The sequence below is a fragment of the Homo sapiens genome, chromosome 1 (assembly GCF_000001405.40).
Source record: "Homo sapiens chromosome 1, GRCh38.p14 Primary Assembly".
NCBI lineage: Eukaryota > Metazoa > Chordata > Mammalia > Primates > Hominidae > Homo > Homo sapiens.
Genome location: NC_000001.11, coordinates 235,655,851 through 236,135,243, shown reverse-complemented (window position 1 = coordinate 236,135,243; position 479,393 = coordinate 235,655,851). Strand labels below are relative to the sequence as shown.

Sequence of the window (479,393 nt, the reverse complement as noted above, 5' to 3'; positions counted from 1 at the left end):
GTGGCTCATGTCTGTAATTCCAGCATTTTGGGAGGCTGAGGCGGGAAGATCACCTGAGGTCAGGAGTTCGAGACAGCCTGGCCAACATGGTGAAACCCCGTCCCTACTGAAAACACAAAAATTATCTGGGTGTGGCTGTGTGTGCCTGTGTGTGCCTGTAATCCCCACTACTTGGGAGGCTGAGGCAGGAGAATCACTTGAGCCCGGGAGGCGAAGTTTGCAGTGAGCCGAGATCGCGCCACTGCACTCCAGCCTGGGCAACAGAGTGAGACTCTGTCAGAAAAGAAAAGAAAAGAGAGAGAAAGAAATAAAGAAAACCAACCAGAAATGCACAGGCTCTCCCTTTTGGCCATGGTCGCAAAAGATAAAATAGTCTTTTAGCATCTTCATTGAAAGTCATCAAAAGTCCTAGGTTTTCAGACTGTGTGCCTTGAACTAGAATTTCAGCCCTTGCTATTTGCTTCTCAAGCTAGAATCAACCACTTTTCCCCACAGCTCTTAAATTCTTTGTGTCCCTCATACTGCTGTCTAGCAGCATCACTCTGTTTCTGAAAACTTTAATGTCAATGGAATCTTCATTGTCCTGGGTTACCTTTACCGCAAGTGACCACAAATGACAATTTATGCCATGAACCGTCTTAACACTATCTGAATTTTCATTTTCCTCCAGCTCAACCAGACCAGATAACCAAGCTCAAATTCTCACCATTCTCTGAGAGTATGTGGCTACCAATACTCCCGGTGTCTATTTCTATATTTCCCAGAGTTCTTGGTTGCAAGCAACAGAAGTAAGATTTGGTTAATTTAAGCAGAAAAAGAATTCATTAAAAGGCACATTATGTGGTTCACAAAATCTCCAAGAGTGCTGGAGGAGCTTGGAGATTAAGAAGAAGGAATGATACCCAAAGTGATGCTGCAGGACTGGTTCTAGAATAATATCACTGCCCCTACCACTGGCTCTGATACTAGTAGTTTGCCCCACAGGAAATACTAGTGCTGGACACTGGAAATTGCCTGTATCAGTTAGGCAAGAAGAAAGTTGCAAGTAACAGAAAATCTGTCTAATAATAGATTAATAGTAAATGTTTGTCTTTCTTACATATCTGGATGTCAGTTGTTGCAAGCATTGATTCAACCATTTAAAAAATCTGTGAGGGATCCTGGCCCTATCTGTCTTTCTTCTCTATCATCCTTAGCATATTGGCTTTAATCTTCAGAGTTGTCCTCTCGTGGTTGCAAGATGGCTGCTCTAGCTCCAGCCATCACATTTGCATTCAAGGCAGAAATTGGAAGAAGACAGAAAGAGTGACTCCTATGTCAGGAGGACAAGGTTTTACCAAAAAATCCCAAGTCAGGCCTCCACCTACATCTTTTGGGCCAGAAGTGTGCCATAAGCCATCTAGAGCTATAAGGGAAGCACTCATTTGGCACATCCAGCCTCTATAGTAGGGACAGGCAAAGGGAAGAGGTTACAAAGGGTTTTGGATAAATGAATCCGTCTCTAGAGTAGATTATGCAGTCCATGCTTCCTTAAGTCACACTCTTCCAATTCAAAGTCTGGAGCAGGGGCGTTTGATTAGCAGAGTCTAGACCATGTGCTCTCATCTTAGCAAGGGTGGCTGGGAGCATGACTCCCTGGCATCTGCCGCTTCTATGGTGGAAGCTTCCACTTCATTCTCTTCAAGTAGGGAATTTCCCAGGTGGAGAAAGGGAGTGCCCGTGCTGGAAGTCCAGATGGGGACAAATACTTTTCCATACTGTTACAGATCTTCCCAGATTATTTTATGCGTGTTGTTAAAAGTTGAAAATTGGTCGGGCGTGGTGGCTCATGCCTGTAATCCCAGCACTTTGGAGGCCAAGGCGGGTGAATCACCAGAGGTCCAGAGTTCAAGACCAGTCTGGCCAACATGTCTGTTTTGTAAAGACCTGTCTTTACAAAAATACAAAAATCACCTGGGCATGATGGTGGGTGCCTGCAGTCCTAGCTACTCGGGAGGCTGAGGCAGGAGAATCGTTTGAACCCTGGAGGTGGAGGTGGCAGTGAGCCGAGATCGCACGATTACACTTCAGCCTGGGTGACTGAGCGAGACTCCATCTCAAAAAAAAAAAAAAAGTTGAAAATTCACGTTTTGGAAAATGTACATCACATTTGCATGAGATTATCTTTTTTATTATCTGTCCTCAGGAATTCTTTTCTATTTCCTTTGAAATATTTAGGGAGTGAAAAGAAGGCAAGCTAAAGACAGAATTCCTGTTCTGCAACTTGGCTGGTCTCTGAGATCAGGCTACCAACAGGCATCTCTTGCAGCTCCAAACCTCCTACCCTGCCTCTATACTGCTCAGGAATCCAGGAACCCCCAGTGTGAAGCTCCTCCAAGTCTGCTGACAGCAGCATGCAGGATACCCCTCCCAGAGTTTATTATAGAGAATCCCACTGGGGCTAGCTGCTTGAATTAAGATCTGATTTGTATTTTATGACTGGAGGGATGAAAACAGTCTAACACAGATTTATGGTGATAGTTGCAAGGCTTGGTGAATTTACTAAAAATCGATGACTTGTGTACTTGAAATGAGCGAACAGACCCCTCCCACACTTCCTGCCCAATAAAACGTATCTGTCTGTGTTCTGCTTCAGAGGACTAGAATTTCCAAGGTGGCGAGTAGCTTGTTTCGACAACCAAATCTGTGCTAGTATTTCCCTGGGAAGGAATACTTTGTACCATTTGGTTCTGCTGATTCCAGCTATAGAAATAAATTATCATTAGGAACCATATAACCAGTCATAGCCTGCTCAATCTAGAATATTAATAGAGGCCCCCAGAAAAAACAACTCTAGCCAGAAGGAATGTCAGTCAACTAAGGAGTGCAGGCCCCTTAAAAAATGGAAACCTTGACCTAATAGCAGAGAATCCCATCATCAGGCTGGACTTATTTATATTCATAGTTGTACATTGTTAGAGGAAACTACCTCAGCAGTTACAGTAGAATTCTAAAAATTCAAGCTTTGAAAACTTAGTGTCATGTGGCTCTTAGTCTCTGAATTCTGCCCATAAAAGACTTTTTGTTTGCTCTAGGCAATGACAAGTCCTGCTTCACCAAACCTAAAGTGATAGAAACACAGAGTTATCTCTTCACTTCCAAGATCAGCACATATTAGGTGTTGGATTCATAACTGAATGAACAACTGATTCACTGGCTGGAGTTTTTGTTCTTAGCCACTCAGGACAGAGTCTACGTTTTTTGTGAGTTTTTTGGTTTAAGTCACAATCTTAAAATTTGAATGCTAAGAGTTTCAAAGGTTTTAGGAATGCTGAGATTCAAGGAGTAGGTAAGATAGCATACGTGATAAGTAGGGTTTTACAAGCTAAGATTATTCTTGTGTAAAAGCCAGGAGTGTTTTGAAAGTTCCTATTTTAACTAACGAATTGTACTTTTTCTAAGATATACGTGAATTTTATGCCTATTTTATGCTCTCGTGTTTGTGATTCCTAAACTGAAGGACCATTAAGCATATCAGACTTTTTAAAAACATTATCAAATCAAAGTTCACTCATTTCAAAGTGTATAAGTCAGTGATTTTCAGTAACTTCACCAAGTTGTGCAACTATCGCCATAAATCTGTCTTAGACTGTTTTCATCCCTCCGGTCAAAAGATAAAAATCAGATTTTAATTCAAGCAGGTAGTTCCAGTGGGATTCTTTATAATAAACTCCAAATCGAGGACAATCCTTAACTAGTACCTAAGCAAACAGGCAGATGGTGTAGCCCTTCTAGAGTTGCTCAGAAATGCTCTCTTAATGATTCAATAATTTCATTAAAACTTTGGTATTATTAAGTGGATCTGTGACAAAAAAGGAAATTTAGTCTAAAAGGTCAAGAACATAGACTATTTCCTATTCACCTGGAAACAGAATGAAATTGTTACTATAAATGAATCCTAAGAAGCATCTTAACATCATAACCTCAGCCGGGCGTGGTGGCTCACGCCTGTAATCCCAGCACTTTGGGAGGCCGAGGTGGGTGGATCACGAGGTCATTAGTTTGAGAACAGCCTGGCCAAAATGGTGAAACTCCCTCTCTACTAAAAATACAAAAATTAGCCAGGCGTGGTGGTGTGCACCTGTAATCCCAGCTACTCAGGAGGCTGAGGCAGGAGAATCGTTTGAACTCGGGAGGCGGATGTTGCAGTGAGCTGAGATCAAGCCATTGCACTCCAGCCTGGGTGACATAGCAAGACTCTGTTCCCCCCACCCAAAAAAAAAAAAACAACATAATTTCCTGCTCCAGGAAAGTCATAGTGAGTGGTTTGCTCAAGTTTCGGAGGGGAAAATTAGATCCAGTGCTTACCAGGAGTTCTTGCAAAGGCATTTAAGCTGCCTGATAACGTTCAGTGTTCTTCCTAATTGGTTCCCATTTTCATCTCCAGAAAAGGCAGTGTTTCAAGGAGCTCATGCAGAAAGAGGTGGCTGGTTGTACCCACAGAACTTCATTACATCAAAGGGACTGAGAACTGACCAGATCTTGCTTTCAGGAGTATAACATTCACGCACTGCAGGGAAAATTAGCTATTATGGGTGTCCCTGGGCACACAACATGTATAGCTATTGATAGAATTGAAATCTCCAGGCTTCGGTGAACTATGCAAGAAAGGCTTTACCTATGGCCCCAGGGCAGGGCAAAAGGAATGAAGGTGAGGGACACGTTGAAAGCAGTGCTGAGAAAGCAGTTCCAGAGGCCAGGCCAGATCCAGTTTTTGTGGGGCCTGCAACCTTCTTCAATACTAGAGATCCTCTTTAAGGAAAGAAAAAATAAAATTACATATGCAAAATTTAATACTAAAGTAAATATTTATTTAGAACAAGAAATTTATTTGGAACAAATTACAAAGTTTCAGACGCTGACCAATACTACACATATCACAAAACTCAGAAGAATAATGCAATGTTTTTGCTTAGTAATTGCCCGAGGTTCCTCTGCATTTTTTTTGGCTGTATACCCCTCTTAATATAAGAATGATTCTGCACACCTGTAGTCCTAGCTACTTGGGAGGCTGAGGTTGGAGGATCACTCCAGCCCATGAGTTCGAGGCCATAGTGAGCTATAATCATGCCACGGCACTCCAGCCTGGGCAAACAAATGAGACCCTGTCTCTAAAAATAAAAATAAAAATAAAAAATAAAACAAATGACAACAGAAAGAATAATTCTGTAATAATATCTTTCCGTAGAGGGAATAGGAAGATACTTCTTTCCTCTTGCACAATTGATCACACCTTGTTTTTGTTATTAAGGTTCAGGAGAGTTTGTTTCAGCTTTGCAACTCGTTGTTAGCCTTGTAGATTCTTACGGTTGTTTTCAAGCTTGAGGACATTGTGATGAATGAACTTTTCTTTCATTTATGGTTCATAAGCTTTCAGAACATTTCAAGTTTTCTTGTGCAGCAACTAATCTTAAATAGTCTTTGAGTTGACACTCATTACCCAGTTTATTGTGGTGTCCGTGTCCTGGCATAGTATGAGTTTTAAGTAATCTTCATATTTCAGGCACAGCCTGCAGAAAGGGAAAACAAAGGCTACCCCATAAAGAATGCAGGCCAGCACTTGGGGCCCAAGGAACTTGGCCACACCCAGAGCACCATTTGCATTTTTCCTCTGCTCGGCAGAGCACAGTGACTGCTTTGTGCTCAGAGAGGGGAGAAAGACCTCTGTGCCCACAGCACAAGCGAAGGCCTTCTTGGGACGAGAGCCATCCTGTGTCTTCTCATCTGGACACTAGGGGACAAAGGGAGAGAAAGGAGGCAGGAAGGCAAGCCAAGGGGCCCTGCTAGTGGGAGCTTTCTGAGCTCTGGGAGATCCAGGTCTTGGCTAGTAGGATTTGGCCAGCAGAGGCCCCGCTTCAGACAGATGCCCTGGGAATAGACGGACCCTACTAGAGTAGACAGAGAACTTAAACTTGGTCCAAGAGCACCTGGAAGCAGATTCTTAAGAAAGTGCTTCTTAGTTGTGCTCTCAATGTGGGAAAACAGCAGGGATTGCAATTTCAAAAGGAATAATGCTGGATCTCATACTGGGAAATCAACCAAAAGGAATCAGCAGAACAGGGTAGGGGAAAGCCCGGGTCTTGCAGGGCTTTTCCCAGGAGAACTGGAATTATAGGTGCTCAGAAGCAATTTGGAGAGTCAGTGGATGGCTGAGTGGCTGCTCTGCTCTGCACACGATCACAGCACAAAGCCCCACTGTGGCTGCAGCAGCCATGGCCTGACTCACATATGCTGCCTCAGCACGTTCTGGGCCATGGGAATATTGCCAGCCTTCTGCTTTGACAACCTCCACAACCAAGCCTCAGGGCGATCCTCTATGGCCGTCTGATGACAGCCCACCACCAGGTTACAGCAGCAGCCTGCACAGTCCCCTGTCAGCGAGCTGGGTGAGTTTCTGGAGCGGGCTGGGACCCCAGAGAATGAGGCAGGCCACTGGCAGGCGGATGCCAGCTACTGAGGTGAGAAATGGGTCGCTCTGAGCTTTGCTGGGATGCACAAGTGCTGTGCTTCACTGATGTACTGTAAGCACAGCCTTGTCAGTACCCACCGCTCTTCCTGTCCAGACTAGGCCATCAACCTCACAGAGCTACTGCGAAAATGAAATAAAATAATGCATGTAAGTGCCTAGCCCTACATCTAGAACATGAGAGCCCACCAATTGGGAGCCACGAATGGTGCTGATCCTGACAGTTTAACGGTGGTGACAGAAGACCTTGGGCTGTTCTTACATTATTGGTGACAGATAGATGCTGGTCTGTCTCACTCTTTATCTCTCTGCCCCTTATAACAACTAACTTGGGGCTGGGCACAGTGGCTCAGGCCTGTAATGCCAGCACTTTGGGAGGCCAAGGTGGGCGGATCACCTGAGGTCAGAAGTTCGAGCCCAGCCTGGCCAACATAGCGAACCCTATCTCTACTAAAAATACAAAAATTAGGCCGGGCATAGTGGCTTACATCTGTAATCCCAGCACTTTGGGAGGCCGAAGTGGTTAGATCACTTGAGGTCAGTAGTTGGAGACCATCCTGGCCAACATGGTGGAACCCCGTCTCTACTAAAAATACAAAAATTAGCCAGGCATGGTGGTGTGTGCCGGTAATCCCAGCTACTTAGGAGGCTAAGGCAGGAGAATCGCTTGAACCTGGGAGGCAGAGGTTGCAGTGAGACGAGATCCCGCCACTGCACTGCAGCCTGGGCAACGGAGCGAGACTCCGTCTCAAAACAAACAAACAAACAAACAAACAAAAAACAAAAATAACAAGTGACTCAGCCACGCATGGCCCTGAAATGAGCAGTCACTTACTAGGTGCAACATTTCCCAGCTCCGGGACTGAGAATCACAGGATTAAGATGGAAAGAAGGAAGTATACAATTAGGGAGGGCTCAAATGACAAGTAGGAACTAGGAATGTAAAAAGATTTGGTACACAGAAAAGTAGGGGGTCAGATAGCATAGCCTGTGTGAGCTGCGAGGACTGAGAGCAAGCAGGTTTTGGAGAACCCTAAGAAGGTCAGACCATAAGAGGCAGAGGGGGAGGAGGACCACAGATTGGAGTTAAGCCAACCAAACAAGCAAACGAACCAAAAACAACCATTTTTAAGGTGTTAGAATTGAACACTTTAACACACAGTATTTTGTTCATCCGTAAACATGTCTTTATTAATGTATAATTATTGTTCTCTCTGTCTAACAGACGATTAAAGGAAGCTCAGGGTTAGGGACCTTCCCTAAAGCCACACAGCTAACTGAGGTCAGAGCTGGCCCAGAAAGCCTCATGTCTAGCTCTGAGCCACAGGGCAACGTGGCCCAAAAAGCCCAGTGAGGACCCACCACTTCCGCCAACCTGGGATGACAACAGCCAATTCCACGGCCATAGTAGTGGCCCCTGGAGCTGATGACCTTACGAACTGCAGTTCCCCCTGCTGCCCTTTCTGGCTGGTGTCCTTCAATATGCAGCCAGGCTCTGGACTCTGGTCCCCCCGCAGCAAGGGCAGCAAGGCCAAGGGCCAGTGAGCAGCCAGTTCTGTTCTGCTCCAGTAAGTGCTGCTCGAGTAATGACATTTTAACTCTGACCTGCTGTGAAGGTTGGATCTTGGTCTGGATCCTTCTTGACTCCACAACAGCAAGCTGTAAAAGAGTCAATGCTGGCCGAGCGTGGTGGCTCACACCTGTAATCCCTGCATTTTGGGAGGCCGAGGCCAGCGGATTACTTGAGGTCAGGATTCGAGACCAGCTTGGCCAACTGGCAAAACCCTGTCTCTACTAAAAATACAAAAAATTGGCCGAGTGTGGTGGTGCATGCCTGTAATCCCAGCTACTCAGGAGGCTGAACCCAGGAGGCTGAGGTTGCAGTGAGCTGAGATCATGCCACTGCACTCCAGCCTGGGCGACAGAGAGAGACTCCACCTCAAAAAAAAAAAATTGATGTTGGACAGTGGTTGGCATTTCTGTGAGCACCCACAGGACTCCTGGGAGCTGAGGGACTGACGAGCCACCATGGGCTGGGAGCACATAGACCTCGCCAGCTGGTTGAAAGCAGCACACGTGCTGGGCACTGTGGCAAGTGCTGAGACTATGGAGATGATTATGACACAGGCCTAGGTCTCGAAAAGTCTGCCATGCAAAAGACTACCAGGGTGGCTCGGCGGTAGAAAGGAGAGCTTTGGGCTGGGCGCGGTGGCTCACGCCTGCAATCCCAGCGCTTTGGGAGGCTAAGGCCCGCAGACCACCTGAGGTCAGGAATTGGAGACCAGCCTGGCCAACGTGACGAAACCCCGTCTCTCCTAAAAATACAAAACTTAGCCAGGCATGGTGGCAGGCACCTGTAGTCCCAGCTACTTGGGAGGCTGAGGCAGGAGAATTGCTTGAACCTGGGAGGTGGAGGTTGCAGTGAGCCAAGATTGAGCCACTACACTCCAGCCTGGGCGACAAGAGAAAGACTGCATCCAAAAAAAGAAAGAAAAAGAAAGAAAGGAGAGCTTTGTTGGTTGATATTAGTTTGCAAACCAGGAAGAGATGGTCTCCAGCTTGGACTGAAAGTGCTTGCTCTTCAAAGAGGGAGAGGGCAGGATGGGTGTTACACGGTAGAGTCTGTGTTACAAAGTAGAGTCCGCATATTCAGCAAGTTTAGGGCAAAATCAATACATATTTATGAGGGGCACTCAGTGTGCAATAGGTAAACACATATGTTTACCATGTTCACTTTGTGGGGGGCCTAGATTAAAATGAGGTGGAATTTGGCTCTTTATGTCAAAGGTAACCTAGAGGACACAGACAGTTTGTGTGCAGTCTCTAAGTCACATTGGAACTGGCTGGAGGTGTGCAGTTGCTTATCAGGAAAGAGCGTTTGTAAGATGGTCCTCTGTCCAATGAAAGTTTTAGTGGTCTGGGTTGTAAATCAGAGTTAGGATAATTTGCTTGCTAGCTCCTGTTGTTAGGGAGTTTAGCAAGAGTGTGGTTTTTCCTGTAGGAATTTAAGAAGTTGCCATGCCAGCCAAACTTTGAACCCTCGACCTGTTAATAACTTTTGGCTCCTTAACCTTAGGATCTGTCTTAGTTGATAAAGGAGTGTCTATTTTGGTGTTTTGTTTTGTTTTGTATTGTTTTGCTTTTGAGACAGGGTCTTGCCCTGTCACCCATGCTGGACTGCAGTGGCACAATCATGGCTCACTGCAGCTTCGACCTCCTGGGTTCAAGTGATCCTCCTACATCAGCCTACATCAGACTAGAGGTGTGCACCATCACATTTGGCTTGTGTGTGTGTGTGTGTGCGTGTGTGTGTGTGTGTGTGTGTGTGTGTGTGTGGTCTCCCTATGTTGCTCAGGCTGGTCTTGAATTCCTAGGCTCAAGGGATGCTCTCACCTTGGCTTCCCAAAGTGCTGGGATTACAGGCATGAGCCATCACACCTGGCCAGGGGTGTCTATTTTGGTCTCTCAGATCATAACCTAAGACAGACACACACCCACCCTTGTGATATGTGCTTAAATAACCATCGGCAAACTGTGCCAGGGAAGCCCACAGGAGGGAGCCCCAGGCTCTTGGTGAGAACCTGAGCAACTGTCACCATCATCAGAAGAAGTGGTCTGGTTGGTGTCAGCAGATGCTGCTCAGCATAGACATCCACTCTGCTTAGAGGCTTGTCCCAGAGGCCCAGAGGTGAGAGAGGACATGAGTGGCCCTGCAGTGCCCTGCACTACTACAGGAGTGAGAGGCCAGAGCCCCGGCAGGAACCATTGACCAAGAGTAGCTGAACATCAGGATCTGACTCCATAGAGACTATATTAGTCAAGACCCCCTGAGCTGCAAACGTCATAAACCATATCTCATTTACTTCAGCAAGAAAGGAAGGAGGGTTAGCCAAGGAATTAAAGCCCAGGCTGGCCTGAGACGTGCCAGAACCACGTGGAATCTCTGGCAGATGCCTGCTTCCCCACAACCCCCAAATGGGGGCTTCTCTCTCTGGCAGGGCTGTGGCTGCTGCAGCCCTGCGTGCATTTTCAAAGACCTGCCAGGGGAACAGGTCTGTGGCTCATACCTGTAATCCCAGCACTTTGTGAGGCTGAGGTGGGAGGATTGCTTGAGGTCGGGAATCTGATACCATCCTGGGCAACATAGCAAGACCTTCATCTCTGCAAAAGATCAAAAAAATTAGCTAGCATGGTAATGTGCACCTCCAGTCCCAGTTAATCAGGAGGCTTAGGCAGGAGGATCACTTGAGCTCAGGAATTCGAGGCTGCAGTGAGCTGTAATGGTACCATTGCACTCCAACCTGGGTGACAGGGTGAGACCCCAGCGCTTAACAACAACAGAAGAGTAGTCAGGAAGGCAGCTTCCATCCCCAGGCATAGCTGGAGAATTCCTGGGGAGAGGGTCAAGGGGCTCACCTTAGGGTGAAGCCTCCTTCACCCCCTTCTGCATGGAAACTCCTTGACAGGTGGTTGGTTCAGCCTATGCCCTTGTAGCAGCACAGGGCTTGGCTCTAAACAATCAAGACAACTTCTCTAGTTGAACATATTTGAGAAAAGCAGGGCTAGGCAAGGTGTGCTAGTCGGCTTGAGCTGCCATGACAAAGTGCCACAGACTGGGAGGCTTGAATGACACAAATCTCCAGTTCTGGAAGCTGAAAGTTGGAGGCCAAGGCGTTGGCAGGGCTGGTTTCTCCTGATGCCACTCTCCTTGGTCACAGACAGCCTCCCTCCCCTGGGTCCTCACATGGGCTTCCCTCTGTGTGTGTCAGTATCCTAATCTCCACTTCTCATCAGGACCAGTCATATCCGATTAGGACCCACACTAATGGCCTCATTTTACCTTAATTACCTCCTTCTATTTGGAGAGAAGGCCCTCTCTCCAAATACAGTCACATTCTGGGTACTGCGGGTTAGAGCTTCAACATGTGAATTCCGGGGGAAGTACCCAGCCTGTGACACAAGGCTCACCAGGTCATCTGAGGTGAGTGGTGGCGGAAGGGAAGATTGCCTGTGATCATCATTCCTGCTGCTCATTGGCTTCTCTCTCTGTGCCAGGCTCTGTTCTATGTACTTTTCATGCAGTCAGGAAGTAACTCCTATTATCCTTGTAACGACCAATGAACTGACACTTCCCAGGAAGAGCAAAACAAAACAAGGCCCAAGTATCCGGATTGGTCTTGGACTGGAACAGGAAAGATGCAGGCAGATGATGGTTCACTGGAGTAGGCCCTGTTCAGCGTGTGCTTTCATCCGTCTGTAACACACATTGCAAACTCACCTTGTTGCTTGTCCAATGTGTTGGTTTCAAGATCATTAGTTAATCAAATCCACCAACAGATTTACTAAATGTACTGAATTTACTAAAGATTTACCTGGTGTTGGGCATGGAGCAAGACAGTTGGAAAGCTTGCAAGGGTAAGACATGATCCTGTAGGGGAAGTGCTTTCATGGTTACTTGTAGGCAGATATAGAAACTCTGGAAAATAGAAAGAGTGAATAATACTGAGTATTTGATCACACACTGAGGACTGTGGTCCATAATGGTTTAATTGTATATTTTAAAATGGCAGCCAGGCGCAGTGGCTCACGTCTGTAATCCCAGCAGTTTGGGAGGCCGAGGCGGGTGGATCACCCAAGGTCAGGAGTTCGAGACCAGTCTGGCTAACGTGGCAAAACCCCGTCTCTACTAAAAATACAAAAATTAGCCAGGCATAGTGGCGGGCGCCTGTAGTCCCAGCTACTCGACAGGCTTAGGCAGGAGAATTGCTGGAATCCGGGAGGCAGAGTTTGCAGTGAGCCGAGATAGGGCCACTGCACTCCAGCCTGGGCAACAGAGCAAGACTCCATCTCAGAAAATAAAGTAAAATAAAATAAAAAAAAAAAATAAACTCTGGAATGCTATGAATAAAACCAATAGTAATGGTTAAGGGTGGGACCTGGGGAGGTGTGGACAGAGGAGCAAGGGAACGTTGTCACTGTATGCATTTTGTATATTTTTATTTTTTTGAGTTGTTTATCTACTTGGCCTGTTCACAAAAATTATGTTGAGAGGGACAGAGAGACAGAGTGTTTGTCAGACATGAGCCCCTCCTCAAGGGGCTTATAACTAGTCACGTTGGCATTAGGCCTTGGCTTTAACAACACAGCAAGGCTAAAATGATTTCACTTTCTCCAGGCAAGAGCCTATGAGAGTAAATGGGACTAGAACCATGATCCTTACTTTGCAAGTAAAGAACTGAGGTCAAGAGAGAGCATGTGGATACGACCCCATGGTGAGTCGGGGTTCACGCCTGAACACAGGGAAAAGTCCCTGATTCATCATTTGAAACCCTCTTCACTGCGTATGTGGTTGGCCCTTTGAGAAGTTGATGGAAGTTTCTGTTAAAGTCATTCAAAGAATATGTTTTGAGTCAAAATGCCCATGGTCCCTGGCCTCTTGGGGTTCACATTTTAGTGGAGAAAATAAGGTAGATACTCAAATGAGCCTATGAGTACACGTTGTAGTAAGTCCGATGAAGAGGAAAAAGAGATGCTACGAGGAGGAATAGCCAGGGACAACACTTGGGCTTGGGTGGTCAGGGGAAGCTCTGGCTCATTGACATTCAGCTGAGATCCACCGAGCTACGAGAGGGCTGTTGAGGTGTGGACAGGACTGTAAAAGGGAAGGGTCATTCCTTGAGCCCAAAGCCTGTGGTCTTCTAATACAATGTCATTCGTGGGTTCCCTGTTGGCTCATCAGCTACCAAGCTTGGTACCAGGCAATTTGGGATAGGATGAAAACAAAGTCGAAAACATGCTCTTTGACCCCAAAAAACTTACCTCCTAATTGGAGAAGTGAAAATAACCCAGAAACAACCACAGAGTGCTTTAGAGAGTCATGGGATATGGCCGGGCATGGTGGCTCACGCCTGTAATCCCAGCATTTTGGGAGGCTGAGGCGGGTGGATCACCTGAGGTCAGGAGTTCAAGACCACCCTGGGCAACATGGTGAAACCCCATCTCTACTAATAATACAAAAATTAGCTGGGCATGGTGGCGCGTGCCTGTAATCCCAGCTACTCGGGAGGCTGAGGCAGGAGAATCGCTTGAACCCGGGAGGCAGAGGCTGTGGTGAGCCGAGGTCGTGCCGCTGCACTCCAGCCTGGGCAACAACAGCAAACTCCATCTCCAAAACAACAACAACAAAAAAGAGTCTTGGGTTAGGGGAGGAAAGAAGGAGAGATGCAACCAGGTGTGATTGATTTAGCAGGTGGAAAAGTGGGGAAGGCCTACCAGGCAGAGAATCGAGGTGGGTAGACTAGTCTCGTGGAGACAGACCATGGTCCTGGAGTCATTGATGTTGAATCCCAGCTCCTCCGTGTGCCCGCTGGGTGACACTGGGCAAGTTATTTTTTCTGTCCAAACTTCAGTCTTCTAATCTGGAAATCAAGTTATGTTTTCTACTTCTTATGTGGCTGCAAACATTAAATGAAGTAAGATGAATGTAGGATTTTGGAGAACGAAATGCCTGTGGCCCACAGCTGCCTACGATGTAGGGGTGGCACATCTCCCGGGGGGCGAAGCTGGGTGAATTTCCAGTGTCAGCTGCAACCACCAGCTCAGCCTCCTGCTTAGTAACCATCTTTACGACTACAGACAGCAGTCCTCATCTCTGCCCCCTAATTAGCAGTCCTAACTAAGTGATAGGTGGGTTTGGTGGAAACCACACACAACTACCGAGGAAACCAGCTGGGTTTGTCAAAGGAAACCAATCTCCCTGTCCCTCTCCGTGCCCCTCTCTGTTCCCCTCTCCCTCCCCACTTCTCTTCCCTTTCCTTCTCTGCAGTGACCTAGGATCTCACTCAGTACAGCCGGCTTTCAAAGAACTCTAGGCAGAATCGCTCTCTCCTCGATGAGTCAAATCTAAGGCCATTTATCTCAACCCGTAACGTGAAAATAGTGAAAATCAAGAGTGAAACAGAAGTTGTTTCCTCTCGAGAATCAAGAGTGAAACGAAAGTTATATTTCCTCTAGAGAATCAAGAGTGAAATGGAAGTTGTTTCCTCTAGAGAAGCCCCTTGAATAACTTGGACATTTCTATCAGCAACCGTCTTCTAGAATCAGGTCACAATCAAGGGTGAGGGGAGAAGTCTGTGATTCCCAGCACCATGAGAGGATGCAGCCACCACTTTGATACCTTGGAAAATGTGGATCAGTTTAATCTGAAAAATGTTGAACAATCTTCAAACACAGATGTCCCCACTTTCTGGATTTTCGGGTTGAAAGAGATGGAAAATACTCCTTTGTTTTACACCTGAAGGCTGCTGGGCCTTCTGAGATCTGCTAGTCAGCGGCAGATGTAGAAAAAACCAGGACTCAAGTTTTCTGATGCAGAGATGTCTTTCAGCCGCACCGCTCTGCCTGTGTCTCGGTCTGGTGTGGGCTCATCTAAAGCAGCAAGCTCTCGTAGACTGTGATCCGGAGGCGGGAAGCATCCCCCTCTCCACCCTCCTTAAAATGCCTCCCCCTAAGAAGTCTTTCTACTCCAGTCCAGGATTACAACACTTACTTTATTTCCTTTATTTTCTTAGGACCATGCAGAGACTGCGTACATTTCCTCTAAGGCTTTGTCACCCCGTGAGGTCCCTCAGTAGAAAGGATGTTTACATAGTGGGAAGGGTCAGAACTTTCCAAGACCTGATGTCCAGTCCTTACTCTGCCCCTTACTGATTTTCACTCCATCGAGACAATGATCTCTTTTCTAGAGCAGCGCACATTTATTTATTCATTGTCCAAATATAAGGTACACTAAGCACTGAGACATAAAGAGGACAAGCAAGACCTCCCCGACGCCCCTACCCCTGCTTCCAGGACCTTGCTCTGTTGTGGAGACAGATGGGCACACGGGCAACTACATCATATGTTCTAGGATAAAGCGACCATGTATGCAGAGACAGGGAGGCATGAGGCAGCCTGGGCTTCCAGCACTGGGACTGCAGACGGTTCTACTGCAGACTGTAAAGGGGTGGAGTGGGATGGGGATATTGTTAGAGGTCACCAGGGGCCAGATGACAAGGGACATCCTATATCTAACTAAAGAGGTTAGATGTTATCATGTCAGCTCAGGCCGCCCTTGTAGACTTGAGGGCAGGATCACACTTTCCTGGTAGAAAGATCGTAGTTGTCTAATTAGCAAGGCCAGAGGCAGGCAAACCAGGCAAGTGCTTATTGAAACGTTGCAGGGAGTGAGGATGAGTTCCTGAGGCAGGAGAAGGAGAAGCCTGAAGAAAAGAACCTGCTTGAGTCCAGGAGTTCGAGACCAGCCTGGGCAACATAGCGAGACCCTGTCTCTATCTAAAAAATAAAATAAAATAAAAAGGGGAGACTAATTTAAAAACATGAAAAGAGGCCGGGTGGTAGCTCACGCCTGTAATCCCAGCTACTTGAGAGGCTGAGGCAGGAAAATCGCTTGAGCCAGGGAGGTGGAGGTTGCAGTGAGCCGAGATCACGCCATTGCACTCCAGCCTGGGTGACAGAGCGAGACTCCGTCTCAAAACATAAAAACATGAAAAGGGGCCAGGCACAGTGGCTTACGCCTGTAATCCCAGCACTTTGGGAGGCCGAGGCCCGCAGATCAACTGAGGTCAGGAGTTCAAGGCCAGCCTGGCCAATGTGGTGAAACCCCATCTCTTACTAAAAATACAAAAATTTAGCCTGGCGGGTTGGTGAGCGCTTGTAATCCCAGCTACTCGGGAGACTGAGGCAGGAGAATTACTTGAACCAGGGAGGTGGAGGTTGCAGTGAGCCGAGACCTACCCCTTACTGATTTTCACTCCATTGAGACAATGATCTCTTTTCTAGAGCAGCGCACATTTATTTATTCATTGTCCAAATATAAGGTACACTAAGCACTGAGACATAAAGAGGACAAGCAAGACCTCCCCCACGCCCCCGACCTCTGCTTCCAGGACCTTGCTCTGTTGTGGAGACAGATGGGCACACAGGCAGCTACATCATAAGTTCTAGGATAAAGCAACTGCTGTCCAGCCTAGGAAACAGAGCGAGACTCCGTCTCAAAACAACAAAAAGAAACAAAACAATCAAACAGAAAAACATGAAAAGAAAAGGACAAGAAAACACCCAAGAATTAGTAGTAGGAAACTCAAGACAGAGAGTATTATGGAAACCTGGGGAGGAGATAATTTCTAAGAGAGATTGGAAAACAAGATTGTCAAATGCTGCAGACCAGAAACAAGACAAGACCAGGAAGCAGCCCATGAAACTCAGCCCCCAGGAGGCCTTTGACAGCCTGAAGGGAGTCAGTTCCAGGACAGCCACGGGCAAAAGCCAGAGTGCAAGTGTTAAAGAGAAAACACAAAAGCAAGGTAAGGAAGAAAGCCTCAGTTTCCTCACCTGACGATGAGGACGGCAATAAAATGTTATGAGACTATGGATTCAAAAGCTTCAAAAGCTTACCCACGGATGATTAAGAAGTTCCGGAGCTGGATGGTGGTGACAGTTGCAACGACATCGTGAAGGGACTTAAAGGCACTGGATTTTACACTTAAAATGATTTAAATAATACATTTTGCCTTATGTATATCACCCCACTGAATTGTACACTTAAAATGATTTAAATGATACATTTTGTCTTATGTATATTTTACTGCAATTTTTAAAGGGGAAGAAAAGCTTACAGAAAATGGCAGTGTTCTGTGCAGGTGTTGTTTATTTATTTAGAAGGCTAAGAAGGAGAGCTCGTGCTGAAAGCTTGGGAGAGGTAAGGGGCTGAATGATCAGGAGTTTCAGGTGTGGGGAAAGCGCAGAGGAAAGGAGGCCACACCCCGCTCAGGTAACAGGTCCAGGCTGATCCCTGATAGGTGTCGTAAGATATCAGAGTCAGAACTGACTGTGGCCCCGCAATCGAAGTGTCTTATTTTGCCAGGGAGGCTAAAGGGAGAAGGGGAGGCAGCGACTTCTCAGAAGCAGCACCGCCATCCTCACCTAGGTATAGGGTCCTCTGAGGACCAAATGAGAAACTGCTTGTGAAAACCCTGGGTGAAATACTGCATACTAGAGGATCAGGAGGTAGACTACCATCAGCGTCCCCCGACCTTACAATGTTGCATTGTAGTAATTAATACAATATGAAATCATTTTTATGTTATTGAGAAGAATTTGGAAAATATAGAAAACCATGGAATAAAATTAAAAATAATCATTGTTGGCCAGGCGCAATGGCTCACACCTGTAATCCCAGCACTTTGGGAGGCCGAGGTGGGCGGATCATGAGGTCTAGGAGTTTGAGACCAGCCTGGCCAATATGGTGAAACCCCGTCTCTACTAAAAATACAAAAATTACCCGGACGAGGTGGCTCGTGCCTGAAGTCCCAGCTACTCGGGAGGCTGAAGCAGAAGAATCACTTGAACCCGGGAGATGGAGGTTGCAGTGAGCCGAGATGGTGCCACTGCACTCCAGCCTGAGTGACAGAGCGAGACTCCATCTCAAAAATAAAAAATAACCATTGTCTCTCAACTTGACACTTTTTTTTTTCTTTCTGGAGACAGGGTCCTGCTCTTTTGCCCAGGCTGGAGTGCAGTGGTGAAATCATGACTCACTGCAAACTCTGCCTCCTGGGCTCAAGCAATCCTCCCACTGCAGCCTCCCTAGTAGCTGGAATCACAGGTGTGCACCATCATATCTGGCTAATTTTTATAGTTTTTGTAGAGACAAGGTTTTGCCATGTTGCTCAGGCTGGTATCGAGCCCCTGGGCTCAAGCGATTTGCCCACCTCGGCCTCGAAAAGTGTTGGGATTACAGGCATGAGCCACCCTGCCTGGCCATGATAACCTGAACAATTTGATAATGTGACTTTCAAATAACTTTTCTTATTATAGCTTCATACTCATATTCATATTCATAATTAAAAATCTGGAAAATACAGAAAAGTATAAAGAAGCAGATATGCATTCCTGGTAACCCCACAGTTTATATGTATTATACCAGACTTACTGATAGTCTTTCTGTAAATGCCCTTTTAAAAATTATGGTATATTGGCCAAGTGTGGTGGATTATGCCTGCAATCCCAGCACTTAGGGAGGCTGAGGTGGGTGGATCACCTGAGGTCAGGACTTCGAGACCAGCCTGACCAATATGGTGAAACCCCATCTCTACTAAATACAAAACATTAGCCAGGTGTGGTAGTGCATGCCTGTAATCCCAGCTACTCAGGAGGCTGAGGCAGAAGAATCGCTTGAACCTGGGAAGCAGAGGTTGCAGAGAGCCGAGATGACACCATTGCACTCCAGCCTGGGCAACAAGAGCAAAACTCCATCTCAAACAAACAAACAAACAAAAACAGTATATTTTACATAACCTATTCCTTCCACTAAATATAGCATGAATATTTTCTCATATTATGGAATATTCTTTTAAAACATTATTGTAAATGACTATATAGTATACCATCTTGCACATGTAAAATTCTTATAAAGAGTTGTTTTAAGTTTTCAAGAGACAAATGAAATATATTTGCTTTTTAAAATTAATTATAATGGTTCCATGCAGCACACATAGGAAAATTCAGAAACAGAAAAAAACCGGAGCTGGGTGCGGTGGCTCACACCTGTAATCCTAGCACTTTGGGAGGCCAAGGTGGGCAGATCACCTAAGGTTGGGAGTTCGAGACCAGCCTGACCAACATGGAGAAACCCCGTCTCAACTAAAAATACAAAAATTAACCAGACCTGGTGGCACATGCCTGTAATCCCAGCTACTTGGGAGGCCGAGGCAGGAGAATCGCTTGAACCCAAGAGGCGGTGGTTGTGCTGAGCCAAGATCACGCCATTGCACTCCAGCCGGGGAAACAAGAGCGAAACTCCGTCTCCAAAAAAAAAAAAAAAGAAAGAAAAAGAAAAGAAAAAGAAAAAACCCCACTTGCAATCCTACCTTTTTTTTTTTAAATGCATGTCTTATTCTATACACAAATCAACACACACGTATATATGCCTTTTTTTTTTTTCTCTGAGATGGAGTTCTGCTCTTGTTGCCCAGGCTGGAATGCAATGGCACAATCTTGGCTCACTGCAACCTCCATCTCCCAGGTTCAAGTGATTCTCCTGCCTCAGCCTCCCGAGTAGCTGGGATTACAGGCACCCACCACCACACCTGGCTAATTTTTGTATTTTTAGTAGAGACGGGGTTTCTCCATGTTGGTTAGACTGGTCTCAAACTCCCGATCTCAGGTGATCCACGTACCTTGGCCTCCCAAAGGCCTCCCAAAGTGAGCCACCACACCCGGCCTATGTATATATACCTTTTAAATTTTTTACTTATAAATCTATTCTGAACATTTTCTTAAATCAATAAAATTCTATAGAACAATTATTTATTTATTTATTTAGAGACATGATCTCACTTTGACACCCAGAATGGAGTGCAGTGGCACCATCACGGCTCACTGTAGCCTCGACCTCACTGGGCTCAGGTGATCTTCCCACCTCACCTTCCTGAGTAACTTGGGCTGCAGGTGTGCACCATCATACCTGGCTAATTTTTATATTTTTTGTAGAGATGGGGTTTTGTCATATTGCCCAGGTTGGTCTTGAACTCCTGGGCTCAAGCAATCTGCCCACCTTAGCTTCCCAAAGTGCTGGGATTACAGGCATGTGCCACCACACCTGGTTAATGTATTTAATTTTTTTTTTTTTTTTGTAGAGACACAGTCTCATTGTGTTCCCCCAGGCTAGTCCTGGCTTCAACTGATCCTCCCGCCTCAGCCTCCCAAAGTGCTGGGGTAACAGGCGTGAGCCCCAGCTCCCAGCCTTCACTGACATTCTGATTAGCAAGCTGGCTTTCCCCTACCCCTGCATTCCAACATGGCGTCCACTCTCTAATCCTCCCACCATCTACCCATTTTCCTTTGAATTAGACGGATGCTTAATAACTTCTCTAGGATACGGTTAGTGACAAGATAAATAACGCCCTTCGGATGGAATTGGCCACACCCTGAAAATCTAAGTCAGTAACATTTAGCAAACACTTATAAAACTCCTCTGATGTTCATAACATTTCATGAAATGTTGGATGTACAAATATTAACATGATATGCCCCCCACCCTCAGGAGGTGCTCAGTCAGTGGGGAATGTGGACACACAGGTGGGTTGTCTGGGGCAGAGTCTGTGCACTGAGCTGAAGGCATGCCGCGCCATCTGCCTGAGTTCTCCCCATTTAGAAATATTTGCGGTTGCACATTGCTCTGAATGATACGTGATGGGAAAAGAACTGGGTGTGAGGCATACAGCAGGAAAACAGATTGAGCAGCTTGGACAGCACATCAGGACGGGGCACTGAGACCTGTCCTGTGTGATCCTTTATATAGAAACAACAATAATAATACCTAGCAACTCTTTCACTCCTAAAGATAATCAGTGCCCAAAGCCCATCCCTTCCTCTGCCCTTGCTCAGTCCCTTGTAGGTGCTGTGCTCCCTCCTGCCCCAGGGCCTTTGCACAGGCCACATCCTGCCCAGAACCTGCTTCCTGACCTCTTTGACTGGATAAGATTTTCTCAAGCTGCAGATCTTGGCTCAAATATCACTTCCCCAAATGATGTAGGGGAAATATATATATCAATATATCTTTTGTGTTCCCCCAAAAGATATTTTGAAGTCCCAACCCTGCCCCCCGCTGTAGCTGTGAAAGTGACCTTATTTGGAAATGGGGTCTTTGCAGATATAATCAAGGTAAGATGAGGTCATGCTGGAGTAGGAACCCTACATCCAATGACTGGTGTTTGTATAAAGGAAAGATATGTTTGGACACAGACAGAGATAGAGGGGAGAAGTTCCTGTGACACCAAAGGCAGAGACTGGAGTGACACATCTACAAGCCAAGGAATCCCAAGGGCTGCCAGCAATGCCAGATGCTGGGAAAGGGCCGGGAAGGAGCCTCCCCCAGGGCCTCCAGAGGGTGCACGGCCCTGCCTAACCTCAATCTCGATCTTCCAGCCTCCAGAACTGTGAGAATAAAATCCTGTTGTTTCAAGCCCCTCAGTTTGTGGTACTTTGTCATGACAGTGCTGGGAAACTAACACACCAAGCAAGCATTTCTCTACCTCCCCAATTAGAACACAGGGTTCCCCTCTGAAACACTTGTCATGGTTCTATTTATATATTCATTGTGTCATTTAACTACCATTTATCTCCCCGACCAGGCTATCAGCTCCATGAAGGCAGCATCTTTCCCTGCCCAGGGCCTGGTGTGTAAGGTCGGAATAGTTCCTGAATGAACACGTGGCTCATGAGGCAGGTATCCACGCCCGGCCACGTGCTGACGTACGTGCGACACAGGAGGGGACCGGAGGAGAATTTCAGAGTCTGGTGCCGCCATCCACTCGTGGTCCTGAACACTCCACTGTGGGACTGCTTTGGTAACATGACCTTGCAAGCAATGCTTCATTTAATCCTCACAGCAGCTCAACCCACTGATCCCAGCATTATTCCTACTTTATGATACAGAAATTAAGGGTTGCCGGAAGTTATGGTACTAGTGAATGGCAAAGCCAGAGCTTGAGTTTAGATTTGTGGGACTCCGCAGCATATGGTGCAAACATCAAACACCTTCCAGAACTCTTGCTCTGTTCTGTTGGCTAGGACAGGTCCTACGCTGCAGGGTAACTGCGTGTGGTTAAACTTGTCATTCAAATTTGCAAAGGGTGCCTCATTTGCTCAACGCTCTGCATCTGGGGTCTGGAGCCCTCTAAGTAGTAAAACTCTTCATATCAATCACCTGCTTAAATCCCACTGCTCTGGAGGTAGAATACCCTCGGTGCTGTGCCCACTGCAGACATGTCTACTGCTCTCACCCCACATGTTCACCCCACAGCATACCCTGGACCCTGGACCCTATTCTAGCCATGTGGTGTTATGTGCGATCCCCCAAACAGCTGCCCTTAACACCTCCCCACAGCAGCTTGCTGAATCTGCCGTTTTAATTTTTTTTTTTTTTTTGGCTTCTTGTTTTCCTTACAAGAACAACAGGTTCTCTAGAATCCTTCAGCCACCAATAAAATGGTCAGGCAGGGGAAAAACTTTAGATGGGAGTCTTGTCAATAAAAATAAATACAGTTGCATGGAGCTGCTTAAGATTGGAACCAAACACTAAAAATAGGAAGGCAGGGGCTAAAAAGTTATTTTAAGAACCTCCCCCAACCACAGTCACTCTGTGGGCTGAGCGGGGAGCAGGAAGCATGTCTGGTCACACCATCTTGGAATCAGAACCCATGGCTGGATGGATCGGATCTGCTGATGGCGCATGTGGAGCTGAACTTGAACATGACGCCAGCTCTGGGGGGCGAGGTTGGGGGTGTGTTGGGAGGCACTGCCCTCACTGCTGCAGCTCCTTCATTCTGTTGAGGGCACTGCCGGCACAGAACCACTTGATCCGCATCTCATTGAAGGTGTGGTTCAGGAGGATGGTCTCCTGGGTCCCATTGGGGTGCTTGATGATGCACTTCAGGGGCTTGTCAGGGGCGAAGTCCTTCAGGCCCTGAATAGTCAGCTTGTCCACAGGGTGAACCTTGTTGTAGTCGCCTGGGTCAGCAAAAGTCAGGGGCAGCAGGCCCTGCTTCTTCGGGTTGGTCTTGTGGATCCTGGCAAAGCTCTTGGTGATGATGGCCTGGCCCCAGAGGTGGGGAGGCTCCAGCACTGCGTGCTCCCGGCTCGAGTTCTCGTCCCCGATCACCACCCACCTGATGCCATGTTTCTTGTAGTAGCGGGCAGTGTCAGGGACGGGGCCAAACTCCTGGGTGTTTTCAATGTTGGCACTGCACACGGAGTTGGCCTGGCTGTTTTCAATGTTGATGGCACCAGTGAGCAGGTTGTTGGAGATGTTGTCCAAGTGCCCACAAAACTTGAGCCAGGGGCCAGCAGCCGAGATGTGGTCAGTAGTACACTTCCCTTTGACCTTGATGAGTATCTGCGGGTCCTCCAGGTCCTTGCTATCCCACTTGTCAAAAGCCTCCAGGAGCTGCAGGCGCTGGCTAGTGGGGCTCACATCCACGTGCTGGCCACTGCTGTCCTGTGGGGGGTGCTGGTAGGGGTCCTGCCCTGGGTCAAACTCCTCTTGGGGAAGGTCGTCTGCATCCAGAGCCTCTAGCTTGAACTTCTTCCTATCTTTGCCCATCAGGTAGTTGGTCTCTGGGTTGAACTTGAGGATTCCCACAATGGCCAGGGCTGTGACAATCTCTGGGGACGTGACGAAGACATGGGTCTCAGGGTTCGCATCATTGCAGCCCGTGAAGTTCCTGTTGTAGGAGGTGACGATTGTGTACTTCTTCCCCTTCTTGATGTCCTTCGTGTCCCAGCGGCCAATGCAGGGGCCACAAGCATTGGCCAGGACGATGCCACCCACATTCCTCAAAATCTGTGCGTAGCTGTCCCGCTCAATGGTGGCGTGGATCTGCTCGGAGCCTGGAGTGATGGTGAAGTGGGACTTGCACTTGAAGTCATGGGCCAGTGCCTGCTTGGCCACAGCTGCTGAGCGCCCGGGATCTTCATAGCTTTAACTGTTGCAGGTACCAGTCAGACCTACTCGGATGTCCAGAGGCCATCCTTCCTTCTCTGCCACCTTGCCCACTTCTGCCACAGGGTGAGCCTGGTCGGGGGTGAAGGGCCCATTGATGTGCGGCTTCAGCTCACTGAGGTTAATTTCAATTAGTTGGTCATAATGGCAGCCAGGGTCAGGCACCAAGTGATCCTGGAATTCATCAGCTAGATTGGCAATGTCTGTCCGGCCGTCTTGCTTAGGTACCTCCTCATCCTGTGGTTGTAAGGGAACACGGAAGTGGTGGCCCCAATTTCTGCGCCCATGTTGCAGATTGTCGCCATGCCAGCACAGGAGATGGAGTCTACGCCAGGCCTGTGGTATTCCACGATTGCACCTGTGCCACCTTTCACTTTGAGGATGCCTGCCACACCTTCAGGATCACGTCTTAGGGTGAGGTCCAATTGGAGAGGGAGCCTGTTAGCTTCATGCCAATCACCTTGGGGCACTTCATCTCCTAGGGGATCTCAGCCATGATGTCCACAGCATCGGCACCCCCAACTCCAATGCAGATTCCCCCCAGGCCGCCACCACTGGGGGTGTGGGAGTCAGTGCCAATCAGAAGAACCCTAAGGTATGCATAGTTTTCCAGAATAATCTAATGAATGATTCCAGATCCAAGCCTCCAGCAGTCCACGCCATATTTGGCACCTGCAGTTGCCAGGAAATTATAAACTTCCTGGTTGATGTCCTTGGCCTGGCGCAGGTCTTTCTCGCCTCCGAGCTGGGCCTCTTTCAGATGGTCACAGTGGATGGTGGACGGCATGGCCACCTTGGGCAGCCCACTGCTGATGAACTGCAGCATGGCCACGTGGTCCGGCCACAGCCACAGGTGTCTTGCCCTGCTCGATTTCCTGGCTGGCCGGGTCATCCAGGTGTCCATACACGATCTTCTCCAAGAGGGTCAGAGGCCAGTTCAGTCGTTTGCAAACAATGTTAATGTTCTTCTCTAGCAGGTCATAGTGGATGTACTCATTGGGCTCAAAGTGGCTCATCGCCATCTTGGCCCGTTGGCACAGGACTGAGGCCACATGGTATTGCCGCACACCCAGAGCTTTCTGCAGCCGGGTCACCAGTGGGCTGTAGGGAGCCATTTTGTGCACTGACAAAGATGAGGTCGTGTGAATCTACCTCTTTATCAGCGATGTCAATCTCTCCGGTTGGCTGCTCCAAGACGCCATCCCTAACCCCGTCTGGTTAGGGATGAGATGAGACGCCTCTTCTCACTGTTGTCACATCAGCCTGAGCAACCTCATCACACGGACTCTCTGTCGCTTGCTCATCGCCCACCAGACATCCAGGACCTCTGTGTGGCTGGCAGATGAGTGAGCATGAAGTGTGCGGATCTGGGAAGCCTCTGGGCTCCGGCACCAGACACACCTGGCATGATTCCTGCCTCCTCCGGTTGCTGGCTGGAAACCCTTTCACCAGACGCCTAGGTTGCTTAAGGTTCATTTTCCTCATCCGCAAAGTGAACATCCTGTTACTCATCTTGCAGGGATGATGGAAATACTGAATTATATCTACAAATAATTGCATATATTAACAATGTCAGCCACATAGTAAATTTTCATTCCTTGCATATATCGCCACCTAGTGGACATCTTTAACCAATAAGATTAAATCCGCTTGGACATTCCAGGCACGATTTCACACTCCTCCTTTCCATCCTGCCATCCTCAGCAACTCGCTGGATACACCTGGACTGGTGCTGTCCGGCCTGCAGGCCGCCAGCCCCATGTGGCTGCTGACCACTTCAGCTGTGGCTAGTTGGAATGGAGACGCGCCCTCAGTGTAAAAGGCATACTGGGTTTTGAAGACTTAGTAGGTGCAAAAGAATGTAAAATACTCCAACAATTTTTTTTTTTTTCTGAAATGGACTTTCACTCTTGTTGCCCAGGCTGGAGTGCAATGGCGCAATCCCGGCTCACCACAACCTCTGTCTCCCAGGTTCAAGCGATTCTCCTGCCTCAGCCTCCTGAGCAGCTGGGATTACAGGCATGCACCACCACGACCAGCTAATTTTGCATTTTTAGGGGAGATGGGGTTTCTCCATGTTGGTCGGGCTGGTCTTGAACTCCTGACCTCAGGTGATCCACCCGCCTCGGCCTCCCAAAGTGTTGGGATTACAGGCGTGAGCCACCGTGCCCAGCCCTCAACAATCATTTAAAATATTGATTATGTTATTATAATTATTGTCATATTTCTTTTTACCTTTTTAAATGAGGCTGCTAATGGCCAGATGCAGTGGTTCATGCCTGTAATCCCAGCACTTTGGGAGCCGAGGCGGGGTGATTACCTGAGGTCAGGAGTTCGAGACCTGCCTGGCCAACATGGCAACACTCTGTCTCTACTAAAAATACAAAAATTAGCAGGGCATGGTGGTGCACACTTGTCATTCCAGCTACTTGGGAGGCTCAGGCAGGAGAATCGCTTGGGTGCAAGAGGCGGAGATTGCAGTGAGCTGAGATCGGCTGAGATCGTGCTGCTGCACTCCAGCTTGGGCGACAGAGCAAAACTCCGTCTCAAAAAAAAAGAAAAAAAGAAGCTGCTAAAAACTTTAAATTGCATATATGGCTCAGCTTTGGGGCCTGCATCATATTTCTATTGGACAGTGAGTGCTATTCTACTCTCAAAAAAGAATCTGGAGGCTTGTGTCAATTCATTCACTAAGTGTGTGTGTATGTAGGCGGGTGTTTCAACCCTCATGATTGACACTTTTCGAAGAGGCCACAGATAAGGAGCCAAACTATACCCAGAGATGTTCCAAGCTGGATAACTGTGTGTCACAGAGAGGCTTCAACAAAAACAGGAGTCAAAGTCACTTGTTCTGATGTTTCACCCTGCCTCTCTGGACTTTCCCTGTGTGCAGCCCAACACTTCACATCTTGGAAGGTGGCTTAGGCTTCTTTCGCAATCTCTAGCCCCAAATCCATTTGCTCATGTGCAATCTAGCAGTCAAGTATCTGGTGCTGTTTTGGTTTTGTTTTGTTTTTTGTTTTTGAGACAGAGTCTCACTCTGTTGCCCAGGCTGAAGTGCAGTGGCATGATCTCGGCTCACTGCAACCTCCGCCTCCCAGGCTCAAGTGATTCTCATGCCTCAGCCTCCCGAGTAGCTGGGATTATAGGCATGTGCCACCACACATGGCTAATTTTTGTATTTTTTAGTAGAAATAGGGTTTTACCATGTTGGCCAGGTTGGTCTCGAACTCCTGGCCTCAAGTGATCTGCCCCCCCTCGGCTTCCCAAAGTGCTGGGATTACAGGCATGAGCCACTGTACCCAGCCTCATGCTGTTTTTGTTTGCTTTGAGACAGGATCTCACTCTGTTGCCCAGGCTGGAGTGCAGTGCCATGATCATAGCTCACTGCAGCTTCGAACTTCTGGGCTCAAGCAATCTTTCCGCCTCATAAGTAGCTGAAATTACAGCCATGTACCACCATGCCCGACTAATTTATTTTTAACACAGATAGGGTCTCACTGTGTTGCCCAGTCTGGTCTTGAACTCCTGGACTCAAGTAATCCTCCTGCCTTTGTCCCCCAAACAGCTGGAATTACAGGGATGAGCCCAGCACACCAGCCCAGCCTGTGCTGTTGAGGTGGAAAGGGCTTCAGATTTTCCAAGATGCTTTCAACAAGAAGCAGTCATCATGCAAGCTGGGAAAACATCCACCTGGCAGATGTAAACGCTGAGGTCCAGAAAGCAAAGGCTGGTGTATTCGATCATATACTATACGTGGATGAAAAACGTTTCAGTCTACCTCAAATTTAAAAAGCAATTTTCTGATTCTGGGAATCATGGCTTGGAGGCATTGTGATTCACCCTTGCAAATTTCTGAGAAATTAGTCGGTAGAGAGCAGAAAGCAAACGTGAGAAGATATAATTAAAGAGGCCAGATAGGGATAAAGGGCTTATTTACATCAAGAGTCTTTCAAAGAAAAGAGAAACCAAGCAGTCAGTTGAATGTTAAAAAAAAAAAAAAAAATTAGAAACAAGGCAAAGACAAATGACCATACCAGAGGAAGCAGATACATCAAAAAGTCAGAAAGATAATGAAAGATGAGAATCTCATTGTAGAGTATACAGGTTTAGATTAATTATCAAAAGCTCCGCACACACATTTGGAGAGAAAAAAGAGAATGCAAATTCAGAGAAAACTCAAAGTCCTCAGTTATTTCCTTCCCATCTCCCTCAGCCTCAGTTTCCCCATCTTATGAAACCAGATGACCTGTAAGGCTCCTTTCATATCCATATTTGTAATTCTACAAAATAAATAGCTGCATGAAGATCTTTTACTTCTCAGTTTTTATCTCCAAAATTTCGTAGCCAATTTTTGTAGAGAAAATAAAAATTACATATGAGCAAGAAAGGCTAATTAAAATAATCTTACCACCTAGAGATAGCCACTGTGAATATCTTTATGTATATTCTTCCCTATTCATATAGGCATACATAGAAATAATTTTGTATAAATTTTATTATGGCCTTTTTTTTTTTTTTTGAGATGGAGTCTCGCTCTGTCGCCCAGGCTGGAGTGCAGTAGCGCCATCTCGGGTCACTGCAGGCTCCGCCCCCCGGGTTCACGCCATTCTCCTGCCTCAGCCAAATATTGCAAGGATGTTTTCTTGTCTTGGTTTCCTTTCCACACCATTGTCTGTGACCGCTGCCAGGTATTTTAGTCTAATGAAAGTATCGGTATAATATTAGTTGCAGTGAAAATGTGTGTCCAGATTGGAAAAGATGAAGAAAGCTGAGAAAAACAACATTTTTCCTTGCATGATGCCTTCTACTTTACAAAAGACTTGTATAAAAGCTTTGTATGGGAGGCCGAGGCGGGCGGGTCACGAGGTCAGGAGATCGAGACCACGGTGAAACCCCGTCTCTACTAAAAATGCAAAAAAAATTAGCCGGGCGTGGTGGTGGGCGCCCGTAGTCCCAGCTAGCTACTCGGGAGGCTGACGCAGGAGAATGGCATGAACCCAGGAGGCGGAGCTTGCAGTGAGCCGAGATTGCGCCAGTGCACTCCACCCAGCCTGGGTGACAGAGCAAGACTCCATCTCAAAAAAAAAAAACCAAAAAAAAAAAACAACTTTGTAATCAGCCGGGTGCAGTGGCTCACACCTGTAATCCCAGCACTTTGCGAGGCCCAGGCAGGCGGATCATTTGAGGTCAGGAGTTGGAGACCAGCCTGGCCAACACGGCGAAACCCCATCTCTACTAAAACTACAAAAATTAGCTGGGTGTGGTGATGCATGCCTGTAGTCCCAGCTACTTGGGAGGCTGAGGCAGGAGAATCACTTGAACCCTGGAGACAGAGGTTGCAGTGAGCCAAGATCACGCCTCTGCATTCCAGCCTGGGCGACAGAGTGAGACTCCATCTCAAAAAAAAAAAAAAAAAAAAAAAAAGCTTTGTAATCTACAAAGTGTTTTTACATCTTCTCTTAAGACTGCCCAACTAGCAGCGTCTAGCATATGGGTAGTGTCAATAAGTGTTATTAAATAAATGGGAAATCAAACAAATATGCATTATCATATGTATCCTTATGAAACTGGGATTTGGTAGGCCTCATTCTCATAATTTTATGAATGTTTTAAAGCTGCATCTATTACCTTGATAAAATCCATTATAATTTACATAGTATCCACACAGACCGATCTCATTTAAGCCTCCCAGCCACTCTGTAACTAACTAGGGTAGATAGCATCAGTCTCATTAAAGAGAGGCAGAGGCTGAGGTGGAGATAATCAGGGTCAGATAGTCAATCAGCGGAAGAGCTTGACCTTAGACTCAAACCCATGACACTTTCAACTGCTTCCCGACTGTGACCAAATGTCCCGCCCCACCTTTATTTAAGCAGTTTGTGCTATAGTGAGGCAGAGTCACCAGCATGCAGGTAAATGTTTAAAGTTCAGCTCTGGGGGAGTGGAGGGAGCCCTGATTTGTGGAGTTCGCTGATTTCTCTGGTGTGAATACTGCCACATGGCGGATTTGAAACTACTGACACAACGTCATGGTGTCATTGTGTAGAGACGTGCACAATCAGCTCAAAGGTGCTAGCTGGCTCCAACGCATCCCTGGGTGGAATGAACTTTCTTTCCACCTGATCGTTAATTCCTGGAGGCCAGGAACCACATCTCTTTGCAGTTTTCACTGTGCTATGCACACAGACGGCAGTGCATCAGCGTTCGGGCTCAACATCAGGGTTCAGCCTGGGTTTCCCATTCTCTGGTTTCCTCACCTGCCAGCCCTCTTCCCCTGGACCTGGGGAAGTACTTGGAGACAATCCTGCCCCCTTTACCATTTCCCTTTCCTTCCTCTCCATTCATGTCCCGGTCACAGCCTGAGGCAGAGTCATGGGCCCAGTGCAAGAAGAAAGGCCATGGGAACCTTAGGATCTCGTGGGGTTTTGTTTGTTTGGCTTTTTGTTTGTTTGTTTGTTGAGACAGGGTCTTACTCTATTGCCCAGGCTGGAATGCAGTGGCATAATCACAGCTCACTGCAGCTTTGACCTCTACGGCTCAAGCACACCACTATGTCTGGCTAATTTTTTTAATTTAAAATTTTGTTCTAGAGACAAGGCCTCGCCATGTTGCCCAGGCTGTTGGATCTCATGCTTTGTGGTGTTTTTTGTTTGTTTGTTTTTGAGATGGAGGCTCGCTCTGTCGCCCAGGCTGGAGTGATCCAGCAAGCTCACTGCAAGCTCCACCTCCCGGGTTCAGGCCATTCTCCTGCCTCAGCCTCCCGAGTAGCTGGGACTACAGGCGCCTGCAACCACGCCCGGCTAATTTTTTGTATTTTTAGTAGAGACGAGGTTTCACCGTGTTAGCCAGGACGATCTCGATCTCCTGACCTCGTGATCAGCCCGCCTCGGCCTCCCAAAGTGTTGGAATTACAGGCGTGAGCCACCGCGCCAGGCCGCTTTGTGGTCTTTTAAGACCAAGCTTAGAGTCTTCTTCCTGTCCTGGAGTTCCGGCACTCACCTTCTCAAGAAGCTTGGGCAGCTGCTTCCATGGGGGCCAGTGGGAGGAAGAGAGGGAGCAGATGGGAGACGGCTCTGACCCTCAGTACCGCAGGGCCGTTGCTTCAAAACTGAACTGGCACAAAACCCATCAACTGTTTGGAAACCAGGATTCCTGGCTTCTGGTTTTACTGCCCAGGGCTACAACTCTTGGGGCTATTTTTCTTGCCAGACATCTTACTGGGATTTTCTGCTGTGGAGAGCACCTCGTGCTGGTCTGCGCTGATAAAGAAATGTCATTTTCTGGAGGGTTGGTTGATGTGCGGATCTTGAAACAACGAAGAGCGCGCAGGGAGGCGGAGAAAAGACAGACTTTGGCGCCATCTACTGGAAACTTCTGTTTCTGCATGATGTGGATGAATTGGATAAAACTGACAAAATGGAAATTGTATGTATATTCTGTTCTTTGATACATGATTGATGTCGAAAATCTCTTATAAGAAGAAATATAGAAAACATATATTTAATGAATCATGAGTTAAATTCTAACTTCTCCTCTACTAAAACTTCTATCAAATCTGCTGTCAGGCAAAAATGGTTGAATTTTCATTCTACTCCAACCCACCCTCCCTTACAAATACTGTGCTAATATTCAGCAACATAGCAAGGACTAGAGAAGGGACAACAGCCAAAACAAAGGCTGCGCAAGTCCACTGGCCTGAAAATCAAGTCCAGAGAAAAGGGAAAGTGATTCTACCTGCAAACCAACCCAGCCCCTTGTCTGAGGAGGGGGTGGACAGGTACCTCCAGCAACTTCTAAAATCAAGTGACCACAGCAAAACGGAAACAAGAAAAGATGCACCAGCTGCAGTCACCGCCGAGCCCCTGCTTAGCGGCAGCTTTGCTGGAGAGTGTCTCCCTTTTGTGGGGTGGGGCCAGAGCCTCAGACACCTGGTGTTGGGGGCAGATGCCTTCCCTCATTCCAGCTTCACCTTCGGAGGCTGATCTACAAAGGCCAAGCCCCAGGCCGCTGGGCTTCATTTCCACACCAAAGAGCAGAGTCAGCCATGCCTCAGGCTGCTTTCTCTCTGCCACGTTTAAGTTTTAGTTCATTCAAATCCATCTTCAGCAACTTAATTGCCGTACAGTATTTCAGCACACTGAAAAATAACCTTTTCTCACACCGAAAGCACTAGACCTGTTTTTTCAGTGCTGTGATTTGTTGTCTGATATCATTCAGAGCTTTTCAAAAGCTGCCGCCGCTATCATCTTGCAACGGCCTGTGAAGTGGGTGGGAAGGTGCTGCTCCTAGTGCCAAGAGGGGAAACTGAGGCCCCTAGAAGGCTGAGCGCGTCCCGTCACCGCGCACGGCCCCTCCAGTGCCTCAGCCAGGTTCTCAGCCTCTCTGTGATGACTTGCAGACCAGGGAGGTTGACCTCATGTGGAGTTCCGGGTGGGGCCACCCTCACCAAAGCCTGCAGGGAGCTGCTGTCCCACCCACCCACCCCAGGCTGCCGGGGCAGGTGTTTCTGGGGCTGAAAGCAGAAATGTAGGGGAGAGAAAACACCCCCAAGGACTCTGTGGAGAACACTGAGCTGGGGGGTGGGTTGATACGAGTTCACCAGTTATATACATTTTAAACAGAGACGGGGCTTCGCTATGTTGACCAGGCTGGTCTCGAACTCCTGGGCTTAAGGAATCCTCGTATCTTGGCCTCCCAAAGTGCTGGGATTACAGGTGTGAGCCACCGTGCCCAGCCTTCACCAGCTATTTGTTGAGCACCTACTGTGTGCTGGTGGCTTCGGGAAGACAACGACAGACCGGACGCTGTGTTGTCCTCAGGAGACGTCCAGTTAGAAGGAGCAGAGACAATGGTACAAATAACTACCATGCAAGCAGGAAATGGCCACTGTGCAAGATGGGCTGTGCTAGAAGACCTCAGAGCAGGAGCGGCCCTTCCACAGGCGGGAGGGACAGGGGAGTGCTTGGGGGGCCTTTAATGGGCCTCCGAATGGGAGAGTAGGTGTGAAAATGGTTTGGGATCAGATAAATTCTGTGCCCACACACTCATGCACACTCATGCACACTCACACTCCCCACACTCACCCACGCATACACATACACCCACATAACACACATGCACAGCCACATTCACACACACAACACCCACATAACACTCTCACACACACTCAGACCCCACACACACACTCACATAGCACTCACACACACCACACACTCATGGACACTCACACTGACACAACACTCACCACACTCACCCACGCATACACATACACCCACATAACACTCACCCACATGCACATCCACATTCACGCACACAACACCCACAAACACCCACATAACACTCACACATACACTCACACCACACACACACCCACGTAACACTCACCCACATGCACATCCACATTCACACACGCAACACCCACAGACACCCACATAACACTCTCACACAAACACACTCACACCACACACATAGCACTCACACACTCATGCACACTCACACCCACATAACACAACACTCACCCACACTCACCCACGCGTACACATACTCACCCCCACATAACACTCACCCACATACACGGCCACCTTCACACATACAACACCCACAAACACACCTACATAACACACAAACACACACACCACACACTCACATAGCACTCACACACTCACACCCACACAACACTCCCATGTACCCACATGACACTCTGACACATATACTCACACACACCCACAGAATTACATTTACATACACATGCACACACGTACACATACACACAACACCCACACACACACATGCATACAAAGACACCATGTACACACACACATGCATACAGAGACACCCACATGACACTCAAATTCACACACACACATTCATGCACTCACCCACCTCCACATTCACACACACACTCATACTCACACTTGCACATACAGGAACAGAGGCACATCCTGAATCCCCCTCCACACCTCAGGCTTCCCAGGGCGGCCTCAGGGGCCCGGTCTCTAGCCCAAATGCCAGAAGGTGTTACTGGTGAGATCCGCTGAAGAGCAGGCCACGTGTGTACTGATGATGCTGAGACTGGCGAAGGTTTTCTCTGAAGCAAGATGAAAGAGGAGCGTTCCTTCCCACCTTGCCATCTTCTAGACTTGATTTCAGCCTTGCCGGGCCCAGGGCTGTGGGAAGCGCGGGGCCGCGCGGTGTCGCTGGCTTGGGCCAATGTGGCTGCTTTGCCAGGTTTCTAGAACCAAAAATGTTGGGGTGAATTACGGGCCTGGGAGCTACTTCTGTGTTTTCTGGGGACTCCCAGCCCTCCCAGAGGTGGGACGGTGGTCACCAAAATTGTTCAGTGGTGGAGTGTTTTGGGTTTTGTTTTGTTTTTAGGGTGTGTGGCGGTCAAAGATGGAGCAGAGTGGTGCAAAAGGCTCAAGCTCTGGAATCAAACAGATCCCAGTCTCAGTCCAGCTCTCCACCAGCTCTGCCCCCTCGAGCCAGCTCTCTGCACCCCACTTCCTCATCCATAAAATGCTGTTGATAATAGTACCTGCCTCATGTAGTAGGTGTATCAAAGGAAACTGCTGGGGATTCGTATGCTGTCTAGCACACTGGATGTACTCAATGCATATGAGCAATACTATTACTATCGTTAGGCACGAGGGAAAGAGGGAAGGAAGTCGAAGAAGACTCGGGTTTTAGACAGAGCGAGTCGGGGAAAGGTGGTGTCTTGGGCTGGATGAGGAACCCAGGCGTGCAAGTGCATTTGGGAAACCTGTGAATTCCAGTTTTGGAAGTGCTGAATTTAGGATGCCTGGGGGACATGGATGGAAGCGGCCACTGCATGTTGAGAAGAGAGACTGGGCTGGAGTTGGAGATGGGGGATTCACAGCACATAAGGGGAGGTCTGGGCCAGCAGAGGACAGGAGGTCATTTGGAAAGGGAGCTTCCAATAGGAAGAAGACAGAACCCAGAGGGCCCAGCATGCAGAGGTGGTGGGAAGAAGGAAGCCCACAGGGGTGCGGGGGATTGTTGCAGATGGAGGAGGGAGGCCATCAGAAGGGACCCTGCCGAGGGAGAGGAGACCTCAGCCAGCACCCACTGGGTGCCTCACTTCTACTGAGCAGCCTACAAAGATAGGTGAGACCCTGGCGTGGCTCTGAAGAAACTGACAGACTCTAGGAGCTCCTGCAATTCTGTTTAATTGCTTCTTTTCTTTCTTCTCTCTTCCTTATGAACAAAGACTCTTCAGTCTTTGCTTATAAGGTAGAGCCTGTGGGAGCTCAGAGGCTCAGCCCTCTGTGTAGGGGGCAGGTCTGCTGAATGCATTACGTGGGTGGGCTGGCCAGACCAGATGTCCCGAGTTGCCTTCCAGATCCACGGAGCTTCCCCCGGGGCATCATGGCACACCGCCCCAGACAGTCGGTAGTTTGAGAAGAGAGTTAAATGCTCTGTTCGGGAAGGAAGGAAGTGTTGGAGGTCTCTAGGAATGCTATGCAGCTATATTACCATCTTTGGGATAGCAAAAGTTACATGCATTTCAAATTAATTTTAAAGCATGTCTAGCTTTGCAACAAAGCCACACATGTCTAGGGCAGGCAAGAAGCTAGATTTATGCAAATCGAATGATTAAATGTAAACACGTGTTAGAGGGAGCCTGATGGCTGGGCTCGGTGGCTCATGCCTGTAATCCCAGCACTTTAGGAGGCCAAGGCGGGTGGATCACCAGAGGTCAGGAGTTCAAGACCAGCCTGTCCAACATGATGAAACCCTGTCTCTACTGAAAATACAAAAACATTAGCCGGGCATGGTGGTGTGCACCTGTATTCCCAGCTACTTGAGAGGCTGAGGCACGAGAATCACTTGAAAGCAGGAAGTAGAAGCTGCAGTGAGCTGAGATAGTGCCACTGCACTCCAGCCTGGACAATAGAGTGAGACTCTGTCTCAAAAAAAAAAAAAAAAAAAAGCCTGATGATGAATGGGGTTGATGTGCTCAATATTTGCTCACATGGCTCAGCTGGTTAGTGTGGAGCTGCACCTCATCCACCCTACTGCCTGTCAAATTCTGCTCCCATTGTGATGAAAGACAGCCCCAATGCAAATATGTAAAAGATGCTCTCTATATACCCACTTTCTCTAGTAGGGCAACTCTGTCCAACTTCTTGCCCATATTCTGATAAGAGTGCACAGATTGTGAGCACAATTTGAACAGTGACTTTTAGCACTGTGCAAGGAAATCTTGAAATGCCAGTAACATCCAGGTTAGTTAATTTATAGGTACATAATGATGAAGAGGAAGATAGTACAAGAACAAAACACAGGTCTCTTGTGCTTAATGGGCCAGGAGTTGTTTTAAGTACTTTACGTGCAATAACTTGATCCTTACAACAACCATCACAAATGAGGAAACTGAGGCAGAGGTTAGGTAACTTGCCCAAGATTGCACAGTGAATAAGTGGGGGAGGCAGGATTTGAACCCAGGCAGGCTGCCTGCCTCAGAGTCCTTTTCTTTAGATACTATGGTAGCCACATCTCTGCATGATCTCATGTGACTTGATTAGCTTAACACAGCTTTTTCAAAAACTAAAATTTCTTTATCCTCTCCCTATTCCTAGTTTCTCCTTCCTTTCTTCCTTCCTTCCTTCCCTTCCCTCCTTCCCTTCCTTTCCTTCCTTCCCTTCCTTTCCTTCCTTCCTTCCTTCCCTTCCCTTCCTTCCTTCCCTTCCTTTCCTTCCTTCCCTTCCCTTCTTTTCCCTTCCCTTCCTTTCTTCCTTTCCCTTCCTTCCTTCCCTTCCTTTCCTTCCTTCCCTTCCCTTCCCTTCCCTTCCCTTCCCTTCTTTTCCCCTTCCCTTCCTTTCTTCCTTTCTGATGGAGTCTCATTCTTTCGCCCAGGCTGGAGTGCAGTGGCACAATCTTGACTCACTGCAGCCTCCGCCTCCCAGGTTCAAGAGATTCTCCTGCCTCAGCCTCCCAAGTAGTTGGGATTACATGTGCACACCATCACACCCAGCTAATTTTTGTATTTTTAGTAGACATGGTGGGGAGGTTTCGCCATGTTGGCCAGGCTGGACTCGAACTCCTGACCTCAAGTGATACACTTGCCTCAGCCTCCCAAAGTGCTGGGATTACAAGTGTGAGCCACCGCGCCTGGCCCTATTTTCATTTCTTTCTAATAGTTAGTGCTCTCTCTATCTCCTGCACTTGCTAATTCACATATATTCTCCCTTCAAATCTGCCTTGACAGCCTTCTGTTTTCAAGGGCCTCACAGCTACCTGGTTCCTTCTCTCAAAAGTTCCCTCTTCTGCAGGTAACTTCTCACTCACTTCCCTTGGACCACCCCTCTGTCTCTGTTAGTGTGAGGTGGGTTGTGTCCAGGGCCATCCACCAGAGGAAAGGGGAGAGAAGCCATACTTCTTGGGTCCAACGGGAGTCAAGGAGATCAAGGACCAGGTGTTGAGACCCGTATTTTGGTTTGGGAGGCTACAGGCAAGGTAGAAATGGAAGGCTGTTCTTGGCCGGGCACAATGGCTCACGCCTGTAATCCCAGCACTTTGGGAGGCTGAGGCAGGTGGATCACCGGTGAATTCCACAGACACTTAAAAGCAAAAATAATAATTTGTTGAATACAGTGAGTTCTAAATTTCTCTTCAAAGAATCAGTATGTCAGTATGTTCAGTTCTTTGTTCTCCATTTTAAAGTTGAACTTCCTCGTTCTCCTCAGCCCTAGTTTCACTAAACAACCTTTTCCAACAGTTCTAATCAGTAGTTAACGTCTATTCCCCTGGTCACCTGCTCCATTCTGAGTCACCCCTGGTCACCTGCTCCATTCTGAGTCACCCCTGGTCGCCTGCTCCATTCTGAGTCACCCCTGGCCACCTGCTCCATTCTGAGTCACCCCTGGCCACCTGCTCCATTCTGAGTCACCCCTGGCCGCCTGCTCCATTCTGAGTCACCCCTGGCCGCCTGCTCCATTCTGAGTCACCCCTGGCCGCCTGCTCCATTCTGAGTCACCCCTGGCCGCCTGCTCCATTCTGAGTCACCCCTGGCCACCTGCTCCATTCTGAGTCACCCCTGGTCACCTGCTCTGACCTGAATCATCCTGAGTCACCTGTTCTGTAACCACCCTTCCCACCAAACTACTCACCCCGCCACTCTGGCTCATACCCCTGCTCTCTTTAAAGTAGCCAATCGGAATTAGCTTAGACTGTGCAGTCCAACCCTAGCCAATACGGGAACGACGCATCAGTAGGGGCTACCTGTGTCAGGAATCAGAACCCCTTCCCCTCCCTTGTTCAGGTGTGCTCTGGCCATTGCTCCATCTGCGAGTCGCACCCTTCTAGAGAAGTAAAATTGCCTTGCTGAGAAAATTAAACTTATGTTTGAGTGCTATTTCTTTTGCAGCACCAAAAATTTATTTACAACAAATTCTACACAAATTTTTCCAGAAACTGGAAATGGAGAGCTTATGTTACCCAATTTTAAGATTTACTAGAAAGATACAATAGACGTGACAGGGTGGTATTGGTAGAAGAATAGACACGAAGATCAATGGAACAGAATAAAAAGTTGAGAAACAGCTACATGGTCAATTAATTTTTGATGACGACCAACATAATTCAACATGGAAAGATGGTCTTTTTTGAAAAAGAAACATTGCTGCTTTGTGGATGAAGTGGATGTTCATACACAAAAATATCCTTAACTTTTACTTCACATCATAAAAATGTTTAACTCAGAAAGGGTCTCAGACCTAAATGTAAGAACTAAAACTATAATATTTTTAAAACAGAGGTCATCTTACTTTTTCTTAAAGGGCGAGGTAGCAGATGTTTAGGCTTATGGGCCATGTGGTCTCTGTCATGACTACTTAACTCTGTCATAGCACAAAAGCAGCCATAAACATTACAAAAATGAAGAGTATGGCCATAATCCAGTAAAACCTTATTTAGAAAAACAAGCCACTGGCCCACAGGCCGTAGCTTGGTGACCTCTGTTCTAGAAGAAAACATGTAGAAAATCTTTGCGAGGTTGGGTTAGGCAAAGATTTCTCAGAAGTGAGTTTTAATTGTATTTGAGATTTGTTTTAATTGGGTATGGTAAGACATGCAGATATGAAAATAATTGGTATAAAGGAAAAGGTTTTTGTTATACTCAGTCCCTAGAGACAGGAGGCATGGCACTCCATGCAGGGCCACAGGGAGAAGTACTCAGGTAAGACAGCAGGCTGGGGTGATGGGACCTGGGGGCAGGAGCCTTTATCATGGTTTTCATGGGAAGAAATAGATGATGCAATATAAGCAGGCTAGTCAGGGTTAGTATTGGGCAGTTTGAACAATTTGGTGGCTCTGGGTCACAGGGACTGTCCCTAGTTGTCTGGTACCAGGTTCTGGGGTGACTAGGGCAGGTAGATAGTGGCCCAGAGTGTGGGAACCCACTAAGGGAAGTGGCTGGGGGTGTGAGCTCTGGATTGATTGGTTTGCATATGGAAGGCATGCTTGCAGGCATGTCCTTTGCTATCTCTGGGAATTAGCTTACCCCGCCTGGGAGGGGCAGCCCCTCTTGGCTCAGCAAGGTCTCAGATGTCAGAGCATCAACAATATCAAAAATAAGAAAATGTAGTTAATACAAATGACTCTAAAAGCACAATTCATAAAAAGCAATCAATAAATGGGTCATCATCAAAATTTAAAACTTTTGCTCTTCAAAGTACACTGTTGGCTGGGCACAGTGGCTCATGCCTGTAATTCCAGCACTTTGGGAGGCTGAGGCAGGAGGATCATTTGAGCCCAGGAGTTCGAGCCAGCCTGGGCAGTATAGCAAGACCCCAATCTCTACAGAAAAAAAATAGCTGGGCAAGATAGCATGTGCCTGTAGTTCTAGCTCCTTGGGAGGCTGAGGTGGGAGGATGGCTTGAGCCCAGGAATTTGAGGCTGCTGTGAGCTATGATCATGCCACTGCACTCCAGCCTGCCTGGGCAACAGGGTGAGACCTTGTTTCAAAATAAAAGTACACTGTTAAGAAAAGAAAAAAGCAAGCCATAGAATGGGAGAAAATATTTGCAAAATATGTATCTGTTAAAGGAGTTGCACTCTGAATACATGAAGAACTATTACAACTCGGTAATAAGAAGCCAAACAAACTAATTTTAAAAAATTTAAAACACTTTAAGTGTTGGGGAGGAGGTGAAATATTTGAATAGACATTTCACCAAAGAAAATATACAAATGGCTAAGGAAATCAACATCATTCATCATTAAGAAAATACAAATCATGGCCGGGCATGGTGGCTCACACCTATAATCCCAGCACTTTGGGAAGCTGAGGCAGGCAGATCACCTGAGGTCAGGAGTTCGAGATCAGCCTGGCCAAAATGGAGAAACCCCGTCTCTGCCAAAAATTAGCTGGGCATGGTGGTACGCACCTGTAATCCCAGCTACTTGGCAGGATGAGACAAGAGAATTGTTTGAACCCGGGAGGCGGAGGTTGCAGTGAGCCAAGATAGTGCCACTGCACTCCAGCCTGGGTGACACACAGCGAGACTTCGTCTCAAAAAAAGAAAAAAGAAAGAAAGGAAAAAGAAAATCAGGTTGCATGCAGTGGCTCATGCCTGTAATCCTAGCACTTTGAGAGACCAAGGTGGGAGGAAAGCTTGAGTCCAGGAGTTCAAGACTAGCCTGGGCAACATAATGAGACCTTGTCTCTACTAAAACAAACAAACAAACAAAAATCAAAGAAATTAGCTGGGCATGGTGGTGTGCACACATCTGTAGTCCCAACTGCATGGTACGCTGAGGTGGGAGGATAGCTTGAGCCCAGGAGGCTTAGGCATCAGTGAGCTGTGATCACACCACTGCACTCTAGACTGGGAGACAGAAAAAGACCCTGTCTCAAAAAAAAAAAAAAAAAAAAAAAGAGAGAAAAAAGAAAAAGAAAATGCAATTTGAAATCACAATGAAATATGTCTACATATCCACTAAAATGGCGAAAATGAAAAAGACTGATCATGTTGGCAAGGATGTGGAGCCACTGGAACTCCCATAGATAGCTGTTGGGAATGCACAATGATATACTCACTTTGGAAAACAGTTTGGCAATTTCTCATATATTTCAATATACACCACCTATATAGCCCAGCCATCCTACACCTAAATGTTTACCCAAGAGAAATGAAAACATGTATTCACATAAACTTGTACAGGAACATTCATAGCAGCTTTATTTGTGATAGGTAAAAACTGGAAATAACCCAAATGTCCATCAACTTGTGAATGAAACAAGTCATAAAATGCTCATCAGCAAATAAAAACAAGAATGAAGTACACATACACGTAACAACATGGGTGAATCTGTCAGACACAGAAGATCACATACTGTAAGACTCCATTCATATGAAATTCTAGAAACAAAATGATAGCCACAGAAAGTGGATCCGCGGCTGGCAGGGCTGGGATGGAAAAAAGGGATTGGCTGTAAATGAGGGATCTTTTAGGGGTGATGAAAATGTTTCATATCATGATTCTAGTGCTGGCTACAAAGCTGTCCACATTTGTTAAAATGTAGCAAATTACATACTAAAGTTTGGCAAATTTTATTGTATGTAAATTGTACCTCCATAAAGCTGATTTAAGAAAAGAATGAAGGCTGGGCATGGTGGCTCATGCCTGTAATCCCAGCACTTTGGGAGGCCAAGGCGGGTGGATCATCTGAGGTCAAGAGTTTGAGACCAGCCTGGTCAAAATGGTGAAACCCCGTCTCTACTAAAAATACAAAAAATTAGCTGGGCATGGTGGCTCAGCCTGTAGTCCCAGCTACTCGGGAGGCTGAGGCAGGAGAATCGCTTGAATCCAGGAGGCGGAGGTTGCAATGACCCGAGTTGGCACCATTGCACTCCAGAATGGGCAACAGAACAAGACTTCGTCTCAAAAAAAAAAAAAAAAAGAACGAAAAGGAAAGCCTTATCAGCTCTGTGAACTGGACAGATCATGTAACTGTTCCATGTCTGTATTTCCACACTTATAAGGATAATAATACCTAGCTCTCAACAAGTGTCAAGTTTCTGTCGCCTTTCCTTTTTTTTTTTCCAGGATGTTAGTCTGAGTCAGCTATAAATCAAGATTGTCATTGATGGGTGGGGATTGGTGACCTCTCCCCCGAGGTCTTCAGATGGGAATCATGTCTCTAAAGGGGCGATCTCTAGATGTGAAGACTCACATATGTGTCAAAATGTTAAATGTGCAAACTCTTTCTGCTTCTGTAAGCCTATGTGATAGAAAGGCTGGCAAAAAAAAATGTGCAAAAAATATGTAGAAGGATGTACATTGCTGCTTTGGCTGGGCACGGTGGCTCATGCTTGTAATCCCAGCACTTTGGGAGGCCGAGGTGGGCAGATCACCTGAGGTCAGGAGTTCAAGACCAGCCTAGCCAATATGGTAAAACCCTGTCTCTACCAAAAATGCAAAAATTAGCCAGGTGTGGTGGTGTGCACCTGTAGTCCCAGCTACTCAGGAGGCTGAGGCAGGAGAATCACTTGAACCCAGGAGATGGAGGTTGCAGTGAGCTGAGATCATGCCACTGTGCTCCAGCCTGGGCAACAGAATGAGACTCTGATTCAAAAAAAAAAAAAAAGTACATTGCTGCTTTGTTTGTAATAGCAAAACTTGGAGACAACCTCAGTGTCCATCCATCAGTAAGACTTGGCTAAGTGAATTAAGAGATTTCCATTTCCTGGCCAGGCACAGTGGCTCACGCCTGTAATCCCAACACTTTGGGAGGCTGAGGCGGGTGGATCATCTGAGGTCAGGAGTTCGAGATCAGCCTGGCCAACATGGCAACCCCCTGTCTCTATTAAAAATACGAAAATTAGCCGGGCGTGGTGGCACATGCCTGTAATCCCAGCTACTAGAGAGGCTGAGGCTGGAGAATTGCTTGCACCCCATAGGCGGATGTTGAGTGAGCCAAGATTGTACCACTGCACTCCAGCCTGGGTGACAGAGTTAGACTCCATCTCGAAAAAAAAAAAAAAAAAGAGAGATTTCCATTTCCTGGAATACAAGAGAGCTGATGGATGACATAAACCAGATCTGTGTACAGGAACTTAGGGAACGGCACCCAATACACTGCTCGATGAGAAACCCATATGTACAGCAGCACATACAAAATAATCCCACTAAAGAAAAAGAGTGTGTGGCAGAGACCGCCAGCTATTCCCCAGTATCCTTTCTTTCATTTAGTAGAAGAAATCTGGCCCCTCCAGCCCCATTTTAAGTGGTTGGCTTGGGTGGGTGTCAAGGCTCTAGGGCAGTGTGGCTGAATCCTACATGTAGGCGAGCAGTCGTCACCTCCCTTTTAGCCAGCTTTGGCAAAAGGTCTAAATTCTGGCCACAAGATGTGAGCGGAAGTGACATATGCAATGAAGGGGTCATATCCTTCAAAAGGAAGCTAGTTGTTGTTCACTTCCTCTCTCCCCTTTCTGCAGTGACACCCTGGAGATAATGCTTTGATGTAGACAAGGGCCCCGTGCTACAGGACGAATCTTCATGCAACAGAGCAACTGCCTGCCTTGTCCCACTCCTCTAACGGCTTCTAGAAAGAGAAATTAACTTTTATCTTGTTTGAGTTACTAGTCTGGGGACTGTTAACAGCTGCAAATCCCATATAGTAAGTAATACAATGTACTTTATAGTATTACCTTTGCTAATAATGATAGTTTACCGACATCTAGTGCTCATTATGTGCCAAGCACTGTTCTAGGCACTTTACATAAATAACTTGTTTAGCCAGGTGCGGTGGCTCACGCCTGTAATCCCAGCACTTTGGGAGGCCGAGGCAGGTGGATCACAAGGTCAGGAGATCGAGACCATCCTGGCTAACATGGTGAAACCCCGTCTCTACTAAAGACACAAAAAAATTAGCCGGGCATGGTGGCGGGCACCTGCAGTCCCAGCTACTCTGGAGGCTGAGGCAGGAGAATTGCTTGAACCTGGGAGGCGGAGGTTGCAGTGAGCTAAGATCACGCCACTGCACTCCAGCCTGGGCGACAGAGTGAGGCTCCGTCTCAAAAACAAAAACAAAAACAAAAAATGCTTCGCAGATGGGCCACACTAGCCAGTGGATGTCATGTTGCCCAAACAACCAGTTGAACACGTCTCATATTTCATCATTTGTTTTGTAATAATATATCTTCAGTGTAAACCCAGAAAGAGGGAAAAAAACCCTCAGCCAACCACTCCTCTCTTGAGAGGGTCTCAGGGACACAGCCTCTCTTAAATTTGTAAATATTTAGCACTCTAGTTCCTGGAAGAAGATAAGTACTTGTCTCTGCTAAACCTTCCTGTGGATGACAGCTCCATGGAGTATGTGTTCTGAGCCAAAACATACCATATTTGGTCCGAAATGAGTGGATTGCCGATCATTGTAGTTTCAGATCTTTTAACTGGAATGAAGGACATTTGGTCCATACAGTTAACATCCACAAGAATACAGGGACTCAGGGGTTTCTGCCCACTTCTGAACCTGCAAAGCTTCATGGTTGAGAAGGAAGACATGTGCATGACACGGGACTGTATTCCAGCCCTGAGCCCGCGTGGTTTTTTTTTTGGTTTTGGTGGGGTTTTTTTGTTTGTTTTGTTTTGTTTTTTGAGACGGAATCTCTGTCGACCAGGCTGGAGTTCAATGGTGCAATCTCAGTTCCCTGCAACCTCTGCCTCCCAGGTTCAAGCAATTCTCCTGCCTCAGCCTCCTGAGTAGCTGGGATTACAGGTGACTGCTACCATGCCTGGCTAATTGTGAGCTGGCATGTTTTAAGTGTAAAGGGGCAAAGGGTGCTTTGCACTTCAGCTAGACTACTTCAAGAAAATAAGATCTGAGCCAGGTGCAGTGGCTCATGCCTGTAATCCCAGCACTTTGGGAGGCTGAGGCAGGTGGATCACCTGAGGTCAGGAGTTCTAGGCCAGCCTGGCCAACATGGTGAAACCTCGTCTCTACTAAAAATACAAAAATTAGCCGGACGTGGTGGCAGGTGCCTGTAATCCCAGCTACTCAGGAGGCTGAGGCATAAGAATTGCTTGAACCTGGGAGGCGGAGGTTGCAGTGAGCCAAGATTGTGTCACTGCACTGCACTCCAGCCTGGGCGACAGAGCAAGACTCTGTCTCAGAAAATAATAATAATAATAATAATAATAATAATAATAAATAACATCTGATCTGAACAAGTTTTAAGTTAAACAAATTAAAAGAAAAGCCCACCCACAATACAATTATTCCCTTTTTTTTTTAAAGATGTGTTAGTACAAGTGTTATAATCATTGTTTTACTCATTTTTTTTTTTAAGATATGGTCACACTGTGTCACCCAGGCTGGAGTGCAGTGGTGCGACCAAGACTCACTGCAGCCTCGAATTCCCAGGCTTAGGAGATCCTCCCATCTCAGCCTCCCGAAATGATCTTTGTTTTAAACACATCTCTACAGAATTTATCTTTCAGGACCTGTCTGAACACTGAGATGAATGACTTGGTCCCCCCTGAAGTACTTGATGTGAACTGCACAGGGAAATTGTTTTGTTATCACTTGGCTCATGTATGAGTCATTTTCAAGAAGTAAACTTTGCTTTGAACAGGGTGGTTTCTGCTCAACAACAGTTCAGTTTGGTAAGCATTTCTTTTTTTTTTTTTTTTTTTGAGTTGGAGTTTCACTCTTGTCGCCCAGGCTGGAGTGCCAGTGGTGCGATCTCGGCTCACTGCAACCTCTGCCTCCTGGATTCAAGAGATTCTCCTGCCTCAGCCTCCTGAGTAGCTGGGATTACAGGCGCCGCCACCACGCCTGGCTAATGTCTTTGTATTTTTCGTAGAGATGGGGTTTCATCATGTTAGCCAGACTGGTCTCGAACTCCTGACCTTAGGAGATCCACCTGCCTCAGCCTCACAAAGTGCTGGGGTTACAGGCATGAGCCACCACGCCTGGCCTGGTAAGCATTTAATGAGCATCTACTATGTGCTTACTTTTGTGGGGGGACCTACAGTAAACAAGGAACTGGAGAAAGAATCAGATATTTTAAAATCAACACAATGACAAAGATAGAAAAGTGATACCCCCAACACTTTGGGAGGCCGAGGTGGGCAGATCACAAGGTCGGGAGATGGAGACCATCCTGGCTAACACGGTGAAACCCCGTCTCTACTAAAAATACAAAAACAAAATTAGCCGGGTGTGGTGGCGGGCGCCTGTAGTCCCAGCTACTCGGGAGGCTGAGGCAGGAGAATGGCGTGAACCCGGGAGGCGGAGCTTGCAGTGAGTGGAGATTGCGCCACTGCATTCCATCCTGGGCGACAGAGCGAAACTCCATCTCAAAAAAAAAAAAAAAAAAAAAAAGCCATACCATTTGCATCCCCCGGGTTTTCTGAGGGGCAGTGGCGTGGTGCACAAAGCTCAGGGCAGAAGCAGGGCTTCAGGACTCCATGATGGAAGCCCACTCCCCTCCAGCCACGGCCCGAGCAGCCAGGAGAGATGTTCGTTTGCCTGTTCCCAGCCCACCCTGAGTTCCCACCCAGGCTCTGGATGCCAGGACTCTAGACTCACTGCGTTCCACACTCTAGCTTCTGTGGTTACTATTGGCAATGGCGCACCAGGAGCACTGGGATTCCGGGCTGTGCACCAGGGTCTAGGTTGCAAAGACGCCTGAAACCAGAGGGGGAAAACAGAGAACAGTTCATCAAAATGATTAAAATTGCAAGGGATGGGGGGAAGGGAAAGTGATACCATGTCTATGGTCTGAATGTGTCCCCCCAAATCCATATGATGAAAATGTAATCCCCAATGCAATAATGTGGGGAAGTGGTTCCTAGCCGAGGTGTTTAAGCCATGAGGGCTCTGCCCTCATGAATGGATTAATGCCAACATAAAAAGGGCTTGTGGCCAGGTGTGGTGGCTCATGCCTGTAATCCTAGTACTCTGGGAGGCTGAGGCAGGTGGATCACTTGAGGCCAGGAGTTTGAGACACGCTTGGCCAACATGGCCAAACCCTGTCTCTACTAAAAGTACAAAAATTAGCCAGGCATGGTGGTGGGCACCTGTAATCCCAGCTAATCTGGAGGCTGAGGCAGGAGAATCACTTGCAGCGAGAGGCAGAGATGGCAGTAAGCTGAGATCATGCCACTGGACTCCAGCCTGGGCAATACAGTGAGACTCTGCTAAGAAAAAAAAAAAAAAAAAAAAGGAGGGGGGTGTTTGTGGGAGTGGGCTTTCTCTCTTCTGCTCTTCCACCATGTGAGGACAAAGCGTTCATCCTCTCTTGCCCTTCCACCTTCTGCCATGTGAGGACACAGCAAGAAGCCCCACACCAGATGCTGATGCCTTGACCTTGGACTTCCCAGCCTCCAGAATGGTGAAAAATACATTTCTGTTGTTTATACATTACCCAGTCTCGGGTATTCTGTTGTAGCAACACAAAACAGACTAAGACGCCATTCTAAGGCATGAGTGAGCAATTCTGTCTTCTTAGGTGCAGAAGAAAAACGAAACTCGACAGAGAAGGTAATAACTAAGCAGAGTTTTAAGAGTTGAGTAGGAGATTACATAAAGGCTAAGAGGAGGAGAAGGGCATCCAGGCAGAAGGGACTGACTGGGACAAGGAGGCACGAGACAACACAAGGCTCAGGAACCTGTGAGTGGGGCAGGAGTGTGAGGTGGGGAGTGAGGGGCTGGCAAGGGTCCCTCTCACCCCATTGGGAGCCCAGGATTGCTCCATGGGCCAGGGGCCCCTTGTAAGCACAGCCCTGGGGCCAGCTGTTGTCTATGACTTCCCTCTGCCCGGAACAGCTGTTGTCTATGACAAAGTTTTCATGAGTCTGTGGCAAAATTGTTAAAGATTACATATATTATAATTACATATTATTATATAACATAATTACATATACATATAATCATACATTACATCTATAATTATATAGATGTATATAATTTATCTAAAGCAAATTTTTCATAGAGTGAACCATATTCAATTAAAAGGACTGTCTTTGATTCTGACACTGTGCTATTCCTGTATTTTGATGTTTAAACATCTGGTCATTAATCAAATGATGGTGACAATAAAAAGCTGGGCATTCTGTCAGTGCCTTCAGTTTCCATTTAAACTTTCACAGGCCCAGGGAGTCCAAAATTCTGGGATTCACTGAAATAGGATAACTGATCAGATTTCATTTCCAGAAACTCCCTCAATGGTGGTATGGAGGTCGGGCGGGGATGGGCAGACTGGAGACAGCTGAGGACCATGACACGAATGAATAGGGGCCCAGCTCCCTACGTCCCTTTCTGTTTGTATTTCAGCATAGAAATCATCCTCTTATGCCTGAATTCAGGCAAGCTGAGGCACAGCCAGCCTGGAAACGGCACCTGGGATGCTCTCAAACAGAGAGGAGCCCCCCATGTCCTCTTCCTGTTGATCCATGTTGATTGGCAGGGGATGATGACGTCTTTCCTTTTTCAAGAAATTGTTAATTTTCCTTCCTCCAGTACTTCCGGTCCTGAAAAACAACCACCAAAAGCACCCAACCCTCTCCCACTTGGTTCTTTTAAAGCCAGAACCTTTAATTTTGAATTAGAAAACCTTCATTTTCCCCCGCTCTTATTTCAAATCAGAGAGGTTGCGTGAATGATCCAATGGAGCTTTAAACTCTTCCTGAAAACTGAGACCCCACTGCTTGGTTTGTATTCCCACCTCTGGCTTTTCTGCATGGGCCAGGAGCACTGATAGGCCTAGGTTAAGTCATGGTACAGACCTGAGAGAATCAGATAGAATGATCTTAACAGCAGCTGATATCAGATTCTTTCTTAAGAGGGAGGAGCAAGATGGAATCAGGCTTGGAAATGGGAGAGTTCAGAGACCAGGTGATGCCAGGAATATGCCCTTCCAATCGTCATTCCCCTGCCCACTCCCCAAACACCAAGTAAACACACACACACACACAAACCATGTTGCCAGGAATATGCCCTTCCAATAGCCACCCCCTCCCCACTCCCCAAACACCAAGTAAACACACACACACACACACACACACACAAATCATGCACACCACAAGCACACACCACACATGCACACAGGCACAACACACATACATACACCATTCATATGTACATATACATATTTACCTATCTATACCACACTTGTGCACATCATTCACATACATATACACATATACATGTACATGTACCACTTACACTCACATACACATTCACATACATACGCCCTACACACACATACACCACACACCCAGACACCTCACACATGCACATACACACCACACATATAGACACACCGTATACACATTCATGCAGCACACACATACACCACACACATGCACCCTCCACATGTACATACAGCACACATATGCACACACCAGACACGTGTACACATATGCACCACACACACACTTATGCTCACATGCACACACGTCACATACACACACCACATACATACACACACACACTGACCTCGCCTACTACTCCCCTGTGACTCTGGCTCTAGCCTCCCTGCCCCCAACATACCAGCTTTGCTCCTGCCCCAGGGCCTTTGCACTGACTTCCCTCTGCCTGGAACACTCTTCCCCTGCGTAGCTTCATGGCTCATTCCTTAACTTCCTTTTAGACTTTGCTTAGTTGCCACCTTCTCAGTGAGGTTTTCTCTGATCCCTTTATTTAAAATTTCACATTTCCTGCCTCTCCCCACATTCCCAACCCCCTACAACTCTCTATTTTCCCCAGAGCACTCAGCTTTTCTTATAGATCATAAAATTTACTTACTATATTTATTTTCTGTTAACGCTCAAGCATTGGAAAGGTGGAGAATCAGCATGTGCCCTGCAAGGGAGGCTTGTGCCATCAGCTATGAGAGGTTGATTGTTTTTGGTTTTGTTTTATTATTATTATTATTATTATTATTATTATTATTATTATTATTATTATTAGAGATGGGGTCTTGCTCTGTTGCCCAGGATAGAGTGCAGTGGTGTGATCACAGCTCACTGCAGCCTCAAACTCCTGGGCTTGAGTATCCTCCTGCCTCAGCCTCCTAAGTCACTGGGACTACAGGCACATGCCACTGTCCCTGATAAATAATTGTTCTATTTTTTTTGTAGAGCAGGGTCTGACTTGTTGCCCAGGCTGGAGTGCAGTGCATGATCATGGCTCACTGCAGCCTCGGATGCCTGGGCTCGAGCATCCTCCCACCTCAGCCTCCTGAGACACTGGGGTTACAGGCCCATGCCACCATGCCTGCCTTGCTGATTTTTTTTATTTTTATTTTTTTGTAGAGATGGAGTCTCGCTTTGTTGCCCAGGCTGGCCTTGAACTCCTGGCTTCAAATGATCCTCCCACCTCAGCTTCCCAAAGTGCTGGGATTACAAGCGTGAGCCATGGCACCTGGCCACATTGTTTCCTATACTTGTAGAAGGGACTCCCTTTCTGTGATTTGTCCTGTGAAGGTGTTAAGCTTGGTCCTTTACTATGATCCTTGTCTCAGGGAATAAGAGTCCAGAAGTCAGTAGCTCAGGCGGTGAGGACAGCTCCGTGCTGTCCTTGAGGATCCCTGCAGATCACTGCAGCACCCTCCCCAAGTGTGCCTCATGGTTCAAGTTGGCTGCTGGAGTTCCAGTGACCACATCTGCATCCCAGGCAGCAGATGAAGAAAAGAAGGAGGATTTCCCAGAAGTCCCTCACTAGGTAAATACAGAGGATACTGCCGGTGCATCTTTTAACAAACTGTTCATGTCACAGCATCTGATGGTTTTCAAATTTGTTGGCATGGTTTCTACACCAGATCTTTTCCCACTTGGCCATTCAGCCATTATTAGTAGGACATGCGACAAGGTGCTGTACAAGTTTCTTCCCAGCATTAGAACAAAGAGTGGGTGCAAAGGTCCTTCCTTTATCTGTTTGCATTGTCTGGGTTTACATTTTGTTTATCCTCATACCTTTGTTCCTGCATAAGGAATGGCTAGTTTGTAATCAGAATTAAATGGGCTATATCCAGGAAATCGCATTGTGACGGGAATTGTCCTGCCAGGAACCAGGATAGAAAGCCCGATGCTGACCTCCAGCAGATCTTCAGCTTCGATCAAAGATTCTCTATCTAGGGTGCTTATCAGATTTTCTTTCAAGTTTCAACCTGCCTTTCCCTCCTCACCCCTCCTTAGAGCCTGACACATGCCCAGGCTTATCAGAATTTGCAAAAAGTAATTCTGATTCACCATTCTCCCCTCCCTCCTCCTCCCTGTCTCCTCACGGTTCAGTCTACTCTGCTGAGAATGACTGCTCTGGAAGAAAGCACATCCCTCGCCCTGATAGAGTTTTCTGAAAGCTGAAGAGGCTGCCTGGCCAGGAGGAGACGTCAGCATTATCTCAAATGTAAGTATCTCCAACTCTGGGTGCAGGAACCTCTTCAGACAAAGACAGAAAGTTCACTGTGGATTTGAGTCACTGTTTCACAGCTCTGCAATGGAAAGAACTCTGTATGTGAAGAGCTGGCATTGCCTCTTGCTGACTGAGTGTCCTTGAACAAGGCAATTACTCTGATTCTCAGTGTCCTCATTTGTAAAATGAGAGATAAAGATACTCCTGCAGATTACACGAGATTGTAGAGATACATTGTACAATAAAGAGTTTGCAGACTAGATGAGGCATTGTTACAACCATTGGTATAATAGGGTGAAGGCAAAGGAAGGATTAATTGTACGGGGTGGGGGCGGTGCAGGTTGGGGAAAGATTTTTGCAGGAGGGGGTTTGGAGCTGGACCCGTAGGAAGGTGGAAAGGCATGCCTATTATATCTCTGGTGTTGGTGGTGATTTGCTCATGTCCTACCTCTCTGGACTCCCCTTGCCCACATTCCCAACAATAGCAATACAATCGAAGGCCATCAAAATGTTCACAGCCTTTCACCCAGCAATCCCACTTTGGGAAAGAGGATTTGAGGAAGGAAGTCCTACAGAGAAAGAGCAATACTCACTGCTGATGCTTTTTAAAAATAGCCAAAAAATGTTTGGGTGTGGTGGCTCACACCTATAATCCCAGCACTTTGGGAGGCCACGGCGGGTGGATCACCTGAGGTCAGGAGTTCGAGACCAGCCTGGCCAACATGGTGAAACCTTGTCTTTACTAAAAATACAAAAAAATTAGTTGGGCATGGTGGCGGGTGCCTGTAATCACAGCTACTCAGGAGGCTGAGGCAGGAGAATCGCTTGAACCCGGGAAGTGGAGGTTGCAGTGAGCCAAGATCGCACCACTGCACACCAGCCTGGGCAACAAGAGTGAAACTCTGTCTCAAAAAATAATAACAATAAAATGTAAAATAAATAGAATAAATAAATAAAAATAGCCAAAAAAACTGGAAACAACCTAAATGTTAGCAGTAGAGAAATGGTTAGATTAAGTGTGCTCCAATAAATGGAATGTAAACAAAATATTAAGCGTGAAACTGTGTTGCAACATAGTTTGGAGGTTATTACAGTACCAGGCTAATGGAAAGACCAAGTGAAGAAACAGTGATGTCTATATATTGTAATAGCAACCCTGTCTAGAATATTTGCATATTATAATTGATTAGAATATTAAAAAGAAAAAAAGCGGTATCGGGGTAATAGTCTTATGTTGGTTCAAAAATTTCCAAACAGGGGCCAGTGCGGTGATTCATTCCTGTAATCCCAGCACTTTGGGAGGCTGAGGCAGGCAGATCATCTGAGGTCAGGAGTTTGAGACCAGCCTGGCCAACATGGGGAAACCCTGTCTCTACTAAAAATACAAAAATTAGCTGGGTGTGGTGGCGGGCACCTGTAATCCCAGCTACTTGGGAGACCGAAGCAGGAGAATCGTTTGAACCCAGGAGGTGGAGATTGCGGTGAGCCGAGATCGTGCCATTGCCCTCAAGCCTCGGTGACAGAGCCAGACTCCGTCTCAGAAAAAAAAAAAAAGAAGATTGCATACTAGTCTTAGCTATGCCATGTATTAGCTGTGAGACCTTGGGAGACTATTGAAATACCCCCAGCCTCGGTTTCCTTACTGGTATAGTGGAGTCTGTGGTAGGTAGCCCACAGGGCCACTGTGGTGATCAGATGAGATAGTCTATGCATCACACACTGTAAATGGCATAGATGTAACGGTCCCCCTCGCCTGCAGGGCAGTGAGTCAGCCAGTCCCAAAACCTCTTCCCTGTTCTCAGACCTATGAAGGATAAAGGGGAAGGAGCAGGCCAGGAGGCAGGGAGATCCTTCAGCCTTGGGGAAGGAGAAAAGGGCAGGAAGATTGGTGGGAGGACCCACAGCCTGCAACGTGGATCTAGGAAAGATTGGGCTGGGCCATTGAGGCCTGCTTAGCAGATCACCCAAGAGAGGAGCAGGCATCCTACAGGAATGGGCTTGCCCCAGCACCCTCACCGGGCTCAGGGACGTGGGGCCTCAGCGTGATGCAGCGGTGGCCCCAGAGGCCAGCATCTGGGGCTGTTTGTCAGGCATGCTTTGTGCCTTAGAGCTGAATGGAGTACACTTAGGGCCACCATGTTCTCCTCTTCCTTACGCGTCACCTCCTCAGTTCCCCAACCTTTCTGAGTCTGTCCCTGTCATGTATTGGAGTCTTCAACTTTCTCCTGCATGCTTCCATTTTTCATGTCATTTCTTCTCTAATTTCTCCCAAATCATGCTGACAGAGTATTCATCGCAGAGTACAACTCTCCTTATGCCACCAAACACTCATTGGCTTCTCATTGCCTAAGAATCCAGCCTGTCTCTCCAAGCTAGTGTGACGGGCTGGAGCCAGGCCTGCTCTTCCAGCCTCCTCTATGTCTTAGCCCAGTTGTCCCTGTCTGCGGACCTACATCGTACATTGGGGCTGCTCACGTAATTATTTATTTAATCGTGAAAAACACAGGAAGCTGCTTCTGGTTGTGTGGTGAGAAATTACATTCAGGACCTGAATTTTGTGTCCAGGGGCCATGGATGGCTTTTGCTACCCATAGGAGTTTCAGAAAATGAGATTAGGGTAGAAGCAGCTTGCTAAGACCCCACTCCAGATTTTCTGAGACCTACACACTTCCCTGGACAGGCAGAACACCAACTGTCTTCCCACAAGGCACATGGGAGATTTAGGAAGTCAGGCCCACAGAATATTCCTCAGCCAGCTGCTTCTAGAAAGGTCTCTTTTGTGCTTATTTTGGTCACCTCTAACTTGCATATGATTTCTGTGTCAAAACCCTCACACTGGGCGCAGTGACTCACATCTGTAATCCCAGCACTTTGGGAGGCTGAGGCAGGGGGATGGTTTGAGGCCAGGAGTTTGAGACCAGCCTGGGCAATGTAGCAAGACTCCATCCCCACCTTAAACTCCTCTGGATGTTCAGTGCTCTGTTGAATCTGCCCCAAATGAACCTGCACAACCTGACTTCCTCGTTTCCACGTGTGGCCTTCCAGTTACCCTGCTTTCTAGGGCATCCCCTGGCTCAGCATTTGCTGTCAGAAGGTAACTTTTGCCGCCTAAATGGATGACGGTGTGTGGTTTTTAGTGTGCAAGAAGCCAAGGGCTCCTGAGAGCAAGTGGCGGCTCAGGAGATGTGCAGCAAGTGATGCTTTGAGAAGGGCCTGGCGGGGGCATCCCTGGCTTTCTGCAGGGAGGCAAAGCTAGTCCCACCATGAAGTGGCCAGCAGCCCTCAGTCCCTGTGGCCTAGATGCCAGTCTTCTCAAGGATGGCACTGGAAGACCTCTTTCCTTCTTATTTATTTATTTTTGAGACAGGGTCTCACTCTGTCACCCAGGCTGGAGTGCAGTGGCATGATGTCGGCTCGCAGCCTCAACTTCCAGGTCACAATTGATCCTCTCACTCCAGCCTCCTGAGTAGCTGGGACCACAGGAGTGCGCCACCATGCCCAGCTAATTTTTGTATTTTTGGTAGAGACGGGGTTTCGCTATATTGCCCAGGCTGGTCTTGAACTCCTGAGCTCAAGCGATCTGCCTGCTTCAGCCTCACCAAAGTGCTGGGATTACAGGCGTGAGCAACCACACCTGGCCAGTACTGGCAGATCACTTTCTTCCTAACTTAAATGATGCCAGGGAGAAACAGGTGGGCCTAATGAAAACTGATGATTACTGTGGCTGTGCTGATATCTATTACTGAAATGTGATAGGTTCTGGGGATTGCAACAGGCGTTCCTAAAAATCACTGCAGCAATAAAACCACAGGGCTTACCAGGAAAACCAGGTTAGGAGTAGAATACTCGAAAACTTCATTAGTGACGTTAACAACCTTGGAACCTAATAAAAATGGCAGCACAGTTTCATACATGTTCCATGGTTAAGAAATGCATATAAAATACAACAATGACAGCACATCAGCTCGCAAAAGACCTGAAGTTCCCATGCAGGGTGTTCACCTACACTCTTGCCCACTCACCGGCTGGCTCCCAGGCCCACCACCTGTGTAAAAGAGGAAGAGAGCAAAAGATAGAGAGAAAAAAGGGGAGGAAAAGAAAGAGAACAGAGAGGAAATACGTAAAGTAGGCTGAGAAGGAAGAAGGGAAAATTAAAGAGAAGGCGAGTTTAGGACCACACAGCCCAGCGGCCTTTGGAAAGGTGGCTACTTGTGAGTTACTGTGAAGGGGTGGAAGGAGCAGCACCTGAAATTCGGTGTGGAAAGTTGGGACCCCAGGTGGGGGTGGGGGTGGCTCATTGTCCTGGCCAGGGTGGCCCATGTGTCGCTTTGTGCACCCCAATGCAGCTCAGTTCACCCGGGTGCAGTATTCTGTGTTTGTTCATCCAGTGTTTTTCAAAGACAAAATCTCACATGAGAAAGTGCGACATTCACATTATGCAATTTATTCCCTGATAAAGGCACATCTTGTTTTTTTAAGATTCACTTTATAGCACTGCACAGATACAGTGTATTTTACAAACTGAAGGCTTATGATGTCCCTGCATTGAGCAAGTCTATTGTTGCCATTTTTCCAACAGTGTGCGCACACTTCATGTTTCTGTGTCAGCATTTTTTGACAATGAAGTATTTTTGGTATGTACATAGTTATTTCAGACATAATGCTATTGCACTTAATAGACTACAGTATAGTATAAACATGACTCTTTTTTTCTTTTGTAAAGATAGGGTCCTACTTTGTTGCCCAGGCTGGTCTCAAACTCCTGGCCTCAAGCTAGCCTCTCACCTTGATCCCCACAAAGTGCTGGGATTACGGGTGTGACCCACCAGGCCCAGCTAAATATAACTTTTTTTTTCTTTTCTTTTTTTTTTTTTTTGAGACAGGGTCTTGCTCTATCACCCAGGCTGGAGTGCAGTGGCTCAATCTCACTACAACCTCCTCCTCTCAGGTTCAAGTGATTCTCCTGCCTCAGCTTCCCAAGTAGCTGGGACTACAGGCGTGCGCCACCACACCAGGCTAATTTTTGTATTTTTAGTAGAGACCGGGTTTGGCCTGTTGGCCAGGCTGGTTTTGAACTTCTGACCTCAGGTGATCCACCCGCCTTGGCCTCCCAAAGTGTTGGGATTACAAGCTTGAGCCACCACGCCCAGCCTAAACATAACTTTAAAAAAAAATGTTTATTTTAGGTTCAGGAGTACATGTGCAGGTTTGTTATATAGGTAAACTCGTGTCATGGGGGGTTGTTGTACAGATTATTTCATCACTTATGTACTTAGCCCAGTATCCAATAGTTATTTTTTCTGCTCCTCTCCCTCCTCCCACCCTCCACCCTCAGGTAGGCCCCTGTGTCTGTTATTCCCCTCTTTGTGTCCATGAGTTCTCATCATTTAGCTCCTACTTATAAATGAGAACATGCAGTATTTGGTTTTCTGTTCCTGTGTTAGTTTGCTAAGGATAATAGTCTCCAGCTCCATCTATGTTCCTGCAAAAGACATGATCTTGTTCTTTTTTATGGCTGTATAGTATTCCTTGGTGTATATGTACCATATTTTCTTTATCCTATCTGTCATTGATGGGCATTTAGGTTGATTCCATGACTTTGCTATTGCGAATCATGCTGCTATGAACGTTCACGTGCATGTGTCTTTATGGTAGGATGGTTTATATTCCCCTGGGTATATACCCAGTAATGGGATTGCTGGGTTGAACGGTAGTTCTGCTTTTAGCTCTTTGAGGAATCGCCATACTGCTTTCCACAATGGTTGAACTAATTTAGATTCCCACCAACGGAGTATAAATGTTCCCTTTTCTCTTCAACCTTGCCAGCATCTGTTATTTTTTGACTTTAATGATGGCCATTCTGACGGGTGTGAGATGGTATCTCATTGTGGCTTTGATTTCCATTTCTGTAATGATCAGTGATGTTGAGATTTTTTCTTTATGATCGTTGGCCACATGTATGTCTTTTTTTTTTTTTTTTTTTTTTTTGAGATGGAGTCTCACTTTGTCACCCAGGCTAGAGTGCAGTGGTGGGATCTCGGCTCACTGCAAGCTCTGCCTCCCGGGTTCATGCCATTCTCCTGCCTCAGCCTCCAGAGTAGCTGGGACTACAGGCACCCGCCACCACGCCCGGCTAATTTTTTTGTATTTTTAGTAGAGACGGGGTTTCACTGTGTTAGCCAGGATAGTCTCGATCTCCTGACCTCGTGATCCACCCGCCTTGGCCTCCCAAAGTGCTGGGATTACAGGCATGAGCCACCGCGCCTGGCCTTCTTTTTTTTTTTTTTTTTTTTTTTGAGACAGAGTTTCACACTTGTTGCCCAGACTGGAGAGCAATGACACGATCTTGGTTCACTGCAATCTCCGCCTCCTGGGTTCAGGCAATTCTCCTGCCTCAGCCTCCCAAATAGCTGGGATTACAGGCATGCACCACCATGCCTGGCTAATTTTTGTATTTTTAATAGAGACGGGTTTCTCCATGTTGGTCAGGCTGATCTTGAACTCCCGACCTCAGGTGATCCACCCACCTTGGCCTCTCAAAGTGCTGGGATTACAGGCATGAGCCACCGCGCCCGGCCCATATGTCTTCTTTTGAAAAGTGTCTTTTCATGTTCTTTGCCCACTTTTTAATGGGGTAGTTTGTTTTTGTCTTATAAATGTGTGTGTGTGTGTGTGTGTGTGTGTTTTGAAATGGGCTCTCACTCTGTCCCCCAGGCTTGAATGTAGTGGCACAATCATGGCTCACTGCAACCTCTGCCTCTCAGGTTCAAGCGATTCTCTTGCCTCAGCCTCCTGAGTAGCTGGGATTACAGGTGCATGCCATTGCACCTGGCTAATTTTCGTATTTTTAGTAGAGACAGGGTTTCTCCATGTTACCCAGGCTGGTCTTGAACTCCTCACCTCAGGTGATCTGCCCACCTCAGCTTCCCAAAGTGCTGAAATTACAGGCATGAGCCACCGTGCCCAGCCTGTCTTGTAAATTTGTTTAAGTTCCTTATAGATGCTGGATATTAGACTTTTGTCAGATGTGTAGTTTGCCAATATTTTCTCCCATTCTGTAGGTTGTCTGTTTAGTCTGTTGATAGTTTCTTTTGCTGTGCAGAAGCTCTTAAGTTTAATTAGATCCCATTTGTCAATTTTTGCTTTTGTTGTGATTGCTTTTGCTATCTTTGTCATTAAATCTTTGCTTGCTCCTATGTCCAGGATGGTATTACTTAGGTTTTCTTCCAGAGATTTTACAGCTAAACATAACTTTGATATGCACTGGGAAACCAAAACATTTGTGTAATTTCACTTGATTGCTATATTTGCTTTATTGCACTGGTCTGGAACTGAGTCTGCAATATCTCTGAGGTATGCCTGTATGTCATCCAGGTGGAACAAATCTGCATTTTTAGAACAAGCAGTAGATTATAGGTTACTGTACTTAAGTTCAATGAGAAGACAATAGCATTTTGCGATTTTTCTTTCTACCTTTCCAATGATAATATCTCATTTAGTCTTGCACTGGAATTCTTTCTTGGCTGTCTTTTGCTAGGTTTGTACTATCTTCAATGTTTTCCATAACCAAAGGCAGCAATTTAACTAACTCATGAAAATACGTATTCTGTAAATTTGGCTGATTCTTTCTGCTTTTGCTATTGCCCATTGAACTATTTTCAGATGCTGTCCAAAGTCCTTACTATGGCCTGTGGGGCCAAGGGGTCTATCTCTCACTTACCCTGCTCCACCCACCTGGCTCTCTTGCCAACCTTTGGCAGCTCACTCGTGCTCAAGAACTTTGCACCTGTGGTCCCCAGGACCAAATGCGGCCTCAGCTGTTCCCTTAACCTACCCAGTCGGTTCACTCCCTCACTTCTTAGGACTCTGCCCCAAAGGTATTGAAGAGATTATAGAGAACTTTCCTGATATACCAAAATAAAATTGCACCTCTCACACCCAACCACATCACTCTATAATGTAAGCTTTTTTTATTTTTTTTTTTTTTGAGACAGAGTCTTACTATGTCAGCCAGGCTGGAGTGCGATAGTGTGATCTCGGCTTACTGCAACCTCCGCCTCCCGGGTTCAAGCGATTCTACTGTCTCAGCCTTCAAGTAGCTGGGATTACAGGTGCCCACCACCACGCCTGGCTAATTTTTGCATTTTTTAGTAGAGACTGGGTTTCGCCATGTTGGCCAGGCTGATCTCGAACTCCTGACCTCAGGTGATCTGCCCGCCTTGGCCTCCCAAAGTGCTGGGATTACAGGCGTGAGCCACCGTGCCCAGCCTCCACTCTGTAAGTTCTTACGTGAATTAATTTTTTTCTATGGCACTTTTCTTTATCTCCATCTGACACATTATATAATTGCTTATTCATTCCTTTAGTGTCTGTCTTTCCCCATAAGAATGTAATCTTCAAGAGAACAGTGACCATATTTTGTTCTTAGGTGTGCCTTTAATGTCTAGCACTGTGCCAGGTACATAGTGAGGTCTCAATAAATATTAATTGATGAATAAATGGTCAGTATGGGTTATTAAGACTGATCCAATTAACCTATGGGAGTGCATTGTTAGAATAAGACAATTAACAACAGGTACTGAGAAGCCATAAATATATGCTTTTAAGATTAACCTCCTGGCTGGGCAAGGTGGCTCACACCTGTAACCCCAGCACTTTGGGAGGCCGAGGTGGGAGGATCACCCTGAGGTGAGGAGTTCAAGACCAGCCTGACCAATATGGAGAAACCTGTCTCTACTAAAAATACAAAATTAGCTGAGGGTGGTGGCGCATGTCTGTAATCCCCGCTATTTGGGAGGCTGAGGCAGGAGAATCGCTTGAACCTGGGAGTTCAACCGCGGAACTTGAACCGTGGAGGTTGTGGTGAGCTGAGATTGCGCCATTGCACTTCAGCCTGGCAGCAAGAGCGAAATTCCATCTCAAAACAAACAAACAAAAAGATTAACCTCCTAATACCTTCTTGTAATATTGTCCTGGGATATAGCATAGTTATAAAAATGCTGTTTCAAAAATGATTTTGGAGAGAAAATATTTAGGAGAAAATGGATATCAACTTAAAATTTGATATCAACAGAATTAAAAATTCCATTATTCCAAAATGGAATTAAATAATATGTAGATGCTTTAAAACTCTAAGAATATGAAAGATAATGCCTTTGTTGGTAATAATAGTAATAATTTTGGAATTTAAGGAAATATTACTAAGTAAATTTACTTTTTAAAAGAGTCACGTAAAGAAACCTGGCAGATATCACTCGAATCAATCAATCAACATTAACTGCAGCAGTAACGGGACACAGTGGCATCATGGATCTCCTGATGAGATGCGCTGAGAAGGACACCCCGTGAGTTTTGTAGCATTCCTGCCAGATTGCATAACCCTGATCTAATTATAAGAGAACAATTAGACACACCTGAATTGAGAAATCCACAGAACAACTGGCCTGTTTTAACAAATGTCAATAACATGAACAAGAAAGAAAGGCCAAGAAACTATTCCAATTTAACCAAGAATAAAGAGACAGGACAGGCCAGGTGCAGCGGCTCACGCCTGTAATCCCAGCACTTTGGGAGGCTGAGGCGGGCAGATCACATGGTCAGGAGTTCGAGACCATCCTGGCCAACATGGCGAAACCCCATTTCTACTAAAAATACAAAAATTAGCCAGGCATGGTGGTGCACACCTGTAATCCCAGCTACTTGGGAGGCTGAGGCAGGAGAATCCCTTGAACCTGGGAGGTGGACATGGCAGTGAGCTAAGATCACACCATTGCACTCCAGCCTGGGAGACAGAGCAAGATTCCGTCTCAAAAAAGGAAAAAAGAAAGGAAGGAAGGAAAAAGAAAGAAAGAAAGAAAGAAAAAAAGAAAGAAAGAAAGAAAGAAAGAAAATCACAAAATGCAATGCATGATCTTGGGTTAGAGGATCATTTTTTAAAAATATAACTAAAAAGGTTATTGGAACAACTGGTAAAATTTGAATACAGATTGTATATTTAGACAATAGAATTGTGTTTGCTACGTACGATTAGTACACTGTGGTTATAAAGAGAGTCTTTGTTCTTAGGAGGCCTATGTACAAGTATTTAGGCATGAAGGGTCATGATATCTGCAACTGACTCAAATGATTATGCAAATAACAATAAGAACATACAGAGAGGTTCAAAGAGGTAAAGCAAATATGGCAAAATGTTAACAATTGGTGCATTTGGTTTTCATTTGATTTTTGAGACAGAGTCTCACTCTCATGCCCAGGCTAAAGTGCAGTAGCACAGTCAGAGCTCACTGCAGCCTCAAACTCCTGAGCCCAAGTGATCTCCTGCCTCAGCCTCCCAAGTAGCTGGGACTCAAGGCACATGCCACCACCCGTGGCTAATTAAAGCAAATTTTTTTTTGTTTTTTTTGTAGAGACGGGTACCACTATGTTATTCAAGCTGGCCTTGAACTCCTGACCTCAAGTGATCCTCCTGTCTCTGCCTCCCAAAATGCTGGGAGTATAGGCCTGAACCTCTATGTCCAGTAATTGGTGCATTTGGATGTATTTTTTTTTTTCACCAAATTTTCTGAGGGTTTGAAATCAATTCTTTCTTTTCTTTCTTTCTTTCTTTCTTTTCTTTCTTTCTTTTTCTTTCCTTTCTTTTTTTTTTCTTTCTTTCTTTCTTTTTTTTTTTTTTGACAGAGTCTTGCTGTGTCACCTAGGCTGGAGTGCAGTGGCGCAATCTTGGCTCACTGCAACCTCCGCCTCCCGGGTTCAAGCGATTCTCCTGCCTCAGCCTCCCAAGTAGCTGGGACTACAGGTGCCTGCCAACATGCCTGGCTAATTTTTTTTGTATTTTTTGTAGGGGCGGGATTTCACTACATTGGCCAGGCTGGTCTTGAACTCCTGACCTTGTGATCCGCCCACCTCGGCCTCCCAAAATGCAGGGATTACAGGTGTGAGCCACCGTGCACCACACCTTTTTTTTTTTTTTTTTTTTTTGAGATGGAGTCTTACTCTGTTGCCCAGGCTGTGGTGCAGTGGCACGATCTCGGTTCACTGCAACCTCCGCCTCCTGGGTTCAAGTGATCCTCCTGCCTCAGTCTCCCAAGTAGCTGGGATTACAGATGCATGCCACCACGCCTGACTAATGTTCGTATTTAAGTAAAGACGGGGTTTTGCCATGTTGGCCAGCCTGGTCTCGAACTCCTGACCTCAGGTGATCCGTCCTCCTCGGCCTCCCAAAGTGCTGGGATTACAGGCATCAGCCACCGTGCCAGCCTGAAATTTTTCAAATTGAAAACTTTAAAAATGACCACCACTGCCAAAAACACCAAACAACCTGATTGAAAATGAACAAAGACGTGAATAGACATATCTCCAAACAAGATGTATGAATGGCCAATAAGCCCTTGAAAAGATGCTCAATATCCCCAATCATTAGAGAGATGCAAATCAAAACCACAATAAGATATCACCTCATACCCATTAGATGGCTACTATTAAAAAATATAAAATAGTAAGTGTTGTCAAAGTACGTAGAGAAACTAGAATGCTTGTACACTGGTGGTGGGAATGTAAAATGGTACAGCTGCCACGGAAAACAGTATGGCAGTTCCTCAAAAAATTAAAAATAGAATTACCGCATGATCTAGCAATTTCCCTTCTGGGTATACACCCAAAAGAATTGTGAACAGGGTCTTGAAGAAATATTTGTCCATACATGTTTAAAGCGGCATTATTCACAATAGCCAAACATGAAAGCAACACATATGTCCACACACAGATTAACGGATAAGCAAAATGAGGCACTACATACATACAATTATTTATTTATTTTTTCTTTTTTGAGACAGGATCTCACTCTGTTACCCAGGCTGGAGTGCAGTGGCATGATCACAGCTCACTGCAGCCTTGACCTTCCAGGCTCAAGCGATCCTCCCACCTCATCCTCCCCAGTAGCTGAGACTACAGGTGCACACCACCATGCCTGGCTAATTTTTGTATTTTGTAAATTTTGTATTTTTGTATTTTTTGTAGAGATGGGGTTTCACCATGTTGCCCAGGCTGGTCTCAAACTCCTAGGCTCCACCTGCCTTGGCCTGCCAAAATGCTGAGATTACAGATGTGAGCCACAACACCCAGCCTATGCAATGAAATATTATTCAACCTAAAAAAGGGAGGAAATTCTGACACATGCTACAATATGGATGAACCTTGAGGACATTATGCAAAGTGAAATAAGCCAGTCACAAAAAGACAAATAGTGTCTTATTCCATTAATATAACATCTAGAGTAGTTAAATTCTTAGAGATGGAAAGTGGAATGGTGGTCGCCAGAGGCTGAGGGAGGGAGGGATGGGAAGTATTGTTTAATGGGTACAGAGTTTCAGTTTTGTGAGATGAAAAGAGTTCTAGAGATGGATGATGGTGATGGTTGCAAAACAGTATGAATGTACTACCATTTGATACATTGAATGTAATACGATTGAACTCTACACTTAAAAATGGTTAAGATGGGAGATATTATGTATGTGTAGTTTACCAAATAAAATTCTTTTTCAGTAACTGAAGAGAGAAAAATATTTGCAACCATTACAATAACAATTGATTCTAGTAAGAGTCATTAATGGGGTTAAAATTAGAGGGTAAAAGTTTAATGAAAGAGAATATTTATGTAGTTTCCAATTATCTGTTTCCAATATATTTATTAATTAGAAAAGAAAACCTAGTAATTTTACAGTGGAGAAATTAGGAGGTATAAATGTACCAGGTGATCAAAGTAAACACTATCAGCATTAGGACAAATGGACATGTTCCTCCTGATATGTTGCACTAGGAAGGACACAATATCACTTCTCTGTTACTGCTGCCAAAATTTATGCAAAATCTGATCTAATTATGAAGGAAACACCAGACAAACCCAAACTGAGGGACAGCCTACAAAATAACTGGTCTGTCCTCTTAAAAAATGTCAAGGGCCAGGCTCAATGGCTTGTCCCTGTAGTCCAGCTACTAGAGAGGCTATGGTGAGAGGATCATTTGAGTCCAGGAGTTTGAGGCTATAGCATGCTGTGATCACATCTGTGAATAGCCACTGCACTCCAGCCTCGGCATAGCTAGATCTCATCTCTAAAAAAAAAGTTAAGGTCATGAAAGATCAGGAATGACTGAGGAACTCTTTCAAGTTGAAGAAGACTGAAAGTGCATGACAACTGAATGCAGTTTGTAATCTGGTATTTTCTTTTGCTATTAAAAGACATTATATTGACATCTGGTGAACTCTGAATAAGAGCTGTCAATTAGATTATAGTATGATATCAATGTTAATTTCCTTATTTTGGCAATTGTGTTATGGCTAGGTGAGAGAATGTTCTAGTTTTAAAGAAGCATATACTTAAGCATTCAGAGGTAAAGAGGTATCATGTTTGCAACTTACCCTCAATGGTCCAGATAAAAATTTATGTATATATATATGTATCGATGTGTCTGTGTGTGTGTGCATGCATGTGTGAGTGTGTGGAGAGAGAGACAGACAGAGAGAGAGAAAGACAGAGAGAAAGCAAACATGGCAAAATGTTAATATTAAGGAAAATCTGAGTATATGGGATATGGGAATATAAGGGTATATGGAATCGTTTTGTATTATTTTTGCAATTTTTATGTAAGGTTGAAAATTACATAAATCAAGATTAAAAATTAAAATAACAACAAAAGGCAAGTGGAACCCCAGCAGTGAATGCTGGAGGTCTGATGATAATGAACCAGGAAAACGTTCATGGGAAAACAGGATGTAGAACTATAGGAATTAAACTTTACCCTGAAAAGCTTGGCATCTTCCCAAACATAGGTGGACATAATTGTGTTTTCCCAAGGTACTTTTTATCCTAATCGCCTTTGAAAACAGAATAAAGTGAACACCAAATCCTGCTTCACTCTCATCCTTTGTCAGAGTGTTTTTTTGTTTTGTTTTGTTTTGTTTTGTTTTTTGAGACAGAGTCTCGCTCTGTCGCCCAGGTTGGAGTTCAGTGGCGCGATCTAGGCTCACTGCAAGCTCCGCCTCCCGGGTTCATGCCATTCTCCTGCCTCAGCCTCCCGAGTAGCTGGGACTACAGGCGCCCGCCACCACGCCTGGCTAATTTTTTGTATTTTTTTAGTAGAGGCGGGGTTTCACCGTGTTAGCCAGGATGATCTCGATCACATGACCTCGTGATCCGCCCGCCTCGGCCTCCCAAAGTGCTGGGATTACAGGCTTGAGCCACCGCCCCCGGCCAAGGGTGTCATTTTTATCTGAGATCACAATTGAGTGTGGGTTGTTTAAAATACTCATGAATTGGCCGGGCTCGGTGGCTCACGACTGTAATTGCAGCACTTTGGGAGGCCGAGGTGGGCGGATCACGAGGTCAGGATATCAAGACCATCCTGGCTAACATGGTGAAACCCCGTCTCTACTAAAAATACAAAAAAAAAAAAAAAAAAAAAAAAAAAAAATTGGCCGGGCGTGGTGGCGGGCGCCTGTAGTCCCAGCTACTCGGTAGGCTGAGGCAGGAGAATGGCGTGAACCCAGGAGGCGGAGTTTGCAGTGAGCCGAGATCGCGCCAGTGCACTCCACGCTGGGCAACAGAGCGAGACTCCGTCTCAAATAAAATTAAAAAAAAAATTCATGAATTAGGCGAATTCCCTGGAATTGGAACACTAATACATTCACATCTATATGACATCTGGAAAATAAAAGAAAGCTCCATGGCCATACATGGTCAGTTACCAATCCTCACAGGAGAGTGAGATTAGAACAAATGCCTCCTTCAGAGCAATAGCCAATTGAGCTATTTTCCCACTCAGCTGCCTGGACTTTTGTCTGAATCGTCAGAGAGAAGAGTTACCTTGGGGCCGGGTGTGGTGGCTCACAACTGTAATCCCAGCACTTTGGGAGGCTGAGGCAGGAGGATCACCTGAGGTCAGGACTTCGAGACCAGCCTGGCCAACATGATGAAATCCCATCTCTACTAGAAATACAAAAATTAGTCGGGCGTGGTGGCATGCCTGTAATCCCAGCTACTCAGGAGACTGAGGCAGGAGAATCACCTGAAACTGGGAGGTGGAGGTGGCAGTGAGCCGAGATCACGCCACCGCACTCCAGCCTGGGTGACTGAGGGAGACTCCATCTCAAAAATCAAACACACAAAAAAAGAAAAGTTACCGTGGCTTCTTATAGACACACAGCCTGAGACCTGCTTCTTAAATTTTGTGTTTCTGCCTCATCAGGATGACAGCCATCAAGAAAAGAGTATAAATCTCAAAAGAGCAAGGTTTCATTTTTTTTTAAAGCTGGTATATTACAGAATTATGGGTACCATTGGTACTGCAGATATCAGATGATTCTTAAACATATCAGTGAGTTCTTAAATGGTTAAGAACTGTGCACATTATTAATGTGTATGCAGCATTGGGCTAGGCTCTGCGAAGTCAGGAAAACAAATAAAGCACATGGGCCTTGCCCCCAATGAGCTCTTATCCCCGAAAAACATACGAAATGACTAGAGAAAAAGACCGAATTATTATATACACTTAGAAAATGTCCAGAGCACAATATAAAAGTAAGTATTCGATGATGAATGTGTTTGGAACTACTAATTCTAAAGGAGTGACAGGGACACACTGTCCTAGTAGGAGACACAGCATCAATATTACGTCCTACAAGGACTGGGCAATGTGAGGCGAGTGCAGGGCTATAAATAGTAAATGACAGAGAATTTACCGTATATACTGGACTTACTCAGGCCAAGAGATACTGATGAAATAAAGGAGCACAAGCATGCACAGATAGATCGTGAGCATTATGTATAAACAATGGAGCAAATAGATCTTGTGGGTGGAAATAAAGGGAGAAACCTTTCCTTCCATAGATGGGCAGGATGGCGCGGCAGAAAGAATAATAGCTTTGGTGTCGGACAAACTGGATTCAAATCCTAGCTCTTTCACTACCTGTGTAAAACTGGGCAAGTTATCTAATCATTGCAAACCTTGTTTTCACTACATAGGGCTACTAGCTTGTGCAGTTATTAGTATTAAATTGAATGCTACATTAAGCATCTAGCAGAAGCAGCATTCAACAAGCGATATCTCTTGTTGGTTTGTGTATTTCTTAAAGCATCGCACTGTTATTGTTGTGTTTGTCTCCCTGATAGATTGTGAGCTTCTCAAAGAAAGGACTGTGCCTTAACGGTCTTGGCATTTTGAATTTCTAGTATAGAATCTGGCTCATGGTAGATTCTCAGTAAATATTGACATAATAAGAATCACGAAAACTGTACATTTAGGTAACAACGATGGTTTGATATTAACGGAATACTTACTTTGTGCCCAGCTAGGAGCATTTAATGAATCACCTTATCTAATCCTCACGACAATCCTTCGATTTTAACTATGAACATCCCATACAAGTGACAAGGATATTGAAGCTTAGAAACCTGCCCGTGCTTATACAGCCAGTAAATGGAGAGCCTTGACCTCAGCCAGGTTGGATTCAGGCTGTGCTGAACCAGCAAAGTAGAGAACTGCTCTCCTCCTGTAGTTGCTGAGGAAAGTCCCATGGATGGACCAATAGGAGTTTCAGAAGCTGCCTGAGTACCAAAAAGGGAGAGAATTCGTGAGAAGGGTAAGAGCATTCCAGGCACAGACTACAGCTTCAGAGACAGCTCTGATGTGTGACAGAGGCTGGGGTGGGGTTTTTTGAAGGAGGAGTGTTGAAGGCACAGGCCAAAAAAGGCCTACTGAGCTTGGGGTTTCCCTCAACCACAGGGCATGGGGAAGTCGTGGGGCCCGTGTCACGTGCGGGTGAAGATAGAGAAGAATCTCCATACAGAGATCCTGTAGCAGCTGAAACAGGCAGTGCTGGGGCCCAGAAGCCCAGAAATAGTCAGAAACACAGATGGCATAGAGTAGAGTCAGAAGTGCTTCTGGGGAGCAGGCTGGGGGCTCACAGTGCTGTATTGTTGGGAGGGAACTGAAGGAAAAGCACCATATTTGACAACAGACTGCAGGCTGCAGTAAAAGGTAGTAAACAGAGGGCACTTAATGCAGTGGTTATAAGTGGGGTCCTTGCAGCTGGAACACCTAGGGTCACTTACCGGCTCCCAGCTGCATGACCTTAGCAACATGACTTAACCTCTCTGGGCCTCTATGCCCCTTCTCTGTAAAACAGGGAAGGTCTGTTTCCTAGGGTTACTGTGAGTGCAAAATGAATGAATACTTGTAGAACACATGCTGTCTCTGATGGGTAATAAATGTTATTTCTGATGGCGAATGAATTCAAAAGAAAAAGACAAGTTCTCATGAGTAAATCAAAAGTGTTTTGCTTAGAAGGCATGTTTCCTTTGCTTTTTCTTCCTGTCTTTGCTGGTTCAGAACTCATGCCCCCTAAATTTTATACAGAATTTGCTGTTTTCTGAAAAATTATTATAAACTAGGTTCAAGGTCGTTACTTTTAGCTGCTGACAGGAAACGGGGACGTCCTGTTGACCGCTGATAGGTCTGACATCAAACATATCCAACTCCAGCTGTCCCAGATCCTCTTCCCTGACGTCAAAAGGCAGTACTGGTTTTCCAGTCCTCCAAGTGCAAACCCTTGAACTCAATTTTAACTTCGTTTCTTCTCCTCTTCAATGCCAATCTTATAATCAGGATTTGCTCCTTCTTTCATTTCAATGTTTTAGACTTGGTCCTCTAATAACTTACCTGTCTCTACTTTCACCCTAGTGCCAAAGTAACGATCAACCGATTATTCAGGATACCACTTAAATCGCTTATCTCCCTTTGTCAAGAACTTTCAATAGTTTCTTCTCCGAGTGACAGAGCGAATTCAAATTCCTAAATTTGTGATTCAAGGCTGTACTTCAACCGGTCCCTCCCCACATCCTCTGCTGGGGGATGGTGCCCTGAATAAACCCAGCTCGGTCCTCCACCTCCCTTCTCTGCCGCCTGATGACATCCCATTCCTTCCAGAGCACCCGGGTTGATTCCCGCCGTCCCACCTGCAGCTTTCCCCGCCAGTTTTTCCAGCCCTAATGTCTTTGATGACTTGGGGCCCCCATCTGACACTGGCTTGTGTTGTACACTGGTGACTTTGCCTCGGAGGGTGAGACCCCGTTTCCTGGCGAACCTCCACAATAGGGAGCACAGGATCAGGCACTCAAAAAACGCGCAATGAATGGGTGGATGAGCCCATGAACGTGTTGGTGGCTCTGTCCCTTGGCTGATTCCCAGCTCCCACCCCGTCTTCCTACCAGGGTCAAGCGAATTGGACCCCGGACGCGGCCGAGCGGCAATGGGGTGGGCGCCGTTCCTGAATCCGGAGCGTTTCCACGTCGCCGGCTCTCCACGACCCAACCCTAATCAGAGGACCACGGTGCGGGTCCCGCGCTCTGCTCCCCCTCCCGGAGGCGCCGTTCGCTGGGAGTCGGGCTGGTTTCGAGAATCGCAGGCACCGGCGCCCAAGGCGGGAGGTTCGGCTTCGCCCCTCGCCCTCCCCCTCGCGGCCATTGGGCTGCCCCGCGGCGCGCCCGCTGGACGGGGCGGGGCCCTCCGCTCTCCCCTCCGCTCCCCTCCCCTATTTCCCGGGGTGGGAACGCCGGGAGGCGGGAGGAGAGGGGGCTGCCAGGGGCGTCCGGTTACATCCCCGCCTTCCTCTGTCCTGGCCGCGGGACCGGGTTTGCGGGACCGCAGTTCGGGAACATGTTGGCCTCGAGCAGCCGGATCCGGGCTGCGTGGACGCGGGCGCTGCTGCTGCCGCTGCTGCTGGCGGGGCCTGTGGGCTGCCTGAGCCGCCAGGAGCTCTTTCCCTTCGGCCCCGGACAGGGGGACCTGGAGCTGGAGGACGGGGATGACTTCGTCTCTCCTGCCCTGGAGCTGAGTGGGGCGCTCCGCTTCTACGACAGATCCGACATCGACGCAGTCTACGTGAGTGAGCCCCGGGAGGGCGGGCGAGGGGCTGCAGGGCGCGGCGGGCCGGGGGCGCCCGTGGAGCCGGACGGACTTGGGCGTAGCAGGCGGGGACCCGGACCCGCTGGCCGCCGGGGCACCGGGCACGGCGCAGGGTCTCCCGCCTCTGCAGGGTCCGCGAAGGTCTTCCCGACCCGGTCCCTGCTATCCGAAGAGCGGGTCGCGGGGTCTGGGTGGCTCCGCGCGCCCCGGGCCGTGACCCCGGCACCCATGGACCCCGCGGAGCTTCCTCCCCGGCGGCTGTGGGCTGCATCGCCGCAGGGAGGTCAGTCCGCGTCCCTCGGCTGTCCAGTCCCTTCGGGGCTAGGACCTGGCCGGTCCCGGGTGGAGCCAGGTTCTCGCGCGGAGCCTCCGCAGGGCAAGAGCCGGAGCTGGATCGCAGTCTGCGCGCGGGCCCCGGGACTCTTGTGGCTGCGGGAGAGTTTCGCCGGCAGCCTCCTGTATTTGTGTGTGGACTCCGGATGTGTCTTGGCAGTGATGCTGCTTTCCAGTTGGGCTCGTTTCAGAGTCCAGAGTCCAGAGCGGGAAACACAGGGCTCCCAGTGATCCCATTTCCTGTGGCCAGGCATTGTCACCACGGAGGCCCCAAACGAGGAGCGGGACCAGATGACCTACAGCTCCCTGGATCCTCCCCGTGACTGGCCGGGCCTGGGGTCGCTGTCAACTTGTTGAAGTCCTTTCGTGCCGCTGCCTTCCTCGGCCGCCCACCATGTGGATTTCATATAAGGCTTGTGTGCATTCCAGAAGTGTGGGGGGTTGGCCGGGGGAAGGGGGTTGGAACTGCAAACGCAGCGGCTGCAGCCTGTCCTGCCCGTGAAATGGCTGTGCTCCCGGTCTGGCCTGGGAACACTGCGCCTTAGACAACACTCACGTGGAACTTGTAGGCTTTGCCTAAAACGAATGAGCCCTTCAAGTCTGGATCCACAAAGAGCCCTCCCCCATGTTGGTTGACTGCCCTGGCCCCTTTGCACACTGGTGAAGCCTGTGGATCCCTTTTCAGTATAACGCTTTTATTTTAGTTTTTAGAGAGACGAGGTCTTGCTCTGTTGCCCAGGCTGGGTGCAGCGGTGCGATCTTGGGTCACTGCAGCCTCCAACTCCTTGGCTCAAGCTGTCCTCTGGCCTCAGCCTCCTGAGTAGCTGGGACCACAGGCGAGTGTCACCATGCTGGGCAGTATAAAGTTTTAAATGCATAAAATAAAATCCACAAGATGACCAAGGAAGGCAATTATGTTGAAATACAGATCAAAATATTAAAAAAACACACATCTTATGCTCTTATGTACTATATATGCTTATATGCTTACTTTATTTATTTATTTATTTATTTATTTTTTTTTTTGAGACAGAGTCTCTCTCTATCCCCCAGCCTGGAGTTTAGTGGCACAATCTCAGCTCACTGCAACCTCCACCTCCTGGGTTCAAATGATTCTCCTGCCTCAGCCTCCTGAGTAGCTGGGATTACAGATGACTGCCACCACACTTGGCTAATTTTTGTATTTTAAGTAGAGACATGGTTTCACCATGTTGGCCAGGCTAGTCTTGAACTCCTGACCTCAGATGATCTGCCCACCTCAGCTTCCCAAAGTGCTGGGATTACAGGCATGAGCCACCATGCCTGGCCCAATATATGCTTACTTTTTTTTTTTTTTTTTTTTTTGAGATGAAGTCTCACTCTGTTGCACAAGCTGGAGTGCAGTGGCGAGATCTTGGCTCACTGTAACCTCCACCTCCCAGGTTCAAGCGATTTTCCTGCCTCAGCCTCCTGAGTAGGTGGGACTATAGGCACGCACCACCATGCCTGGCTAATTTTTGCATTTTTAGTATAGACGGGATTTCACCATGTTGACCAGGCTGGTCTTGAACTCCTGACCTCGTGATTCACCCACCTCCGCCTCCCAAAGTGCTGGGATTACAGGTGTGGGCCACCACGCCTGGCCTATATGCTTACTTTTAACAACATTAAATAACAAGGTGTAGCAGTGGATCCAAGGGCAGTTCAGGTAACGATTGAACTTTGAAGATCATGAGCAATATTCTGAGACACATGCAGCAACTATGATGTGATATGAAAATATCTGTGACTTCTATTAGTGACTGCTTTGTTGCCTGCATTCATAATTAAAGGAAATGCTAAATATCAGTTTTTGGTTATTCTTTTTTTTTTTTTTTTTTTTTTTGAGACAGAGTCTTGCTCTGTTGCCCAGGCTAGAGTACAGTGGCTCAATCTTAGCTCACCACAACCTCCGCCTCCCAGGTTCAAGAGATTCTCCTGCCTCAGCCTCCCGAGTAGCTGGGATTACAGGCGCGCACCACCATGCCTGGCTAATTTTGTATTTTTAGTAGAGGCGGGGTTTCTCCATGTTGGTCAGGCTGGTCTCTAACTCCTGACCTCAGGTGATCCGCCCGCCTTGGCCTCCCAAAGTGTTGGGATTACAGGCATGAGCCACCATGCCCGGCCATTAGAGATTTCTAAGTAGATGGCTGACACGATTTAACTTTAAAAGATTATCATTCTCTTCAACAAATAAATGGCATGGTGGGGAAAAAGAAGGAGGGAGACCTGGTGTGGATCAAAAGAGACTTCAGAGGCTTGCTGACCAAATGCAAGTGAGGACTTTGTTTCAGCCTGATTAAGACAAATCGGCCATAAAAAGGTGTCTTTGAGACAAACTGCATTTCGAGAAGAGGTATACATGCAAATGTGTAGATATAAGTTTCATTTCTCTTGGGTATATACCTAGGACTGGAATTCCTGGGTCATATGGTAACTCTATGTTTAATATTTTGAGGAACTGTCAAAGTGTTTTCCAAAGCGACAGCACCATCTGACATTCCCACCAACAATATATGAGGGTTCCGATTTCTCGACGTCCTCACCAACATTTCTTATTTCTGACTTTTTGATTTATGGCCATCCCAGTGGGTGTGAAGTGCTGTGTTGTGAATCTGATTTGCATCTCTCTGATGGCTAATGATGTTGAGAATCTTTTCATGTGCTCATTGGCCGTTTGTGTTTCTTCTTTGGAGAAATGCCTGTTCAAATCCTTTGGTCATTAAAAAAAAATCGTGTTTTTTTTTTAATTGTTGAGAAGGGCCTCATCTTTCAACAAGAATACTTCATAAATGAGACCAGCCTGGCCAACATGGTGGAACCTCATCTCTACTAAAAATACGAAAAACAGCCAGGTGTGGTGGCGTGCACCTGTAATCTCAGCTACTCAGGAGGCTGAGGCAGGAGAATCTCTTGAGCCTGGGAGGTGGAGGTTGCAGTAAGCCAAGATCGCGCCATTGCACTCAGCCTGGGAAACAGAGTGAGACTGAGACTTTGTCTCAAAAAAAACAAAAAAAAGAGAAGAATCCTTCATAAACGAAGCTGTATTTTTCACATTGGATAACATTAGCCGGCAAGTGATGTCTGGTTATTGCTTGGCTTGCCACGCTAAGATTAATACCTGGTGTTAAGGAGATTACAGCCAGATCATGCCTGTGAAGTTATATTTTTCCCCAGGTGAGCAGCAACTGAGCTACGGGGTGACACTCATTTTGGCCTTATCATCTATTTCCTGCCCACTAATCTTTCACCTAATGGTTTTAGCATCTATCGATGATCTTTGCCTGAAACAGTAATTAAATTAAAGTTTGCAGGATGATGTTTTATTTTATTTTGCTGGTTGCTTGTTTCTGTCATTCTTTCTGCATTTATTAGCTGGCATATTCTGTAAAGAGGTTTTCCTCATCAACCATGACTTTTGGGTAACACTGATATACTGTTCATTCTGGAAAGGCAGATAAATGCTGAACTCTTCTCCTGTAATTTTTTATGTTTAAGTTAAGGAATTTGTGTAATACAGTACTAGGCTCCAATTGCCACAGGTAAACTTCTGATATCTATATTCAGGTTGTTAAGGAGAAACATGTGTCTCCCCAGAGATTGGGGGTCTCACACCCCAAGGCCCTTGGTGTTGCATCCTCAAGGGCTACTTCTTTGATAGACACACCCGTAGTTAAAATTTAAAGAACCCAACAGATTTTTTTTTTTTTTGCCCAGTCTAATTTAGCCTGGGGGGTTTGTATATCAACTTTAGTGATACTAATGCTAATAAGTTCAGATAACCCACTACCATCGGAAAAGCCCCAACCATTTTTAAATGTTGGAAAGTAATCTCAGGTAGAAATTTTCTGCAGAAGAGAGGGGTAACTGATCCAAAGTCACTTGGACATTAACTGGATTAAGTTGAAAATATTGACTCATCTCTATTACCCTTATGTCAGAGGCATGTGAACTGAGCAATTCCATCTTGAACAGGCGCTGGGTAAAATGAGGCTGAGACCTACTGGACTGCATTCCCTGATGGTTAAGGCATTCTAAGTCAAAGGATGAGATAGGAGGTCAGCACAAGATACAGGTCATGAAGACCTTCCTGATAAAACAGGTTGCAGTAAAGAAGCCGGCCAAACCTATCAAAACCAAGACGGCGATGAGAGTGACCTCTGGTCATCCTCACTACTACACTCTCACCAGCACCATGACACTTTACAAATGCCATGGAAATGTCAGAAAGTTACCCTATATGGTCTAAAAAGGGGAGGCATGAATAATCCACCCCTTGTTTAGCATATCATCAAGAAATAGCCATGAAAATGGGCTACTAGCAGCCCTTGGGGCTGCTCTGTCTATGGAGTAACAATTCTTTTTTTTTTTTTTTTTTTTTGAGACTGAGTCTCACTCTGTCACCAGGCTGGAGTGCAGTGGCACGATGTCGGCTCACTGCAACCTCCACCTCCTGGGTTCAAGCAATTTTCCTACCTCAGCCTCCCAAGTAGCTGGGACTACAGGCACATGCCAACACGCCCAGCTAATTTTTGTATTTTTAGTAGAGACGGGGTTTCACCATGTTGGCCAGGATGGTCTCGATCTCTTGACCTCGTGATCCTCCCATCTCAGCCTCCCAAAGTGCTGGGATTACAGGCGTGAGCCACCACGCCCGGCTGCTGTTCTTTATTCCTTTACTTTCTTAATAAACTTGCTTTCACTTTATGGACTTGCCCTGAATTCTTTCTTGTGCAAGATCCAAGAACCCTTTCTGAGGGTCTGGATCGGGACCCCTTTCCAGTAATCCTTAGATTGTCCCTAAGCTTTATTTACTAATCCTTTTGTTTCTATTTCTATTTCATGCCAGAGTCATTTCTTCTGTGGGGTTAATGGGGATCACTTGCAATTTGGACTTGGAGTTCTGTTCTGGCACTTCTAGTGTTTGATCTTAGGCAAGTTATATAAACTAAAACTCATTTTTTCTCAAATGAAGAATGAAAATGGTATTAATCTTTACTAGGTTTAATGAGATAACTAAAGTAAAAATGCTTTGTAAACTGTAAAGCACCTTGCAAACGGATTAGGCTCCAGGTCCACTTGTGGGCTCTAGGCTGAAATTAATCAGTCTCCACCTTGATTGTGTCCCGGACTTGCCTATTTTCTGGACTTCCTTTTTGTGTTTTACTTTTTTTTGGACTCATTTTGTTTTCCAGCTTTTTGTAGCTACCCAGTCACTAACTTTGAAGCCATCCCAAAAAACATTGCAACTTGCATGACTTTTGCCCCCAGTGTCTCTAAACTAGGCAGCCAAGTGTAACAGAAAGAGCACGGGTTACGGACTCCAGCAAATGTGTGTTCCGTTCTTGGTTCTATCACTTACTGGCTGTGTGACATTAAAGCTAAATTAAAATCTCTCATCATTTCCTTGTCTGTTTCAAGTATGCGAAAAGAGGGATGGTTGTACTAAATGCCTGTCACATGAAATTTTAAAAGATAAAAAGAGCCTTAGTAAAGGACCTCAACATTAGGTGACAGCCCATGTTTGCTGCATTTCCACTCTTTATGTTAAATTATTTTAAGTTCCTGCTGCCTCTCACCCATGGAGTTTGCTTTTGCAAGTCTCACTGTCTTCTCAGTACAGCGATTTGTATTTGTAAAAGGACCCTGTTTGTTTCTTATTTGTTTCTACCTCAAGTATTCTCTAAACACACATGTTTTGGAGAAGGCTCCCCCTAGACTATTGCAGAAAGCAGCCTGTTACTAGGCTCATCTAAGCCCCCGGCCAAGTGGCTGTTGTTTCACTTTTTCAGGGAGTATTTGGACATAAGAAATCTAACATAAATTTTAAATTTATTGAGCATCTGCATATAGACTTTCTCCGGTGATTCATGCTATCTGAAAGTTCACGTTAAAGATGAAATGAGACAGGAAGTGCTTTCTAAGATGGGAAACACCCTCCCATTATAAGTTAGGTGCTCTGTCCATCCCCTTCTTGTCAGTTGGGTTGAAACAATTGTACATAAGTGGTTCCAGCTGTTACCCATGTGGTGCTTGGCATTTTCACCCTGGGTTTTTTTGTGATCTAATTGACATGCTCTGCCCTAGGGCAGCTGGATGAAAAGCCGTATTGTTTGTTGTGTTTCTTGGGGTGAGTGGGAAGACATGGTTCTGTAAAGGGGCATTTAGTTTTACTAGCCACATAGTGAGCTGAAGTTTAACTTTGCTAAAGGAACTTTTTCTCAGTGTGAACTGATGTTGTAAGCAGTATTTCAGGGAAATATTTACATTGCTCAACATGCTGGAAATAGCTGTTTTTCAGTAAACAAGTTTTTACTCCTTAATGCAAATTCACAAAGAACCTCACCTAGGCAATATTTGGTTACCTTAAGTTACCTTAAGATGATAATATTACATTATTATCATCAGCAGCACTCTCAGTGATTCAGATGGGCTTTCTCAGAAATGCATTCACCCCATGAGGGTTTTGCGATATGATCAATACAGCAAGGAACGTGCTGCTGCCATTGGGAGTCAGGATCCCTAAGTGAGGGGTCAAGATGCCAATTGCAAACTTAGAGAGAGGGGCAGACAGAAAGAAACATGTGATAAACCCTGGTTGGGAGGTCAGAAAGCCTTCACAAGGGAAAATAAGACTTTGCCAAGCACATGAGCTGAGAATTATCAAGAAGGTTTTTTGAGGAGGTTTTCTTTTTCTTTTTTTCTTTTCTTTTCTTTTTTTTCCTTTCCTTTCTCTCTCTCTCTTTTTCTTTCTTTCTTTCCGTCTTTCTTTCTTTCCTTCTTTCTTTCAGTCTTACTCTGTTGCCCAGGCTGGAGTGCAGTGGCGAGATTTCGGCTCACTGCACCCTCAGCCTCCTGAGTAGCTGGGATTACAGGTGTGCATGACCACGCCCGGCTAATTTTTGTAATTTTAGTAGAGACAGAGTTTCAGCATGTTGGCCAGGCTGGGCTCAAACTCCCGACCTCAGGTGATCCGCCCGCCTCAGCCTCCCAAAGTGCTGGGATTACAGGTGTGAGCCACCACGCCCAGCTGAGGAGGTTTTCAAGAAGGAGGGAATCATAGATCCAAAAGCATGTAGTGTTAACTAGGAGAGACACCATGGAGAGTTTGGAGAATTAAAAGCAATCTAAAATTTTTTTCTGGCACATTTCTCCTCTAGCCTTTTACTCACCAACATTCATAAAAACTAAAGTGCGATCCCATAATCCATGTACTTTTTTGAGATGGATTCTCTCTCTGTCTCCCAGGCCGGAGTGCAGTGGCACAGTCTCAGCTCACTGCAGGCTCCACCTCCCGGGTTCAAGCGATTCTCCTGCCTCAGCCTCCTGAGTAGCTGGGATTACAGGCACCCACCACCACGCCTGGCTAATTTTTGTATTTTTAGTAGAGACGGGATTTCACCATATTGGTCAGGCTGGCCTCAAACTCCTGACCTCAGGTGATCCACCTGCCTTGGCCTCCCAAAGTGCTGGGATTATAGGCATGAGCCATCGTGTACTTTTTAAACTAGTACAAATGTAGTGAACAGAAAGTGATACTGGTAACTGCCGTGCAATACTTACGCTTCATGTTTTTGTTTTTTTTTTTCCTGGACTCAGGGCACTGTATGGGGTGCCTCAGGCTCTGTAACTTTTGATTAGTTTTAATTACAAAATCTGCTTTTACCAGCACCACCTTCTGCTCATTAATGTGGTCTAATGTGCCCAGTGCAACTAACACTCCTGTGTCCCTGGGAGGGGAGTGGCAGTGGTAGGAAAGTCTGGGGAAGGAAGAAATTCAAAGACCATGAAGGGTGGACGTAGAGAGTGGAATGGTGGTTACCAGAGGCTGGGAAGGGTAGGGTATGGGACGAAAAGAGGTTGGTTAATGGGTACAAACATACAGTTCGATAGAAGGAATAAGTTCTAGTGTTTGGTAGCAGAGTAGAGTGACTATAGTTAACCAATATTGTATATTTCAAAATAGTTAGAAAAGAAGATTTGAAATGTTCCCAATGCAAAGAAAGATAAATGTTTGAGACGGTGAATTTCCTAATTATCCTGATTTGATCATTACACATTGTATGTATGCATGTATCAAAATATATACTCCACGTGTACCCCATAAATATGTACAAATATGATGCATCAATACAAATAAAATAATAAAGTGGGTCTTCACGAACACAAAAAGACAGTGAAGGAGTCCCTCTTCTTAATTTTTGCTTTTGTTGCTTGTGCTTTTGGTGTCATGTCCAAAATGTAATTGTCAAGATCAATATCAAGGAGTTTTTCCTTATTGTTTTCTTCTAGGAGTTTTATAGTTTCAGGTTTTACATTTAATTCTTCAATCCATTGCGAGTTAATTTCTATGAGTGCTATAAAATAGGGGTCCATTTTCATTCTTTTGCAGGAGGATATCCAATTTTCCCAGCACTGTTTATTGGAGAGACTACCTTGTCTCATTGTGTGTTCTTGGTGGCCCTGTCAAACACTAGTTGACCGTAAATGTGTGGGTTCACCTCTAGGCTCTCAGTTCTGTCCCGTTGATCTATCACGGCTATCTGTAATAGCTTTGCTAACCAACTTGATTGTGCTATTCATTTCACAACATATACCTGTATCAAATCGCGTTGTACACCCTAAACTTATACACTTTTGTTTATCAGTTATACCTCAATAAACCTGGAAAAACAAAACCAAATAAAAACAAGGACAATGAGCCACAGGCCCTACTGACAGAGAACGTTAGTCTTGGCTTATCTATTAGAGCCATTTGCCTTTCTTTGCTGAACTTCAGATCAATCAGGTTTGTTGTATGTTTTTTTTTTCTATTTTTATTTTTTGAGATGGAGTCTCACTCTGTTACCCAGGCTGGAGTGCAGTGGCGTGATCTTGACTCACTGCAACCTCCACCCCCCGGATTCAAGTGATTCTCATGCCTCAGCCTCCCCAGTGGCTAGAATTACAGGTGTGATTAGCCACTGCACCAGACCTGTTATATGTTTTTAAAAAATAAACTTTTATTATGAAAAATTTCAAATATACTCAAAAATATAATGAACTCCCATGTATCCATTACCAGCTCCAACAAGTACCAATTTGAGACTAATCTTCTTTCATTGATGTCCTCACTTATTCCTAATGTTCCCTCCCCATCCCCAAACTGAATTATTATTATTATTATTATTATTTTTGAGATGGAGTCTTGCTCTGTCGCCCAGGTTGGAGTGCAGTGGTGTGGTCTTGGCTTACTGCAAGCTCCACCTCCCGGGTTCCCGCCATTCTCCTGCCTCAGCCTCCCGAGTAGCTGGGACTACAGACACCCGCCACCACGCCCGGCTAATTTTTTGTATTTTTAGTAGAGACGGGGTTTCACCGTGTTACCCAGGATGGTCTCGATCTCCTGACCTCGTGATCCACCCACCTCGGCCTCCCAAAGTGCTGGGATTACAGGCGTGAGCCACCGCACGCGGCCCTGAATTATTTTTAAGCAAATCCCAAATATTTTATCGTTTTGTAAATGTTTCAGATGTGCCTCAGAAGAAAAGACTCTTTAGGCCGAGCACAGTGGCTCATACCTGTAATCCCAGCACTTTGGGAGGCTGAGGCGGGCGGATAGCTTGAGCTCAGGAGTTCCAGACTAGCCTGGCCAACATGGTGAAACCCTGTGTCCACTAAAAATATACAAATTAGCCAGATGTGGTGGCACACACCTGTAGTCCCAGCTACTCGGGAGGCTGAGGCAGGAGAATTGCTTGAATCCAGGAGATAGAGGTTGCAGTGAGCCGAGACTGCACCACTGCACTCCAGCCTGGGTGACAGAGCGAGACTCTGTCTCAAAAAAAAAAATTCTTTAAAAAAACAAAATAGTAAAATCATGATCATACTTTAAGAAATGATAATAATTCCTTAATATTGTCCAATATGCAAATGGTTTCATGAAATGTTTTATTTTGCTTTTCAGGTGATTGGTTTAAATCAGGGCCCAGACAAAGCCCACACATTACATTTGGTAGATGTGTCTCTTAGGACTTTTGTTTTGAGATGGAGTTTTGCTCTTGTAGCCCAGTATGGAGTGCAATGACGCAGTCTCGGCTCACTGTAACCTCCACCTCCCAGGTTCAAGCGATTCTCCTGCCTCAGCCTCCCAAGTAGCTGGGATTACAGGCACCTGCTACCTCACCCAGCTAATTTTTGTATTTTTAGTAGACACAGGGTTTCACCATGTTGGCCGGGCTGCTCTCAAACTCCTGACCACAGGTGATCTGCCAGCCTTTGCCTCCCAAAATACTGGGATTATAGGAGCAAGCCACCTCGCCTAGCCATCTCTTAGAATTTTTAAAATCTATAGGTCCTCCCCTAACCCCAGCTCTTTTTTTTCTTTAAAATTTATTTGTTCAAGAAACTAGATATTTCTCCATTTTAGTGCTTTATATTCTGGATTTTGCTGATTGCATCCCATTGTGTCCATTAGCATGTTCTTCTGTCTCCTGTATTTCCTGTAAACTGGCAGTTAGATCTGGAGACATGACTGAATTCAAGTTATGCACTTTTTATTTATTTTATTTTAGTAATTGGCATTTTACTCCAGTGGCAAGAACGGCAGTAATGCACAGTTCTCTGACCCTTCATATCACTTACAACTGAGCTCACCCTCAGGCCTTATTTCTAAAATAACCTGGGTGCACAGGTCTTATCCTGCTTTGAACCTGCCTGTCCCCTATATTGGAGGAAGTCAGGAAGTGGGGAGACTCATATGTATCAGACCATGTGTAAGCTCTGGAACTACTGTGGTGACCAAGACAAATGGAGTCCCTGACCGTGAAGAAATGACCACATAGTGGGGAGAGAAGCCAGAACCTACAAATAGGCAGGAAGAAGACATATCAGGGGCTGGGGGTGTGAGGGAAGGGAAAAAAGAGTGAGTGGAAGGAGCTTCCACTGGAGGGGATGCCAGGAAGCTCTCTGAGAAGGCACTGTTTCAGCTGAGGAATAAGGATAAGAAGGGACAGTCATGTGACTAACGAGGTGGTGGGGTTGGGCGGGGGCGTGCTGTTGGTAGCTGAGATGGAGAAAGTGCCATATACAGTAGCTTCTCACTTAACATTGTGGATAGGTTCTTGGATACTGTGGCTTCAAGCTAAACATGCATAACTAAACCGATTTGACTGTCGGGTAATTGACAGAAACAACATTTAAGTTCCTATGGCTTATTTCTGGTCAGAAACACATCACCAAACTTCCCATGAAGCCCAAAACACTTCTAGTATTAAACATTGAAATAAATAAATGTGAGCTCTACATACATTTAAGATGAATAAAAACAACCAAGATATTATTTACCCAATTTTTGATGAATCAGTGAATAATGGAGGTCATGATGGTAGTGGGTTCAATCAGGGAAGAAATGTTTGCAAAGCAACATTGTCAACACTTCTGACCCACGAAGTTCAAAAACAAACAATCACAAATCCGGCAGCTTGCCGAGTACTTTTGTTGGTGTATAATTCATTGGTGCATAATTTATTGGTGTGATTACTCGTACTTGATACATTTTCATTCTGTGATCATTTGTATTCATTCATTCATTCATTCATTCATTTTCCAGCTGCTTATTCCAGTTCAGAGAGGAGGGTGGCCAGAGCCCATCCCAGCAGCTCAGTGTGCCAGGCAGGAGCCACCCTGGACAGGTTGCTGTCCTATCACAAGGGGGCTCCCACACACCCACACTCACTCACAGTCGGACAGTTTAGACATGCCAGTTCACCCGACTTTGGCATAGCTTTGGGATGTGGAAGGAAACCAGAGTACTCAGAGAAAAGCCATGCAGACATGGGGAGAACACGGACACCCCACACAGACGGTGGCTCCAGCAGGGAATAGATTTTTTTTTTCTCATCAACGTTATAACAAAACAACGTTGAATGCAATGAAGTTATTTGAGGACCTGCTGTAGTTGGAGACAGGACATGCAGCGTGGGTGGTGAGAAAGAGGAAGGAACCAGGACCCACTTCCAGGTTTCCTGGCTTCACCAACTGAGCGAATATTGGTGATGGCCTGGGCATCAGTGGTCACATGGGCCCGAGGACTCCCCGGCCCAGTGCCCTTGGGGATTGTGCCTGAGTCTGTGCCTCCTCCTGCCTGAGTGCCTGTGTCCTTTCCCTTTTTGCTCCCTGCCCTTCTGCTGTTGAATTGTCCAATGGTACTTTCAAAAGATGGAGAAAAGGAACAAGGCTGATAGGAGCATCGTGCATTTGACAGACTTTGCAAAATGAGACTTGCACCCAAGTGGACGGGAATATTTTTCATCAACTTTGCTATTAACTGTTACTTCCAGGAAAATGAAGTTTACAAGGGAGAAGTTTAAAGCTAAGAATCCAGTGAAACTTCTGGCTGTTCTGCACATTACATTTATCTTTGAAGTCATCCTTCTTCATTATCACAGACGATCGAGCTGAATGTTCAGTAAAATTAGCTGAAAAATAATTTTCCAATGCAAATACTAATGAGGGTTATATGACCGTTGTCCAAAGCATTTGCAGTGCTGCATGACATTTGTCCTAAAACCTGACTCTTAAAACATTCCTTGTGAAAATAGAAATATTCCCATGCCTAGATTCCAAATAATAAAAGACACTGAGAGTGTTTTCAAAATTAATGGACTGATTTAAATTTCACTGGAAAGCAGCTTTTTAAAACTAAATTGTCTGGATGTGGCCTCCCTGTGATCACTTCCAACTGCTTACTGCCAACTTCTGGCGGCTCGAGAGAGTGAGCCGTTTCCCACGCTCCCACACGGCAGCTCCCTGGGATGCTTGTGCTGGGAGATGTTTGGGTCCCTGGAAGGGAGACAGAGGGACCGGCTGGAAGAAGCCCCGTGTCTGACTCCCTTCTCCACAGCCTGCCAGTATCTTCTAGAAAAGCCTTGCTGGTGCCGGGTGATGATGGAAAATATGTCACCCAAAGAGTTAATAGCCCATAACATGTGGTTAAAAGAGAAAGTTTTGTTAAGTCTGCATTTCACTCCCAGAGCCCTGGTTCCAATCCTCACCTGGGTGCCAATCGGTTCTGCACATTGAACCTTTTTATTAATAGCAAGTTTTTGGCATGTTTAGAGTTTGGTCTTTAGTTCCTCTCTTTTTTTCTGCCCCTGCACTCTCCTCTAGTAATGAAGTGTGAAGTGACTGAGGGATAAGACTCTGGGAGGAGGAGGAGGGAGGGGAGGGGGAGGGGCAGGGGGAGGGGGAGGGAAATAAGTGGCCTGGAAAATCCACTGGCCTTCTAACAACTGAGGGTTGCTATTCTGGATTCGTGTTTTTCCAATCTGCAGCCCTTAAAGAGCAAAATAAAGTGCCATTTGCAAAATCTCTCCCTTTTGATTAGGGAATCTTCTTCTTTCTCTCTTTTTTTTTCGAGACACTCTTGCTCTGTTGCCTAGGCTGGAGTGCATCATCAGTGCAATCTCGGCTCACTGCAGCCTCTGCCTCTTGGGCTCAAGCAATTCTCCTGCCTCAGTCTCCCAAGTAGCTGGGACTGCAGGCACTTGCCACCATGCCCAGCTAATTTTTTTTTTGTATTTTTAGTAGAGACGGGGTTTTGCCATATGGGCCAGGCTGGTCTCGAACTCCTGGCCTCAAATGATCCACCCACCTCCGCTTCCCAAAGTGTTGGGATTACAGGCGTGAGCCTCTGCACCCAGCTAGGGGATTTTTTTCTTTCAATTCACAGATTATCTAAGGAAAACTATCACTGGCTTGGTCTTCCATGTCATCAGTGGATTGTGCACTAACAAGAAAGTGAGAGGGTGTTAGACTTCACTGGTGAGCCTGAGTGCCCCCACTCCAAGGGGCTGTTTGCCACAGTATCTCAGGGGCCCTCTTCCCATTTTCTCAAGGAGCATGGGTTTTAGCTGAGTAAGAACAGTGATATCTTTTTTTTTTTTTTGAAATGGAATTTCTCTCTTGTTGCCCAGGCTGGAGTGCAATGTGCAGTCTTGGCTCACTGCAATCCCCACCTCCCAGGCTCAAGCGATTCTCCTGCCTCAGCCTCCTGAGTAGCTGGGATTATAGGCGTGCACCACCATGTCCGGCTAATTTTGTATTTTTATTAGAGACAGGGTTTCACCATGTTGGTCAGGCTGGTCTCGAACTCCTGACCTCAGGTGATCCACCCGCCTCAGCCTCCCAAAATGCTGGGATTACAGGCGTGAGCCACCACACCTGGCCAGTGATATCTTTTAATAAGCAGTTATAACTGATTTCAAGAAGGCAATTCATGAAGTAATTAAAAGGACTGATTTTGGAAAAGGACCAATTTTGGAGTCGGACTCCGTGGGTTCAAATCCCAGTGTTGCCACTTATTCCTTGGTAACTTTGGACACATTGATGAATTTGCCTAATTTTCCCCATCAGAAAAATATAGATATTAGTAGTACTTAGTCTTTTTTTTTTTTTTTTCCCCTGAGATGAAGTCTTGCTCTGTTGCCCAGGCTGGAATGCAGTGGTGCAATCTTGGCTCATTGCAACCTCCGCTTCCTGGGTTCAAGTGATTCTCCTGCCTCAGCCGCCCGAGTAGCTGGGATTTGGTGCCCGCCATCACGCCCGGCTAATTTTTGAATTTTTAGTAGAGATGGTGTTTCACCATGTTGGCCAGGCTGGTCTTAAACTCCTGACCTCGCGATCTGCCCACCTCGGCCTCCCAAAGTGCTGAGATTACAGGTGTGAGCCACCACGCCCGGCCAGTAGTACCTAGTCTTAAGAGGTTCTTCTGAGCATTAGACATTAGTAAAAATGCCTGGAATATGGTGAGTATTCAGTAAATATTAGCTATTATCCTGACACATTAAACTTTAAAATAATTAGTGATACCATAATGCCCCATACAGATTTGCTTCTTGATGCTATATTGTGTCATCATCTCTTTGTGTCAGTCCTTTCCCTTATCCTTCTGGATTGTGGATTTCTTAAAAGGTGGGGGCTGGACCTTAACCATTTTTCTTTTCTTTCTTTTTCTTTTTTGAGACAAGGGTTCACCCTGTCACCCAGGCTGGAGTGCACTGGCGTGATCATGGCTCACTGCAGCTTTGACCTCCCGGGGCTTAAGCCATCCTCCCAGCTCAGCCTCCCAAGTAGCTGGAACTACAGGCCCGAGCTACCAAGCCTGGCTAATTTTTGGTATTTTTGTGTAGAGATGGGATCTCACTTTGATGCCCAGGCTCCTAACCATGTTTGTACGCACACCAATTAGCAGTCCTGGTAGGGAGTGATTACTCCCTTTTTCGAGTAAATTCACTAGGATTTGAATAATGACTCCTGTTCTCTTTCCACACAGCCCATTTTGCCTAGAAATGAATGCTGGGGTATGCGGTTCAGGCTCGTATCTTTCTCAGATTCTGTTGTATTCTACACAGCATGGGTACAGCTGACAGTATTCTAGGAGTGGGTGCTCAGTCTTACTGAGAAAGGACCCGTTTCTGCATTCCTTTTAACCACACTTGGTTTTGTACAGGTCACCACAAATGGCATCATTGCTACGAGTGAACCCCCGGCCAAAGAATCCCATCCCGGGCTCTTCCCACCAACATTCGGTGCAGTCGCCCCTTTCCTGGCGGACTTGGACACGACCGATGGCCTGGGGAAGGTTTATTATCGAGAAGACTTATCCCCCTCCATCACTCAGCGAGCAGCAGAGTGTGTCCACAGAGGGTTCCCGGAGATCTCTTTCCAGCCTAGTAGCGCGGTGGTTGTCACTTGGGAATCCGTGGCCCCCTACCAAGGGCCCAGCAGGGACCCAGACCAGAAAGGCAAGGTAAGCTCCCCTCCAGGTCCAAGTGCAGGTAATCAGACACATTGGCTTCATACACTTTGGTCTCACGCCTTGTGCTGCTTTGACATAAGTTATACACCATTGATAAAGACAGGAAATCCAAAGCAAAATCTAGTAGGCTGGTTATTGCAGGTCCCAAACCTCCAAAAGCTTATCTGCAAGGTTGTATAACTCTACGTTTTAATGACAAGTAGACATAAAGCAAAGCAATTCCTGGTAAGACTGCTATGTGGCAAAAATAGGGTTGATAAATGGCATCCCCTGGCTGCTCTTACCTCAGGTGGCAGATAGTGGAAGGATAATTTATTTATTTATTTATTTATTTTTCTTTTTTTTTGAGATGGAGTCTCGCTCTGTCGCCCAGGCTGGAGTGCAGTGGCACGATCTTGGCTCACTGCAAGCTTCGCCTCCCCGGTTCACACCATTCTCCTGTCTCAGCCTCCCGAGTAGCTGGGACTACAGGCGACCACCACCACGCCCGGCTGGTTTTTTTTGTATTTTTAGTAGAGACAGGGTTTCACCATGTTAGCCAGGATGGTCTCTATCTCTTGATCTCGTGATCCACCCTTCTCAGCCTCCCAAAGTGCTGGGATTACAGGCGTGAGCCACCATGCCCGGCCTTTTTTTTTTTTTTTTTTTTTTTTTTGAGATGGAGTCTTGCTCTGTTGCCCAGGCTGGAGTACAGTGGCACAATCTCAGCTCTCTGCAGCCTCCACCTCCCAGGTTCAAGCAATTATTGTGCCTCAGCCTCCCGAGTAGCTGGGATTACAGGCATGGGCCACCACACTGGCTAATTTTTGTATTTTTAGTAGAGATGGGGTTTCACCACATTGGCCAGGCTGGTCTCCAACTGCTGACCTCAAATGATCCACCCACCTCAGCCTCCCAAAGTGCTGGGATTACAGGTGTGTGCCACCGAGCCCGGCTGGAAGGATAGTTTCTGACTAGAGAAATTATTAATATGAAACGATAGGTTAAAATAACAAAGTACTCCTGAGGGATGCAAAGATAGAAAGGTAAAGCCCAGACTCTAGTTGGGGAGACAAGAATCATTTGGACCATGTGAGTGGTTCAAAACCCAAGTATTGTCATAACCCAGGGTTGGCCTCTCCGTGGGCGCAGTCATCAGGGACGGCTGGAAGGACCAGGCTGTAGAGCACGGACTTGCCCTTGAAGGAAGCAGGGTCTTTGAGTAGGTCAGGAACTCGTTGTTAGACCTGAAGTGACTTTTTAGGACAGGCCTCGATTTTCCCTTGGAAAAATAATTTCTCTCTACCATAACTTCACCTTTATAGGAAAATGAGGAAGAAAGAAACTTGAAGGGTCCCAAAGCACTTCATATAAATGGGAGGTATTTCAGGCTGGTGGTTCCTAAAGTGTGTACCACAAAACACCAGTCCTACAAGATACACCTTGAGGAAAAGGCCTTCTAGTTTGGGAAATGCTAAAACTATATCTCCCTCTTGGTGATTCACCCTGTTCACTCTGAAAAGTCCTGCAGTCAGGAAACTTGCAACTTGCCTAATACTACTTTTTTTGTTTTTGTTTTTGTTTTTGTTTTGAGACAGAGTCTTGCTCTGTCACCCAGGCTGGAGTGCAGTGGTGCCATCTTGGCTCATTGCAATCTCCACCTCCTGGGTTCAAGTGATTCTCCTGCCTCAGCCTCCCAGGTAGCTGGGACTAAGGGCGTGAGCCACCATTCCAGCCTTGCCGAATATTGTTTAACTGAGCAGTCTCCAAACCTGTGACCATACCTCTTCCCTTCCCCCGCTCCAAAAAAGATGCATTACATCCCACAGAGCACACTTTGGGAAAGTCTGTTAGGGGCCTGCATGACACATTTTGCTTGCCAACTGTTATCTGTCTGAGTGCCAAACTTGAAAACAGCTTAAATGTTAAGTGTCTCAGCTGCCTCCCTTTCACTTGGGTGATAAATGCCTAACCCATTGGTATGGATCCCTTGCTTGCCTCTTGGGCCTAATCTGTTCCACCTCCGCATACCCTTTGCAGCCGCTATACCAAATTACATGTAATTCCCTGACCTTGCCCTTGCTCTTTTTTTTTTATCCGCAGTATCTTGCACAGGCTGTCCTCTCTGTTTGGGACGTCCTCTCCCTGACCCCCCTACAGGTGGCAGCTTCCTCCTGCTTGTTCATTCAGACTGGGCCCTCCCGTGAGGCCTTGACCAACCACAGCCTCCTGGCATGGGATGCACTCCCACCGCTCCTGGCATGGGACGCTTCCTCTTACGGCTCCTGCAGCGCTTTGCAAATGTTTCGATTACAGAATCCAACCTCAGGTTTTGCAATGTTTTCTTCACATGTCAGCCTTCCCAAAGTGCTGGGATTACAGGCATGAGCCACCGCGCCCGGCATGTGCCTGCTCTTTCATACGTGACCTCATGTAGTCTTCCTCATTTCTGTGAAGGAGGTGGTTTTATCTCCATTTTACAGATGCAAACATCGAGGCTTAGGGAACTCAAGTATCACGCCCAAGTCACATAATAATGAGTAGAGCAAAGATTTGGATCCAGGTCTGTTTTCTCCCAAATCTCATGTTTTGTTTTGTTTTTTCTACTGTACGGTGCTTGGGTTCAATAAATGTTTGTTAAACGATGAATGCGGTTGAATATGTTAACAGCCATGGAAACAAAGTCTTTGGGTAAGAATTTCCTAAACTGCGTGAGATTTTAGGCCACCATCTGGAGGTACCATCTGTATAATTTTTGGTTAACCTTAGGGCCACAGTTATGCAGAAGATATTTATGAATTAATCAGAAAATGTCATGTTGACATAGCCTTAGGGATATTTCAGTGGAACTATCCCAGAATCCTAGGTTCTTGCTACAAAAGTCCTTCTTTTAGAATAAGGTGAGAATATTGCCATCGCTCTATAGCACTGTACGCTTTATAGATAGTCTGGCGAATAACACATTTTAAAATCTATCGATATTTTTCCGAGTAACTGAATTTTAACTCATCTTCACAGAGAAACACGTTCCAGGCTGTTCTAGCCTCCTCTGATTCCAGCTCCTATGCCATTTTCCTTTATCCTGAGGATGGTCTGCAGTTCCATACGACATTCTCAAAGAAGGAAAACAACCAAGTTCCTGCCGTGGTTGCATTCAGTCAAGGTTCAGTGGGATTCTTATGGAAGAGCAACGGAGCTTATAACATATTTGCTAATGACAGGGAATCAGTTGAAAATTTGGCCAAGTATGCTTTCTTTGTTCTTCAGTAGATTCTCCTCTTAATATTTTTTAATGTGGATAATGTAATGTGTATTATAGATCATTACCTAAAAATGTTCCTATGGATTTAAGTTTTGCATATAGTTTTTATATTATGAGATACTCTTTTTCTGATGAACTTAAGGAAATGTATTTTTAGAATGAACAGATATCCTATTTTTTAGATATCATCCTCATTTAAAATAGTTCTTTTTTTTTTTTTTTTTTTTTTTTTTGAGACAGAGCCTTACTCTGTTGCCCAAGCTGGAAGGCTGGAGTGCAATGGCACAATCTCGACTCACTGCAACCTCTGCCTCCCAGGTTCAAGTGATTCTCTCGCCTCAGCTTCCCAAGTAGCTGGGATTACAGGTGTGTGCCACCATGCCCAGCTAATTCTTGTATTTTTAGTAGAGACGGGGTTTCACCATGTTGGCCAGGCTGGTCTTGAACTCCTGCCCTCGGGTGATCTGCCCACCTCAGCCTCCCAAAGTGCTGGGATTACAGGCATGAAGTGCCGCGCCCGGCCTTAAGACAGTTTTTACCATTTTGTCTATAAACACTGTTAGAAATAAGGGTTATTCAAACCTATCTCCTTTGATCTCAAGGCTGAGAAAACCTTTTCCTTCACATTGACTAGGGGGAATATTCTTACAACAGAAATGGTGCTCTCAGGTTATGTTGTAGAATTTGACAAAAGAGGGAAAAGCCCAAATTGGATTTTGAAGATTAAAACCTTTCCTCTCCCATTATTCTTTAAAAACCAAGAGTGAATCCCCTAAAACCACCTTTTAATTTTATATCTTCAAATCTAGCTTGAATTCCTCTGCCCTTCACTTAGTGATGTGCTGGTAAATGCTTAACAACTGGTTTTATGAGGGCAGAGGAACCTGATTTATAGCGTTTGCCTGTTTCTGTGATGTAAATACTCCTACGATGGCCAAGTTCAAGTTATTAACGTCATGTCACTCATTGAAGAGTTCAGAAAACATGCACCATTATATATATTCTCACCATAAAGATAAAATAGGTTTAATATATATAATTTCAAGAGCATGGACAGTAGCAAAAGGATTAGAATATGATGAGTTTTGAATATTTTTTCCTTTTAAAAAATATAACTTGTTTAATTGGAAGTTCATGTAATTTAATTGTTTAGAATGGCTGTGTTTAATAACTGGCTTGCAAAATTCCTAAAACTTTAACAGCCAGCTCTCACAAGCTAGTCCATATAAGCTCCCACACACCACTGTCTTTACTTGAATCCCAGGCAGACAAATTGATTAGACATCCTATTTATGCAGGACTTTTGTGATTTATCATCCCCACCCCACCCCATTGTTTTGCTCAGTATTTTCCACTGAGTAATGTATGTCCCCTCTGTCCACCGTATAATATAATTATTTCATGTAATTTCTGATAGGAGCACTTCCAATCACAGACACAGAAGAATGGTAAAAATGGTGGAGGAAGAAGTAGAGATTAGGGATATTCTACTATATTTTATAGTTATAAAATGCTTTTGGATTTTGTATCTCATTTGCTTTTCACCATATCCTTTAAGCACCAAAGGTAAACTGAGACTAGTCCAAGATCTCACAGCCAATGGAGTTGGGATTTCTTTTTTTGTTGTTTTTGTTGTTGTTTTGAGATGGAGTCTTGCTCTGTCGCCCAGGCTGGAGTGCAGTGGCACGATCTTGGCTCACTGCAAGCTCTGCCTCCCGGGTTCACGCCATTCTCCTGCTTCAGCGTCCCGAGCAGCTGGGACTACAGGCGCCCACCACCACGCCCAGCTAATTTTTTGTATTTTTAGTAGAGACGGGGTTTCACCATGTTAGCCAGGATGGTCTCGATCTCCTGACCTCATGATCTGCCCTCCTCAGCCCCCCAAAGTGCTGGGATTACAGGTGTGAGCCACCGCGCCCGGCCCTGGAGTTGGGATTTCTAAAAAACCACGTCTGCAATGTTTTCACTCACACTTCTGACACCAAATGGGTGGGGTTTTTTTTCCCACACCAACCAATTCTCTGCACACCAGCCGGGTGTCCTACACTTCAGTTCAATTCTAGCACTGGCGTTACTGCAGACCCCACAGGTTAAGGGCTCAGTCCCACAGGACTGCCCCCACTTCAGATGCCAGTCCCAAGTCCTGTGTTTCCACCTGTACTTCTGACCAACCAGCTATAAATGGAGGGTTTCCATGGCATGCTCCTCAGATTTGATAATTTGCTAGAATGGCTCACATAACACAGAAAAATGCTTCACTATTACCAGTTCATTCTAAAGGATACAACTCTGGAACAACCAAATGGAAGAGAGGCATAGGACAAGGTATGGGTAAGGGGGCAGGGTTTCTATGCCGTCTCTGAGTACACCAGCCTTCCCGCACCTTGATGTGTTCAACCCAGAAGCTCTCTGAACCCCATCATTTTAGGGTTTTTATGGTGGTGTTATTTCATAGGCACAGTTGATTAAATCACTGATCCTTGGTGATTGACTCAATCTCCAGCCCATCTCCCCTCCCTGGAGGCAGTGGGGAAAGCTGGACATTCCAACCTTCTAATCATGCCTTGGTCTTTCTGGCCACCAGCCCCCATCCTGAAACTGTCTAGGAGCTCCCAGCCATCAGTCAACTCATTAGCCTACAAAAGACACTCTTATCACTTCAGAAATTCCAAAGGCTGTAGGAGCTCTTGTTTCAGAATGTGAGGACAGAGACCAAACATGTATTTTCAATTGTATCATACCATGTCATGGAAAGAGATAGTGGAGAGCATGAATGACTTCAGTCCTAAAGCCACTGTCAGTCCTATGAGCCACCTTAGCTCATAAGGTAGAGCATGTAACCAGCAATTAGGATGAGCAAGTTGAATTTTAAGTCCTGATAGTGTCCCTGGAGCACACTTCTGGAATGGCTGGGACTGAGCTTGTGCTAGTATTGTGCCCATTTGGACACAGTCTCACCAGACAGCCCTAGACTGCCTCAGCCACATGACGCCCAGACATGACGGCCAGTGCCCTTCCACTCTCCAGTCCTAGCTGCAGGTGATGGCTTGCAGACCAACACAGATCCTCAGGGCTCCCTCTGCTTGGGTAGTGGTGGCTGTTGGTGGGTTGCTGGCCTGTTTCTAAGAAGCCTGTCCTTCCTCCTAGGAGTAGTAACTCTGGGCAGCAGGGTGTCTGGGTGTTTGAGATTGGGAGTCCAGCCACCACCAATGGCGTGGTGCCTGCAGACGTGATCCTCGGAACTGAAGATGGGGCAGAGTATGATGATGAGGATGAAGATTATGACCTGGCGACCACTCGTCTGGGCCTGGAGGATGTGGGCACCACGCCCTTCTCCTACAAGGCTCTGAGAAGGGGAGGTGCTGACACATACAGTGTGCCCAGCGTCCTCTCCCCGCGCCGGGCAGCTACCGAAAGGCCCCTTGGACCTCCCACAGAGAGAACCAGGTCTTTCCAGTTGGCAGTGGAGACTTTTCACCAGCAGCACCCTCAGGTCATAGATGTGGATGAAGTTGAGGAAACAGGAGTTGGTAAGACCATTTAAGTTGCAGTTGGTAACGATCTTGGATGTGTGGGCTTCCAGACAGGCGTACTGCTGGGGAGATGTCAGTTGTGAGCATTACATGGTGGTTTGTAAAGATAAGAGCTTGGGAAAGTAGAGGCTGAACTCTCACAGCCGTGGAGCCTTGGTGTTATATGCCCAGTGGCTTCAGAGATGCTCAGTGATCTTTTGGGATTAGGACCATGGTTTTGGAGACTGTTGAGTGTGTCTTCTTTCAAGTTTCCTAGTATTCCGTTCTGTCTGTTTTAAAGAGAAAACGTCCGTTAGAATTGTTTTGAAAGTCAGATTTTCTTGTGATTTCTCAGATCAGAAATGTATTCATCCACCTGAAAAAACATTTTAGAAGTTCTTTTGGCTGTCTATGAAGCTTATCTTTGACATTTATTTCCTCTTGGTTTTGGAATTAGAATTGTTGATTATTTTTCTTCCCAGGTCCCGTCAGTTTCAGAGTTGGTTTGTGAAGATTAAAAAATATATATATATCAAAGTAGATACTCTTTAAAAAAAAATAGGGTCGGGGGTGGTGGCTCACACCTGTAATCCCAGCACTTTGGGAGGCCGAGGCAGGTGGATCACAAGCTCAAGAGATTGAGACCATCCTGGCCAACATGGTGAAACCCCATCTCTACTAAAAATACAAAAATTAGCTGGGCGTGGTGACACACGCCTGTAGTCCTAGCTACTTGGGAGGCTGAGGCAGGAGGATTGCTTGAACCTGGGAGGCAGAGGTTGCAGTGAGCCGAGATCATGCCACTGCACTCCAGCCTGGCAACAGAGTGAGTCTCTGCCTCGAAAAGAAAAAAAAAGTTTTACAGTACATTTTCTGGTCAACTATGTTATATCAGATTTTTGCTACATTTTGAGGGAAAATAGAACTCCTGGATGCTTTCATTTTTCTTATAAAAGATGTTCTAGCCAGGCACAGTGGCTCATGCCTGTTATCCCAGCACTTTGGGAGGCCAAGGCGGGTGCATCACCTGAGGTCAGGAGTTGGAGACCAGCCTGGACAACATGGTGAAATCCTGCCTCTACTAAAAATGCAAAACATTAGCCAGGCGTGGTGGCAGGCATCTGTAATCCCAGCCAATCTGGAGGCTGAGGCCAGAGAATCGCTCGAACCTGAGAGGTGGAGGTTGCAGTGAGCCGAGATCGCTCCATTGCCCTCCAGCCTGGTTGGCAAGAGCAAGACTCTGTCTCAAGAAAAAAAAAAAAAAAGATGTTCCAACTAAACTGTCCTCATTATTTTTTTTTCACATTAGTTTGATACGGAATCCACTAAGACTCATATAAATGGGATAGTCCAAGCCTTTAGATAAGCTTATTGCAGCTGTCTGCTGCTTTTCTACTAAGGAATGATCATAAAACTCTTAGAGAAGTCTGGCCCATTCCACACTGTTCACTCATTTTTATTTGCCCTTACTTGTTCTGATTTATCTCACAGCAGTAGCCATACACGCTTGTTCTCACGAGTATCCCAAACTGTGGACGAGATGGGGTGCTTACTGGCTGGCGTGCTGACTTACTTCTGAGGCACGGAAATGGAGAAGCTGCCATTTGGTGGCAGGACAAGGACAGGGGCTCATGTCTTAGGTTCTCCTACTGCACCCTGGGTTCCTGGGGTGATGCTTACATTGCTCAGCACATGCCACTCTGCCGTGGGTTTTGGAGTCATCTCCCCCAGATGTGTTGGGTGTGTTTCCTTGCATATGTTGGGTTTTGAGTTCCATCCTGTCTCCACCCTTTCTAGGTGTCTCTGAAATTCTCATTTGTGAAGCCATCACATTTGAATGAGACCATATCCAGCCCAACAACTTGGGGCAGTGTATTACTTAAGACTGAAAAAAGCCTAGATTTGAACGCAGATTGTGTCTAAAACAGATGTTTTCCTGTCCCTCTACCCCAGTTATTTCCCTATGTTGAAGAGAAAGGTCAGTCTTCTGTGGCCAGTAGTGCATTCCTGGTGTTATTTGAATAGTTCACATGTACACAGGCCATAATGACCCCTGAGAGCTCTGCCCACAGCTGGAGTTTAAGTAATCAGCGGCATCACGTGTTCAGTTCAGGGCTCAAGTGTGCTCGGCTCCAAACGCTGTCTTTATAAAGCCAGAAATTCCCTTCCGAGTATGTAGGACTCATAGAGTCTACCTGGGTTTAAACTTTGCTTTTCTCTTCACTCGTAACAGTCAATTATGAATGGGATCATTATCTTCTCTGAAAGTTTACCCCTCTTGTGCTTTTGAATTTCATTCCAAATTAATTTGCTCGGGATTATTAAATATAATGAGCTAGTTCATGATTCTAATAAAACAAAGTTGGAATGTGGAAATTTAAAATAGGGAGATGTTCTTTTTCTTTCTTGGGTCAAAGGCTTTTTAGCCCAGGTGTGACTAGGGCATTATTTTTGTTCAGCTTTTGAGTATAAGTGCTTCCAAATTATTCCTCAGGGAAAAGTGTATGTTGGGGTGGGGTGGGAGGTGATTTAAAATTAAAAAGAATATAAGCCAGGCACAATGGCACCCGCCTGCAGTCCCAGCTACTTGGGAGGCAGAGGAAGGAGGATAAAATATATGTACATATTTTAAGGTTGTTAAAATGGCAAATTTTATGTTATATATATTTTACCACAATAAAAAATTAAAAAAATTATATCATATAATTATATGTAGTATATACTGTATTATATATTATTATATAACATATAAATATATTTTATCTGTTATAATGTATTATAATGTAATATATTGTATTTTATATAATGTAATATAATGTAAATATATATTATATAAATATTTATAATGTAAATATATATAATGTATATATAAATATATAATGTAAATATATATTATATAATATAATGTAAATATATATTATATATTTACATATATGTATATGTACATATTTACATATATAGTTACACATATATGTTATATATTTATATTTAATATATATTACATATATGTAATATATTTATGTTATATATGACCTATATAACATAGGTAATATATATTATATATGACCTATATAACATAGGTAATATTTATTATATATGACCTATATAACATAGGTAATATATATTATATATGACCTATATAGCATAGGTAATATATATTATATATGACCTATATAACATAGGTAATATATATTATATATGACCTATATAACATAGGTAATATATATTATATATGACCTATATAACATAGGTAATATATATTATATATGTTTTAATATATATTTTAAGAGTCCCCCCAAACATGAAGCTCATTGTTCTCACTAGTTTGGATGGACACCATCCTGAGATTGCTATTGGATAGCACTAATCTAACATTGATGCCAAGTACACTAGATTCTAGCAGTTTTCAATAATTAATAATCACCTTGTGATTTCTCAACTCCTTTTAGACCTGTTTGCCTCAGTGATGTGAGTTTCACCATGTTGCCCAGGCTCACGTAACTATTTAAGTGGCTACCTGTAGGGGATTGTAATCTTCTGTAGTGAGCCTGGTCCCTTGAATTGCCCATGCAGGTGTGAGTCCCTGCAGTGCTTGAGGGTGCCTAGATGAGAGAGCCCACCGGGCTAGAGCTGCATGAAATGCTTACAGGTGTGCAATTGTTTTCTTGGACCAGTTTTCAGCTATAACACGGATTCCCGCCAGACGTGTGCTAACAACAGACACCAGTGCTCGGTGCACGCAGAGTGCAGGGACTACGCCACGGGCTTCTGCTGCAGCTGTGTCGCTGGCTATACGGGCAATGGCAGGCAATGTGTTGCAGAAGGTAATTTGCTTTTCTATGTTCGTTTCATGCGGGAGAAGGAGGAGCGGAGTTTTTGTTTTGGTGCTCGTTTTCCATGTTGCTTTACCCACATCTCCGTAGGTGTGTAGAGTTTTTCTTATGGCAGCCATACATGGTCTCTCTTTCCTCATTTTTTCTCGTATTCTCTACAGGCATCCCCCAGGAAGGCCCATTTTTCAAATATGGCAAAGTCTTCCTTTCCTGTGCTATTTCTCCATCTCAGGGGACAGTCACTGGGAGCCCATCTTCACAACTGCGTGGTGTGTGGCCACAAAGGCCGTAGTGTTAAAATTATGCAGCCTGGACAAAGAATTGTTTATGTCCCTCACTTTCCTTCACTTCTTTGAAATCTCTTTCATGTATTTTTTTCTTAGAGTCTCTCTAATTTTATGTTGTGTTGCTCACAGACCTATGTTTTTTTTTTTCTTGAGACAGAGTCTTACTCTGTCACCCAGGCTAGAGTGCAGTGGTGTGACCTTGGCTCACTGCAGCTTTCATCTCCCAGGTTCAAGTGATTCTCCTGCCTCAGCCTCCTGAGTAGCTGGAATTACAGATGTGCGCCACCAAACCCAGCTAATTTTTGTATTTTTCATAGAGATGGGGTTTCTCCATGTTGGCCAGACTGGTCTCAAACTCCTGACCTCAAATAATCTGCCTGCCTCGGCCTCCCGAAATGTTGGGATTACAGGTGTGAGCCAGCGCGCCCAGCCAGACCTATCTTAATGGTTGCTAAGTCCCAGCAGGGCCACAGAAGGCTGGCTTAGACCAAAGTCTGTGGCAAGTAAAGTTTATCCCATCATCCTCTCCCTCCTGTCTCTCTTTCCTGGTGCTCCTGAAGTCATAGCGTGGTTACAGTTGAGCATCAGAGATGCACCATGGTTAATGCTGGGGTGCCAATTCCAAATGGATTCGGCTATGGGCCAATGTCCATTCTAAACTCTGCCCTCAAAAGGATCAACTGGTTTGGATGCTTGCAGATGGTCAGGAGAATCCTTTCTGTGCAAATCTGGGGGTCCTGGTAATGTTCACTCGGTGCACCATCTGGGAGGCTGGAATTTGTCTTAATTCCAGAATTAACACAAAAATGGCAAAACCCCACCATGTTAAACGTTCCTCCCTTCAGATGCGGTCTTAGTCACTTTTCTGATGCTTCTAGCAGAATACCTGAAACTGAGTAATTTATAAAGAAAAAAAATTTATTTCTTACAGTGATGGAGGCTGAGAAGTCCAAGATCAGGGGGCCACATTTGGTGATGGCCTTGTTTCTGGTGGGGGCTCTCTGCAGAGGTGGTACAGGAGGCTGAGCATCCTGGGTCGGGTCTCTCTTCCTCTTCCTGTAAAGCCATCAGTCCCATTCCCGTGATAACACATTCATCCATTAATCCATGACTGCATTAATTCATTCTTCAGGGCAGAGCCCTCATGACCCAATCAGCTCAGAAAGGCCCCATTTCTAAATGCTATCACATTGGGGATTAAGTTTCAATATGAGTTTTGGAGGGGACATTCAAGCCATAGCAGATGCCAACAAATTGTCTCACTTGTCGTGGGTCATTTTCCTTGTGTGTTTAATGTGGAACTTCAATTGCTTTGCAAAAATTGACTAAATAAAAGTCAACTGGAGGAATGGTTTCTGCTTTTCAGAACCCCTACCTGCCATAGTTATAATTAAATTCGTTATCATTTCAAGTTGCTAAAAACAAAAAATCATTTCCTTCTGTGTCCCCATTAGATAAAGTGAGGTTTTAAAAAATACTACCTTCAGCAATGGAAGACAATTGAGTATGCTTTACTTATTAATTTTAGGGGATGTTATTAACTTCTAAACTGTTTTTGATTTTCTTTTAAATCCCATCACCCCAGGGGTGGTGTGTCTTTGCTTCTTTGTTTCAGGCTTGGCTTTTGTATCTTCTCCATCCCAGGAGAAGCTTCCAAAATCCACAATAAAAGCTTATTCTTAAAGAGCAACCTCTTAGCCTTTTCTACCCCAAATATCAGAGCTTGAAATGCTGAACAGTTTGTGTTTGGCAGCCAGCTCAGATATGACAAACTGTTCAGCCACATATTTTGACATTATATACACACCCTGGAATAGATTTGTGGTTTAAATATTTGTTGGATTCTTGCTACTTAAAAAAAAAATGTTTCTAGCTCAAAGTTTGGTGGAAAATTTTTTGTTTGGTTTCTTAACTTGGCCTTCTTGCTTGTTTTCCTGATTGTTCTTGGGATACCTTTTTGCGCTGTTGGCCAGCTAACTTCACAGTGTTCCCCGGAGTAATGATGCAACGTGTGTGCAGAATGACTCTGTTGGATATGTCCTGGCTGATCAGAGAACCTGTTGAGCCGTTTGGGCGTATGGAACCCAACGAAAAGTCATCAGAACGCAGCTGATCCCCGGATGGCAGCCCCTGCCTAGGGCTATTCAACAACATTCACTGAGAGAGGATGTGGAGAAATAGGAACACTTTTACACTGTTGGTGGGACTGTAAACTAGTTCAACCATTGTGGAAGTCAGTGTGGCGATTCCTCAGGGATCTAGAACTAGAAATACCATTTGACCCAGCCATCCCATTACTGGGTATATACCCAAAGGACTATAAATCATGCTGCTATAAAGACACATGCACACGTATGTTTATTGCGGCATTATTCACAATAGCAAAGACTTGGAACCAACCCAAATGTCCAACAATGATAGACTGGATTAAGAAAATGTGGCACATATACACCATGGAATACTATGCAGCCATAAAAAATGATGAGTTCATGTCCTTTGTAGGGACATGGATGAAATTGGAAATCATCATTCTCAGTAAACTATCGCAAGAACAAAAAACCAAACACCGCATATTCTCACTCATAGGTGGGAATTGAACAATGAGATCACATGGACACAGGAAGGGGAATATCACACTCTGGGGACTGTGGTGGGGTGGGGGGAGGGGGGAGGGATAGCACTGGGAGATATACCTAATGCTAGATGACGAGTTAGTGGGTGCAGCGCACCAGCATGACACATGTATACATATGTAACTAACCTGCACAATGTGCACATGTACCCTAAAACTTAAAGTATAATAAAAAAAAAGAAAGAAAGAAAGAAAAAAAAAAGAAAACTCTGCCGAGAACCTGTGAGGGGCTGGGTGTGAAAGTCCTGACCCTGTGATGATCATAATCTAGGAACAGAAATAAGATATGTACAATCAATAACTGAAAGTAATACCACATCAAATATAAACAATGCAATGTAACCTTTGTTTTCCCTCTTCCTTCAGTTTTTGTTTTCCTGAGATATAATTCACATACCTTTTTAAAGTATACAATTTGGTGGGTTTTAATATATTCACAAAGTTGTCCAACTATTACCTCTATCTAATTCTAGAACATTTTCATCACCCCCAAAAGAAACACCGTGTCCATTAGTAGTCACTCTTGATTTCTCAAAATGCCCCCAGCCGCTGTCAAGCCCTCACCTACTTTCTGTCTTTATAGGTGTTCCTATTCCAGACGTTTCATGCACATAGAATCGTACAATACATGACCTTTTGTGTCTGACTTCTTTCCCTTAGCATGATGATGATTTCAAGGTTCATGGCCTGTTTTAGCCCATATCAGTATTTCATGCCTTTTTCTTTTTCTTTCTTTCTTTTTTTTTTTTTTTTGAGATGGAGTTTCGCTCTTATTGCCCAGGCTGGAGTGCAATGGTGCAATCTCAGCTCACTGCAACCTCTGCCTCCTGTGTTCAAGCGATTCTCCTGCTTCAGCCTCCTGAGTAGCTAGGATTATAGGTGACCGCCACCATGCCTAGCTAATTTTTTGTATTTTTAGTAGAGACGGGGTTTCACCATGTTGCCCAGGCTGGTCTCGAACTCCTGATCTCAGATGATCCACCTGCCTTGGCCTCCCAAAGTGCTGGGATTACAGATATGAGCCACCAGGCCCAGCCTCATGCCTTTTTCTAGTTAAATAATATCTTAATGAATGGAGGTACCGTATTTTGTTTATCCATTCATCAGTTAATGGACATTTGGGTTGTTTTCCTTTTGGCTCTGGTGAGTAATGCTGCTAAGAACATTTGTGTTCACGTTTTTGTGTGGACACATGTGCTCCTTTCTCTTGGCTGTATACCTAGGAATTAGAATTGCTGGGCCATACAGTAACCTTCAATGTTCTTATTTGAATACAACAAACAGCAATTTAATTTCTTTAGTTCTTATTTTTTTCCTGTTTAAACAATAATAAATATATGCAAGTTATAAATACTCAAAAATTATAAAAATTTATAGTATAGGAAATGAATTCACCACGTTTGCCCTGAGTTAACCATTGTTAGCAGTTTTCCCCCAGGTATATGCCAACATTTATCATGAATGTAATTTTTTAAGCAAAAATGGTATCCCAGATCAATTTATTATCAAGGTATTAAGGAGGCTTTTAAATTTGTCATAGTAGGTCTCAATTCCATCGTTCCCAGTTGTCTAAATGGAACAAGCAGCACCAGACACGCCAAGCTGGTTCTGGTTCAGAGGGCATGACTGTGTAGCCTGGGCGGTGACTCTGTACTTGTCTGTGTGGCTTGTGCTGGCTGAGGCTCCAAGACTCAGACTGGCAGTGCTAACGCTGGGTGGTGGGACTGTATATGAGCTCACAGTGTTTATTAAAGTGTGTTATAGATCAGGCAGGCAAATGTCTATACTCCCAGGGCCATTCAGGTTAGCCTTGCTGTCCCAATGAAATGAGCAATTCCACACTCCTTTTACTCTCTCTCTCTCTTTTTTTGAGACAGTCTCGCTCTGTCACCCAGGCTGGAGTGCGGTGGCATGATCTTGGCTCACTGCAACCTTAGCCTCCCGGGTTCAAGCGATTATCCCACCTCAGCCTCCTGAGTAGCTGGGACTACAGGCACCCGCCATCATGCCCAGCTAATTTTTTTATTTTTAGTAGAGACAGGGTTTCGCCGTATTGGCCAGGCTGGTCTTGAACTCCTGACCTCAGGTGATCTGCCTGCCTCGGCCTCCCAAAGTGCTGGGATTACAGGCATGAGCCACCATGCCCATCCTCCTTTTACTCTCAAATGTGATAAATTCTATGGTCGCCTTAGTTCTAGGTCACCCCTGATATTCTTCTTCTTCTGAAATTCTGTTTTTAACTCCTGCAGTTCCTCAATGGCTGTCCGTGGAGACAGCTTTCGTGCTATCCATTTTCAGTCACAGGAAGAGAGGCAGGGGCATTGGAATTTTGAAGGCCCGCAGCATACAGTTGTGGGTAGTCTCAGGAAGAACAGCTGCTTTTGCTTACCCAAAGCCATTGACCCCAGTGCTGTTTTGTTTCTTTGCTTTCTTCACCAATAGGTACAGGTCCTACATATTACTCGTGTTTGAAAGACTGGCTTGGAAGTGATCTCTATATTCTTTCTTTGTTTTCTTGCTCAGGTTCCCCCCAGCGAGTCAATGGCAAGGTGAAAGGAAGGATCTTTGTGGGGAGCAGCCAGGTCCCCATTGTCTTTGAGAACACTGACCTCCACTCTTACGTAGTAATGAACCACGGGCGCTCCTACACAGCCATCAGCACCATTCCCGAGACCGTTGGATATTCTCTGCTTCCACTGGCCCCAGTTGGAGGCATCATTGGATGGATGTTTGCAGTGGAGCAGGACGGATTCAAGAATGGGTTCAGCATCACCGGTAATTTATATCCGACATTAAAATTAGTGGGTCACACAGTAGTGCCTAGGGGGAGGCCTGGGGATGGATGGAAGGAGAACTCTGAGTCTGCAGACAACTTAGAAGCATGTTGTTGCTCCTTTTTGTCTGTAGACAGGGCATCCTGTAGTTCTGTCTTGGAAATAAGATGATGAGGTAAAATGAACATGTAATATTATCATTAATATATAGCAACTGAGACTGCCTAGAATTGGGTTTTGATTGAGGAGCAATTTCGTGGTGGAGATTTAGGCGTTTCTGGCAGAACAAGTGATATCAGCTCGTAGAACCTCACAACTTCACAGTTTGCCTCATTCTATCAAGCCTGCCTCTGAATTCCAAACCAACCTGAAACTGATCTCAAGCCTGCCTCTGAATTCCAAACCAACCTGAAACTGATCTTTGATATTTCCTCAGGATTTGCTCAGAGAGAAGGAACCTGCCATTTCTAGCTAGTTACTTAAGCTGCATAAACATAATCCTCAGAAGTCTTAGGAAGCCTAGATATCCTTGGAGTTTTTTAGAGACTGTGCCCTATTGAGGAAGGTTCAGTCTTTACTGGACGCGTGGGCAGATGGCTTGAGGGATGTTTCCTTGGTGTTGTGGTGGCCTTCCCCTTGCCCTGCCAAGACCAGCCCAACCTTTGCATGCTGGAGACCCATTCCCGAGAACAGCTGGGTTGGAGGAGTCTGTGTCCTTCATCGCTGGTCACTTCCAGGACCTGGAGTTTGTTGTGCTGGGGCACAGGTACCTAGCCACTGCCTCCGACGACCTAGACCTGCCTTCTCCCCCACTGCCTGAGCCAACCTGGAGCCTTAGCCAAGGCTTTATTAGAGGAAACACTGCTGGAAGCAGGGTCTCCATCCAGGCTGCACGCTGGTAACCCCTCCAAAAGTTATGGCATATAAATACATAAAGTGTGGCCGTCTTAAGAAAGGAGAGGCTATCTATTAGAAAAGGAGTGAGGCCGGGCATGGTGGCTCACGCCAGTAATCCCAGCACTTTGGGAGGCCGAGGCACATGGATCACAAGGTCAGGAGATTGAGATCATCCTGGATAACACAGTGAAACCCTGTCTCTATGAAAAATACAAAAAATTAGCCAGGTGTGGTGGCGGGCACCTGCAGTCCCAGCTACTCGGGAGGCTGAGGCAGGAGAATGGTGTGAACCCAGGAGGCGGAGGTTGCAGTGAGCCGAGATCGTGCCATTGCACTCCAGCCTGGGCAACAGAGTGAGACTCTGTATTAAAAAAAAAAGAAAAAAAGAAAAAAAGAAAAGGATTGAACCTGCTCAAAAGATTTGCTACTTTTTGGCCTAATGTTTTTTCTTCCTAGTCCACAGGCATATATATTCTGAGTGTTATAACAATATTGATGCTCTCATGCAAACCAGATGCCCTTTTCTTTGCAAATATCATTGAGCTGCAGTCAAACTCACAGACCCCACTCCTTCCCTGCACAGCTTTTCACAGTTTGTTTTTTTAATATGAGTTAATTTATATTGGTGCTATTTTGTAATATACATGGACTTCAGCTGGGCTGAGGGAGAGGAAGTCTTTGCAAATTCCTGACAGCAGCAAATCTGTTTACTCCAATGATCCTTCTGAATTTCTCCTGGTCCTGTGTTATCTTTGAGATACTTGCCTGGGACTTGTTTAACTATAAAGCTGAGGTTGTCAAACTTTTTCGGCAAAGGGCCAGATAGTAAATATTTAAAGCTATGCCTAATTATTTTAGGCCATATGGTCTCTGTTGCGACGGCTCAACTCTGTCATTGCAGAGTGAAAAGCAACCACAGACAATATATAAATGAATGAGCATGGCTGTGTTCCAATACAACTTTTTGACTGGGCACTGAAATTTAAATTGTATATAATTTTCACATACCATGAAATACTGTTCTTTTGATTTTTTTTTAACCATTAAAAAATGTAAAGACCTTTCTGAGCTCAAGGGTTGTAGAAAAATAGGCAGCTGGCAAGATTTAGCCCTGAGGCCATAGTTTGTCAACCCCTGCTGTCACGGGGCAGGTCATTGTGGAAAAGGGAGAAGTATTTTTCCTGCCTGTCTGGGGCTGCCGCCTTGCACAGACCAAGAGGAGTTCCTAAGCCATCATGGTAGCAGGTGATCCTAGGATGGTTTCTGGTACTGGGAATGGTTTGCCACGAGCAACTCACCCATCCAACCAGGACGTAGCTATTTCAATATTCATCACCGTAACTGGCATTATGGAGCACTTGACAATTTGCAGAACATAGATTGTATCCTTTTTTTAATCATCAGGGAAATGGAGGCTCACAGGAGTTAAGTAGCTTACTCAAGTTCACCCAGACAGAGCCTAGCACAGCTGGGAGTCCAACCCCTGTCCTCCGCTATTTCCAGCACAACCCTTGAGCCAACCCAACAGATGCTGGGCTGTGGCTAGGAAGCCTCTTCTCTCCTCTGCGTGTGGCTCAGTTGGGCCACAGGGATGTCTGAGCTCTGTCTTCAGTGTCACCAGTTCTATGTTCTACAGCCAAACCAAAGCACCTGCAGAAGCGTTCGCACCAACCCCACTCCACACTGTGAGCCTGGGGCGGGCAGAAGGGCGCGCTCCCCAGTCAGCAAAGTGACAGTCTCATCTTGTTTTTCAGGGGGTGAGTTCACTCGCCAGGCTGAGGTGACCTTCGTGGGGCACCCGGGCAATCTGGTCATTAAGCAGCGGTTCAGCGGCATCGATGAGCATGGGCACCTGACCATCGACACGGAGCTGGAGGGCCGCGTGCCGCAGATTCCGTTCGGCTCCTCCGTGCACATTGAGCCCTACACGGAGCTGTACCACTACTCCACCTCAGGTGAGCCCCAGCTGTGTCCCAGGGCCAGCCCCAGACCGGCCACTAGCCTCGTGCTCTTGACCCACCACGGCAGCCGTGAACTGGGGCTGTCTCTGGGATCTGGAGAGGGAAATACACCGGGCCTTACAGTCACCTTCCCCTCAATTATAGACATAGGACGCACTACTCCTTGTAGAGAATTTTGTGCAAAAAAGACAATACGCATGAGTTAGAGTTGTAAAACCTGGACATAATTATTATGACATTTAAGTGTATTTCTTTTCAGCTTTTTCTCCAGCATCTATCTATTTACATGTATATGAAATATCCCAACATATAATTTCATGATAAACTAATTTTATTATACATCTATTTGTACTTTTTTTTTTTTTTGAGACAGGGTTTCACTCCTGTTGCCCAGGCTGGAGTGCAGTGGTGCGATCTCAGCTCACTACAACCTCCGCCTCCTGGGCTTGAGCAACCCTCCTGCCTCAGCTTCCCAAGTAGCTGGGCCTACAGGCACATGCCACCACACCTGGCTAATTTTTGTATTTTTAGTAGAGATGGGCTTTCATTATGTAGGCCAGGGTGATCTGGAACTCCTGACCTCAAGTGATCTGCCTGGCTCAGCCTCCCTAAGTGCTGGGATTACAGGTGTGAGCAACTGCGCCCGGCCACATCTGTATGTACTATTAAAAACTACATTTATTCTCCATTTGGTGCCTGGTTTTAAATAATATCAAACTTACGTGAAAACTGAACAAAGCCCAAAAAACGTTCACATACTATTTATCTAGCTTCACCAATTGTTAACATTTTGCCACATTTACTTTACCATTCTCTCTCTGTCTCTCTGTCTCTCCATATATATATATATATATATGTATACTGACCATTTGAGAATAAGTTGTATATATCATGATAGATCGTTCTTTAAACACTTCATTTGTTTTTCCTAAGAACAAGGACATTCTTTTACAAGGCCACAGTACAGTTATCAAAATTGAGAAATTTAACATGGATACACAGTGATATGTATAGTTTTTTGGTTGTTGTTTGTTTTGAGACGAGCCCTCACTCTGTCGCCCAAGCTGGAGTGCAGTGGTGCAGTCTCGGCTCACTGCAGCCTCAACCTCCTGGGCTCAAGTGAGCCTCCCACCTCAGCCTCCTGAGTACCTGGGACTACAGGCACACTACCATGCCTGGCTAATTTTTAAATTTTTGTACAGATGGGGTTTTGCCATGTTACCCATGCTTATAGTTTTTATTTAAATAAAATTGCAATCATACCACATTGTTATATCTTCACCTTTTCAGTTAATGTCAAATCGTGAATGTTTAGTAGTCTCATTAAGCAGTCTTTGAAAACACTTTTTAAGGAATCTGTGTGATTCTACTGGATGGCTATTAATTCAAACCATTCTTCTACTTTCTAAAGCTTGGGTTGCTTCCATTTTCTCCTCTTATTATGAGTTGAAATGATTGTCTTAATCATAAATCTTGGCCAAATTTCTGATTCTTTTCTAAGACTCAATTCCTAGAAATAGAAGTGCCGAGTCAAACAATAGGAATTTTTTATTTTTTTAATTTAATTTTATTTTATTTTTGAGATGGTGTCTTGCTCATGTAGAGACCCACTGAATAATATTCATGAACATGAACTCATATGTGGGTCATTAAACCCCAGGTTAAGAATCCCTTCGTTTTTTTTGTTTTTGTTTTTGTTTTCTGGTTGTTGTTTTGAGACAGGGTCTTGCTCTGTCACCAAGGCTGTGGTGCAGTGGTGTGATCTCAGCTCACTGCAACGTCTGCTTCCCAGGTTCAAGTGATTCTCCTGCCTCCACCTCTGAAATAGCTGGGATTATAGGCGCCTACCACCAGGCATGGCTAACTTTTGTATTTTTAGTAGAGACAGGGTTTCTCCATGTTGCCCAGGCTGGTCTCGAACTCCTGACCTCCAGTGATCCTCCCGCTTCAGCCTCCCAAAGTGCCGTGATTACAGGCGTGAGCCATCGTGCCTGGCCACCTTTTTAAAGGCTCTTATTAAATTGCTGTTCGGAAAGGTTGAAGCAATTACTGGAGTTTTGTGGCTTGGTTGAGTTCTCCTGGGGAGCTGGGAGACAGTGAAGAAGAGGAGGAAAGAGCAACAGGACCACAGTTGCGGCCGGCTTGTAGCTGAATGGCCTTTCTGGCGTGTGGGAGCTGGACAGGAGGCAGCTTACACTGATCTTTTATTTATCCTCTGGCTTTTATGCTTCTATTATGGAGCAAACTGCAGCAGAGCACAAAGATATAAAGAGTCTTTTATGCTTTTTTTTAAAAAAACAGGAAGTTGAGGGTTTTGTCGTATGGGCCATAGCAGGCCCTCTTCTGAGTGGGGAGGACTGTCTCTCCTCTCCTCTGTTCAGGCTTGCTCACAGTGCTTTAGTAATTTTTCCAAACCTGGCTACTGAAACTCATTTAATATCTCATTTTTTTGGTATTGCAGGATGGCTTGGTCTAGACCGGTATGTAGAAATCACCATTTATTGGCCAGAAGTAGTGCCTCACACCTGTAATCCCAGCACTTTGGGAGGCCGAGGCAGGCAGATCACTTGAGGTCAGGAGTTCAAGACCAGCCTGGCCAACATGGTGAAACCCCGTCTCTACTAAAAATACAAAAAAATGAGCTGAGCGTGATAGCACATGCCTGTAGTCCCAGCTACTTGGGAGGCTGAGGTGGGAGAATCGCTTGAACCCAGGGGGCGGAGGTTGCAGTGAGCCATGATCGTGCCACTGCTCTCCAGCCTGGGTGACAAGGCGAGACTCTGTGTCAAAAAAAAAAAAAAAAATGAAAAAGAAATCACCATTTATTGAATCATAATTGAGATAACCTATATAAAGCAGTTAGCACGTTGTGACAGAGTAAATGCTCAGTAAATGGTAGTTTATCTTACTAATACTATTAGTCTGCTTGATTCCAGAAATTGCACATACATTACCTGGTCTGATCCCCACCTTGACCTATTTTGTGTGAGAAACTGAGACCAAAGATGTTGAGTCATCAGCCAGTGGCCACACAGCTTGTGAGTGGTACTGAGTGTGAATTCAGGGGCGTCTCTTTCCAAGTGTGTGTCCTCTCAACCTGACCTTCATCTCTAGTTCTGGGCGTCTTCAAAACTTACAGAGAACCACTTGAGAGAAAAGCAACAAATACACATAATACGAATAATACCAATGATCATATGGGGAATCCAGGTATTTCATAGAATGAGTCTCAATACAAACAAATGGTCTTATTTAAGCTGTTCTGTCTGGTCTGTCATCTGGTAGCCTTATGGGCAGGGAATACCACTGGTGCCTTGAAAGCCGTTGATTCAGCTTCTTGCATCCTTAACCATCTTCCCTCTGTCTCCCTGCCTTGTCCCCTCCATCCTTCCCACTCTGCAGTGATCACTTCCTCCTCCACCCGGGAGTACACGGTGACTGAGCCCGAGCGAGATGGGGCATCTCCTTCACGCATCTACACTTACCAGTGGCGCCAGACCATCACCTTCCAGGAATGCGTCCACGATGACTCCCGGCCAGCCCTGCCCAGCACCCAGCAGCTCTCGGTGGACAGCGTGTTCGTCCTGTACAACCAGGAGGAGAAGATCTTGCGCTATGCTCTCAGCAACTCCATTGGGCCTGTGAGGGGTAAGGGGATACAGCTCATGCTGGGCACAGGTGCTCATGCATTTTTAAAACCCCACTCTTTGACATTGTTTTTGGTCTCTTACTCTCAGTCTGTAGAAGAAAATTATGCTAAAGTATCTTCTGGCAGGAAAAAAAGAATGTCTTGTTATTTTTGATTCTTGGAAAAGCTGCCTGTCTGTTCTTCTAACCAAAGGCCTATTCGTGATTCTATCTAAAGTAAAGTGCAGAATGCTAACCTGTTGAGGTGCCTTACAGAGTGGACCCTCTTAAGGCTACTGCTGGCATTGGCAGGGCTTTTAAAACCCTTTAATATTCAACCTTGAAAGAAATTGTAGGCCAGGTCCAGTGGCTCATGCCTGTAATCCCAGCACTTTGGGAGGCTGAGGCGGGTGGATCACTTGAGGTCAGGAGTTTGAGACCAGCCTGGCCAACATGGTGAAACCCTGTATCTACTAAAAATACAAAAATTAGCCAGGCATGATGGCACGTGCCTGAAATCCCAGCTACTTGGGAGGCTGAGGCAGGAGAATCGCTTGAACCCAGGAGGCAGAGGTTGTAGTCAGCCGAGATCGCACCACTGCACTCCAGCCTGGGCGACAGAGTGAGACTCTGTCTCAAAAAAAAAAAAAAAAGAGAAATTGTAGGGCCGAGCATGGTGGCTCATGCCTGTAATCCCAGTACTTTGGGAGGCCAAAGAGGGCGGATCACCTGAGGCCAGGACTTTGAGATCAGCCTGGCCAACATGGAGAAACCCTGTCTCTACTAACAACACAAAATTTAGCTGGGTGTGGTGGTGTGTGGCTGTAATCCCAGCTACTCGGGGCGGCTGAGGCAGGAAAATCGCTTGAACCTGGGAGGCGGAGGTTGCAGTGAGCCAAGATCATATCACTGCACTCCAGCCTGGGCAGCAGAGAGGGGCTGTCTCAAAAAAAAAAAAAGAAAAAGAAATTGTGTGGTTAGTGCCTGAGGAAATTGAATAAAATTAGGGAGGGAGCCTAAAAGAAACGCTTGCCCTGTGACTCTGCATCACTGGCGCTGCGGTCTGGTCTGTGGGCGTTCCCAGCTGTCGGGAAGGAGCTGAGGTTTAGGGAGCTTTTGTGACATACCAGTGTCAGACTTCACATTTGTCCATATCTTTAAGCCTCAGGGGTCCTGTGTAATTGGAGTCTGGTCTGAGCCTTAAAATCTTTCCCTTTTTTCGGTTGTCTTTGATTCTTCCTCCATATCCAAATCATTGCTCTAGCTAATTAATTTGTCCTCACTTTAACTTTATGAAGCAGAAAGAAGGCAGGCATTCTCCCTCCTATAGCAACTGTGGCTCCAGGCATCAGGAGTCAGTGCATTCTTGGTGAAGGACCAGATAGTAGGTATTTTAGGTTTTGCTGGCTATACAGTCTCTATCACGACATGTCAGCTCTGCCGTGGTAGCACAAATGCAGCCATAGACCATACATAAATAAATGGACGTTGCTGGTTGCTAATAAAACTTTATTTACAAGAACAGGGAGGGGGCCATGCTGGTCCTGCCCCAGGGCAACACAGGAATTGGCTGGTGTCCCATTCCACTCTGCTCTTCTGTGATCACCTTCTTGCTCACCAGTTGTGGTTGACTTTCTGTGGAAGGAGGAAACCTGCAAGAGCTCCTGAAGACTCACTTGGTTCCAATGTCTCTGTCTTCACAGAAGGCTCCCCTGATGCTCTTCAGAATCCCTGCTACATCGGCACTCATGGGTGTGACACCAACGCGGCCTGTCGCCCTGGTCCCAGGACACAGTTCACCTGCGAGTGCTCCATCGGCTTCCGAGGAGACGGGCGAACCTGCTATGGTACAGCCTTTGATTCTGACTTGTTGGGGCTGGGAAATCAGGCGAGGAGGAGGCATCCACGTTCTGTAAACCAGAGAACTGGGTGCAGCAAGGAAGCACGGATGAGATAAATACTGGTGGACATGCCAGGCCTGAATTATTTATGCTTCACATTCACTGTTCCCGTGGGTAAACTCGGGAGTACTGGCCCATTCTTTTGTCTGATTAAGCAGCAGAGTAGAATTCCTAAGGCCACACTCCACTCCGTCTTAAGAATGCACAGGTTTAAAAGGAGTTGTAAGTCAGAGCTGTTAATGATAACACCAGTAATATAACAATAGCTATAATTTACCCAGGCACTGTTTGAACTAAGTGCTTCACAACATCATCTCATTTAATTCTCCAACAACTCTAACAAGATGGATTTTTTGTTCCTTTTTAAAAAAAAAAAATTGTTTGCGGTAAAATATACATAATATAAAATATACCATTTTAACACTTTTTAAGTGTACAGTTCAGTGGCATTGCATGCATTCATTTTATTGTGTAACCATCACCACTGTTCATCTCCAGAACTCTCCATCTTGCAAAACGTACTCTGTACCCATTAAACAACAACTCACATTTCCCCCTTCCTTCAGTCTTTGGCAATCACCATTCCACTTTCTGTCTCTATGCATTTGATTATTCTAACGATTGCATATGTGGAATCATATTTGTTCTTCTGTGATTGGCTTATTTCACATAGCACAGTGTACTCAAGTGTCACCTATGTTGTCACATGTGTCAGAATTTTTTTTCCTTTTTAAGGTTAGATAATATTGCATTGCATGTACATATCACATTTTGTTTATCCATCCATCAGTGGACGCATGGGTTGCTTCCACCTTCCAGCTATTGCAAATAATGCTGTTATGAACGTGGGTATGCAAATATCTGTTGAAGTTCCTGCTTTCCGTTCTTTTGGGCATATATTCAAAAGTGGGATTGCTGAATCATATGGTAATTCTATCTTTAATTTTTTTTTTTTTTGAGATGGCGTCTTGCTGTGTCGCTCAGGCTGGAGTGCAGTGGCGTGATCTTGGCTCACTGCAGCCTCTGCCTCCTGGGCTCAAGTGATTCACCTACTTGTCTCCTAGTAGCTGGGACTACAGGTGCTTGCCATCATGCCAGGCTAATTTTTGTATTTTTAGTAAAGAGGGCTTTCACCATGTTGGCCAGGCTGGTCTGGAACTCCTGACCTCAAGTGATCCACCTGCCTCGGCCTCCCAAAGTGCTGGGATTACAGGTGTGAGCTGCCACGCCTGGCCTTTCCATCTTTAATTTTTTGAGGAACCACCACAATGTTTTCCACAGGGGCTGCAACATTTTATGTTCCCACCTACAGTGCACAAGCATTTCAATTTCTCCATCTCCTTGAAAACACTTGTTTTCTGTGTTTTTTAAAATAGGAGGCCAGGCGCAGTGGCTCACACCTGTAATCCCAGCACTTTGGGAGGCCGAGGTGGATGGATCATGAGGTCGGGAGTTTGAGACCAGCCTGGCCAACATGGTGAAACCCCGTCTCTACTAAAATGCAAAAATTAGCCAAGCATGGTGGCAGGTGTCTGTAGTCCCAGCTACTTGGGAGTAGGAGAGACAGGAGAAGTGCTTGAGCCTGGGAGGTAGAGATTTCAGTGAGCCAAGATCACACCACTCCACTCCAGCCTGGGTGACAGAGTGAGACTCTGTCTCCCAAAAAAAAAAAAAATAGGGGCCATCCTAATGGGTGTGAGTTTCATTCTCCTATTTATTTATTTATTTTATTTTATTTTTATTGTTTTTGAGACAGGGTCTCACTCTGTTGCCCAGGCTGAAGTGCAGTGGCACAATCTTGGCTCACTCCAGCCTCAACCTCCTGGGCTCAGGTGATCCTCCCACCTCAGCCTCCTGAATAGCTGGGACTACAAGTGTGCCACCATGCCTGGCTAATTTTGTATTTTTTGTAGAGATGGGGTTTTTCCATGTTGCCCAGGCTGGTCTCAAACTCCTGGGCTCAAGCAATCCACTTGCCTTGGCCTCGCAACGCTCTTTTCTTGTAGACAAGAAAACTGAGGCTCATTAAAGTGAGCCGTGACAAATATAGTATTTGAACACAAGTCTCTGACTCAAGCATCGTATTACTCCATCTTCTAGTTGCAGTTATTTTATTATTTATAACTTAAGTTCAAATACTTTCATGTAGGCAGCTTGATATTTGTTTGTTACTAAATTGTAATCTACTGCCAAGGGGAAGTCAGTCCACTACTAAGGGCAAGAATGCCAAGTGCTTCGAGCAGTGCTGTTTAAGTCTGCAATTAGTGAGAGGGCTCACTAATGAGCATAAGGAATGCTAGAAGTAAGCTTCCCTGGTGGGATGAATAGTGTGTTCACATATGGTTGGCCAGGAAAATGAACAGCTCCCTCTACCCCTGCTTGACAGAGATATAAGAATCTGGCAAGCCCAGCAGTCTCAGAATTCGGGAATCATGCCTGAGGTCTGGAATCCAGCAGCCGCAGCTAATGGCAGATTTGGTGTGCTGATGTAACATGAAGGTTAGAAGATCCTGCTGTCAGGGCCTCGCGGTGTTGGCTTCATAGTGAACCTTTCATGCAAGGTGCCTGTCAGGGTGTCTGAAATACTGGAGGGCAGGAACTTGTGCGCATAGTGCAGGCTGTATGTTTGGCCAGCTTGCTGATAGCTTTGTATATGTGGTAGAATTCAGTCTGGGACTTACCTTCCTGGTAACGTATCGCTAGGGAGGGGACATAGTGCCTACTCACCTGCAATCGTCAGTTTCCCAGTATTTCCTGCAAAGAGCCTGACAGCCTTGAATGGCTGAATTGGCTCTGGCCAGTTCAAAGCAGCATGATGCTGTGTGTGTGTGTGTGAACGGGAGCCCTCCCAGGCTGTGAGACGGCTGGCATGCGGGGATGGGGCTCCTTCACCGATCCATGCCTCCTCATTACACAGCTCTGCTTCAACTTCGTAAGCCTCCTGGATAGTAATAAGGTGCAGAAGTAACCCAGTCTGCTGCTGTTGAACTGTGACCTCGTGGCTAATTCTGCCCTTGGTGCCTGAGCTTGCCACAGTGGGAGTGCTTCACTTCAGAAGGCACAACCAGCCATCCTTTATGTAATCTGCACCATCCTAGAAAATCCTCCGATATCCTTGTCCAGAAAGACAGGTGGTCGCATGTAGACTTGCTTTTGTCCTGTGGTGAGTGGTTGTTCTGACTTATTACCTCCGTGGAATGCGAGTGTATTCCCAGTCAGGACACTTATTGTTCTGGGTCACTAGAACATGCCTTGAAGTGTTAATGTATCGAGACATGAGGCTTAAAATAGGAAATTGCATTAAGCAGATCACTTCATGTGTTATTTGGACTTGGGAAGTGCGTTAGAGGAGAATGAGGATGAGCCTTTGTGATTCAGTGTGTGCAGCGCTGATATGATGGTATATGACACCCCAAACAAGGGTGGTTTTGGTGAGACGTCGCACAGTGACTCTCCACAGTAATTTGGAGACGATTTCACAGAGCTCTGTGATTCACTCTGGTCCATGGCAGGATGGCTCCCGCTGTTTCTCAATTTAGAGCCCGTAGAGATAGTTTTGGCTCATCTCTCATTGAGTAATCGTCGAGTATGTAGAAGGCATTTAGCAAATTGGTAATGAGACTCTTCTCCTCTAAGAGCCTGGCCTTTATAAAAGGGAAAAATTGGAGAAACTTAGAGTTGTTGAAAATATGTGAAAAGTAGCCACTCTGAAAAAAGTCAAAAAGGAGGCAGCAATGACAAGAATGATCCAGGATTTTCCTATTGAGTTAGAAAGTGATCCTGTGAAAGGAAATCTCTTTCCAGAGAAGAGGTTGACCAGATGTTAAATAATAAGAATAATCATTTTCTAGCAGATACTGTGGTATGTTATGAGAGACAGTTATTGCCAGTTTTCAATACCACTGAAGAAAGGGTTAAGGACCTGGCTTCAATTTATAGAAAAGAAGTTTGTTTTTGTTTTTTTTTTTTTTTTTTTTTTAAGGCAGAGTCTTGCTCTGTCGCCCAGGCAGGAGTACAATGGCGCAATTTCGGCTCACTGCAACCTCCACCCCCTGGGTTCAAGCAATTCTCCTGCCTCAGCCTCCCGGATTGCCGGAATTACAGGCACATGCTGCCTGGCTAATTTTTGTATTTTTAGTAGAGATGGGGTTTCACCATGTTGGTCAGGCTGGTCTCGAACTCCTAACCTCAGGTGATCTGCCTGCCTCAGCCTCCCAGAGTGCTGGGGTTACAGGCCTGAGCCACCGTGCCTGGTCCTAGAAGAGAAGATTTAAATTATACATTAGGAAGAATTTCCAAACTGCAAAGACCGTGGACTATTAGCTCAGAAATTGCTAGGGTCTTGTCCCTTAAGAAAGGGTGTTGTCTAGTCTGGCGTGTATGTGTAAGCCGGCATGGAGGTGGAGGTTGTGCTAGGGAACCATTCCCTCCATCATCCCAGCAGCCCTGAGGTCCTATTTGTCAATAGCTTTTCAGGTAGGGCTAGAGAGAAGAGCCTGGTCACATAGAAGCTTTTCCAAAACACAGCTTCCCCTTGCGTAAATGTTCCCAGGGAGGAACAGAGCTTGAAGAAGATCCCCTGTGATTTTGCTCTGTCTTCTTGATTGAAAACTGCTGCTCTGTGCTCTCGTGCTTTGGCAATGCAGTCTAAGTCACTGAGCCCTGCAATATGTACAATGTTTCCAGACATCTGTGCTGGGAGTGTCCTCTGAGAGTTGCAGCACAGAGGCAGTGGACACAGGAAGCCCCTTTTTTCTCCCATGTTGCAGCGGCAGCTGATGGATGGAGCTGTGAAGTCCAAACGTGCTGGGTGCACTCCTCCCCCACAGCCTCCCCAGCTCCAGCTTGCATAACAGCCTGCTTTGGGAGGGGCTTTGTTCCAGAACCTTCTGGCAGTGCCTGGTTCAGTCCTGAGACCTTGTGTCTTAAACACGTCACAGAACACGCACATATCAGTATAATCTCTAAAAGTTGAAGAGCATTTGGTTTGGGTATTTGCCTGGGTACAGGACAAACTATGAGGCTGATGTGATCAAGAATGCTTGTCTTGTGCAATGTTGACCAATAGGCCAGTAGGACATTTGTCTCACCAATAAAGGCCTGGCTAGACTGGACATTGAAGGTGGACATAGGAGGCTTTGACTCCCACATGTCAACGATTCATATGAAAGCGCTGGGGAAGAGATTTATGAGGGGGAGAAGAGCTGTGTGGTCTCGGCCATTATGAGAAACATGTCTTATTTGTTTTAGGTCTAAAACATGTCTAAATTTGTTTTAGGCTAGGGGCTGTGGCTCACGCCTGTAATCCCAGCACTTTGGGAGGCCCTCCTCATGCACATCTCAGGGTTTTAGAAATGCCAGAAGTAGCTGTCTACACTCTGAGTATGAGGTTGACGTGGGAAGGACCTTGTGTAACTGTTCATTTCAACCCATCAGTGGCCACATAACCAGGGGGAATGACAGGTTAGCTCAGTTTCTTGCCTGGGCCCACCAGCCTTACACAAGTGGTAGCCACAGCCTGGCCCCCAAAGCCTGGCGGCCATCTGAGGGGCGTGTTCCCAGAGTTAGCCAAATTCATCACCATGGCTGGGGTGTTGGATGAATCTCTAGTTAGTATAATCATAGCTGGGTGTCTGGAACATTGTTGGGTGCTTCTCTGACCTCCATCCATTTTCCGTAATCTGCAGAAGAACCCTCAAGATGAGTAGTAGTATACTTATTTACCAAAGGGAGAACTGAGGCTGAGTAGTTGGATAACTTGCCCAAGACCACACAAGTTAATAGCTAAAGGAAGCAGGATTTGAACCTAGCTATGTCCAACTCCAAAGCCTATGTTTGTTTGCTCCACGTTACCCCATGATGGTGGCTGTAGTATTGTCATATAAAAGGACATCACTCTCTTTGTTCATTTACAATCTCATGAGTGAATGACTTCCCTTTTAGTCCATTAAGCCCTAGATAATATTCAAAAATTCACAATTAAGCTGTAAATTGTTCAATTTTCCTTTGTAACAGTAACAGAGAAAGTAATATTTTCGAATAATAGCATATTTAAATATACTCTCAAGTTTAGGATTTGAAAGTATATTTAATATTCAGAGACTCTCAGTATTCAGAGTCCAGAGATGTGTCTCTGTGTCCTTGTAACATGTATTTGGCAATCTAATGGGAAAGACTCGTGTTCAGGGGCCCCAGGCTCAGAAATTAACTCTAGGAGAGGTGGGGGAAGCACACGTTTCCTTAGGAGAAAGGCATGGGGATCACTCTCTCCAGTTATGCACAGACAAAAATTGTATTTAACACTACTTTTGATACATAGAAAATTTATTTTAGGCTAGGGGCGGTGGCTCACGCCTGTAATCCCAGCACTTTGGGAGGCCAAGGCGGGTGGATCACGAGGTCAGGAGTTTGAGACCAGCCTGGCCAACATGCTGAAACCTCATCTCTACTAAAAATACAAAAATTGGCCAGGCGTGGTGGCACACACGTGTAATCCCAGCTACTGGGGAGGCTGAGGCAGGAGAATCACTTGAACCCTGGAGGCAGAGGTTGCAGTGAACCGAGATTGCACCATTGCACTCCAGCTCTGGGCGACAGAGCAAGACTCCATCTCGGAAAAAAAAAAAGAAAATTTTGTTTTAAAATTGATCTATTCTTAGGTGACAATGCTATTTTATTATAGTCAGTAATGTTTGAAGAGCTTTAAAAAAAAGCCTGCAGTAAAAAAAAATTTTTGCTGCAGATATTGATGAATGTTCAGAACAACCCTCAGTGTGTGGGAGCCACACAATCTGCAATAATCACCCAGGAACCTTCCGCTGCGAGTGTGTGGAGGGCTACCAGTTTTCAGATGAGGGAACGTGTGTGGGTAAGTTCTCCAGGTAACTTTTCGAAACAGTATTCACATGGTGTGCATTAGCTCTTATGCAAAAGTTCTGGTCCCAGGTAAAATGAGTCTGGTCAAGTTGGAAGGTGCTGGGAAGAGCAATTTATAAAGATGAATCAGACTTAGCCTCTGCCCTCCAACTATCTGGAGAGTCACAAGTGTAATGAGTAAGCAACATTATTGCCTACACTAGTAATACCATCGCCTCACCTGTTGCCAGCTTTTGCATTACATTTGCCTCTTATAAACTTCTTTTAATCATTTTCATTATGCTTTTAATAACTATAAGCTATTAGACATGTTTCTTCCAGTAATTAGTAGCCTTGGGGTTCACATTGAGGGAGCACCTTATAGGTACTTTTGGATCATTACCTATCTTAGATTGAATTCTACTTTAGTTACACCTAAAATTCCAACTGGGGTCATTCTATTTATGGATTTTAATTTTACCAACCACGAGCAGCAGCATAATTTCTTAGCCTTATAGAAGTAAGTTGCGGCTATTAATTAGGTTAATTATGCTCTTGCTGAATGATGATTTGGGTGATGATGAGGATGGGTCAGCCACGAACAGCCAGATTGTTTAAATTCTTCCTCTTTTTCCTCCTGCTGCACTTTGACCTGGTCGTTCAAGATTCTTGTTCCCAGGTCTGGAGGGTGCCATGTCAAATGCGCATCTGAACTCAACATGTCTTCCCAATTTAAAACAGATTCCTCTTGTACCATGTCAGCAAACCATCTTCTTGCCTCTTCCTCACTGTTCGCTAAACCCTAGAATGTTTTCTTTTTGCTCTGTCTCAAAGCTTGGGTAAGCCTGCCAAGGTCGTGGGGTGAGGTGGTGTCTTGAGGGTGGGAGGGAACAGGCAGTTCTCATATTTTGAGTGTGACCCAAACATCTGTGAGCTCAGGGAGGCCAGTCCCCTCTGCACAGTTGAGATTTTCACTCTGCTGAAGTTACTTCTTTTTTTTTTTTCCTCAGTAGGGAACATCAGTTTCTGTGTATTTGACCTGATTTCTTTCTCTGCTTTTTGAGGCTAAGCAGATTCAAACGTTTAATTTTAATGGCCATACCATTTACATTACACTTCGGCTCAAGCTTGGGCAGTGGATACTTTATCCCTTGGGTGCTGATGTGCACAGTAACTGAGATCCATCCTGGGACACCTGTGTGGAGCATGGTGACCTGGGTTTCTGGATCCAGTCATTCCTGATGTCCACACTCACTGAAGGGGCAGGCTGGGATGCAAGACAGGTGCTGGGCAAATGTCTGCTTCAGACATTTACTTTTGAGGAAGACAACCTCTCTGGGGCTCAGTTCCTCGTCTGTAAAATGAAGTGATTAGACCGGATCATTGGTTTCCTGTGACCCATGGAGCTCTTGGAGGTGCCTCAGGAGCTGTCAAGGAGGACACAGGCCAGCTGTGGGCAGGCTCTTGTCCTCTCCCCTGAGCTCTAGCCTCCCTTTTTTTTTTTTTTTTTTTTGAGACAGGGTTTTGCTATTGTCACCCAGGCTGGAGTGCAATGGCGCGATCTTGGCTCACTGCAACCTCTGCCTCCTGGGTTCAAGAGATTCTCCTGCCTCAGTCTCCCAAGTAGCTGGAATTACAGGCATGCACCACCACTCCCAGCTAAGTTTTGTATTTTTAGTAGAGACGGGGTTTCACCATGTTGGCCAGGCTGGTCTTGAACTCCTGGCCTCAGGTGATTTGCCTGCCTTGGCCTCCCAAAATGCTGGGATTACAGGTGTAAGCCACCACGCCCGGCCTACATATTTGAGGGAGAACATCTTCACCCCTTTTAATTGGCTCCTTTGAGACTCACTGCGCAGAGAGAAGGCTCACTGTAGAACCAAGTCTGCCTACACGCATTCAAAGAAATAACTCTGGCTTGTCACTGAGTAATTGAGTGGTCATTCCATCTCTCTTGGAATTCCTTGTTGAAACAGTGTTCTAGGTCGGAAGCCTGCACTGGGAAGGTTACCCTGCAGGTCAGAATGGGGCAAGGTGAAGAAATAAATGGGGCAAGGTGTGCTCTGCCAACTGTGAGGGGCTGGGGGCTCAGGCAGGGCCTGTGGACTGACCAGGAGGAATTCTCTTTTCATGAGGATTGGTATCCATTATCGGGGAAGGGATGTTTGTGGACTTCCATCTTTGGCATTTTCTGTAAACTCATAACTCTCTTTTCCACTGGGAACCAACTTTTGCAGTTAATTGAAATGTGCAAAACATGTTTTTGTGAAGGAAAGGTGGGCCTCAGCTTGCCCATAAGTCAGCTTGATGTGAAGATGTAGATACCCCTCTGAATGGACATAGCCCTGTGACACTGGGCTGGCATATGGAGTGTGGTGAACTTGAGGTCCTACTTCTCCTCCCCTAGGCATCTTGGTGCAGGGCATGATGGCATGCATCAGCTCTTCTCTTGAGGGAAGAACAGGGCCCAGGCTTAGGCAAAAAGCTGTAGCAGTTAACTTCCAGTATGCCAAGCACAGAGAGGCCAGTAGATGGGACTGTGATTCTCTTAAGGGTCCTGATGATAGAACTCATGGAAGGAGGGCTGAGGAGGAGGTGAGTGTCACAGAGGCTAGCTGATAATGCCCCATCTTGTGCTGTTGCCTCAAGATGGAAGGCAAAGGTTGAGGTCTACAGGGTGATTTTCAGCTGGTTCAGTTACTCTGGGGTTCCTAAGGCACCATTGCATTTTGCTTCTGATTTTCTAAAAGAACTCAGAGCCAGGACAGAGTCCCATCCTCACAATGTCAGAACACAAATCATTCCCTCCCATCAGGCTTTGTGTAGTTGGATTATCCCAGATGAAGGAGGACTCATGTTTTTCCTCCATGAGTCTTCTTAAGATTGATTTCAGTTTGTCCTACCTTAAGTGCAGACAGACAGAGAAAGAGAGAGAGAGAGTTGAGGGGGTGGGGGGAAGAACATAAGGCAATTTATCTAAGGCCATGTGGTTGACCCATGGTACCTGGTATATACCAAGGCTGCCTACTCCAAAGGCTCACAGTCTTCCAACCATAGCTGTCTCCCTGCCTTAGAAACATTTATTTGTCCTTCCTTGGTGGCAAGTGGGTGACTGACTTGGGCATTTGTAGTGAATGTTCCACCTGTACAGGGTGGGCCAAGGCTGAAGACACCACATGGAAGTCTCAGCTCCTTTCCTCCAAGCAGTCTCAACAGAGTTGCCATCAGAAGTGTGGCATCTGCAGATGTCCCACCCCCATATCCAGATGAAGGGAAAGTTGGGTCCTGGGGACCTGTGATGGGGATCTAGTTTGGAGAGTGGCCTGAGACAGACCCCCAGAGTGAAACTGAGGTCAAGCCAGGTGGAATGACAAACCACGGTGTCAGTCAGCCAAGACCCATCAGAGGCAGAACCCAGGTGGGAGGAAACGGTGAAAGCAGTAGTACCAGCCCAGTGAGGAGTGGGGTGCAGGTGAAGCTGTGGACATGCCTAGAGGTCTAGGGTCCAGGCATGGTCTCTCTTTATAGAGCTGGGAGGGGCATGTGGCCTGCTCAGGGGACTTTCTTCCTAAGACTGTGCATCAACCTTTTGTTCTGAAGCTGTCGTGGACCAGCGCCCCATCAACTACTGTGAAACTGGCCTTCATAACTGCGACATACCCCAGCGGGCCCAGTGTATCTACACAGGAGGCTCCTCCTACACCTGTTCCTGCTTGCCAGGCTTTTCTGGGGATGGCCAAGCCTGCCAAGGTGTGTGGTTGCTCTGATCTTCCCCTGTGTGTAACCTGAGAAAGTTTCCTAGGTGGTACCTGTCATGTGCCAATCACCAACTCACTCCCAAATAGAAGAAAGAATTCTTCTGTCATCTCCACAGAGTAAATGTGTTGCTTTTTATATCTCTCTAGTAGTTTGAACTATGCATTTTCTTTTGGGGGCTATTCTCATTGATGACTGTTTTGTTCTAGGTGACTAGTTCATTCAGGTGACAATTAGACACCTGCTCTCTGCTAGGAACCAGGGATATTTTCTGTCTTTCACAAAGAGACAAACTGTCCTTTTACATGGAGGACATGCATGGAGATTAAAGTCTATCCTTTTATTTAATAAGATGTATTAACATGTAGCCATTCAACTGGCTTGTTCTAACCTTCTCCTTCAAAAAAGCAAAGTTCTCTGATTGAATAAATGACTGCGGAGTCAAAGTATAAATGACTCAATAGAATCCTTCAGACTTGAGCTTCTTGGCTGCCATTGTTCTCTTACAGGTAATTTTAGGTAAGATAGCCCATCAATAGAGTACCCTGAGTTTCTTGGTTTGCACAATTACTTAATATTATACCATAGAGTATTTCTAAAAAGTCCCAACTAAGATAGAATTTCTGAGATACTTTCTCTTTATTACTGAACATGTGAATATTTTCTTTTCACTGAGGGTTTTCTGCCTAGCAGTTAATAATCTGTCAGTAAACACTCAGACAGTTTTGAAGCTCTCATTTATGACAGGAGGGAGAATTTTATAATACAAATAGATCCTATCTTTTCCCCTGTTGTAAGGTTGATGAAAACATTCTTTTCTTTCTTTTTTTTTTTTTTTTTTTTTTTGAGATGGCATTTAGCTCTTGTTGCCCAAGCTGGAGTGCAATGGCACGATCTTGGCTCACTGCAACCTCCACCTCCCGGGTTCAAGCAATTCTCCTGCCTCAGCCTCCAGAATAGCTGGGATTACAGGCACGTGTCACCATGCCCAGCTAATTTTTTATATTTTTAGTAGAAACAGGGTTTCACCGTGTTGGCCAGGCTGGTCTTGAACTCCTGACCTCAGGTGATCTGCCTGCCTCGGCCTCCCAAGGTGCTAGGATTACAGGCGTGAGCCACGGTGCCTGGCCAAAAACATTTTTCATGAAAACATTGCTGCCAAAGTGAAACACATTTGCAAGTACGACAGATAGATATTGGGGAGTTAGTGACTTGATAGTTAATGTTTAGTGAGTTTTGGATTACTGTTCCCAGATCAGAAGCAGGTTCCCATAGATTTGAGTAAGTGGCTTAAATTATTGGGTAAACTACGAATTCCAGAAGAAATCTCATTGTCCCTGGGCCTGGTGGCTGTTTTACAGATGTAGATGAATGCCAGCCAAGCCGATGTCACCCTGACGCCTTCTGCTACAACACTCCAGGCTCTTTCACGTGCCAGTGCAAACCTGGTTATCAGGGAGACGGCTTCCGTTGCGTGCCCGGAGGTAAGGTGGTGGGACATCTGGAGTCGGTAGCCCATTGCCCTGTCCATGAATGCAGAGCACATGGCCCATTGCCCTGTCCATGAATCCAGAGCACATGGCCCGTTGCCCTGTCCATGAATCCAGAGCACATGGCCCGTTGCCCTGTCCATGAATCCAGAGCACATGGCCCATTGCCTGCCCTGTCCATGAATCCAGAGCACATGGCCCTGGGAGAGAAGGTGAGGCGGGAAAGTAGGAGGCTCCATGGAGAGTTCTAAGGGTTGTTGAGGTGGGAGATCAGAGCATGGACTGCAATGTAGAGCATTCTTTGAAATGGTAGAACATCAGGTGGGAACATTGCCTATAATCCCAATACTTTAGGAGGCCGAGGTGGGTGGATCACTTGAGGTCAGGAGTTCGAGATCAGCCTGGCCAACATGGCAAAACCCCCTCTCTACTAAAAATACAAAAATTAGTCAGGCGTAGTGGCTTGTGCCTGTAATCCCAGCTACTACGGAGGCTGAGGCATGAGAATCACTTGAACCTGGGAGGCAGAGGTTGCAGTGAGCTGCAATTGAGCCACTGTAGTCCATCCTGGGTGACAGAGTGGGACTGCCTCAAAAAAAAAAAAAAAAGAAAAAAAAAGAATATATTTGACACCTTAGACTGGAGTTAACCAGTTGTGTTATTTATTTTTAATTACTGCTGCTGTTGTTGGTCAGATATATTCATGCCACTATAAATGTTTTCAATTAGAGATAAGTAAACATTTTCATCCCATCGCTTTTTAAGCAGTTAAAAACTTTAAATAACCATCCCCTTCACTAGCCTGTGAGCACATTGAGGACCTGTGAGCTCATTGAGGACCTGTGAGCTCATTGAGGGTGGTGCAGGTACACTTTTTTTTTTGTATGTTTCCAGTACCCAGTGGAGTGTTTGGTATATGGTGGGGCTCACAGCTATTTACAGCTGTTGAAGAAATAAATGAATGCATCAGCTCCATTCCTACAACAGCATTTGAAAATATTTGTTTATCTTCACTCTCACTAAGACTAGTTTTTAGAGTAGTTGTCTATCAAAAAAGAGAAAATATCAGATTAAGATTTAAATTTTGATGTATAGTAGCATATATCGTTAGTCTAAATTATTTTCTTCTGCTTAAAATGGGGCTTAGCAAACTATGGCCCATGGGCCAAATCTGGCTGTCTGTTTTTGTAAATAAAGTTTTATTGGAACACAGCCATGCTTATGTATAGTCTATGGCTGCTTTCGTGTTACAAAGGCCGAGTTCAGTAGTTGTGACAGAGACTGTAAGCTCTGCACAGCCTAAAAAGCATAAATAGGCTGGGTGCCATGGCTCTCGCCTGTAATCCTAGCATTTTGGGAGATCGAGGTGGACAGATTACTTGAGTCCAGGAGTTTGAGAGACCGGCCTGGGCAACATAGCGAGACCCTGTTTCTACAAAAAATAGAAAAATTAGCTGGGTGTGGTGTGGCACACCTGTAGTCCTAGCTCCTCGGGGGGCTGAGGTAGGAAGATTGAGCCAGGGAGATCAAGGCTGCAGTGAGCCAAGATCACTCTACACCCCATCCTGGGTGACAGAGTGAGATTCTGTCTCAAAAAAAAAAAAAAAAAAAAAAGTATAAATAGCCTACTATGTGGGCTCTTGACAGAAAAAGTTGCTGACTCCTGGCTTCGATAAACCTAGGCAAGGCAACCTTTTGTTCCTGAAATTATGGGAACAAATACCACTACTCATAGATTTTAATAGGCAGGTTACATAGAGAAGAGTTTATGATCATTTGAGTCAACACATTCCAGCTACTATTAACAATGACTAATATTCATTATTTCCTCAGTCTTGCTTCACATCTCCAGTTTAAAGAGAAGCAGATGTTTCCAATTTTGTTTTTTTGTTTTTTTAACCTGACTTTTTGTCCCCTCTTGAAAACTCTGTTGACTAAACAGAAACAGATCCAGGCGTGTAGGCTGGAATCTAAAGATGGGACAAAGTTAAAACCAATAAGGGCTGCTTGCCAGGATTGTTTAGATATTGGATCTTGTTCCCTTAAGAAGTTTAACATTTGGTTATATACTGGAGAGAGTGTTCACTAGAAACGTGTAAGAATGTTCATTGAGTTTTGTTTGTAATAGAAAAAAATATAAATGACTGCAAACAAGAGGAACAAACAGATGACTGTTGGTATAATCCATACAATGAAATGACATAAAACAGTTAAAATGAATGAACTAGAGTTCAGGGGTAAGTCTCAAAAGCGTAATGTTGAGCAAAAGAAATTATAAAAGGATATGTATAGCATGGCCCCATGTGTATAAAACATAAGCCTATGTGAAAATATACCTACATGTGTTATGTTATGTACATACATAAGAAAGCTACAACATGCATAGTGAATGAGAAATGAAAAGTTCAGGGCAGAGGTTACCTCTATAATGGGAGAGAGGGAATTGGGACTGGGGAGGGTTACATGGTGTGTCTTAGTCTGTTTGGGGCTGCTCTGGCAAAATACCATAGACTGGGAGTTTATAAACAACAGAAACTTGTTTCTCATAGTTCTGAAGGCTGGAAAGTCTGAGATCGACGTGCTGAGAAGTTGAGTGTCTGGCGAAGGCTCACTTCCTAGTTCACAGACGGCCAGACATCTTTCTGCAAAGTCCTTATATGGTAGAAAGGGCAAGAGGTCTCTTTGGGGACGCTATTATAAGGGCACCACTAAGGCCATTCATTAGGGCCCCCCTTTCATGACCTAGTCACCTGCTGGTGGCCTCACCCCCAATGCCATCACCTTGGGAGTTAGGATTTCAGTACGTGGATTTGGGAGGGACATAAACATTCACATTGCAGCACAAGAGCTGCGTCTGCGTTTCTAATGTTTTATTTCTCAGTCGGAATATGAATACACATATTTTCATCATATTATTCTAAATTGTATATGACTAAAATACTTTATGAAGACTGGACACAGTGGCTCATGCCTGTAATCCCAGCATTTTGGGAGGCCAAGGTGGGTGGATCACCTGAGGTGGGGAGTTCAAGACCAGCCTGACCAACACGGAGAAACCCCGTCTCTACTAAAAATACAAAATTAGCCAGGTGTGGTGGTGCATGAATGTAATCCCAGCTACTTGGGAGCCTGAAGCAGGAGAATCACTTGAACCTGGGGGGCAGAGGTTGCGGTGATCCGAGATCACGCCGTTGCATTCCAGCCTGGGCAACAAGAGCAAAATCCCGTCTCAAAAAAAAAAAAAAAATTAGCTGGGCGTGGTGGTGCATGCCTGTAATCCCAGTTACTCAGGAGGTTGAGGCAGGAGAATAGCTTGAGCCCAGGAGGCGGAGGTCACAGTAAGCCAAGATTGCACCACTGCACTCCAGCCTGGGTGACAGAGAAAGACTCCATCTCTAAATAATAAATAAATAAATAAATACTTTATGAAACATTACACAGAGAAAAATAATGCATAGTGTCATCTGGTCTCCTGGTGCCTATCATAGTAAAGGACAGGGATCATACAGCACTTATTTGGTACTTACTGTATACAGAAGGGGCTAGTTTCCAAAAGAAAACTAAACTGGCTTTGAAGGTGAGCCAGTGAAGATCATGGCTACTGAAATGTCAACTGATGACAGACAAACTACGAGAAATTGCGATTTGTTCCTCTTTGTCTTCTGCACGCTGCTCCACACCCTGTGTATGGATTGTGAAGTTAGTTTAGTGGCTTGCTGTTCTCACTTTCTTTTAAATGGCATGTTGAAATAGCAAACAATAATCTAGAAAATATCAGAGTGAGGAGAATATATGTAGTAGGAGTAAGTATTGTTTCATGAAGCAATACTTGTATGTATGTTTGTGTATGTGCATGGGTGAGTGCATGCCAGCATGTGTGCGTGTGTGTGTGCACATGTGTATGCGTGTCTAAGTGTGCATGGGCTGGTGTACTGGGATGCTGAGTAAAATCTGTTTCTTTCTATGGGTCATGGTTAGAAGTTAGAAAGCCACCATATTAGTTCTCTATTGTTGCATAACAAATCATCCCCAAAGTTAGCCACTTAAAACAATGAACATTTATTTTCTCACAGTTTCTGTGCGTCAGGAGTTCAGGAGCAGCTTTCCTGGGTGGTCCCTGGACCCAGGGACTCTCATGAGGTTGCTGCTGAGACATTAGTCGGGGCTGTGGTCTTCTGTGATGGCAAAGAAGGATCCCTGCTGAAGGACCCGCATGGTTGTCAGCAGGCCTCAGTTCCTCGCGACATGGGTCTCTCTACAGGGATGGCTAAGTGTCTTCAAGATCTAGCAGCTGGCCCCCTCCACAGCAAGTCAAAGGAGAGAGAGAGAGAGAGAAAGAGAGACTGACCAAGATGGAAGCCACAGTCTTTTATAAACGAATCTTGGAAGTGACAAGTATCGCTTCTGTTGATACCATCAGTCTCGGGCCATCCCTCTTGCAGTGTGACAGGGGTCTGCCCAAGTATGGAAGACCAGGCAGTGGGGAGAATGAGGGCCATCTTGGAGGTCGGCCACCATAGCCACTGACCCTGACCTTGCCTGGACAACATCTGAGGGAATGTAACTGGCTAGGTTTTTGTAACATAGGGGAGTTTATTAGAGGATCAAAGAGAGGCATTAAATGTCTTGGGCTAGAAATGTAAAACCTGGTCCAGGAGTTTAAGAACACCCTGGACAACATAGCAAGACCCCATCTCTATCAAAAAATTTAAAACTTCTAGGCATGGCATTTAAAAATTAGCACACACCTGTAGTTCCAGCTATTCACAAGGCCGAGGCAAGAGCATCACTTGAGCCTGGGAGTTCAAGGCTGCAGTGAGCTATGATCGTGCCCCTGCACTCTAGCCTGGGGTGACAGAGCTAGACCCTTTCTCCAAAAAAATTTAAAAATAATAAACAAAATGAAGCTTTCCCTCAACCCTGCATCCCTCTCTCACTGCCATCCCCTCCCCATCCTTCCCTTTATAGTTTAACTCTTCATCAAGGTTGTCTGGAATTGCTGCCTCCACTTCCTCCTCTCTCATCTTCCATTTTTTTTCCTATCTTTATATTGTAAAAATAAAACATAGATGCAAGCAATATGTAGTTCAAGGAGTTACTCTAAGGTGAGCCTGGTTGTCACTACCACTCAGATCTTGAAGTAGAGCTTTACCAGCAGCCCCAGGAGCCCCACCTGCCCCAATCATAGCCTCCTCTCTCTCCTCAAAAGCAACCACTAACCTGGCATCTGTAGTTGTCTCTTCCTTGCATTTCTAATAGCTTTATCACACTTGAGTGCATTCCTAGTCATTGTAGGTTTGGTGCTGCTCATTTTTCTATCTATAGTTTTCTTCTCCATCCCTTTCCTTTCCTTGCATTTGGTCTGTTGAAGAACCCATGCCTTTAGATCTGTAGTTTCCCACAGTCTGGATCTTGCTGATTGCACACTCATTGTACAGCACTACACACTCCTTTGTCCTCTAAATTGTCTGCAGATTGTCAGATGCTTGATCAGACTTAGGTTCAATCCTTTTGGCAAGACAATAGGTGGTGGTGTGATCTTTCATCGGGAGTGTATGTCTGCTTGTCTCACTTTTTGTGATGTTAGGAGCTATTGATGATTACTGCCTAGACCCATTAATTTCTAGGGAGGGTCAAATGGTGATATTCTAATTTCATCATTACTTTCTCATTTATTCATTGGAATTCATGCTCATTATTACCTGGGTCCACTCATTTCTAATGGGGGGGAGCAAAATGGTGATAGTCTAATTCTATTCACTGCAATGAAATAACAGCTAAAACTGTATTTGTAATTTGGAAGTAGAGAGGTAGCTTTATTCGGTATATGGGTGGAGAAGCAGAGGACAGTCAGTCTCCCAAGAGAAAAATAAAGCAAGTGAGTGACAAGGAGACAGGAGCTCTTAGTTCCTGACAGTTGTCTATTTCTGGTTCCAGTCCCTTTTCTGATTCACATGACATAACTATATTTTCATAATAAATTCTTCCTTTGGGTTTAGGTTAAGTCAGAGTGGTTCCTGTTACTTTAGTTAAAGAACTTTGACAGTGAGGGCACTGTGCACATTTATGATGATATTATTACTATTAGAAAGTGCAGGCTGGATAATTAGCTACTATGCTCTGTACAGAAGTTAGTTGATGTTTATGGATTTTTGTTCATTTTAAAATTCAGATAAGCTATGTTTTTGACCACTTTTCCTTTCTGATGTGTCTTCATTAAAGAATGCCTCCCTAAAATAATATGAATAGATATCTACTACATCAAACAGTAGTTTAAAGAAGTGAAATTTTTATCTAGTGGAAGGGGTAATACTAAAGTAATAATAGCTAACACTTATATAGCACATAATTTTTGCCCAGTATTGTTTTAAAAATAGCAAAATGTAAGGTAAATTAGAAGAAATCTTTTTAGTAAAAGAAATTTTCTGTCAAAGTGTATGGCATATGAATCATTTTGCAATCAGAAAAAACAGACAGTTGGTTCAAATATCTTGAGAGTTGTGTCTTACAAAATTACGATCGTGTGTTATTTATGCTTTCCAAAAGCAGTTGTTTAGGTTCTTGTGTTTAGACTGCCAGTAAATATGCTTTCAGCAGAACAAAACACTCTTGCATCTTCAAAAATAAAAAAAAAAAGCATTGCAATTTGCTTTTGAGATTTCCTGGCTCTCTCCCCACCCCCCGCCTATATCTGGGCCTTCTCTTACCTGGTCTCTGCTTACATTTTTTTGTTTGTTTGCTTTTGTTTTCTTGAGATGGTGTTACCCAGGCTGGAGTGCAGTGGTATGATCTCAGCTCACTGCAACCTCCACCACCCAGGTTCAAACAATTCTCCTGCCTCAGCCTCCCGAGTAGCTGTGACTCAGGCGCACGCCACCATTCCCAGCTAATTTTGTATTTTTAGTAGAGATGGGGTTTCACCGTGTTGGCCAGGCTGGTCTCGAACTCCCAACCTCACTGATTTGCCCACCTCAGCCTCCCAAAGTGTTGGGATTACAGGCGTGAGCCACCGTGCCGGGCTCCATCCTGCTTAAGTTTGATCCCACTCTCAGCACTGTCTTCCCAGTGTGATGCCCTGACAGCCCGGTCAATTTCCTAGGGTCTAGCTCTTCTAGCCCCTTTAGTTTTTAACTTTTTTTTTTTTTTTTTTTTTGAGACAGAGTCTCGCTCTGTTGCCCAGGCTGGAGTGCAGTGGCATGATCTCGGCTCACTGCAAGCTCCGCCTCCCGGGTTCACACCATTCTCCTGCCTTAGCCTCCCGAGTAGCTGGGACTACAGGCGCCCGCCACCACGCCTGGCTAATTTTTTGTATTTTTAGTAGAGACAGGGTTTCACCGTGTTAGCCAGGATGGTCTCTATCTCCTGACCTCCTGATCCACTCGCCTTGGCTTCCCAAAGTGCTGGAATTATAGGCATGAGCCACCGCGCCTGGCTTAGTCTTTAACTTAAAGGAAGAAAAACCCTCCCAGTTTTGCTGCTGTTTTTACATTGGCCTGCAGTGCCTTCTAGAGTGCCTGTTAGCGCTGGGGCTTTCCTGTTCCCACACTGTGAGATGCTCTGCCCCTTTCCTCTGCTGTCTGCCACACAAAGATGACAAGTTGGTGGTGTGTCCCTTCACCCTTCCTTATCACCGTGTTGCTTTGTAAATGCTACCCATGGGCTATGGATTTTGTTACCTAGTTAATCCATCTGGAACTGGACTCTAAAAAGTAAGCTCCTGCATTCTTCCAGAGTCTCTCATTCTCTCTCTAACCACTGCAGTCAGCTTCTTTCCCCACCACAACACCCAAACTGCTCTCGTAAAAGTCAGCAACAACCCTCCCTTTGTTAGATCTGAGGCCTCATTTCTTTTTCTTTTCTTCTTGTTTTTTTTTTTTTTTTTGAGACAGAGTCTCACTCTGTCATTCAGGCTGGAGTGCAGTGGCGCAATCTCTGCTCACTGCAACATCTGCCTCCAGGGTTCAAGCGATTCTTGTGCCTTGGTCTCCTGAGTAGCTGGGATTACAGGTGTGTGCCACCACGCTTGGCTATTGTTGTTGTTGTTTGGGACAGGATCTCACTCTGTTGCCCAGGCTGGAGTGCAGTGGCTGCATCTCAGCTCACTGCAGCCTCCACCTCCCGGGTTCAAGCAATCCTCCCACCTCAGCCTCCTGAGTAGCTGGGATTACAGGTGCTTGCCATCAAGCCAGGCTAATTTTTGTATTTTTAGTAGAGACGGGGTTTCACCATATTTGCCAGGCTTGTCTCGAAATCCTGGCCTCAAGTGATCTGCCCACCTCTGCCTCCCAAAGTTCTGGGATTACAGGTGTGAGCCATCGTGCCTGGCCTGAGGCCTCATTTCTTGATAGCACTTGGCACAATTGGTCTCGCCCTCCTTCCTGAAACACTTTCTTCATTTGGTATCCAGGACAACACACCTCAGGGTTTTCTGCATTTCTGGCTGGTGCACGTCACTGCTGGTACGATTAGCCCCATTGAATGCATGAAGATATGGGGGTTAGAGAGACTAGATAATTTGTCCAAGGCATCCAACTAACTAGTAGCATAGCCAGGACCAATAGTTAAATATTTCTTAAGCATCTCTTGTGTGCCTGTCACTGTGCTTGACACATGAACAGTAAAACGTCTCCACCCTGGAGGAGTCTGCACTGTAACTGGGCAGGAAAAGGGAATACTTGAAATTAGTAGTGAATAACTACCGGTCGTTCACTAGGAGTGACAACTACCAGTCGTTCACTAGGAGTGACAACTACCAGTCGTTCACTAGGAGTGACAACTACCAGTCGTTCACTAGGAGTGACAACTACCAGTCGTTCACTAGGAGTGACAACTACCACTCGTTCACTAGGAGTGATAACCAGTGATAACTAGCAGCAGGAAGCAGAGATGCAGGTGGGCTAAAAAAGCTGGGGAGAGTGAGAGAGGGAGGATTTGCACTCAGCCTTGAAGGACAGGTGAGATTTGAATAGGAGACAGGGAGGAATAATGAGGAGGAGGGGCAGTCAGGCAAATGGGGGAGTTGATGTTGAGGAGGGTCCAAACCAGGCCACCCAAAGGCTTGACAAGCTCCCGGTCTTGATGTCTGTGGCCACGTCTGACCGCCACCTCCTTCCCTTGTGACTCTCACATGGCCTCGTTTCCAAATCCGCGGAGTGATCGCTGAGCCTGTGGTTCCTCCATCCCTTCTTTTTCTTGAAGTCCTCTCTAACCTAACCCCAGGAAGCACAAAGGCAACCGTCCTCACCAATGCTTGGAATTTCTTGACTTCCTATCCGTCTGCACTCTCAGCCTGCAAAGCTCTTGTCTTAAGTCCGTTCAGCCACTGCGCCTAGGCTGCTGTGGCTGGGTGTATTGGACACACCGCAGATTTATCGTCATTTTTTGTTTGTTTGTTTGTTTGTTTGTTTGTTTTTAGACAGAGTCTCGCTCTGTTGCTCAGACTGGAGTGCAGTGGTGCCATCTCGGCTCACTGCAACCTCCGCCTCCCGGGTTCAAGCGATTCTCCTGCCTCAATCTCCCGAGTAGCTGGGATTACAGGCATGTGCCACTGCGCCTGGCTAATTTTTGTGTTTTTAGTAGATACGGGGTTTCACCATGTTAGCCAGGCTGGTCTCAAACTCCTTGCCTCAGGTGATCTGCCTGCCTCATCTTTCCAGAGTGCTGGGATTACAGGCGTGAGCCACCGCGCCCAGCCTGATTTATTGTCTTTAATGTCAGCCAAGCCCTTGACCAAGGCAGGTGTGGTGCTCTTCCTCTCTGTCCCATAGCAGCCTGTCCAGACCACAGCCAGCCGCTTCTCCCACTGTGCCACTGACCAGGGCCCTCATCTTTTGCACTAGCCTGTACAATCAAGGACTCTCCTATTTAGCCCTTGCAGGGCGCCTGGCTGATGGCAGCTTTCACTAAATGCTTATAACACTAGTGAGTAAGTGCTTCACGTGTCCATGGGGCTCTTGACCTGAAGCGTATGATGACTACAGTGATTTTAAAAGCCCTGCTGTGGTAGAATTTTGGGAGAGGAAGGCAGCTGGGAGCCAAGAGCTGCTCCAGGAAACAGGTGTGATGAAACTCAACAATGCAGTTTCACACTGTGACAGAAGAGACTGCACACAGAGGAGGAGTGCAAGCTCTCTTCCATGCTGGTTTACGACCTTTCTGTTTTCCCTTCTTTGTTTGCCTTTTCCTAACTGCGAGTTCAGTGCCCCTCCCTGGCCATTCGTCTTCCTCTCTAGCCCTGTGAGAATGGGGGTAAATGTTGGGAAGGGACATGAAGAGAGTTCATAAGTAAAGAAAGCTGTTATCACCGTTATTGCTGTTGCTATCACTATTATTAGTAGTGTTGTTCTTAGTGGCCCCTAGGAACATGAGGATGAAGACCATGTCAGATGGACATTGCCCCCTTGACTTGTAAATTCTCCTTCTTGGAAATTTGGCAGTCTTGCTTGGACTAACAAGTGTCTATTTGGCAGTGAATGAGATGGGGCTATAAGCCAGCAAAATCTCAAAGCCAGGCTGGGCGTGGTGGCTCAAGCCTGTAATCCCAGCACTTTGGGAGGCCGAGGCGGGTGAATCACGAGGTCAGGAGTTCGAGACCAGCCTGGCCAACATCATGAAACCCCGTCTCTACTAAAAATACAGAAAATTAGCTGGGCGCAGTGGCAGGCGCCTGTAATCCCAGCTACTTGGGAGACTGAGGCAGGAGAATCGCTTGAACCCGGGAGGCAGAGGTTGCGGTAAGCTGAGATTGCACCACTTCACTCCAGGCCGGGCGACAGTGATATTCTGTCTCCAAAAAAAAAAAAAAAAAATCTCAAAGCCAGCAGAGACCAGGGACTGTTCACTGCACCTGAGTGACCTTGTCCAGAGATGTGTGTCCCAGAGGTGCATGCTCAGAACCCGTGTAGGCCCTGGGAGTAGCTGCCTCTGTAGTGGGGCGTGGACTCTGTGCAGGAAGATGCTGAATAAATAGCACCTTCCCAAACAAGTTCCATTCTGAGTAGCCCATGGGTTCTCCCACGGTTGCATGTCGTCTCTTTCCAGAGAGTCTTGACATCTGTGAGCACCTCCCCTCTCTCCACTCTATTGAGTATATGAGAGGCTACAATTGTCATTTATTTGAATGAACACAGAGAAACCAATTTAATCAAGCAAGGGAATGGAATGCAAATCCAAGGTCAAGAATGTACTTTCTTCTTAGTTCTCCTTCTTGTAAACCAAAAAGTATCTGAGACAGGTCTCAATCAATTTAACAATTTATTTTGCCCAAGTTAAGGAGATGCCTGTGACACAGCCTCAGGAGGTCCTGATGTCGTATGCCCAAGGTGGTCAGGCTACAGCTTGGTTTTATAGATCTTAGGGAGACATAAGACATCAATCAATACAGGTAAGATGTATGTTGGTTTGGTCCAGAAAGGTGGGACAACTGGGAGCCAAGTGTAGGAGGGAGAGCTTCCAGGTCATAGGCAGATTCAAAGATTTTCTGATTGTCAATTGGTTGAGTTATTATCTAAAAACCTGGAACCAATAGAAAGGAATGTCTGGGTTATGATAAGGGCTTGTGGAGACCAAGGTTTAGTCATGCAGATGAAGCCTCCAGGTAGGCGGCTTCAGAGAGAACAGATTGTAGATGTTTCTTATCAGACTTAAAGAGTCTGTTCTGCCAGGTTTTGTTGTTGCTGTTGTTGTTGTTGTTGTTTTAATTGAGATAGAGTCTCGCTCTGTCACCCAGGCTGGAGTGCAGTGGCGCAATCTCAGCTCACTGCAACCTCCACTCCCTGGGTTCAAGAGATTCTCGTGCCTCAGCCTCCCAAATAGCTAGGATTACAGGCGCCCATCACCACGCCCAGCTAATTTTTGTATTTTTAGTAGAGATGGGGTCTCACCACATTGGCCAGGCTGGTCTCAAACTCCTGACCTCAAGTGATCCACCCGCCTCAGCCTCCCAAAGCGCTGGGATTACAGGCGAGAGCCACAGGGCCCGGCCTGTTCTTTCAGTCTTAAGGTCCATGTTGATGTTAATGGTAATGAGACGTGGCCAACCCTCCCCTTCCTCTCATGGCCTGAAGTAGTTTCATAGGTTGACTTTGGAATGCCCTCGGCTGAGAGGAGGGGTCCATTCCGATGGTAGGCGGACTTGGAATTTTATTTTTGGTTTACACTCTGTTTCATTTTCCTCTCATTCTCTTTGTCCCCCCACCTTGAGAAAAGTCACCCCAGACTTCCTGCCACTCCTCAGATAAGTATCAGGTCTTGAATGCTTTCTTCCCTAGCAGCTCGAACTAGATGAGTAAGAAGACGCTTGTCTGAGTCATCAATGTATCAACCAGAAACAAGCTCAGGAAATGCGTCTTTAGCATCCCCACTACCCCCACCCCATCCACCAGGCCTTTAATGGAAAGTTTCCCATGGGGGCCAGGGACACTCAGCAGGGGACTCTCCCTAGAGCCCCTGGGCTGCTCCCACTGTCTGCTGGCCCAGAAAGTCCACCGAGATCACAGCTTTTTATAAACTCACTTGAGATTCTATTTCCTGAGTACAGTTGAGGTTCCCCCTCCTTTTTACAAGTTCAAGATACAGTACTTCAAAGTTCCACTGTAAATTCTAGAGCCCTTGAGATTTTCTATGCTGACCAAATACTTTGTTAACACAACTCTGTCGGCCACATAAAATGGAACAACGCTTACTGCATGAAAAGTTTTGTTTGGTTGACAGCACACAGGACACCAGTTTTGTTTTCTAACTGGAAAAGCACCACCACATGCAGATGTGATTGGTAGGAAAATGGGGCTCTGGATGCACAGGTAATTTTGGTGAATGAGCTAAGGTACTGTGTGTACATCGCTGTTGTCGTAACAGGTTCAATGTGAGGGAGCCGTCTAAGCACTGGCAATGTGGACGCCAGATGCCAGACCAGAAGGGCGGGGCTAGACCACAAACCCAGAGACCTAGGTTCTCGTTAGAACTGAGCCACCAACCAGTGCTGTGGCCTGAAGGAGTCTCTGAGCCACCAACCAGTGCTGTGGCCTGAAGGAGTCTCAACTTCTCTGAGTTTCAGTTTTCTCATTTGGTGTAAAAACTGCAGTTGCTTATCACATAGGATTGCAATGAGAATCAAATGAAACATATCTGTGAATGGAAACAGCTTATATGAAAACTCTAAAACCCTATGCCAACGTAAAATTTTGTGGAAGTAAACACGTTTTACATTCAAGAGTGAACAAAACCAGATTTTTTTTTTTTGAGACAGAGTTTTGCTCTTGTCGTCCAGGCTGGAGTGCAATGTCACAATCTTGGCTCACTGCAACCTCTGCCTCCTGGGTTCAAATGATTCTCCAGCCTCAGCCTCCCGAGTAGCTGGGATTACAGGCACCCGCCACCACACCCAGCTAGTTTTTGTACTTTTAGTACAGACGGGGTTTCTCCATGTTGGCCAGGCTGGTCTCAAACTCCTGACCTCAGGTGATCCACCCACCTCGGCCTCCCAAAGTGCTGGGATTACAGGCGTGAACCAACGTGCCCAGCCAGACATTTTTTATTCTAACCAGATGGCTTGCTTGTATCTTTGTTTGGTGCTTCCTACTTCAAATGTTTTGTTTTGTTTTTTATATTAATTAGCCTCTGGGACAAAAGAAAAGCATGCATGGTTTTGTCTTGCTGGGTTCAACAAATACTTTTCTGGCATGCTAACTGCTTCTCACCAAGGGAGCAACCACGTTAAGCAAACCAACATGAGAACTGGCAACACAGACAAAGGTACTTCAAATATTCACTGGCAACACACTTATGGAATGTCACTGTGTCTGCTTTGCGAGGATCCAGTCGCAAATGAACATCTGGGTGCAGAGCTCGAAATGTCTCTGTGTGCCTTGTCTCGTCACCTCCCACTGACTCCTCAAACAGTCCTGTGAGATCTGTTATTACTGCCATCCCTGTTCCACTGCTGCAGGAGGCACAGCTTAATCTGTATCATTGACATGTACAAGGTGACACCAGAAGTAATGGAACTGAGGCCAGGCATGGTGGCTCATACCTGTAATCCCAGCACTTTGGGAGGCCGAGGTGGGTGGATCACCTGAGGTCAGGAGTTCGAGACCAGCCTGGCCAACATAGTGAAACCCCGTCTCTACCAAAAAAATTCAAAATTAGCCAGACATGGTGGTGGGCACCTGTAGTCTCAGCTACTCAGGAGGCTGAGACAGGAGAACTGCTTGAACCCAGGAGGCAGAGGTTGCAGTGAGCTGAGATCAGGCCACTTCACTCCAGCCTGTGCAAGACAGAGTGAGACTCTAATTTAAAAAAAAAAAAAAAAAAAAAGTAATGGAACTGAGAGTCAAAAACATTCCCAGGTGCAAAATTCTGAGAAATATATAATATTCTAGTCTATGTGATTACAGTATATTTTTTATTATTAATTAACATTTTAGTATATATTAATTAATGTACACATGTGTAAACATATATACAAATAAGTACATATTTCCCCTTAACATAACTGGTAATGCCTAGAGCAGGGGTTGGCAACTACAGTCCCCATAGGCCAAATCTGGCCCACTGTTTGTTTTTGTAAATGAAGTTTTATTGGGAAAGCCACACTCATTCATTGAGGTATGAAACATGGTTGCTTTCATGCTACAACCACAGAGTTGCGTAGTCGTAACAGAGACCTCATGGCCCACAAAGCCGAAAATATTTATTCTTCCTCTTAACAGGAGAAGTCAGTTGAGCCCTACCCTAGACCTATTCAACCACAATCTTCTACTCATCAAAAAAAAGCAGAGAGGAGGCCAGGCATGGTGGCTCATGCCTATAGTCCCAGCACTTTGGGAGGCTGAGGCGGGCGGATCACCTGAAGTCAGGAGTTCAAGACCAGCCTGACCAACATGGTGAAACCCCATTTCTACTAAAAATACAAAATTAGCCGGGCATGGTGGCAAGAATCTGTAATCCCGGCTACTCGGGAGGCTGAGGTAGGAGAATCGCTTGAACCCGGGAGGCAGAGTTTGCAGTGAGCCGAGATCGCGCCACTGCACTCCAGCCCAGGCAACAAGAGCAAAACTCCATCTCAGAAAAAAAAGCACAGGAGTCTGAGACAGGAAGATGACTCGAGTCCAGGAGCTGGAGGCCAGCCTGGGCAACATAGCAAGACCCTGCCACTTAAAAAAATACATGAAGTGGCCAGGCTTGGTGGCTCACACCTGTAATCCCAGTACTTTGGGAGGTCAAGATGGATGGATCACTTGAGCTCAGTAGTTCGAGACCAGTCTGGGCAACCTAGTGAGACACCACCTCTACTAAAAATGCAAAAAATTAGCCAAGTGTGGTGACGCATGCCTGTAGATCCACCTACTCAGGAGGCTGAGGTGGGAGGGTTGCTTGAGCTGGGAGGTTAAGGTTGCAGTGAACTGAGATTGCACCACTGCACTCCAGCCTGGGTGACAGAGTGAAATCCTGTCTTAAAAAAAAAATACATGGAGTGAAAATGGACAGAATTAAAAAGAGAAATACAAATTATATATTTTTTAAAAAAGCACCTAGGCATTCCTTGGCTCTCCATGCCTTGTGGACGGTCTCTTCTGTGTAGCTGCTATCTCCCTCTGTCAAGGCAGCCACTCACTGAATTGCAAAGTGTGTGTTCAGCTGTTGGCTTCCCTCCAGACTGTGAGCTCCCTGACAGCAGGTGCTATGGGTTATTCCTGTGTGCATCCCCCAGCACAGTCAAGTAGGTACTTCTTGGTTTTTTGGGTTTTCGTTTTGTTTTTTGGGGGACAGGGTCTTGCTCTGTCACCCAGGCTGGAGTGTAGTGGCCTGAACATGGCTCACTGCAGCCTCAAACTCCTGGGCTCTAGAGATCCTCCTGCCCCACCCTCCCAGGTAGCTGTGACCACAGGTGCATGCCACCACACCCAGCTAAGTTTTTATTTTTTATAGATATAGGTCTTGCTGTGTTGCCCAGTTCTTGAACTCCTGGACTCAAGTGATCCTCCCTCCTTGGTCTCCCAAAGTGCTGGAATTACAGGTGTGAGCCACTGTGCCTGGCCGAGTAGATGCTTCTTGACTAAATGTTAAGGAGATTTTTTCCAGAGAGATAAACAAGGAACAGCTCCTTAGAGTCAGTGAGATACAGGTATGGTGTGGGCAAGCCCAGATCACCCTGAGAGCTCACAGAGGGGATTGGACTCAGCCCTGGGGAGCTGAACAGACTTCCTGAAGGGAGTTAAGTGCCTAAGCTGATTTCTGAAGGATTAACCAGACAGGGAGAAGGACAGTCACAAAAAGAATAGCACGTGGAAAGGCCTGGGAGGGAGAGGCAACAAGACATGGATGAAGTATAGCTCTTAGCAGACAGTGATGTGGAGAATGGGTACCTCCTGCCAGTGTCTGGACATTGCTTTGTGTGGTCGATACTGCAGAGGCTACAACTCTGGACTGGTGACTGAACTCTAACCAGTGTGGAATCCACTACGGCTTGGAAGTTGTTTACTAGCAATTCCACAGCTTTAGAAGTACAGCTGTCCCTCAGTATCCACGGGGCATTGGTTCCTGAAGATACCAATCCACAGGTACTCAAGTCTCTGATATAAAATGGTGTAGTATTTGCATATAACCTATGCACACCCTCCCATGTACTTTAAATCATCTCTAGATCACTTATAATACCTAGTACAATGTGAACGCCATGTAAGAAGTTGTTGTATTGTTTAGGAAATGATGACAAAAAAGAAATCTGTTCATGTTCAGTACAAACACAACTATCCTTTTTATTTTTCCAAATATTTTCAATCTGTAGTTGGTTGAATCCACAAATGTGGAACCCGTGGATATGGAGTGTTCACTGTATTTCCCTGTCTTAAGATCTGAGTTGTACAGTTTAGAGGTCAATTTCCATGCCAAAAAGCAGGACATAAATAAAGGAAAACATACAAATGTTGGTAAACGCACTTGGTGGTATCTGGTGCCTGAAATCTTTGGCCTTGACTTGTCGGTTATCAAGAAGCTTGAGATGCTAGCGTGGCCAACATGGTGAAACCCCGTCTCTACTAAAAATATAAAAATCAGCCAGAGGTGGTGGTGCTTGCCTGTAATCCCAGCTATGCGGGAGCCTAGGGCAGGAGAATCGCTTGAACCTGGGAGGCATAGATTGCAGTGAGTCGAGATCATGCCACTGCACTCCAGCCTGGGCAACAGAGCGAGACTCCGTCTCAAAAAAAAAAAAAAGAAGAAGAAGAAGTTTGAGATGATAAAAATGACACATTTAGAAAAAACAAACAAAAAAATTTTCTTAAAATAAAACCCAGTGATGTTCATCAATGGATAAGCAAAATATGATCTGTCCCTACAATGCAATATTATTCAGCCATGAATATGAAGCAGGTTCTAATACATGCTACCACCTGGATAAAGCTTGACAACATTCTGCTAAGTGAAAGAATTGTTTACTTAAAAATGGTTCACTTGGCAGGGCGCAGTGGCTCATGCCTGTAATCCCAGCACTTTGGGAGGCTGAGGCAGGCGGATCACCTAAGGCCAGGTATTCGAGACCAGCCTGGCTGACATGGTGAAACCCTGTCTCTACTAAAAATACAAAATTACCTGGGCTTGGTGGCGGGTGCCTGTAATCCCAGCTACTCAGGAGGCTGAGGCAGGAGAATCACTTGAACCCGAGAGGCAGAGGTTGCAGTGAGCCGAGATCGTGCCACTGCACTCCAGCCTGGGCAACAGGAGCGAAACGCCATCGCAAAAAAGTAAAAAAAGGTTCACTGTATGTTCTATCAATTTGCTTCATTTCTTTTTGCCTCAATTTTTTAAAAGTGTTTTAAAAGGAACTACCTAGGAGTATAAAGGAGATGTAAATATCATTTTCTTGACAAACCTATTCAATAATAATGATGTTTCTGCATTTTGAATAACTGATGAAACAAAACCCAGTGACACACAGGCAGCCCTCGTGGTTCTGAGCGAGCTGCGGGGACTCCTGCAGCCCCGCCAGGGAGCGCTGACGGATGACGCACCTGACAGCTTTCTTGTTGCCTGTTTCTCTGATAGAGGTGGAGAAAACCCGGTGCCAGCACGAGCGAGAACACATTCTCGGGGCAGCGGGGGCGACAGACCCACAGCGACCCATTCCTCCGGGGCTGTTCGTTCCTGAGTGCGATGCGCACGGGCACTACGCGCCCACCCAGTGCCACGGCAGCACCGGCTACTGCTGGTGCGTGGATCGCGACGGCCGCGAGGTGGAGGGCACCAGGACCAGGCCCGGGATGACGCCCCCGTGTAAGTGGGTGCAGGCCGTGCTTGGGCGTGTGCCTGAGAAGGACCTCGGGGGACCGGAATTGCTGAACACGCTCTTTGCTCTTCTGCTGGACCTAAAGCTTGAACTGTTCCACTGGCTCCAGCCCCACCCGCTCCTGCTGCACCCTTCTTCCCTCTCACTTACCCCGCTCCTCCCCGTGCTTCCTCTCCTCCTCACCCTCTCTGTTCTCTTACCCTCTTCTTTCTCCTTCCCCACCCAACACACACACGTGTAGGGTGTAAATACCCAGTGGGGCCTGCCACAGCGGTACCTGTAATGGTAGCAGAGCGGCTGTGTGTGCTCCAGGCCTCCCAGAAGAACTCTCTGCCAAGGGAGGCGTGGAGGTGGAATGTTCCTGCACTGGGACATGGCAGGGATGGTGGGGACCAACCTGAACCCTTCCCCAGGGCTCTGTGCCCTAGGCAGTAGGGCCTGTTCAGACCGTTGCACCCCTTGCCTCCTTCAGTCGTGCCCTAGGGCCTTTAGTTACTTGGGTTGATTTTCCAATCCAAGGAGCAAACAGCCACAAAGCTTTCTGCATGAGCTGGCTCTAAGACCATCACCGGAGGCAGTGGGAAGCTGCTGTCCTGGGGGCCAGGGGCCCTGTGTGACTCTGGACAGACACTTTCCCCAGCCTCAGCGTCCCCAGTCTCAACCTAAACATGAGGCAAAATAACCCCGAGAGTGATTCCCAGCTCTAAAATTCTCCTTCCGTTGCAAATGTAGAAATTGGTTATTGTCACAAACTACCAAAAGCGAATATAATGAATCTTTGAATCTCCACTCACAATTTAGCTAATAATCATTGATTGATATCCTATCAAATATTTCCCCGAAGCTGCTAAGAAACAGTAAAACAATTACTCAGAAACTTCACTCGTTCACACAGCCAACATTCACTGAGGGGCCAGTGCTGTGGTGGGTGCTAGGATGCCCAGAGGAAAGTCACGGTGCTGGGCCCCCAAGAAGCGGAAAGGACGGTGAATAGACAGGAACAGTGTAGGGAGATGAGCTTTAGGAGAAGCAGACAGCGACCAGGGAGCCGAGGCGGAATCCTGGCTTGCGTGGGGCGGTGGGCTCATGGGTGAGGCTTTCCAGAAGCAGCACCGTGTGAGCCACGTTTCTAAGCCTGAGTATTGGTCATGAGGGCAACGAGGAGCCTGGGATGGGTTTGGAGCAGGCGCCCATGTGAAGCAGGGTTTAGTTTTAGAATATCACTGGCTGTGGGGGTAGAAGCTGAGAGGCAGGCTTGACAGTCCCTGGCGGGGGGAGGTGAAGGCTGTTGCACTACTTACGATGAATCCAGGTGAGAAACGGATGGATTTCAGAGATATGAAAGAGGTTGACCAGATTGGTTTGTGTCACCGATTGGGTGTAATAGGCAAGATAGACAAGAGAAAGTGACCTTGGGGACAACCTTGTCCAGCTCTCACTGTAGAGAGCAGGAGACCAGGCTCTGGAAGATGCATGCCCTGTGCACACAGCGAGTGAGTAGAGGGGCCAGGACAGGGCTCAGGTCTCCAGACACCCAATCAGCCCTCTTAGCCCTCCTTGCTTTGCAGCACAGTTGTGTGTCCCTCCTGGGACATTGTCTCATCAAGTGAATCAAGGAGCCCGGCGAGGGGTTGAGGTCAGGAGATAGGAAGGCAAGCCTGATTCTGAGGGAAAAGGAGCCCCTGGCCATGATTTTGTTCTTGGAAGCCCATAAACGTCATGTTCTTGCTTGTCAGGCCCCAGGCTCTCCCATCCCTGTGGCACTGGGACAGAGTGCACTGTATGGGGCAACTCATTCTGACAGGCTCCTCCAGCATGGAAAAGCTCAATAGTTTGCACTAGAACCTGGCTCCCTGTGGGCAGGGAGTTCAGGGATGCTGTTTTCGCTGTTGTGCTACCGCTGGTGCTGCTGGTGCTGCTCTTATTTGGTTCCTTCCTCTAGCACCAGTGCCTAAAGCAGAGCATGGGTAGCCAAAGCTTTTCTATTAAGAGGGAGGCCGGCCGGGCACAGTGGCTCACACCTGTAATCCCAGCACTTTGGGAGACCTAGGTGGGCAGACCACTTGAGGTCAGGAGTTCGAGACCAGCCTGGCCAACATGGTGAAACCCCATCTCTGCTAAAAATACAAAAATTAACTGGGTATGGTGGTGCATGCCTGTAATCCCAGTTACTCAGGAGGCTGAGGCACAAGAATCTCTTGAACCAGGCAGGCAGAGGTTGCAGTGAGCCAAGATCGCACCATTGCACTCTGGCCTGGGTGACAGAGCAAGACTCCGTCTCAAAAAAAAGAGGGAGGCCAAGCCATTTTTTTTCACGTGACTTTTAATGCTGTGTATTACCTTCTTCATCAGTGCTCTTTGATTGACTGAGGGCTTTCTAATTCTGGTGCTTTCAGCTATAAAATGGGCATTGTGTGGCTGTGGCAGTTTGTGGTGCCATGAAGGTGATGTGACCTGATGTGTGGGTGTGTGTATGTGTGTGCATGCGTGCATGTGTGTGGGGGTGTGTGTGTGTGCATCTGTGTGTTCCTGGTGCACACGGGCCTCCCTCACTGACCCCCTCTGCCATGCAGGTCTGAGTACAGTGGCTCCCCCGATTCACCAAGGACCTGCGGTGCCTACCGCCGTGATCCCCTTGCCTCCTGGGACCCATTTACTCTTTGCCCAGACTGGGAAGATTGAGCGCCTGCCCCTGGAGGGAAATACCATGAGGAAGACAGAAGCAAAGGCGTTCCTTCATGTCCCGGTGAGTGCTGGCTGATTATACCTGGTGACAGCTCCTGCTTCAGTGACCTGGAAAAACAAGCAGGACGATATCAGACCAGAACCCCAGGCTCAACCCCTGGAACCATGGGTGCTCATTCCATGTAGTCCTGGGTGACCATCTCTAGATGGGGCCACTGTATTGCTGAGCTGCTCGTGATCTTTCCATTCCCCTGCCAAATTCATAGTGATTCATCTTTCAGCAGCTGCTCAATTTAAGAGCCTCATATCTGCTCTGACGTAGCAACAAGCATTGGAGTTTTTAGAGGCTTTCAAAGCTTCAGAGATGCATTTTGTGATTTAGGGACTTCTTTTCCCATTAGATAGAGGTTGGGCAATTCAGAAAAGCCATTCGGTTTTATCTGATCCTGACCCCTGCCAAGAAACCAAACCTGAGACCTGCAGGCTTCCACTACAAGGCTGAGTCAGAATTGCTGGAGCAGTGGGAGGGGCTGTGAGGGTCCTATGAGGAGTGAAGGAGAGGGGAGGGTCTGAGATCATTGGCTCTTGTAAAAGAAAGTCTGGCAGAAAGCCCTATCATTCCTCACTGGAGGCACAAAGTCTACTTGAAGATTCTTGGTAAAGATGCTACTTGGGCCATCTTGCCTGCCACAGGACCAACCTCCAGCTTTTCTTCTCTTCCTCCTTTCTCTACCCATTGTGTTTTCTTCTTTTTCTATTTACTCTTCCTGAATTGATCTCCACTTCATAGATGCCACACACAGCCACATCCCTTCTTTGGGACCAGGGAGGAAACATCAGCAAAAAAGTATCCAAAATAAAAATACTTTTCAAAAGCCTCTTGCAAAGAAGTCTTTATGAGATTCATGTCCTTTTCCTGCACAAAGCTCTCAAATGGGTTGCCTCTTCACTCAGAATAAAATCCAGTCCTTTTTATGGCCCTCAAAGCCCTATAGGATCTGGCCTCTGGCTCCCTCTCCCACCCTGTTCCCTACCACTCTCACCTCACTTACCAACTTCAACCCTCTGGCCCTCTGGCTGGTCCTGGAACACACCAGGCACATTTCTGTCTCAGGGCCTTTGCACTTGCAGTTCCCCCTGCCTGACAATTGCACAGTTCACTGCCTCACTTCATGCAAATTTCTGCCAAAACATCATCTCTCAGAGAGGCCTGTCCTGATCCCCCTGTCCAGACAGCAGCCACCACTGCTCTCTAGCTCTTTATGCTGCTTTGTATTTCATCAGCGCTCTTGGCACTATGTGATGCATTAAATACCCATATTTGTGTTGTGTATCTGACATGTATCTTCCTATTAAAATATCAGCACCACAAGACAGGAACTGTTCATTTGTTTCATGGAGGTATTGGTTTCATGTGGTATTTCTAGACCCAAAACTGCTTGGCATATAGGAAGCACTCAAAAAAATATTTGCTGAACAAATGCATGCATGATCATTGTATTCATCTATTGCCTTGCTGAAAATGTAAACCTTGAAGATCATCTGTGTCATTTCCATCTCCAGCACATGCTCTCAGGTAATAGGAATGGGTTAAATTCCCTGTGAAAGACATTCTTTCCCAAGACCAAGGGGAGAGGCTAAATGTCATGTGAGGCAATAAAAAGCAGATAATTTACAGCCTGGGCAACATGGAGAAACCCCATCTCTACTAAAAATACAAAAATTATCTGCACATGGTGGTGCGTTCCTGTAATCCCAGCTACTTGGGAGCCTGAGGCACAAGAATTGCTTGAACCTGGGAGGCAGAGGTTGCAGTGAGCTGAGATCCTGGGCAACAGAATGAGACTCTTGTCTCAAAAAAAAAAAAAAAAAAAAAAGCAGATAATTTAAGTGGGCTAGGTGGTGGAAGGGGGAATGCTGAAACAACGGGATAAACATTCACCATCTTTTAAAAACCTGTTGAAAGTGGTATTAAGAATATAAACAATGTTATGCAACTATCACCTCCATTCATCTCCAGAACTTTTTCATCATCCCAAACTGAAGCTATTAAACAATACCTCCCCATTCTCCCTCCACCCATGTCCTAGCCCCTGGCAGCCACGATTCTACTTACTGCCCTTATACTTTTGACTTTTCTAGGTACCTCCTAGAAGCAGAATCATACAGTATTTGTCATTCGTGTCTGGCATATTTCACTTAGCATAATGTCCTCAGGTTCATCCACATTGTAGCATGTGTCATAATTTCCTTCTTTCTTAAGGCTGAAATCCCATTGTACGGATCTGCCGTATTTTGTGTATTTATTCATCTATCAGCAGTTGCTTCCACCTTCTGGCTTTTGCAAATAATGCTGCTATGAACATGGGTATACAAATATCTGTTCGAGTCCCTGCTTTAACTTCTTTTCGATACATATACCAAAGTGGAATTGCTGGATCATACAGTAATTCTATATTTAATTTTTTGAGGAACAACCATACTGTTTTCCACAGTGGTTGTACCATTTTACCTACTCACCAGCAGAGCACAGGGGTTTAAACTCCTCCATATCCTTACCAAAACTTGTTGGCTGTTTTTGTTTTTTAATGATAGCCATTGTAACGGGTGTGAAGTGGTTTTGATTTGCATTTTCCTAATAATTTATGACACTGAACATCTTTTCACGTACTTATTGGCCGCTTGTATATCTTCTTTGGAGAAATGTCTACTTAAATCCTTTTGCCTATTTTTTGATCAGTTCTTTTGTTGTTGTTGAGTTGTGGGAATTCTTTATATATTCTGGATATTAACTCTTTAAAAGATACATGATTCGCAATATTTTCTCCCATTCCATGGGTTGTCTTTTCACTCTCTTGATTGTGTCCTATGATGCACAGACATTTTTAATTTTGATGTAGTCCAATTTACCTTTTTTTTTCTTTTGTTGCCTGTGCTTTTGGTATCATATCCAAGAAATTGTCGCCAAATCCAATGTCATGAGGCTTTCTCCCTGGTTTTCTTCTAAGAGTTTGATAAGTTTGCTCTTACATTTAGGTCTTTGATTCATTTGAGTTAATTTTTGTATGTGGTGTGAGGTAAGGGTCACTGTCCTTTTTGACTTGACCCCTTGAGGAGGAAGTATGTGCTCATCCTCCTGATTTTCCCAGTAAAAGATCATCCTGGTCCACCACTTCCTTGGTCCTGAGACCCTCCCTCCTGAGACCTTCCCTGGCTTCGTAATGCCTAGTACTGTGTCCACGACCAAGAACCCACTCCCAGGGTTTCTTGTACCTGAACAATTCAGTGTTTCAATAGTTTCCAGGCTATTGACAGAATCTAACCTCACCACATGCTGAGATCATACAGCCCGGCAGCTTCTTCCTGAGCCTCTCATGGGCAGCATCTAAAGAAAGGAACTCCTCACTGTCTGATCAAGGGAAAAGTTTGTGCTTCTGTTTTGTTTTTAAGTTTTTATTTTGAAGTAATCAGAGCCACAGGAAGTTGGAAAGGTATACAGAGAGGTCCTGTGTACCTTTCACCTGGTTTCTCCCAATGGCTAAATTTTACATAAGTATGAATTCCTATAGTTTTAAAATATTTTAATTTGCAAAAGATCTCGACAAGGCTTTGCCAAATCAACCTATGGGCAGATGGCTTGTTTTGAGGTGGTTGCTTTAGAGAAGTTAAGCAACTCAGTGTTCTTTCTAGGTTGGAGTTTTGTCTATGTATCACCATAGTTCGTCATACATAATGAGCACCTAATAAATACTCATTAATGAGTTACTGGCAGGTAATTGATTTGCCTTGTCTGAGGAGAGGCTGGCTTACTCAGAGCTAACTCTCAGTGGCTTTTCAAACCAAACAATAGCCCAGTAGATTTTCATGAAACTCAAATCACATGTAAAATGTTACTCAACTTTGCTTCCTCTGGTCCTTTTCTGTCTCACTTTTGTAAGAACTAATGTGTGGAAAAGGACTCTGGGCGTGTTTGCTGAAGGAAATGTTTTCTTTCCTTAAAGCCATGGAGGGCCAGAGAAGTTGATGAGCATGTTTGCTGAAGGAAATGTTCTCTTTCCTTAATACCACGGAAGGCCAGAGAAGTTGATAGGCATGGGATGCCGTGAAGGAGGTACCCACAGTTGAGGCCTGAGCATTTGGTTGTGATGGTTTAAGAGAGTGAATATCTTAAAAGTGCACAGCCTTGTCTGGGCGCACTGGCTTACGTCTGTAATCTCAGGACTTTGGGAGGCCCAGGCGGCTGGATCAGTTGAGCTCAGGAGTTCGAGACCAGCCTGGGCAACATAGTGAGACGCTGTCTCTACAAAAAAATAGAAAAATTAACTAGGTGTGCTGGCACATGTCTGTAGTCCCAGCTACAATTTAAATGTAAATTGTTTACATTTAACCTTATTTATCCCTTCATTTATTTGGGTCTTTTATAGTTTCATGCTGCAATGTTTTATAGTATTCATTGTGGAATCCTGCATATTTAAAAATGTTTATCCTTATATATTTTCTGGTTTTTTTTTTTGATGCTGTCACAATTATTAAGGTTTATTTTCTATATTTTGCTAGTATATAGAAAAATAATTTTATATTGACTTTGTATCTTGCATCCTTGCTAGATTCACTTTTGATTATAGCAGTTTTATAGATTCCCCATGACTTTCTACATAAATAACCATATTATCTTAGAATAGAGTAATTTTACTTCTTCAATATGTATGCCTTTTATTTCTTTTTCTTTATCACCTTCAAGTAGGCAAAGATTTCTTAGTATTCAAAAAGCATTAGCCATAAAGGGAAAAAATAATAAATTAGACTTACTAAACATCAAAAACTTTTGCTCTTCCAAACACTATTAAGAAAATGAAAGAGCAAACTACATACTGAGAAGAAATAATGGGTGGGTGCAGTGGCTGGTGCTGGTAATCCCAGCACTTTGGGAGGCTGAGTCAGATGGCTTGCTTGAGCCAGGAGTTTAAGACCAGAGTGGGCAAGACAGTGAGACTCTGTTGCCACAAAAAATTTTAAGAAATGAGCTAGGCATGGTGGCACATGCCTGTAGTCCCAGCTACTTGAGAGTCTGAGGGCGAGGATCACTCGAGTTCAGGAGGTTGAGGCTGCAGTGAGCAGTAATCACGCCACTACACTCCAGCCTGGGCAACAGAGACCCTGTCTCAAAAAATACATATTTATGCATATATATACACACACACACACACACACACACACACACAAATTCCTATACATATAGATGTGCATATATGTGTATATGACAGGAGTTTTTTCTGAAATATACGAACAACTCCTACAACTCAATAATAAAAATTTTTAAATGAACAAAACACTTGACACTTCATTACAAAAGATATCCAAATGCCTGTAGGCACGCAAAAAGATTCTCACTATCAGATGCTTGTAGATGGACCATTCTAACCACTGGTCTTCACATCCAGGCTAAAGTCATCATTGGACTGGCCTTTGACTGCGTGGACAAGATGGTTTACTGGACGGACATCACTGAGCCTTCCATTGGGAGAGCTAGTCTACATGGTGGAGAGCCAACCACCATCATTAGACAAGGTAAGTAAGCAAATATCATTTTTCCTTTTTGGTTTTGCTTCTAGCAGCCAAAGTGGCCATGTATGCCAGAGAAGAACAGCAAATGAAGCCAAACTTTCACAAACATTTCTCAGTCTTTTGTTGCATTACTACGATAAAGTGTGTAAAGTTTAGGCACGTTCTACTTTTTTTTTTCTTTTTTTTTTTGAGACAGAGTCTCACTCTGTCACCCAGGCTGGAGTGCAGTGGCGTGATCTTGGCTCACTGCAAGCTCTGCCTCCTGGGTTCACGCCATTCTCCTGCCTCAGCCTCTCGAGTAGCTGGGACTAAAGTCGCCCGCCACCATGCCTGGCTAATTTTTTGTATTTTTTTTTAGTAGAGACAGGGTTTCACCGTGTTAGCCAGAATGGTCTCTATCTCCTGACCTCGTGATCCGCCCACCTCGGCCTCCCAAAGTGCTGGGATTACAGGTGTGAGCCACGGCGCCCGGCAGGCACAATCTACTTTTCAGTGTTCAACCTCAATTCCTCAATTGAGGAAATTCCTCATTAAGGATGCCAATTTCAACCAATGACTCTGTGCTTTGTTTTTCATGCCTACCTTCAACAAATCAAGACTGTTTTACATGGGTATGATTTATCTAGTTGAAAGACCATTACAACAAAAATCCAAAGGCCTCTAAAAATTCCACTGTGCTGAAATGGTCAAGTATTACATGTTGCTTAATTCAGCGACTCATCAACTGACTTGGGAATATTTTTGCTCCTATGGCATTGTCATGCTGATGATATTTGTTCTGTGGAGTCACCTTGCGTTCTCTGCAAAATATTCACATCAAAGATACATCTTTAAAATAGAGCAGCCTCATTTTGTATTTCTTTTTACTTGGCACTGAATGTAGTTTTTTCTATTTTCAATGGAATGTTTCCCTCACAATTGATATTCTAGAAGATTTCCTGTGCCTGTGGAACAACTCCCGAAGCATTTTTTCCCTTCTTTGTTGCCTTCAGTAAAGATGATGCGGCAGGAATGAAGCTGAGGTTGAATTAACTATGTCTGGCTTTGGACATAGACCCTGAACCCTTTTCTGGAAGCCAACAGGCTATTTAAATCATGTCTTCCAGTTTTCATGCTTTGGTTTAGTGAAAAACAGTTTGAAAATGCCTATCTCCGTGTGTTAAAAATGTTATTGTTATTATCTATGATTTCATTTTAAAACCCAGTGGAAGAGGGGAATAGGTCATTGTTTGCTATTTCCTGTTGCTTTTGGAGCTCATAACCATCCAAGAACGCTGTAAGCACAGTAAGAAGCATTCCAAGCAAAAGCCTAGTTACTGTGAAAACACAGAATTAAACCAAAATGTGATCTTTGTAGAAGAAAGATCACTGGGAATAATTTTCTTTTTTTTTTTTTTAAGAGAGAAAGAAGCTTCCAGTTATCTCCTTAGCATGGTACAGGTTGGTGCTTCCCTAGTGAGTGAGAGTGACAGTTAGGTATCATTTTCATTTCTTCCTTATTTCATAACAGCCCGGATCCCAGGCTTTCTTTCTTTCCTTGAGTTACAGACCCAACCAAGTATCTCTAAAAAGTATCATATCTTTGAGGTAAGCAGTAAGGAATACTTCTTCCTCGGACTGCACATTGAAGGATAAGATTATCCAGACCTTTCCCTTGGAAGAGTAGCTCATAAAGAAGTATTTTGAGTTGAGGGAGAGGGGGTTGGTTGCTCTTGGGTTTGAGATCGGGACCAAGGCTGGTTCTAAGGAGACAATATGCACGGAGCTCATGGAGCTTCCTCCAGGTGCCTCGCAAAGATGCTCTCACAGAGCAGCCTATATTCTCTGTTTTATTTGCGTATATCTGAGTGGCTCTTGTCTCTCACACAGGATGTGCTCATTCCAAATATACTCCAGAATGACTTATTCTGTTTCTATCTGAAAGCCAGAAGGGACCTTTGGAGGTCAGTCTCACTGTCCCTGTTCATCTAGGGACATGGGAAATATTTTAATATTTTAAAAATCTCTACTTTGTGTTTAGATAATAAAGATCTTGTTCAAGTGGGGTTTCTAATTCTCAATAAACTTCCTCTGGCGGGCTTTCTTTCTGGGGGCTCTGATGTGTCCAGCATCCAAGGTCACCATCATATTAGGGCTCTGGCGAAGGCTAATGCAAAGGGGGCTGAGGGTCTGCACTGCTTGTATGTCCACAGAAGAACACAGTATTGGAGCCAGGTGTGGTGGCTCATGCCTGTAATCCCAACACTTTGGGAGGCCAAGGCGGGGGATCACTTGAGGTCAGGAGTTTGAGACCAGCCTGGCCAACATGGTGAAACCCTGTCTCTACTAAAAATACAAAAATTAGCCGGGCATGGTGGCACGCACCTGTAATCCCAGCTACTCGGGAGGCTGAGGCAAAAGAATCATTTGAACTCAGGAGGTGGAGGTTTGCAGTGAGCTGAGATGGCACCACTGCACTCCAGCCTGAGCAACAGAATGAGACTCTGTCAAAAACAAAACAAAACAAAAAAACCCACAGTATTGGAATGGTTGCCTCATACCCCAGATCCCTCAGGTAGGGTAGCCCCTTCTCCTTCCTGCTTATACTCCAGTCATACTAAATGACCTTCATTCCTTTAATCAGTAGAAGGGAAAGAGTCCTAAGTGATATCAATAAAACACAATCGTTATTATTAATTTAAAAAAACTATATAATAAAACACCAATGTAATCTTCAGCTTCCAGTAAAGTTAGATGGGTGCTGAGGGTTTGCAGTGAAGGTTCATGTTACCCAGTGGCAACTCCTGGCTTGAAAATCAGTTGCTATAACCCAGTAAAGACTGGGGTGTTATTTGTAATCACTGACACCCCTTCTTTGTACCCCTTATACTTGTATGAAAGTAATAGCAGCTATGGTTTCTTGAAAGTATTATTTCAATGACCTTTATCCCCGATAGCTAATGAACAAGATAGAACTATTTTTCCATTCCCTATCTTAAGATCTTCCACTGCCTCCCCTCTGCCTAAGTTCTAAGTTCATTAACATGGCCTCCTACCTTCATCTCTGACCACTCCCCCACCCTCATAGTCTCCAGCCACATACAATGACATCCTGTTCACTTTAAGCCACCATCCAGCCTTCCTTTATACCTATGTGCCAGTCTCGCTACCTAAAAAGCCCTCATCCAGGATCCTTGTTTGACAAACTGCTATTGGTCCTTCAGGTGCCAGCTTCAAGCAATGTCACCTCCCCCAGGAACCCCTCCCTGTTCTCCCCAGGCTGGGGTTCCTCCTCCAGGCTCCCATAGGACCTGGAACTCAGTCTCAACTGTGGTTGGCTGTGGGCTCATGGAAAACTGGGCCTCGGCTTAGTCATTGTTACTGTCCTGGTTCCCAACGTGCAGCATGATGGATACCCACAGAGTGAGTAAATGGCATTTTTGAATTTGTCACTTTGAGTGTTGTTTATCTTATAAACAACAAGCATTTCACATTCCCATTTGGTTTCTTAAAGTGCAGGGATTGGACACCATGTGAAATAACATTGAGTATTCAGAAAAACCTCATCTCAGCTGCTTAGAAAACAAAAAAAATTAGAGGAGCTCTGTGTTTACTTCTAGATCTTGGAAGTCCAGAAGGTATCGCTGTTGATCACCTTGGCCGCAACATCTTCTGGACAGACTCTAACCTGGATCGAATAGAAGTGGCGAAGCTGGACGGCACGCAGCGCCGGGTGCTCTTTGAGACTGACTTGGTGAATCCCAGAGGCATTGTAACGGATTCCGTGAGAGGGTATCTTTGTGTAAATATGTGTGTGCATCTCTTTGATTTGCATCTGCCCTTTTAGAGATTCTCAGATGTGAGGCTTTAACTCCAGCATTGGTCTCCTGAAATTAATGAGTACGGGACGAAAGAGTCTACAGTTTTGGTGACTTGTAGATATCCACGGTACAATGCCAGAACATGTATTACAGTGTGGACTTGATACCATGTCCCACTTTCAAATCTTTTGCCAGGAGACTTTACAAGTTGGCATGCTCAGAAATTGGATATTTTCCATATGGCTTCAATGTGGATCAACACTCAGGTTATATCAACTCCAGAAGAGTAGCAGGGCGGCATAAATGGACTGCTGAGGCTGCTTTCAGGGGCAGACCCAGACTGAACACCCTGGAGATCCCTTCCTGTGTGTTTCTTCGGCACATCCATGCTTTCTCTTCCTTCTTACTGCAAGCTCTACCTCTTACACAACAGGCTCTTAGTTCCTCGACACTGATTCCTTCCCTTTGAGACCACATCTCCTATTCTGTGGCCACTCAGCCTCCTCCTTGAAGGCAGGTACTTTGACCACAGCCCCTGCCAACATCTGCTTCTTGTCCTAGTCTGGTCCCCTGGGTCTGCTGTGCTCTCCTCCATGTGGGCCTCATGCAGGGAATTCCATATATTTATGCCAGTTATAGCCCTTTACTTTGTTTTCTTTTGCTAACAGCTTCATTGAGATATTATATGTCAGTTATGTTAAAGGGAACCAAATTTGTTAGTAACAGAATCACCAAACTCAAATGAGGAACCAAATTCAAGTATCTTTGCAAAAGAAAATGTGTTTTATCACCTCTCGATCCTTTCAGTCATTCTGTTTTCATGTCTGCCAATCACTTCATTGTAATTCTTTTCAAGTGTTTTTCATAAACTTTTTCTCATGCATCCTTATTATTTCTTTTCCTCTTTCCCCCCTTTTTCCTCCTCCAGGAACCTTTACTGGACAGACTGGAACAGAGATAACCCCAAGATTGAAACTTCCTACATGGACGGCACGAACCGGAGGATCCTTGTGCAGGATGACCTGGGCTTGCCCAATGGACTGACCTTCGATGCGTTCTCATCTCAGCTCTGCTGGGTGGATGCAGGTGATGGAAAGCTGGACACTGTCCAGGGCGGGTCTCAATCTCCTAAGTCAGGGGTGGGCAAACTAGGGCCCTGGGGTCAAATCTAACCAGCCACCTGTTTTTATATAACCCAGAAGCTATGAATGGTTTTTACGGTTTTATCTGGTACATTAAATATATACTGGTACAAAATTGTATAGATACCTGCATACTGTCCTTGGTTTTGCCTCCTGGCCTGCAAAACCTGAAATAATTTACTATCTGGTGCTTTAAGAAAAAGTTGGCCACCCTCGTGTTGTAAGTGGCACTGCACAGAGCCTGGAGTCACCCTGATACCGATAAGCAATTCACAACTTACATTAGTCTGCCCTGGCTCGTGCCTCCCCAGCAGAAGCAACACGGGAGGAAGAGACAACTTGCCAGTTTTTAAGAGCAAGCCTCATGTGTTCTCTGGGACTTGTCATTGTAATGCTTAATTTCTCCCACTCTTGCCCTCATTACTCTTGTTTTTTTTGCACAAAGGGGCCATTTCTTGTGTGAACAATGAATGAATTGTTTCCACTCCACACAGGCACCAATCGGGCGGAATGCCTGAACCCCAGTCAGCCCAGCAGACGCAAGGCTCTCGAAGGGCTCCAGTATCCTTTTGCTGTGACGAGCTACGGGAAGAATCTGTATTTCACAGACTGGAAGATGTACGTCAGCTGTAGCCATGGGGGCTGCGTGGGCCTGCCCCTCCACCCACTGTCTCTGGGAGGCCAGGCCCTTCCCATCTGGCCTCTTGGCTTGACTTTTGAGCCTCCAGAAATGCCCCCTCTAGAGATGTCCCCTCTCCCTTATCCTTCTGGTTGTCAGGAGCCAAGAGAGGAGCATGAAGAAGGAGGGAGGACAAGGCCCTAGGGGACAGGAGGTGCCATTTATCATCCAGATGCTCCTGACTGTGTGGTTTCAAGTCTTTAAACCTGGACTTCCTCAGCACGTCTGTTCTTTCCCCAGGAGTTGGCCCAGGGTCACGTGGCCGGTGGGCTCCATGTCCACTTCATGTCCCTGCTTCATTATAGTTGTTAAACTGCAATATTCCCACGGCCTCTTCCTGACTACCCCTTCCTGCAAAAGGAGGGATTAAACTGAGAAGACAACTGGCCAGGGGCATCTGTCTAGAAAGCTCATTTCCTGCCTGGGATCTAGAGTGGGAGGGGAGAGCTAACTGGTCTTTACCCTTTTGTAAAAAGCCAGAGAAATGCAGGCTTGACCCACCCCAGGGGAAGGAAGGGATGTCTAGGAAGAAGGCCATCATGTCTGTTTATGGCCTCCAGTTTATCCTCAAAATGACAAAGAGGCTGCCTTGTTTAGATACAAGTTCAAGCCATCAGATGTGTTTTCACCTTCTGCCCTTTGGTGCTTTGTAGGAATTCCGTGGTTGCTCTCGATCTTGCAATTTCCAAGGAGACGGATGCTTTCCAACCCCACAAGCAGACCCGGCTGTATGGCATCACCACGGCCCTGTCTCAGTGTCCGCAAGGTAACTCTCCTGTGCTGTTACTGTTGGCATACTGGGGGCACATGGAGGCTCAGAGCCCACACTCTGGCTGCTACCCGTATGGCCACTAGTAGCCTTGATTATGCCGTAAGAGAGATCCAGTCCTTTGCATCCAGGGTCTTCATTAGCAGGTGAACCAGTTAAATAAACAGAAAATATTAGGTCATGAAGTTGTCAGGATGAGGAAAAGCATTGAGTTTTGGGCTGGATATAAAAGCATAGGGTCTTCAGGTTCCAAATAGTCAGGTTAGGATATTACAATGTTAGGATCTCTGCTCCTTTAAAAGTCCATCCATCTGGCCTAACAGCAATAACAATAATTAATAATAAGAATTGAAAACATATGTGTGGCACTTACTGTGAGCTATGAACTTTACATATATCAACTCACTTAGAGTTCTAAATACTTTGTATTTGTTAGTTCATGTAATCCTCATAGCAACCCTGTGAGGTAGGTACTATTATTATGTTCATTTCATAAATAAGCAAACTGAAGCAACTTGCTCCAAGTCACACAGCTCACAGGGGCAAGTCCAGGCAGCCTGGCCCTGGAGTCTATGCTATGCTGCCTCTTGAAGGCCTCTCCCCTCACCCACTTTCCTTCTCAGCTTCCCTCATCTTCTTCTGTCAGTGTGAAGCTAGGAGTGCAAGCTACATAAAAAGAACTTTGCACTTTAAAATTCCAATTCTATGTTATAATCAGAGCTGGAGAACTTCCCCCTGAGATCTGTTTAATAGCCTTAGTAGAAAATCTGCATAACCCCCAAGTTGGGAATCAGTGTTTGTGTCTGGTTTAATGCTGATAAAACAAACAATGGATCAGCTCAGCTGACTGCCTAGCACAGTGTCCCCATTCTCCTGAAGCCTTCCTAGCATGGCTTCAAGGAAACTAAAAGGGGGATCACACACAAGAAGGAGCCCACTATCTTAAATGGCTATGGAGTCAGATCAGAGAGAGGGCTATTGAACTGATTTCTGCCTTTTCCAGGCCATAACTACTGCTCAGTGAACAATGGCGGCTGCACCCACCTATGCTTGGCCACCCCAGGGAGCAGGACCTGCCGTTGCCCTGACAACACCTTGGGAGTTGACTGTATCGAACAGAAATGAAGACAAGAGTGCCTTATTTCCTTTCCAAGTATTTCACAGCAACACTCTACTTGAAGCAACTTGGTCCAGATTGAAAAGTGTCCTCTGGCTGAGTGGCCACTAGGCCCAGACCCAGCCCAGCCTGAGCCCCAACAACTTTTCCCTCACTGTTCCCCAAAACATGCACCCTGGACTTCTCTAATAGAAAAGTCTCCACCCCTACACAAGGACAGAACCCTCCACCCCTACCCCCAACCCTCAGACAGACTTATACACCCCTGAGTGAGGATTACATGCCCATCCCAGTGTCCTAGGACCTTTTCCCAATACTAGCCCCCCAGTGGTGAACAGAACCTCCCAAATTTGAGTTGCACCCTTCCCTGTGGCCTTATGAGCTCAGCCTCGCTTTGAGGTACCCACCGTCCTGTCAGCTCCTTGACCTATGAGCCGGGGCCTGACTAGGAAAAGTTGGGAGTTAAGGAGGAAATTAGCATTCCTTAATGTTTTGTTTTGGTGCTCTGAATTTCTTCTTTATTATAGTCCTATAGTTTTACTCCTCAGTTCCTCACCATCATCATCTTGTCTAAGACCCCCATTATAATATTCATGCGCTGCTTTTTCATCAAAACCTACCCTGTCCTAGAGATCTATGGGCATTTGGTGGATGATAATGAGCAGCCCCTCCCAGATAGAATGTCAATATTTGAGCAGTAGGATATTGGCATTTGTTAGTTAAAGGCTTAAATCAAAAGAATGTCCAATGGTAGGAATTTCAAGGTGTAGGTCAGATATTTGAGAATAGGGGATTTTTTTGATGTGCCTTAAATTATACCAAAGATTACTAATTATTCCTCTTTGCCCAAAATACTTGCATCCAAGGTTCTAGTCTCTGTTGCTGTGCTGGTCTTTAGCCCCACTGCTTGCACTGATGTCCCTCCTTTTCACGGAGACCTATCTGAGGTACAGGATGGGGCTGGCACCAGATGATGTCCCACCACAGTCCCTCACCTCCGGCCTCCACATGACAGAACCAATTTACACTCAACCATGACCTCACCCCTCCTTGGTTTCTCCCTCGATCTGTGGCCCTTTTTGGATGTATTCTTATCTAACAACACAATCCGGAAAGACTGAATTGAATATTTATACTAATGGTTCATATCCTTTATTGCTCAATGATCTAATTAAAGGGATCATTGCCACATTTCATGTTTATATTTCTACAATTTGTTTAGAAAACATCTCCTGACCATATCAGTAGCTCGTGTTATCTTTTTATCAACTGCTTCCCAGAGTCCTAAAACAATAGAAATTTTGGATTGAAAAGTTCAGCATAAGGAGTTTGAGTCAGTAAAGGATGGGATAAAGGAGTCGAGATGATTCAATGAAAAGTATCACAAAAAAGAGATTGATCAACAAGAGAAATAAAAAAGCCCAAGAGGAAGTGGTAGGGGAAGGAATTTAAGAACAGCAATAAGTAAAACTCTTAAGTAACTCCAAAAAGAAAATGGTACATTTTGCCAAAGACCACTTATACTTGAGAACATGGAAGAATTTGCCTGATACTCTCTTTGGGGAAAAGAGTCTCTCCTCTTTTCCTCAAACCCCAGTACACTCAGCCTCTCTGCCCCACCTTCTCCTGACTTTGTCCTCACTTGCTTCTGCAGTACATTGGAACCTGAATTGAAAGAAAGTCTTCCTTGAATAATTGGAGTTTGTCTTGAGAGGCAAATATAGCCCCAAGAATCACAAGATTCGAGGACCATGTAGGTCTTTTACGTAGCCCAAATCCATAAATTAGTCTCACTTTTTGTATTTATCGTTTCATATTAAACCCTCTATATCAAATGTTCATCATGATTTTGTATGATTTTTATAACTATTTTATTCATTTTATTAGATTTATTCTAAAATTTTTTAATGGTAAATTCTTAAACTGTGGAAACCACTGAAGGTGCTTATTAACTGTTCTCCCAGATTTGTACAAGTATTGGATGATTCCTTGAGTTTACAGCTGTACAAATAGTGTGGAAAATAAACTTTTTTTAAAAAAGAAAATCTTCCTCTATCTTTTCTGAATGAAGAGATTTAATGTTGGGAGGCTGATTCATGATAGACAGACAGACAGCCACTTAATAATCTGCAAAACCTGTGGAGCCCAGAAACTCTTATCCCAGTATTATGAGAGCTAGTATGTTTCTCAACCACAAAAAACCTTAGGGGTTGTAATTTACCTAAAAATGAGTGCAGTGTCTCACACCTGTAATCCCAACACTTTAGGAGGCCAAGGTGGGTGGATCACTTGAGGCCAGGAGTTTGAGACCAGTTTGGGCAATACAGGGAGACTCCATCTCTGCAAAACATCAAAAAAAAAAATTAGCTGGGCATGGTGGCACACACCTGTAGTCCCAACTACTCAGGAGGCTGAGGTGGGAGGATTGTTTGAATCCGGGAGGCCAAGGCTGCAGTGAGCTATGATCGTGCCACTGCACTCCAACCTGGGCAACAGAGTGAGACCCTATCTCAAAAACTTAAAAAAAAAATAAAAAATAAATTATATTATAGATTTCAAGCCACCCTTTTGGATATTGTTTTCATTGAGAAAATATATTCTACAAGCAGGCAATAGAAAAAGTTTTCTGATTCAGCTCTGGAGATAAGCTATGTTTTAATTCTCTTTTTACCTCCAGAAGGAAGAAAGATGCTTTCCTGGCACTGGCTATGGAGTGAGACCCCTGGTCTGTTCTAAGCTGCCACCAACAGGCAGTGCCACTCATGCTGGCCCCTGGGTGGGATGAGAATGGCCTCTGAGTTGAACAGAGTGAAGGGGGCTCAGAAGTTGCAGGAATGAGGTGTCCAGAGCTCAGTTGTTGCAGAGAAGGGAATTGGCACCATCAGTGGAGCCAGTATACAGCCTGCCAGTGTGAATTTCTTGAAAGAGACAACTTACATATGTTAGGGCTAAAACTTCCAGTGTTTTATGCTGGCCATAAAATCTGGTTACTCAAAGACGATATCAAGCTCCATGGTGGAGATAAGAAGCTCCTGGAATCTATCCCTCCATTAAAACAATTGAACTGGCAAGAGCTGTCTGATGCAACTATTTTGGAATTCAGGATCTTAGGGAACACTTGCAGCACCCAGGAGAAAGCTTGATGAGGAGGCTGGCAAGTTTTGGTCAATTTCAGCTCTTTACTTAGTGGTGACTACCACCCACCTTGATCAGCCCCAGGGCAGTCAGTTGTGGGGACAGCAGCTCAGGTACTTAGTGTGGCTTGCTGGAGCCAGGTTGGACAATAAAGACCCAGTTTTCCAAAAACCAAGGTTGTGGGTTCTGATTACTGATTGCTGCTTTTGATCCTTGAGGGGCTAGCATATAGGGAAAAATTTTCATGATACTGGGTTTGTCAAACATTTCTTGGACATATCAAAAGCACCAGCAACGAAAGAAAAAAACAGGTAAGCTGGACTTCATCAAAATTAACATTTTTGCATCAAAGGATACTATCAAGAGAGTAAAAAGACAACCCATGGAATGGGAGAAAATATTTGCAAACTCTATATGTGATAAGGAATTAATATTCAGAATATAACTACATTTCAACAACAAAAGCAAACAATTTAAAAATGAGTAAAGGATTTGAATAAACATTTATATGAAGAAGATATACAAATGGCCAATAAGCATATGAAAAGATGCTCAATATCATTAGTCATTAGGTAAATGCAAATAAAAACCACAATTTGACACCAGTTTACAGTATTAAGATGGCTTTTATCAAAACAAAACAAAACAAAACAAGTACTGGAGAGCATCTGGAAACGTTGTCCGTTGCTGATGGGAATGAAAACAGACAGCTTGGTGGTTCCTCAAAAAGTTGAATATAGAATTACTATATGATCCAGCAGTTCCACTCCTAGGACTATACCCAAAATAATAGAAAACAAGGGCTGGAACAGATGCTTCTGTGTTACTGTCCATTGCAATATCATTCACTGTAGCCAAAAGATGGAAACAACCCAAGTGTCCATCAACAGATGAATGGATAAACAAAATACGTTATGTACATAAAATGGAATATCACTGAGCCTAACAAATGAAATCCTGATACATGCTACAACACAGATGAACCGTCAGGACATTATGCTGTGGGAAATAAGCCAGACACAAACTATCAAGCAATATATGCGCTTCCATTTATATGAGGTATCTAGAATGTACCAATTCATGGAGACTGAAAGTAGATCAAAGGTTACCGGGGGCTGTGGGGAGGTGGAATGGAGAGTTATTGCTCGATGGCTACAGAATTCTTACCTGGGAAAATGAAAAGTATTGGAAATAGTGGTGATGGTTGCACAATATTGCGAATGTAATAAATGTCAGTGACTTGTACACTTAAGAATTATTAATGGCTGGGCACGGTGGCTCACGCCTGTAATCCCAGCACTTTGGGAGGCCAAGACGGGCGGATCACAAGGTCAGGAGATCAAGACCATCCTCGCCAACATGGTGAAACCCCGTCTCTACTAAAATGTAAAAAATTAGCCGGGTGCGGTGGTGCGCACCTGTAGTCCCAGCTACTCAGGAGGCTGAGGTAGAGGAATCGCTTGAACCCGGGAGGCGGAGGTTGCAGTGAGCTGAGATCGTGCCATTGCACTCCAGCCTGGCAACAGAGCAAGATTCTGTCTCAAAAAAAAAAATTATTAACATGGCAAATTTCATGATATATACATATTTTACAATTTTTAAAATTAATAATGTAATATACCCAAAACCATTGCAGGTACACTTTGGGTGAATTACATAGCATGTGAATTATATCTCAATAAAGCTGTTTTGGGTGGGCACAGTGGCTCACATCTGTAATCTCAGCACTTTAGGAGGCTGAGGCAGGAGGACAACTTGAGGCCAGTAATTTGAGACCAGCCTGGGCAATATAGTGAGACCCCCATCTCTACAAAATCTTTTAAAAATTAGCCGGGTGTAGTGGCAAGTGCCTGTAGTCCTAGCTACTCAGGAGGCTGAGGCAGGAGGATTGCTTGAGCCCGGGAGTTTGAGGTTACAGTGAGCTATGATCATGCCGCTGCACTCCAGCCTGGGCCACAGAGCAAGACCCTGTCAAATAAATAAATAAGCTGTTTTTTAAAAATCACTGTAATTAAAAACAAAAACTCCTGGATACCTAAGGTTGGCAAAATGCTGATCGTTGTTGTGGCTGGCCGAATTCTAAAGATTTCAAGATTCTAATTTTGTACTGCTCTGAAGGGACTTTGCAGATGGAATTTAGATGACTAAGTAGCTGACGTTAAAACAGGCAAATTATCCTGGGTTATCCAGGCAGGCCCTTAAAAACAGAGGAGGGAGGCAGAAGAGTCAGAGAGATAAGGCAGAAACAGAAAGCGGGAGAGGAGAGGGTGAAGGGGGAGAGGGACTATTTACACTTCCCTTTAGGTTACAGGCACAGAGAAACCTTTAGGCTGAACTTAAAATATGTGAGTAGCTTTAAGCTAAACTTGATTTAACAGGGAAAAACAGGACTTTGCAAAAATTCTTTTAGGGAGTGTACTATCGAGCACATTTGAAGACCACAGGTCTCGAAAGCGGGGAAGACGGGACCCAGAGTCCCCCGCAGCAGCGTCACGGCCCAGCTCTGGTTCTCAAGTTGGGCTGCTGTTTTTCCCCTTTTTCTCATCCGCCAGGATGCCAGGCGCTGCTGAAAGCTGCAGCCGAAAGGATTTAGAATTCCTTACAACGGAGAAAGGGTCTTTGCTCAGACAACATGGACTTAAGAGACGGAAGGGCCAAAAAGGCTTGAAAACAGGCTCGAAGAGCGGCTTCCTGGTAGCTAGAAGCTTAAGTGGGGACAGATGAGCTTAACTGGCAAGCCTGCGTGTGTGCTCTCCAGCCCCCGTGATTCAGTTTAAATCTGGGCGGGTCTCCTCAAAGACAGTTCCAGAAGGGGCCACGTGAGGGCAGTAAGAGCCTCTCAATGCCTGTTTTTGGGGGAAGAGAGAAGTGAGGGCGGAGCGCGGGGAGCGTCCCAGGCCTGGCTACCCGGATAACTTCCCCAAAAGAAGCTATGCTCGGGCCTTCCCATCGTCCCACTCAAGAGCTTTCTTCATATTGGTGAGTTGCCCAACTGCTAGCAAAAGAACTTCCCAATTATGGTCAAGCCTCTTCATCTAAATTCAGATTTCCACCAAATAGCCCAGCCCTTTTCCTCCCCAAGTCATCTCCTTACTCAAACATTTGCAGACATTCGTCACACGAGATCCCCAGCCGTGGGCTCAGCATCTTACACCGAGGTACGAAAACACAGAAGTATTCCTGAGTGTATTCTGTGTATGCAAAAGTGCATACGTCTCCTTATGGACCAGGTTCTGAGTGAATCTAAGTGGAAAACACGGAATAGCAGGCTAATTCCAGAAAATGCAGGGCTTTTGCAAATAAGTGGGCGTCTAGTCACTAAGCAGGTAGTAATAACAGGTGATGCTAAATGATTGCTTCGAACCACTTTGTTAAGGGGATCAGAGAAGGGAGAAGGCTCAGGAGAGAGAGTGCAGCAAGAAGCTTTTATTAGCTGGATGGAAATGGGAAAACTAACTCAGGATAACCTTATGTAGTAGAATTTATTGTGCCCATTGAGTAAGTCAGGAAACTGAGGGTTAAGGAGGTGAAGTAACTTGGCAAAGGTCACGCCGTCAGAGCAGAGTCCAGTTCCAGATTTGGTTTACTCTAAATACCCTTCCTCACCCCCCTTTTTAAGAAATACCTTAAATGAAAATTTATTTTTACTTTATCTTACATTATTATTTATTTGTATTCAGCACATTTTCATTTAGAAAGTTGGAAAATAAAGGCACAAGAAAAACAAATAACAGTAATTTCATTACTCAATAATGGCCTCATCACTACAATCTTGTCCAGAAATGTTGTAAACACACACACACAATACTTTTACATATATTTTTGTAAGATATATATATAACAAAAAATGTGATCCTGTGATACTTTTCCGTATTTTTGTTTTCCATTTAAATAAATGTGCATATGAACATTACTTTGATCAACTACATAATAGTATCATACTCTATTATATGGACAATAAACTCTCACCAGTTCATTTATTGATGAACTTTTAGGGTGTTTCTATGTGTTTTTTGATGTGATAAATAACAATAAACCAATAAACACCCACATACTAATATCAGTGTCCTTTTTTTTTTTTTTTTTTTTTTTTTGAGAGTCACGCTCTGTTGCCCAGGCTGGAGTGCAGTGGTGCAATCTCAGCTCACTGCAACCTCCGCCTCCCGGGTTCAACAATTCTCCTGCCTCAGCCTCCCGAGCAGCTGCGACCACAGGCATGTGCCACCATGCCCAGCTAATTTTTTATATTTGTAGTAGGGATGTGGTTTCACCATGTTATCCAGGATGGTCTCAATCTCCTGACCTCATGATTCACCCGCCTCGGCCTCCCAAAGTGCTGGGATTACAGGCATGAGCCACCACGCCCGACCCTCAGTGTCCTTATTAATATCTTTAGGATAAATTTCAACTCAGGATTATTTAAAAATTTAAGACTTTCAATAGATACTCCCCAACTGCCTTACAGAAAGTTTGTACCACTTTATACTTCCACCAGCGGGAGTGTTGGAGAGGGCCCGTTTACCTATGTTTTTGCCTTTGCATAGTTTATTTTTTCATTTTTGCCAATTACATAGGTGGTGTTTGTTTATTAAAATTTACATTATTGGCTGGTTGCAGTGACTCACGCCTGTAATCCCAGCACTTTGGGAGGCCAACATGGGAGGACTGCTTGAAGCTAGGAGTTTGAGGCCCATCCTGGGCAACATACTGAGGCTCAGTCTCTAAAAAGAAAAAAAATTACACTCTTTAAGTTGCGGTAAACTTTTGAAATGCACACTAGCCACTTAAAGTTCTTTTGTCAATTGTCCTTCTAGTCCTCAGTTCTTTTTTCTAATTGGGAGAATCTCACTGATTTATAAGTGTCCTTTACATTTTAAAGCTAATTAACCTTTTGTTGTCTATTTTGCAAATAATATTCCCCAAGGGTTTGTTGTTGTTGTTGTTGTTTGTTTGTTTGTTTGTTTTTTTGAGACAGGGTTTTGCTCTGTTGCCCAGGCTGGAGTGCAATGGCGTGATCTTGGCTCACTGCAATCTTGGCTCACTGCAACCTCTGTCTCCTGGGTTCAAGCTATTCTCCTGCCTCAGCCTCTCCAGCAGCTGGGATTACAGGCATGTGCCACCACACCTGGCTAAGTTTTGTATTTTTAGTAGAGATGGGGTTTCACCATGTTGGCCAGGCTGGTCTTGAACTCCTGACCTCATGATCTGCCAGCCTCAACCTCTCAAAAAGTGCTGGTTACAGGCGTGAGCCACTGCGCCCAGCTTTTTTGTTGGTTTTTTGTTCTGGGGGATTTGGGGACATACGGAAGGTTTTAATCTACATGTAGTCAATTCCTGCTCAGTACGAATTAGAACAAAAGTACCAGCCAAGAAGTCATGAGGCGGAAAATGTCCAGGCTGCACCCTGTGGCATATGGTATTTTCCAAAATGGCCTGAACACAATCTCCCACCCCACATATTCTTACAATGGTGTGTCGATGTGATATTGACATTCCTCTCACCAAGAACTAGGGCCTATGTCCCTCTCCTTGAATCTGGATGGGCCTATGACTATAGCAGAGGGGATGACATGTGGGTTCTGAGGCTGGGTCATACAAGGTGAAACAGCTTCCGTCCAGTCTTCTTGGGATTCTCTCTCTCCGGTTCTGTGATAGGAGGAAGCTCAGGCCACATGAAGAGGCCATGTGCCTGGGGTGGCAGCTCCAACTGTAGCCTCAGCCTACAGCAGACATCAATCACTAGACATGCAAACAAAGAGACCGCCCCCGTGACTCCAGCCCAAGCCACTGTCTGACCGCAGTCTCACAAGAATGGTCCAGGAGACCCCAGTCAATTTCAGACCATGAGAGAGAAAACAGGCTGAGCAGCCCTAATCCAAAATTTATAAAATCTGAAATACTCCAAAGTTCAAAACTCTTCGAGTGCCGATATGATGCTCAAAGGTCATGCTCAAAGGAAATGAATATTGGCACATTTTGGATTTCTCATTTTTGGATCAGGGATGCTCAACTGGTGAGTATAACGCAAATATTCCAATATTTAAAAAAAAATCCAAAATCCAAAACATTTCTGTTCCCAAGCATTTTGGGTGTTTTTTTCCATAGGTAATTGGGGAACAGGTGGTATTTGGTTACATGAATAAGTTCCTTAGTGGTGATTTGTGGGATTTTGGTGCACTCATCACCCAAGCAGTATACACTGCACCATATTTGTAGTCTTTTATCCCTCACCCCCCTCCCACCCTTCCGCCCAATCCCCAAACCCATTGCATCATTATTATGCCTTTGCATCCTCATAGCTTAGCTCCTAGATATCAGTAAGAATATACGATGTTTGGTTTTCCATTCCTGGGTTACTTCACTTAGAGTAATAGTCTCCAATCTCATCCAGATCACTGTGAATGCCATTAATTCATTCCTTTTTTTGGCTGAGTAGTATTCCATCAGATAGATAGATAGATAGATAGATAGATAGATAGATAGATAGATAGATAGATGATAGATATCTAGATGAGGATGCCCACCAGATATCTATCTATCATCTATCTATCTATCTTCTATCTCACAGTATCTCTATCCACTTGTTGATTGGTGGGTATTTGGGTTGGTTCCACAATTTTGCAATTGTGAATTGTGCTGCTATAAACATGCATGTGCAAGTATCTTTTCTGTATAATGACTTTTCCTCAGGGTAGATATCCAGTAGTAGGATTGCTGGATCCAATGGTAGTTCTACTTTTAGTTATTTAAGGAATCTCCACACGGTTTTCCATAGAGGCCATACTAGTTTACATTCCCACCAGCAGTGTAGAACTGTTCCCTGATCACCTCATCCACACCAACATCTACTGTTTTTTAATTTTTTTTTTTTTTTTTTTTGAGATGAAGTCTTGCTCTGTCACTCAGGCTGGAGTGTGATGGCGCGATCTCGGCTCACTGCAACCTCTGCCTCCTGGGTTCAAGCAATTCTCTGCCTCAGCCTCCCAAGTAGCTGGGATTACAGGCACCCACCACCAGGCCTGGCTAAATTTTTTTGTATTTTTAGTTGAGACGGGATTTCACCATCTTGGCCAGGCTGGTCTTGAACTCCTGACCTCGTGATCCACCCGCCTCGGCCACTCAAAGTGCTGGGATTACAGGCGTGAGCCACCGCGCCCGGCCGTTTTTTGATTTTTTTATTATGGCCATTCTTGCAGGAGTTAGGTGGTATCACATTGTGGTTTTCATTTGCATTTCCCTGATCATTAGTGATGTTGAGTATTTTTTCATAAGTTTTTTGGCTATTTGTATATCTTCTTCTGAGAATTGTCTATTGTCCTTAGCCCACTTTTTGATGGGATTGTTTGTTTATTTCTTGCTGATATTGTTTGAGTTCATTGTAGATTCTGGATATTGGTCCTTTGTCAGATGTCTAGACTGTGAAGATTTTCTCCCACTCTGTGGATTGTCTGTTTACTCTGCTGACTGTTCCTTTTGCCGTGCAAAGCTCTTTAGTTTAATTAAGTCCCAGCTATTTATCTTTGTTTCTATTGCATTTGCTTTTGGGTTCTTGGTCATGAAATCCTTGCCTAAGCCAATGTCTAGAAGGGTTTTTTCAATGTTATCTTCTAGAATTTGTAAGGTTTCAGGTCTTAGATTTAAGTCCTTAGTCCATCTTGAGTAGATTTTTGTGTAAGCTGAGAGATGAGGATCCAGTTTCATTTGCCTACAGGTGGCTACACAATTATCCCAGCACCAGTTGTTGAAAAGGGTGTCCTTTCCCCACTTTATGATTTTGTTTGCTTTTTTGAAGATCAGTTGGCTGTAAGTATTTGGGTTTATTTCTGGGTTCTCTATTCTGTTCCATTGGTCTATGTGCCTATTTTCATACCAGCACCATGCTGTTTTGGTGACTACGGACATGTAATTTGAAATCGGGTAGTGTGATGCCTCCAGATTTGTTCTTTTTGCTTAGTCTTGCTTGGCTATGTGGGCTCTTTTTTGGTTCCATATGAATTTTAGGATTGTTTTTTCTAATTCTGTGAAGAATGACGGTGGTATTTTGATGGGGATTGCATTGAATTTATAAATTGCTTTTGGTAGTGTGGTCATTTTCACAATATTGATTCTACCCATCTAGGACCATGGGATGTGTTTCCATTTGTTTGTGCCATCTATGATTTCTTTCAGCAGTGTTTTGTAGTTTTCCTTGTAGAGGTCTTTCACCTCCGTGGTTAGGTATATTCCTAAGTATTGTAATTTTTTTGCAGCTATTGTAAAAGAGGTTAGGTTTTTTTAATTTGATTCTCCGGTTGGTCATTGTTGGTGTTAGAAAAGCTACTGATTTTTGTACATTAATCTTGTATCCGGAAACTTTGCTGAATTCTCTTATCAGTTGTAAGAGGTTTCTGGAGGAGTCTTTAGGGTTTTCTAGGTAAACGATCATATCGGCAGCAAACAGTGAAAGTTTGACTTCCTCTTTACTGATTTGGATGCCCTTTATTTCTTCCTCTTGTCTGATTGCTCTGGCTAGGACTTCCAGTACTATGTTGAAGGGGAGTGGTGAGAGTGGGCATCCTTGTCTTGTTTTAATTCTCAGAGGGAATCCTTTCAACTTTTCCCCATTCAGTATTATGTTGGCTGTAGGTTTGTCATAGACGGCTTTTATTACATTAAGGTATGTCCCTTGTATGCCAATTTTGCTGAGAATTTTAATCATAAAGGATGCTGGATTTTGTTAAATGCTTTTTCTGCATCTATTGAGATGATCATGTGATTTTTGTTTTTAATCCTATTTTATGTGGTGTATCACATTTATTGGCTTACATATGTTAAACCATCCCTGCATCCCTGGTATGAAACCCACTTGATCATGGTGGATTATCTTTTTGATATGTTGTTGGATTTGGTTAGCTAGTATTTTGTTAAGGATTTTAGCTTCTGTGTTCGTCAAGGATATCGGTCTGTAGTTTTCTTTTTTGGTTACGTCCTTTCCTGGTTTTGGTATTAGGGTGATGCTGGCTTCATATAATGAGTTAGGGAGGGTTCCCTCTTTCTCTATCTTGTGGAATTGTGTCAAAAGGATTGATTGGTACCAATTCTTCTTTGAATGTCTGGTAGAATTCTGCTGGGAATCCATCTGACCCTGGACTTTTTTTTTGTTGGTAATTTTTAAATTACCATTTCAATCTCACTGCTTGTTAGTGGTCTATTCAGGGTATCTAATTCTTCCTGATTTAAGCTAGGAGGGTTGTATTTTTCCAGGAATGTATCTGTCTCTTCTAGACTTTCTAGTTTATGTCTGTAAATGTATTCACAGTAGCCTTGAATGATCTTTTGTATTTCAGTGGTGTCAGTTGTAATACCTACTGTTTCATTTCTTAATGAGGTTATTTGGAGTTTCTCTCTTCTTTTCTTGGTTAATCTTGCTAAGGGTCTATCAATTTTATTTATCTTTTCAATGAACCAGCTTTTTGTTACATGTATCATTTGACTGTTTTGAATTTCAATTTGATTTAGTTCTGCTCTGATCTTGGTTATTTCCTTTCTTCTGCTGGATTTGGGTTTGCTTTGTTCTTGTTTCTCTAGTTCCTTGAGGTGTGACCTTAGAATGTCAGTTTGTGCTCTTTCAGTCTTTTTGATGTAGGCATTTAGGGCTATGAACTTTCCTCTTAAGACCGCCTTTGCTGTATCCCAGAGGTTTTGATTGGTTGTGTCATTATTGTCGTTCAGTTCGAAGAATTTTTAAATTTTCATCTTGATTTTGTTTTTGCCCCAATGATCATTCAGGAGCAGGTTATTTAATTTCCATGTATTTGCATGGTTTTGAAGGTTCCTTTTGGAGTTGATTTCCAGTTTTATTCCACTGTGGTCTGATAGAGCGCTTGATATAATTTCAGTTTTCTTAAATTTATTGAGGCTCTTTGCTGCCTATCATATGATCTATCTTGGAGAAAGTTCCATGTGCTTTTAATAGAATGTGTATTCTGTAGTTGTTGTATGAAATGTTCTATATATATCGGTTGAGTCCATTTGTTCCAAGGTATAGTTTAAATCCATTGTTTCTTTGTTAACTTTCTGTCTTGACCTGTCTGATGCTGTCAGTGGAGTATTGAAGTCCCCCATTATTATTATGTTGCTGTTTGTCTCATTTCTTAGGTCTATTAGTAATTGTTTTATAAATTTGGGAGCTCCAGTGTTAGGTGCATATATGTTTAGGATTGTGATATTTTCCTATTGGACAAGGCCTTTTATCAGTATATAATGTTCCTGTTTGTCTCTTTTAACTGCTGTTGCTTTAAAGTTTGTTTTGTCTGATATAAGAATAGCTACCTCTGCTCGTTTTTGTTGTCTTATTTGCAAAAACTGCCTTTTTTTTTTTTTTTTTTTTTTGAGACAAAGTCTCTCTCTGTTGCCCAGGTGGAGTGCAGTGGTGCAACCTTGGTTCACTGCAACCTCTGCCTGCCGGGTTCAAGCAATTCTCCTGCCTCAGGCTCCTGAGTAGCTGCGACTACAGGCACGTGCCACCATGCCAAGCTAATTTTTTGTATTTTTAGTAGAGACGGGGTTTCACCATGCTGGCCAGGTTGGTCTTGAACTCCTGACCTCATGATCCGCCCACCTCGGCCTCCCAAAGTGCTGGGTGGCATGAGCCACCAAGCCTGGCTGAAATGCCTTTTTCCACCCCTGTAAGTTTATGTGAGATGTGAGTCCTTACGTATTAGGTGAATCTCCTGAAGGCAGGCAGACGGTTGGTGAGTTCTTGTCCATTCTGTGGTTCTGTATCTTTTAGGTGGAGCACTTAGGCCATTTACATCCACGTAACTATTGAGGTGTGAGGTACCATTGCATTCATCATGCTCTTTGTTGCCTGTGTACTTAGGTTTTTTTTGGTTTTGGCTTTTGCTTTTTAACTTGCATGTTTGTTTTATAGGCCCTGTGTGATTTATGCTTTAAAGAGGTTCTGTTTTGATGTGTTTCCAGGATTTGTTACAAGATTTAGAGCTCCTTTCAGCAGTTCTTCTAGTGGTGGCTTGGTGATGGTGAATTCTCTCAGCATTGTTTGTCTAAAAACGACTGTATCTTTCCTTCATATATGATGCTTTGTGTCACTGGATACGAAATTCTTGGCTGATAACTGTTTTGTTTGAGGAGGCTGAAGATAGGGCCCCAATCCCTTCTAGCTTGTAGGGTTCCTGCTGAGAAATCTGCTGTTAATCTGATAGGTTTTCTTTTATAGGTTACCTGGTACTTCTGTCTCACAGCTCTTAAGATTCTTTCCTTCATCTTAACTTTGGATAACCTGATGACAATGTGCCTAGGCGAAGATCTTTTTGAGATGAATTTCCTAGGTGCTCTTTGTGCTTCTTGTATTTGGATGTCTACGTCTCTAGCAAGGCCGGGGAAGTTTTCCTTGATTATTCCCTGAAATATGTTTTCCAAAATTTTAGATTTCTCTTCTTCCTCAGGAACACTGATTATTCTTAGGTTTAGTCATTTAACATAATCCCCAACTTCTTCGAGGGTTTGCTCATATTTTCTTTTTCTTTTTTTCTTTATCTTTGTTGGATTGGGTTAATTCAAAGACCTTGTCTTTGAGCTCTGAATTTCTTTCTTCTATTTGCTCAATTCTACTGCTGAGACTTTCCAGAGCATTTTGCGTTCTGTAAGCGTGTCCAATGTTTCCTGAAGTTTTGATTGTTTTTTCTTTTTGCTATCTATTTCCTTGAATATTTCTCCCTTCACTTCTTGTATCATTTTTTTTGGATTTCCTTGCATTGGACTTTGCCTTTCTCTGGTCCCTCCCTAATTAGCTTAGTAACTAAACACCTGAATTCTTTTTCAGGTCAATCAGGGATTTCTTCTGGATTTGGATCCATTGCTGGTGAGCTAGTGTGATTTTTGGGGGGTGTTGAAGAGCCTTGTTTTGTCATATTACCAGGGTTGGTTTTCTGTTTCCTTCTCATTTGGGTAGGCTCTGTCAGAGGGAAGGTCTAGGGCTGAAGACTGTTGTTCAGATTCTTTTGTCCCACGGGGTGTTCCCTTGATGTAGTATGCTCCTCCTTTTCCTATGGATGTGGCTTCCTGTGAGCCGAACTGCAGTGATTGTTGCCTCTCTTCTGGGTCTAGCCACCCAGCGAGTCTACCTGGCTCCAGGCTGGTACTGGGGGTTGTCTACACAGAGTCCTGTGATGTGAACCATCTATGGGTCTCTCAGCCATGGATACCAGCACAGTACTTGGGGTGACTCCCGGGTCCTGCAGGAGCAGCCCGCTTCCTTCATTGGGTCTGTGGGTCCTCTCAGGATTCCTGGTTTGTTCTTGCAGTCATTCTGGAGCTAAAATTCATGATGTGAGCCTCCACACACTGCTCTGTCCATCCGAGTCGGAGCTGCAATCTAGTCCTCTGTTCCCAAGCATTTTGGATAAGGGATACTCAACCTGTAAAAAAGTGATTGCTCTTATTTTTGGTCCTAAGTTTAGGGATGATTCATTACACAGCCATGGATAACTGGCATTTGCCAGGACAACTGATATTAAAAACCCAGAAACCAAACACTTCCTTGGCCCCTACTCTGTTTTCTTATTTGGAAAATGTGAATAGAAAATGAGGAAAAATCCCTTCCTCTGGGTAGAATGTCACAGCTTCAGCACTTGCAACTCTTGATTCCACAGGGTGGGTCTTCCATATGACCTGTGAGCAACATATGGCCTCTTCTCTCTTCAGAAACAACTTTCATCCATTCACTCAACAGGAAAAACGAGAAGAAGGACGCAAGCTGTGGCTCAGTCTCTACTCAGCCATGGAACACATTTTAGCAAGTGATCAGATTCATAACTGCCTTCTGGCCAGGCGTGGTGGCGTGTGCCTGTAATCCCAGCATTTTGGGAGGCCGAGGTGGGCGTATCACTTGAGGTCTGGAGTTCAAGAGCGGCCTGGCCAACAAGGCGAAACCCCATCTCTACTAAAAATACAAAAATTAGCCAGTGTGGTGGCAGGTGCCTGAAATCCCAGCTATTCGGGAGGCTGAGGCAGGAGAATTGCTTGAACCCTAAAGGCAGAGGTTGCAGTGAGCCAAGATCTTGCCATTGCACTCCAGCCTGAGTGACAAGAGCGAGACTCGGCCGGGCGTGCTGGCTCAGGCCTCTAATCCCAGCACTTTGGGAGGCCGAGGGGGGCAGATCACGAGGTCAAGAGATGGAGACTATCCTGGTCAATATGGTGAAACCCCATCTCTACTAAAAATACAAAAATTAGCCAGGTATGGTGGTGCATGCCTGTAGTCCCAGCTACTCAGGAGGCTGACGCAGGAGAATCGCTTGAACCCGGCAGGCAGAGGTTGCAGTGAGCCGAGATTGCGCCACTGCTCTCCAGCCTGGGGACAGAGAGAGACTCCATCTCAAAAAAAAAAAAAAAAAAAAAAAGTGAACTCAGTCCTATTGGGAAGTAGCCTAATTTGAGCAGGAAACACCTTTGTGGCATTGAGATACATGTGGAATCCTTTAGGAGAGGGAAAAGAACTATTTGTGAAATTTGAGATCAACAGTTATACTTGGTGTGTTTAGAGGTCCGATGGGGTTAAGACTTGAATAATTCATAAGCGAGAGTTGGATTGTCAGCCCTATAGCTACACCCAACTGTAGATGAGCTGCTGGGCTCATCATCTCAGATCATTGTGCTCTTTCCTGTAGCGCACCAGGCAGAGTGTGTTCCACCCTTGTGCACAAGGAGCATAGGACTTGGAGTGGGAGGAACCTGAGAGCGAGTCTGGGCCTGCCATCTGCTGGGCCAGTCCCTTTACCTCTTTGACTCTCCTTTTGCTTTTTTGTAAAATTAGAATGTTACTATTCATCTCATTTTTATTGTGGAGCTAAATGAGATCAGTGAAAGTGCATTGCATATAGCAAGAACACAGTAAGTGCTTGCTGTTTCTTACTTTTGTATAGTGCTTTAACATTCACAAAATGATCTTACCTTTATTAAGTCTATGGGGATAAATATTGCTGTTACCATTTCATGAATGATTACATGGAGACACAGGGAGGTTAAGCCACTTAAGGTCTCACAGTTGGTAAATTTCAGGTCTAGAATTCAAACTGAGCTTTCTCCAGTTGCCAAAGCCCACTCTTTCTGCATGCCATGTCTTCTTTCCTGAAAGTGCATGCATGTGTCATGCATTCATTGGACACCTGCTTTGTGCCAAATGTTGGGCTTAAAGCAGGGTGCAGAGGTTAATCGGGGGATAGGGAATGTTGTGCCTGAGCTGGGTCTTGAAGGGAAAGAGAAGTTTGCCAAGCAGATAGAAGAGTGGGCATTCCTGATAAATGAATAAATAGTGTGTGCAAAGGTCTGGAGATGCTGCCTAAACAGTCTCAGATATGGCTGTCAACAATGGGCCACTCTTTAAGGGGGAATATGGGGACGGGAAAGACAGGCTCCTTGAACTCCATTCCTGAGGAATGACCATTAATTATGGATTATATCCCTGCCTGTGCTGCAGGAAGGGAAGAGGCAGAGGGCTGTCCCATCATTTCCTCACAGAATGACTGGTACCCAGGCACAGCGCTCATCCTGTGCTCTCTAACCCGGAGAGAACACGGCTCTAACATTCTCAGCAAAGAACCAGTAGCTTCTCCTGTCTTCCTGCAATTCCAGCCTACCTTTTCTGGTGCCGAGCCCCAGATGTGTGGCCTAGCTCCTACCTGACAGCTCCAGAAAACTCAGTCACGATCATAAAACAGAAGGAACAGACAGGTTCTGAAATGTTCATCAACCTCATTAGCATCAATGAATCCAGAGACTTTTTGAACACTGAAAACAGAGACCCAAAGTTTTAAGCCCCAATTATTTTTCTTTTCTATTTTTTTTTTTTTTTTTTTTTTGGAGATGGGGTCTCACTCCGTCACCCAGGCTGGAGTGCTATGGCATGATCTCCACTCACTGTAACCCCCACCTCCCCAGCTCAAGCAATCCTCCCACCTCAGCCTCCTGAGTAGCTGGGACCACAGCTACATGGCACCATGCCCAGCTAATTTTTTTTTTTTTTTTTTGAGACCAAGTCTCGCTCTGTCACCCAGGCTGGAGTGCAGTGGCATGATCTCGGCTCACTGCAACCTCCGCCTCCTAGGTTCAAGCAATTCTCTGCCTCAGCCTCCGGAGTAGCTGGGATTACAGGCCCCCTGCCACCACACCCAGCTAATTTTTGTATTTTTAGTAGAGATGGGGTTTCATCATCTTGGCCAGGCTGGTTTTGAACTCCTGACCTCGTGATCCACCCACCTCGGCCTCCCAAAGTGCTGGGATTACAGGCGTGAGCCACCGCAACTGGCCAATTTTTGTATTTTTAGTAGAGACGGGGTTTCACCATATTGCCCAGGCTAGTCTCAAATTCCTGAGCTCAAGTGATCCGCCCACCTCGGCCTTCCAAAGTACAGGGATTACAGGCATGAGCTACTGTGTCCAGCCCCAATTCTTCTTCTTTTTTTTTTTTTTTCCCAAGACAGAGCTTTTTTCCAAGACAGAGCTACTGTGTCCAGCCCCAATTCTTTTTTTTTTTTTTTTCCTCACTCTCTTGCATAGGCTGGAGTACAGTGGCATGATCTCTGCTCACTGCAACCTCTGCCTTCCAAGTTCAAGCAATTCTCCTGCCTCGGCCTCCCGGATAGCTGGGATTACAGGCGTGCACCACCACGCCTGGCTAATTTTTATATTTTTAGTAGAGACGGGGTTTCACCATGTTGGCCAGGCCGGTTTCGAACTCCTGACCTCAGGTGATCCGCCCATCTCGGCCTCCCAAAGTGCTCGGATTACAGGCATGAGCCACTGCACCCGACCCCTGTTCTTACATGAGCTAAAAAAAAAAAAAATCTATATGCTAGAGAAGCAAGGATTCATGGAAGACAAAATAAAATGCATCAGCTTTTTTAACTCATTGAAAATCTTAGACTATGAAATCATATCACTAGGCCATGTGAGTAAAAGGGTTTATACATCATTAGGTAATCTCCTGAGGTAAAACATCCTCTCTGAGTTTCAAACACATGCACCCATCCCTGACAAGCTGTAGACAGTAATAGGTATTTCCATCTACGATAAATTGTTCCAGTTGTTTGACAAAAGTTATTTCATGAGATTGTTACAGTAGGTAGCTAGTCAGACACAAGCAGGGCAGGAGAGGGCCCCCTGCACACACCAGGAATGTCAGGCGACCATCTAGTGATGGTCAGGCAGTTGTTAACTGTCTAGAATAATAATTGGTTGTAGCAAGTGCCTGGGAAATGTTGTCTCCCAATAGACAGAAAATACCTGAAACTGGTGATGAGCAGCTTCCCGATAAGATCTCAGGAGGTGGGCGAGTAGGCTAAGCACGCACACTAAGAGGCAAACTGGTGGAGTTTAACTGGTATACGACCTTCCTCTAGTAACACTCGACTGGTAAGGAAAGAGCGCCTCAAGTGAGCTTGTGCACAATTTTGGTAAACGCACTGCACTTGAGGCCCCTCCTGAGCGCTGGCAGGCCACCGCGCATGCGGACAGCCCACCCAAGGGAAGAATCAGAGGAGAAGGACCGCAAGCCCCTGGAAGCATGCTGAAGTATTAAACCCCAAGTCAAAGGTCAAACAATGCACTTGGTCTCTCAAGCCGCCCTCTTGGCCCTCTCCCAAGTGTACTTAACTTCCTTTCACTCCTATCCTAAAACTTTTCAAGAAATTTTCACTCCAGCTCTAAACTTGCCTTGGTCTCTCCTTCTGCCTTAGGTCCCTTGGTTGAATTCTGTGTTCTGAAGAGGCAAGAATTGAGGTTGCTGCAGACCTGTATGGATTCGCCACCAGTAACAAGATCTCAGAACACTGGAAAAATCGATGCACAAAAAAAAAAGGTTAGCGCTGACTGCAACACTCTAAAATAATGACCACTGTTTAGTCGTCAGTGATATTACAGTCTAATCTCATTTATAAATACATTTTTTAAATAAACAATCTCTTGAAGGATAATGTACATTCTGAAAAGTGCACAACTCTTAAGAGTACCTACAGCTCAGGGCATTTTCCCAAAGTCAACGCCAATGTAGAGAGTCACTTTTGAGGGTAAACAAGAATTTGAGGGAGAAAGAGGTTGTTAGCAATAAAGTGACATCCAGCTCATCAGGGGCTTTTCCCACTGTGATTACCAACAAGACCAGTGGTGCCAATGGACACAATTGTAGAGGAGCTTTTGGGGACATAGCATCAGATGCACTTGGTGGCATCCGATAACCACAACTTTGCTGTTCTGAATAAGGCAAATGGGCCAAGGGTCAAAAAGATAGATGGATTATAGTCCTTTGATGTCACCTGTATTAATATAGTGCCAGTCTTAGTATTTGATAGGGTGCTGAGGGAATGGGGAGGAATCTTAATAAGTATTCTAAAATTAGCTCTTAGAAACCTGGAGTTACATTTTGTTGGTTGCTTTGGTCAAGCAAAATAAAGGATAATATATAGCTTTTGTAGGTACCCTCTGGCCCCTCCTCCCAGCCTGTTTCCACCCCTCCTTCCCGCCTGTTTCCACCCCTCCTTCCCCACCTCCTCATCCCCCATGAAATAAACATTATAGTAGCACTCAACTGTTAGGACATCTCAAACTTTCCATCCAAATGCTCTTTAGGGCAAAAGAGCTGAATTGTACCCCCTTAGGGAGGGGACAGTGGAGGGGAGCTGTAGGAGGGTACCTGTGGAAGGCATGGGGACATATCAAAAGCTAGATATTCCTGTGACGTGTCGTGGTTTATCTTTTAAAAATCTGCATGAATCTTGCATTAAACTCTGTAGTAATATAAAGTTTCAAATGTCCCATTTTAACTCCTTAACCATGTGTTGTGGTGAGACCTCCAGCTTTGTTCCTTTTACTCGATTGCTTTGGCTATCCAGGGTCTTTTGCATTTCCACATGAATTTTAAGATTGTTTACTCCCACTTCTGTGAAGAACATTATGGGTATTTTGATAGGGATTGCATTGAATCTCTAGACCTCTGGGTAATATGGACATTTAAATACTATTAGTACTTCCAATCCATGAATATGGGATAGTTTTCCATGTATTTGTGTTAATTATCTGTTATGGGTTGACTTGTGTTCCCCCAAAAAGATATTTTGAAGCCCTAATCCCAGTACCTCAGAATGTCATATTTGGATTAAGGTGTTTGCAGATGTAGCTGAGTTAAGATGAGGTCATTAGGATGGACCTTAATACAATATGACCGGTGTCCTTATTAAAAAGGAGTGAAAAGCCTGCTGGGATTTTGATAGGGATTGTGTTGCATCTACAGGTCACTCTGGGGAGATTTGCCATCTTAATAACATTGAGGCTTCCAATCCATGAACATGGACTGTTTCTCCATTTATTTAAGAAGGGCTATAATTCCTAAGCAACTATTACACTCAGGCCCTTAGCCTAAATCACATATGGTGTGCCATTTACTGATGTGGCATCTGAGGCCACAGACGTTAGGAAGACTATGAAGATGACACATGGCTAGCATGCTGGGATTCGAGGCTCCATCTGTGTGACGCTGTTTCCACTTCATCCTGTTGCTTCTTCTCACTGTTAAGGTGGCTGACAGCGCCCCAGCTATCTCTAGTTTAGGGCACTTCACTGGCATAACTGGTTGTCTTAAAAAAGAGAAGAGAGATTGATTGCAAACAAAAGAGAGATTGGATTCTCTATAGTGACCTGGAAATATGTTCAAGATACAGACGTAAGTGAGTAAGGAAGTCACAGAACTGTGTATATTTTATGGCCTATTTTTATACAAACAAAGACTTATGTGTATTTGCACTTAGGGAAGGCCTGGAAGACGATCCAAGAAATTCTTAACAGTGACTCTCTCCAGGGAGGATAACAGTGATCATGGTCAGATTAATGAGGACTTTGACTTTTCATCTTACATTATTGTCTATAGTCATTAGGATATTTTACTATAAGCAGCTGGACGTGGTGGCTCATGCCTGTAATCCCAGCACTTTGGGAGGTTGAGGTGGGAGGATCATTTGAGCCCAGGAATTTGAGAATAGCCTGGGCAACATAGTGAGACCCTGTCTCTACAAAAAATCTAAAAATTAGCAAGGCGTGGTGGCTTACACCTGTAGTCCTAGCTACTAAGGAGGCTGAGGTAAGAGGATGGTTTAATCAGAGGCTGAGGTGGGAGAATGACTTGAGCCCAGGAGTTTGAGTCTGCAGCAAGCTATGATTGTGCCACTGCACTGGGTGCAAAAAAAAAATTAGAAAAAAAAAATATATATATATGACTATAAACATGCATTTCCCCCTTACGCAGGAGTATCCAATCTTTTGGCTTCCCTCGGCCACATCAGAAGAAGAATTGTCTTGGGCCACATATAAAATACACTAACGCTAACGATACTGATGTATTGCAAAACAATCTTATAATATTTTAAGAAAGTTTACGAATTTGCACTGGGCCACATCCAAAGTCATCCTGGGTCACATGTGGCCTGCAGGCTATGGGTTAGACAAGCTTGCATTGAAAGAATCGAGTTGGGTGGTAATGGGGTAAGATTTTCCCATATTGCCAATTGTAGAACCTCGAAAATGGGAAGTTGTCTGGTTCCGCTTCACAACCGTAGTGACTGTGGAGTAACAGCCTTCTGAGAATGCACCTTGCAGGAATGAGAGCAGAGGAGGAAGTTGCACACAAGCACATGCACATATGCACCTGAGGGAACACACCTGTATCTGTCATTCCCCAGGGCTGAGTGGAGCTGCTGCCCGAAGACTAGGCTGCCAGCTGTTCCTCTGGGGTGCGTAGGCCACTTACCCCATCTCCAGAGCCACTCACCCATGGCTGCTGCGGGCCTTGCAGCAGTTCCTGTTTGGGGATGAAGGTAGCCTGTGAAAGTGACAAAGAGGAAGCTGTGGCTGCAACAGTGAGAGCATGGTGTGGGGGGGCCCCCTGCCCTTTGCCCTCTAGTAATGGGATTCTCCTGGGCACCTGTGCAAATGGCTCAGCAGGAGACGGAACGCTCCCTAGTGGAGACCATGGAGTAGGTGAGATCTTCATACTGATTCTCCTTCTCCCTTCTCCTGTTATTGCCCCTTACCCAACAACCTTCCCCGTCCCCTCCACACCCCACCCTTCCCTCCACTGGGGTGCTTGTTTTTGAGTTGGAGTCTCGCTCTGTTACCCAGGCTGGAGTGCAGTGGCATGATCATAGCTTACTGCAGCCTTGAATTCCTGGGCTCAAACAATCCTCCAACCTCATTCCCTTGAGTCACTGGGACTACAGACACAGGCCACTATGCCTCTGTTTTTTTTTTTTTTTTCTTCTAACTTTTGTAGAGACAGGGTCTCCCTATGTTGCCCACACTGGAGATTGGGGCATTTTCACACTGCATTGAAATGACCACCTCCCAAACTGGCCTGTGAGTGTTTTGAAGGTAGGGACTCTTCTCACTGATCTTTGCTTTCCTGATACCTAGAATCATACTGGGTACATAGCAGGCACCTCATAAATATTGGTTGGATGAATAGAAGGATGGAGCTAAAGCAATGAAAGCTGACATATTTCCACCCAAAACAAATGTTCCTCCATTCCAAACTCTCTCCCATTGCCTAGATGTGGCCTCACATCTCAGTCTGCTTTCCAGTGAGTATATTCCTCTGCACACACACAAGCACACCGTGGGAGACACCGGTGTTGTCCTCACTGGTCCTCCTAAACATCCAAATGCATAGCAGCCTGTGAGAACAAGACAAGCCACAGGCCAGGAGAAAATATTTGCAAAACACATGTCTGATGACTGATGTCCAAAATATGCCAAGAACTCTTATACTCAACCATAAGAAAAGAGATGGCCTAATTAGAAAATGAGCAAAAGATCTGAACAGATACTTCACCAAAAAAGATATACAGATGGCAAGTAAGCATAGGTAAAGAGGCTTAACATCAAATGTCATTCAGAAATTATGAATTAAGTCAACAGTGAGATACAACTGCACACTTATTAGAACAGCTCAAATTCAAAACACTGAGAATGTCAAACATACTGAGAAACCAAGAACCCTGAGAACATGCTGGTGAGGATGGGAGCCACAGAAACTCTCATTCATTGCTGATGGGAATGCAACGTGGTGCAGCCACTTCGGAGCACAGTGTGATCATTTCTTGCAAAGCTAAATACAGTCTTGCCATAAGATCCAGCAATCATGCTCCTTGGTATTTACTCAAATGAGTTAAAAACTTACAACTACACAAAAAACTGCACACAGATGTTTATAGCAGCTTTATTCATAATTACCAAAACCTGGAGACAATCAAGATGTCTTTAAGCAGGCGAATGGATAAACAAACTATGGAACACCCAGACAACGGCATGTTATTCAGGGCTAAGACGAAATGAGCTATTGAGCTCTGAGAAGACATGGAAGAAACTTACATGCATATTACTAAGTGAAAGAAGCCAATCTGAAAGGCTACATATTATGTAATTCCACTCTATGACACTGGAAAAGGCAAAACAATAGAGACAGTTAAAAAAAAATCTGTGGTTTTGGGGTAAGGTGGGGTGGGGAAGGGATGACTAGTGGAGCAGAGGGGATTTCTCGGGCAGTGAAACTATCCTGTGTGATACTACAATGATGGCTACATGCCATGATACATTTGTCTAAACCCATAGACTGTGTAACACCAAGGGGAAGCCCTAATGTAAACTTTGGACATTAGTTAGTAATAATGTATCAATATGGGCTCATTGATTTGAAAATGTATACCACACAAATGCAAGATAATAATAGAGGCTAAGGAGTGTATGGAGAACTCTCTCTACTTCCTGCTTGATTTTTTCTGTCAGCACAAAATAGTTCAAAAAATAAAGTCTAGGCTGGGTGCAGTGGCTCATGCCTGTAATCCTAGCACTTTGGGAGGCCAAGGCGGGCAGATCACCTGAGGTCAGGAGTTCAAGACCAGCCTGGCCAACATGGTGAAACCCCACCTCTACTAAAATACAAAAATTAGCCAGGCATGATGGCAGGTGCCTGTAATCCCAGCTACTTGGAAGGCTGAGGCAGGAGAATCGCTTGAACCCAGGAGACAGCAGTTGCAGGAAGCCGAGATCATGCCACTGCACTCCAGTCTGGGTGGCTGAGCAAGACTCCGTCTCAAAATAAATAGGTTGGGCGCAGTGGCTCACGCCGGTAATCCCAGCACTTTGGGAGGCCGAGGCGGGCAGTTCACGAGGTCAGGAGATCCAGACCATCCTGGCTAACACAGTGAAAACCCATCTCTACTAAACATACAAAAAATTACCCGGGCGTGGAGGCGGGCACCTGTAGTCCCAGCTACTCGGGAGGCTGAGGCAGAAGAATGGCGTGAACCCAGGAGGCGGAGCTTGCAATGAGCCGAGATCGCACCATGGCACTCCAGCCTGGGTGACAGAGCAAGACTCTGTCTCAATAAATACATACATACATACATACATACATACATACATACATACATACATACAGTCTGTTACAGAGAGAGAGTGGGCAGCCCCTGCCACCTTATTATTTGGCCTATAAACACATCAGGATATTCGCAATAACACGTTGCTGCTGGGATCATTAGCATCAAATATTTGCACATCAAGGGTCTTCTGTGTGCCCTGGGACACCCAGGGGCGAGAGCAGAGAGGTGCAGCAGGTCAGTCTGGTGGGACCTTCATTTCCAACCCACTCTCTTCAGTCTGGTCAGCTCAGGGTCTGCTCCTGGCCCTGTCGTTGCCCCTGACAAGGAGGCTATAGGAACACCATGGACTTTCCAGTCCCATTGTAAAGCACTTGAATCTCTTAGCAAATCAGGTGGCTGTTTACAGCAGCTCCTGCTTCCCCCTGAATACGTCTCCTTCACCTTCTCTGGGGCTTTCCAGCCCTGCTCTTGGTGAGGAAGCTCTGGGAAGAGAGAACCAGTCTGTGCTCTGCTCCACCCAGAGGCCTTGAATTGACTTTTTAAACTATGCACGTATAACTTATAACTGTCCTTTTTTTTTTTTTTTTGAGATGGAGTTTCACTCTTGTCACCCAGGCTGGAGTGCAATGGCGCTATCTCAGCTCACTGCAACCTCCACCTCCCACGTTCAAGTGATTCTCCTGCCTCAGCCTCTCAAGTAGCTGGGATTATGGGATTGTGCCACCACGCCCGGCTAATTTTGTATTTTTTAGTAGAAACGGGGTTTCTCCGTGTTGGTCAGGCTGGTCTCGAACTCCTGACCTCAGCTAATCCACCTGTCTTGGCCTCCCAAAATGCTGGGATTATAGGCGTGAGCCACCGCACTCGGCCAACTGTCCTTAGATGTTTAAAACACAGTGAAATGAAACACAAAATCAAAGGTTTTGTTTTGGGGCTGGAGACAAAAGAGCTGGAATTATTGAAGATGCAGGATGGAGCTGGTCCCCAGGGTCCCCGGACCATGCAGAGGACTGCACCAGCCATATTAGTTCACTCAGGCTGCCATAACAAAGTACCACCGACTGGGCAGCTGAAACAACAGAAATGTATTCTCCCACAACCCTGAGGCTGGAAGTCTAAAATCAAGGTGTCTGCAGGGTTGGCTCCTCCTGAGGGTATGATGGGGAATCTGTTCCAGGCCTCTCTCCTTGGCGTGTCTCTGACTGTCTTTATCTTCATATGGTATTCTCCCTGTATGCTGTTTGCCTCCAAATTTCCCCCACTTTTAAAATAGGGTACCAGTCATATTGGATTAAGGTCCACCCTTAAGACCTCATTTCAACTTGATTATCTCTACAAAGACCATATCTCCAAAGAAGGTCACATTCTGAGGTCCTGGGTGTTGGGACTTCAATACGGGAATTTGGGGTGGGGAAGCAACATAATTCAACCCCTAACACCCAAGCATCCAACGACTGCAGGGAGAAGCTCTTACAGGGAAGGAAACACCAAGTCGCCAGTGTCCTGGGAGATGCAAAGAGCACAGAGCCTCTCTGGTTACCTCAAGAAAAGGATTATGGGAGCTCCAGGAAAATTAGGATAGCAGAGCTCAGGGCCACGGGCTCAGAAGGCTCCTGGCTTTCCGCAATGAGCAGGGTTCACTCTGCCTCCTGCCACTCAGCTCTCCTTCCCTCTCCTTCTGCACAGCCCGGCTCCCCACTGGTTTCTGCCCCAAGTCTTACCTCCTTGGATCAGCCATCCTTCCCCCTGGCCCGATGCACAATGGCTGGGGTTGGGAGGGAAGCAGGAGGAGAGTTACGGAACAAAGCGTGGCTGCTCCAGACAAGGGGCCACAGCAGGCAACACGCAGCAGCTGGACAATCGGCCAGTGTGGCCAGCGTCCCCGACAGACGGCAGGGGCAGCTCTGGGGAGGCTGGTAATGGCTATTGTAAATCAGTTGCTTTGAAGTGATTGACTACATTGTACATCAGTGGGAATTGTGGATTTAATTGGCTAACACCTGCCATGCAAAAGCCATCTTAGAAGCAGCCACTTTTCCTTGTAAGTGTGGCTGTGGGTCTCTGAGAAGACACCCCATCCTGCATCAGACCTTCACACTCCTGCCAAGAGCCAGTCTGGGGACCCAGGGGTGGTGGCAGTGTTGGCCACTGTTTCCAGGGCTTCTTTAAAAGGAAAACAGGCTGGGAGTGGTGACACACACTTGTAATCTCAGCACATTGGGAGGCTGAGGCAGGCAGATCGCTTGAGGCCAGGAGTTTAAGACTAGCCTGGGCAACATGGCAAAACCCCATCTCTACCAAAAAAAAAAAAAATACAAAAATTAGCCAGGCATAGTGGCGCACACCTGTAGTCCCAGCTATTCAGGGGGATGAGGCAGGAGGATTGCCTGAGCCCAGGAGGTCAAGGCTGCAGTGAGCTATGATTGTGCCACTGCACTCCAGCCTGGGTGACAGAGTGGGACACTGTCTCAAAATAAAAAAAGGGAAAGCAGATGGGCCACAGGTCTAGGTGTATCCACCCAGCTGGGTGGGAGTCCACAGCGCTGCTGGCAGGTTCCTGAATCACATCTACATTATCACTGAACAGAGCTAAATAAACGAAATGACACCGAGGGCCTGAAAGAAAGCCTGGCTGAGGCCGGGCACAGTGGCTCAAGGCTAGGCATGGTGGCTCAAGGCCGGGCACGGTGGCTCACGCCTGTAATCCCAGCACTTTGGGAGGCTGAGGCAGGTGGATCACCTGAGGTCAGGAGTTCGAAACCAGTCTGGACAACATGGAGGAACCCTGTCTCTACTGAAAATACAAAAATTAGCTGGGCGTGGTGGCACGCACTTGTAATCCGCTACTCGGGAGACTGAGGCAGGAGAATCGATTGAACCCAGGAGGCAGAGGTTACAGTGAGCTGTGATCGCACCATTTGCATTCCAGCCTGGGTGACAAAAGCAAAACTGTCAAAAAAAAAAAAAAAAAAAAAAGCCTGATCGATCTTTGGGATTTAAGAGCCTTGTTCTGGTGACTGGGCACAGAGGGAACAGCGTGGCTCCTGTCTGTTCATGAAGGAGTTTATTTTGCTTGGCAGACATGATGGCCCTGGGTATCAACAGGTGGGTGTGCTCACTTGTAAATGAGACTTCCTGCCCAGGGGTAAGCCAACTTATGTTATTTTAGGATAATTCTATTTAATTAATATAAATATTTAATACCTCACCTCTTCCCAAAATGAATTGGAGATAGCAACCCATATCTTAAAGGAACTTGATGTTCTGTATGATAAGGAGTTCTGTGTTCTGGAATACTTCATCAAAAGACTGAAACATTTTCACATTAGGTTCCTTTGACCCTGGCCTGAAAGGGAAAGTGGTAAATGAAAGGAAACAGGCGTAAGCAAAACAAACTTGGAGAGAGGACTTGGAGAGCCTGAAGAGTTGGGGAGGGAAGGTCTGCCTTGGGCATCTCTCCCCAGTGGACTGTGTGACTCCAGGGGAAGAGTAGATCATGGAACTCCCCCTGTACAGACCAGAAGCTGGACATCAAGGTTGAAGACCATTGTTAACAATGTTTTTTACCTGTTTTTTGTGATCATCCTAGCTACGAGCTTAGTGGTTTAGGACTCCGAGTCCTAAGCTCTTCCTGCCATTGCTATGCCCCAGTGATACCACTGCAGAATAATACCTCTGTTTGAAAAAGTAAGAAGTTGTCGGTCATGCATTTCATTTTTATAGAACTCTTTCACACAAGCAAAGAAGAAACTGATGTCCTCCCCCAGGGCCAATGTATCATCAGCTCACTTGTTAACAAGTCCTTTAAAAATGTAAAAAGACTACCTTCTTAGTGAGTTGGCAATTTTAGCAAGGGCTTAACTAGTGATTAGACTCCCTTTGCCATACTGTTTTATTCATTTGCTACTCAAAGATTCACCCAGGGCTTATAGAGGACTGATACAACTTTCCAGCTATTAAATTCCCCATAAGTTGTATTGTTAACTTTACAAGAATACAAGAATGAAACCCACATGTCCTCGCTGTGCAGAGCCAGCAGAATCTGACTCCATAGGGTTTACAGGCGACACTTAGTGGAGAGCCGCATTCCCTACTTGGCAAACACAGCATCAGTGGGAAGGTTCACAAGGTCAGGGAGGAAGATCAATCATCTCTCGCTGTAAAGTTCTCTATGGACCAGGTGCTGGTGGCTCACACTTGTAATCCCAGCACTTTGGGAGACCAAGGCGGGGGGATCGCTTAAGGCCGGGAATTGAGACAAGCCTGGGCAACATAGATCCCATCTCTACAAAAAAAAATTGTTTTTTAATTAGCCAAGTGTGGTGGCACGCGCTTGTAGTCCCAGCTACTTGGGAGGCTAAAGCAGGAGGATCACTGGAGCCCAGGACTTCGAGGCTGCAGTGACCTATGGGTCCACCACTGCACTCCAGCCTGGTTAACAGAGCAAGACACTGTCTCTAAAAAAAGAAAATTCTTGGCCGGGCACAGTGGCTCATGCCTGTAATCCCAGCACTTTGGGAGGCTGAGGAGGGTGGATCATGAGGTCAGGAGTTCGAGACCAGCCTGAACAACATGGTGAAATCCCGTCTCTACTAAAAATACAAAAATTAGCCAGGCGTGGTGGCGCATGCCTGTAATCCCAGCTACTCGGGAGGCTGAGGCAGGAGAATCGCTTGAACCTGGGAGGCAGAGGTTGCAGTGAGCTGAGGTCGAGCCATTGCACTCCAGCCTGGGCAACAGAGTGAGACTCTGTCTCAAAAAAAAAAAAGAAAGAAGAAAGAAAATTCCCTATTGAGCAACTTCTCTGTTCCAGACACTGTGTCAGGTATCATGGAGGATGCAGAGACTGTGCAACTTGGTCCCTGACTACTTTAGGACAAGGAGGAAAGCACGAGGACTTAAACGAAAACACGAGGCAGAGGAGCATGCTAACCATACGGCTCTGCCAACACTAAGAAAAATCCATCACTTCTCCAAGGTTGAATTCCAGTGAGGCAGTTTGTCCAGCAACTGTACATTGCCATCTTTTGTTTGTTTGTTTGTTTGAGAAAGAGTCTCACTCTGTCACCAAGGCTGGAGTGCAGTGGTGCGATCATAGCTCACTGCAGTTCTCAACCTCCCAGGCTCAGGTGATCCCTCTCACCTCAGCCTCCCAGGTAGCTGGGACTACAGGCATGCGTCACCATCCCCAGCTAATTTTTTGTATATTTAGTAGAGACAGTGTTTCACCATGTTGCCCAGGCTGGTCTCAAACTCCTGGGCTCAAGCAATCCTCCCACCTCGGCCTCCCTAAGTGCTGGGATTGCAGATGTGAACCACCATGCTTGGCCTACGTTGTCATTTATAATGCACATTCCAGCCCTGGCTCTTCACCCCTTCTCTATAAACAGCAAACCACAGCCCTGTTGGAAGTTCTCACGGGAAAGCAGCTAGCGGAGTGTGGGGCCTCAATTGTGTGCCCTTTAAAGAACCTCCACTTATTAACCTCAAACATGAAGTTATTATTGAAAAGGAGAAGACAGACTGCCTGCCTTAACCAAGGGTTGTGTTTGCAGGGTTCCTTTCTGGGAGCTGCAATCAATAACCAAGACCTGGTTCTAGAGGGCAGTAGTGACACACCCATTCCAAATTGCAGACAGTCCAAAATTACCAGACCCAGGGCTCAGCCCTTTCAGAAGGACACAGTGGGCAGCATAGAAATAGAAGATGAGTCGAGCCCACTCTGCCGATTGCAGGTCACGAAATTACCAGATGATGCACTGAAACAGGGCATCAAAACCAGGCGAACAGGGGGAGCTTGGAGTAGGAGACTCACTCTTCACCTGGTCATAGAAGGCGGGGAGTCCCTAGCCTGGTCATGGGGTAATGAAAGCTTGTGCAAGGAACACTGTGTGAAATATTATGCAAAACTCTTCCGCCAAACGAAATGCTGCAAAGGACTTCTCTCCAGACGGAAAATGGAACTAAACCTAGTATCGCTTAGGGTGGAAGTCCAATTCACAAAAACTCCCTTGGTGCTCTTCTGGACACTACAAAATTAGCCCCGCCCACAGGTCCACCCTACAACTGGGTCTGAGTCCAGACTCACAGGCAAGTTCAAGCATGTGGGGCCATCTTTGCCCCACTCAGTGCCCTTTCTGTATACTCAGTGCAAACAAGAGTTTTCGTAAGCAGACCGCCTCCAGAGTTTGAAAACCATTCATCGTCAGATCTTAGGCCAGACTTCCAATTTAGGGCACTTTGCCCTCAGCCTCCGTGTGGTTTCTTTTTTTTTACAGGCCTCAACTGTGAGAAGATCCGTTCTCACCACCCCTCAGTCCCTCTGCGCTTTGCTCTTGTCCTACCAGCACCCTTCCCCTGCCAAAGATGCCCCTCCCCACTTCCTTACTCTCCCCCAGCCTCTGTGCCGGCCCCAGAACATGAGTACATGTGTGAGTGAGCACATGCGTGTGTGCCTGAGTGCACATGCATATGTGTGTGTGTATGTATGTGTGTGTGTGTGTGTGTGTGTGTAGGTATGTGTGTGTGTGTGTGTATGTATGTGTGTGTGAAGCTGCCCCTGAGGTAGAATCTGGTAGATGGGGCAAGAATTCATTTATTCAACTCAATTGATTAGGCACTTACTATGTGGGGAGATACAACAGTAAAAAGACAAAAATCTGGCCGGGTGCAGTGGCTCACACCTGTAATCCCAGCACTCTGGGAGGCCAAGGTGGGTGGATCATGAGGTCCGGAGTTTGAGACCAGCCTGGCCAACATGGTGAAACCCCATCTCTACTAAAAATAAAAAATTAGCCGGGCTTGGTGGCGTACTCCTGTAATCCCAGCTACTCAGGAGGCTCAGGCAGGCAGGAGAATCGCTTGAACCCGGGAGGCGGAGGTTGCAGTGAGTCGAGATCATGCTACTGCACTCCAGCTGGGGTGATAGACAGAGACTCTGTCTCAAAAAAAAAAAAAAAAAAAAAGACAAAAGGCCCTGCCCTCCTAGTGGGTGATGGCCCCTAGGAGCTGTGCGTTGCTAAGCAGGCCAGGGAGACAACTCTAGGATACCAGCAAGGGCCGCCTCCACAAAACCAGAGAGAGGCCAGCTTGTATGCCTCTGGGCGGTGCTGTCACCCCACTCCCATCCCATCCCAGTGAGGTGCTCTCCTTCCCCTCGGCGCTCCTCTGTGGAAGCATTCTTTCTCCCATAGGTATTTGCAGTCTGTGAGGACCAAAGCCTGTGGCAATCTCAACATCACCTGTAGAAAGTTTTTCTTTTAGGGGGAGGTTGTAGCGGGAGGTTGTGGGGGGACAGAGTACATTTTCCAGGCCGTCACAGATCCTGAACTTAGGACTGGCCTCTTTCCTTCAGTAGCCACGTTGGCTCTGTGTCCAGGAGAACAGTCACTGTAGATCCACGGAATGGCTGTCGTGTGTCTCTGTTCACTACCGTGGAACGCAGGGGGTCCCAGGAAGGTGAGAAAGCCAGGGCTGGGTGTTGGGCTGAGCATGGGGGAAGGAAGAGAGCTGGAAATTACTGTCGATCAGGTAGGGCAGTGAAGGAGGCTGGCAAAGTTGGTTAAGGTAGGAGGATGCAGGTACTCAAAGGTCACAGAATCACCGGAAAATGATATTCATTGAGTTCACTTGTCACTGTGTTTGCTCATGGGAGGTAGTAGAGAGAGCACACTGAGATGGCTTCCCATTCAAATCCTCCTCCTGTTCATCTCCAGCTGCGTGTCTCCTGATGAATTATTTAACCTCTCCGGGCCTCCTTTTGCTCATTTGGAAAATACTTTTAATTGATACTTATTTTAGAAGGAGGTTGTAGAGATAATGAATAGGAAGGGCAGGGCACATTGAACAAGTTTCATAAATAATATGCACCATAATCATGGCACTTAATTCTTATAGCAAGTCTTAAAGGTTTATCTCCTAGGAGGAATTTTAGAGATCTTCCAGTTCAGCGGTTTTCGAACTTTGGCCTGCATCAGAACCTCCTAGATAGCACGTGTGTTAAAACACAGATTTCTGGGATCCACTCCCAGAGGCACTGGTTCAGTAGGTCTGGGTTGGGACCAGAGAATGTGCATTTCTAACTAGTTCCAGGGCGATGCTGAGGTCGCTGGTCTGGGGACCACACTTTGAGAACCACTGTGCTAGCCTAAATTCCTCATTTTGCAGAGGACGGTCCTGAGGTTCAATCCTGTTAGCTCCTTCCCCATGGTCAATAGAGTCAGCCTCCCAGATCCAGGTCCAGGCCAAGGTCAGGAGATCCAAGCTGGGAGACAGGAAAACAAAGTACAGCATTCAGGAAATGTGAGGATGCAAAAAGCCACACTCCAGGCAATGAGCCCCAGGGACGGACCCAAGGTTCCAGCGAGAGGAATGATCTTAGCAGACAGCAAACCATTGCTGTGCTCCGGAAGAGAACTGGCCTCAGTGAGGTCCTGAGCCACAACAGTCCACGTGTCTGGCCTCAGGGAGCATGTGTGTGTCAGGGATGGGGGGATAAGGATTGTGTGGGTGACACAGGAGGGTGAGAACCGAGTGTAAGTGCATCTGTGTGTGTGAGTGCTTCTGTGTGTCAGTGTTTTTGGGTGAGGGTGTGTATTAGTACGTGTGTGAATATGTGAGCTTGTGTGAGTGTGTATGTCAGTCTGCTTGGGTATCATCACGATGCGTCACACACAGCGTGGCTTAAACCACAGGAATTTATTAGTTTACAGTCTGGAGGCTGGAAGGCCAAGATCATGGTATTGAAATGGTAAGGATGGTAAGTTATATATGTATATTTTATCTCAACTAAAAAGACGAATAATTTTTTTAAAAGATCATGGTGTTGGCAGGGTTGGTTTTTCCTGAGGCCTCTCTCCTGGGCTTGCAGATGGCTGTCTTTTCCGTGTCCTCACAAGGCCTTCTCTTTGTGCGTGTTCATGTCCTGATCTCCTCTTTGCATAAGGACACTGGTTAGACTGGATTAGGACTCACCCTCAAGATCTCATTTTGATATAATTACCTCTTTAAGAATCTATTTCCAAATAAGGTTGCATTCTGAAGGACTAGGGATTAGGGACTCAGCATATAAATTTGGGAAGGGGATGAGATTCAGCCCATAACAGCACATGTATACATGTGCACATGTGCATGTGTGTGTACGTGTGTACGTGTATGTGCATGTGTGTGATGGGCCCGGGAGCATGAAGAAGGTGCTTTACAGAAGGCCTGGTAATGTTGGGGAATACCTTGGTGACATCTTTCCCAGCAAGAGTTCTGGCAGATAAGAAATCTGACTTTCTTCTAGCCTCATCCTGGGTTTGTGAGTTTATGAAGAAGCTGAAGAGCTCCATCACTTCCCAGCTAAACATAGCTCTTCAGATCTCAGGGTTTAAGATGATTTCCTCCTAAGTCAACGCAGCATTTTGCCTCCATTCAAGCAACCCCTTGCTCCAAGCATCGTGATGTGACAGTGCAGCGTTCACCGGCCCACCCCAGCTGATCTGCCCTATGGCACAAGAATAACAATTGGAAAAACTTGGCTTCCCTCCGAGAGCAATGCCAGCTTTGCCCAGGCCAGCCATCTCTGGCATAACTCTGTTCATTTGAGCTTTCCTCATGTGTGATCATCCTTGTATGACCCCGAGGCCAGAATCCCCACTTATTAAAGCTAGGAAAGACATTTTTGAGGCTCTAGTTAGTTTGTTCTTTCATAGTGAAAGAACCATTTGTGGGCTCAAAGGGGGATGTGGCAATAGGTTATTTCGGGCTTTCGAAAGGCCTGTTTTCCATCTGGAATGGATGTATTACCTAATAGGCCATCCTTTATAGGAACTGAACAAAGACTCGCTGACACAATCTCAACGGTTGGCCGTTCTTGGGACAGCTAGACAATTATTTTGCTTCTGGGTACAACAAGCACAAAAGAAGGGGCCAAGGTACACGCAGACCTTAGTTTGAGTTGGAGAAGGCCTGAGGGATAAACCATCAGGAAAGCTCATGAGTTTTCAGAAGCTTCTGGGGCCATCAGGTTGATACCAGCGTGGATGCACCAGGCTGAGGGCTGATGAACCACAGGGCGGTAAATACAGGGCCCAGCCCAGGGCCTAGGGACAGTTCCCGCCCACTAAATGTTTGTTGATCAAATGACTGATTGGAGGAATGAAAAATATTATTTAAAGGAAGGCAAGTGTGTGAGCCAGGCGGGAAAGAGAGGGCTGGACGTGATGGAGAGAGGTTATAACCAGCTTCCTCTAGAAGGCTCATTGCAGCAACCACATGGCCTTTGAGAAAAGCTTTTCATCAGGAGACGCCTCAGTCTGCCTAAAGTTATGTGTTAAGTGTCCATTGTATGCAAAACAGTGGGAGGCAAATAAAAGAAGTCCTTTAGAAAATTTCCATTTCCTGCTTATATTTCATACAGAAAAACATAATTAAAGCTATAGACATAAGGAAAAAGACTGGAAGAAAAATGGAAAAATAATAGTAATTGTACCGGGGTCGTGGGATGATGGCTAAATTTATTTTCTCTTCCTGAGTTTCTATAATGCTCTTTCTTGGCTTTAACATCAAAATAGGGATTCAAAGAATCATGATTGTCTGCAGTTGTGATCGCTGCAGTCAACTCAGGACAGGGGTGCCTTTCCTGGAACCCATAGCTCAATTCAGAGGGTGGGGGGTTTGGTAACAGTGGAGCAAAGACCCCAGCAAGGCAAACCTGAGCCATTCTTGGGACAGGGTTGGTCTTGATGGGGCCACATCTCCACATGGTATCCCCCACTTAATTTGCTCCAATACCCCCAAAACCCGGCTTCGTTTTTTCGCTCCTCTTTATCCTTTTTCCCTTGCTCATTCATTCATCAAACAACTATCAAGCTCCTTCCTATGAACAATGAGTCCCATCAAGCCCTGGGAATACGTAGAATGAGAATCAGGTCCTGGGCTCACCACTTGCAGAGGAAGCAGATATTTAAACAAATGGAGCCAGGCACGGTGGCTCATGCCTGTAATCCCAGCACTTTGGGAGGCCGAGGTGGGCGGATCACCTGAGGTCAGGAGTTCGAGACCAGCCTGGCCAATATGGTGAGACCCCCCGCCGTCTCTATTAAAAATACAAAAAAGATCTGGGTATGGTGGCGGGCATCTATAATCCCAGCTACTCAGGAGGCTGAGGCAGGAGAATTGTTTGAACCCAGGAGGTGGTGGGTGCAGTGAGCTGAGATCACGCCACTGCACTCCAGCCTGGGCAACAGAGTGAGACTCCATCTCAAAAATAAATAAATAATAAAAAAACAAGTGAAGACAGAACAGGAACAGTGGAAGAGCCAACAGGCTCTCAGTGCCAGGAATCTGAGCATCAAGGAAGGGAGGCTTCCTGAAGGTAGCTGATATGTTTGATGATAGATGGTAGATGATATGTTTGAAGTGAGTCCCAAAGAAAAGGTAGGAACGCAAATAGGAAAAGACTTTCTGCAAAGAAGGAAATCTGTTTGCAAAGGTACAGCTCCAGAAATGCACAGTGGGTCATACACATTGTTTTTAGGAGGAACTGTGAGGTCATCAGTCTGGAGCCAAGGGTGCAAGGTGAGAGGGGAACATGAGTAGGCACAGCCAGGCATTGAAGGGCCTCGTCTACCCTACAAAGGTGTGTGGACTTATCCTACAGACATTGAGTTGCCTGAGTATTAAAGTAGCATGAAGACATGGTACCATTGGTTTTATAGCCAGAGAATTCTGGTAGCCATAAGTAGGGCAGGGAAGTGGGACCAAGGGCCAGAAGCGTGATGATGAAACCGGGTTGGGTGGTGGGGTGGTGAAAGCCTAAGCTACGTACCCAGCAGTGAGTGTCGACATGATACTGCAGTGCTGTGACTTGCAGGTCAGTTGGGAGGAGAATGAGGGTGGGGAAGCCAACGGGTTGATCTCTTCGCTCTGCCAGCACCAAGTTCTGGGTGCTCATCCACTCCCTGACCCACAGCTCTTTGCTGTCTAATGTACCCAGCACCTTGCAGCCACACTAACCTTCCCCAGGCAGTGTCATCTCATCCCTGTTCTCCCCAACCACCTTGTAGAGCATAATTGCATAAAGGTTAAATTCCCCCTTCATTTTTAAAAAATTAAATTATTTATACATTTTTAAAGCTATCTTTTGTTTTAGAGATAGAGGCTCACCCTGTCACCCAGTCTTGAGAGCAGTGGCACGATCACAGCTCACTGCAGCCTCAACCTCCTGGACTCAAGAGATCCTCCACTTCAGCCTCCCAAATAGCTGGGACCACAGGTGTCCACCACCATGCCCGGCTAATTTTTTAAATTTTTTGTAGAGATAGGGTCTTGCTATGTTGCCCAGGTTGGTCTCGAACTCCCAGACTCACATGATCCTCCAGCCTCAGCCCCTCAAAATGCTGGGATTACAGGGGTGAGCAACCACACCTGGCCAAAATCCTCTTTTAATGGCTACATTCCAAGTCCCCTATTCAGCCTTCACGCTCAGTATTTCCTAGTGTGAAATACCTCCACCCAAGACACCCTGTTATGTCCTCACAGAACCTGCCATTTCTGCACTGACACTCTGTCCTCACAGTGTCTCCAAGGGCTGCCCTCCTCTACCTGTGTGAATGAAATACATCCTCCAAGGCTCACCTCCCCTGTGAAACCTCCCCCACCAGGGTTCCTCATAGAAAGCTCTCCCTCTGCTGATTCCTATGGCATTTTTTCCTGACACTCTACCACTCTTGTTTTGCACTGTTACTTACATGTTTTGAACATGTGTCATGGCTCACAGAATAACGTAAGCTCTTTGTGGGAGAGAAGCCATGAGTATCTCTCAGAAGCCAGTATAAAGCTCCCTATATAGTAGGAGTCAGTAGATATTGATTGACTGTCAGTCTGTCTATCGAGAGGCTTATCAACAGTACCTGTCACTCTGCTGTCATCAGTGTGACTGGTGTGCAGTACTGAGAACGGGCCCTGGTCCGAAGCCTCTGCCATTTATCATAAACTCATGACCTCAGGCCAGTCACTTAACCTCTCTGGATCTTCATTTCCTTATCAGTAAGACGGCAAAGTTAGAGGAATCAATGGTGGTTAATTCCTTTCCACTTTTTTTTGATCATAGGACTTCCTTTCAAATGTGGACCTGCTTGTGTGCAGTACATGACGGAAAAGCTGCTAGGAACCCAGCCTTCTCCTCCCCCCTCCTTCTCCTCCTCCTCCTCCTCCTTCCCTTCAATCCACTGTAGACTTAGAAAAAAACCTGAAAACTCCCACACTGGGTGGTTCCTTCTAAGACTCAACACCTGCATGGTTACAGGATAACAAAGATGACCAGTCTCATGGCTCTAGGTCTGGGCACTGCTATGTCTACATAGGACTATGGCAGGATCTAGGCTAAGGGCTTGGTCAAACCCACGCTCACTAATTATAGAGAAGTAGTTACTGCAAAATTTCCCGAGGAAACCAAAGCTAGGGTTTGGTTTCCACTTAGATTGAGCAACTTCCTTCCAGGGCACTCAACCTTCTCAGCAAAACATTCTCTTTTAATACAGGCAGTCCAATAATGCACAAGGGTTGTGATTGTGCATTTGACATAAACATATAAATGCACCTTCAGGAGGAAGCTGGGCCCCTGGTTATTCACTCTGGTGGTGGTGTTTACGTGAGGCACTGTCCACTTTAATCATCTTAAAAATTTAGAACAGGTTGAGGTCACGACTCACGGCCAGTATGGCAGCAAGGGACAGCTAAGCGTATACTGTGAGATTTGAAGTAAATAGGTGGCTCTCACCTGTAATCCAGCACTTTGGAAAGTCCAAGCGGGAGGACTTCTTGAGGCCACGAGTTTGAGAGCAGCCTGGGCAACACAGGGAGATCTTGTCTCTACCAAAAATATTTAAAAACTAGCCAGACATACTGGGGTGCTTCTGTAGTCCCAGCTACTCAAGTAACTGAGGTGGGAGGATGGCTTGAGCCCAGGAGGTTGAAGGTGCAGTGAACTGTGATTACGCCACGGCACTCCAGCCTGGGTGACAGAATGAGACCCTGTCTCTAAGAAAAATTAAAAATAAAGGCTGGGCGCGGTGGATCATGCCTGTAATCCCAGCACTTTGGGAGGCCGAGGTGGGTGGATCACAAGGTCAGGAGATTGACACCATCCTGGCTAACACGGTGAAACCCCGTCTCTACTAAAAACACAAAAAATTAGCTGGGCATGGTGGCGGGCGCCTGCAGGCCCAGCTACTCGGGAGGCTGAGGCAGGAGAATGGCGTGAACCTGGGAGGCAGAGCTTGCAGTGAGCCGAGGTCGCGCCACTGCACTCTACCCTGGTCAAAAGAGTGAGACTCCATCTCAAAATAAAATAAATAAAATAAAATAAAATAAAATAGAAATTAATAGTATTACCTCAAGTGACAGAGGATGTTTCACATTTCACTTGTAGCCACCTAAAAATAATTTAAAATCACACTAAAGGGATCTAAGACTTTCATTGCCTGAATCCTCCTTTTCAAAATTGTGTCTCCTCTAAAGGATATCTTAGGCTCCTCTCCTTCCTCCAGCCAACGTCAACCTGCGCCCAGCAGGCTGGGCAGGAAGCTCAGTGTCTTCATCCCAGCCAATCTCTGAAGAGAAACTGGAAACGTTTCCGGTTAACTAAGCCAGTTGCTCCAAAAAGGCCCCCATTCCTGGGTCACTTTCTTCTGACCTGTTCCTAAGTGAAGTTGGCACTGGTTTGGGGTAGATGGGCTGCAAGAACTGTTTTCAGATTTCCCAGACCTCGCTCTCTCCTTTTTGTAAACACCTTGACCTAAATTTCCCATCCACTGCTTGCTGGTCAGCACTGCATTTACAATTTCCAACTTCAGCTGTTCCTAAAGGAACAACTGGGGTCCAAGATAGCGCATCGGACCTATCTGCCTTAAACAGTAGGGTTCCTGTTCTCTCCTCTGGGGTGGTTGTCACAGGAACTCATGGCAACCAGATCTTCCCCAACAGAGCAGCTTCTCAGAGTGGTGGGTGGTTATCGGGGCCAGGCAGAGGCTATGCTGTTGTATATAGTGATGCCTCTGGGGGATTCACAACGAAAGAACCATGAGTGGGTGTGTGGGTGTGTGTAGAGACAGAGGGAGATGAGACAGAGAGAGTGCCAAGAGACTTTTGTCACGGTAGCCAGGAATGGGCTATTTTGGGTTATTTTGAGTTGGAATCTCACTCTGTCACCCAGGCTGGAGTGCAGTGGTGCCATCACAGCTTACTGTAGCCTCGAATTCCTGGGCTCAAGCAATCCTCCCACCCCAGCCTCCCAACTGGCTAGGACTACAGGCTCACAGCACAGGCACGGTGGCTGTGCCACGGTGGAGTTCAAGACCAGCCTGAGCAACATAGTGAAAACTCATCTCTACAAAAAATACAAAAATTAGGTGTGGTGGCATGCACCTGTAGTCCCAGCTATTTGGGAAGCTGAGGCAGGAGGATAGCTTGAGCCCAGGAGGTGGAGGTTGCAGTGATCCAAGATGGCACCACTGGACTCCAGCCTAAGTGAGAGAGCCAGACCCTCTCTCAAAAAAAAAAAAAAAAAAAAAATCCCAGCTCTTCCACTTACTGGCTATAAGACCTTGCTGATTTAAGATATTCAGCTTCTTGGAGCCAAAGTTTCCCCATCTGTAAAATGGGGATGACAATAATAATACCTACCCGATAGGGTGGCTTTGATGATTACACAATGTAATACGTATAAACTGCCTGGCACATTGCAAAGCACTGTGTGTGTTAGCCGTTGCTTTTATTACGCTACACCTGTCTCCATGGTTTTACCCCTGACTTTAACATGAACATTTTTTAAAAACTTATTTTGAAAGAATTTTAACCTTACAGAAAAGTTGCAAGAATAATACAATGAACTCCATATACTCTTTGGATTCACTGATTGTTAATATTTTGCCACGTTTGCTTTATCTCCCTCTCTTTTTTCTTTCTCTTACTCTCTATATACCATCATTATAGTTATCATTTTTGCTAACCTATTTAAGGGTTAAGTTATGGGTATTTTGACCCTTTACCTCTAAGAACAAGGAGGTTCACTCATGTAACCACAGTAAAATGATCATATTCATGAAATGTACCACTAATACAATACCATGATTAAATACACAATCCAACTCAAATTTCCCCAACTGACTCCATTATAATGCCTTTTAAAGAATTGTTCTTCCCTGTTCTGGGATCCAACCCAGAATCACATGTTGCGTGCAGTTGCCAGGTCACATGAGTCTCCTTTAATCTGGAATAGCTCCTCAGCCTTGCTTTGTCCTTCGCGCTGAGCCATTTTTGAAGAATGCAGAGTGTGTAGATGCCCCTCATCTGGGCATGTCTGATTTTGCTCCTTGTGATCCCGTTCAGATTATGCACTTCTACAGAAGGCTACACAAGTCCTGTCTTCCTCAGCGCATCCTGCTGAGAGGCGCATGATGTTCGTTTCCATCTGTGGGGAGATACTTTGACACTATAAACATCCTGTACCTCACACACCTGCACCCAGCAGCTTCTAGACAGATCGGTAAGCTGTGCACTCCATGGCACCGGTGCTGGGCACCTGGAGTTTGGCCGCCCGGGCCCTCAGCCCCGAGCCCTCCCGCCCTTCCTGTGCTTCCTCCCATTTTGCTACACTCCTCCCTGCCTTTCAGGACGGGGCCTCCTTCTCATGCCCCTTCCCCACCAATCGCAGGGACTCCGTAAATTGACATTTGAATGTCAGATTGAAATTAATAAAAAATGCGTGACCTAAGGTCTGCATATCTTTTCAGGGTAAGTGCTTCAGCAAAAGTTTTTTGGACAAGGATTTTGTTTATAGTTCACAAGGGTCGGGCCTCAAAGGACATAAATATTCTATCTGCCTAAGGGCAATTCAGACTGAAAAAAAACAAAACAAAACCCTGAAATGGTGTGGAGGAGGGAGGGAGAAAAGAGAATTAAATATGCATATACCTCGCAAGCCCGCCACCCTCCTCCATATGGTGTCTATGTAGCAGGCGGTAAAAGACCACCCTGTTAGAGAAAGCGATAACGTAGAATGTGGTGGACAGATACTCAGGCACTTATTCTATATTGACCAAGAACCTATCATGGGCTGGTACTGCTCCTACTCTAAGAGCTGTGGTGATCTCAGTGAATTAAACAAACTCCTTGTTCACATAGAACATATATTTTAGTGAGTACTAACAGACAATGAACAAATATCATCCCCACACCCCCCCCACACACACACACAGACACCCATCAGGGAGCAGTAAGTGAAGGGGTATAGGAAGACAAGCAGGCAGGGAATACTTTGCACAGTCAGACGTAATAAACTAGGCTGGGTTCGGTGGCTCATGCCTGGAATCCCAGCAGTTTGGGAGGCTGAAGGGGAGGACTACTTGAGGCCAGGAATTTGAGACCAGCCCTGGGCAACATATCGAGACTCCATCTTTACAAAAAATAAAAAAACTAGCTGGGCATGGTGGTGCACACCTGCAGTCCCAGCTACTTGGTGGAGGCTAATGAGGGAGGGTTGTTGAGCCCAGGAAGTCTAGGCTGCAGTGAGCCATGGTGGCACCACTGCACTCCAGCCTGGGTGACAGAGTGAGACCCTGTCTCAAAAAAAAAAAAAAAAAAAGTCATAAACTAGATTTACAAACAGTATATGAATAGACTTTAAAAATATAGTCAATTGACCATTGATTAGCATTTATGATGCAAAGACAGAACAACTTTGTACAGAACTATATTCCTGGGTGGGGATTTCTGGTTGTAGCAGGATATTAAGCAAATAATAGAGAACCTTTTCACGCCACCTCTGGCTGAGCCACCCCACTCTGTTGAATGTATTAGAACTACCTTGATTTAAAAAAAAAAAATATATATATATATATATATACCCATTTCCAACTAACATACTGTTTCCTGAAAATAAAGCTCTACTCCACACACACACACACACACACACACACACACACACACACACACACACACAAAAGAAGAAGATGGCTTCTGGGAAAAGATGTTTTCTCCAGCAAGCTAAAAATTGGAATGACCAAAGAAAGCACCTTTCCAGCCTAACAGAGACCATTAGTGAGGCAGGCAAGAATCCAAAGTTGGAATCTACATCCATTGAATCTAAGGTCTCCTGTCTTTCTCAGTGTCCTTCAAATGACTTTCAAAATAAAGTCTTATTTTGGCAAAGGCAAAAAAAATACATAGTCAATTGAAAGAAGGGCATAGAATAAAATTAATGGCATCATATTACTTATGAAACTTAAAAACACGTATGCAAAATGCTGCTATACATAGTTCAGGTAAACACATGTCTAAGGACATGTATATCAACAAGTTAGCATGTAAACCTAACGGAAGTGAGAATGGAAGTTCGAAAGGGGAACGGGGAAAAAATAATGAATAAAACAAAAGAGGAGCTTTGTCTGCATGGATGATAGGGGGCCAGGAATTGAAGTGTAGGATTATTTAAGTGAAAGTAAAAAGAAAGATCCAAGAAACAATGGGGAAGGAAGGAGATTTTGCTGCCAAGAATGAGGAAATGAATCTACTTTTCCTTCCTCCCTGCATTTGGGACTAGGTCTGCCAGTGAGCCTCCAAGCTTCTCCCTCTGCCCCATGAGGCTGTCTCAGGGCAGCACAGCCTGCAAATCTGCCACTGCCAGGGGGCAGCAGGGGCAAGCATGGTGGCAAGAGGCAGTGGGCAGGCGTGAGGCAGCCTCTACCAGCCTGTGGCCACCTTCACTGGATCACACAGCTCTGGTTCCCAGTTCAGCTCCATTATCTACTGTATATGTGACCTTTGGGCAAGTTGCTTTATTCTCTGAAGCTGTTTCCCCATCTGTGAAATGCGACTAATAATATCATAACAGTAAGCCCTTCGCAGAGTGGTTGTAAGGATTCTGTGGGCCAGCGCATGTAAAGCCTCCATTGCAAGGCTGGAACTAGAGCCCATTCTTGGAAATTCTTAGTTATTAACATTCTTCTCTTTTTTGCTTTCCTGAAATGACTGCCAAACTCAACTTAGTCCCAGCACATCATTCTGCATGTTCAGAACATGCCTAAGCAAACTACAGGCAGGCTACTGGCAACCTCTGCCAAAGGATACCTGTGGCTTTCACTTTTTTTTTTTTTCTTTTTTCGAGATGGAGTCTGGCTCTGTCACCCAGGCTGGAATGCAGTGGTGCGATCTCACCTCACTGCAAACTCCGTCTCCCAAGTTCAAGCGATTCTCCTCCCTCAGCTCCCCAAGTAGCTGGTATTACAGGCCCCCACCATCACACTGGCTAATTTTTGAATTTTTAGTAGAGATGGGGTTTCACCATGTTGACCAGGCTGGTCTCGAACTCCTGACCTCAAGTGAGCCGCCCGCCTTGGCCTCCCAAAGTGCTGGGATTACAGGCATGAGCCACCGCACCTGGCCGGCTTTCACTTTTTAAACACACCACACCTGACTCTTCCTGATCAGCCCCCAGGATCAGGGGTTACAGAATGCTCTAGTACAAACCTCACCTGATCATGTTTCCATGCAAGAACAAGAGGAAACCCAACGCTATTCTGTGGATCTCTTCTCTGCAAAGCTATTGAAATGCTGGCGTTTATTTTTCAATGTGCTGTGCTCAGGACAGCTTCTTTTTTCTACACATTTGACATAGAATCACATAAGGAACGGAGTCAAAACCCCAGGGAGAAAGGGTGTGTGCTCACTCGTGTGTGTGTGATTGTGTGTACATGTGTGTGTTGCAGGTGATCTTATTCTAGGTGGTTGCTGAGTTTCCATCTCCAGATTTTCATGGCACCTTTAGCTCAACTCAGCCCAGGCCGAGTAGGTTTGCCAATGTCTGTGCCTGATGTTGGCAGGATGGCTTTGGCAGGAATTGTGAGCACAGTTTTGAAACCTGTACTTATCAGATGGCACCGGATTGCAGTGTGGCAATAATTACAGGACAATTCAGAGTTTTGCCGGGACAAAGGGTGGAGCAACTCTTTGCGGTTGAGATTGCAGAGCAGCCAAAACTGCCCCACCTGCGGTGTGGTGGGGAATGAGGGAAGGACGGGCCCCCAGGAAGAGCAGGGCGCACAGCTGCAAGTGTCTACACTTGAATGCCTACCTCAAAAGCACAAGCAAACAAGGGTAACCCCTGGGGCTGTCCCCACGGAGATCTGCATAGGATGCTAAATTGTGAACCCCTTGCAATTAGGGACCATGCCTAATTCATCTTGTTCTCCCAGAAACTGGTAGTAGGGCCTGCCCAGAGTAGCTGTTCAATAAGTATTCATAAAATAAAATAAAAGCTTTCACATCTTTTTGCAATGCAGCCAGCTAAAATGAACACCAGATCTTAAGCACTCTTAAATGCCACCTTATTGGTTTCTTGTTTTGTGTGTGTGTATGTGTGTGTGTGTGTGTGTGTGTGTTTTAGACAAGAGTCTCACTCTGCTGCCCAGGCTGGAGTGCAGTGGTGCGATCTCAGCTCACTGCAACCTCCACCTCCCGGGTTCACGCCATTCTCCTGCCTCTGCCTCCTGAGTAGCTGGGACTACAGGCACCCACCACCACGCCCGGCTAATTTTTGTATTTTTAGTAGAGACAAGGTTTCACCATGTTGGCCAGGCTGGTCTGGAACTCCTAATCTCAGGTGATCCACCAAATGCTGGGATTACAGGCATGAGCCACTGCACCAGCCCCTTATTGGCTTCTGATCTCTTTCTTTTTTTTCCTTCCCTTTAGGATTGTAAACTGCAGTTTCCTCCCAGATGCTATTTACACACACGTTTTGCCAGCTTAGTACTGTGTCCCTGTTCGCATCGGTGTAGCACTCACACACCTGCAAAGTGCCTCTAACGATTCATTCTTCATCTCAGTCTTCAAAGCAAGGTCGTTGGGGCATCTCTAGTCTCCACTGCAGGCTGCAGGTGGGAGTTAGAGAGAGTGTGAGAAAGTTCAGTTGTCCAGGGAGAAGAGCGAAGGGACCCATCTCTCTCTTGCCACCTGGGGTTCAGTCTTTCTTCACCCGCTAAGTCAAACTCCCTGAAGCTTAACAAAACAAGAGTGATTTCTTCTGCTCTCTTTCGCATCTGGTCTTCTAGATCATTTTGTTCTTCCAAGTAGCTCCTGACAAGCTGCAATTCATTTTAGGCAGATACAAGTTGCATGAGCCCGAGGTGCTGAGTCTTGCGTCCCTGGCAAACTTTTCAAACTGAGTTTGACGTTGACGCCTTTCTTTAGAATGAGCACTTGTGTTTGCCACCTGAATCAAACATTATTATGAACATGTATTTACACACAGAATATTAATCTTAAAAATTCCTCCCAATGTTTTATCCAGTTTGGAGCCAAAGAAGTTCATTCTCTGTGTGTGTTTATTTCTCTCTCTTGATAAACCGCATTTATCAGAGGAAGTTTGTCTTTTTAGTCGTTGTCGTGCAAAAAATAGTAACCGAGTGACTATTCCTCTTATAAACTAAAAAAAAAAAAAATCCAAACACCTCCCCACCCGCCCCAACAAATGACTGAACGGACTGTCCTCTTGGTCAAGGGGATCCAAGCAAACCTGAAAAACTAGCTCAGGCCATGTGGGAAGGGAGGGTTGGACGTGCCCCATTTACCCTCCTCCCTTTGGAGTTTAGGCACAGCTGACCAGCATTAACATGCCATTAACGCTCTTAAGACTGATAAAACAGACTCTTTGTAACAATAAGATACCAAATTCCAACCTGACTCTGGTATAACATCACATGACAGATAGCAGGCCTTGAAGGAAATTGGTTTACACCCCCCACAAAAAACAAAAACAAAAAAAAACAACAACAACTATATATATGTGTGTGTGTGTGTGTGTGTGTGTGTGTGTGTGTGTGTGTTCTTTTTTTAGCAACCTTGGGCAAATTACGTAGCCCATGTCGCCCTGATGACCTCTGTAGAATCGTTGCGAGGATTAAATGACTCCATTTATGTAAAGCTCACAGAATAATGCCAGGGACTATGGTAATCACTCAGAAAAAAAAAATGCAAGCTGGTGGGGCATAGTGGCTCACGCCTGTAATCCCAGCTCTTTGGGAGGCCAAGGCAGGCGGATCACGAGGTCAAGAGATCGAGACCATCCTGGCCAACATGGTGAAATCCCATCTCTAATAAAAATAAAAAAATTAGCTGGGCATGGTGGCGTGCGTGCTCCTGTAGTCCAAGCTACTCGGGAGGCTGAGACAGGAGAATGGCTTGAACCTGGGAGGTGGAGGTTGCAGTGAGCCGAGATTATGCCATTGTGCTCCAGCCTGGGTGACAGAGCAAGACTCCGTCTCAAAAAAAAAAAAAAAAAAAGCAAGCTAATATCACTTGAAAGATGGAGATGATAATGCCTACCTGATAGGAAAGTCGTGAGGAAGATTAACATTTAAACATCCAGCACATACTAGGTCTAACTCAGTAATGCTTCCATCCTTCCACTCTTGTGACTTGGATATACCTGGAACATTGACTTATCAGGAGTATCTACAGAAGTGGATAATGTGGGTGAGGGTTAGAGCAAATGAAAGGTGTTGTCACTCATAGAAGCTATGGTCCCAGGTGCTCTCAGCCCCTCATTCTCTCTGGCTTCTCCTGGCAGTTTGCCTCCTGTCCTTGCTGTTCAGTGGAGCAGGCTCGTCTGGGGTGCAGGACTATATTCTCTCTTTGATGAACCTCTCTCTGTAGGGTGGCTTTATCAAGAAGTCCTAGCCTGGACCCCGAGTCCCTAGGATAGTCCAGCTTCATCTGGAAGTACTTTCCATCCTCCAGAGCAGAGGTCAGCAAAATTCTCCTTACAGGGCCACATATTAAATATATTTGGCTTTGCAGGCCCTACGGTCTCTGCCGCTATTACTCATCTCTGGCATTCTAGCTCTAAAGCAGCTGTAGACGATCCCTAAATGAACAGGCATGGCTGTGTTCCAGCAAAAGTGTATGTAGTGGCACTGAAATTTCAATTTCATTTCAGTTTTGTGTGTCATGATATAGTATGCTTCCCTTGATTTTTTTCAAACAATTGAAAACATAAAAACCATTCTCAGCTTAAAGGCCACACTAAAACAGGTGTGGAACTAAATTTGGCCAATGGGCCACAGTTTGCTAACCCCTTCAGATCCTCTCTTTCAGTGTAGAGGATTTCTCTTAAAAATGCATTCATTGTTTATTTTTTATTCTCATTCGATGTCAAATGTAACACTAGCTGTATAGGCTAATCATGTTATATTCCCAGTGACAACTTCTCCTTGAGTAGACATGATTTTGGCTGTGACATGTGTATGTCTGTGAACTATGGTACAGACTCATGTGATAATGGACTTTAGCAACTTTGAGCTTTTTATTCTCTTTTTAAGGAATCCTTCCTAACTCATTTTATGAAGCCAATATCACCCTGATACCAAAACCAGGAAAGGACATAAGAAAAAAACAAAACTACAGACCAATATCACTGATAAATATAGATGCAAAAATCTTCAATGATATACTAGCTAACCAAATCCAACAGCACATCAAAAAAGATAATCCACCATGATCTAGTGGGTTTCATCCCATGGATGTAGGGATGGCTTAACATAGGCAAGTCAAAAAATGTGATACACCACATAAACAGAATTGAAAACAAAAACCATATGATTATCTCAATAGATGCATTTGATGAAATTAAGCATCCCTTTATGATAAAAATCCTCATCAAACTAGGCACAGAAGGGACTTACCTCAAAATAATAAAAGCCACATATGACAAACCCACAGCCAACAGCATACTGAATGGGGAAAAGTTGAAAGCATTTCCCTTGAGAACTGGAACAAGATAAGGATGCCCACTTTCACCACTTCTATTCAGCGTGGCACTGGAAGCCTTAGCCAGAGCAACCAGGCAAGAGAAGGAAATAAAGGACATCCAAATTGGAAAAGAGGAAGTCAAACTATCACTGTTCACTTATTATATGATCATATATCTAGAGAACCTTAAAGACTCCTCCAAGAGACTCCTAGATTTGATAAACCAATTCAGTAGTCTCAGGTTACAAAAATCGATGTACACAAATCAGTAGCACTGCTATACACAACAATCACCAAGCTAAGAATCAAATCAAGATCTTAATTCTGTTTGCAACAGCTGTAAAAAAGAAAAAAAAAACCCTAGGAATATACTTAATCAAGGATGTGAAAGATCTCTACAAGGAGAACTACACAACACTGCTGAAAGAAATCATAGATGACATGAACAAATGGAAACACATCCCATGCTCATGGATCAGAAGATTCAATGTCATAACAATGACCATATTGCCCAAAGCAATCTATAGATTCGGTGTAATTCCTATCAAAATGCCAACATTATTTCTCATAGAATTAGAAAAAACAATCCTAAAATTTATATGGAACCAAAAAAGAGCCTGAATACCCAAAGCAACCCTAAGCAAAAAGAACAAATCTGGAGACATAAGATTACTGGACTTTAAATTACACTACAAGGCCATAGTTACAAAAACAGCATAGTACTGGTATAAAAGTCAACACACAGACCATAGAGAACCCAGAAATAAAGCCAAATACTTACAGCCAACTGATCTTTGACAAAGCAAACAACACAAATTGGGGAAAGGACATCCTATTTAATAAATGGTGCTGGGAAAACTGGATAGCCATCTATAGAAGAATGAAACTGGATTCCTCTCACCTTATATAAAAATCAACTCAAGATGGATCAAAGACTTAATTCTAAGACCTGAAACCATAAAAATTCTAGAAGATAACCTAGGAAAAATTCTTCTGAGAATTGACTTAGGCAAATAATTTATGACCAAGACTCCAAAAGCAAATGCAACAAAAACAAAAATAAATAAATGGCACCTAATTAAACTAAAAAGCTTCTGTACAGCAAAATAAATAATCATCAGAGTAAACAGACAGCCCACAGAACGGAAGAAAATATTTGCAAACTATGCATCCAACAAAAAACTAATATCCAGAATCTACAAGGAACTCAAGCAAATCAGCAAGAAAAAAACAAATAATCCCATCAAAAAGTGGGCAAATTATATGAATAGACATTTCTCAAAAGAATATATGCAAATGTACAACAAATATATGAAAAAATACTCTGCTAATCATCAGGGAAATGCAAATTAAAACCGCAATGACATACCACCTTACTCCTGCAAGAATGGCTATTATTAAAAAGTCAAAAAACAATAGATGTTGGCATGGATGTGGTGAAAAGGGAACGCTTATACACTGCGGGTGGGAATGTAAATTAGTATTACCTATATGGAAAGCAGTATGGAGATTTCTTTTTTTTTCTTCCTTTTTTCTTTTTCTTTTTTTTTTTTCTTTTTTTTTTTTTTTTTTGAGACAGAGTTTCACTCTTGTTGCCCGGGCTGGAGTGCAATGGCACGATCTTGGCTCACAACAACCTCCACCTCCCGGGCTCAAGCGATTCTCCCACCTCAGCCTCCTGAGTAGCTGGGATTACAGGCGCCCACCACTACACTCAGCTAATTTTGTATTTTTAGTAGACACGGGGTTTCTCCATGTTGGTCAGGCTGGTCTCGAACTCCCAACCTGAGGTGATCCTCCCACCTTGGCCTCCCAAAGTGCTGGGATTAAAGGCATGAGCCACCACGCCCAGCCTGAGATTTCTTAAAGAACTAAAAGTAGATCTACCATTCTATCCAGCAATCCCACTACTGGGTATGTACCTAAAGGAAGATAAGTCATTATATGAAAAAGACACCTGCACACATATGGTTATTGTAGCACAATTCACAATTGCAAATATATGGAACCAACCTAAGTGCCCATCGACCAATGTGTGGATAAAGAAAATATGGTATATATACATCATGGAATACTACTCAGCCATAAAAAGTAATAAAATAATGTCTTTTTCAAGAACTTGGATGTAACTGGAGGCCATTATTCTAAGTGAAGTAACTCAGGAATAGAAAACCAAACACCATATGTTCTCACTTATATATGAGAGCTAAGCTATGGGTATGCAAAGGCAGACAGAGCGGTATAATGGACTTTGGAGACTCAGAAAGGGGAGGATGGGAGGGAAATGCAAGATTAAAAACTGCATATTGGGTACAATGCACACTACTCGGGAGACAGGTGTACTAAGATCTCAGATTTCACCACTATACAATTCAGCCAGGTAATCCAAAACCACTTGTACCCCAAAACTATTGAAATAAAAATATTTTTTAAAAATAAAATATTAAATGTCCTGAAATATTACTAATGCTGCATCTATAAAAATCATTAACATTTCAATATATAAAATAACCATTTGCTTAATACAAAGCAAGAACCTGACAAAGCCCTTTCACACTCTACGGTTGTTTGTCTCTTGTCTCAATATCTGATTTATCTAACCTGGGCACTGTCAGACAGACTCATGCAGAAAACAGACTTTTTTTTTTTTGGAGACAAGATCTCACTCTGTCGCCCTGGCTGGAGTACAGTGGCATGATCTCGGCTCACTGCAGCTTCTGCCTCCCGGGTTCAAGTGGTTCTTGTGCCTCAGCCTCTCGAGTAGCTGGGATTACAGGCGTGCGCCACCAGGACCGGCTAATTTTTTGTGTGTTTTTAGTAGAGACAGGGTTTCGCCATGTTGGCCAGGCTGGTCTCAAACTCTTGACCTCAGGTGATCCGCCCACCTCAACCTCCCAAAGTGCTGCTGGGATTACAGGCATGAGCTACCTCGCCCAGCCCAGAAAACTTTAAAGACACCCTGATCCTTACTTTGAAGTCAAAATCCCACTAGATTGTGTATAAAATTGTGGGTTGTAGCTCCGTCAATGCAGGGCTTCAAGACGGCTTGATGGAAAAACCTCCTTTTAGGTGAGTTTTCACCAATGGAGGCTTTCAACTACCAATGTAAAGTCGTCAGGGAGGTGCTAGAAGGTCACACTCTTAGCGTGTTTGATTGGTGGTCTTCCACCTAGCGTCCCAACCCCTCTCCCTGTGTGAATGAGGGAGAAATATGCTTTATGCATTTGGTGACTTGGCAAATCTGGGGGAGAGGAGTGAGCTGATTTAGGTGACTTAGACCCTTGGTCATGGGGCAGACACGTGGGGATCAATTTCCTCATTTAAGTTATATTCTTCTCAGAAATCATTGCAGCATGTCTTTAATACAATACATTTCTCCAAAACAAATATTTACTGACTGAAGTTGTCTTCATAGCCATGGCAACTCTCGCTAGTGTTTTATACACATACATATATGTGTATATATGTACATATTGATACACACATACAGAGGCATACACATTTATGTGTGTGTGTGTATATATATGTATATATGTATATATATGTATATATATATGTGTGTGTATATATATATATATATATATATATATATATATATATATATGCAGGTAGCTGAAAGACTGATGTATGACCTCTAAGCTATACCTGTGGGCTGCTAACCTCAACATTTTGGATCGTCTTTTTTTATCTCTCCAGAAAGAAAAGGGATAGCAAATTGTTTGTTTAGATTCTTGAGTGTAATTGAATAATGTATCTCCCCCCCGATCTGTTCCCAGGCAGAAGTGTTGCAATATCAAAGCCTGAATCCAATTCCCGGGTTGTCACTCTTCATGTTTTCACCTGTCCACATTGTTGTATGTCACAGAAGGGAAATAGACCCTTCCAGAAAGACAAGTGGCCTGTGAGCTTTGGTGCCAAGAATGTGTTGGAAACCTTAGAAAAGTAATGAGTGCGGTGAGCCATACTCCTGTTCCCCACCTGCCCTGGACCGTTTGTGCCATTTGTTGCTACTGTACTTGCTGTCCTGTTTAAACTGCAGCAGAACGATAGTCTTTGACTAGGGCTGGCTGCAGAATTTGATGCGGGGGTCCAGGGTGGTCTCTGCAATTGGGTTGTTAGACATGAGCCTGGAGGGTCCTTTGCTCTGTCTTTTCGGTCGGTTTGGTCTGGACCATGTGATGCCATCTACAAAATCCCAGGGTGTTTTTAGCTGGTAAAATGAAAGAATTTTAGCACTGGACTGGCCGTAATGGGCATTCCCGGGGCTGTTTTACCCAGTGGCCAGCAGCTTCTGCTTCAATACATACAGCAGGAGCTCACTGCCTTTCTTCCCCACTGGCCAGCGCACAGGGCTGGCCTCCTGGTCAAGCGACCTGTACAGGTGCACAGGACTTGCACCCAGAAGGCTCCCACACTTGGTTTAATGGTCCGCTGTTGCTGTCTTGAAATTCTTAATAATTCTTGAGCAAGGAGGCCCTGCATTTTCATTTTGCACTGCGCCCCATAAATTATGTAGCTTGTGCTGCCAGCACATTTAAAGCTACCTTCACCCATCAACCACACACAGGATGTTTGTACAAACATTCAGTCATTACCTGCCTCCAGACCCCACCCTGCCCTCGCTTCCTGCTCTGCTCCAGGTGCTGACTTCCAACCCTGGGCTTTTCCACCTGCTTCCAGCCTCATTTGACTTAACCTGCCTTGACCCTTGAGATTTGAAGTCTGAACCTGGCTTCTCTAATTTGACCCTTAAACGTCAAACGCCTCAGTGGTTGCAGGCTCTAGTCTTGGTTTTTCCCACTTGTCACCACTTAGAATGAATTCAAAGCCCAACTCAGCTCTGATCTCCAGACGCTTAACAGAGACGGGCCTCAGCCCCAGGAGATTAGTCAGCTGATTCTATATACAGAGAGTTATTTTGGGCTTTTGTTAAAAGTACACTGAGCCAAACATCTGCTTCCCTATAGTTCCTACACATTACCTGGTAAATGTGGTAGAGTGCTAGTTACTGAGTCAGCAAGTAAACAGATGCGAAAAATAAACATACTGAAATTAAGCATGTTTGTTATAGATATTAAACCACCTCCCTCTCCAGTTAAAATATCCAAATGATTCTTCCAGTCATCCTTCACACATCTCTACACAACTAGCTCAGCCTCACACTCCCAGATCAACTACCTCCATCAGATATCCCAACACCCAGGCGCCCTGTTCACGCATTCTCAGTCCACCCCTGACTTCCATTCAGACAGGTCTGCTCATGGCTCTTCATCCCATCCTCTTCTCTGTCCCCATGACCCCTCCCAGATAGCCACCAGGCCTGCCATGTCATTTCATGGTGACAAGTCTTCCTAAGCATCTTCTGTTGCGGGGTTCTGCTTTCGTGCCTCTCCCGCCGTCAGCATCCCCTGTGCCCCATGCTCTGAATTTTTCTGGGCTCTTGCACAGTGATGTTTATTCTGACTATTGCTGTGCCTGGGCCACCTCAGTTACAGTCCCCCCGAGACAGAACTGCAGCCACCTCCAGCACCGCCCTTGTCTCCTGGGTTATCTCTTTTGATCTTCCTAGACCTGCTCATACCAATTCTTAGACTCATTGGTAGCACAACCCTTCAAAGGGACACCTTTGAGTGTGTGTGTGTGTGTGCGCGCGCTTGCGCATGTATATGTGTGTTCATGTATGTGTGTTTATGTGCATGGGTGAATGTGTGTATGTGAGTTTGTGTGTGTGCGCAGATACATGCATGTGTGTGAACAAGGATCATTTCACTCTTACTGAGAGTGTTAATTTCATTATAGGAACTAGCCTTGTACATCAACACATACCTGACATCTGTGCTCTGATGTCACTTTCAGCCCAGTACTATATGAGTTCAATGACAGCATCTCCAAACTGCCTTGTCTCATATTTGAACCCAAGCCCTTGGCCATTCTTGTTTTCCACAGCAGTGTGCATTAACCTAGTGGTTGCCAAACCCAGCAGCCCAGTAGACTCAGGTGGGGAGTGTTTTTCAATGTATTTCCTATGGTAGCAACTCAGAGCTGCGGAATCTGAGTCTCTGCGAGACGGGCCCTGAAATCCTCATATTTCCAAAGCTCTGCAGACTGAACCTAATTTGGAAAGTCTAAGAGCAAACCACCTCCACCCAGACATAAAGCTAATAAATGCACCTTACATGGGCATCGGGTGCATAACCCTGCATTAGGTAGGTAAGTATTATTATCTCAATTTCATAGTTGAAATAACCGAGGCCCCGGGAGACCATGCGACCTGTCTGAGAGAGAACGCAGCCAGGACTCTGCAAGTTTGCCTCCCTGAGGCCACTCTCCCCACCGTCCATGGGACTGCTCCTGCAGTGTGTGAAGTCAGATCTAGGGTCCTCCTTGTGTGCCACATCCTAAACCATAACCCTGGAAGCGGCTTGGGCACAAGGGCACATCCAGACAGCATCTGCTGGGACCTGCCTCTAAAATCCCCCAGCTCCCTTACCCTGTCTACTCTGTTTATTCTGCACAGACCCGTCATGGAACTACTGGGTGGGCATTTGTTCACGTGTCCATCACCTGCTACGCTTGGGGCTCCCTGAGATGGTTGGGGTGCTGTGGAATGTGTACTGGTCTCCGATGGATGTGGAAGAGATCTGGGTGTGACTCTTAGTTTGGCCAGTCTATGAGTTTGCTAGAGCTGCCTTAACAGAGAACCACCAACTGGGTGGCTTCAATTACAGAACGTATGTCTCACAGTTCTGGAGGCCAGAAGTACGAGATCAAGATGTGGGCAGGGTGGGCTCCTTCTGAGGGAGTGAGGGATTTGTTCTACACCCCTCTCCTGGCCTCTGGTGTTTCGCTGGTCATCCTTGGCATTCCTTGATGGCCTGGAGAGCATCACTCTGATTTCTGCCTTCATCTTCACGTGGAATTCTCCCTGTGTACGTGTCTGTATCCAAATTTCCTCTTTTTATAAGGACACCAAACATATTGGAGAGGGGCCACCCTAATGACCACGTTTTAACTTGATTACCTCTGTAAAGACCCTGTCTTTCAATAAGGACACTTTCTGAGGTACTGGGGGACCTCAATATATCTTTTGGGGGACACAAACTCATAAGAGCAAGCATCTTGTTTTATGAATTGGAGCAAGTCACTGAACCTCATAGAATCAGTTTATTCATCCGTGAAACAGGGATTTAAAAATACCCACTGTGCAGGCTTCTTTCTTAATAACTGTTAGAAGATTAGATAAGGCACAAAAATGTTTTTTCAAAGCAAGGTAGAGAACAGTGAGGTTAGTTACTACAATCGAGGTTAAAAGAGGTGGGGCAACTCTCCATCCACTAACACCCACTCCCGCCCTGTGAGTGCGTGTGTGTGTGTGTGTGCGTGTGTGTGTGTGTGTACCATACACTGTGATTGTCCGGATCATCAGAGCCTCAGGCAGATTCTAACAGAAACCACATACCAAACAGACATGATTATTCCCAAATGCTGACTTCAAATTTTCACTCACATGAAGGGTATATCATCACTCAAATCAAGAATTAGGCACCGTTGTTGCTGTTAAATAGGCCTTATCTTTAGTTCAGCATGTTTCCTAAACTTATCACAGACACATTAAAAGCACAGATCCCCCTCCCCAGGGATTCAGGCTCCTTTGGTCTGGGTAGGGCCCGAGGGATCTGCATTTGAGCAAGCTCCTGGCGTGAGTCTTATTGGACAAGCCTGGAACAGGGCTGCCCTGATCACAGTAGGACCGGATTTCTCACCCTGCCTCCTCTGCGGCTCATCAGCCAGTTCCAGTCACTGGACCTGGGAGGGGCCTCCATTTCCTCACCTTTAACCCTGTGCCTGATTTTGAGTCTTGAGCTTTCCAGGTCCTTTCGAGCCATAAAATGCCACCTCTTTGCTTGTGGATTTGGAATTCTCTGCATTATAATAAGCTCCTTGAACTACCTCTGACATCTTTTGCCATATATTTTCCCATCGTCTGGAGGGTTGGGGGCCTCTTTACTCAGTGGGTTTCCAGCCAAGCTGACCTGCCCACTGCGGTTGACAGCATGTGTGGAGAAGAGCAGCAGACCAGGGGAACCAGCTCAGAGCAGAACACCCTCAGTGCAGTCTTTTCTGTCTACAGCAGGGAGGGACGGTCTTGTTCCTGGCCTCCAGGGTAAGTCTGCAGACCAGCTGGGGGCCTGTTTGGCTTAGGCTTACCTTTTAACATGGCCACGCTGTGAATCACTGCTGTGAAACAATGACTGGTCATTTAAATGCCCTTGGCACACTCAGCAGTCTAGGATGAACAAATTGTTTTGTTGATTTAGTTTTGTTAGAGAAAGGAGAGAGAGAAATAAAGAGAGAGAGAGAGACCCTAATACATTGCTGGTGGAAATGTAAAGTGGTGCAGCTAGTAGGGAAAACGGTCTGGCAATTCCTCAAAATGTTAAACATACAGAGGTGTGGCCCAGCATTTCCACTCCTAGTTCTATTACTCAAGAGAAATGAAAGCGCATATCTACACAGAAACTTGTACACTCATGTTTATAGCAGCATTATTCACAATGGCCAAAAGGAAGAAGCAACCATTGACAGAGGAATGGATAAGCAAGTTGTGGTTTACGCACACCATGGAATATCATGTAGCCACAAAAAAGGGATGAAGTATTATACATGCTATGACTTGGATGCACCTGGAAAATGTGCTAGGTGAAAGAAGCCCGACACAAAAAGAACACATGTTCCGTGATTCCTTTTATATGAAATATCCAGAACAGGCAAATCTACAGAGGTAGAAAGCAGATTTGTGATTGTCAGGGACGGGGGGAGGGGGAAATGGGAGTGACTGCTTAATGGGTACCAGATGTTATTCTGGGAGATGAAAAGGTTTTGAAACTAGAGAGGTGGTGATTGCACGACATTGCGAGTGCACTAAATACCACTGAATTGTGCACTTTATAATAGTTCATGGTATGTTATGTCAATTGCGCATCAATAAAAAGAGAGAGAGAAAAGGGTAAGGGAGAGTCTGGTAGAGGGAAGAGAGGAAAAATGAGAAAGAGAAGAGAAGCAATATTATTAGGCCTGGCATGTGAATTTTTTTATTTTTAAAGGATAATGTGACCATTGAGTCACTGAAATGGAACAGAGCACTCCTCTGATTACAGTGACCACTGACCTCCTATGAGGGGTGGAAGCTCTGTGGCTTCCTTTTCGCCAGCAGCAGTCTTCGATACCGCAAGTCACAAGATGTGGCACCAGCATTATATCTTTGGGTCGACTGGGGGAGGCCCCTCCGGCAGTCTCTCAATCAAACATCTCCAGCTCAGAGGACTCTGCTCTGAGATTAAACCACACAAGGTTCTTTCAGCCCGGGGTCTGGGTAAGGGGTCTGGGCAACCACTTCGGGGCTCAGTGGGCATGTGGGGTACACAGGGAAACGTGAGCCCATCTGGGCTGCAGATTCACTAGGACACTCGGATGGACTGTTTTCGTTAGCTCTCAAATGTGCAAATCATGCTTTTCCTGGTGCTTGGCAGGGCAAAGGCTTGGATTTTTTTTTAAAAAGACAACCTGATGGAGATTGGAGCTGGACAGCAAAGAAGACACATTAGTTGGCCAGTCTAGAGAATGCATTCGGAAGGGTTTCAGCACAAGTCCTCTGCTGTTGAGGTTTGCAGCCCTTGCATTGGGTGCCTTTCAGATAGTCTGGACAAAGGCCTCTGGTAGAGCTGACTGCCTATAACAAAATCACTTCAGAATGAGTATGGAGTTCTACAAAATTCACTGTCTCAAGTCAGACCTGCATGGACTCTAAATGACTGATCTTGGCTGCTTGCCTAGACATCTACCTCCAGGACCACCCTGTTAGCAGTTTGGTGTCTACTTGTGGGTTCCAGCCACCAATCACAGCATCGTCCTTCACTGATGGCTGCTTCCCACATCTCTGCCTAAATCTATGTCCCACTCCGAGGCACTCAGCACTGATGCTGATCATTCCTAAATGCAGATTCTAGAGCGACAGTCGCGCAGAATCTCAGATAAGTTATTATTAATAGAAAAGAATTCAATGTGACACCTAGCATACATAGGCTTTGCCACAGTCAGAACAAAGGTCTTGCAGCACATCCGAGGCTTCCCAACACGCAGATGCTCTCTTGGAGCCCTGAGGAAGCTTCCAGAGCTGTGCCGTTTGCTTGCACCCGGGCAGATCCAGATGGCAGCTGATCACTGCAGGGCTCTGTGATCTGTGCGCCAGCTGGTCCGCTCGCTCGGGCAGTTCAAACGGTGCTCTGTGTTTCAGGAGGGACACCCAGGAGGTCACCTTCTTAGCTTTACAGCCACCTGGTGGATCCCTGCTGGAGTGTCCTCCTCAGCGTTGGGCATGGGGGCGGGTGGTGGTCCCTGAAGGACTCTATCCATAGAGCCCTCTTTAGAAGTCTCCACCGCGCTGAGATGTGCCAATGCAAGACTCACAGTCCCCTTAGATTCCTGTTATGATTGCTGTTCTCTTCTTATTTAAATATTTTCACAAACGACTTTGTTGTTTTCCAGCCTAAGACTTTCAGTAAAGCAGACTATCTTTTAATCTAATAACTCAAATTAAGTGAACATTTTAATTTTCATTTAAAAATTTAAATTTTGTTTAAAATTAAATGAAAACCAAATAATATTTACTTTTAAACAAATCAGTGCAGCATGGTTATGAGCCTCAAGTCCTGACCTGCTTCCCCCGGTCTCCCCCTCCCGGAAATGGTAGTCCTGCCTGAATACCGTTTGCCCATCCAAGGGAATCTGTGCCAGATTATGTCTCCAGGGCTGGAGTTTATAGCTCTCCATCACATGGTGTGGCAACTCATGCTTCTTAATCAGAGCATCAAATGAATGAGTCAATGTGGGCTTGCTTTTATTTTCACAAACTGTCTCCCGAGTCAGGCCTGCTCTGAGCTTCGGGGCCTTTCCCTGGCTCCACTCCAATAACTTGAGTAATTTCCTGTGCTGAGGGCCCTTGTGTGCTGAGACTTCTTCTCACATGAGCCACTAGCTTAGATCCTGAACCTATTTCCAGAGTGCTCATTACAGGCGCTTTGGAAGGAGGTCCGAGCTTTGGAATAGGAGACTGAAGTTCTGGCTTGAATTTTGGCTTTGCCCCGAGTAGCTGTGTGACACTGCACAGGTTAATTAACTTCTCTGAGTTTCCATTCCTGCATCTGTAAAACAGGAATCACAAACAGGATGCCAACAGAGGGATGAGCTCAGGCCTCAGAGTCGGACAAAGCTGCATTCAGATGCCAGCTCTGCAGATTGCTAGCTTCGGAATCCCACCAGAGCCTCCGTGGATGGGAGAGCCGATATCTGCCTTCTGGAGTTCTTGTAGAAAGTAAAAGAGATGATGTATGTACCATGCCTGGCACATGGTTAGGCACTGAGGAAATGTTTTTGAAGACTACAAAATAAGGATAAAACACACGATATGTCTACCTCCGTGGATATTTGAAAGGATCACATTAATATACGTGAAAATACACTGTAAACTATAAAATAGTATAAATGTTATTATTTGGATTCTTTTTCTCTCAGATCATTTTACTCTATTTACTCTTTCCAACTTCTTATTTAGAAAATTTTGGCCAGGCGCGGTGGCTCATGCCTGTAATCCCAGCACTTTGGGAGGCCGAGGCAGGCAGATCACGAGGTCAAGAGATCGAGACCTTCCTGGCCAACATGGTGAAACCCCGTCTCTACTAAAAATACAAAAATTAGCTGGGCGTGGTGGTGTGTGCCTGTAGTCCCAGCTACTCGGGAGGCTGAGGCAGGAGAATCGCCTGAACCCAGGAGGCGGAGGTTGCAGTGAGCCGAGATCATGCACTCCAGCCTGGGCAACAGAGTGAGACTCTGTCTCAAAAAATAAATAAATAAATAAAACATAAAATAAAAATTTCATAGCTGAAAAAAGTTGGACTAGTAAACACCCGAATATCCTTTTCCTAGATTCACCAATTATTAATAGTTGCTTCTTTGCTTGCTGTATCTCTATCTCTATTTAGGTACCTATCATCTATGTATAATTTGTTTAAGCATTTGAAAGTAAGTTGCAGATATCATGAGTCGACCCTAAGTACTTCAGCATGTGTCTCTTGAGAATAACAGCATTCTCCTATAGAACAAAGTACTATTATTACCATATTAGTAGGCTTGGGCTGCTATACCAAAATGCCATAGACTGGGTGACCTCAACAGCACACACTTATTTCTCAAAATTCCAGAGGTTGAAGGTGTAATAAGATCAAGGTGTCAGCTGATTCAGTTCCTGGTGAGGGCCCCCTTCCTGGCTTACAGATTGCAAATGGCTGTTGTTGTCGTCGTCGTCGTCTTCGTCGTCGTCGTCGTCGTCGTCGTCGTCGTCGTCGTCGTCGTCTTCTTCTTCTTCTTCTTCTTCTTCTTCTTCTTCTTCTTCTTCTTCTTCTTCTTCTTCTCTCTTCTTCTTCTTCTTCTCTCTTCTTCTTCCTCTTCTTCTTCCTCTTCTTCTTCTATTATTATACTTTAAGTTCTGGAGTACATGTGCAGAATGTGCGGGTTTGTTACATAGGTATACACATGCCATGGTGGTTTGCTGCACCCATCAACCTGTCATCTACATTAGGTATTTCTCCTGATGCTATCCCTCCACTAGCACCCCCGACAGGCCCCGGTGTGTGATGTTCCCCTCCCTATGTCCATGTGTTCTCATTGTTCAGCTCTCACTTATGAGTGAGAACATGTGGTGTTTGGTTTTCTGTTCTTATGTTAGTTTGCTGAGAATGGATGGTTTCCAGCTTCATCCATGTCCCTGCAAAGGCCATGAACTCATTCTTTTTTATGGCTGCATAGTATTCAATGGTGTATATGTGTCACATTGTCTTTATTTAGTCTATCATTGATGGGCATTTGGGTTGGTTTCAAGTCTTTGCTATTGTGAACAGTGCTGCAATAAACATATGTGTGCATGTGTCTTTATAGTAGAACAATTTAAAAATATGGAACGCTTCAGGAATTTGCGTGTCATCCTTGCACAAGGACCGTGCTAATCTTCTCTGTATCCTTCCAATTTTAGTATATGTGCTGCCAAAGCAAGCACATTTTTTGTTTGTTTGTTTGTTTGTTTGTTTGTTTGTTTTTGAGATGGAGTCTTGCTCCGTAACCCAGGCTCAAGTGCCGTGGCGCAATTTTGGCTCACTGCAGCTTCCACCTCCTGGGTTCAAGCGATCCTCCTGCCTCAGCCTCCTGAGTAGCTGGGATTACAGATGTGCGCCACCACACCCGGCTAATTTTTGTGTATTTAGTACAGATGGGGTTTCAGCATGTTAGCTAGGCTGGTCTCAAACTCATGACCTCAAGTGATCCACCTGCCTCAGCCTCCCAAAGTGCTGGGATTACAGGCAAGAGCCACCGCACCCAGTCAGCTGTCTTCTCACTATGTCTTCACGTGGTGGAGACAGAGAGAAAGCTCTGACATCTCTTCCTCTGTTTATGGGGACACTAATCCCATCACAAGAGTCCTGCCCCTTATGACCTCATCTAAATATATTTCCCTCCCAAAGGTCTCATCTCCAAATACCAATACACTACACTACACTCCCACAACATATGCATTGTGAGAGAACGCAAACGTTCAGTTCATAATAATTACCAACAACTTTAACATCAATACAGTAATATTATCTAATACACAGATATTCAAATTTTATACTCAGTATTCAAATTTTAAATATTCAAATTTTAAATTCAATATTCAATTTCATATATTCTATACTCAAATTTTATTTTGATTGCATGTTGAAATGAGAATACATTGATTACGTTGGGTCAAAATACATTATTAAAAATTAGTTTCACCTGTCTTGTCACTTTTTCATGTGGCTTTAAAAATATTAAAATTCCACTTTTGCCTGCATTACATTTCTATTGTTCATCACTGCTCAGAATATTCCCTGTCACATTTTGTTGTTGTTTGTGACATGGACATTTTTTAGTCCAAGCCAATTATCTTGTGGAAGGCTCTACAATATGGCTTTGTCTGTTTCCTTTTGACTAGATTCTGGTTAAATCTTTCTGACAAGGATATAATCAAAGTGATGTTGAGACTTGGCATCAGAGGCTCACTGTGTGAGTTTGCCCCATTGTTGGGAATGCAAAGTTTTACTACTTGGTTAAAGTGGCCTCTGCCACATGTAAAGATTCTTTTTTCCCTCTATCGGGGTGGTCTTTTGAAACCGTATGAGCATCCTGCTCCTACTTACTCAGTGGTTTTAGCATCTGCATCTAATGATGCTTGTTGCCTGTATCAATCATACATTAGTGATTGCAAAAATCACAGGTGTCTTAACTTTTCATTTTAACTCATTGGCTTGACTGTTTTCTAGTTTTTCATGCTAATACATGATATGAGCAATTTGCTGCTTTTTTGTTTTTTGGAGACAGTTTCCCTCTGTCATCCAGCCTGGAGTGTAGCAGCACCACCTCTGCTTCTCGCCTCCTGGGTTCAAGCAATTCTCATGCCTCAGCCTCCCGAATAGCTGGGATTACAGGCACGTGCCATCACGCCTGGCTAATTTTTTATTTTTAGTGGAAACGGGGTTTCAACATGTTGGCCAGGCTGTTCTCGAACTCCTGACCTCAAGTGATCTGCCTCCCTCAGCCTCCCAAAGTGTTGGGATTACAGGCGTGAGCCACCACACCTGGCCCAATTTGCTACTTTCTAAGTCTTATCAATTTATTTTACGGGCTGCATAGCATTCTGTTGTATAAAATGTAGAATACGATATAGTTGAATCTCTGTTGATGATTATTTACATGTTTTCTAATTTTTTGCCATTAAAAATATTGATTCTATGAACATCCTTGTACACTGTCCACCCAGTCATTTCCTGCCTTGAAATATATCCCTAAAAATGGTATTATTGAGTATGCTCAGTTAAATTTTTGACACATATAGTCAGATTGCCCTCCAGAAATATATCACACAGTTCACACTGCCAGTGAATCAGCCAGGATGCTTTCAGCTGCAAAGGAACAACAATCTCAACACAGATTGGCTTCCGTAATAAAGACATTTGTTTTCTCATAGAAGCCAGAACTCCAAATGAAAGGTGCTACCATAAACTCCATTTTCTCCTCAATTTCATTTTTTAAGAAAAACACTAGCTGTACTGTAACCCATTAAACAGACTTCATGATTCACCAGGGGATCATGACCTACAATTTGAAAAACACTGCTTTGAAATACTCAAGTTGCTCTCTGGAACTGGAGATAGGTGGCTACCCGAACAAATTCTGACTTTTGTTAGGAGTGGAGGAATGGATGTTCATCACCTTATCTATTTATCTACACGGATGGCAGAGAAAACCGTTCCCCAGGCCCTTCTCACCCTGCGCATAATTTGGCTCCCCAATCTTTGCCAGTCTAATAAGTGAATTCACCATCTCTGTTTTTAAAATTTCATCTATATAACAGTGAGATTTCATGGATAAACAATATTGTATATTGCCAGGCTCTGGTAAGAGGCCTGCCTGGATTCATAATCTGGAAACTTCACTTATCACCTGTGTGACTTAGAGCAAGTTACTTAGCCTCTCTGTGCCTCTGTTTTTCATCTCTAGAAGAAGGATAATAATATCTACCTCAGAGATTTGTTATGATCATTAAAAGAGATAACTTGGGCTGGGGTGCAGTGGCTCATGCCTGTAATCCCAGCACTTTGGGAGGCCAAGGTGGGTGGATCACCTGAGTTCAGGAGTTTGAGACTAGCCTGGCCAACATGGTGAAACCCCGTCTCTACTAAAAATACAAAAAATTAGCCGGGCATGGCGGCACACACCTGTAATCTCAGCTACTCGGGAGGCTGAGACAGGAGAATCGCTTGAACCCAGGAGGCGGAGGTTGCAGTGAGCGGAGATCACACCGTTGCACTCCAGGCTGGGTGTCTTGAAAAAAAAAAAAAAGGTGGGGAGGGGATAGTTTTTATAACGTGCTTAGCACCCTTTCTGAAAATGTGTTTTGGAAAAACTTTTTTTTCATTTATAGGTTTCTGTTGCTCTATTAGGATGATGTCTGAATTTGAACCCACCACACGAGGGAAAAGAAGTCGACAGAGACTTGAGCTGTGCCGAAACAACTGTGTCCTGATTTCCCCAGGCCCTACACAGCTCATGGTATACGGAATGCAAGGGAAGAACTGCTTGCAGGCCACAGGGTGGACAAGGCCCTGGAGCTCTGCGAAACCAGGAAGGCACCATGGATGGCTCTGGCTTCCAGAAGTTTAATAGGAAAAAAAAGGCAAACAAACATTAAGACAGAAAATGCATGCAGCATATAGCGCCCACAGCTCCTTTTTCTTGGCGTGCCCCTGGTCCCTGCAGCCACTTGGCCAAGTGCAGTGTCTGTCTTCCTTCAGGTCCTCTATTGGTGTGCACTTCTCGAGCCTAGGGCCACGTCTTTCCATCTTTGGACAAATGCCAGTGCCTTTTCTGACACATTGTAAGTGCTGAATAGATAGTAAATGGCTGACTGAACAAATGCAACTTACAACTATATAATGGAAGATGTGGAAGTAATCGGGGTGTAGTTTTTTTTTTTCTTGGATTATCCGTTTTCTCTCTGGGATCCATGGTGGTTTATATACAAAATCTCAAGGTCAATGTCTCCTTAGTTGGGGAGCCTAAGTAGGAAAAATAGGAAATGGCTAAAGCATTAAGAAAAAGATAAAGAAGTGTTACATGTCCTTATGAAAACACAGACACTGTAGAGAGAAAGTCTGCAGGACCCTAATGAGCTAACTGCAAAGGGGTTATAAATTCTACATGGTGTCTATCTGCAAGCCAGGGCCACCTCAAGGTCTAAGACCCTTGACGTTGCTGTCATATGAATGTGTGAAGATAGGTTTCAATTGAGATTGATTAGAAAAGGTATCTTGCCCCAATCGAAAATTGGACAAATGATAAGAGCAGGTAAATCACAGGAGACACAAATGCCCCCAGAAGCTGTAAAATGCTAGATTGACGCCAATCACCCAGACAGTGTTGTAACTGTCATCATCAGTTTTGTGACAGGTGAACAAGATTATTTGAAATCGTGGTTGGAATTATAATAATAGCTAACATTTATAGTGTTGTCTGTCCCTGTCAACCTCTTTCCCCTGGTGTGACTTTATCCCGCTATAACAACAGAAATTCATAAATGAAAAAAAAATTGTTTTCTGAAATGCATTTACTGTTAAGCACCTCGTACTAGTTACCTCTTTTAATATTCATCTGTAAGGTAGATATTATTATTCCCATTTTAGAAATGCTGACCCAGATGCACAGAGAGGTTAAGTAACTTGCTCAAAGACACATAGCTGAGTAATGGTTGCAGAGTATAAATTCAGGACGATCTCTCCCAAGAGACTGCACTGTACAATATTGCTTGCCAATGAACTCTCACAGGCAGATGAAATAAAAAGGCAGGTATTTTCTGAAAAGCAAGCCCATTCTATAGTGTTAACTCAAAGTCTGGAGTTGTTCCCCAGATTGGTGATACCAGTTTTAGGGTAGTGGTGATGATGCTGAAATTTCCAGGGACCTTAAAACACACTTGGGAGTTGGGGGAGCCATTTTTTCAACCTCCATTGTAGGAGATAATCAAATCTTAGTCATCTCTTGTGTGTGACTAATACCCATTGCCAGGGCTGTTCCATTCTGCCGCAGAAGCCACTGTAATGACTAAGCCATCAAGATGGATTTTTTCCTGATGACATTTGCTGCACAGGACTAAATTCTATTAAGCCAGCCTTTTCGAGTCTGGATCTGGAGGAGTCATTGTATCACTGTCTTTGAAAATTAGGCTAAAGGGGGTGGTATCTATTAATATACCGAGGCTCTAGTTTCCCTCCTCCTAGGATGCCTGACCTCTCCGGCCCATTCCTGTCTCTTTCTTACTGAACCTGCTGTGCCTGTATTGTGGGAGCCAGCATGACCTCATCGCCCTGAGCATGGGAGTGTTGGGCTGGGCCAGGGCCCTCTCAGTGCCCTCCCAGGCAGAGCCTCCACCCTGGGTTTTACAATTACTCAGGGGCCACAGAATGTGGATGGTGCTAAATTAACGCAGCAAACCAGAAAAAAAAAAAGCAAGGACCCACCATTCAATACACCAATGCTTTTATTTTAAAGCAGACACTAACTGAGGCCGTTTCTGACTTTGACATCCTATAATTACGATCCTGAGAAACATTTATTTAGACAACAACATAAATTAATTGATGACTTCTCTTGTTACTTATACCTCACAAAGGTCAGAGATACAGAGCCAAGAACAATTATCTTGTCACTAACTTAAATTCTTTTGAGTTCTAATTATTGGGGTATTTAGCCTCTTCCCAACTAAAACGCCAACCTTTTCCCCAGCTTCTGAGAATAAAGAAAATCTGATTCACTCCCCTGCTTAAAACCCGTGAGTCCCTTCATCTCCAGGGTGAAAGCCGATCCTTTTCTCATGGAATAGTCCTTCATTATCCATTCCCTGCCTACCTCTTTAACCTTACCTTTTATTATTTTTTTAAATCGACAGATAATATTGGATGTATTTATCATGTACAGCATGATTTTTTTCTTTGTTTGTTTGTTTGTTTTGAGACAGGGTCTTGCTCTGTTGCCCAGGCTGGAGTGCAGTGGCGCGATCTCGGCTCACTGCAAGCTCCGCCTCCCGGGTTCACGCCATTCTCCTGCCTCAGCCTCCCGAGTAGCTGGGACTACAGGCGCCCGCCACCACGCCCGCTATGTTTTTGTATTTTTAGTAGAGGCGGGGTTTCACCGTGTTAGCCAGGATGGTCTCGATCTCCTGACCTCGTGATCTGCCCGCCTCAGCCTCCCAGAGTGCTGGGATTACAAGCCAGCATGATGTTTTGAAGTATATCTTTCAACATCACTCACCTCTGTCCCCAGGTAAGTCTCAGCCAAATGGCACCATCCCACCAAGCTCTCTCTGTCTCTTGGTGGTCCCAGGCCATCCGCTTGGCCTTGAAACACCCCCTCCCGACCCTGACCTGTCCACCCTTACCTGGCTGACTCTTCTTGCTTCTGTCCCAGTTAAGACATCATTTCCTCCTGGAAGCTTTCCCCACTTTCTCCAAATGCCCACATATGTGGGTGCCACTGCTGCAAATTCCCACAGAAGAGCTCAGCAGCTGTCATGGTGGATTATAATGCCTCCTGGATTTGTCTGCCTTTCTCATCAACTGTAAATCCTTGAGAGCAAGGGCTGTGTTATCTTCACTGTCATAGTCCTAATACCCAGCCATTTTGTCTGGCACACAGCAGAAGCTTCATAAATATTTGTGGCTGAATGTTATTCATGCCCATATGATTTTTTACATTTTTTGCGATTTGGAATGTAGCTATCCGTTCTCTTTTTAAACTCCCTGCCACTTACTGAAAACAACCAAGTGACTCATAGTTTCTCCCACTCCAAGCTGATGCCTACTCATGCCATCCAGAGGGCAGTCCCCACCCGCCCAGCCCTTCAACACACACTCTGAGCCAAGCCTCCATCATACTGCGCTAGAACTTGAATGCCACATTGAGGGGTTGGATTTTATTCAACAAGAAGGGTGAGTCAGTGGAAGTTTGTTTAGGACCAGGGAGTGTGCAATTACAGCCAATATGAATGTTTCTGTGAGGTGCAGAATAGATTGCGAGAGGAAGGGAGTCTGGTTAGGGAACTGTGACCGTGAGCAATGTAAATTAGGCTACTGAGGAAAGTATGGAGAGGAGGGACCGGATTTGAACTGAGAGGCAGGACTTGGCAATTGACTACATGTGGGGGCAAAAGAAAGAGGCTCAATGTTGATTTCAAACTCTTAGGTCTAGAAAACGGGAAGGTAGGTGACACCACTAACAGAAGTAGAGATCACTGGATGGATTGTGTGGAGGTGCTTGGTTTTGCTTATTTGGAGAGAAGAGGAATGTATTGATGTGCTAGCAGAGTTTTCAAGTTCTAAAGATCAATTATTCAAATAAAATTAGAGATATCATTTATGAGCAGGCACAGTGGCTCACACCTGTAATCCTAACATTTTGGGAGGCCAAGTCAGGCAGATCACTGAGGTCAGGAGTTCGAGAGCAGCTTAGCCAATATGGTGAAACCCCATCTCTACTAAAAACACAAAAATTAGCCAGGTATGGTGGTATGTGCCTGTAATTCCTGCTACCCAGGAGGCTGAGGCAGGAGAATTGCTGGAACCCAGGAGGTGGAGGCCGCAGTGAGCGGAGATTATGCCACTGCACTCCAGCCTGGGTGACAGACCAAGACTCCATCTCAAAAAAAAAAAAAAGATATCATTTATTAAGTGAATACTCTGAACCAATCATTTCACAAAATTAACATCTAAATGCTTACTACAACACCAAGAGGTGGATTCTATGATTCTCCCCATTCTATGGATAAGGAAATGGAGGCTGAAGTCACGTGACCACATTCACACAGCTGTTCTGAGTGGCAGAGATGGGATTCAGCCCAGGCTCTGTGACCCAGTGTCTTCAGTATGTGGGACTGAGGCTCGAGAGACAGCTTGGAGGTCCCTATAGACTTCAGTGTGGTCCGCATTAGGAAGTTAAAGCACTGAGATGGGACGAGGCTGTCAAGGGAGAAAACGTGCAGAGGAAAGTTGAGAACCATGTATAGAAATGGAAGACTAAGAGTGAGCAGGCAAAGGGAAGAAGAGGAGCCCGAGGTAGAAAGTAAGCAGGGGCAGCCCAGAAGAGGAAGTGGGTAAAGCATCCTGGAATAGGATGGAAACAGGTTTTAGGAGAAAGTGATGAGTGTCACCTGCTGTAGAGAGATGTCAAGAAGGGAAAGTCCTTTAAGGCCATGGGTGTGTTTATTATTTATTGTTTGTCGATCGATCCAGCTAATAATCAGTATGTTTGCCTCCTTAATGTTCTAGGGCATCTACAGTGCAGAAAGCAGAGAAATGTCAAGGAACCAATCTGGGTAACATCAGCAGCACCGGTAGAATTATACCTAGAACGAGCACAGAAAGATAGAGGGAAATTTGTGCTGCGGTTTCCATGCTTCAAATATGCCAAGCTGTGATGTGGCAAATATAATCATTAACGCTGCTTGAAACCCACAGGGATCACTCCCGCATAGCTAAAGCCTCAGTATTGCTTTCGGCTTGAACTCACAACCTGAAACAGCCTTGAATCTAGTATACTGTGGCCCCTAAGATCATTTGCCAATGGTCCAGATCTTATTTCAAGCTCCTCTTTCAAGCACCAGACGACCTGGAGTATGGCCATTTCCAGAACTAGCTGGAACTATTTTTCATCTAGGACCATTCAAATAAGTCTTTAATGCAATTATCAGAATTTACAAACTCGGATCATTCTCTTCTACTTTGCCAATTGCTAAGTAATCTTTTGAGGTTCTAAAACTCAGGGACTTTAAGATGATCTCTGCTGACACTGGAAAAGGAGAGGTCTCTTTCCTCGTCCTTGGCTAAATAATAGATGAACTGGCATCTAAGTTGCTAAAACTGAACTCCCATTAGAGACTTAAATGGCCTCAAAGTGTGTGTCCTGGAGAGAAGAGGCAGGACATACTGGGAGTCTTGAGGAATTATAGAAAGTTGAAACTAAAGAATATCAAAAACTGTCTAGCTTAAGCCCTCATTTCACAGATGAGCAAAAAAGAGGCTTAGAAATATTAAGGGCTTTGCTCTAGTCTCAGAGCTGGTTAATACCAGTACTAGGACTAGAACTAAGTCTCTTAAACATTTAATCCGGTTCCTTTTCCACAATACTATTCAGAAAACAAACATTCATTGATCTGCAGATGTTCGTCCTCTTGCGTTCCAGCATTGTTGCAGCTAATGCCACTTACCGTCTCCGTGAGCATATATTTGTGCCTCAGGCAAGAGAGAAGGGAGGCTGACAGACAAGTTCTTCAAATTATATTGAATGAAGACCTAAAGAGTTTCCTAAGAGGTAATATGAGCTCTGAGGAAAGACCACTTGGGCTTTGGAATTATTCACTCTTGGTTTTAATCCTGGCTTCATCATTGTCTAATTTGTGACACTGAGCAAGTTATATCTTAAACTCTGTATTAGTTTTCTATTGCTGTTGTATGAAATTACCGCAAACCTAGTGGCTTAAAACATCACAGATTTATTCTCTTACAGTTGTGGAAAAGGCCCGAAATGTGTCTTGCAGGCTACAGCAAGGTGTCAGCAGGGCAGGCTCCTTCAGGTGTCTCTAAGGATGAATTGTTTTCCTGCCTTTTCCAGCTTCTGAAGGTCACCTGCATTCCTGGGCTCATGGCCCCTTCCTCGCATCACTCTAACCTCTTGCTTCTGTTGTCACATCTCCCACTACTGACTTTGACCTTCTTGATTCCCTCTTTATTTATTTACTTAAAAAAATTTCTTTTAGAAACAGAGTCTCACTCTGTTACCCAAGCTGGAGTGCAGTGGTGCAATCATAGCTCACTGCAGCCTGGGCTCAAGTGATCCTCCTGCCTTGGCCTCCCACAGTGCTGGGATTACAGGCGTGAGCCACCACACCTGGCCTTGACTCTTTCTTTTTTTTTTTTTTTTTTTTTTTGAGATGGAGTCTCGCTCTGTCACCCAGGCTGGAGTGCAGTGGCCCAATCTCGGCTCACTGCAACCTCTGCTTCCTGGGTTCAAGCGTTTCTCTTGCCTCAGCTTCCCATGTAGCTGGGACTACAGGCATGTGCCACCACACCTGGCTAATTTTTGTATTTTTAGTAGAGATGGGTTTTCGCCATGTTGGTCAGGCTGACCTCGAACTCCTGACGTCAGGCGATCGGCCCGTCTTGGCCTCCCAAAGTGCTAGGATTACACAGGTGAGCCAACCACACCCGGCCTTGACTCCTTTTATAAGGGATTACATGTGATTACAGTGGACCCACCCAGCTAACCCAGTATAAATAAGCTCCCATCTCAAGATGTTTAACTTAATCACATTGACAAAGTTTTTCTTTGTTGTTGTTGTTTTTTTTTCCACGTATATTCACAGCTCCTGGTGATTAGGATATGGACATTTTTGCGGGTCATTATTCTATTTTCCACAAACTCTATGAGGCTCAAAGATAAGTCTGGAGCTAACAATTCCCATCTAGGGCTGAGTGCAGTGGCTCACACCTGTAATCCCAATACTTTGGGATGTTGAGGCAAGAGGATCGCTTCAGCTCAGGAGTTCGAGACCAGCCTGGGCAACATAGTGAGACTCTATCTCTGCAAAAAAAAATTTTTTAAGTAGCTGGGTGTGACGTGCACACCTGTGGTCCCAGTTACTTGGGAGGCTGAGGCAGGAGGATCACTTGAGCTCCGGAGGTCGAGGCTGCAGTGAGATATGATTGCACCACTGCCCTCCAGCTTGGATGGCAGAGCAAGACCCTGTCTCGAAAAAGAATTCCCTCCCATCTAATAGTGCTTGGACATCACTTCTTATAAGACTTTCTTGGGACCCCAAAATCAGGTTAGGGTCTCCTCCTATGTGTTCCCATCACCTTCTGGGGTCACCTCTTACTGGAGCCCTTATAAAACCGCATTACAGTTACTTGATTATGATTACATCTTCCACACTAGTCTTTTTAACTCCAGAGAGTAGGGACTGTGCCTTATTTATTTTTGTATCTCCTGCCCCCAACATGGTGTCTGGCACTTGGTAGTTGCTTAATAAATATCTGTTGTCATGAGGACCAAAAAAGACCAAGTAAAATGCCCAATGGGGCCAGGCACAGTTGCTCAAGCCTGTAATCCCAGCACATTGGGGGGCCGAGGCGGGTGGATCACCTGAGGTCAGGAGTTCAAGACCAGCCTGGCCAACCTGGTGAAACCCCGTCTCTACTAAAAATACAAAAATTAGCCAGGCATGCTGGCAGGTGCCTGTAATCCCAGCTACTCTGGAGGCTGAGGCAGGAGAATCGTTTGAACCCAGGAGGCAGAGGTTGCAGTGAGCTGAGATTGCACTATTGCACTCCAGCCTAGGCGACTAGAGTGAAACTCCATCTCAAAAAAAAAAAAAAAAAATGCCCAATGGTACCTGGCTCAAATAGGTATTCAATAGATGGTGAATGGTGAATCCTTTTGCTAACACCCATTATTGCCAAAAAAAAGTAGGAGAATTTCTCTTTTCTTTTTATTTTACTTTAAGTTCCAGGATACATGTGCAGAATGTGCAGGTTTGTTACATAGGTATACATTTACCATGGTGGTTTACTGCACTTATCAACCCATCACCTAGGTTTTAAGCCCCGCATGCATTAGGTATTTGTCATAATGCTCTCCCTTTCCTTACCTCCCCACACCCTGACAGGCCCCAGTGTGTGACATTCCCCTCCCTGTGTCCCTGTGTTCTTATTGTTCAACTCCCACTTATGAGTGAGAACGTGTGGTGTTCGGTTTTCTGTTCCTGTGTTAGTTTGTTGAGAATGATGGTTTCCAGCTTCATCCATGTCCCTGCAAAGGACATGAACTCATTCTTTTTTATGGCTGCATAGTATTCCATGGTGTATATGTGTCACATTTTCTTTATCCAGTCTATCATTGATAGGCATTTGGGTTGGTTCTAAGTCTTTGCTATCATAAATAGTCCTGCAATAAACATATGTGTGCATGTATCTTTATAGCAGAATGATTTATAATCCTTTGGGTATATACACAGCAATAGGATTGCTGGGTCAAATGGTATTTCTGGTTCTAGATCCTTAAGGAATTGCCACACTGTCTTCCACAGTGGTTGAACTAATTTACACTCCCCAAAGTAGGAGAATTTCTATGGATGACAAGTGAAATGCCTCCATCTCGACAGGGAAAGTACAAGAAAGCATGTCTTCTAGCTTAGAGACAAAAACCCTTTAAGGCAGTCAGAGCCAATGGCATGGTTTACCTTTTCTGTTTTTATTATAACATTGTTTTGCCCAGAACCTACCACCCATTTGCTGAGGAAAGTGTGCTGGCTGACTTTGACAGGCAAGTGGGGCAGGAACAGGTGAAAAGGAAGAAATCCACTATCAGTATTTCATCATAAACTGGGCAGAACAGAGCCTCAACCTGGATCTGCCTTTACCACTTCAAGTGCTGTGAACTCTTGGCTTGTGCCACATTTTCTCTCAATGGGCCACACTTGCTTTCTTTACTGACATTTATGCCTAGTGCAGTGGAGAGACAAGAGGATGGGCAGCAGGCCAAGTAGTTCTGGGTGGCCCTGTGGTGCTGGACTCACCGTAGTCTTGGACTTGCTCTCTGACCATACGCAAGTCACTCCTCTTTCAATTTCTGCGCCTATAAAATGCATGACTCACCTCACAGACACCGAGAAATACCAAGTGTTCCTGTCTTTAAAGAGAAAGAGTTATTAAAAAAAAAAAAAAGCTACTGTAGATGTACCTATCAGGCTATTACTAGACCAAAGCTAAAACCAAGGCCAAAGCCAGCTTTGATTTCATTTCAAGGCCTGGAGCAAGGAACCTACTCTCAGAACTTTAAAGAAGCATGCTGTTTAAAGTCAGCTTCCCAGCCTGCAATTTAGATTCAGACTCACACACACCCCACAGTGGAGACCTTAGTTCCCCTGCAGGTACACACAGTAGGACTTGAACCAGCAACTTTGCCTTTTTAGCTAAGCAGTAATGGATTGATTGCATTTACAGCCAGAGCCTGATTGGCGTGCCGGCCATATTTGCTGACAAAATTCAGTCACGTGATCTGCAAAAGGATGTTTTAATTATTTGTGAATTTATTTCTATGAGAAGTTTACAAAGGAATAAATATTAAATCAAATGCATTTATGCATTTAGCAAGTCACTCTATTTAAGAACAAATTGTATACTCAGGCCATCATGAGCTCCTTAAAGACCACTGTGTTTTATTTATTTTTAAATCCCCATCTTTAAAATACCCTTAAAATAGTTGGCGATCAATAAATGTTGACTGACTAATTAGTTATTCCATCAAACACGATTTCTATAGTCTATTGCAGGGATAAAAGGGAAATAGAAGATGTAGTCTTTGCCACCAATTGGAGGCGATAGGGCAAACAGATTAAAGAGACATACAGCGAAAGGACATTGCACAGTGAAAGCCAATTTGCATTTATATGGAACTTGCCTGGTTGGGCAATATTGATCACTCATTCATTTAATCTTTCATTTTTATCATTCAATAAATATTTTGTAAGCACTTTTCGATGAGATAACAAAGAAGAAGGCTGTGTTAACTCTGAATTATGCTCAGTTCTCGAGTCTTCTTTGACTAAACAGGCAAGAAATGGGCAATTCCATGGACAGTGCCCAGAACTGCTACTTTAGAGAAGCAAAAAGATACTACAAGGTTTCAAGGGAGAAAATGGATCCAGTCTAGGGGTGACAGGCGGGTCCATCTCAACCACCAAAGAGCACCTGCTTTCAGTGACATCATTTCAAACATGAAGAGTAAAGAAGGGAAGGGCAACGTGGAATTTAGGAAAAAAGAACTCCTTCCAAACTCAGGAACTTTAATAGTCCGTAAGCAGGAATTTTGACAAATGCTTTTGACTCAGAGATTTAGAATTGTGGCTTAATAAAACTAATAAACTAAAAACCAATAAAAATAACACAAATGACCTTCTACTGTGGATAAAGGCAACCCCACTATCATTCATTTCACTATCAGCTCTGTCCAGAGGAATAAAATTCACCTTCAGCCCCCTCTTTACTGTGGATTCCTAAAACTGTGGCCAACCAACTCCCAATTGCCCAATTTCTCCTGTGTCTTCGGTGGGGTTCCCAAGAACAGGAGGATTCTTGAGCAAGTGATTCATCAGGGCAGTGTTCTCAGGAGGAGGCGAGTGAGGAGGCAAGAGAGCACAGGGTGGGGAAAGTCAAGGAAGGATGTGGTCTCATCTGGAGACCAGCTTCAGGCTGATCCCTCCAGGGAGCTTGGGAAACCCAAAGTGCACCACACAGGCAATGCCTCCTTGATGCAGGGGGCTGAGCTTTTGTATGTCTGGGCCAGACTGCCTTTTGGGAGCCTTGACTCCCAGGAGAAGGAGGGGCTGTGAGTTGTCATCAGCCAGCAAAAGGGACCTGGATGGGGCACTCCTAGCACCTACCATGGTGAAATATACGAACCGCTGAATACAAGTGAGCTCAGTGAAGGGAGATGCTAATCCCCAAACCATACATCTTGCCATTATATTGTAACAATAAGTAATTCAAAATCAAAGCTGTTTCTACATCCCCCAAAGCACCTCAGACTCAACATATCCCAAACCAAAGTGTCACCTCACGTCCCCCATGTCACCAAACCGCTTCCCTGGTATTCTCTTTGTCGATGGGATTCCATCATAATGAGGTCACTCAAGCTACTGACTTCTCTCTCTCTCTTTTTCTCTCTCTGCAATCTGTTCCACATTTAATCAATCACCAAGTCCTACCAGTTTTACCTCTTAAAGGTTCTTAAACATATTGCCTGACTCTCCCTCTTCATTACCACTGACCCAGGGCAGATCCTGGTCATATCTCACCAGATCTCCCTGCCTCCAAATGCGTCCTCCCCAAATCCAACACCTCCCACCCCATTCCTGGCTAAAATGTTCAGTGATCTCTTTCTACAGAAATGTCCAAGCTGCTGACCTTAACTTTCAGCAGCTTCCCTGAACAGGCACCAGCCCATCTCACTGACTTATTTTTCAGCACTTTCTGACTTGCACTTTATTTTCTAACCACACTAAACTGCTGACTGTTGCCTTGCCCACAGAATGCTGCTCTCCATCCAGGCCTGGACTGATACTGTTCCCTCTTCTGCTAATGCCTTTGTCCTCTTTATCTGGCTCGCTCAGATCAGATGGCACCTCTCCAGGAAGCCTGCTGTCCTCCTCCTCCTCCTCTTCCTCAGACTGGGTTCAGTATCCTTCCCCTGTGTGGTTGTTTTTTTTTTTTTTTTTTTTTTTTTGAGACAGAGTCTCGGTCTGTCGCCCAGGCTGGAGTGCAGTGGTGCAATCTCGGCTCACTGCAAGCTCCACTTCCTGGGTTCACGCCATTCTCCTGCCTCAGCCTCCCGGGTAGCTGGGACTACAGGCGCCCACCACCACGCCCGGCTAATTTTTTGTATTTTTAGTAGAGACAGGGTTTCACCATGTCAGCCAGGATGGTCTTGATCTCCTGATCTCCCACCTCAGCCTCCCAAAGTGCTGGGATTACAGGCGTGAGCCACCGTGCCTGGCCCCCCTGTGTGTTTTTTTTGTCTTTTTTTTTTTTTTTTTTTTTTTTTTGAGATAGAGTCACTTCGTCACCTAGGCTGGAGTACAGTGGTGAGATCTTGGCTCACTGCAACCTCTGCCTCCCGGGTTCAAGCGATTCTCCTGCCTCAGACTCCTGAGTAGCTGGTACTACAGGCATGCACCACTACACCTGGCTAATTTTTGTATTTTTAGTAGAGATGGGGTTTCTACTAAACCCCCGGGCTGTTGGCCAGACTGGTCTCGAACTCATGGACTCAAGTGATCTGCCCACCTTGGCCTCCCAAAGTCTTGGGATTACAGGCATGAGCCAGTGTGCCTGGCGCCCTTTGTCTTTTACATAGCAAGCCACTGCAATTGCTACATAATATTACAATTATGTGCCCCCTTCCCTAGACTGTGAGCTCCCTGAAGTTAGGAAATGCTGTGCCTTATTTGTATTTGTATCCTAGGTGTTTAATATAATAACTGGTACTTCGTAGGTACTTAATAAATGAATGCTGAATTGATGAATATTTATTGAGCCCTCCCACCCCCTTGAGACAGTGTGCCATTTGAAGAAACTAGATTAGTGTAAACTCATATATAGTTCCCTAAGGTGGCAGGAGGCACTTCCAACACTAAAAGAACAGTACCAGACAGCATATATTTCATTTCAGAGCTGCAGAAGGTGATACCATCAACAACTTGGGGATGCGGGATGAGAGAGATCAGAAATGGCCTGGGAAGATTTCAGACCAGGAAGAGAGCAGCCCAGAAGGATGGGTTACAGAGAATTGGTGGCTATCTCACCCTGTTACCATGCTATGGTTTACCCACCACCAAACTGGTGGAAAAGTGAAATAGTTATTGATTCATTTGTCAACCTTAAATAACATGATTTAGAACATATGATTAGGTATAGAGTTTATTGGAGCTCAAAGCCAGGAATAGCCATCCAGGAAACACGGACTTCAAAGAAGTGGAGCCAGTGATCTAAAGTAAAAAAAGTTAAAGTCGGCCAGGTGTGGTGGATCATGCCTGTAATCCCAGCACTTTGGGAGGCTGAGGCGGGCAGATCATGAGGTCAGAAGATCGAGACCATCCTGGCTAACATGCTGAAACCCCGTCTCTACTAAAAATACAAAAAATTAGCTGGGCATAATGGTGGGCGCCTGTAGTCCCAGCTACTCAGGAGGCTGAGGCAGGAGAATGGCGTGAACCCGGGAGGTGGAGCTTGCAGTGAGCCGAGATCCCGCCACTGCACTCCAGCCTGGGCGACAGAGCAAGACTCTGTCTCAAAAAAAAAAAAAAAAAAAAAAAAATTAAAGTCTTGCTTATACAGGCAGAAAACAAAGAAATTTAGTAGGATTAGAACATTTCATCTTAGACAATGAGATAGTTATGAAGTCTTTGTGTCAGAAAGGTAAGAAGGAAGTGAATCTATAATGAAGATCAATAGTGAAGGTGGAAGGGATCTTCCCTGGCACCCTTCAGTCATTTACAACATTTTACAAAACAATGTGGGTAAGAAAGAAGGCTAATCTATAATCAGAGAAACAAAGGTTACAGCTGCCTATTTATGTAACTTGAGTCCCATAATCACACTCCTTCAAGGTTCATAATATTTTAAAGTTCCAACAGCCTTGATTTTGAAATACTTATTTTCACACATTCAACAAATATTTGTTGAGCATGTACAATGAGGCGCAGACCTAGGTGCTGGGGGATATAGCAACAAACTCAGAAGGCCTTATGTCTGCTCTCATTGAGCTTACCAGGTGGTGGGGAGACAAAACACAAAAGTAAGCAAAGAAATGTATCATTACACATAGTAATAAGTCCCTGTGAAGGGACTAAACAGGATGGTGGGAGAGAAAATAGCAGGAGGACAGGGAAGGTCTCCCTGAGGATGTGGTTTTAAGCTGAAGTTGGCAAGGACAGGAAAGAGAGGGAGGAGGAGCATCCCAGGACACAGGCCCGAGGGACTGCCCATTCAAGAAACCCAGAGGCCAGTGCAGCCTCAAAAATGTGGGCTGACGGGACACAGTGGCTCACAACGTAATCCCAGCACTCTGGGAGGCTGAGGCAGGAGAACTGCTTGAGGTCAGGAGTCTGAGACCAGACTGGCCAACATAATGAGACCCTGTCTCTACAAAAAGTAAAAAATAAAAATTAGTGGCCAGGCGTGGTGGCTCACACCTGTAATCCCAGCACTTTGGGAGGCCAAGGCAGGCAGACCACCTGAGGTCGGGAGTTCAAGACCAGCCTGACCAACATGGAGAAACCCCATGTCTACTAAAAGTACAAAATTAGCTGGGCGTGGTAGCGCCTGCCTATAATCCCAGCTACATGGGAGGCTGAGGCAGGAGAATCACTTGAACCTGGGAGGTGGAGGTTGCAGTGAGCTGAGATCCTGCCATTGCACTCTAGCCTGGGCAACAAGGGCAAAACTCCATCTCAAAAAAAAAAATTAGCTGGGCTACTTGGGAGGCTGAGGCAGGTGGATTGCTTGAGCCCTGGAGTTTGAGACGACGGTGAGCTAGGATCGCACTACTGCATTCCAGCCTGGGCAACAAAGCAAGATCTTGTCTCTAAAAATATAAACATTTTAAAATAAAAAAAATAATAAATTTGAAAAGTAAATAACAATAATAATTTTTTAAAGGTGGGCAAATGAAAGCAAAGCCCGACAGTATCTACAGTGGGGCAGGCAAAGACAGAGCAGGTGGACCCAAGTCAGCCAGGATAAGTTTAGATTTTGTTCTAAGTACTACAGCTGGCTGAGCAAGAGCTTTAAGACAGAGATGATGTGGTGTGATGTATTAATCAGTGCAGTTCTTGCGCTGCTATAAGGAAATACCTGAGACTGGGTAATTTATAAAGAAAAGAGGTTTAATCGGCTCACAGTTCTGCAGGCTGTACAGGAAGCACGGCAGCATCAGCTTCTGGGGAAGCTTCAGGAAACTTACAATCATGGTGGAAGGCAAAGGGGAGTAATGAATCTCACATGGCCAGAGCAGAAGGAGGAGAGAGACAGGGAGGTGCTGGACACGGTTAAACAACCAGATTTCAAGAGAACTTAACCCCTACACAGCACCGAGGGGAGACTGTGTTAAACCATTCATAAGAACTCTGCCTCCACGATCCAGTCACCTCCCATCAGGCCCTACCTCCAACGCTGAGGTTACAATTTGACATGAGATTTGGATGGGGACACAGATACAAACCATGTCATGTGATTTACATTCATATTGGAATACTCAGGCTGCTGGGAGGAGACAAGATTGAAAAGGAATTTGGGAAGAAGGGAGAGCCATTGGGGGTGGTTAGGACTAGGATTAAGCTATTTAACTTTTCCCTTTGGAAAGATTATTATTTACCCCATTTTACAGCTGAAGAAACTGAGCTTCAGAGTTGGGATGGAGCCCAAATTTTGTTCTATCCCTGAATTGGTTCTTAAATCCCAGCTGCCTCCTTTTTTTTTTTTTTTTTTTTTTTTTGACAGGGTCTCATTCTGTTGCTCAGGCTGGAATGCAGAGGTGCAATCACAGCTCACTACAGCCTCAACCTCCTGGGCTCAAGTGATCCTCCCACTTCAGTCTCCCGAGTAGCTGGGACCACAGGTGTGTGTCACAATATCTGGCTAGTGTGTGTGTGTGTGTGTGTGTTTTGGTAGAGACAGGTTTTCATCATGTTGCCAAGGCTGGTTTCAAACTCCTGGCCTCAAGTGATCTGCCCGCCTCAGCCTCCCAAAGTGTTGGGATTACAGGCGTGAGCCACCACGCCCGGCCTCTTCTGTAATTCTTGTGTTCAGTTGCACATAACTTCCAGACTGGCAAAGATGAAAAGGAATGATAATATCCATTTTTGGCAAGGAAGTGGGGGAAAAGGGACTTCTCACCCACTGCAGGTGAGAATGTGAATTCATTCTGTCTTTCCAGGGGAAATCCAATGACTGAAAGAGGCGCATCCTCCTACAGCCACCATGTCCAGTTTTAGGAATCCTAAAAATAAATAAATAAATGATCTACTGAGCCAAGATGTTTGAAAAAGTCTTGTTTGTCAGTATTTGTAAGAGTGAAATAGTGAGAAAATGGGGTTACTCAAAGATGCACGGTATGATCCCATTTTGTAAAATGTATGTTTATACATATAGAAAAAATTCTGGAAGAGTCTATGCCAAAATATTAAGAGGAGTTATTTCCAGATATTGGCATATGTGGAGATTTTGTTGTTGCTGTTTTTTTTTATTTTTTTATTTATTTTATTTTATTTTATTTATTTATTTTTTGAGATAGAGTCTTGCTCTGTCGCCCAGCCTGGAGTGCAGTGGTGCGATCTCGGCTCACTGCAAGCTCTGCCTCCTGGGTTCAAGCAATTCTCCTGCCTCAGCCTCCCAAGTAGCTGGGACTACAGGCGCCCGCCACCACGTCCGGCTAATTTTTTTTGTATTTTTAGTAGAGATGGGGTTTCACCATGTTAGCCAGGATGGTCTCGATCTCCTGACCTTGTGATCCGCCCATCTCGGCCTCTCAAAGTGCTGGGATTACAGGTGTGAGCCACCGCACCTGGCCTGTTGCTGTTTTTTAAAAATCTGTTGTGTCTAATGTTTCTAAATCAAAAGAAGTTCACATTTTTAAATTAATAAATAATAATTGTACATAGTCATGAGGTATATAGTGATGTTTTGATATTTATAATATATAATGATCAGATCACAGTATCAGCATATCCATCATCTCAAACACAAAAATGTTAACTTTTTATTGAAGTATAACATACATACATAGAAAATAGCACACATCTTATGTTCACAATCTGATGAATGATTACAAACTGAACACAATCATGAACAACACATTGATCAAGAAATAGAACATGACCAGACTCTTAGAAGCTCTCTTCATAAAATCAGACCGAACCTACTTTGCTATGTCTGGCTTCTTTCACTCCAGATTATGTTTATGTACATTGAGTGCACATGGACACAAAGAAGGGAGCAACAAACACGGGGCCTACTTGAGGGTGGAAGATGGGAGAGGTGTGAAGATAAAAAAACTACCTATTTAGTACGATGTTTATTACCTGAGTGACGAAATAATCTGTATACCAAACCTCCGTGGCTCGTAATTTACCTATATAGCAAATCTGCACCTGAGCCCCTGAACCTAGAATAAAAGTTAAAATATAGGCCGGCATGGTGGCTCATACTGTAGTCCCAGCACTTTGGGAGGCTGAGGTGGGTGGATCACCTGAGGTCAGGAGTTCAAGACCAGCCTGACCAACATGGTGAAACCCTGTCTCCACTAAAAATACAAAAATTAGCCGGGTGTGGTGGTGCATGCCTGTAGACCCAGCTACTCTGAAGGCTGAGGCAGGAGAATCGCTTGAACCCGGGAGGCAGAGGTTGCAGTGAGCCAAGATGGTGCCATTGCACTCCAGCTTGGGCAATAAGAGCGAAACTCTGCCTCAAAAAAAAAAAAAGTTAAAAAATATACGTGTGTGTGTGTGTGTGTGTGTGTGTGTGTGTGTGTGTGTGGTGTGTATATCTACATGTATATGTATATATAAATATAATTTTTAAAAAACGATTATGTTGGCTGGGCACAGTGGCTCATGCCTGTAATCCCAGCAGTTTGGGAGGCCGAGGCGGGCGGATCACCTGAGGTCAGGAGTTCGAGACCAGACTGACTGACATGGAGAAACCCTGTCTCTACTAAAAATACAAAATTAGCCGGGCGTGGTGGCACATGCCTGTAATCCCAGCTACTCGGGAGGCTGAGGCAGGAGAATCGCTTGAACCAGGGAGGCAGAGGTTGCATGGAGCTGAGATCACACCATTGCACTCCAGCCTGGGCAACAAGAGCAAAGCTCCGTCTCAAAAAAAAAAAAAAAAAAAAAAAAATATATATATATATATATATATATATATACACGTTTATGTGATTGATTCTTCCATGTAGCTGCATTTAATTGGATTAAGTTAATCAATTGATTAAAATCTTAGAATGGTCACACCTTGTCTTTTATAAATACAACACTGCAGAATCTGTGATAATCATAAGCATTTTGTCACCTGATGAAGCATTTTTCATCTAAACTAGCTCTAGGCATTATTATTATCCTCATTTAATAGAAAAGGGGCCTGGGATTGAAAGGGTAATTTGCCTTGCACAAAGCTAGTAGGTGGCCAAGCCAGGACTGCCTCTTATCTAAATCCATGCCCTTTCTGCCCCACCCCATTGAATTAAGAGCAAAGGTAGCAGTGGCTTAAATGAAAGGAATGTTTCGCTCACCATTAGGCCATTTAGACATTGAGACAAAGTTACCAGGGAAAGTTGTCTAAACTTCTTTCCTGAAAATCATTGCGAAAAATTGGGAAGGCAAATATCCCATAAATATTCATCCAGCTTCAATATTAATTATCTCCAGAGAGAATTTCTTCTGCTAATGCTATGATATCAACATTTCTCATTTAATACTATTAATCATAATGCCTTCATGATTACATTGCCTATGTAGTATATGCTTACATATCATGTGGATTTTACATTTGCATATGCCCACTTTCCTCTCCAGCTTAATGAATATCAATGATTGCAGCCTCTTAGCAATAAAGGAGTGTCACTTCTCATTCACAGATGAGGAAATTGAGGCCCACTATCAAATAGATGGTTACGGCGGAACTGGAGCAAAATTCAGGTCTTCAGCCTCCCAGTCCGTGACTCTTTGGAGCGCACATAACTACGTAAAATGAGAAACTTTGTTTCTACTTGGAAACATAAACAATGATAATCCTAATTGTTATTAAAACTGTGAAATGTTTTTTTTTTTCCCAAGACAGTAGGGCTGCATGACTTAGTTTTATGTTATAAAATCATGATATTGTACCCTAAGATAATGATCCTTCTTTGAGACATGATTCAGGTGTCTCTGCAGGAACTAATTTCACAATCCAGTATACTTCATAGGAATTTCGGAAGAAATTAGGTAAATTAGCTGAGAAAACAAGAACTTATCACCTCCAATATTGACTTAAGCGCTAATAACACAAGTAACCTTACCTTATAGAGCTGTGGGACTTCAAAAGCAGAAGTGAGGTCACAGAAGAGCTTGGTCTAAACTTGTCCCCTCCTTCCCCATTCCTACTTCTGCTTCTGTGGATATTCCTCTTTTTTGGTAATTTTAGAGAAAAAAAAACAAAAAACAAAAAACAAACATGAAGACTCACATCCAGAGCCTTCCTACCTCCGAATGTAGCATTCACTGCGCTGAGAGCTTTTCCCCAGGAAGTTGGGCTTTGCTCTCACCTGGTCACCTTTCAGGAATCCCAAAAATACAGGGTCTGTTTTCCCTGCAAAAGAACAGTATGTGCAGGTCAAAGGACAACAGATAGGCCTATTTATTTTCCCAGAGACCTTGGCCAGGCCCTAGTGTCTTCTCTTCCCTTGTCCTCAGGTTGTGGGTCAGCCTCAGGTCATGGGTCAGGTCGGGCTTGCACAGCCCTGATCAGGTCCCAGGGCTTCCCTCCCCACCCTCCCTGGTGGGTTTTCTAGGCTTCTTCTTTGAGAGCCTCTATGAACCTCTGTCCTCCCAGTTACCTTTATAAATAGACAATGGGGAAAAACAAATATTTCAATAAATAGTTGAATAAGGTCTCAGAGCTGTTGCCCTTCTAATGACTGTTAGATACTAGAAAATACCTCAAATTTCAGAGCTCTGGGCCATCCCCTGTCCTAGAGCTGGGCCCCCTAGGGTAGCGTTGTGGTCTGGGTACACACCTTGAATGCTGAGTAAATACAGAACTTTCTGGGCTTCTGGTGAGAACTCTTAGAACACGCTATATGGCACGAATATTTTCTCTCCTAGAGAAGACGGCCGAGCCCTGGGACTCTTGTCTGCTGACCCAGACTGTAACAGAGCCTGACAACTCACAGAGGTCTTTTTTTGTCCTCAAGCTCAGAGAACTTCAGGGCCAGCTGCCTTCGTTTGGGTGAGAGGGTGGTGCACAGCTTAGGGAAGGCTGAGCAACAGGAGCTGCAGGGAGGGTGTGGCCTCCTTTGTGGGGTCAACAGTGGGCCTAAGTCTGGGCTGGGTAGTTGGTGAGAGTGAAACTGGGTTGATTGGGAGAGGGACTTATGGCAGTGCCCCTGTCTGAAAGAGGAGCAGGGTCTCTCGGAAGACCCATAATCCTGATCCCTCACTGAAACCCAAACGCCTTGAGAAATCCTCTGCATTGCTCATGACTGACATTTAGTATAGTAATAGTTGTGTTAGGCCCTTTGAATGATAAACACCACATTCTGGATAAGGATGATCTCTAGGAAGAGGCCATGGGAGAAACATATCAATGAAGTCTCATATCCATAATGTTGTCATTTTAAATGCAAGTCTTATTTTGGGATAATTTATGGAAAAATTGCAAATGTAGTCCAAAGAGTTCCCATATACCCCTTCGTCCCATTCCCCCCAGTGTTGACATCTTACATAACCATGGTACAGAAATGAACATAACTCAGAAATTAACACTGGTACAACTAAACGTTAGATTTTATTCAGATTTCACCAGTTTTTTCACAAACGCCCTTTTTCCATTTCAGGATCCAATCCAGGACTCGACATTACACTTAGCACACCTATATTGTTTTATATGTTTGAAAAGTTTGAAAAAATGTTGGCAAGGCCGGGCGCGGTGGCTCACGCCTGTAATCCCAGCACTTTGGGAGGCCGAGGCGGGTGGATCATGAGGTCAGGAGATCGAGACCATCCTGGCTAACAAGGTGAAACCCCGTCTCTACTAAAAATACAAAAAATTAGCCGGGCGCGGTGGCGGGCGCCTGTAGTCCCAGCTACTCGGGAGGCTGAGGCAGGAGAATGGCGTGAACCCGGGAGGCGGAGCTTGCAGTGAGCCGAGATTGCGCCACTGCAGTCCGCAGTCCGGCCTGGGCGACAGAGCGAGACTCCGTCTCAAAAAAAAAAAAAAAAAAGAAAAAAAAAGAAAAAGAAAAAATGTTGGCAAACTTTCTGGCAAGAACAGAAACTTCATTATATTGCTTTCTGGCCATTATTGGAGGGAACATAGTGCTTATGAGGGAGGCTCTGGAGATAAGACAAGCAATCCAGCTTCAAATTCTGGCTCAAGCACTCTCTAGCTGTGTGCTTAATCTCTCTGAGCCTAAATTTCCTCAACTCAAAAATAGGGATGATAACAGTATGTACCACTTAGGCTTACTCTGAGATTTACATGGATTAAGTCACACAAGGCAACTAGAAATTGTGATCAAGAAATGTTAGCTATTATTATTAATTGCATATGTAATTCACAACACAATTTTTCTAAAAATAGCTCCTTTGAGAGTCTCTGGAGTCCATCTTAATAAGAAATCACAACCTTCATTGTAAATCTGTTCCCCATTACAAAATTTGCTACATTGTATTGTAACTATGTGCTTCTGTATCTGTCTTTAACAGTATTGTAACTATTTGTTTCTGTATTTGTTTTTAACAATATTGTAAGTATTTGTTTCTATATCTGTCTTTAACAATGAACTGCACTTTGCACAGCAAGGCACATACAAGAGGAAAGTGTGTTTAGTATGAAGGAAGAAAGAAAACATGGAAAGTGGTTCGGTATCTCCTCCAGATGCTCTAATGGGGGACTCAGGGCCAGAGTGGGGCACAGCATTTGTTCAGATCAAGGGAGCTGCATTTTTCAGGGCAAAGATTTAGCAGGGATGAAAAGATGAAATAACAGTGTAGAGAGAGCTACAAGCACTGAGCAGAGGGGCAGGGGGTAAGTGGGTCTAGATGCAAAGAAAACGCTTTCTGTCCTTAAGAGCATGCACAGTACAGGAGCCTGGAAGAACTTTTCATCCCGGGGCTGCACTGAAAAGTCCACTGAACTCAACTGGGACAATGGCTGCAGTCAGCTTTCATCCTTGATGCTGAGTACCGAGCAATCCCTCCCACACTTCACTTTTTTATTTATTTATTTATTTATTTATTTATTTATTTATTTATCACTTGATTGAGATAGAGTCTCACTCTGTCGCCCAGGCTGGAGTGCAGTGTCCCGATCTCGGCTCACTGCAACCTCCGCCTCCTGCGTTCAAGTGATTCTCCTGCCTCAGCCTCCCACATAGCTGGGCTTACAGGCATGCACCACCATGCCTGGCTAATTTTTGCATTTTTAGTAGAGACGGGGTTTCATCATGCTGGCCAGGCTGGTCTCGAACTCCTGACCTCAGGTGATCCTCCCACCTTGGCCTCCCAAAGTGCTGGGATCACAGGCCTGAGCCACCACGTCCAGCCTTTTATTTATTTTTTTGAAACAAGGTCTCACTCTGTTGCCCAGGATGGAGTGCAGCGGTGTGCCATCACGGCTCACTGTAGCTTCGACCTCCCCAGGCTCAGGTGATCCTCCCACCTCACCCTCCCAAGTAGCTGGAACTGCAGGCATGGGCTACCACACCAGGCTAATTTTTGTACTTTTTTGTAAAGACAGGGTTTCACCAAGTTGCCCAGGCTAGTGTCAAACTCCTGGGCTCAAGCATTCTGCCTGCCTCGACCTTCCAAAGTGCTGGGATTACAGGTGTGAGCCACTGGAGGGGAACCACCCCATCTTTTTTTTTTTTTTTTTTTTTTTTTTTTTGCTGTTTGTTGTTGTTGTTGTTTGTTTGCTTTTCTGTTTTGAGCCAGAGTTTTGCCCTGTCACTCAGGCTGGAGTGCAATGGAGCAGTTTTGGCTCACTGCAACCTCTGCCTCCTAGGATCAAGTGATTCTCCCATCTCAGCCTACCGAGTAACTGGAATTACAGGTGCCCGCCACCATGCCTGGCTAATGGTTGTATTTTTAGTAGAGACAGGGCTTCATGATGTTGGCCAGGCTGGTCTTGAACTCCTGACCTCAGGTGATCCAACCGCCTCGGCCTCCCAAAGTGTTGGGATTACAGGCGTGAACCACCGCGCCCAGCCTTTTTTTGTTGTTGTTTTGTGAGATGGAGTCTCGCTCTGTTGCCCAGGCTGAAGTGCAATGGTGCAATCTCAGCTCACTGCAACCTCTGCCTCCCGGGTAAAAGCAATTCTCCTGTCTCAGCCTCCCGAGTAGCTGGGATTACAGGCACACACCACCATGCCCAGCTAATTTTTGTATTTTTAATAGAGACGGGGTTTTACCATGTTGGTCAGGCTGGTCTCAAACTCCTGACCTCAGGTGATCCACCTGCCTTGGCCTCCCAAAGTGCTGGGATTACAGGTGTGAGCCACCGCACCTGGTCACAATGTAACCATTTTTAAGTGCACAGTTCGGTGTCATTAAGTATATTCACATTCTTGTGCAAACCTCACCACTATCCATCTCCAGACTTTCTCCTCTTCCCAAACGGAAACTTTGTACCCACTAAACAACTCCCCATCCCCTTCTCCCAGCAGCCCCTGGCAACCACCATTCTACTTCCTGTCTCTATTAATTTGACTCCTCCAGGTACCTCATATAAGTATAATCATACAATATTCATCCTTTTGTGACAGGCATGTTTTACTTATCATAACATCCTCAGTGTTTATTCATGTTGCAGCATGTCTCAGAATCTCTTCTCTTTTTAAGGTTGGATAATATTCTATGATATGGATACCTCACATTTTGTTATATTAATCCACTGAGGGACACTGGGGTTGCTTCCACCTTTTGACTACTGTGAATAACGCTGCTTTAGACATTACTGTACAAGTATCTATTTGAGATTCTACTTTCGATTCTTTTGAGTACATCCCCAGAAGTGGAATTACTGGATCATATGGTAATTCTATGTTTAACTTTCTAAGGAATGGCCTTTTTATAGCAAGAAAGGGTTCTAGGGTGTGGGGGGTGGTGAGGAGGAGGGATGGTAGTTCCGAGAATCGAGATTACTTCAACATTCGTAAGAACCTCAAGGATGGTAGGTTGGAGGGATCTGAAAGTTAGTGTAGCACAGCTGCCTTCTAACACCTACAGACTCACTTCTGTGCGGCTTCCTTCTAGGGCTGAAATGCTCTGAGGTCTCCCTGTGCTGCCTTTACCTCTCGTGGCCACAGAGATAACATGAATCTGTCTGCTTTGTGACAGCCCTCAGGCCTCGGAAGACAGCTTTCTTGTCTCCCTGTCTTTTGTCTTCTAGAGAAAGCTTTGGGCTTTAATTTTTTTTTTTTTTTTTTTTTTTTTTTTGGTAGAGACAAGGTCTTGCTATGTTGCCCAGGCTGGTCTCAAACTCAAGGCCTCAAGTGATTCTCCTGCTTAAGCCTTCCAAAGTGCTGAGATTACTGGCATGAGCCACCATGGCCAGCCTGCTGTTTTTTAACTGTTCCTCCTATGACTCAGTTTTAAGACTCCTTATCCTAGGTACTCTCTGAATGAGTTAATTTCTGTACAATACTTATAAGAGTGGTACTCTAAGCGGAATGAAATACCCCTGGCAAAGTCCAAGCAGCATGGCCTAGAGAGAGTTTATCACTTCCTTTATTCTAAAGCGGGGCATCAAATGACTGCTTGGGCAGGGCAGGGAACAGAAAGGTGCAAGTCAGGCCTCTATGAGACAGCTGGGATGGGTAAAACCCAGGGTTAAATGGGAAGCATGTTGGCTTGCAAAGGTATTTACCTGGACAACAACAGCAGCCCCAACCAAAGAGAGGATTTACCCTAAGAAGAAACCATCCAGCCCACTGTTTCCTTTATTTTTTGATAGGTAGGTAAAAGGTGGATGAAGGACTGCAACCATCACAATGTGGCCTCATATGGAGCTTGCTTTCAACTAAAACCCTGAACACCTTTTCCCACAAGTGCTGCAAAATACCTCCCACCTATTCTTTACTCAAACCATTGATGTTTTCGACTCAACGGCAGGGCCTGACATGGCACTGACCTCTACTAAATGCCATGTTAGAATGATCTCATCTCTTTAACCCTTCAAGACTTGTCTAGTCTTATTCTGCCATCCTGTGTATTTAGTCCATCTCCCAACTTTATATCTTAGCTTGTCAATGCTTCTTAGCAATGATGAAGGAATTTTAGGAGCTTAATTGACTTTTTCAGTCCTCTCCATAAATTAGTGTGGTATGTACCACCTCAGCTGGACAGTTGCTCTTATATCTTTCATATTGAGCTGATTTCTGAACTCTCCCAAACAGCCAAGCATAGAATGAAGCCTTGTGAAGGATCACAACTTGAAGTCTGTCTTCCACTTCACAACTTCCCATAACTTCTGACATATTTTTAATATGCCATTCTCTCTTCTCTAATAAGAATGGCAGACACCCTGTGAGTAGGCTATAATATTTAATGAGTTACTATGTTTGCCTGTGGATATTTTTAAAGGAATACAGTAACTCTTTAGGAGACAAATGCTTTTTTCCTCCTTGAATAGAATGCCAAGTAAAATTTGGGTAAATTTATAAATATTTCTTTTTTTTTTTTTTGAGATGGAGTTTCACTCTTGTTGCCCAGGCTTGAGTGCAATGGCACGATCTCCACTCACTGCAACCTCCACCTCCCAGGTTCAAGCAATTCTCCTGCCTCAGCCTCCAGAGTAGCTGGAATTATAGGCATGCGCCACAGCGCCCGGCTAATTTTGTATTTTTAGTAGAGACGGGGGTTTCTCCATGTTGGTCAGGCTGGTCTTGAACTCCCAACCTCAGGTGATCCACCCACCTCGGCCTCCCAAAGTGCTGGGATTACAGGCGTGAGCCACTGCACCTGGCCTATAAATGTTTCTTTAACAAATAAACATGGTGGGGGCAGTCAGACCTATATTATCCACCTTATTTTTCTTTTTGCCTTGATTACCAGCAATCTAGGCCAAATTCAGAGCCCAGATAATTGGCTCATCTCAGGCAATTTGTTATATTCACCCCATTTACAGAGCCCCTAGTGTATTTTTTATCTTAAATTACCCTAGTTTTGGAATCGGTATCAACTTTCTCAAGCCAGTTAGTATCACTCTGCACATCACAAGAATATTTAAGTAAACGGTAGCCACTCAGAAAGGATTTCTGTCTTCCAAATGAATCATTTGCATCCTGCTCATTAACAAGGGCCTCTAAGTTCATAATAAGGCCAAGATATATTTTTTTCCAAAACGTCTTCAAGAGGAAAATATTAATTCAGTACATCAAGTTATGATAGGTGATCTAACAACATTAGTAGAATTAAATGAGGCAGGAAGTGCCATGAGAAATGCAAGTAACACTTAGAGAGGTAAAGCCTTCACAGCTCTTCAAAATGCTTCAGGGGCTTTTTAATAATATGTGTTACAGCACGAAACAGAGCTAACCCACATTTCAAAGGAAAGAAGGCCTTTTTCTCCTAAAGGTATATGTTCACAGTGACTTTATTATCCACAGCATTCAGCCAGTTTTCATGTTGGATAGATAAAGAACTTTCTCTCAATACCTTTGACCCTTAACATCTCTGCTGGGTGTGAGTTAAACTCAGCTGATGTGAGAACAGTAAATATAGTCAAACCCACACTCTTTACATTGAGTGCAGCTGGGGGAATTCATCGACATGGCCTAAACAGTGATAAAAAGGGACTGCAATAATGATGTATTGAAGAAATATTTATCAAGAACCTAATACCTACATGGTACCTAAGATACTAGAATACATTTATAAATATTTGTTGAGGAACTAATTATAAAGACTATTCCAGGTGCTTTAGGGTTCAGCCACAACCTATTATAAGTAATACCTATTATAAGTGGGTGCTTGTAATAGATATTACCATATTATCTAAGCACTCACTTTAATACTCATTGTTCTGGGCTCCACCTGATGTTATGATATGAATCTTTTTAGCTATACTCTGATCCAGAAGATCACATGATTAGCATCAATTTCTAAGGACAGTAATAAACTTGATAGTTCTGAGCAAATACATACACTACAGAATAGTCATTCAACAAATATTTATTGCCTGCCTACTATGTAGTCTATATATACCTATATGTAACACACATGCAAAGAACAGTCTAGTTAGTAGTTTAGAAGGAAGGAATTGGATGTTAAACGGGCCTGGGTTCAAGCACTGGTGCCACCCTTTAAAAGCAGTGAAACATTGAACAAGTCTTAGATTCCTTATCAGTAAAATGGGAATAAAAGTACCTATCTGGAAGAATTGTTGTGAGGATTACATACAATAACACTGATGAAATACTAGCCCAGGACCTGGCATAATTGCCAATTTAAAAAGAGCAACTTGGCAAAGTGCTAGTTGGGAGGCCAAGGCGGGAGGATTGCTTGAGCCTGGGAGTTCAAGACCAGCCTGGGAGAAATAGCAAGACCCTGCCACTAAAAAATAAAAATAATTAGCTAGGCATGGTGGTGTTTTCCTGTAATCCCAGCTACTCAGGAGGCTGAGGCAGGAGGATCACCTGAGCCCAGGCGTTTGAGGCTGCAGTGAGCTAAGGTCACACAACTGCGCTCTGGCCTGGGCTTCAGAGCAAGACCCTGTCTCAAATGAAAAAAAAAAAAAAAATGCCATTGTTTATATATATATGTACAAAAGTTTCTAAATAAAAATATTAATTCAGAAATCCATAACAGACATATTAAAAAGATGACAGTAGTTTTTAATTAAAATATTTTAAAGGTAACAACAGGAGGAGGAAAAAAAAAAGGCATATTTTAGCACAAAGGAACGGCAAAAAAAAAAAAAAAAGACACTAGGAGTTTGGTGAAAGTTTGCCACCAGAAAGCTAGTGGCAGTATCCATGCTTCAAACTCATATTGTGGGCCAGGTGCAGTGATTCATGTCTGTAAACCATGGCTTTGGGAGACTGGGGCAAGAGGATTGCCTGAGGCCAGGAGTTCAAGACCAGCCTGGGCATTAAAAAATTAGCTGGGCGCCGGGCGCGGTGGCTCACGCCTGTAATCCCAGCACTTTGGGAGGCCGAGGCGGGCGGATCACGAGGTCAGGAGATCGAGACCATCCCGGCTAAAACGGTGAAACCCCGTCTCTACTAAAAATACAAAAAAATTAGCCGGGCGTAGTGGCGGGCGCCTGTAGTCCCAGCTACTCGGGAGGCTGAGGCAGGAGAATGGCGTGAACCCGGGAGGCGGAGCTTGCAGTGAGCCGAGATCCCGCCACTGCACTCCAGCCTGGGCGACAGAGCGAGACTCCGTCTCAAAAAAAAAAAAAAAAAATTAGCTGGGCATGGTGGCTCATGCCTGTAGTCCCAGCTACTTGGGAGGCTGAGGCAGGAGGATCTCTTGAGCCCAGGAGGTCTAGGCTGCAGTGAGCCATGATTGTGCCACTGCATTCTGGCCTGGATGACAGAGCGAAACCTTGTCTCTGAAAAAAGAACTCAGATTTTGGGGTTTAGTTTTATGTCCTCCAAGGACTGCAGACTTCTCAAACCAAGAGTAATGATGGTCCTCACAAGGACAAACTTAGGTCCACCCTCTCTGCAGAAGAATCAGGGAATTATGACTCATAGGAGCCACCACAAAATCACTAACTGGAAATCCTTGCTGCAGCTACACTGCAAAAGAATCGGACTTGATTTGCCAAATTCCCCATGTGATACAAGCGTGGCCACCTGCCAAAGAGCCAGAGGGAGAGAGGGCCACTCGCCTTCCTGGTGACACAGAGATTTCCTAGCCCCGTTACCAAACGAAAAAGCAACGCAAGGGCTTCTAAGAAGCCATCCCAATGACCTTTTGGCTTTGAGAAGAGCAGTCCTCATACCAGAGTGTTTGGGGTTTTGGCCTCTTTCAGTGTTTATTCATTCTTACGTGGGAAAGTTGTATTCCGAGGTTTCTGTGGTGCATGAAGCTTTTGCCTTCACCATCTGTTCCCGTGTCTTCCTCGGGTGACATCAGAGTACAGCAGTATTTTCCCTTGCCATCTAATGGGGTTTGGGCTGTTTGACTCAACCGTGTGTGTTCCTCAATGCCAGGGGAATAATCCTACCCTAAGTCAGCTGAACAGAAGCCAGGATCTAACTGCAAACAAGAGACCCAGCTTGCTTAACAGCATGGAAGAGACCAGTTTCGTTGCAGCTACCTGGGAAGACGGTTGCTAATTAGCCTGCAACAAAGAGTTCCTTGCTCATCTAAAAGAGGCAATCACCGTTCAGGTAGGTTAAAGTGTTTCTGAGACTTTTCAGTGCCAGCCGAGAGCATGGGCAGCTTAGGAGGGCAGGCTGGGTGCAGACTGAGAGCTTTAAGTACCACCGAGAAAGGTGACTGGTGGATGAATTTCTGGCAGTGCTGTTGCCTCCAGGAGCTGGCCCCTGCAGACTGCTTGCTCAGAGAGTGGCCAGGACTGTAGAGAAACCGCAGGGAAGAGTATTTGAGGAGGGAGAATACAGATACTTTTCTGGAGTGGGGTGAGCCAAAGACATTCATTGGAGAGATTCCAATCTGATTCTCGGGTGCCAGTAAAATTGAGATTATTTGTCTGGGTCATGGCGTAGTTATAAGGACTCACTCAATACATGTGTGCAGATGGACTCATGTGGGATGTTTTTACACAAGGCACATGAAACTGAACATCTCCAACATGGACTTATTCTTTCTCTCCTTCTCACTCCTCACTGCTAGCCCTCCCTAACCCTTCAGCCTCTGTTATATTTCTGATCTATGCTAAGGCTATCTCACATCGTTAGCTTCCACTCACCACCTCTTGTAGGTTCCTACACACTCTTAACACCTTTCTCCATTTCCAATACCCTCAGCTGGGGCCCTCATCATCTTTCTCTTGGGCTACTGCAAGAGTCTCCTCACCATTGTCTCTGCCTCTAGTCCCTTTCACCTCCAATCCTCTCTTCAGGCAACTGCCCACATTCTCTTTCTGAAATGCAAGCTTGGGCATATATCCAGCTTAATGGACTCCAGTAGCTGCCCAGTACCTATGGAATAAAGTCCAAAGCTTCCGCATGGCACACAGGAGCTTTCAAGATCGGCTCCCTCTGCCATTGCAGCTTCATCACCTGCAAGAGTCCAGGACTGTCATCACCTGGATTACCTGCTGTTCTCCTAATATGACCTTGGAATTGCCTCCTTACTTCCTATGCTATTCCCTCAGCCTGGAATATCTTTCTCTTGTCCTGCCTGCCAAACTCCTCCTCTTTTTTCAAGACAAAGCCATCTCCTTTGTGAAGCCTTCCCGATCCTCCTTCCTCCAGATCTGGGTTAAGTATTCTGCCTCCTATTTGTGTGTGTGTGTGTGTGTGTGTGTGTGTGAAAGAAAGAGTGTGTGTGTGTATGTGTGAGTGTGTGTGTTTAAATATACATAACATAAAATTTATCGTCTTACCCATTTTTAAATGTACAGTTTAGTGGCATTAACTGTACATTCACATTCTTGTGTAACCACCACCACTATCCATTTCCAGGACATTTTAAACTTCCCCAGCTGAAATTTTGTACCCATTGAACACTAACTCCTCATTTCCTTCTATCCCCCAGCTTCTGGCGACCACCATTCTGTTTCCTGTCTGTGCGAATTTGGCTATTCTACATACATGATATATATAGGATTTGTCCTTTTGTGAGAGGCTTTTTTCACTCAGCAGCATACCTTCAAGATTCATCCATGTTGTAGCATGTGTCAGAATTTCTTTTCTTTTTAAGGTTGAATAATATTCCATTGCATATATATATGTATGTACGTGTATGTAAATATATATACACACACACAGTGATATATATAATATATCACATTTTCTTTATTCATCTATCAATGGACACTTGCATTGCTTCCCCTTTGGCTTTTATGAATAATGCTGCTATGAACATGGGTGTACCAATATCTCTTTGAGATCCTGCTTTCGCTCTTTGATATGTACCGGAAGTGGAATTGTTGGATGGTATGGTAATTCACACCCCTATTATTTTTCCTCAAAGCCGATTGTGCATGTTAAATATGCATCTTCAATGTGGTAATGTAGCTATATACAAACTTCCAAGGAGTAATTTTAGGTAATTAAAGCACAGCAAAGACTCTGCAAAGAACATCTGACTCTTCCCTGTGGTAAAAGTATGTTTTCCACACAGAAGAACTTGCAAACCTGTTGAAACGTGACAGTGTGAATAACACTTGCAGTCTAAAATTAAACTCTGGCAAAATACTTCTAAGGAGAAAATTCTTTTAAGATAACCAGTTGGTAAGTTTTGTAGTTACCACTTCGTTATGACCTGCTTAGAAATTTGGAGTTAGGAACCCCAGTTCCAGCCCTGCCCTGTATATCACGTACAGCAAGTCACTTAATTTCCTAGGCTGATTCTCCTGCTTCAGCCTCCTGAGTAGCTGGGATTACATGCACCCTCCACCACGCCCGGCTAATTTTTTTATTTTTTGTAGAGATGGGGTTTCACCATGTTGGTTAGGCTGGTCTTGAACTCCGGACCTCTGGCGATCCACCCACCTCAGCCTCCCAAAGTGCTGGGATTACAGGTGTGAGCCACCGTGCCCGGCCGCTAAATGGAATTCTTTAAAGGAAAAAATGCAGCAATACTTGTTCTTCCCATTTGCGTAAGAAAAATCTTTGAAGATGAAGTAGAATCCTAGGGACATTTAAGGGTGACAAGATAGGTTCTGGTGGGATTTTAAAACATCACAATTGAGGAGACAGTTTTCCATAAATAAGGAATAGGCACAGAGAAGGAAAGCCCTGAACCAAGAATAGAAAAAATACTCTTGGTAAAAACAGACAGTAAGTCCTACATGGTATGTATACATTCCATCTAGGCAGTATCAGTTATAGCATTAGAATAAATACCCTAACCCACTTCCCATGGTTCTTTCTGGTTTGCTGTACATATTAGGTGTGGCAAAGATGTGTTTAGTCACTGTTATGACGGTGTCAAATGATGACACTTTTACCGAGTAATAAATCAACACAGGATCCTTGACTTAGAATAACTGACCAATCAACTTACTTGTACATCTTACAACCTCCATTCTTACCATGCATGTTTTCAGAATGTCTATGCTATTGATTCTCCACAAGGGAAGGCAGTATAAGGCAAGCCTGCTGAGTTTTTTTCACATATATTGCTAAACTAATATTGAGTGAGATATAGTCTTCCTTCTTCTCTGAAATTGAGGAAGTGGTCAATACAAAAAGAAACATGTTTGAGACAATTATAGAATTCAGATGACCTAACCAATGACTTGTAAATACAAGACATAAAAGGTACAGTGCTATGCATGTAGTTGCTGATAACTCTAAGAAAAAACGAGACAAGAGTTCACTCTTCTGAGAAACTTAGATCCATTCTCAGTCTGGGCATGGTGGCTCACACCTGTAATCCCAGCACTTTGGGAGGCTGAGGTGGGCAGATCACCTGAGGTCAGGAGTTCGAGATCACCCTGGCTAACATGGTGAAACCCCGTCTCTACTAAAAATACAGAAATTAGCTGGGCGTGGTGGCGCATGCCCATAATCCCAGCTACTTGGGAGGCTAAGGCAGGAGAATGACTTGAAACCGGGAGGCAGAGGTTGCAGTGAGCCAAAATTGTGCCACTGCACTCCAGCCTGGGCGACAGAGCGAGACTCCGTCTCAAAAAAAAAAAAAAGAAAGAAAGAAAGGAAGTTAGATCCATTCTCAGAGCTTTCAGTTTATAGTTCCATATTTCTCTGTTTTAGAATGCTCAGAAACAGCCTGAAAAGCTGAAAGGGAGTTAGTATGTAATAAAAGTGGCATTTCTAATTAGAGGGGAAAAGATGAGTATAATGAATGGTGTTAAAGGAACAGACTATGTATCTGGAGTAAAATATTTTTCCCTGTTCTCTTTCCCTTCAAACAGTGTCCTCCACACATGTTGTCAGGTGTCTGGTTAGACAGCCAGTTAACACAGGTAGCACCTGGGGTGCCACTCAGCAGTTCTTGAGGTGAATATTGTTAGCAGGCGACCATTCCCGCCATATGCTCCCTGCTTTTGCAAAACCAGTCCCCAGTGGCCAAAGATTTGTCTTGCTTTCAGACATCTATTATATGCCTGCCTTCAACTGGTCAGAATTCACACCCATACCTGCAAATGTATTCTCCCCAGTGACAAATGCTCTAATATTATTTCTGTGTATTAACAGTCAGCCACAAGTGGGTAGGATACTCACCTCATAGTTGTCTTCAATGTGTGAAGAATGGCTGGTAGTGGTGGTTCACACCTGTAATCCCAGTGCTTTGGGAGGCTGAGGTGGGAGGATTGCTTGAGCCCAGGGGTTTGAGGTTACAGTGAGCTATGATTGCACACAGAACTCCAGACAGGGCTATAGAACAAGATCCTGTCTCTTAAAAAATGTGTTACCTGTTGGGTACAATGTTCACTATTCAGGTGATGGGTACTCTAACAGCCCAGACCTCACCACTACTCAATATATCCATGTAATACAATTGCACTTGCACCCCTAAATCTGTAAAAAAAAAATTTAAATACTAATGTGCAAAGAACTGTGTTCATTAGATTGCCTGAGCCCAGCATGGTGGGTGGCAAGCATGGGTTAAAAGCCAGGTTTCCAACAATTAGCAAAGGCACAGCTGCCAGTAAATATGGTGTTGTCTGTATCCCATCAGGAAACCCTTGCTCTCCTATTAGACCTAATTATCAGTCAGCAGCTGAGTTCCAAAAATGGTGCTATGGGTTTGGCAGGAAACAAGTCAGGAGAGGTTATCCTGCTGGGTGAGAGGTCCTGTGATGGTGCTTTACAATACATTTCCTGGTCAGCTATTACTGTGATTTGGTGACCTCAAAATCTTGGCTGGTGCTTTTAGGTCTGGAGGAGGAACTTGGGCAGTAGGAACCACAATGGCGGAAGCAGGGCGGCCGTCATTATTTTTACTTCAGGTTGCTAGTATCTGACTATTAGGGAACATGTGTCCAAGGGGGTGGAATCAGGGAGAGTGGGATAGAAGGGAGAGTATCTTCTTGAAATCACATAGAATTCAGGAGAAGCTGAGTTCAATGGCAGCTTGCACACTGGTCACAGAGTCCACCCGCAGAGCCAGAGTTGCTCTGCCACAAGCCACTCCCTCATCACTCAGGGTGGGAATGCAACTTGCCAAGACTGCCTCCTGGCCTGGAGTCCCCCTCCAGCTGAAGGCCGAGCTCACCTGCTCCAGGGATGTTGCCTTGGGGCTCTGCTGATTAAGCTACCCTACCTTGCCAACACGTGTGAAGTGACAGGATGATTTTTAAAACTATAAAGATCCAGAAGATTACATTATTAAGTGGGCCCAGACATGTTTAAATGCATTGCATATTTGAGGCCCTTTCCAATTCAAAGGTGCTTTGATACATCTTATCTGAGTCAACTGTCTTCCTCAGTTAGATTTCTAGAATCTAGTAACACCCTGTTGCCCTGTCTTCTTGATATTATATTTCAGTGATTGGTTTGCCAACCTAATGTCTGCATTTGCTCCAATATCAATGTGTGTTTTAGATTTTTTTTTTTTTTTTTTTTGGTGGCAGATATTGTCAGATACTTCCGAATAGATCATACATTTTATTTCCCATAAGATGACCCACCTGGGCTACATCTACACTGCTAAGCGATGCAATTGTCTCAGAACTGTACTCACGGAATAGAAACGTTTAAAAAAGAAAGTTGACCGGCCAGGCGCGGTGGCTCACGCTTGTAATCCTAGCACTTTGGGAGGCCAAGGCGGGTGGATCACCTGAGGTTGGGAGTTCGAGACCAGCCTGACCAACATGGAGAAACCTCATGTCTACTAAAAATACAAAATTAGCCGGATGTGGTGGTGCATGCCTGTAATCCCAGCTACTCGGGAGGCAGAGGCAGGAGAATTGCTTGAACCCGGGAGGCAGAGGTTGCAGTGAGGGAGATCGTGTCATTGCACTCCAGCCTGGGCGACAAGAGCAAAACCCCGTCTCCAAAAACAACAACAACAAAGTTGACCATAAGTGAACTGTTTACAAAATGAATTCTGTGTTCCCATGATTCCTATATTTCCTCCTCTGATGTCAGCACAATCTGGGCAGGGAGAAGGATTTTTCTTCCATCAGAGGCTCCAGCAAACACCTGGTAGAGTGAGTGACCCCTCTCTGTCATGGCTGGTGTGTGGTGCTGGCCCCTCTTGATAGCGGGACAGGGCCAGCCATTCTCTTTTCTCTGGTACAACCACTCGGTTATATGGATAGCATGTCAGTGCTGACTTCAACCAGGGATCCCACAGACATTTTAGGGAAAACAAGCCTTTCTGTTTTAAATCTCAGATGCTTTTGTCCAGGACTGGACATAGAAATATCTAGAAAACAGGTAAGGAGCAAATCTGGATGCCAGACCCTCTGCTGTGCTTACAGTCACCTGTTCCATTCTGCAACCCAACTTTTATTATCAGATAAGCTTTTGTACCTGGGAAGGTCTGAATGAGAGCTCTTCAGTCACTCCTCTGAACCAATGCCTGGGGCTGCCCCACCAGGACCCGTATAACTCGTACCATCTAAATTCTAGTCATAAACATAGCTTAGGCTTAAAGTGGACCATGCTACACTAATATTCAGTTCTGATTCCAAATATATGACAGGACTGTGCCTCTCAAATTAGCTTATGTAGTGAGCTGGGCAAATGATTATGTCATTTTTACAAGTTTAGTTTCTCTTTGCAGAAAACAGAACTTTACTAACAAACAGGATGTCACATCATAGGGCACATAGATGTCAAATATTCCGATCTGCCAGGAACAAAAAATCAGAATTTAAATAAAATCTCCCCAAGTATAATAATAAGCTCTAGCAACTGTCAGCCATGTGGCTACAGATCATAGAGAATTCATTCAACTATTTATATTCTTCTGTGTCATCAGCTTCCTCGTTTATCCAAAAAATTAATTGAGCAACTACTACCTTGGTTACTTGGGAACACAAAAAGTCAAAATGCAGTTCCCACAACTTAGTAAACTCAAAGTGTATTTGAGAAGACAAACCATTTTTTTTAAAGAAAATAACAATAGAAATACTGTGGGAAGCAGGAGAGGGAGGGAAAACTATATTGGATTGTGTTTTGTTTTTTTGGCCATGTGGGATGTTCTTTCCCTTTTAGCAGATAAAAAAGAAAATGTATTTTCTTTTTTTCTTGAGACAGAGTCCCACTCTGTCACCCAGGATGGAGTGCGGTGACATGATCTCGGCTCACTGCAACCTCTCCCTCCCAGGTTCAAGTGATCCTCTCACCTCAGCCTCCTGAGTAGCTGGGACTATAGGAGCTGCCACCATGCCTGGCTAATTTTTGTATTTTTAGTAGAGATGGGGTTTCACCATGTTGGCCAGGCTGGTCTCAAACTACTGAGTGGTTCTAGTGAACCACCTGCCTCAGCCTCCCAAAGTGCTGGGATTACAAGCACGAGTCACTATGCCCGGCCAAGAAAAAGCATATTTTAATTTAAATCTTAACTCATAAATAAGGAAAGATCATGCCTTTAGTACATTCAATGCAGTTTGTTTGTTTTTGTTTGTCTGTTTGTTTGAAACAGAGTCTCGCTCTGTCACCCAGGCTTGAGTACCATACCTCACTGCAAGCCTCAAACTCCTGGGCTCAAGCCATCCTCCTGCCTCAGGCTTCCAAGTAGCTGGGACCACAGGCGTGTGTCACCATGCCTGGCTAATTTTTTACTTTTGTAGAGATAGGGTCTTGCCATGTTGCCCAGGCTGTAGCACAGTTCTTATGCAGGTGTAGGATGAAGACTAATTTAGACAACCAAGCAGTTGTGTGGGGCAGGACTCCTTCCATCAGCATGATGTAGCTGCCCCCTGGCTTAGGGTAAATTTTTATCCTTTGGTGTCTGGTCCTTATTAAAACAGACTCTCCACCAGCCACTCTGGAGAGTCAGAATATTGTGTTATTATAGTTATGAAATGCTTAATCAGCATCCCTGTAATTGCCACACAATAGCCCCAAGATATTTGTCCCAGGATATTTAACATGTGCTTTGAGGTTTTTCAATAAGTGATTGGACATTTTAAGCAACATGGAACATGCCTTAGTTAAAAATGAAAGGAGGAAATAGGGAATAGTGATCTATGCAGCTACAGTGGGAGCAGAAGTAAAACACAAATCATCTTCCTCCACCCACCTGCCTGCCTTCCCAGCATCATTCTCAGCCTCCCTGAATTGTGGCATTGACTCTTTCACTTTGGAAAAGATCTTCAAACCACCGTGATCTTTCCCACCAGTCTTTATACCCGCTGTTCCCTCTATTCTAGGAATGGAGGGAACAAAATATACTTTAATGTACATATAAATCACCCGGGGATCGTGTTAAAATGCTAAGCCTGACTCAGTAAGTCTGGGGCATGGCCTGAGATTCTGCATTTCTCTCAAGCTCCCAGGTAATGCTGATGCTGCTGGTTGGAGGAGGAGCCTGGGCTTGGAACACCCTTGCTGTCCATCCCAGCTCAGCTGTCAGTTGTTTCTGGACACACGGATTTTATGCACACACATCTATGCACACACACGCCCATACAAATAACAACCATATCAACAACACCAACAAAACAACAAACCCTTTCAGGGACCAATCAAATTTCCAACTCTTTATTGTCAACTGATTGGTCCAGAAAGGCTATTTGAGACATCCAAACTGTTATTTCTGTATCATAAAAGGAAGATTATTTAAATTCTCCAAAAGTAGGAAGGGCTTAGTTTCAGAATAAAGGACAGTCCTTTGGATAAAATTAGCTTTATGAAAAAAATGTTTTCTGCATTACTCTTATTTTAAAAAATTTATCTTAGACTGGAGGTGCTTAAAATATTAGGAAAAACTGGCCTGCTCAAAGCCTGCTGAGTGTTTAAGTCTCAAGTTTAGAGGCTGCTTTCCAAGAAGCTTTTTATGATCCCAGGATGGGAGTTGGGTGTCCCTCCGCGCTGCTCCAGAGAATCCTACGCACAATGTTGCCATAACCTTCATCTCCCTCGACTATAGTTGCTTGTTTACTTGTCTGGAGTCCAAGCAGACCCAGAATGTCTTTCATTCCAAAGCCTTGAACATTGCAAGTATACAGAAAATACCCAATAACTGAATGAAGGTCTGAAATAACAGATCAATCCTGCAATCTTACTACTGTAGTGGATTCTGTGTGTGGGACTAGGTAGAGTTGGAGACATTTTTTTGAAATGGTGCAAAATTGTGGTGTTTATAGAATGGTAAACTGTAAATATTCAGAATCTTTTTATGTAGCACCATTTTTCAAGGAGGCAGCGAAACACACATATATATTTTTACCTGTTCCTTACCTTGACCCTGAGTCACCCTTTTCAACTGTTGCTTTGAAGTGGTCAAGTGTTATTCTATTCTATGCATCTGCTGAGAACTTATATTATTTGTGTTTTTCTATTTCCTTCTGAATGAGAGACCATGAGTTTTAGCGAGTCCTTGTAATTTTTAATCTGCTCAGATAAACTGGGCTCTTGGCTTTATAAACAGGAATGAATAGGAAACCTGTATTTCAAATGATAATGTTTCTTAATTTCCTTGTACTTCTTAGCCTGTCTATTGTGTAGGACAGATTTAGTTTGCTCTTCCAAAATAAACAGCTAGTGTGGTTTCAGGTGAAAGTTAATCAGAAATTTGTAGACCGCAGGAATATATTGGGAATTAAGATAGACAAATACTGGCTGTCAAAATAAGTAATGCCAAGTAAATCACCTGGCTAAGAATTATGCTCAATAATAGACCCAAATCTCTCTTTTTTCAATGATAGTGGTGGTGATAGTAATAATAATGCAATAATAACCACAACTATGTGTGTTTGTGTGTGTGTCTACTAAAACACCTGTGGGCATGTCTGTCAATTACTAATGATTATCTCTAGGGTGAGATCATGGAATACTTCCATTTCCTACGTTGTATATTGTGTATTTGTCTAGTGTTTGAGTTTATTACTATAGCATATGTTTTCTGTTGTAAGCAGAAAAACAGGACAGAATTGTTAAATGGAAAAAAAAACTTGTATGAGAATTAATGACACTGTTGCCCACAAGTACAGTCTTTTCTATATATGAAAGTAGAACACTATGACACGTTCAGCCTGAGGTTTCCACAGGAGAGGGGAAATTTCAGTTGTTTTTAACACTTTTAGTTGGTTGGAAAGGTCATCTCAAGGAAATAGTTTCTGATGTTTATGTCAGGACTCAACACAATACCCCAAAGTTTGGTGCCTTGGCATGCTGAGTGCTTTGAACAAACTGCAGGAAACCAAGAGAGCCTCAGAAGCAAGATCTGTTTCACCTTCTCTCACCCTCCTTTCTCCTGCTTCTCTTTCTCCTTCAAGATAGGCCGTGGAAACTCTAAGGCAAGCCATAGAAAGTAGAACTCCTCCACCACAAAGCAAGTCATAAACCTGGAAATATTATTCTTTTTCTTCCCAACTTTCTTTTTGCTTTTTGAGACAGAGTCTCACTCTGTCACCCAGGCTGGAGTGCGATGGTGGGATCTCGGCTTACTGCAACCTCCACCTCCCAGGTTCAAGCGATTCTCCTGCCTAAGCCTCCTGAGTAGCTGGGACTACAGGCATGCACCACCACACCCGGCTAATTTTTTGTATTTTTAGTAGAGATGGGGTTTCACCATGTTGGCCAGGCTGGTCTCGAACTCCTGAACTCAAGTGAACTGCCCACCTCTCAAAGAGCTGGGATTACAGGTATGAGCCACTCTTTCTGCCCAACTTTCTGAATAGAAGCTGGCCATAAAAAAATTCTCTGACCTCCCCTGTTGGATGATTCTAGGTCATAAGACCTTCATTCCAGAGGCATCCTGCCCTGTATCCGGGAAGAAGGAATGCTGCACACAGATGCCAAGAAGAATCGGAACAGACAGGCATTGCTGGATCCCCCCTCGGTCTATTACCACGAGATCAAACTCTTTTGTCCAATCACATGTCTACAGTGCTGTCCATTCTTCATTGAATCTAAGCAGAAAAATGGGCAGTTTTCCCTGGGTCTTCCGGTCTTCATTTCTGAAGTCTTCCATGTTACATAAAACTTTTTTTTTTTTTTTTTTTTTTTTGAGACAGAATGTCACTCCGTTGCCTGGGCTGGAGTGCAGTGGTGCGATCTTGGCTCACTGCAATCTCCGTCTCCCAGGTTCAAGCAATTCTCCTGCTTCAGCCTCCTGAGTAGCTGAGACTACATGCATGTGCCACTATGCCTGGCTAGTTTTTGTATTTTTAGTAGAGACTGGGTTTCGCCACATTGGCCAGGCTGGTCACGAACTCCTGACTTCCGGTGATCCACCCGCCTCAGCCTCCCAAAGTGCTGGGATTACAGGTGTGAACCACTGTGCTTGGCCCCATGTTACGTAAAACTCTGATTAAATAAATTTGTATATTTTTTCCTGTTAATCTGTCTTTGTTTTATTTCAGAGCCAGCCAGGAACCCTGGGAGGGTTGAGGAAACATTTCCTCCCCGACATGTAGAAATCTTTTAATGCAAGGACGTGAGAGTTTTTGAGTAAAGTATAGATACTGTCACCGGAAAAGGGATCTTGTCCCAGACCCTGAGAGCAGATTCTTGGATCTTGCACAGGAAAGAATTCAGGGCGAGCTGCAGAGTATAGTGAAGTTAAGATAGTTTATTAGAGACTACTCAATTACAGAGTAGGGTGTCCTTAGAAAGCAAAAGGAAGAACTCACTACCTTAAACATAGTGCTTGCTTCTATAGGTTGTTAAGAATAGTGTACTTTATTACAAAGACTTGTGATCAGCTTGTGACATGCTATTAGTATTGTTATTTTCCTATGTTACTATTGATTTCAGCAAGAATTAATGAGTATATTATATGATCTTTAAAGCAAAACCTAGTCTTAAACTAAGAATGCTTTTTGTTCTTAAAGTACTAGGACATTTCCATAAATTCTGGGTCTTTAATTAGTTATTAGCATCATTAACTCATTCCCTCAACCATAAATGTCTTGTGACCAACAGTGCCCAACCCCTCGGGAATGTAACACAGCAGGTTTGCTTTTATCCGGCCTTTATTCAAGATGGAATCGCTCTAGTTAGGACGCCTCTGACAATACTTTTGGGGATTTCAAATGCTATTGGTGATTTAGTAGAGAAAATTACATGAAAGAATCATACTAAAACCAAATCTGATAACTTTTGCAAAATGAAATGGATGTTGGTAACAACTTAATGAAGACATTAATTATGAATTGACCTCTTCAATAAAGTTTCAAGGTGGCTACCAAGACGCACAATTGTAAAAGATGTATATGCATCCTAATAAGGTAAAGCACTTCAAAATTAAAGTGACACTCAAAATTAAATTGATGCAGGTCTTTAGTCAAATGCATAATTTTATTCATCTGTATAATTCTGACCTTCTTACTATTGCTGAAATCGCAGTCTTGTATTCCTCTACCACTTCACAAATCCATTTCTGTTCCCATGCATTGCAGTAGGCATTAAGATTGTCCAGCTCCAAAATTATGGTCAACTTACTGTTTGGATATTTATTTGAATTTTCAACAAAATTTTCTTAATTTAACTATTTATCCAAATATTTACTGAGTGCCTACTAAGTGCCAGGCACTGTTCTGGTCCTTGGGATACATCAGAAATAGAACAAAGATTGTGGCCCTTGTGGAGCCCATAGTCTAAACAGGGGTGACAATGAAAATAAACATAAGAAATAGACAAATTATGTAGTATGTTAGAAGCTGATGGGTGCTATGAAAGAGATGATGTTTAGAGTTACAGGTTACACTGTGATAAAAGAAACACTTCAGCCAAATTAAATTTAAAGTTTAATTGAGCACAAAACAATTCGTGAATCAGGCAGCCTTCTGAGCCAAGGTAGGCTCAGAGACTCCCGCGCAGCCACACGGTGGGAGATTTATGGACAGCAAAAGGAAAGTGACATACAGAAAATGGAAGTGAGGTACAGAAACAACTGGGTTGGTTGCAGCTCAGCGTTTGCTTTATTAGAACACAGTTCAAACAGTTGGCTACATTTGATTGGCCAAAACTCAGGGATTGACACAGGTGTGGGCTATGGCCTGTTTACACCTTCATTTGTTATAGCTCATGATGTACAGAAAAACCTTTAGGCTGAACTTAAAATATGCAAGGAGGCAGCTTTAGGCTAAACTTGATTTAACAACTGTGTCAACTCTCACCAATGCCACCCACCTCCCCACACCCCCCAAGAAGGGACAGAGAACATACATGTTTTTTAATACTATTGTTTTAGGGAACATTTGTGAGATGAGGTCCATTCATGTGTGGGGTCCAGGGCAGAGGCCCCTCTTGCCTAGTTTAAGGGCAGTATTAAGGGTAGACCTCATTGAGAGGTGAAATTTGAGCAAAGACGTGGAGGAGATAAAGGAGTTAACAACTGCAGCCATGTGGAGAAAACAAATTTCAAGCAGAGGGGCCGGCCAGTCAGTGCAAAGCCCTTAAAGCAGGACTGTATCTGGCATGTTTGGTAAACAGTAAAGAAGCAGGTATGTAGGTAGTGATGGGAGAGTAGAAAGAGACGAAGTTTTGAGGAGCCAGATGGTGTTAGAGCTCTGTAGGCCAATTGTAAGGACTTTGGCTTTTATCTGAGAGAAGCGGAGAGCCAATGCAGATTTTTGAGCAGAGATGTGACATGATTTGATTTATATATCCATTTAGTCACAAATAATTTTTAAAGGTGTTTTGGAGAATAATTAAATGTGAAATTATGCACATTTACGTTGACTGTGTTGTTTTAAGCTGGGATGTTACAATCTCATTGAAGATTATAATTCTGGAGTCAAATTAGCTGAAGACTTTCCTGCTTAAAAAGTTTTCCAGCATGTGATACATGCGTAAGTAGAGCTTTTTTAATTATTATTTTTTTTTTTGAGACGGAGTCTCGCTCTTTCACCCGGGCCAGACTGTAGTGGCGCTATCTCAGCTCACTGCAAGCTCCGCCTCCCGGGTTCACGCTATTCTCCTGCCTCAGCCTCTCGATTAGCTGAGACTACAGGCGTCCGCCACCGCGCCCGGCTAATTTTTTGTATTTTTAGTAGAGACGGGGTTTCACCGTGTTAGCCAGGATGGTCTCCATCTCCTGACCTCGTGATCTGCCCGCCTCGGCCTCCCAAAGTGCTGGGATTACAGGCGTGAGCCACTGCGCCCGGCCAAGTAGAGCTTTCTTCTATATACCTATTACTTTACTTTTTTCTTCTTTTTCATGTTCTTCACTACACATTTTGTGTGTGTTCCTAGGAAATCTTTTAAACTAAGTTTTATTTGATATGTATATTTAGTATCGATGTTCTAAGATACTATTGAATAAAATACATACTGCAGTAGCTTAGTTAAAATACTGGAACCGAGGCCAGGAGCGGTGTCTCATGCCTGTAATCCCAGCACTTTGGGAGGTAGAGGTGGGTGGATCACCTGAGGTCAGGAGTTCGAGACCAGCCTGACCAACATGATGAAACTCTGTCTCTACTAAAAATACAAAATTAGCCGGGCATGGTAGCACATTCCTGTAATCCCAGCTACTTGGGAGGCTGAGGCAGGAGAATCACTTGAACCCGGGAGGCGGAGGTTGCAGTGAGCCGAGACTGTGCCACTGCACTCCAGTCAGGGAAAAAGAGTGAAGCTGCATCTTGAAAATAAAATAAAATAAAAAACACTGGTACCGAAAAAAATAATAGTCACAAATGGCATTACTTTGTGCCTTTTACAAACAAATAATACTTTGAGGGCCAATTGTATACCATTATCATCTAAAGTCTGTCTCATTTTCTTTGCTTTAATGAAATCATGATAATCTATTATTTTCTACTCAAGGTTAACAGAAACTGGCTTGTTACTTAATATTTCTTTGACTTCTTTTGTCCATTAAAAAAGGGGGGTGTTTTTAAGATTAGTGGGTGAAAGTTGATGTATAAATAAGAGTAGACACAGCTTTAGGTAAAATGACGAAACAGGTTAAGTTTGGCTTCCTCTTTTTGTTTCAGTTCAGGCCCATGCACCTAGCACAATACTTAGCGCATTGTAGGTGCTCATTATATACTGCTTAAATGAGTGATAAGTTCCCTGAGACATTTATTTCCTGCACTTGTTAGGGTTCAGTGAGCCGATATCCGGCCACTGCCCTCCAGCCTGGGCGACAGAGCGAGAATCTGTCTCAAAAAAAAAAAGATAAAAAATAAAAATAAAAGACTACCTGCCAGAGGAAGTGGGCAATCTTCGCCTAAAGATATGAACTGCTAATGGTTAAACATCAGACGTCAGAGAAGACATATTTTAAAGTGGGGAATTTTCCCCAAGAGCACCCTCTAAACCACATCAGTGGGCAACTTAACGCACTTTGCTTGTCATTGGGTTAGATGGGAGTTTGAGGAATTGGGAGTAACATTTGGTATATAGGCTTGGGACATAATATCCTGAATTATTTCTATTTCATAATTCCTGTGCAAAAAATTATGGGAGTTGTTGATTCTACAGCAATTCCTGTCAATTTGTAGATTATCTGCTTATTAATAGTTTGTATTGTTTGGCAGAACTTGAAAACTACCGAACGATTACAGTTCAGGCTTTTTCCCAGTACCTCTGGCGTTGCTGTCTCAGTGACTAGGAGGTGAGGAGGGTGGCCCTTGAAATGCCAAACTGCCTACCGCAGCAGTCTGCCAGCAGCGTGCTGGGCCCAGAGCCGGGGATGCAGCCAAAACATCCTGGATTTTACCTACAGCTCCCACCCTCTGGAGGGACTGGTCTATTAGGGCATATGACACTGACAGTGCGCACTGTATACAAACCGTGTTTGAACAGGAGTCGGTTGGAAAATACACCACTGCACTGAATTACTTCTGCAGTGGCTTTGCAAAGCTCTTTTTGTTTCTTGAAAGAAGCCGACGGTAACCATTACAATATGGCTTTTTCCAGGTCCCAGAGGAAGGCTAGGGGTGCCTTGTGGGTAACCCTTTCTCCCTCTCCTGACTCCTTCCCGTTATTTCTTCTATCTTCATCCTCTAGACCTACACAATGGGACAGGTTGACAGTCTGTGTTGAATGGAAGAGGCGGACGATGCGCTTGTGTTTGGTGCTTCTCAAACGGTGCTCGCACTCCCCAGGGTCTGACGCAGCCCACTACGCAGAGCCCTGGGAGGAGGTGCGGACCCAGGGTACGACCCCCGACCGCTGAGAAACCCAGACCGGGCCCCGGCTGCAGCCCCGCGGGTCGGCCCGCCCCCCTGCCTTCCCTATTGGCTCGGCAGTTCCACGCGTCACGCCTGCGACGCCGGCGCTGCCCTCCCAGAGGAGGCGGGGCTTACACGCGCGAGGCGGAGCCAAGGGCGCACGCGCAGACGAGCGGGTCTGGGTCCGGACGAGGGGAGGGAGGGGGTGGTGTTCTCGGTTTCCTGGGTTACCTGGGCGGGCGGGGGTGGGGAGTGCGCGGCGGCGGCGGCAGCGGCGTCGGCTCGGGGTTCTCCGGGAGAGGGGGAGTGCGCGGCGGCCGCAGCTGCCACAAACCAGGTAAAGGCGGCCGCCGGGCGCCGACGCTGCCGGCAGAAGGTTCCGGGTCCCGGCCCCTCTGCGTGGCCTGGAGGGGAGGCGGTTTGGGGCTGGTGGCTGTCAGCCTGGGTTGAGGGCCGGGACCGCCGGGCTGAGGGCGCGAGGGCGCGAGGGCACTCGGCCTGACGCGCCAGCTCGGGGCGTCCTCTCTGGCTTCTGGGCTCTGGGACTTCTCGCGGCGCCGGGCCGCCTTTGACAGCCGCCGGGCCGCGGGCGGGAGCTCGGCTGGGCCCCTCTGGGCCATTGCAGCGGCCACTGGGCACTAACTTTATTTCGCAGCGCGCGGGGGGCGAGGTCGAGCAGGCTGACGGCGGTGTGTTGCTACCTTTATTTTATTTTTTGATCCTGTGCCGCTGCACTACTCAGCCCAGCTGGGCCCAAGCTGTCAGGTTGACGATGGGAGTTGACGGTTTCCGCGCCACCACCCAGCCGGTCACTCCCCGCGCTGTTGCCCTGCGGCGCTCGCCCACCTGTCACCTACACCGTGCGCCTCGGTCCGCTCTTTCCTCCTGTCCGTGACACCCTTTGACTGGGCGAGAGCCTCTCTTTCCAGGGGATCCCCTGAGACATCTGCCGTCTGTCTCCGGTATCACTGGAGCCTGACTGAGATGCCCCTTCGCTTCTGATGAGTTAAATAAGCTGGGAAATTACCCGAGAAGACCCCGGTACCACAGTGTAAAGCCCAACGAAGGGGTTGTTTAATGGTCCAGGGGATACAGAGGCTTTAAGAAACGTTTCCTTAACGCTAATTCTTATCTGGTTAAACAAAACATAGCAAAACATCCCCGATCCGCTCGGCAGACCATACACACCCAGCGACGGCACTTGATAGTTAATGGGGTTTGTTTTAAGCAGATAGAAAATTTTAAGGGAGTCGAATCTTGTGTTGAATGCGTTCGTGTTGAATTTGGGCCAGTGTTTCCTTGAAGATCAAATGCAGGTTGCATTTTCCTATTGTTTGTTTAACAGATTGATAGGACAAACTGAATTAGACTTTTCTTCCTGATGATTCTTGGCTCTTCTGCGCTATTATTTTAAAATTCCACGCCTAGATTCATCTATGCTAATAAAGATGTTGACTTTAAGCTTTCAATTTATAGATGTAGTTGATTAATATGGGGTATCTGTTTTAAAGAGCTTTGTTAAGTGGCCAACAACTCTTTTTCTGATAGCTCTTTGCTGTCATCCATATTGTTACTACAAAGATTGGAGAATTTGAAGAAGAGAGGGCATAAGGAAAAATGAATTGCTGTAATTTGCATAAAAATACTTCACAAACTATATAATTATATATATGTATTTAGTAAATATTTATTGAGCACCTACTGCGTGTCAGATACTTTTCTAAGAAAACATAAATATCTGCTCCTTCATGGAGCTTATATTCTAGTGGGGACCTCAGATAATAAACAAATAAAATATGTGCTGTGTCAGATGGTGTTAAGTACTACAGAGAAAAAGCACGGAAGAGGGAGGGCAGGGAAGAGGGAGGGCAGGGAACCGGGAGAGGTTTGCAATTTTAACTAGAGGCAGCCAGGGAAAGCTTCCTAGAAAAGATATCATTTGAGCCAAGACCAGAAGTAAGTGAGGGGTAATCCATGTACCTCTCTGAGGGAAGGATGTGCTAGCAGAGAGGAAGGCAGAAGGGCTTGCAGAAGCCCTGTGTGCTGGGCTTGTTTGAGGACAGCAGAGAGGCTGATTTGGCTGTGGTGGAAAAAGCAAAGAGGAGTAGAAATAAAGTCAAAGAGGTGAGTGTGGTGGGAGATTAGACTGTATAAGGCCTTGTAGGCCCTTTTAAGGACTTGAGTTTCTACTCTCAGTGGAAAGGGGAGTCCACTCTTTGAGTAAAGAACCTTACCTTTTATTTTTAGTTTTGAGTCAGGATCTCACTTTGTCTCCCAGGCTGGAGTGCAGTGGCATGATCACAACCTACTGCAGCCTCGACTTCCCAGGCTCAGGTGATCCTCTCACCTCAGCCTCTGAAGTAATTGGGACTTCAGGCACACATCACCCACCATGCTTGGCTAATTTTTTGTAAAGATGGGGTTTCGCCATTGTTGCCCAGGCTGGTCTCAAACTCCTGGGCTCAAGCGATCCATCCACCTTGGCGTGTCAACATTCTGCGATTGTAGGCGTGAGCCACTGCGCTCGGCCCCAGGCTTGCCTTTTAAAAATGATCATTCTGGGCGCTGGATGGAGAATAGACTTTGTTGTAGGGGAAGGGTTGAGCAGGAGCAGAAGCTGGGATACCAATCCGGAACTGTTGCCCTAATCCAGGCCAGAGATAATGTAGCTTGGACCAGAGTGGAATTGGTGGAGGTGGTGAGAGGTCATTGATTTCAGGATAAATTGAGGGTAGAGATGTAAAAGACACCAAAATTTAGTTCCGAACAAGTAGAAAGATGGGGTACTTGTTTACTGAGATTAGGTTTACGAGAGGAGTAGGTTTGGTGGGGAGAAGGGTGGGAGTTGGTTAGAAGACAATAAAATTAGACATTCACGTTTTTAAAGAAAAAAATATTCAATGATACTTGTTTAAGAATGGTAAGTAAGGCTTTATTCAGAACCATCTCAATAGGTATAGAGACCTCTGCAGTGGGGCCCTGCAGTAGGGGAGGGAGACTGGGCTCAACTCCGAATACAGCATGAGAAAATGGGAATTTATAGCCAAGCAGCAGTGTGGGGATCGTGGATGGAAAATTGCTAAAAGGAAACATCAGGGATAAGGGGGATTCTGGCTAAGCCGACCTAACGGGATTCTTGCTGAAGACAGGCCAGGGCGATCAGACATTACCTGGGGAATGGTGGAGGATGAGGAACCTGATCAGATATTTAGGATGATTAGATATCCAGGATGTTATGCTAAACAGACTTAGCAGGGTTCTTTGCTAATACTGGATTTTACAAGGAAGTGCACAGATGGGCCTCACAGAAAATTCAAAAGCCTGAGTAAGTTTGGCCAAGCAAAGAATTTTTGTCAAAGCTGAGATTATTAGTAGTAAACACAAGTGACTTTGTTTTGAAGACACTTTTTACGTTACCTTGACTATACCAGGGGGTTAAAAATTTCACCCATAAACTGCCAGCTTTGATTTCATGATTATTTTCTTCTTAATTCTTTTGGACCAACCTAGTCATTCTTTTCCCAATTGTAGTTTTATTTTTGTTTGATTGCACTCACATAGTGTGTTTGTTAGCTTCGGTTGTAGAGAGAGCCATATAGTCTGGAATTTCAGAGTACCTTTTTGGTCTGTTGCTGTATTTAACTTGAACACCTTCATCTGATTAATCTTTTCCTGAATTATCTGGTTGCCGGCTTAAGTTCAACATTTTTTTTTTTTTTAGACAGAGTCATTCTCTGGTTTCTCTTCAAATTGTATAAATCTTTCGCCTTTTACTAAAGATTTCCGTGGAGACAGAGTCTCGCTCTGTCACCCAGGCTGGAGTGTAGAGGCGAGATCTTGGTTCACTGCAACCTCCACCTCCCAGGTTCAGCCAATTCTCCTGCCTCAGCCTCCAGAGTAGCTGGGACTACAGGTGTGTGCCACCACACCCGGCTGATTTTTTGTGTTTTTAGCAGAGATGGGGTTTCACTGTGTTAGCCTGGATGATCTCAATCTCCTGACCTCATCATCTGCCCTCCTCGGCCCCCAACTGTGCCTGGATTACAGGCGTGAGCCACCGTGCTGGGCCAAGTTCAAGATTTTTTTTAAGCCCTAAAATGTTATCAAGTGTGGCTTTACTTGGCCATTTGCAAAATTACAAAGGAAATGACTCATTTTTAATACTTTGTAATGTCAAAAGACAAAATTACAACAAATTTAGCTTAAAGATCTTACTTCACCTTTGCCATTGTAGAATCAGGCAACACCTCATTTTATAAAATAGAACAAGTGTTCTCATGAGCCGAGCAGAAGTGGTTGGTTTTATGGTAGTCTCACTTTATCTTGAAGGGGTGTGTGTGTGTGTGTGTGTGTGTGTGTGTGTGTGTGTGTGTTTGTTTGTTTTGAGATGGAGACTTGCTGTGTTGCCCAGGCCAGAGTGCAGTGGGGTGATCTCAGCTTACTGCAAACTCCGGCTCCTAGGTTCAAGCGATTCTCCTGCCTCAGCCTCCTGAGTAGCTGGGACTACAGATGCCTGCCACCATGCCCGGCTAATTTTTGTAATTTTAGTAGACATGGGGTTTCACCGTGTTGCCCAGGCTGGTCTCGAACTGCTGACCTCAAGTGATCTGCCCATCTTGGCCTCCCAAAGTGCTGGGATTACAGGCATGAGCCACCGCACCCGGCCTTGGGGAGATATGTTCTAAGATCCCCAGTGGAAGCCTGAAATGGTGGATAGTACTGAATCCTATATACACTATAGGGCAGGATGAGATTTCATCATGCTACTCAGAACAGGGTGCAATTTGAAATTATGAATTATTTCTGGAATTTTCCATTTAATATTTTCAGACCACAGTTGACCTCAGGTAACTGAAACCTTGGAAAATGAATCTGCGGATAAAGGGATACTACCGTATACACTGAAAAGGGGTGAGGAAAACAGAAACAGAAAAGAAAAAGCAAATTGGTCATTTAAAGTTACTTTTCTTATTAGGGTTAAAGCAGATGGGACTTCCTTATGTCAGTCATATCATATCATATCAACTGGCCTGTTTGGGATTTGACTACTAACTCTGTCTCTCCTGATTGCTTGGAAGGTCAGATAAACAACTTAGTTTTGGCTTGGTGAAGTGGAACTTCAGCATGAGTGACTCCATTTTGATTTGATCTGTTGTCCCTAGTGCAGGAGGAACTCAGTCTAAACCAGTGACCTCCTATAAATTTCATTTAACACTGGTAAGTTAGTAATATGCAGGGATTAGCCTAATTGTTTTGTTTCAGTAAAGATGGCTTGAAATAAATGGGCCATCACATGTTAAATGAAGATCTTCTAAATCAAATTATATAGTATTTGTAGCAATAGAATTTGCCCTGTAAAACTTGGATAAAAAGTCTATCAGTCTCCGAAGCCAGGAGCCATGGCTTGTGCCTATAGTCCCAGTTACTTGGAAGACTGAGGTGGGAGGATCGCTTGAGCCTGGTTCGAGTCCAGCCTGGGCAACACAGCAACACGTCATCTCTAAACAGAACAAACAAACAAAACATATATATGTATATATCAGTCTTCTGGAATTTAAGGTCTACACTTTAAGAACCAGGAAATAAGCTAATTTTTTAAAATGGATTTTCAACCTAAATATATCTTAAAAATGTATAAAAATCTGTCAGATTAATAACTAATTATAAACTGATCTTGGAGTCTTTGAGGGCACTGTATTGTCTTTGATATTATTTTATTTTGCTGCTGTGTGTCACCAGTGTTTGGCTTTGTAACTCTTAATCCCCCAACTTTGTTTACAGTAATGAGAGAGGTCCAATACGTTTGGAAATGTTGAAGGCTTTCCAGGTCTAACTGCTGAAAAACAAAAATCTTACCTAATAACATGAAAGATTAATGCTTAAAATTGATTATCTTAATCAAGAAAGGAATCAAATAATTTTCAAAAGGCTAGTCATTGTTCCATTCAAATATGATTCTTTGAAATTAAAACATAAAATGGATGAGGACATAAGAGAGCTTTTCACTATTTTAACTGAATGGAAGAAATAAATGAACAATAGGGTAGAGTACTACACATATTAGAAATGTTTATAAAACTACTGCCACTCATCTTTAAAAAGCAATGTTTATATAACAGATTACTACTTAGCAATAACAAGGAATGAACTTTAGATCACACAACAACATGGATAAATCTCAAAATAATTACACAGCACGAAAAAAAGCCAGACCAAAAAGAAAAAAAAAGTACATACTGCATTGTTCCATCTGTAAAATTCTAGAAAATGCCTATTAATCTATAATGGAAGAAAGATCAATGCTGGCCTGGAGATAAGTTACAGAGGGAAGGGGCAGGAAAGAGGGAGAACAGTGGCATACTAGGAAACTTCAGGGGATACTAGATATGTTTACTATCTTGATTTGATGATGGTTTCATGGGTGTACACATATGTTGGAACATATCAAATTATGCACTTTAAATATGTGGTTTGTTACATGTCAGTTATACCTGTAAAGTTGTGTTTAAAAGTGGCTTGACCATGAAAAGACATGAAGAAATCTTTAGTGCATATCACTAAGTGAAAAAAGGCAAACTGAAAAGTCTGCATACTTTATGATTACAAGTGTATGGCATTCTGGGAAAGGCAAAACTATGGAGACAGTAAAAAGATTAGTGGTGGAGAGAAGGAGGGATGAATACGCAGAGCACAGAAGATTTTTAGGGCGGTGAAACTATTCTGAAGATACTACAGTGGTAGCTACATGTTATTATACATTTGTCGATACCCATAGAATATACCACATCAAGAGTGAATCCTAATGTAAACTGTGGACTTTGGGTGATAATGACCTGTCAGTGTAGGTTCATTGATTATAACAAATGTACCAGTTTAGGGGGGCTGTCCATAGTTGGGGAGGCTGTACATGTGTGAGAGAGCAGGGTGTACATGGAAACTCTGTAATTGCCTCTCTGTTTTGTTGTGAACCTAAAACTCTTCTAAAAAATAAAGTCTTTTTTTAAAAAAGAGGATAGAAGATTTCTGCCAGAAACCTGAAGAATTGCATATTTTACATTTAAAAATGGGGGGAGAGGAAGGTAAAGTCCAGAAACTATATATTGAAAATCTTGACACTGACTGATTCCTAGAAAAACTATAGACCAGCTTGCCAAGTGCTTAGTGATTTGTAATTAGAAAAGAAAGCACTGATTACTAAGACCCAGAATTTGTTTAAGAACAAGTCATATTAAGCTAACTTCATGCTTACTTTGCCAAAGATGTAATAGTATTTGTATGATACTCTTTGTATAGTACTACTTTATAACTTACAGAGTACATTCCCATTTATTATTTTATTTAACCCTGACAACATCCCTTTCAATTCGTGTAAGATGAGAAAGACCTCAACAGTAATAATCCCAGGAAGGCGCAAAGGGGACAGATGTGAGAGATTTTAGAAAGGCCTTGTGTAGTTATGGATAAAGGAGAGGGAGGAATCAAAGCAGGCTTTAAGGATTCTAGATTGTCTGAGGGTGAATGGGGATGCAGATAATTACTCGTAATTTAAAAAATACGGGTGGAGGAGTGGATTTGGAGATGTGAAATCCATCAGTTTTCTTCAGTTTGGTGGAATTAGCTGTTTTATTTCCTTTGTTGAAACTGAGTCAGATATAGATACATTTAAAAAAAAAAAAAGGCCTGGTGCTCAGGAGAGAAGCCTAAACCCAATAAAACAATTTTCATTTGTTCAGTAAATATATTCTTTCAAATACTTTTGGTAATGAAGGGAGGTTAGTGGGTAGAAGCTTGAGGAAGTAGATGTGATCATTGGGAAGGTTTGTCTGTTTTAAGGATGGAGAAGCCAAGGACACTTCAGTGGATTGAGGGAAAGGGACCATTGAAGAGGAAGAAAATTGAAGTCACAAGAGGTAGAAGATAATTGATCAAATGTAACGAGAGGAAATGGAAGAGTCAGGTCCAGGAGGACAAATGAAAGAGTTACCCTGAAGAAGAGGAATGATGTATCTTCCTGTTTAAAAACGAAAAGGAAATGGGGTAGATATAGATATAAGTTAGTATCCAGGATGACATCTCTTTTTCTCTGTGAAGCAAGATTATCTGCTGAGATTGAGAAGGAAGAACATGGGTTGGAGTATGCTTGAGGGGAAAATAAAAGTTACTATTGAGATTGTAAAAGGGACTTAACTAGGGGCATGTGACTTCTTTGCTGAATCATGATGAATACCCTTCCAGGCTTGAAATCACAAATGTACAGAGGCCAGCAGGATGGTTAAGCAGTGTTCTCCAGCAGCCTGCCTGCTCCCACTCCCCTTCCCTGCCCCCCATAACAATGCAGAAAACAAATAGACTGAACTTGGACCACTCCCCTTCCCCACCCCCATAACAATGCAGAAAACAAGTAGACTGAACCTGGATTGAGATTGGAAGGGAAGATGTGATGGAAAACTTGAGTAGGGGGTAGTGGGAAGTCAAGGAATAGAGAGTGGTAATGAGGCTGCTAATTGAAGGGTTGAGCCATAGGAATCCTGCTTATTAAGGAACAAAGCCAAGCCAAGACAAGGCTGGTAAATGTGGATAATGAAGAGGATGAAGAATCTAAATGAGTCAAGTGCAGGATTAATGGAAATAAAAGAGTACTAGAGATGGAAAAATTGGCACATAGATGTGAGAATTCTCAATTTAAGATTCTGGAGTTAGCAGTTTCAGGTGATGATAAGGGCCAAAGAATGACCAATGATGGGTGGATAGCCAAGATTAATAGTGCTAATTATAACAATATTAATATTAATAAAAACTACTATTCATTGAACACTGTGTAGTAGTCACTATAGTAAATATTTTCCATAGGTTATCATGCTTATGTTTCACATATTAGTATCAACATTTTACAGATGAGGAAACTGGAGCTCAGTGAGATTGAGTAACTTTTCCCAAGACTCACAGCTACGAAGTACCTGAGTCTTTCTGAGTCCTTCTAGCATTGAAGCACTTATGCCTGACTACTAAACCATGCTAGCCTTCTGCAAAGTAGGGGTCATTGAAGAAGAAGGCAAAGAGCATTAAGTCTTGTGTGTTGGAATCAATTGTTCTTATGGATAATGAAGTCCCCAGAATATATAGCTTCTGTGTGGAAAGGAAGATAGTCATACGACAAAATTCTCAGTAAATGGAGATGGCTGACTCAAAGGTCAGTAGGTGACAACTATAAATATAGCTATAATGTAATCTTAAAAGTGGATAAAATCGAATAACAATGACTTACAAGTCATCTTGGGAAACTAGGAGAATACTGACTTGTCTTCCTGGCCCCCAAAGTGATGCATATGAAAATATTAACCATTCATTTCTTAACCCTCTCTTCTCTCTTGGCTTGTGAAATTTTATATATATATGTGTGTGTGTGTGTGTGTGTGTGTGTGTGTGTGTGTGTGTGTATTTACATATGTTTGTGTATATATACGTGTGTGTGTGTATATATATACACCTGTGTGCACACGCGCACACACACCCACAGACACACCCCCCTCTTTTTTGGTTTTCCTCGTACCCCTCTAACCACTCCTCTTCAGTCTCATTGGCTGGATTCTTCTTTGCCAGCTCCTTCATGTTGGTGAGCCTCTGGATTCTCTCCTCCTCCTCATTTCTCTTTCTTTGTGCTTTCCTTTGATGATCTCATCTATTTCTAAGCTTTCATATACCACCTATATGTTAATGACTTCTGAATGTTCATCTAGAGATGAATCTAGAACTTTCTTCAAATCCCAACATCCTTATATAGGAAGATGTACCCAGAAGAAATAGCCCATGATATTTCAGGGCAATATCATGTGACTAGAGAAAGTCATCTTAGGCTAGTAATCTCCACTCATGCCCATCTAGTTGAGGGCTCAATTCACTTATTTTCAACATCCACAACCATTTCTAAGGTGATAGCTTCTCTGGTTACTTATCACTGGTATGACCAAACATCTTGATTTGCCTAAGATGGCTCTGGTTTATGCCTATTGTTCAAGACCAACCTGGCCAACATGGTGAAACCCCATCTCTACTAAAAATACAAAAAATTAGCTAGGTGTGGTGACGCACACCTGTAATCCCAGCTACTGAGGAGGCTGAGGCATGAGAATCGCTTGAACCTAGGAGGTGGAGGCTGCAGTGAGCCGAGATCGCACCACTGCATTCCAGCCTGGGCGACAAGAGTGAGATTTCATCTCAAAAAAAAAAAAAAAAAAAAAATCAGTATATCCTGTGTAACTTGTAAGAGCTGCTTATATCCATCAGCTCACTCTTATCCTACTTTTCATATTTAAGTGTCTAGACTTCATTGTACCTTTACTGCATTATGACTTAGAGTTTGTTCAAGATTAAAATCTTTTGCCATTTCCTGAATTTCTGCTTAGTGATGCTTCCAAAGACAGTAATACTGATAATTAGTCTTGAAATATTTCTCTATTAGCCTTATTTAAACATTTTGGAGAATGTTTCTAAAGTCATTTGCTCCACATTACTGAAATATATTTATTTTCTCTTCACCTTATTTTTTAAAAAACAGAACCCAGTAAGGCAGTTTTGATAAAACCTGATTATGCACAGTTTAAGGAAACATTGAAGATGTATAATTTTAATCTTAAATTAATGTTGATACTTACTACATTTTCTGAATGTTGTACTCTCATAAAAGTTCACAACCCAAAGAGGCATTTAGAGATCATCTAGTTTTTGTTTTTTAAATATCTGTAAGAATAATGGGCATCAGAAAGGTTAAGCACCTTGCCTGAGATCCTAAAGAGAACAAGGCAAAACAGAAAACTGAGAATCTCTTGACTTTTAGTCTACTATTCTTTCTGTTATACTACCAACCATTTGAAAATTTTAATGTATTTTAAGAAAGTGATCTCATAACCAAAAGATGTCTGTGCATCATAGAAACCCATAGTGTTTGGTTTTCAATATGTAATTTCCTTATTTTACCCCTTTAACTTTAACCCTTTTTCTTTATACAAGTCTACATTTAGACCACAGTGATAGAAACTACCGAGTATGATAGAAACTACCCAGTGTGGTAGGGAAAAAAATTATGTGGGTGGAATTTGAAATGCCTGTGCTCAGAAAATATTTATATATATTTCTTTCTTATTTCTGTTCTGTGCTCTGCTCCCCTAACTATCCATCTTCACACATGGTTATAGAACAGTAGATTCAGCCACCAGATCTGAGTTTGAACTTGTGGTTATCTTTCTTGGTGTGAAATGTTTTATAACAGTAAACACATTTTTCTGTAATTGACTGCCTCAATTATTGTTTTTTCTTTCTTTTGAAGGGAAGCTAATTTTTTTGTTTCTTAAGAATTATGAAATAAGAGGAAACGTGCTATCTATACGTGCAAGGTGTATTTAAAGCTTATAAATATCTGTGTTCAGTATGTCTAAAACTTATTTTGCAGAATCTTCTAAAACTTATTTTGCAGAATCTTTAACCTTATGCAAAATATATATGAAAAAAGTTTATTATTATAGTACAGCTACATAAATTATTTTTATTATTTTCATTTCACATTTAGGATAAGGCTCCAAGCTGTTTTTAGCATTCCTCAGGAGGTATGGAAAACTATCATGCTTATAATTGATTTTCAAGAACTTTTAAACTGTATGCTTTGGATTATCTTTAACAGTATGAATAAGCATCCAAAATTTTATTGCTGAAGGTTTTTGGTTTTAATATGAAAAATGTTTGGTAAGGTTTTTAAGGTGTTTCGGTAGTGCCTTAAATGCTAATTGTGGAATAGAGAGTGGCTTTTGTAAATGTGTCTGTTTCTCAGAGCCTTACCTGGGGGAACATTTCCTAAAGGTATTTGAATATTAAAATGTTTTCTATCAAAGTTAGTATTAAATGAACTGGTGTTTATTTATTGAACTCTTGTATCTGTGGTACTGTGTTAGATGCTCATATTTTTCTGATCAAATAAGATCTGGTTTCCTTTCTTAAGAAAAGTATAATCTAGTTTTAAAAGAAACAATACAGTACAGTGTGGTGAGTGATAAGATAGAGGCATATGGAAAAGTAATTAATTGGGAATTAATGGGAATTTCCATAGCAACATGATAAAAAATTAGTTGAGAAAGTGTATACCCTTTGAAGGAATTGCAGGGTGGTACAACGTGTTATGTGTTGGGAGTTTGGAAAAGCTAAATTGTAGCAGGTATTGCATACTTTGATAATAAGCAGTTGGGATCTTCTTCCCTATGAATTGGAGTGACATTTGTCATTCCAAGGGATATGAGTAACATTTTTAGTGGTAGCATATTTAGATTAAACAGAAAATAGACCAGACAGTGTGATCAAGTAGGAGGTTGTTAGTATTGCAAGTAAGAGAGGAGTTGAAGGTCTAAGGATGCTTAGGTGTAAGATTAGGGGGAAGGACCAGATTCAAGGTGATGATGATAATATCTAATAATAATTGATTTTCCTGCAATCTGCCAGGCACTGTGCTATGCATTTTACATGAATTATCTCGTTTAATGTTGATATTCGCAACAACTACAGCTACTCTTATGAACTCAGTTGTATAGATGAGAAACTGAGGCTTAGAAAGAGGAAGTCGAGTACCCAAGGTCATAGAGCAGCAGATGCAGAGGTGAACCAGTAAGTGGTCAAGAGGGAGAATTGACTAGGCACTAGATGAAGTGCTATTCTGGTTTCTCACCTCAGTCACTGGGTAGAGGCCATTTACTGAAAGAGGAATGAAGAAGGAAGAGCTGGCTTATTGGAGAGAGAAGTCAATGTCTGCTTTGGAGAATAGAAATTTGTATATAGAATACAAAGGGATTGCATGAGTCTGAATCCTGGCCCTGACACTTAGTAACTCTGTGACTTTGAGCAATGACCTAACCTTACTGTGCTTCAGTTTCCAATATGTGTCAACTAGGGATAATAATGTTACTTAGGAGATTGTTAGGAGGATTAAACTAACTACTCTACTTACCTAGAGTGCTTACAATAGTGCCTGATGTGTAGTAATTAATCACTGTAGGTGTTAGCCAGATTATCATCATCATCATCATGCTATAAAAATCCAAAGGTCTCTTTTGAGGAGGGATGTAGTAGTCAGTGTAAAACATCTAGCACATTCCTTCTAACAGGGATAGAAAGCCGGGGAGATGATTTACCTGGATGAACCTTCATAGTTCCTTTAAATGCCGTCTCTCTCTCTATAGCTACAATATCTCAGAATTTCTACCCTTTTGCGGTGCTCAGGGCCAAACACAGGTTCTTCCTGAGATATCTGGTTGCCGAATTTGTTTGTTTTTAGGAAAAATGAACTACCTGTTGAAAGGCTTAAGTTTGGTGCGTTTTAGTGTGACTTCCTCTGAATTTCTATTAAAATTTTGCCTGGCTGCCCTATGCCTGAGTTTCCTTTATTTCCTGGCCAGCTTTGTTCTGCAAGGAGCCAGAGTAACCTCTCCTCCCTAGGTCAGCGCCCCAGGTTTCAAGGCAGCCGGAATGGCATGTTAACCAAGATTTCATGGGCTTGGGGAGAGGGGTAGCGAAATAGGCAATGTTGTTTATTGACACCCTGAAATATGAAAAAATAATATGTACACCTTTCTGGGCCATTGCTGTCTTAGATTTCCATTCTTCCCCCAGAACTACTGCCTTACTGCTGTTATACATGTTTTTTTTTTTAGTTTTCTTTACACAATTCTACATAAATTGGAAATATTTCATTAAACACATTTTTCTACTTTAACTTAGCTTAAATGCATAATACAGAATAAATATAGGAACAGCACAACCATTTATTTCCATATTCACTAGTTAAGGATTATTATATTCCCACATTTTAAATATAGAACATCTAGTTCAGAGCCAATTCTTAACCCTCCGATGCTGAAATTTCTGATGCTCTTTAGAGCTGAAGGTGTTACTTCTTGTTAAAATGTACATACTTCTTTTCAAGAGGAGCAACATTTTTCTTCCAAGTCATTTACTTTTTGGTATAAATGTACAATGTGGAAACATGGAAAAAGATAACAAAGCTGTAAAACATCTTGAGAAGTTTGTGGGGGGGCAAGAAGTTTGTGGTGCTTGGAGGCGTGCCTGGGAGTTGGCACTAAGTACAGCTGTAATTAGTCAGTTTTCTGTCCTGTCCACACAGAAAACCGTCTAGTTACAGTTGTAAGTTGTGCCAGACCTAATCGCTAAAATGCTCTGAAAGGTAGAATTCTGAAAGATATAGTTTGGTTGTGAGTAGTCTGTCAAAAATTGTATGCAGTATTAGGAAAAACATTGGATAGGACTCTGCAGACCTAGCTGTTAAGTCCTCTGACTTTTGGGAAATCTCTTAACTGCTGTCTGCCTTAGTTTATCTGTAAAATTTTGAGGGAGGTGATATGGTCATTAACCCAGAGATCGTTTAACTCTCTGAAAGTTGATTGTAGAATGGATTCTCATTTTAAAATAATTTATTAAATGCGAACTCTGGCAGTTTTCCTTTATTGTCAATCAACTTGTCACTTACCTCAGTATTAGTTGAAAAAATGTCTTTTGAGTATGGCAGTTACGTCTTACATATGACTGTGTTCCAGAGGCTCATTTCTAAGATGGTTGTTGAGAATGTTTAGAATGCATAAGATTTGCCCTTACAGACAAAATAAACTACAGTATACTTGAGTGTTGCATTGTGAGACTTCCCCGGGAAAAAGGTCCGGCAAAGTGCTGAGATTACCTCAACATGTCTAACTGGCTTACTGTTTGCCTTACGTGGTACTATCCTACTTTTGGGGCCCTTTCCCCAGATTGTTGGAGCTACCACAAATGGCTTTGAGGTACAGGAATCTCTTCTCCCTCCCTGACAGGCAGGGGGCTGGGGGAGAATGGGGCAAAACATATTGCTAGCAATTCAAGTTGGAACTCTGAATTCATTTTCCCATTGAGGCATGAGTTGTTACTAAGATTCTGTAGGGTCTGTAGTTAAAAGCCTTAACAGCATTTCCTTCCTGAAGCTGTCCCAATGTTAGTATCTACGGAACTGGAGACCACAATCTTTATTTCCTAAGAATACATGACATCTTGACTTCTAGTCAGATGCTCCTTAATGCACTCTTCAGAGAAGCAAGTTCAGTATTTGTCAAGAAGGGCCTGGGCGCTAAACAACTGCTATCATTTCTTTTAAAGTTAATAGATTCAATGAAAGTTGAACATACCACGAAGTATGGTGAGTAGTCAATAAATATGGGATCATGATTTGTCTTATGGAAGATTTCAGTTTGTGAAACCATTTATATTATTGTTAAATTGGTTTTCATGAATTTTCTTATTCAGTTATTTAATTTAGAACTTTAAGTGTCATATCTTTCCCTGATCTGCATTTTAAATTCCAAGAGGAATTTGATCACACAAAGCCCATTAAATATTTTAATTTCCCCTATTTAGTGAGTACCAGATTTTGCTTCAGTATTCTCGAGAGTGTATTTATTATCCACTATAAAATAGATTATAAAGGTTTTTATATTAATAAAAGTAAATATATAAAAATAATATTCCTAATGAACTTTGTTTTGTCTTTAGTTAGGAATCATTCTTTTTTTGCCAATAAACCTTTTTATTTTTATTATTTTTAATTTTTCCATCAGTTATTGGGGTACAGGTGGTATTTGGTTACATGAATAAGTTATTTAGTGGTGATTTGTGAGATTTTGGTGTACCTATCACCCAAGCAGTATACACTGTACCATATTTGTAGTCTTTTAATCCCTCGCCCCCCTCCCACTCTTCCCCCCAAGTCCTCAGAGTCCATTGTATCATTCTATGCCTTTGCATCCTCATAGCTTAGCTCCCACATATCAGTGAGAACATATGATGTTTTGTTTTCCATTCCCAAGTTACTTCACTTAGAATAATAGTCTCCAGTCTCATCCAGGTCACTGCAGATGCTGTTAATTCATTCCTTTTTATGGCTGCATTGTATTTCATCATATATATATATATACACACACATATACATACATACTTACATACCACAGTTTCTTTATTCACTTGTTGATTGATGGGCATTTGGGTTGGTTCCACAATTTTGCAATTGTGAATTTTGCTGCTATAAACGTGTGTAAGTATCTTTTTCAAATAATGACTTCTTTTTCTCTGAGTAGATACCCAGTAGTGGGATTGCTAGATCCAATGTTAGTTCTACTTTTAGTTCTTTAAGGAATCTCCACATTGTTTTCCATAGAGGCTGTACTAGTTTACATTCCTACCAGCAGTGCAGAAGTGTTCCCTGTTCACCACGTCCATGCCAACATCTACTGTTTTTTGATTTTTTGATTATGGCCATTCTTGCAGGAGTGAGATGGTATCACATTGTGGTTTTGATTTGCATTCCCCTGATCATTAGTGATGTTGAGCATTTTTTCATATGTTTGTTGGCCATTTATATATCTTCTTTTGAGAACTGTCTATTCATGTCCTTAGCCCACTTTTTGATGGGATTGTTTTTTTCCTACTGATTTGTTTGAGTTTGTTGTAGATTCTGGATATTAGTCCTTTGTCAGATGTATAGATTGTGAAGATTTTCTCCCAATTCTGTGGGTTGTTTGTTTACTCTGCTGACTGTTACTTTTGCCATGCAAAAGCTCTTTAGTTTAATTAGGTCCCAGCTATTTATCTTTGTTGTTATTGCATTTACTTTTGGGTTCTCTGTCATGAAATCCTTGCCTAAGCCAATGTCTAGAAAGGTTTTTCCAATGTTATCTTCTAGAATTTTTATAGTTTCAGGTCTTAAGTTTAAGTCCTTAGTACATGTGTAGTTGATTTTTTGTATAAGGTGAGAGATGAGGATCCAGTTTCATTCTCCTACATGCGGCTAGCTGATTATTCCAGCATGATTTGTTGAAAAGAATGTCCTTTCCCCACTTTATGTTTTTGTTTGCTTTGTCAAAGATCAGTTGGCTGTAGGTATTTGGGTTTATTTCTGGGTTCTCTATTGTGTTCCATTGGTCTATGTGCCTATTTTTATACCAGTACCACACTATTTTGGTGACTATGGCCTTATAGTATAGTTTGAAATCAGGTAATGTGATGCCTCCAGATTTGTTCTTTTCACTTAGTCTTGCTTTGGCTATGCAGGCTCTTTTTTGGTTCCATATGAATTTTAGATTTTTTTTTCTAATTCTGTGAAGAATGATAGTGGTATTTTGATGGGGATTGCATTGAATTTGTAGATTGCTTTTGGCAGTATAGTCATTTTCACAATATTGATTCTACCCATCCATGAGCATGGGATATGTTTCCATTTGTTTGTGTCATCTGTGATTTCTTTGAGCAGTGTTTTGTAGTTTTCCTTGTAGAGATCTTTCAATTCCTTTGTTAGGTGTCTTCCTAAGTTTTTTTTTTTTTTTTTTTTTTTGGAGCTATTGTAAAAGGGGTTGAGTTCTTTTATTTGATTCTCCACTTGGTCGCTGTTGGTGTATAGAAGAGCTACTGATTCGTGTACATTAATCTTGTATCCAGAAACTTTGTTGAATTCTTTTATCAGTTCCGTGAGCTTTCTAGAGGAGTCCTTAGGGTTTTCAAGGTAAACAATCATATCATCAGCAAACAGTGAAAGTTTGACTTCCTCTTTACTGACTTGGATGCCCTTTATTTCTTCCTCTTGTCTGATTGCTCTGGCTAGGACTTCCAGTACTATGTTGAAGGGGAGTGGTGAGAGTGGGCATCCTTGTCTTGTTTTAATTCTCAGAGGGAATGCTTTCAACTTTTCCCCATTCAGTATTATGTTGGCTGTGGGTTTGTCATAGAGGGCTTTTATTACATTAAGGTATGACCCTTGTATGCCGATTTTGCTGAGAATTTTAATCATAAAGGATGCTGGATTTTGTTGAATGCTTTTTCTGCATCTATTGAGATGATCATGTGATTTTTGTTTTTAATCCTGTTTATGTGGTGTATCACATTTATTGACTTACGTATGTTAAACCATCCCTGCATCCCTGGTATGAAACCCACTTGATCATGGTGGATTATCTTTTTGACATGTTCTTGGATTTGGTTAGCTAGTATTTTGTTAAGGATTTTAGCATCTGTGTTCATCAAGGATATCGTTCTGTAGTTTTCTCTTTTTGGTTATGTCCTTTCCTGGTTTTGATATTAGTGTGATGCTGGCTTCATATAATGAATTAGGTAGGGTTCCCTCTTTCTCTTTCTTGTGGAATAGTGTCAAAAGGATTGGTACCAATTCTTTAAATGTCTGGTAGAATTCTGCCGTGAATCTGTCTGGTCCTGGACTTTTTTTTTAGTGGTAATTATTAAATTACCATTTCAATCTCGCTGGGTCTGTTCAGGGTATCTCATTCTTCCTGATTTAAGCTAGGAGGGTTGTATTTTTCCAGGAATGTATCCATCTCTTCTAGACTTTCTAGTTTATGTCTGTAAATGTATTCGTAGTAGCCTTGAATGATCTTTTGTATTTCAGTGGTGTCAGTTGTAGTATCTCCCATTTCATTTCTTAATGAGGTCATTTGGATTTTCTCTCTTCTTTTCTTGGTTAATCTTGCTAATGATATATCAATTTTATTTATCTTTTCAAAGAACCAGCTTTTTGTTTCATTTATCTTTTGTATTTTTTTTGTTTGTTTCAATTTCATTTAGTTTTGCTCTGATCTTGGTTATTTCCTTTCTTCTGCTGGGTTTGGGTTTGCTTTGTTCTAGTTTCTCTAGTTCCTTGAGGTGTGACCTTAGATTGTGCTCTTTCAGACTTTTTGATGTAGGCATTTAGGACTGTGAACTTTCCTCTTAGCACCACCCTTGCTCCATCGCAGAGGTTTTGATAGGTTGTGTCATTATTGTCATTCAGTTCGAAGAATTTTTTAATTTCTATCTTGATTTCGTTTTTGACCCAATGCTCATTCAGGAGCAGGTTATTTAATTTCCATGTATTTGCATGGTTTTGAAGCTTCCCTTTGGAGTTGATTTCCAGTTTTATGCCGCTGTGGTCTGAGAGAGTGCTTGATATAATTTCAGTTTTCTTAAATCTATTGAGACTCGTTTTGTTGCCTGTCATATGATCTATCTTGGAGAAAGTTCCATGTGCTGTTGAATAGAATGTATATTCTGCAGTTGTTGGATGAAATGTCTGTATATATCTGTCAAGTCCATTTGTTCCAAGGTATAGTTTAAATTCATTGTTTCTTTGTTGACCTTCTGTGTTGATGACCTGTCTGGTCATTGGAGTATTGAAGTCCCCCACTATTATTGTGTTGCTGTCTCATTTCTTAGGTCTATTAGTAATTGTTTTATAAATTTGGGAGCTCCAGTGTTAAGTGCATATATGTTTAGGATTGTGATATCTTCCTGTTGGACAAGGCCTTTTACCATTATATAATGTCCCTCTTTGTCTCTTTTAACTGCTGTTGCTTTAAAGTTTGTTTTGTCTGATGTAAGAATACCTTGCTGGCTTTTGGTGTCCATTTGCATGAAATGCCTTTTCCCACCCCTTTACCGTATGTGAGTGCTTATGTGTTAGGTGAGTATCCTGAAGGCAATAGATAGTTGATTGGTGAATTCTTATCCATTCTGTGGTTCTGTATCTTTTAAGTGGAGCATTTAGGCCATTTACATTCAATTTTAGCATTGAAATGTGCGGTATGGTTCCATTCATCATGCTCCTTGTTGCCTCTGTACTTTTGTTTGTTGTTGTTTTGTTTTTGCTTTTTAACTTGCATTTTTGTTCTATAGGCCCTGTGTGATTTATGCTTTGAAGAGGTTCTGTTTTGATGTGTTTCCAGGATTTGTTTCAAGACTTGGAGCTCCTTTTAGCAGTTCTTCTAGTGGTGGCTTGGTGATGGCGAATTCTCTCAGCATGTGTTTGTCTGAAAAAGACTGTATCTTTCCTTCATATATGATGCTTAATTTTGCTGGATACAAAATTCTTGGCTGATAATTGTTTTGTTTGAGGAGTCTGAAGTTAGGGCCCCAATCCCTTCTAGCTTATAGGGTTTCTGCTGAGAAATCTGCTGTTAATCTGATAGGTTTTCTTTTATAGGCTACCTGGTACTACTGTTTCACAGCTCTTAAAATTCTTTCCTTCATCTTAACTTTGGATAACCTCATGACAATGTGCCTACGCGAAGATCTTTTTGAGATGAATTTCCCAGGTGATCTTTATGCTTCTGTATTTGGATGTCTACGTCTCTAGCAAGGCCAGGGAAGTTTTCCTCAATTATCCACCCAGATATGTTTTCCAAGCTTTTAGAATTCTCTTCTTCCTCAGGAACACTGATTATTCTTAGGTGTGGTCATTTAACATAATCCCAGACTTCTTGGAGGCTTTGTTCATATTTTCGTATTCTTTTTTCTTTGTCTTTGTTGGATTGGGTTAATTCGAAGACCTTGTCTTCGAGCTCTGAATTTCTTTCTTCTACTTGTTTAGTTCTATCGCTGAGACTTTCCAGAGCATTTTGCATTTCTAAAAGTGTGTCCAAAGTTTCCTGAATTTTTTATTGTTTTTTTTCTTTATGCTATCTATTTCTTTGAATATTTCTCCCTTCACTTCTTATATCATTTTTTGGATTTCCTTGCACTGGGCTTCACCTTTCTCTGGTCCCTCCCTGATTAGCTTAATATCTAACCTCCTGAATTCTTTGTCAGGTAAATCAGGGATTTCTTCTTGGTTTGGATCTATTGCTGGTGAACTAGAGAAATTTTGGGGGGGTGTTGAAGAGCCTTGTTTTGTCATATTACCAGGGTTGGTTTTCTGGTTCCTTCTCATTTGGGTAGGCTCTGTCAGAGGGAAGGTCTAGGGCTGAAGACTGTTGTTCAGATTCTTTTGTCCCACGGGGTGTTCCCTTGATGTAGTATACTCCTCCTTTTCCTATGGATGTGGCTTCCTGTGAGCCGAACTGCAGTGATTGTTGTCTCTCTTCTGGGTCTAGCCACCCAGCGAGTCTCCCTGGCTCCAGGCCGGTACTGGGGGTTGTCTACACAGAGTCCTGTGATGTGAACCATCTATGGGTCTCTCAGCCATGGATACCAGCGCCTTTTCTGGTGCAGGTGGTGGAGGGTGCAGTGGACTCCGTGAGGGTCCTTAGCTTTGGTGGTTTAATGCTCTATTTTTGTACTGGTTGGCCATGTTTTAATGCTCTATTTTTGTGCTGGTTGGCCTCCTGCCAGGAGGTGGCGCTTTCCAGAAAGCATCAGCTGTAGTAGTACAGAGAAAGATATGCGGTGGGCAGGGCCCTAGAACTCCCAAGATTAAATGCCCTTTGTCTTTTGCTACCAGGGTGGATAGGGAAGGACCATCAGGTGGGGGTGGGGCTAGGTGTGTATGAGCTCAGCAGCTCCTTGGTTGGGTCGTGCTGGGGCTGCTGTGGGGAATTGGGGGTGAGATTCCCAGTTTACTGGAGTTGTGTACTTAGGAGGATTATGGCTGCCTCTGCTGAGTCATGAAGGTTGTCAGGGAAGTGGGGGAAAGCCAGCAGTCGGAGCCCTCACCCAGCTCCCACGCAAACAGAAGGGCCACTCTCACTCCCACCGTGTCCCCCCTAACTGCCGGGAGTCTGTTTCCAGGCTGAGGGCTAGATGGGCTTGAAAACTTCCCCGAGGCTATCCACCTCTCAGCTACGAAAGAAAAGGGCTTTAGTTCTTCCTTCCACCTGTGAAGTCTGCGAGCTGGATTTGCACCCTCCCCGGAGTTCTGGCCAGCAGGCTTCTCACCGCGTTCAAATTGTTAGAAAGTTAGGCTAGAGAATTCCTTTCCCTGTGGGGTTTTACCCCCTGCTCCTCTAGCCACCCTCCCAATGGATCCTTGTGGTGCCAGGCAGGAATGGGCTACTTAAGGACCCAGGGAGCTCCCAGGGCCTTTCTGCTGCATTCTCTACCCCTGTAATTCACTAGGCTTGGCTCTCTAACTTGATTCAGCTCAGGTAAGGTCAGAAACTTCTCCAGCAAACAGACCTTCAGCTTCTCCAGTGGGGGTGTGTGTTCAGGAGAGGAGGGTCTCCCTTTCCCACTTGCACAGTTGGGGCACTCACAGTATTTGGGGGTCTCCTGGGGCCTGCAGGAGCAATCCGCTTCCTTCAGAGGGTCTGTGGGTCCTCTCGGGATTGCTGGTTTGTTCTTGCAGTGGATCTGGAGCTCAAATTCACAATGCAAGCCACCACATGCTGCTCTGTCCAGAGCTGCAATCTAGTCCTGCCTCCCTTCGCCATGATCCCAGGAGCTCCTCTCTTTAGTTAGGAATCATTCTGATGGTTATTGCTTAACACATCTAGTATTGACTAAAAAGTTACACAGTAAAGCTTAGATTAACAGATATTTTCTTGCTTAAATATTGTACAGTTCAACTGATATGTTTTAACTGGCTTATTCTTTAAAGAGAATTATATTAATCTGAACAAGTGCAGTTTCCCCCTCCCCCTCTTTGGTCCCCTTCCCCCCACCAGTGTCCTGCATTTCAGACATATAGTTCTGTGTTGTAGTCTAAAAAGTTTGTAGAGAGAGGTTTAAAAATCTTGTTTCCAGGTGTATGTATTACAATCCAGTGGACTTGAGTAAAGGTTCTGGATACCATTTAGAGGTAGTATTTAGTGTTAGGGAAACGCCTTTGCCTGTTGTCTAATTTCTAATCGACAGAAGAAGAAAGGCTATGTATCTTCTAAACTTGCTTATTTCAGTTTTAGTTAATTACCCCCCAAAACATATGTAACTCCAAGACAACTGGGATAGTAGAGTCCAGTGACTAATCATTTCTGTGACCTTGGACCTGTAGGCCTCAGTTTTTCTCAACTGTAGAATGTGGGGTTAGAGAATATGATATCTAAAATTTCTGCCATTATGACAACATAAGATTCTAAGTTATTCATGTTTATTCCTTTATTCATGTCATTTATGAAATGATATAAATGGTGTTATCTTTTTTTCTCATAAAGATTTTTTATTTTTACTGATGTGTTGTAAAGACTATATGAGATCTTTGAGAAAGTTGCTAATCAATCTATCAATATATATTAAACTCTGGAGAGCTGGGATTTAGAATAGTTAAATCCATATAAACTAACCTTTATTTTCAAGAAGGCTGCTTCAAATCATGGCAGATTTTGATTTAACAGAATTTATTGGGCACTTATTATTCTGTACATTATTTTGCCTAATTCTTAAAATAACCCTGATTTATCACAGTCTCCTCTTTGGCACATAACATTTTTGAAAAAAAGTCTTTCCAATGGCAACTTCTCTAATACTATTGAATTGAGAAAATTAGGCAAGCACGTAGTGTTACTTTAAAAGGGAATTTTCCAGGATTTTTTGGCATTTGGTGAAAGACTAACAAGTCTTTTGGGTGTTACTGTTTGATGAGGAAAAAGTATGCTTTCTAATCAACCTATAAGAATAAATATCATTATTATAACCTTTTTTGTTGTTTTTTCCTTTTACTTCTTTTTTTTCTTGTGGAAGCCACAAGACAAGGAAAAAGCAGAAAATACAGGGACTTCCTATTTTTTTTTTCAGTGCTTCCCTGGAAATAGCGTTATGAAACAGAACATCATTTTCCTCACACTGATCTGAGGAAAGCTTGCAGTGATCTTTTTCTTCCTTCAGATGGCACTGTCTGTCATAAGGTGTGCAGCTAGTACTGAGCATTTACATAGAGCTATAAAATTTGTCAACAATGTTTACTGAGGTTATATAATTTCTTAGGCTCCACATAGCAACTCTGTGGGGTAGTTTATGGAAGAGGCAGCCAAACTTCACACAGCTCTGTGTGACTAGCTAGTAATTGCTAGATTCCTGATCTGCGGCTTCTGGGTCCTATTTCACTACTGTCATGATGCCTACTGTATGTATATCCCACTATTCAGAACAGATTCATAAATAGTGAAAATAGAATGAGCTGGAGCATATTAATAAATATCTATTAAAATATTTACTTAATAAATAAATATTGGAATTAATGAATTTATGAAAAAGGGAACTGTAGCACAATGGACCCCTTTCCCTTCTTATCACTGTGGCCACTGGCTATTTGATATTTATTGAAAAGGAAACTCAGCCACCTAGGGACCATTTCTTGCCCTGTTGTTGAGCTTGAGATTTTATTTTCAGTGGTACATGTAATGTCCTTGGTAGCATTGTCTAGAACACAGACATGACAAGGCATCTAAAAATGCCATTATATGAGGAGCTGCCCTAAAAGTGAAGAATATATGTGGTCATGACTTGCTGTGAGGGGCGGGTGTAGTAGTTCTCTGTGTCAAGAAGATAAATGCATGAAAATCCACAAGACTGAGGGTGATAGCTTAATTCTGTAATCTTTTAGGTGGATAATAAGTTGTGGAAATTAATCACAGAACTGGAACAGAGCTAAGATATCAAAGTTAACTATCCAGATGTCTGCAGGAAGTCTCATTCAATGAAAGCAGAGCCACTGTTGACTGACTTTAGTGACCATTTCATTTCCAGAAGGTAAAGGAAATAATCCAGGGAACCAGTACTCTTGAGTCTATCTTTGACCTAACTTGACTACGAGGGGCTTAATTAGACAAGTTAACCTAATGAAAATCCTGAGAGAGAGGCCACGCCATTCATTCGGCAAATGAGTAGAATCGAATGCCTGCTGTTAGCTGTGTTCTGTTCTAGATGCTAGAGATTTAGCAGTGAATACAACAGACAAAATCTCTGTCATTATAGGGCTTTCATTTTAAGAACTTACAATGATCTGTTGTCCAAAAATACTAGCTTCATGGTTACTTAACTGCAAGGACCTTAACTTTCACTTCACTTTAGACATCTGCTTGCAGGGCCACACTGTGGATGTTGTCATCTGGGACCGCTTGTTTCAGAAATCTAAAAATTCTAACATCTTCATTCCCACATTGTGTACTCTTCAGTCTGGTAGAGATCCACACTTCCTTGATTGCCTGGATTTTCTGCTTGTCTATCAACATTTATTTTCCTGGCCTCTTTCTTTTTCCTACCCAGTCTGTGTCTCATTTTTGGCCATAAGGACTGTTCTTCCACCCATACCCTTGGGTCCCCTTCACTTATGCTTCTGCTGCCTCCACCCACCAAAACTCCCATTTCCAGATCAGTGATAACAGTCTGCACTGTCTATTATTAGACCCAAGCAGCTGAATCCTGCTGGTGAATCTGAAATAGCTGAAAAAATCCATACCACCAGAAATTCATGGTTTTCCACCTCTGCTAAGCTAGTAGCCAACCAGTAAATTATTTTGTCTGTCATCACTACTTTCCCCCATTTGACTATTCTTCCAATAATTATTCTAAATTACTTAGCCTTTAGCCCCCAATCTCTAGACTCTCTTCTTTAAGCAGACAACTTTGCCTATTACTTGAATGAAAAAATTGAGCCAGTCATTCTTGAGCTCCCTCAGTTTCTGGCCTTCCACCTGTTTTCTATATCTGCAATTCTCCTTACCTCCTTTCCCTCAGCCTCAGAGGATGATGTGTCCCCTCCTGCTTCCCCGCCCCAGCCTAACCTCTTCACCTATACCCTTGATCCAATCCACACTTATTTTCTCCATGAATTTTGTCCTTCATTCATTCGTTCTCTTGCCCCTGTCTTCAGTATCTTCCCTTGTGCTGGCTGCAGTGGTATGCTAGTAAAGTGGCTCTCCTGGAGAAAGAAACAAAAAAGACCCTAATGTGTAGCATTTGCCCATTTCCATGATGGAAATACTCTCACCATGATGATTTTAAGCTACCAACATGGTGCCAGTGATGCTGGGAAGAAGTACACACAATCAGAGCTGATAGGAGATGGCTGGCCACGCCGCACCACCTCTTATTTCTTATAGCCTAAAAATACGGTTCTTCCAATTCTTTAAAAAATACAAATACTTGAAAAAAAAAATTCCTTAACCTATGCCTCCTTCTCCAGCTCCTCTCTATTTTCTGTTTTTCTTTTCTAATCCTGCCTTCTCAGGAGAGTCTATACTTGCTATTTCCTTATTCGGTCTGGTATTGGAAACCATGAGATGGAGTTAAGGATAGTTGTTGAGAAGGTATACATTTTGAGCATTGCTGAAATTGGAATGAAAGGCATGGTGGATTTAGTCTCAGTAGTCACTGTAAAGAAGTTAGTCACTGGCCTAATAGACAGAGGACTCAGCTCACCTGGTGTGGAGTGGTTTTGCCCTGACAGCAGACTCTGCACACGTGCCTCAGTTCTTCTTGTGTGTTCTTCGCAGGTGACAGTACCATTTATCCAGTTAACCAAGCCAGTATTCAGAGAGTTGTCCTGATCCCTCCCTTACCACTCACTTCTCCATCCAATTAATCACCAAAATTGTGCTCATTTTAATTCTTGGATATTTAATAAAATTATATTATTCTACTGTTGCTTTAGAAAAAAATATCCTTACCATTTGCTTGGAGTATGACGCCAGTCTCCAAATTGGTTTTCATGCAGCTAGAGTTTTCTCCATAAAATGTGTCTTCCACATTGCCACTAGAATGACCTATGTGTTCAAGATTGACCATGCCACTCACATGTTCAAAATAATTCATGGGCTTCCTGTCACCTGTAGCAGTGAGTCTCAGCCCTGACTGTTCATTAGAATCACCTATGAAGCTTGTTAAAAATACCGATGTTTAGGTCTTGCTGTGGGTTTAGCAGATTAGGTTCTCTGATCATGGGGCCTAGACAAACTCTATAGGTGATTCTGATAAGACTCACTAGCCAATAGATTAAAGCCCAAGGTTCTTAGCATAGTGTACAAAAGCCTTTCACCATCTGGTCTTTGCCAGCCACTCCCTCCATCCTCACTTTTCCTGTTTCTCATTTTGTAGTTGTGATACCAAACTTACTGTAATTTCTTCAGTGACAACTTGAGCTGCTGTTTCCATCTCTAATGCTTTTCTTCCCTTCTTTTCTCCCTTTACCTGTACAACTTCAATTTATTCTTCATGAAGCTTCCCTGGCCACTCAAATTGGGTTAAGTGCCCCTTAGCAGTACATAGTACCCTATATATTGATTTGCCTTTGCCACCGTAATGTAATCTTCTTGAGGGCAGAGACTGGAATTACTTTATGTTCTTAGTGTCTGATACAAAGTGGTTGTTTTGTAAATGATAGCTGGCAGACTAATAAGCAGGAAGAGGAATATGGAACAAAGCCGGAATATAGAGAATTGGAGTACAGAGTTCCTAAAATTCGAAGAAAAGGTAGGTAAGATGCCAGAGATAGTCTCTTGAAGGGAAAGTGGTTACAAGGTGATAATAGGCAGTATCTCTACTGAACAATTGGAAATAATATGTGAAGGAAAGGGAGAGGGAACATGGCCACATGAACTGATGATTTATTTTATTTATTTATTTATTATTTTATTTTATTTTATTTTATTTCATTTTATTTTATTTTTTGAGACAGAGTCTCGCTCTGTCGCCCAGGCTGGTGTGTAGTGGCGCGATCTCAGTTCACTGCAACCTTCTCTCCCAGGTTCAAGCAATTCTCCTGCCTTAGCCTCCTGAGTTACTGGGACTATAGGCGGTGCCACCGCACATGGCTAATTTTTGTATTTTTAGTAGAGATGGGGCGTGGTGGGGGGGGTTCTCCGTGTTGGCCAGGCTGGTCTCGAACTCCCAATCTCAGGTGATCCACCCACCTTGGCCTCCCAAAGTGCTGAGATTACATGCATGAGCCACCATGCCCAGCATGAACTGATTTTTAAATAATGTGCACAAGAAAGAAAGAAGGATATGAAACCAAATGGTCGTGTGCAGTGGATCACGCCTGTAATCCCAGCACTTTGGAAGGGTGGAGGTGGGCGGATTACCTGAGGTCAGGAGTTTGAGATCAGCCTGGCCAACTTGAACCTGGGAGGTGGAGGTTGCAGTGAGCTGAGATCATGCCACTGCACTCCATCCTGGGCGACAGAGCGAGATTCTGTCTCAAAAAAAAAACTGTATATATATATATGCACACATACACCCACACATATAAAACCTATAGAATAGGAACACAGTCCTGGTAGAATAATGAGCTAAGATTTTGAAAAAGTTGGGCTGACCTTTTACATTTTATATGTAGAGAACGAAAATGAGGCCAGGTGCAGTGGCTCACGCCTGTAATCCCAACACTTTGGGAAGTCAAGGCGGGAGGTTCACTTGAGCCCAGAAGTTCGAGACCAGCCTGGACAACATGGTGAGACCCTGTCTCTACAAAAAGAAAGAAAGGGCGCAGGGGTGGGGGATAGGGCAGTAGGGGGAGAGAGAGAGAATGAGTATGACAAATAAATAATAGATTCTTACCAACAAATGGACCCAATAATCAGATACAGAGAACAAATGAAATTTCTTAGCTTTCTTCTCTTCTCTGACATGGAGAATGATCTACACACAGACTAAGAAGGGTACAAGTGAGAAAAATAAGAGGAGAAAATTGAAGCCCAAGATTGGGGAGGAGATTGTATCAGAACTCTGGATGCTCTAAAATGAATTCACATCTCACGGTCAGATTCTGAGAACATTTGTTAATGTCATTGCTCAACTAATAATCTTTGAGTAATTATAGTGAAATGTGAAAACTTGTAGAAGCCTGTGGAGGAATAATGTTCTAAAATTTAAAAAAATGTAGCTTCCATAGATTTTTGTAAACTTGATGTTACTTCCACAAAAGACTCTAGAGATCATTTTTAAAGATTTTCAAATATTATACTTAAAGAAAAGATGAGCAATAAAGGCTATGTAGGCTTTCTAAGAATTCATTCCAGATAACCCAGTTTCTACCTATAGAGTCTACATTTACAGATTAGGAGAATGCTGCAGCTGTAATATATCTAGATTCCCATGGAGTATTTGACAGTCCACCATTCTATACTTGGGAACATGAAGGAGAGTTGGATTATAGTATGGGTATAGTTATTGAACAATGGAACTCAATCTTGATTTAGTTACTCATTGGCAGCCTGGCAGGAAGTCTCTTATGGGCTGCTGTTTTTTGACCCTGTTACACTCATCAGTTTAACACCTCCTTCCCACTTCTCACTCTCAGCTGGCAGTCTTGCTGTTTATTGCACCAAGAAAATAGAAGCACCTGAAAAAAATTCTTGGTCCTCCTATTGCCAAATATACTAATCTTCCTACATCTATACTCGTATTCTCTGACATTCTTCTTATTCAATTAGATGAACTGCCACTGTTCCTTCCACTTGTATGTTGGTCTTCTTCGTTTTGCCTACTCATTGTTCCTAGAATTCTCTCTTCTCATTCTAGTTTTTCATCTATTTTCCTTTCTCTGTTAGAGAAACATACTATGTTTCAGCTTAGAAACAAGCTATAATATTAATCAGGTTTTTTTTTAACCTCACTTATCTCATGTCCTCCTCAAGCCATCACCCGTTCCCTTGCATGCTTTGTGGCAGAACTTCTCAAAAGAGCTGTTTAAATTGCTTGCCTTCATTTCCTCACCACTCTTTTCCACCCCACCAAGACCATTCTTTGAAAAGATTGTCAGTAACTTCCATGTTGCTAAATCCAGCAGTCAATTCCCAGTCTTCATCTTACTTAACTTAACTTCTCAGAATTCTTTTTTTTTTTTTTTTGAAACAGGGTCTCACTCTTACCCAGGCTGGTATGCGGTGGCTCAATCTCAGCTCACTGCAACCTCCCCCTTTCAGGTTCAAGCAGTTCTCATACCTCATCCTCCCAAGTAGCTAGGATTACAGGTGTGCACCACCATGCCGGCTAATTTTTGTATTTTTAGTAGAGATGGGATTTCGCCATGTTGCCCAGGCTGGTCTTGAACTCCTGGCCTCAAGTGATTAGCCTACCTCACCTTCCCAAAGTGCTCTGATTACAGGCTTGAGCCACTGCACCCGCCAGCTTTCTCTCAGAATTTTTGATAGCATTGGTTACTCTTTTCTGTTTCAAGCTTTCTTCACCTGGTTTCTGGGAGATACCACTCACCTGATTTTTCTCCTGCCTCACTTGCTGTTCCTTCTCAGTCTCCTGTGTTGGATACTTACCCTCTCCATTGACTCAGCCATGCTAAGCCCAGGGCTCAGTTGTAAAACCTCTTCTCTGCTCCCTTACACTCATTCTCTAGGTCCTCGCTGTTCATTATAGTAGCCCCTAGCCACATGTGGCTTTTGTCTGCTATATTGTGTGGCAGAAATTATAGAACAGGCTCATCGTCTCAGAAAGCTCCGGTGAACAGCACTGTTCTGGGTTATTTCATCTGTCTAGTTCCATGGCTTTAAAAATTTATTGATGATATCCTGATGATTCCCAAATTGATTCACTAGTTCCAGCTTCCCTGCCTGTTTTGATCTTCAGCTGCCTACTTGATTACTTAATTTCTAAGAAACCTATCACACCTAACATAGCTAAAACTGAACGTTATTTTCCCTCACAACTGTTCTTATGTCAGTCTTACCTATCAGTAAACAGTACTATTCTTCACACAGGCTAAAAAACCTTATAGTCTTTTTTGGGTGGGCATTGGGAGGGACTTGCATTCTTGGGGAGAAATGGTTTCAGGGGAACACTTCTATTTCCTCTTTCCATGCTTACTTTAGTTCCTGAGAAGGAAGAATGGGTTGACTTTTCTCACTTTTTCTTTGCAATTATTTTTTACCTCTTGTCCTCTTGCACTCAATATCCCGTACATCCAGCATACATTTATCTCAGTGGCTTGGAACGCACGTTTCCCAGATACCCACATGGTCCATTTACTTATTCCATTCAAGTTTTTGCTCAAATATTACTGCTTCAGACCTTCCTTGTCCATCCTATCTGAAACAGCATTCCTGTCACTCTATACCCTTACTTTGTTTTACTTTTTCATCGAATTAACATGACCTGACATTATAGTGTATGTTTGCTTTTCATCTGTCTCCACCTCACTATAATACATGATGGTAAGGATTTTGATTCTGCTCTAAACTCAGTGCATAAATTAGTAGCTCACATACAGTAAATGTTCAATAACATTTGTTGAATTAAATGGCATATTGATGAAACTTCTGATGACATAAAATGAGAGGTAGCTAATACATTAAATCAGTGTTTGTGTATGTATGTTTTGTTTTTGCTTGTTCATATTTTACATTTTACCAGTCACTATATGAGGAAAAAGTGAAACATTATTTTTCTGAGGAGGTCATTTATATGATTATAGGCATTTGTTACTATGTTTTTCATTTACGGTAAATGCTAAGGATATAAAAATTCTACGAATATCGTTGGGGCAAGTTTTCTTTGTTATGACATTATAACAATTGTTGTATTAGAAATTGAAATTATAGTGATAAAGTTAGATTTAAAATTGGGCATTATAGCTATGAAAGGTAAAAAGTAATAAGACAGGGTCCCTGGCCTTAAGTAACTTGTGACCTAGAGGGTGAAACAGTCATAGATAAGTAACTACAGGGTGTGTCTATGTAGTTTGGAAACAGAGGCAAATATATAATGGGCTAAGGGCATCATTATTAAAAATGTATCTATACTTCCAGATGTTCTGGACACCTAGAATGATACAGGATGATAAAAATTAGAATACAGGTGTGTATAAAGAGTGCTGGCAGACTCAAGGAGGACACATGTGACTGTGCTGGTGGTTAGAATTATGATCTTGGATAAAATGAAACTGCATAGATATTCAAGTGAGGCTTTGTAAACTACAGAGATAAAGAAGCCATGCCAGTTTAAGAGCATTAGAGAAATCCCTCAGCTTGGCCTAGAAAATGTCCCTCGATAAGAGAAACAGACGGATCTAGCTGACCAGCTGCCAGCTTTCACTTCTTACGGCCACGCTGAGTTAGCTGGAATCATCTTAGCATTGCAAGATAGATGGCTCTACCTTGTGGTAGTCCAAGCTGGAGGGTGGTAGTAGTCAGAGCAGCTAATATAATACCATCTTTAGGCTTACAGTTTGATCCATAATTTCCCTTCCATAATTTTATTTTATTTTTTCCCCTTCCATAATTTTAAAGTTAAAAATATCTCTATGGGCTGGGCACGGTGGCTCACATTTGTAATCCTAGCACTTTGGGAGGCCGAGGCGGGTGGATCACCTGAAGTCAGGAGTTTGAGACCAGCCTGGCCAATGTGGCGAAACCCCCCCCCATTAAAAATACAAAAATTAGCCAGGCATAATGGTGGGCGCCTGTAATCCCGGCTACTCGGGAGGCTGAGGCAGGAAAATCACTTGAACCCAGGCGGCAGAGGTTGTTGCAGTGACCCGAGATCGCGCCACTGCACTCAAGCCTGGGCGAAAGGGTGAAACTCCTCTCAAAAAAAAAAAATTTGCATGATATTGATTAGCTCAGGAGGCAGCAGGAACAGGTATGGAAGGTGTGTTAGGACTCTATTCCAGGGCTGTTCCACTTGGTTGAGCCGTTGATATACTGCTTTCTGGTGCTCTGCCAGAGGAATGAGGGGGTGAGACTGAAATATACCCTGTGCTTTGATAGCTGTGTGCCCTGCTGTGTGGAGCTGCACCCATCAGGAAGGGATGTTTTTTCCTAATTCACACAAAGCCCTGCATTGTCTAACACAGCTGTTTTCTGCCTGGTTTATCTTCAAGTGCCTAGAATAATGTGTGGTACAAGAACTGGTTGGCAAGCTGAAAGAAACTTAAGACAGTTTTCCAGATTTGAGCATTTTGAAGTAATTAAAGATCACTCCTGGGCCAGGTACAGTGGCTCACGCCTGTAATCCCAGTACTTTGGGAGGCCGAGGTGGGCAGATCACTTGAGCTCAGGAGTCCAAGACTAGCCTGGGCAACACAGCAAGACCCCATCTCATTTTTTTTTAAATAAAAATAATTTTAAAAATCAATCTGATTTTAAAACTTATAATTCAAAATATCTTCATGTTTGCCGCATAACTATGATAAGGAAACATTCTTCATGCTTCTTCCTGGTAAGCACTGTAGAGAAGGGGAGAGCAGGTAACTAAAGAGAAATATCCTGTTGCTATCCCAGAAATAGAAATTTATCCTTTAGTCTTCTAGAAATAACCTTCATTATATTCTACTCAAAAGATTAATTCATTTAAAAACTTCAATAAAGATATGAAATTTGATGGTGATTAATAAATTAATGTTTGGCTTTGGTATTGTCTAAGTTCTTATGTATCCTCAAATACCTTTCATCCTAACAGGAAAGTAATGGCTGTACCTAGGAACTCTGAGTTGAAAACCTTTTTGTCGTGATAGTATTTAGATATTCCGCTGCCTCCTAGATTCTAGTGTTAAGAAGACTGGTCTAATTCTCCTTTGCAGTTAACTTGTGATTTACCTGGAGGTTTTAAGTTAAGAACTGGAAGAGGAAAAGTAGAGAGCTATTATTGAGTTGCTTTTTCAGATCACTATGTTCCAAGATTCCCTCTCAAGAGGAATTCTTGAAGTAGGCATTTTTTTAGTGTGCTCCTAAGATCTAAAAATTTCATTGGTGGTTTCATACATCATGTATGAAGACTGGCCACTGATTATGTCACAACTTTGTTAAAATTATTTGTGGTTTACTATTGTGATTAATATGTCTTTTTTTTTGTAGGTGAAGCTTTGTTCTAAGAATATTTGTTTCATCTAGTTTATGAGTCCAAATGATATAGACTGTAAATGTCACAGCAGTGGTGAAAGACTGGTAAGTATATAATGTAATAAATATTAACCATCAACATGATTTTGAAGGCTTGAAACTACATAATTATCTGACATTCGTTAAACCCCAAAGTTAAAACAGCTAAACTTTTCTTAGTAGAGATGGATGTATAGTTTGTGGTTTATTCATACAATGGTATATTGCATGATGGTTTAATGGAATGAACATAACATTAAGAGGAAAAAGCAAAGTTACAAAAGGATATATACAGTATACTATTTATATCTGGTTGTTGGCTATAACCTCATGTTATATATTCTTTGTTTCTGGGTACTTTAAATATTAGAAAAAATTTAAAGAAAATACCGTGCAATCATCTCTTCAGTTGACATTAAAAATGACTGAAAGTCATTCAATTAAATTCAATATTTCTGTTAGGAAGAGGTGAATACTTCCTAATATACAAAGCAAAAGTGTCCCCATCACCACAACTGATGTTGTTCTGTTAGTGCAAACTGATACAATTAGATAGAATAATGGAAATTGTATGAATATTGGATAAGATAATTCAGAATTTTTGTTATTTGTAGATTATAGAGTATTATATCTGGGAAATTCAAAACAAAATAATAAAAAAGCTCAGAAGTTTAGATATATGATTATTATATCAAAAGAAATCCACTTCCTATGTGCCTACTATATACCAGTTTTAAATCCTAGAATATGTTACGGAAAACAAAATCCCATTCATAATAATGGCAAAAATATAAAGCGCCTTGGAGTAAACCTAACAAGAAATATGTAAAACCTACCTTATGAAATAACGGCAATTTCTACTTCAAGGAAGTAATAAGATAAAGGGGCAAGTAGTATAAGGGTGTTAATTGTAGCTTTGTTTATGATAATAAAAAGCTAGAAACAATCTATTCAAAAATAAGAGATTGGCTACATAGTAAACTATAATATAATGCTATATATGTAATATTTACATGTAGCAGTATGCCATACAGCTATTAAAGAGTGAGAGCTCATGTGAAATGTTTTTCAATATATCTAAATTAAATAAAAGCAAGTAATCATGTATATACACTAACCTATTCATATAAACATGTATATATTTTAGGTACATTTTTAAATCAGGAAAAAACATACATTTCTGTTGAGATTATAATGCCTTTTACTGATATGGCATTAACTTTTATATCTAAAAATTTATATTGATTTCCATTTTCTTAATTTCTAGAAGATAGACTTAATTATTCCCATAATTTTTCAGTTTTTCACATTTTTAATGTTTCTAAAGTTGCAGTGTATCTTGCAATGGATAGTGTCTTATAAGCACTTGTGAAGTAGTTGACCTGGCCTGCACATGAGTGCACTTGATCATAGACTTTCACATTGTCAGTGCTTCAGCAGACTTCTGTGCATTGCTGGTACTATACCTGTTGAGTTTTTAAATGTTTTCCTGGTTGTTTTCTGAAACTTTCTGCTGATACCATCTGGTAAGATCAAGAAAGCACCAGCATATAAATTTATAGAATGACGTTAGTAGCTTTGAAGGAAAATCCCAGAAACGATACTGCAGTACTCTTAAGTGCTGTGGCATGAATGGTCTTGATGGCCCAGAAGGTGATATTGTGGGGAAATTTTATGTGATAAGAAGCATTGTGTCATAGTTTAATTCTTTTTTAGTGGTGTACTAAGTAATTATGTATCCTAAAATTATGAACAGATTCAATGAAATATATTAAAGTTGGATAAATATGAACTGAATATAAATTAGGTTATTGGATTTATTTAATACTTTTACTTTCTGAAAGCATATAAAGAACCAATATTAATATATAATAGAGGTTATTGCCGTATTTTAGAATGAGAGATGCACTTTATATTTTTCTCCTTTCTAATATTCAAAAATATTAAAAATATTGATGTTTGTTATACTAAAAGAGAGTTACTGTAATACCTAGAATTTTGATGGGAATCAAAGAATTAAACTGTGAGGTCCCAGGATGAACAGGAACTAAGGTAGTATTAGGAATTTCTCTGGTACTTCCCTTTCATTTTTATCTACTTCTCTTTGTATCCCGTTGGTTCATTTTTACCTGGTTGGCTTCTTCTGACCCTCAGCTACCTCATAATGACTACCACAGCCCCATCTCTGCGTGACCTTTCAGGACATCAACTATATCCCTTTAGTTTAAATTCCCGAGAGAGAAAGAAAACCTGATTAGTCCAGTTCCTCTTTGCAACCCACACTATACGAGTCACATCTTGTGATGAGCATGGATTGTAGCTGAACTGGGGCCCAGAGCTTGACTGTGCCTCTTGGCAAGAGGCATAGTCATATGTGCACTGCCCTCTCAGCAGGGACTGTGGGGAGGGCTTCCCCCTGAAGCGGGTGAAGGGAGGTGAGGCAATACATGTCTTATTTAACTTAACATCTCTATGTTAAATATCTTTTAAAGGTTACTGGATACCTCAAAATTACTTTTAGCCCAGAGATGAAACTATTTTGAAACTCCTTGGGGATTTCGTTGTTCATGGTTTTTCCCTTCTGGAAATTTGTACATTTTCCTCTGTATTTATGTTCCCCTATTCTGTTTGCTGTAGCTTATTTCCCTTAATCTTAAAATGTCACATTACCCTTTATTTGATTTAAATATGTCATAAGAAGTGAAGTGGCGTAACTTTAGCTATTAGAATTTTTCAGTTTTTATTCACCTGATTGGAAATCCTTTTTATTAACTGAACTTTGGTGTTTGGGGAGGATGGGTCAGTGATTGTGGGCTCTATCAAGTGAAAAATGGGTTATATTTTTAAAATACCAATTTATTATAAAATATATAAAGCAAGAACATTTTATAAGTAATGGGTTTATTTTTATTGTATTTAAGAAAGAAAGTCTTCTCTCTTAAAAAGAGAAAATGTTTTCCATCCAGGTGCTGTTACTTACCTATTCTCAGCTATGCTCAGGTATTTCAAGCCTGGGACTCATTTCGCCATGGAAGGAATTATTTAAGAAGCACCTGACTAGGTCAGAACTATGCCTGAAAATATTATAGGGTTAAGTACCAATTTCCAGTAATTTTAAGCCAATCTTCAGTTAGAAACAAACAACAAAAACACATAGTTTTAAAAGTAAATTTGTATTTGTTTTCCTAATCTTTTTTTTTTGTAATACTTATTTTATAGCTCGGTCATGAGCACCGACAGTAACTCACTGGCACGTGAATTTCTGACCGATGTCAACCGGCTTTGCAATGCAGTGGTCCAGAGGGTGGAGGCCAGGGAGGAAGAAGAGGAGGAGACGCACATGGCAACCCTTGGACAGTACCTTGTCCATGGTCGAGGATTTCTATTACTTACCAAGCTAAATTCTATAATTGATCAGGTAACATTTTTATATCAAATACTTACTTTCATCAATATATGATAGTTAACTGTAGCTACATGGTTTTGGATTACATAGTTTCTGAAGCCTCCTTGAGATAAAGTCCAGTCTTTCACATTATTCCACTAAAAAAAAAGTGGACCTATTTATAACCATATTGTTTATTTGAATACTTTCAAAACGTCTGAAATATCTTAGAATTATGAATTGCCTAAGAACTAAATGGTTTCATATATACTATGCTTTTTATCGTAATATCAGTGAGATAACTATGGTTCTTAGTAGAAATATAAGACATAATCTTATATCCCTGTATCTTATGTCAGAAACATGATGAATTTTCATTTTCAATAAATATCAAGTATGTTTTTGAAAAATTTTTGGAGGCTGCTAATTCTGGAGTGAAAGCAGAGACCTCTTATGTGAACTAATAATTACTGAGTCCTTTAGCTTGTATACATCTAATTTATCAAACGTTTTTGGCTTAAAGTATGGTATGACCATATGGTTTTGCTGTTTTCTTATTATAAAATTAACAGAGTTTTAAAACTAGTTGAGACTAGATGTTTTCATCTAACCTTCTTTTACAGATGAGAAAACAGATCCAGAAACATTAAGTACTCACATAAATTAATTTTAAGGCCAAATGTGATTTATATCTTTATTTCATTTTAGTAGAAAATGAATAATTATTTTGTGATCGTAAAACTCTACAATCTGCTTTCAGGGAACTAATTAATATAGTTAGTTGAAAAAATAATGAAGTGTTTGTAACACCAATATGATGGATTTTTTTTAACACTTTGAATGTTACCAGCTTTAGATGTAAAATTGGCCATCATTAAATAAAATTTCTTTGCTGTGAAAGCATTTTGCTAATAGATACATATATTGAGGAAATATGGAGACTAAAACAGTACTTCTGTTTTCACTGTAAGCTAAGGAACATAGCAAATACAAATTAGGAAGCATTTACTTGTCATGGAATTTTCAGGACATTTGTAGGTTTATGGTTTTTTTTGAGACACAGAGTCTCGCTCTGTCGCCCAGGCTGGAGTGCAGTGGTGCAATCTCGGCTGACTGCAACCTCCACCTCCGGGTTCAAGTGATTCTTGTGTCTCAGCCACCTAAGTAGCCGGGACTACAAGTGTGCATCACCACACCCAGTGAATTTTTGTATTTTCAGTAGAGATGGGGTTTCACCGTGTTGACCAGCTGATCTTAAACTCCTGACCTCAAGCAGTCTACCCCCGTTGGCCTCCCAAAGTGCTGGGATTACAGGTGTGAGCCACTGCACCCAGCCAAGTTTATGTATTTTTATTCTTTTTCATGAATGTGATTTGTTAAATGAGTGATTAAATATAATTTTTATATATTTGTATGACTTTTCTGTAAATAAAATTTAAAATCAGAAAAAATCATGTTAGACCATGTATAGTGATTTATTTTGAAATTTTGATTATTTAATATGTACACCATGCTCTGTTCTTCCCCACAATAAAAAAATTCAATGCTTTGTCTTCTTTAAAATATACCATATAAATAGCATCAGTAATAGTAAATATCGAGGAATGACTCTAATAAAATATGTACAGTACTTCTGCATGGAATTCTATAAAACATTATTGAGAGAAACTAAAGAAGACCCAAATAATTGGAGCATTATATAATGTTCATGTATTGAAAGAATCAATATTATAAACATACATGTTTTCTCCAAATCTATAGATCCCAATTTAATCCCAATCAAAATCTTAATAACAGCATTATTAAAAATAACATTATTGAGATATAATTCACATATCTTAAAATTCACCCATTTTATGTGTACAATTCAGTGGCTTTTAGTGTAGTCACAGGTAAGTGCATCTGTCACCACAGTTAATTTTGGAATATTTTCATCACCTCCAAAAGAAACTCCATACCCTTTAGCTATCGTTCCCCTATCCCTTCCATTCCCCTACCCCTAAGCAAACACTAATCTACTTTCTATCTCTCCAGATTTTATGCTTTCTCTTTTATGTCATGAAATGTCTTTTAATGTATTACTAAATGACTGAAATAATTCATGTCATAACAGCAGCAATAATTTTTCTTTTGGGAATATTTTGCTAGTCTGTAGTGTTAGCCATTCTAAAAGAATATGAAGTAGTATCTTATTGTAGTTTTAGTTCACATTCCTCTAACAACTAATGATGTTGAGCATTTTTTCATTTGCTTATTGGCCATTTGTATATCTTCTTTTATGAACATCTCTTTAAAAGTTTTGTACCATTTTTAAGGTCAGGTTATTTATTTATCATCAGTTGTAGCAGTTCTTTATGTATTCTGGAACCAAGTCTATTGGATTCCAAATACGGTATTTTCTTTGTATATATGGTAAATAGAATACTTTCTCTTTTAAGTCATAAGATATATTTTAAGATATTAAATGACTAAAATTATTTAGGTCATAAGTTAAATATTTTTTTCCTGTGGTGGTATTTTTTAATCCCTTCTTTCCACCTAGTCACTTTTTGGAATATCTGTAGCAATAATAGTAGGAACAGTAGATGTGCCTTTGGAGTGAAAATAAATAGCCATTTAAAACATAGGCCTTTATCAACATTTAGTTCTTTCAATTAGGAAATGGAGAATGAATGTTTGAGTTTTTAAGGGGAATTAATTGAATGATATTTTATCATTTAAGATGAAATCATAACACTAGACACATAGTTGTATGTTTTAGGAGGAAATTTAGTTTTTCTATCTGTGCTTCTCATGAATAGGAGCACTTCTTGAGTACTCTGGGGTGATTTAAGCCCTTTCCCACCAACTGTAGTCCGTTTGCTTTATTAATATTTATTTATTTATTTTTGAGACAGAGTCTCACTTTTTCACCCAGGCTGGACTGCAGCGGCACAATCATGGCTCACTGTAACCTCAGCCTCCAGGGTTCTAGAGGTTGTCATGTCTCAGCCACCTGAGTAGCTGGGATTACAGACGTGCGCCACCACGCCCGGGCTAATTTTTAAAAATATTTTTAGTAGAAACAGGGTTTTGCCATGTTGGCCAGGCTGGTCTCAAACTTCTGGCCCCAAGTGATCTGCCCGCCATGGCCTCCCAAAGTGCTAGGATTACAGGTGTGAGCCACTGCGCCCAGCTTATTAATAGACATTTAATATAAAGAAGTAAATAAACTTTTTATTGAGGTATAATTTATATACAGTAAGTGCACAGATAATGTGTATGCAGTTAGATGAATAGTGACAAATACACCTCACATCAGTAGTCCCAATCCTTTGGGAGGCCGAGGTAGATGGATTACTTGAGGCCTGGAGTTCGAGACCAGCCTGGGCAACATGGCAAAACCCCATCTCTACAAAAAAATACAAAAATTAGCCAGGTGTGGTGGTGTGTGCCTATAGTCCCAGCTACTCAGGAGGCTGAGGTGAGAGGATTGCTTGAGCCTGGGGAAATCAAGGCTGCAGTGAGCCATGGTCGTGCCACTGCACTCTGACCTGGGTGACAGAGTGAAACCCTGTCTTAAAAAACAAAACAAAATCCAAATATTTACACCTGTGTCATCACCACCCAGATCATTGTTTAGAATATTTCCGCCACCTTAGAAAGTTTTGTCATGCCTTTTTTTTCAGTCAGTCCCTCCCCTTCACTCACTGCAAGACCACCACTGTTGTGACTTTTAGCATCTAAATGTAGCTTTGGAATCATGTAGTATGTACTCTCATGTCTCTGAAATTCATCCATGTTGTTGCATAATTCAGTAGTTCACTACTTTTTAATTTCTGATTAGTATTTCATTGTATGGGTGTACTGTAATTTGTTTAACCATTCACCTGCTGTTTAATCTTTTGAGCTGTATGCATTTGGCTATTATGAATAAAGCTGCTTTGAACATTCCTATAAAAGTCCTTGGATATGTTTTCATTTGTCCTGGGTAAATATGTAGGCATACAATTTGTGGGCAAAGGGTAATGTTTGTTTAATTTTGTAAGAAACTGCCCAACTGTTTTGCAAAGTAGTTGTACTATGTTTCATTCTTACCAGCAGTGTATGAGAATTCCAGTTCTATATCCTCTCTAATATTTGATATTGCCAGTCTTTGTAGTGTTAGTCATTCTAAGTGAATATGAAGTAGTATCTCATTGTAGGTTTAATTTGCATTTTTCTGGCAATTAATGATGATGAGCACTTTTTCTATATTTATGGGTCTTTCTAGACTGCATTGTGTTCCACTGATCTTTCATGTAGTCTTTTATCAGTACCCTGTCTAGATTACTGTGGCTTTTATAAAAATAAGTTTGGAAATTAGATGTTGTAAGTTGTCTAATTTTGTTCTTGTTTTTAAAGAAAGTTTGGCCATTCTAGATCCTTCATATTTTCATATAAATTTTAGAATCAACTTGTTATTTCTACAAAATGCACACTAGGATTTCATTTAAGATGGCATTGAATCTATAAATCAGTTTACAGAGAATTGACACTTAACAATGTTGAGTTTTCCAATGCATGAACATGATATCAAACTCTATTTATGTCTTCTTTAGTTTGTTTCTCTGCACTATTGAGTGGTTTTCATTGTAGAGGTCCTGCCTGTTGTTTGGTTAAATTTATTCTAAATATTTTATTCCTTTTTGATGCTATTATAAATGGTATTTAAATTTTTTTATTTTCCTGTTGTTTGTTGCTCATAGAAATACAATTGCTTTTCGTATGTTGATCTTGTGTCCTGTGCCTTTGCTAAATTCATTCATTAGATCTTGAAACTTTTCTGTAGATTCCCTAGGATTTTGTATGTAAATAATGATGTCATCTGTGAATGACAATTTTACTTTTTTCCCAATTTGTATGCCTTTTATTTTGCTTTCTTGACTTTTGCACTGGCTTCTAGTACAAAAGCAGATGGAAGTAGTGAAAGTGGACCTCCTGGTTTAGTGTCTGACCTAAGGAGAAGCATGAGGTATTTCACCATTAAATGTGATATGAACTCTCAGTTTTTCTTAGACACCTTTTATCAGAATGAGGGAATTTTCTTCCATTCCCAATTTGTTGAGTTTTTATACTGAAGGGATGTTGAATTTTGTCAAATGCCTTTTCTGCATCTGTTGAAACTATCATATGATTTTTCTTTTTTATTCTGTAATGTAGGTAAGTTATCTTGATCGTTTTTGTTGTTGTTGTTGTTGTTGTTGTTTTCTTTTTTTTGAGACAGAGTCTCAACTCTGTCGCCCAGGCTGGAGTGCAGTGGCGCGACCTTGGCTCACTGCAACCTCTGCCATCCAGGTTTAAGTGATTCTTCTGCCTCAGCCTCCCAAGTAGCTGGGATTATAGGCACCTGCCACTGCACCTGGCTAATTTTTGTAGTTTTAGTAGAGACGGGGTTTCACCATCTTGGCCAGGCTGGTCTTGAACTCCTGACCTCGTGATCCACCCGCCTCAGCCACCCAAAGTGCTGGGATTACAGGCGTGAGCCACTGCGCTCAGCGGTAGTTTTTAAATGTTTGCATTCCTGGAATAAACTCCATTTTGTTCATAATTTATTATACACAGAAATTTTAATCTACTTATTCTCAGGGGAAAATACTCTTTTTAAATATCAAAAACATTCTTTTTAATGGTTAAAGATGACAAAGTTGAATATTTCTACCATACCACCATGCCCAGCCTATCTTTGCTTTTAATCTTGGCACCCGTATCAACTAGATGAGTGACTTTAGTCACTTAATTGCTCCAGAGCACAGTGTCCTCATCAGTAACATAAGGACATTCAGCTGGATGACTTAAGGGATCCTTCCAGTATAAAAATTGTCTCTGTGTAATATTTGAAAATAATGGCTTCTGGTTTCTTCTATGCCCTATTGCCAACATATATATCAAAATTGGACTAGTATACATGAACATGTGTTATAAATACTACTTTTTAAAATTTCAGTGATACATAATTTCCATACCTATTGCACTCTGTGGATGTTTTATAAAGTTGTTACTTATGTTGCTGAGTAAAATGTGAAGTTTTACCAAAGAGGGTTGTACATTTATGAACAAAATATAATTCAAACATTATAATAGGTTTTTAAAAATCTTTGGCTATTTTCTATGTAGGAGAGTACTTTATTCTTCCTACATTTTTGTAGTATTATCACTTCAATGTATAGTACTGCTGAAATGGGCTACCTGTAGTGATATATAAAATAAATAGAACAATATCAGACCTTTAGAAGTGTGGCTACAGTTTATTCACTGCTTTACTCAGCAGACCATTAAGTACCTACTATGGCCCAGCACCTCTGCTAGATGCGGAGATGAAAGGACAGCGACTGTCTTTACCAGGAGCTCTTCGCTTTTGAAGAGATAGGTAAATAAATGATGACAAAACAGTGTAAAAAGTATTTGGTGAATGTAGTGGAGAGGGGTCATCAGGAACTGCTTCTTAGATATTGACATCCCTAAGTAGGAATTGGCGATGTAAAGAGGCAGGAAACACCAGACCAGAAGAATTGCACATGAAAAAACACGGGGGCTAGAGAAAACACAGCACATTCAATGAACTACAAGTAGTTTAGTGAAGTTACAGCGAAGGCTGAACTTTGCTTTGCTTTTGGTAAAACGGGGATTGGCTAATGGGGAGACCTGAAGGGCAGAGGCCATGACATGGCAAGCCTTGTATACCATGTTAAGAAGTCTTAATTTTATTCTGAAAACATTGGGGAAATTTTAAAGCAAGGGAATAGGCAATGAGAATTATTCTTCAGATTTGACAAGTGAGTTAATGGTAAAATTGGCAAGAGTTGTTTCAATAGGAGAATAATGCAAACTTTTAAATATAGTAAAGGTAATAATAAATGAGCATTAATTTACTATATCTAGTTCTGCAGTTTCTGTTCACACACAAACCTAGTTCTATCTATGCATGATTGGTCTGACAGGAATGAGAGGATGTAGGGGATGTTGGCATTCCTACTTCTTGGAGTAGTGAGAGTGTGATCACAGTGGAAATCTTAACCACTCGACAGTGGTGCTATCCATGGAGAGTAGATAATTCATTGAATTATTCCCGTTTTAATTAATCCCCCAATTATCCACCCAGACTGATTGAAGCAATGAATATATCAGTTGATTGTGGTGTAACAGACCATGTTCCAAAACTTAGTGGCATAAAACAATGATTTCTTTGCTCATGATTCTGTTGAGTTGGCAGTTCTGGCATGGCTCAGCTGGAATAGCCACTTTGGCTCCTTGAGGTATCAGCTGGTCTTACATCTGAGTTTGCAGTCAGTTAGCAGATTAACTGAGGGCTATTGGGTGGGGCTGTTGGCCAGCCTCAGTTCTCATCCACATGGCTTCTCATCTTTCAGTAGGCTAGACTCAGCTTCTTTACATGATAGTGGAAACATTCCAAGAGGGTGCAGAAGCTGCAAGAAGTCACATAACAACATGTTGATCACATTGTATTGGTCAAAGCTAGTCACAAGTTGAGCTCAGATTTAAGGGATGGGGAAATAGACTCTATCACTTGATAGGAGGAACTGCAATTAATTTGTGGCTGTGTTTAAGCTACCATGGTCTCTTCTCTGACCAAAATTATTATTATTCCTCCTACACTCACTCCCCTCTACGCCTCTTGAAGTATATTATTCCATCATGACCTCAGGGTTGAATTGATGATCTCATGGTATGCATCAGTTCTGGATACACATGAGGCTTTCACATGTAGTAATTTTGTTGCAGCTCTTCTTGATTGAGAAACTTGTGAATTAGACAGGTTATCTGCTCCGCATATGCCCTATATACAATAATGAGATAGGAGTAAGTTAATTGTAGTAAGAAGAGGGACAGGAGAGGAACATAGCCATCTCTCGGCCATAGCAGTCCTGAAATCCAGTCAGCACATGTTGTCATGGCCCCTGTTCTAGGGTCTGGGAATATAATTATCTTCTGTGGGAGTGGTTCCCTAATCCATGTTTCTCCAGGACTCTTGGTTCCACCCTATGAGGTGTCTTCTCTTTTCTATAACAATTAGCCCATAATATACAGCTTTCTCACCCTGCTTCCTGCCTGTTGAAGAGTGGGCGCCCAGAGGCCTTTTTTCATTTTGAGCTGTCTCTATCCTATCCCTTTTAGGCCAAGCTGTTAGTATTTTTTAATAACCAACTTTCTTTAAAATGTTGTGAGTTTCCTGTGAATCTTAGTGGGGTTCACTCTATGCCTCAAAAGCCACATCTATAATAGCCTTTGAGACAGCCCTCTCTGCTTTGTGCAGAACAATCCCCTGAAGATTCCTAGTAGTACTTTTGTCTAGGTGATAGGGTGTACTAGGCACCACCTAAGTCTTTCTGGAGTCTTAACAAAGAGTATTATGGCCATTTAATAACCACTCTTTGCCTGCAGGGGAGGTGGGGCAGAATGGGAGCAGGCTGAGCAAACTACGGCCTACAGGCCAATCCTGTTGCCATTGACTTGTTTTGTACAATGTACAAGCTAAGAATAGTTTTTGCATTTTTAAAGGGTTGTTAAACAGAAGAATATGCAACAGAGACCATATATGACTCACCAAGTCTAAAATATTTACTATCTGGTTCTTTATATAAAAAGGTTGCAATTCCTGGTCTAATTCAAGAAAAACTGTTAGCATAATGTTTATCACTGGGAAAAACAGTACATATAACTATCCTGACTCATCAAAAACATTTGATAAAAGGTCTAAAAACAAATTAAGCTTCGAATAGAGGATTTCTTTCATATACAAAGATTAGAAGAACCAATTTTTTTTTTCTTTTTCGAGGCAGGGTCTCAGAAAAAAAGACTCTGTCATGCAGGCTGGAGGGCATTGGCACAATCTCAGCCCTCTGCAACCTCTGCCTCCCAGGCGCAAGCAATCCTCCCACCTCAGCCTCCCAAATAGCTGTGATTACAGGCATGTATCACTATGCCCAGCTAATTTTTGTATTTTTTGTACAGATGGGGTTTCACCGTGTTGCCCAGACTGTTTTCAAGCTCCTGAGCTCAAGCAACCACCCCCCTTGGCCTCCCAAAGTGCTGGGATTGTAGGCATGAGCCACCATGCTCAGATGCCAATAATATTTTTAATAAGAAGTTCTACGTGGGACCAATACAAGCATAATTCTTTATTACTATTTCCATTTGATATTATGTTTTAAATACATGTAGTGGTAAAGTGGAATATGAAAGCTAAATGTGGGAAAGATGGAGAAATAAAAATACTATTTTTTAAAGTAATGTGAACAGAAAAATCCAAGAACTCATCCAGAAAACTTTTCAACAAAGTTGTAGAGTATAAGGCAAAGATGTTTGTTTTTAGCTGCAGCTATACAGCTAGAAAAGAAAAGGAAAGAGAAAGATCCTATTTGTAGTACTAATGTAGAAACTTTCATATATGTGTATATACACATATATTAGAAATAATTATAAAATTCTGATAGAAGAAATAAAGGACTTAAATAGTCCATACACATATATTCCTGCTTATGCATGGAAAATCAAATTTAATTAGCATGTCAAGATACAGATTTAATGTAATATCAGAAATACCTATTAGGCTGGATGTGGTGGTTCACCCCTGTAATCCTAGCACTTTGAGAGGCCAAGGCAGACAGATTGCTTGAGCCCAGGAGTTCAAGGCCAGCCTAGGCAACATGGCAAAACCCCATCTCTACAAAAAAATACAAAAATCAACCAGGTGTGGTGGCACGTGCCTGTAGTCCCAGCTACTTGGGAGGCTGGGGCGGGAGGATCGCCTGAGCCTGGGCAGTGGAGGTTGCAGTGAGCCATGATTGTGCCACTGAAGTCCAGCTTGGGTAACAGAGTGAAACCCTGTCTCAAAAAAAAAAAAGAAAGAAAAGAAAAGAAATACCTATTAGCTTTCCATCACATTCTGGATAGAGTCCAAGTTCCTTATCATGTCATCCAGAAGTCCTTGAACCCTAGCCATCTGGTGCCCATCTGCCTGTGCAGCTTCCTAGACATCAGTCCGGTTTGTGATCTCAGCCCTTTCCCCTTTGACTCACTTGCCCATTTACTCCCATCCCACCACTTCTACTTCTGAATGGCTAGGTTAGGCAATTAGTTTAAAACCCAGTCTAAACAATAGTTATGAAAAGGGCCAGTGCCTGGCACCTTGTTGGTACTTGAAATATGTTTCTTGAATGGAAAAATACCTCAATGAAAGTTACTTTACTGTTTGTTGTTTCTATGGGGAATTTTATAAAGGTGTAACACAGTTATTTTCCCTGTAGAAAGGAAGACATAAAGATGTAAGTATTGGCTGGGCGCGGTGGCTCACGCCTGTAATCCCAGCACTTTGGGAGGCTGAGGCTGGCGGATCACGAGGTCAGGAGATCGAGACCATCCTGGCTAACACGGTGATACCCCATCTCTACTAAAATTACGAAAAGATTAGCTGGGCGTGGTGGCAGGCACTTGTAATCCCAGCTACTTGGGAGGCTGAGGCAGGAGAATGGTGTGAACCTGGGAGGCAGAGCTTGCAGTGAGCCGAGATCACGCCACTGCACTCCAGCTGGGTGGCAGAGTGAGACTCCATCTCAAAACAAAACAAAATAAAAGTATTAAATAAGAGTGGTATGTTATTGGCTGATTTCTCTTGATTGGGTGGTCTAGAAATAGCAGGGAATGGACCTGTTCATGGCATATATTGTCTAATATGGCACATTGGGAACTTCCCACTTGGATGTCATGAGGGAACACCTCATTCCCCTGGATTCTGTGACTATTGTGTGTACAAAGGACCTTGGGAGATAAAACTTGGGAGATAAGATCTTGGTTTGAAATAGAGGGCTGCAAGTTCTAATTTGCCAGGGTGCCCACAAATTAAGAGTAAAGGATTTTATCACTTCTAAAAGGACAGAATTACAAATGTGGTTTCTTTGGGACCAGAGAGGATAAATCTGGGAATAAATGATACCCAGATATTAATAAAAAAGTAATGCACCCAGAGGATTGAAGAGAACTTCCCCAATGATGAATTGTGTTTGAAATTGTGGTAATGAAATGTGAAGGAAAGACTCGTTTCCCCCAGTGCTATATTGGGCATCAGGGTGGTGTGGGATGCCCTCTTCAGGACTACAATTCCAGCAGAGGGGCCAAAACCCAAACATCTGCACTTGCCTCATTCTCATTCTTTCAAGGCCCATGGTTTGCAAGAACTAACTCACTTGGTGAAATGGGGGCAACAGGAATGTTCTTCCTTTCTCTTGAGGGGGAGAACAGCAATCTTGGGTTCGTGTGGGAGGAGAAGCTCCACAGAAGAGGTGTTGCTGGGTCTGAGCCTTGAAGGTAGGTGAGAAGCCCTCATCTGAGTGGGAAGGACCTTGTGTCATGCAGAGCTCTGCCAGGAGTCAGGAATGCCTGTTTACGCAGCAGTGGTGATTTGCCAGTATGTGGAGCAAGGGCTGAATTATCAGTACAGCGTGTCCGTAGCACTTTCTCAGACCCTTGAGGTTTCTGCAAGCTCCATTAGAATGCTATTAGTTCACCTGCCAAAGATAAAGACTCAGATTAGGAGGACTCTACCGGAAAGATATGCCAAAAATTGGTTTATCTTTTTTTTTTTTAAAAGACCATGTACATTTTTATTGGCATCTTTAAAAATGTTGAGGTATACTGAGTATGAGCTATACATGGAAATGTTATCTGTACATCTTTAGTTTTATTATTTGGAAGTAAAGCACATGGAAATGGGGCCCTTTTATATGTTTTATTTTGCATCTAAAATTTAAAGTCATTCATGCAGTGAATGGTTATTGAATACCCAACTCCATGTTAGGTGTTGGGTGGCAGAAAAGGGGGTGATTGCTGAGGACTAGGGCCTGAGCCCTGGAGTCCATGCCCTGAGAGAAGACTGAGAAGTATGTTTGGGAAAGTTTCCCATCATATTTAGAGATAAACCTGAACTCCTTTATGTGGTCCACAAGGGCCCATTAGATCTGACACTGCCTACCTGTCCAACCTACACCCTCCAGCCTTGTCTCCTAGCCCTCTCCCTCTTGGTATGTATGTTTCAGCCACTCTCCTTCTTTCTTTTTTAAAAAAAGTTGTAATATATAATTCCTAAGTTAAAATAATCATGAAAATAATCATGAAATGATTAAAGTTAATTATAATCATGAAGTGACAAAAATAATCATGAAATGACAAATTTCTGGAAAGATGTACATTGCAAAATTGACATGTGTGTATAAATCTCAAAAAATCATCACAGAAAATATTGTAAAACTTACGTATTTTCTCCTTCAAGGGCTTAAGGGACAATTCTATTGCCAGTGGATTCCTTCAAACTCTTAATGAATAGATCATTTTTGTGGTAACAAATTTTTTTTTTTACTTTTATTTTAGGTTCAGGGGTGCATTTGCAGGTTTGTTATATAGGTAGATTGCATGTCATGGGGTTTGGTGTACAGACTATTTCATCACCCAGGTAATAAGCATGGTACCCAATCGATAGTTTTTTGATCCTCACCCTTCTCCCACCCTCCATCCTGAAAGAGGCCCCAGTGGCTGTTCCCTTCTTTGTGTCCATGTGTACCCAAGGTTTAGCTCCCACTTATAAAGTGAGAACATGCAGTATTTGGTTTCTGTTTCTGTGTTAGTTCACCTAGGATAATGACCTCAGCGTCCATCCATATTGCTACAAAGGACATGATCTCATTCTTTTTTGTGGCTGCACAGTATTTCATGATGTATATGTGCCACATTTTCTTTATCCAGTCTACCGTTGATGGGTATTTAGGTTGATTTGTTATTGTGAATAGTGCTGTGGTGAACATAAGCACACGTTTGTCTTTATGGTAGAATGGTTTATATTCCTTTGGGTATATACCCAATAATGGGATTGCTGGGTTGAATGGTAGTTCTGTTTTAAGTTCTTTGGGAAATTGCCAATTTGCTTTCCACAATAGCTGAACTAACTTACGTTCCCACCAGCGTTGTATAAGTGTTCTCTTTTCTCCACAACCTCACCAGCATGTTTTTTTTTTCTTTTTTTCATTTTTAATAGCCATCCTGACTGGTGTGAGATGGTATCTCATTGTGGTTTTGATTTGCATTTCTCTAATTGGTAGTGATGTTGAGCATTTTTTCATATGCTTGTTGGCGCATGTATGTCTTCTTTTGAAAAGTGTCTGTTCGTGTCCTTTGGCCGCTTTTTAATAGGGCCATTTGTCTTTTACTTATAAAGTTGTTGAAGTTCATTATAGATTCTGTATATTAGACCTTTGTCAGATACATGGTTTGCAAATATTTTCTCCCACTCTGTAGGCTGTTTACTCTGTTGATAGTTTCCTTTGCTGTGCAGAAGCTCTTTAATTAAGTCCCATTTGTCAATTTTTGTTTTCATTGTGATTGCTTTTGGCATCCTTCGTCATGAAACCTTTGCCAGGGCCTATGTCCAGGATGGTATTTCTTAGGTTATATTCCAGATGGTTATAGGTGTGCAGCTTTATTTCTGGGCTCTTTATTCTGTTCCATCGGTCTCTGTGTCTGTTTTTGTACCAGTACTGTGCTGCTTTAGTTACTGTAGCCTCATAGAGTAGTTTGAAGTCAAGTAATGTGATGCCTCTAGCTTTGTTCTTTTTGTATAGGATTGCTTTGGCTATTCAGAGTCTTTTCTTATTCCATATGAATTTTAGAATAGCTTTTTCTAATTCTTTGAAGAATGTCATTGGTAGTTTGGAATAGCATTGAATCTGTAAATTGCTTTGGGCAGTATGGCTTTTTTTTTTTATTTTTATTTTTTATTTATTTATTTTTTTTTTTGACGGAGTCTTTCTCTGTCACCCAGGCTGGAGTGCAGTGGTGTGATCTCGGCTCACTGCAACCTCCGCCTCTCAGGTTCAAGTGATTCTCCTGCCTCAGCTCCCGAGTAGCTGGGACTACAGGCACATGGCATCATGCCTGGCTAATTTTTTGTATTTTTAGTAGAGTTGGAGTTTCACCATGTTTGCCAGGATGGTCTCAATCGCCTGACCTTGTGATCTACCTGCCTTGGCCTCCCAAAGTGCTGGGATTACAGGTGTGAGCCACCATGCCCAGCCTTTTTTTTTTTTTTTTTTTTTTTTTTTTTTTGAGATGGAGTCTCACTTTGTTGCCAGGCTGGAGTGCAGTGGTGTGATCTTGGCTCACTGCATCTTCCTCCTCCCGGGTTCAAGTGATTCTTCTGCCTCAACCTCCTGAGTGGCTAGGAATACAGGCATGCACCCCCACGCCCAGCTAATTTTTGTATTTTTAGTAGAGATGGGGTTTCACCAGTTGGCCGGGATGGTCTCGATCTCTTGACCTTGTGATCTGCCCGCCTCAGCCTCCCAAAGTGTTGGGATTACAGGCGTGAGCCACCGCGCCCGGCCCCATTTTAACAATATTGTTTCTTTCTATTCATGAATGTGGAATGTTTCTCCATTTGTTTGTGTCATCTCTGATTTCTTTCAGCAATGTTTTGTAATTCTCATTGTAGAAATCTTTCACCTTCCTGGTTAGCTGTATTCCTAGGTATTTTATTCTTTCTGTGACTGTTGTGAATGAGATTGTGTTCTTGGTTTGCCCCTCAGCTTGGGTGTTGTCGATGTATGGAAATGCCACTGATTTCTGTACATTGATTTTGTAGCCTAAGACTTTGCTGAAGTTATTTATCAGATCTAGGAGCTTTTGAGCTGTCTTGCTTTCTATGAAAAAGCCAAACCCATTCCCAGCACTTCATATACTTGCTAGGAGCCCTTTTCCTCCAAATCTTTTCATGGATTCCTTCTTCTCATCAATTAAGTATCTGCTCAAATAGCCCATCCTAAATAGCCTGTCTAAAATGTTACCCTTTTTGTCACTCTGTAATCTCTTTCCTAGATAATTTCCTTCATAGCACAACATTATATCTGAAATTTTCTTATTTTTACCCATTATTTTCTGTCTCCTGTGCTAGGAAGTAGGCTTCATGAGGATATGGATATTGTGTTCACTACAGCATTTGAAGTACCTGACACAGTGCCTGGCCTGTTTAGTAGGGGGATCAAGAAATATTTGTTTAACGGATAAAAGAGGAAAATGGGCATTCAGACAGTAACACTTCAGCAGGGTGTTTGCTGGAATGGAAGCAAATCAGGAACATGAAAGCTAAGTTTACTAAGGGAAGCAGGTAGGGTGTTAGAGAAGTCTCCCCACAGAGGAACTAAAAACCTAGAGAATGAGTTGCAGTTTGGCAGATGGGAGGATGGGGATGGAGAATTGCAGAAACAGTGTATGTGAGGAAGACCTATTGGGAGCACAGAGACCAGTAGTTTTCAGGGGAAACCTTTACCAGCTAGATGTATGCGGAGGGCTCATGTGTGGCAGAGGGAGCTGACACTGGACAGCTCAACAGGAATCATTGCCGTGAAGGGTTTTCTATACCTAAAAAGGGGTTTAGATTTTACTAAACCCCTTTTTTGAAGAATTCTGAGCCTTTTCACAACCAGGACACCAGAAGGAGTAGTCTGAATGTCCTGTCTTTACTTTCTCACTTCCTTTGACTCCTCAGCCTATTGTAATTGGAGTTGCAGTCAAATCACTCCATTAAAGCCGTTAGTTAAGGGGCATTCCAGTTACTAAATGCTTTTCGGCCATCATGTCACACAGTGAAAGGGCAACAGCTTTGGCCCTGCTGACTCCTTTCTTTCCTGAACTGGTCTCTTCCTTGGTTTCTCTGGTTGTACTTCTCTTTCTTGGGGCTATTTTTCAATAGAAGCCTTTTCAGCCTTTTCTTTAGCATTGCCCATCTTTAAGTCTTTAAAGTCCGGAGTTTCATTCTTGATGGTCTTCTATTGTCATTCTATATTCTCACCCTGGGAAAATTCACATATCTTCTTGCCTTCCACCCCAATTACTCCTAAATCTTGTTATTTACTTCATATTTTTTTAAGTTCCAGATCTATATATTTACTGTCTACTAAAAAGCTGTCTTCATTAGGATAGTGCATAGACGTCTCAGACTCCATATGTCTGAAAAGTGAATCCATCATCTTTATCCCAACCTAATACCACTTGTAAATTTCCTGTCTTGGTGAATACATTATCAGCTACCTAGATGCTGAAACCAGTAACCTGTGGGTCCTTTTAGATCTTTTCTTTTCTCCCTTATGTGCCATAGATAATCAACTGCAAGTTATTTTAGTTCTACCTTACAGTTTCTCAAATATGTCTCCTTTTCCCTTCTGTTGTTGGAGTACTTCAGAAAGTCATCATCTCTCTCATCTGGATTATTGTTACCCTGCCTCTAACACTGCTTCCCCTTCCAACTAATTCTGTTCAGCAAATCTGATTGTGTCATCATGCGACCCCCTCTCCCACTGATTGGTGTAAGGCGAGAACTCAAACTTGATTTGTCGTTAAATCCTTTACTACCCATGTCCCAGGTGTCCCAGGTCTAGCTCTCTAGCTCCCATTCTCCTTCCATACTTCTGATAATGACTGCTCCTTTTTCTGAACTCCTAAACTGAATGCTTCTACCACCCCTGGATACTTACTCATACTACATGCCTTCTGCTGTTCTTTAACTGTTTATGTGTATGTATTTTATGGACCAAATGAGGGGACCTTCTCCAGGGCTTGGACCATATCCTCCAGAAAGGGTAAGACAGTATTTTTGTGGACATAGTATGCAGTCAATAAATATTTATTGGATTACATTCACTAATAAGTCTTTCTCTCCTTATATATTATTTATTAATAATGTCAATTTCTCTTTTAAAATCGTCTCTGAGTTTTTCATTTAACTGCATGAAGGCTTCACATTTTTCTAGTAACTTTGTAGCATTGCTTTGCTAATTAATAGGGCTTAACTTTTCATTTTCACCTAGCAAATCTGTTTCTTCATAGGTAAGGAATTCTTGCAATGTGCATGGTGGTAATAACAGCTATTTTTGGAAATATCAGCAGGAGTGTGCTAAATACTGTCAAATACTCTTAGATTCTTCTATCATTAGAAAGGCTTATAAACTTAAAAGTATCACAGCTTTAACTGGATTGAAGATAGGTTAATTTGATTCTTAGCTTTTCAAATGCAGACTTTCAAGAAAAAGGATTTTTTGGTTCAGTTTAAGACAAGACATTAGGAACTGATGTGTCTTATCGCCTTAGAACATGAAGGATTCTTTTGTTACTGACATAGGCATTGACATGTAGAGAAGAACTCCTGACTCTTCTTCTGTCTCTCCTTCCACTGGTATGGAAGATACCTGTCCAAGAAGAAAAGGCAACAGGTATGCTTTTTCCCTTTATCATATCACTTGTGTTATCAAAATTTCATAGAAAAGTTACTTCTGCCTGAATGTTTGATTCTGATTCAGATTCAGAACACTATATGTTATTGTGATTTATTCATACTAAATATGAAAAATTATTTAGGCAAACACATTTTTCCTTCAATAATACAAAAACCATGGTGCTTCTTGGGGGAAGTACTTGAATGTACTGATGATTAGAAAATGTATAAAGAAGCAGAAACACTTATCAGAAGGAGTGAGTCTAGGTGTGCAGCATAACATCAGAAAAATGGATAGTGAAAAGTTGGAAGTGAAAAGTCTGAATAAAGAAATTAAAGTTTCTTTGCTTATTTTAAAGACTGCTTTCTATTACCAGTATTCTATAAGTGACTTTTGCAGTATTTGTTTTAGCTTAGTTTTTCTAGTGTTGCCTTTAAAGTATAATTTTTTTTTTTTTTTTTTAGGCAGAGTCTCACTCTGTCACCCAGGTTGGAGGGCAGTGGAGTGATCTCGGCTCACTGCAACCTCAGCCTCCCGAGTTCAAGCAATTCTTGTGCCTCAGCCTCCTGAGTAGATGGGATTACAGTCGTGCACCACCATGCCAGACTAATTTTTGCATTTTAGTACATACAGATGGGATTTCACCATGTTGGCCAGGCTGGTCTCAAACTCCTGACCTCAAGTAATCTGCCCACCACAGCCTCCCAAAGTGCTGGGATTACAGGCATGAGCCACCGTGCCCAGCCTAAAGGATATATTTAATATTTTGTTTCAAGCTTGGGTAGAATTATTCTATGTAAGGTCGATAGATATTTTTAATTTATGATTTTGAAGAAATCATATGTCTATAAAGTACATGAAACTTTAAATGTTTCATTGGAGAGATTAATAGTTTTCCTCTTGACCCTTTCTTGTGACATGTTTGTGAGATGTTTGAAGATCTCTCAGGTTAAAAAAAAAATTATTGTATTTTAATTCCTGTATTTTTAGTGAATTTCATGGAGCTTTTTTTAAGGAGGTATCTAAGGTTTTGTAATACTGTTTTTCTGCTTATTTATTGATTCACTAACTCTCTGCTTTTATTTTTTTCTGAGTTTGCAGAATTCACAAATTGTTAATCACTTAAGAAATCTGATTAATGCTCTTTGGGGGAAGTTGTCTTCATTGTCTGCATCTTTTGCTTGGGTGGAATTTGTCAGACTCCTTTTAATTTCTCCTCTTCCCATCTGGTTTGCTTTCCCTGTCTTAGTAAAGCACAGATTTTTTTATTTACAGATTTTAATTTATTCACTCTAAATTACAGCTACTTTTTTATATAGCTCTTACTACATACTGCAAAGAGAAAGACTGATCTAATTATCTTTTTAGTTAAAGGGAGAATTCATTCATTTCCCCTGTGAAGTATTTACTGAGTGTTGACCATACGCCAGGCCCTATCTAGGCACCGGGGATGAAATAATAGTGTCTATACCTGGTGCCTAGTTCAGTGCTGAAACATTTGAGAAATAATTTGAATAAAGAATTATTTAAACCTCAGTTTTAGAGAACATTTGGCATATAGTGTATGATTTTGAAATAATTTTAGAAAAATCTTAAAGTAGTTAAATTATATCAGGTCTATGAATACTATTTTTGAGAATATAATACATCCTTACATTTTAATTAGTGGTACTATGGGAAGAGATTTGTAAATGGTGTGAACAACAGCACTAAATACCAGATAATCTACAGCATCTCTTATGTTGAAGTTAGAATATAATATATAGTTTTAAATCAGATTTACTTTCTTAACTCTGTTCTCTTTTGTTTGTTGTTGTTGTTTTGAGACAGAGTCTCACTCTGTCACCTGGGCTGGAGTGCAGTGGCACGATCTCATCTCACTGCAACCTCTGCCTCCCAGGTTCAAGAGATTCTCCTGCCTCAGGCTCCCAAGTAGCTGGGATTACAGGCGTGCACCACCACATCTGACTAATTTTTGTATTTTTACTAGAGACAGGGTTTCACCGTGTTGGCCAGGCTGGTCTCAAACTCTTGACCTCAAGTGATCCCACCCGCCTCAGTCTCCCAAAGTGCTGGGATTACAGGCATAAGCCACCTCACCCAGCCTCTCTTTTGTTGTTTTAAAAATCAGTTTGTATCCTTTGAAGTAATGTCAGCTAGTGTTTAGAGTAAGTATAGGTGTGCCTCTGTTTTGTTGTTTTAAAAATCAATTTGTATCCTTTGAACTAATGTCAGCTAGTGTTTAGAGTAAGGATAAGTGTGAGAGGAGGTAACCCAGAGATATGACATAAATGAAGGAAATCAGCCCTGCAGCAAAATACATTGAGGATAAACTCCTTTAGTGGGTTTAAGATAAATAAGAGGGCTGTCACCTTAAAATTGAGTTTTAAAACATATTGAGGTATTCTAAGCCTTCTTTTTTCATTCCATTAGATTTTAACCTACCGCTCTCAGCAGATATAATCCTGACCAAAGAAAAGAACTCAAGTTCACAAAGATCCACTCAGGAAAAATTACATTTAGAAGGAAGTGCCCTGTCTAGTCAGGTTTCTGCAAAAGTAAATGTTTTTCGAAAAAGCAGACGACAGCGTAAAATTACCCATCGCTATTCTGTAAGAGATGCAAGAAAGACACAGCTCTCCACCTCAGATTCAGAAGCCAATTCAGATGAAAAAGGCATAGCAATGAATAAGCATAGAAGGCCCCATCTGCTGCATCATTTTTTAACATCGTTTCCTAAACAAGACCACCCCAAAGCTAAACTTGACCGCTTAGCAACCAAAGAACAGACTCCTCCAGATGCTATGGCTTTGGAAAATTCCAGAGAGATTATTCCAAGACAGGGGTCAAACACTGACATTTTAAGTGAGCCAGCTGCCTTGTCTGTTATCAGTAACATGAACAATTCTCCATTTGACTTATGTCATGTTTTGTTATCTTTATTAGAAAAAGTTTGTAAGTTTGACGTTACCTTGAATCATAATTCTCCTTTAGCAGCCAGTGTAGTGCCCACACTAACTGAATTCCTAGCAGGCTTTGGGGACTGCTGCAGTCTGAGCGACAACTTGGAGAGTCGAGTAGTTTCTGCAGGTTGGACCGAAGAACCGGTGGCTTTGATTCAAAGGATGCTCTTTCGAACAGTGTTGCATCTTCTGTCAGTAGATGTTAGTACTGCAGAGATGATGCCAGAAAATCTTAGGAAAAATTTAACTGAATTGCTTAGAGCAGCTTTAAAAATTAGAATATGCCTAGAAAAGCAGCCTGACCCTTTTGCACCAAGACAAAAGAAAACACTGCAGGAGGTTCAGGAAGATTTTGTGTTTTCAAAGTATCGTCATAGAGCCCTTCTTTTACCTGAGCTTTTGGAAGGAGTTCTTCAGATTCTGATCTGTTGTCTTCAAAGTGCAGCTTCAAATCCCTTCTACTTCAGTCAAGCCATGGATTTGGTTCAAGAATTCATTCAGCATCATGGATTTAATTTATTTGAAACAGCAGTTCTTCAAATGGAATGGCTGGTTTTAAGAGATGGAGTTCCTCCCGAGGCCTCAGAGCATTTGAAAGCCCTAATAAATAGTGTGATGAAAATAATGAGCACTGTCAAAAAAGTGAAATCAGAGCAACTTCATCATTCGATGTGTACAAGAAAAAGGCACAGACGATGTGAATATTCTCATTTTATGCATCATCACCGAGATCTCTCAGGTCTTCTGGTTTCGGCTTTTAAAAACCAGGTTTCCAAAAACCCATTTGAAGAGACTGCAGATGGAGATGTTTATTATCCTGAGCGGTGCTGTTGCATTGCAGTGTGTGCCCATCAGTGCTTGCGCTTACTACAGCAGGCTTCCTTGAGCAGCACTTGTGTCCAGATCCTATCGGGTGTTCATAACATTGGAATATGCTGTTGTATGGATCCCAAATCTGTAATCATTCCTTTGCTCCATGCTTTTAAATTGCCAGCACTGAAAAATTTTCAGCAGCATATATTGAATATCCTTAACAAACTTATTTTGGATCAGTTAGGAGGAGCAGAGATATCACCAAAAATTAAAAAAGCAGCTTGTAATATTTGTACTGTTGACTCTGACCAACTAGCCCAATTAGAAGAGACACTGCAGGGAAACTTATGTGATGCTGAACTCTCCTCAAGTTTATCCAGTCCTTCTTACAGATTTCAAGGGATCCTGCCCAGCAGTGGATCTGAAGATTTGTTGTGGAAATGGGATGCTTTAAAGGCTTATCAGAACTTTGTTTTTGAAGAAGACAGATTACATAGTATACAGATTGCAAATCACATTTGCAATTTAATCCAGAAAGGCAATATAGTTGTTCAGTGGAAATTATATAATTACATATTTAATCCTGTGCTCCAAAGAGGAGTTGAATTAGCACATCATTGTCAACACCTAAGCGTTACTTCAGCTCAAAGTCATGTATGTAGCCATCATAACCAGTGCTTGCCTCAGGACGTGCTTCAGATTTATGTAAAAACTCTGCCTATCCTGCTTAAATCCAGGTTTGTATGTGTGTGGGTGGCGGCGGGGGCGGGGGTTGTTGAGCATGTCTAGATCTTTTTCATTGGATGCTTTCAAGTGAGTGATAAATTGTATGCATTTAAACTTCTAACACTGATATCTCCAGGGCTTTGGCAGCAGTGTGATCGTATTTACTCTTTATTCTTTCCTAGGATTTAATTTCAATTTGTCAACAAAAAATGTTCTCCTTCCATGTCAGATTTGTTTTAACCATTTGTTTATGTATGTATGCATTTTTTACTGAGCTGTTTATAGAGAAGAGGATACAGCCATTGATTTTAATTTCTCAACAAAAAGAAAAGTTTTAGATATACAACTGAGAAAAACGTAGATGAAACACAGATATCCAAGAGCAGGGCAAGTTTAATTACTTTATATTTCCTTGATAGAATATTATTGGCCATTGAAAATGTTTACAAAGATCATATTGGAATATGAGAAAATGATTATAATATCTTATGGGTAAAATATAAACAATTAAAATAGTGTTCACTTATTTACAACTATGTAAAATATGTATTACATGTAAAATAATACATAAAATGATTATTGAGGCAGAGGCACTAATGGGATTATTAATTTTAAAATATTATATTTACATTTATAACCTCTGCAATATATGTAGAAAAATTAGAAAATATAGATAAACAAAAATAAGAATATTAAAATTACTTTTAATCCTATCAGTGAGTTTTCCAGACTTTGTGATTGCCAAATCTGGTGCATTTAAAAATAATTTTATAAACGAATGGGTAGACTGGTCTTTCAAATTAATGCATATACCATTTTAGAAACTTATACAAAAATAACCTATCAATATCTTCGTGTGTGGCATTTTTTGGTCAATCTTAGCACAACTACTTTAAAACTATTATTGATGTTAAATCAATGCCTTACAGTCATTTAAAAATTTTTCTGACATTTTGGCATTGTTTAACTAGAACTGACTGATTTGAAAGTTTTGTAACTCTTTGGCGTATTCGTGGACAACCTGAATCTTTGTGATGAAAGGGCTGAGAATCACCTAGCTGGCTTATATTAAAGTTATTACTAGGATTCCAATGATCTAGACACAAGTCTCACCTGAGACAGAGCTGAAAAACTTTTATAATATTTGTACCATTGACTGTTCAATTAGCCCAATTAGAAGGGAAATTCATGTGATGCTGAGCCTTCCGTAGATTTTCAGCTCTAGTGTGATTCTTTCCCTTCATAAGGTATAGATTTAAAGTAAACAAAAATTCCCAAGTGAACCATCAGGCGGACAAACTAATGAACAAACACGTGCTTGCCTGCCCTCAGGGTGTCCACCTCAGGTGTGGTGGTGGCTGTGGTGTTCAGAATTTATATAGAATTTGCCATTTGGAGAAAAATATTCTTCCCTGAATTGCTTCATTTAATGTGGGACAGGCAATCTTTTCTTTTTAGATACTGCTGGAGCCATATATACAAATGTTTGAAGAAGGATATCAGAGTAATTAGAAAGTAACTTGAGGTCCTAATTATATCTAACTAAGAACTTTAGCCTGATAATTGATGAATAAAATTAGGTAGTGGTTAGTATATCCCACATGCAATAGCGATATATTAAATATTATATGTACCTATTTATAAATGATGTTTCTTTATTTAAACCTTTTTACATGCTTTTTTTCTTTCACAGGGTAATAAGAGATTTGTTTTTGAGTTGTAATGGAGTAAGTCAAATAATCGAATTAAATTGCTTAAATGGTATTCGAAGTCATTCTCTAAAAGCATTTGAAACTCTGATAATCAGCCTAGGGGAGCAACAGAAAGATGCCTCAGTTCCAGATATTGATGGGATAGACATTGAACAGAAGGAGTTGTCCTCTGTACATGTGGGTACTTCTTTTCATCATCAGCAAGCTTATTCAGATTCTCCTCAGAGTCTCAGCAAATTTTATGCTGGCCTCAAAGAAGCTTATCCAAAGAGACGGAAGACTGTTAACCAAGATGTTCATATCAACACAATAAACCTATTCCTCTGTGTGGCTTTTTTATGCGTAAGTAAAGAAGCAGAGTCTGACAGGGAGTCGGCCAATGACTCAGAAGATACTTCTGGCTATGACAGCACAGCCAGCGAGCCTTTAAGTCATATGCTGCCATGTATATCTCTCGAGAGCCTTGTCTTGCCTTCTCCTGAACATATGCACCAAGCAGCAGACATTTGGTCTATGTGTCGTTGGATCTACATGTTGAGTTCAGTGTTCCAGAAACAGTTTTATAGGCTTGGTGGTTTCCGAGTATGCCATAAGTTAATATTTATGATAATACAGAAACTGTTCAGAAGTCACAAAGAGGAGCAAGGAAAAAAGGAGGGAGATACAAGTGTAAATGAAAACCAGGATTTAAACAGAATTTCTCAACCTAAGAGAACTATGAAGGAAGATTTATTATCTTTGGCTATAAAAAGTGACCCCATACCATCAGAACTAGGTAGTCTAAAAAAGAGTGCTGACAGTTTAGGTAAATTAGAGTTACAGCATATTTCTTCCATAAATGTGGAAGAAGTTTCAGCTACTGAAGCCGCTCCCGAGGAAGCAAAGCTATTTACAAGTCAAGAAAGTGAGACCTCACTTCAAAGTATACGACTTTTGGAAGCCCTTCTGGCCATTTGTCTTCATGGTGCCAGAACTAGTCAACAGAAGATGGAATTGGAGTTACCTAATCAGGTAATACCTTGTCCTTAGTCCAACTCTTATGTAATATATATACATATATATACACACACACATATATATATAAAAAATGTAATATGTATTACATAATATATGTAATATATATATTATTGTGTTATATATAACATATAATATATTACTTTTATATATGTGTATATATTATGTTTTATGTATATATACACATACACACACACACATTTTATAAGTGTCAGATGAATAATAATGGATATTGTGTTTCAAAGTTGAAAGATCTAAATTTTTGTGTGATACTGTTGGCTGCCCTGCCCAGAACTCCTTTACCAAACTGATCACCCATTCACCATCTGCGCATCAGCACCCATCTTCCAGGAATCACCCTTGACCGATGGAAGATGCCTGGGAAGGATGCTCATAGCTAATGCTGATAGATGTGGCTCTAAGAAGTGGGGACAATCATTGTGGGGCACTTCAGGCTCCAGAGCTTCCCAGGAAATGAGGCTGGGACGAGACTTCTCCTAAAACCACATCTTTGTCCAGATTCTTCTCCTAACCTCTTCTGCTTTACCTCACATTCTTACAAGTTTTCTCCTGAGATCATTTCTCAACTAAAAAGGAATCTAGGGACCTGGAATATGGCAGACCTCTTCTGTCCTCACTAACTTACACCTAACTGTTCAGTCAGCCAACAGGCTCTTCCTACTTCAGTTCCAGCCTCCATGTTGCCTTATCTCTAAAAAATCCTGATGCTTCCACACTGAATTTCCACAATTGAAATTCACAAGCTTTAACACAGCACACAAAACTCTTCAGTCTTGCTTTGACTTCTTCGCTTAGCTTCATTTCTTGCCATTCTTTACCATGCTGCAATGAAAACCAAATAAGATGAACTAAGTATTTTATCAATAAAAATGTTATTAATTTTAACAGGATGTTTGTATAGAGCTAGATATTTATATAGTCATTTTGCTTTCATATCAACTGCAAATAAATGGATTAGCTTTATACTTAAGTAAATATTTATTATTTATTTTTTCATCATTTAGTTTTTTAAAATGGTTATTAATATTCTTAGTCTCTTTTATTTTACCTTAGAACTTGTCTGTGGAAAGTATATTATTTGAAATGAGGGACCATCTTTCCCAGTCAAAGGTGATTGAAACACAACTAGCAAAGCCTTTATTTGATGCCCTGCTTCGAGTTGCCCTCGGGAATTATTCAGCAGATTTTGAACATAATGATGCTATGACTGAGAAGGTATGAATAACAACATATAGTTGTGTTCTTTGGGTATGACCAGCAGAGGCGGAAGTGTGGGATGACACTAGGACGCTGATGAATGTCATTAGAGCATATGGACTAGGACTTGGTCAGATGAGTTCAGTGGATCTTATCTCCTCGTGATGGATATGTGATGGGATGGACAGTATTTTGTCATTGCCCTGTCTTATACATAACAGGAGAGTGATATGATAAGCTTTTCCTTATCTAATCTGGAAATTTACTGAGAATTACTTCGAGTTAAGACAGAAATATATTACTTGATTTGGTATATTTTACATATACCTGATAGTGTATTAAATGCTAATTCAGGGATGGTGGTGATTTACCTATCCTATCTGGTTCTTTGGTGGTATAGCTAATATTTCCAGAACTCTCTACTCACATTAATTTTAAATCATTCAACATAAAAATGACTAGTGCCTACATAGAAAATAGCAGTCACAGTGTTTTAGTTGTTTAACATTTTTTCCTAAAACAACTGTTGTAATTTTCTTTCCTAAAATTATGTGGTACATAATTGGCTTGTTTCCCTCTCATTTTATGTTTATTTTACCTTTAGTTGCCATCTGTCCTTTATTTTTTATATAACTTCTCCTTTTAGCTCCTTGATCTAGCCATATATATAATGTTTTATAAGGTTTTGAAATAACATTTTATGTTACTATTTGCCATAACTTAAAAACATGCTGAAATAGCTATGAATACGTTCATCATATTACTGAATTAATTGACTAACTGTAAAATGTTAAAATACCTACTTTATTCTACCTTTTATTGTTGTTACAATGATGAAGTATTCTGAGCTTCTTTAAGTGAAAATGTTTTCTAAAATGAAGGTATTAGTGGAATTTTTATAAGAAAAGGAAAATTTCTTTCTTACACAGGAAGTTAGTACTGGAACTCTTGACTTCTGAGATGCTTGTTATGTAGACAGTTGCATTCTGAGATCTTTTAATTAATCCCTTTGAAAAAAATGTCTTGTCTGCTCTAGTTACCTAACTTATAAGGCATTTATAAAAATCCTTATGAAAAAATCTTTTTTATTAACAAATGTGCACAAATAATATATATTAGTATTAAATTGTATGAAGTAAAATTTTACCACATTGTGGTTTTTTGTCATTTCCAATTGTATAACTAGAATGAAATTTCTTACATAGATTTATTTATTAAACTGAAATGACCTATAACTTACTTTGTTAGAAACCCCCTTTTTGAGGTATTAAGTTGTCTGAAAGGATCTGGGAAATTTTGCTGAGTGAATTTCATAATTTATAATGATTCATATTGTTTACTAAGTTTTTTTCTTCAAGAAAATATTGAAACTGTCCTTAACATGACTTTTGAGTAATAAGTATTCTATTACTAAAAACAAGCAAATGTTACAACCTTTGAATTACACTGATTTATAGAGTCATCAATCTGCAGAAGAATTGTCATCCCAGCCTGGTGATTTTTCAGAAGAAGCTGAGGATTCTCAGTGTTGTAGTTTTAAACTTTTAGTTGAAGAAGAAGGTTACGAAGCAGATAGTGAAAGCAATCCTGAAGATGGCGAAACCCAGGATGATGGTAAAATATCATTGAAGTGCTTGTAATTAGATCTGCAAGCCAGATCATTAAATAGCAAAATGGTTCATAATAATACCACTTTAGAATTTTGTATTGCCTTACAGTTTAACAAGTGTGTTGCATAATCTTTTTATTGATCTTCCCAACAGTCTGGCATTCATATATGCAACAATGTGATATAGTTTGTTATCACAAACATCATCTGAGTGGTTAAGAACATGGAGTGAAGGACAGAGTCCCCAATTTCATGTATATTCTAGTGTGAAAGACAATAAATACCAGAAATAGATAATAAAATAGAAATCGATAAACTGGGTGATGTCGTATTAGTAACTGGGTGGTGAGGGAAGTCCTTTCTGAAGAGGCAATGTTTACATTGAGGACTAAATGAAAACAAGCTAGGCAGACAAACACTGGCAGGAAGAGCATTCAGGCAGTTTGTTATAAAGAATACATAATACAGGAATGCAGACACCTGTCTGTGACAGCCAAGCATAGATTTCTTCTTAGTTTACCACAGCTCAATTTGTCTTTAGGATGGAACTATATTGCCTATGATCCTTTCCTCCCTTGTCTTTGGACTTAAAATGAGTAGAATGGAAAAGATGGGTTGATTAGAGCCAAGAGACTTCTGGCAAGACTCCATCTTTTTATATGCTGACCTTGTGAGTGTCCCAGTACTGCTAGTTTTTTTTTTTTTTTTTTTTTTTTTTTGAAATGGAGTCTTGCTCTGTCGCCCAGGCTAGAGTGCAGTGGCGTGATCTCGACTCACTGCAACCTCCATCTCCCAGGTTCAAGCTATTCTTCTACCTCTGCCTCCCAAGTAGCTAGGATTTCAGGAGCCCGCCACCATGCCCAGCTAATTGTTATATTTTTAGTAGAGATGGGGTTTCACCATGTTGCCCAGGCTAGTCTCGAACTCCTGACTTCGTGATCCACCCGCCTCGGCCTCCCAAAGTGCTGGGATTACAGGCGTGAGCCACCGCACCCAGCCACTGCTAGTCTTCACTGAGTTCTCAGTAGGATATCTTCCTCACAGTCAGTTTTCTCGCTCTCATCTAGTGAATGGGAATAATCACTGATATCTTACTTAAAGGGCTTGATGGACCCATGACTGGTGCTTTTTGAAAAAATATTGGTTTATTAATTTTTTTATAGTACAGCTTACCATAGTACAGATTTGACTTTATAATTTTGGATTTCCTCCTTTTTTATGTTTGCTAAGTAGATCTCAACTTAAAGAATTCTGATCTAGGTAGAAATTTATAAATTTCTTAACTGTATCAACATTTTATTAAGAGCACAGCAGTCTTAAAAGATCATATAAGTCAAATTTTCCAAAATGCAATATTCAATAAGACAGAGTCTGTTTCTCACTTATGAAGAAGGCAAAATTGATCATTCTTCCAACCACTAGTCAAGCCTACTATTTTCACAAAGATTTGGGTAGGCAAATTGAACTGCTCTGTGATTTAGGTATTTGAGGGGGGGGTCAGAAAGTTTGAATAGGTTTTTTTTTTTTAAAGTTGTGTCCATGGGATGTGTTAAATCTCTATCATATGTCTGTAAAAATTCTTATTTGTAAAATTTGTAGTTCTATTGAAGATGAAAATTGCTTTTAAGGGAACTCATTAATCTTCAAAATTTCCATATCATTGTCAAAAGTTGTGTTATAGGAAAAGATTGGAAAAGGTTTTGTAAGCATCCTCTGAATTACTATTTTTGCCACTAGATCTTCTAAATGATTAATGAAGTTTGAAATATTTAGTGTTTAGGGAATACAAGTAATCTTTCGCTTTTCTCTTTTCAGGGGTAGACTTAAAGTCTGAAACAGAAGGTTTCAGTGCATCAAGCAGTCCAAATGACTTACTCGAAAACCTCACTCAAGGGGAAATAATTTATCCTGAGATTTGTATGCTGGAATTAAATTTGCTTTCTGCTAGTAAAGCCAAACTTGATGTGCTTGCCCATGTATTTGAGAGTTTTTTGAAAATTATTAGGCAGAAAGAAAAGAATGTTTTTCTGCTCATGCAACAGGTAAAAAATTCATTTAGTTAAATGTGATCAATATTTATCAGACTCATCACCCAATAACATCTCCTTATGTATAACCCAGCTTTTCTGAAAATTATTTGAGATGATTACTTATCTTTTCTGGTACCTCAGGTGAATACCTACAAGTGGTATTCCAAAATCTTCTAATTCCATAGTTTTCTAAAGTAGCATAGAAAATTAATGTCCTTTGCTAGCCAGTAGTAAATCCTCATCTATTTCTGAGACTGGGTAATATTTTTAAAAATGCATTTAATTTTAATACATGCTCGCTGTTTTGAAAAATCAATCAGTATAAAAAGAAAATGAAAATTAGTATAATCCTACACATAGTAGTCTTTTTAGTCATTTTTAAATACATATATACATATATAGTAGATACCCTATCATAGAATTTATTATGACATTGCAGTTGTTTCATGCTTCTGTGAGGTAAGTAATTTAATTTTGTATTTTTTTTAATCTTCAGGGAACTGTGAAAAATCTTTTAGGAGGGTTCTTGAGTATTTTAACACAGGATGATTCTGATTTTCAAGGTAAGTTGAAACTGTTTTAAACAATAGCTCTGAAATTATTTTATGTGAAAAGTTGATAATAATGGCTTCTGGCCAGGTGTGGTGGCTCATGCCTGTGATCTTAGCACTTTGGGAGGCTGAGGTGGCAGGCGGATCACTTGAGCCTGGGAGTTCAATACCAGCCTGGGCAATATAGAGAGACCTGTCTCTATAAAAATTAGCCAGGTGTGGTGGTGCATGTCTGTGGTCCTAGCTACTTGGGAGGCTGAGGTGGGAGGATCGCTTAGGCCCAGGAGGCCAAGGCTGCAGTGAGCCATGATCATGCCACTGCACTCCAGTCTGGGTGACAGAGCAAGACCCTGTCTCAAAAAAAAAAAAAAAAAAAAAAAAAAAAAAAAAAAAAAAAAAAAAAGGCTTCCATTGGCATAGTGCTCTGTGATTTCAAAAAAGTGTCTTTATATGCATTATCTCGTTTGTTCCTCAGATCCACACAATGAAATAGCCAGAGTGCAAGTATGTTTATAGAGAGGAAAATCTAGATTCCAAGGGGTTGAGTTGTTCAGGGTCTTATACAAAGAAGTGGCATAGTGGGGACTGTAACCCAGTCTAATGCCATGTTGTTGCCATATCTGGTATTGATTAATCTGTACTTGGTACTTCTCAGACATTTGAGAAATTCATAATGAATGTATAATATGATTGCTAATCACAAGAAATCTAAATTTTAGTTGGAGAATTAAGGCTAGCCTACACGAGACTTTAATTTTGGTTTGTATGATGTTTTCTCATGATTAAATTCAGGTTATACGTTTTTGTCAGGAATACTCAGAAGTGATATTGGGTCCTTTTGAGTGCATCATATCAAAAGGACTTATGATATCTGGATCTTACTACTGGTGATGTTAACTTTGATCATGTGGTTAAGGAGGTGTTTGCCAAGTTTCTCTATTGTAAAGTTACTATTTTCCCTTTATAATTAATAAGTATCTTGTGGGGAGATAACTTGAGACTATGTAAATGTACTTTTTCTCATTCTTTCATCCACTAATTTTAGTATTATGAAAAAAATATGAAAGTATGATGATTCTTGACTGGAACAGTTAATTCTGTGGTATCTGCCAAATAGTGATTTTCTGTTTCCATCATTCCTTCATTTATTAACTGAGATTGTACTGTAAGGAAAAGCTTTCTCTTCTCATTCATTTACTTATTTAGTATATGGGTGTATTTTTATTATTTTGCTAGACACTTAGTGAACCCTTGTGATCTGAATATGTGTTTTTAACTCTGAGAAATTATATGCCATTATTTAATGACAGGTTTATTGGGATATAATTCCCATACCATAACATTCACCTATTTAAAGTGTATAGTTCAGTGTTTTGTAGTAGGCAGTTTATTTACAGAGCTGTGCAACCATGACCACAATTAATTTTAGAACATTTTCATCACCCCCAAAAGAAACCCTGTACCCTTTAGCATTTATTGCCTATTGCACCTTAACCCTCCCCTGCACGGATTCTTCTGCCCCTGGCAATCACTCATCTACTTCCTTTTCTGGATATTTTTCATATAAATGGAATATGTGGTCTTTTGTGACTGGTTTCTTTCACATAGCATGATGCTTTCAACCTTCATTCATGTTGTAGCATGTTTCAGCACTTTAGTTCTCTTTCTAATCATTTTTTAAATTTTTTACTTTGCATAGATTCCTTTTTTCAGTGTTTTTTTTTTTTTTTTTTTTTTTTTTTTTTTTTTTTTTATGACAGGGTTTTGCCCTTGTCGCCAAGGCTGGAGTGCAGTGGTGCGATCTCAGCTCACTGCAACCTCCACCTCCCAGGTTAAGCAATTCTCCTTCAGTTTTTATTAATAGACTTTATTTTTTAGAACAGCTTTAGATTTACAGAGAAATTGAACAGATATTATAAAGAGTTCCCCCATTACACCCCTCCCTGCCAGTTTTCCCTATTATTAACATCTAATTTTTTATGATATATGTATTATAATTAATGAACTTATATTGATATGTTATTATTAACTGAAGTCCATAATTCAGATTTCTTAAATTTTTACTTAATGTCCTTTTTCTGTTCAAGGATTTTATCCAGGATAATACTACATAATAGTTAGTTGTCATGTCTTCTTAGGTACCTCTTGACTGTAACAGTTTCTCAGACTTTCCTTGTTTTTGTTAGCCTTGACAGTTTTGAGGGGTACTGGTCAGAATGTCCCTGTATCAGAATTTGTTTGACATTTTTCTCATTGTGCTATCTTGTGATTTTGATTTGTATTTCCCTAATGATTAGTGATGTTGAACCTCTTTTCATGTACTTATTGGCCATTCGTATATCTTGTTTGAAGAAATATCTATTCAAGCCCTCTGCTTATGTTTGAATTGGGTTGTTTCTTTTTTTGTTGTTGAGGTTTAAGAGTTCTCTATATATTCTGGATATTGATTTCTTATCAGATATGTGATATGTTAATATTTTCTCCCATTCTGTAGGTTGTGTTTTTACTTGTTGATAGTATCCTTTGATGCACAAAAGTTTTTCATTTTGAAGTCCAATTTATCTATTTTTTTATTTAGTTTGCTGTACCTTTGGTGTCATATCTAAGAAATCATTGACAAATCCAATATTATGGAATGTTCCCCGTAAGTTTTATTCTTAGGTATATATAGTTTTACATTTAGATCCTGAATTCATTTTGAGTTAAATTTTGTATACGGTGTTAGGTAAGGACCCAACTTTATAATTATTATTATTATTTTGCGTGTGAATATCCAATTTTCTCAGCATCGTTTGTTGAAGAGACTGTCCCTCCCCCATTGAATGGTTTTGGCACCTTTGTCAAAAGTCATGATTATGCTAGGGGTATGGACTTTTGAGAGGAAGATAATAGAAACAAAGTGCCATTGTCATTAAATCATATCAAGGGTACATATTGTCAACATGATTTATAATTGTTGATGTTGACCTTGATCACTTGCATTAAGTAGTGTTTGTCAGGTCTCTCCACTGTAAAGTTACTTTTCCCCTTCCCTGCTTCTTTTCTTTTTTGGCTGAAATAACATTCCATTGTGTGGATATACTGCATTTGATTTATCCATTCATCAGTTGATGGACATTTGGGTTGTTCTCCTTTTTTGCTACTATGTATAATGCTGCTGTGAACACTCATGTACAATTTTTTGTGTGAACATATGTTTTCATTTCTCGAGTCATTTATTTTGTGTCATATGGTAACTCTGTGTTTAATCATTTGAGAAATTGACAGACTGTTGTCCAAAATGGCTATACCATTTTATATTCTTACCATCAGTGTATAAGGGTTCTAATTTCTTCACATTCTTGCCAACACTTGTTATTATATGCCTTTTTAATTATATCTATCCTGGTGGATATGAAGTGGTATCTCATTGTGGTTTTGATTTGTATTCCCCTGAAGGCTAATGTATTAAGTATACCTTTGTGTGTGCCTTAGTCCCATTTGTGCTGATATAATGGAATACCACAGACTGAGTGATTTGTAATGAACAGAAATTTATTTTCTCACAGTTCTGGAGACTGAAAGTCCAAGATCAAAGTGCCAGCATCTGGCAAGGGTCTTCTTGCTGCATCCTCACATGGCAAAATGCAGAAAGGAAGAGAGGCAAAAGGGGGCTGAACTCCCCCTTTCATAAGGGCATGAATCACACCCATGAGGGCAGACTCCTCATGACCCAGTCACCTCCCAAAGATCCCATCTCTTAACACTACCACAATGGCAACCAAATTTCAACTTGAGTTTTGGAGGGGACAGATATTTACACCATAGCAGTGTGCTTTTTAGCTATTTGCGTATTTTCTTTGGATTTCTTCAGAGAAATGCCTATCCAAATCCTTCAGCCATTTTTATACTGGTGATTCATGTTTTGATTATTGAATAGTAAGAGGTTTTTTTTATGTATTCTAGATGCAAGTTCCTCATCAGATATGTGGTTTGCAAATATTTTCTCCCATTCTTTATGCTGTTTCTTAACTTTCTTGATGGTTTACTTTGAAGCATGTTTTAAAAGATTTTTATGAAGTCCTATTTGTCTATTCTATCTTTCATTGCTTTGCTTTTAGTGTCATATCTTAGATCTAATACAGGATTATAAAGATTTATTATTTTAAAAAATAAGTTTCTCCTCTCCATATTCCCTCCTCTTTTTTTGTATTCTAATTGTTATCTTGAGCCTCCCAATTGATCTTGCAAAGATAAGATTATCTTTCCTGTCATATTGACTACATCACTGTTTTTGTGCTACATTTTGAGACATTTTTTCAATCCCAACCTTTTATTTAATTTTTTATTTCGGTAATTTTAATATTTAAGAGCTCTTTTTTGATTGTTTTCTGGTTATTTCTTTTTCATATAAGGATATAATATCTCCTTGTATATATTTGATTATAGTAATAAACATCTTAAAGTTTCTTCTGTCCCCAAATTATCTCTTTTTCCTCTGGGGTCAGTTTTGTCTGTTTTTTTGTTTTTTAAATATTATTTTTACTGATTTAGGTTGCTAATTCTCTAATATTTTTATGAACCTTTTTAGACCATTTATATTTAATAAAACTGTTGGAGATTTCCTCTAATATTGTGAAAGTGAATTTGTTTTCTATTTTGGCCTCTTTCCTGAGTGGGTAGTATGTGGAAGAGCTCTGTGTGAATGTGCCATTGGATGATTAGGGGCTTCCCAAACACCCTAATGAAGAGAGCTTTGCTTTGGGGGACCATTAGGGATACTATTACCCTACATGGCAGTTTGCATACCTTAGAAAAATGCATCTTTCACATATAGGGCTTGGCTGGCGTATAGTGTCTTTGCACTGAGAAAAAAGGCATCCCTTTCTTGATCCAGGCATCACAGCCCAAAACCAGGATGCATGGCTTGGCATACAGCATTCAGACTTTATTTTAGTCTCTACTTTTCCCTTTGGTTAGGCAGTTTGTTCAGTCTGCAGACTGTACAGTTACACTCAGTAGCCATGATGCTAAAAGCCTGTATACACCTGACCATTTCGTTTATTTAGAGAAGAGTTATCAGGTTTGGGACCTAAAAGTGAATACTGAACTATCTGTGCTCTGTACTGAGAAACAGGAGAGAGGTGGATATTCACAGACAGACCTTTCGTTAATCCCTGTATTGTCGGCCGCACTGTCACTTTCTCTCCAGACCTTAGATGGACAGCTCGGCTTCTTACTGCTCTGAACCTCTTTGTAATTCAAAGGAATTCTAGGTTGCAGCTTTCTCTTATACATCTACTTTTCCATCTTCAAGAAATATTTTTAAATCTCTTACTAGATGTGCCCCAATGCCCACTGCCCCCACATATTTTTGCTGTTACGGATTTCTTCCTTCTTATAATTCTGTACTTTAATGCTATGAGTTTTCAGTAGTACACAGAAGCAAGTGTATATATCCATTTCCCCATTTTTAACTGGAACCTCTCAGTTTTGAACTGGAAAAAAAAAGTAAGCACACACACTGATCATATTATTTTCCTACTTAAAAACCTTTAATGGATTCATGTTATGTACAGGATAAAGTCCATGCTATTTTATAGTCTCATTGCAAGTAGTCTCTCCAGATGTATGTACTATTTTGCTACTGTGTCAACTCATTGCTTCTACAAAATATGTTGCTTAAATATGGCTTCTATTCTCTAAACTCCAGGTCTTCCAAAACTACCAGTCTTTTAAAACTTATCTCAGGTTTTAAATCAAGATTATTTCTTTCAGGTCAAAGTGGAGATAATATTTATTTTCTAGGGTTTTTTGTTTTTGGTGAGGATCAGCTGAAATAAAGCATGTAAAAATACTTTGAACACTATAATTTGCTCTACAAATATTAGTTATTATTTTGCTCCAAAGAATTCTATGAATTTGTATATCACCATTTATGTTTTATGCTAAACCTATGATGGAATAAAGAAAATGTTCAAACTAAATAGTTTGTGGTATTTAAGTATTTAAATCATCTTTAATATTTCCACTACTTGTCATCTAATTTCGTACTTAAAAAGTGATAGATATAATTTAAACATTTTCAAGATAAGATAGCAGACTATTTTATGATATAGAAGCATTAGCTTAACAAATATTATATTGATTTATGTTTCTTTAAAGAATGCCCTTAGTTTACTTGTAGCTAATTAATCTTCAAGAAAAGTGAGCTCATGCTGGCCAGACATGGTAGCTCACACCTGTAATCCCTGAACTTTGGGAGGCCGAGGCAGGTGGATCACCTGAGGTCAGGAGTTCGAGACCAGCCTGGCCAACATGGTGAAACCCCGTCTCTTCTAAAAATACAAAAATTACCTGGGCATGGTGACACGTGCCTGTAGTCCCAGCTCCTCGGGAGGCTGAGGCAGGAGAATTGCTTGAACCTGGGAGGTGGAGGTTGCAGTGAGCCGAGATCATGCCATTGCACTCCAGCCTGGGTGACAGAGCGAGCCTCTGTCTAAAATAATAATAATAATAAAAATAATAAAAAGAAAAGTGGTTTTTGTTGTTTTTGTTGGTTGGTTGATTTACATTTAGTTATATTGCTATTTCTTCAGCAAATTTTGTGATTCCTATACTAGATTTTTTATAATCCATTCAAAAAGTGACAATAGTATTTTACCTCTTTTGGTGAAATTGCTCATTTATTCCTCTAATTGTGTACTAGCTTTAATTTTTTCCCTCTTTCTTTAATTTAGCATGCCAGAGAGTATTGGTGGATCTTTTGGTATCTTTGATGAGTTCAAGAACATGTTCAGAAGAGCTAACCCTTCTTTTGAGAATATTTCTGGAGAAATCTCCTTGTACAGTAAATATGCTATAATTTTTACATTTTTCACTGATAAATTCTTTCACTTACAATTTTTAATAGAATGTATTTTTAATTATTTAGAAATGTTACTAAGCTCTTTCTTTTGATGTGACAGTTGGTATAGGCAATTTCATGTTATTATGTGTGAAATACTCAATTATTTGCATATATTTTAACCATTTCACTTCAATTTGGATTAACCAGACATATCGCTGAGATTATATTTTCTTTACCCACCCCATCCCCAGTTTTTGTGCTTCAGAAAAGCTGAATAATTTTAATTACTAAAGAGAACTTAATTATGAATAGTTACAACCATCTTAGGGATTATCCTTTTCAAAAGGTTATTATCCACTATACTCTTCAATTATTGTCTATGCTTCCCCTTTCCATTGGTGTGGCTTAGTGTCTTTTAAACTATTATCTGCTAGGAAACCCATTTTTATAATGAAACCTTGACTAGAAGCATAAGCAAATAAGACAGAAAACTTTGGAGCTACTTTGTAGTGGGATTGGATGTTCCAGAGAACATCTAAGGCAGGGCGCCATGGCTCATACCTGTAATCCCAGCACTTTGTGAGGCCTAGGTGGGCAGATCACCTGAGGTCAGGTGTTCGAGACCAGCCTGACCAATATGATGAAACCCCGTCTCTACTAAAAATACAAAAATTAGCTGGGCTTGGTGGCATGCACCTGTAATCCCAGCTACTCAGGAGGCTGAGGCAGGAGAATTGCTTGAACCCAGGAGGCAAAGGTTGCAGTGAGCTGAGATCATGCCATTGCACTCCAGCCTGGGCAACAAGAGCTAAACTGCATCTCAAAAAAAAAAAAAAATCTAAACATGAAACAAATTAACCACAAAAGATTACATATTTTAAGAATGAAGGCTGGGCATGGTGACTCACGCCTGTAATCCCAGCACTTTGGGAGGCCGAGGTGGGTGGATCACCTGAGGTCAGGAGTGCAAGACTAGCCTGGCCAACATGATGAAACCTCGTCTCTACTAAAAATACAAAAATTAGCTGGGGGTGGTGGTGGGTGCCTGTAATGCCAGCTACTCCAGAGGCTGAGGCAGGAGAATCGCCTGAACCTGGGAGGCGGAGGTTGCAGTGAGCCGAGATTGTGCAACTGCACTCCAGCCTGGGCAACAGAGTGAGACTCTGTCTTAAAAAAAAAAGAATGAAATCTGTTTCATATTTTATCTCAGCTACGAGAAAATGAAAGTTTTAAAGATGTGGGAGATAGGAAGGTATTTAAATAGGAATGCTGATATGTGTGGGTATGTTTGTATTTTCATTTATAACCTAAATTTCAAGATTATTATGTACTTTATTACGTGATTAGAAAGTTTCATTTGTTTTTCTTTTTCTCTAGAAAATTCTTCTTCTGGGTATTCTGAAAATTATTGAAAGTGATACTACTATGAGCCCTTCACAGTATCTAACCTTCCCTTTACTGCACGCTCCAAATTTAAGCAACGGTGTTTCATCACAAAAGTATCCTGGGATTTTAAACAGTAAGGCCATGGGTTTATTGAGAAGAGCACGAGTTTCACGGAGCAAGAAAGAGGCTGATAGAGAGAGTTTTCCCCATCGGCTGCTTTCATCTTGGCACATAGCCCCAGTCCACCTGCCGTTGCTGGGGCAAAACTGCTGGCCACACCTATCAGAAGGTTTCAGTGTTTCCCTGTGGTTTAATGTGGAGTGTATCCATGAAGCTGAGAGTACTACAGAAAAAGGAAAGAAGATAAAGAAAAGAAACAAATCATTAATTTTACCAGATAGCAGTTTTGATGGTACAGGTATGATGACAGGATTATCTGATTTGTACACAAAGATTGTTTTCAGACTATAATTTTCCTTGAGCCGTAAAAATGTGGTAGTGTTCTTAACACTCTTAACATGTTCTTCACCTTAAATGCCTTACTTAGTGGTGGTAGGTCCTGACTTATCAAAGCATGAGTTGTCATAAAGCCTTGAATCTCTATTACGGAAACTTTAGTTTTTTATAGGGGTGAAGGGGACACCACATATACAACTTTTTCTGGGGTCATCAGCCCCTAAAGTTCCTTATGTGACTTCTCTCCTGGTCCCATTACTGGATTAGGGTGGCTCCTGATGTTATAAAAGGATAAAACCTTATAGCTGCCTTTCTTTCTGTTGTTTCCCAGCCCCTATTAGACAGTCCCCATTTCCTTTTCTTTCTCTCTCTTTTTTTTTGAGACAGTTTCACTCTTGTTGCCCAGGCTAGAGTGCAATGGCGCGATCTCGGCTCACTGCAACCTCCGCCTCCCAGGTTCAAGCGATTCTCCTGCCTCAGCCTCCCGAATAGCTGGGATTCAGGCGCCAGCAATCACACCTGGCTAATTTTATATTTTTAGTAGCGATGGTGTTTCACCATGTTGGCCAGGCTGGTCTCAAACTCCTGACCTCAGGTGATCTGCCCACCTCAGCTTCCCAAAGTGCTAGGACTGCAGGTGTGAGCCACCACACCCGGCTAATTTTGTATTTTTAGTAGAGACAGCGGTTTCTCCCTGTTGGTCAGGCTGGTCGCAAACTTCTTTCTCTCTTTTATTTCAAGTTCTCCTTCTCATGCCATGTCTTACCTCAGTGGCCCTCCCCTAGTTCCTGTCACAGAATGTTTAAATGCATCAGCCATTCTCCAACATTAGAATAAATTTCATTCCAGTTCCTTCTTTAACTGAAGAATTGCTATTATACTGCATCTTGTTTCTCATATGACTAGGGCAGAAAAAAAACTGTTCATTGAAAAGCAATTTATGGTGATGGAAAGTGAAGTAGGTAGGATAATTCTTAGGGCCTGTGGAATGAATGAAATGACTGGATGAGACAGATGTTTAGGGTTTTATATGTACATGGAGATGCAGGCCTCAGTAGCTCTTCATTCCACAAATCTTTCTCATCCAGTGGAACCTCTGTTTTAGGACACTATGCCTTCACTAGAATTTTCTGTTGTGGATTGAATTTTGCCACCTAAGAACTGATAGCTCTACATGTGATAATATTTATTATGCTATCTAATGTGCATTGAGTGCTTTCTGTGTATGTGTCACTTTGCTCAGCTGGTTCTATATACATTTTTAATCTTAACAAGTTAGTAAGTGCTCATACTATCTGTATTTTTAGAGGAAGTTAAGTAGCATGACCAAGTTATGTAGCTGGTAAGTGATGGAAAGGAATTGAAACCCACCTGTTTTTAATTCCAGAGCCTTAACATTGCTACTATACTATAAGCTATGCAGATTGCTTTCTCATGTTTTAATGGAGGCAATCTCAATGTAAACAGTCTCTTATAAAATGAATAAATATACATAGTGACCTGAGAAAAGTAAATATTGGAAAGTTTTTTCTTAATTTTTATTTTAAGGATATATTAGAAAACATATTTTAGAAAGATGATTTTGTATAAACACTTAAAAATAGTAGACATATATAAAAAGTTTTGAAGAGAGATAAAGAATATTTTGCTGCGATATCATACCTTTTACCTCTAAACTAACTGGTGCCTTTGGGCAAATTAACCTCTCAGCACCTCAATTTTGTCACCCTATATATATTTACCTTATAAGATGGTTGTGAGCATTAAGTTAAATATTTGTAATATTACTACTCTATAATTCCTAGGTACACACTGGTTTTGTCCTACTCTTTTATTTGCAGAAGTTCATATTTGGTATGGAACATTTTTAAAATTTCACATCAGATGTGAGTTCTCTGTATATCATATATCTTGGTCAGCAGCCTCAAAATAATCAGTGACCTTAACTCTTCTTTTTTAAAACTATTGTCATCGCTACAGGGAGTATTTTTTTAACATCGGTCATGGTTTTACCTGTTGAAAAATAGCAACTAATATGTATGCAGTCTAATAAGCAGTAGTGTTCTTTAAAAGTCTGAGCCTTTGGACATGTATTTTGGATTTTGATATATCATAACATAGCTTTACATAAAGTCACATGTATTATAATGACAAGTAGATCATCATACATCTTCAGGCAGTGCTGGGTTTTCAAAGATGAGGAAGAGGAGTCAAGATAAATAACCAGATAGCCCAAGCCTGTAAGCATTTACCCTAGCTTGCCTTAAAGAAACATTAGAGTTTCAGAATCACTTAGCAATTATATGCAAAAACTACTCACCAGGGAATATAAATTATGAATATATTCAAACACTAGAGTTTTTCCTTAAAATTTGTAATATGATATTTTTTTTTAAATCATGCCATATTGTGATAATTCTAGAATGAGTTTTGGTAGTGTGAGGCATGGACAATGATGTGTGCTCCCTGGACCAGGGTCAGTGAAGTCATAGTTGATAAAAGAAGCTTGGTACACATTGTAATAGGTTGTCACATAGCGGTCTGGTTACGCCCACAATTGTCCTCAGTTATTATACATTTTTTAATATCTAATAACTTTTAAAGTACTGAATTACCATTTTTCATCCCTCGTGCTTTTTTGGAGTTAACATCTATACTCTGAAAATATGGTTGTTTAGAACAGGTCAGGCTCAGACATTCTGGGTAGATAACCTACTACAAATGAACAAATTTGCTTTGTATTCTTCTAAATTCACTTTTCTACTCAGTTGTTACGAACCATTTTACTGATCATTCTAACATCTTTTTCTTATAGAGAGCGACAGACCAGAAGGTGCAGAGTACATAAATCCTGGTGAAAGACTCATAGAAGAAGGATGTATTCATATAATTTCACTGGGATCCAAAGCGTTGATGATCCAAGTGTGGGCTGATCCCCACAATGCCACTCTTATCTTTCGGTATTGATTATCCTCAGCCTCCCATGAATAGATAATGTATTTAAATAATTTGTGTAAGAGACATTAATGTGAAATCTACTAATAAAAGTTCATTATAGCAAAACAAAAAGTCTCATTTAAAAATATATACATTCTAACAGCTATTAATACCACTTTTATAATAGTGTATTATTCTATCCAAAAATCCATAAAGTCTAAAATATATTAATTCTCGGCTGGGTGTGGTGGCTCATGCCTGTAATCCCAGCACTTTGGGAGGCCAAGGCAGGCAGATCACCTGAGGTCAGGAGTTTGAGACCAGCCTGGCCAACATAGTGAAACCCAATCTCTACAAAAAATAAAAATAAAAACAAAAAAACAAAAAACCACAAAAATTAGCCAGGCATGATGGTGCATGCCTGTAGTCCCAGCTACTTGGGAGGCTGAAGCAGGAGTATCACTTGAATCTGGGAGGCAGAGGTTGTAGTGATCCCAGATCGCGCCACTGCACTCCAGTCTGGGTGACAGAGTGAGACTCTGTCTCAAAAAATAAATAAATAAATAAAAACAAAAAATAAATGAGTAAATAAAATACATTAATTCTCTGTTTGATTTTAGATCAAATACTGAAGTCTTATGCTATGGAAATATTCTATCAGATTGTAATGGTCTTAAGATGTTATTAACAGACATAAGTTTTCCATGTGCATTATATATTTAATAGCGATTACCTAATAAGCTTGGGTTCTCCTTGTTATCTTGTCCTTTTATACTATCTCCTTTATTAAGTAGTATAGATACAGGTCTTTTATTTGTATTGAGTATGAATAGTATGATACTATTTGTCTAAAACTCAAATCTAAACAAACCAGTATGTTATTTAGGAATATATACTTTGTAAACGTTACAAACATTACTAGGTGCCTTATGTACATTATCTCCTCATTCTTTCAGTAATCCCACAAAGTAGATTAGACCTCCAATACTTAGACATTTATATTAATTTTTCTATGAACCAAATAATACATTGTAATTTCTAAATGGGCAATGGCTATATAAATAGTAATAATATATATTTTTTTACAAACTGAATTCTGAACATTATTGCCTAAATTATGACTACCAGCCAATGAGCCTAATCTATTTTAGTTCATGAATTGAGGTAATGATAGAATAACTAAGTAACTTATGGTATAAAACGAAGACCTACTGACTTTTCAAGCACTTTAAAAAAAATAGAACTGATTTTTAATCTTACTTATTTAGAATTATAGTTACTATATGTATGTTAAACACTGAGGTCAGAATTTTCATGTTTTCAGCCTATGCCTTTTCTCTTTTTCTGTAGTGTGTGCATGGATTCAAATGATGACATGAAAGCTGTTTTACTAGCACAGGTTGAATCACAGGAGAATATTTTCCTCCCAAGCAAATGGCAACATTTAGTACTCACCTACTTACAGCAGCCCCAAGGGAAAAGGAGGATTCATGGGAAAATCTCCATATGGGTCTCTGGACAGAGGTAGGAAGCATTTTGAGAAAATGCATCTCAATCTCAGTTACAATGTTATGTTTCATTAGTCAATTATAGCTTCTGAAACAGAATACAGAAACTTCTAGGTTTTTACTATAATAAAATTTACTATATTTTTTGTTGTTTCTTTTTTTATTATTATTGTACTTTAAGTTCTAGGGTACATGTGCACAATGTGCAGGTTTGTTACATATGTATACATGTGCCATGTTGGTGTGCTGCACCCATTAACTCGTCATTTACATTAGGTATATCTCCTATGCTATCCCTCCCCCCTCCCCCCACCCCACGACAGGCCCCAGTGTGTGATGTTTCCCTTCCTGTGTCCAAGTGTTCTCATTGTTCAATTCCCACCTATGAGTGAGAACATGCGGTGTTTGGTTTTTTGTCCTTGCGATCGTTTGCTGAGAGTGATGATTTCCAGCTTCATCCGTGTCCGTACAAAGGACATGAACTCATCCTTTTTTATGGCTGCATAGTATTCCATGGTGTATATGTGCCACATTTTCTTAATCCAGTCTATCATTGATGGACATTTGGGTTGGTTCCAAGTCTTTGCTATTGTGAATAGTGCCGCAATAAACATACATGTGCATGTGTCTTTATAGCAGTATGATTCATAATCCTTTGGGTATATACCCAGTAATGGGATGGCTGGGTCAAATGGTATTTCTAGTTCCAGATCCTTGAAGAATCACCACACTGTCTTCCACAATGGTTGAACTAGTTTACAGACCCACCAACAATGTAAAAGTGTTCCTATTTCTCCACATCCTCTCCAGCACCTGTTGTTTGCTGACTTTTTAATGATTGCCATTCTAACTGGTGTGAGATGGTATCTCATTGTGGTTTTGATTTGCATTTCTCTGAAAAATTTACTATACTTTAACTTACAAATCTGTCAGAGTTGGACTTTTTTTTCCTATTGGTCATTTTCATGCAAAATAAGCCTCCTGTCGAAGTGACTGTTGAAAATTAATATTTGGGTTTGGGGAGCATGCAGATACCCAGAAATTTAGACATTTATGTATAACTATATATCAAAGAACAGAATCTGTAATTTCATCCTGCAAGCCCATATATTATAAAACTGAAGCCGTGATAATTATTTAAATTAAGTGGCTAATAAGGCTAATACCTAAATTAAATTAGGCTTTCAAAAGAAATTAGAATGACTAGCCTATGTATAAGGTGATAGATTCAGATAGAGTGCTAGAAATATACCAAGTGATAGATTCAGGGAGAGTACTGTATGATTTTTACCACATAGGAGAATTGTGAGCCAAGTTAATAAGAAACATCTTGTGGAATATCTTAATGTCAAATTTTAGCCTGTAGGAACTATAAGGTATCTTCGATTTGTAAGCATTGGGAAGTATTGTATTGAATGAAGTAGCATGAAAGAAGATAGAGAATTCGAAACTGTAATGTAGCATGGTAGAGGATTAAGCTGGTTGGATGAGTTTAAGTTGAATAATGAGAAATAAAAATGAATGGACATGGTGAGACTACTTAACAGGCTTTGAATGCCAAGCTGAGAAGTCTAGATTTAATCAAAGGGAATATAATACTGCATACTTACTATGTTGCAGACCTTTTGCTAGGTGCTTTATATACATCATCTAATTCTCTCAAAAATCCCTCAAAGTAGATTAGACCATGGAAATAACATATACCCTTAACACAGATTAACCTATTTTTATTCATTCATTTGTTCATTCATTACATTTATTGAGGAATTACAGTGTTTTGAGCACTTGATATATTAATTAGGCCTAGGGGACAATGGTAAACAAGATAGACACATTCCCTGCCTTCCTGGAGTTCACAGTCTGATGAGGAATCAGACAACAAGCAAACACAATTAAATGAATATTTACAAATGATGAAAAATACTGTGAGGCCCATGCTTTAAAACCCTGAGGCAGAAAATATCGAGTTTGACACTTACGATGGGTGGATCAGGGAAGGCCTATCTAAGAACAGGGTATTAAACCTGAGACCTGAAGGAGGAGATGGAATTTGCCCTGTGCAGGTGGGAGGAGGACAGTTTGAGGTGGAAGACAGGGCATCACTGCAGGAGGCTGCAGCAATTGATTGCTTACAGCTGTCCAGCCTCAATAATAGAGGGAGACAGGGAGCAGGAGCTTGTGGATTGCTTTACAGTCCATGGTGTCTGCCACAAGCAAGAACATGCTTTGGAAGTAAAATTAAGAGTTCAGTTTTGTTGTATTCATTTTAAAAAATGTAAAAATACGTAATTGAAGCCTAATTTCCATGTTCCATGTTCCAAATAAAATACTGTCTGTGACGTTCTCGATCTTCATAGCTGCCATGGCAGCTGTAGCCAATCAGCAAATTTGTTTCCAGAACCTATAGTTAAATCAGATGGAGCTGGGGCTGGAGTTGTAAGTAGAGAGCCCCTTTCTCCTAGGCACTCTCCACTCAATTTCTTGAGCTCTCAATATGTGCCAGGCACTGTATTAGGCACTTTATACAGATTACCTGATTTAATCCTCCCAACAATACTATAAAGTAGGTATATTATTATCCCAATTTTACATATGAGGCAACTGAGACCTAGAGTGACTTTCCCAAACTCATGCCACAAGTAAGGGGTAGAGCTGAAAGTTTAACCTAAACTCTGACCCTAGGGAGGGCCCATGCTTTAAAACCCTATGCTTTACTGCCCCTGCAGCCTTTTTCTGAATTATGTCAGCTGACAGGTAGAGGAACCATAAACTATTAGAAATGTTCAGAATGAGAGATTAGATTTTTATTGTGGACAGTCTGAAATTAGTAAGCATGGTCACTTGATTCACATATCACTCTGTTTTTTTACCCACCAACTTACAGCTATACTCCTTTGAGAGAATTGTTTGCCATTTGGCACAAGTTAATTTCATTGGTTAACAGAGCAAGTGACCAAGGACAAATATTTTATTCTGTTGACTTAAACTTGGTTCTCTAGTATCTTTGTCACTTTATAAGCTATAGAATAATTTCTAGGCCAGGCATGGTGCTTCATGCCTGTAATCCCAGCACTTTGATAGGCCGAGGCAGAAGGATTGCTTGAGCACGGGAATTCAAGACCAACCTGGGCAACATGGAAAATCCCTGTCTCCACTAAAAATAAAAAAATTAGCTGGGCATGGTAATGCGTAGCTGTAGTCCCAGCTATTCGGGACACTGAGGCAGGAGGATCACCTGAGCCCAGTAAGTCAAGGCTACAGTGAGCCATGATTGCACCCCTGCACTTCAGCCTGGGTGACAGAGCGAGACCCTGTCTCAATTTAAAAGAAAAAAAAAAAGAATTTCTAAAAGAATACATTTGAAGAGGCCTTTTAAAATAAGGTAACAGTACTGAAAATGAGTTAATACTTTCTATTAGTTGTTATTAACAGCTTACAAATATGGCAGAAATATATGGCACATAGTAGATACTTAATATTTGTTTAATTCATTTTGCATTCATCCTGCAATAGGTTTTCTTTCACCCTTAAAAACACTATTTTATTTTTATTTCATTGTTATATTTTTATTTTACTTTAGTTCTGGGATACATGTGCAGAACGTGCAGGTTTGTTACATAGGTATACATGTGCCATGGTGGTTTGCTGCACCCATCAACCCGTCATCTAGGTTTTAAGCCCCACGTGCATTAGGTATTTGTCCTGATACTCTTCCTCCCCTTGCCCCAACACCCGCCGACAGGCCCCGGTGTGTGATGTTCCCCTCCCTGTGTCCGTATGTTCTCATTGAAAAACTATTTTTTAAAATAAAAAATTTAAAACTATTTTAAGTCATAATGCCACTAGATGGCAATAGAGTTTCAGTCACAGCCATTTATTTGGTCAAGGAGAAGTATGTCATTGAATGTATCCCACATCTTTCCTTTATTAAAAAAAAAAACATTAAAATAGTTAAGTTTATATGTTATATGTGAAACAGAGAGCCTTAGGCAAAACTTTTAAAATAAATATACACAAAGTTGAATTTCTCATTAAGAGCTACCCGTGTTAGCTTATCCTGTCTTCATCTTACAAATTTTATTTAGACTTTGCCTTCATAGATTACTCTCATTATCTTAAAATGGAGTTTAAAACATTCCTAAATTAGGGGTAGAGCTCTGTGGTTTCACTAGTTGATGAAGTCCTCCCTGCTTTGTGTGTCTTTCTGTGAGAAAGCCTTATTTTGCCTTTTCCAGTACTGTCTTTTGTAAGCATTCCTTCACCGTTATCCATGAAGCAAAAGAGACTAATCAAAAGCTGCATAATCACTTAGCATTAAGAAAACAGAAAATGCAGAAAGTATTGGCATTTCAATGGCTAGACAGAAATTTTGAAGAAGTTATGTTTTTACTGATTAGTTTTCAAAGGCCTCATAGATGACATAACATTTTTGGAATGTCATGGATTCCAGTTTTTGGAATTGTTTGTCAAGATGGGAGACTTCTTGGCAAAATTAAGGGGAGGTGGTTGGTTTATATCTGTAAACCAGGAAGGTGCATATACAGAAGTCAAATGGCAAAGAAAACTTGCAGCAAATGTTTAGTCACATTTCCCATGGCCTGCCGTGGGATCATCAGGTATCTCTCTTTGGCTCCCCTCTTTCTGCAGCACCTTTGACCAAGAGACAAACAATTAGCCCTCCTCTCTTGCCCCAGTGCCAGCTGATAATGACCCAAGAAAATTGTTCAAGAATTCCCCATTGTAGGCCGGGTGTGGTGGCTCACACCTGTAATCCCAGCACTTTGGGAGGCCAAGGCGGGTGGATCATGAGGTCAGGAGATAGAGACCATCCTGGCTAACACAGTGAAACCCCGTCTTTACTAAAAAAAAAATACAAAAAATTAACCAGGCCTGGTGGCGGGCACCTGTAATCCCAGCTACTTGGGAGGCTGAGGCAGGAGAATGGTGTGAACCCAGGAGGCGGAGCTTGCAGTGAGCTGAGATCGTGCCAACCTGGGCAACAGAGCGAGACTCTGTCTCCAAAAAAAAAAAAAAAGAATTCCCCATTGTTAAATATTCATACTTTAAAAATACTTAGTACTAGACTTCCTAAAGTCATTGCTTTAACTTTGTTTTGTTTTTAATGTAGGAAGCCTGATGTTACTTTGGATTTTATGCTTCCAAGAAAAACAAGTTTGTCATCTGATAGCAATAAAACATTTTGCATGATTGGCCATTGTTTATCATCCCAAGAAGAGTTTTTGCAGTTGGCTGGAAAATGGGACCTGGGAAATTTGCTTCTCTTCAACGGTGAGTGAGCTATGATTGCACCACTGCACTTCAGCCTGGGCGACAGAGTGAGATTTTTTTCCTTTGAAACATTTCCAGTTTTTTTTCTCAGTTAACAAATATTAAACTAAGTAAATTAACCTGGCTAAAATATCCATCTATGTTCCTTTACTTGTGTTTAATAAGTACTGTATTTCCAAGATTCTAAGATATACTTTTAAAATATTTTAACGTTTTTGTAATCTAGTTGTGTCTTACAATTGATATATACATTTAATATAAAAATGTATTTCTTCCATCCTCAAAAAAGAGAAGCTCATATTAACTTAGCGTTTTTTTATACTGGATAATGTAGCATCATGACTAGTAAACTTATCTTGGTTGTCTCCTTTATAATTTTATTATATCTTATACAAATATCAAATTTTAGGGAAAAATGAAATATATGATTTTTAAAAAATATGTCCTTAAACCTCACACATAATAGCATTCAGACAGTGTTTATTGACTAAATAGGAAGGAATAAAGATATTGATTCAAATTTTAGTTAGAAATGGAGTTTACCAAGATATAGCTCCCATTATTTAAAAAATACAACAAAGTAAAATAAAACAGAAAACCTGTTTTCTGGCTAAGGAGCAAATGGAAATGTTATGATTTAATTAAAAGCTTCACAATTAACTTTATATACATTAATTCATCTTCCATCATAGTTGACATAGGTTATTTTCTCGTTACACCAATTTCGAAATTGAGGCTTTATCAATTTTATAAAATATAGTGAACAACTGAAAGAATCTGGCTACAAAAAATAATTCCTGGTTTCTTGCTTTTTATGAAAAATTCTGGTTAGGGTGTTTTAAATAACTAACTTTATTTTTCTGCTATTCAGGAGCTAAGGTTGGTTCACAAGAGGCCTTTTATCTGTATGCTTGTGGACCCAACCATACATCTGTAATGCCATGTAAGTATGGCAAGCCAGTCAATGACTACTCCAAATATATTAATAAAGAAATTTTGCGATGTGAACAAATCAGAGAACTTTTTATGACCAAGAAAGATGTGGATATTGGTCTCTTAATTGTAAGTTTTAATTTTATAAATTTTAATTTTATAGTAAATGTATTTAGGTATATTTATTGTAATGTATAGTTATGAATTAGATTTCTAAAGATTTTAATGTGGTTCCTTATCATTTTCTTTTCTTAGAATTATGTTTTTTTCTGAAAAAAATTGAAACACTTTGATCTCCTTTCAAAATTTGTTTCAGGCTTTATATTTATATCTCCTTTTCCTTGAAATTATATTTCTATAAAAAGTTTATCAGTTTAGTTTATTTTATACCTACTAATTATTCAGGAAAAATGTTTATGATACAGTGAAAATAACACTTGTTAGTTTGACATACTCCTAAAAAATGTTGCTCATTATATTTTCTTTCCATACTTATAAATAAATAATATCCATTTATAATGTTAGTTTTAGTTACATGTATTCAGGTCTTAGAAAACCTACTCTTTTTTATTTTTTATTTTTTTTTTTAAGAGACAGGATTTCACTCTGTCACCCAGGCTTGGGTGCAGTGGTGTGATCATGGCTCACCGCAGCCTTGAACTCCTGGGCTCAAATGATCCTCCCACCTCAGCCTCCCAAGTGGCCGGGCCTGTGGTCATGCATCACCACACCGGGCTAATTTTAAATTTTTGTAGAGATGGAATCTCGCTTTGTTGCCCAGACTAGTCTCAAACTCCTGGCCTCAAGCGATCTTCCCGTCTCAGCCTCCCAAATGGTGAGATTACAGGCATGAGCCACCATGCCTGGCCTAAAAAACTTATTATTTAATATCAGTAAAATTAGGAATTTTGCTTTCAAAGTATTGCTAATTCTGCTTATATGAGACTCTATTGATTTTTATATATTATTCCAATATTTTGTTCTACCAGTATATAATGTAGGAGCTAGTGGTGAGGATTTTTCGTTATAGCAACTAGAAAACTGAGCCTTCATAAATAGTCTTAGAAAATCTACTAAAATCTAGTAGATCTGGCCATGAAACTGGGTTCCTCTTTCTCTTGCTTCTTATGAGAAGTACAGATATTTCTTACTTGAAGGAGACTACTGTTTTGGAATGTATTTTGTTGTTTGTGGTGTTGTTGTTGTTGTTGAGTTGCGGGGAGGGTAGATTTGGTTGTCAATAATTATTGGGTAGTAAGGGCCAGTGATGCTAAATGTTCTACAGTACATGAACACTATTATACAACAAAGAATGATCCTATCCTAAATGTCCCACCATTAAGAAAACATCCTTTAGGGAAATGGTTCCTCAAACCTGAGTGTGCACCAGAATCATCCAGAGGGCTTGTTAAAATATAGATTGCTGGGCCAGAGCTTCTGATTCAGTAGGTCTGAAGTGTGACCCTGGAATTTACATTTTTAAGAAGTTCCTAGGTGATGCTGATGCTGGTTGAGGATCACACTTTGAGAACCTCTGCCTTAGGGAGACTGAGGAGCTCACACAGATGTTTGTTCAAGTAATAACTTTAACTCAATAGTTTTTGGTTAATCCATTTGTTTTCATAGAAAAATTTCCCTAATCCTTTTATTTTTCCTGAACGGTATATAGGTCATATAAGTTACAAAACTCAACATAAATTATCATGAATGAAAATTCTGAGGGTTTTATGTGAAAACTATTTTTAGAGAGCAAATTGTTTAAGCCCGATTTAGTAATTTGGGAGTTATAAGCTTGTGAAACAATGGTTAGGGAGAAGTGGTACCCTCGGCCAGGCACGGTGGCTCATGCCTGTAATCCCAGCACTTTGGGAGGCCGAGGCGGGTGGATCACCTGAGGTCAGGAGTTTGAGACCAGCCTGGCCAACATGGTGAAACCCTGTCTCTACTAAAAATACAAAAACTAGCCAGGCATGGTGGCAGATGCCTGTAATCCCAGCTACTCAGGAGGCTGAGGCAGGAGAATCGCTTGAACCTAGGAGGCGGAGATTGCAGAGAGCCGAGAATGCGCCATTGCACTCCAGCCTGGGCAACAAGAGTCAAACTCTGTCTCAAAAAAAAAAAGAAAAAAGACAAGAAATGGTACCCTCATGTCAGGGTGCAACGTCAGATTTCTGATTGAAACTACTGCAGGTTTGAAACTTTGCTTTTCCAGCATAATCATACACAACAGACAGTATAATTGGTTTAGCTGGTGCACAGATACGCTGGGTGGTATGTCTGATTGCTGTGGGTCATAAATAAAGCACAGGCCAGGCACGGTGGCTCATGCTTGTAATCCCAGCACTTTGGGAGGCTGAGGCGGGCAGATCACGAGGTCAGAAGTTCAAGACCAGCCAGTTCGAGACCAGCCTGGCCAACATGGTGAAACCCTGTCTCTACTAAAAATATAAAATTAGCTGGGCGTGGTGGCATGCACCTGTAATTCCAGCTACTCAGGAGGCCGAAGCAGGAGAATTGCTTGAACCCGGGAGGCAGAGGTTGCAGTGAGCTGAGATCACGCCACTGTACTCCAGCCTGGGCAACAGAGCAAGACTCCGTCTCGGAAAAATAAATAAATAAATAAATAATAAGAATAATCTAAGCACAAGGCCCCCATCCAGTTCTGAGAGAAGACACTGAATCTATATGATTTCCCTAAGCCTGGGTTTGGCATCTACTACCATTAAAACCACCTTAAAGTACATTATGGGCCAGACACCAAGATTCATGCCTATAATCCCAGCACTCTGGGAGGCACAGGCAGGAGGATCACTTTAGGTCAAGGGTTTGAGACTAGCCTGGGCAACATAACAAGACCATGTCTCTACAAAAATATATATATATATATATATATATTTAACTGGGTTAACTGGGTGTGGTGGCAGGTGCCTGTAGTCCTAGCTGCTTGGGAGGCTGAGGTGGGAGGATCCCTTGAGCCTAGGAGTTCAAGGCTACGGTGAGCTATGGTCATGCCACTGCACTCCAGCCTGGGTGCCAGAGCAAGACACTGTCTCTAAGAAAAACATGCATTCTGTATTTAAAATTAACTTTAATTTTTAAAATAGTTTAGAGAATCTTGACAGGGAGCCACACACTGATGGAAACTATCCTTTGCCTGGGAGAAATATTTGAAGTTCTATTTTATTTTAGTTAGGTGTGCTGACTGTTGACAATCTGGAATTTTATTCCAGTAGAAAGATCTAGTTTAGAGTTGCTTTTAAATGAAGAGTCAGCCAATGAGCAAATGCAAAGCAAAAATTTCAAATAAATTGACCTGACCCAGAGTTCCCAATATTTTTAAGTGCTTAGAATAGTGCCTGGTATGTAATAAGTGTGGTTTAAGACTTAGTTGATATTAGTAGTAATAGTATAACTTAATATATATTCTAAACCGAACAAAGCTGGAATCCTTCTCAACCTTGATGTGATCTATACAATTGATCACTGCTAAATAAATCACTGACCATTTGCTTTGTGGGAAACAGCCTTGCTTCTAATGTTTATCTGTTTAGTGTAGTAGCTGTTGTTTTTTAAACAAAGAAAAGGATCAGTTGAGTGTGTTTTCACTTTGAAATACTTACTTGCTAGTTCATAGCTTGCATTTTAAACTTGTTGTCATTACTGAATGAAAATATTTGTATTTCAGGAAAGTCTTTCAGTTGTTTATACAACTTACTGTCCTGCTCAGTATACCATCTATGAACCAGTGATTAGACTTAAAGGTCAAATGAAAACCCAACTCTCTCAAAGACCCTTCAGCTCAAAAGAAGTTCAGAGCATCTTATTAGAACCTCATCATCTAAAGAATCTCCAACCTACTGAATATAAAACTATTCAAGGCATTCTGCACGAAATTGGTGGAACTGGCATATTTGTTTTTCTCTTTGCCAGGGTAAGAATCACTGCTTATAGTTTTGTCTAAAGAGAAATGACTTACTTATTATTGATAAATTAAAGGATTTCTTTTGGACCACACGAAAAAGCTACACTCGACTATATTAAACTTTTAACATAAAAAAATTACATATTAAAATGTTATTAAGCTTTCTGCCATAGATGATTAAGGTTTCTTCTAATTTATGAATATTTTAGAAGTTTTCTATTAACCAAAAATGTAATTAGTACAATTAAATGTTAAATGTACAAGATTTTAAATTGAGAGGAGGATATTTTTAAAAATAAAATTTATGAAGTTTTTATTCCTTAAATGTTTCCAATGCATAGGAAAAAACTAAGGGTCAAAAAATACTTTAAAAAAAAAAAAACTTTAATTTGTTTGGGTTTGGAGTTTTTTCAAAAAAGAGACATATAAAGTTTGACTCAGGCCATAAGTACCATTTTCGAATGAGTCATTTAATTATCTGTCCTGATGCAAAGTAGACAGTCAGTAATTATAGACTATTTCAGGGATTGCTGAAACCTATGTTAGGGAGCACCAACAGTCTCACTTTAGTAAAAATCATTTCTACTTCCTCTGGATCCACATCCCTGTTTAATTAAAGCAGCTTTGATCTTCCTTCATCCTCGGAATGCCATCTTCGTTTTATCCCTAAGTATAACTTTTGCAACATTATCAAGTTTTCATAGTCTCCCTATCTAACTTTCTTTAATGGAAGCATCGTTGATTAATTTTGCAATAAGAAGCATATCAGCGTTTGTTGTTGTTAGGGTTCTTACAAATATTTTGTTAGCATTTGATCCACCATACTCTGTAATCTGTCTTTTCTTCTCCACCTCTTCCTTTTTCATAGTTTTTTTAATCTAGTGTCTAGTTAAATAGATTATCTCCTAGTGTTTTAAAATTAAAAGCCCTTTAACTCCTCACCAATATTTTGTGATATTTTGTACCATCGTATAGTTTCAAAATGTATATCCTTGTTTTCTTCTCTTTCATCAAGGTATTGAATATAATTTTGTTATTGTTACATAGAGATTGGATCTTAGATAAAATGTTTACATTTTTATCTTTATATGTTTAGTATCTTGCCAATAAGACTTTTAAAGTATGTTTTTAAGTCTAAAACTTATAAACCTTGTTCAGTATCCTTCCTCCTCCCCTACAAAAATAAAATTCAGTGTCCTTAAAATCCTTACATGCATAACCTGCCTTGTGAACCTGGTCTCTACAATCCAGCCAAAGAGGCAACCTGCAGCTTCCTAGATGTACTGTGAACTTCCAGTTTAGGCCTTTACCCTTCCCCTGGCTGTGCCCTGCCTTAGCCACCCCTTTATTCCTGCTTTCCAGGATTTGGCTCTCTTCCTAGGCCATCTTCTCTCTGTGTAGCCTTCCCTTAAACCAAGCAGAGAGGGATCAGAATGGTCTCTGTGCTCTCCAGAATACCTATTGTCTCATTCTTCTTTGGCCTTTAGCATGATAATAAGTGTGTGTTTCTTATGTATATAGTAGTTGTCAGAAAGTGTTGGTTGAAGTAAATTGACATACAAGGCAGGACATGTGGTTTTTATAGATACATCTTATCTCTTTGACAGGACAGTAGACCCCATTGGGAACAAGTATCATGTATTTTACTTCTTTTTATCTCCCTTACCACATAATGCAGAGCCTGTCTATTGACTAACTTATCAAAAACTTATGACACTTCAGATCACTAGTTATAAAATGCTACTGGCCACTAAGGTTGTGTGTCATTGTATACTATAGTATATATAAGAGACTATAGAACATGGAGTTTATGCCTTACTCTCAGTTTTGTTTATTCACAAGCCTTACATAGGTAGAGTATGAGCATTAAAAAAATACTTTGTAGAAACTAATGGATTGATGTTACAGAATGGAAGATTATACATGTTAAATTTTTACTCTCAGCAAATTGGGAGAAAACTATATCCACCCATTTTTTTTTTTAGGTTGTTGAACTCAGTAGCTGTGAAGAAACTCAAGCATTAGCACTGCGAGTTATACTCTCATTAATTAAATACAACCAACAAAGAGTACATGAATTAGAAAATTGTAATGGACTTTCTATGATTCATCAGGTGTTGATCAAACAAAAATGCATTGTTGGGTTTTACATTTTGAAGGTATGTCTTCATAAAATTTATTCTTATAGTTTCATATGCAGTGATACTCATCTCGTCATCAAAGTCTTCCAATAATAGTTTTGTATTTCAGTTATTCCTGAAGAAAATGGAGGAAACTTATTAGTGTATAGTTAATCAAACTAAGATACTCTTCTAGTTCTTTTCATCATTTAAATAATTACATTTTTCTTTTCTTTAAAGCATTTTTTAAAAGTAAGAAAGAAAGAAACTCATTGAATTTTAGACCTGGGTGGGCCATAGATATCTCCCATGCTGTCCCTTCATTCTGTAGATTGATGAGATCTTTGCTTTAGCTCCCACCCTTATGGCAGAGAACCCAGTTCTCTAGGCACCTAGAGGCATACCATTCCATTAGGCACTGCTGCTACAGAGTTAGTTTTTCAAGTCACAGATATTCGTGCTCATTTTTATTATGATCCCGCTATCATCATATATTTAAATACATTTCTAGATGAAAGCATTTGGTAACATTGTGGAAATATTTCTCTCTGAGACTTCTGGTACTAAGGCAAAAGACGATTGCTCTACCCTTGCCTCCACCCCTACTTCTTTAAACTGCAAGATCCATACATTTGTGGCATGAATCCTTACTACTTTTTTGAAAACGTTTTAAAGCCTAATAGCAGATTAATTCAATTTAAAACATAAAAATTGAGTGCTGTTTGTTTTCACCCCTTGTTTGAACCTGAGTACTCACTTAAAAATATTTGTAAGTTTGGGATTTTCTACTTATCTGAATTGTTTTACAAAACAAGTTAAAGATACTTTGTGAAGTGTTAAATTATTTACTAGCTTTCCTTTGAATTTAATGATTGCTAAAATTGAAAGCTTAATGTTTCTGTTGAACTTCCTGATTAACCAATTACTAATGCATCTTATATTAATGCTAATTTTCTATAGACCCTTCTTGAAGGATGCTGTGGTGAAGATATTATTTATATGAATGAGAATGGAGAGTTTAAGTTGGATGTAGACTCTAATGCTATAATCCAAGATGTTAAGCTGTTAGAGGAACTATTGCTTGACTGGAAGATATGGAGTAAAGCAGAGGCATGTAATATGTACTTTTTTTCCATTTTTTATTGTGGTAAAATGCATATAACACAAAATTTACCATCTTAAGCATTTTTAAGTTTCAGTTCAGTGGCATTAAGTGCATTTACAGTGTTGTCCAACCATCACCACCATCCATCTCTGTAAATCTTTTTTGTTTTGTAAAACCAAAACTTTGTACCCTTTAAACAAATGTTCTCCCTCTTTCTCTAGCCCCTGGAAACCACCATTCTACTTTTGACTAATCTAAGGATCTCATATAAGTAGGATCGTATAGTATTTGTCTTTTTGTGATTAGCTTATTTCACTTAGCTTAATGTCTTCAAGGCTCATCTGTGTTGTAGCATATGTCCAAATTTCCTTTTTAAGAATGAATAATATTCCGTTCTATATATTTATCACATTTTGCTTATCCATTCATCAGTTTAGAGACACTTGGATTGTTTCCACATTTTAGCTACCGTGAATAGAAGCATATACTCGTTTTTTTGTTTGTTTGCTTTTGTTTTTGTTTTTTTTTTGAAATGGAGTTTTACTCTTTTGCCCAGGCTGGAGTGCAGTGGCGTGATCTTGGCTCACTGCAACCTCCACCCCCAGGCTCAGATGATACTCCTACCTCAGCCTCCCAAGTAGCTGGGACCACAGATGTGTGCCACCATGCCTGGCTAAGTTTTAGTATTTTGGGTGTAGACAGGGTTTCACACATGTTGCTCAGGCTGGTCTTGAACTCCTGAGCTCAAGTGATCTGCCTGCCTCGGCTTCCCAAGATGCTGGGATTATAGGCATGAGCCACCACCCCCAGCCAGCATATTCTTTTAAATATTTATCTAATCATTCTTCTGAAAGAAATAATTAATTTATTACTTCATTGTAATGTTAATTATAAATGGAAATCTGGCACTTATTTCCCATGCAAAGTTTTGAACAGCCATGGGGAATGCTGAGCTGGAGAGTCAAAATCAAACTTGGGCTGGCTAAGAATACTGCAGTCAGGCAGGAGCATATGGGCTTATCTGGATCAGCTGAAGGCTTGCATTTACCATAAACTCTGAAAGGGGAGACTGCTAAGAGTCAGGGGAGTCAGGTCCAGGAGAGGGAAATGGATACACTTCTAACTAGGGGAGCCATGCTGGCCAGGAGTTAGAGATAGGACCATGGTATATAGGGCAAGGCTTCATCGTAAGTACAAATTAAGCAACATAGATTGATCTTAGATGTAGGCACTACATCTCAGCACCTGGAATGGCTGGGCTTGTCTTCACAAGGACCCAGTCAGGGAATGAGTATAGGGTTGTTTCCTTTCTGCCCTAGTTTTAAGCAATCTTAATAGTATAGGCTCATACAGCCTTCTTAGTTCTAGTGTAGACTGTTTGCTCTAAGTGTGGCAGGGTTCTAGTAGGTACTGATGATTTTTGCAAAAAAAAAACTAGATTGTCTAGAACTAATTAGAATATAACAAGATTATCAACAAATATTATTTATAGAGCAATTCAGAATATATATACCTTTAGAATTTTTTTAAAATGGTTATTCCCAACTTGCCAACAGTCCCTAAAAATTTACACATTACCAGTAATGAGTTATGAGGTTGAAAAAAGACTCCTTTTGTTTTTTGAAACAGGAGCACACTCTGTCACCCAGGCTAAAATGCAGTGGCACCATCTTGGCTCCCTGCAACCTCTGCCTCTCAGGTTCAAGTGGTCCTCCTACCTCAGCCTCCCAAGTAGCTAGGACTACATGTGTGCACCACCATGCTTGGATAATTTTTAATTTTTTTTTGTAGAGATGAAGTCTCACTATATTGCCCAGGCTGGTCTCAAACTCCTGGGCTCAAGCAGTCCTCCCGCCTTGGCCTCCCAAAGTGCTGGGATACAGGCGTGAGCCCCCCATGCCTGGCCAAAAAAAAAAAAAAAAAAAAAAACAAACTAAAAAACCTTTTCTAATCTATTAGTAATAAAAATAAGTTTAGTTCAAATATGCTAGAGGAAAGAGAATTTTCTATTCTTCCTATAGAAAATTATATTACAAAATTGTTGTTACATGAAGAGGCAATTCAAGAGTATGCAGCCACAAAACAGAGAAAAGTATTTTGAAAGGCATGTCCAACAGCCAACTAACTATTGCCATGTTTCTGGATTTTGTGGTATTCATGGTACTTTTCAGTTTTTTAAACTTTGTAATTGGTTGTGATGCCTTTTCTCACTCTGAATAAATATATACTTTCAGATCTAAAAAAAAAAGATAAGATAGATTAAAATATGTGTAATATTGCAGGGAGAAAGCAAATAATTACAGGGATAGCATATGTAAACAAATTGGATCAAAAGCAGTATAAATGTATAATAAAGAATATGCTCAGTTGCAGGTTGGAAAACCTAACTTGGACAAAGTTGGACAAAGTTTATTTAGTACTTCAAAAGAGCAGGCAAATTTGGGGTTGTTTGATTTTAAAAGAAACATTTTTAAATTGAATTTGAAAGTGATAAGACACATATTACTTCTATGGATTTGAAATAAGATTTTCTTACGTAATTAATTATATTTGAACTAAGTCTCGTTTTTCTTTTTTTGTTGGTATTTGTTTGTTTACATTGGCACTATTTTATCTTGGTACTACTTTTCAGATTTGAATCATGTTTTCATACTTTGGCTGCCTTGTCTGCTGGTTTTCGTGTGGCTTTGTCTTTTAGAATATCTTGGCTCTATCTTATAAAGAGAGAGACCCTGGGTAGAAGAGTATGATTAAGTCTATCAATATCTTGGTTCATTATTGCCAGATAATGGCAGGAGAAATAGGCTCTGCAACCCAAGCCAGTTAATTTTGCTTTTTGTTAAAAGCTTTATTGAAAGGTCAATTAGGATAATAAGATGAAGGGAAGGTTATCTTTCAATATTAGTTATCAGTGTAAGATCTCTTTTTTTCTCTAGTATTATGGACAAGTTAAGATTGATTCAATATGGGAGAAGCATTTTAAGGCACTGTCAAGGGATGCTAACTACTCTTTGAAGTGCATAGTTTGTAATCATGCAGATAATTCTATTATTTGAACTTGAAAGTAAATTAATCTAAAATTGCAGAATTTTCACATTATCCATGACTCTTCAATTTAGTATGATTTGCTCTAAAATTTTTTGGTTAAATGCTGCATATGCAGATTGGTATTGAAATGTGTACATTTTTAACAACACTCTTTGAACATAAATTATTTAAAAACAATAATGTTGGTAATGTGTGTGCTTCTCTAATTTGAATAATCCCTCTTGATAATTCATCTTTTGAAAATACATTTAATGCCACAGAAAGGGTAATGTAGGAAAGCACCTAATACAATATTGTATTCAACATAGCTATTTAGAAATAGCCTATTGGCAACAAAAAATAATAGGGAATAAATTTTAACATTGGCTTTTTGCAGACATGTAATCTTTGATACTGAATATATACACAATGTTAAATTGTTGCGCGTTGTGTGTCTTCCAAAAAGCATGCTGCATATTTTTCAGTAAGTATGTGCTTATTGGTGTGTGTTTATCTCTTCAGCAAGGTGTTTGGGAAACTTTGCTAGCAGCTCTAGAAGTCCTCATCAGAGCAGATCACCACCAGCAGATGTTTAATATTAAGCAGTTATTGAAAGCTCAAGTGGTTCATCACTTTCTACTGACTTGTCAGGTTTTGCAGGTACTTTTCATGTAACTTTACTTTTGGAAATATATTCCACAGTTGTTTAATAATACTATGAACATCAAATTTTTGTGGCACTTTCAATGGGACTTTTTTTCTTTTTTTTTTCCATCTTCTCTCCAGATTCTCTTCTTTCAAAAAATAGTACAGGAGTTTTTCAACTGCTGCATCTTACAGCTTGATCATCACGCTGTCATAATTCCTAACTCAATTACAAAAGTACAATTACTAAATTTCTTAGATGTTTCTTTATGTTGGGATAGAATAATAGTTTTGTACTGCCTTGAACAGCAAGAATAGTTAATGAATTTTAACTTGTTCCATATTCCTTAAATAAATATTTACAAATATGTATTGCTTTAATAAATATAAACTTGCTAACGGTCTATTTTATATGCTAGAATTAGCATTTTAAACTGTATCCAAAATTTTTATTAAAAAGTGACACTAATTGTATCAGTTACATTGTAATGTCTATGCTGTGGCCCTTTTAGTTAATTTTTTTCTCTGCCTTTATTGATATCATCTAATACCAACCAAACAGATAAAAGGCATTGATAAATATCTGCTTGGTTGGTATATTAGACAATTTTCCAAGTTTTTTTTAATGTCTAAGGCATCGATTAGAACTTTGTCAAGTTAGATAAGTACAGATACTCCATGAGATCAGTAATATTTTATATTTTGAGCGCCTTTGCTTCGGTGGCACTAAGGGCTTTTCATTATAGTTGGGCTAAAATTCAAAATCTGTGACAACATCTGTAAGAAGTGTTAATATGAGAAGGCTTATATGATCTGGCTACCATTCTAGCTTCATCTTATGGTACTCAGCCTCCCTGGATTTCTTTCCCTTCCTTAAACAAGTAAGACTTTTTTCTGTCTCAGAGTACATGGTATTCTTTTTGCTTTAACAATTATTGATCCCATTCTTTTCATCTGGCCAACTCCTACTTATCCTCCACGTGGCAACTTAAGACTTACTTCCTGAGAGATACCTTCCCTGCCCTTTCCATATAAATTAGTCTTTTTCCCTTTATACACTATGTACATACAGTTTGTTAGTTATTTATGGAATTATGGTTTATTTCCCTCTGTAAGCCTCCTGAAAGCAGGGATATGGTTTTTGTTTTGTTTTGTTTTAAATCACACTGTAATGTCAGTACTTGACACACCTGGGCATCTGATAAATATTTGTTAAATGAATGAATTCCAAAAACACAAAAACATTTTATTGCCTTTCTTGGCCCCTGTGGTAAATTAGACTATTGTTGTAGGGAATAGAATATGTCGATTGATCCTTCAGGCCCCTTGCTTACTGAGTGTTTTATGCATCATTTATACATCAGTTTTCCTCAAAATTTTTTCCTTCGCATGTCCATTTTGAAATATATTGGCCAATTTTCATTAAGTTCATATGACAATGTGATATTCTTATTCAGTCTTTGCATGTCAGAAAAGTGGCACTTATAAACTTTGAGATTTCCATATATTTTTTCACTTTTGTATTATTTACAAAAATGCTAGAAAAAATCTAGGTACAAATTTTTTTCTTTACATGTATAGTTCTTTACCCTTGTTTGTTCAAAGAGCCCACTTATCAAATTAACAGCCATTTATTAAACATAGCTTTATGTCAGGTATTGTGGGAAGTTTATAAAGAAATGAACTTAGTCTTTGCCTTTAAGTTACCTCAGAGTGTTTGTGCACTTTAGGAAGATTAATAAATTGGTAGTATATTGGATGTAAGGCAGTTTCATTCATTTGTGAGTACAGCATAAAGAACCTGAACCCTGGTGATTAAAATGGGAGTGTTTAGTAGGGAGCAAATATGGGAGAGATTATAAGGATAGAATTCATAGGACTTGATTCTTTTTAAATGGAGCTTCAGGAGGAGTCAAATATAACATAAAATTTCAAGCCGGGAGACCAGAAAAACAATAATTTCATAAGAAAAAAAAGCAACCTTGTAAGTTTTGTAGTTTTTGTATCTACATTTGAAATTACAGCAGGATATTCAGCAACAGTGAACTGGTAATAGTGAAGCCATCAGGATAGAGAAGCACTCCAAGACAGAGAAACGTAGTGAGAGAATCAGAGGACTGAGGTTTACACCTCAGGAGATACCCATTTTCAGGATGTGAAACCAGAAAAAGGGGCTATTGAAAGAGATACAGAAAGAGTAATTGAAAAGCTAAGAGGAGACTCAGTAAAGTGAAAGCCAGAGGTCGGCAGAGGGGGAAGAACATGTAGAGAAGAAGATGATACCTTGAACCAAATGATATAGAAAGTTCAGAGAAAATGTAGGCAGATAAAGGGCCATTGACTCAGAAATTCTTAATGACTTACAAGATTTCAATAGCATGGATAAGGCAAGAGCCAGATTTCAGGGACTTTGGACAGCATGTGTGGCAGATCATTGAAGGCAGTGAGAACAAATGATTATTAAAAAGTCCAGCAGCAAAAGCAAAGACAGAAACAGAATGTTCATATAAGGTAAAGTTAAGGGATTAAAAAAATAATAAAATAGAATACCAGTGACTATTGATAAAGAGTCAGTGGAGAGGGCAAGATAGAAGTAACCTGGGCTGGACTTGGGAATGAATCACTGATGCTGCAACCAAGAAAGTTAAGAAGATACATGGAGTATGGTTTAGAAGAAATGCAGATGGTTGTAGCAGAAATAGTTCTGAATTGGAAGTCGGGAGATCTATGTTCCTGTCTTAGTCTTTGCCACTTGACAGCTATGAGAACTTGGCAAAGGAGTTTTGTGTTTTCTTCTGTAGACTCAGTGTTCCCTTCTTAAATCTGAGGTAGTCGAACTAAATTGTTTCAAAATTAACATCTACATTTTAAGTACTCCAATTCAGTAATACCCAAGAGTAAATGAAGAGTGGATGTAGAGATATATATTTGGACATATGAAGAGGGAAGATGAGGAATTTTACCTCCCATACCCTTAATCTGGAGGCCAGCTGCTACCCACTGGGGAGATGGAATTGGAGGATATAAGCAATTTATTTATATACAGCTTTATTTTTAGTAATTAGTTGGCATTTTGCCAAGCCTCATTATTCCAGACAGTAAATGGTGCAGTAGAAAGAGTTCAGAGGCCTGAGTTTGAGTTATAATTGTACTACCTACATATTTTATGTGTGGTTTACACTAGTCAAATAACCTCTTTGTGCCTCATATTCTAGAAATGAGGGCTAAAACCTCTCATAGAGCTGTTGTGAAAAAAAGCTTTGTAAACTGGAGCATATTGTATTAGTATAACGAGTTTTGTCCATCAAAAGTTTTCTGTCCTAATCCTATACTAATATTACTAATAGTAGTAGTAGTAAAAGGAGAAGAAAAGATAGTAGCAGTAGTAATAGTAGTGATTGTAGTTTATCACTAACATTTATATGGGGCTTACCTATATGCAAGGCACTATTCTAAGAGTTTATGTTATTTAGTCCTTATAACAACCCTATAAAGTAGCACTAGTATTACTCACATAGACAAAGAAAGTGAAGCATGCAGATGTTAAGTAACTTACCTAAGATCACATGGCTAGTGAGTGGAGAAACCAGAATGCAAACCTAGGAAGTCTGGCTTTTGAGACCACGCTTGTGAGAGTTATATAAGTTTGCCTCAGTTAATTAAGATACATGGGCTAGAATTAAGTTGCCATCTGTGTTAATGAATTTTTAATAACAAGATTGCTTGAATTAGGAAATAACTCAATTTAATGAGTTGTTATGGTAATGGTAAGTATGATCAGACTAGAGTAGTAAACCAACAGAATTCTATCTTAAAAAGAATATTTTGCCTAAATGAAAAATCTTAGTTAAGTTGACAATTCTTTAAATCTAAAGAGAGTTTTTTTTATTTTTTCAGGAATACAAAGAGGGGCAACTCACACCCATGCCCCGAGAGGTTTGTAGATCATTTGTGAAAATTATAGCAGAAGTCCTTGGATCTCCTCCAGATTTGGAATTATTGACAATTATCTTCAATTTCCTTTTAGCAGTTCACCCTCCTACTAATACTTACGTTTGTCACAATCCCACGAACTTCTACTTTTCTTTGCACATAGGTAGGTATAATCATTTTTGTTAGATCATGGCTATTTCCACTTTTGTTTTATTCTTCCCACTTGATTCACATTTGTTTGACATTTGAATGGCCTCTGTGCTGCTCTAATTACATATTGGGGTTGGGATAGGGCAGAGAGTTATAGAATGAACTAGACATGGCCTCTGTCCTCAAGGAGTCTAAATGCCAAGTGGAGAAAGGAGACATAGACTCAAATAACTACAGTAAAAAAAAAAAATGTGTATTTGGTAAGTATCAAAGAGACACAAAAGAAGAACTAATGAGATTTCAGTGGACAGAGGGTTTCATCCGACCACTGTGGAGAGAATATTTAATAGGTTACATGACATCTGATGTAGACATTGAAGATTTTGAGTAGAATTTGATAGGTAGATTGGAGAGTTAGTGTTCCAGGTAAAGACAATGACTTTAAAGGGAGGATAAAAGGAAATAGAAAATAAGGACTAATGAGTTTTACCTATATATAGGGGATCTGTAAAGGAATAGTGAGAAATAATGCCATAAATACAGTTTAAGACCACCATTTACTTATTTTTACCCTAAAGTCATATCAAATGGGTCCTTGAATGTAAGGCCAGAGAATTCGAACTTGTATTCTAGTTATAGGTCATTGAAAGGGTTTTATTTGTTTGTTTTGAGCAAAGGCTATAAGTAAATTATTGCAGTAGAATTCAGGAATAAGGAACTAGGGGCAGTAAGGCCAATTATAGTAGTCCGTGAGAGACAGGATAACAGAATCTGGGCATAGTAACAGTGGAACTGGAAAGGAGGGATAAATTGAGAAGTGGGAAGTTTAGGATGGAATGACTCTGGAGGTGTTAAGGAAAAAGGATAATGGCTTTGGTTGTATAATATATGTTGTATTTGAGGTGCCCTGCAGTTATTTATAATATAATTTTCTAGTAGGCAATTGGGAATGAGGGTTACAGCATGAAGAAGGAAGGGTAGGTTATAAGGAGCTGTCCACATAGAAGTGAGGTGAAGCTCTGAGAACAGATGAGACCACTGAAGAAAAGTAGAGCAAGAGAAGGAAAGAGAAAGCTAAGGAAAGAACTGCTGGTAGTATTACTAGTTGGAGGGTAGGACAAGAATGAAGAATCAGTAAAAGAGAAAGATGGAATAATCAGTTTTTTTTAAGAACCAGGGAAATGTAATGTAAGAAAGAAAGCAAGAATGTACCTACAAGAAAGCTGAGTCATAAATTTACATTGGAAAACTGGTTGTACAATAGCCATTTTAAGAGATGTAGTAAATGGGGCCAGGCACGGTGGCTCACGCCTGTAATCCCAGCACTTTGGGAAGCCGGGGCAGGCAGATTACCTGAGGTCAGGAGTTCAAGACCTGCCTGACCAACATGGCAAAACCCCATCTCTACTAAAAATAAAAAAAAAATTAGCCTGGCATGGTGGCACATGCCTGTAATCCCAGCTACTTGGGAGGCTGAGGCAGGAGAATGGCTTGAACCCGGGAAGCGGTGGTTGCAGTTAGGTGAGAATGTGCCATTGCACTCCAGCCTGGGTGACAAGAGCAAACCTCCATCTCAAAAAAAAAAAAAAAAAAAAAGAAAAGAAAAAAAAAGAAATGTAGTAAATGAATAAAATAAGCAGCAGTAAATGTCCAAATGAAATTAGATAGCATGACTTTGTGGTAGGCTTAGCACATTTCATGGAAAAAGGACTGTGGATAAAGATTCTGAGAGTGGGTTAGTTACAAAGATGGGTAAAATATGGTCCCCTCTCTTAAGACGTTTACAGCCTAGTTGAGGGAAAGAGGATAAAGAAACGATTATATCATGCCACGTGGAAAGCACAGTGATAAGGCAGTCAACATTTTTGTTTTCTGGTAGCATAGAGCATATGAAGACTGAGGGGGATTTCCCAGAGGAAGTGATGCCTGCCCTGAATCTTAAAGGATGAGTAAGAATCAAAGAGAAAAGGGCCTTCCAGGTAAAGGAAACAGCTTGACAGGGAACTAGGAGAAAGTGGTGTTGCTGAAATGTAATTTATGAAACAAGGCTTGGGAGGGACCTAGGGACAAATAGTGGTAATTCTTGTGGACAAGAAGCTTGGGTTTTATCCAAGGTGGTAAGGAGGCATAGAAAGCCACTGGAAGGTTTTAAGCAGGAGTTGACATTCGAGAGAGAGCGAATTCTGGTAGCTGTGAGGATTTGAGAGTAATGAGATGCTCATCAAGGATACCATTTAGAAATCTGTGATAGTAACCCAGTTGAGAGATGATAAAGCCTGCATTATAGCACTATGGTAGGGAAGAGAAGAGGTCAAGAAACAAAAAATGAAGTCATGCTAGGCATGGTGGTTCATGCTGTAATCCCAGCACTTTGAGAGGCCAAGGTGGGTGGATCACTTGAGGCCAGGAGTTCAACTCCAGCCTGGTCAACATAGCGAAACCTCGTCTCTCCTTAAAAAAAAAAGAAAAAAAAAGTTGCTGGGCGTGGTGGCACATGCCTGTAATCCCAGCTACTCGGGAGGCTGAGGCATGAGAATTGCTTGAACCAGGGAGGCAGAGGTTGCAGTGAGCAAAGATCACACCACCATACTCCAGCCTGGGCGACAGAGCAAGACTGTCTCAAAAAAAGGGAAAAAGTCAGTAGAACCTGGTGACTGATTTGCCATGGATAAAGGAAAGGTAGTGGTCAAGGGTAGCTCCAGGTTACCACATGGGAACTTCCCAAAGAACAAAACAGAAGGAGTAAATTTAGGGCAAAAAGATGATTCGGATTTAGATTTGTTGCATTTGTGATTTGTTTAAGAAACCAAGCAGTTGAATTTATAAGTATGAAGCTCAGAAATGATTAGTTTTTACAAATATTAGACACTGAAGGGGATATATAAAAATAAAAGACACAGTCCTTTCCTCAAGGATGAACAATCTCCCTTGAGAGATGATAATAACATATAAAAGTGAATAGTTAAATGTTAAACCATAGAAATAACTATAAGTACAGTTGGAATTAAGAAAATAGAAGTTAATGTGGCCAGAAATAATAAACAACAGCAAAATCTGTACTAAAAAATTGTGAAGAGTAAGTATTCACATATCGTGTGCCTTAATATAAAGTATGCTATATATTTTTCTCTTTAAACATCTTTTTGTCAAAATTTGAATTTAATGATCTGCTTTTAAAGTTATATTTTCGTTTTATCCTTTTTAAAAATTTTGCTGTTTCAAAAAAAATTTGGATTCTAGATGGCAAGATCTTTCAGGAGAAAGTGCGGTCAATCATGTACCTGAGGCATTCCAGCAGTGGAGGAAGGTCCCTTATGAGCCCTGGATTTATGGTAATAAGCCCATCTGGTTTTACTGCTTCACCATATGAAGGTAAAAATAGCAATAATGGAAGTATGACCTTCTCATTTTAGTTCTGAATATTCTTAGATAATTAAATTGTACATATTTTAGAAGTATATGTAGTACAACCTCATTCAATCTAACAAGAGACACCCAGCACAGGTCCTCAAGAGCATTGAGAAAATGGATGAGGCTCATGCTATCTTGTTCTGGCATTCTCTGACTTCTCTTATCATAGTCATTTGTCTTTCATCAAGCTTCTGATTTATTTTACCATTTTCTTCAGAAGCTTTTTAAAAACTTTTATTCTCTTCTGTCTACCTAAAACCATCATTCTGGACAACTTCACTTGCCAGATAAATGGCCACCCAATACTCCAGCTTCACATTTTTTGACTCAGGGTACCTTTTCTCTACTTTGTCTTACCGCTCTGCATGCATCTGTCTTGGACTTTATCATCATCAAGAATGCTTTCAAGCACCTGTGAAACTACAATATCCCGCTTTGTTCTATCCATATGATCTGTTTTTCAATCACATGCATCACTCTGAAACATTTTCAAATACTGTACAATCATGGCTCCATTTCTTTTCCAAGTCTTTTGAACAGAATCTTTTTTTTTTATAATTACACTTTAAGTTTTAGGATACATGTGCACAATGTGCCGGTTTGTTACATATGTATACATATGCCATGTTGGTGTGCTGCACCCATTAACTCGTCATTTAGCATTAGGCATATCTCCTAATGCTATCCCTCCCCCCTCCCCCCACCCGACAACAGGCCCTGGTGTGTGATGTTCCCCTTCCTGTGTCCACGTGTTCTCATTTGAACAGAATCTTTCTGTATCATTAGCCCTCCAGCCAACCAGAGAAACAGAATCCTTTGGGGGAGTTCTGACATGCTGAAAAAAGGCAAAGGGGATGCATTCATCCTCTCTAATTGACAGCCTCCCATCTTTCTGGTTTTTTTTTGTTTTTTTTTTAATCACACTCCAAAGTTCCCCTTGTCTCGCTTTCCCTATCCAGCCTAGGTCACATTAGCCAATAACTTCAGCAGTTACTCAGTTGGAAAGTATCTCAGTTTCCTTGTCCCCTTAGCCTATTGGTATTCTTGAACTGAAAAATGCTAACCTCGCCTCAGTCTAACCATTGTCATACTGCTGAAAGTTGTAGCAGAGCTTTAAAGGCTGCCCTGTAATTTTTAGGTATGTTCAGAATCAATACCCTCTTCTATTTCCATAGTAAGTGTATTCAAGTCTTTAAGCCTACAGTACTTTTCTATCTTCCTAATTGACTCTTAACAGAGTCTCATCGCTACTTTATAGAAGAAAAGAATAGGTGCAGGTTTTCTAGTTGCAAACTGACCATACATCTTTTCCTTTCCTGACTACTGTCCTTTTCCATACTGGGACATTGCTCTTATTGTCAGTCCAACCTAGTCTTGTCTTTAGCTTCAATCCTAATTATTAAATACTGCAGGTGAGATGGTAATAGAGATAGATAGAACTAGATATATAGGTATTAGTCTCTAGTTTTGTTTTCCTGCCAAAGTGTTTCAGTTATTCTCTAGCACTTTTTATGCTCTTTTATAATAATATTTTAAGGCTATGTTTTTATTAGTTTTCCTTTTCTTTTTAAAAAAAATTTTTTTTAAATAAATGAGATAGGGTTTTGCCTTTTTGCCCAGGCTGGTCTTGAACTCTTGGGCTCAAGTGAGCCACCCACCTCTGCCTCCCAAAGTGCTGAGATTACAGGCTCAAGCCACTGCACCTGGCCTTTTTGAATTAGTTTTATTTGGAATTTTACAGGACATATTTGTTTTTTAAATCATCTGTCATGTTGAAACATTTTCAAATACAATCATACCCCCATTTTTTCCAGATCTTTTGAAGAGAATCTTTTGGCAACTTTAGCCCTCTAGCCCAAATCCAGAAATAACTAGAAAAAGATTCTGAGCTATGGAGCTATTTTATTGCCACAGAGTCTATGCTCTAAAGCAGTTCATTTAATGCCTGTTTACTCTGTGTTCATGGTCTCAAATTTTAACCTGCAAAAGAATCACCTGGAGAGCTGTTGACACTGATTCCTGGGCCCCTCTCTCATACATTCTGTATCAGTAGATCTAGGGTGGAGCCTGAGAATGTGAAGTCCCAACAATCCCACAGGTGGTATTGATGCCCATGCTACCAGTCCACAGACCACACCTTGAATGGCATGCACTTGTATCCCATGCACTACAATGAAAATAATTTTTCTGGTGTCTTCCTGCATAGAATATTAGAAGCAGTAAATTAGAGAGCTGTGACAAGAAAAGAAACTATTCTCACTAATAACAGCAAGAAGTGACTGCAAAAATGGAGGAGAGAGAGAACTGTCTAGGGCTGTTTAGGCTAGTAACAACAAGTACTACCATTTTTTGAGCACCTGTTATATGTTGAGCTCTATGCTAGGTGCATCACAAATATAATCTCAATCTTTAAAGCCACCCTGCAAAGTAGATATTCTGAACCCTCATTTTACATTTGTAGAAACTGTAGTACAATTAAGTGATTTACCTTGGACCACTTCACTATCATTTGAATCCAATTATATCTAGTTGCAAAGCCCACACTCTTTCCACTACATCCTGGTAACTGCTAGCCTGAGGTAAATTGAGTTTCACTTAATTCACTTAAATTCAGCACAGTAGAACCATTAATCCTAATGACTTTGAATCATTCAGTCAATACTGTATTTTGTTAAGAAGACAGGAAAAAACATATGTTTTGGGAAGATATTAATAAAAAGTGGTTAAAATAAAAATAGTTTTGGCATTTAAGAATTTTAAGCATTAAGCCAGGTGTGGGGTGCATGCCTATAGTCCCAGCTGCTTGGAGTCTGAGGTGGGAGGCTGTCTTGAGTCCAGGAGTTAGAGGCTGCAGTAAGCTGTGATTGTGTCACTGCACTTCAGTAGGTAAGAGAGCAAGACCCTGTCTCTTAAGAAAAAGTAAAGGAATTTTAAGCATTAGTTACTTGTAAAATTAACCTATATGGATTTTAACAGTGCTAGATAAATGGGCTTTTGCTGTGGTTGTGATTTATAATGCAAAAGAGAGGTGGTTCCACTTAATAGATTTTTAAGTAGTATTTTTGTATCTACTCTTACCAGGAGAGAATTCCTCTAATATTATTCCACAACAGATGGCCGCCCATATGCTGCGTTCTAGAAGCCTACCAGCATTCCCTACTTCTTCACTACTAACGCAATCACAAAAACTGACTGGAAGTTTGGGTTGTAGTATCGACAGGTTACAAAATATTGCAGATACTTATGTTGCCACCCAATCAAAGAAACAAAATTCTTTGGGGAGTTCCGACACACTGAAAAAAGGCAAAGAGGACGCATTCATCAGTAGCTGTGAGTCTGCAAAAACTGTTTGTGAAATGGAAGCTGTCCTCTCAGCCCAGGTCTCTGTCAGTGATGTCCCAAAGGGAGTGCTGGGATTTCCAGTGGTCAAAGCAGATCATAAACAGTTGGGAGCAGAACCCAGGTCAGAAGATGACAGTCCTGGGGATGAGTCCTGCCCACGCCGACCTGATTACCTAAAGGGATTGGCCTCCTTCCAGCGAAGCCACAGCACTATTGCAAGCCTTGGGCTAGCTTTTCCTTCACAGAACGGATCTGCAGCTGTTGGCCGTTGGCCAAGTCTTGTTGATAGAAACACTGATGATTGGGAAAACTTTGCCTATTCTCTTGGTTATGAGCCAAATTACAACCGAACTGCAAGTGCTCACAGGTACTTATGTGTTTTTGTACACTCCTCCCACCTTTATTTTACTATTCTTTAAAGACTCTCTACCCCTCTGGAAACGTCTTCATTATGCCACTTATAATACAACAAACAGAAAAGTTTATTTCTTTATATACATAATAATAACAAACAGAAAGATATATTTTTCCTTATTTTAAGACTAGATAATATTGAATTCCATATTTAACCAAAATCTAAACCATAAGTAGCACTTAAAAAATATATATTGTGGTTTAATTCCTTATAGTTATTAAGGAAAATTCTTCAGGACAGAGAAACGATAGGATTTATCTAGAGCTTTGACTCATGAGAATGATTCTGTCCACTTGGTGCTCATGTGAAGGTGGGAGTGATTTCTAGACTGGGCCTGTCCTGAGTAACATCTTACTTGATCAGAGACAAGTGACGGCTCCAGAAGGGAAGAGGAACAGGTGTCATAGGGTGGCTGCTCCATTCCACTCAGGTAATTATAATGCAGGTCTTAGTGCTGAACATTGGCAGTTCTTCTCTGGATGAAGTCAGAAGAAAGCTAAAATGGCCTCAGAAAGCAATACCAGTGTTTCCCAGGACAGGCTGTCACCAGACTGCACAGAGTCCTCCATGTTATGACAGACATTGCCTAGGCGTTGTATTTCTTCAGCCATTTTCCTTCTGCTACCCCAGTTTGTTCTCTCTCCAGAAACTTAAGGTTCCTCTGTCACCTGGACACAGATGACCTTGCTTTGGTGATGAGATATCCCCCTTATATTTTCCTCTACTTCTGCTATCGCAGACCCATAACTTTATATGGAGCTGAAATGCAGCAGTGCTAGAGAGCATTCCTTTTATGAAAAAAATCTCCTTTCACCAGGAGCTTCCAGAAGTTTCACCTGGGCTAAACCCAGCAGCATTTGTTAGGATATTTAGATGGAGGTTTTATTTTCACACTTGGTTCTTGAGAGGATATTCTGTAATGCTAGATTCTTCCCCTGTACCAATATTTGCCTCTCTTCTCTGTGAGTGAACTGGGTTTTTCTGACATGCCTAGACTCCTAATAAAGCTGTTTCTTCCTTGGTGAAAAAAAAAAAAAAAACATTTCCAATAGCATCTCAAGTAGCAATGTCCAGTGAAACTTTCTGCAATGATGGACATGTTTTATTCATGCTGTCTAATACAGTCAGCACTAGCCACATATGCCTACTGAGCACTTGAAATGTGGCTGATGCAACTGAGGAACTGAATTTTTAGTTTAAATAAATAGCATAAGTGACAGTGACTACTGTATTAGACATCAGAGATGTACAATTGAATAGTGTTAGTAGACTATATGCCCAAAAAAATCAATGATAAAAAGTGATGGTAAATTTGTTAATCACAGTTAAATTAGGAAACATTTCTTAAGCATTATGAACATTTGTTTCACCTGTTAAAAAATGCTACTACTTGTCACAGTTCCTAAGGTAATCATCAAGTACTTTTCTTGTCATGTTAGTAAGACTTTTTTGGTCTCTGTTTTAGTGTAACTGAAGACTGTTTGGTACCTATATGCTGTGGATTATATGAACTCCTAAGTGGGGTTCTTCTTATCCTGCCTGATGTTTTGCTTGAAGATGTGATGGACAAGCTTATTCAAGCAGATACACTTTTGGTCCTCGTTAACCACCCATCACCAGCTATACAACAAGGTGTTATTAAAGTAAGGGCAAATACTAGATATGTTATTTTAATTCAGAAAAATAAATATATATGTAATTTAAAATTTTGAGTATATACATTAAAGTAGACCTAAATCTCTCTTTTATATTTTAGAATAATGAACTAATATAGTTTGTTACTTAATACTCATATATTTTTAAACTTTTTTTATTTTGATAGCTTTAGGGATACAGGGGTTTTTGGTTACATGGTCATATTTTTGCATCATCCAGCTTTAAGTCCCCCTCCATATGTTGGTTCATATCAATATGTCTTTTAAATCTACCAATAAATCCCCATATCTGAACACTTAGTAAATCTCTTTTGTAAAAATTACAAGGAATACGTGGTTCATTGGAAATCTCTTCTTCAGTGTACTATCAAATTTTAGACATTTACTTCAGCTCTCAGCTTAGATGACACCTTTTCAAAAAGACCTTCCCTGATGATCTTATCAAAATAACTTCCCTCTAATCTTACTTATTATTTATTCTATCATAGCATCCTATTTATGTCTTGTAATTATCTTATTAATCTGTGTACTTGTTTTTTAAATTTCTCACAAATATAAGCTCCATGAGGGTGGGCATCTTGTGTAATAGGTACTAAGTATATTATTGAATGAGTAAATGCTTGATATGAATAGTTTCCATTAGAAAACAACCCAATATTAAAATAATCTTGTAAAGATTCTCATTTTTCTTTAGTTTGCTTGGATGTAGGTATTGTTTAATCACTTGCAATACAACCTAGTATTGAGCTCGCATTTCATGTGTAAGTCCCTGAGCTAGTTGCAATATAGTATATAAAGGGAAATAATATAAGCCCCTACATTCAAGAATTTCACAGTCTAGAAGGGAGAGTCTCATACTTAACTAAGTAAAACGTAAGAAATTCTGTGATGAGTACTGCAGTGGCAGTATTAATAGAGAATTGAGCATAGGGGAAACGGAAGGATTCATGGAAAAAGTATATTTTGTGTTATGCTGTAAACTTAGAAAGCTTTTTTAGTAGGGGAATAAATAGATGTGTGTCTGGGGGAAAGGAGTCTATCACTACTGTGAGAGTCATTGAAGGGGAGAAAGAGGTGGAAGGATTAATTTGGTATTACACGTGTTGCATTTAAGATGCTAGAGAAGGGTGGAAATTCAGGCCTGTGCTCAGGATAAATAATCTGTCAAGAAGCCTAGAAGTAGAGGTCTAGGATAGATATAGATACAGATATAGATATAGATATAGATATAGATATAGATATAGATATAGATATAGATATAGATATAGATTTGCAGAGAGAGCATAGTTTACGGATTTTTTCCCTCTCAGCATTAGGTACAAATATTCTATTTATACTCAACTAAGGCTGCCAGTCTACCAGGTGTCCATGCTCAGCTAAAAATGCCAGTTTCCCCATGAGAGAAACATTAAGATCTCCAAGATGGAGTCATCATTAGCATTCCACAGTAGCCAAAGACAAATTCATTTCTGCTTTGCTGTGGTGGTGGCATTTTTTTAAGCTTTCTGTGTTCTTCTGTACATATGAACTTAATTTACAAATACAGTTGTGTTACACTGATTTGTATATATTATATTTAATTTTAATGCATTATCTAAATTGACTTAAATTTTTTGTTTAGCTATTAGATGCATATTTTGCTAGAGCATCTAAGGAACAAAAAGATAAATTTCTGAAGAATCGTGGATTTTCCTTGCTAGCCAACCAGTTGTATCTTCATCGAGGAACTCAAGAATTGTTAGAATGCTTCATCGAAATGTTCTTTGGTCGACATATTGGCCTTGATGAAGAGTAAGTGTGTTCTTCCCTCCACTATAATTGGGAATCTTTTGTCTTTTTTCTTTTCTTTTCTTTTCTTTTCTTTTCTTTTCTTTTCTTTTGAGACGGAGTCTCGCCCTGTTGCCCAGGCTGGAGTGCAATGGTGCAATCTCGGCTCACTGCAACTTCCGCCTCCCAGGTTCAAGCGATTCTCCTGCCTCAACCTCCTGAGTAGCTGGGATTACAGGCACGTACCACCATGCCCGGCTAGTTTTTTGTATCTTTAGTAGAGATGGGGTTTCACCATGTTGGCCAGGCTGGTCTCAAACTCCTGACCTCGTGATCTGCCTGCCTTGGCCTCCCAAAGTGCAGGGATTACAGGTGTGAGCCACTATGCCTGGCTTTTTTTTTTTTTTTTTTTTTTTTTTTTGAGACAATGTCTCACTCTGTCACCCAGGCTGGAGTGCAGAGAGACACAGTCATGCCTCAGCTCATTGCAGCCTTGAACTCCTAGATTCAAGGGATCCTCCTGCCTCAGCCTCTTGAGTAGCTAAGATTACAGGCACGCACCACCACACTTGGCTAATTTTTTTTACTTTTAGTGGAGATGGGTCTTGCAGTGTTTCCCAGGCTGGTCTCAAACTCCTGACCTCAAGCCATCCTCCTGCCTTGGCCTCCCAAAGTGTTGGGATTATAGGTGTGGGCCACCACACCCGGCAAGGTCTTTTGTCTTAAATGTAAAATTTAGTGAACTCACTCTTAACGAAATCTTTTGGTCACCTTTAGAAAAAATCTGCTAAAAGTAATTTTCCAGGTAAATCAATGTATTATTTGCCATATGATGTTCTTTCTAATATAACTTCATCCTTTATAGTTCATTCACTAGTTAGAAACTAGAAACAAATAAAAGCTGCATCAGATGAAAGTGATAGCTAAGATTTGGCAGATAGTATTAACATGAGAAGATTAACTGAAAAGACAGGTGAGGCTGGGCGTGGTGGCTCAAGCCTGTACTCCCAACACTTTGGGAGGCAGAGGCAGGTGGATCACCTGAGGTCAGGAGTTCAAGCCTGACCAACATGATGAAACTGTCTGTACTAAAAATACAAAATTTGCTGGGCGTGGTGGCACATTCATGTAATCCCATCTGCTTGAGAGGCTGAGGCAGGAGAACCGCTTGAACCCAGAAGGCAGAGGTTACAGTGAGCCAGGATTGCACAATTGCACTTCAGCCTGGGCAACAAGAGTGAAACTCCATCTCAAAAAAAAAAAAAAAAAAAAGAAAAGAAAAGAAAAAAAGATAGCTCATGTATTCTCAGTGACAGATTACATAAAGGATCCATATAGGAACGCCTTACTCTCCTCAGAGCCTTCAGGTCATCTGGGAGAGGAGTAAATCCCTCACCTAGAATTCCTGGATACACTGATTGCTGAGTTTTGACCCTGGTAGAATGCTGATGGATTAGCAAATAAGTGTAAAAATAAAAGAATATTTTTCTCCCAAACCAAAAGTTTGGCAGAAATTAAGCTGTAATTTCTGTTTATGATAGAATAGAGAGAAACGTGTGTCTCCTTATTGTGATAGACAAATTCAGACCTTAAAGAATTTACTAAATTGTTATGGTAGTTTCAATGCTACTTTTCATTTACATACAACTTTTGGCTTTCACGAAACAATTGTGCATTACTTTATTTGATTCTCACAATAGCCTTGAGAAGAAAAGAGGACATATATCACCACATATTTTTGACAGATAAGGAAAATGAGGCACAAAATACTTAGCTAATTTCATTCCATCCCAGAGGCAAGTTGTATTGGGATAAGAACTCGAGAATCATTCCCTTTTGCTAGACCTCTTTTTACTAGCTCACTGTCTCTCAAATACTATGTAAAATAATAATAATAATTTTCCTGTGCACTTGAAGCCCCCAAACATAGTTTCTTTGGACATAAAGGGCTCATGGATGAATTAAAATAAATCAGTTAAAACCAAGAAATTGTATGCATATTTCACTTGAATGTTTGTGTATTTATCTTGGGATGGACTTCTAGCAACAGCTTTTACCCTATTATTGGAGGGACTCTGTCATTTTAAAAACAGGTTAAGAATCCTTACTCCCCCAACTTGTTTTTATGACTTCAAAATCAAGTTAGCAAGATGACCCATAGTTGCTATCATATTTTCTTATTTTGTGATTGTTTCTAATGTGCTCTTAACTGTATTATTTATTATAGATTTGATCTGGAAGATGTGAGAAACATGGGATTGTTTCAGAAGTGGTCTGTCATTCCTATTCTGGGACTAATAGAGACCTCTCTATATGACAACATACTCTTGCATAATGCTCTTTTACTTCTTCTCCAAATTTTAAATTCTTGTTCTAAGGTAGCAGATATGTTGCTGGATAATGGTCTACTCTATGTGTTATGTAATACAGTAGCAGCCCTGAATGGATTAGAAAAGAAGTAAGTTTAAAATTATTATTTAAAATTACATCTGATAAATACTTTAGAACAGGAAAACTTTAGTATTAGTTTACTTTACTACATGAGTTTACCTATGTAAGAAGCCTTTCTGTGTACCTCTGAACCTAAAATAAAAGTAAAAAAATAATAATAACAGAAAGAAAGAAAAAAAAAGCAAGAAATTGTATTTACTGAATGTCCCTGTATGCTACTTTATTAACTGGCCCAAGTTAGTTTCTAACCCTTTCTTGATTTGGAAAACCCAGATGGAGAGAAGCATTGTAGGCCTAATATCGTACATTGAGGTAGATTATCAAGATTAAGATTGAAGACCAGAAGTAACTAATTCATATTTATTGGATATTTATAAATAATATAAATGCAAATCTATTACCTCTTTTAGTCCTAAAAATAACCCTAATTTATACAAGTGAGATTCAGAGAGGTTAATTAATTTAGTCAAATTCACCTTCTCTGAAAAGTCTTCGCAGAATGTTCCTGTTCATACCCACACAATCTTCATCCTTAGTGTGGACTAGAAACTGCCTATGTGTTCTTATAGTATCGTGTATTAATCTCTAGTGTTACACTTACAACCATTTACTATTTATAGTAATCTGTTTACTTGTCCAGTTCTCTGTAAAACTATGTATTTCTGACAGGTGTCAAAGTGTATCTTATTTCTATTTCTAGCATACATACTACATATTACTTGCCATAGAATAAGCATGAATAAATACTGAATGACTGCATGAATGAGTGCAAGCTGGTCGAACAGGAATTTAAACCATTTAAATCAGTTAGCTGTGTCTTAAATTATTTGTTCTTTTTCTTATAAATGTTCTGTTTTCTTCTTTTGTTGTTATCTTTAGCATTCCCATGAGTGAATATAAATTGCTTGCTTGTGATATACAGCAACTTTTCATAGCAGTTACAATTCATGCTTGCAGTTCCTCAGGCTCACAATATTTTAGGGTTATTGAAGACCTTATTGTAATGCTTGGATATCTTCAAAATAGCAAAAACAAGAGGACACAAAGTAAGATTTAATTTTTATGAATTTGGGGAGGGAGTTGTATAACAGACAAACCTGTTATTTGAGCACAATCTCTTTCTTCTTAGAAACTCTTTTACTAAAAGTTTAACATTAATTTTGTAATAGTATCTATCAGTTTTTAAAAAGAAGCCTAAAAAGGCTTGAAAAAGTGGCAAAAATAGAAAAAGTGATTCCCCCATGTAGTTAGTAGTTGGCAATACATAAGTGAAAGATGTCACTGATTTTTCTTACCAAGTAGAATTTAAAAGTGTATGTTGCATAGTAATACCCTTTAGTTTTCTTTAATGGTAATTATTAAAGTGAATATGAAACAAAAAATATGATAATTGCCGGTTAAACTTTTGCCTTATATAGAAAAAAAGCCTGTTCTTTGAAACAATTTTTAAAATGAAATAAATTTATGAGCTAATATTTTTCCATTGAAGGTTTTTTAGTGACCATTTGTAAATTTGCTTTAAAATTGCTTTTAACAAGAATTTAAAAATGTCTACTACCATCATCCCCATGCTGATCAAAATTTAAAAATTTATATCAAAACATTATTGTCATGATACATAAAATCAGTTCAATTAAAAAATTAGTAACCACATAGCTTGAAAACATTCTAGTATCTTCTGTTTTTAGATATGGCTGTTGCACTACAGCTTAGAGTTCTCCAGGCTGCTATGGAATTTATAAGGACCACCGCAAATCATGACTCTGAAAACCTCACAGATTCACTCCAGTCACCTTCTGCTCCCCATCATGCAGTAGTTCAAAAGCGGAAAAGCATTGCTGGCGAGTATTGAAATCATATTTTAATAACCATAAATTGAGGCTAGCTTGACTTTCCTATGTTCTTATGCCATTCACACTTTTAAAATATTTCTTGTTTTACATAAAATTTAAGAAAGATTTTTTCCTGAAGGAAACTATTCTGCTCCTTACTTTTAGTGCTTTTCTCATTCAGTTATTTCTTGAGCACCTGCCTACCATGTGCTGAGCATTGTGCTAAATATTGGAGATACAATGATGAAAAAAACAGACACAGATTCTGCCCCTGCAGAGATTGTAAAATAGTAGGGAAATGTAGAGGGTAGGAATAGAGATTATAACAGGGCAATCTACATCAGGAGTTAGGGAAGTCTCTGAGAAAGGTGTCCAGCAATCATGTTGTGGCATGCAGGAAGCTGAGCATTAATGCTAGAACTGATAAAGAATCTGTTTCTACTCAGGACAAAAGAGATGTACAACTGGGAGGGCAGCTAAAGAAGAAACAGTGCATTCAGATATTAAATAAGGAAGAATGTCATCAAATAATAAACATTAATATTGTTAGTCTTCCTTATTTTTTCTACAAAATCTGCTATCATCTTTACCCAGAAAGATAACATGAACACCACATACACAGGATATACACACATACATATATATACATAGTGGATAAATATGCATGTACACATGCACACACACACACCATCTCCAGAGTATTTGGTAAATTGTTTGAAATTTAATCACTCTTACTGTCTTAAATTCACTTAAGTTCAAATCTTTCTTTCACCCGTGTTAAGCTACTTCTGTGTTCAATGCTATGCAAAAATTTTAAACCATGTGAAAAACTCACTTGTAAAGAAAAGCTACCAAGTACCCATTGTTTTGCAGTAGTATGTTTAAATTATGCTAAATCAAACTTATATAAATAAAACTTCTAAAACATCTATGTAACTAAACTTACTGCCCTCTACATTCTTCCTTATTTAATATCTGAATGCACTGTCTCTTCTTGAGCTGCCCTCCCAGTTGTACATCTCTTTTGTCCTGAGTAGAAACAGATTCTTTATCAGTTCTAGCATTAGTGCTCAGCTTCCTGCATGCCAAAACATGATTGCTGGACACCTTTCCTTTGCAGGACTCCTTATGTAGTCAGTGACTGCTTAGATGGAATTTGCCCTCTCTTGATATCAGAAAGTATACCTTTACTACCCCTGCTGTTTCTTTTGTATTGATACTTCTCATTCTCACATCTGTTCCTCCTCTGCTTCCATCTCTAGATCTCTGGTTTTAGTTAATTATCACCTTGTGCCTGGGCTAACACAATAGTCCTCTTGCTATTTCCCATTTGGTCAATGATTTCTCTAGCAGTCTTTAGTCTCTCTCTTTAGATACTAGCATTTTGTCACCTTGAGCCTTAGAGCCCTACGTAACTTCAAGTTTATTATTTTTTTTTAGTTTGAGTCATTTTAAAACAGATAATGAACTTTTAGTCTTTTCACTAGATGGCTGTCCTTTTTTCTGACTTCTGTAGCTGCTTATTATACTTGGACTTGTCTTTTTCACTCTAAGTAAATGTGATTGCTGCAAGCTATAGGAGACTTACAGAATCCTACAAGTTTTTAGCTTAATAAAAGACCTTAAAAGTCATCCAGTCCAGCTTCCTCATCTTAAGACCCACTGCATCCTAGAACTGGGGACTGCTGGCACATGCACCCCTATACTCACCCCTTTGTGTCCTGCACCACATCTACTCATCCCAGGTCTATGGTATCTCTTAGGACCCATCTCTCTCTCTCTCTGAAGTCTCTCTCAAGAATCCTTCCTGTTTTAAGTACTACCCTTATTGAAATTCTGTCTTTGTGAATCTAGTTTGCAAAATACCACTTTATATGTGTTCGGTTGTTGCTTTCTAATTGTTTCTAAGTTGTTTTTTTACACATATACTTGGAGAAGATTGTGCTTTTTATTTCTCCACTATTACTTAAAAGTATCTTCAAAAGTATATTGGCTTTGTATGCTACAGGTACAAAAACTGCAGAATACTGAAGCTCTTCTGTTTCTGAGCAGTGTGGTTACAAAAACTAATTCAAGTCCATTTGTCCATGATACTAAAGGGACATAGAGGGATTTCTATTTCTGTCATGTCTATCAATTAGGTAATGAATTGTTCCTTCAAAGACTCAAGCCGTTCTCTTTACTGATAAATGTTTAGGTGTGGTAGGGGGGATTCCTAAATAGATTCATTTAGCATTTGTTGAAAACTACTGAGATGAGTGACACCTCCAGCCCCACTGCCACTACCCTTCACCTTCAGCAGGAGTTGTGGGGACTGCCAGCAGCTGCAGCTTGCATTATGGCCACACACCAGACTCTGATAATAGACAAATTTACTCAAGCCCTGAACCCCAGGATATCCATGACTTGGAACCAAAGTTTCTTCAGCAGTACCGTCATTACATCTAGACCTTAAGTTCTTGCATTGCTAGAGGAGTTAGATACCATTTTATTGTCAGATTAATCTTACAACCTCATTCAGGTTTACCATTCTTCTGCTCAGCAGTTCCAAGTTGCCTGCTGCCCAGTGAACAAAGCTCTGACTCCTTAACCTCTATATCTGTTTTTGGTCTGGATATCTATATCTATACATATCTTTATATGTAATTTTACCTAAATGGTATCATGCTCTACCTACTGTTTATAAATTGATTTCTATTTCTGGTCATTATAGATATTTTTCCATATTAAGAAACATAAATATTCTTTTATTTTTAATGATTACAAAATAATCTATTATTTTGATGTGGATAATCTTCTGTAACTTTTATAGATAAACAAAGGTTTTTTTGCTTGGTTTTTGCTATTATAAATAAGGTAGCAATATATACTTTTAAATGTATTTTTTTACTTGTCTGCTTATTAGTATGAAAAACTTTACACATCACCCTTAATGCATGAAGGTAGAAGTAGTCAGCATTAGGATATTATTTAGAATGCTAGACATATATTTAAATTGCCATGCACTCGCACATACACACAGTTAAATTAGTAATTCACATACAAATGAACTTTATATTTCAGCCAATAATAATACTAACCATTAAAAGTATTTTATTATTTGTGAGAATGAGACAGGCATTATGTTTTATATTCATTATTTTATTTTATCAACAAAACAACTCTTTCTTTATCCGTTTATTCAGCCCTCAAACATCAAATATTTCTTGAGTACCAACCATGTACCAGTTGCTATTTTATCAGTCTTCATGGAACTTGTACTGGGGAAAATGATCAATAAGCATATAAACAAATATATTTAATATAATGTTAGATAGTGATAAATATCTACCGGTGAAGTAAGCTCTGTTTTCTTTCTAATCCACATCTTATGCATGAGAAAACTGAGGTTTAGAAAGAAATGTGCTTAAGGCCACACTAGCTCTGTGTGGCTTCATAGCAGGAGTGCTGAAATACCCTCCCACGTTTTCTAGTATTAATACCTAGTACTAAAGAAGACTTACTTAACATTTCCTTATTCAGTGTATTATCATACCGCTGAATTACAATCATCAGCTGCACGTACAGCATGAAAGCTGTCAGATGTAGACATTAGGAAGAATCTGCTTAAACTAAGTATATTGTTTGACAGTAAAACTCTTGAATATATACAGGATATGAATTTTTGTATTTTCTTTTTTTTTTGCCTCAAAAGTGACTATCAAAATACATTAACTGATTAAGAATACTAATTACCCAAAATACTGAGCAATCTAAAATAGCATTAAAATATTTAAATATCTTACAGGATAAGTCTTTAAAACCTGTTATAATTTAGTCATATGTAAGTAATTTTTGTAGAGGTTATTTATAGAAATTGATATATGTTTTCATAATTTAAAACAAAGGTTCAATTCCAATGAAGGGTTCCATTATTCCTCATCTACCAAGACATCATTTTGGTTCCTATGGTCAACTTCCGATGCCCTTCTCCTTCGGTCCATTAAATCAAGACTCATCCCCCCAGTTTTCTCCTGGATGCACTACCTGTGTTGTACCTCCTGGAGCAGGTGCAGTAATGGTGCAGGAATGCCACTCCTCTCTGTTCAGTCTGAGGAAACCTTTCTCAGGAAATGCTTTTGTAGCATTGAATTCCAAATGATGCATATGTTTTAAATCATTTTAATAACAAATCACTGGAATTATATTCACCTTCCTGATCTCTTCACTTTCATTGACTGATTTCTACTTTGTCACTATACACAGTTTTTAAAACTACTTTATGAAATTCAACAACAGTAATTACCCAGAAATAGTAGTATTCTTACTAAAAAATTATGTGCATTAAAACTTGATTTTGGAATACAAAGAAGTGAAACAGTATTTGAAACTATTTTATCAAAATGTTCTGAACTATTTGAGCCCATTTAATACTTTTTAACTCGAACTTTGCCAAATGACATCTGTTTTACTAAGCTGTGTCACTAGCTTCAACATTGTTATTTAGGACTTTGAAACCAAAAGTACTGTTGCACTTCTTCAAAGAGGGAGAAGCATCATTTTCTCTTAATCACTCTTTCCTTTCTATAAATTGACTTTGTAGTAAATAAGGTTGTTTTCATGGTCTGGTAATCAAAAAATTTCAGCAAAAATAGTTTCCTTGATCCTTATTAACACTGGGATTTGATGTTTTAATTTATATACTTTTAAAGGTCCTCGAAAATTTCCCCTTGCTCAAACTGAATCGCTTCTGATGAAAATGCGTTCAGTGGCAAATGATGAGCTTCATGTGATGATGCAACGGAGAATGAGCCAAGAGAACCCTAGCCAAGCAACTGAAACGGAACTTGCGCAGAGACTACAGAGGCTCACTGTTTTAGCAGTCAACAGGATTATTTATCAAGGTAAGACTATAGGATTAGTTTGTTTTTCCTCAGATTTTAAAATGAAAGAGAAGTAATCTAAGAGGAAACTGGTTGGTTTTCAGATGTTTAAGCAGCATTATTTTTCAGTTCTTAACATCCATAGTATTAAGAGTTTCTTATTTGGAACTGATAAGTCTTGAATAAAAGTCCACTTTGAATGTGTTCGATGCTAGCCCAGACTGACCAGTTTAAAACCATATGGCACTTCCAGTATGATCTTTTGAGATCGTTGTAGATTCACATGCAGTTAAGGAATAATACAGAGAGAGACCCTGTGTACCCTTTACCCAGTTTCCCCCATGAATCTTGCAGAACTGTAGTATAATATCATCACCAGGTGAGTAACATCGATACAGTCAGCAGCATTTCCAGCACCACAAGGATCTCTCATATTGCCCTTCTCTTAGCCACACCCACTTTCCTCTCACCCCCAGCCACTCAGCCCTGTAACTGCTAATCTGTCCTCCATTTGTATATTTTTGTTTCATCAAGAATGTTATATAAATGGAAGCGTACAGTATGTAGCCTTTTGGAATTAGTTTTTTCACTCAGTGTAATACTCTGGAGAGTCATTCTGGTTGTTGCATATATCAATAGTTCCTTTTTTTCTTGCTGAGTGATATTTGTGGTATGGATGTATGAATCTGGGTTGTTTCCAGTTTTTGGCTATTACAAATAAAGCTTCTGTAAGCATTTATGTGCAGGTTTTGTAAGAATATAAGTCTTTATTTTTCTGGGGTAAGTGCCCAGGAGTGCAGTTACTGGGTCATACGGTAATTACATGTGTAGTTTTTTAAGAAACTGCCAAACTTTTCCAGAGTGGCTGTAGTTTTACATTTCCATCAACAGTGTATGAGTGGTCCAAGTTTTTTTACATCCTTACCTAGTGTTTGTTGTTGTCACTATTTTTTATTTTAGCCATTCTGACAGATGTGTAGTGATATCTCATTGTGGTTTTAATTTGCATTTCCATATTGGCTAATGAATATATATGTACAAACTTAAAATGTAATACTTAGAGCACCCACTAAAAAAAGCTATTCAAAGAAATACACTCCAAAGCACTATAAATCATGTTCTCATCACACATAAAAAAAAGTGGTAACTATGTGAGGTGATAGATATGTTAACTAGCTTGATTATGGTGATTATTTGACAATGTATTCATATATCAAAACACCTTAATTATATACAATTTCTATTTGTCAATTATATTCCAATAAAGCTGAAGATTGTTTTTTAAAAAACACTATAGATAAGTCAAAATGGAATTCTAAAAAAATGTTCAGGTAACCCGAGGAAGACAGGAAAAAGAAAACAGTAATTGTTAATGACTAGAAAAACATGATAAACTCAAGTTATTATTATTTTTTTAGCTTTTTTTACTTTTCTTTCTCTCTTTTTTTTTTTCTTTTTTTTTTTGAGATGGGTTCTCACTCTGTCACCAAGGCTAGTGGTATGATCTCAGCTCACTGCAACCTTTACCTCCTGGGCTCAAGCAATCCTCCCATCTCAGCCTCCTGAGTAGCTGTGACTACAGGTGTGCACCCCATGCCCGGCTAATTTTTGTATTTTTTTGTAGAGATGGGGTTCCACCATGTTGCCCAGGCTGATCTCAAACTCCTTGACTCAGGTGATCTGTGTGCTTTCACCTCCCACAGTGCTGGGATTACAGGCATGAGCCATCGTCCCCAGCATTTTTTTTTTTCCACTTTTCTAATATACATTCTGTGCAACAGACTCCCAGACTAAACTCTGAAATTGAACCATGATTATCACATATACAGCACGTAAATGTATAGCACATGCAGAGAAACAGCTCTGTAGATCCACTCATGTAAATATGACATGATCTTTATGTTTGATTTGTATAATAATCTTATGGTTTTAGTCATTTTGCAGTTTAACTTACCTTCATTAGTCCATTAAATATTTAATTTGGAATTGTATGACATGCATTTTCAAATTTCTGTTATTTTACGTAAATTCACTTTCTACTACATTGTATCTATTACATCTAATACACCTGATACACATTTAAATTGTGATAACTGAATTAGTAATTAAATACAATATTTTTTACCAGTATTATTACTATTTATAATGGCAAGATAGCAGTGATATGACTAATTTTGTATTCTTTTTTTCAATTCAAAGAATTTAATTCAGACATTATTGACATTTTGAGAACTCCAGAAAATGTAACTCAAAGCAAGACCTCAGTTTTCCAGACCGAAATTTCTGAGGAAAATATTCATCATGAACAGTCTTCTGTTTTCAATCCATTTCAGAAAGAAATTTTTACATATCTGGTAGAAGGATTCAAAGTATCTATTGTAAGTAAATTAATTACATGGGAAATGTTCATTCACACAAAGGAAATAGAGGTTTTATGTTGACTGTATTATACGTTTTCAAAATCATATTTCTTTGTGCTCTTTCAGAGAGCTTTTTAAAACTCGGACAACTTGAATTTTTAATTATAGAATAATATATATTGCTAATTCACCTTTCCAAAATGACTCAACTCATGAAGCATTGCTTTTTAAGCCTGTAACCCTAGAAGACATTTTCTAGTGTTGTTTAGTAAGATCAGCATCAGAAAAGAGTAGATCATCATCATTGATGACTACTATGGGAGTTTACATGAACTATTTCTTTTTAAAGGACTGTATTTATGGCTACTTACTCTCATTTTTCTAATTATTATGAATTTTAGATCTTGGCCTAAGTTTAACACCTTTAAAATTATGTAGAGAATACTGATAAGTGTCAGGGTTCATTTATCATCATCTCACTTGGGTTTCTGCGGGTCACTTACAGTTGACACAACGGAACAAATCGGTCAGTTTACTCTATAGATAGCAAAAGCCAATCTAATTCTAGCAGAACTCGTAAATCATGACATGTCAATCTCTAAATCTAAACTAGATTTTGGTGTTTTAGCTCTGAACAGCAAAACCAAGTACAGATTCACTTAGAACTCAGTCACTCAAACAGGGCCCTTAGGACTAGATGTAATTAGAGAGGAGCTGTTTTTAAAACTCAGAATGAATTCTGAATGTACTGCTTCCAGTTTTGAACCAGATACAGGTGATTTGATCAGCATTTGGCTAGGCTTAGTGGGACCATAGTTAAAACAATTGGTTAATTGTTAGGGAATACTCTATGGTAAACCCATAGAGTAGTTTCCCCTTATCTTCAGAGGATACATTCCAGGACCCCTGGTGAATGCCTGAAACCACAGATGGTACTGAAACCTGTATATACTATTTTTTTTCACATACATACATACCTATGATAAAGTCTAATTTATGAATTAAGCATAGTAAGAGATTAACAATAATAGTAAAACAAGAGTTATAACAATATACTTTAATAAAAGTTACGTAAATGTAGTCTCTCCCTTTTTACAATGAGTAAATACCTTATTATACGGTACTTAACTATTTTCAGACCATGGTTGACTGTGGAAAGCAAAACCACAGGTAAGGGGGTACTGCTATATGCAGTGCTTAATTTGTGACTATTATACTCAATAATGTAGCACAATTCAAGTCTTTATTATGAATCCTTTCTCTTTTTTATTGCAAAATCAGTGTAGGCTTATTTATCATTGTTCTTTGATGCTTTTTTTTAATTTATAATTTTTGAGCCTTTGGTAATTTTTTCATGGCTTAGGACTTTAGCTTCGTTGTCCATGTCTTCTTTTAAACTGTGGTAAGATATATATATATATATATAACATAAAATTTACCATTTTAACCATTTTTAAGGATACATTCAGTGGCACTAAGTATATTCACATTGTTGTGCAACCATTGCCACCATCCATCTCTAGGAACTTTTTTTTTTTTTCTGAGATGGAGTCTCAGTCTGTCTCCCCAGCTGGAGTGCAGTGGCCCAGTCTCAACTCACTGCAGCCTCCACCTCCCAGGTTCAAGCGATTCTCCTACCTCACCTTCCCAAGTAGCTGGGATTACAGGCACCCACCACCACACCCAGCCAATTTTCGTATTTTTAGTAGAGACAGCGTTTCACCATGTTGTCCAGGTTGGTCTTGAACTCCTGACCTCAGGTGATCCACCTGCCTCGGCCTCCCAAAGTGCTGGAATTACACGTGTGAGCCACCACACCCGGCCGGAACTTTTTAATTATCCCAAATGAAACTCCGTGCCCAATAAATAATAACTTTTACCACCCCTTCCCCCATTACCCAGTAATCACTATTCTACTTTCTGTCTCTGTGAGTTTGACTGTTCTAGATATCTCATACAAATAGAAGCATACAATATTTGTCCTTTTATATATGGCTTATTTTATTTAGCATAATGTCCTCAAGGGTCATCCATGTTGTAGCATGTGTCAGAATTTCCTTCCTCTTTAAGGATGAATAATATTCCATTGTATGTATATACCACATTTTGTTTATCTGTTCATCCACTGATGGACGTTCAGACTGTTTCCACCTTTTGGCTATTTTGAGTGATGCTGCTATGAATGTTGTATGCCCATCTCTTTTAAACTCCTATGTGTATGGATATGTATATCTCTTTCTAATTTTGACTATTAAAACCAATCTGGAATAAAACGTGTTCCATAATCTTCTTTAGGGCTGTGTTGAGGCTAGCATGGTATTGCTTAAGCAGTCTGATCCTAATTCATTCCTATCTTGATTGATTTTAGGGTTCAAGTAAAGCCAGTGGTTCCAAGCAGCAATGGACTAAAATTCTGTGGTCTTGTAAGGAGACCTTCCGAATGCAGCTTGGGAGACTACTAGTGCATATTTTGTCGCCAGCCCACGCTGCACAAGAGAGAAAGCAAATTTTTGAAATAGTTCATGAACCAAATCATCAGGAAATACTACGAGACTGTCTCAGCCCATCCCTACAAGTAAGTATCTCAGCTTTGATAAGAGAAGTAAAACGTTTGGTGAAATACAAAGTCTGAATAAAACAAGAACTGAAATTAAACTGAATGTTCATGCCTAATTTATAAATATAATTTTCTTACCAAGCAAATTTAACCTAAGGTCTTTCTCAGGTGCTTTCACACAGGCTCAATTTAACCTCTGTGTTTATTTCCCAATCTTTTTTCTAGTGCCTAAATTAAGAAGTTCTGTTTCAGAGTTTCTGTCAGAAACTTTGTAATGTGTTAACACATCTTGAAGTGTTTTATTTAAGGATTGTTTGGAGGCTTTTTAAAAAAGCATTATATTACCTGTGAAACATCTATATTGAATAGCTCAAACAACAGTATATATAACATATCTCAAAAATATATGTGGTCAGTTAAAATAGATAAAAATTATTAATCATTTGGAATAATCAAACCCAAAATACCTAAAAGAATTTCAGAGTGTATAAAGTTTATCACTTCAAGAGTGGTAGTTGGAAAGTTTAAAAGGTACATTAAACCATATTGGAGGGCTGTTTAACAGTTTCTTAAAAAATTAAACATATATTTAACTTGTCACCATGTTACTCCATTTTTAGATATTTACCTGAAAAAGAAATTAAAACATATGTTCATAAAAAAGCTTGTTTAAGAATATCTATGTCAGCCTTTTTCATAATGGCCAAAAACTACAAATATTCAAATGCTTATCAACAGAAGAATGTACAAACACATTGTGATTTCTTTATACCTGTAGAGAGAAATCTGTATAGACTATTCTACAGCACCATATAGACTATTATACAGCTCTAAAAAGGAACAGACTACTGGTACATCTACCATTATGGATGAATCTCAGAAACATTGAGTGGGGAAAGGGACAGCCAAACACAAAGGAGTACAATCTGTGATTCTATTCATCTGAAGGAACAAGCAAAACCAAGATATGACGATAGAATTCAGGACAGTAGTTGTCTCTGTGGAAGGGGGACGGTGAGAAAGGGAATTGACTGGAAAGAGGTTTAAGGGAACTTTCTGGGGTGATAAAAATAAGGTCTTATTTTGAGTAGTGGTTAAATGGATGTATGCAATTGTCAAAACTCATAGAAACACTTAATATATCTATGCTTTATTATATGTAAGTTATACCTCAATAGAGATGAGAGAGGATATATTAAAAAGGATAGGTATCCCCTTTAATACATGGAAAACACATATCATATTAGGAGTCAAAACTATCTGGAAGGAATACTTTTAGGTGCTTTTTCCAGTATTAAGACACTTTCAAGTACACTGAGGGCACTGTCTTCCTTTTCCCAAGACAGAAGCATATTTAGCCTGTATTTTCCTTCTGTGGAGAATTTGAAATGGTGTTTTTTTCTTTCCTTTATACTCAGCAAAGTTGCTATCCATCAAAATTCAACTGCGGTGTTAACAGTCCACTTTTTCTCATACCATCTTCCCTTTCCCACTACTTCGTGTCTGTCAGTGGTATCATTATTGAATTTCAGCTTGAAATTTTTAACTGTGGTTGTCGTTGACTTTTTCTTCTCTTTCTCAATCCATTTCGTCACCAAGGCCAGTTGTTTATTCACCCACGAAGACTGAGGATATTATCTTTAACCTAATAGTTTTAGCAGCCACTGATGATAATTGCCAAGATCCACTTTTTCATTAAAGAGTTACAAAATAGTGATTTCTCTAAGTCTCTCATTCCATCAGCATCTATAAGCTCTGACTTTACTATAGGGAAGAACTTTCCCTTGTCAACTATTTGACTACGTTTTTTTTTTTTTCTATTTTTTTTTTTCACTGTTCAAGGTTTATTGTGGGTTTTAGTTAGTATGACACTTGGATAGTTGGTTGCATTGTTTATATGTAGATCTCTTTACATAATATGGTAATGTACACTACTGATATATATAGTTCACAAAATAAGATCCTTTGGAACAATTATGCACCATACATGCAATATTGGATTTATATACTGGATCCAGGATGTGACTGATTGGGAAAAAATGTTGGACTAGACATGTTCAATGAAGGAGCCAGGAAGTTATTTATATAACACACGGTAAACATCCATCTGGCTCAAGGGCCAACTGCAGCATGTGCAGCATTGGCAGTGGTGCCTTAGAGGTGTCAGAACTATTTCACACAAACCAGTTTAGGACTACACAAGATTAGTACCATCCAGCCTACAGAATGGTACTACAAGTTATAGCTACCTACAGGATATAGTACCTACAGAATATACTGTAGGATTTTACAAACCATTCCTATTTCTAACCTTAGGAATTGATGTTTTTCCCAATCCATCTTAACATCACTGCTTTAATCACAGATCAGATAAAAAGGACAATATGCACAACCTCCAACTAAAATCCTATTGTAGCCTAGACAGTGAAATAGTATGACATCAGAAGACTTTAAAATTGCAGCTCTTTTTGTATCCCCCAAAGTGGATCTGCACTGTTCTTCAAATGGGCCCCTTCCTCAGGAGTCAGAGTCACCTTCACACGGTCTGAGATTCCATTCTCTCCCAAGATGCAAGGAATGCTAAGGAAGACATCATCCTTTATTCCACCAATCATGGTGGAAATTGGGTGCACCCGCCTAAGATTCTTCATTATACTTTCTGCCAAATCTGCCACAGAGAGTCCAATGGCCCAGGATGTGTAGCCTTTGAGTTTGATCACCTCGTAAGCACTCTCAACCACCTGCTTGTGAACCTCTTTCCACTGTTCCTTATCTATGTCAGTCCCTAAATCTGGGTGCAGAGTCTTGAGGGAGACACCAGTAACATTTGCTTTACTCCATACAGGCACACTAGAATCTCCATGTTCCCCAAGGACTCACCCATGACAGCTTAATGTGTGAACTCCCAGCCTTTCCCCCATTGGGTAACGGAATTGGGCTGAGTCCAGATTGCAACCACTTCCAATAACATGGTTTTTGGGAAAGCCATTATCTTCCAAGCCACTATAGGTCAAAGATATCCACTGGATTTGAAACAATAAGCAACTTGCAGTTCGGGCTGTATTTTACAACATTAGGAATGATGAATTTAAAGATGTTCACATTACACTGGACCAAATTAAGATGGCTTTCTCCCTCTTGCGATGTGCCTCAGCCGTGATAGTGACCAGCTTGGAGTTTACAGTTACAGTATAGTCTTTGCCAGAGACAATCTTTGGTGTTCTAAGGAAAAGGCTGCCATGGTGGAGATCCATCATCTCGCCCTTCAATTTGTCTTCCATGACATCAACAAGAGCAAGTTCGCCTGCCAAGTCCTTCATTAAGATACCGATGGCACAGGCCATGCCAAGAGCACCAACCCCAACAACTGTAATCTTATTCTGGAGGATCTGTTCTTCCTTTAGAAGACTGTGAATAAGCTGATCCTTGAGCGTATACTTGAGAGTATATTGGACTTGGAAACAAAAGGAATCGAGAATGCACGTCCGGCGGGTGTTGGGGCACGCGGCAGTGAGATCCAGACTCGTCGGCAGCGGCTCCAGCACCTTCGCTACCTTTAAATACAGTCAGTCAAGGAAAAGCAGGATAAATGCTGTTTCCTTCCCTGTTTATTAATTTTTGGAATGATGAATTCATGCCCCTAGTAGCCTCTAATTCTTGTATTTGTTTTTATTTTTGGAGTGTCATTAGGAGCTCAGGTATTTTAAAATAAATGTTATGTGTTTTAGTCTATTGCAGTCATTATTCAGTTTGATATTAAAATTAACACCTCTGTAGATTCAAGTTGTTGTGTCGACATGGCCTTTTTCATTTTAACAAGTTAATATGATTAAACTTCCTTGTTTTCTGGCACAGAAGAATGTCCCAGGCCCACCTTATGCAATTCCTTCCCCAAACCTAGAACCTAACTTCCCTCCCAAGAAGACCTTATATCCTTTTAAGGAGATGATAGTATTTAGAGACTACAAATCTAAGGACTAGGTATGTTTATTTCTCCTGGGTTGTCATTTCTTCTCAGCCTTTTTTAGTGGACAAAGCTAGGAAATAAGTATTTTTTTAGAAAGACAAGTCATGAGTTTATACTTTCACTTTTTCTTGGATTCTTTTATTTGTATTTCTTACTAATGTTGATATCTTGGTTCCTAACATTAACATAATCACTTATTTGCCTTGTCTTTCTACATATATAACATTTTCAAAATAAGATGATCAACATGATCACTAATAACAATCCTGCTGAGTGCAGTTGAAGATGTCTTTGTGGTTCTTTTTTTCTTAGCATACTATTATGGTTATACAGTGAAAATACTGTATTATAAAAGCACTTAAAATAGTTTTCTTTATTTGGTCAGGCTGCCAACTTCAACCAATTAGATAGGTAGGTAGGCTTTTTTTTCCAGTTTGTTTTATAGTTTTTTGGGATTCCTTTGGGTTTTTGTTTGTTTGCTTAATTTTGTTTTTAATCATGTGAAATGTCTACATGGTTCTAAAAGCAACGTTGTGAAACAGCACATTCAGAGAGGTTCTAGCTTTTATCCCTTTCCGCTCCTCTTATTTTTTCCCTCTCTGTGTAGGTAACTGACTTTTTTTTTCTGTTGAAGATACAAGCAAATCTATGTATACATGTATTTACACATGTAAATATTCTGTCCCCTACTTCATAACACAAAGAAAGATAGCAAAGTATACACACTCTTCTGCACCTTACTTTCTTCACTTAGTATATCCTAGAGATCATTATTACATAGTAGTACAGAGTGATCTTCTTTATGCCTTTTCACAGCTGCATACATTTAATTTGTATTTCATTTGGAATGTGCCTGGATTTTTTAAGCCCCAGACTTCTTTGCCATTACAACTTGATTCTGATTAACTCTCCAGCCTGCTGACCCTCTTCTTTTCAAGATAATCATATCTTTGTGTCTTGCAACCTCTTCACATCCTGTTTATTTTTACAGTCATGCTGTTTTATTCATATTGTCCACCAGCACAGAACACCTCTCTCTCCTTTGTCTATCTATATCCTCATTCTATCCATTCATTTGGCCATGACCCAGATCACTCTATACCTTCTTTAAAACCTTTCTCCCTTTCTGTAGTCTACTCAGAACTCTTCCTTCTTAGAACCTTCTTTGAAAAGAAATATTTTACATATTTTAGCACTTTATTATTTTCTAAGGATTCATGTTTAACAGATTCAATTCCTTAAATCAGTTTTTTAAGGGCTGAAAATAAGAGTTTTTTGTTATCTATTCCCAGTGACACCTTTTATAGTCCCTGAAATGATCATCAGTAAGTGATCAGAGGGTATTAAAATGAGATATTAGAAACAACTTAAGCGTTTAAGAAAATCATGTGTTTCCTTTGATATTCACAATGAATAAAAACATTTCTGATAGTTTTTCAAGATAATTTTTGAATGTCATTGAATACCAAACTGAAATATTTTTAAAGTTATATCAAGATCATTACCTTTAAGACACACTTAGGAAAGTCTTTTAGTCATGTACCGTTTTTATTTATTTGCCAACTCTTTAGGCCTTTTACTCACAGAGCTTCTGTTCATTTTTCTCTTTTGGTCAGGTAGCAGCTGTCTCTGACTAATTTAAAATGTTGCATTAAAATGAGCTGTACTATTTTCACCATTGCATATGTTCATCTTTTGCTTTTGGGAAATGACACGATGTGATTCAGCATGTTAATTTAAATATCACCCAAAATGTAATCATTTCCAGATCCATTTGCTGACATTTAATACTATTCACAGTTTAAAATGTCATAAAACTAAATACAGTGATATTTGTGTCAATGCTGATTTTTAAAGTAAAATATATATGTTTAACTTGTTGGCAACATTATTGTCTAAATAATACATACTGTACACAGTAGAATCAGGTGTAATATCTACAGCATGTAAGGGCCACTTAAAAAACCGTGAATGAACGTTTGGTTTAGGTCTGTGCTGCAAAGGCCAATTGTCATTATCTTAAGTAACACTGTGAATTTTGGTTTTAGGGCCTGTTAATAAAAGATTGGCTAAAACAACTCTGCCATGGATACATACATAGAATTGTCTGCGTGGGGTTTGCGAGTTTTTCACCTTTTGTTCTAGGGAGTAGTGAATGCTTACAAACTAAAGATAGGTTTTAGTTCCAGAAATTTCACCAAAGGAAGAAGAGTCAGTAAGTTTTAAGGTCTAAAGGAAGCTTTCCCTTCTAGTTCAGTTTTTCTGTGAGAAAAACTAAAAATTATCTTCCTTTATCCCAGTTTCTTTCCTGTATTCCTTTAGCAAGTCCTTTCCAAAATTCTTTCCCCAAAAGCTAGCTGGCTAGTTTGCTTGCTTTTTAAAATATATTTTATATGAAAAAATTTCAAACATACAGAGACTAGAAAGAATAGCGTAATAAATACCATGGAACCATCACCTAGATTTAACAGTTGTTACTATTTTTATTATATTGACATCATTTCTTCTTTTTCTGAACTATTTTAACATATATATAGAAATTATGATATTTTACCTCTAAATTCTTTTTTTTAAATGTTTTCCTATGTAACATAACATTATTACATCTAACAAAATTAGCATTAATCCTCTGTCATCAAATACTCAGTGCATAATCAGATTTCTGTACTTATCCTCAGAATGTCTTTTGTAGGTGCTTTATTTAAATCAGATGCAACCAAATAAATCTAGCAATATAATTTAATTACTACTAAGTAATTTAAATGTAAGAATTAAAATTCTAAATGACTAAAAAATTATTACTTTTTTTAAAGCATGGAGCCAAGTTAGTTTTGTATTTGTCAGAGTTGATACATAATCACCAAGGTGAATTGACTGAAGAAGAGCTAGGCACAGCAGAACTGCTTATGAATGCTTTGAAGTTATGTGGTCACAAGTGCATCCCTCCCAGTGCATCAACAAAAGCAGACCTTATTAAAATGATCAAAGAGGTGAGTCAATGAAACCATAGTACTTTCTTAGGAGATTCCATCATAGATAAAGAATGATTGACACTACTTTTTTAAGAACAGGCTATCATTGATGATGAACTTGAAATGATTATTTTATTTTATTTTTCCTATATACTATATTGCTTTTGTCTATGTGAGAAAAAATAGGCTTATTTTAAGGAGCATTTTGTTCTCTGTGGTCATCAGTATCCATTATCAGTAGCCTTCAGTGAAGGAAAGATTTTTAAAGTGACAAGCAAGCTGAAGCATACCTTGAGTTAGAGGTTCTTTAATGAAAAAGCAGAGTAAGGAGGCAAGCAACTATGTAAACTCATCAGGTTTAGCAACCCTGGTTAACCATTCTACTCTAACTTATGTGACCTAAATTATATAGACACAGAATTATAACATTATAACATTGTTTAGATGGTTCATTTATTTTAATATTCTGGTCTCCTAGGGACAATTGTTTTTCCTTTGTTAACTGGGTTTTAAAATTAGTTTGTTGGGCTCTGTGACAATGTTAGGTGAGAAATAATAAATTTTATATAGTATATTATTATCTAAATCTTCTAGGAACAAAAGAAATATGAAACTGAAGAAGGAGTGAATAAAGCTGCTTGGCAGAAAACAGTTAACAATAATCAACAAAGGTAAGATTTTATATGTTCCAAAGGCATGTATTTTAGGAATCCATTAGATTTCACATATACTTTTAGTTTTAAAGTATCATGTTCTGATAAATACGTTCCATGTATGCTTAACTATGGACAATCTTATTATTTGTTTAGTCTCTTTCAGCGTCTGGATTCAAAATCAAAGGATATATCTAAAATAGCTGCAGATATCACCCAGGCAGTGTCTCTCTCCCAAGGAAATGAGAGAAAAAAGGTGATCCAGCATATTAGAGGAATGTATAAAGTAGATTTGAGTGCCAGCAGACATTGGCAGGAACTTATTCAGCAGCTGACACATGATAGGTAAGCTGCGGGAGGTCAGTTAAAATTGTCTTCCATGAAGATTTAAGATATTGATGTTAAACGGAATTTGTATTCCGGAATTCAGACTCATAAAATCATTTCATTAAACAATTTTTTGTTTAATCATTTGTGATGTTTTTTTCATCTTAAAGAATAATCATATGAGTTTTTTTTAATTCTTGAGGAAGAAAAGTAATGAGGGGGGCAGTAGCTCATCTAGATAGTAAAATTAGCTTAATTTTAAAATATGGTCTGTAAAAGAATAGAGAAATCACTGAAACAGGATGGTTGAGAAAAATATATTTTTCTAACTAATTTAAAATATGTATTACAAATAACAAAAAGCGGGAAATCAAGGTATTATTCTCTAAATTTAGTTAAGATAACTTATTCATGTGACTTTGGTGTACTAAAATACACTAAACATTAGACACTAAAGTAAATTCCATATGGATAAAAGAATTACTCGAAAAGTTTATAAAGTAGAAGATAATAGGATATTTGTCAACTCTTTGAAGGATAGATGACTTTCTAAGCTCAAATGCAATAGAAGAAACTGCAAATAAATCAATGGATTTTAACCTTAATTTTTTCCAGTGTATTTAACAACCATAACAAGAACAAAAAAGCCTGGAAATATATTTTCAGCAAATAAAGTTATTTTTATTGTTTGAAAAACTTACACAGATTCTAAAGTAAAATATTATGATCCCAGAAGTTTGAATGAGCAAAAGGCATGAACACATTCCTCACATAAGACAAATGAATTACCAAACACACGGGAAAATATTCAATATTGCTAGAGGCTAATTTGGTTTTCTAGAACCTCTAGATACCACATTTTACTTTTTATGTTAACAAAAATTTTGGCTGCTAATATTCACCGCAGGATATTAGCTGTCCTTACTCAGAACTTTGGTGGCATTGTACATTTTGACAATATGTATTAATCATCCTAAAAACATTTTACTTCTAGCTTCAGTTATCCTATTTTAGTGATTCTATCCTAAGGAAAATATTCGAAATATGGAAGGCAGGCCAGGCACAGTGGCTCACACCTGTAGTCTAGTACTTTGGGAGGCTGAGGCGGGAGGATCACTTGAGCCCAGGAGTTCAAGGCTACAGTGAGCTATGAACATGCCACTGCACTCTGGCCTGGGCAACAGAATGAGACCCTGTCAAAAAAGAAAAAGAAAAAGAAAGTAAACATAAAAGTTTTCATCTCTGCATTATTTATGCTAGTGAATGAATTAGAAACAAGTTATAAACCGTAATATGGTTAAATACATTACAATGCATCTACCTCTTTATTGGGCAGCCATTCAAAATGATGAGATAAAGATAATACTGTTTCAGTAAAATAAGGCAAGTTATAGAAAAATGATCATAATGATCATAACTACAAATTAAAAACAGATGCACGTTTTAAAAAAAAAAGACAACAACCGCTACCAGTATTTTGGTATGTTTAGGGTATGAATAAGGGTATTTTTTTCTCTTATTTATTTCTAAAAATGTACTTAATATGTTTTTCCTGTCTTATTTCATCTAAGATAAAATTTATTTTAAAATCTTTTTAAAAATGTGATTCATACCACAGAAAGAAATTGATTTTATTTGTTTCATTAGAGAGTAGGCAAAATGAGGCCAGGTGAGGGCGCTCACGCCTGTAATCCCAACACTTTGGGAGGCCCAGGTGGGTGGATCACTTGAGGCTAGGAGTTTGAGACAAGCCTGGCCGACATGATGAAACCCCATCTCTACTAAAAAAATACAAAAATTAGCCAGGTGTGGTGGGAGCCTGTAATCCCAGCTACTTGGGAGGCTGAGGCAGGAGAATCGCTTGAGCCCGGGAGGCAGAAATTACAGTGAGCCAAGATCACGCCACTGCACTCCAGCCTGGGCGACACAGCCAGACTCTGTCTCAAAAAAAAAAAAAAAAAAAATGCAAAATGGGAAATGTAAAAAATTAATTTGGAAAAAAAATTTACCTAACCATATTAAATCCAGCATGTTGTATTATGTTGCTAAAGTGTTCATAGTAGTCATTACATATCTTTTAAAAAATTTAATAGTTGAAAGAAACTGGAAGCAGAGCTTGCCTTCAGGCGAGGAACTGGGAGACTGGGATTCAGGAGCAAAAAGACACTTAGATTTTATTACTTCTACTTGTATATGCATTCCCTGATCAAATATATAAACATTTGGAGTTTTTAAATTAACAGATCAGTTGTGACTTACTTACTCAATCTCTATAATGATTTTTTTTATAGCTACAAGTCCTGGATGGTCACTTAAAACACCCTTTAATCTTTTTACTTGCAGAGCAGTATGGTATGACCCCATCTACTATCCAACCTCATGGCAGTTGGATCCAACAGAAGGGCCAAATCGAGAGAGGAGACGTTTACAGAGATGTTATTTAACTATTCCAAATAAGTATCTCCTTAGGGATAGACAGAAATCAGAAGGTAATAGTGGCTTCTTGACTCAACATATAAATATAGCAGAGAACTATGGTCATTAGATAAAGATAATATTTACTTTTCTCCTCAACAGATGTTGTCAAACCACCACTCTCTTACCTGTTTGAAGACAAAACTCATTCTTCTTTCTCTTCTACTGTCAAAGACAAAGCTGCAAGTGAATCTATAAGGTAACTTTGAATCAATAGACCTTCACTCTTTCATGAATATACAACAGCTTATTGTAGTGTTTATGTAATATTTATTTTATATAATGCCATCATTTTCAGAAAAATCCTAAACAGGAAAGGCTCAAGGGAGGACAAGGTTATATGGCCAAAATCCAAAAGGAAATGACATTTCTGACAGCAAGAGTTCATGGGATTTCAGTCATCATGTTCTGGCCCTTGTTAGTTTACATATACACACACACACACACACACACACACACACACACACACACACACACATATAAATATGTATATATATACACATATATGGGTACATATATATATACCCATATATATGTATACACACACATATTTTGTAATTGACTGTTTAACATCTCTATCTATTAATATAGATAGAGCTGCTGGTGGTATCATCAAGCAGCAATATAACGTAGTGATTAAAGGTTTAGATTCCAGTTCCTGCTCTTACTAGCTCTTTAATCTTAGGCAAGTTACCTAACCTCTCTGTCTCAGTTACCTCATCTATTAAATGAAGAAATAATAATAGGTATCATAGCGTTGTTGAGTATTAAGTATGTTATTATATATTAACTATTGATAGTATTATCATTGCAGTTATTGTGGTTGTTATTATACCCATTTCATAGATGAAAAACTGAGACACAAAGAAGATAATTGGCTAAGAACACAAAGGAACTTTCTGATTCCAAATCCTCTGTTTTTCCTAGAATACTAGGCTTTTTTAAAAATGTATTTGATAAATTACCTTCATAATAATGTAAATAATACAATAATAGTATATAACAAATAAATAATACAAAATAATAATACAAAAATAAATAGAGCACACACAAAAAATGTATCTGAAGTATCAGAGGCATGAAACAATGTTTGCTTATTTATTAGAAAATATAAAATATTGATATCTCTTTTAAATAACTTAATTTCTATATTCTGTCTACAGGTTATAGGGATTATTAGCCTTTTCTAGGCGTTTCAGTCATTTCTCTTCTAATAGAATGCTAAAAAGGAGCTAATATTTTCATGTGGGTTTCGACAAGATACCTCATGCTATTGGAACTCTATCTAGTCTGCTTTGCAGAAATCTTTTACTAGGTAAAATAAAGCATATCCTCTCTGAAATTGGTCAGAACATTTAGTCATAGTAATTTTAAATATGTTTTGACAGAGTGAATCGAAGATGCATCAGTGTTGCACCATCTAGAGAGACAGCTGGTGAATTGTTACTAGGTAAGTCAAATTTTGAAGAATTTTGCACATATTCACCCTGCCTTATTTGATTCTTAGATTATTTAAAGTGTTTTTTGACAGCATGCCATTAAATTGGATAAACTTTCTGTAGTATCATATAGGCTAATTTGCCTTAACATTATATGTAATTGCATATGAGTCATGAATGTGAAGAAATGATATCTTGTGTTCTGAAAAGCACATGAATAGCATTTTAGTTTTTATAAAATTGTTTCTTCATGATATGCAAATTTATATTTAACCATTTCTTTTATTATATGCCAATTTAGATTTTTTAAAGTGAAAAATTGTTGATATCTTACCTACTATTTTATCAGATATAACTGTCCATAAGAAATATGTCTATTTTAAGATTGTCCATAATTTATATTCTCTATTGTGCTTCTGAGAGAAAGGACAAGATTGTTAGTCCATAGATACCTATATAGTTATATTTGTTTGAAAATTTTATTCTCAAAATATGAAGGAAAACAATTATACCACTTGATCTCTATTCCCTTAAAGAATCAATCTGTATGCTGTAGGCTAGGTTCTCCAAGTGTGAGAACCCTGAATTAGTAGCATCAGCATCTCATGGGAGCTTCTTAGAATTGCACATTCTCACGCCTCAGTCCAGACTTGATGAATCTGAAATTCTGAGGGTGGGGCCCAGCAGTCTATGTTCTGATGAGCCCTCCAGTGATTTGATGTACCTTCAAATTCGAGAATGAATGTTGTAAGCTATAGCCTCCAAGGTCCAAGATATGGAGCTTCAAGCCTGCTGGGACTGAGCCCCACCGTCACAAGGATGGAGATAGTACCCTTCTCTGAGCTAGCCATGCCACTACTTCACTACTTCACTACTTCACTACTCGAGGGTGATGAGCATGCAGGGGGCGGAACCTCAGAGAAGTTCCCAACATTTTAAAACACGATGTAGGGACATGGGTTAGCAACAGCCAGCCTATGAAACAGGAAAAAGTTGGAGGCTATGTTTAGGGCCTACTCTACCCTATTGAGTGTCTCAGTCTGCAAAATAATTAAGGATTTCCCTTTGGCTAGATAATTTGGTTTACCACTTGACTTCAATTAGTGTGGAACAAAATAAAGCAAATCTATATGCTAGTAATGTAAGAATAATGGTAATAATAAATAGCCAACATTTATTTAGCACTGAGCACATATGCATTTTGCATATATTCTAATTTAATTTCCATAGTAGCTCTGTGAAATAGAGCTCCCTGCAACCTTTTTTTTTAATAAAGAAATTAAGACACAAAGAGGTAAAGCAACTTGCCCAAGACTTCATGGATACTATTCAAAAATATTTATTGAGTGCCAGGAACTGTGTCGAGGTAGTGAGATTCAAATTCAGACCAAAGGACTCCAGAGACCATGCATTAAACCATGAATGGTAGTGTGCACATACATTTTAAAACCCTTATATCCAATTACTTTCTGCAGGTAAATGTGGAATGTATTTTGTGGAAGATAATGCTTCTGATACAGTTGAAAGTTCGGTGAGTAGAGGCTTAAGTCTGTATTTACATAAATCTAGACAGATTCCAAAAATGTATCAATTCAGTATAACTAGAGAGAAGGAAGAACTATTAGAGTTCATTCTTTGTCACTCTATGTATAGATTGGTCTGAGTTCCAAACATTTTTTTAAATATAATTTTAAAAAGAAGACTGTACCATCTCCTCTGGCTTATGGCCCAAGTATCATAGCAGTTAATATAAGTCATATTCTAAATGCTCCTATTATATCAATTTATGTTCATTCCTTCTTATTACTGTCCTCCGTTGCAACAAATATCTATTCCTTGCCACTCCCAGTTCACTATCAAGTACCTTTGCCTTCAGAAAGAAAGGAAAAATATTAAATAATTGAATAACTTAAGTAATTCTGATATTCACATAGCTTAATAATGATAATTGTTATTATTCTAGACAGACTGATATTAATCAGAAAATAGACATATTTTTTGTATAATAAAGCTTTTTATTTGAATTATCTTTTATGCCATTAAAATATTTTTTGAGATTCCTGTAATAGGAGAAATAAGCTTTTTGTTTCAGAAAAGTTCTAAAGCCGGGAATTCCTAAGGATATACTAAATGAGATTATGTGTGGTTTAATTACTAATATATATTTTATTTTAAATAAATTAGGCTGGGTGCAGTGGCTCACGCCTGTAATCCCAGCACTTTGGGAAGCTGAGGTGAGTGGATCACCTGAGGTCAGGAGTTTGAGACCAGCCTGGCCAACATGGTGAAACCCTATCTCTACTAAAAATACAAAAAAATTAGCCAGTTGTGGTGGTGGCGCCTATAATCCCAGCTACTCGGGAGGCTGAGGCAGGCGAATCGCTTGAACCCAGGAGGCGGAGGTTACAGTGAGCCGAGATCACACCACTGCACTCCAGCCTGGGCAACAGAGCGAGACTCTGTCTCAAAAAAAAAAAAAAAAGAAAGAAAGAAAGTAGTGAGTGAAAACATGAAGTTTGGTTATAAAATAAATGTAAAAAAAAAGTCATGAAAGTATTTAAAGTAGTCAGAAATATGAACAGCATTCTTTTCTCATTTATATAGCAATTACCACAGGGTATGTCCCAGATAGTAAAATATAGTTATGTTATTTTTCAAGATGGATCCTTTTATCAGCCAAGGAATTTAATAGTTGATGTATGAGACAACTTTTTTGTATGTCCAAAAGATGACAGTTTTTCCCCTTAAAAATTCTACTCAATTTGTGTTTAACTCCATTTGACATGAGGTGACAGAAGAGTCTGAGTCCATCTGTCGAATATGTTGGTTTATTTTCAGTGCTTGAGGATACATTCACAAATACTTGGTCTGGGAAGACACCATTTAATTTTAAGTCAACTTGCATGCTATAAATGTGTTTTATATTTAAATAAAGAGGAAAATTTTTTTTTCAAATCTAAAAATGCCCTTGCTTCTCAATAGATTGAAAGATCCTTCTTTCCTATGTACTTTTGTAATGTTGGTTCTTCTTATATAACATTTGGTATCTTGCGTTGTGTGTGCAAATGTGTGTACAAATATTTCATGCCCCCTTTTTGACCCATACAGATGTATTTCATGCAGAGCACTTAGCAGAGTACCTTGCGCATAGATGTTAATTAATATATGTTGAATGAATGTTGAAACTAAACAAAGGAAGAATTCAGTTTTAAGTATGAAAATATTACATTTTCATTAAGACATTTTATTTTATTCATAATATATTCCCTGCCTCTACTTATAAAAATTATTTTGGACCAAGAACAATAGTAAAACACACATAGAGTAGGATAATCTGAATCTAAAAAAAAAAATTAAGGTTTTGGAAAGATAAAGAGCCTAGGATAAAATAGTTCTTGGCAATTGAGTCCTAAATTTGCTCTGAGCTTCCTGTTAGTCAACACAGAAGAGTAAGTAAATGCAATTTTTTTAAAAGGAAAAAAACTGATTTAAAAAAGAAAACTAGGATGCAGGTTGATTTGAGGAGATAAATTCTAGCTAGTTTTAAACTTTAGTAGAAACTTTTCATTATTTCTCTATTAAAAGCATTAAGTAGCATAATTTATGTATTCAGTTACAATTTACAAAAGATTAAGATGCATTTTTTTTAAGTTTTTCTTGATTTTGTACTTTGGGAGGGACCTAGTGATGGTAGGATGTGTAGGCCCTGTGGTCCCTACCTCTTCATTTCAGAATGTGGGGATTTGTCTGAGTACACTAGGATTAATACTCTCAAGCAGATTCAACCTTCCAGTGATTCTTTTCTCATCTTCTTTTCTTCTGTTGACCACCTAGCAGGGGAATGTATCTATTTGGTATGTGTTGATCTGTCAGCTTACATTTAGTGAGTGGGGCTTTATTTGCAGGAATGCCCCATTAGTTCCAGGAATGCTCCTCCAGAGACTCTGCTTTCCCTTTGCTGAATGACTCGGAAGCATGAGAACTGTTTCACAGCTCGGGCGTTTCCAGGCCATCCAGACATGGATTTAACCTAAATCTATATGATGGCAGGCCCACAGTTATGAATTCTCAGAGAGAGGCTTTTTTTCTATGCTCTAGGCTCCAGGCCAAAAGAGACAAGCTTGCTTCCTGGTTAATCCTCTTTATTTTTATTTTGTTATTTTTTATTTTTTTAAGACAGAGTCTCACTCTGTCACTGAGGCTGGAGTGCAGTGGCGTGATCTCGGCTCACCAAAACCTCCGCCTCCTGGGTTCAGGTGATTCTCCTGCCTCAGCCTCCCGAGTAGCTGGAACTACAGGTGCCTGCCATCACTCCCGACTAATTTTTGTATTTTTAGTAGAGATGGGGTTTCACCATGTTGGCCAAGCTGGTCTTGAACTCCTGACCTCAAGTGATCTGCCTGCCTCCGCCTCCCAAAGTGCTGGGATTACAGGCATGAGCCACCGCACCCGGCCTATTCCCCTTTATTGATGGGCACATTTGTTTGTCTAATCTTTCATTAGGAACAAATCCCTTCCTAGGTTTTAGCTTTCTGAAGCAATCTCAATTCCATACCCTGATTCTAGGGGCCCAGGGCCTCATCTTCTGTCCTCAAGTTGCTGTGAACCTACGTCAATTTGTTTCTGAAACTGGGGTATGTGCATACATGCATGCATATGCAGACACATACAACAGAGCAACCAGAGTATCACTCCCTGCTTAGTGCTGATTTTCCAGTTCCTCTACATTTTTGACTTCTGGGGATGTCATTTCCCTTGTTTTCTTGCAAGCTCAGCTATGTATTTAAAAGGATATTTGCTTAGTAAAAGAAGCCAACCTTAAAAGGCTATATACTGTATAATTCGAACTATATGACATTTTGGAAAAGGCAAAACTATAGAGACAGTAAACAAATTAGTGGTTGCCAGAGATTGGGGAGAGGAAAGGAGGGATGAGTAGGTGGAGTACCGAGGGTTTTTGGGGCAATAAAACTATTTGGTGGATACATGTCATTATACATTTGTCAAAACCCATGGAATGTACAACACAAAGAGTGAATATAAACTCTGGACTTTAGGTAAGAAAAATTGTAGCAATATTGGTTCATCAATTGTAATTAGTGTCCCACACCAAATGCAAGATTTAATAATAGAGAAACTGTGAGTGCAGGGCCAAGGGAGGGGAGGATACGTGAGAATTCTGTATTATCTGCTCAATTTTCTGTAAACCTAAAACTAGTCTAAAAAATAAAGCCTATTTTTTTTATTTCTAAATTTTATCATTCATTTTGAGGTGTTTTGCATTGGGAGAGTTTTCAGGTAATCTTATCTGCCATCTGCCACAAAAAGATTTTCTGTTTTATTTTGATGCTTTTTAAAATCTAAAATTAAAGTAATTATTTATATTTCCGGTAAAACAAATATTTTTGCCTATTTCTTTGTCTTAGAGCCTTCAGGGAGAGTTGGAACCAGCATCATTTTCCTGGACATATGAAGAAATTAAAGAAGTTCACAAGCGTTGGTGGCAATTGAGAGATAATGCTGTAGAAATCTTTCTAACAAATGGCAGAACACTCCTGTTGGCATTTGATAACACCAAGGTAAATTCACCCTTATTAATTGATATATATTGTTTAAGTGCTCATGGGCCACTGTAACTATACTCATACTGATTACATGAAGGTTTACTGAAATCGAATAAAATTGCCATGTTTCTTAGTCCTGATTAAAGTGAAGCCTTTGTTATATGAGGATTGTCTTTGACCTCCACAGTGAGGTAAATTCTGATTCCCCAAAATGACTGAAAGGAGTAATTTAAACTTGCTCAGTGCTGTAGCAGGGTCCATCTTTGACAAACTCTCTTGACCTCTAATCCCTTCGGCCACCATTTCTCTGCTCTCCTTTATGGAAAAACTGTTGGGGAAAGTTGCATATGCTTGCTGCCTCCAGTTTTCTTTTGAAATGCTTCAGACAGACTTCTCACCACTCTCGTCAGGGTCATCGGTAACCTCTATGTTGCTAAACCCGTAATGTCATAATCTTTCTTTGTCCCCATTTTACTTGACCTATTGGCAGCATTTGACCCAGCTGATTTTTCTCTCCTTAAATAAAACCTTCCTCCCTGGGCTTCTGGGTTACCATTTTCTCTTAGTTCTTATACCTTACCAGCCATTGCTTCTCAGTCTTGGTTGCAGACGCCTCCTTGGTGTGTTGCAGGGCTCCTTCCTCAGACCTCTTCTCTTCTCATCCAGTCTTATGACTTTAAAATACCATCTGTATTCTAACAACTTACACATTTATGTCACTACCCAAACCTCTCCCCTGAATGCCACACTCACATATTGTAACTCCCGACTGATGTCTCCATTTAGAAGTCACTAATTGACATCTCAAACGTAACCTGTACAAAACTGAACTTCTAATCTTCCCCCCATAATTTCCTTCCAGTTTTCTCTATCTCAGTAAATGACAACTCCATCTTTCCAATGCCCAGGCCAAAACTCTTGAGATTATCCAAGACTCTTGTTCTTCTCTCATACCCTGCATACACTCTATTAATAGGTTCTGTTGGCTCTGTCCTCAGAATACATCGAGAGTCTGACTGCTTCCACTGCTACCATCCTGGTTTAAGCCACTATCATTTCTTGCCAGAATCATTTACAGTAGCCTCCTAACTGGCCTTCCTGCATCCATACTGTTTCTGAAATCAAATAAAAATTGCCATATTTCTTAGTCCTAATTAAAGGAAAGCCTTGGTTATATGATGATTATTTTTGACCTCCAAAATTGTGTTAAATTCTGATTCCCCAAAATGACTGAAACGAAGTAGTTTAAACTTGCTCAGGGCCGGGCACAGTGGCTCATGCCTGTAATCCCAGCATTTTGGGAGGCCGAGGCGGGCAGATCATGAGGTCAGGAGTTCAAGACCAGCCTGGCCAACATGGTGAAACCCCGTCTCTACTAAAAATACAAAAATTAGCGGGGCATGGTGGCACATGCCTGTAGTCCCAGCTACTTGGGAGGCTGAGGCAGGAGAATCACTTGAACCTGGGAAGCAGAGGTTGCAGCGAGCCAAGATCACGCCATTACACTCCAGCCTGGGCAACAGAGTGAGACTCCATCTAAAACAAAACAAAACAAAACAAAAAACTTGCTCAGTGCTGTAGTGACTTTCAGCTACAATGACTTTGACAAACCCTTTCTTGACCTCCAGTCCCTTCACTACCATTTCTCTGCTCTCCTCTATAGAAAGCCCCTTAGCCCCCCTTCAGATTATTCTCAACACAGCAGCTAAAGTATGTTGGATCATATCTTTTCTCTGCTCAGAATCCTTCAATCACTTTCATGTCACATTCAGTTAAAGGCAAAGTCCTTCCAATAACCTGATAAAGCCCTGGATAATCTCGTACCTTGTTACCTCTCTGACGTCATTGTCTGCTGTTCTCTCCCTCGCTCTGTCTACTCCATCCATGCCTTGAATGTCAGGCACACCAGTGCCTCGGGGACTTTGCATTCATTGTTGCCTGGAATGTTTTTCTCCTTAGAAATCCTAATGATTTGCTTTGTCACTTTTTCAAGTTTCCTGATCAAATATCTTCTTATCAGAGAGGCCCTCCCTGACTCTATAAAGTAGCCACCCCTCCCTCTCCACCAAGCACCCCTTACCTCCTTTACTTTGGTCTGTTTTTCTCTATAGGATGTATTAGCATCCAGCATTTTCTGCCTCTCCCCAGTAGAATGCCAAGTCTTTACTTTGTTAAGTTCCAGTTCTTCAGAATTTTGAACACTACTGGTATGTAGGTATTCAGTTCATATTTGTTGAATAAATGAATGCCTCCTTTTCCTTCCAGGGCTTGGCTTATAGTCTGTCATAAATCCCCTTCCGTGGACCTTAGCGCTAACAATTGGCAAACTTCAGATTTAGGCTACAGGTTTAGGATGTTCTATTCTCTGTGGTTTTGCCTATTCCACAACTACCAGTACATTTCCTCATTAAGTTCACTCTCTCATTATCCATATCTGTGGCTCTTCTTCCTGTGTCTGAAGCATATACCTGCTTAGAATGGGTATTTCATATCTGTTTTTAGCAAAGCTCGTCTTGTCTGTTTTTTTCATTTATTAGCAATCATTATTTAATTGCTTTAAAAGAACCAATACCCCTTTTCTGTGACAAAACTATTGTGAATCTCTAAAAAAGAGTTTATATATGTTTTCAATCAGTAGTGAAAATCAAATATCCTATTTACATAGGATACTTTATTTAATTCTTATGAGAGAAATATTATCACTCCCATATTATAGACATGGTAACTGTAGCACAGAAGGTTAGCAGGAAAATATACCAGATCTGTCCAATTCAGAAGACCGTGCTGTTTCTACTACACCATATTGCATTTATTTAGAAGAAAACTCTTCTTTTTTCCTTATTTTTTTTTCTTTTAGTATCTGTGTCTTAAGTGACTTTTCTATACAAACTTTTTCTTAGAAGGTTTTTATTAACATATTTCTGCAGCAGTAAAGCATAGTGGTGAAGAGCCCAGCCTCTGGAGGACAACCTGGACTTGAATCTCAGTTCTCTACCCATTAATGTTACTGAGAAAAAAATCTTTTTTTGGAGGACATGAGATTTGTAACATGTCTATAATGTCATGGGTTCTTTGGAGAAAAGTGCCAATAAGACTAAAAATAATATCTGGGTTTTTTTCTTCTCCTTCCCTTTTAGGTTCGTGATGATGTATACCACAATATACTCACAAATAACCTCCCTAATCTTCTGGAATATGGTAACATCACCGCTCTGACAAATTTATGGTATACTGGGCAAATTACTAATTTTGAATATTTGACTCACTTAAACAAACATGCTGGCCGATCCTTCAATGATCTCATGCAGTATCCTGTGTTCCCATTTATACTTGCTGACTACGTTAGTGAGACACTTGACCTCAATGATCTGTTGATATACAGGTAAGTTAAAAGAATCATCACCTTTAGGGTTCATCCATCCATATGTTGTATTTCTTTATTAAAGTTTTCATTATGAAAAATTTCAAACATGCACAAAATAGAAGAATTATATAAGACCCCACATACCTATCACCCTGGTTCAACAATTGTGAATTATGAAGATTTTTGCCAAACTTACATTAACTTTTTTTTCTTATTTAAGGCAAATTGCAGACATCTTGTTATGTCACTTCTTTGTTCTACAGTATGCATCTCTTTAAAAAATAGAACATCTCAACCACAGTGCTATTATCACATGTAAGAAAATTGACAATAATTCCATGATATCATCTAATATCTAGTCCATTTCCAAATGTCCCCTGCTTCTCTCAAAGATAGCTTTTTATAGTTGGTTGTCTTGAATCAGGTCCATTGTCATGTTTGGTTGCTATATCTCTGAACATATACCTAGAATAGCCTTTTTTTTTTTTTTTTTTTTTTTTTTTTTGAGACAGAGTCTCACTCTGTCACCAGGCTGGAGTGCAGTGGCGCAATCTCGGCTCACTGCAACCTCTGCCTCCCGGGTTCAAGCGATTCTCCTGCCTCAGCCTCTGAGTAGCTGGGACTGCCGGCACCTGCCACCATGCCCAACTAATTTTTGTATTTTTAGTAGAGACAGGGTTTCACCATGTTGGCCAGGATGGTCTCTATCTCTTGACCTTGTGATCCACCCACCTTGGCCTCCCAAAGTGCTGAGATGACAGGCATGAGCCACTACACCCAGCCAGCCATTATTTTTTATGTGTATTTTTTCTCTTTATTTTCTCCTGACATTGACTTGTTGGAAAAACCAGGTCACTTATTCTTTTGGAGGCTTCACATTCTGTATTTTCTGATTGCTTCCCATGACGTCGTTTGGTTTGTTCCCATAACCCCTGTATTTCCTAGAGACTGGAAAAGTCTTGCTTAGTTTCAGGTTCAACTCTTTTTTTGGCAAGAATCCTTTATAGGTGGTGATGTGAGCTTTATATATATTTTCCTTTTTTTTTTTTTTATCATTCTGCATGGTTGAGAGGAGTGAGCTTTATATTGTATCATATCAGGAAGCCTATGATATTCCACTGTAATGGTGCTCAGTTTGATCTGTGGGCTCAGGCTCCCATTGAATTTGTACCTAATGGTTTCATCCATTGATGATTATTGCTTGAATCAATTATTTCACTAGAGGTTGCAAAATGTTGATTTCCCATTCTCTCATTTCTTCTAAATTTATTAGAAGAAAATAGACAAGGTGAGCCTAGGATGTTTTGTTGTGTCAGAAAGCGAGGAAACTAATATGGTCTTGTCAAAAGGACTCAGAAGTTGGCCAGGCGTGGTGGCTCACTCCTGTAATCTCAGCACTTTGGGAGGCCAAGGTGGGCTGATGGCTTGAGGCCTGAAGTTCAAGAGCAGCCTGGCCAACATGGTGAAACCCTAACTCTATTAAAAATACAAAATTTGCCGGCCGTGGTGGCACATGCCTGTAATTCCAGCTACTTGGGAGGCTGAGGCAGGAGAATTGCTTGAACCTGGGATGGGGAGGTTGCGATGAGCCGAGATTGCACCACTGCACCCCAGCCTGGATAACAAGAGTGAAACTCCGTCTCAAAAAATAAAAATAGAAAAGGACTCAGAAGCCAACTTGAAGTGCCTCTCGCTGCCAAAGATAGGATAGTCTGAGAATAAAAAGAATAATGACTGCAATTAGTTGAAACACATGGAAATAAAAAGAAACGTAAGGTCATAGTGATACTTTTTAAAAGGCCAAGGAAACACAGTGAAACAAAATTCATTGGTCCCATTAGAGGTAATAGGGCACCAATTCCTTACTTTGAAATTTGGCAATTAAAGGAACAGAATTCAGCATTTATTCTGCCTTTCCTGAATGAACTGTATTTTAGAGTAACCAAATAGTCCTAGTTGATGAGGGAATATTTTGTTCGTTTAATATGAAAAAATATTCTGATGTTTAGTTTAAAGAAAAATGGACTCCAAATATTTCACTTAGTATACTAGAGTATTTCAGCTGTAAGTGCCAAAGAGTGGGCCTAATTCAGACAGTTCTCAAGAAATCAGATTTAAGCTGGGCGCAGTGGCTCAAGTCTGTAATCCCAGCACTTTGGGAGGCCAAGGCAGGCAGATCACCTGACGTCAGGAGTTCGAGACCAACTACTCAGGAAGCTGAGGCATGAAAATCACTTGAACTTGGGAGGCGGAGGTTGCAGTGAGCTGAGATCATGTTTGGGTGACAGAGTGAAACTGTCTGAAAAAAAAAAAAAGTGAATATGCTTGCACAGATAAATACAAAAACATCTGGGTGTGTATAGACCAACATGTGTGGCCTAGGGTAATAGTATTGTGGCTGATTTTTAGTTTATTGTTTGCTCAACTGTAATTTTGTATTTTTCAGCTACAACTATTAACATAGCTTGTGTCCAAAAAAAAAAACCCCTATTTATACTATCTATAAAAAATTGCAGGCCAGGCGTGGTGGCTCACGCCTGTAATCCCAGCACTTTGGGAGGCCGAGGTGGATGGATCACCTGAGGTCAGGAGTTTGAGACCAGCGTGGCCAACATGGAGAAACCCCATCTCTAATAAAAATACAAAAATTAGCCAGGCGTGGTGGTGCATGCCTGTAGTCCCAGCTACTTGGGAGGCTGAGGCAAGAGAATGGCTTGAACCTGGGAGGCAGAGGTTGCAGTGAGCTGAGATCACGCCACTTCACTCCAGAGTGAAAAAAAAAAAAATGTAGGCAGCCATCTTAAGTGATTTTGCTCTGTTTTTAGATGTTAATTTGTATCTATTCTATAAATTGTTTTTGCTTTTTAACAAGGTTTTTATGATTAGAAAAATCTCAAAGACAAAATTAGTGCATTTAATACAACTAATTTCAACATTCCTAGAAAATAGTAATTTATATTAAAAAAAAAAAGATGTATCAACATGTGGTTAAGCAGACCTGGTTTGACTCACTGAAATGTAGGCAAATCTTGCTGTTGGTCTAGTTATGGTGCTGCAGGTTGAAATCCAGGTGGTCCCATGCCTGTGCCAGACCAGATGGTTCCTCAGCCAAAAGAGCCTGCCCTTCTTCATCAGAGCTTTTTCTTTTGCTCCTTCAAGTGCCACACAGGGACACCACATGATTCTGTAGCTTGTAAAAGTGAGGATTCATTCCTGGAGGGATGAGAATTCATTCTCCTGCTTCAAGGAATGGTGTCATGTGGTGTTCACAGAATGTGAACACCGGCACTGACAGATTTGTACGCATGCATACATACTCTACACTGTGCGCAATGGTATTACTCCCCATCTACTAACTAGGTAGCAAAATATTTATTTCAGTTCTCAGTCTCCAAATCTCAGCTTGGTCATTTTAAGCACGTGTTGTTTCTTCAGTTTTAACTAACTAGGCTAATAACACAGCATCTTCCTCTGTTCCTAAGTTCTGTCGAAACTGCCCTTCATTCTACACCGCCTAACTGGATGTAGAGTCTGGAAAATGGGACACTAACTTTCAGGGCTTGGTCTAGGAATCTGCTCCCACGAGCAACATCAGTTATGACTCTAGAGGAAGCTGCAGAAGTAAGGGAAAGAAGGATAGTAGTAGCCCTTCTTATTTAGGCTACTTGTAAGTCAGGAATTCCTAATACTGGCCTGGCTCTGTGGGGAAAATTCTACCTTAATTTCTGAAATCATAATTTTGAATGGTGACTGTTAGTTACAAAACAATATGTTTAAGCAGAGAAATAAGGGTGGAGCATTTTGTTGACCACTTACCTACTTACAAGATGCAGACATCTAGGGAGCTTAATCTTGACAGTATCAAAATATTTAATTTTTAAAATTGTCCTTTTCTTGCAGAAATCTCTCTAAACCTATAGCTGTTCAGTATAAAGAAAAAGAAGATCGTTATGTGGACACATACAAGGTAGCTTTTGTTTTTACTCGTACTTTATTAAATGAAAAATTGTGTTTTGTTTTACAGACTTGTGTTTTACCTAATTTTAAATTTATACTATGGATTTTTTACCTTCTTGTACTAGGATTGACAGACAACTAGAAATCATTATGTGAAATGAAATATCATTTTCTATCCTGATTTTCTGAGAACACTTTGCCCAGAAAAAGAATACACTTATTTTGGCATAAATTGAAAGCCAGTAACTCATTGTTTATTCCAGTATTTAGTAGTCACATTCCTTATAAAAATCACAAAGATTTCCAGGGACCTGCTATTCGTATCCCCTAGTGTTATTTATGTAATAGTGTTAATATATTTATAATGTACCCATAACCATTAGTCATATTCAGGAAATTATGCATTGGTTTATTAAACAAAAATTTATCAGATTTTAACATTTTAAAAATAAAATGAATTACCTTTTTCTGTGAAATTAATATTAATGAAATTCTATTGGAAATTCAAAAATCACAATAGCTACGCATTACATTCTTCACGAGTATCAAGACAGGAGCAACTGAAACACTTTTCTCATATTCATCACATTATTTTATGCCACAGTTCCTGAAACATCCCTCTAAGCATCTTATGACTGTCACTACTTGATTCTTCAGCAGTTGAAAATGCGTCATTGCTGTGGAAATCAAGAAGTAACTCTTGAAAATTCACTATACCTGACTTTGTTATCAGAACCAGACAGAAGCTATGGGAGACAAGAATAGTGACAGATATTAAATGTTTGGTTGAACTTCCTACTTTATGATGGGAAGATAGGAGTAGTGAAAAATCACCATATTCTTTTTTTTTTTTATCTCTGATAACTGCACTGTAAAACAGACTTAAAATGTTATATTATTACCAATAATGTGACATAGTTTTTACATTTCTATTGCATTTCTACTTCTAGAGAAGCAGTTCTCTAGACAGCATAGCATTACATCTTGAAACTCTTTTGAAATGAAGACATCTCTAGTGACAGAAGCACCTCTCATTTGTTGGGTGCTTGATCAGCTTAGACATTATGAGCCATTAGTTAGGAGGTGGAGTGCTCAAAGTTAGGTAGGTTTTCTATGAGGGAATGAAAGAGTGAAGGTGGAGATGAGAAATGCTTCTGAGTGTTTGGGTCTTAGTGAGGCACCAAGGAGAAGACTCCCAGACACTCAAGGAGGCTGAAGTCTCCTGGGTAAGAGTGGGAGGGCCAGCCATGGAGAATGGCCTCAAAGGGGTAGTAGAGAAGGAGAGAAAAAAAAACATCCAGCACTTTTCTAGCGTTGCCTGGAGCCCACAATCATGAATTCTCTGGATTCACCGTTTCTTTCAGTACTTGGAGGAAGAGTACCGCAAAGGAGCCAGAGAAGATGACCCCATGCCTCCCGTGCAGCCCTATCACTATGGCTCCCACTATTCCAATAGCGGCACTGTGCTTCACTTCCTGGTCAGGATGCCTCCTTTCACTAAAATGTTTTTAGCCTATCAAGGTAAGAATTTAATAACTGCCTAAAAAGTCATGTTGGGTCATCAGAAACAACAACAACAACAACAACAACTTAGGACTGACATTTTAAGAACTATTAAGACTAATCAAACTACAGGAAAAAGAATTCTATTTATTCCTTGCCCAAAGTGCTCCTCAAAAAAGCTGTAGTAAGCCAAATCATCTTGCTAATGTCTCAAATTTTAGCTTCAAATTAAATGTCTAAGTTTATAAAAATGCAATTCACTTTTTAAAAATTAAGATATAATTCACAAACCATAAAATTTACCCTTTTAAAGTTTATGCAGTTCACTTTTTAAAGACATTCTACCTAATACTTATTTCAAATCCAGTAAGTTACCTTTGGAGCCTATGTACATTATTGCAGTTTATTATAAAGGCAAGTACATTATTGAGGTTTATTATAACTAGTTAATAAAAGACGCACACCGGCAACTTCACTGTGGTAGCTTTGTAGTTAATAATCTTCTACATCAGCATTTTAAGTGACAGACTGGAGGCCTGAACATGACTTAGATAGGAGTGAATTTGTATTTTTGTGGAGATTGGGACATACTCACCTGTAGTTTCTAATGAGAACGGTGATATTAGTTCTATAGCTGTTTCTCATGGAATCCAGAATACTTTGAGGAATCATTATCCATTCTTTTACTCAACCATTCTTGAACTACTTCATGCTTTTTACTCATGTACAACCTATTGGAGGAATGAATTTGTATTCACTCTTATTGGTCTATAAAAGGGGCTTTCCTATGTTTGTCTCTCTGTAAGTAAACAGAACAAATGTTCTATATGACAGCTGTTCAAATATTTGAAAATTGTTGGCCTGTTCCCTTTCTCTCTCTCTCTTGTTTTTCCCCTGGCTAATTATCCTTGGTTAATTTGACGGCAGATTGAGGGCCTCCTGGATGCATGGTCCTATCCCAGCTGCTGGAAGGAATACCAAAAAATAAATAGGACAGTTTTGTACTAAATAAAGAGTTTTTAAAACCAATGTTTAAGCCATCCTTGTTTGCTGTGGTTTCCAAGCCTGTCACTATTCTGAAGATCTTTCTGGACATGTTCTGATTTGTGAATGCTCTTGATGAAAAGAAAAAGGCAGTCAAAATAAAAAAGAATATTTCAGATGTGGTTTGGGCCCCTACAGTGTTTAACAGAACTATTACCTCCCTCCATCCAAGACTACATTTCATTTAATGTAGCCCAAGAACCCATTAATATAAAACTACCAATCAACTAAAATTTATCAATATTTTTATTCATGTTACTATTATGAATGTATTCATATATTATGTTTTCTTCATTATGTATTTATGAATATATTTTGTTTAAAACCTAGGACTACCTCAGTCTCCATTCACTTTCATCTCATTAGTTTCAAGTGATATCTGTTGGCTTTTGAATTTATTTCTTGGCTTTGGTTTAATGCAGGGATTCTCCACCTTGGCACTGTAGTCATTTCGAGCTGCATAATTCGTTTGTCATGGGAGCTGCCCTGTGCATTGTAGGACGTTTAGCTGTATCCCTGTTCTCTCCCTACTAGTGCCAGTGGTACCACCACCACCCACACCCCATCCCCCCAGTTGTGAGAATCAAAAATGTTGCTAGACATTGCCAAATAACCCCTGGAGGGCAAAAGTGCTACTGGTTGAGAACCACAGGTTTAATATATGCATATTCTAGATAATGGGAATTTGTAGTAGTACTGTTTAATAAAATGTAGGAAAATACAGAGAATCTTAAAATCTGAACAGAACCTACCCAATGTGCTACTCTTGTTCCGTATTTCCTTAGTCTTAGCTCCAGATACTTTGACCTCACCATAGCCTTACAAAATTACCTTAATTTTTCTTTTAGTTTTTTTGTTTGTTTTTGAGAATTACCTTAATTTTTCTGAATTCCATTTTGATTGATAACTTTTTCTACTAAGTTAGTAGGTATTTCTTTAAGTGGCCCTCCTTACTTTCTGAGAAAAAGTAAATGTTTCTAAACCTTATTTCTTCCCAGATTTTTTTTAGTGGCCAGCCAATGCCAATTGACTCAACAGAATAGATGAGAAAGTAATACAAGTGACAGAAGATGTTGCTCAGCAGAGCAACTAAGGCTGGGAGAAGAAACCTGATGCTGCGATGTGTTTGTGGCAGTCTCCAAATGAAAAGATGTGTTCAAATTTCAACAAGTTCAGAGGAGTTTTAGATGATGCAATATGGTTCCTAAGAAACATGTAAACTGCTACTGTTTTCAGAGGCTAGCTTTTGGATATCATTTAATATTCTAGGCCTTTCCCTATGGCTAGAAAGTCTGATCATTGTTGGCAGAAAAGAGAGTCCAAACTTAATTCTTTATTATTAATAGTCTACCCTGGAAAAAAAATGAACGAAAGAGTGACTATGCTTATTTTTATTTTCATTCACAGGAAATTTTACTCAATTCTTTAGCTCAGAGTTAGAACACCAAAAAACAATGCACCGTAACCTACGCACCCCCCCGAAAAAAAAGAAAGAAAGAAAAGAAAGGAGAAAAAGTAGTCTTAACAATTCAAAGTGAAGGAATCATGCTTCCTGATGGGGAAAAAACTGTTTGCCTACTTGAACTTAAATCTTCCTTCTTCATTATTCATTCATTCAATAAATAAACCATGATTGAATACCCATTATGTGCAAGGTGTGGGTGATATCCCAGGGCCCTGTTTTTGTGGAACTTTCATTCTACTTTGATAGATAGACGAAAATTAAACAAATAGATGATATAAACTAATCTAATAATATATATTACAAAAGCATAATACAGATGAAAAATGTAATATGATCTCAAGTTTATAGAAATATTTATTTTCAAGAACATGAATAACTTCTTTTAAACTATGGGCAAACAAAATTAGCATTATTTTAATCTTTTTGAAGTGGCAAAAGTAAATTAATTATGATAGGCCTCAAATAGAATTAGGTCTTTGTGTCTTAATCGTATTATTTGTATTTTTTTATAGATCAAAGTTTTGACATTCCAGACAGAACTTTTCATTCTACAAATACAACTTGGCGACTCTCATCTTTTGAATCTATGACTGATGTGAAAGAACTTATCCCAGAGTTTTTCTATCTTCCAGAGTTCCTAGTTAACCGTGAAGGTATAGCAATAAATTATTTTTAATTTATATTTCTGAGGGCTTGTGGTTATTTTGTAATTTTCCAAAAATGAAAATAGCTTTTTTAAGTCCTAAAAATTTTTGAGTCCCCAAATAAGAGAAAATGTTTTTTATTAAGTATATAATTCTATTTTCAAATAAGCTTGAGGATTTTAAGTATTTTATAGGACTAAATATGTTTGGAAAACTGTAACTTTTAACTATTAAAGTTATTTGTAAATATGTATTTTAATTTTATTATAGAAATTGCTTTATTCTTTTTTCTGAATACAAAAGTTATAATGTGCTAATTACTTTAAAAATAAGAGGTATGACTTTATTGAAAGCAAAATGTAAATTAACTGAAATCTCAATTATTTTATGAGGAATGACCAAAATAAAAATAAAATACTCTGCCCAGAATTATCTAATAACCAAAAGGAATACTGGAGTATAAAATCAAATTTTCTGTGATGCCAACTAACAGTCTTGGCTGCCAACCTTAGCTATTCTTAAATAGAAGAGCAGCTAACCCTTTAAGGGGTATCTTTGGGTCATTTTCTTATATTACTTAATTCTATAATTTTATGTGATCCTTAAGAGCATATGAAACAGCTTTAAGAAGTTGGTGTTGGGCAAATTACATTGGAATTTTGTTGTATAGTATCTGTGTCTCTGAGGTTGTTTGATTGATTATTGAATCATCAGTAGATTCATGCCACCCTGGAGCTTATTTCATAGTGTTGCTCAAGTGAGAAATGCCTCAGTCAAACATCAGCACCTGCAATTTGGGGCACCTGCCTTGAAGCTTTTCATTTAGGACTCCTGTTTAAATCTACTCCTTGTTTTCTCTGTCCATGGTCTCTTATATGTATGTTCTAGCTATCTGTGGCTGTATAACAAATAATCTCAACACTTAATGGCTTGAAACAATAATAAATTTATTATCAATCACAGATAATAAAATTATTTTTTATTGGTCAGAAATAAGAAATTGGTCAGAAGTTCAGAAACAGCTCAGCTAGATGGTTTTAGCTCAGGGTGTCTCATGCTGTTGCCTTCAGGTTTTCTGGAGCTGGAACAGGCAGGAGATGAAGCCTTAGGCAGCTGGAGCACATCACCCTCTCTTCATGCAATGTCAGTGTTTTTTCATGTGGTCTCTCTGTGTGGGCTAGTTTTGGGCTTCCCCACAGCACGGCAGCCCTGGATGTCCTACTTGGCAACTCAGGGTTCCAAAGACAAGTGTTCCAAGAGGGAGACGAACAGAGGCTGCATGGCCTTTTCCAGCCTGTTCTTAGCAGCCACGCAGCATCACTTCCACTGTATTCTTCCTATTCATTGAGGCAGTCACAAGTGTCTTCCCAGATTCAAAAGAAAGGAAGATAGACTTTGCCTTGTGATGGAGAGTAGCAAGATTCTGGAAGGGCATGCAAGACAGGAAATGCTGTTATAGCCATTTTTGGAAAACACAGTTTTTTACAGCGTATATCATATCATTTCCTATCAGTGTTCCCCTGGGACTCTCGTATGTCAGTTGTCTGCTTTGGGTCAGGAGTCAGATGTTCCCTCAGAACACCTGAAAGTTGGGAAAGATTGAGTTTGTACAAATGCCCTTATGCACCCCATCCCCAGCCCATTCCCAGATGCCTCATTCACTGTTAAATAAATAAGTTCCTGCTGCTGCCGCTCCTGAAGCCACACACATGGAGTTCTGCAGGTGCTCAGCCAGTCCATCCTAAATCAACCATGCAGCTGCTCTGTACGATGACTGCTGAGCTTTCTGAGATGCTCACATCCCCATCCCATGTGAATTTATATAAACCCTTGATTTATATTCCATATCATATCATTTCAAAATACTTCCCAAGTATTTTGGTGAAGATCCTTCTAACTGTTTTTACAAGATCAAAAAGTAGACAGACAGCAACTTAATTTTACATGGAACTTAATCAGCTTTTAAAAGGTCATTTTTAATTTTTGTTATGGTGTTCAGCAAACTAGAAAATGTAGCACAAAAAGCCATTTCTGTTTAAAGGTAACATTTCCTTTAGGATAATTTTTTTAAATAAACACTTCTGAGATTTTTGTTTATACTGATGAGACAATTAGATATTAGCTCATTTACATCACAGAAGAACCCTCTTATTTCCTGTGTTGGGATAATTTTGCTATCTACAGGAATGCTTAGTAGAAAGGAAGTCAGAACAGACCCATAGACTTATAAAATTAATAGACTATGGCAATTCATTCTAACAATGTGTATACTTTATATTAGTTGAGTTTTTAAACTATAGAATACTAATATTTACTAAATATAATCTTAAATTTATTAAAATGTTAATACCAATAGTTTAGAAATGCTTCTACAAAGCCTTAGTTTGATTCTAATCAGGTTTACAATTGAATAGATATTTAAGTACTTAATGCCCTTGAAGATGTGAATAGTCAGAATATTGGAATTAGTAGGCAATGGTTTTCTCCTTTTCTTCAATATGTTGTAAAGTGGTAGAAGGATAAAGTTGAAAGATCTCAAATTTAATTATGATAGCATTAGCTCACATAGCCCTATTAGTAGGTACATAAGTAGATGAGCAGTGGTGTTTCTTATTCAAAATGTAAATCCTCCTTGCTATTCCCTTTTTTGGTTGTAGCACACAAACAGCTATTTTTGTGAACTCTTAAGACCTGCTCTGTAGCTGAATGAAACTTGCTGTGGGGGAGTTAAATATTAATATTAATCTTCTCTTTTAGGTTTTGATTTTGGTGTGCGTCAGAATGGTGAACGGGTTAATCACGTCAACCTTCCCCCTTGGGCGCGTAATGATCCTCGTCTTTTTATCCTCATCCATCGGCAGGCTCTAGAGTCTGACTACGTGTCGCAGAACATCTGTCAGTGGATTGACTTGGTGTTTGGGTATAAGCAAAAGGGGAAGGCTTCTGTTCAAGCGATCAATGTTTTTCATCCTGCTGTAAGTGACTCTTTTAAAACAATCTGTATTTATATAAGATAGAACCTGAATATTTTAAGGTTAGTTGTTCGGCCATTCCTTTAAAACACTCAAGTTATCAAAGAGAATTGGTAGTAGCATTAAACTGTCACCTAAGATTTTTCAGGTTTTATATTTCCTCTCTTTAAAAACAAGATACTATCTTTTTCAGAGGTGCCCCAAAACAATCCCCAGGTTTGATGATTCACTAGGTGGACTTGAGGATTCAGCATATAGTCATCCTTCCAGCTCAGGTTTATTACAGTAAATGATACAAAGTAGAATCAGCATGGGGCAAAGTCTGGGAGAAAGCAGGCACAAACATCCAAGAATCTACCCCTGGTAAAGCACAAAAAGCATACTCAGCCTCCTCCAGCAACGAGTCATAATGACACATGTGAAATGTTGTCTGCCAGGGAATCTCATTAGAGGCTCAGTGTGCAAGACTTTTATTGAGATTGGCAACGTAGGCACCCTCTGCCTCGCACATACTGAAATTCCAGCCTCAGAAGGAAAGCAGGTGTTCGGTATAAACTGCATTGTTTGTACAGTTTAGGCACAGTAAGCCACTCTTATCAGTTAGGGAATGGTAGGACCTCTCCTGAAATCCAGGTTCCCAGACAACAGCCAAGAGCCAACTTTGCAAGCAGGCCTTTCCAGAGATAGCAGTCAATCTTGCTATGTTAACTCTTTTCCGCACACTATCCTACATACATGTTCTACTTTAAAATGGCACCATGTTTTCTTATTACAGAAAAAGTACTTGTACTTTGTTAGAAAAATGTATAAAATACAGACTAGCAACAGGGAGAAATTTTAAAGTCCACTTTAATATCACCATCCAGAAATAAATAGTGAAAGCACCTTTAGACTTCTATCTATACATATGTATCATTCCATTTATATAATAATAATAATAATGCTATTTGGTAACCTTATCTTCTCCCTAAATAAGATAATCTTAAATTTATTCAAGTCATTGGGTATCATTCTACATTATTTTTAATGGCTACTTACTATAGGTAGAGCATTCTTAATCCAAAAATCCAAAATTCAAAATGCTTCAAAATCAGAAACTTTTTGAGTGCCAACATGATAATCAAAAGAAATGCTCATTGGAGCATATCAGATTTCAGATTTTTGGATTAAGAATACTGAACTGCTAAGTAAATAATGCTAATATTCCAAAATCCCCCCCCAAAAAAACCCTGAAATCCAAAACAATTCTGGTTCCAAATGTTTGTATAAGGGATACTCAACCTATATTCTTAAGTATAGCTATAGAATAATTTATTTAGCAGTCTTCTATTGTTGGATATTTAGTTAGGATTTGTTTGCTATTAAAATTAATATTTCTATGGTTATTTTTATGTACATCTTTACTTCCTTAAGATAAATTCCTAGAAGTAGAATTGTTACATTTTTACTTTTTATTTATTTATTTATTTTTGAGATGGAGCCTTGCTCTGTCACCCAGGCTGGAGTGCAGTGGCGTGATCTCAGCTCACTGCAACCTCCACCTCCCAGGTTCAAGCAATTCTCCTGCCTCAGCCTCCCAAGGAGTTGGGATTACAGGCGCCCACCACCGCACCTGGCTAATTTTTGTATTTTTAGTGAGACAGGGTTTCACCATCTTGGCCAGACTGGTCTCAAACTCCTGACCTCGTGATCCACCACCTCAGCCTCCCAAAGTGCTGGGATTACAGGCGTGAGCCACCATGTCTGGCCTACATTTTCAAGTATACTTTTTGATGTTGTTGGCTAGACTAACTTTAGAAAAAAAAAATCTTACCTCTTCAGGAAACATTTATTTTGCTAGGTGCTGGGGATGCAAAAGTAAATAAGACTCAAATAGGGTGAAGGGGGTTAGGAGGAAAGCCAACTTTCCTCTCCAAGGTAGATGGGCCTGCCTGGATGTAGTAGTAGAGTCCAAATGAGGCCGCTGAAAGGAAATCCCTCAAGGAGTGGGAGGTGAAAAAGCAGATTCTGAAAAGAAAGATACTTCCTTTTAAAAGGAAATATCTGAAGGACTTCTCCACTAACTGTAATTTTCTGTGTCGACTGTAGCAAATCTACAAGCGTTTATAACAAATACAGGTAAAGTGCACACACAGAACCTACAGTAGACCACTCCATATCTGAGCTTATTTAGGCCAGTAGTCCATTCCCCAAAAGTAGCTTTAAAATAAAAAGCTCATTAGTTCATTTTGTTCCATAATTATTTTGAGTACGTCTGAAGTCATATAAAATTAAATTTCTTAAGAGATTTATAATCTAGAAAAGAGAATAAGATAGGCTTCCTAATTATTCTAATAGAAGATAAATGCTATGGAAAAGTTCATTCTAAAAAAGGAGAATAATATAGTTTCATTGGTGAATAACAACTTTACATATAATATTAATATGTAAGGGAGAAAAAATGCCTTCTTTTCCTCAGGTTCACTTGCTGGAGCCTCTGCAAAATAACAAAAACAAAGAAAAACAAAAACCCAGATTAACAAGAGAAAAGCATATAAATTTATTTAATGCAAGTTTTATGTGGCACGGGAGGCTTCACGTGGAAATAAGACCCCAAGTAGTTAAACCTGAATGTTTTTATGTCTGGTTTGATGAGGAATGGAATGTCATGAAGAAAAATGATAGGACAAAGGAGTAGGAGCTAAGTGTGATTAACCAGGGGAATAGCAGGACCTGTTTGTTCAGATTCCTCTGTGTCCCTTTGTCTTCTGAAATGAGGGTGCTTCTTTACTACAGGTATAGGGAGGGTAACTCCTAAGTGAAAATCTTATGATCTGCTTCAGGGGAAAGCCAAAAAGTCCTTCGTGCACATGCTGTTCCTCAGATTCCTTCAGTATGCCAGGGTACGAAATTTTGGGGTTGTGTGTCCTAAACTCCATCAAGTATAAAATAAATGCAAGGCTTCGGGTCTGATTTTTGAGCTTCATTTGATTCCAAAATGCAACTTTAAAAGCAATTAGGAGGCCAGGCATGGTGGCTCATGCCTGTAATCCCAGCACTTTGGGAGGCCGAGGCGTGTGGATCATTTGAGGTCAGGAGTTCAAGACCAGCCTGGCCAACATGGCAAAACCCTGTCTCTACTAAAAATACAAAAATTAGCTGGGTGGTAGTGGCTCTTGCTTGTAATCCCAGCTACTTGGGAGACTGAGGGAGGAGAATTGCTTGAACCTGGGAGGTGGAGGTTGCAGTGAGCCAAGATCATGCCACTGCACTCCAGCCTGGGTGACAGAGTGAGACCCTGTATAAAAAATAAAAATAAAAAGAGCAATTAGGAATCTTAACATTAACTTCATTATACCCTTTTTGTTTATAATCCTGAACCATCTTTTCAGTTATTCTTATATAAAATTTACATTAAAAGTATCACTGGGCCAGGCACAGTGGCTAATGCCTATAACCCAAATGCTCTGGGAGACTGAGGCAGGATGATCGCTTGAGGCCAGGAGTTTGAGACCAGCCTGAGCAACATGGTAAGAACCTGTCTCTACAAAAAATTTAAAAATTAGCTGGGCATGGTGGCACACTCCTGTAATCTTAGCTACTCAAAAGGCTGAGGCAGTAGGATCACTTGAACCCAGGAGTTCAAGTCTGCAGTGAGCCATGATCGTGCCACTGCATTCCAGCCTGGTTGACAGAGCAAGACCCTGTCTCAATTTTTTTTTTAAAAAAAAGTATCTGAAGACTGAAATACACATGGTAATTCTCATCTGACTGGAATTTTTTTTCACTAATTCTTTGGGACTTTAGTAACTTTTAGAAGGATAAAGTTTATGCCATCGTTAAGAATTTAATAAAACTTATTTAATGGGGCAAAACAAAGTATGGCGATTAAGTGCAGAGACTCTGAATTAAGGATTGAGTTCAGATCCTCACTCTGTGACTCTGCCACTTGTTGTGTGACCTTAGGGCAAATATCTTGACCTCTCTGTACCAAAATGTACAAACTTGTCAAATGTGAATAATAAAACCAACCTCATAAATGAGGAAGGAAATTCATGTAGGATAATGTCTGCTAACACAATTAAGCACAAATAAATGTTAACTTTTTAAAAAGGCATGTAGAGATGCCTGTTGCCCTTAATGACCGTTCACTAATACATGGGGTTCACTTAGAAATGAATACCACAGAATGTTGAAAAGCACTATTTTAAAATAAATTTTAAAACAGTTCTAGCTACAGGAGTGTATCAATCCTTATTTGATTTTTTGAGTACATTAAGTAGCCATTGCAATTGGCCTTTCTTAGATAAGTGTTTATAAAAAGTATTCACAACAAGAGCAACAATTGACAAGTGGGATCTAACTTAAGAGCTTCTGCACAGGAAAAAAAACTATCAATAGAGTAAACAGACAACCTACAGAATGGGAGAAAATATTTGCAAACTGTACATCTGACAAAGGTGTAATATCCAGCATCTATAAGGAACTTAAACAAATGTATAAGAAAAAAACAACCTCATTAAAAAGTGTGCAAAGGACATAAACAGACACATTTCAAAACAAGACATACGTGTGACCAACAAACATATGAAAAAAAGCTCAATATCACTGATCAATAGAAAAATGCAAATCAAAACCACAGTGAGATGCCGTCTCCCACCAGTCAGAATGGTTATTACTAAAAAGTCAAAAATAACAGATGCTGGCGAGGTTCTGGAGAAAAGGGAACACTTGTACACTGTTGGAGGGAATGTAAATTAGTTCAACCACTGTGGAAGGCAGTGTGGTGATTCCTCAGAGAGCTAGAAACAGAACTACTATTCTACCCAGCAATCCCTTTACTAGGTATATACCCAAAAGAATGTAAATCATTCTACCGTAAAGACACATGTACATGAATGTTCACTGCAGCACTAGTCACAATAGCAAAGACATGGAATCAACCTAAATGGCTATCAATGACAGATTGGATAAAGAAAATGTGGTATATATACACCATGGAATACTTTGCAGCCATAAAAAAGAACAAGATCATGTCCTTTGTTGGAACGTGTATGGAGCTGGAGGCCATTACCCTTAGCAAACTAATGCAGGAACAGAAAACCAAATACCACATGTTCTCACTTGTAAGTGGAAGCTAAATGAGAACTCATGGACACAAAGAGGGGAACAACGACACTGGTGCCTATTTTAGGGTGAGGGATAGGAGGAGGGAGAGGATCAGAAAAAATAACTACTGGGTACTAGGCTTAGTACCTGGGTGATGAAATCATCTGTACAACAAACCCCTGTGACTCAAGTTTACCCAAATAACAAACCTGCACATGTACTGCTGAACCTAAAGGTTTTTTTAAAAAAAGGATTTGATCACTGGTGCTGGGAGTTGTGGTGAGGAGAATGGAGTTGAAGATGACCTAACTTCTGAAATATCTTTGGAATTTTATTTTGGCATTTATAGAAATGTTATGTCTAGATATGTAATGAAAGCCACTATGACTGATTAAATATACGAAAAGCTAAGCCATCAAGTGGATATGTACAAAATATGGCTGATCTGTACTCAATTACTGACCGCCAGCTTTAGAAATAAGTAAATGTGCATTGCTCTCCATCTGACTCTACGGGATAATGACACTAAGAAAAAATATGCTTCTTAGTGCAGTAATTTTATTAGTACAATAATACCCTTTACATTTAAGAGCTTTGAATTTTCATTGCTGCTCTTTTGGTTTTATCCCCAATATTGATTAGAACCTAAATAATTATCTCTTCAACTATCTACCAGCATTGTATTTTAACTTCATTTTTGCCTTTTCCTATATATTGCTTTGGATAAGCAACTTCTTCAATAATTTAGTATCAGGTCATATATGATATTCTCAGATCTTAAATTAAAAGCTAATTTTATAAACATAACTAATTATAACCATCAGTCAAGATACGTTGTTTTTGTTCACCTATTCAGAAACATTGATACTTCTGATCTCAGTGAGACCATGAGTGATTGTTAACCTGAACAAAAGCATTTTTTCCATAACCTAGAATATAAAACAAAGTGTTGTTTTTCCCTTTGGTATTATTGTCAAGTCTTTCTTTTTACTACATATGTCTTGTTCCTTTACTCTTTCACTCTGCAGACATATTTTGGAATGGATGTCTCTGCAGTTGAAGATCCAGTTCAGAGACGAGCGCTAGAAACCATGATAAAAACCTACGGGCAGACTCCCCGTCAGCTGTTCCACATGGCCCATGTGAGCAGACCTGGAGCCAAGCTCAATATTGAAGGAGAGCTTCCAGCTGCTGTGGGGTTGCTAGTGCAGTTTGCTTTCAGGGAGACCCGAGAACAGGTCAAAGAAATCACCTATCCGGTATGTCATTTGGATTTCAATCGAGTGCAGCAAAACCTGATTAGACTCTTGTGATGCCAGGCACTCTCCCAGGTGATGAATAGCATGGTCCTGGCCTAAAGCTGTGTGCCAGTCAGTGCAAGACAGGTGCAGCAGCGAAAGCAGAATCCTGTGCGAGGTAAATGCTGTGTTAGCGATATGAGAGAGTGCTTTGGGGAGCTCAGAGGAAAAAAGAATTCATCGTTTCAGACGGTAACCTCCCTCAGGGAGCAGAGAGAATTGTTATTCCCAGGGAAAGCCTCGCAGGGCAGTGACATAATAGGATTTTTCAAGCAAGAAGAGAAGGACTAGAGAATAGTTTGAGCATTGGTGTGCCAGTGTACACATGCATACCATGGTCTTGGTTATCATCTACAATCAAAAGGATTGACCAGTGATGCGGATGTTTTGGTTTATACCTAAGGGGAACTTTACATATTTCTTTGGCCTCCTCAGGTTGTAATGATAAGAAGTATTGCCTCCAAAAATAGGAAGTAGGTATAATTTTTACTTCAAAATAGAAAAATCAAGCAAGCCTTAAAGCTAAAGTGGATTTTAATCTTCAACTCAATTCTTCGTTATAAAAACAGCATAAGATAGTAGAATGTGAATTGTAAGCACTGTAAGGGTTTGCAGAAGGAAATCACAGAAAATGAAAAGGTAAGGGAAAGACGTTGTAAAGGACCTTAAAGATGAAATAACTCAGTGTATCTCAAAGTGCAGTAATCTGTGACCTATTTTAAGAGGAAAAGGTTTTTACACACCTACACCTTGTTTTGACTATTATTCCTTGTAATATTACTTTATGTAAGACAGAACACTGGATATAAATTATTTGCGCTCATAGCTCACATATGTCAAATGTTCATGTTAAATACAAACAAAACTTATTCCACCAGTGAAATTCAATTTTAAAGCATTAATATGGTAGACAGTGTTGTTTTGCTAAAACTAAATTACAAGTGTTGAGTTTCATAATAGAAAACTATATTTTTTGTTTTCTGTTTTTGAAGCTTCACAAATCACTTTAGTCACTGTAATTACCAGGGTCACTATTTTTAACTACAATCTGTCACTTGATTGATTGATTGATTGATTGATTGAGATGAGTCTCGCTCTGTCGCCCAGGCTGGAGTGCAGTGGCACAATCTCGGCTCACTGCAACCTCTGCCTCCCGGGTTCAAACAGTTCTCCTGCCTCAGCCTCCCGAGTAGCTGGGATTACAGGCGCCCGCCACCACACCCAGCTAATTTTTGTATTTTTAATAGAGACGGGGTTTCACCATATTGGCCGGGCTGGTCTCGAACTCCTGGCCTCATGATCTGCCCGCCTCGGCCTCCCAAAGTGCTGGGATTACAGATGCGAGCCACCACACCCAGCCCAATCTGTCACTTTAACATGTCAGCATAATTTTACAATACATCCCTGAAAATTAATAAATGCCATTTAATTTACTACTATACTTACTGCTCGTTAGCTGTTAAAGTTGTATCTGAGCAGTATGTCTGCTCGCAGTGGGAACATGGTACCAGCCTGCTTCATTCCCACCTCAGAACCTTTGTGATGACTCTTTGCTCCACCTGGAATAACCACTCCCCAGATATATCCCCAGTTTGCTCCCTCATCTCATTCAAGTCTCTGCTCAGACATCTCTTCCTCAGAGTCTTCCCTGACCCCCATTTAAATGCTTTCCAAAAGCTCTGATTATATCTAAGTCTAATTATGTCTAAAACAGCTGTTCCGTCATCCTCAGATCCCTTCCCCTTCTTTGTTTTGGTGTATAGCACTTCTATCACCTGACATATTGTATATGTATTTGTTTATTTATTTGTCTATACTCCCATCCCAAATAGAATGTAACTCCATAAACACAAGGACTTTGTCTGTCTTGTTCATTACTGTGTCCCCAGTTCCTAGGAAGGTCCTGGGCATATAATAGACACTCAGCATTTTTTAAATTAATGTCTTCTCTGATGCAAATTCTTTAAGGTTTGGTTTGCTGCATTTCTGTGTGATGTGTAATGACATTTATGCCACTGCTTTTCTTTATTTGAACCACGGTGAAACTTTCGACACCATACTGCTTCTTGACTCTGTGGGCCTTCACTTGACATCTACACAAAATGCAAACACAAGCCTTGAAACCAAGCAACAGTACTCATTTATAAGGGGGTCATCTGGATGACCCAGGTATGCTTGTGTGAACTTCAGTTCACTATTGAAGTTCAAAACAATCAGAGCTGTATAAAAAGCATTTCAATAAAGCACTCCTCTTTAAATATTCTATGAGAAGTGGCTGTTCATATCCTTTGCCCACTTTTTCATGAGGTCGTTTGTTTTTTTCTTGTAAATTTGTACCAGTTCCTTGTAGATTCTGGATATTAGACCTTTGTCAGATGGGTAGATTGCAAAAATTTTCTCCCATTCTATAGGTTGCTTGTTCACTCTGATGGTAGTCTCTTTTGACGTGCAGAAGCTCTTTAATTAGATCCCAGTTGTCAATTTTGGCTCTTATTGCAATTGCTTTTGGCCTTTTCGTCATGAAATCTTTGCCCGTGCCTATGTCCTGAATGGTATTGCCTAGATTTTCTTCTAAGGTTTTTATGGTTTTGGGTTTTACATTTGTCTTTAATTCATCTTGAGTTAATTTTTGTATAAGGTGTAAGGAAGGGGTCCAGTTTCAGTTTTCTGCATATGGCTAGCCAGTTTTCCCAGCACCACTTATTAAATAGGGAATCCTTTCCCCATTGCTTGTTCTTATCAGGTTTGTTGAAGATCAGATGGTTGTAGATGTGTGGTGTTATTTCTTAAGTCTCTGTTCTATTCCATTGGTCTATATGTCTGTGTTGGTACCAGTATCATACTGTTTTGGTTACTGTTGGAAAAAAGCTCAGGATCACTGATCATTAGAGAAATGCAAATCAAAACCACAAGGAGATACCATCTCACACCAATCAGAATGGCGATTATTAAAAAGTCAAGGAACAATGGATGCTGGTGAGGCTGTGGAGAAATAGGAACGCTTTTACACCGTTAGTGGGAATGTAAATTAGTTCAACCCTTGTGGAAGACAGTGTGGCAATTCCTCAAGGATCTAGAACCAGAAGTACCATTTGACTCAGCAATCCCATTACTGGGTATATACTCAAAGGAATATAAATCATTCTACTCTAAAGACACATGCACTCGTATGTTTATTGCAGCACTATTTACTATAGCAAAGACATGGAACCAACACAAATGCCCATCAATGATAGACTAGATAAAGAAAATATATACCATGAAATACTATGCAGCCGTAAAAAATAATGAGATCATGTCATTTGCAGGGACATGGATGAAGCTGGAAGCCCTCATCCTCAGCAAACTAACACAAGAACAGAAAACCAGACACCGCTTGTTCTCACTCATAAGTGGGAGTTGAACAATGAGAACACATGGACACAGGGAGGGGAAAAACACACCCTGGGGCCACGCGGTGGAGTTGGTGGGGATGGGAGAGAGAGCATCAAGACAAAACCTAGATGATGGGTTGATAGGTGCAGCAAACCACCATGGCACACGTATACCTATGTAACAAACCTGCACGTTCTGCACATGTATCCCAGAACTAAAGTAAAAAAAAGAAAGGAGAATAATGATCATAAATATGCTATGATATAAAACAGTTGCCCTTGTATCTTTCTGTGTCATTGAAAAACTAGAAGTTTAAACTCTGCAACTCATATAAAAGGAAGTTCCTTTTATATGAATTCCTGGCAAGGAATTGTGAATGATAAATTATAACTAAAATTTAGCACACACATTTTTCTCAACTTTATTTGTTGATTTTTTTTGTTTTTGTTTTTGTTTTTTTGAGACAGAGTCTTGCTTTGTTGCCCAGACTGAAGTGCAGTGGCGTGATCTCGGCTTACTGCAAGCTCTGCCTCCCAGGTTCATGCCATTCTCCTGCCTCAGCCTCCCGAGCAGCTGGGACTGCAGGCACCCGCCACCACGCCCAGTTAAATTTTTTTGTATTTTTAGTAGAGACAGGGTTTCACCATGTTAACCAGGATGGTCTTGATCTCCTGACTTCATGATCCGCCCGCCTCGGCCTCCCAAAGTGCTGGGATTACAGGCTTGAGCCACCGCGCCCGGCCTTTCTCAACTTTAATATTGATAGATTTGGATCCCACAGGGGAGCCACAAAAAAACACTGTTAGACAAAATTTTAGAAGCTTGTTTTCAAAATGCCTGACCCTAACGTCTCTGTTCCCACATGAGCATTCCTGAAGCTCTTAAGCTTTTCCAGAGATACTCATTTTTTAGACCACTATGATATCATTTAACATGTCCCCTAAATAGTCTGACAGAATTATTAGAGCTCCTAAAGTGGCACGATTTTTTTAAAAGATAGTCTATACGTCAGTGATGCCTTTTTTTTCATTTATTTGGAAAATGACATAAGCAAGTTTCACTAAAAATCAGGTTTTTTACAGAAATGACTGAAAATTGCTTAATATATTATTTTTATTTTATGTAGCATTTCCTCTGAAGAGTTGAAAGTAAAATAATGGGTTAAACTCTTAAATGTATAAAAGGAGGGAATCCATTAAAAAAGAAGAGTTCAGTAGAGGATAAAACAGTCATAAGGAGAACAAAAAGAATAGAACTATTTGGGGAAACTCTTTAAAAGGGCATCATGTCTTTTCTTCTTCATTTTGAAACTTTTTAATAACTGTTTTTGCTTGAAGTGGAGGAAACCTTTTCATTACCGTTCGTGGGCAGCCAAATGGGTATCTCTCTAGAGTCTTCACTCACCTTTCTTCCCCCAAATCCTATTGTTCTTCAAGCTCTACCTTTTATTTTTCACTGACAATTCTTTCTCATCTCTTTTCTTCTCTAGTACTGGCTAGAGATTCTCTAATCCTCGCAATATGTTCCATAGATAAACACTTTCCCTTTCACTCATCACGTATCTATTTGAGATGAGAACCTGCTATGTTCCAGGCACATAGATGAATCAGAGGTGTTCCCTCTCTTCAAGGAGCTCATAGCTGAGTGAGGTTTCCTGTGCTACATGTGGTCTTGATTTCTATTACCATATGTACATATGGCTTGTCATACTACCAAATTACAGTCCTCCAGTAAGTATCAACTTTAGTTTAGGTATTTCAACTAGAAATAAGAAATGTACTAAATTTTTTTCTCTGCTCAAATTTCAAGGAATTTTGAATTATTAACCACATATTTTCATGCAAATTAGGCCAGAACCACAGAGTAAAACTCAAATAAGGGACAAATATTTCTATACGCTAAGCATGGGGAAGTAAAAAAAAATGCGTAAAATAATTATTGCCCTTACAGAGCTTATAATCCATATTACTTTCTCTTACTTTGTTTAGAGCTTAAATTAGAAGTAATTCTACACTTACCACCTTTTAAAAAGCCATACTTTTTATTTTTCTTCATTTTAGAGTCCTTTGTCATGGATAAAAGGCTTGAAATGGGGGGAATACGTGGGTTCCCCCAGTGCTCCAGTACCTGTGGTCTGCTTCAGCCAGCCCCACGGAGAAAGATTTGGCTCTCTCCAGGCTCTGCCCACCAGAGCAATCTGTGGTTTGTCACGGAATTTCTGTCTTCTGATGACATATAGCAAGGAACAAGGTAAAATAAAATGTAACGAAGATCATTCTGGATATATCTTTCGTGAGATTTGAGTATTTCTAGCTCATCTGTGCTGCTACTTTGAGTCCTTGGTGGAAAAACTCAGCTCAAATTTGTGGTTATTTAGTGCAAAGTAGGAATGAAAACATGCTACATGAAAAAACAGAGAGTTAAATGCAGTGCTATTTGAAATGAGAGGAGGAACTTGAAGGGGACAAGAATAGATGGTTATGTTCACAAAATGAAGATGTTATCGATTTGGCAGAAATGTACACTTTGAGGCTGTTGAGCCCCAGAATAGACAGACGTATTTGACCAACAAATCTACCATCTCAGAAGATATAGTCATGGGTTTAAGCAACAAACACAACAAGGATGTCGAGATAGCCTTGAAAATAGGTTTTAAAGACACGTATTCCTGAAAACCAATCCTTTTCTGACTCCCCACATACTGACTCACTAAAAGCAACATGTGGGAAAGTGCTGTGCAGTAGAGGCCTCTTCATGTTTCTAAATGTCAACTAGACACTGGAAAACTAGGGACATTTTGCATTTGAGCAGTCCCTCAGCCATTCCAAATTAGCCATTTCACTAGAAACAAAAGAACTCTTCCTACTTACTGTGGACATGGGGCACCAAAATGAATGACCTAGGGCACTCATCTGTTTCTATCAGGTTAAATGCAGACTTGCCTAAAAGCCAGTGTGTGGACTAGATGCCTGTTAGCAGCCAGCACTGCTGGCAATTACCATTACCTTCTGTGCACTGTGCTCTTTGGGAGCCATATATAGCCTTCCACCCAACCTGCAATACAAAGGTGCCAGCACCCAGAGAAAACATCAGTCACTTAAAGAAATTAGGTATGCTAGCTGGGCCATAGTTCTTTTAGGCTCACTCTTATTTCTGTCATGAAATGAATGATTGTTTTATAGTTGTTAGAAATAAGAGAGGATGCATACCGTTTTATCTATGTTTAGTGAGTTAATAGGATAGGGTAGAACTGTTTAATCATAATTATTGTGTTATCAATGGTTCATTCTTACTAGTATGTTACAATTAGTTATGAGGCAATTTACAAGTAATTTACTAATAATACCAAAGTACCAACATGTGTGAATTATTTACCTTTAAAAAATTAGAGTACAGTAGGCTGGGTGCGGTGGCTCAAGCCTGTAATCCCAGCACTTTGGAAAGCTGAGGCGGGCAGATCACGAAGTCAGGAGATCGAGACCATCCTGGTTAACACGGTGAAACCCCGTCTCTACTAAAAATACAAAAAAAAATTAGCCGGGCGTGGTGGCGGGCTCCTGTAGTCCCAGCTACTCGGGAGGCTGAGGCAGGAGAATGGCGTGAACCCATGAGGCGGAGCTTGCAGTGAGCCAAGATCGCACCATTGCACTCCAGCCTGGGAGACAGAGCAAGACTCCGTCTCAAAAAAAAAAAAAAAAAAAAATTAGAGTACTGTAAAGTTTCTCTCTGTTGAGCAAAAGAGAAAGAGCAGGTATTATCACTTTGCATTATGGGACTTAAGCATGTCAAACATATTCTAAGCCTATCTTATTTGTGCCACTACAGTCATGAACCCTTAGTGTGCCCTTAATAGCTATGTTCGCTCAAATTACACTTAATTTCTTCGCACAATGTATTTGGAATTTGTCAGAACCTGGGTATGTCCAGAGCAGTAGTTTAATAGAACAGTTTCCTCCATGGCCTCCACAGGCAGTTCCTGAGTTTTGCATCCTTGCCCTGCTGCTTACTAGCTATGTGGCCTTGGGGAAGTTAACTTCGTGCTTTGCAAATCCTGGCTTTTGATCTATAAAGTAGGAATAACAAAATAATTTACCTCACAGGGTAATTTTCTGTAAGGATTCAATACAATAATGTATGGGGATGATTAGCACAGTGCCTGGTTCATTCTAAGTGCTTAATAAATGCTTATTGGCCTGTAAATACCCTAGGGTCTGGGAGAGGTCAGTGTTTACTACATACACTCAACACTAGACCCAGCAAGGAACAGTCCACATAGACATTCTAGAGAGGCATTGACTGAACAATGTTGTAGCTTACAGATGAAAGTTAGGTCACTTGTTAACACAAGAGACACACTGCATCAGAATCTCTGGGGCTTGAGTCCAAGCTTATACATGCTGAAAATCAATTTTAGATTCAATTTTAATAGATCCTATTTAAGATATACTGTCCTAATAGTTAAAGGAGAAGTTTCTTTTTCTGAAAGAAAAAAAAAAAGATGATGCCTCTTGTGGTACTGGAATGAGAAACCTTGGTTTATGGAGCACTTGCTGCATGCCAGGCATCATGGCAGATTTTGAGAGGACTCAAGACTCATGATATGTGGTTCCTTTCCCTAGCAGCTTATATTTAGAGGAGTTTCTATTTAGTGAGTATATTCCAATTCTTTTGTTACAAAATGTTGTCAACATTTCTTATTTTACTCAGCAAAACAAAAAGCTGTGAATTGCCTATTTTCACTATGCTGTTGATTCATTCAAGAAATATTTATTTGTTATACTCATCTACTTCTGGGTATTCTGCTAGGTACTGGAATAAATAAAGCACATTGTCTCTCCTTTAGGAACTTAAAACATTGCAAGTTTCAAGGGCAGTACCATTTACAGCATATATGCTGCATTTAGCTATATTCAGCATACCAACAAAGCATAGATAATTAATAGTACTGGGAAATGATGTCAAAATTTCCAAATTTTTATGCCAAGAGAACATCATACTATGTTGTAAAAAAGAGAGAGGGCTGGGCACAGTGGCTCAAGCCTGTAATCCCAGCACTTTGGGAGGCCGAGGCGGGCAGATCACTTGAGGTCAGGAGTTCGAGACCAGCCTGGCCAACATGATGAAACCCCGTCTCTACTAAAAATACAAAAAAAAAATCAGCCGGGCATGGTGGCGAGCGCCTGTAGTCCCAGCTGCTGGGGAGGCTGAGGCACGAGAATCACCTGAACCCAGGAAGCGGAGGTTGCAGTGAGCCGAGATTGCGCCACGGCACTTCAGCCTGGGTGACAGAGCGAGACTCTGTCTCAAAAAAAAAAAAAAAAGAAGAAGAAGAGAAGAACAGAGCCTCCTTGAATTGAATGAAGGTCTACCATACACAGTCCTGCAGTTGACAGGATTAAATGATCCCTTCTCAGGCTAGGTGTTGCTTCCACTCTAGCAGTGTTATCTTCCTGCTACTAACAGTTGTCTATCCTGGGTATCTAGAAAGTTAAATAGTATCTAGTTCATATTTATTTTTAAAAGAAAAGGTGTCTCAGAACATGAATAGAGTAAGCTTCACTATTACTGTCTTTTATAATAATTTCTTAACAGAAATTTTAGTTCTGAGTCAAACAAATCCCAGTCAAAACAACACAAGTGAAAAAATATAATCCCACCCTGAGAACCCTGTTAGCATTAAAGGAATAAAACTAAAAAATTGTTCCATTTTAGAGATTTAAAGATGGTCTTGCACCAAATGATATGTTCTGCTATGTAAACTTCACCCTTTAATCTGCCAGTTTTGGGCTGTCATGTAACAGTCGAGCAGTGACAATCTGATACTTTTCTTTCTCCTTCTCCTTGAGGTGTGAGAAGCATGAACAGTACGGACATTCAGTGGTCAGCCATCCTGAGCTGGGGATATGCTGATAATATTTTAAGGTTGAAGAGTAAACAAAGTGAGCCTCCAGTAAACTTTATTCAAAGTTCACAACAGTACCAGGTAAACACTTTATTTTATTTTATTTATTTATTTTTAAGACGGAGTCTCACTCTGCCGCCCAAGCTGGAGCGCAGTGACACATCTTGGCTCACTGCAAGCTCCACCTCCCGGCTCACGCCATTCTCCTGCCTCAGCCTCCCAAGTAGCTGGGACTACAGGCACCTGCCACCACGCCCAGCTGACTTTTTGTATTCTTTTAGTAGAGACGGGATTTCATCGTGTTAGCAAGGATGGTCTCGATCTCCTGACCTTGTTATCTGCCCGCCTTGGCCTCCCAAAGTGCTGGGATTACAGGTGTGAGCCACCACACCTGGCCAACTTTTTTTTTAATTTTAGAGTGTCGCTCTGTTGCCCAGGCTGGAGTGCAAAAGCACACTCTCAGCTAACTGCACCCTCCACCTCCCAGACTCAAGTGATCCTCCTCCCTCAGCTTCCCAAGTAGCTGGGACTACAGGTGCGTGCCACCATGCCTGGATAATTTTTATATTATCTGTGGAGATAGGGTTTCTCCATGTTGCCCAGGCTGGCCTCAAACTCCTGGACTCAAATGATTCACCCGCCTTGGCCTCCCAGAGTGCTGGGATTACAGTGAGCCACTGTGTCTGGCCCATGTAAACGTTTTTGTGGTATCTTTATAATGGTTAATGCATAAAAATGAGTCAGACTGGCTGGGCACAGTGGCTCATGCCTGTAATCCCAGCACTTTGGGAGGCTGAGGCGGGCAGATCGCCTGAGGTCAGGAGTTCAAGACCAGCCTGGCCAACACGGGGAAAACCCATCTCTACTAAAAATACAAAAAAAATTAGCCAGGCATGGTGGCACATTCCTGTAATTCCAGCTACTCAGGAGGCTGAGGCAGGAGAATCGCTTGAACCCAGGAGGCAGAGGTTGCAGTGAGCCAAGATCACGCCATTGCATTCCAGCCTGGGTGACAAGAGCGAGACTCCATCTTAAAAAAAAAAGAGTCAGACTGATAGCAGCTAGGTTGGTTGGTTGGTTGGTTGGTTGGTTTGTTATGAGATGAAGTCTCGCTCCATCGCCCAGGCTGGAGTACAGTGGTGTGATCTGTGCCCACTGCAACCTCCGCCTCCCGGATTCAAGCAATTCTCCTGCCTCAGCTTCCGAAGTAGCTGGGACTACAGGCATGTGCCACCACACTTGGCTAATTTTTGTATTTTTAGTAGGGACGGGGTTTCACCATGTTAGCCAGGTTGGTCTCGAACTCCTGACCTCAGGTGATTCTCCCGCCTCAGCCTCCCAAAGTGCTGGGATTACATGCGTGAGCCACTGTGCCCAGCCAAGCAGCCAGTTTTTAATATCCTGCAATTTGTCCAGTCAAGAATCTGATGTTAGGCTGGGCATGGTGGCTCACGCCTGTAATCCTAGCACTTTGGGAGGCCAAGGTGCGGGGATCACCTGAGGTCAGGAGTTCGAGACCAGCCTGGCCAACATGGTGAAACCCTGCCTCTATGAAAAATGCAAAAATTAGCCACGCATGGTGGTGGGCACCTGTAAATCCCAGCTACTCGGGAGGCTGAGGCAGGAGAATCACTTGAACCTGGGAGGCAGAGGTTGCAGTGAGCTGAGATCGTGCCATTGCGCTCCAGCATCAGCAACCAGAGCAAAACTCCATCTCAAAAAAAAAAAAAAGAGAGAATCTGATGTTTATAGTACTTACAGACTTCCTAACTACCACTATTTGTGTCCCCCAAATTTGTTTTCTACCCATTTTCTCATTGAGAGAATATTATCAAAATCTCCTGCTCAACATCAGTGAAGGGCATAGTGTTTGAACCAAATCAGCATTGCCTTCTTCTCAGTGTTCACTCACCTTTGTCATTAGGTCATTTTCTGTAACCATAGTGCCATCTTTTATACCTGATTTTTCCTAAATGGACTGGTTATTCAGACATCATGTATAGTAGAAAGAACATTGGGCCTAAAGCCCTGTGATCTTTGTTAGTGTCCCAGCTTCGTTATATACTAACTGCAGCCTTTGACTAGTAACTTAATCTCTCCAAACTTGAGTTTCTTTCCTCCTCATTACAACCAAGATAATAGTACTCACACTTCTTTCTCAGAAAGCTGCTGTAAAATGTTTCCAGTGTTTGTGAAAGAAACTTGTAAACTGTAGCCAGGCGCGGTGGCTCAAGCCTGTTATCCCAGCGCTTTGGGAGGCCGAGGCGGGCGGATCACAAGGTCAGGAGATCGAGACCATCCTGGCTAACACAGTGAAACCCCGTCTCTACTAAAAATACAAAAAAAATTAGCTGGGCGTGGTGGCGGGCGCCTGTAGTCCCAGCTACTCGGGAGGCTGAGGCAGGAGAATGGCGTGAACCCGGGAGGCGGAGCTTGCAGTGAGCCAAGATTGCACCACTGCACTCCAGCCTGGGCAACAGAACGAGACTCTGTCTCAAGGGAAAAAAAAAAAAAAGAAACTTGTAAACTGTAAAATACCATGTAAATATACAGTATGCTGCTGCAACCGTTCCAGACTGTAAATCGTATGGACAGCCTTCTTTTTTGACTCTCTTTCCATGGGAAGTTCTCTTACCATTCATCCTCTGATTTCCATTACCTGCATAACACCTGCTGCCTTATCATGTGTCCTAAAATGTATCCCATTCCCTGAGCTCTTTAGAAATGGAGGAAGCTACTTAGGGGAATGTTTAGCAGTGAAAGCAAGAGGAGCAGTGCCTTGTTTGCATAACCCTCAATATCCCTGACCAAAATATTGCCACCATTTGTTATATAGCTTACCAGGAAACTGACAGAAGTAAGAATAAAGAGACAGTGAAAAACAACTTTACTAGGAACTTTAATAAGATTTTTTTTTTAGTTTTGAAACATCAGGCTGCATTAACCAGAGCCTTTGTATGCAGATAGAAATATATATATCCAAACACAAACAAGTTATAACCATAAATCATGGCAAAGCTTGTAGTATAACTAAATTGGAAATGAGTCTACAAAATAAATGAAAACACAAAAACATATTATAGAATCAGTATGTCCCTTACTGCACCCTTTTTGGGATTATTATAAATTGGGAAAAACAGACAAATATGTACAGTGGGAGTTAGATATACAATACATTCTACCTGTCAAAATACACTGACACAAATTTATGAGCAGATTTAACTCATTGCTGTCATCAGTAATCTGTATTTACAAACATCTTGACTTTCCAATGAAAAGTGAAGAAAAATGAAATCATCATCAGTATTAATTGAATGTTTTCAACGCAATGTTAAAGATATAACATAAGCTTTCAATCAAATTCTTTACACCTTTAATTACTAGGCATTCCTTCTATTTAAGAGTTGGGTACTGTTACATTAGATTGATGTGGTGTGAAGAGAGGACAAAGATGAACAAATAACTTTAAAGATGCTTTCCGATTCACTAATTTATTTTCACCAGTACAAAGACAAGCATTTAGTCAAATTGTTTTTGCCAAGTAAATTGACTTGTTAGTTTAGCAGATCCAAAGCTTGAATAAAGTTGTTTAAAATTCTTATTTTTATTTTTTTCTAGCTTTATTGGGATAAAATTGACAAATAAAATTGTATATATTTAAGGTATACAATGTGATGTTTTAATACATGTATATATACATTGTGAAATGATTACTACAGTCAGGCTAATTAACACATTCGTCACCTCACATAGTTAGCATTTTTTACGTGTGTGATGAGAATATTTAAGATCTACTATCTTAGCAAATTTCAAGAATACAACACAGTATTATTAACAGTAGTCACCATCCTCTACGTTAGATCTCCAGAACGTAATCATCCTGCACAACTGAAACCTGTACCCTTTGACCACCATCTCTCCATTCCACACACATTACCAGCACTCTCAGCCCCTGGCTACTGCTACTCTACTCTCTGTAGTTCAGCTTTTTTTAGATTCCACATAGGAGCAGGATCATACAGTATTTGTCTTTCTGTGCCTGGCAGATTTTACTTAATACAGTGTCCCCCAGGGTCATTTGTGTTATCACAAATAACAGGATTTCCATCTTTTTAAAGGCTGAATAATATTTCATGTATATAAAAGAATTTAAACATTGCAAAATTATTTGTATCATAATAGATGAAAATAAAGATGAAAGAACACTATCACAAGTCCTGTTAGCAAAACAAGATGTGATGACATTGTGTGATACTTTGAGTCAAATGACTAAACTGGATGAGAATACTATATTGCATTTTCATCTAGAGATACATTTCTAAAGATATATTTTTGTTCACCCATTAATTCTTTGATTTGAGAAAATTCAGCTAGGATATTATTGTTGTTGTTGTTGTTGTTGTTATTATTATTATTATTATTATTATTATTATTATTATTATTATTTGAGACGGAGTCTCACTCTGTTGCCAGGCTGGAGTGCAGTGGTGCGATCTCGGCTCACTGCAACCTCCCCCTCCTGGGTTCAAGCGATTCTCCTGCCTCACCGTCCCTAGTACCTGGGACTACAGGTGCGTGCCACCACACCCAGCTAATTTTTTTGTATGTTTAGTAGAGACGGGGTTTCACCATGTTAGCCAGGATGGTCTCGATCTCCTGACCTCATGATCCGCCCGCCTCGGCCTCCCAAAGTGCTGGGTTACAGGCATGAGCCACTGTGCCCAGCCAGGATTTTGTTATATAAAGACTCACGCTCTGAGATTTCACTTATATGATCAATTTCATCATCATCAGTAGAGTCTAGAGTCCTGACGGCTGTGTGCCTTCATGTTGTGATTAGTCTCATAATTGTGAAACATCTTCCTCTGTCAGCTTTCTTGGTAGAAAATGAAAAATTCTGAATTCTCCACCGTGTTCAATGAAAGCCAAAAGTAGACTACAGAAGTGGTGTCTCCAGCCTTCTTTTATACTTTCCTGAAAGATGACACTATACTTTGGACAATGCAATAAGAAAACCAAAAGATGACGATTTAGTTCACATATTAGATTATCCTCTTGGGAGATTCCATCATTCTCCCATTTCCTTGCTTGTTTGTTTGTTTTTTGCGTATTTAGGAATAATTGATGAGTAGTGATGAAATAATTTTTAGAATGATGAAATCGCTAAATGTTTCAGGATATAGAAAAACAAGTTAGTTATTAAGATCTTGTAATGTAACTTAGGTTGATTCACTGGATCCATGTGGTAATTCCAAGACAGAATGAGTTTTATTCTGTGTATTTTTTAAAAGTGCATTTTCTCTTTGTTCTTTGGAAGACCTCCAAGAAAGAATAAAATTTATGAAGTATCAATCCTAACAAATAGAACTACTCAAGAAAGAAACTGAAAACATAAAATTGGATCCAATGGATCCTTATGGTATAACGGGAGTTAAGAAGAATAAAGATCAGAGAAAGTCATTTTCTAAGGTAGCAGAGACGTGAACACACTTGTAGTGCAAGGGGGGAAGCCAGCAAGAGACAGCTTGAAACTGTAAGAAAAAGAAAACAAGGTTTCTGAGGAAGCCTGAGGATGAGGCAAGGCTGACCTTGAAAGCAGACATTTCTTTCTCTGAATCAGAAGACAGGGAAACATGTTGAGGTGCAGAGGAGAGGAGAGGAAGAGGTGTGCAGCTGGGGGTCTCCATCTGCTTAGTGAAGTGAGTGTGGGGGAGGTGGGACAGGAGAGCAGTTGGGGACAGTTGCTGCGGACATGGTGCTCAGGGTGGGGGTCAGCTAGCATGGAAAAGAGGACCTGTCAGGCCACATAGAAAATTGACTCAAACCTGAGTGGTGCCTCCATGGTTAGGACTGAGGGATTTTGTACCAAAGGCATAATCCCATCTTTTACATTCACATTTATCTTCTTTCTTCCCCTGCTTAACAATCTTTAGAACTATTAGAAGCAATACCTCTGTTTACATGTACCTGTTTCCCCACCAAAGACATAAAACGAGGAAAATAAAAGCAAAAAGCAAATAAATATGTGAAGTACACATACATTCACACTCAACCTTGGATTTAATCAATCCTGAATCATTTTGTTAAATTTATCTAAATATATATACACATATATCCACACACAGGCACGTATAGACATAGACTATGCATTATAATATATTTTAATTTGGAAACAACATTTAGACATTTGGCTCAAAGTTACGGAATATTACTATATCTGACACGTTTCTGTTTCAAGAAATGTTTACCTAACATTTTTGAGAGTTAAAAAAAATAGTTGTCAGAAAAGTAGAAGTATTTTTCATTCTTTTATTTTATTTTTATTATACTTTAAGTTTCATTCTTTTAAAACATGATAATCTTTGATTGGTCCTTTTTCAAAGGTGACTAGTTGTGCTTGGGTGCCTGACAGTTGCCAGCTGTTTACTGGAAGCAAATGCGGTGTCATCACAGCCTACACAAACAGATTTACAAGCAGCACGGTAGGTTCTGGGCTTCTGTGTGGGTAGTATGGGACTTTGTCAATGAGGGGAAGAAAGCCTTTATGAAGTATAATTCACTTTGCATAAGATTAACTTAAAATGTTTATACCTTAATCTTCTCCCTACATTAGGTCTTAAAATGCTTTAGGGTTTATTAGAATCATGAAAAATCTTGAAAACAATTGTAGTAGTCCCATTTTTTTTCAGAGACGGTATTTTGAGTTAGATCTGTTTTGTATTTAGGCTTTTAAATGACATTTTGGTGCTTACCTGTATTTGCGATAGCAACCTGAATCCTTAGGAGTATACTGTAAGAGTCTATCAGTTTGAAAGCTTAGAAACCCTAATGTCCAACATTCCGATAACCTCTGGGTAAACTAAGTGACAGCAAAATCTAAGTAGTCTGTCTGGATTTGTACCACTTACTGGAAGAAATTTTATTATTTTTCAGCCATTCACTGAACTCCCAGGATTTTGGAGTTGAATCATAAAACGGGAAAAAATAAGACAGATTATGCAATGCTTCTTTTAATTTACTGTTTTTGGGGGGTTTTGTTTTGTTTTGTTTTGTTTTTGTTTTTTGAGACAGAACCTCCCTCTCTTGCCTAAGCTGGAATGCAATGGCACAATCTCAGCTCACTGCAACCTCTGCCTCCCGGGCTCAATCAATTCTCGTGCCTCAGCCTCTCGAGTAGCTGGGACCACAGGCATGTGCCACCACGCCCGGCCAAGTTTTGTAGTTTTAGTAGAGATGGGGTTTTGCCATGTTGGCCAGGCTGGTCTCGAACTCCTGGCTTCAAGTGATCCTCCCACCTCGGCCTCCCAAAGTGCTGGGATTATAGGTGTGAGCCATCACGCCCGGCCTGTTTTTGTTTCTTGAATCAACTGCCTGTGGTGCAGTTGAGGATATGTGTCAAGTTTAGGTTGATAACTCAGTAATCATCATTCTGATACAGAATTTTCACTGTGCATTTTTTTCCATTATAATTTTCTTTATAGTATTAAATCTGTTTTACTGAGTGAAACCTGTATTTCTAGCATAGGGTGACTCCCAGGTTCTTCGTTTTCTTTTTTTGTTTGTTTTTTTTTTTTTGTTTTGTTTTAAGACAGAGTCTCACTCTGTCGCCCAGGCCAGAGTGCAATGGTGTGATCTTGGCTCAATGCAATCTCTGCCTCCCGGGTTCAAGCAATTCTTCTGCCTCAGCCTCCTGAGTAGTTGGGATTACAGGCGCACACCACCACACCCGGCTAATTTTTGTATTTTTAGTAGAGACAGGGTTTCGCCATGTTGGTCAGACTGGTCTCGAGCTCCTGAGCTCAGGTGATCCACCCGCCTCGGCCTCCAAAGTGCTGGGATTACAAGTGTGAGCCACTGTGCCCAGCCAGGTTCTTACTTTTTTTTCCAAGCTTATTCCCTTTTGAACTCTTGTTAAGTTTCTTTGCATGGTCACTGAGGTATAAATGTGACCATATTTTGTTTCTGTCTCTTAGTCTAAGGAGCCATTAAAATGGTATAAACAGGAGTTATATGATCCAGTCAGCATTTTAGGGAGACCACTGTAGAGCCTGCAAGGAGAAACACTTCCAAGGGCATGAGACTGGGAGCCAGGACACCAACGAGAAGGCCACCGCAGTGATCCAGGCAGGAAGCAAAGAAGGGCAGGTTAAGGAGCCAGAACAGTGGAGTGTATGCTCTAAGACAGGCCCACACCCAGGATAGAGGACCACAGAAGAAGGACATCCAGACATCAGGGAGCCTGTTAAGTTACACTTGAGCTGGATCCTAAGGGATCAATCTACTGTAAGTAAAGGAAAGAGGAAAGAACATTTCAGGCAGAGGAAATAGTTTACACAAGAGCCTGGAATCAAAGGCATGGGGATTTTGGGGGGTGGCAAATACTTTCCTGTGTAGTTTAGAGTGTAACGTGTTGGGGAAGAATGACAAAAGCAGGGCAGGAAAAGATTGAGGCCAGTGATGAGGTTCTTATATGCCATGATAAAAAGAATGCTAAAGAATATAAGCAGGGTGTGGTGGCTCATGCCTGTGGCCCCAGCACTTTGGGAGGCCAAGACAAGAAGATCGCTTGAGCCCAGAAATTTGAGACCAGCCTGGGCAACATAGCAAGACCTTATTTCTACCAAAAAAAAACAAAAATAAAAAAATTGGTCAGGCATGGTGGTGCATGCCTGTGGTCCCAGCTACAAGGGAGACTGAGGTGGGAGTATCACTTGAGCCCAGAAGGTCGAGATCACAGCAGTAAGCCGTGACCACACCACTGCACTCCAGCCTGGGCGGCAGAGTGAGACCTGACTGAAATTGTTTTTAAAAAAGGTTATAAGCAGAGAATATAAGTGTCATAACTTTTTGAATGTCTCCTTTTTATCACCTTTTGATTCCCAAAGGCTTAAAATGAATGTTAATTTTATAACATCTGTAATATTCACACTGCCATTACCTTTAATCTTCTGAGCTCCCCTTTCTGACTTCCCCTACAAATCGATTCTAAACCCTGCTGCTAGGGCAGTTGTCAGCTTGTGCACTTGGATCATTTTGCACCATGACATGGACACCTTTTTTAAAACCTGGCTTTATCTTTTGCTTTTTATTTCCTTTTGCTTTTGCCAACACTTTGAACAGCCTTGTTCTTAGTTTTCCCTACTTCTCCATTTTTAATTGTGCACTAACACAGTGTGCAGTACAGGTTTAAAAAAAAAAGGTTAAGCTGTCACTATAGGAGTATTTGTGCACAGGATAGCTTTGAGGAAGCAGATCAAGAGCATAGCTATTACAATTTAAATACTGCAAGACATACATTTCTTTTAGTTTTGAGGTCATGACACACTTGTGAAGGCTTATGTTGCTTAGCTGTCCTCAGTTATATATTTGCCTTAAAGCAGATTTTTCAGCTAATTTTTATAGGATTTTTTTTCCACCTAAGTATTAGGTAATCAAATCATGAGATTAATAGTTACTATTTAACAGTGCCAAAAAATCTAACTTAGTAGTGTAGTTTTATCAGTTTGTTTTGTTGGGAGATTACTTGGGTATTTGTAGACATTGTTGTTGCTTTTTCCCAGGGATCGTGTTGCTATTCTGGCATCTCTAAGGTTGTGGTTCTGACCCTGAGCTTGTGAGGTTAGCAGGAGACACCTCATGTTCACTGGTTTCTGTTCTTCAGCTTTCCTGACCCACTGAATGCATGGTTTTAAAAGTGTTCATGTTCTCCTTTGGATTGTCTTTAACACAGACAAAAGATGGGCCCCCCAACCAAGTGCCACATAGGATGTGGCCAAATCCTTGTTTGAAAATACTTTCAAGGGGATCTTAGGAAATGCCTTCCTTAGCTAGTAAGCATATCTAACTTTGAGCACCGTAAGTTTCTGTTGAAGCACCCAAGATAAAAGTCTTCTAAAATGCATTCTAGGTAATGATGAATAAGTTGACTCGTTATATGGGATTGTAACCTATAAGCCATTTAAATGTTAGAGGAGAATATCTTCTAAATGTGATAACTGATTTTAAAATAGTTGCTGTCGGGTTATTCTGTCACGAAGTAAGTAACGTGTCCACATCATCTTCGTATAAGTGAACACCTATATATCTGTTATCTAACTTGAGAGTGGCAGAAGAATATGTGTGCAGCTTATACAAGGTAGTATTACTTCATTCAAGAACAATATTTAAAAGAAGGTGCCAGCACAAGAGACCTGCTCGACCCGCTGGAAGTTATTTTCTGACCCATCAGTGAATTGTCTAGTAATATTAGCCTTTGCAGTTATTTCAAAGTGCAGAGTTTATTAAAAAATTATCAAATACTACTATTAGGACCCCTATGTTGTGTTTACCCATAACTGTTACTCATTTCACAGAGTAAAAGGTGGAGAATAGGTCAATAAATCTGTACTCTATGTTTCTTCTGACATATTTTTTACAATAATGAATGGGATTGACTGTGGTCAGTAGGAGAATGACCTAAAACTTTAGGAAAATATTGGCCCAAGGAGACCAAACTTGTAACTTATCAAGTAGAACGCTAACCTCATTTTAGTTTTGATGTTGAAGTAACTCACTAATCTGTACTCAGTGAATTGGAGATAGTTGTTCTGTTTAAAATTGGGACACTGAAGAAAAACAAAGCATGTGTGGAAAAAAATAAAATAGAACTTCTAGAAATGACATAATAAAAATAATAGTTAATATTTACTGACTGCTTACTTTGTATTAGGCATTGTTCTAAGCTCTTTACAATTTCTGATGTATTGGTTTTTGACTCAAGTATCTTTATTTTTCTCTATATTCTTTCATCCGACTACATTTCTATGGTTTTAACTGTTGGCCCTAAGCATAAAACAGATGTGAGGATGATCTTATTCTAAGAGCTGTGCATTGTGTTCCAGCCCCAGGTTGTCTGATACTTTCCTTTCTTATCTCCCACCTGGCTCATGGCCTCTCCTGCATCAGTAGTGCCTGCTGTGGGCTTCCTGAGGCTGCACAGCATGCTTCTCATTGCTTGTCCGCCACATGCTTCTCTGGGGCTTCCTCTCCATGTCCGCCAGCAGCCTGTTGAGCTAAGGCACCTTCCCTTTCCTTGTTGCTCTTCTCTTTCTCCACTTTCTTCTTGGGCATACAGGGTCTTGCCCTTTTGCCCATGCTGGAGTACAGTGGCACAATCACGGCTTACTGCAGCCTCAACCTCCCAGACTCAAGTGGTCCTCCCACCTCAGCCCCATCCCCGACCCCCTACCAATAGCTGGGGCTACAGGCACACACCACAATGCCCTACTACTTTTTAAATTTTTTTCTAGAGACGGGCTCCCACTATGTTGCTCAGGCTATTCTCGAGCTCCTGGGCTCAACAATCCTCCTGCCTCAGCCTCCCAAAGTGCTTGCATTACAGACGTGAGCCACATGTTAAATCTTCGTAATAACCCTTTGATGTAGGTTTTGTCATTATCTCCATTTTTACATGAGACTACTGAAACACACAGTTAATCCTTCTTGTAACTTGCCCAACGTGTCACAGCTGATTCATTGGAACAGCTAGTCAAGCAGCAGATTACAGAATTAATGAACTGAAAAAAATTACACAGAATATAAAATAGAAAGATAAAGAAAAAAAATGAGGAAAGAAGGGATATGAGGGCTAGAATGAGAGCATCCAAATGTGATGAGTAGTTACAGGATGAGAGAAGGAAGAAAGGCCCAGTGTGAAGAGATGATGACTGAGATTTTCCTACAATTAAAACCTACATTTTGGATTAAAGAATCACAGCAATTCTTGGCAGGATAAATAGAAATGAGTCAAACCTGTCTCCTCCAGATGTCCCCCTGACCATTGCCCCAGCTCATTCCTTTGCATCCTGCCTGGGTCCCTATGTTGACCTTCTCACTGGTGTCCTGGCCACCAGTCTCATGTCCCTGGAAGTTGAGTCTCCTTGTAGGCTCTATGATGGCCTTCCTAAAATGCCGACTGCATCACATTAGTCCTGCCCCAGACACTTCAGTGACCCTTTATTGCTTCGGGGATAAAATGTAGGTTGCTAGGCATCACACACCAGGCCCCGTGCTCTGACCCCTCTCTGCCTCACTGCCCCCTCTACCTCACCACCACGTTTCTTCCTGCTCCCTACCTACCCTGCTCCCAGTAACATTGGCAGTGCCACTTTCTTTCATATCTCCTTTCCCTCACACATGCTGTCTTCTTAGCCCAGAGTGCCCTTTGACAGCCATTTTTCTTTGAGTAAATTCTGCCAGTTCTTCAAAACTTCAGTTCATATGCCGTCTTCCAGGGAATCCTCCTTTCACTCCCTGTCCCCAGTCTGAGGAAGCGACTTATCTGTGGGTCCCCGGAGTTCTTTGTGAAAATCATCTTTGGTAGCCCTCACTCCTTACTGCCATGGAGCTGCCAGAGGGGAACTCTGTATCCCCAGCTCCTGGTTCAGTGACAGGCACACAGTAGGGGACACTCAACAATGTTTGTTGGATGAATAAATGTATGGGTTGCCCTCCACATTACCTGTCTCTCTCTGTAATATGAAAATCACTTGTAGGCCAGGCGCGGTGGCTCACGCCTGTAATCCCAACACTTTGGGAGGCTGAGGCAGGCGGATCACCTGAGGTCAGGAGTTCGAGACCAGCCTGGCCAACATGGGGAAACCTCTTCTCTACTAAAAATACAAAAATTAGCCGGGCGTGGTGGCAGCTGCCTGTAATTCCAGCTACTCAGGAAGCTGAGGCAGGAGAATCACTTGAACCCAGGAGGTGGAGGTTGCAGTGGGCCAAGGTTGCGCCATTGCACTCCAGCCTGGGCAGCAAGAGCAAGACTTCATCTCAAAAAAAAAAAAAGAAAATCACTTGTGTGTCCTTATTAGAAATATCCATGGGCCAGTCACAGTGGTTCATGCCTGTAATCCCAGCACTTTGGGAGGCCTTCCCAGGTGGGACGACCACTTGAAGCCAAGAGTTTGAGACCAGCTTGGGCAGCATAGCAAGACCCTATCTCCACAAAAAAAAAAAAATTTAAAAAGTAGTTGGGCATGGTAGTGCATACCTATAGTCCTGTTATTCAGGTGGCTGAGATGGGAGGATCACTTAAGCCCAGGAGTTTGAGGCTACAGTGAGCTATAATCACACCACTACACTGCAGCCTGGGTGACGGAGTGAGACCCTGTCTCAAAAAACAAAAACAAATAAACAAAACTATGATCATGGCCGATGGCCAACAAGAGATTTACTGTTTCTTAAAAAAGTTGTTCAGAATAATCCTCCCCTGAAACGATGAAGAGTGGATAAAATATATATACAAAAATATATCTTTATAAAATATATCCATGTTTTAATATAACTTATAAGTATATATTTTAATATAATGTAAACATATAATGATAAAATATATTTTTATTCAGTCTTAGTTGTGTGTGTGTGTGTGTATACATAGATATTTATAGAGAGAGAGAGAGAGAGCCTTAAAAGCATTGAAGATCTGACAAGCTAGTAAGAAACTACCAAGCCAGAGAGGTAAATAAGCAGGAAGGAGCTTTAGCCCTGAGGACACTATCAATCCTGAAACACTGACACTGTCCTTGGACAGCCTCTGTGGAAGAAATGGAAAACGGCACCCAGGAACTAAGCAAGCTGGGGAGTGCCAAGAGAGCCCGCCTCCAAAAGGCTGGTCCCTTTCATTCTGCTCTCTCAGAATGAAAATGAGTTGCATGGGAGAACCCTGGAATTCCCTGGTTTGTCTAGGATCCTCAAAGACTTCACTTTGCGTTAAGGTGGCCCCAGGCTGGTGTGGTAGTGGGTGTCATCTGGCAGAAACAAGGAAGTTACTTGCATTCTGTTCCACAAATAGAGGAATTCCTACAAGTAAATGTTATAATGTAGTGACAAATACACAAAACCAGGCACAAAAAAATACAGCTAAGAAAATAAATTTATGAAAAAGTTAAAAGTTATAATAAAATAAATATCATTTAAAGCAACCTTGATTGCCACTTGAAACTTAGGAAATTTTCAAAGATTTAGAGTGGGGCCAAATCACAAACTCAATGCTGCAGAACCCAAGCAGAAAAGGAAGGGGCTCAGGTCCTTTAGAGCAGGGAATTCCTTGGTCCTACATACCTCAAAGCATGATCTGAAATGGGTTATGGGTATATCCCAGTGGCTCTGCAGACTCCTGGCTGTGGAGAGTGTCACAATCTGAGAGCCAGAATGGCTCTAAAGGGAGGGCCCAGGGATCCAGGCTTACTACTCTTGCTGTTGTTAAAAGCTGATCTGGTCGCTGTGATTGTTTTCAGGTGAAGGTCACACGCCCTAGCTAAACAGGCAGTTGCTACACAGCTCAAGCCAGTTGTTACAAGGAATAATGTGAGCCTGGTATTGCCTGGTCTTTTGATTCTTTAAGTGTAAAATATGTATTTTTATGTCTATAAAAATATGTAACTGGACTACATAGCAGCTAAGATAGATAGCTGTACCTAATATATCAACACAGATATATTTCAAAAACAATGGTGTTTTTGAGAAAAGGTAAGATGCAGAAGATACCTAAAAAATAATACCATATATTCAGAATTCATAAACATGAAATACAATATAATACTTATATGTATTATACAGTATGTTGTTTATGGCTATAGTAACATAATGGAAGTATAAAAACTTACATAGGAGTATAAATACAAAATTTAGGCTAGTAGTAACTTCTGACAAGACAGAAGAAATAGGATGTAGAACAGTACACAAATTATATGTACAATGTTTAATGCTTTATTTAAAAAATAAATTGATAATATAAAATGTTAAGATTTGTTTAACTGGGTAGTCAGTATATAGCTCTTTATTATACTTATTCTTTCTACTTTTCTATATTTTTGAAGGGGAAATATTGAAATGCTTTATGATAATAGTTAACCTAACAAAGCAAGAGTCAAACCCTGTGTGGACATCTGGTATCCGTGAGCCAGTGTGGCCCTCAGAGCACCAGTTTGCAAGCTTTGATTTAGAAAGTCAAGCCATAACTGCTGAGTATCGGTAGCATTAGGGCCCATTACCGTTGGTAACATCACCAATTTGCATGACACCTTCTGAAAGTACACTGTCAAGAACTATAAAATTATTAATATTCACAAACCCACTAGGAAAATTTTGGAAATTTTAGCAGAGACAGGGTTTCACCATGTTGGCCAGGCTGGTCTCGACCTCCTGACCTCATGATCTGCCTGCCTCGGCCTCCCAAAGTGCTGGGATTACAGGCATGAGCCACCATGCCCAGAATTTTTTTTTTACAGAAGTATTTCTTCTTAAAAAACTTTAATTATTTATTTCCCAAAGGTCTGCCCTCTAATCTACTAAAAACCTTTTATACATGAAGAATTTATGGTATTATCTATAATTTGAAAAAAATAGAAACAATTTTAAGTGTCTATCAATGAAGGATAGTTGTAAATTGTGGGGTACTAACTGTATAGAATATTATAACATCATTAAAAATTATTTTGAAGACAATGTCAAGATTAGAAAAAGCTTATAGGAGAATATGTAAAATATAAAATAGGAAATTTTTATGTGGCAATATTACAACTATAAAAATACATGTATATTTGAACAAAGATTGGACAAGAATAGACAAAAATGAAAACCAGATAACTGGAAATTATGAGGAATTAAAAATTTTTTAATTTCTTTCTTTGTTTTACTCTGAATAGGATTGAAGAATGATATGTTTGAGAAGACCATTTGAGTCACTTTGGTTGTTTTATTTTTGAGATACTATACTAGAGTACTTTTTGTTGTGGTTTTTATCTCATACTTAATTTTAAAATTTCAGCCATCAGAAATAGAAATGGAGACTCAAATACATCTCTATGGTCACACAGAAGAGATAACCAGCTTATTTGTTTGCAAACCATACAGTATACTGATAAGTGTGAGCAGAGACGGAACCTGCATCATATGGGATTTAAACAGGTACAGAAGAAGGTCTCCAAATCAAACATAGCATTTTTAATATATCCATTTTTACTATATGAAATAGATAAACCAAAATAATGTCTTTACGTTATAATCATTTTAACCATGAAACACATGCTTAAAGGTAGTAAGATTACCTATTATATTTTATTGAAGTCATACAATCAGATAGGAAAACATGTATGCCTTATGTACAATAGGTACATAGACTGAGAAGAAGAATTACAAAATAAGAGAATGTAATTATATTTAATGATCATATACAAATTCATGTCTTTTTTCTTTCAGGTTATGCTATGTACAAAGTCTGGCGGGACACAAAAGCCCTGTCACAGCTGTCTCTGCCAGTGAAACCTCAGGTGATATTGCTACTGTGTGTGATTCAGGTGAGCTTGCTCCAACCCAAAGCACAGGGCTGGCTGGTGCTCTAACAGCGCATTCGGCCAGTGGTTACTCCTAGGTCGAGCCATTCTCTCAGGTCCCTGCCAGATCTAAATACTTTGGTAACAGCATGTATGTGTATAGAAATACAATATGGTCCAAGACTGAGTGCATCAATTTAGGCCTCAGCTTATGCAGAAGTTAGTATTGTCATAATTTAACTATTTTCCTGATACATGTAAAATTGCATTTGAGTACATGTTAAGCTAAGCAAATTATTGTTACATAGTTTTTTCAGTTTTCTTGGTTTTGACTTTTCTCCCCTTTTTTGCTTCTGCTTTGTAACTATTGACTTTGTTACCTTCCTCCTGTGAAAGAACAAAATTTTAACAAATTGAGCTGAAAAATTGAATTAGCTTTTATTAATGATTCATGAATCAGGCAGCATTCCATCTATGAAACAGAAAGGTACCCCAGAGAGCCGAGCAGAGGAGGTAGGCTTCATAGGCAGAAAAAGCTGAAGAAAGCAGAAACAAGGAACAAAACTCAGATAGATCATTCCACAGTTACTTTCCTTAGAGGATTAAAGCAGAAGGAACTTCCTTATCATACCAGCTCAACTTGAGTGATCCCCTGTCATTGATTGCTGTGAATCTCCTGTTTTTTTGGAAAACTAGCCCATTTCCAAGTTCAGTTTGATTATGTGTCACCTCGCACAAGTGACTACTCCATTCTTGTTTGATCTGGTATGTTAGGGCCTAGTGCAGGAGCTCAGTCTAAAACATTGGCCTCCCGTAAATTTTATTTAACACTCCTGACTAAATGAAAAGCCTCAGCAGATGACCAGCTTGAATATATGTCTTCCAGGTTCAGACAGAGAGCAATAGTATAGAATAGTAAATGGAAGTATAGTTTGCCTTAAAAATTACATGACAAAAATATATCACCTAATCAAGAGTGTTTTGTTGTTGTTGTTTCATATATACATGTTAAGAAACCAATGCATCCAGCAGAAAAGAACAGTTAGAAAATTCATGAATTTTCTGTTTGCATTTCTATTTTTAAGGGTCTTAAGATGCAAAGGATCCTCTGAAAAACTGTTTGCTTCTTTCTGTCCATTCAGTGTTGGACATACCCATAGTGGGTAGTCCCCTATCCTTTGCTAGCATTTTTTACATTGTTTCTTTTTTTCTAACACAAAATGTATGGTGTTTTTCCAGAGACTAACCAGTTCTCTGACACCAACTGGGTGTCCCACCATGCAGTTCAATTGTGACACTAGAAGTTTGCAAATTTGGAGGCTGCCATGAGCCCCACCCTCAGGTTCAATAATTTGCTAGAATGACTCACAGAACTCAGTAAAACACTATTTATACTTAACAACTATCATTTATTATAAAGGATAGAAATGAACAGCGGCTGAAGAGGCACAGGACCAGGTCTGGAAGTGCCCTGAGTGCTGGAGTGTCTGTCCTCCTGGAGTCAGGGTTGTGGAGTTAGGGTGCACCATGTTCTGGCACACAGTTGTTAGAAACAAGTGCTTGGTGCCGTAAAGAAAAACTAGCACTTAGAAGATTTCTCAGGAAGGCACATTTACTTCTGCAGAAAGGTGCTGCCTGCGTCCGACCGACCGATCGTAAGAGCACACCGAAAAAAGGAGATAAAGATTTTTATCCCTAACACAGCTCCTGTTGCTGTATCCTCTCGCCATTGGCTGGAGTCAGACTGCACAATCTAACTAACTCAATTGGCTAAGACTTAAAGTTTTCTAACTATGATAAACATGCAGTTTGCGAGAGGAGGGGAGGAAGAGACTGTTGCTAAGGCAGGAAGGGTAGTTTATAGAACAAGTCTGGGCATGTCTAGGCATATAGAGGTTTGCTAGTTACAAAATAAGCAAGGGTGGGGGCTGTTTACAGAGCAAGAAAGACCAAGGGAGCTTGGAACTTATTATTTCTGACACTTTTCCCCCTTTTGATGTTATACTTCTTCCTCTTCAGAGTCCTTAAATTTTTCTAACATCTCTTGGCTTTGTAGTTCCTTTTGGTTGTTTAAGAGTAGGAACTTATTTGAGTAGGGCGGGGGAGAATCGAGAGAGGTTTTGGTAAGAGCTTTTTCTATAAGCCTTTGCCTTGATCCACGAATACAAGGTATGATGCAGCAACTTACAAGAATGAGTACACTGATAACAATTGCAAGGGGGATAAAGATTGATGTTATGAGTCCTTTCTATTTTCTAAACCATTTTTCTATGACTTTTCGGCTAATTTATTTGCTAGGGTGGTAAGGCCCTGTAGGGCTTTTGTGATTGTTTTACTGGGGGCTGTGTTGTTAGGGATAAAAGTACAACATTGGACTCCAATCATGACACAGACCCCGCCCTTTTTGGCCAATATTATGTTAAGGGCTATTCTATTTTCCTAAGCCATCTGACTGGTAGGACCTAATTGTTCAGCTATTCCTTTAATGGCATCCCTAGTATAGTTAGCAAACCACTGTTGATTATAATAAACGTAATTTATCCAGTCTACATTTTTGCTTGCAGTTACCCATGAGAACAATATAGATTCAAATCCTGCAGCTATTTGATTCCTGGCTTTAAATTCATTTAGCACCTCTTGTGGAACTTTGATAGCATTTATATATATGTGACGATCAAAAGACCCGAGGGGGACACTTTTTTTTTTTTTTTTACGATTGTTCTTTCTATTTGGTTGATGAAATGCCAGGGTGAAAGGGATGGCTAATTGGATTAGAGCGCAAATGCCACTCCACTTGCTTGGCAGAGTACTTAATAGTGGTCCACTACAATACTACCATACATCCGCTTGGGGATGAAAACAAGGGCAGACAGGCTGGTTAACTCTTGAAAAGGCTTAGATTCACTGCGTCCTGTTAGGCTTCCAAGGAATGCCAAATATTCCCCCTGTCGTGAGAGACACAAGGTAAAATTGACATTGTTACTTGGAGGCCAAATAGCTCTGGAGGGCTGACCCACAGAGCCTGTAACTTCTGGGAATAGTAACGAGAGACTGGCATGCCTTATTGCCCCGGGCTGTGGGGTCTTGGAAGAGAGCTGCTATGCAGTTCATATTCTGTGGGTCGGAGGACCATCCAAGTGGAAAGGGGACGATTTGGGTCTCTGCTCTGCCTGTTGCAAAAGCGCAACAATCGCTTTTATTTAAGGTGTGAGCGGAATATTTAATCCATTTCAGCCAGGCATTTATATCTTGGTACCCAGTTGTTATGGCTAAAGTTTGTTTTAAATCCTTGACTTTTATTATAACTACTTTGGTTTTGTCATTGGGCATGAAATGGTAGATGGTTTGATTGGATGGGCTTGGGGAAGGGGTAACAATAGAGGATAGCGGGGAAGAAACAAAGCGCATTTCAAAGAAGCCTGTAGAGTCCTTTCTAACGGCATTTTCTCCTAGACCATAGAAGCACCTAAGGTGGGGTTAGAGTTGCTAGAGGTAGGGATAGTAATAGAGATGAGTAGTGGGTTGCACTGGTGGGTGTGACAGTTGTGGGGGGCGGTGACTCCTTCGGTGAAATGGAGGTAAGGCTTTAGGGTGGTGCAATCATCTGAGGATGTCTAACCTTGATTTTTGGTGGTCTAAACAACATATGCCCATTGAGAACATAAATTGGGGAGAGAGTGCTGATCTCCCCACCATAGGCGGGATAAGGGGGCGGTAGTGGCTTCCCTGGAGGGGCAGAGGTATTTTTCTGATGCTATTTCTCTTTGGCGTTGAAGGTTCCTGCAGGGTATAACAAAACAAGCATTAAAAGTAATATTTTGGGGTGAGCTTGACTTAGTTACATTAATAATAAAATGGAGGGGGTGGTTAAGGGAAAGAGAAGAGAAAAAAAAAGAGACAGACTGATTAGACTTTTCTTTTTAACATTGCTTTGGTGGGAGTTGGCCCTGGGACAGTGGTCCATGGCTTTGAAGAGGGCAGTGCTTTCTTGACTCGGGTATAATGGGTCTACCCTTTTTCAGCAGTTTGGATTACTGTTTCAGTTGTTAAGAGCACCAGGTAAGTTCCTTCCCAGATGGGCTCGAGCTTTCCCTCTTTGCAACTTCTGATAAGGATGTGATCTCCGGGTTGGTGTCGGTGAACTGGGAGTTTGAGGGGTGGAGTTTGTGCTAGGAGGCTTTGAGTCTTGAGGGAGTGAGTAAAGGGTGGAAGACAGACTAAATACATAGTTTCTAAGAAACTGATCCTTTGTCTCAAATGTTGGGAGGTCAGTAGTGGAATTTAAATAAGGCAACCTATAAAGCATTTTATACGGGGATAAGCCGATATCTTTCTAGTGAGCAGTTCAGACTCTTAATAGGGTAACGGGAAAACACTTAGTCCATGGTAATCGAGTTTCTAGAATTAATTTTTTTTAATTAAGTTTAGAAAAGTTTCTTTAGTTATAAAAGTAATCAAATCCCTTTTCACAATGGAAAGTTCTACATGATCTTAAGAACTAAAATATCATGATTTGAAAAGCAATATGGAAAGTTATTTGCAGTACAAACTCTATCACATTCACTTAAAAAGCAGCCAAAGTTGCTTTTTTCTAGGTATACAGGCAACATTCCACACCATTCAATACTACCTCCCTTTTGTGAAACACTTTCTTCTGGTGGCTTTCAGAATACTAGTCTCCTGATTTTTCTTCTAGGTCACTGGTGGGTCCTTCTCAGTCTTTTGCTGGTTCCTCCTCTTTTTGTCTACTTCTTAACGATGGCATACCTTAGGTCTCTTGTCTTTTGCTACCTTCTCTTCTCTAGCTGTACTAGGTGATCTTATCCAAAGTCATGGTTATTCCCTAATGACTCCTAAATTTATTTTTCCAGTTCCAAATTATACCCTGAAATCCAGACTTGGATATCTAATTGCCTACACAGCATTTTCAACTTAACACAGCCAAAACAAAACTTGATTCTACATTCCTCCAAACTTGTTCCTTCTCTGGTATGCCTCATCTCTGAATTTCAGAATTCACCCAGTTGACAGGTCAAAAACCTGAGTCATCCTTTACTCTTCTCCTTCTTTCTCCTTATATCCAAGCTATTAGCAGACATTATCTTCTCTACTTACAAAATAGAGTCTGAATCTAACTTCTAACTTCTCCTACCCTAACATCTATCACACTAGTCCAAAACTGTTACCTAGAACACTATAATAACCTAACTGGTCTTTGCTTTCCTCTTTAATCTTTTTCAGTCTAACTTTCACACTGTAGCTCTATATTTCATAAAGGTAAATCGAATTATGTCATCCTCTTCTTAATCTAATTGCTTCCCATTTACATATCTACGCCAGGCTATAAGGACCTGGCTTTCTTCCTTATGTCACTTCTTACTATTCTTCTCTCTTAATCACTATGCTATAACCTCACTGACCTCTTTGTTATTCCTTAAACATGCCAAGTAAGTTACATTTTAGGGCCTTTTCACTTGCTTTTACCTTTGTCCAGAATGCTTTTTCCCTAAATATTTATATGGCTCATATGCTTACCTCACTGGGGCCTCTGCATATGTTATCTCTTCAAACAGGCTTCTCCAAGCCATCTTATCTAAAGTATTAACCCTCCCCACATTCTGTCCCAGTGGGATTCATCCTGGGATGTAAAGATGATTCAACATATACAAATCAGTAAATGTGATATATCATGTTAACAGAATGAAGAGCAAAAGCCATATGATAATCTCAAAAGATACAGAAAAAAGCATTTGACAAAATTCAATGCATTCTATCCCTATTCCCTGCCTTTTATTTATAGCAGTTGATATATTTGCTTATATTGTTATTATTTGTCTTCTCCATTGGAATGTAAACTCCATAAAAACAGGTACTTTGGGCTGGGTGCAGTGGCTCACACCTGTAATCCCAACGCTTTGGGAGGCTGAGGCAGGTGGATCACTTAAGGTCAAGAGTTTGAGACCAGCTTGGCCAACATGACAAAACCTTGTCTCTACTAAAAATACAAAAATTAGCTGGGCGTGGTGGCAGGTGCCTGTAATCCTTGTGAAAATAAATAGTTTAAATACTAGCTCCATTTCTTTTCCCAAATAGAGCTCAGGTTTACTGTCTTTTCATTATCTTTCCAATATTTTAACATGAGACTTAGAGGGTTATCAGAGGGAATCATATTATCTGCTTTGCTCTTTGTAGTTTTTGTTTTACTAGGGTTATTTCCCATCCTGGAAGTTTTAGATGTGTCCCTGAGTTTCCTGACTGTATGGGGTTCAACCTCTCTTACTAGAGATTTCTTGCACCCTTTCCCTGGAGACTTAACCCCCCTCCCCACTGGAGGTTTCTTGCACTCCTTTACTTTACTCCACACTCGCTTTGCACTTAATTGTGCATCTCATTCACATACTTTCAACCTCCAGGATGTCCCAACCACCAAAGAAGTACTTCACTGCCCCTGCGGCTTTTCTTACCTTGGTCTGTGCACAGAATTACTTGGTCACCATGGCATCTGTAGGCCTTTTCCTTCCATGTTGCTGAGAGTCTCGGTATATTCATCATGCTGGTGGGTCTCAATCCCTCATTCTTGAGGCTGCTGCAGTGAGACACGTCTCCTCACAAGAGATGATTGGAGACCCTTCTCCGGAGGAGAATGGGATCCCAGATGTGCCCCCATTTTGTTAGAAACAAGTGCTCAGTGCCTCAAAGAAAAGCCAGCACTTAGACAGAACATTTCTCAGCAAGGCACATTTACTTCTGCAGAAGGGTGCTGCCTGCATCCGTCTGATTGCAAGAGCATACCAAACAAAGGAGAGAAAAGTTTTTATCCCTAACGCAGCTCCTGTTACTGTGTCCTCTCCCCATTGGCTTGAGTTGGACTGAACAATCTAACCCAATTATTGGCTAAGACTTAAACTTTTCTACATATGGTAAATATGCCGTTTGCAAGAGGAGGGGAGGAAGAGACTGTTGCTAAGGTGGGAAAGGTAGTTTACAGAACAAGTCTGGGCATGTCTGGGCATATAGAGGTTTGCTAATTACAAATTAAGCAAGGGGTGGGGCCTGTGTACAGAGCAAGAAAGACCAAGGGAGCTTTGAAGAGAAACTTATTATTTCTGACATAGTTGTGTTCACCAACCCAGAAGTGCTCCTACCCTTGTCATTTAGGAACTTTATGAAGGTTTTGTTACATAGGTCAATCCCCACCCCCCACTCTGCTCCCAGTGTCACTGGTAGAGGGTGTTGACTGCAAGTTGTCCAGGTTCTTGGTGTTTTGAACAAAGAATTGGACAAAATGCCCAGCAAAGCAAAGAAAGCATGAAGCAACAAAAGAACAAAAGCAGGAATTTATTGAAAATGAAAGTACACTCGGCAGTGTGGAAGTGGACCCAAGCAGCGGCTCAAGGGCCTGGATATAGAATCTTCTTGGGTACAAATACCCTGCGGAGGTTTCCCATTGGCCACTTTATGCTCACGTCATGTGAATGAAGTGGTATCCCACAATCAGTCTGATGGGTTGCCTAAAACCACCAATCAGAAGCTTAAATGGAGTTACAAAGGTCACACTCCTGTGGAAACATCTGATTGCTTTTTGCAACCAATCGTAGGCTAAGGTGAAGTTACAAAGTTGCAAATGAAGACTCCACCCACAATCAGTTTGATTGGTTGCAGACAGCCAATTTCCCATCTGCCAGCAGAAAACGTGGGAGTTTTGCAAAGGGAGTAGCCTCTGGTCCTTTTGTTCTTTAGGCCTGGAAAGTTAGGGTTTTCCTTTGAATTTAGTTCTAGGAAGTGAGTGTGAAACTGTCTTAGGTTCCCTGCCTCCAGACCCTATTCTCCTGCCTCACCAGGAGGTGGGCATGAGAGTTGGGGGGTATCTGGAAGTTTCAGTCCTCAATCATGTGGTTGATTTTTCTGGTGACCAGCCTCTAGACTGAAGCTATGTAGTCCTGCCCACTGAGAGTCATCTCATTAGCATACAGAAGACAGTAAATTCCAAGGGCTTTAGGGACTCTGTCCCAGGAACCAGGGACAAAGACCAAATACTTATTTTTCATTATACCACAGATACCTGTTAGGGTTTTGTTATTGTTGTTTCTACAAAACATTCATCTATTCTTGTGTTCAGGAGAAGTAATATCTTCAGTCATGATTAGATTTCAGATATGAAAGAATTTTTGCTAGTCTTAGCCCCCAGTTGTAAAATAATGTCATGAAAACATTTTTATTTCCTAATGATTATAACAAAGGGAAAAGATCTTAAAGAGTTGACTTTGGTAGTACAAGTTTGCGCAAATGATTGATGATTTTTTATTTCCTTGATTTGTGCATTAGCAGCTTTTAGTGTGTCATATCAAGAGGAATACTGGGGAAATAATATAATGATTGTTTATATGGAGTTCTCTACTTTCTTGTTTTGGCAGTGTTTGAAAGTTAGGACTGATCCTGAGGGAGTTGAATTTTGTAAAGTTAATTACTTTCCTGCTGCCAGTAGTGATTTATATCTGTGATATTATATCAGCTAGTCATATGAGAATGAGAAACAAAATTACTTTTTCTGCAATTACCAACTCACTAGTAGGGTATTCAGGTGTCCCTGGGTAGCACACAATATAATAGAGTAATGGGTAAAACTTTTTTCCAATTTGAACAAAAAGGCCTTGTCAACTTTTTTTAAGGTCTCTTGATACATATATAAAAGAAATCATAAAGAGCACTTGGTATATAGGGAACATAATTTTTTAAATTACTTTTTTAAAGAGAGGTCAAATTTATCTGTAGCGACCCAGACTAGAGTTCATCCTCCTATTTTCTTGTAGGCCAAGAAGGAAAGAAAGTTATCAGATTTAACCTATCAAAAATTTTGACTATTTATTGGATATCATCCAAGTGATCTTAAAATTAAAATATATATATATATGTCTATGTATGTATATACGTACAGACAATCCTTTGTATCTGTGGGTTTCACATCCGTGGATTCAACCAACCTCAGATTGAAAATATCTGGGGAGGAAAATGAATGGTTGCATCTGTACTTAGTATGTACAGACTTTTTTCTTATTATTATCCAAACAATACAGTATAACAACTATTTATATAGCACTTATATTGTATTTGGTATTATAAATAATCTAGAGGTGATTTAAAGAATACAGGAGGAGGCCAGGCACGGTGGCTATGCCTGTAATCCCTGCACTTTGGGAGGCCGAGGTGGGTAGATCACGAGATCAGGAGATCAAAACCATCCTGGCTAACACAGTGAAACCCCATCTCTACTAAAAATTCAAAAATTTAGCCAGACATGGTGGCACTCGCCTGTAGTCCCAGCTACCCAGGAGGCTGAGGCAGGAGAATCGCTTGAAGGAAGCGGAGGTTGCAGTGAGCTGAGATTGTACCGCTGCACTCCAGTCTGGGCAACAGAGCGAGACTCCATCTCAAAAGAAAAAAAAAAAAGAATACAGGAGGATGTGCAGAGGTTATATGCAAATACTACACCATTTTATATCAAGGACTTGAGCATCCATGGATTTTGATATCCTCAGGGGTCCTGGAACCAATCCCTCTCAGATACCTAGGGACAACTATATTATGTGCCTGTGCTGTATGTGTAACATCTTCTCAAAAGTTACATTGTCAAGCTCATTCCTCCTGATCATAATTTCTCAGTTCTTATGATGGGATATGGTTTTTATAGTGATAAGATGTGAAATGTATTAAACTGTGAAAATGTAATCAGTGATTTCTGGGGGGGTTGTATGTGTGTTTACCATTCTATCACTGGATCAAAATATATGCCTTTGAACTAAGGTGAGACATCCATAGCCTGGTCCTCTGTTGCCAATGGCAAGATAGAGTTAGTAAAATATTCTAAGATTCACAGTGGGGTGGTTCTTTAATTTATTTTGATTTTCATGACTGTGTATACGAAGGATAGAGATGCTTTTTAGGAATGCCTAGGTTTCTGACTTTTAGTTGATGTGTTAAATTATACATTCGAGCAATCTGGTATTGGGTAACTGTCAAATTTTGATACTTACAGAAGTAGGCAGATGAGTAGTTATTTGGTTTTGTGGTAGCCCAAGTTACTGAGTGAGCTGCTAGGATAATTCTTTGGCTACTAAGTTCCAGGCCATACTTGAGAGTCCAGGCCCACATTTAGATTTTTTATTTTGAAGGATTAAGCCATGCAGTAGTGGTAGCTATGGGTTACAGCGAGAAACCCCTACCTCAATATCTTTTATGGCTATGTTTCCAGTGACTTCAATGAGCCTTCTAGCCTTACTAGTACTTATCTAATTATTTTATCTTTTAAAAAAATATTTTAGCCAACATTTAATTCAAAAGAAAGGTTGAAATGTAGCCTACTCATGGAAAATATTGTCTATAATTCTATTTCTTTAGCATACTGAGTCTCCTGCATCTTGATGCTATATTTAGATATAATCAATGTTCTACAATGGGAAAACTTAGTAGAACATTGGGCATGTGTGTGTGTGTGTGTGTGTGTGTGTGTATGTGTGTGTGTGTGTGCATGTGTGTCTCAATGTATATTTAAATAAAATTTGCCATTCCAGCCATTTTTTAAGTATTCAGTTCAGTGGCATTAATTATATTAACAGTGTTGTGCAGCCATCACCACTATTTCCCCATTCCTCCTCCCTCAGCTTCCAGCCCCTGGTAACCTCTATTTTACTTTCTATCTCTCTGAATTTGCCCATTGTAGATATTTTATGTAAGTGGAATCATACAGTACCTGTCTGTTTGTGTCTGGCTTATTTCACTTAGCATGATGTTTTCAGGGTTCATCCATGTTTTCGCATGCTTCATTCCTTTTTACGGCTAAAGAAAATTGTGTGTGTGTGTGTGTGTGTGTGTGTGTGTGTGTGTGTGTGTGTATGTACATACTGCATTTTGTTTATGCATCTGTTGATAGACATTTAGGTTGTTTCCTCTTCTTGGCTATTGTGAATAATGCTGCAACACACTGGGCATTTTGATCTGTGGTATTTGGCGGTCTTTGGCATATTTTTAAATAAAGAAGCATTGTTTATATGTTTCTTTGCTATAAAATATGAAATATTTTCATTGTCTTAATAAAAGACAGAAGCAAAGCCTCTACTTATATGTAATGAAAAGATAAAATTAAATGTAGTGAGACTATGTCATCAAACTTTATCGTGCCTCCTAACCGCTTTATCAGTATGAGAGTATTTCCCCAGAGAAGGCTGGACATATCATCATCAGCCCCCAAACCATCCTGTTTATAAAGCATGGCAGGCAATTATGCTTCCCCCAACCCCAGAAAACTAAAAGAAAAACTTTTGGTTACTCTGTAATCTTTGAAAAGAAAAAATTAATAAGGTATTGCTTTATAAGATTTAATCTTAGATGTTCTGAAGAATACTTTTTCTTCTTTTTTTAAGAATTAAGTTTTAACTCAGGTAATTTTTACTACACCTTTTTTTTTCTTCAAAAGTCACATAAGTCACTTTTTTTTTTTTTTTTTTTGAGATAGAGTCTCTGCTCTGTCGCCCAGGCTGGAGTGCAGTGGCACTATCTCGGCTCACTGCAACCTCCACCTCCTGGGTTCAAGTGATTCTTCTGCCTCAGCCTCCCTAGTAGCTGGAACTACAGGCGCCCGCCACCACCCCTGGCTAATTTTTTTGTATTTTTAGTAGAGATGGGGTTTCACCATGTTAACTAGGCTGGTCTCGAACTCCTGACTTCAGGTGATCCACCCGCCTCGGCCTCCAAAAGTGCTGGGATTACAGGCATGAGGCACCACGCCTGGCCAAGTCACTTCTTATAGATGGTTTCACAGAATATTTCCTTCACTTTTTGGAGACTGTTTAGCTTTCCAAGTATTTTCAATCATAACTCATATTTGGTGGTTCATATGCTGAAATATTACAATTACACAAAGATGATTATTTTACCTTGTTACTGTACACATAGATTGCTTCTTCTTATTTTTATTTTTTCGCTGGTTATTGTCTCTTGATTAATACATAAAGATCTATGCAACTTGGCCTGGTGCAGTGGCTCACGCCTGTAATCCCAGCACTTTGGGAGGCCGAGGTGGGCTGATCACTTGAGGTCAGGAGTTCAAGACTAGCCTAGCCAACATGGCAAAAACCCATTTCTACTAAAAATATAAAAATTAGCCGGATGTGGTGGCGTGCACCTGTTGTCCCAGCAACTTAGAAGGCTGAGGCAGAAGAATCTCTTGAATTCAGGAGGCAGTTACAGTGAGCCAAGATCACACCACTGCACTCCAGCCTGGGCGACAGAGTTAGACTCTGTCTCAAAAGAAAATGAAAAAGAAAAATCTGTGCAACTTGTGTAGTAATTTCATTTATACAGTCTTCAGTCATGGGTTGTCTACAAACTTCATCAATAAACAAATGAGCTTGCCCTTCAGGGTTGCCCTTCTGGGGCCAAATGTGGGCTCTGAGACAGCCACATTCTGGTAACCCGCCGGATGATTTGGGTGTTTTAGCTGGCGGAGGCAGTGACCTCAGACTCTGGACGGTGAACGGGGATCTCGTTGGACATGTCCACTGCAGGGAGATCATCTGTTCCGTGGCTTTCTCCAACCAGCCTGAGGGAGTATCTATCAATGTAATCGCTGGGGGATTAGAAAATGGAATTGTAAGGTAAGAGGAATTTGGATTCTCTTTTTTTGATTTCATTCATAAGGACACAGGAGTTTCAGAAATTAATTTTTAATATCTAGGCATATTAATATTCAGTATTTAGAGATTTAAACTCACCTTGGGGTGTAGGTTCTTTAGTTATTCCTGTTTTATTTCTAAATAATAAAGATAGCTTTAGCACAGTTTTGAAGTTTTATGTTAACTATAAAAGATTAACAGTATGGAAGTATACAAAGTTAAAAGTTCTCTTATTCCCACATCTACCCCCTGCAAACTCCCTAGAGGGAACTACTGTTAATTGTTTGTTACATTTCCTTCCACATGATTTTTAACAAATAAACAAATATAGAGGGCTTTTTAGGGAGAGTAATTTTAGTTTGCATAATTAGATGATTTTTTTCCCCTCTAGGTTATGGAGCACATGGGACTTAAAGCCTGTGAGAGAAATTACATTTCCCAAATCAAATAAGCCCATCATCAGGTAAGATCTTCTCCCCCTCTTATGCTTCAGAATACAATTTGTGATTGTATTTTTCGTAGAGAGGTATTTAAGCACACAGACTTAAAGAAATGTGCAATTGAAGTCATCATGAAAAGCCAACCACTTAACACACAGCGGGTTGTCCGTGACCCAGCAGCAAGAGAGACCACACTCCTTGTCTTCATGGAGCTTAAAATCCGAGTCAGTGACTCAGAGTCTAGTGGAAAGGCATGCTTGTAGTGTGTCTCTGGAATCATAGAGACTGTATTTTTTCCTTTCATATTTGACAAGACCATAATGGTGATTGATAGCTGCAGGGGTGCTTGACAAAATAGATAAATAATCAGTTACTCTTTGCTTAGTTAACAAATTTGACTTTAAATAATTAGAAATAAAGTGATTCAAATTTTACTTTATTAAATTAAATGTATTTTCAGTGTACTAAATTTAAAGTTTAAGGAACCTAAATTAATTACTAATGTTACATTTTTTTCCTTTTCTCTTTTAGGGAAATAATATATAGCCATAAAATACTTATTTATCTTTATAAGGAGAAAATATAGTACTGTTATATTTTTAAAAGTTTTGTACACCCAAATATTTGTTGTTTATGTAATAAAGCATAAACAAGGAGGCAAAAGAAGATATGCAAAGAATAGAATGTACTGAGCTTTGTGATCCTGATTTTATTCTATATCACCGCATTTATGAGCATCTCAACTTGTCAGCAGAGTGACTATGTTAGAATTACAGTCAAAACCAATGAGTTGTAGGCAGTCATTTAGTTTATGTCTCTCTGCGCCACTGAAGATAACTTCTTTACACTAACCTCAGTATGATGACCAATATGCTAATACACTTTTAAGAAATATAATGTACAAATGGGAATTTTTTTTTTTTTACAGCCTTACATTTTCTTGTGATGGCCACCATTTGTACACAGCAAACAGTGATGGGACCGTGATTGCCTGGTGTCGGAAGGACCAGCAGCGCTTGAAACAGCCAATGTTCTATTCCTTCCTTAGCAGCTATGCAGCCGGGTGAATGCGAATGAACTTCACGTTCTCCAAAGCACTTTAACTCCAAACTAGATTTGTTGACTTCACCAGTTTTAGGAGGTTGAACCTAAAGAAATGGATGACTGGACAAACCATCCAAATAATGATAAAGTCTATTCATCTGCACAAAATTCTGAAGAGTCACATGATCCTAAGAGGAAAGTTCTGTTCTATTTTAGTGATAATCTGGAAGATTGTGTCAATATGCACTAGCCAACAAGTTTTAAGCCTCGCATGGTACATTAAAATGATATTCTTAAAATTTTTTCCCACCAAGGTATTCCAAAGAAAATATTAAGGTCTCCCCTTTTTCTATGATTCCAAAAGGACCAGTAGAATTTAAATTGGTTGGTTGATTGTTTATATAAAACACACTAAAATTATATTTTAAAAGTTTACTGCCATGAAATACTCCTCCCACCACACACACATGCTCCAAAAGAGGAAAGAAAAAAAGATAATTTTTAGGACTTGATAATTGCTTTCTTTGAGAAGCAAATTATTCAGTAGGTGCCTCTGTACCAAATATTTTATGGAATATCTAAATACTAAAATAAACTATGAATGAATCTCAAAATTAGGCAGTTTTTGCCAGTTGCTTTCTTAGCTCAAAGGAGAACCAGAATTTTTTTGACAGCCACAAACAAGAATACAGGTATCTTGGATTTCAGACACATTCTGTTTCTTCATAAAAATTTTACTTAAAATCTGTAACGCTAGATATTGACTATCCTTAGTTGAGTCACTGAGGTTTAAACACAATGGTAAGTCTTAAAGTCTGCTATTTACAGAGCATTGAATCTGTACCAATTTGCAATAGAAAGCCTTCAGTATGCAAGAAGTTTGCATGGGTATTAAGAACACAGCCTAAATAAGGCATTTGATCTAATCTGCAGGAAGAATTTTCTTCCCCAAAACAGAATTATAAAAGCTTACTTTAAACAGGAGGCAGAATAATTCTTTTAGGAAACCATTTCATTCTGTTTCTACTAACCTATACCATCTGAGAATTCTAGGAAGAATAATAAAATCTCGTGTATTCCACAGCAAACTTACATACCATAAAGACAGAATTCCTAAACATCTTGGAGCCGTCTGTCTCTCCCATATGATGGCTGTCTGTATATTTTTACTTGGGGTGCTGCTTTATTGGCTTTGAAAACACTGTCAGATAAGCTCAGTAATATGTTACCATGGGATAAAAATATGTATCCCTGCCTAAGAATAACTTGTGCATTTGTTATGGAAATTTAATTCATATGGTGTTTACAGTACTACTTTTGTAACTTCCAGACTTTCTAAAACATTCTGCTTAAAAACCATATAAAATATAATTCCAAAGTCTCTGCTGTCAAGATAGATTCGAGAGAAAGCACGTGGCCATGTATGCTTTAACCTTAAACTGCATACACATGTAGTGATACCTAGGCTGCATTTAGATCACCGTGTGCTCAGGCCAGGTGTGAATCCTGAGGTCCATGGAGGTGCAGAGATGAGATTACTCCTATTCACGTTGAAGTGATTTGCTTTGTTAACAAAAAATTGCAGCTATTGTCTAGCTTTCATTTTTTTACTGAGAACTTTAAATTAGTCCCCTATTAGAATAGGGTTGCTACTCATCTTTTTTTAAAAACCGAATTTCATCATTTATCTAAAGAGAAAATATGCAGAATAACTGGTCTTGTTAAGAGTGCAATATTATATTTTTATGTAAAAATAAAAATTAATTTGGGGGGATTATTTATTCAGCATGAAACCTAATATGTATATGTTTGAAATACTTCATAATGTGCATGTTGTAGCAAACATTTCTGTAAATTATCACAAGCTCTGTTACCTTTATATACACTGCCTCTTCAATTTGGAAATAAATTTCATAAAAATAGATGTAAACACCTCTTCTTTAAGCTATTTAAATATTATGAGCAGATCTCAAATCGATGGCTTTCTGTGTAACCCACATAGGTTCTGTCTTTAGCTCCACTATGCATTTATATCACTAGAAAAAGATAACTTTCTTTTTTTTTTTTTTTTTTGAGATGTAGTTTAGCTCTGTCGCCCAGGCTGGAGTGCAGTGGCACGATCTCAGCTCACTGCAACCTCCGCCTCCCAGGTTCAAGCGATTCTCCAGCCTCAGCCTTCCAAGTAGCTGGGACTACAGGAGTGTGCCACGACGCCCGGCTAACTTTTTTTTTTTTTTTTTTTTTTTTTGTATTTTTAGTAGAGACGGGGCTTCACCGTGTTAGCCAGGATGGTCTCAATCTCCTGACCTCGTGATCCACCTGCCTTGGCCTCCCAAAGTGCTGGGATTACAGGTGTGAGCCACCACGCCCGGCCTAACTTTCATTTCTTATTGTGGTTTTTGTACTAAAATTTTATGTTTCAACCTTTACTACCCTTAGATGGTGTGGACACTAGTCCCAAGATCAAACCGCTCATTTTAAAGAAAAAACCATCTGCCCACCCCCGACCCCACAGCAGATCTATATTGAGCCCTTGCCAGGTGCCAGGCACTGTACCAAGTGCTGAGGATATCGTGCTGCACAAAGCACGGTGGTCCCCTGCACTCCTGGAGGTTACAGGCTGGTGGAGAAACCACCATAAATAACACACAATATGTACAGTTACAAACCATGGTAAGTGTTAGGTAAAATATAGGGTACTCTGAAAGAATGTAAGAGGAAGGACTTTATTTAGATTGAGGTGATCTAGAAAGCCTCTTGAAAAATTGAAATTTTTGGTGAGGCGTGGTGGCTCATGCCTGTAATCCCAGCACTTTGGGAGGGTGAGGTAGGCAGATCACTTGAGATCAGGAGTTAGAGACCAGCCTGGCCAACATGATGAAACCCCATCTCTACTAAAAATACAAAAATTAGCAAGGCATGGTGGTAGGCGCCTGTAGTCCCAGCTACTTGGGAGGCTAAGGCAGGATAATTGCTTGAACCTGGGAGGCAGAGGTTGCAGTGACTGAGATTTTGACACTGCACTCCAGCCTGGGCAACAGAACGAGACTCCGTCTCAAAAAAGAAAAATTGAAATTTCTGTTGAAACCCAATGAATGATCGGAAATTTGGTGAAGATGGGGGCAGATGTGTTCCAGATAATACATGTTCAATAACTGGGGCAGGAACATCAGCAAAGGCCCAGGGAAGGAAAGAACATCCTGTCCCTGTCTCAGCTTCTTGGTGGGTGAGGGTGGGAGTGAAAACGGTGGGTGACGTCAACAACAGCAGTCCAAGGGCCCGAGGGCTGCCCTTCTTTCTGCTTTGCATCTGTGGTATTTTAAGATTCTCAAGACTACAGCATTCCTGTTCCTAGGTGTCTGTCCCAAAGAGAACTGAGCAGTAGCATTTTGTCGGTGTGAGCCTGCCAACCCAGATGTCCCCTCTTTACCTGAAAGTCTCAGTTGGACTCACCCTTTCCACAATGTTCACTGAACGCCAGTTCTGTGCAAGCCCGAGGCTAGAGGCTGGGTGGGGAAGGGAGGGGAGCGGGATTCTTTCCAGCTCGAAAGAGCTCATGCAGCGGGCGCAGTGGCTCATGCCTGTAGTCCCAGCACTTTGGGAGGCTGAGGTGGGCGGATCATGAGCTCAGGGGCTCCAGGCTAGCCTGGCCAACATTGTGAAACCCCATCTCTACTAAAAAATACAAAAATTAGGCAGGCGTGGTGGCACGGGCCTGTCATCCCAGCTACTGGGGAGGCTGAGGCATGAGAATCGCTTGAACCCAGGAGGCAGAGGTTGCAGTGAGCACTGCACTCCAGCCTGGGCGACAGAGCAAGACTCAGTCTCAAAAAAAAAAAACAATTAAAAAAAAAAAGAGCTCATGCCTGGTGACCTGCTTCTCACTATTTTGGATGACGTGTTTATGTTCTGAGGGGAAAAGCAAAAAAAAAAAGCTACAAGGCCGATTTTTTTTTTTTTTTTTTTGAGATAGAGTTTTACTTTTGTTTTCCAGGCTGGAGTGCAAGGGTGCAATCTCGGCTCACTGCAACCTCCGCCTCCCAGGTTCAAGTGAGTCTCTTGCCTCAGCCTCCCCAGTAGCTGGGAATACGGGCGCCTGCAGCCTCGCCCAGCTAATGTTGTATTTTTAGTAGAGACGAGGTTTCACCATGTGGGCCAGGCTGGTCTCAAACTCCTGACCTCAGGTGATCCACCTGCCTCGGCCTCCCAAAGTGCTGGGATTACAGGCGTGAGCCACTGCACCTGGCAAGGCCAACGTATATAAAAATGAGAGGAAACAAACTCAACGAGTGAACATTTTTTATCAGTAATTGCAGAACAATGGGAGTTCTTGGATTATGCATGTTGCAGGCCCTCTTTGCTGATTATCCTTCAGGTGTCCCCAGTTTGTCCCAAACTGTCTCACATCTTGGTCAGCTATATTATTTTTTCATTGTACTCCTTCTCAGGATAACACTCCATGTACTATGAAGCCAAAGCACTTTAAAACCTAATGAGCTTAAAACCTTGAAGCAGAAAGACCAACTGAAAAGCATTAGCAGTTGGAGGGTAGATGGGAAGGAAACAAAACAACTGCTACTGGAGAGAACAATTCACCACTGAGGTCAAAGGTAGCAAAAGAGCTTGTAGGTTGAGCACAAACTGGTATTGTGGAGTATTGCAAAAGCTTCATGTTGCATGCAGGATTTCCCCCAGTCGTTTTCAACTGCACAATTAAGGCAGCTACATTTGCCGATACCAAACATATACACGTATATGCACATTGAGTTGAGAAAGAGGTGCCACCTATATCATGTGTCATGTGACAACAGAAAACTATATCTTGCCACTTTGGGGACACTGGGTTGCAACTCAGCTGTTTGAGAGAAATTAAATAATACAGTGTGTCCTTTGAGGCCAAAATGACTAGAAGATCATTTGAGACTAGGCTACAATATTCCTGCTCAAGAGCTGAGTTCGTTTCTTCCTTCATGAAGGAAGTTAATGAGAGATGAGTTTGAAAAAGGTTGTCTCGTGGCAAAGTTTGGCTCATTGCCAAAGTAAAGTAAACAGGTCTTACCAAAACTTCTGAAGACTGATGATAATGAACTGGTGTTTCATTCTCAGATTTTAATTTTGTTAAAATAGCTGTAAAAGTCCTTGGAATCCAGTTCCAAGGGTAAATAAAAAAGACTGTCTTTTCTGAGACTTTTAGTAAAAATTAAGCTATAATTTTCATAGTGGTTGATATAATCTAAATACAAATGAGTAATTAGGTAACTTCATTATGTAGTTTCTATACACAATTTTCTGCACAGTAGTAGTTTATTACAACCAAGTAAAAGCCACTTACCTGTGCTCCTACGTGGATATGAATTAGACATGCTATTTTATTTTCTACAACGGTCTGGAGAACAGGGTTAGGAGGTAAAAGGTCTCACAGCCTGAGGTGGAGACTAGAAGAACAGCTGTTTCCACCACCCTTTCCACCATGTGCATTTTTAGACCCAAGCATTGTTTGTTCTCTGTTCCCTGCTGCAGGCATTTCAAAGCCAGCTTCAGCCCCGCCTCACGGATACATGTGCTCAGTGGTGCTGCTCACTGCTTTATGTTTAACTGGTAGTCTCTGCCACTGTGTTCTCCTGAACTTTAAATTTCCTCAGTTATTACAACCAATTATTCGGTATATACTTTGTGTTGGACAATCTTTCTCTTGTGAACATCTATGAGTTTCGAAAACAAAAATCATCAGAGCTGAATCTGAGAAATAGAACTGTTTTCGTCACAAACAAGTTACAGTTACGAGGTACTGAAAAAAAATGTGTGATTCTGCAAGTAATTCCAAAAGAGGAATTTTTTTAAGATTTTGAGCAATGCATAGTATCACTGGAGTAGGGTAGATTAGGTACTTGGGAGAAACGAAGGAAGAAAGCAAGCAAGCGTCACAGGACGGACGGACAGGTACCATGTCTTACTGTTTCTTTTCTTGATTTTTTGTTTGTTTGTTTGTTTGTTTGTTTCAGACAGAGTCTTGCTCTGTTGCCCAGCCTGGAGTGCAGTGGCGTGATCTTGGCTCACTGCAACCTCCACCTCCCGGGTTCAAGAGATTCTCCTGCCTCAGCCTCCCAAGTAGCTGGGATTACAGGTGCGTGCCACCATGCCTGGATAATTTTTGTATTTTTAGTAGAGATAGGGTTTCACCATATGGGTCAGGCTGGTCTCGAACTTCTGACCTCAGGTGATCTGCCCGCCTTGGCCTCCCAAAGTGCTGGGATAGAGGCATGAGCCACCGTGCCCGTCCTTCTTGATCATTTTTAAAAAAACTTCCCAACCCCAAATAAACTACCAAGTCCTGCTTGCTTTTCTTTGTGTTTGGATAACGTCTTTCACAAAAATGAAGCCCACACTAGATTATCTTCACTTACACACTTTCCTTGGAGTGAACTTATTTGACTCCCCTAAAGGGTCTCTTAACTCTTTTCTTGTCCTCCGTTTTAGTAGATTACAGTTCTTCCTTATTTATCTCGGGATAGTTCTTATACAAATATTAAAACAAGCATAAAAGTGACAAGAGTTGTGTACACATGTCCTGTCAGAAACGACAAAAGCTCCTTTTAGATCCACTGAAAAAGGCTTATTTAGAGCCCTATTTAAGACCAACAGTTTCATTATCATTCAGGGACAAATTGTGCCAGAAGCAACCTGTCTCTCTTTCAATCTGGTAATCCTTATATTTTCTCTATGCAGTAAATCGCTCCATATTAGACAATATTTTGCAGTTTTTATTATCCTGTTATCAGTTGATGCTTGGGAACTTTTTATCGAGGAATAACATTCAAAAGCTAACGCTGTTCTTTTAGTAATTTCCTTCCTAAGTGAGGCCACTCATACACCAAACTACCTTTGCCAAATCTTTAAAAAAAATTTAAATTTAAGCAAATCAATGAGTACATGGTTTTTCTTGATGTCCCATTAAACATAGAGCATGGTTGCTCATTCTTTTAACATTTTTGGGCTTCTACAACATACCAGATACAAAGATTTATGACAGAGAATCTGCTCTCAAAAGAACTCGATGAGAAAGGAAATGTAAAAAGAGAACTGTGACACAACCAAGTAACTTTTATAATAGA

At 41.7% G+C, this 479,393-nt stretch overlaps 2 protein-coding genes, 2 long non-coding RNA genes, 1 other non-coding gene and 4 pseudogenes across 29 annotated transcripts, besides 80 other annotated features; 5 read left to right on the top strand and 4 right to left on the bottom strand.

Annotated features, from left to right (window-relative positions):
- Window positions 5,124-6,423: a meiotic recombination region, noted in NCBI's record as "MSTM2 hotspot, crossovers mapped in sperm cells of males of European ancestry". NCBI's record gives the evidence for it as "EXISTENCE:DNA detection assay evidence [ECO:0005519][PMID:16543360, PMID:15880103]".
- Window positions 5,124-6,651: a biological region, named in NCBI's record as "meiotic recombination hotspot MSTM2".
- Window positions 5,684-6,651: a meiotic recombination region, noted in NCBI's record as "this region was identified as a recombination hotspot within the HapMap CEU population". NCBI's record gives the evidence for it as "EXISTENCE:nucleotide sequencing assay evidence [ECO:0000219][PMID:20981099]".
- Window positions 13,036-15,645: a meiotic recombination region, noted in NCBI's record as "MSMT1b hotspot, crossovers mapped in sperm cells of males of European and African ancestries; recombination frequencies vary amongst individuals, but is a hotspot in many individuals". NCBI's record gives the evidence for it as "EXISTENCE:DNA detection assay evidence [ECO:0005519][PMID:20818382, PMID:16543360]".
- Window positions 13,036-20,630: a biological region, named in NCBI's record as "meiotic recombination hotspot MSTM1".
- Window positions 13,394-13,406: a nucleotide motif, noted in NCBI's record as "nucleotide motif; similarity, but not exact identity (7/8 nucleotides), to the predicted 13-mer PRDM9 A binding motif (LD hotspot motif), CCNCCNTNNCCNC". NCBI's record gives the evidence for it as "COORDINATES:motif similarity evidence [ECO:0000028][PMID:20818382, PMID:19165926]".
- Window positions 13,434-13,446: a nucleotide motif, noted in NCBI's record as "nucleotide motif; similarity, but not exact identity (7/8 nucleotides), to the predicted 13-mer PRDM9 A binding motif (LD hotspot motif), CCNCCNTNNCCNC". NCBI's record gives the evidence for it as "COORDINATES:motif similarity evidence [ECO:0000028][PMID:20818382, PMID:19165926]".
- Window positions 13,529-13,541: a nucleotide motif, noted in NCBI's record as "nucleotide motif; similarity, but not exact identity (7/8 nucleotides), to the predicted 13-mer PRDM9 A binding motif (LD hotspot motif), CCNCCNTNNCCNC". NCBI's record gives the evidence for it as "COORDINATES:motif similarity evidence [ECO:0000028][PMID:20818382, PMID:19165926]".
- Window positions 13,755-13,767: a nucleotide motif, noted in NCBI's record as "nucleotide motif; similarity, but not exact identity (7/8 nucleotides), to the predicted 13-mer PRDM9 A binding motif (LD hotspot motif), CCNCCNTNNCCNC". NCBI's record gives the evidence for it as "COORDINATES:motif similarity evidence [ECO:0000028][PMID:20818382, PMID:19165926]".
- Window positions 13,858-13,870: a nucleotide motif, noted in NCBI's record as "nucleotide motif; similarity, but not exact identity (7/8 nucleotides), to the predicted 13-mer PRDM9 A binding motif (LD hotspot motif), CCNCCNTNNCCNC". NCBI's record gives the evidence for it as "COORDINATES:motif similarity evidence [ECO:0000028][PMID:20818382, PMID:19165926]".
- Window positions 14,059-14,071: a nucleotide motif, noted in NCBI's record as "nucleotide motif; similarity, but not exact identity (7/8 nucleotides), to the predicted 13-mer PRDM9 A binding motif (LD hotspot motif), CCNCCNTNNCCNC". NCBI's record gives the evidence for it as "COORDINATES:motif similarity evidence [ECO:0000028][PMID:20818382, PMID:19165926]".
- Window positions 14,192-14,204: a nucleotide motif, noted in NCBI's record as "nucleotide motif; similarity, but not exact identity (7/8 nucleotides), to the predicted 13-mer PRDM9 A binding motif (LD hotspot motif), CCNCCNTNNCCNC". NCBI's record gives the evidence for it as "COORDINATES:motif similarity evidence [ECO:0000028][PMID:20818382, PMID:19165926]".
- Window positions 14,293-14,305: a nucleotide motif, noted in NCBI's record as "nucleotide motif; similarity, but not exact identity (7/8 nucleotides), to the predicted 13-mer PRDM9 A binding motif (LD hotspot motif), CCNCCNTNNCCNC". NCBI's record gives the evidence for it as "COORDINATES:motif similarity evidence [ECO:0000028][PMID:20818382, PMID:19165926]".
- Window positions 14,300-14,315: a nucleotide motif, noted in NCBI's record as "nucleotide motif; similarity to the predicted 16-mer PRDM9 C-type binding motif, CCNCNNTNNNCNTNNC".
- Window positions 14,447-14,566: an enhancer, noted in NCBI's record as "active region_2813". NCBI's record gives its function as "activates an Ori minimal core promoter by ATAC-STARR-seq in GM12878 lymphoblastoid cells {active_cell/tissue: GM12878}" and the evidence as "EXISTENCE:reporter gene assay evidence [ECO:0000049][PMID:35858748]".
- Window positions 14,979-14,991: a nucleotide motif, noted in NCBI's record as "nucleotide motif; similarity, but not exact identity (7/8 nucleotides), to the predicted 13-mer PRDM9 A binding motif (LD hotspot motif), CCNCCNTNNCCNC". NCBI's record gives the evidence for it as "COORDINATES:motif similarity evidence [ECO:0000028][PMID:20818382, PMID:19165926]".
- Window positions 15,694-16,495: a meiotic recombination region, noted in NCBI's record as "this region was identified as a recombination hotspot within the HapMap CEU population". NCBI's record gives the evidence for it as "EXISTENCE:nucleotide sequencing assay evidence [ECO:0000219][PMID:20981099]".
- Window positions 15,887-20,630: a meiotic recombination region, noted in NCBI's record as "this region was identified as a recombination hotspot within the HapMap YRI population". NCBI's record gives the evidence for it as "EXISTENCE:nucleotide sequencing assay evidence [ECO:0000219][PMID:20981099]".
- Window positions 16,088-17,287: a meiotic recombination region, noted in NCBI's record as "MSMT1a hotspot, crossovers mapped in sperm cells of males of European and African ancestries; recombination frequencies vary with PRDM9 genotypes, with some individuals showing little activity at this hotspot". NCBI's record gives the evidence for it as "EXISTENCE:DNA detection assay evidence [ECO:0005519][PMID:20818382, PMID:16543360]".
- Window positions 16,425-16,437: a nucleotide motif, noted in NCBI's record as "nucleotide motif; similarity, but not exact identity (7/8 nucleotides), to the predicted 13-mer PRDM9 A binding motif (LD hotspot motif), CCNCCNTNNCCNC". NCBI's record gives the evidence for it as "COORDINATES:motif similarity evidence [ECO:0000028][PMID:20818382, PMID:19165926]".
- Window positions 16,883-16,895: a nucleotide motif, noted in NCBI's record as "nucleotide motif; similarity, but not exact identity (7/8 nucleotides), to the predicted 13-mer PRDM9 A binding motif (LD hotspot motif), CCNCCNTNNCCNC". NCBI's record gives the evidence for it as "COORDINATES:motif similarity evidence [ECO:0000028][PMID:20818382, PMID:19165926]".
- Window positions 17,561-17,573: a nucleotide motif, noted in NCBI's record as "nucleotide motif; similarity, but not exact identity (7/8 nucleotides), to the predicted 13-mer PRDM9 A binding motif (LD hotspot motif), CCNCCNTNNCCNC". NCBI's record gives the evidence for it as "COORDINATES:motif similarity evidence [ECO:0000028][PMID:20818382, PMID:19165926]".
- Window positions 19,132-19,144: a nucleotide motif, noted in NCBI's record as "nucleotide motif; similarity to the predicted 13-mer PRDM9 A binding motif (LD hotspot motif), CCNCCNTNNCCNC".
- ACO2P2 (ACO2 pseudogene 2) lies at window positions 22,675-24,424 on the bottom strand (annotated as a pseudogene).
- Window positions 37,253-38,752: a meiotic recombination region, noted in NCBI's record as "crossovers mapped in sperm cells". NCBI's record gives the evidence for it as "EXISTENCE:DNA detection assay evidence [ECO:0005519][PMID:9734365, PMID:15880103]".
- Window positions 37,253-39,126: a biological region, named in NCBI's record as "MS32 minisatellite repeat instability region".
- Window positions 37,269-39,126: a meiotic recombination region, noted in NCBI's record as "meiotic double-strand break mapped by DNA meiotic recombinase 1 chromatin immunoprecipitation followed by single-stranded DNA enrichment and sequencing in the germ cells of some male individuals with the PRDM9 A/A and PRDM9 A/C genotypes". NCBI's record gives the evidence for it as "EXISTENCE:chromatin immunoprecipitation-seq evidence [ECO:0000229][PMID:25395542]".
- Window positions 37,441-38,640: an enhancer, noted in NCBI's record as "P300/CBP strongly-dependent group 1 enhancer chr1:236259904-236261103 (GRCh37/hg19 assembly coordinates)". NCBI's record gives its function as "activates an origin of replication core promoter dependent on BRD2, BRD4, P300/CBP, MED14 and CDK7 cofactors, with strong dependence on P300/CBP, by STARR-seq in HCT116 cells {active_cell/tissue: HCT116}" and the evidence as "EXISTENCE:reporter gene assay evidence [ECO:0000049][PMID:35650434]".
- Window positions 37,488-37,990: an enhancer, noted in NCBI's record as "H3K27ac-H3K4me1 hESC enhancer chr1:236260554-236261056 (GRCh37/hg19 assembly coordinates)". NCBI's record gives its function as "activates a minimal SCP1, AML or CMV promoter by ChIP-STARR-seq in naive and primed H9 embryonic stem cells {active_cell/tissue: H9 hESC(naive and primed)}" and the evidence as "EXISTENCE:reporter gene assay evidence [ECO:0000049][PMID:30033119]".
- Window positions 37,721-38,015: an enhancer, noted in NCBI's record as "tiled region #15719; HepG2 Activating DNase unmatched - State 25:Art, and K562 Activating DNase unmatched - State 25:Art". NCBI's record gives its function as "activates a minimal TATA promoter and a strong SV40 promoter by Sharpr-MPRA in HepG2 and K562 cells {active_cell/tissue: HepG2 | K562}" and the evidence as "EXISTENCE:reporter gene assay evidence [ECO:0000049][PMID:27701403]".
- Window positions 37,760-38,385: a repeat instability region, noted in NCBI's record as "repeat instability region; the MS32 minisatellite displays germline instability". NCBI's record gives the evidence for it as "EXISTENCE:polymerase chain reaction evidence [ECO:0000082][PMID:8162067]".
- Window positions 37,834-38,140: a minisatellite, noted in NCBI's record as "MS32 VNTR, 29 nucleotide repeat".
- Window positions 37,991-38,494: an enhancer, noted in NCBI's record as "H3K27ac-H3K4me1 hESC enhancer chr1:236260050-236260553 (GRCh37/hg19 assembly coordinates)". NCBI's record gives its function as "activates a minimal SCP1, AML or CMV promoter by ChIP-STARR-seq in naive and primed H9 embryonic stem cells {active_cell/tissue: H9 hESC(naive and primed)}" and the evidence as "EXISTENCE:reporter gene assay evidence [ECO:0000049][PMID:30033119]".
- Window positions 38,176-38,188: a nucleotide motif, noted in NCBI's record as "nucleotide motif; similarity to the predicted 13-mer PRDM9 A binding motif (LD hotspot motif), CCNCCNTNNCCNC".
- Window positions 53,488-53,989: an enhancer, noted in NCBI's record as "H3K4me1 hESC enhancer chr1:236244555-236245056 (GRCh37/hg19 assembly coordinates)". NCBI's record gives its function as "activates a minimal SCP1, AML or CMV promoter by ChIP-STARR-seq in naive H9 embryonic stem cells {active_cell/tissue: H9 hESC(naive)}" and the evidence as "EXISTENCE:reporter gene assay evidence [ECO:0000049][PMID:30033119]".
- Window positions 69,894-70,113: a silencer, noted in NCBI's record as "silent region_1996". NCBI's record gives its function as "represses an Ori minimal core promoter by ATAC-STARR-seq in GM12878 lymphoblastoid cells {active_cell/tissue: GM12878}" and the evidence as "EXISTENCE:reporter gene assay evidence [ECO:0000049][PMID:35858748]".
- Window positions 70,154-159,414, top strand: NID1 (nidogen 1). The gene is made up of 20 exons (NM_002508.3): window positions 70,154-70,389; window positions 86,255-86,554; window positions 89,561-89,787; window positions 92,952-93,334; window positions 96,991-97,140; window positions 102,592-102,843; window positions 105,494-105,694; window positions 109,103-109,348; window positions 111,031-111,174; window positions 117,971-118,096; window positions 121,684-121,833; window positions 123,201-123,323; window positions 141,372-141,599; window positions 144,186-144,358; window positions 149,739-149,865; window positions 153,462-153,633; window positions 154,591-154,748; window positions 155,299-155,422; window positions 156,137-156,249; window positions 157,256-159,414. Exons 1-20 carry the CDS (start codon window positions 70,165-70,167, stop codon window positions 157,375-157,377), a joined length of 3,744 nt encoding a protein of 1,247 aa, NP_002499.2. The 5' UTR covers window positions 70,154-70,164; the 3' UTR covers window positions 157,378-159,414.
- Window positions 70,544-70,683: a silencer, noted in NCBI's record as "silent region_1995". NCBI's record gives its function as "represses an Ori minimal core promoter by ATAC-STARR-seq in GM12878 lymphoblastoid cells {active_cell/tissue: GM12878}" and the evidence as "EXISTENCE:reporter gene assay evidence [ECO:0000049][PMID:35858748]".
- Window positions 71,024-71,213: an enhancer, noted in NCBI's record as "active region_2812". NCBI's record gives its function as "activates an Ori minimal core promoter by ATAC-STARR-seq in GM12878 lymphoblastoid cells {active_cell/tissue: GM12878}" and the evidence as "EXISTENCE:reporter gene assay evidence [ECO:0000049][PMID:35858748]".
- Window positions 76,558-77,095: an enhancer, noted in NCBI's record as "NANOG hESC enhancer chr1:236221449-236221986 (GRCh37/hg19 assembly coordinates)". NCBI's record gives its function as "activates a minimal SCP1, AML or CMV promoter by ChIP-STARR-seq in naive H9 embryonic stem cells {active_cell/tissue: H9 hESC(naive)}" and the evidence as "EXISTENCE:reporter gene assay evidence [ECO:0000049][PMID:30033119]".
- Window positions 94,907-96,907: a meiotic recombination region, noted in NCBI's record as "crossovers mapped in sperm cells of males of European ancestry". NCBI's record gives the evidence for it as "EXISTENCE:DNA detection assay evidence [ECO:0005519][PMID:16543360, PMID:15987698, PMID:15880103]".
- Window positions 94,907-99,186: a biological region, named in NCBI's record as "meiotic recombination hotspot NID1".
- Window positions 95,100-99,186: a meiotic recombination region, noted in NCBI's record as "this region was identified as a recombination hotspot within the HapMap YRI population". NCBI's record gives the evidence for it as "EXISTENCE:nucleotide sequencing assay evidence [ECO:0000219][PMID:20981099]".
- Window positions 95,146-96,791: a meiotic recombination region, noted in NCBI's record as "meiotic double-strand break mapped by DNA meiotic recombinase 1 chromatin immunoprecipitation followed by single-stranded DNA enrichment and sequencing in the germ cells of some male individuals with the PRDM9 A/A genotype". NCBI's record gives the evidence for it as "EXISTENCE:chromatin immunoprecipitation-seq evidence [ECO:0000229][PMID:25395542]".
- Window positions 95,263-96,935: a meiotic recombination region, noted in NCBI's record as "this region was identified as a recombination hotspot within the HapMap CEU population". NCBI's record gives the evidence for it as "EXISTENCE:nucleotide sequencing assay evidence [ECO:0000219][PMID:20981099]".
- Window positions 97,482-97,497: a nucleotide motif, noted in NCBI's record as "nucleotide motif; similarity to the predicted 16-mer PRDM9 C-type binding motif, CCNCNNTNNNCNTNNC".
- Window positions 133,084-133,792: an enhancer, noted in NCBI's record as "H3K27ac-H3K4me1 hESC enhancer chr1:236164752-236165460 (GRCh37/hg19 assembly coordinates)". NCBI's record gives its function as "activates a minimal SCP1, AML or CMV promoter by ChIP-STARR-seq in primed H9 embryonic stem cells {active_cell/tissue: H9 hESC(primed)}" and the evidence as "EXISTENCE:reporter gene assay evidence [ECO:0000049][PMID:30033119]".
- Window positions 133,926-137,354: a meiotic recombination region, noted in NCBI's record as "crossovers mapped in sperm cells of males of European ancestry". NCBI's record gives the evidence for it as "EXISTENCE:DNA detection assay evidence [ECO:0005519][PMID:16543360, PMID:15880103]".
- Window positions 133,926-141,111: a biological region, named in NCBI's record as "meiotic recombination hotspot NID2".
- Window position 134,259: a sequence feature, noted in NCBI's record as "sequence feature; approximate center of NID2b meiotic recombination hotspot". NCBI's record gives the evidence for it as "EXISTENCE:DNA detection assay evidence [ECO:0005519][PMID:16543360]".
- Window positions 134,358-141,111: a meiotic recombination region, noted in NCBI's record as "this region was identified as a recombination hotspot within the HapMap YRI population". NCBI's record gives the evidence for it as "EXISTENCE:nucleotide sequencing assay evidence [ECO:0000219][PMID:20981099]".
- Window positions 134,819-136,018: an enhancer, noted in NCBI's record as "P300/CBP strongly-dependent group 1 enhancer chr1:236162526-236163725 (GRCh37/hg19 assembly coordinates)". NCBI's record gives its function as "activates an origin of replication core promoter dependent on BRD2, BRD4, P300/CBP, MED14 and CDK7 cofactors, with strong dependence on P300/CBP, by STARR-seq in HCT116 cells {active_cell/tissue: HCT116}" and the evidence as "EXISTENCE:reporter gene assay evidence [ECO:0000049][PMID:35650434]".
- Window position 135,633: a sequence feature, noted in NCBI's record as "sequence feature; approximate center of NID2a meiotic recombination hotspot". NCBI's record gives the evidence for it as "EXISTENCE:DNA detection assay evidence [ECO:0005519][PMID:16543360]".
- Window positions 135,758-135,827: an enhancer, noted in NCBI's record as "active region_2811". NCBI's record gives its function as "activates an Ori minimal core promoter by ATAC-STARR-seq in GM12878 lymphoblastoid cells {active_cell/tissue: GM12878}" and the evidence as "EXISTENCE:reporter gene assay evidence [ECO:0000049][PMID:35858748]".
- Window positions 135,761-138,402: a meiotic recombination region, noted in NCBI's record as "this region was identified as a recombination hotspot within the HapMap CEU population". NCBI's record gives the evidence for it as "EXISTENCE:nucleotide sequencing assay evidence [ECO:0000219][PMID:20981099]".
- Window positions 135,868-135,917: an enhancer, noted in NCBI's record as "active region_2810". NCBI's record gives its function as "activates an Ori minimal core promoter by ATAC-STARR-seq in GM12878 lymphoblastoid cells {active_cell/tissue: GM12878}" and the evidence as "EXISTENCE:reporter gene assay evidence [ECO:0000049][PMID:35858748]".
- Window positions 152,969-153,169: a silencer, noted in NCBI's record as "peak782 fragment used in MPRA reporter construct". NCBI's record gives its function as "represses an SCP1 promoter by STARR-seq MPRAs in K562 erythroleukemia cells {active_cell/tissue: K562}" and the evidence as "EXISTENCE:reporter gene assay evidence [ECO:0000049][PMID:32103011]".
- Window positions 160,753-163,752: a meiotic recombination region, noted in NCBI's record as "crossovers mapped in sperm cells of males of European ancestry". NCBI's record gives the evidence for it as "EXISTENCE:DNA detection assay evidence [ECO:0005519][PMID:16543360, PMID:15880103]".
- Window positions 161,743-163,036: a meiotic recombination region, noted in NCBI's record as "meiotic double-strand break mapped by DNA meiotic recombinase 1 chromatin immunoprecipitation followed by single-stranded DNA enrichment and sequencing in the germ cells of some male individuals with the PRDM9 A/A genotype". NCBI's record gives the evidence for it as "EXISTENCE:chromatin immunoprecipitation-seq evidence [ECO:0000229][PMID:25395542]".
- LINC02768 (long intergenic non-protein coding RNA 2768) lies at window positions 162,733-224,210 on the top strand. Its single transcript, NR_183724.1, has 3 exons — window positions 162,733-163,483; window positions 177,241-177,362; window positions 222,776-224,210. It is a non-coding gene; the product is annotated as a long intergenic non-protein coding RNA 2768 (long non-coding RNA).
- Window positions 162,766-162,781: a nucleotide motif, noted in NCBI's record as "nucleotide motif; similarity to the predicted 16-mer PRDM9 C-type binding motif, CCNCNNTNNNCNTNNC".
- Window positions 163,145-163,194: an enhancer, noted in NCBI's record as "active region_2809". NCBI's record gives its function as "activates an Ori minimal core promoter by ATAC-STARR-seq in GM12878 lymphoblastoid cells {active_cell/tissue: GM12878}" and the evidence as "EXISTENCE:reporter gene assay evidence [ECO:0000049][PMID:35858748]".
- Window positions 166,009-166,209: a silencer, noted in NCBI's record as "peak781 fragment used in MPRA reporter construct". NCBI's record gives its function as "represses an SCP1 promoter by STARR-seq MPRAs in K562 erythroleukemia cells {active_cell/tissue: K562}" and the evidence as "EXISTENCE:reporter gene assay evidence [ECO:0000049][PMID:32103011]".
- Window positions 176,302-242,959, bottom strand: LOC105373215 (uncharacterized). 9 transcript variants are annotated; one of them, XR_002958490.2, is made up of 5 exons: window positions 242,731-242,959; window positions 242,014-242,303; window positions 186,138-186,274; window positions 180,212-180,371; window positions 176,302-177,333 (listed from the first exon to the last, which is right to left on the bottom strand). It is a non-coding gene; the product is annotated as an uncharacterized LOC105373215 (long non-coding RNA). The 9 variants fall into 9 exon arrangements; XR_001738539.2 differs by lacking the exon at window positions 186,138-186,274 and adding an exon at window positions 178,090-179,133; XR_001738540.2 differs by lacking the exons at window positions 176,302-177,333; window positions 186,138-186,274 and having other exon boundaries at window positions 179,707-180,371; window positions 242,014-242,120; window positions 242,260-242,303.
- Window positions 188,537-188,606: a silencer, noted in NCBI's record as "silent region_1994". NCBI's record gives its function as "represses an Ori minimal core promoter by ATAC-STARR-seq in GM12878 lymphoblastoid cells {active_cell/tissue: GM12878}" and the evidence as "EXISTENCE:reporter gene assay evidence [ECO:0000049][PMID:35858748]".
- Window positions 211,571-211,620: an enhancer, noted in NCBI's record as "active region_2808". NCBI's record gives its function as "activates an Ori minimal core promoter by ATAC-STARR-seq in GM12878 lymphoblastoid cells {active_cell/tissue: GM12878}" and the evidence as "EXISTENCE:reporter gene assay evidence [ECO:0000049][PMID:35858748]".
- Window positions 216,516-217,015: an enhancer, noted in NCBI's record as "H3K4me1 hESC enhancer chr1:236081529-236082028 (GRCh37/hg19 assembly coordinates)". NCBI's record gives its function as "activates a minimal SCP1, AML or CMV promoter by ChIP-STARR-seq in naive H9 embryonic stem cells {active_cell/tissue: H9 hESC(naive)}" and the evidence as "EXISTENCE:reporter gene assay evidence [ECO:0000049][PMID:30033119]".
- RNU6-968P (RNA, U6 small nuclear 968, pseudogene) lies at window positions 219,723-219,829 on the bottom strand (annotated as a pseudogene).
- Window positions 224,039-225,238: an enhancer, noted in NCBI's record as "CDK7 strongly-dependent group 2 enhancer chr1:236073306-236074505 (GRCh37/hg19 assembly coordinates)". NCBI's record gives its function as "activates an origin of replication core promoter dependent on BRD2, BRD4, P300/CBP, MED14 and CDK7 cofactors, with strong dependence on CDK7, by STARR-seq in HCT116 cells {active_cell/tissue: HCT116}" and the evidence as "EXISTENCE:reporter gene assay evidence [ECO:0000049][PMID:35650434]".
- Window positions 231,929-232,129: a silencer, noted in NCBI's record as "peak780 fragment used in MPRA reporter construct". NCBI's record gives its function as "represses an SCP1 promoter by STARR-seq MPRAs in K562 erythroleukemia cells {active_cell/tissue: K562}" and the evidence as "EXISTENCE:reporter gene assay evidence [ECO:0000049][PMID:32103011]".
- Window positions 243,025-243,074: a silencer, noted in NCBI's record as "silent region_1993". NCBI's record gives its function as "represses an Ori minimal core promoter by ATAC-STARR-seq in GM12878 lymphoblastoid cells {active_cell/tissue: GM12878}" and the evidence as "EXISTENCE:reporter gene assay evidence [ECO:0000049][PMID:35858748]".
- LYST (lysosomal trafficking regulator) lies at window positions 251,531-474,213 on the top strand. 17 transcript variants are annotated; one of them, XM_011544032.2, is made up of 54 exons: window positions 251,531-252,057; window positions 301,577-301,666; window positions 304,820-305,018; window positions 322,183-322,273; window positions 324,710-326,789; window positions 328,472-329,501; window positions 330,579-330,740; window positions 332,180-332,336; window positions 334,147-334,373; window positions 334,858-334,924; window positions 341,632-341,741; window positions 343,119-343,545; window positions 346,399-346,543; window positions 347,871-348,044; window positions 353,157-353,317; window positions 354,189-354,379; window positions 357,936-358,181; window positions 360,158-360,331; window positions 361,253-361,402; window positions 364,947-365,084; window positions 368,967-369,165; window positions 372,393-372,524; window positions 375,645-376,272; window positions 377,786-377,963; window positions 379,597-379,766; window positions 381,970-382,200; window positions 383,073-383,239; window positions 383,882-384,034; window positions 387,913-388,074; window positions 388,717-388,908; window positions 391,087-391,265; window positions 393,616-393,822; window positions 400,585-400,761; window positions 401,338-401,414; window positions 401,553-401,741; window positions 404,067-404,212; window positions 404,301-404,397; window positions 405,587-405,648; window positions 407,113-407,168; window positions 411,064-411,216; window positions 414,339-414,583; window positions 418,466-418,532; window positions 419,887-420,043; window positions 423,047-423,187; window positions 425,936-426,153; window positions 432,267-432,497; window positions 437,972-438,161; window positions 441,758-441,894; window positions 448,197-448,295; window positions 457,625-457,764; window positions 458,056-458,153; window positions 470,623-470,779; window positions 471,189-471,260; window positions 472,166-474,213. In XM_011544032.2, the coding sequence occupies exons 3-54, from the start codon at window positions 304,827-304,829 to the stop codon at window positions 472,302-472,304; spliced, it is 11,568 nt and encodes a 3,855-aa protein (XP_011542334.1). In that variant the 5' UTR covers window positions 251,531-252,057; window positions 301,577-301,666; window positions 304,820-304,826; the 3' UTR covers window positions 472,305-474,213. The 17 variants fall into 17 exon arrangements, 16 of the variants coding, with proteins under 16 accessions (XP_011542334.1, NP_001288294.1, XP_011542333.1 ...); XM_011544031.2 differs by lacking the exon at window positions 251,531-252,057 and adding an exon at window positions 268,338-268,401; XM_011544033.3 differs by lacking the exon at window positions 251,531-252,057 and adding an exon at window positions 268,338-270,188.
- Window positions 254,837-255,116: an enhancer, noted in NCBI's record as "active region_2807". NCBI's record gives its function as "activates an Ori minimal core promoter by ATAC-STARR-seq in GM12878 lymphoblastoid cells {active_cell/tissue: GM12878}" and the evidence as "EXISTENCE:reporter gene assay evidence [ECO:0000049][PMID:35858748]".
- Window positions 267,871-268,170: a silencer, noted in NCBI's record as "silent region_1992". NCBI's record gives its function as "represses an Ori minimal core promoter by ATAC-STARR-seq in GM12878 lymphoblastoid cells {active_cell/tissue: GM12878}" and the evidence as "EXISTENCE:reporter gene assay evidence [ECO:0000049][PMID:35858748]".
- Window positions 268,221-268,640: a silencer, noted in NCBI's record as "silent region_1991". NCBI's record gives its function as "represses an Ori minimal core promoter by ATAC-STARR-seq in GM12878 lymphoblastoid cells {active_cell/tissue: GM12878}" and the evidence as "EXISTENCE:reporter gene assay evidence [ECO:0000049][PMID:35858748]".
- Window positions 268,761-268,860: an enhancer, noted in NCBI's record as "active region_2806". NCBI's record gives its function as "activates an Ori minimal core promoter by ATAC-STARR-seq in GM12878 lymphoblastoid cells {active_cell/tissue: GM12878}" and the evidence as "EXISTENCE:reporter gene assay evidence [ECO:0000049][PMID:35858748]".
- Window positions 269,231-269,280: an enhancer, noted in NCBI's record as "active region_2805". NCBI's record gives its function as "activates an Ori minimal core promoter by ATAC-STARR-seq in GM12878 lymphoblastoid cells {active_cell/tissue: GM12878}" and the evidence as "EXISTENCE:reporter gene assay evidence [ECO:0000049][PMID:35858748]".
- RNU5E-2P (RNA, U5E small nuclear 2, pseudogene) lies at window positions 271,807-271,856 on the top strand (annotated as a pseudogene).
- Window positions 282,184-282,244, top strand: MIR1537 (microRNA 1537). The gene has a single exon (NR_031718.1). It is a non-coding gene; the product is annotated as a microRNA 1537 (primary transcript).
- Window positions 292,943-293,142: an enhancer, noted in NCBI's record as "active region_2804". NCBI's record gives its function as "activates an Ori minimal core promoter by ATAC-STARR-seq in GM12878 lymphoblastoid cells {active_cell/tissue: GM12878}" and the evidence as "EXISTENCE:reporter gene assay evidence [ECO:0000049][PMID:35858748]".
- Window positions 314,821-315,115: a silencer, noted in NCBI's record as "tiled region #11090; HepG2 Repressive DNase matched - State 9:DNaseU, and K562 Repressive non-DNase unmatched - State 22:ReprW". NCBI's record gives its function as "represses a minimal TATA promoter and a strong SV40 promoter by Sharpr-MPRA in HepG2 and K562 cells {active_cell/tissue: HepG2 | K562}" and the evidence as "EXISTENCE:reporter gene assay evidence [ECO:0000049][PMID:27701403]".
- Window positions 320,562-321,063: an enhancer, noted in NCBI's record as "NANOG hESC enhancer chr1:235977481-235977982 (GRCh37/hg19 assembly coordinates)". NCBI's record gives its function as "activates a minimal SCP1, AML or CMV promoter by ChIP-STARR-seq in naive H9 embryonic stem cells {active_cell/tissue: H9 hESC(naive)}" and the evidence as "EXISTENCE:reporter gene assay evidence [ECO:0000049][PMID:30033119]".
- Window positions 370,934-371,013: a silencer, noted in NCBI's record as "silent region_1990". NCBI's record gives its function as "represses an Ori minimal core promoter by ATAC-STARR-seq in GM12878 lymphoblastoid cells {active_cell/tissue: GM12878}" and the evidence as "EXISTENCE:reporter gene assay evidence [ECO:0000049][PMID:35858748]".
- Window positions 371,044-371,163: an enhancer, noted in NCBI's record as "active region_2803". NCBI's record gives its function as "activates an Ori minimal core promoter by ATAC-STARR-seq in GM12878 lymphoblastoid cells {active_cell/tissue: GM12878}" and the evidence as "EXISTENCE:reporter gene assay evidence [ECO:0000049][PMID:35858748]".
- Window positions 385,069-385,269: a silencer, noted in NCBI's record as "peak779 fragment used in MPRA reporter construct". NCBI's record gives its function as "represses an SCP1 promoter by STARR-seq MPRAs in K562 erythroleukemia cells {active_cell/tissue: K562}" and the evidence as "EXISTENCE:reporter gene assay evidence [ECO:0000049][PMID:32103011]".
- On the bottom strand, window positions 395,635-397,349 carry LDHAP2 (lactate dehydrogenase A pseudogene 2; annotated as a pseudogene).
- Window positions 412,843-414,042: an enhancer, noted in NCBI's record as "BRD4-independent group 4 enhancer chr1:235884502-235885701 (GRCh37/hg19 assembly coordinates)". NCBI's record gives its function as "activates an origin of replication core promoter dependent on BRD2, P300/CBP, MED14 and CDK7 cofactors, and independent of BRD4, by STARR-seq in HCT116 cells {active_cell/tissue: HCT116}" and the evidence as "EXISTENCE:reporter gene assay evidence [ECO:0000049][PMID:35650434]".
- Window positions 425,801-427,000: an enhancer, noted in NCBI's record as "MED14-independent group 3 enhancer chr1:235871544-235872743 (GRCh37/hg19 assembly coordinates)". NCBI's record gives its function as "activates an origin of replication core promoter dependent on BRD2, BRD4, P300/CBP and CDK7 cofactors, and independent of MED14, by STARR-seq in HCT116 cells {active_cell/tissue: HCT116}" and the evidence as "EXISTENCE:reporter gene assay evidence [ECO:0000049][PMID:35650434]".
- Window positions 464,662-465,861: an enhancer, noted in NCBI's record as "BRD4-independent group 4 enhancer chr1:235832683-235833882 (GRCh37/hg19 assembly coordinates)". NCBI's record gives its function as "activates an origin of replication core promoter dependent on BRD2, P300/CBP, MED14 and CDK7 cofactors, and independent of BRD4, by STARR-seq in HCT116 cells {active_cell/tissue: HCT116}" and the evidence as "EXISTENCE:reporter gene assay evidence [ECO:0000049][PMID:35650434]".

Bases quoted from the DNA above. Each gene is read 5' to 3' on its own strand.
- NID1 (NM_002508.3), top strand. From the start codon at position 70,165: ATGTTGGCCTCGAGCAGCCGGATCCGGGCTGCGTGGACGCGGGCGCTG. The intron at 111,175-117,970 runs GTACAGCCTTTG...TTTTTGCTGCAG, and splicing joins AGACGGGCGAACCTGCTATG to ATATTGATGAATGTTCAGAA. The intron at 123,324-141,371 runs GTAAGGTGGTGG...TTTCTCTGATAG, and splicing joins CTTCCGTTGCGTGCCCGGAG to AGGTGGAGAAAACCCGGTGC.
- LYST (XM_011544032.2), top strand. From the start codon at position 304,827: ATGAGCACCGACAGTAACTCACTGGCACGTGAATTTCTGACCGATGTC. The intron at 411,217-414,338 runs GTAAATTCACCC...CTTCCCTTTTAG, and splicing joins TGGCATTTGATAACACCAAG to GTTCGTGATGATGTATACCA. The intron at 470,780-471,188 runs GTAAGAGGAATT...TTTCCCCTCTAG, and splicing joins TTAGAAAATGGAATTGTAAG to GTTATGGAGCACATGGGACT.